Source organism: Maylandia zebra, linkage group LG10 (genome assembly GCF_041146795.1).
Source record: "Maylandia zebra isolate NMK-2024a linkage group LG10, Mzebra_GT3a, whole genome shotgun sequence".
NCBI classification, from domain to species: Eukaryota; Metazoa; Chordata; class Actinopteri; order Cichliformes; family Cichlidae; genus Maylandia; species Maylandia zebra.
This window is the reverse complement of record NC_135176.1, coordinates 17,747,475-18,321,512: the sequence shown is the minus strand read 5'-3', so window position 1 is coordinate 18,321,512 and position 574,038 is coordinate 17,747,475. Positions and strand designations below refer to the sequence as shown.

The 574,038-nt window shown below is 40.9% G+C and overlaps 19 protein-coding genes and 1 non-coding gene across 53 annotated transcripts; 11 read left to right on the top strand and 9 right to left on the bottom strand.

The window, feature by feature from the left end:
- Window positions 1–8,022: 8,022 nt before the first annotated feature.
- On the bottom strand, window positions 8,023–8,994 carry LOC101470705 (olfactory receptor 1500-like). Its single transcript, XM_024804034.2, has one exon. It carries the CDS (start codon window positions 8,992–8,994, stop codon window positions 8,023–8,025), a length of 972 nt encoding a protein of 323 aa, XP_024659802.2.
- A 7,414-nt stretch (window positions 8,995–16,408) lies between these two features.
- LOC105940887 (olfactory receptor 1500-like) lies at window positions 16,409–17,380 on the bottom strand. Its single transcript, XM_012918863.3, has one exon. It carries the CDS (start codon window positions 17,378–17,380, stop codon window positions 16,409–16,411), a length of 972 nt encoding a protein of 323 aa, XP_012774317.3.
- A 17,710-nt stretch (window positions 17,381–35,090) lies between these two features.
- Window positions 35,091–36,062, top strand: LOC111500470 (olfactory receptor 1500-like). Its single transcript, XM_023152425.3, has one exon. The coding sequence runs from the start codon at window positions 35,091–35,093 to the stop codon at window positions 36,060–36,062; it is 972 nt and encodes a 323-aa protein (XP_023008193.3).
- Window positions 36,063–54,518: 18,456 nt separating this feature from the next.
- ubl3a (ubiquitin-like 3a) lies at window positions 54,519–90,075 on the bottom strand. The gene is made up of 5 exons (XM_004550146.3): window positions 89,335–90,075; window positions 63,312–63,420; window positions 60,406–60,492; window positions 58,016–58,093; window positions 54,519–56,350 (listed from the first exon to the last, which is right to left on the bottom strand). The coding sequence occupies exons 1-5, from the start codon at window positions 89,359–89,361 to the stop codon at window positions 56,298–56,300; spliced, it is 354 nt and encodes a 117-aa protein (XP_004550203.1). The 5' UTR covers window positions 89,362–90,075; the 3' UTR covers window positions 54,519–56,297.
- Window positions 90,076–108,823: 18,748 nt separating this feature from the next.
- hmgb1a (high mobility group box 1a) lies at window positions 108,824–112,873 on the bottom strand. Its single transcript, XM_004550145.6, has 5 exons — window positions 112,747–112,873; window positions 110,333–110,493; window positions 109,908–110,056; window positions 109,647–109,821; window positions 108,824–109,547 (listed from the first exon to the last, which is right to left on the bottom strand). The coding sequence occupies exons 2-5, from the start codon at window positions 110,477–110,479 to the stop codon at window positions 109,398–109,400; spliced, it is 621 nt and encodes a 206-aa protein (XP_004550202.1). The 5' UTR covers window positions 110,480–110,493; window positions 112,747–112,873; the 3' UTR covers window positions 108,824–109,397.
- A 3,510-nt stretch (window positions 112,874–116,383) lies between these two features.
- Window positions 116,384–133,830, top strand: uspl1 (ubiquitin specific peptidase like 1). Of its 3 annotated transcripts, none has more exons than XM_012918914.5 (10): window positions 116,384–116,558; window positions 117,540–117,611; window positions 117,989–118,148; window positions 118,767–118,889; window positions 118,974–119,829; window positions 120,219–120,329; window positions 128,476–128,605; window positions 129,065–129,190; window positions 130,511–130,671; window positions 131,762–133,830. In XM_012918914.5, the coding sequence occupies exons 3-10, from the start codon at window positions 118,020–118,022 to the stop codon at window positions 133,522–133,524; spliced, it is 3,399 nt and encodes a 1,132-aa protein (XP_012774368.3). In that variant the 5' UTR covers window positions 116,384–116,558; window positions 117,540–117,611; window positions 117,989–118,019; the 3' UTR covers window positions 133,525–133,830. The 3 variants fall into 3 exon arrangements, with proteins under 3 accessions (XP_012774368.3, XP_012774367.3, XP_004550201.3); XM_012918913.5 differs by having other exon boundaries at window positions 117,537–117,611; XM_004550144.6 differs by lacking the exon at window positions 117,540–117,611.
- A 132-nt stretch (window positions 133,831–133,962) lies between these two features.
- Window positions 133,963–141,064, top strand: alox5ap (arachidonate 5-lipoxygenase-activating protein). Of its 2 annotated transcripts, XM_076889254.1 has the most exons (7): window positions 133,963–134,573; window positions 135,353–135,452; window positions 136,184–136,294; window positions 136,372–136,453; window positions 137,258–137,328; window positions 138,996–139,077; window positions 139,156–141,064. In XM_076889254.1, exons 2-7 carry the CDS (start codon window positions 135,410–135,412, stop codon window positions 139,316–139,318), a joined length of 552 nt encoding a protein of 183 aa, XP_076745369.1. In that variant the 5' UTR covers window positions 133,963–134,573; window positions 135,353–135,409; the 3' UTR covers window positions 139,319–141,064. The 2 variants fall into 2 exon arrangements, with proteins under 2 accessions (XP_076745369.1, XP_004550196.2); XM_004550139.6 differs by lacking the exon at window positions 133,963–134,573 and having other exon boundaries at window positions 135,085–135,452.
- On the bottom strand, window positions 134,433–134,504 carry trnae-uuc (transfer RNA glutamic acid (anticodon UUC)). Its single transcript has one exon. It is a non-coding gene; the product is annotated as a tRNA-Glu (tRNA).
- medag (mesenteric estrogen dependent adipogenesis) lies at window positions 139,451–140,975 on the bottom strand. The gene is made up of 5 exons (XM_004550140.5): window positions 140,776–140,975; window positions 140,533–140,669; window positions 140,174–140,289; window positions 139,924–140,091; window positions 139,451–139,818 (listed from the first exon to the last, which is right to left on the bottom strand). The coding sequence occupies exons 1-5, from the start codon at window positions 140,973–140,975 to the stop codon at window positions 139,804–139,806; spliced, it is 636 nt and encodes a 211-aa protein (XP_004550197.3). The 3' UTR covers window positions 139,451–139,803.
- A 6,419-nt stretch (window positions 141,065–147,483) lies between the features above and the next one.
- On the top strand, window positions 147,484–178,786 carry b3glctb (beta 3-glucosyltransferase b). 5 transcript variants are annotated; one of them, XM_024804066.2, is made up of 16 exons: window positions 147,484–147,641; window positions 148,543–148,580; window positions 148,673–148,700; window positions 148,911–149,020; window positions 156,430–156,506; window positions 156,615–156,726; window positions 156,883–157,019; window positions 158,633–158,696; window positions 159,365–159,481; window positions 160,223–160,292; window positions 166,809–166,922; window positions 171,808–171,907; window positions 174,851–174,970; window positions 175,689–175,833; window positions 176,883–177,033; window positions 177,317–178,786. In XM_024804066.2, exons 1-15 carry the CDS (start codon window positions 147,581–147,583, stop codon window positions 177,015–177,017), a joined length of 1,428 nt encoding a protein of 475 aa, XP_024659834.2. In that variant the 5' UTR covers window positions 147,484–147,580; the 3' UTR covers window positions 177,018–177,033; window positions 177,317–178,786. The 5 variants fall into 5 exon arrangements, with proteins under 5 accessions (XP_024659834.2, XP_076745365.1, XP_076745367.1 ...); XM_076889252.1 differs by having other exon boundaries at window positions 147,569–147,641; window positions 156,402–156,506; XM_076889249.1 differs by lacking the exon at window positions 147,484–147,641 and adding an exon at window positions 148,006–148,450.
- A 26,304-nt stretch (window positions 178,787–205,090) lies between these two features.
- Window positions 205,091–245,749, top strand: rxfp2a (relaxin family peptide receptor 2a). The gene is made up of 20 exons (XM_014409907.3): window positions 205,091–205,598; window positions 216,352–216,495; window positions 221,840–221,923; window positions 222,423–222,528; window positions 223,365–223,436; window positions 223,915–223,986; window positions 224,449–224,520; window positions 225,050–225,121; window positions 229,825–229,899; window positions 230,260–230,331; window positions 232,697–232,768; window positions 233,110–233,184; window positions 235,499–235,570; window positions 235,871–235,942; window positions 236,054–236,283; window positions 240,478–240,623; window positions 241,198–241,293; window positions 242,019–242,187; window positions 242,645–242,863; window positions 243,708–245,749. The coding sequence occupies exons 1-20, from the start codon at window positions 205,544–205,546 to the stop codon at window positions 243,839–243,841; spliced, it is 2,109 nt and encodes a 702-aa protein (XP_014265393.1). The 5' UTR covers window positions 205,091–205,543; the 3' UTR covers window positions 243,842–245,749.
- A 9,929-nt stretch (window positions 245,750–255,678) lies between these two features.
- fryb (furry homolog b (Drosophila)) lies at window positions 255,679–305,928 on the top strand. Of its 4 annotated transcripts, none has more exons than XM_076889246.1 (66): window positions 255,679–256,433; window positions 268,213–268,406; window positions 269,499–269,552; window positions 269,678–269,817; window positions 270,203–270,293; window positions 270,452–270,531; window positions 270,661–270,741; window positions 272,153–272,321; window positions 272,636–272,728; window positions 272,955–273,053; window positions 274,369–274,470; window positions 274,918–275,021; window positions 275,274–275,382; window positions 276,230–276,316; window positions 276,809–276,980; window positions 277,061–277,193; window positions 277,290–277,397; window positions 277,792–277,918; window positions 278,216–278,329; window positions 278,541–278,705; window positions 278,967–279,053; window positions 279,159–279,418; window positions 279,542–279,731; window positions 280,181–280,305; window positions 280,961–281,018; window positions 281,908–281,999; window positions 282,167–282,339; window positions 282,521–282,681; window positions 282,772–282,882; window positions 283,028–283,182; window positions 283,350–283,449; window positions 283,533–283,704; window positions 283,915–284,171; window positions 284,254–284,400; window positions 284,515–284,683; window positions 284,820–284,910; window positions 285,139–285,212; window positions 286,071–286,221; window positions 286,642–286,745; window positions 287,445–287,536; window positions 287,667–287,760; window positions 287,962–288,181; window positions 288,328–288,479; window positions 288,593–288,780; window positions 288,881–288,975; window positions 289,129–289,327; window positions 289,411–289,632; window positions 289,981–290,179; window positions 290,287–290,384; window positions 290,632–290,802; window positions 291,087–291,227; window positions 291,322–291,507; window positions 291,679–291,843; window positions 292,103–292,177; window positions 292,374–292,544; window positions 293,191–293,385; window positions 293,492–293,629; window positions 293,717–293,931; window positions 294,355–294,559; window positions 294,731–294,880; window positions 295,016–295,114; window positions 295,229–295,312; window positions 295,679–295,696; window positions 295,887–295,997; window positions 301,296–301,531; window positions 303,161–305,928. In XM_076889246.1, exons 1-66 carry the CDS (start codon window positions 256,187–256,189, stop codon window positions 303,417–303,419), a joined length of 9,324 nt encoding a protein of 3,107 aa, XP_076745361.1. In that variant the 5' UTR covers window positions 255,679–256,186; the 3' UTR covers window positions 303,420–305,928. The 4 variants fall into 4 exon arrangements, with proteins under 4 accessions (XP_076745361.1, XP_076745362.1, XP_076745363.1 ...); XM_076889247.1 differs by having other exon boundaries at window positions 255,680–256,433; window positions 288,358–288,479; XM_076889248.1 differs by lacking the exons at window positions 255,679–256,433; window positions 295,679–295,696 and adding exons at window positions 263,690–264,048; window positions 292,750–292,758 and having other exon boundaries at window positions 288,358–288,479.
- Window positions 305,929–306,377: 449 nt separating this feature from the next.
- On the bottom strand, window positions 306,378–308,458 carry zar1l (zygote arrest 1-like). Its single transcript, XM_004550136.5, has 4 exons — window positions 307,823–308,458; window positions 307,100–307,192; window positions 306,958–307,032; window positions 306,378–306,739 (listed from the first exon to the last, which is right to left on the bottom strand). Exons 1-4 carry the CDS (start codon window positions 308,402–308,404, stop codon window positions 306,596–306,598), a joined length of 894 nt encoding a protein of 297 aa, XP_004550193.1. The 5' UTR covers window positions 308,405–308,458; the 3' UTR covers window positions 306,378–306,595.
- Window positions 308,459–309,736: 1,278 nt separating this feature from the next.
- pds5b (PDS5 cohesin associated factor B) lies at window positions 309,737–344,862 on the top strand. The gene is made up of 35 exons (XM_004550135.5): window positions 309,737–309,860; window positions 320,820–320,947; window positions 321,199–321,402; window positions 321,704–321,790; window positions 325,308–325,405; window positions 326,199–326,325; window positions 326,701–326,781; window positions 327,301–327,441; window positions 328,262–328,377; window positions 329,504–329,598; window positions 329,772–329,917; window positions 330,210–330,361; window positions 334,436–334,549; window positions 334,642–334,723; window positions 334,812–334,860; window positions 334,992–335,131; window positions 337,207–337,322; window positions 337,436–337,541; window positions 338,018–338,178; window positions 338,371–338,494; window positions 338,951–339,109; window positions 339,403–339,471; window positions 339,649–339,785; window positions 339,991–340,114; window positions 340,281–340,485; window positions 340,565–340,679; window positions 340,818–340,950; window positions 341,059–341,178; window positions 341,456–341,518; window positions 341,620–341,762; window positions 342,116–342,188; window positions 343,050–343,468; window positions 343,574–343,654; window positions 343,765–343,873; window positions 343,983–344,862. The coding sequence occupies exons 2-35, from the start codon at window positions 320,840–320,842 to the stop codon at window positions 344,013–344,015; spliced, it is 4,230 nt and encodes a 1,409-aa protein (XP_004550192.1). The 5' UTR covers window positions 309,737–309,860; window positions 320,820–320,839; the 3' UTR covers window positions 344,016–344,862.
- A 3,571-nt stretch (window positions 344,863–348,433) lies between these two features.
- On the top strand, window positions 348,434–358,962 carry kl (klotho). Its single transcript, XM_004550133.3, has 13 exons — window positions 348,434–349,273; window positions 350,649–351,079; window positions 351,163–351,242; window positions 351,368–351,530; window positions 351,960–352,065; window positions 353,255–353,404; window positions 353,521–353,756; window positions 354,264–354,459; window positions 355,941–356,119; window positions 356,221–356,328; window positions 356,456–356,561; window positions 356,713–356,839; window positions 358,447–358,962. Exons 1-13 carry the CDS (start codon window positions 348,554–348,556, stop codon window positions 358,779–358,781), a joined length of 2,937 nt encoding a protein of 978 aa, XP_004550190.3. The 5' UTR covers window positions 348,434–348,553; the 3' UTR covers window positions 358,782–358,962.
- Window positions 358,963–360,491: 1,529 nt separating this feature from the next.
- Window positions 360,492–364,480, bottom strand: rfc3 (replication factor C (activator 1) 3). Its single transcript, XM_004550132.3, has 9 exons — window positions 364,264–364,480; window positions 362,559–362,696; window positions 362,324–362,391; window positions 362,081–362,178; window positions 361,707–361,888; window positions 361,459–361,595; window positions 361,272–361,370; window positions 361,118–361,187; window positions 360,492–361,021 (listed from the first exon to the last, which is right to left on the bottom strand). The coding sequence occupies exons 1-9, from the start codon at window positions 364,348–364,350 to the stop codon at window positions 360,830–360,832; spliced, it is 1,071 nt and encodes a 356-aa protein (XP_004550189.2). The 5' UTR covers window positions 364,351–364,480; the 3' UTR covers window positions 360,492–360,829.
- Window positions 364,481–367,679: 3,199 nt separating this feature from the next.
- Window positions 367,680–419,768, top strand: stard13a (StAR related lipid transfer domain containing 13a). 5 transcript variants are annotated; one of them, XM_014409908.4, is made up of 18 exons: window positions 367,680–367,783; window positions 369,044–370,032; window positions 374,237–374,371; window positions 378,621–378,797; window positions 381,769–381,799; window positions 407,536–407,607; window positions 408,588–408,669; window positions 409,945–410,008; window positions 410,290–411,605; window positions 412,577–412,747; window positions 413,333–413,492; window positions 413,620–413,818; window positions 414,170–414,383; window positions 415,280–415,394; window positions 415,921–416,172; window positions 416,944–417,161; window positions 417,617–417,793; window positions 417,876–419,768. In XM_014409908.4, the coding sequence occupies exons 2-18, from the start codon at window positions 369,307–369,309 to the stop codon at window positions 417,991–417,993; spliced, it is 4,227 nt and encodes a 1,408-aa protein (XP_014265394.3). In that variant the 5' UTR covers window positions 367,680–367,783; window positions 369,044–369,306; the 3' UTR covers window positions 417,994–419,768. The 5 variants fall into 5 exon arrangements, with proteins under 5 accessions (XP_014265394.3, XP_023009262.2, XP_023009263.2 ...); XM_023153494.3 differs by lacking the exons at window positions 367,680–367,783; window positions 369,044–370,032; window positions 374,237–374,371 and adding an exon at window positions 377,968–378,166; XM_023153495.3 differs by lacking the exons at window positions 367,680–367,783; window positions 369,044–370,032; window positions 374,237–374,371; window positions 378,621–378,797; window positions 381,769–381,799 and adding an exon at window positions 394,892–395,409.
- A 13,553-nt stretch (window positions 419,769–433,321) lies between these two features.
- nbeaa (neurobeachin a) lies at window positions 433,322–539,795 on the top strand. Of its 19 annotated transcripts, none has more exons than XM_076889232.1 (62): window positions 433,322–433,968; window positions 468,915–469,146; window positions 473,401–473,501; window positions 475,998–476,093; window positions 476,257–476,378; window positions 479,198–479,324; window positions 481,110–481,229; window positions 482,093–482,239; window positions 487,377–487,574; window positions 488,517–488,650; window positions 489,295–489,403; window positions 491,304–491,456; window positions 493,332–493,500; window positions 501,607–501,686; window positions 502,069–502,131; window positions 502,513–502,610; window positions 504,851–504,943; window positions 507,534–507,642; window positions 507,751–507,832; window positions 508,089–508,212; window positions 508,342–508,534; window positions 509,406–510,092; window positions 510,221–510,664; window positions 511,362–511,579; window positions 511,757–511,910; window positions 512,377–512,400; window positions 512,793–512,876; window positions 513,581–513,761; window positions 515,151–515,275; window positions 515,386–515,451; window positions 515,590–515,758; window positions 516,067–516,452; window positions 516,863–516,999; window positions 519,105–519,259; window positions 520,067–520,193; window positions 521,904–522,023; window positions 522,930–523,063; window positions 523,704–523,765; window positions 526,714–526,778; window positions 527,242–527,350; window positions 528,969–529,135; window positions 529,674–529,798; window positions 529,884–530,030; window positions 530,152–530,184; window positions 530,507–530,643; window positions 530,776–530,893; window positions 531,074–531,176; window positions 531,258–531,373; window positions 532,173–532,285; window positions 532,543–532,683; window positions 532,791–532,910; window positions 534,118–534,270; window positions 534,404–534,568; window positions 534,646–534,735; window positions 535,331–535,523; window positions 535,965–536,036; window positions 536,405–536,560; window positions 536,905–537,075; window positions 537,267–537,368; window positions 537,545–537,741; window positions 537,854–538,005; window positions 538,105–539,795. In XM_076889232.1, exons 1-62 carry the CDS (start codon window positions 433,651–433,653, stop codon window positions 538,193–538,195), a joined length of 9,177 nt encoding a protein of 3,058 aa, XP_076745347.1. In that variant the 5' UTR covers window positions 433,322–433,650; the 3' UTR covers window positions 538,196–539,795. The 19 variants fall into 19 exon arrangements, with proteins under 19 accessions (XP_076745347.1, XP_076745346.1, XP_076745348.1 ...); XM_076889231.1 differs by having other exon boundaries at window positions 433,323–433,968; window positions 512,796–512,876; window positions 515,383–515,451; XM_076889233.1 differs by having other exon boundaries at window positions 433,323–433,968; window positions 515,383–515,451; window positions 522,930–523,057.
- A 624-nt stretch (window positions 539,796–540,419) lies between these two features.
- Window positions 540,420–551,741, bottom strand: sertm1 (serine rich and transmembrane domain containing 1). 2 transcript variants are annotated; one of them, XM_004550123.6, is made up of 2 exons: window positions 551,566–551,741; window positions 540,420–543,757 (listed from the first exon to the last, which is right to left on the bottom strand). In XM_004550123.6, the coding sequence occupies exon 2, from the start codon at window positions 543,750–543,752 to the stop codon at window positions 543,411–543,413; it is 342 nt and encodes a 113-aa protein (XP_004550180.1). In that variant the 5' UTR covers window positions 543,753–543,757; window positions 551,566–551,741; the 3' UTR covers window positions 540,420–543,410. The 2 variants fall into 2 exon arrangements, with proteins under 2 accessions (XP_004550180.1, XP_076745344.1); XM_076889229.1 differs by lacking the exon at window positions 551,566–551,741 and adding an exon at window positions 545,546–545,657.
- An 8,240-nt stretch (window positions 551,742–559,981) lies between these two features.
- ccna1 (cyclin A1) lies at window positions 559,982–569,399 on the top strand. Its single transcript, XM_004550122.4, has 9 exons — window positions 559,982–560,256; window positions 564,304–564,450; window positions 566,998–567,217; window positions 567,307–567,401; window positions 567,549–567,775; window positions 567,904–568,108; window positions 568,217–568,330; window positions 568,429–568,562; window positions 568,698–569,399. Exons 1-9 carry the CDS (start codon window positions 560,254–560,256, stop codon window positions 568,747–568,749), a joined length of 1,197 nt encoding a protein of 398 aa, XP_004550179.2. The 5' UTR covers window positions 559,982–560,253; the 3' UTR covers window positions 568,750–569,399.
- The last annotated feature ends 4,639 nt before the right edge of the window (window positions 569,400–574,038 follow it).

Sequence of the window (574,038 nt, the reverse complement as noted above, 5' to 3'; positions counted from 1 at the left end):
GCCTTCAGTTTAAACTGTGCTTCATAAGCGTGTCTCTTTGCCATTTTCAGGGTTGTTAAAACAACGATGTTCCGCATAATGCACATACCTGTCCTTCTAGACAGGTATGTGCGATTGTCCCGGTATATACGATCAACGCCCACACTTCACCCTTTAGCGTTCTCATGGTGTTCTCTACTACGTCCTCCTTACAACACACAGGGCGCACTGCACTACAGGGCGCACCGCACTTTTTAAAGAAAATCTAAGGCTTTTATGTGCGCCTTATAGTTGTGGAAATACGGTAATAGGTAAACTACGCGACCAAGCCCTAAATTGGGCCGAGGCATACCTGAGCGTACACCCGTTGCCGTCTTGTAGCTATGATGCCTTTCTTGGCGAGTTCAAGAAGACTTTTGCTCACCCTATCTCGGTGGGCAGTGCGGTTCGGCGGCTGTTAAATCTCCGTCAGGGCTGCCGTAGCATCGCGGATTATTTGATTGACTTCCGCACTGCCGCGGCGGCAGTCGGCTGGCCCGATAAGGCCCTTCAGGGAGTCTATTTGCAGTCGCTGAACGAGCACATGAAGGATCAGCTAGCGTCCCGAGACGAACCTGTCACTTTCGAGGAGTTAGCCTCGCTCACGCTTCGCATTGACAACAGACTGCGGGAGCGAGAGAGGAACTCCAGTACCCGTCAGCCAGTGCGGCGTGTGTCCCCGGTTTTCATTTCCCCATCGCCGCTTCCGGTTCAGCCTTCGGCCACAGTCGCCGTGGAGAGGACTGAATCGGAACCAGAACCCATGCAGATCGGGTGATCCCGGTTGTCCCCGCAAGAGAGGGAGAGGCGTTGTCGCTCTCGCTCGTGTTTTTATTGTGGCTCCGCTGAGCATTTTATTTCCACCTGTCCCAAGAAAGGAAAAGGGGGCGCCCACCGGTAGGTCCGGGGATACGGGTGGGTGGTACCAATATTGATTCTAAGCCCCGTTTTTGTTGCCGGTTACGCTCTTGCTCGGTTCTGCGACCCACACGTCCCAGGCATTAGTCGATTCGGGCGCCGAGCAAAGCCTCATTGATAAAGAATTAGCCAAGCAGCTGAATATTCCCCTTTTTGAGTTGGACTCTAGCATCCCAGTTAAAGCACTAGTAAACCAAGTTTTCTCTCACATCACTCACTGCACCGCACCTATTACTATAGTCACCTCAGGCAACCATAGGGACAGACTCCCCTTCTTGACATTCCACTCCCCCAGCACTCCCGTTATCCTTGGTTTCACCTGGCTAAAACTACATAACCCTCATCTGCACTGGGCAGGGCAGAAAGTTATAATTTGCAGCCCATTTTGCCATGCCAATTGTCTCGTCTCAGCCCCGCCGTCTGCCATTGTCGAGCTTGCACATGACGAAAGCGCCAACATAGACCTTTCTGTTATACCTTTGGTATACCATGACTTAAGGGAGGTTTTTAACAAAGACAAAGCTCAATCACTACCCCCGCACAGACCTTACAACTGTGCCATAGACCTGTTACCGGGTTCCACCCTACCTTCAAGCCGCCTCTACAACCTGACACGCCCCGAGAAGACAGCCATGGAAAAGTACATTCTCTGGCCGTGGGCATCATCAGACCCTCCTCTTCACCCATGGGGGCCGGATTTTTCTTTGTCGGTAAGAAGGACGGCCCTGTATCGATTTTAGGAGGCTTAATGACATAACGATAAAAAACAAATACCCCTTACCGCTGATCAGTTCCGCCTTCGAGACGGTCCATGGTGCCTCCATTTTCACAAAATTAGACCTCAGAAATGCGTACCACCTCGTCAGAATCAGGGAGGGCAATGAGTGGAAAACCACCTTTAACACTCACTTGGGGCACTTTGAATATCTAGTGATGCCTTTCGGTCTCACAAATGCCCCAGCGGTTTTCCAAAATCTGGTGAATGATGTACTGCGAGATTTCCTCGACCGTTTTGTCTTCGTTTATCTCGACGACATCCTGATTTTTTCCAAAAACCTGGAGGAGCACCAAACGCATGTCCGAGCCGTGTGACAACGGTTGCTGGAGAATAAACTGTACGTTAAGGCGGAGAAATGTGAATTCCACTCCCTTTCCGTCTCGTTCCTGGGCTACATCCTTGGGGGGGCAGGTGAAGACAGACCCGGCTAAAATACAGGCAGTCGTGCAATGGCCCATTCCAACGTCCCGGAGTCTTCTGTAGCGTTTCTTGGGCTTCGCAAACTTTTACCGCCGCTTCATCAGAAACTACAGCCAAGTAGCAGCACCGCTGACCCAGCTAACATCTTCAAAGCTCCCTTTCATTTAGGGTCCGGAAGCAGGAGCTGCTTTCTCCAAGTTAAAGGAACTGTTTACCTCAGCACCGATTTTAATTCACCCCGACCCCAAGAAGCCATTTATAGTTGAGGTGGATGCGTCTGACGTCGGGGTAGGAGCGGTATTGTCACAGTGCTCTGGCACGGCGTCAAAACTTCACCCGTGCGCCTTTTTTTCCCTGTCGCTTATCACCGCTGAGCGGAATTACGACGTGGGTGAAAGGGAACTGTTGGCCATGAAACTGGCCTTAGAGGAGTGGCGGCACTATCTCGAGGGAGCGGAACACCCATTCATAGTGTGGACTGATCACAAAAACTTGACTTACCTTCGTACAGCCAAGAGACTGAATTCACGTCAAGCTCGCTGGTCCATGTTTTTCAGTAGGTTTAACTTCTCGATCTCTTACCGCCCAGGGTCCCGCAACGTGAAACCGCAAATCTAACACGCAACGCCCGGCTTGGTTGTTGCAGCCTCTCTCCATTCCACGGCGTCCCTGGTTGCATATTTCTTTGGATTTTGTTACTGTTCTACCGGTTTCTTCTGGCAAGACCGCAATCCTCACTGTGATTGACAGATTTTCCAAGGCAGCTCACTTCATTGCCCTCGACAAACACATCCACTGAAACTGCTAATCTGCTAGTTGACCATGTTTTTAGGCTGCACGGGATACCCACTGAGATCGTCTCTGACAGAGGACCGCAATTCACGTCGCAGGTCTGGAGGGCGTTTTGTACATCCTTAGGAACAAAACCCTGTTTGAGCTCAGGACACCATCCTCAGACTAACGGTCAGACAGAACGCCTCAACCAGGAATTGGAGGCCACCCTCCGCTGAGTCACTGCCTCCAACCCTGCTTCCTGGTCATCGTTATAAACACTGGAAATTAGATTTAAAATATTTTCTACTTGTAAGTGTATTACTCCAGCACAATTGTGTTCACAATAAAATGTTCACACATTATTTTTAGGATTTTTATACATTACATTTTAAATAGTCTCACTTTTCACCACCAATTATAAAATGTTATATTGTTATTATGAGACATGAAACATTGTTGTCCTTTGTTACTGAAAGACTGACTGTGATTCTATTACCAGCAAATTACATATTACAGTATGTGAGCTAACACACTTGGTTAGACCTTGCTCTTGTACAGACTGGTGAGATTTTCTTTTATACCCCTTGAAGAGTACCCAGTGTGTAGAGTCTACACTTTGAGTTTACACTTTGGGTGGTTTGTTACTACTAACGGCAGACAGAAGGGAAGGTCAGCCATCTGCTGCGACTGGCTGGAGGTGAGCAGAGGAACAATAGACAAAACCAGACTGTAGAAGCAAGCCAGAGACTAATAATAACCAATGATTAAATGCAAAGTTGTGTATAAACAGAGGAAAAGAAATAGTGCATCTCAGGAACCCCCCAGCAGCCCAGGCCTTTTAAGGGTGGATGTCAAGGTCACCCACTCCCATTCTATGATATGGTACCATGATGCCTTTAAGATAAGATGGGTTCAGATTTGTCATGGTCTGGGTAGGTACCTGCAGGTCTCCAACAGCGGCTCCTCCTCCTTTAGGCAGAGATTGGTTGCTCCTCCCTGGCTGACCACCTGTGGGCAATTATTCCGGCAGCATATAAGACCTGCGCACTCAACCGTTCATCGTCTGAGTATCTGCTATCCCCATGTTAGTCAAGTGGAGTGTGATTGCTTTGTCCAGAACCCGTGTGACGACTTACCTGTTTTTCTTGTCCTCAGAGGTAGCTCCTGGAGTGGAGGTCTCGCCTCCCTCATCCCCGCCTTCCTGGACCTGGGCCACCTGCTGCTGGTACGACGTTGCCAACTGGCCCGCCACTCACTTGAATGCCTCCCCACGCCTCGACCGCATCCGGGCCTTCCGCCCCACCTGTCCCCTTCACCTGAAACCAAGTAAGGCAACTCAGTTTGACTGTGGAGGATCGCCGATTGTCTGCTGGATCCCGTTGACTGTGCTCTCCTCTCATTACAGTGCCCCGGCCACTTCATAGCCCAGTTTCCACCTCTCCACTGCCTCAGTTGTTCAGCTGCACCCTAGAGTTGTCTAGGTCACCCTTAGTTAACTTAGTTTTTCTGCGCGCCTCTAGTGTGGTGGCGTCGTGTTGTTTTGCTGGTGTTTAACTGTGGGGGGGTGAATAAGCCTTCTGTTCACTTACAGTCTCGCTTCCGGTTTGGTTTCTGCACTTGTGTCCATCTCTGTTATCTCGTGCCGCTGGGCCGTGACAAGATTATTAAAGATCTTATATGTGATCAGAAAGATTTTGAATTTTAGTTCTTGATGTAATGTGAGCCAATGAAGAGAAACCAGTATGGGAGAAATATGATTAAGTATGTGCATTGATAATATTCATCAACAACTAAACGGGATTGTAGAAGACAAAACTAGAGGCTAACTCCAAGGCTACTGCACAAGTCACCATCAAATGTGGAATATGCCAACATGCGCAATATGTCCCTATGCTATTCTGATTAGGCATCAACCCCAAAGCCCGCTCATTGCTAAGGGTGTTTATGGATATACTCAACAAAAATATAAACGCAACACCTTTGTTACTGCTCCCATTCCCCATGGGATGGACGTAGAGACCTAAAATTCATTCCAGATACACAATATAACCATCCCTCCCAAACAGTGGTCACAAAATCAGTCCAAATGTGTGGTAGTGGGCACATCTGCTATATTGAGATAATCCATCCCACCTCACAGGTGTGCCACATCAGGATGCTGATCTGACATCATGAGTAGTGCACAGGTGTACCTCAGACTGCCCACAACAAAAGGCCACCCTGGAATGTGCAGTTTTGTCTCACAGCAAAATGCCACAGATGCCACAAGCAATGAGGGAGCGTGCAATTGGCATGCTGACAGCAGGAATGTCAACCAGATCTGTCGCCCGTGCATTGAATGTTCATTTCTCAACCATAAGCCGTCTCCACAGGCGTTTCAGAGAATATGGCAGCACATCCAACCGGCCTCACAACCGCAGACCTCGTGTAACCACACCAGCCCAGGACCTCCACATCCAGCAGGTTCACCTCCAAGATCGTCTGAGACCAGCCACCCAGACAGCTGCTGGAACAATTGGTTTGCACAACCAAACAATTTCTGCACAAACTGTCAGAAACCGTCTCAGGGACGCTCAACTGCATGCCCGTCGTCCTCATCGGGGTCTTGACCTGACTCCAGCTCGTCGCCGTAACAGACTTGTGTGGGCAAATGCTCACATTCGATGGCGTCTGGCACGTTGGAGAGGTGTGCGCTTCACGGATGAATCATGGTTCACATTGTTCAGGGCAGATGGCAGCTGAGAATGTCCCAGTTCTTGCATGGCCAGCATACTCACCGGACATGTCACCCATTGAGCATGTTCGGGATGTGCTTGACCGGCGTATACGACAGCGTGTACCAGTTCCCACGAATATCCAACAACCTCGCACAGCCATTGAAGTGGAGTGGACCAACATTCCACAGGCCACAATTGACAATCTGATAGACTCCATGCGACGATGTGTTGCACTGCATGAGGCAAATGGTGGTCACACCAGATACTGACCGGTTCTGGGTCCCCAGACCCCCAATAGTGCAAAAAACTGCACATTCCAGGGTGGCCTTTTGTTGTGGGCAGTCTGAGGTACACCTGTGCACTACTCATGATGTCAGATCAGCATCCTGATGTGGCACACCTGTGAGGTGGGATGGATTATCTCAATATAGCAGATGTGCCCACTACCACACATTTGGACTGATTTGTGACCACTGTTTGGGAGGGATGGTTATATTGTGTATCTGGAATGAATTTTAGGTCTCTACGTCCATCCCATGGGGAATGGGAGCAGTAACAAAGGTGTTGCGTTTATATTTTTGTTGAGTGTAGTTTGGGATTGTAATATTACAATATGGCCGTTAATGGGTGTAAGAAGGCCTGGAATGGGAACAAAGAACTGGGGTGCAGGGCAGGAGGACAATCAATCCCCACCCCCAGGCCAGGAAGCAAGAGTTACTGAGGGTGAGGGGCAGACAAAGGGCAAACGGACACTACCTTAAAAGGAGATGGGGGTCAGGGTGTCAGCACCCTTGGCCACTGTACTAGTGTATTTGCATTGTGGGGGTGTTTACTGTAGGGGGGAGGAGACCAGAGGTTATAACTGTAACTGTTGTGTGGAGTTCTTTAGATCAGCCTTTAGCATAGGACTGTGCTGATCTCCAGATGGATCTGTAAGAATAATGGGTAATAAAAGGATTGTGTAAAACATGGAAACATCTCAGCGTGATCTCTACCAGGACCAAAAGAATTGCAGACACCGGCGTTGTCTCAACAGTCGCAAAATTTTTTTAACATATTTTCAGGTGAGAATGTAGCTGTGTAAACTTCAAATATCTGAGGCGACCGACACATCATCTTCAAACCCCCGCGATCTTTCGCTACTCGGGTTAAACATGATATATAAGTCACTTTGATAACTTAAAAATGTTATTGTTTGGCTTTTTCAGTGTTTTATTTGTTCATGAGTAAATTGGTTTGGCTGAGATTAAAGTTATTAGATTAGATTCAATTAAATTTAACTTTATTAATCCCTCGGGAGGTTTCCTCCGGGGCTTTCACACAGCTGAATAAACGTCAAACAGAAAATGATTAAACAGAAGTTTGAGATGGTCGAGAGTTTAAGTCAGCGCCCGGTTATATTTTAGATAGCAAGGAGCAGACGGCAGAGTTTCACTCCACCGAGGGAGCTCGTGCCGTACTACCCGGCTTTCTTTAGACCGCGAAGGCCGGGTCCTCAGGTGGAAGCAGCCTCTTAATTTGGAGACCCCCGCTGTTTATGGGCCGGCCAATAATAACGGTGACATTTAACGTATTTTATCCGATAGATAAACCCTGTAAAATGTATTTACCCCCCGGCCCAACAGCCCTTTTGAATGTCTCCCTAGTATGGCCACAACACCTCACTCTTGGAGCACTTTTTTGCCACATGTATCGCAAACAACGTCTTAGCTGTTTGTGGAGGTAAAATACACCCACACATGACTCCAATTACGCTCAGCCATTGCTGAGTCAAGGGGCTGCGAGACATTTATACAGCCGTATTTCGCACATGACTATGAAAGGTGGAAGAGGAAGTAGTTCCCTTGAATGTAGACAATCCGAATGTTATAGTTTCTTTCCACTGTGTTCCTGTTAATGATAAACTACAAATTTAATCTAAATTACTAAAACATTGATATTTTAATGTGAGAATCGATATATTTTTCGTATTTTTCACATTTTTTTTAATATGTGACACGTGGTATTGTACGACTTTAAAAAAAGAAATGATTATAATGGAAAACAGCTTTTACAATTTCATTTTACTATGGTCATGCAAGAGAAATTACTCTGGTATTACTTCAATTATATTTTTATTGTTGAATATTCTTTTTCAATTATATTAACTTGTAATTTCAATTCTATGGTCATTTAGATTCTATAATAGTACCATAACAGTGGCACACGCAGGTACTGAAACAACAAATTCAAAGAAAAAAGAAGATTGCTGCTACTAAAACTGACTAAAGTTAAAATAATGTCTACATCTTACTCCTGAAAAATACAGAGGAGCACAATCTCTTTGGTCACAGAAAGACTAAATCTTTTACATCAGATGGCAGAGGGCACTGCAGACATTCAAGTCTAAATCCTTTTTTAATATTTTGTGGCAATTTTGGATGTAACTCGAGTTTTCAGCAACTTCTTTAATGACTGTTTGATCTCCTGTGTCTGAAGAACATAGATAATCGGGTTTAACATGGGAGGCAATACAGTGCTCATAGAAAGGCTTATGATTCTAGCATTTGGATGTATTACACTCCCAAAGATATACACAAATGTAAATGGAAGGAAATAAATTGCCACTAATGAAAGGTGACCTGTGTAGGTTTTGAAAGCTTTCACTCTTTCCCTAAATGTAGAAATTTTTGACAAAGAATAGCCAATACAGCAGTAACTTCCCACAATAAATGCCAGTGGAAACCCAAGAATTATAACTAGTGACGAACGAGCAAATGCACGATTGGGGGTAACATCATTGCAGCCAAGACGATACATAGGACCATGATCACAGAAATAGCTCTGAATAACAACAGACTTACAAAAAGAAAGTCTTGTGAGAAGGCCAGCTGCAATGAGTATAAGAGTTATGGCAAGAAGCCAGAAAAAAGCGATCAAAGATAAAATGAGCCTGTGGCTCACTCTCATTTGATAGTGCAGCGGGTACATGATAGCCATGACTCTGTCAAAGGACAATACAACCAGATTAAAACCTTGCATAAAAATGAAAGTAAAGCAGAAAAACATGAAAGTCAAGCAGTCATTGTAGGAAATATAATAATGGTTAAACAGAAAAATGTCAACAACCTTTGGAACCAAAGCAGAGCTACTTAACAGGTCTGTAAATGCAAGGTTAAAAACAGCAATATATTTAGGACTTCTCAACATGCGATCCAATGTTATTACAATCATCACTAATGTGTTTCCCACCACTGCAAGAATGTAAATAAAACACAGAAAGACAAAATAATATCTAATATTAGGTATGCCAATAAAACCACTTATTATAAAATATGCAGGTTGCACAAAGGTGATGTTGTTCTCAGCAGCTGAGTTAATCAATGCCATGTAAAGAGCTTCTGTTAATCTTCTATAATTCTCTGTACTCTTTTGTGTAGGCTGCCTCTAGTTTGTGAAGGCTAGCTACAAATATAAGCAGAGCAACTTTGTGCTCTGATACTTATAGCAGTACTCTGTTCTCTTGTGTACTGCTCTCCTCATGTGTGTGCATGTGTGCATAGGGTACACAATTCAGCAGCCAGCCAAACACCATTCAAAATACGGGAGTCAGATAATAGCGTCCAAGCTCCAGGTGCTTTATTTTAGGTTGCAGCTGTACAGCAGGTCACAGTGGTTGTATTGGACTACCTGGGTTCACAAGTGTTATCCACCCACTTAAAAGAATAATAAAGAAATAGGCTTGTGCCTTGTCTTCTTGGCAGCTAAAGGTCAATCTCATAATTCCCATTCATTGCTAAGACTTATAATATTATTATTGTTAATAATAATAACTTAATTATATCACCCTTTCGAAACATCAAGTTACAGTGCTTTACAGCTCAAATAAAAGCAACACATAGAACAGATAGAAGTTAAATCTACATGTTAAAACATAGAGACCCATAAACAGGCATATAATCAGCCATACTGAGGGATATTCATCCCTACATACACGCATACATGGCTAGAAGGCCATGGTTAGATCCAAAAGGTCGGCTGCATTGATAAGGTGTGCAGGGGCCTGTCCATGTAAAGTTTATATGTTAATAACATAATTTAAAGTGGATTCTGAATTTCACTGGAAGCCAGTGAAGGGAAGCAAGGATAGGTTTAATATGTGACTGCTGGCTAGTTTTCGTTAGCAGCCTTGCTGCTGCGTTCTGAACTAATTGAAGATGAGCTATGAAAGAACTGAGAGATGTATGTGAAAAGTGAATTGTAATAATCAACACAGGAGAAAATTAAAGTGTGTACTAAAAGTTCAAGATGACAAACTCACAGTAAAGGGTTGTTGTTCGCAATATTTCTCAAATGAAGGAAACAAGACTGGGTAACCTTTGAGATATGACTTTCAAAATTCAAGTGTTGATCTTGGTATCAAAAAGGAAACCAAGGTTTTTAACCAGATGATTTGATGGTATTAGTGAGGGCACTGATGTACTGGCTAACTTTGAATGTTTGGGCTGAGCACTAGAACCTCAGTTTTACTTGAATTGAGATGCAGGAAATCAGAATACATCCAATTAGCAACACATGAGCGGTGCAGATGAGAACATACATTGATTAATATGAATTCATATTACTCATTTTACAGACCCAGCTAGTCTTAGAGTGTCCAACAAGATTTTGATGTAATGTAATATAGGCGAATATTGTGTTTTCCTGACAATGGACCTGACCTCTGCCTTTCATTCTGTTGAACATTATATTTTGCTCGACTGGCTGAGACGTTGTACCTGAGTTTGCATAGCTTCCACCTACAGTACATACACATGCACTTAGTGGGGTTAGGTTAATTGGTGATTACAAATTGCCCATTGGTGTGAGTATGAATGTTTGTCTGTATTTTATTTCTTCTTTTTTTAAGTTTTAGCCTGTGGGAGACAGGTGTCCATGGTCCTGAGCCTGCCGACTCAGTGTTTTGTGTTTCCTTATGCTTTTGTTCATTCCGATTTGCCATTTGTTAGGTTTCTGTTCTTTGCCTGCCTGCTCCCATTTCTCTGTGTTCCCTCCGTCTGTCCATGGTGTCACACTGTCTGCTTGTGAATCTGTCTGTTTAGTTCTGTGTCTTGTCTGGTTCTGTGTTGTTGAGTTTCCGGTTTTATTGTGAAGGTCTCCGTCTCATGTGAGTGTGTTCAGTTTACGTTTCCCCTGTCCCGTCAGCTCTGATTTCTCCCAGCTGTTTTGCCCTCCTGTCTCTCATCCCCTGATTACTGGTGTGTGTATTTAAGCCCTGTGTGTTCTCCTGCCTGTTGCTGGTTTGTCTGCGTTGCTCCGTGTCAGTCTGCGTTACTCTGTGTTCCATCCTGTTCCTCGTCTGTGTCTCTCTGCCTCTCATCCCTTTTGGTATCTTCTCAGGTTAGTTATTTAGTTTTCCCAGTTTAGGTTTCTTTAGTTTATTGTCCTCCCTCATTGCCTGTTTTGCCACCACTCCACTTTGTAAATAAACATCACTAGCATTATCATCCACTGCTTGCATTTTGGGTCCTTTCTCCCTCCAACACTACACGGCTCGCCTCGGTAGCCGTGACAACAGGTGTCATAACCACAAAACCTTCTGTAAATTAATAGCATTAACCCCACATGAGCCTCACTCCATATGCAGTTACATGTTGTCATAAATGCTGCCGATGGAACTTGCGTATCACACACAAGTTTCGGCTATCAGCAATTAACACGGGGACTGACTGGACTGACAAAAACTTGACTGACATGACACCAATATGCAAGATTGCACCTCCACCCACAGAGCAAAAAGGGTGGATGTTTCTTTTTTTTACAGGAACAGGAGGATGAAAGCAACATCTTAGTTTTGCATGTCTTGTAGGCCATGCAGATCTTTTGGTTGCCAGTTTTTTCTGTGTCTATTTACAAGCAGTGTGTTAATATGACCTTCTATTGTTTACAATGCAAAGGTCACTGTGAGAAAGTGTGCATACAAGATGCACTGGGCTAACATCTACTTTTTCTACAGCAGAAGGATAATCATATGATTTAATCACATGATTTGCAGCAGGAAACACCACTGGCCAATTTTCTAAACACAGGTTTACAGGCCTGGAGCAGAGCTACTCCATGGGAGAAGCCCTGGAATCTTTAAGAGAGAATGGGCAACTTTATTGTGCATCTCTAATTGTTTTGAATTGACACATGGCAAGGACCATGTGGCAAAAGGGGTTTGTCAGGGTAGTTTTAATTTTTAATTACAGGTGCAGTGACCAAACTGATGGAAGAAGATTATTCATAAGATGCAGACTGAGACCTGGAGAGAAGGCTTCAAGAGCACCAGATGGGCGACCAGTCTTATCCCCAGAGATCAGAACAAGAGCTATTAAAAAGGCACATGGTTTACAGAGAGAGCACAGCTTGCCTGGTGGGTACGTCTGAAAGTGATCAAAAGAAAGTGGGCGAAGCCGAAATGGACAGGACATCGCACGCTGTTTGACTGAAGGGCAAAGGCGAAGCCGGGTAGCACTGGAGCCAGTGTGCAGTAGCTGAGGAGCCAGGAAGGTCGGTGAAGGAACAAGGAGCAACTTGAGCACCAAAGGGGGAATCGAGCCCTGACTCAAATGAGTCAGAGAACACCCAGACCTCAACCACGGGGGCAAAGTAATCCCGTGGTCTGTGGCCAGGTCTCAGGGTAGTCTCCCCCTGAGACTGAAGAAAGAAGAGGAGGAAGAACACAGAGACTCACCCCACGCTAGAAAAAGAAGACTGAGTGAATAGATGTTGAAGGTTGTCTACTCCACACCACCCTATTCAAGCAGTTAAACTGATTTTATCTTAGGAAGTGGGAAAAGCATTCACACAAAGAGATTCTGTCAGGTTTAGGAAACCAGTTTTCCCCCAGGATGAAGGACACGTGTGATGTGATCTCTCATTGGAGAGATAAAAAAGGGGGATTGTTGAGAATATAAATAAATAAACTTAAGTTGTGCGCTATTTGAACAGCTTGCTTGCCTGCAGCACTAAAGGACTCCGTGAGAGACGTCTGTCTTGCCCTAGCAGCACCTGTCCCTCTCCTCCTCTTCAGTTCGCCTCAACATATGCTCGTCATATTTTGTGATATGATTTACTCTGAGGTGTTTGACAAGGTTAGTGGTGTTGCCACAACCATACATGCCAACCCTCCCGATTTTTCCGGGAGAATCCCGAATTTCAGTGCCCCTCCCAAAAATCTCCTGGAGCCACCGTTCTCCCGAATTTCAGTGCCCCTCCCGAAATCTCCCGGAGCCACCGTTCTCCCGAATTTCTCCCAATTTTCCACCCGGACAACAAAATTGAAAAACCATATCGCAGAATTCATAGTGCGGCCCAGCCAATTCCAGCTACTTAGTTTTAATATTACTCTTATTTTTCTTTCTGAGTCGTGTTGAGAATATATTCCGTAATATACATCAGAGTTAAAGAGAATATAGTTTGGTCGAAGATCAGACACCAGCGAGGGAGGATAAGAAGGACAGACGCAACAACATTGTCATCCCCTATGTAGCCGGTGTATCAGAAAAACTCAGGTGAGTTTTCTCCAAGCATGACATCCCGGTGTACTTCAGACCCAGCAACACGCTCAGACAAAAACTGGTTCACCCGAAAGACAAAACTCCAACACACAGACTTAACAATGTGGTGTATGCTGTACAGTGCAGCGAGGAATGCCCAGACCTCTACATTGGAGAGACCAAACAGCCACTTCACAAACACATGGCACAACATAGAAGAGCCACCTGCACAGGACAAGACTCAGCAGTCCATCTGCATCTGAAGGATAAAGGACACTCTTTTGAGGATGCCAATGTTCACATTTTGGACAGAGAAGACAGATGGTTTGAAAGAGGAGTGAAAGAAGCCATCTATGTCCACTGTGAGTGACCATCTTTGAACAGAGACGGTGGTTTACGACACCAACTGTCTGCCATCTATAATCCAGTTTTGAGTTCCCTCCCCAGACGCCTTAACGCCCACTCATATCCTGGGCCATCTGACCTCAGGAATTTGCATGATAAGGTGGGGCCAGGGTTTCACAATAAGCTCACCCGAAACTCTGGCTGATTGGGACCCACACACAGTTTCACACCTTGGCTCAGGCGATTAGAGGATCATCAGGGGGTCCTTTTGTCCCTCTGTGGGGGGATACTCCCACTAGGTTTAAATCTGGGACTCCCCACCATTTGACCTTAGAACTGAAGAAGCTTTTCGGATGAGAGGTGAAACGTCTTCAAGCAACTTAAAGAAGTCCAGACGCTTTTCTTTGCAAGCTCCTTTGACTACGATGACCTGGATGACTGAGAACCTTCACAGACATAGTTTGGGATTGTAATATTACAATATGGCCGTTAATGGGTGTAAGAAGGCCTGGAATGGGAACAAAGAACTGGGGTGCAAGGCAGGAGGACAATCAACCCCCAGGCCAGGAAGCAAGAGTTACTGAGGGTGAGGGGCAGACAAAGGGCAAACGGACACAACCTTAAAAGGAGATGGGGGTCGTGGTGTCAGCACCCTTGGCCACTGTACTAGTGTATTTCCATTGTGGGGGTGTTTACTGTAGGGGGGAGGAGACCAGAGGTTATAACTGTAACTGTTGTGTGGAGTTCTTTAGATCAGCCTTTAGCATAGGACTGCATAGGATGCAGTGTGCTGATCTCCAGATGGATCTGTAAGAATAATGGGTAATAAAAGGATTGTGTAAAACATGGAAACATCTCAGCGTGATTTCTACCAGGACCAAAAGAATTGCAGACACCGGCGTTGTCTCAACAGTCGCAAAAAAACTTATGTAGCGAGCGAAAGCCACCGAGTAACCGCTAAGGGCCTCTATACTACTTGTGCAAACTTTCAGGCCCAAAGCTCTCACAGGAACGAGCCCAGAATAAACAGGACAAGAGGGTCAATATCAGTCAGATATGTTAAAATTTATTATTTTAAAAGAACACAAAGGGTTTGCAAAAGGCCTAAAACATCAAAATGGTAAAAAGGTCACTAACGACCACAAGATAGTGTTATTGGTGCAACCTGCCAGCAATGCAACTATCACCTGAGGGCTTGCTCTCCCTTGGCGGTCCCAGATGCTCGTTGCTTTAAAAGAAACAAATCCACCCCAAATAAATACGAGCCCAACAGAACACTTATCGCATGCACTAAGTGCTAGTTCAGGCAATAATCGGTGGCACTAAAAATCACTCTTAATAAAAACTTATTCACTGCAAATCCACACAGAGCAGCTCTAAAGATCCTAATTCCCCCAAGGTAAGAGTCCCACTCAGGGATTGCACATTGCCCGACTAATATTGCACCAGCCCAGTAGAAATAAAAACAAACCCGGCATAAAAAAAACAGTTTTAAAAGGTGACCCTACCAAAACCAAAAACACAACAACAAGGAGAAGGAGGGGAAAAAAAACAGCGACAAATTCACATGTGCAGCCTGCCCTGCAGGAGGCAATACAATATAAATTAGATTATAGTGCATCAATATACTTTTTTTAATGTCAAATATATTAAGTTAACATACCTCCAGCAGACAACTGTGTTTGCTGCACACCTGGCTTATCTTGGCTTATCTTGTGAAAATCACTACTAAAACATAAAATACAATAAACATCAAATACATTTCAACAAATTTAAAAAAAAAAAAAACACTAAAAGAAAAACAGCCTGTACCTCGAACCTCTGCTGTAGAGGTTTACAACAACTGTTTGTGTAGCAGACTAAAACTTCTCAGGCTCTTCACCTACTCACACAACCATTGTTCACAGCCGCTCGTCAGTGGAAATAAAGAGCACTTGCTGCTACTTCCTCTTTTATACCCTCCATTGGGTCCCCTGGGTCCTAAAGACTTCCCCATTACACTTATACATATTTTCAGGTGAGAATGTTGCTGTGCAAACTTCAAATATCTGAGCCGACCGACACATCATCTTCAAACCCCCGCGATCTTTCGCTACTCGGGTTAAACATGATATATAAGTCACTTTGATAACTTAAAAATGTTATTGTTTGGCTTTTTCAGTGTTTTATTTGTTCATGAGTAAATCGGTTTGGCTGAGATTAAAGTTATTAGATTAGATTCAATGAAATTTAACTTTATTAATCCCTCGGGAGGGTTCCTCCGGGGCTTTCACACAGCTGAATAAACGTCAAACAGAAAATGATTAAACAGAAGTTTGAGATGGTCGAGAGTTTAAGTCAGCGCCCGGTTATATTTTAGATAGCAAGGAGCAGACAGCAGTTTCAATCCACCGAGGGAGCTCGTGCCGTACTACCCAGCTTTCTTTCTACAAATTTAATCTAAATTACTAAAACATTGATATTTTAATGTGAGAATCGATATATTTTTCGTATTTTTCACATTTTTTTAATATGTGACACGTGGTATTGTACGACTTTAAAAAAAGAAATGATTATAATGGAAAGCAGCTTTTACAATTTCATTTTACTATGGTCATGCAAGAGAAATTACTCTGGTATTACTTCAATTATATTTTTATTGTTGAATATTCTTTTTCAATTATATTAACTTGTAATTTCAATTCTATGGTCATTTAGATTCTATAATAGTACTATAACAGTGGCACACGCAGGTACTGAAACAACAAATTCAAAGAAAAAAGAAGATTGCTGCTACTAAAACTGACTAAAGTTAAAATAATGTCTACATCTTAGTCCTGAAAAATACAGAGGAGCACAATCTCTTTGGTCACAGAAAGACTAAATCTTTTACATCAGATGGCAGAGGGCACTGCAGACATTCAAGTCTAAATCCTTTTTTAATATTTTGTGGCAATTTTGGATGTAACTCGAGTTTTCAGCAACTTCTTTAATGACTCTTTGATCTCCTGTGTCTGAAGAACATAGATAATCGGGTTTAACATGGGAGGCAATACAGTGCTCATAGAAAGGCTTATGATTCTAGCATTTGGATGTATTACACTCCCAAAGATATACACAAATGTAAATGGAAGGAAATAAATTGCCACTAATGAAAGGTGACCTGTGCAGGTTTTGAAAGCTTTCACTCGTTCCCTAAATGTAGAAATTTTTGACAAAGAATAGCCAATACAGCAGTAACTTCCCATGATAAATGCCAGTGGAAACCCAAGAATTATAACTGGACTCAAACCAGCAATTGCACGATTGGGGGTATTATCATTGCAGCCAAGACGATACATAGGACCATGATCACAATAGTAGCTCTGAATAACAACAGACTTACAAAAAGAAAGTCTTGTGAGAAGGCCAGCTGCAATGAGTATAAGAGTTATGGCAAGAAGCCAGAAAAAAGCGATCAAAGATAAAATGAGCTTGTGGCTCACTCTCATTTGATAGTGCAGCGGGTACATGATAGCCATGACTCTGTCAAAGGACAATACAACCAGATTAAAAGCTTGCATTGAAATGAAAGTAAAGCAGAAAAACATGAAAGTCAAGCAGGCATTGTAGGAAATATAATAATGGTTAAACAGAAAAATGTCAACAACCTTTGGAACCAAAGCAGAGCTACTTAACAGGTCTGTAAATGCAAGGTTAAAAACAGCAATATATTTTGGACTTCTCAACATGTGATCCAATGTTATTACAATCATCACTAATGTGTTTCCCACCACTGCAAGAATGTAAATAAAACACAGAAAGACAAAATAATATCTAATATTAGGTATGCCAATAAAACCACTTATTATAAAATATGCAGGTCGCACAAAGGTGATGTTGTTCTCAGCAGCTGAGTTAATCAATGCCATGTAAAGAGTTTCTGTTAATCTTCTATAATTCTCTGTACTCGTTTGTGTAGGCTGCCTCTAATTTGTGAAGGCTAGCTACAAATATAAGCAGAGCAACTTTGTGCTCTGATACTTATAGCAGTGCTCTTTTCCCTTGTGTCAGCTGTAAGCAGGCCAGTTTACTCCGCCTCCATTACAGACAATTAGACATGGAAGTAGTAATATTTTAGTTTTGTAAAAAAATTTGTGAAAAATGATTGTCGCTACATTATCGTTCAGTTTGAGGCTTACATAAGAAAATTATATGTTTATTGTTCTCACATGGTATTGGACAGGATTATTTTAACAAACAAAGGACATTTTGCCTGATAATTATTTTTATCCTCTTGTAACTTTACTGTATAAAGAGCTATAACCTCCAAAGTTTCAGAAGTAGTTTATATATAAAAAGATCAGTATTGTTGAACTGCAAAATATCTTGGGTGCAGTTATATTTTTGCACACAAGTATAACAGAATAGCTTTAGTGTTTATTAAAATTTTACTACGAACTTATACAAAATGTAGCAAGACATTAAACAAACAGTTTTATTGATTATGAATTAGACAATATCGGATTCAGAATCAGCCAGAATCAGAATGGGTTTATTGCCAGATGTTGAGGTTTACAACATTAGGAATTTGCTGCGGTGCTTCAGTGCAAACAATAAGAATTAAAGTGCTATGTAGAAAGAAAGATATGTGCATGAGATATACATTAGATATATACATGAGAATAAGAATTAAGAGTGCTACGTAGAAGGATATATACATGAGTGCAGGTGGTGATCAGTGCCAGACATGAAATGATGCAGTGACACAGCGTAGGGTCATGTGTGAGTGGCGGGGACAGTCATGTGGTTATTGTTCATGTGTCCAACAGCAGAGGGGAAGAAACTGTTCTTGTGGCGAGAGGTTCTGGTGCGAATGGACCGGAGCCTCCTGCCTGAGGGGAGCAGGTCAAACAGACTGTGTCCAGGGTGGGAAGGGTCAGCTGAGATCCGGGCTGCACGCCGCAGTGTCCTGGAGGTGTACAGGTCCTGCAGAGATGGGAGTCTGCAGCCAATCACCTTCTCAGCAGAGCGCACAACACGCTGCAGTCTCTGTTTGTCCCTGACAGTGGCTCCAGCGTACCACACGGTGATGGAGGAGGTGAGGATGGACTCGATGATTGCAGTGTAGAACTGCATCATCGTCCGTGTTGGCAGGTTGAATTTCTTCAGCTGCCTCAGGAAGTACATCCTCTGCTGGGCTTTCTTGATGACGGAGGTGATGGTGGGCTCCCACTTCAGGTCCTGGGTGATGGTGGTACCCAGGAAGCGGAATGAGTCCACAGAGGTGATGGGGGTGTCAGTCAGGATGATGGGGGGGAGTGGGGCTGTGTGCTTCCTGAAGTCCACAATAATCTCCACTGTCTTCTGGGCATTCAGCACCAGGTTGTTGTGGATTCATATCGGTATCGGCAGATATCCAAATGTATCTTTCGGACATACAAAAGTGGTATCGTGGCATCTCTAGACCTCACCCCTAGTGTAAGTCGTGCCCTTCCCCTCCAGACCAGGGATGTGATTATTAAAGATTATGAAAGGCCTGACGGGGCAGCATGGTGGCTAGCACTGTTTCCGCACAGCAAGAAGGTCCTGAGTTCAATTCCACCATCAGGCTGTGGTTTTTCTGGAGTTTGCATGTTCTCCCCGTGTTTGCGTGGGTTCTCTCTGGTTTCCTCCCACAGTTCAAAGACATGCAGTCAGTGCCATGTGAATTTAGAACTACTCGTATGCTCAAACATAGTGGTTAGTAATGGGTCAAGCTGTGGTTAGCACAGATGACCAATAACAGAACACAACTCTGGTTCAGATTGACCATGATGTTCCTCCCAAGCACTCATGCAACCCACCCAGCAACTCCAATAAGACTGGGTACTCTGAACTGTTTTTGGTGTACAGACACAAATGTCATTGAGAAGCCATTCTGACCTCAAGGAAGCAACCCTCTCATCAGCTGGAGAAAACCCCAGGATACTGGCATTACAGTGGTCCCTCGCTATAGAGACGTGACTTTCGCGCATTGCATTGTGGGTACAAGTGGCAGCAAAATCAAAACACTGCATCAAGCACTAGCATTTCCAGCACCGGTAATCATTAATTCTGTGGTTTTAATCCCTACTTGCATTTTATTTGCCCCAAAAACAGTTATGCACAAAACGACGGTGAACACGGCAGGTCCGTACAAAGACAGACTTGACGAAAAGGGAAAAAAAAAGTATGAGGAAAAACAATCTGTATAGGATAAAGGTCTAATCATCTCTTAGTTTACTCAGATTGCACAGAGTGTATATTTGTTAATAATTTGAATCATTTTGGATAAGGATAAGTGTAAGATAATGGGGAATTTCAGTTTTTACTTTATAATTTGTTTAGCATAAGATTTACAGTTAAATTGTATTTTCTTGCCTTATTTAATTTTTACGTACTGTTCCTTTAACACACGGTAACTGTGCACGGGGGGAGGGTTCGCGACAGGCAGTGTGGAGCTACGGGGGCTTTAACTAGCTGTGGAGAAAAACTGTTTCTTACCGTGTTCGCAGTGTACTGGAACATTCAAATGGATCACTGTATTTCAAAACTGTGGAAATAAATGTTTGCCTGTTTGTTTTTCGACTACAAGCGGACTTTGTGGATTATGTTCAACTGCACTAAGACACGCGTACGGCCCGACTACCAGCTAGTGCTTCCGCGGTGATATTCGTAAGAAACTGTCTCCTCGCGGTCGCAGTCTTCGGATTGGAAATGTAACTGCAACACATGGACATTAAATACGAGGAGATGATTCACCAGTCAGCCCTTCAACACAGAAAGTAAGTGCAGTTACTTGTGGACACGGAGGAGATTGGGGAGTATATTAGCAACACAGTGTTATGCTAATTAGCAGCGAACGACCCGCTAACGACTAGCTAACTACACGTGAATAGCTATCCTTTGTGTGTTTCCTGAGGCTATTGGGGCGGTTAGCTGTATTGAGCTCCCAGCTAAGTGGAACAAACTAATGGGAGAATCATGGAAGATGATAAAGATTCAGCAACAGTGGAAAAGCGGAAGGTGAAGCCTACAGCTAAGGCGATGGAGGATGCATTACAAAGGAAAATATGCTCAAGAAAGGCTAAGCTGGGTCAGCTAACAGAGAAAAGGAATGAGATGCTGCAGTTAATGGAGGAGGACGGCAATGTGGAAATAGTTAAAACCAAGTTGTCTACAGAATTTAATCACATCTTTGGAGAGTTTTGTGAACTGAATACATCTGTAAAGGGGCTATTTCAGCAAGCTGTGTCAAGAGAGGACATGGATAATGATCAGCAGCATTGGTTTGAGCCCAAAGCAGATGCAATGAGAAGCTTTGTTGATAACGTGGATGCTTGGATAAAGGAAGTCCATCAACGTACGAAGGAAGCAAAAATGGCTGATGAGAGTGTTCAGCCCACTGACAGCATATCCGTAGCAGCATCTAGGAAGTCTAGAATGTCCAAAAGCAGCACTGGCCAATCTTCAGCATCTTCAGCTCGCTTGAAGGCAGAATTGGAGAAGGCTACACTCTTGGCACAGGCAGCAGCTTTAAAGGAACGGCGAGCTTTGGAGGAGCAAGAAGCTAAACTTAAGGCTGAGAAGGAAGAGCTTGAATTACGAACTGCTTTAGCAGCAACTGATGCTAAACTTCAGATTTTGCAGAGGTTTGAGGGATCAGATGTGTCACATAGGGATGACAAATTATCTTTCGTCCAAGTGCAGCCAGCTGGGGTACAGAGTGATCATCACAGAGTGACTATTGAGGATTGTGGTGGTGAGCAAAACAGGATGCCCATCATCCAGCCTCAATCAGCTAACACTGTACAGGTCAATCAGCCAGTTATCAGAAAGAACAGCCATTGTTTTTCAGGCAACAGTTCTGCTCACTCAGCGGGCGTAGAAGCTTCACAGACGTTGTTAGCTGTCATGCAAAGACAGAACGACATTGCAGAAGTCCTTGCAACGCAACAAAGACTTTCTACTCTACCTCCTCAGAACATTTCCATCTTTAGCGGGGATCCATTGGAATATAGACTGTTTATCAGAGCCTTTGAGCATGGAGTGGAGTGTAAACCAGAAAGCAGAAAGGATCGTCTTTGCTTCTTGGAGCAATACACTTCTGGACAGCCCAGGGAGCTAATACGCAGTTGTCTGCACATGGATCCAGAAAAGGGCTACTGTGAAGCAAAAAGGCTCCTGAAAGAGCACTTTGGCAACGAATACAGGATTTCTGTGGCATACATAAACAAGGCTCTAGGCTGGCCTCCAATAAAGGCAGAAGATGGTGAAGCCCTCAGCGCATTGGCACTATTCCTCACCAGCTGTGGGAATGCAATGTCAGACATGGAGTACATGGAGGAGTTGGATAATGTTGCCAACATGCGTGCCATTGTGAATAAGCTACCGTACAACCTCAGGGGAAGGTGGAGGGGTGTCGCCTTTGAAATAGAGGAGACAGAAGCTCGGCGGCCTAAGTTTATGGACCTTGTCAAGTTTATTAACACGCAGGCTAAAGTAGCATTACACCCAGTGTTTGGAGATATAAAAGACAGCAATAAGGCACCAACCAAGTCTCCACCAAATGTCACTTTAGGGAGGAAGAGTGGCAAGACCATTTTCACAACAATAGCCACACCTGTAAACCACTTGGGAAGCATCGATGCAGAGGCAAAGGGAGGCAAAAAGGGACTCACTAATCCTATCTCCGCATTCAAAACACCATGTTTGTTTTGCCACAGTGAACATACCATGGCACAATGCAAGAGACTGAGGAAATCTCTACACAAAGAGAAACTAGACTTTCTTCGAGGGAAGGCACTTTGCTTCAGCTGCTTAAAACAGGGCCATATGAGTAGGTCTTGTGAGGAGAAATTGAGCTGTGAGCTCTGTTCACTGACTCATCCAACCGTGTTGCACATCAGGACCAAGGATAAGCCTGCACCAAAGGAGGAGTCACCAGAACATGATGAGAAGCAGTCTGTGAGCAGTGGGTTTGTAGAGACAGCTAATACACTATGCTCTGGTACTGGGGCCGGAGACGCAGATAGCATCCTTGCTATTGTTCCAGTCCAAGTTAAGGCAAAGAAAGGTGACAAGGCGGCTATCACATATGCTTTCTTAGACCCAGGCAGCACTGCAACGTTTTGTACGGAAAGGCTAATGAATGAGCTTAATCTCAGTGGAAAGAAAATGGACATACTGTTGACAACCATGGGGCAACAGAAAACGGTCAGCAGTCATCTTGTTACAGGCCTAGAGGTTAGCAGCCTAGAAAATTGCAACTTCATTGAGCTGCAGGAGGTGTTTTATCAGAAGGCAATCCCAGCCGACAAAAGGAACATTCCACTGCAGGCAGACGTGGACAAATGGCCTTATCTAAAGCGGGTGCAAATACCCTACATCAATGCAGAAATAGGTCTGCTAATCGGAACTAATGTACCAAGGGCTATGGAGCCAGAGGAAGTCATTCACAGCATAGACGACGGACCCTATGCAGTAAAAACAAGCCTTGGCTGGACAGTGAATGGGCCGCTGCGGGATGGCAATCGCAGAGCTGCACGGAGCAAAGCAGTAACTATCACATCAAATCGAATATCTGTGGCCAAACTGGATGACCTGTGGAAACAGCAGCTCAAATATGACTTTCCTGAATGCAACCAGGAAGAGCAACTGGAAATGTCTAGGGAAGATCTCCAATTCATGGACAGCGTAACACATTCTGCCAGGCTGGTTAACGGACATTACTGCATTGGTCTACCTCTTAAGAACAAAGGGATTCAAATGCCCAACAACCGAGTGCTAGCAGAACAGCGCGCCTTAAATTTGAAGAAGAAGCTTCTGAAAAACCCCATATTTCGTGAGGGCTATATTGCTTTCATGGAGGATCTGATCTCCAAGGGCTATGCCGCGAAGGTCCCTGACAACGACCTCAAGCGCAGCGATGGAAAGGTTTGGTACATCCCACACCATGGAGTGTACCATCCCAAAAAGCACAAAATGCGTGTTGTATTCGACTGTGGAGCTGCCTATCAGGGGTTCACGTTGAATGGGCAACTTCTTCAAGGGCCGAACCTTACCAGTACTCTGATTGGAGTTCTCACAAGATTTCGCCAAGAACCTGTAGCTGTCATGGCCGATGTGGAAGCCATGTTCCACCAGGTAAAGGTTCCACCAGAAGACACAGACCTCTTAAGGTTCTTATGGTGGCCAAATGGAGACATTAACCAACCTCTAGTGGCATACAGGATGGTTGTGCAGCTATTTGGCGCAACGTCATCACCAAGCTGTGCCAGCTATGCTCTGAGACGGTGTGCTGAGGACAACAGGGACCAGTTTGACGGTACAGCTATTGAAACCATACTGCAGAACTTTTACGTGGACGACTGCCTGAAGTCAGTTGGCTCTGAGGATGAAGCTGTGTTGCTTTTCCACAATGTGAAAGCGGCCTGTCAAACAGGAGGATTCAGGTTGATGAAATGGATAAGCAACAGTCGCGTGGTGCTGGCATCCATTCCTGATACTGAAAGGGCAAAGGAAGTTAAAGATCTGGACTTGGATCAGGATGTACTGCCCATAGAGAGAGCACTGGGAGTACAGTGGTGTGTCCAGTCTGATAGCTTCAAATTCCGAATTGCCATTCAGGAGAAAAAGCCCACAAGGAGGAACATTCTTTCTATTGCAAGTTCCATCTACGACCCACTAGGCATCTTGGCGCCAGTGGTTCTGCCGGCTAAAAGGATTTTGCAAGAGTGCTGTAGGCTAAAGATTAGCTGGGATAGCGTCATTCCAGAACATCTTGCTCAGCAGTGGCATGAATGGCTTAATGATTTGGAGTTACTCCGGGGATTTGAAGTTGAGCGATCTTTCAAGCCAGCACATTTTGGAGGCACTTCATTTGCTCAGCTTCATCATTTCTGTGATGCTAGTGAGGAGGCTTATGGTACGGTAACCTATCTGGTGCAGAAAAGCTGGAATGGTCAAGTCCATTGTTCCTTTGTTATGGGGAAGGCAAGACACAAACACACCACCATTCCACGCCTGGAATTAACAGCAGCAACTATGGCAGGACGAATGGACAGGATGTTAAGGAAAGAGCTACAACTACAGCTTGCAGAGTCGGTGTTTTGGACTGATAGTACAGCGGTGCTAAAGTACATAAACAACGAGACAACAAGGTTCCACACCTTTGTCGCCAACCGCGTCTCTCAAATCCTAAAAGTGTCCGTGGCTTCTCAATGGCGACACATCAACTCACATCTCAATCCGGCTGATTGTGTCTCAAGAGGACAGAACGTAGGCCTTTTCCTACAGAACCACGTCTGGATTTCTGGACCAGACTTTCTCACGGCACCACACAGCAGTTGGCCAAAGACTCTTGATCATCTAGAAGCTCTTAACCCAGAATGTGTCCATTAGCACCTTCGCATTAAACAAAGGACCGGATGTACTGCAGCAGTTGATAGAACACTACTCCTCATGGATACGCCTTAAGAAAGCTGTGGCATGGATCCTTAAGGTAAAGAATATCTTGCTGGTTCAAGCCAAAGAACGGCTAGAACAGACTGCTGACACTGCACAAGACATCAGTAAAGCACGGCAAAGTCAAACCCTGACAAACATCAGGTTAAGCCATCGCAAAGAAAACCTCACAGTGGAAGACTTAAAAGAAGCAGAACTTGAGATTATAAGCCACTGCCAAGGACAAAAATTTCAAGAAGAAATCACTGCCCTACTAAAGGGTGAGCCTGTTAAAAGGAGCAGCCACATATACAAGCTCAATCCGCTTCTTCAGGATGGGATCTTGAGAGTTGGGGGGAGGCTCAGTCGCTCAGCCTTGCCGGAAGAATTCAAACACCCCGTCATTCTGGACAAGAGCTCTAGGTTGTCTGAGCTCATTCTACAAGAAATACACAAGGAGGTGGGTCACAGCGGACGCAACCATGTCCTGTCCAAGCTACGGCAAAGGTTCTGGATTCCCGGAGCCAGCAGCGCTATCAGGAAAGTTCTTTCCAAATGCACTGTGTGTCGACGACTGCATGGCATCGTTGGGCAACAACAGATGGCTGACTTGCCAAAAAACAGAGTTACACCTGACGAACCGCCATTCACGAGGACAGGAGTAGACTATTTCGGGCCCTTTGAAGTCAAACGTGGAAGAAGTACTGTGAAGAGATATGGTGTAATCTTCACCTGTTTGGCCATTCGAGCTGTACACTTAGAGGTGTCAGCATCTTTGGATACCGACTCTTTCATCAATGCTCTTCGCAGATTTATCGCAAGAAGAGGACAAGTGGTAGAGCTGCGCTCAGATAACGGGACCAATTTTGTCAGTGCAGAACGAGAACTTAGGAAGGCTATTCAAGAGTGGAACACCGGTAAAATAGAAAGCACGTTGACGCAAAAGGGCATTAAGTGGACCTTTAACACTCCAGCTGCTTCTCACCATAGAGGGGTATGGGAACGTTTGATTAAATCGGTCAGAAAAATCCTTGGTGCCACCCTTAAAACTCAAAGTCTGGATGAGGAGAGCCTTCACACATTTCTTTGTGAAACCGAAGCGATCCTCAACAGTCGGCCTATTACTACACCCTCCAATGACCCTAATGACTTGGAAGCACTCACTCCAAATCATCTCCTGCTCTTAAAAGCAAGGCCATCTCTTCCCCCAGGACTGTTCCAAAAGGAGGACATCTATGCCCGCCGAAGATGGAGGCAAGTTCAATATATGGGAACTTTGTGCCTGGAGACATCGTTTTGCTCGTGGACGAAACAGCACCGAGAAACTCTTGGCTCATTGGTAGAGTCACTCAAGCCATGCCGGATGAACATGGCCTTGTTCGCAGGGTTTGTGTGAAGACCAAGACCAGTGAACTGGATAGACCAATCACTAAGGTCTGTCTGCTCCTAGAAGCAGTATGAGTCAGTGGTAAAGGCTGGACTCCCACGGTATGTCATGTACTGGTGACCTCTGACATCAGAAGAAAGAAGAAATTATGTTCTAAGGACTGAATGCTTATGTTGTTAATATGATCATTGTGCCAAATTGTTAATAATTGTTTATAAGTTTATAGAACAATTAGGGGCCGGGAATGTATAGGATAAAGGTCTAATCATCTCTTAGTTTACTCAGATTGCACAGAGTGTTTTGCACCATCAAAGGCAACCGCGGGTGCCTTTGGATTCATTTTATAATCCATCCATCCATTCGCTTCCACTTATCCCTTTCAGGGTCGCTGGAGCCTATCCCAGCTATCATAGGGCGAGAGGCGGGGTACACCCTGGACAGGTCACCAGCCTGGGCCAACACACAGGGACAACCATTCGCACTCACATTCACCTGCACATTCACACCTAGTGGCAATTTGGATTATCCAATTAACCTATCCCCACAAGCTGCATGTCTTTGGACGGTGGGAGGAAGCCAGAGTACCCGGAGGGAACCCACGCAAACACGTGGAGAACATGCAAACTCCACACAGAAAGACCCTGGCCTGATGGTGGAATTGAACTCAGGACCTTCTTGCTGTGCGGCAACAGTGCTAACCACCGTGCCACCGTGCAGTATTTTATAATACTGGACTTATCTTTCTATGAAGGTTTAAACTTTGAGAGTGTTTAAACAGGAGAGAAAAGTGTGAAAATGTTCATGCCTGTCTGAGAAAAGTGTATACATACATATCACCCAGTGTATACCATTCAATATCACCCAGCTTGAGGGGTCCAGATCCTCACTCAAACCTGGCAGCTCTACATCCACCTTCAAGACTGAGGACGTGGTGAGAGCCCTCAGGAGGACCAGGAAGAGGACCTTGACAACATCAGCAGTCGAGTTCTGAGGCACTGTGCAGGGCAACTAGGAAGTGTGTTCCAGACTAGGGCTGCCACAAATGATTATTTTGATAGTCGACTAGTCAACGATTATTTTTGCGATTAGTCGACTAATCAGATCATGCATCCACTGGACGTACAGCGTACAGCTTATTGCACCAGCATGCATCTGCTCTTATATAACAATCAATATCTTACAGCTTGAAGTGTTTAAGGTATGTTCTAACTAAAAATAAAGACAAGATGATAGTTTATTAAATTTTAATAGAAATTTGCAGATTGTTTTGGTGAAGTTTAATAAACTCAGCCGTCTGCTCCTTGCTATCTAAAATATAACAGGACACCGGAGTATATTCTCGAGCATCTCACACTTCTGATAATCAGTTGTCTGCTTGAGGTTTATTCAGCTATGTAAAAACTATAACTTTAATCTCAGCCAAACCGATTTACTCAGAAACAAATAAAGTACTGAGAAAAGCCAAACAATAACATTTTTAAGTTATCTAAGCGACTTATATATCATGTTTAACCTGAGTAGCGAAAGATGGCGGGGGGTTTGAAAACGATTTCCCGGGAGTCGGATGCTCTCACCGGCTCTAGTGAGCCTTGAACCCCGGCTAGCTATCAAGCTAGTGGGTAACAGACGTCTCCGAAAACGTCGGGGGGCTTTTAGAAATATGTGGTGTCTTGATAAACTGAGCAGATATTTGAGGTTTACACATCTACATTCTCGCCTGAAAATATGTTAAACGTTTATTTTGTGACCCAGAAAGAATGATGAAAGAGTAATATTAAAACTAGCTGCCGCTATTGTTGGAAACTGAGCAGGGCTGCGCTATGAATTCTGGGACACAGCTTTGTCTTCTTCTTCGGGGTTTATCGGCAGCTGGTATCCTTGTACATGCAGTGCTGCCATCTTCTGTTTTAGTCCGTTATTACACACTTAAATCCTACTACTTATTCGTGTGTCTTTTGGGATCTTACAAAGCTTCAAATGACGCGACGACTATTAAATCAGTCGTCGCCGATTTTGATAGTCGACATAATCGTGACTAAGTCCACCAGCTGTGGAAACACTCCACAGTCATTCCCATCCCCAAAAGAAACAACCCAAAGTCTCTGATGGATCTTCATCCTGTGGCCCTCACCTCACAGGTGATGTAGGCCATGGAGAAGATCATAAAACAGCGCATGATAAGAGCAACTGACCCCCTGATGGACCCACTCCAGTTTGCTTACTGTGCACACAGAGGTGTGGATGATGCAAAAATCTTCATCTTGAACTCCATCCACAAACATCTGGAACTCCTTGACTCCTCCGCCAGATTTCTGTTTGCTGATTTCTCATCAGCGTTCAACAGTCTGGAGCCTCATATCCTGGCCACTAAACTTTCCTCCCGATTTCATCTGGATGATCTGCTAACCCTGTGGATATTGGACTTTTTGACAAACAGGACTCAGAAAGTTCGGGTCAACAACTCTCTTTCCCGTTAACAACGTCCACTGGCTCCCCCCAGGGCTGTGTGCTCTCCCCTCTGCTCTACGTCCTCTACACCGTTGACTGCAGATCCACACAGCCCAACTGTCACCCGTTGAAATATGCTGACAACACAGTTCTCCTGTCACTGCTGTCAGGCCCCTCACAACGCCACAGGCCTGCTCTTCAGGAGTTTGAAGCTGTCACACTACTCTACAAACTTGAATTTGCTTCAGTCACCGCCACCAAGGGAAGTCAGTGGAGGTAGTTGAGGAGTACAAATACCTGGGAACCATCTTTGACAACCTCCTTAAATTCTCTGCTAACACAGAGGAGATTCTCAGGAGGTGCCACCAACGGCTATACCTCCTTAGGAGACTCAACTCCTTTGAAGTCAGCACACCCATCATGTTGACTTTTTACTATGCCTTCCTGGAAAGTATTATGACCTTCTCCATCACCTGCTGGTTCCACTCCCTCAGCCTTCAGAACAGGAACAGACTGCAGCATCAGTGTTCTCTAAAATCATTGGCCTGCCTGTCAGAACTCTTGCACAAGACAGGCAGACAAAATCATCAACGACCTCTCTCACATTCTTCACCCCGCATTTCAGTCCTGCATTTCCTGCAGGACTGAGAGGAGGAGAGCCACTTTTGTCCCCAAAGCCACTCTGCTTTTTAACTCCAGCCGATAAGACCATGTCGCACACCAGAAACAATGGGAAAGTACAAGAGGAAAAAAAGAGACCTCTACTCATGCTGGGCTCCTGGGAGGACAGCATGAGAACAGGAAACAAAAAAACTCCTCTGCACAAAAAAGCACATAAATGTCCCCAGCACAACATTATGGAACATGTGACAAGCCACAGGGTCGGGTGGGGGGTGAGGAGTAATCCGAAGCAAACACAGCAGCCATCCTGCCCAGCGCTACCATTCCAGCGCAGGCTTAGACCCACCGTGTTCCCAGGAGAGAACAAGCATCGAAGGCATTTGGAAAGGGAGGGGGGATGAGTGTGTGCATATCAGTGTATATGTATGTGTGTGCGTGTCCAGAGTTCAGCTGAGACAGAGTCCTTTGCCCTGCTAGGCTAAGTAAATAGTCTTCCAGCCAACCCAGGTGGCCTTGCATGGAACAGAAAGGAACTGTCATGGTCCGGGTGTGTGCCAGGGTGTCTCCCTCCGAATCGGCAACTCATTGTGTGTTTCTCTCACAGCCACGCACCAAGTTGCCAGACACAAATCTCCGCCGAAGAGCTCCAATCCGGACGCTGGACCACCTGACAGTCCCACGAGCTGTTCACCCGACTCACCTGCCTGCCTCAACGCCAGGAATTTCGGATCACTCACCCGGACCGCCCACCCCTCCACGCGACTACAGACCACCCGCGGCAAGTACGCAGTGCGAAGGAAAATTCAGAACGAACTGCTTGCCCATATTCCTCCTGAACCATACCTGAACATCTGTACTCTATTTACAGTGACTCTGACCCTAACCCCGGACCCAGTTTGACTCTCCCTCCAGCCCTATCCCTGGAACTGCTGTTTCCACTGACCAACACCAGATTACTTACTTAGCCCAGGCTGCTTAAAACCCCTTTGGTTTAGTTGTGGCATTTTGCACTTGTTAAACGCTCATTCCAGTTTCCTGTTTATGAACACTTACTAAGAAAATAAACGTTGTCTCTAAAACTACTTACGTGCTGTTCGGCGTCCAGCATTTGAGTCATTTCTCTTTTCAGGCAGCCTCGGCCGTGACAGGAACAGCTCATATGAATTTCAAAGCAGTTCTAACAGTCCAACACTGGTCTCTCAATCTCCCGTTGGAGAGCTGTGAGCTTCCCAAATTCAAATTCAAATTTGTTATCAAACTTTCGCTCTGTGATGTTGTTATTATTGTGCTCAAAGAGCCGATTCTGAGAACTCATGACCACAGTGAGCCTCCCCAAGATGTAATCCAATTTGCGCTCAGAGATGTTATTCCGAGCGCGCCCTCCAAGATGTAATCCAGTCTGCACTCAGAGATCTTATTCTGAGTTTCATCGTTTCAATCCCAGCGGGCACCCTTGTGGGGGTTGAACAGCCGGTTCCGCTTTCTTAATTCTTCCATAAGTGAGGGCCAAGCCAGCTCCGATCAGCCAGAACCCTGTTACCATGGTTCAGAATAGGTAGATATCTTCAGCACTCAGGCTCACCCAAGCCCAAACTTCTCGTTGAGAAAGGGGTGTCAATTACATATAGGGACCAGTTGATCAAATCCATAATTCCTCTTTTAGGTTTTAGAGAGCAGACTGTGAGAGAATGTAATACAAAATACATACATATACATATACATATATATATACACATACATATACATATATATATATACACATACATATATATATATACATATATATATACACATACATATATATATATATATATATATATATATATATATATATATATATATATATATAGACGGACAAAATGGTGGTGGCTAACCAACCGGACATAGTGGTGGTAGACAAACAGAAGAAGATGGCCGTAGTGATCGATGTAGCGGTTCCGAATGACAGCAATATCAGGAAGAAGGAACACGAGAAGCTGGAGAAATACCAAGGGCTCAGAGAAGAGCTCGAGAGGATGTGGAGGGTGAAGGTAACGGTGGTCCCCGTGGTAATCGGAGCACTAGGTGCGGTGACTCCCAAGCTAGGCGAGTGGCTCCAGCAGATCCCAGGAACAACATCGGAGATCTCTGTCCAGAAGAGCGCAGTCCTGGGAACAGCTAAGATACTGCGCAGGACCCTCAAGCTCCCAGGCCTCTGGTAGAGGACCCGAGCTTGAAGGATAAACCGCCCGCAGGGGCGTGCTGGGTGTTTTTTTTTTTTTTATATATATGTGTATATGTGTATATATGTATATGTATATATATGTATATGTATATATATATACATATATATATGTATATGTATATATATATATGTATATGTGTATATGTATATGTATATATATATGTATATGTGTATATGTGTATATGTATATGTGTATATGTGTATATGTATATATATGTATATGTGTATATATGTATATGTATATGTGTATATGTGTATATGTATATGTGTATATGTGTATATGTGTATATGTATATGTGTATATATGTGTATATATATGTATGTATATATGTATGTATATATGTATATATGTATATATATATATATATATATATATATATATATATATATATATATATACACACACACACACACACACACACACACACACACACACACACACACCAGTGGTGAGGGTATGCACCCCTGTTGGTACTGATGTTTTCAGAGACACACCTACCCACCTTCACCACCTGAGATCTGCCAGTGAGGCAGTCCAACACACATGCACATAGATGCCTCTTAAGTCCTAGAGTCTGGCTTGTTGTTCTTGGGCACGGAGCAATGGAGGATATTTTCAAGCATGTGGGGACCACGGACTTTACCAGGGAGTCATTGAAGATAGAAGTGAATACACCTACGAGCTGGTCAGCACAGCAATGCAGCAGATGGCCAGTGATGCCGTCTGTTCCCGCCACTGTTGTGGTGTTCACTCTCCTCAATGCCGCTCGGACGTCGTGCTCCACTATGCTGATTACCTGTTCCTCTGTGCTGACATCACCGTCCTCTGTTGTCGGGCTGTAGTTAGCACTAGCCACCTGGCTAACCTTGAAACGGGCGTAGAACTCGTTCAGCTCATTAGTAAATGCAGAATCGACATTAATTGTCGTGGTGTCCCTGACTTTGTAATCTGCGATGGTGCGCAGTCTATGCCGCATGCTCTGTGTGTCACCCTGGTGGAAGTGAGACTCCACGCACTCCCGATACCTGTGTTTGGCATCCCTCACCACTATACAAAGCCACTTTTTAGGCGCTCATATTGCCAGTGGCAAGACCAGCATTGTATGTGGCGGTCCTGGTGTTCACTGCAGTGCGAATCAATCCGTCCACCACGGTTTCTGGTTTGGGAGTATCTTGACTCTTACAGTAAGGATGATCTCCCCTGCTACAATGCTAATGAAGCTAACTGCTACTTCCGTAAACTCGCTAATGTCATTGATAACCGAAACATGTCCCGGTCTACGTGTTTAAATGCTTTCTGTAGCGTAGCTTCTGACTGGGCAGACCAGCATTTCACCTCCCTCGTGACTACTCATCAATATGTATGTTTTGTTTATACTAAGGAATGAGGAAATGGGGTTGTGGTCAGATTTGGATGTGAAACAGTTTTGTTGCCCTACTTGTATGGCGTGTAGCAATGGCCCAAAATTCTTTCTCCCCTCATCGGACACGTAATGTGTTGGTAAAAGTTCGGCATAACTTCTCTGAGGTTTGCTTTATTAAAGTCTCTTGCCACAATGAGGGCTGTACCTGGATCTTGGTTTTGAAACGCACTCAGCATATCATGTACTTTAGACAAAGCCATACTTGTGTCCACCGTGGGGTGGGATAGGCGGTGGTCAAGGTGAACTCACGACACAGGTAAAAGGGGTGATACTTAATTGTCAAGTATTCCAAATGAGGCGAGCAGTCACTGGAGACAGTAGAAATACTTCTGGCATTGCACTAATTTCTGTTTACCATGAGAACCACCCCTCCACCTTTGGTTTTGTTCAACTCTCCCATTCTGTCCGTACTAGTGATGTTCAATTCGTGAACGAATCGTTCAATACTCGAGAATCACTTTACTGACTCGTGAATCATGATTCACAAGCCCAACTGACTCACTGACTCATCCCTGTTGCTGTTAGCAAACTAATTCCATTAGTAGAAATATATCTAGCTTATAATTAAAATTGTGGGGGGGAAAACAACAGCCAGTTTCGTAACAAAAGCATTTCTGCTCTGAACTGGAAGAAAAAACCCTGAGTAGAAGCTCACATCAAGAAAATAGCTCCTCGGTTCAGAGTAGCATCGTGCTGCTAACATGCTAACAACACATTTGAGCTACTCACCCCCTCGCTTCCTGTGCTGAATCGTAAGCATAAGCGAATCACTCAGGACTCGCTCACCCCCTCCCTCCTGTGCTTAATCATAGAGCGAACGAATCACTCACTCACTAACCCCCTCCCTCCTGTGCTGAATCAAAGAGCGAACGAATCACTCAGGACTCACTAACCCCCTCCCTCCTGTGCTGAATCAAAGAGCGAACGAATCACTCAGGACTCACTAACCCCCTCCCTCCTGTGCTGAATCAAAGAGCGAGCGAACGAATCACTCACTCACTCACTCACTCACTCACTCACCCCCTCCCTCCTGTGCTGAATCATAGAGCGAGCGAACGAATCACTCACTCACCCCCTCCCTCCTGGCTCACAGCTTCTTCTTCTTCTTGGTTGGCAACCAATGTTAAGGCGCATTACCGCCCCCTGGCTCACAGCGCAGTGTACATTTAGATGAGAAAATATATATTTGACACACTTAAGGAAAATACTAATAAAATACAAATAAACAAAATAAATGTTTATTAAGCAATTTTGATAGGAAATTGCTTAATTTTAGAAATGTTTTTGCTCTTTTTTTCTCTATAAAATTGTTGGTTTTTTGGGGGGTTTTTTTTTAATCATTCATCTTAGCAGTGGGATTTACATGAAAAGGGAAACAAATTAAGTTTGAGTGAAAATGTAAAATTTTTGCACTCTGGTCAACTGACTCAGTGAATCAAATGACTCAAAAAATCCGATTCACTTTGGTGAGTGACTCATTAACACTCGATTCAGTAAAAAGAATCAAATTTACCATCACTAGTCCGTACAGAACACTGAGAATCAGTCCAAAGGATTTATGGCATGGTCTGGCACAGATGGGGGTCAGCCCTGTCTCAGTGAAGTACAGAATGTTACAATCCCTCAGGAAAGTAACTCTGGCCCTTATCTTGTCCAGCTTTTACCTACATGACTTTGAAAAGAAGATGTCGCTGGACTCTGCAAATGGTTGTTTTTGTAAAATGAGGTCTGCAAAGCCAGATTGAAAATGATCAAGATTCCTTTATTGCTGCTGCTTGGCCACAACCTTTTCTAAAACCTTAGCAAGTAGCAGTAAATATGAATTATGAGACTGGCATGTAGCTATCAAGAAGAGAAGAGACAGACTTATTTAATTTTTTTCAAATGGGCCGATAAAAACATTTGTGAACCCAGGCCTGCTTACAGCTGACACAAGGGAAAAGAGCACTGCTATAAGTATCAGAGCACAATGTTGCTCTGCTTCTATTTGTAGATAGCCTTCACAAAATAGAGGCTCCCTAAACAAACGATAAAACACACAGAATTATAGAAGATTAACAGAAGCTCTTTACATGGCATTGATTAACACAGCTGCTGAGAACAACATCACCTTTGTGCGACCTGCATATTTTATTATAAGTGGTTTTATTGGCATACCTAATATTAGATATTATTTTGTCTTTCTGTGTTTTATTTACATTCTTGCAGTGGTGGGAAACACATTAGTGATGCTTGTAATAACATTGGATCACATGTTGAGAAGTCCAAAATATATTGCTGTTTTTAACCTTGCATTTACAGACCTGTTAAGTAGCTCTGCTTTGATGCCAAAGGTTGTTGACATTTTTCTGTTAAACCATTATTATATTTCCTACAATGACTGCTTGACTTTCATGTTTTTCTGCTCTACTTTTTATGCGATGCAAACTTTTAATCTGGTTGTATTGTCCTTTGACAGAGTCATGGCTATCATGTACCCGCTGCACTATCAAATGAGAGTGAGCCACAAGCTCATTTTAACTTTGATCGCTTTTTTCTGGCTTCTTGCCACAACTCTTATACTCATTGTAGTTGGCCTTCTCACAAGACTTTCTTTTTGTAAGTCTGTTGTTATTCAGAGCTATTTCTGTGATCATGGTCCTATGTATCGTCTTGGCTGCAATGATATTACCCCCAATCGTGCAATTGCTGGTTTGGCATCAGTTATAATTCTTGGGTTTCCACTGGCATTTATCGTAGGAAGTTACTGCTGTATTGGCTATTCTTTGTCAAAAATTTCTACATTTAGGGAAAGAGTGAAAGCTTTCAAAACCTGCACAGGTCACCTTTCATTAGTGGCAATTTATTTCCTTCCATTTACATTTGTGTATATCTTTGGGAGTGTAATACATCCAAATGCTAGAATCATAAGCCTTTCTATTAGCACTGTATTGCCTCCCATGTTAAACCCGATTATCTATGTTCTTCAGACACAGGAGATCAAAGAGTCATTAAAGAAGTTGTTGCAAACTAGAGCGCAGTTTAGAATTGCAGAAAAATACTGATAAGGATTTAGGATTCGAAATGATAAAGTATTCCAATATCCTTCAGTACCACTCTACACATCAAATTTTGAATTTCTGGGTATTACAATATGTGCCATTTAAAGCAGCAGTCCCCAACCCCCGGGCCACGAAAATTTATGGTTTTCGGGTTTTTTATCGTAAACCCAGTTTTTCTTGTTCTTTCCGCGTGTTGTAGTTGTGCGTCTTATTTTGAAAGGAATATTTACACCTTACCATAGCAACCAGATAGCATTAAGGGGCAGAGAGGTGGACGTTTCTCTCAATGTTGTTGGCGCAGTTCAGGAGGATGCTGCTAATAAAGTTACACAATTACACAGTGAATTTCACGTTTATTATTATATTTACAAAGTACCACAAATTTTGTCTTGGTTGTATCATTTTATTTTTTTGTATTTATCTGTGACACCTTAAGCCCTTTGCTCAAGGAATCAGTCTACAGAATGAAAGGGCGATCCAAATAGAACTCTATGAGTGTGGTGCAACTGGGCAGAGGGAGAACACATCTGCAAATCCAGCAACATCTGCTCTCTGGGCTGGTGTGAGATGGTTACATCTCTCGGCTACCTTGGGAAAGACTGTCCCCGCAGATGTGCTGGAAGTGGTGATATCCATGAAAGATGAATGGATGGTTTGCAACAAGATTATAACATGATAAAATGTGGACCAAGTGAGCCGTACAAATACTTTCTGGATGCACTGTAATCTTTTGCACCAACACATCTGCTTCCTATATGGACTTTTCTTTTGCACTTTTTACTAATATATACATGAAGCAAAGATCAAACGATATATGATTCAACGCACAAATGACTGGTCTATGTATACAGACTGTCAGGGCTCTGTGTGCGGGCAGGTGGAAATGTGGAACCAAATGCAGGACTCCGAGACAAAATGTAACTGAAAACCACAGCTTTTATTGCTGGCATGAAACAAAAACAGAAACCAAACCATGAAACCAAACAGGAACACACAGGCAGGATCTGAGGGTATGACGCGACAATGAGCACAGGAAAACACAGGGCTAATATACACAGGGTGGTAAACATTTTTCATGACATTGGATTTACAGCCAGAGGATGTCATATTCCACACAGACAGATGAGGCAAATTCACAGGTTACTTAAACTAAATTAACTTCTGACTTGAAAAGTGTTGATAATGATATTTTATACTCAGAAGGACAAACGGAGGTGGTGAACACACAGTTTCCTCAATACAATTACATGAAAGTGTAGTGTTAGGAGCACTTAACCAATCGGAATTATGGTGATTGGATAGTAAGTTTACTGGCAGGAAAGTGGCTTATTTTACAAAAAAAGTTCATACATTTTCCCCATAGTATATGTTTATGTTAAATGCATACAATGCTGATTAAAAGCTGTGATGCGTGTATGTGTGTGTGTTTACCTGTTTGCACTGCACGGGAGTTTAGTATTAAAAGCATTATTAAAATGCATGAGCTTTTTAAGCCCTTTAGTCAGTAAGATTGAAAAAACCTACTATATTAATAAAGTTTAGCTTACTTCAAGCCAGTAAGGAGAGCTGGCAAAAATGCTGTGTGAGTTGACAGATTTATCACAATTCTCTTATTGAGACATTGGCGAATCTGACAGATTATTATTAGTATTTCATTAAATTGATGTTTAAACAACAGTTTTAGTCTTTTCTACCTACTGCCGCAATAGCATTTAACCTTAATCTGTCTGCTAATTTGCCGTATGGTCAACAGATTAAACTAGAAATCTACATTTAGAGAATTGTTGGCTTTCTCTAAGAGCAACATGACAAAATTAGAGCTGTCAGCGTTAATCTCGTTAAAATGACGTTAACACCTTAACCGCATTAATGCGGCAAATCTCTGTTAGCGAGTTACCACGGATCGCCCTGTGCGTGGGGCTGCACGTCGTCAACACGTTAACGAGCTAACCGCATATTGCGTTGACACTGTGCATCCCCACGCCTTGCTTTACAGGAAACTGATGGGCAATATTTAGCATTTTTCATATTTTAGGATTATATACTGATGTATATAATCTGGAAATTGTGAAGCTGTTTGCAGTCAAGTCAAGAATAAAGTCTAAGAATCTTTATTTATTACCAATGAAAAACAGGGAAAGACAAAGGAACTAATCCTGATCCTTTCTCAGAGATCTGAGGGATATTTCAGGAACTGTGACTCAATTTTCCTAAATGGTTATTAGGCAGTGATTTCATGATTGCTGATCTCTTATCCTGAACATATCATACCACTTCCATGTCCTGAGTGCTAAGGCTAGTTAAAGTAGTTTGGGTGGGTAGTTCAGGGGCTGAGGGTATCTCAGTCAGAGGGACTTTTAGAGGCAAATATAAATAATTTTTTTTAGTTTTTTTTATTTTAAAAGGGTAAAATACTCCCAAACTTATGTTACTTGAGGCTAGTCAGTGTGGATTTCCTGATTCATCTGAGGCACCAGAACTTCCATTTTGTGCCAGAATACAAAACATAAAACTAATGGTTTGCTGGTTTAAGTAATGTCATCTAACACTAAAATTTGATTAGATGAAAACACAGAAAACACAGGTTACAACTTTGTTAACTTTGTTTTTTGTTTATTTTTTCATTCTGACTATTGTGACTGATTAGATCAATTACCAAAGAAAGAAAGAAAAGCACCAGGGTAGAAAAAACATTCACATACAGTACAGTTCTTATACAGCAATCCCAAAAAGAAAAAGAAAATACTCCAGAGACTATTAAATCTCCAGGGGCTCTAAATTCAAACTATTACACTGAATATTATCCAAAGGGACATATTAATAAGCTATTGTTGCCAAACAAAAGAAATTAGTTCCCTGGGTATATTAGAGATGTTCAGATAATCCCTCAGAGAGAAATAACAGACTGCTTTAGGCCTACAGGAAACTGATCTACATTCTGTAGCGTTGTGTTGTAATCAAAATGATTTCCAAGAAAACTGAAACAGCACTGTGGTTGTAACTTACACTTAGTTTCACAATATGTTGGACAGTGTTTGGAGTTTTGCCTCTACGCATCACCATAATAGATATTAAAACAGTCAAGATATGATTCAAATGGAGAGTTTAAGTTTTCATTTAAGAGGTTGTATGAAGTGTTACATTAACTTTTCAGGTATTGGAGGCATTTTTATGTACTCCTGCTTAGATTTAACCTGAATGAATGAGCTCCAGTCACTAGGAGTGCAACGATGTACAAAATTCACGGTTTGGTTTGTTACGATACTTTGGTGTCACGGTTCGATATTTTTTTGATACAAAAAAAATGTTCATGCCTTTTTTAAGTTATTCAAATTATAAATTATTTCTTTTAACTCAAAAGTATAGTTTCTAAATTAAATGTTGCTGAAACAACAAAATAAAAAATAAAAATTATCTGATGGAGAAATCACTCATCTGTGGAAAAGAGTTTATTACAGAGAAACTGCTCTTTCCAAAATAAAAGCTATTTTGTCGACAGCAATAAAAGTAACAATTGCCCTGTCTATCTCTTGCCCTCTTAGAATCATGTGCTAACGGCTGTCTAAATAACTTGGGTAAAGTTTGTAGCATGCGTGTTTATTGTTGTTTTTGTCTGCTTCCACTTGTCTTTGCATTAGCGTGATGTCAGCGTAAATGTGCAGTCATATTCGTTGTGTTCCGACCAATGTAATTGAGCATTGCGTGGCACATTCGACATACTGTTGTACTTTTGTCCACGACATGCTGAAGTAGAGTCTTACTTAACATGAAAACCAAAACGGTTCCAAATGCCAGATCTGAATGACGGTGGATGAGGTTCAATTTTGGGTAGCGTTGAGGCAGTTGCCATGCTAACTTGAGTGAATGCATATGGGCGGCGCTCAGTGGATCTGCGCTCGACAATGCAGCCTAGGCGGAGTAATCAAACGCAGATCCACTGATCCCTCAACACAGACGGCATCATCAGAAGAAAAGTTGATCAAATAAATTAAAAATTTTATATTGTTCAATACATATGCGTACCGAACCCAAAGCACTGTATTGAACGGTTCAATACAGATACATGTATTGTTGCACCCCTACCAGTCACATATTGATTTATTTAATCAACTGTGGTGACGTAGAGACAAAACTGTGTGTATTTGTCTGATGAATTTTGGGCCTAATTATTGATCTGTGATTGACTCTTTCAGTGAGTTTGTTCACCAAATCACTTGGTATAATACAGTCCCTAGGCCTGAGTTGCCTGAATAATAAGTGAAAAGGCCCTAAAAGATTACAGGTTTACAGAATTAGCATGATCTTACTTTCCATCCTTACAAAGAGGTCTGTGAACTACTCTTCAGGCTGATCCCAGAGGAATCCCACCACAGTGCCACTGTATCTTCTCATTTTCCCCCCACAAGAGGCCTGATCTGTTTTTCTACTCCTAATAGGCTGTTCCTTGGAGGACAACACTGTTGTCTGCTAAACTTGTTATGACCAAACTGACTAATTGATCCTGAGAGGCTTCAGAGAAAAACACAAATATTTATCACACAGATGGCTCAACTTATAATTGTTCAAGAACTTTTTGTTTTTTCTAGTCATTTTAAAGGTGCATTCAGATGCTTCCATCACAGGGGTCTTTGTTACACATCTGACTATGACATTTTGGTTTTTGAGCTTATATCTTATTTATTATTTTTGTGGATTTTTGCTCTGGAACAGAAAAAAAGGCAGAATATAGCAGGTAGTGTTCTTTCTTAAAAGAGAATTTTCATTTAAATTCTTTTAAATAATAGAATTAGTGACTTTTAGATGAAAGCCCGTGCTTCTCTGCACAGGGTCTACAAGGCCTGCAGCAAAACACACAGTCTTGGTAATGTTCATTATGTGGCCTCATGTAGTGTCTTAATTTTGAAGCCAATCCTCACATTAAATCAAAACACATGAATTCCCTTCAGTTTATCTCATATAACTCACATAATATTATACTCACTGACTCAATGCTTTGTAAGGGTCACAATGATCAATCCACTTCTTCATTTTGGGTCCAAAGACCATGGGCTGGCGGGGGCCCTGCTGTAACAAAATGGGAATAAAATTCAGACTTTCCAATTACGCCAAAATGTGCAATACATCAGAGTTTTATATGGTTACACAATAAATCAAGATAAAAGGTGTGACACTTGACTCCACTGACCTTTACGTATTGTGATAGGCCTTGGTATAGGCCCCATTTGAAATATAGTCAACTGCCCCAAATAATTGATGGTAAATTACATTTTCAGAATCAGAATCAGAAATACTTTATTAATCCCGAGGGAAATTAGGGTTACAGCAGGCAGCACGCTAATGGCGCATGCGCACTTACAAAGGAACCTTCTGACCAACTTTACACAAACATCACATTGGGCAGACATGTCAGAAGGTAGGCTGATAGGAAAAAACAACGAAAATCACAAGGGGCAAAGAACAGTATGAAAGAAGGGCTTATATGGCTTCTTTTACATGTAGCAGGCTGTCTTGATAAATAAATAACCTTTATAACTGCCACAATTTTGCCTTTAGGCCTAACTTCATTCTTCTTCATTAAACAAGGTGCTGTAAACAATCTTCGCAGATTTTGGACACATCATTTGCAGTTGCTGCAGATTTGTCAGGTGTGCATGTCCTGCGCACTTGCCAGAGATGCTTATTGGACTGTCATCTGGTGAAATCTGGTTTCTTGAACATGACTCTTTGGCATGTTCAAGAAAACAGTTTGAGATGATTTGAGCTTTGTGAGCTTTGGGTGGTACGAAGGGCCCCAAAGTGTGACAAGAAAATATCCCGGCACAATTACAGCACTAGCAGCCTGAACCATTGATACAAGGCAGAATAGATTCATGCTTTTATGTTGTTTAAAAAAAATTCTGACCCTACAATCCACATGTCAGAGCAGAAATTGAGACACTGAGAAATTGAGATGTTTTATAAACACATGTGCATAAGGACATTTAATTCAACTTTCACACTTATCAGGATCATTGCATAATTTGCAATTATGGTGTGATGATGACCTGGTTTGACCTCCAATGGAAAGAAAATGGTTCAGGCTGCTGGTGCTGTAATTGTCCCTTGAACCAAACATGTTGAAAAACAGCTGAAAGAAGCCTACACTCATAACAGACTTGTGTGCTTGATTTTTGTAGAGGGCCTGTCTGTGTGGCATACAAGAAATGGAAGATGTGTTAAAGATGATGAAGTAAAGAAAAAAGGAAAATAAAGGTTGCCCTGAGGGTAGTGGGAGGGATGAGGACAGAGTGTGTTAGAAAACTGAGACAAAAATAATATCACAATGTAAAGTTTTTGTTTTAAATACCATAGAAATCATAAATTCTTAAATAAAAATGAAGAAACTGATGAACATTTAAGGCTGATAGCTGAACTCTTTTAAACCATGAAAGTAATTGTAGACTACAGTATGTTGAAAATTAAATTGAATTGTGCAGACTTATAAGCATATTTATGAAATGTGGTGTAATTGCTCAGTTTATGACCACTAGGGCTGGTCCATATTATAACATTCATGGTAATACCGGTACAATGTTTGGCAACGATAAGAAAATAAAATATTACGATAGAATATGGGTAAAACGCGCATGCGCAGTGCTTTTGTTTTCATACGCACATGGCCAAAAAAGCAAGGCGGCAATGGAGAATGAGAAGGGGGAAAGGGGATTGTTGAGTGAAACGGATGAACCAGAATTGGTTTGTAAAAATGGTGCAACTTCAATGATGTGGAACTGCTTTGGTGTTTGTCTGTCAGATACCCACCAAAGCACATTTTTTTGTGGAAGATGCAAGCGGGCCGTCGTTATTGCCGTATTTGTCGGACTAAGGTGCTCGTAAATCTGGGAGTAATCTGGGTCCAAAACGGTCTGAAAGGTCTGAAAATGGTAACTGGTAAATGGCCTGTATTTGTATACTGCTTTACTTAGTCCCTAAAGACCCCAAAGCACTTTACACATTCAGTCATCCACCGATTCACACACACATTCACACACTGGTGATGGCAAGCTACATTGTAGCCACAGCCGCCCTGGGGCGCACTGACAGAGGCGAGGCTGCCGGACACTGGCGCCACCGGGCCCTCTGACCACCACCAGTAGGCATTCTGCCCAAGGACAGAATGACCAAGACTGTCGGAGCCAGGGCTCAAACCGATTGCAAGACGAACTGCCAACTCCTTAGCCACGATCGCCCCAAAACTGTCTAAATTCTTTCAACTTTAATAAAATGACCTGCTTTACCAGGTGTAACACGTAAGTTTAACATCCACGCATCCGTGAAAACAGAATTCATTACATTTAACGGAGTTAGAAGTTAGTAGGAAGTTAGCTCGCTAGTTTCGCTAGTTACCTAAGCATGATATACCATGTTCTGACGGAGAGATTTCTGAAAAAATTCAAACGTACAGCTCTGCTATCACTTCCAACATAAATGAAGACAGGAAACTAAACAGCAGTGACGTTTGTAGGGTTACTGAAGTTGGGCTAGGTGGTATATAATGATGACCAACTTGAACGCTAGCGAAACAGCTATGTTAGCATGACATAAACAGTGAAGCTGCAGGATGAACGCTAACACTTTTCCACTCGATAAAAGTTAGTGTGAGGGTTCCTGATGGTTAGAGACAAATGCAATTGCATGGCAGGGTGCTGTAAACGGACCAAACTTCAGTCAGAAGAACAACTGAGATAATCCATTCATAGTACGAAGTTAGTCATTAATATACTGCAACAACATGAGAATAGAGCAGCTGTGACAGAATACAGCATTAATGAATCAATGGTACAGACGTGGAGGAAGCAAGAAGAATGAGTTGAATAAAGTTTGATTTAAGCTAAACAAAGCAGTCAGATAATGTGCCTTATAATCCCGTGCACCTTATGGTCCAAAACATACGCATACCTCTTTTTAACTTCAGTGGATATTATACATGGTTATGCTCAGGATATGTCAAACATTTCTACTGGAAATGCCTTTTGGTTAAAATTTCAGCAAGAAATTGCATTTGCACTTTTAATATTTTATATAGCTTTAATGCACATGAAAAACAGCTGCTTGTTTAAGTGAAAATAAATGGATGGGTTTTTTGCGCTAGTAAAGTTGTGGAGTTGTATTTTGTCTGGCATTAGTTATATCGTCAGCTATAATGTTATCGCAAATTTTCAAATATATATTGTGAGAAATATTTTTGGCCATATCACCCTGCTCTAATGACCACTGCAGATTGTTGAGCTTAATTATTTATTTAAAAAATGAACAGGGCCCACATTGACTTCTTGTGTACAGTACAGTGTGCATGCAAAATTCAAAACTGGAACAAAGTCGCGGGCTAACGTTAATATTTATTGAAATATATTTATTCCTCCAGATATAAGAATGAATCTTTTCTTATGGACTCAAACACGTTTTGCTGAAAAACTGAATATGGAACAAGCAAAGCTTAGTACTAAACAATATATATATTAGCTGTATAATATAGGGATGGCACGATTCCACTTTTTTATGTCCGATACCGATACCGATATCATAAATTTGGATATCTGCCGATACCGATATAAATCCGATATATCTATTTTTTAAACTGTTTTTGTATAAGTTCAAAGTCAAATTTAAAAAGACAAAACACTAAAGCTATTCTCTTATACTTGCATGCAAGAAAAAGACTGCACCCAAAATATTGCTCACTTCAACAATGCATATCTCTTTATTTAAACTTTAGCACTGTTTAGCTGTCACCACTATCAAAATATCCATCCTGAAAGTGCGCAACATAATGCAGAACTTTAAATGTCGAAGTATTTAAAGTAACATTCATCAAAATAAAAGTGCAACATTATGCTGAACTTTAAATGTCGAAGTATTTAAAGTAAAATTCAAGTAAATAAAAGTGCAACATAATGCAGAACTTTAAATGTCGAAGTATTTAAAGTAACATTCATCAAAATAAAAGTGCAACATTATGCAGAACTTTAAATCTTGAAGTATTTGAAGTAAAATTCAAGTAAATAAAAGTGCAACATTATGCAGAACTTTAAATCTTGAAGTATTTGAAGTAAAATTCAAGTAAATAAAAGTGCAACTTTATGCAAATTTCAAAACCCCTTTGGTACTGAAAAAAGGTGCAATTTTAGCAGAGCAAACAACATTCTTGTAATAATGCAGTTGTAACTTTTTTTTTCACTTTAACATGAGAGGTAGGTTCTTCTTCAGAAAGATCAACATTTCAACCTTCTCAGCTGTCAGCCTGCTTCTCCTTTCATTAATGATAATGGAGGCTGTACTGAAGAGTCTCTCACTCTCAATACTTGTGGTAGGTGCACAGAGAAATTTAGCTGCTGTAGAAACCAGAGTGGGAAATCTAAGTTTGTTGATTTGCCAGTACAGCAGTGGATTATCTGAGCATTGAATGGTCGGCTCACTAAGGTAAGTTTGCACTTCAATGCGTGCACTTGTCGTGGCTAACTGAGGAACAGGATCTTGAGTGTTTTCCTTCAGGATTTCATCAAAAACACTTTCAAGTCTTCTTTGCTGGCTCCAAGACTGCTGATGTCCCCTCTGCTGGCTCTGAGGAGTTTAATGTAGTTCTCAAAAACTCCATCTTCCTCACCTCTGCCATCAAAGCATCTTTAGCTTGTTTTGAGGTTTCTACACTCGTGAAGTACCTGAAATGAAAAAAGTCCAAACTTGAATATTAAACAATCATTAAATTTATCATTAGTATCATTCAGCAGTGTGATTAAACTATCATTCCTCATTCTTGCTATTTATTCCATGCCCATTATAAAGACCTCAACATACTTTGCTGTACTACTCTGAATCAGACAATACATGTTATAATGCGCAATGGTGGTGTCCTGACTGAATGACAAGTCTATCACAAGTAATCTAGAATGTCCTCACCATGGTGGCCTTTTGTTGTGGGCAGTCTGAGGTACACCTGTGCACTACTCATGATGTCAGATCAGCATCCTGATGTGGCACACCTGTGAGGTGGGATGGATTATCTCAATATGGCAGATGTGCCCACTACCACACATTTGGACTGATTTGTGACCACTGTTTGGGAGGGATGGTTATATTGTGTATCTGGAATGAATTTTAGGTCTCTACGTCCATCCCATGGGGAATGGAAGCAGTAACAAAGGTGTTGCGTTTATATTTTTGTTGAGTGTAAGTAGGCTGCGGGCCAAATTTGGCCCGCGGGCCACAGTTTGACACCTATGCTCTAGATGCATTTTGGAGATTGATTGTCAGGACACTGACAAGACGACAGAGGATGGTGGAGACAGGGAAATAGAAACAACTGGCAACAAACCTCAGAGCCACAATAGTGGATTTATTTGATCTAGAAATGTGATCTAATTATCTCTGGCTGTTAAAATATTGGGGGAAAAAATGCCAGGATATGTTTTAAACATTTGTTTTGTTTTCCAGTTTTTTATTTCGTTGATTTTCTCTTAATACAGATACTTTGATATATGAAAAACATGTTTAACTCGAAGATTTACATCAACACAGTGTCCATCATAATAACATCTATAGTATAATATCAACTGTGTCCATAATCTTAAGGTATTATATGTGTTAGTATGTGTCTTGACAAGCCCAGTGCTAACCCAAACTCTATTTTTATGCAGAAGGATAATTCACGTATTCGGATTAATACCTATGATAACCTAAATCTCAGAAGGTCAGGGCCCACATATGAATTGTCTAACTCCATCTTCTCTAGTTACTTTTCTTATTCCATCTCCATTTTCCTCTAGGCCTCATCACATGTTAAAAGTAACGTGTTACTGTAATCCAATTACTTTTTCTAAGTAACAAGTAAAGTAAGGGATTACTATTGCAAAAAAGCAATTACATTACTGTTACTCTCCTGTAAGAAGGCTGCGTTACTGCGTTACTAAACCGTGATTTCGTTTGTGAAAGTGTCTGATGACAATGATGTGTGAGCAGTAACAGATGTTTGTGGATCAACAATGGGTAATATGGAGTGTGCGAGAGTATGACCGTGCAGCGTTTAAATGCGCACAAGACCGCTAAACAAACAAAACTGAACAAAAAATTCTTCAAACTTCATGTAATCGGCTAAAAAGGCTGGTTATCTTCCAGAGCTATTACTGACTCCAAACACCAAGTTTCACCACGCTCTGATCAAAATTCACTGAATGAGCCGCCCTACTTTGGCAAAACGTCTTACCGTAAATAGTTTATGCACATTTCTGCTGTCACAGAGTAATTCTAGCACAAATTTAAGTAGGTATGACGGTTTGCCATTTAATGTTGCCCATCAGAGTATGCTTGTAGCTAGGACTGGGCAATATGACCCAAAATTCTTATCTCGATATTCTTTAGCTGGGTGGCGATATACGATATATATATCTTGATATTTGTTAAAGCCATAAAGTAAGAACAAAAAGAGAGCTGTGTCCCAAGAGCTAACGAGACACAGAAAGCAATGCAGACTAAACTCAAGACACGTAAACTTAACACAGAGACATCAGACATGGCAACAGGGAGGGAACATAGACACAGAACAGAAGGCGGTCAGAACACAAAACAGAAACCAAACCCTAAGAACAAGACAATCTTAAGAATTAATCTGAAACATAAAATAATAGTATTCAGAATCAAAATCACTAAGTCAACAGACTCAGGACCGTGACAAAAGTCGTCAGATATCCAGTTAGAATCATGCCAGAAGCTACCAAAGTGTCTGGTTGTGTCAGGGCTCTGTGTGCGGGCAGGTGGAGATGTGGATCCAAGTGCAGGACTCTCAGACGGAAATATAACTGAAAACCACAGCTTTATTGCTGGCACCAACAAAACAGAAACCAAAACATGAAACCACTAACTGGAACACACAGGCAGGATCTGAGGGTACGACGCAACACCGAGCATGGGAAAACACAGGGCTTAAATACACAGGGTAGTAATGAGGGAATGGGCAACAGAAGGGAGACACAGCTGGGGGAGATCAGGGCTAACGAGACGGGGGAGCTAAGCTGCACACACTAACATAAGACAAAGACTTCCACAATAAAACAGGAAACAAGAATTACTAAACCAGATGCAGACATGACACTGAGAGACAGACTAGACACTGAACAGAAACTGTAATACACATGAGAACCCAAAACCTAAGAACTGATCCCTCACCAAGAATAACAGAAACAGATCTATAATGATAATAATAAACAAAGCACCAGAACATCAGAAAACAATCCATAATGCAAAAATAAACCAAAACATAATAAACTCAAAATACTGGGTCCAACGGACCCAGAACCGTGACAGGTTGTGTGAGAGGGGGGCAGAGGCCTGTACAAGAACTGGACTCAAGTGCAGGATTGAGGTGCGGAAGCATAACAATTTAACTAAAAAGAAGCTTTTATTTACAATGACATTGGATTGAAAAGGCAAAACAAAACCTAGAACCTTGGCTTGATACCTAATATGATACTAGTAAGGGAATACTAGCATGGTGGCTTGAGGTATGTTACATAATGGGTGACTGGTGGAGTGGTGCTCAGGGGGCACACTGAAGAGTAAGAGAAAGAGTTAGTGGGTGCATGGATTGGGCCAGAGGTACAGTGGATACTGAGATGGAGTGGCTCACTTTAGCAGGTGAAGGCTAAGGCTTGGAGGGGGAGGTCTGAGTGACTGGCAGAGGAGCGTTAGATGTTCTGACCTGAGTTTTTAAGGATCTGCGTGAGTGGTGGTGGCAGGAGGGCAGGCAGGTTAGTGTGATTGGTAATTACTTCCTGGAGTGTGGCTGAAATACTATGAGGGTTGTGATGAGAATCCAAGAGGTGAGTTTTAGTGGTGTTGTCGTGACGTAGCGAGCCAATGGAGCTAGGAGCAAAGGAGATAAGGTAAGCAAATAAGAACTTGGCTCTCGAGCTAAGAGTGTGAGCCTGTTTCCAACCTAGGTGGGTTGATGAACTTGCAGTGAAATAATGGTGAAACTGGCCATAAATACCCTCTGCTGATTGCCACAAATTAAGTCCAGGTGAGCTGCCCAGGTGAGAGAATGGCAGGCTCGACCCGAGACAAGTAGAGGAGGCAGGGATCCACACAGGACACTCCCAGCTGCTCATATTGACCAAGACAGGACGATGCAAAAGTTGTTGAAGGACATCAAATATTAGTGAGGGTGCATGTATAATTTTCAGTCTGTTTGTGTACTTTTAGGCCTGCGTAGATTAGCAGAAATCCAAAATCATTTTTAATCATTCCACCCTGGAAAAATAACTGTTCAAAGAAATAATAAAACACCACAAATCAAATCAAATCAAATCAAATCACTTTTATTGTCACATCACATGTGCAGGTACATTGGTACAGCACATGTGAGTGAAATTCTTGTGTGCGAGCTTCACAAGCAACAGAGTTGTTCAAAATACAAAAATATAAACAAGCAAAATACAAGAATGGCTACATCTGAAACGAATAAATATATGTACAATATATAATAGTATATGCATTTCTGGATGTGTATACTAAATATTTTCCTACGTGTGTGTGTGTGTGTGTGTGTGTGTGTGTGTGTGTGTGTGTGTGTGTGTACACATATTTTACAAATTAAATAGAGTAAACAATAAATAAAATATATAAATATACAAAATATAAAAAATATACAATTACCATGACATTCAGCTCCATGGTGAGTGGATGTAAACTTTTGACCACAATCGTAACCATGACCTTTGGAGAGCTGAGTTTCACCTAACCTAAGGTGGTATTTGATATTTACAGCTTGTATATTAGAATATTACAGGCTCTTTGCATTCACGCCTTTTATATTATTCATGAACTTCTATAAAAGTCTTTTCCCCTCTGGGCAGAAAGAAGATCTTTAGCTGCCACAGAAGTGCCATCTGTCGTCGACAACTTTCCTTTCTGCTTTACATTATTCTTCCAAATTTCTTCTTACCTGATAATAACCCTAAATATTGTATAGCCACCAATCTCTTTTCCAGTGTTTCCAAATGAGTCAGATAAATAGATTAATATTTGAGCTAAAAGAGCAACATGTCTATGAAGTATGTCCAGCAATAACCAAATCAAACATCAAAAGCAACATTATTATTGATTGTTCACTTCCATTGAAACACATTGAAACATTAACATGAAAAATGCATGACATGAATGTTACTGTGGCGACCTCTTGTGAGGGAAGGGAGTAACTGAAAATAGCTTTCTCTTTATTGCATGAATTTTACCTTTGTGATATATGGGTATGGAGGGCTTTGAATGCCAAAATGAATGAATAAAATAAATAATTATGTCATGGTCCTTAGTCTGACGACTCAGTGTTTTGTGTTTCTTTATATCATCCTATGTTCTTGTTTATTCTGTTATGTCTTTTGTTTAGGTTTGCTATGTGTTTGGGTTTTGTTTTATGCCTGCCTGTGTCTGTCCACAGTGTCTGCTTGTAAGTCTGTTAAGTTCAGGGTCTTGTCAGGTCCTCTGTGTCTGTTAGTTTCCTGTTTTATTCTGAAGGTCCTTGTCTCATGTGGGTGTGTTCAGTTTACGTTTCCCCTGTCTCGTCAGCTGTGGTTTGTTCCAGGTGTGTTCCCCTCCTGTCTCCCATCCTCTGATCACTGCTGTGTGCATTTAAGCCCTGTGTGTTCTCCTGCCTGTTGCTGGTTCGTCTGCGTTCATGTCCTCCGTCACCCTGAGTGGTTTCCCTGCGTCTCTCTGTCCCTTGCCGTCCCTCTCCCCGTCCGGTTATCATTTCAGGTTTGCTTTTTAGTTTTCCCAGTTTAGGTTACTCTGTTCTGTTTCTTGCCTCCCTGGCCTTGTGCATTAGTTCCACCTCCTTCAATAAAGCCTCCTCACTTCTGAAGTGCCTGCGTTTTGGGTCCTTAAATAATTCCACACGACTGCTGCCCCAGCCGTGACAAATTATCTATTAATTAAATGTGTCAATAATTAATGCATTCATTATATAAATAATGAATCAAATATGTCATTATTTCTTGCAATTGTAAATAAATAAATAATTTCTTAAATGTTTTAAATGATTTGACATTTAATTAATTATTTCTATATTTAATTCATGAATTAATTCAATTTTACTTAATTCGTGACCCACTTAATTAATTATTTAATTATGTATTAAATTCATTCATTCTGGCACTCGAGGCCCTCCAAAGACGGTATAGATGCAGTTGAGTTTTATTGTTAAACAACATAAGGTGAGTGTATAAATTTAAAGCAAATGGTAGTGAGAAAAAAAAGAAGTTACCAAAGTGTACCGTACAGCATGTTCATCAGAGCTGATCTTAAAACTCATCCACCAACCTATAGTTATTTATATATATAAACACACACACACACACACACACACACACACACACACACACACACACACACACACACAATAAATAAATACTCAAAGCTATCAGACGACATGTGCATTTATAGTGTGGAACGATGAGCTGTCATAGAAGTATTCTGCCAGAAGATGGCATCATCCTCAATCTTTACTGCAAACAGAATTCACCCGCTGAATTCAGGCAACTCCTGCCTTGCAACTCTGTTTGAAAGATCTTTTTCCATAATTTTATTTTTTCCCTTATAATCCATGTAAGCACAATAAAGGAATGCTGAGAGAAGCTTCATGAGAAGATATCACTGCACCAGGGTTTTAACCCTGTTGTTGTGGTCTGAAGTAAGCATGAGAGATATGTTTTATTAATGTTTACAGCCAAGCTCAACACTTAAATGTGGATTTGTATAGATCACAGATATTTAGCTCATACTGCAAATTATAAGGAGTTCTTACGGAGACTCAGATTTCCTTGGGAACACTGATTTGTATAAATACTGTTGGTGTATTGTTTGGAAGCAAAGCAGAAGTGATGCTGGCATGGTTAATGCCTCACACGCACACACAAACACACAGAGAGTGGTGCTTTTCACTACTGTAACCACAGCCCGCTCTGTCTGTACGCAGTCTCTTCGAGAAAGAATAGCTGTATTCATGTTAAATGTGGCCCGCGTTACTGTGACACAGCATGGCTGCAGGGAGGAGAGGAGGGACAAAAACTACACAGGACTCCACTGGTAACACAGAAACAGTCAGCATCTTCAGTTTGAATAGCTCTTTATGCTTCTCTTACACTGCACTGCTTTACACCTAGTGATATTCTCAGACACATATCTTTTATTTCTTTAACCACTGAGCAAATAACACATGTAACATATTTTGTTTGCTCAGTGTGTCGTTAGTAGACGAGTACATGACGTTTAACACGTTTGCAAAACTCTCCCAGGGCAGCAGGCTGGGTTGTTCTCTGTGCTGCTCCTCCTGCTGCACTTTGGTCTACTCGATGTTGAGCAAACTCGACAAGTGACTCAATGCCATCACGTTTTTGTTTTTTTTGTTTTACAAATCAGAGTTTATTCTTTCTCGCTGTGTACGACTGTATCGGTAACTTTGAGTAAACATTCTGACTTACTTGACGTGTTGAACACGAGAAACAACACAAACATTAATCAGGGGTTTTTATCCAGTGAGAAACTGTTGACTGTCACCTCACAGGAAGCATACTCCTGCACACAGACATGCTTAGTTGTTGCATCTGTAGTGTTTTTCTTTCAGTGTACCCATACTCATTTTTGAAGTGTCATAAGATGTACTGTAATACTTAATAATACTTAATATTTTGTACACAAAAAACTGCAGTACCCCTCACATTTTTAAACACCTGAGATTTTTAAACGCAGCAATAATTGCGCATCATTACTGCGTGTATCAACTATAAATATGTTATTATTCATATTTATAGCTGATACTTCATTTAAGCATTTAAGTTCATTTAACTAAAACAAGTAAAGGAGGAAACAACATTTCGATCCTGTGCGTGCGTCCTGAACAAATTGCAGACTTGACAATAATGTTGAATTTGAAAATATTGCTTTATAGAGTGCATCAATAACTTATGCAGCAATCTTACACATCAGTTGAAAAAGTCTTTGGATCATTTACTGAAACAACAACTTTCAGTAAAACAATAAAATTCTAGTGTCAGCGGCACTGCTATTATATTATTAGACTTTTTGCATCATTTTGAATAATCAGCTTTGTTATTACAAGAGTGTTTTTACAAATTTAAGTAAAATCTATTGAGTTTTTTTCTTATTTGTGTAGCACAGCCTTAAACACTTAAAACATCTCTACCACTGCTAAAATTGGTGGATTAACCTCCCACCTGATGTGTTTTTGTATATTTAATGAAGCCGTGCAAATTCTGTGCATCACAGCATACCGCAAGATGTTTCCCACATACTCACTTACTTTTTTTCCCCCAATGTGTACTGTGATAGTGTTGCTTCCTTGTTAGTTTGTACCGCCTGTCTGATTCCACCACCAGATTGTGATGATGTGTAATCTTGGTACACATTCATCTTTTCTACAGAGACATGAAAATAAGGAGCTTTCAGCTTCAGGAGGTCTAAAGTGATATCTTGATATGACTCAGAAAACAGATAAAATCATTCAGGCTCCCGCTACTGGTTTCTACTATTCTACATCATACAGTCATGTGAAAAAGTTTTCATAGCGCTCTATGGAGTCATCTGAAGTACACTCCTACTGCTTCCATAAGGATAAGTAGCAGCCAGCTGCTTCTAATTAAATGGACTTGTTTAATTGATCATCAGCAAGTGTGAGCACACCTATAAAAACAGAGGTTTGGACAGTTTGCAGATCTGGAGCATTCAGCTGTGTCTAAAGGATTCAGTTAGCACGTTAAACACTAAATTTCATGGCAGTACAATTAGAAAAATACTACGGGGCTTGTTTTTTTTGGCCAGTAGAAATGCTTTTCTCTCAAAAAACAAAAAACACAGCAAGATGGTTTAGGTTTGCATAGCTGCATCTGGACAAACCAAAAGACTTTTGGAGCAATGTTCTTCAATGAAAATCAAACAGCATATCAGCACAAACACCTCGTACGAACTTTCAGCATGGTGGTGGAGCAGTCATGATTTGGGCTTGTGTTTATAGCCACAGGACCTGGATACTCTGCAGCTTCTCTGTTAACAGCACCATCATCCCAAATTTTACAGTTTTGTTAAATTATTGTGATATTGATGCTCAAAAGAGACTAAATGTGTTTTACTTGTTCCAAGAAGTTGAAGAATCTAAATTTAAGCCCACCTCTATTTACAACACTAACCTGTGAGTGATAGTTTCAAGGTGAAATTCAACATACCAGAGTCACTGTAACAAGAAAAACTCTTTTTAGAATAATTTGCTGAAGTTGTTAAGATGAAGATTGGAGTCCGGTGTCTTGTTCAGCCCTCTGGTTAAAGTCCCACAGACTGTGAGCTAAGATGCTGTTAGAATGATTAGTCAGTGGCGCTTAAAACATTACAGTTCACGTGCAATAAATCATGACAACGAGGTAGCGCACTTCAATAACTTTTATTTAGTTTACAGATGTATTCCATTTTGAAGTTTGCAGGGGGGGAGGGGAGAGCATTAGTGCTATTTACAATTGGTTTGAAAACGTGTATCTCTGTACAGATTTGAACCCTGATCAATATAAACAATATTTTTTTAAGACCTAGTGCTGTTACAAAGCGATTCTTTAAAGCAAAAACAACAAAACCCCACAAAGAAACAGGATTATATTACTTTATAAACAAATGAAAAAGAAATGAATAATAAAAGAGAAAGAACAAAAGAAAGAAAACAAAAATCCATCAGTCCATAAATGATTAGGGAGGATTTGCTGCTGTTAAGCACAAGACATTGTCAGAGAGTGACTGTGAACTGGCTAGAAGCTAACCGTATACACAATCATAGACTAAACACCAATATAATGTATATCACCAAGATCTAAAGTCGTCATTTTCTATATAAGATTCATATTAAATATATTCTACACATGTTACCTTAGTTTGGAACATTACTTCCACTGGAAAAATATAAAATAAAACAAAGCTTTTTATACATTTGTTTTAATCTAATGAAGGAGCACATGCTTTAGTTGTGCAAACTGGACTTATTAATGCAGATTTAAGAGGCAAATTAAGACAAATAAGGACCCTTTTCCTTCTGAGTTAATGTCCGTGCTTACAAAGTAACTGTCTGAGAGATCCTTCACAATACTGCTATAAAAATAAAGGGAGGGGGGGCACAGTGAGACAGCGACGGCGTGTCACGGAAAGAAAATTGGCATGATGTTTCATTAATCACAACACTAGTCGGTCGATAATATGAGTGGACTGTCAAAACACAGTCACCAAAAAAAAAAAAATCATGAACAAACAAATATCGAAAAACAAGACCTTAAAAAAATGGTTGTTTTCTATTTGTTTGCTTGTTAGGCTTCGTTTGGCTAAAATACAGCGGGCTCAAAGGAGTGGGATGTGTCGCTCTCGACATAAAAAAAGGGAATCGTTTCTCTCTTGCGACCTTTAAGGGCACATGCAGAGGAGGGCAGTAAAGAGGGCACAAACGTGTGTGTTATTATGTGTGTGTGTGCGTGTCATGTTTTGAGTTCTCTGATCAGGCACGTCTGCGCTTTGTCTGCCGCACTAAGGGGTATCACGCAAGCACGCGCGGCTCGATGTGAGGACAGGAAGTTGGAGCGTGCGCATTTGTTGGTATGCTGATGAGCTGTTAGTGGTTAAAATTCTCAGCGGTCTGTATGAGAAAACAAGGCCACACGCACAAATTTGGGCACTGCATTACAATGACAACCGGCCAGAGTAAAGAGCCAGTTAGAAAGGTGACTTGTAAGAGACCGCCTGAGGATGGCTCGACAAGGTGTGTGTGTGTGTTTACTGCAAATGTGTGTGTGCATGCATGTGTATGGCAGAAGGCTTCAAAAGGATTTCATTAAGAAAGAAAGAAAAAAACATGCAAATCCAGTTCCTTCTCATTTTCAGTTATGACAGCAAATCAAGTACAACAAAGGAATCAACTCTATCTTTAATCAATTTACTGCTCTCCAAGTCTGTCCTGGATCAGCCTGAGCCTGCTGTCCTTCTATGCATGTGTATGAGGGAGAAGGGGAAAAACAGAGAAAGTGCGAGTTTGTTTGTTTCGTTAAATGTCTCTATGAGTATTCGCAGTGTAGACAGGCTACAGGACAAGGTACAAGCTCATTAGGTCCAGGACATGGAGGGCGAGAACGGATGCAAAGGATGAAAGGGGGTGGCGGTGGAGGTGTGTATTTACAGAATGACACAGCAGTTACTCTCCCCGGTCTTCTCTCTGTTCCTCTGACCTGGACACACAGCACACAAACGTCATGATTAAGCAAACACCCACACAGCACTGTCACAGAGTTACTCAGCTCAATAGTCAGACATCACCTCAAAAGGACAGATTTAGAAACATACTGGTAGGCCAAGTTCAGATACAGCAACACTGCATGGAAATACTTTTGATATACTACAACCATATAACATATGTAGCTCATAAATGTTCAAAAGAAGGTCTAAATCTCCATCTCCTACAGCTGAGCAGCATTTTGGGATTTCATGAGACTGGATCTGTTGCTCAAACTCTTTGAGTTTGTTACATTTCCTAGTGGTACCTGAAGCAACATTGCCTCATTTTTTTTTTTTTTTAAATGTAGACTCTTGAAATCTACACTTACAGTGTTGTGTAAAAGTCTTAACCCATCTCTCATTTCTTTACATTTTGTTAAAATGGGAAATTGGTGCTGCAATTTACTGAAATGTGGAAATGCAGCATAAAAATCTTGAAAATCGAGATTTGGTATGACCACAGGCTTAACTTTCTTAGGCAGGATGATCCAACACTGCTTTAATAAGGTTGGGGAGGCCAATTCATGAGTGATAGTGCTCCTGACTTTGTGTTTTAATGCTTTTCCTGCTTTGGCAGTGTGTTTGGGATCATTGCCATGCTGAAAATGTATTAAATGTAGTAAGTCAGATGCTTTCCAGTTGGTACTTCATAGTGGATCAAAATCTGATGGCACTTTTCTAAGATCTCCAACACCACTGTCTGAAATATAGCCCCAAACCATGACACAGCCTCCACAGTCATCTAATTCTACAGATGCTTGGAGATAGTCACTGTTGTACCTCTCTCCTGACCTCCAACGTACATATTAATACCAATTTGAACTACAAAATGTCACATTTGTATTCATCACTCCATTGCCATTGGTTTTCAGTCAAGATCTTGTGCAGTTTGGCATATTTCAGCCTTTTCTCCCTGTTTCACTTCCTTAAAAACATCTGCCTAACAGCTCTTTGGGAATCAACTTGTTGGAGCAAACATGCTATTTTATGTCTCTCAGACTGTGTTGTCTTTGAGATTTTTCATAGATTCAACTAAAGAAACGCTGGCTCATTCTTTAAGGCTTGATAAACATAAAAAACATTTCTCTGAAAATGGTCAGGTACAAGGACTGGACTGAAAAAGCAACCAAACTTTAAAAAGCCTAGAGAACTGCTGCTCAAGAGCACTATAAAAAAAACATACAAGACCAGAAATTAAAAAAAGAGGGGCGACTCAGGTCTTTTGTACAATTCACATAAAGAGTACTTCAAATCTAACTTTGTAACTGTTTCTCCACATAACAAAAGTTCATTCAGATTCATTCTTCCTCACATGGGCTCACAGATACCCAGTATGAGAACTTGATGTCCATTTGAACACTATTCGCTTGTCATAGTCATAAAAAAATGAAGCAAATCTTCTGGCATGATTTATATTAGCTATAATATATAATTATACTCTACACAGTGTGTTGTATCTTGGGGATACACTTCAAGGAGCCAATTATTTGCACTAGTGGCTGCTCCTAAAACAGAAGCCATGTGCAGAAATAAATAATGGCTGGGAGCGGAACATTTAACGTTGTTCAGCGTGTGAAAAGCCTCCTGAAAGGAAAAAGGGGAGACGGGGAGCTGGTTACCTTGGGAATTTGGCTCAGGCAAAGTCTCTCTGGCAACTAAATGCATCACTGTGGTCTTCCCCAAGGGCAGTTTGAGAGCTGAGAGAGGGAGAGAAGGAGGGAGAGGATGAAAAGGTTATTCAGTGCGCTACATTATATTTGCCTGCACAGTGTCACTCAGCAGAAGTATAACATGACTTTTTAACAGCTTTCTGAAACTGAGTGTAAATTATAGATTGGATAATGCTGAGCTACACATAGAGAAAATTAAATTGTCAAATTATGCGATTAAAGTGGGATTGCAGAATAATAATCACTTGAAATTGTTGGCAATCTGAATCCATATGTAACTGAATCATTTAAAACACTGTTCACAAGCGGCTCAAGGAGCGGCTAGTTTCTTGCTCTTGAATAAGACGACCCGGTTCCAAGTTTTATTGTTATTTGCAGATAATATTGCAACATAATTACCAGTAATAAAGGTGCAAATTAAACGATACTTAACACTAAAAAGGATTAATTAAAAAAGAAATGCACAAAATATCTGACACACGTGTAGAGTGTAGTATGTACATGCACATGTATACAGTGGATTCAAGTTCAACGGGATTAGTTAGCAGACAAAAGTGAGAAAACACAAATGTGGAGGTTGCAGAGCACCCTCTGGTAGACATGCTATGTAACATGTTTGAAGGGTGTTTTTCCCCATTTCTTCTTTAGTTTTTAAATTTTAATTTACCAATACTGATATATTAGCTACTATAAGCCAATATATCTGCCCTGCCAACATATCAGTTGAGTTTTATTGTTTTTTTTTTTGTTTTTTTTTTTGTTTTGTTTTTTGCCTGTCCCTTTATTGGTAGGCATTCATGTTAGTATGAAAAATAATGGAAAGCAATGGCTATGAGGAAGGCAGGTGAAATATCAATAAAAAAACAACAACTTTGTAATACCGAATAGACCAAAACCAATAGATGAGCTGCTGGATACCCCTTAAAGAGATAATATAATCCAACTTGGCGCCTGCAGCCTGGGTCAAGAAGCCAAAAGGAGTAAAATCAGAGGTCGATCAGTGCGCTTGAAAGTAAATCAGCAACATCAGCAAGGAAAAAGCAGCCAATAAGATTGTAAAATATTATTTTATTATTGTCTCACAGCACTCTAACGAACCTAAAAAACAAAAAAAACACAACCCACCCACACGCCTTGGAACAACCCTGCAGGAAAGTGAGGCACCACCGGATTTTGTATGAATGCAGCATAAATGCACGCTTCATCCTGTCTACTGACGCCACTCGGCCCTGCATGCGTGTGTGTGTAGCACAGCCTCGCCCTTGGCCACACAAACACACAGACCTGCTGCTCTTTTTAAAATCCATGACACAGACACCAGAGGAGAGAGATGGAAAAGGAGCACATTCAGTCTGAAATGGTGCCTCCAGGTTCATCTAAATGTTTCCATGAGACGCTGTGGTATGCCCTCGCCTTTGGTAGGTGTGTCAGAAGTGCTCGTCAGCAGTAGCAAGTTGAAAAGGTAGCGCTCACAACAGACTGCCATAGGTGCATAACATAACAGGTTGTTCAGTGCAACCCTGCTTCTGTTTAAATAAGAGTTTTGCTACCTCGTTGTTGGAGCTGGGCACAGTCTATTTCAATAGGTTTTTACAAAGTCCTCAGACTACACACACAGCTGTAATTGGCATGGAATTAAACAACCACTGCCTAAAGGCTGGAGCCCAGAAATGTCGTGAATACACAAAATAAGAAGGAAAATTTGCAGGATCTCTCACCGCTTCGCATAAGTTCATATATAGTTATAACTTTTAAAACTACACACTGCTGTTAACATGTAATAGTTGGCAACTTGTGTGTGTGCTTTAAAATGTGTGTGTCTGTACTCAACAAGGATTCTGTGTTAATGTGCAAACATGCTAAAAGATAAGGGAATTATCAGATGGATGGCAGATAGAAGACTGCAAAAGGGTTAGGGTGCGCTGTAACACCGTTAACCACAAAGCACCAGTCAAGTCTAAATTGGGTTAGGCAGATAAAAAGCCTAAAAGCCAGAGAGAGTGAACTGGCCTTCCACAACAGAAGACGTCCTTTTCTGCCTTTCACTCTCGCTTCCTTTCTCTCTCTCCTTTGTACCACTTGAGGTCTCCTTTAAACGCCAGTCTTCCCTCTTTCCTGACCAGCCTCTTTCCCCTCTTTTTCCTCTATTTCCTCTCTCCTCCCTCTTTCCCTGTCAAAGCAAGCTTGTCCAGAGCACTGAGGTACCTCTGTTCTGTGACTCAGGAAAAGGATGAGAACAGCAAAGAACTTTCCAGCAGTGCATGGCTGTGATTTTGTGTGCATGTCTATGAGCGAATGAGCCATTTTCTCTGGGTGGTGTAGCTTCAGTGTTTTCTCACCTCCTAGTGTTACGTTGCCGTGTAGAAAACGTCCCTGGTAGATGAGCCTCAGGATGTTAGGACTGCTGACCTGCTCTTCCTCCCAGTCTGTAGGAAAGCAGAGAGAAAGGAGGAGACAGTTAAAGAGAAAGGAGCCCTGCTGGTTCATTTTTACCTCTTATTTTACTCGTTTTCCATGAAGTATTAATTTGACATTTCACAAGTACAATTTAATGTACTTCAAAAGCCACAATATACAAGAATCCTAAAGCTGTGTATAAAAAGCTGTCGTGTCGGCGTGATGAAAATGCTGAACACAGTGTAGTGAAAAGAAATCAGTTGCTGCCTGGTAAAGAAAAAAAAAAGAAGAACCACAGACAACCACACTGAAGATATTTTAAGACATTTAGGGCCTTTATTTTAAATCCTTAAAGGCAGAATGTATAATATTTGGGCTTTGCGGGATGCCCTACAGAACGTGAGAAAGAGCCGAGGCAAAAGAAGAAGACGAGGTGTGGCTCGGGAAGAGCTAAGGACAAAAGTGAACGCATTAAATGAGAGAGAAACGAGAGTGCGGAGTTGCGCAGCAACAGAGTCTGGCCACCAGATGTTTGTCTCTAGCTAAGCGCAGGGTGTTGTTGCTGACTGAGAGCCTGCTCCGGGTCTCTCAGGGTTCAGATGGGTTGTCTGGGAGGAACACAGGGTGCTCCCAACACTGACGGGATTGAACGGAAAACTTCTGTTGTCGAGGAGAATTCGAGTCCAACTGTGTAATTTGTAGTTTTTCATGCATCGTGGAGTTCTCTTAAACTGGAGTACATTAGCGGCACCGTGGGAAAAAGCTAGAGTTTTGAAGGTGACGTAAGGTGGGCAGTATCAAATGAATTCTAACCCTGGTGCACAGCAGCAGCGAGGCAAGTGGGTGTATTACAGAAAGGAAGCGGCTGCACTGTGATCCCACATTCCTGTATGCAATGATAATCAGGCTGAAAGGAGTTCATTCTAATTACCCTACACCAAAGATATGCACATTCCCCACACTGCTATATAGACCTGCATGTAAGCAATTAGCAGTTGGTCTGACAGCAATAAGTCTGATCAAGTAGTTTCTAAGCAAATTAACAAATATTTGTTTACAGTTAAATTGTTTAATTAGAGTTTTTACAGAGATTCGGTAGCTGTGCCTGCATAATGATAATATTTATTAAACACCACATATTAAATGCAAAAATGTTAAAGAATATAGAACTGTAAGTAAAACCAAAGCTGATGCTAAAATCTGACATGTATAAAGCAGATGTGAAAACCCAGATCTTTCTCATGTAAATCAAATAAATAATACAACTGTGTTATAAGCACCTTTGTAATGAGGTAAGAAAGAAAGTCAACTCTAATGCTAATTTTGCTGTTAACCTAAACCTTGAACTGTCCGTTAATCTTGTTTGCACATTACAAGCTAGAGCAGCTCCACAATCATCCACCGTCTTCGCTAGCTCGTTGCTGACTGTTTGGTGTCGAGCAGGTACATTTTCCACGTGTTATTTTTTAGTTTTTAAATGTCAAACATGAAAAAAAAACTTCCAATACTGAAAAAAGTGAACTGAAAAAGTACAACTGCAGGCTGGACAGGTAAACAATGATATTTTTCTTTTGCTACAGATTACTATTATAAGAATATATATTTAACCTGCTTTTTCACTTTTAAAAAAAGTCAATCAGCTTTGAAAATGTGGTTACTGTAAAAATAAGTTTGTAGATGTCTGTAAGAATTAATCAAATATATGAAAAGCTATATCTTAAAGAGGAAAGAGAGAAAAAACAAGTGTGCCCTGACTGCTTCCAGGAGTACCCTTGTACTGCTGTATGGATCATGAGTGCATTGCCACGTCCATAAAAACAAAAGTCTTGGCAGTTTGTTGGTGAGGTGTGTATTAACACAAAGCCACAATCTTCCCAGGAGGAGATGTCCCAGAAGGTTCACCCCAACGTCAGACCATGCAAAAAAAAAAAACTGTACAGAACCCGAGAGCTAAATCTCATACTCTACAGGCCTCAGATAGCATTTTAAATGTCAAAGTTCACAATAGTACAGTTTAAAAAGGCCGAACAAGTATGGTTTTGTTTGAAAGGGTAAACAGGAAAAAGCCTCTTCTCACTAAAAAGAACAGGGCAGCACAGACTAGCTTTGCAAAGCTGCCTCTAAATGAGTGGAGATGTTTGTCTACAATAGAATGCTCCGTGTTTGGTGAAAACCAAAAACACTATATCAGCACAACTACCCCATACCCTCTATCAAGCACAGTGGTGGAGGGCTTAAGAGGTAGGCTTATTCTGTAGCCACAGAACCCAGGTATCAGGTCATTGAGTCACTGAGTCAACCATGCACTCGTCTCTATACAAAAGTATTCTAGAGTCAAATGTTAGATCTGTCTGAAAGCTGCACCTTAGCTGAAATTGGGCCATGCAACAGGACGATGATTCCAAGCACAGCAGCCAATCTGTAACAGAATGGCTGAAAAAGGAAATAATCGAGGTGCTGCAATGGCCTAGTCAAAGTCCAGACCTCAAACTAATTAAAATGTTGACAACCTTAAAGAGAGATGTGCACGAATACCTTTAAAGCTCAACGTACTGAAGCAATGCTGTAAAGAAGAATGGGACTACAGTCAAGCAGAAAAATGATTTGTGTTATTGCTGCTAAACGTGGCTCTACAAGCTACTGAATCTTGGGGTGTGCTTAGTACAGTGAAAACCTTTTCACTGTACTGTAAGCGACTGCCTTAGACCACAATGATTTTATTCATAACGTAGGAACTTGTTATTGCTTTCATATTTATATTGCACATACATTTATAGCAGACTCATACCTCTGCATATCGATGCACATGTATCTGATGTGAATAGCAATACATAATTGAGCTACTCACCCATTGGCCAGTTGTCATAAACGTGTTTGGCGATATCTGCTGCAGAGTCGTTGGGAGAGAAGAGGAATTCTTTCGTCTTTCCACTGACCAAAATCAGCCGCAGGTTTATCTGCAACACAGGTAAAAGCAAAAAACAAAAAACAAAAAAACAGCATTAGTGAATGTGAGAAACAAAAAATGAAGACAGAGAAAAATGCACATTCAAACAAACAGCTGTCCCATATGTCAGATTATAGAGCTGGGTCAGGAAGCACACGGTTTCAAGTTAGTAATTTAATAGGAAACAGAAGAAGGATATGAAGACCCTGAGGAACATCCTTCCGTTGGATGAACTCCCATCAGTCTCTCCAACTTCCTCTTCAGCTTTCTCAATTCCCTCAAACTGTATTTCTTTGTCTTTGGTTCCCAAGTCTGAAATTGAATGGAAGTTTGTCTCTCGCTTACCATTCCCCATTTTTTTGTCCCTGTAGGTGTTTGAGCGAGACATTTTTCAGGCAACTAAAATTAAAGATTTTCTTAAACCTTTACCTGAAATTAGAAATGCTGTATCCATGTTTGTTTTGTACTGTAGTTTATGTAGTTAGTCACCTGTGTTTTTAATTACGTTTCCACAGTCATGTCATGTATGTATTTTTTAGGTTAATTTCCTGGATTTGTGTGTAGAATTTAACCCCTCCAATGTGCAATCACTGAGTAACTTTAGATTGATACTATTTATAAATCAGATTGTGAAGCACCTTAGTAACTTAAACACTACCACAGCACATGTTGACCTAAACATTTTGGTTTTAACAGTCTTAGTTATTGTTGTTGTTGTTTTAGTTGTTTTAATTGACTTATTTTATTTATTTATTTGTTTTTTCTCTATATTTTACTGCATCATTGCGGTGCATTTTATTTATTTTAGTGGCATTTTACATTGTTAAGCACTGCAAGCAGCATGGACTGTTTGGAAATGCACTATCTGAATAAACTTGACCTTGACTACCTAACTTCACTATTACTGAATACAAACTCTCATTATGTGTACTGGATAATTCGGCTGACACATTACAAAAATACATCCACTGAATTCTTCTGTACTGAAAAAAGTACATACTTGCAGTTTAACAGAGAGAGAAAAAAAAAACCCTCAGTGGTGATCTCTGCCCCGCGTAGAGACAAGGTCATTATTCACCAATGTGATTGTGCATCTAAAAAAAACCACATAAATGAGAGGGACACACGTGTTTTGCTTCCAGCCACATGATTTTGTTTCTCTCACCTTAGATCACCAGCTCCCAGCGAGAAAATATACACAAGTGAACTGAACACACGTGGGGGTGTACATTTAGAACCGTTAATTTGCAGAGCAATTAAACTGCCGAGCACTAGGATGCAGATGAGAGGCCTGATATGTATTTAGCAGTGGTACAGTGTGCCTTTAAGAGCAGAACTCAGTGGTGTGTGCTTGCCTTTGCTTACTGTATTTGTGTGGCTGGGCCCCTGTGTGCGCATGGCACGAGCACGTGTGTCATTGTTGTCAGTGTGTTTCCATGTGCCAAGTATCTGTTAGCCTTCTACACCACACCCCGTGTCCTACCAAACCCACTCTGCTGAGTGCCACACACACACACACACACGGAGCCGGGTGGAGTGATGTAACAGAGCTAACACCAAAGGATTGAAACTGAGATCTCTTTAAGTACGTAACCAAATCAGCTTATAGGTTTAAGCATGGACGAGCCATACAGAAGCATGTGTATATATATATGACATACACAAAACATCACGTACAATAAACATAATGAGCACAAACACAGGTAAATGTGCCTCTAAGAGATTAAATCAACTTAATAATGAGATAAGATAATTTCAAGCTTCAGTTGTGTGTGTGTGTTTTTTTTCATCTATTTGCAGGTGCACTGTGTACAAACACATGCATCCAGGCAAACAGACTCACACAAACACACCTTTAACGACTGGGAAACGCTAGAAATAATTCACTGCTGCTTCCGGCTGTGATTCACAAAATATACCTTTAACAACTTTGATGACACAGATCATAAAAGCATGAATTTGCATCAGCTTTTGAGCAGATGCCTGAAGGTAAACATGCACACTGTTCCATCTGTTTGATTGTTATAAACACAAACACCTGAACGTTACAGGCAAATGCAGAAAAGAAGCAGAAATGAGCACAAAGTGAGATTCAAAGGAATCCCCTTTGCATACGAGAGGTTTTGCTCCTTCCTAGTAGAACACCTGGTAGTTACCATGGTGTCACCATGGCGACAGCCAGTGGTGAGCGGCTTAACCTGATAACACCTACAGGATAGCTTCACTTCAACCTCCCACCCCCAACCCCTGCCCATTTTCCATTGCTGTGTCACATCAAACCATCTTCCCATGCTTGCTGCAGTCTCTGCATCACCTCACTCACTCTGTCTCTTTCACTGACTCCATCAATCTCTGGCTCTGTACAGCGTACAGTGGAGAAATGTACAAGGCCGGAATAACAAGAAGAATTGAGCTAGCCTGGGTTAAACAAGGCAAACTAAGCCTTTCTTCTTATATATGTCAGCACAAGGGTGAATTTCTGCCTTTGCCTCTCTTCTCTGTCTCTTTTTCTTTGCTTTCTCTATTCTTACAAGTCTCTTTCTCTCAGTGTACTTCCTGGAAAATGCAAATTATTAGAAAAAATAAATGCATGACAGATGCAGATGTTTCCACTCCAACTGAGAATGTTTGAAATGGTTTGCGTATCAAAATTATGCAAAAATCTCATGCTATGGCCAGTGCAGCCGCCAGATTTCCACAGAACTGAAATTCCTGCAGGACTTGTGAACAATGTGCAAGCCACCTGGAACATCAGAGCATAAAATTAGAAGAAAAAATCTTTACAAAAGACTCGTGTGCACTTCAGGGACATCAATGAAAAGTACCAGTCCTTGTGTTCTGGTGGCTCATGGTGGTGTAAGACCTTACATTGAGCTATGCTGCTACAGATGAATTTCTCCCCTTTTCCCTCTCTGTTCTAATTCTGATTTCACCTGAGTCGAGATCTCAGCTCTCCCTTGCCATTTTTCCCTTCCCTGCCCCCTTTTCCCAGAGGCTCACTTCGCCTTTCTCTCTTCCGTAAAAGGGCAAGGTAATGAGGTTGCACAGCCAGCTCAGGGAAGTATATTCAATTACAGTCTATTCTCTCTAACAAATACAATTGCTCCAGGTAAGGGGAGGAAAACAATTCATGCGTAATCACAGTACAAACACATATCTCCAGGCAGACTGCTAGTTACTCATGCATACAAATACTACATCCTAACCCACTGCCAGATGCACTCTGAAATGCCAGAAATTAGCACTGTGAACATTTCACTAGCTTGCAGAGCTTGCAGAGCTTGTAGAGCTGCGAGAAGAAGAAGAAGTCATTTAGCAAGTGTTTGCAGAGCTTGCAAACACTTTCATGCCCTCCCGTTGGAGACGCGAAAGTGTGCAAGCTCCAGTAACAGAATGCGGAAGCATCCTTGCTCCTATTCCTGGCTGCTTCTGAAAATAACACAATAAAGAAACAGGTTACTTATGTGGAAAATTGGTGACACAGCTTTTTGCCTGTCGAGCCTCTCTGCTCCACTGCAGACCAGACATTCACAAAGTCTAACACTAATGTGACCCGGCTGCCAACAAATGCCATGCCGTAAACATGTGAGCAAGCAAGCCCTCTTAGCTAAACACCGTTTGCACACGGAGGAGAGCAGGAAACTCAATGCCATCTATAATTATTCCTCCCTGAGCGCCGCTCTCAACTCTTTCTCAAGGCACTGTTGTGTGTGCATATGCACGCATGTGTCTGTGTGTATGTTTACAAGTGCATTAAAGAGTATTGCTGCTCTTTAGACCCTCTGCAGCAGTCAACAAATTACAGAGTGGGAAGCCATCCTGTGGGAATATATTAGAGCAGCTTTATATGTAGTCTGCGCAATAAGGTTAGCTGCTGCTGTCAGAGCGGATTCATAACTGCATGAATGAATTTAAGAGAGGACATGGGTGATTAACCCGGCTGTGGTCTGTTTAAAGCGAGGCAGCTGGATCCAGCAGCCAGCTCGCTTTGACTTGCCCGTTAAATCTGGAGAAAATTCGGCTGTAAACCTGAGAAATGTAGCTGCACAGCACTTTAAATACTAATGAATTCTACGTCAGTGATTTCACAGACAATTGCGGAGAGGTCACTTTTCTTTCTGTCACTGCTCTCTGGCTGTAAATATTAAATGCTACAGAATAGGCCATGTTCTGGTAACCTGTAACACATTTGTTGCATTTTTTAAAATGACTTAAAGACGTGTGAAAAAGAAACAGCGTTGCAAGCTCTCAGTAATTTTCCAAAGACACAAAAAAGAACCACAATGTTAGTCTCCATTATCGTATAAATTATGCGCAGGAGCCTTTATTTTCTTTAATTAAAAACACGCTGAAAAGGGATAGCGCTTTTAGAAAATCACTGTGCATATTGGAAGTGCTGGTTAAATGCGTGTATTAAAAGCCGCGAGCTTCATCTGCGCGCATGTGCAAACTGTAAGCGAGCGCATGGGAAAGCAAACTCTTTCGATTTGTCAGAGAGCCTCATTTTGAGTTTGACATAATTCAATATTCTACACAGAGGTATTTTATCGCTTGCACGAGTTCCCTCTGTTACGTTCACACATACACACAAACGCAGTCGTTACGTAACAGTGGCTGACTTATAAATGTGTGATACAAAAAAGCAAAGATTTGTAATCTTTGAGTCTCTGTGGGCATGTGTGCGTCTAGCAGCGTTCGGGGGGGGGGGGGGGGGGTAATGCTCTAATCACATTAAACGTTAGCTTTTGCAAGCTTATCTTTCTTTCCTCCCTAAAATGTGCTACCTCTAATCTTTGTTTTCAGACCTGAAACGTTGCAAACTGAAGTTTAGCAGTTTCAAGCAGGATCCTTGAAATTATGCTGAATTTCAAGGATCCTGCCCTCGGTTGTGGGCAAAAGACCTGCAACTGACAAATAAAGGCTATCTCATCTCTCATCAAAGGGTGTGCCAGGCAACAGATTGGTGAACCAGCTTGTTAGGTGCACCAATAGCCAGGCCAACTTTACTTCTTTATCTTTTAATGAATGGGTGACATGCAATGACTTCTCCCCACTAAGGGAGGTGGATAAATTGCGATAAACAAATGTGGCTTTATTAAAAATAAAAACAATATGTGAAACAACAGGAGATGTGGGCGTCTTTTGTGTTTTGCATTAACCAGTGTCAATGAACTTCTTTGCTAGTGATGCGATAAAAACAATAAAAACTGTGGCGTAATCGTGACTGGATATTTAATAGACTAACTGACTGCATTTTAACAAAATGTTTCCCTGGCAAAGCAATGATGATGTGTTTAAGTGAAAAGGTGAAATAATTAGGCTCAGGGACAGAGAAGAAATATGGATTAACATAATTTTTAAGAAATATTTTTAAGAAACAGTGCAACACTCATGCACATTCATACAGACATGACTGTGCAGATGATAAATTTGGATATCAGCATGTTCACTGTAGGAAAAGAGAGCAGAAGGACCTTTACCCAGTTGAAATGTTTATTATTAACTTTGCTATCTTTATAGACCACATATCTACAATTGCTGGTGTGTCATGCTTTGTTTTGACATGGCTTTCCAACAAACACTAGATAGGTATTGTTTCCATGAAACAGAGAGAGGTCAGACGAAAGACAGTGGTGCTAAGGTTAAAGAAAGATAATTTGACAAGAATATACACTTTGAAAATAAATTAAGCCAAGAAGAAGTCATTATCGTTACATGTTTACATCATGCCAACAAGATGCAAACAAACTGGCAGAAAGGGGCCGAGGGAGAATCTTTCAAGCAGTTGCCAGACTGAGAGGAAACCTAATCTTCCTCCAAACTTTTAATGTTAAGAGAAATTGTCGTCTTTGCTCTTGCAACAAGAAAGCTCCAGCAAAGCAGTCTGGCTGGTCAAAATTTATTCCAACACTGCTGATTGTGCCTACAGCCATGCTATGATGGCTGCTATGTCAACACTTGTGGTAAACAGGGGCCTTGTTAGTCATCTGTGCTATTTTGTTCTGTTTTTCTGGATATATGTGAGCTCCTCTCTGTGATCATGTAATCAGTGTACAAAATAATAAAAACACCATCTGACTGAAGTCCTTGCAGACTCGAAGCTGGAAGTTAAATGTGGCACATGCACTTAGTTTTGTGGTGCTCCTCTTCTGTGTTCGAACGACAAAAATACTGACCAGGATGCACGCGAGCTACAAAACGCAGTCAAGTTTGTACCTATTTAATACATAGGAGAGTTGGTTCTCTATGGTTCTTGAAGCTTGCTCTGTTTCTTTTCTCACGTTGTATTGACAAAAGTATATGGACATTGCTCAGCGACCTTGTAACTTTATGTGGTCTGCCACTTTGAAGCCGAGTTGTTGTGGCTTCCTCTTTGCAATAACACCACTTACAGCTGATCGAATATCTGAATATCTAGGACAGAAGAAATTTCACAAACTAACATGCTGCAGCAGCTGCATCCTGTTACAGTATCACAGTACCAGGGAGCGCTTTAGAACGACCCATTCTTTCACAAATGTTTGCAAAGGCACGCTGCATGGACAGGTGCTACCTACCTGAATTCACAGTTTAAGATCAGTGTCCTAAACCTTTCGCCCTTTTAGTGTACTCGAAGCTCATGCTTTATGGTTCTTGAAGCTTGCTCTGTTTCTTTTCTCACATTTGTTTAGGTAATTTGCATATTTGTGGTCTTGAATACTGAATGCAGTAAGAACAGAGAAAGAAACCTTGACAGTGTTCAGCCTTGCTTGCATTTCCTGTTTTAAATGGAATTTTCAGACCTCGCTTTATTTTTTATTTTTTCCCACTGTAGCACAACCACAGGAAGGAAACAACAGGGCAACAGGTGTTTATTTTTACATAATGACCCTGACGGTGCTGAGTTTTATTTTGCTGTTATTAGTTAGAATAGAATAATTTTGGTTATTTTTTCCTTTTGTGTCCCGATTGCTCCTTTAGCTACATTTTGCAAGAACACATGTTTAGCACTGCTGCTGTGAAATAAATTCATCTTTTGATGAACAGGGGACTTGTGATTTATCCTCTGTTATTTATCCTTTCAGAGACTCTTATCCTCACAGTTTTTCAAACAGCAACTAGCATTTCCCCTCCCCTGTTATACGTCTCCACAGACCAGTCAAGATGCAGTTTACCTCTGTGTTACATTTGACAGTTTAATGTAGCTGTTCCTCATCTCAGTAGAGGAACTATGGGTCGTAGATTTTGTTAGCTGTGCAGCTGTGCTGTAAAGTCCCGTCAGCCACTCTTCTGATTTCTGATATAGATGCAAAATATATTAAAAATATATTTAAAAAATCATTTGACTTGTTCTTGTTTTGCTTTGTGTCTTCTGTGTTTTTGAAAAATTTAATGTGGGAAAATAAAAAAGAACGGTTCCACAACAGCCCTGGTTTCTCATGTGACCCCCAATCCTGATCTGTACTTTCACCATAACTTCAAGGTGTACCCCAAAGATTATTGTGGACCAATCAGTATCCAACCTTGCTTGTTTCAAAAATAAACTCAGTTTCCGAGTTACGTTGTTGAATGTAATAAAAGAGGTGTTTCCACTGAAAATTATGGTGTCTTGGGTATGAAAAGGGAGCTATCTTGTCATAATCCCACCCATTTTGTTTTCCTCAAGACAATGTGGGAAGGGCTGTACCCAGTGACAAGACACCAGCTTATCACAGGACTAGCAGAGGGAGACAGACAACCATTCATACTCACTCGCTTCACTTATGGACAATTTAAAATTACCAGGTAACTTAACCCTGTGCATGTTTTGGACTGTGGGAGTGTGCCCACACAGACACCTGGAGAACATGGAAACTCCCCACAGAAAAAACCCATTTGACTGGATTCAAACCCAGGACCTTCCAGTGCTGCCCTCATCTTTCCATAATTAACATATAGAATCCAAACATATGGACAAGAAATTTCATCATCCTTCACCTCTGAACAACACAATCAAATCTCTTCATCCTTGACTCAAACTGTGTGCCAGATGCACAGAAATACCTGAAATACATTGTGTTAAAAAGAATGAGATTGAAGTGAGGTCTCACAGAGACCTTGACCTTTAACAGTCAAAGTCTAAAGAGTTACTTTATGAATCCAAACACATACATGCACTAAATGTGAAGAATTCCCTTAAGGAAAGCATTTTAGGACATCCGGAGCCATGAACAGCTATGCCATTTTTAAAAAGCATCATATATGTTCTCAAATCTTAACATAAATTAACATGATAACAAGCTGATAATTAAGTGTTTAGAAAATCATACATCTCCCTGCCTCAATATAGGCAGAAGCTTGTTCAGTGACCATAAAACACCGCCCTATTTCCTGTTGGACTCTATTAGGGGACATTAATCATTAAATAGAGTATCTACTGTAAGAGCGATTTTAAAAGCACCACAGACCTTTATCAGATGCCCTTTCTTAGGCTGCTTCCTAACTTCCTGTAGTATAGGCAGCTAATGGCTGCATTACAGTACTAATAGCATTGTAATAGTGTGCTTTCTTTCCTTCGCAGCATCCTCAAACTTTCTACAGCAGTTTGATTGGGCAAAGTAAAGACACCCTCTGCTTAGAGATCATCTGCAAAGGCTAAAAATTCATAAAGGTTATTCCATGATCATTGTATAACACTGAAGGCCTTTCTTCCCTGACTTTAGCGCTGACCTTGTGGTTTGGATTTGCATCTATGGAGCTTCACTACACCTCCAGGTTTTGAATCCAAGGGTAATCCAATCCAAGAGAGATGAAAACTCGCTTTTTCGGCAGCTCCCACTACTACCAGTCACATGTCTGATTACACAGTTGCCCCATCATGCCTCGCATCTCTCTCCAAGCCCTTGTCCCTTTGTAGTGTCATTCAAAAAGACCCATCCTTTGATATGACGACGTCCTCATCATAGCCAGAATCTGCTCTGCTCCTCTTTCTTTTTTTTCTCTGTCCCTCTCCTTCCTGTCACAAGCAAGATCAGCCGTTTCCTGTGCTGTACCTGACAGCCTTTAATCCATCAGCTGCTTCTCTTCTCTCCAGAAACAGGCAGGGCCTTCTTTTCATGCTGTCATCATACTCCTCCCAGCCTTCTCTGAAAACCTGCTTTGCTCGACACACACACACACACACACACACACACACACACACACACACACACACACACACACACACACACACACACACACACACACACACACACACACACACACACACACACACCTACATTCCTCTCTCTCTTATAGGCACCAGGTAGGTGCCTTTGTTCACACATTCCTTCTATGCTTTCTCTGTGTGTTCGGAGCTGTCACACAAAGGTTTACTTCTTGCGGCTTTCTCCTGCGTCCCGTGTGACTGTTAAGGACTTCAGACTTTAAAAATGGCTGTTCGACACATCAGGAACAAATGAATTAGCATGACAAATGTGCACAACGCTATAACCGAAAGGCAGTGAGTTACCTGCAGATAGCCCACACTCTAACAGGCTACTGTATGCTGAATGTGAAGCAGAGAGGTCAAAGAGATCTTTATCCAACAATGATATAAGAGTCAGAAAATGTTATGGTGATGGTGTAAGAGCTGACAGACAGGACCATGCACCCGATTTATCAGCCAGGGTTCAAAATTTCCCTGTTTATAGTTTACTTTTGGTAAAAAGATTCAAAGAAAACTGCTTCATAACCAGCTGTATCAACTGATTATAAAGACAACATGGTTTCTACTGTAGCGAGGCTGAGGGTACAGGATGGCTGTTATATGCAGGTCAAAGGTCACTTCATGCTCTTTCCACAATGAAATACACCATGTTGATTTTTTAAAAAACAATAATAAAAGTGTTTTAATTAAAAGTGCGCAACACACCTCGGGGTTAAAAAATTGCGTGGAAAAATTTTACGCATTTAATAAACAGAAGAACGGAGGAGACTGTGAAGGGCGGTACGCAGAAACATTAATGAGAGAAAAACGATGACTGTTTCACAGAAATATCCGAACAGTATTTTCAGTGTCACTTCCCAGTGTCTGTGAGCATCTGTAACAGTTTAGGGCTCTGTAACAGCCCTATCCTCACCCTTCATCCAGGGGAGGCTCCACTGTCATCATCTCAACAGGGAAAACAAAACTCCACTAAATACTTTTAGAAAGAAATGTAGGAAAAAAAGACAAAAAACACAAACAAGTTGTCAACAGGAAGAAATTTTAAAGCTACAAGAGAGAAAAAGAGGTTTGCAGAGTCCTGTATCCCACAACATTACCAATATGCAGGTCCGATGCAGTGATGACAATGACAAGTCAGAAGCCACAGCATACATAGGAACCCCTGACACTTATAGTACTGAGGAAATGAGACAGTGTCACAGCAAAGACAGAGAGGCCCAAAGCAGGATCAACAAAGGTGAAATAGAGGCAGTAAGAAGAGGAAGCATGATGGTGAACAATGAGATAAAAGGACTTTCATGTATCCACCACTAAAGCATATGCACACACATGAACATACAAACATTTGTGTGCGCATTCAAAATGACTGCTGTGGGAGCTGGCGACGCTCCGGTTTTAAAAATGTGGGCAGAGATGTCAAATTACTCTTGTACGCTTCAATCGATTCTTCTCTGATCCACCGACAGTCTCGGTCGTTGTGTCCTTGGGCAAGACACTTCACCCGTTGCCTACTGGTGGTGGTCAGAGGGCCCGGTGGCGCCAGTGTCCGGCAGCCTCGCCTCTGTCAGTGCGCCCCAGGGTGGCTGTGGCTACATTGTAGCTTGCCATCACCAGTGTGTGAATGTGTGTGTGAATGGGTGGATGACAGGTTGTGTAAAGCGCTTTGGGGTCCTTAGGGACTAGAAAAGCACTATACAAATACAGGCCATTTACCATTTACCATTTACCTGTGAACCTCTCGACTATCCATTTCTCACTTTGTGGGTAAATTTGAGGCAAAGTGTGACAGAAAAAAAAGAGATTACAAGGTACAATGTTTGATAAAGTGATAAAAAAATATATATCACTGGTTGCGCAAAGCTGTGATGAAATTATGCTTTGCGTGGCTGAGAAAGAAGTTGAAAATGATGCGTCCGGAACTGATAAAGAGTTCACCAAGACGTTTGTTTGCCCACGTGTACGACTCGCTCCCGCGTGTTGGGTTAATACACATCACCTATTTCTGAAGTGCTTCCGCATGAAAGCAAAAAGAAACTGAGAGCTATTTATAACTTTCCTCCGGAAAAAGGCTATACGGTAGGTGCAATGCATGCTTCATCACGAAACCTCAGAAACCTCTCTTCATAAATCTTGCTCTTATTGGGTTTTTTTAAATACTGTCTCTGTTACTCTCCTTGTATAAAGGATTGCATTTCTAGGAAATCTATATCTATAAAAACATGCATCTTTTTTCTCTCCTACATGAACTGCATTCAATTTGCACAACTTATTTCTTTCTTGAAATGTGGGCTTTTGGAACAACTAACCACCTCTAACTTCAGTCTTATCTTACCCAAAGAAACCACAACCTTAACCCTCTTAACAGGTATACGCACAGTTTCCTATCCTCTGAATGTCAAGTGAATTCCTCTAAAAGTTACAGTGTACTGCCTTATTGTCTTTTTCTTGGAAACCGTTGCTGAAGAGGCTCAAAAAAAAAAAGCAACAACAACAACAAAAACTATCAACTTGTTCACCAATTAATGCTGACAGAAAAAAAAATTTCAAGGTTAGTGTTTGTAATAAACACCATGAACAGAAGTATAAAGATTTTAAGGTACAGAATTACAAAAAACAAAACAGCAGTAATAATAATAATATAATAAATGGCTTAGTGAGCAAGAAACTAACTTATCTAGCCTCTATTAACTGTAAATTTTATTGGAAATTGAGATTTCTGTCTTTTTTTATTCCACAGCAGGTTGCAGTGTTATAGCATCACACTCAGTTCACATTGAAATGCACAGAATTCAAGACAAGCAACACATTGCTGCAGAAGTGATGACGCAATATCACAACTACACAGTCACATTCAACTACAGCGCAGCCCACCTAGACCCTTATTTGTTTGTTTGTCAGTGCAGCTATGTCACGTCGTAACTGACGGTAACTGACGGTAACTGACGACTAAGCTAACGACTCTTGTTTACATCGCAGTCAAAAAATAAAAGGTTGAAGCTAAAACTTTAAGAGCAGTCTCAGATATGAGCTGTGTGTGGGTTACTATTTGCCTTTTGTGCTCTACTGTAACCTAAACCGGTGTAGGTAATGAGTAAATGGTCACAATGCAAGTACATTAGGAAACACTGACACCATAGCACGAAAAACAGCACGGAAAACACTGGGTGTTGTCTCCTTGTTTTGGCTCCCACTAAGGTTTTTCAGGGTTTTGTTATCAGTCAACAACTCTCAAGGTGTGCTTAAAGAACAAAACCAACATTTGTGTGTGTGTGTTTCCTTTTTTTTTTTGCATTCAGTGTAACTGAAAGCTACAGGTGTTGAAACTGCCTGGAACAACAGACTCTAGGGACATGTATGACTTACATTATCTTTTACATGTATACTATAATGTGTGTGTATACATGGTTGTCTTGTTTTGAATCAGCACTGGATTCTGTTTGGATTTTTTCCTTTCTTTCACTCTAATTTTCTACACATGCAGGCGTGTTGCCGGTAAAGTGACCACACACACACACACACACACACACACACACACACACACACACACACACACACACACACACACACACGCAGACTTGATGATTGCTGGTGATGGCACTAAAGTAGGGACATCCTGTCCTTTACCTCATTCGTCCTACCATTTGCTCAGCCTGCTCACGCCTCCTCCTCTCTTTGTCCTTTGCTTCCATCACACAGTGTCTCACCAATGTGACTTCCTCCCGTGTGCTTTCCCCTGCCTATTGCTATGTAAAAAACCCTGGAGACATGTAAAGCATCCCCATGCTGCTCTTCCCCTCCCTACCTCCCAAGAGAGCTGCATGCTCTGATGTGACCTCTGCCTTCCCCTGTCTCCTCTTCATCCTCCCTACTGTGTCAGCCCCCCTATCTCCCAAGAGGTGTGCAGTCCAGGTAGTCAATTTGTAACTTTCAGGTTTCCCCCGCCCCCAAAGAACAAGCTTTCCCCTGTACTACATCAGTGCCTCTATAATTAATTGATCACATGCATTTTCAGAATCATAGCCAGCAATTAATTAAGAAAAGAGGGCAATCCCTCCCCTGTTAATCGCTTCTAGAGTGTGAAAATTTGGAGGATTAAGTGAACAAAATAAAAGGAAATGGCCATCAACAGATTTATTGGCATTCCTCCTTGCAAAAATCTTTTTGGCGGTATTTGCAGGCAGCAGATTAATGCAAATCAGTCTTGTCTTGAAATTAAAAGTGCATGTTTATGGAGTAAAGGCTTAGCGGGAGTGTTAAAGACCAACTGATATAACATGTGAGGGGGGGACAACAGAGTCGAGAGTAGAAACGGCCCAGAGACAGCAGTTATATCCACGACACTGCATTTTCTTTTCTCCTTCAGAAACAAGCACTGCCCTGTAGTCACGACTCACGTGATGCCGAGTGTGTGTAGAGGAGAAACTGTGTGTCTGTGTCTGTGTGTATGTCTGTGTATGTGTGTGGGTCTGTGTGTTGGAGGGGAAGAGAGGGAGGCACACACAGAGACATAGCTGGCAAGCTAAAATGCCCTCTGTGCAGGAATTCACCAGATGGTACTGGACAGAAACCAGGGCTATGACACACACACACACACACACACACACACACACACACACACAGTACATTATCTGAGCCTATTTGAGAATGAGAATTAAAGAAAGTTATTAAATTCTGACACAAGATTATGCAGTAAGAAACCAAAGAATTATTAAAATGAGCCTAAAGCAAAATTTAACTTGAGGTCATCCGGCTGTTTGCAATTAAAAACAGACTATTAGGCAATCACAATATTAACAATGCAACTAGCACTAAGCCTCATAAAGCGAGACAACAGACAGAGGAGTGCAAGATTAGGCACATTAGAGATTTCACCATACCATACAATCCTGTATAACATAATGCAATCTAATGAAATGGCCTTACAACAAATCAATGGCTCTGCGATGAATGTTATCTCCATGATGCTCATTTGCTGTTTGGGGAAATATCTACATTTATGTCTTGTTTCATTTCTTGAGAAGGGCCGTGGTGTTGTTGTGTTAAATAACACTGCATCGGATGTTACAATAGCTCACCGGGTTGAGAAGGGGGGCCCAGAGGCCATAAGGCTATTGCAGAGGCGTCTCTTCCCCGGCTCTGTCTCCCAGCTTTCCTCGCCACTCTCAAATGCCCTGTCATAATAAAGACTAAAAGTCCCCCCCCTTCCCGCCCATTAACATGATGCATTTACTTGCATCACCCACACAATAGCCTAAACGTTCCAAACTTCCAAAAACCTCAACAGAAATCTCCTACAACTTCAATTAAGTGATAATAAAAAATGTATTAGTTATCTGATCAAAACAAACATAAATTTAGCACGTCTTTGTGTCTGCAGAATATAAGACATGCACCGGCAGTTTTCATCATTGTTTATTTATTTTTTCATTGTTCTGGTTAAGGCTTTTAGCCTCCGATTATGCTCGTTTGTACACAACAGGAAAAAGGAAGCCTCTGTGGGGAGACAGTGGAGGCAAGCAGTTACACAAGCAACAACAGGAAGGCACAGGATAGCGACAGAGGGGGGAGGGGATTCATGAGGTTTCATATTGTTCCAATACGATACAGACGCCCGAGTGAGGTTAAGGGATGTTGTGCTGCTTCTGTAATGTAAGCAGAATTGAGATGATGGCACACACGTGTCACAATAAAGGAATCTGCGTCACACATAACCACCTGAGATGACAGAAGTGGCTGAAGATGCAGAAGTTTGGTTAACCATTTCAGAACGAAGCACAGCACGCTTTCACAAACAAGGGTGCTTTTTATACAATGTTGTGACCTTTAGATTAAAAATTAAACAGGATTACTGTGCCTCTCAGCCTTAATGGTTCGTCTGAGCTTTAAACTCCACTGTACCAACATCAGCTGACTGAGGAGTCTGTGCTAAATGAAAGCCAGCTAAACTTAGCTGAAATGTGCCAGCTTTATATATACAGACACACACAAGCATCTGAGCTTCCAAATGCCACTAGCCTCAAACACTAATTTAGGGCCCACTGACTGGTTCTGTAACTGTATATCTGGCACACGGGAGCCACTTCACAGAGATGTGTAATTAGCCTAAATCATGGTTGATATCTGATGTCTTCTATGTAAGTCAAAGTTCTGCCATTTCCCCCCGACATAAACGGTTGTTCCTTATTACCAGAAACTGAGAAAAACAGTTCAAAAGCCTTCAGTCACGTCAGTTCAAGGTCTAATGCTTCATTGCTGCTAGCTAGTTTAGATAAGAACACACACAGACACACAAGTGTGCACACACAAAAGCCCTGCCAGGATCATTAGAGATCTTCATCGAGCGCTCCATAGCATCTAACATGCAATGACAAATTTGTGCAAGACACCATGAAGGCCAAACATACCCTCTCTCTATTCCCCATATCAACCAGCATGCATGCACACAAACACACACGCACTCTCCCTTTTTAACTCTATGACCTCTGCCTCTTGATTCCTCATTGCCCATTTCCACCACCTGTGTCTATGTGAATATATTAAAACCAGAAAGACAGGAGAAAGACTCTGATTATGTTACTCTTTAATTTGACATCATTACAACCCAAAACGAGCCAAAAACACACCCTGCCAATTTTCTGTTACATCCTGTTCGGCATAAGCTTGACATTACTTCAGTATTAAGAACACATCCCGTACACAAACACACAGGAGTTTCTTAGTAGGCTCGGTGCGAGGACTCACACAGCAAACTGAAGTTGCACGGAGGGGATTTTCAGCGGCTGAGGAAAAAAAAAAAAGCCGGAATGCTGGTGTGACCGTTCTCAAAGTGGCAAAACGGAAATAAAGTTGGATTTGATTCTGGCCAAATATTTTCTTCTAGCTACAGCCGCTCAATTTTTTCTTTCCTGTGTTTATAATCACACAAATATCATGTTCTGAAACTCTTCTGAGCTTAGGATTTTCAAATAACATAACAAAGTGACTGTTTAATAAATGAATCAATTATCAAACAATCACAGCAGCAGAAACGCTTACAGAAACAATTATCAGCTGTTGCCTCTTCTAGCTATGATACAATTAAGACAAGTCAAAGCATGGCATGGTGCTCATCATCTGATGATTGCAGACAATAAACATGATATCATCTCCTTTTCAGAGAAAGCCATTACCTTATCATTAACTGTGCTATATGTAACTATCTAACCCTGTTCTCTACCTACCAGCAGACTGACCATGTCACTGTTGTGCCAGATCTCGGTGTTTTTCAGAAGCTGGTGATGGGATGGGTCTGCTCTACAGGGGATACCCTACAACCTGGAGGACCACTCTAACCAGCACCTCTACGACACCGTGAACTAGGTGACTGCCAAACAGCCACTACAGCTGCAGTAAAAGATGATGATGCTGAAGTCCACATCTAAACTCACAGCTAATCATGAGACCTAAATCTGTTGGGTGAATCGTGACTCATATCTTGGATCTTGGTCATACCACATAAAATCATCTTCATCCTCATAATCATGATGTGGCTAAACTGCCCTCCCCAAGCTGCTTCTGAATGACACTAGGCTGGGTTGATTTAAAAAAAAGAACAAGAAGCTGTGTCAGACTTTTTACATTTTGAAAACACAGAGAGGAAAATCTATGACTGACAACCACAACGGAGTACAAGTCTAGTTTCAAAGACATGTGTTTGATGACCTGAGGCCAGCGGATCCTTTTGGAACATCCAGTCAATGAGGCTTAACCTTTGGATGACTGCTCCATGGCTCACACCTCCCCTGTTTGGGGCCCAAAGAGTTTCAACGCTGACCCTCTAATTCTCTCGGTACATGCTGTCTGTCTGAGTGCTCTGGCACAGGGTGTCTGAATATCAGGACAGATTTAAGCACTGATGTAGAAACGGCAGCCTGTCCAGAAATGTATGAGAAAGAGGGCTATTTGATTCATGCCCGGTTCTATTCAATTCAATTTATTGTCATCACACAAAGCCGAGCCAGTGCAATGAAATTTGCAGCATCAATCAGGGCAGCACAACGACACGACAAGTGCACAGATTGAGACCTTCGCTGGCTCAAATAGAAGGAAGATCAATACAATGTTCTCCATAGAATTACCATACGATAACATGCATGCGAGTATAGGGTAAGATAAACAGCAGATTAACGAGTTTATTAGTAACCTGTTATTACTGATAAAGTGGCAGAGCATGGCAGTCTCTGATCCAGTCATTGTGTTGTTCCATAACATGAACAGCGCAGACACACACATATACATAGAGCCTGTCCTGGCACAGCGAAGCTTTAATATAAATGTCCCCTCAGCTGGAAATTGTTTCCAGCGTAGCTGAAAGACCGCTTTTATTGAGCTAGTTAAACACCCCCACCCCATCCCCCTTTTCTCCTACACACAACCAGCACACACGCTCCTTTTTTATACTCGACATAATACTTCTAAAGAAACACAAGGTATTTTTCTGCATTTGTAAGCCTTTTTTTAGATTTACTTAAATTATACACCGAAAAAACAACAGTGTCACAGTTTTAAGTAAAGTCCTCATCGTGTAATGTCGTTTGAATGACATTAAATATAAAGCATGACATTATAAGAGGACCCAAAAGTCTGCAAATGTAGTTAATGCCTGGTGTAAACCTGAAATAAATGCATTACTCATTTAGAATGAACATGTTTGTGCAGAATTTTCATCAGCGGGGGGGGGATGGAAAAATACAAAAGCGTCCAGTTTGCATTAATGATTCACATTAGTTCACATTGCCGGTTGGGGAAAAAAATGACAATGAGCAGCATATTTAATGACGCTATCATACCCCCTTTGCACAAGTGCCTCGGGTGGTTGAGAAAACGATATAAATGAACAAAAGGTTTTCACTCGGTCTCCTTTTGGAAAACAAGACTTTCTATGTAAAGGACATTATAATGAGCTTTTGTTAGACTGCTCATCTTCCTTTTCACGTCTAACTCTGTGGCCCTTTCTCAACTCGTGTTTCTCTTCCTCTTTTCATCTTCTTAATTCAGCCGGCTGAAGCATGAATTTAATTCCTTTAGTATTAGGTGGCAGCTCAGCTTCTCCTTATCTCTCTTTTACAGTTAAGCTGCTGTTTTCTTAGACGTTAACTTAAAATACATTGTGGTCCTGTCTTTGATTATATTTCTGGGTTTATGGTGATTTAAAACAGATGAAGAACAGTGTTGGGATTGTGCATTTGGGTGTTTTTCTGCCAGAGATATATTTGCGCCATCATGGGATGGGCCTTTAGCTACGTCAAGTTGGGAGATTTACAATTTACAGGAAACATAATTGAATGTATTGGTGACATTTGCGTGATTATAGACTCACAGTGTCTTTTTGTATGGCTAGCCAGTGACATAAGGCGTTAAATGATACAGTGCCAGCAGCACAGGAACAGCATCATTACATGCAAACAGCGGCTTTTTGAAGCCAGTCCAGTTTGTCCTGGGATCTGGAGCAAAGGTGAGCTGGGGTGGGTGTTACTCCACCGGCAACACCAACAGCAAATATGTCACATTTAACAGCAAGAAGAGGTTGTGCGTTCGCTGCTTCCTTCATGCAAATATGCACATGCTCACATTTGTCAAAAAATAAACATGCACATCGACATTAAAAGCAGCTGCAAGCGCACGGGGATTCATTTGTTGAGTGTGCGAGCGCTTGTGTACGACTTACATTCATACCCCCTTATTTAAGTCATGCTTGGACTGAACCATTTGGCACAAAAGCCTAAGAGTGTCCTCGGGTTACTTTTGTCCTGAGGTGTTTTGTGTCCAGCATCTACTACTAAGAACATTTCTGTTTTGGAAGAGCTCAATGCCAAGAAATCACAGTTGTCACATCACTATTATTGCTCCAAGGACACAAACATTTACAACTACAACCTGAATTTTAAACAGTTTTGTATTTTCAACTGAGTGTAGTTATAGCCGTTTAAATTCACTTTAGCTTTTGTCATTTAAAAATGTTCTGTTTTAGTTTCAGTGTTAGTTAGTAACTGCATGCAACAGCTGCCTGTCTACTATTAAGACTATTAAGAGGATCAGAATCAGACGAGTAGACCAGTTTCATCTTGAATTACCAGCCCCCACTCGCCCCCAAAATGATGAAGCAGTTCAACGCATTCCTCAGCCTGTGCAAAGCCATACCTGCCAACACCAACTGCTGAAAAGGGGAGGGTTTTCTAACGTAATACGTGCTTATCCCAACACAAGCACAATCTGTCTTTTTCCTTGTAATTCCTTGGGGTGACTTAAACAACTATTCCCTCTTTTAATAAAATCTGTGCCAATCCTGAATTCAAAAATAGGAAAAAAAACTTTAACTTTATTATAAGGATCCAAACGAGGAAGTAACACTTTATTTATACTCCACAGTATTTGATTGTGGAGTTAATGTTTAAAAGCACCTGTAACAGCACAGAGGCTGAAGGGAAACCTAAATTCTGCAGAAAACAAATTGATCATCATTATTGATGTTTACTGTTTTCGCTTTGGGGAACTTAAATATCAATGAGATTGCTTTTTTATAAGTGGAGTTTTTTTATTCCTCCACAGCTGCTCCATATGTTACTCATTCTTCAACCATAATGTTTTACTTTGGTTTGGAGCAGCCAAGAAAAAAGAAACAAAAAAGCAGGTTAATCATCAACTGTATATAAAAGATGGCCCCCAGCTTCCAGGTCAGAAAAGTCTGCATTCTTTCCAAAGGCCAGTCCTTTTTTATGTTCAGTTTGTCAATTATTTTCCCACAGGGAGAATAACAGTTTATAAAGGATGGCATGGAAAAGGATGGGTGGGCAATGTCCAACAACTGCAGGTCCTCTAGGTGTCACTTGAGGCTGGCTCCAAAAGACACCCAATCCCCAAAATGAATAACTTAACAGCATTAGAAAGCATGGTTATGGCCTGGTCCAAAAACAGTTTGAACCTTTATGGACAGTCTATGGACAAGTCAACTCCCTGGATAAATTCAGGGCATGGCTAAATTGTTTTGACAGGTATCCCAATAATGGCACCGGATTAGTGTCTGCTAGGCTTCATCCACATCCTTCCAGTAACTAAACTGGACCTGTTCACTCTGTGTGTGTGCTGTTGGAGCATTTTTAAAGTATTATCCGTCTAATTTTCTTCCTTGTTTTCTACTACTATATCTGCACTGGACAGTTACAGTTTATCAATGCAGCTTGCTAACCAAAGCTTGTCACCTTTATCACTCCACCCATAAGACAACGTCCGGCGTCAACCCCCCCAAAAAAAAACAAAAAAGAACAAGGCGTCCCCCAAAGCACTAAAGGTTAGATTTCAAAATGCAGAGTTAGAAGTCAGTGATCATGTTATCGATGCTACATCCATCTTTTATACTGCATACTGCATGCAAGTCCATCAGTGCATCATTTACGTACAGTCTATGGTTGAGCTGAATGTAAACACGGTGTTCACTTACAGCACTACACTAACTCTCCAAGCACGATACCATACATGTATAGAAGAAAACTTGCAGCTTCTTAAAAGGTTATGTTCATGAGGTTCTAAAAATTCCTATTTTTTACATTAACAAGGACAACACTGCTTAATAGAACAACACGTCAAAGGAAACAGACAAGCTGGGAGAAAGAGATCAGGGAGAACTAACAAGTACGTAGCACTACATATTTGCAGCACATTCACAGGATGCACATGCCCAGACACAGGCCACAATGAAGAACATGCAGACAAACGTAAGCAAAAAACAGTTACATAACCAATCGATAGATGACAGCTTCTCAGTTGGACTTCCTGTTGGTGTTGTTGACATGCATCAATGCAATTAAATTACCTCTATACAGAGGACTGCTGGGGATATACATTGACAAGAGCTTTTCTAATATCATTAACTGTAAATACAGCTTTGAAGAGCGATACAGTCCATTTTGCAGCGACAAAGCATCCCCTCACAAATTAACTATAAATACAGCCACACAGTCCACAAACAGATCATAAAAAACTTGACAACTCTTTTTCTTTTCCAATCCCATCAATCAAAATATCGGCTAAATGTATTTGGTTCATTTATGTTTGTTAAAATATTTATATATATATTTTAGCTGCTGTATCTATTCGAATCTCCTGACTGGCTTGAAATTAATAGGAATCAGGCACACAGCTCCTGCACCTTCAGAACTACCATTAGAACTTTCCATGGCTCTGCGAGGCCTGCATGTGACGATGCCAGAGTCAATATGTCAACTGCTGCACGGGGGCAAGATGACGTAATCCTGATCTGTGACTCAAGACCAGCAGTACATGGCATTGGTAGCACACACATATCCAACGACATGCTTTCTCCAACTGGCGCTGTCAGGCTTCAGTCATGTTCTCGCTCCCTCTGAAAGTGTCAATCAAAGCCTTGTTAGCATCTCCAGCCTGAAGCTGACAACGCCTGCGGATCTGTCACTGTGGCATACGTGCTGAGCTAAGCTCTAGCTGGAATCAGAACATCAGAACCGGTAGTGTTGTTTTCTGCAGCAAGGATTCCCCACCCATTGTTTCTTTCATTCCTCATCTGCCACCGACACACAGTGGCCTCTGACCCTGACCTTTGACTTCTTTTGTGTGTGTGCGTGCGTGTGTGTGTGTGTGTGTACCCAAACAAGTCACTGCGCTGTTTTCGAAACCACACACAGAGTAGATTTATCCAGTCCTAATACCACTAAACAAATCTGATATACAGCATTTCTTTTGCTTTAAATATAGTCACAGTGGCGCAATCAAAACAACTGGATCGACAATAAGGATTTAGCCATGAATCAATTAATCAAGTCATCATAAGTCAATAGACAGAACAAAGAAAAAAATTAACAATAAGTGGAAAAAAAAGTCTGTTTTAAGTTGAGATTTGCTCAATGACATCCACACACTGCTGTACCAACTTCAATGTCTCCATCAAACCACATCAGCAGCATTTCCAGGCAAAAGACAGAAGACTTCATTGACTTAATAACAGTAATTATTGACTAGGAGCTCACACTGATGTTGTTGTTTTTTTTGTTTGTTTGTTTCAATGATGAAGTTGTAATGAAGCTAGGTCCTCCACGCCAAAACGAGCCAGTTTGGGTGGTTTGGCATTTAATAAGAATGCCTCCCGGGAGGGCGGCTTCCTCAGAATGCTTTCTGGGAACGCCCAGCTGGGAGGAAACCCAGGGGAAGACTCAGGAGGAACCGGAAAATGCTGCTTAGCCTACTGCCACCTCAGTCCAACTCCCGAGAGTTAGAACTGTACTGTACCACATGGTTTGTTTTGAGTCAGAGCTGCGATCACCTCCTCCAACACAAATTAACATGTTCTCGCCAGTCCACAAATGACGGGGTGTCTGAATACTACACTCGTTGTGTGTGAGTGAGTATGTGTGATCACAGTCTTTATTTCTTCATATCATCTCATAGCAGGATCGCATGTGTTCCTGTAGTAGTAACCTCGTCCAACCGGGAAGAAGGACCAAACAGTTAAATTCATTTAAAATTTGCAGGAGCAGTTGATACAAAACTGTGTCGATCAAACAGCTAATTCCTAAATGACTGCTTATTTGATAAAATAGCTGGAAAATGTCCGCAAGTTCTTAAGGACCAAGTGGATGATTTCAAAAAGCTGCATTTTTGCTTTAAAATAGCAGCTAGCTAAATGGCTAATTCGCTGACTTGTGGAAGCACCCTTTACTGACCCAGTCACCAAAACTCCTCTGTATCACTGACAAAAATCTGAGATGTGTCGATATGATTAAGAGGTCTGCAAACAGGTTAAACCAAAACTTGCTGTTGTTAATGGTTTAAAACAAGCATTAGCATACAAATGCTGCTGTTTCATGGTCTGTTACAAGTCTGTGTAAGCTGAAGCTCCCCGTCTTGCCTGTTAAGCTGGGACATATCGAAAGCAGCGATGTCTGAAATTCACTCTGCTCTGTGGGCCTTTCACTCTCATCTGTGGCGTATTCATTCAGCTGGGCTTATCTGAAAAAGGGCACTGCTATCTTCTCCTCTTCCCGCTACTCTCTCCGTCTCTCGTCTCGTCTTGTTGCCACAACACATACCTGCAGTGCACAAAGACCTATCCTTCTACATACTTTCACGCAGACACACACCCAGACTCAGATTCAAGCGTCTCACTGTTGCCATGGGGACTATTTCAACCCTGTCAGCACTTCTAAGATCTGCCCGGAGAGAGGCAATTTGCCCCTCTTCCCATGCTTCGCAGTCTTTCTATCTACCCATCCTCCCCTCCTCCTGCTCCTGCTCCTCCTCCTCTTCTTCTTCTTCTTCTCCCATTCGAAGATGGAAAAAAAATCCCATCCTCCATTCTCGAGAGGCATGACTATTGCTTCTCCTATTCTTTCTGTCAGATTCATTCACCCTCAGTGTTTGGCACCAGCAATCTCCTCTCCTCCTACTCTCACTCCCACTCTATACAGCCTTTATGAGGCTGTGTGTATACACTTGCTTCTTCCTCAGGCTGAGTGAACATTGAGGTGGGGGGCTTGGGGAGAATGTGCATCTGCTGCTGATTTCAGCCACACAGGATCAGCTAAGTGCTGAGAGCTGAGATTTTCCCCCCAAATTTCCGTGGGGAACCCAAGGGGCCAGTTTGATGTATCGACTGAGCCACACCACAAAAGGGAAGATTAGAAAACCTGAAGTGTCTTACTCATGTGGCGAATCTGACCTTTATGTTTCTTCTGCAGGCATTTTAATAGCGTAAGCCTGGAGCAGGCATAAAAAAAAACGATTTAAAAAAGGGGGAAAGGATTACTACTTTGGAGAAGTGAAAAGAATATTATTACTCTACCTCTTAAGAAATGAACTTTATGGCCGGCACTGCCGATAAATGATGTAATAATAATGTGATACTTCCCCAACGGGGGAAATTCTCAGAGAACAAATCAGGCAGAGCCATAAACCAGCTGGCAGGGATTCACTGAGTTGCTTGAAGACAATTTAGCAGGAGGCTTGTGGCTCAAAACCAAAGTTCACTGGCTGAACGATGCTCTTGTGCTACCATAAAAAAATTTAAATAATAATATCCACACCCACAACCAAGGTGACATAATATTTTAGTATTCAGCTTCCAGTACTTCACAGGTCAAAAGATGAAAGATCCGGCTCATAATTATGTCTGTAATCTGTGAGAATATCTCGCCATTAGCTACACTTTGAGATGCTCTAACACACATATACACAGTGGACGTCTCATTTACTTCCTCAGAGCATTATCCAAATATCCCGACAACATTATGGACCTGCAGCTAAGGGGATCAGCTGAACTTGGACAGGCCGGAGCAGGGCCACAGCTGGGATAGCTGATCTCCCGGAGGGGCCATATTACACGGTTTATCCTTTCTATACATAGACCTGTAAGTATTCTTAGTGCCACCACACGCTGGCAGCAAAGATAACAGCCATAAAACTGTCATGCCCACGGGAAGGGAAGCATTACGTCAAAGACCCAAACCCAGCTAAATGCACTTTGTGATGCTTTTAATATTTGACAGTGGGGAGACAGGAAGCTGACGTAAATCCTTATGAGGAGAGCTCATAATACACATGACAGCCAGTAAGCTAGTGTAAAACAAGTTAAGATGTCATAGTGACTGAAAGAGTTGCCTGCTGATGACCACTTTTTACTGCCTTTGTTTTAAGGTCTACATCAGTAGGTGTGACATGTCGCTGTATGACGCTGATTTTATAAACTCCAGGGTGCTTTCAGGCTTTCTGCGATGGCTCCAATCTGATAAAGGCATGAGGAACAGATCTGAGCGGGAAGTATCATCAAACTGGGAAATGCAGAGTAATCGCAATACGATAAATCACAGCAACATAATTAAAAGTATGTGTTCCCACAGGATCGTGCTGCTGGTTATTGCAGTTTCTGCTCATGTTTTACAAATGTTTGTGCATGCACTGCCTTCTTTTTTCATGCGTTTGTGTGTGTTTTAAAATGTACTGATCTTTTTAAACTTCATCTAACGTTTTCCAGGATGCCATTGTCTTCCACGGCTCCCTCTGCAGCGTGAAGATGAATTTCTAAACCCTTGTAACTTTCTTGAGTAATGCATGTGCAATTAACTCAACTTTTCTTTAGCCTCAGGATTTACGAAAGGGTGCCGACCAGAGCTCAAGTGGAGCAAATGATCGGTCCAGCACTTTGCAATCTAAATATGTTCAATTCAGGTCTGAGGTTCTGATTTCTTCCAAAAGCTGGACCCAGGTAATGTTAAGCTTTGTGTGATGATCAAAACTGCCTGTTAACCTCCACAATCAACTTCTTTCTTCACATTTCCTAACTTTTTAAGTTCTCTCTGGATGCAACTGCCTCACCACAGCAAGATAATATGATGCATAAAAATGAAGGTACACTTGATGATGGATTGTAAATGGAGTATAAAGCTTCCAGAGCTTGCTAAAGGAGCTTCACACTTAGTCAATGGCAGCCTAAAACTTTTTACAACATGTACTTTTAAACAGTCAGCAAGAAGAAAAGAAAAAAGTTAAACTTCCACATTTTATTTCCAGAGAACCTCTGGAGACCCAAATTTGATCAGCCATAAAGGGTCACACATACAGCTGAATTAATAAAAGCAGAAGTAGCGGTCGTGGGCAGGACACACTCAGACGCGTCTGCTTTCAAGTCCAAAGCCTGAGGAAATGAATGGGTGTGAATGTTAAAACAGCGGAGGAGCTGACAGGCATTTCTCTTACCATGTCTGCTGGGGTGCTGCCCGTCATCGTGAAGCTTCTCCCGGTACTCGGAGGTGTTCAAACGCACATACACACACTCACAATCTCCCTCGCAGGGCAGATGCCAATATTCCTTCTCTTTTTTTCTTCCTTTTTCTCGCACTTGTAAAAAAGCTCCCCGCAGCTCTGACAAACGCGTCCTTGTGGTGTTTTAAAAGCAGGAATTTATTTTTTTTTTATTCCCGGCGACTCGCTCTTTCTATCTCTGTCTGTCTTTCTTTTTTTCCCACAGTCACAACACTGAGGTAGCCGAGACGTGTGAAAATGCCTCTTCCTCTCTATTGCACAATCATTTCGTTAATGTCTCTCCCTCACAAATCACTGATTTGGGGAAATATACTTAAGATTAGAGGGGCAAACTGTCGACCCGAGGGCCTCCTTTGACCCTCAAACATCAACAATATCCCGATTCAGAAAAAACAGAGGTGCCTGCGACATGCGAAAAAACCAATACTGCTGGCACATCCGGACGCGGACCTTGTTCTCTCGGGGTGGAAAAAGAACAAAAAAACATCCGCAAGGTTAACGTCTGCCGTCCTCTGATAAACTCGGACACGTCCGCCGGTCGGCGTGAAAAGGCGAAACGGTGATATGAGCCGGTCCTGCTCTTTAAAATGCGGGTATGACCGCTGTTAGCGTTTCAGACTGCACTGCTGCACCTTTAGGACCCGTTCAGCTGTCATTCCGCTGCCTCGAGTCAGAGTAAAGCTAGCCAACGATTCAGAACTTCCGGTGTGGGTTTTCAAAATAAAAGAATGTAACCGCTTAAAGGCTTTTTGTGTGAAAGTTTTTCTTTGAAAAAATTGGGGGAAAAAATAATGTACAAATCATGACATTAGTCTAGCATGCTGGGGTTTCTATCTGTCTATCTATCTATTTATCTAGCTATCATTTCAGTTTTTTTTTCATATCATAGAACTTCCCACTTAAATTATGATTCTCAAACATTATGTGGTTGTCTCCTCCCACTAAAGTAAGTAATAATATTAATAAATATAAAACACATTAATTCATGAACAATAATAAAAAATAAATAAAAGTATCTTATCTATCCATCACTACTAATCCTATTTTCTATTATTATAGTATATTATACTATTGTTTTAGTTGTTCACTGGTAATTTGTCTGATTACTCAGGAAAACTACTCATGTAAGCTGCACAGCTATTTTATTGAAGAACATCTATACAACAGCCTATTAAACATTCATCAAATATTTCATTATCCTTAATGAGCTGTGACAGTGCACCGTGACCTGAAAATCCCAAATGAAAAATTATCTTACTTGTAGGGCACAAGTGGCCTCATGTTATCATTCGTAGTTATTCTATTCATCTGATTTCTTTGACCAGTCTATTGCTGGGCCAACGCAAAGACACAGTCACACTCACCTGTGGCCAATTTACCTGACCCATGCATGTCTTTGGACTGTGGGAAAAAACAGTTTTCCACATGCATGTGCAACCTCCTCACGGACTGGTGGATTTGAACCCAGACCTTATTATTATTATTATTACTATTATTACTATTATTATTATTATTATTATTATTATTATTGCTCTATTACCTATCTATAAGTAATAGACAGAGCAATAATAATGGAAGAGTGGGCTGCTACAGGGTTAACATTTTGGTTGAACTAATTGGCAATAAAAAATATATATATTATGAAAACCACAAATTCTTCAGAAATTTTCAACCAATATCTCAGGGTTCATTTTTGTTTTATTTTGAAGTAAGAATTAGCTTATATCCGGATGTCGGCGCCGTTTTTTTTTTTTTATTTAACATGGCGTCAGTAGCTAGATTTGGAGGGTGGATCAGGAAAGGGAGTGTTGAACATATTTAATAAAAGTAGTGGGACCGTGGATTGGAAGACAGCGCAGTGCAGTTTGGTGGAAGAATAACCAATCACACTTCCACAGCAGCAAGAAGGGCAGAGAACACACAGGAGGGACAAAGGTGGAAATCTAATAGGGCATATCCAATCTTGCACAGATTGCTGTAATCTTATTCTTCTTTTGTCTTTATTTACAAAATCTCAGTTAATAAAGCCTTTCTTAATCATTTGTCACTAAATGAAATTAATATATCGTGTTGATTGATACCCTTCTTTGCAAGTGCCCCCTCTGGAAAGGTTAAAGGTAGGGGATTCAAAGTTGTACAGTTGCACTTGCAGACAGGACTGTGTGACATCACTTCCATTAGTGAGCTGTGACTTAGACGATGAGACAAGGCAACAAGGATCCTCCTGTAATCCTCCTTAATCAATAAATCAGACATTCAGTACACAGGGAAGAGTAAAGAGCAGCAATAAAACAGTACTGTATATTTTACATTTAACATCGTTAGTACTGTATACAATAAATGGACTACTTAACAAGTAATCTGATTAAGAAGTGAAAAAACATGACAGCTTTATAATATGAATTCAATATAGCTGTCAGGTTATTTATAGCATACATCTAATACATGTAATATAATATCCTGTCCTTCATGGAGTGCTCTGCCTTGTGTGGGTGCATGTGCATGTGTGTGCGCACTTGTGTGGCCTTGTTTCCGTCAGGGGTCGAGATATGCATCGGCAGCAGGTCTGTCATCTCTCTGGTGGAGTGAATGAAATCCATTGTGGCATCAGGAGAGGCTTTTTCTCAGAGATCTACTGGATTAACTACCTAATCTCCCCACTATAAAGGGAGAGTGAAGAGGGCAAGTGAGTTACGCACACTCAGACACACACACACACACACAACCATCAGCATGCCTGTACAAGCATAGTAAAGTGTGGAAGTGGTTTTGTTGGCTTTGTTTTCCAAATTACGGTCAGTGTGTGATTTTCGCCAAGCAAAGGAGGGCATCGATTGAATAGTACTGCCATTACCAAGTCATCTCTTAATTATTTTCTACCTGCTTGATAATTATCCAATATATAAAATGATAAAATGTTAGAAGAACTGATTGCAAACTCAAGACGACTGCTTCTAATTGCTGTGTCATTTTAATGTTGAATATATGTTAGATACATGGCACACGTACACTCACAGCCACCTTATTAAGTACACGTTAGGTATACCTGACACAAGTATCTAATCAGCCAATCATATGGCAGCAACTCATCATGATATGGTCAGGACAGCCTGCTAAAGGTCAAACTGAGCATGAGAACGGGGAAGAAAGGTGACTGTGAATGTGGCGTGATTGTCAGTGCCACAAATGCTGGTATTTCAGATTTCAGATATTCCCACACAACCATCTCTAGGGTTTCCAGAGACAGGCCAGAAAAGCCAAAATATCCCATGAGCAGCACCTCTGGGTGAAAATGCTTTGTTGATGCCAGAGATCATAGGAGAATGGCCAGACTGCCTTCAGCTGATAGGAAGCCAACAGTAACGCAAAAGAAAACACTTGTTACATCAAAGACATGCAGAAAAGCATTTATGAAAGGACAACATGTTGAACCTTGAAGCGGATGGCCTATACCAGCAGAAGACCACACCGAGTGCCACCTGTGTCAACTCTGAAAAGGAAACTGTCACAATAATTTCACAACAGAAGATTGGAAGAATGTTGCCTGCTCTATATTTTCTTGGCACACTTAGGGCTTCTTAGCACCAGCAGAATATCACTGAAACACCACAGCCTAGTATTGTTCTAAAAGGCCATGTCACAAAGCTCAAATAATCTCAAACTGGTTTCTTGAACATGACAATGAGTTCAGTGTACTCAAATGGCCTCCCAAGACACCAGATCTCAATCCAGTCGAGCACCTTTGGGATGTACGGGAGATGCACATCATGGATGTGCAGCTGACTTTTCTACTGCAGCTCTTAGATGCTATCATGTCACTATGGACAAAGATCTCTGAGGGATGTGTCCAGCACCTTCTTGATTCTATGCCACAAAGAATTAAGAGTGATCTGAAGGGAAAGTTGTCCATCCTGGTACTAGCAAGCTTATTAAGTGAAGCTGAAATGCAGATATTTTCCATTATGATCCATAAAAGAAACATCTGGTTGTAAAAGGTCCACATACTTGGCTTGCGTGCAGCCAAGTTCAAGGTTCAAGGTTCTTTATTTGTCAGATGCATAGTTATACAAGCATAACACACAGTGAAATGTAACCTGACACTCTCCTCGACATGTGCAAAAAAATGGGGGGGGGTAGAGAAAGAACATTATATTTATAGTATATTAGGTGAATGTGCAGTAGGAGCAGCAAGCAGGTGAATTCTGCACAAGTTATCAGTTCACTGATTATGTTATTATATCACTGTATGTAGGACTTTCATGGGGTGACATTTTATTATTGTTGCATTGTGGTTAGAGGTTGAGGTTATTTGCAATATATTAAAGCTGTACATAAGCCTAATGTCACATGGTATTTGATCTATGCCTTCTGTATCCAAGCCTGGATGCAAGACTTTCTTCTGCAGATGTGCTCCAACCAAAATGTCTTATATCTGGCCACGGGCGATCGTGGCTCAAGAGTTGGGAGTTCGTCTTGTGATCGGAAGGTTGCTGATTCGAGCCCCGGCTTGGACAGTCTTGGTTGTTGTGTCCTTGGGCAAGACACTTCACCCGTTGCCTACTGGTGGTGGTCAGAGAGCCTGGTGGCGCCAGTGTCCGGCAGCCTCGCCTCTGTCAGTGCGCCCCAGGGTGGCTGTGGCTACGATGTAGCTTGCCATCACCAGTGTGTGAATGGGTGGATGACTGGACGTGTAAAGCGCTTTGGAGTCCTTAGAGACTAGTAAAGCGCTATACAAATACAGGCCATTTACCATAAATAAATCCAAGCATTGGCGAGCGTTCAGAGTCTCAGTGTGCCTGTGCAGCATGTGTTTCCCTGCTCAGCACTTGTCTTTGCTTGTTTGACAGTGCAGGTCTGTGTAATATAAACTGCCCGGTCACCTCTGCAGTCCTTTACTTCCTCTATTCAAAGTCTGCTGATCAAATAGAAATGTTACATTCAGTTTAAAGACAGTACACCTCTGTAAGCCTCTGCCCGGGCTCTAGACTGTTCTGCTGTCTCACTCAGGCCACACACATACAATGACACATTTATGGAACTACAATGCTTGGCCACGACAAGGAAACAAATCCTTGGTTGCTTCATAGGTCAAAGGGCTTGATTAGAGATTAAGCAGCACAGTGTATCCACTTTCAGAGAAGATCTCTTTCCACTTCCAGTGACGCTACAAAACAGTTGTCGCATTTCAGCTTTGAAGGGCAGCACTCAGCGGTTAACACTGCTCCATATATAAACGCTGACTGTCAGCCTAGCAGCGCTGGGATAGTCCTCTACCAGTGCCCTCTGCCTCTCCATGTTTCCCGCAGAATATTAACATGCGCCGTGTGTCATCAGCTATTCTTAGATCCTGAAGTAGATTTTGAGCTTAGACTGTGGCTCAAAGATTGGGGGGGGGGTTTGTTTTTTTTCCTCTGGAAACTACCAGCACAACACACCCTCACATGTAACACCCTCAGACTGAGAGGACAATCCAGTTTGTCTCTCCCAATGGAGGTATGAGCAATTATTTCCCTACCACGGGCACGGAGTAACATCTCCTTCCTGCTAATATGCTTTCATGCTCATCAGTCCCTCACTGAGAGAGATCAACAACCTAAACAATTGTGTGTTTTTTCCAAAAAAACATGTGTTTATCCAAATAATGAGCAAAACCAACAACCAGCCAGTACAAGGAGCGTTTTATAAGAACAAAAAGCCACTGAATTCAACAAGTTCTTTCATTTTAAATAATCCCCCTGTCATTTTTGTTGTTGTTGTTTTTTGTGTGTGAAAATCTCCAGAGAATCTTTTCCCAGACTGACAACTCTGCTACAAATATCACCAATCCCAAAAGAGCTGCCATTATTATGCAGGATCAGGTCCCCCTCAAAAGCCATAGTCTAAACCTGAGTTGGATTAGGCTCAGACTTACCAGGAGACACCCTAAGCCTGAGCTTATCTACAGCGAACTATTGTTGTGCAGATCAAGCGGAGGTGGGTACACCTCTAATCTGTCCACCTGTCTAACACACTTAGTGTTAAATCAGCACAGGCATCTGGCCTGACATCCCCCTGACAGACCTTTGCTGAAGGCTAAATCTAGTCGTGTCTGTGATTTCAAGTTACTTCATTTATCTGTTTGTTTTGAATCGCTGTCGAGTGCAGTTGGTGGTTTCTCTGGAGTTAAGCGGTACATGCTCGTCACAGTTAAAACCTCCCCCCTCCATGGCTATGAAAACATTTGTCATCACCGCACATTTTTGCCATCTGTCTACCACAGAAGGGGAGTAAAATAAACACTTGGCACTTGTATTTTGTATCGACGTGCACCTGCTGCAGGGAGTGTGGAGCCTTATTTCCACACTCTCTGTTTACCTGTGAATGTGAGTTATTCAGCATTTATTCTCTGTGTTTGTAAGAAACGTCCCATAGAGGCACTGTTCAGTCCATCGGCTGGCTTTGTGCTCTTCCCTTTCTTCACTGCCTGTTCAGCTTGTTCAACACAGTAAGTCTGTAGTGCTGCATGAAAGTAGGCATGTCAGGCACTGCCTGCCGGAATTAGGCGTAACAGGTTTACTCATCAAGCAAAAAAAAAACGTCCTTGATGTTGGATGTGTTTTGCATTACTCACGCTATGAGGACGTAAATCTGCCATCCTTTGGGGGGAAATGGACAGGTATTTCCACATACAGTGTTTTTCATTCAACCTGATCACGCAATGCACTTTACCCTAGAAGCCACATTCACAGTGCTTGATTGGCAACAAACACATTCACACATTTGGTTTCACCTGGACTTTAGTATCTCACCTGAAGACACTTAACATGTGTCCTGGAAGATTTGAATTAGACCTGAGTTCAGCCTTGGTCTGAGTAGGATCGGAGTAAGGTTTTGGCTAGGACAATTAAAACAAGGCAGTGTTAAATAAGAGCCAGTGGCATGTTTGCCTAACAGGTTTGAGCTCAGCCAGAGGCACAGATACCCTAGAGGTTGTAAAAGGAAGAGCACCTGATCTAAAACTGCCACAGCTACCTGCTGTGGTGAAATCTTGTGAATAGGTGAGAAAGAATGTGATGTCCTCTGATGCTGCTGCATGTTGTCATGGTACATGCTCGATAATCCAGGGTAAGGAAGGTTGGTTCTGTTGTGTTTTTAGTGGGGGAAACTTTTCATCATTTATCCAAGTATCTTGTTTACTCTAAACTGACTGCATGTTTCCCAGCCTTATAAACAGTTGCATAAAGACCAAAACTAGCCCCACTGCCTAACAATGAGCCATGAGCTCAGTTTCATCATCGTTGTTACGCAAACTGCCAACATGGTTACCTTGGTTACCCCAGCACGGTATTCCCCAAACCTGCAAAACCCTTAAAACATGCTCCAGGCAGTCCAGGGAAGAAAAACGACAGCAAACAAAAAATACACTGATGGTACCTTAGGTGTCAGGCGTATAGGAACAGCTGAGACATATTTTTTCAAAACATTGCACCTGTGTGGCTCTAAAACCCCAAAACATGCTACGCCAAAGATTGGCCGACCAAAACTGCAGAATATAGTTTTCTGAATATTTGGACAAAAACTGTTAATATATGATGAAAATATAATACACGAGCTCTAATCAGAACAAGTTAAAATGTGTAGAAAAGCAGGACAAATTTGGAAGTCATCCAATCAGAAGAAACCTCGTGTAGTAACATTAGATGCACACACATGATCTTCCAATACAACAATACAACTAGCTGTCATGCTCTTTGTTTCTCATTGACAAAATGTCAAAGCTCAGGACCAAGAGAGAAGAAGACATAAGGACACATTTCACATTCAATATTAAAAAGCTTTATAAACTGTGGCGCAACTGTCACTGGTAAACACCGGTAAAACTTGCTGTTGACATTGACACTGATATAGTGTACACAGTTAAATGCCACAATGGTGCCATTGGGAAAACCAAACAACCTGGCTAAGCGGTTGGCTCAACATAGAAAAGCTGTCTGGTCAGGACAGGATTTCACAGTGTAGTTACACCTGAGGCCATGGGACACTCTTTCTGAGGATGCACACTTGTTTGAGGGGGGAGTCAAGGGAGGCCATTTATGTGGAAATGAAATAGCCAATGCTGACCCGAAGAGAGAGCCTAAAGGTACATCTTTTACCAACTTACAATGCTACCACTCACAAACTGAAGAGTAGCCATTGATCAGCAATCAGTCTGAATGTTAACAATCATGAAACTGAGCTTGTGGTTCAATATTAGGAAATAGTGCACGTTTCTGCCGTTGTGCAACTGTACTGTTTATAAGAGTGGACAAACATACTGTCAGCTGAGACTGAAAACGCTAGGTCAAATGAACAGAATCAGCTTTCTGGGGAGTATATGCAACACCACGTAGATTAAACATTCATGATAGAGGAGATTTATACTGATGAGTTAAATCTACGTCATATGTACATCACCAACCAAAAGTTTTACTTATTGTTATGATGATTTTTATGATCATCTGACGTCTCAATTTTCCCCAAATGTGACACCCAAAATTTCAACTCTGAGGACAAATGTCACAAATTGTTGCACAAAAAACTTTCACAAATTCACGTCATTTGCAAACTGTTTAAGTATGTTACAAAATCTCTCTTCTGACACCACCGTCTGGCCAGTTTATACATTCATCCTATTTACAATGAGTGTTTTTGTCACAATAAACAGTGCGGCCCCACGGGGTTGTCATTGTGACTCATCAATCTGTAACTATCATTACCTGTCTGCTATTTCTGGAGATACATTCATACACACACACACACGCATATATATATATATATATATATATATATATATATATATATATATACATATATATATATAGAGAGAGAGAGAGAGAGGTAGATATGCAGAAACACACACACTTTAATGTCTAACATTGGCATGAGTCCCCGTGGGTCAGTCCCCTCTGGGATCATGAAACACCAGCACAGCAATGTTTCACCAAGGTGTGGCCGCACCGCTTTTAGAGCAAACCACAGGCAGTACCAGCCTCCACCTAAACCTCCACCCTCTCCAGTTTTTCCACGTTTCACTCTGCTCTCTCTCACGGTGACTAAAGTAGAAAGGTGAGGTGCTGTTATCAGTATCACTTGAATAACGTTATGGCCACTGTGCGATAAAATTGCTACGGAACAAAACAGCAGCGATCAGATGAGCTGTGGCCCTCCACAGAGAACAAAAGCAGCTGGAAGACAAGTCCAGGGAGGATTCTTTGGTCACATAACAGAAAAGTAGCTTATGTCACACAAAAAAAGGGATCATGTCATCTGCTTTATTCAGTCTTCATCCAACAAACACATGTAACAACAAGCAAATAATAGGATTATGTGTTATTTTTACTGAGCTCAGTCTGCAAGTAGCCGCTGTTTTTCAGGTGTTCACTTGTTTATTTGCTCTGTGAGTCAGCTGGTGGGAGTGCTGTGCTGATGCAGGGTTTATTTTTTGACAGAGACAGGATAACAGATTAATCAACGCTGAGTGTTTGCAGAGCTTAAAAGAAGAAGAAAAAAACAAACAGACAAAGACAGCCTGACTCGCCAAGAACATAATCTGATGGGTTTGTTTGAGGATACAGGAGGGAGGGGGCTACAGTAGTTCTGCAAACTTCTGGCTCCATTCAGTATTTCACACGCTGAAATAGTACAGACAACATCAAGACAACAAGCCAGCTTTTAACGTGTGCCACATTTATTTTTAACGCTTTCTTTCTGGCCGAGTTTTCTCAATAGTGTGTCTTATAGACCATGAAACAGCAGCTACCGTAAATACAACACTATATCTACAACGATCAGGCAGACCGTTATGACCACTGACAGGTGGAGTGAATAACACTGATTATCTCTTCATCATAGCACCTGTTAGTGGGCGGGATATATTAGGGGGCAAGTGAGCAATAAAAGAAGGTGGCCTGGTCTGATGAATTTTTTTCTTCTGCATAACATGATGGTTGGGTGGGTGTACATTGGTTACCTGGTGAACACCTGGCACCAGGAATCACATGGAGGCAGTGTGATGCTTTGGGTAATGTTCTGCTGGGAATGGTTTGAGGAGCACAGACTTAAATGAGTTTGAATATTGACTTGGCCTCCAAATTCCCCAGATCTAAATCCAATCTAGCATCGGTGGGATGTGCTGGACAAACAAGTCTTTGGAGCCCCCACCTCACAACTTACAGGACTTAAAGGATCTCTTGTTAACAGCTTGGTACCAGAAACAACAGCACAGCTTCAGGGGGCTATTGGAACCAATGCCTCTGGGGGTCAGGGCTGTTTTAGTAGCAAAAAGGGGACCAACACAATATTAGGCAGGTGATGCCTAATAAATCCCATTCAGTAAGACAGTTTCTTCATGGAGAGAGGCAACTTCCTGCTTTGGTTTCCATCAGCTTACTTTTATTGACATAAAGCTATAAAGGCAAACAATAAAACACAAGGCTGATTAGGCAACAATGTCTAAAAGTAACTGAGTTATTTAGCTCGGTATTAAATGGAATAATATTGCATTTCCCCGTGATTAAACAAAGAATAAAGCAGCTTTTAATTAGTTGAAGAAACAACACCACATGCCAAGCAAAGAAAAGCCAGCATATCTTTGATTTAATACTATGTTTGTGATAGACGAATTTCATTATTCAGGCCTGTAGTGAAATTGCATCATTGCTCCGTCCTTAATATGAGTGCACTGTAATCATCTTGGCTTTTCCCTAACATCCAATCAAGTTCTAAAATGTAATCAGTGTGATGATTTAAGCTGATAACCATTCTGTTAATGAATGCGCTAAATCTGCATCCCAATTCTACAGTGAAGACCTTCATTTAAGAGATTTCGACGCTGTAAACCGCTGGCAAACGCTTTGAAAAAGCGCACTTATTGGGTTTCTGATAGCGTCCTACTTCTCAATCTCTGCTCCCAGGTCACTAGGTCTTCAGCAAGAGAGGATAGGCAGATGTTACATTGACACTGAGGCCTTTAAAGTTATCTTACGAATCTTTGCACAAATGCATCATCACAAAAGCCATGATTTGGACACGCACCACAGTGTCTCATTACAAACGTCATCACTTCATGCTTGATAAGCGCTCAGTGTTTTTTTTTTAACGGGTTTTACATGTGGACAAAGTCTAACCAAAAGAATCCATAGAGGTTTACAGTACAGCAGGACAGGGGTGTTTAATGTTTAACGCTCTAAATGTTATTGTGGAAACAATGCCTGCACATAATTAAAGAGGAAATGCAGCACCTTGACTAGTGATACAGGTGATACAGGTTTAACTTCTGCTGGCTGCCTTGCGCGCGTGTCTGTGAATGTGTGTGCGGTTTTCTTCCATCACTGAAGACAGATGGAGGACAGTTGGCAAATCAGGAAGTGCAGAGGATTAATAAGGAGGAAGTGAGGGCAGCTATGTAGAGACTGAAGAGTGGAAAGGCCAGGTGGCATACCTGGTATGGAGATATCTAAGGGAGAGGGCAGTGAAGTTTTGAATCAGACTGTTTAACACAGGGTGATGTGTAGGAGCTGCACTGTCTTTGCAAATGAGAGGGAAACAGGTGTAAGGTGGATGAGTTTAAATACCAACAATTCAAAGAAAGACAGCACAAGAGAGCTAAAGAAGAGAGTGCAGGGGGGATGGAGCAGGTGGAGATGAGTGATGGGTCATTTGTGACAGAAGGGTAGCAGAAACTCATTGTCAGTGTTTACATTTGGACAAGGATATGAACGATTTTGTCTTGGAACATCAAAGGTGTGCACCTTTAACCCCTATTTTGACATCAGACTGTTCTCCATGTCACTGTTTGTTGTTGTTACAACGACGCTTGTGATTGGTCAGCGGGGTTATATCTGCACTTTCTATTTTTAGCATGCTCTTGACATAATTTTATGGCGTTTTCATGTGGACAGAGATATTTTTAAAAACATTGCTTTGCATATGGGACCTTTTTATGAATGTGGAAAATCCCGCTTTTAAGAAATACTCAATTTCTATCGTAGTGAAAAACATCAACTTTCTCTCATTTAACCGTTTATCTGTTACTTAATTTCTCCACTTTAGAATGATTGGCCACAGGGGAGGTTTTCAGGAAAAGCTGTAAAACGTATGACAATACAGTTAGAAGTCAAAAATCTTTGCTCTCCACATTTTACAAAGCAGTCTAGTGGGCCAGATTGAAGTCTTTGGCGGAACGATTCGAGATATTTGACATTCCTGCTCTACACCATAACCTGACAGATGATAAACAATTCAAATGTTGTTAAGACATCTCACTGAAAACCACAAATTTTAATCGGTAACTGGTGCTCATGCCATGAGTTCATAATTTTTCCCATAATGACTGGCGTGTTAGATCAGTTTTCGTAAATCTACATGACGTAACACCGCCATCAGATTTTGGAGTTCCTGGAGGTGTTACGTCTTCAACGGGAAAATTGTGTTTTCATTACAAATCTGTTTATAAATTCTGTTTTCTCTGTATTTCACCTCTTCCATCTTCTCCTGTGCACTGGCTACAGGTAAACATTGCTTGTGCACATTGTTCACATAAACACAAAGAAATGCATTTCTTCACTCGTGTTCTCACGGCCAAAATGCCAATATTGTTCCACACAAAAGACTTGGGCGCACACACACAGGGAGAAAAGACATGTGAGATGATTCACTCGATACAACCACGAGTGCAGGATGACAAATTCTGTTTTACAAGAACTCAACATTTGTGTCACCGCCTACTTGATCGTTGGCAACACTTTCCACGCTTAAAAACAAAAGGACATGCCAACACACATGTAACTGCTGTCACCAAGACAATTTAATACACACATACATGTGTGTTTTAGAGCAGTACCGATAGATTCGTCTCCCACTGTGAAAAGCCTTCACATACTCACATAGTTCTTTTCTTTGGGCTTCAGTGGAATGACGCACATTTTAAGCAGTTTTATCTCAGTCTGAACTATAGAAATAAAGAAAATAAAACATTTAACACAAAATTAATGGCTGATCTTTTATTTTTCTGGAAACCCTTTCTCAAAAAAAGGGGGAAAAATCAGATAAGAATAACGTTTTGGTTTTTTTTCAATAGGGTTCTAAAATTAAAACATTTGCTACCAAACGTTAGTTTCTTTGTTTAGATGTTTGTGTGCTTCTAATGCTTGCTGTAACCGCCACATTTATTCATCGCCCAGTTGTAATTTCCTGCCATTGTGCTTTCAGCATGTATCAGATCATTTCAGGAAAAAAACTATAGAGCAAAGACGTGTCTGGGGAGTGCTTTGATGATAACTTTGGTTTTCTCACTTTGTGGAGGCAGTGCAGGGATGTATCGCAAGTGATTTCGTGGGATAGATGTGAAACTGGCAGCGCTGTAGCCTACAGTGACAAAGGATTCAGAGGGGAAAGAAGACTAAAAAGAAAACCATAGAGTGAGAAATTACACTGAGATCTTTTATTCTTCTGATGTGTTATTCATACAGAAAACAGGAAGGCTGGGACGAAAGGAAATTCAACAATTACACACCTTTGCAATAGCTCCACCAAGTGGAGATAGAGTTTATAACTAGACACTGTTTGAGTGAGAAGATCGTGACAGAATCAAAGTTAGTTCCTTTTAAGCAGTTCACTACAAATATACTGGAATATACCACAATATCCAAATTCTTCAGCCCTCCTTTGCTTATATTTTGCTTTCAAGGAGCCACACTTGAAATGTTTTAACATGCTCTTGAGCAATAGTTCTCCAGGCCTTCTGAAGGTGTTTGGACATTCGCTGCTTTCTCACTCACTTTTCAGTCCAGTCCAGTGTGCCTGACTATTTTCAGAGGAATGGGCTTTTTTGTTTACTTTTATTTTGTTTATTTGTTAAGTCACTTAACACTGACCTATGACTCATTCAAGCATAAAAAGGCACCTAATTCTAAACATTAATCACACATAACAGTAAACTTAGCAAAGAAACAATTTGACAGACATAAAATAGCATTTTGGTGCCAACAAGGTGATTCCAAACAAGCCATTTACTGAAGACTTCCTATAAATCAGCATGGTAAATGGACTGGTTTTTATATAGCACTTTTCTACTCTGAGTACTCAAAGCATTTTATACAACTTGGCTCATTCACTCATTTATACAAGCCTAAGTGTTTTTTTTTTAATCTATCTATCTTGCCCTACCTCCTGAGCTACAGCCACTCCAGCACGCAGATTAACTACATGGTGTCCAGTGTGTCCTTAGAAATCTGACAAAACTGGACAAGTGGAGTACACAAGAAGAAGTGACAGGCCAGAAAATATCTATTAAAAATCTGCTCTTTATGGAATAGTAAAAAAAAGTCAAGAAAACATCTGACACAGGACCTAAGAGATGCATCTGGCTCTTCAGATGATCCATCTACTGTTCACTGGAGCCTCATCAAGAATGTTCAGTTGAAGGGTAGCCGTCAAGAAGCCATTCATAAGGAAAAGAAATCAAAAGAAAAGGCTTAGGTATTCAAAATGGCACAAGAACAGAAGTGAAAATCAGTGGCAACGAGTCTGATTGATTGATGAATCCCAATCTGAAATATGGAGGAGGTCAGGAGAGAGGTGCAAGAGTGAGTTTCTACAAAACAAGGTGGAGGTTCTGTCATATTTTTGGAGACGCATGTTAGCCATCCTTTTAATCCTTTTGCACAACAACTCATCTAAGCATGTAGACATGGTCAAGACAGCCTGCTGAAGTTCAAACCGAGCATCAGAATGGGAAAAAGGTGACAGTGAATTTGGCATGGTTATTAGTGCCAGACAGGGTGGTGAGTATTTCACAAACTGCAGATCTACTGGGATTTCCCCCCAGAGAATGGTCCAGCAGTTATCTGAGTGAACAATGTCTTGTTTTTGTCAGCGATCAGAGGAGAACGGCCAGACTATTTTGAGTTGGATAAGAAGTAACTCAAATAACCACTTGTTACAACCGAGGTATGCAGAAGAACGTCACCTTAAAGCAGTGCTATAGCAGCAGAAGACTACACTCCTGTCAGCAAAGATTAGGAAACTGAATACCACAATGAGCATCATTTACAGTCAACACACAAAAACAAACCATGTCACAAATTTCGAATGATCTCAAGCTGGTTTCATGAACATGACAATGAGTTCACTGTAGACAAACAACCTCTACAGTCACCAGACCAGGGCAGCTTTTGGATATGAAGGAATTAAGGTAGTTCTGAAGGCAAAAGGGTTCAACCTGATACTTGCAAAGCGTACCTAATAAAGCAACCGGTGTGTGCGTGTGTGTGTACATAACACGCAAACTAAACTAATAAGTACAGCTGGTTTCTAAGGAAACATGAATGAATGCATGCGTGCTGAATCCTACCATGGCAATGTCCTTCTATAAAGTTTCCCTCAGTTACATTCTGAACTTTACACATTTATAATATCAATAATTCTAATAACACACAAATTCACTGTTTTAATTTGCTCTTACAACACAGCACCTAATCTAACAACCATGGTATTCTGTGATAAAAAAAAATAAAAAAAAAGTACACAGTGTTATGAGACCGTCCCAGTAATGGAAAAAGAAAAATGATTTTTTAAGAAAGCAAGAAAAAGTAGCCTGATCATAATATTTAGGTGGTCTCTTCTTTTACCCAGAGGTAGAAACAGTTTTTGAAACTGTTGTGCTAATCTTCTGCAGAGCCCCATAAGTAAACTTCAGGTTTCTGGCTGTGCAGAGTGACTGTAGAGAACAGTGTTACTGTCAAGGAAAAACCATTATTAGGACCAGATCTTACATCAGCGGATGACTGCTACTTCCTACTTAAAAGTGATGATTTTGTGCTTTTTGTTGCAACATTCCTCATCGCTGGGAGCCTGATTGATGTCTGATTGAAGTCTGATTCGGATGTAACGGTCTGAAATGAGGCAATCAAAGTCTTCTAAATACACACACGAGGGATCAAAACAGAAGCAATGCAAAATAAGTAATGGTAGTAATAAATACTTTTATTTATAGGATAGGTTCAATAAGTGAAAAGGAAAGGTGGTTCACACATACAGACTGGAAAATAAACAGCTTTGAAATCCAACAGCTTCATCTGCAGCGACGAATGATGGCTATGCTTCAGTTTTTATAATACTGCCACAAAATACAGGATTGAGGATCCAAACGAGCACAAGCTGAGGAAGGAAACACAAAACACACATTTAACAGAATACACATAAGGACATAAATCTGTTACACTGAGAGTAACAAATGTTGTGCCAAAGGAAAGACAGCAATACACACACTGGTGTCACTCTGTAAAAATCCCCAATGCTCTTCTGTGCATCTTCAAATTGGAGTGACCAGGCAGCCAGCTGCAGGCCTTTTCATGTGATAGTATATCTGTACTGTACTGTGGCAAAGTACCAATATATAATATGTGCAAACATACACGCTAATGCAGTACACAAATGAACAACGGGAATTCTAGGAAGCTTGAATGTCATGATTTGGTACGACCACCTTTGTTCTTCACCATAGCTTAAAACTCTCTTAGGCAAGCTTTCTTGTAATGTCTTTAAGTAATCTTTAGGAATAGTTCTCCAGGCTTCTTGAAGGACATTCAAAGCTCTTCTTGTTGGTTGTTGTTGGATGGCGGCTGCCTTTTGTCCCGTTTTCATCTTGATGACCCCACACTGCTTCAATAATGTTGAGGTACGGACTCTGGGGAGGCCAGTCCATGAATGGACTGAAAATCACCACCACTCTTGCTGCTATCCTCCTGTCACTCATCTTGACACTCCTCTTGTCACTCATACACCCTGCCTGCACTCGCTTCATCACCTCTCTTGTGAGCTGTCTGTTGCTTTGGATGATTGAGCCCAAGTGCTTAAACTCATCTACCTCTACTACCTCTGCTCCTTACATCTTCACTGTTGCCTCTAATTACTGTATAATGAAAAGCATTTGCGAGCTGTGCCATAGATGTGGTGCTGGCAGCACGGTGGCATGGTGGTTATCACTCACCGAGAAGGTCGTGAGTTCAATTCCACTACAGTGGCTTGCAAAAGTATTCCCCTAGAATTTTGTCACATTACAGCCACAAACATGAATCGATTTTATTGGAATTCCAAGTGAAAGACCAATACAAAGTGGTGTACACGTGAGAAGTGAAACGAAAATCATACGTGATTCCAAACATTTTTTACAAATAAATAACTGAAAAGTTGGGTGTGCGTTCAGCCCCCTTTGGTGCACCTGTGTGTAATCTAATGTCAGTACAAATACAGCTGCTCTGTGACGGCCTCAGAGGTTGTCTAAGAGAATATTGGGAGCAACAACACCATGAAGTCCAAAGAACACACCAGACATGTCAGGGAGAAAGTTATTGAGAAGTTTAAAGCAGGCTTAGGCTACAAAAAGATTTCCCAAGCCTTGAACATCCCACAGAGCACTTTTCAAGTGATCATTCAGAAATGGAAGAAGTATCGCACAACTGTAAACCTGGCGACCTGTCCAGGGTGTACCCCGTTTTTTCAGGGTACACCTGACCCAGGTCAGGTGTACCCTGACCTGGGTCAGGCTCCAGCCCTACCGCGACTCTGAAAAAGGATAAGCGGAAGCGAATGGATGGATGGATGCCAACCCAGCTTCATAATCTGTCACGATCAAGCTCATTAGAGGACATACGGAAGGCGTGAGCTGTTTTAGATTTCTTCCAGCTAAGGCTTTAAGCTTCTACACAAGTTCATATCCGATAATAAAGTCCACATTAGCATTGAACCAGCGGCTTTCAGCTTTAAATCAATATGTAATCCAAGGACTTTTAATGTTTACCCCAAAGTTAAGTATTTATTGACTGGTTTAAACTATAATCGTGAGATTTCATCACCAGTTTGGATGCAAGCGCACAACGTGACCACTAGGTGTCGCCCGGAGCCCGCTGATGGAGCCCAGAGCGTGCCCAGAGAACACCAGGTGGCTGGGATTAGCGGGCTTTTAAGATCCAGCAGTGGCGCTGTGTGGCTAAAGCCTGCAGTACTGTATGCGCACTTCAGGCCTGGAAAAAACAGAAAAGAAAGAAACGAAAAAGAGGCCCACACAGAAACTGATCAACAGCTGAGTGCAACTGCAACTGTTTCTGCATAGTTTCCTTCTTCCTGCCACTCACCACCACACAATCCGCTCCAGTTGGCCCGTTCAGTGGATGTTGAGTGTAAACATTCACGTTTTAACCGCTTCCCACAGTCTGCTGTACACTGAGAGCAGACCATAGTGGCACAGTGAGCACAGAGACAGTGGGGAAATACCCAACAGCGCGAGGAGTGTGCAGCTGTCAAATATTTGGTAAGTGGGTTTGCCTCGAGTCAGCTTTGTGCAGTTTTGAGGAACAATGGGAGATACAAACAAAACAGGAAAGAATTTTTTTTTTAGCAGCTGGATTCAGAATTAAGGCAGTCATATCTAGGCTTCAGAGTAGAGAGGTGACTGGGCTTTATCAAAGCAGTGCAGAGGTCAGCTGCTGCTCTGTGTCTGCCTGTCTTCTGGCCCACTTCATACCAAAGCTCATACAGTAGGCCAAGGCTGACCTTAGTGCATAGACTGAGGACTGATATAGCCCAGTGGAAGACATATCCTAGTAATTTACACCACAGCCCTGCTCCTGCTCTGTGCAGACTTGTGTATACTCTCAGACTGGGAGTTGGTAAGCCCCTTCTTCCTCAATGAGCACTCTCCCAAGGGGAAAGGGAGTGCTGCTGAGGCCTCGATGCACAGCCCAAGTGTGGCTTTTAGGTTCGACTGCACCAGCCATATTCTTATGTCACTGGGTTTTTCAAAGCACATAATCCTTCTTATATAAATGCCCCTCTTTTTTATACCCTAGATGAGACCAAGAGAGTACAGGAGATGAAGCAGCTGGATCTAAATAAAACAGGAAGAGTCAGTGATGCATGTTGGCATGAAGAGAAGGCAGTAAAGCTACAACTTTCAGTGGACCTCCTAGTGTGGCAAGGAGCCTAGCAGCTTTTTTACACGCAGCCACAGTAGACTTAAAAACAGAGGATACAAACAGTTGTGGTGATGAGTCATACTTCATAGGAACAGCTTATCAAACCTGAGTCGTTAGACGCTTTCCTGCTCTCTTTAATTGCGTCGGGGTCTCATAATGTGGAGTCACTTTAACTTAACCAAGGCAGCAGTGCGAGTTAATATACGTCTCACCTTCCAGAAAGATAACTATTGATCCTCAGGTCTCGAAAGAGAATGATCTGTTATGGTGTTAGTTTTAATTAAATTTGTTTTGATTCTTTCCCCCCCCCCCCCACATAGAGCTGCCATATAATCCAACTCATCTTACTCCTGCTCTACCAGCTTAAATCTCACACGTTTTTTTTTTTGTTGTTTTTTTAAACACATAACCTGTACACAATACAAAACCAATTTATTTAAAAAAAAATGTTTATTGACATCAGAAGCAATTTAATTTTCAACAATAAACAAGGTTTTTTTGTCTTATTTTGCTATTACAGTGGTACATAAAGATCAGTAAAACAACTGTGATACGTCAATTTTGATAACATGTAATTTAAAATAAAAACACACAGGTGAAGGAGGAAAAAAAAAAAGAAGCACTCAGATCTAACTCAGAACATTTTTATGTGCTGTGCACCTCTAGCTAAGGTAAATACTGTAAAGCCCACCCCTTTACACTGTACCAGGCAGGATAGTGGTCTAGTAACTACCACTGGGGGAAAAAAAAAAAAAAAAAAAAGTAAGACTGGCAGAAAGATACAGACACGATACTTGTGTAGTGTTAACTATACAAAAAGGAGAAAAAAAACTGTACAGCATAAAAACAACTGATATACACAGCCTTTTTTGTCGTTTTATTTATTTTTTTTTATTTTTTACCCCTTGGATACTAATGCATTTTCTTTCAGTAAGTGAAGTGTGTACAAGGGGGTTAAATGCTTTATAAACAAGAAAATGACCACTTTATGTCACCTGCCACCTACTAATCATCATCCTCATCGTCATCATCCTCTTCCTCCTCCTCATCTTCATCGTCGTCGTCATCATCATCGTCTTTCTTCTCTGCCTTGGCCGGGGCTTTCGCTGGCGCACCGCTGCCTGGTTTGCCCTTTGCGCGATACGCAGCGATGTCCTGCGAGGGAGGAGCGAAAACGCGGTGAACCAGTGTCGAGACACAAAAATAGACAGCTGTCACCGAAGAGCTCAGTCGGCGTTCACATTTTACTCTTACCTTCTCATACTTCTCCTTCAGTTTGGCCGCCTTCTTCTCGAAGGGCTGCTTGTCCTCGGCTGCGGTGCTGTTCCACATCTCGCCCAGCCTCTTGGCAACATCCCCAATTGACAGGCCGGGGCTCTCGCCTTTCACCTTAGGGCGGAACTCTGAGCAGAAGATGAAGAAGGCAGATCTGGGGGGGGGGGGACAGAAAAACATTTACACAACTCACTCGCCATACATCTCAAAAATCCTTAAATGTGGTTTTGCAGTACTTACGGAGGTCTCTTGGGGGCATTAGGGTCCTTGTACTTCTTCTTCTTCTTTCCCCCCCTCGCCGGAACGTAGTTCATCATCTCCCTTTCATAGCGCGCCTTGTCCTGCCTGGCCATGTCCTCAAATTTGCCCTTCTCCTTGGCCGACATTGTCTGAGAGCAAAAACAGGCATCTCACCAACTGCACCTTCTGAGGCGTCGCCCTCTGTACCCAAGCTTGCTTATTTCTTGTTTTGTGTTATCTCATTACACAACACCTGCACCTTTTCAGCTAAAGTCAAGAGGTGTAACCAACAACATCCTGCTTGTCATATATCCTTGACCCCTCAGCAGGACTACAAATTTCACTTTCAAAAAAAAAAAAAAACAAAAAAAACAAAACAAACCCTAACCCAACCCAAAACAAAACCTCAAGCTAAACTCTACTACCTTCCATCGCTCGGAGCACTTCTTGGAAAACTCGGCAAAGTTAACCGAAGCCTCAGGGTGTTTCTTCTTGTGCTCCTCCCGACAGGTCTGCACAAAATATGCATAGGAGGACATCTTCCCCCTCGGCTTGGTTGGATCCTTCCCCATCCTGGTGACAGTATCTAAAAACAATTAGAAAAAATAAAAATAAAATAAAGAATATCAACAATTTAATGATGCAGTATTCATCTGCAATATAATATTAAAATTTAATAAATAATGCTGTGTCATTTAAATTATTAACTATAATAAGAAAATCATAAATAAAAGTGACCTACAATGTTTGTCCAACCCACACAATCATGTCTCTACTGACCGCACGCACTATATAAGTCACCCGCCCTCCCCGCTGTCAAACTGCACTAAGTTAATATCACTTAAAGCAGTCCTGTGAAATAACACCGCCCAAAACGGACGGAGCTGATGTAAAAATAAATAAATAAATAAAAAACGTTATATTGATACCATTTATTTATTTATTACAGTGGCCTTAACATAAAATCCGCGGTCAGCTCCTCATTATGGTGTTTCACCAAATGACAAAACACCGCTGCGTATTAAAGAAGGAAATCCCATCATCGCAGCCAGCAGCGATCATTAATGTGCGTTTGGTTTGCAGCAATAAATGTCCCGGAATCGCTCTCAAACACCGAACTGCAAAAGTTCAACTGCATGGTATAAACCTGAACCATCCGTGGTGCTATATGAGTGGATTGGGCGTTAAAAAACAAACAAACATTATTTTTCTTGCCCCCCGTCTTTTTTTTTCTCTTTTGCAACATAAATATCCTCAAATGTAACCTGCAGCAGTAATAAATCACCTGAAAACCCATAGTTTTACTCGTGTTCGTGTTTTTAATCGAAAGAAATAACTTTGACACAAAGAGACACAAATTGGAGAAAAAACACGTATTTATTGCAAATAAAACACTCCAAACTGCGCTTCCGTGACATAAACAATCATCTCTCATAACTCTTCTTTGTCTCTTATTCGGGAAATAATGTGAAAAGCTTTCGAAAAATGTTTTAAAAACTGTTATTTTTCTCCCCCTCCCCTTTACATTTTCCTATTAAATGCTACTGTAAGTCCCAAGTAAGCTGCGTCGAGCGAAGTAGTAATGGCGCAAAGGCTCTCGTTGAGGAAAAGGAGGTCAACAACGACAGCAATATTTCTTCTTCCATTTTGTGAGAATGCCTTCTTCATGAAAGAAAGTCCCCCTCAAATGTCTCCTCCCGCCTCCCAGTTCGCTTTGCTACGCGACAAATATGTCTAGAAAGCCGGCGATCTTGACTAAATATTTCCCCGATTGATTCCTATTGCACTAGCCGCCTTGTATAGTAATACATTGGGTCTGTACTGTGTCTATGAGCGGGCTGTGCTACTGACTTGGTTTCTATGAGCTCCTAATGGCCGCTCGTCTTCATCCACTAACATGGAGAATATGGCTCCTTCTCTTTGTGTCAACGCTCAGCCATTGCACTGCACGCAATAGAGGGCAGAGCGACCGCGGCCACCACTTCATTTCAAGCCCCGATTTAAACCTTTTCCGAGCATCGGAAAAATCTCCCCTTGGTCTCGTTCGAATCACGAAAGATTGAATTTTCTTTTGCCGTCGTCACATCTCATAGTTACGAGTTTGTTTCTCGAGAAAACACGGTTAGAAAAAGTTGAACTGAACTGCGCCTCTGTCACTGGCTTCCCATTGCCTCGCTGCCTTGTTTCCTATGCGAATACAGTCAGCCATTACAGTAAAGCGCAGATCGTGAGGTATTTTTTTCGCTGTCTTCTCGGGTGAAGTGTGGCAAACAAACATTTGCCCGGGTGTATTTTTAGATGCTCTCTCTTTTTCTTAGGTTTTTATAAATTTTGATGCTCGTCTCCAGACTCCGCACGCTCCTCCGGTCTTCGCATGACAGCCGTTCAGCTTTGCAATGCACTGCAATGCCAATGGCTAGCTAACGGTGAGTCTTCTACCATTGTCGCTAACCGTGTTGTCCGCTAGACATTCCTGATTTTTTTCGCGATAACTACCATTTGATTCGACTCCATTTTGCGAAAACGACACGATTGTATTATACAAAATTATTCTTATTTAACGAAATCGACGCTTTGCGTCGAATTTCGTCAAGGTTAATTTTCAATTCTTCTTTTTTACTGAGCGTCTGGTCCTCACTCCCAGGCAGAGTAATGTAACGATACCTGCTTAGCGCCGGCAATTTTGTTGTTTTTTTAAGGTTCCCCGCAATAAAATTATTTGCAAACAGTAAAAGGTTTCGCGTGTAACCGTGGCAGACATATAAGTAAGATATTTTTAAATGTTACCGTCATTTTCATCCTTACGGACACTTAAAATGTTCGTGTGTGTGATACTTACCCAGTGACTATCGCTGGATCTCAATGGTCTGCAATGGCTGTGTATGAGGGAGCACAGGCGATACGCAGTGTCTTCAGTCTTCAGCTCTCTAACATTACTCTCGGCGGGGCTCGCACGCCATTGGACAGCGCCCAGTCTGGCGTCCCTGCGATTGGTCGAAGGCTTTTCATTGTCCTAATAGAAGACGAGGTTCCATTGGTTGTCTTTTGTGAAACGTCACCGAAGTTTTGTGAGGCGCGTGGATACAAAAATATTTCTGTCCGAGCATGCTGGAGCTGGTAGTAGTGTAGTGTGTTTGCCATAGTATTGAATTCACTACGTTGAGCTCAGTGTACAGTAGGCAAGCTAAATGAATGAGACATCGAGGAGCGCTTGTAGCCAGCGAACGAGGCGGCCGTAAAATGTTGTCAGATTGTGTTGGATGGGTTGTACGTCTCCTTATCAACAGGCTCCTTTGTGCATTCTGCACAATACACGTGAGCTTATTTGCAAATTATGTCTTTAAAAATGTATAGGGAGGACATCGCAAATTCCCGTGTAAAGGGCATAAAGAGCGATTACCCGTCCCATGCGTGATAGTTACGTCCAGATATGAAATTTTTAAAAAAGGATTTAGCTCTTAGTATGAATGAAAACCATAGGAATTCAATGATTGGCCTCCCTTGTGATCAGTGTATTAACCATTATTATCATTTATGCCCATGATCGACAGAAAGTCCCTGCATTGACACTACTAAACCGTGTTTTCTTATTCTCTCTGACAAGTATCCATAATTATTCGTTTTTTAAGCACTCATTCTGTGCTTTTGACTATGTTTACTTACGACCCAATATTAATAGTAGGATAAAATGGAGCTGGAGATAATAAATTATGGTAAATATATTTAATGGGAAATTAATATTAAGATCTGTCAGTTAATGTTTTTCTACACAGTATGTTTTTTATCCTGATATTTCGAGGTCTCATATACATTGCCTGATTAGGAGATGGTCATGTGCTTATTGTTAATTAAGACTTATGAAGATCAAAGGGCGGCTGCTCAGTTTAAAGCAAAAGCAGTAAATGAGCATTTTGACTGACTTTATTCATTCAATTATTTATTTATTTTTGCCCTAAAAGATAGTGAGCTTTTACTTGGAATTTTAGATATAGTCCAACAGGTCTGCATGATAGCCTCATAGCAGAGGGCTTCTTACTCCCAACACCTGGCACGTTGTTATAATAAACATAATACAATTGTCATAGACTCAAATTCCAATACATCCAAAATGGGGGAAAACAAACAAACCCAGGAGTCTGTTTGTTTTGTCTATTCATAAGTGCTTTTCAATCTAACCCACTCTACACAGCAGGTATAGTACATATAGTGCATATGCATGTACAGTGTATATATATTTTCTATATTAATTTTGCAAGCTGTTTTGTTCAAGATTATCCAATATTGTATTAACAGTACATTCCTAATTAATCATTTATTACTGATTGCCTTACAAAATATAGCATATAACTTATTTTATATGAGGTTTTAAAGGTTTTTGTCACTTTTCCCTGTACAATATGCATCTGTTACACATTTTCTTTGTATTACTCTTATGCAGCTGAATAATGTGTCTGGTTAGTACAGCCAAGAGGTGACACAAATACATTTTCTTGTATGTCTGATTAACAGACTGGGAAATATTAGATTCTGAACGCAGTGAGCATGGGGTAACCCAATGAGCTTTAGTGCCAAGTGGTGTTGCTCTACCACTACCATCAGATAAGGAGTAGATTAATTTATTGAGTGTGCCTGTTTAGCATGGCCTACCTTATAACATATACAGACATGAAAATTGCTATTATCCTTGATAATACAGCATAATATGCAGTTATACTGCATTATATTCAGTATAACAGTGTGTAACGTAGAGTTATAAATAATTACCCATTACACTACCAGCACAGAATAACTGCACAGAAGAATGAGCTGTATAGATTCAGATCATCAGTCTATAAAATGCACATTTTGTCACTTTGGGACCTCAGCTCTAGCGCCACCATTAGACAGAGTTATATGGAAAGTTATATGGAAATAAAGGCAAAAAGAGCCTCCACAGAGTAGAAAAGACATTCCAGGAGTGTGATTTTAGTCTGTGACAGAGGCCCTTCCTAAAACGACTTGTTTTGCACTGAGTGGATTCAAGCCAGTAATGTAATTTGACTTGAAAGGTTTGTCTGTGTGTTTGAATATGGCTGATGAAGGGGGGTAGGGGGGTGGGGTGCTTAAATAAAGAAGGTGCCCACAGTCTCTCATGATTTCAAATATAACCACATCCCTACAGTAAATATTCCTTTAATTGCGCATGTTTAAAAATGAATGAATTGTTTCTTTATATGTTTAAAGAGAATAAATAAACGGCTCTTCTTCTTAGCAGCTAACATAGAAACAAAGAAAAATGGCTGACAGAGTTTATTCTTATCCTTGAATTAAGAACGGGAAGGGTGAAGTGATTCCAAATGCCAATCACAACCCAGACTCAGGCCACATGTCTGCCAGTGATGCTGCCTGTCTGTGTCTCATTTTGCATCAGGAGATGCCACGGCGGAAAGCTATAGCCTGCTCGTGAGGCTAGGAGGCGGCCGGTTTATGCATTCTAATGAACGCTCCCTGGGAAAAATATGCAAATTCATTTTGTCATCAAGAGGAAAATAGAGGACAGGAGAGCAGCAGATACAGGAGGGGCTTAAAGGGGGGGGCACATGCCATGCAAGAGGCGGGATTGGGTGGAGGGAGGTGTGTGTGCATATGTGTGTGTGGGTGGGTTGAGCATGTGTGTGTATGGGGGGTACAGGAGCCTGCAAGGGCTGGTATTATGAACTGAAATGGGGGACATATGTAAAATCCATCCCACCCCCACCCAATCATCAAAATTAAGCATACAGTGGGCTGGCAAAAAAACAAATCACCAGAGAAATAGTCGCCCTTATCGTTCATTTACAAAATATGCTATGTGAAAAAAGATGGGTAAATAAAGACTTTTTTCAAATCAGCAGATTTTTTAACACGTTCGTTAAAATATCTGCCTAAAATATTCAGTTCTGTTGGTTATGGTTAATTCAGACAAGAAAAACTCACTTTGTGTGTGTGTGAAGGGGAATGACAGAATAAAATAATAAAAATAACAAAACTGCTGTTTAAGAGCAACTAAAACAACAGCACACATTCTTCCCTTCCTTGATGATAGCTAGGCAACTTTTTTTGGAGGTGAGCAAACGGGGCTCTCGGTGTGTCTACTGAGGCCTGGTTACTCGCTCAGTAAGTATTTCAGTATTTTGGGGGGTAACAATTGAAAACAAATGTATAAATAATAGTAACATAATAATAGAAAAGAAAGAGAAGATATCACTGTTATCATTGTATTGATTACTGTGATAATAATAATAATTACAATGAACAGTAATAACAGTAAATAAATAAATAAACAAACTGCGCAACAGACATACCCTATCTCATCCTACAAAAATAATATACATAAATAAAATATTATTAGTATCCTTAGTCGCACAGTGTTGGTGATAGTATTGTGTCAATATAACTTCAGCCCACGTTATTGCAGTTCACTTGAACAGCCGAGTGGCGGCCAGCGGAACCATCAGTGATAGAGGGGGGGAAGACAAAGGCCGCTGCACAAACCCGCGGTTGGGAAAACGTTTGTGACACGAATCGATAGAAAGCTGCACATGGACCCATTACACCGGCGGGACTTAAAAACTATAGCTTAATGTGCACCGACTTCAGTGTAACAGGAAATATAATTTAACATTTGTTTGGGTACGTATGATTTATTTATTTATTTTTACTAAGAATAATTTTTAGCCGCGAGTTAAACGGTTGCCCGGCCTTAGGCTAAGCGTTTAGCATGCTACCTTCCAGGCTCAAGCTGTCTGATAGTTCAGTCAGGGCATGCAGACTGGTTAACAGACTGATTTTAACGTATTTTTTTAATTTCCCAAATAAAATCACTATATCCTTACAGCATTAACAGGGTAATGGTAACTAAGCATTTTATTACAAAAGTGTGTTTTAAGTGAGGTTTCTTTTTTTTTTTTGCTTGCTTATGTTAGTGTTAAATAGCTATCAAAGCTAGTTTTGCTGGGAAACTAATTGGTTCCTGGTTTGTGTCGTGTACTATTATTGATCTAAATACCTTTGGAGAAAAATGCGGAGAAAACATGTGGGCAATATGGTTAAAGCCTTGCCAATTAAAGTGTATACTTTATATACTGTACCCTGTGAATGTTCTAGAAAGATGAATGAGACGCTCATAATAAATGAATTTAACTAATTTGGAAACTAATAGATTGACTTTAGGGGTAAACACAAGCATGCTGCAGTCATGCCGGGACCATCCTAGAAAAGTAGAGTCCTTTATTGTAGTTAGAACCTTGTGAGGGTTCTTTTATAAATTTCAGAGAAGATCAATCTCTATACACTGTTGTTTTGGTCAATTAAATGTGACTTATATATTTAAAAATGTATCCAAACCATCTGTAAGAACTTATAGGAAAGAAGGGCAGCTTTCTTATCTGTTTGAAAGATAAGTTCTGAATCAATTTAAATTCCACTCAGTGATCATCACCCGTGCTCAAGAGTCTATTGTTCTGCCTTCAGGCTGGCTGTAGATTGACAAAGATTAAGCATAAACATTACGCCAGTGAAAAGATTAAAGAGGTCACCTTTGAGCATTTGCAAGATTTTTCTTTTTTGGGGGTGTTTTAATGTATTTATTGTGTACATTTATTCCTTTAGTAGGGATGCTGCAGTATCTTGCCTGAACATCGTTATCTGCTAATATCATCCTTGTTGACTGCCGTCTTCCTACTGGTAAATACAGATGGCAATAGTTGATGTTTTTCTTTTGCCAAATCATTTCGTTTCAGCTAAATGTTTAAATATGGTTGAAATAACGTAAAATAGTTGAACTATATTTTTTATGAGTGCGCTATTTCCCTGCATAAGAAAAAATAAATAGCATAGTATTGTACTGATGAGGCGCAAATTCCTGATTAAAAACAGATTAATGTACCTCTAATGTTATGCATTACCATCACTGTTTCAAGCCTATGAGATATAAAGTGATCTTTTTTTTTTCTTTTTTTTTTTGCAACACAACCAAATTTATTAAAAGGAACAAAACTACTTTCAAAGCAACTTGTACCTTGATAACTTCATAACATACCTGTTTTCTTTTTCTTCCTTAGTGTGCTCGGAGGTGAGAGAGTTTGTGGTGACATGGTTATATATTGTGGATGGCACCGGACAGCCATGGACCCGAATAGCCGCAGCAGCTGTTTGCCAATAACTGGTGAAGACACTGGTTTGGAGGCTTTGGCCTCACCACTGGCGGGGTATTTGGGAAAAGTCAGTAGAGCTCTTGTTCTCCTCTCATTGTCACTTGCGCAAAGCTGAATTGTATTTGAAACTGGACTGTGACTGGACAGTACCAAAGCAAATTCAAAAAACAAACAAAAACGGAAATCTTTGGTTGTAAAAGGCGAAAGTTGGTACGTTACTTGTCTTGACAGGCTTGCAATTGTCAAATCTGTCATACTGTAACATGGGAAACTGTGTACTACTTATGATTTTATTACAAATATGCATCTGCTTTCAAGTACTTGACTCCCCCTGTCCTGCCTCACTTGAACTGCTCCTCACTACAAGCATTTAAAACATAAATCTTGATCGGTCTTGTAAGGTAAATCAAGTAAAGTATTTCAAGTTTCGATTCATGTGTACATAATGTGTAAATATATAAAAGTAAGGCTGCTGACAGATAAAAGAAATGGTTGATTTAAAAAAAAAAAAAAGTAATCAGTTGAAAATATATGCAGTCTAAAATCTAAAATGTTAATGAATCTCATCAGTTAGATCTTTTTCTAGATTTGTGTTTTCTTTTAAGCTGTTGTCTTCAGTTCACCTGTGAACTTGGTAAACTTGGTAGACGTCTGGGGCTTTAACATACACCATGTTGTTCCCCAGGTGCAGGGAAGAGCTGCTTCACTGGACTATTGCCCTTGGTGTACATCGAAGGGGCTGAGCTATGCTCTACGCTCGTACCGAATCAGCCTCCAGGATTCGATCACTGTCTGCACAAACCCACAGGTAAGTCCAACCACTCAAGTCACAGTTTGATATATTTGTTTTGCCGTCATCTTCAGTAACCTCTTTGTATCCATTCTCTCACAGTGCCTCTTCCCACTGGTCAGCCGCTCCTTGGAGGATGTTTTGGCTAGCTTGGATGCCGTGGAGCCAGTTGTTGGGAACAAAAGAAAAAATGCCTCCACACAGGAAAAGGAAGAGTTGATTAAACCTTCATTCAAACATCTTCGATCAAATGAACTTGGCGGTCTCGAGCCACAAGGTGTAACTGCCACACCTGTTAGCTCAGCAGAGGATGGTGCTGGAAATGCTGTCAGAAATGACCAATATGCAGAACCCACGACAGATGAGGAAAAGCTGAATGGATACCACAGGGATTATCGAGTTGCAGAAGTGACAAATAGGGAATCTGTGAAAGAAAATGATCCAGACTGTGCTGCTTATGCAGATGGTCTTGCCCCCTCTATACTCTCAGCTGAAAGCTCCCTGCAACTTTCTTTGACTACTGATGAAAATGAGGCTGTGCTCAGTTCACATTGCAGTGCCCATGGTATATCAGGGATTGAGTTAAACCACGAGAGGAGTCTTCCTGGAATCCAAAACGGCTTTGAACAGGACATTCATTTAAATGAAATCGATATTTCACAGAGTCCTCAAAGTGAGCTGACAATGTGTACAGAAATATCACGGACTGAAATCTGTAAGAATACAGAGAATACATTAAAGGAGTCAGAAGATCTTGTACCTATTCCAGATCAGCTTCTCTGGAGGAACAGTGACAACCTGTGTTGGCTGGACTCGCTGCTTGCTGCTCTGTTCAACTGTAAGAGTTTGCAAAGGTGTAAACCTAAAGACGAACCTCAGCAGTCATCTCTGTGGCAGCTCCTAAAAGGATATGAAGACATATGTGCGGCCATTCAAGTCCACCAACAGACTGGCAGTGGTAAGTTGAAGTGAATTTCAATCTATGCACGAGTGTAATGTCTAACTTTTATTCGTTAATGTCTGTTTTAGAATAGAATAGAATAATCCTTTAATTGTCCCACAAGGGGAAATTTGGTTGTAACAGCAGCCAAAAAGACACATATATACAAACAAACAGTACGCAGGACACAGAACAGAAACATACACAGATGTTTTCATCTGTTGATTGTTACAGTGAACAGCAGGCTAATAAGATGCATTAGTAGTTATAGCTGTTGTCTAAGGAAAACAAAGTTCTTAACAGAAAGTGGCTGTGACTTTAGCCCCATAGCCCTCCATGAATAGACTTGTGGAAACCCAGCATTTGTTGTATTTGTTTTGCTCATGTGGAAAATTTTTTCTGACTAGATGGCATTGTGCGGGTTCCAAGTCATGTGCTGCAAAAGGCCACTGCAGACCTTCAGAGTCTAAGAATGTCAGTCTTCAGACTACTGCAACCCAAACTGCACTGCAAACTCGGTAAGCTCAAGAGTTTTACACTTAATGAAGGTTCATGACAGGTTGGTAAGTGTTTTCAGGCAGTCTTAAGTCATGTCTTTAAGAGACAAGTTTTTCAGGGAATGCTATTTAAAAGCGTAAGCAGAGTGGTGTTCTCCTGTTGAAGCATTTATCAGCATGTCTATGTTCAATGAGAACATTGAAAATAAAGGTGTAGCTGTGCTGAGATCCCCATGAGGAATTTCTGTCTCTAAAGAATGTTGTCCTGTTTCTGTGTATTACTGCTACTGGTTTAATCCACACACATCCGGTTGTTCAGTCTGACGTCACTAGCCGTGTCTGGACCTAAACTCCGCTGCAGGTCCATATATCAAACGATCACTATGGCATTACTGAGAGTTGAAAAACTGTCTAAAGTCTTTCATCTTTAATAAAATGATCAGCGTTCTGCTCTACCAGGTGTAACAATTGAGTTTAACATCCAGGCATCCATGAAAACGGAATTTATGACATTTAACGGAGTTAGAAGTTAGCAGGGAGTTAGCTCGCTAGCTTCTATCTAAATACAACATAGCATGTCCTGACTGCGGGGTTTTGGAAACAAATTAAAACATACAGCTCTGTTATCACTTCCAGCATAAATGAAGACAGAAAACTAAACAGCAGTGACGTTTGTAGGGTTACTGAAGTTGGGCTAGCTGGTATATAATGATGTGCTACGTGACTGCTAGCGACACAGCTATGTTAGCATAATATAAACAAGCTAACTTTTTTTCCACTCGATAAAAGTTAGCGTGAGTGTTCTCGGTGGTCAGGAACAAATGTAATCGCATGGCAGGATGCTGTAAAAGGACCAAACTTCAGCCAGGAGAACAACTGAGATAATCCATCCACAATACGAGGTTAGTCATTCATATACTGCTGCATGGGCTGGGCTGTAGTTACATCCTAAGGTTTTAAAAACTGAGCTTAAATAAATGATTAGTGGTAATAAAAGCCGAGGGAGGTCAACAGTGATCACTGACTGTTTTAGGAGCTTTTTGAGATCAAATAGAAGAAAATACATAACATTAAACATGTTAACAACACAAAAGCCATATTAAACGCAGACTACTTTAGGCCCGGAAGTAGGATTCGTTGCGTCATCACTGAACAACCGGATTATCAGCTCAGTCACACTAAAACCACTCAAAGCCTTAATTATAAGGCAACTAGTGCTGGAGGGGTTGCGTTTGCCCAAACAATACAGGAAGTAGGGTGGGGCAACTACCGTAATTGTCGGGCTATAAGCCGCTACTTTTTGCACAAGCTTTGAACCCTGCGGCTTTTAGTCAGGTGCGGCTTTTCTATGGATTGTCCATGATTTTTGTGATATCGTAAGACGATTTGTTTTGTTTGTTCTGCTGTTGTACGGCACTACGTTGCCTGGCGGAAGGATCGGGGTTCAAGAGTGGTATGTTGGTCACATGTCCATCCGCCAGGCAACATAGTGCCGTACAAGTAGCGCGAAAAACAAACTTCAAAGTAGCGCTACGCGTTCAGCGGGAGTCGTGGATGACCAGCGGCGATAAACTTGCGAAAAGCAAGTTATGCTCAACACCACCAGTGGATTCTGACAGCGTGGAAAAGTGTGAAAACATCCACGATCACCAACGGATTTCGAAGGGCTGGACTGCTGCATGATGAAGAGGAGGACACCGCCACGGCCCTTCTGAGGGTGTTCGACTCTGACACTGACAATGAGGATTTCTTTGGTTTTGAAAGTGACAACGAAGGAAAGAAGCTGAGAGTGGATGACGAAGCCATCCTGAGCCTGTTCGTTTCCGACATTGGAGAAGAGGACTTTGGTGTTTTTAGTGCGCAGGAAGATGGTGGTGAATGACTGACTTTTCTTCTTGTTAAAGCCGTGTCACTGCACCTGAGCCTAAAAGGTAGTCCGAATCTATTTTTCTGGTGTGCTGTAGGTTACTGTTAAGTACTACATGTGCAAATATGTACCCATAACTTTTTTTCAAAATATTAATAAAAGGGGTGTGTCTCCAAACAGCCATCTCTTTCCTGACAATTCGCTTTGTGCACATTCTCTTGCATATGATAAGTCAACATTGAAACACCTGCGGCTTTTGGTCAGGTGCGGCTAATGTATGTACAAAACAGGATTTTCCCCTGATTTTAGCTTGTGCGGCTAATATTCAGGTGCGCTTTGTAGTCCGGGAAATACGGTAACCAGATTTTATTTTCATTTATGAGTTTGACATTCAGAGATTATGTAAACAAGATAATAGAGATAAAGCAATTATTGTATTTGTTTCACTTTCACTGCTTCTTTTTGTCTGGTGTTATGAAATCCAACATTCATTAACAATGCCAGATTTTCCTGGTTAGTGCTGTTGCCTTACAACAAGAAGGTCCTGGGACTGAATCTACCAACTGGCCAAGCATTTCTGTGCAGAGTTCTCCCTGTTTCCGTGTGGCTTCTCTCCGGCTTTCTCCCACAGTCCAATGATATGCATTTAGTTGGATTAGGTTAATTGGCGATTCTAAATTACACCATAGGTTAGGGCTGCTCGATTATGGCAAAAATGATAATCACGATTATTTTCACTGAAATTGAGATCTCGATTATTTGACGATATTTATTTAACCCTTTAAGACCTACTATAGAACCAAGTCCGCCAGAGCTTATATTAAATTTTTACATGTTGTAGTGCCATTTGTGGGAGCATTTCAATTTGCTATGCAACTGTTATAGCCCATATTTTAATAATATGTATGCATTAAGTCCATAGTAACTACATTAATTGCAAAAAAGTGCAATAAACTACAAAAAAAATTCAAAATCATTTTTGTTTTTTTTACATATATTTCTACTTGGAGAAATTTAAGAGGCTTATCCTTCAAAACTTTAAATACAAAAAAGTTGCAAAAAATAGTTTACAACAACAGGAAATTTATTTTGAGTGTCTTCATAGTTTTATTTTGGAGATACACCAATTTTTATATACTGCAGGAAAAACGAAAAAACAATCCTATGATGCAAATTTGCAAAGAAAACAGCATGTGCATCAAAATAAACTATTTCCAGCAGTGCAATTTGAGTTCTAAGCATCCCAGCAACTATTCAGAAAAGTCAAACATGACCAGTATAGGTTTTTAAGGCCTACAAGTAAAAAAAACTACAATTTCCGCGAAAATGACGTCACTTCTGGTTTCGGGCAGGAAATGGCGGACATGTGACAGTTCGCGCTGACATCTGTTTAACTGTGGGAAGTGTTACGAACAGCTGATCAGATCGGCAAAGCGTGTTTCTGGAATATTATGTTTTTGTTCCTGCAAGCGCTTTTTATGCAATTTTTGCAAAGCTTTATGTGGAAGGAAACCGTGACCGAGGACAAGCTGATGGCATCAGATGTAAGTACAACTCCTCCGGTTTCATATGCAAAACAAATTATTGCGCTAGCTTACACGGTTCCGGTTCTACAGGGATTTAAAAATAGTTACACAAAACGGAGCGTGCTGCTCTGACCGGCTTTAAAGGGTTAACAATGACTTTAAAAAAAATAATATAAAATAGTGCGCAACACCACTGAAGTTTTTTTTAACCTCTCTTTTCAACCAACGGCAGTCACTCTCCTCTCCAAATAACTTCTGCTTAGCTTTCCGAGCTTCCCTCGGGTCCTCTTAATCAGCGGTCTCCAACCCTTTTTGCGCCACGGACCGGTTTATGCCCGTCAATATTTTCACGGACCGGCCTTTAAGGTGTCGCGGATAAATGAAGGAGGGGCTAATAATCGGCTCAGTCATTTTTAATGATCGTTGAAAGCCCAGATCGTAATCGTGATTAAAATTCGATTAATTGAGCAGCCCTACCATAGGTGTGAAAGTGAGTATGAATGTCTGTTAATCCTTCGACAGACTGGCAACCTGTCCAGTATGTACCCTGTCTCACACCTTATGGCAGCTGGGATGTGCTTCCTGCCCCTGAATTGGATAAGTGGAAGAGATGACAGATTTTTCTCTTTCCTTAATAAGACCACCCTCTGCCACTGTGTGTTATATTTTGTTCAGTTCAACCAAGAAAAAGTTCAGTAAATGGCCAGGTCTCCCTTGAAAAAGAGGTTTTTAATCTCAATGGGATCTTCCTGGTTAAATAAAGGTTAATAAATAAATAAATAAATAAATGTGTCTTGTCTCTGATGTTAGACTTGTGTTCTTAATATTGACCAAAATAGTCATTGTAATAGTTTTTGTCATAATTGAGCAGCCTGGTGAGAAGGTCATTCCATAAAAATCTGCATTGTTTTCAGTGAATGCATGCAAAACTTTGCCTTCATAATATGAAAACTGCTATTTGCAGAATTTTTAAATGCACAGGTGTTGCTTGATATTTAGCATTTATAATTTACATTGTTCCTGGGCTGATAAACGCATTGAAACACAATCTATAATTAAAATAATGTCTCTGTAAAGCACTTTGAATCATCTTGTTGTTGAATTGTGCTATACAAATAAACTTGCCTTGCCTTGCCTAAAACGTAATCTATTTTACGCCCAGTCCAAGCGTCACAATCTACAGCCAAAATATTTTGTTCAGCACAATTTGTGATCAATTTTGAGCACAAATATCAAGGTAAACGTATCATTGCTTCACTGGCCCAATTTAATGTCTGTTATGTAGAGTAAACGAAACAGTCAGTGGTATCCTGAGTGTGTGTGTGTGTGTGTGTGTGTGTGTGTGTGTTTGTTTGTTTTTGAGAACAGATAAGAGTGTATTTTGGGTAAACTTAGAAGGTTCATATCACCATTTGGGAAGAGGGCCTGTAAGAGCCACAGTCTTAAGAAGATTTAGTTTAAATGTTGCACAGACTGCAAAGTTAGTTTCTAATTTTTGCATAAGAAAAGCGTAATGTATAAAGATAAGTGCATGTGCATTTGATTGTTAATGTTGCTGTCTTTATAATAATGAGTGACAGCGTACAGTGGAGTCAGACAGGGAGCTTCCTTAGGTATCGGTGGGTGTAGTTTTTATACCGTGTGACACTATTTTAATAATATAAAGTAAACCTCTTAACAGTGTTGGGAAGGTTACTTTTAAAATGTATTCCATTACAGAATACATGCCCCAAAATGTATTCTGTAACGTATTCCGTTACGTTACTCAATGACAGTAACGTATTCTGAATACTTTGGATTACTTAATATATTATCATGCTTTTTACAACAACGTGAATGTACTATTGCTGTGTGATTTATTACTATTACTGAAGGTCCGCGACTCCGAACTGTAGTAAAGGGACCTCTGACTAGTACGGCGGGGTCCCTGTCGGCTCGTAGCCGAAAAATAGCTTTACTTTGTTGTGTGGGTCAACTTTTATTGCGAGAGACAGAGAGAGGCGTTGAAAGTCTGCTCCAACGGAACTTGTTGTTTTTGGAGGAAAACACGAACACGGTGTACAGTCCAGTCTTAATAGCTTACTTACATCTGGGCTCGTCAGACACTCTTCTTGGCTGCAGTGGTTATTATTATATTTACATGCTTCCAGCTCCCGTTTTTCCTCGATGACAACTCGTACCTTTCCACTCCCCTTTTTCTCCCTCCTCGCGCTCACAGACCCATAACGTGTATGGCAGTCCATTCTCCCTGCAGCACAGACTACACTGCCCATGATGCTACATTCTTTAGAGCTATGCTTGTAGCATTCTGCCTGTTAGCTTAGCACAACAACAACAACGAAAAGGCGCTCTCTCACCCAGGAAACACACAGTCGCAGAGAGAGAGAGAGAGCGTCGCCCTGTAACCATGGCAACCGTAACGCTGCCCCCTGGAACAACAGAACGTAGCTGTCAAACAAAACCCAAACAGTCCTGACCCGCGACAAAATGAAACAGGAAAGTACCGCAGTGTAATCCATTTATTTCAACAAAGTAACTGTATTCTGAATACCACCTTTTTAAATGGTAACTGTAACGGAATACAGTTACTCATATTTTGTATTCTAAATACGTAACGGCGGTACATGTATTCCGTTACTCCCCAACATTGCCTCTTAAATCAGAATTACATGTCCTGTCGCTCGCCTCAGACCTAAGTTACAGCTCATTAGTGTCTTGTTTAGATACTCTGAAGCAATACCCTTACATCGGCCGTTCAAAACAACTTGTAGCATCTGAAAGGTCTTTTTACTAGAGGTGGGAATCACTGGATATCCTACCATATGTTATTATTACAGTACTTCACCCACAATACAGTATTATTGGAATGTGTTTATTTATTGTCAGATTTTGCAATATGCTTTTATTGTTGTTGTAATAGTTATTAGTTTAGAATTATTGCATTAAATGTGAGTTCTCAGCGCCAAATTATTTCCTTAATAATTTGCTTCAAGTTTCCAGCCAAACTTGAAGCACAGCTGGATCTTGGGTCCCTGAAGGTTTTTATCTATATCAGATAAAATGATGTTGTTATTTTGCCTAGCAACGGGCTAAAATTACCCATTTATAGCATATAAACATCAGCTGCCATGGTTGGGGTTTTTTTTTTTTTTTGGGGGGGGGGGGGGGGTTGTTGTTGTTTTTTTTTGTTTTTTTTTTTTCTCCTCCTCTCCACAAGGTTTCATGATCTTGCTAACAGACATGACACTGAACATGAAGTGTGGCAGAAGAAAAGCTGCATGTTTGTTTATAAATACATGTATTTTATGACCTGGGGTGTTTTATTTAAGTGTAGTTTTAAATATATACATTGAGCTCAAAGCATGCATTAGGTAATGGAGAAGGGCTCCAACTACCAACGTGTCCAGGAAATGTTGCCTTTACATTATTATTTAAGAAAATGCTGATCATTAAAGCATTTTTCAGTCTCTTTGCTGCAACAAGTAAAGTCCTCAGTGTGACTCAGCCTTTAGTCTTCAGCCATTCAAGTTATAATAGGTCATATACCAGACAGGTCTTGCTGCCCAGTTCTGCATGTCTGGTTCTTGTTTGTTCAGGATTTAGCTTGTTGCAGCACATTTTAGCTGACAAAGACTAAACGTTTGCATTAGGAGATGATAGAATTGCCCAAATATATATGTTTAAAGAAAAAAAACGGGGAAAAATCTCTAAAGATCTTTGGGGGAAAAAGATCTTTAGAGATTTTTAGAAAAAAGGGAGGGGGAGCAGTTGATAAACACTTTTTCCTTGGCTTTTTGGGTTTCTTTTGCTAGCCATATTTGCCATAGCTTTTCCTGTACATTTGCTGAGTAATTTCTTCCCACATACTCCCCTAATTCAGAAAGTTTAGTTGGACCACAAAAAACAAGATTCCTAGCGTTGACAACTGATATAATCTTAACTTGTTTATTTTAAAGTATTAATAAAAAAGTCTGTTTTCTGGACTGCATTTCTGAATCCACCAGCAGTTATAGTAAACCAGTGTTAGGTCAGAAACGATATGCAAATCTCGCCACGCTACTGTGAGCAAGAAAGAGATGTCTGAGCGAATGCAAACTCGACCGCATAAGGCTCGTGGGGCCCCTCAAACCCTCTGTTCTTGAATATTAATTTTCAACATAGCCTAGTGCTACAGTTTTTTTCCAGCAGATCAGTGACAAAAGAAGTATTTTAAGAAGCAGTTGGTCCTGTTCTGGCAAGTTCTTTCTGTAAAATGTAAACACGTACAGTAGTTTACACACTATGTGAAACGCCCCATCTGAGAACTTCAAAAAATAAAATACTTGCCTTAAAATTGTTTTTATTTTTACTTTGTTATGTGTAAAATCCTTTTATATATTTGGCGTTTCACAAGAAAATACCACATACCACAATGCTGTATTGAGTACCAGTCACTCTTTTGTGTAGACTTAATCTTAAACCCTTCAAAACAGTCATTATCACCTGATGGTATCAGAAAGACACAGGTCCGGGCAGGCAAACCTTGGATTTTGCTCAGCTTGTTGGAGCCAAATTATTACAATGTATAAAATCTGGAAAATGCATGATGTAAGTGCAAAGGGATGGATGGGAATAATGAAGATGAAAGCCAAGCAGGCGATGGCTATCCTGTTGTGATATCTAAAGTTTATCTTAATCCCCATCCAAAGATTATGTTTTTAAAAATCACCTGGAATAGGAGCGTGCATCTGAGCGTGTAACAGTGTTCGAACTCTGACATGTTTTTACTTTTCAGGTCAGAGGGAAACTCCGGTATTTGCTATGCCGCTGCTGCTTGTGATGGATTCTTGGGTAGAGTGTCTCTTCCAGGCAACCTTTTACTGGGAGATGAAGTGCAGCAAATGTAAAACACCTGTGAGAAAAAGGTAGGTTCATTTATTTTTAACCAGCTGAGGTGTACAAAATACTGCATTACACTTTATTCCATAAAACTTGATCTTTGTGTAACTACAGCACAGAATAACTATACTGCTGGGAGCAGATGCATTGTTTATTATACGAATTGGAAGAGGCCCAACTCTGCTTTGGGCGTCTCTCAAGAGGGCAAAGGGAAAATATGAAATATTAAGTAATTGAAGGCAAATTTGTACAAATTCCTCAGCTGCATTTCTGCCAGAAATGTTATCAGATACATAAGAGTTGAAAGCTTAGCTGATGAAAATCAGCATGTCAAATAAATGCGATGCCAGCAATACATTACAAAAAATGTGGTAGTGGCATGTTTTTTTTGTTTTGTTTTTTTAACTAGTTAGTTGCACTTCTCATCATCACTGTAATTGTTTTGTGTCTGAATCCTAAATACATTTTATGCTGTAATTTTTCAGGGATATGAAGACTCTTCCTACTTTAACAAATATTGTACCTGATTGGCACCCACTAAAAGCAGCACACTTAGGCCCCTGCAATGTGTGTTGTAAGAAGAATGAGATGAGGACTATGGTGTGGGAAAGGTAGGAATCAAAAGAATCAAAGTGTTGTGGGTTGGTTTTTTTTTTGTTTTGTTTTGTTTGTTTGTTTTTGGGGGTTTTTTGTTGGGTTTTATTTTTGGACTTTGGGTTTATGAACATAAATTAGCATCTTGTTGAATTGTTTTAGTCCACTGTCTTCAAACCACAGAGGTTGGTGGAAATTACTGTATTCAGTTATGGAAGGGGTTAATAACTACTCAATGAACACATTAATAGAAGTAAAAGATCAATAAATCTAATCATCGCTTTTACCAATAAACTCACTGGACACCTTATTAACTACCTCGCTAGCATAAATTCCCCACACCATTACCCCATCATCAGTCTGAACTGTTGACACACCACAGATTGTAGATCTGTGCTGCCATGTTTTTTACACCAAATTCTGACCCTTCAGTCTGAATTTTACTGAAGATATTAAAACTCATCAGTCTATCCAATCATCTGTTACTCAATTTTGTTAAGCTCGTGTGAATTGTAGGACCCGTTTGTTTTGCTTGGCTGACAGGAGCATGAGCCAGTGAAGTCTTAGGCATCAAGGTTCAAACTGCTCTTCATTCAGAGTTGTTTTTCTTCATACCTTGTTTCTAACAAGTAGTTATTTGAGCTACAGTTGCCCTCCTATAAGCTTAAAGCAGTCTGGCTATTCCTCTGTGACCCCTGCCGTCAAAAAGACATTTTAACCCAGAAAACTGCTGCTCGCTGGATATTTTCTCTCTTTCAGACCATTCTCTCTGAAACATAGAGAGTAAATGAGCAGGTTTTGAAAAACAGACCAACCTGTCTGACGCTGACAGTCATGCCAGTTGAATGTCACTTAAGTCTGCTTTCTTCCTCATTCTGATGCTTACTTTGAACTTCAACAGATGCTCAGTTCGTACCAGCATCTGCACCACCTGATATCATGGTCTTAAATGCAGTGACTTTTTGCCATGTGATTGGCTGATTGGATATTTCCTTTAACGAGCAGTTAATTGTCCAGTGAGTGTATATGTTATGCAGATTTTTTTTTTCTGCTTAAATATAAATGGAAATACAATTTGACAAAAAAAATTGAAGTGGGTCATCTGTAGCAGTGGTGTCCTTATGAATATACTGTGAGAGTAATAAAGAGAGTGCAGCTCAGACTTGAGTTATTGCAGGGTATGTTTTTCTTTGCAAAACTAATGCACGGAGTGGTTAAAATAAATAAGATTCTTTTAAAAACACAAAACAAATGCATTGTTAAAGTCTGTCTGGATTTTCACTTTTTTATACCTATCACCACTTTTTGCTTTTTTTGCCTTGCTTTGTGTTTTATAGTCTGCCTCCAGTGTTTGCACTGCACTTTGTGGAGGGGCTCCCTAACAACGATGTCAGTACGTACACCTTCAACTTCAAGGGCAGAAACTACTCCGTCACCACTGTCATACAGTACAAGAGTCACCTGAAGCACTTTGTCACCTGGACTTGCAGCGCTGATGGTACGTATTTGTGTGTGAAATGTGAACAGACGACAGAATTATTTAATGTTGTGCAAATGAGAGAGAATCGAATGTTGAAACTGAGAAATATTTATTTATTTAAAAATATGCCAATTTCAAATGAATCAGAAGCATTTCAAAAGCGGTAGGACGGGGCATGTTTACCACTTGTTGCATCAGCTCTCCTTTTAACGACAGCACGTTGCTGTAGATCAAAAATAAAGTTGTTTTTCCATTCTCGCTTGATTTTAGATGTTCAGTAGATGCTGTGTACAGACTTGTAGTCTTCTTCTAAGAGTGCTCAACATCATCTCTCTTTGTGTCTGAAACAGTTTCTGTGGGATAAATGGTTTCTTTATTGTTACGCAACTTTTTCAGCCTTTTCTTCCCAGCTCTTTGATGCATACTTTATTTTTTTTATAAAATCATAAATAAGCATTTCAAAACTAAAGCAATTCTCACTTTAAACATTTGTCATATGTCATCTTTGTAATGCATTTTTCCTTATACAAGTTGAATTTGATTAAGTAGATATTTTGAAGTTGTTAGTGCAGTATTTTTACACAAATAAATGAGGTCAAATTAGGTTTTTTGGTTTTTATTAAACTGGAAGTTACATTTAAGTGCTTTTCTTTGTGGTTGAAACACTTAATGGTTGAGTCTGATTTGACTCTGCCGTAGTTTGCCAACAGCACATTCTGCTGGACAGTTCATGCAAGAGAAGAACCCTATTTGCTGTCTATTTCACTGTCATTTAATAATTAGATTTATTGAATAATTAGATTTTATTTTGTATCTAGCTTACCGATTTTGCAAATGTAACGTTATTGTGATGTGTAGCTATTTCTTTCACAAGTTAGATAATTAACTAGTCTGCAGTATGCTTTGAATAGATTAGACATATGGCAGACTGTGTTGCGCAGAGTTGCTCTTGGAAGAGACCGTAATTCTGCATTATTTATTTTGTTTTATGTTATTTCAGTTTTTCTTATTCATTGGTCAAATAAAACAAACCCTTGACATAGACGACCAAGTTGAACCTGCAGCATTTTGCTGTAACCATTTGTTGTGCTTTTTTTTAAATTTGCAGGCTCGTGGCTGGAATATGATGATTTAAAATACCCTGACTGTAAGACCCACCAAAAGCTTCAGGTCCCTGCTAATGAGATGCATATCGTCTTCTGGGAGGTGGAAGACGACAAAGAGCTTCACATCTGTTCTTCCTCCTCCACATCTGCACTCTCTGACAATGAGAGAAACAACAGTTTAAATGAAGGTTCGGTAGCGGATGGGGTGTTGGTTCACAGTCCAGATCAGTCTCTTCTTATTCCTCATAACGACACCGACATCATCTGCGCTCTCACTGAAGACACCAGCAGTAGCATGGACACAACAGTCACGGCAGGCTTTGATACTTCCATAGGTGCCACCACTTTGCTCGACACCTTTGAGGGCCTAACCCACAGTGAAATCATTACGCTCACACTGGTTGAAGTAAAACCCGATGTAGAAATGCAGTCTTTAAACAACAACCACAAAACTCTAGATCTGAACACCGCTGGTAAGAATGAAATTCTTGACAGCTCTTCTGCTGCCGAAGGTAATAAACTGCATCACTGTCCCAGTGTTGACCTTCCCTCCACCTCAAGTGATCCCGACTCAGGGGACGGCTCGTCCAGCGATCCGACATTTGTGCCCGGTGCCAGAAGAGGACGAGGGAAAGGAATCAGCAGGGGGAAAACCGTCAGCAGAGCAAAAGGTAAAAAGGTAGCTTCATCAAAAGTAGCTTTGCATACTTCATCATCGACATCTTCAGAGCCCTGTGGAGTAAACTGTGAACAGCCTGTGGTCCCTGATACTGAGGATAAGAGTCCATCTACTGAAATTACACAACAGGGTTCCCTCATGTCTTCTACTGATAACCCACCCCTCTCTGCCAATGAGAGCGATCCCACATCAGCATCACTACTAGATCAGAATTCTCGCTGGTCCTTCCTGCTTAGCAAACATCCACTAAACCAAGTTCAGAAGTCCACTGCTAAGTTTGCCCCTGCATCAGACACACAATTAAAGCCCCCTCCTCCTCCTCCTTTTCACTCTACCCCCAACCCTGTGAAGAGACCGCATCTTCCAATGGCGCTCTACCCAAAACCACAACTCCGGACAGAGGACAGCGAAGATCTGCCAGTGAAAGCTGCAGACATGTACGGGGCATTTCGTGCTAAGAGCTTAAACAACCAGAGACCCCTCCTATCACCTACTGTGCAGTCACAACCAGTCACTTCTAACCACCTAACCACCCCTACAGTGATGTCTAGTACGTCCCTGATTACACCTGGAGCAAAGGCACTCCTTAAAGCCTCTCTAAAGAGACATGGCAGCCATTCCTCAGAGGTTCCTGTAGGCCTCGGCAGCACAGAAGCCCTCAGATACAAACTGCTTAAGCAACTCAAATCAAGGAAGAAGCAGCTTGCTAGAATCAATAAGATGTTGGATAAACATGAGGGACTACAGCTTCGACCGGACAGCACTGACTTGGACTCTCCCAGCACCGTCACCTCAAGCACCTACGATGGAGCCACCAGTGACGACTTCCTGTCGGACTTGCTTTCGCCGGCAACAACAGCCAGCAACCTTTCGCCAGACAGCACGGGCTTCTTCGAGATGTTCGCCAATGGGCCTGACGGAGCAGAGCGTGTGGTCGAAGCTGCTGGGAGACCATCAGAGATGAATGGCGGAACGAACGGGCAACACGACGAAAACTTCCTTGACGAGTTCCTCTCTCAGGCTGCGAGTCATACCCCGACCGACATGGAAACCGAAGCACTCAGCGCACTTGAACTTTTCATTTAAGCTGTGATGTTTACCATTATCTGGAGTTGTTTAACAGCTATACCTTGTCTTTTTTTTTTTAGTTCAGATTAAAGAAGGGAGAACTCCTCAATGTCTATTTATGTTTCTGTTAATGAAGGTTTGTAGGTGTGTCGTGTTAAATAACAGATGAAATTTGGGGGGGTTGTTGCTTTTTTGCATTTTTGGCACTTTGAACTAAGGAACTGGCCATTTGAAGCCAATTAAATTTTGTTTCTGTTTGTGTTGATGTATTACTTAGTTATAACTGTCTTTTAGTGTAAATAATAAATTCTTTATATGATTCTTGTACTTGTCAAAATGTCAGTTATTATGAAAAGGAAGGGGCAGGACATAACCATAACCTCCAACTAGCTTCCTGTTTGATAAATAAAATATTTATGTTCAGATTTTTCAACTTTAGTTACTTAAAACTTTAGTATTAAATGTCAAATGGGCTGGTTTCAGGTCATTCAAGTACCCAGTTATTGGTTGAGTACCATACTGCACACTTGTTGTTTTTAACAATAAACAATTTAATGATATACCATATTCGCAAGAGAATCTCAGGAAATGCTGGTTGGTAGCGGGTAAATTTACTACCAGCCACAAATAATTTGCATTTGGTGGCTGCAGCTTTGTTTCAGAACTGTTTATTGGGTGCATGTTTTACACAGCCAGGTGATAAGCTTTAAATAAGATACAGCATTAGCATTGGCAACCCTTTGGTTGTGTCATTTATTGGTGAGGAAATTTAAAATTAAGCACTTATTAAAGGAAAGCTGTCTGCGTGTGTGGTCCTGTCGTTTTGTAGGGTGAAGTTTTTATATAAAGCACCCTGCGTCTGCTTACGTGACGATATGTAAAAAAAAAAAAAAAAAAAAAAAGAATAAACTCGAGGAAAAAGGGCGTTCCCATACCGGGAGTCGAACCCGGGCCGCCTGGGTGAAAACCAGGAATCCTAACCGCTAGACCATATGGGATTTGCGGCCAAGAATCATCATCATATGTATATGACAAATGGATAGCAAACGAATCAGGAGATGATAATGGTACTTTTGTTCCTGGCGACATGACGTTCCTAAAATAACTTTAACGTTAGCGATTCGTTCCCCGACAGCTGACACCGAACAGCATGTTTTAAGCTAGCTCCTTAGTCCAGCTCATCTTCACTGGTGTTTGTAAACCAAAGGCATTATAAACATGTTCGGTGTTACACTGTAGGTGTTAGGAAGAGGTGTGCAAAAACATTTTTTAATTAAGAACGACATTAGTCTCTGGATATCTTCGGGTTTGGGGTTTTGTAGGGCGGAGGACGTCTTTATTTGGATTTAGTCGATACGAGAATGCATCAAAGTCATTCAGTATAAAGTTTTGAAAAGAGATTTAAAAAAATCAGCGAGGACGTTGCATTTCCTTTGAAAGGCGCACGCAGGTGCTATTTGACTGTAAGTGGGTCAAATCAGAATAAGAATAAGCCAGCTCTATTTTTACTCTACTTTTACTCTTGTAGGATAAAAAATGATTACATTGTTTCTGGGGGTGGTACCTTCATTTTAAATGGATGTTGTGTTATACAGTATGCTGTAATTGACGTTTTTCTAGGAAACTAGAAAATAGGTCGGCAATTAATTGAAACATCTGCAAACATACTCGGAATTACTATATATAAGGCAAAAAAGAGTTTGTACAATTCCAACAAACTTTATTCTTCAACACATCCTGAACTCTTTTCGACAAACTTTCGTAAAGTAGCCTTCAGGAATAACTCAGAAGTCTTCCCGAAGGACATTCAAAGCTCTTGTGTGTTGTTATTGCCATGTCTTGACAGCCTCCCTTCCACTGAAACCATTTCTGATGAAACTTCATTGAAGACAATGGGTCGTGAATGGATCATGAAGGGCTAAATGCATCTCTCGGTGCTGTGTCAGGTGGATTTTTCTTCTTTTTTTGACAGTTTCACATACTGTTCACCTGTTGTAAATTTGTCCTCTACTTGCACACTGTGCTGTAAAATGCTAAGTTTTCAGCTAACAGCTCCTTGGGAATCACCTTCTTGGTACAAAAATAAAATGTTATGTATGCCAAACTGTGTCATCTTTGACATGTTTCATACATTTAACTAAAGAAACTGGAACAAATGACAAAGTACCAAAATATACTATTTTAAAATAATATAAATAACAACAAATGTATATAGAAAGTCTGTCTCTTTTGAGGCAAAATATAAAGAAACGAGGGTTAAATCAAACCTTTTGCACTGTGTTGTATATGTTGACACATTCTCCATACATGGTCTTGATTATTTATTGCCAGAAATACTTTAAGTGTCTGTTCATAACACTACTCATGTATATAATTACTGGGAGTAATGAGAGGTGACACATAGCGTAATAGTGATGCAAATAATTTTGCAAAACATCAAGCCAGGCCTTTACATGCAATCCGGTCTTACACAAGCACACAGAGGAAGTAGCAGCAAAGTTGTTTGCAGCCCTCTGTATTAAACCAGAGCATCGTTTACATAAAGGGGAAGCCACAAACAAGTGTGTATGTGGGATGGGACAACATGATGTCATGAAGGGAGAGATCAGGTTTATGATTTGCTACTGACTTTAAATACGCCTGTTTGGATGTGAAAGACAATCTTTGTCTCTTTCAGCCCAGCAAACACCTGCTCCTAAAGCTCACAGGATAATCATGGACTCCAACAAAGTGGTGGAAAACATCTACCTCCTGGTCATCGTCACTCTTGTCAGCGTGCTTCAGAATGGTGAGAAACTCTAACCCAGTGACTGGAAATGTATCGCTCACATCACAAATGCTTAATCTTGACTCTCTGTTTTTAAGCTTTTTTCGCACAGAAGGTGGAGAGGGAATGCAAGAACCATAATACCCGCACATCAGCTTTTGAGCGAGTGTCTTGTGCCAAGTGAGTGCTCTTTCTTCAACAATTAGTTCTCTATTGCAACATCAATACCAGCGAACTGAAACAATATCACATTTGTTTCCTAATAGGCTTTCCATTCGGCCTCATAATCCACCAAATGTTAACTCTATCCAGAGGCAGTCCTCATTTGCTTGAACCCTCCCCGGTTGGGGAAAGAGCTGGCTGGCGCTGACCTTATTTGAATACTTGATGGTGAAATAACAATGATGTGTTGAACTCCAGGCCTCGAGGGCCAGTGCCCTGCAGGTTTTAGATGTTTCCTTGATCCAACACAGCTGATTTAAATGGATAAATTACCTCCTCAACATGTCCTGAAGTTCTCCAGAGGCCTGGTAATGAACTGATCACTTGATTCAGGTGTGTTGACCCAGGGTGAGATCTAAAACCTGCAGGACCTCGAGGCCTGGAGTTCGACACCCCTGATTTAAGGCCAACCTCTCATATATCTGTTCCATCTATACAGTTGCAATGACATGTCAAGAAGTTTGTTTGATTGATCTTCAACATGCTAATTCATTCCTTTACAAAGAAGCAGAAAAATAGTAAAGCAAATTGTTGTTTTTAATAAACTATGCTTCAACCTTTGTGAAGTACTTGGTAATTTGGAAACTATCATTTCAAAGTGTCTTCCACAACAATTACAACAAAAACCTCACAAAATGCTAGATTTTGGGACTCAGGCGTTCCAGTTCTTCTGCCTTTAACTAATCTGCCATTGCTTCATAGTTTCTTCACACTTGCCTTGAAATGTGCTAATAACAGCTTTTGTTTAAACTTCTTCCCTAGTCGCAACTGCATGGATGCTTACCCCACTTTCTTGGCAGTAATGTGGTGTGCTGGTCTGTGTCTCAGTCAAGGTAATCATTCATGAATGTAAAGGAGGCTGTAAACAGTGCACACCCACACAGGAAACAAAAGCAAACATTTAGAAAAGTGTTTGTTCTCTCCTTGTACAATACAACACAACACAATCCAATATGCCTGAAACGCTGCTGTTTTTCAAAGGTAGAAAGTCAGATCTGCACATGACTTTACTGACATTAACCTTCTGTGGATCATGCTGCTACAATTTAAGGATAAGCTTTAGGCCAAACCGATAAAATAAAATAAAGCGCAAGCACAAGTGCTGACATAAAATGCAGTTCCTCTAGTGGCTACTTGAGGCTGGATCCAACAGCAAGTTAGTCTCCATAATATGGAGTCCAGTCTGCTGACATGGGAATATATGGAGTCCATATATTCCCATGTCAGCAGACTGGGAGCTTAAAATACCAACCTGTGGTTCAAGCCAGAGTTGTGGTCCAGAGTTTACATCAACTCATCATGGGAATGAATGTCATGCTAATTTGGAGCTTTTAATGATTTCTTTCAACTGTTCTTTTTTCTGTGTGTAGTGATTTGTTTGAATTTATTTTGGATTCTTTGTAATCCACACGTGGTCAAAAGTTTAGATACAAGCTCCAATATATACCCCACTAAAATTTAACTAAATGTTAATGTTAGTAATTTGGACCTCAACCAGATGCTTTTGGTAGCCATCAAGAACCTTCTGGAATAACTCTGGTTGGATATTTGACAAGTCTTGTTGGAAGGATTGGTAGATTGCATTTAAATTGGCTGATTTCCTGGCACCGTCCTGGCTTAGGGTATAGGGTTGAGGTCAGGGCTGTTAGCCTGTTCAATGTTAGCCATTTAGCAAACACACATCGAAATCAGTTTCGATGTGTGTTTGTTATCGTTGTCCTGTTCAAACACCTAACAGTTTTTCAACAACTGTGTTTCAACAAGTTTTAACCGTCTTGCTGCTGATTTAAGATGACGTTCAAGAATTTGGATGTAATCCTTCTTTTTCATTATTCCATCCACTTTGTGAAATATACCAGTACTGCTGGAGGCAAAACACCCTCAGAGCGTGATGCTACCACCACCATGTTTGACCTTTTGCCATTGCGAGCAAATAGCTTATTTTATCTCTCGTCTGACCACTAAACTTTTCTCTTTACTTGTTGGCCTGTTTCTCTGTATTGCCTGACCTTACCTAAAATACCTTATCATTAGTGCTGTCAGCATTAATCTCGTTAAAATGACGTTAACGCCATAACCGCATTAACACGGGAAATCTCCGTTAGCGAGTTACTGCGGATCGCCCTGTGCAAGCGCTGCACAACGTCAACGCGTTAGCACGATCGTTAACGCATTAGCGCCATGCAGCCCCTCGCACGGGGCGATCCGCAACATTCAATAGTATAGGATTGGATAACTGGATTTTTCCTCGAAAACAGTGCGTGCAGTGTGAGTTGGTCAGGGTGTTTTGTACTTATGAGCTCTCTCCAGTAAAATGCAAAATGGGCCTATGCTCTGTTTGGGTGCAGATGTCACAAGAATGAAGCACACTATTAGCTGAAATATTACTGTTTGTGCCACAGAGTCGAGATTGACTAAGTGGAAAAAGACCTAAACCATATAAGACCCACAGCGTATTATGAAACCAGATACAGAATCTTTTTCTGTCCTCTGTTTGAAGCTCCCGCTGCTTTCGCTGGGATCATCTATCTCGTCGTCAGGCAGAAGTACTTTGTTGGATACTTGGGACAAACCTCTCAAAGGTAAATTCCTACAGACCCAGTAGCATGTATTCTATGTGTTTAGAAGCAGTATCGCATTAATTTTTCACATCTGTACAGCACCCCAGGTTACCTGTTTGGAAAACGGGTCATCACCTTCCTTTCCCTGATGTGTGTCATTGGCATTGCCAACTACCTGCTGGTGCGCTTCTACGGCAGCGACTATAAAGAATATGTGGAAACCATCACTAACGCTGCAACTGCTCTTCTGCTTATCCCTTAAATGAGTTTGTGTCATGTAACCTTTCCACATGAATAATTTAGCTCCTGGATCTCTGTTGCATTAAAAAACACTGTTTAATAGATTCATTGCATTTTTTTGGAAAAATAATAAAATAATTCTCACAAACAAATATTGATTTGACATTACAAAATCTGTAAACATTTTATTGTGCAGCAGCACAAATTTGATCACTATAAAACCTCTCAAACAAAACAACAATTAAAAATCATGTAAAAACAAATATTTGCACACACAAAACGACCTTTATGACATTCAGAAAGTCTTTTTCAGTCCTTGTCAGTAGTTTCCACCCACTGAACAGACAGAAATTCTGGACTCAGATCCTAAAATCTCCAGAGGAAAGGCGTCGGTCTGGCAGGATGATATTTCAACCATTCATCTATTTTACTGAAGATGCAAAAACAAGCTCCAGTTAAAGTGAACAGTTAAACTCAAGTTTGCATCGTTCTTCATCCTCAGCTGGCTCATGTCATTCTCAACTGTAATAAGAACAGATGCAAGAAAAGCAAAGTTAGACAAAAACCTAAAGAGACTCAAAAACATGGATTTAGTTTAAGATCTGATAAGAACAATTAGAGACACACCTTAAATGTTCTTTTGCTGAAGCCAAGCCAGTGTGGAAAGTCAAACAGAGCATCAGAATAATATTTGAGGGTGAAGGAGGCGTCTCTCCACACGGGCTTGACCTTCATGAGGTCGTCAGATATGAGGTTTTTTGCTGCCCAGCTCTCCATTTCTTCAGTCAGGTCAATCTGAAATGAAGGGAAAGGTAACATATAGTGATTCTGAATAAAAGAGGCTCGTGCAACAGAAGCACCATGAAGTCCTGCTCACATCCACTCTGTAGCTTTCTCCAGCAACAGAAGAGATGGTCCCATCCATGCCTCTCTCCAGCTGCCACTTGGTGAACGGCTCGTTGCCATCGATGCACACCACATACTGCTTCACCACTGAAAGTTCATGAGGAAAGAGTAAAAAAGTCAGAAAAGGAGAGAGTTTGCGCAGAAACATGGTGTAAGAAGCAAGCTTTCACTGTAATGTGAACTCCACCCAAATCTGGAGGCCTGCATGAGTCAGCTGTGCCAGCGAGCAGCCCACAGCTGTAACATACGGAGTTGTTTTCACCACTGTCAGCTCTTTGTACTGTGTGTAATTACTGTTAGATGACAGCTTGTGTGTAGGGAAACACTTACCGCTGAGTTCTCTGGCTGCCTTTTTGTTGCTCACTGAGGATTGTTCTTCGCAGGCTGAAATCAGCAGATAGATCTCCTTGGACAGCAGACTCTTCCTCGTGCTGCTGTATTCCCACAAGTTGTGCATTTTCACTTTTCTGTGGCCAAAAGCAAAACAGAAAGAGTTTCATATTCATTGCTTGTGCATATGAACGCATAAATAAATGAATATACATTTGGGTGTGCATTTCTGTCTTTTCTCACCTTCCCAGCGAGTTGTGGAAAACGAACTTCTTCCCGCAGGACTGGAAGTCGTCGATGAGCACCAGGCTCTTCTCCTCGTTGCAGCGAACTCGGTAACCCGATCCGAGAGTCTCCACAGAGAAACCTGGCGGTGGATTTCTCACAAACTCCTCCACTTCTGTCACTCTCATCCTGCTGCCCGACTGCTTGTTTACCGGCATGCTGTCACGTTTTCTTCTCTCACCTCCTGCCGACGTTTATATGGTCTAGTTCTTCTTCTTCTTCTGTATAGGGTTGGCAAACAGCAAAATGGTGTAATGTGGTCTAGTTGATGGACTTCTGAGCCTTTAGTAACGCCCACCGACCGCCAAGTTTGAAGAGACAAACTAATATGATTTCCGCTCCCTTTGAGCCAGAATAAAAGCCTTTAGTTACCACGTTTTGGTGGTGATCCATAGCTGCAGTTGTTAGTTGATGAAATGGAGAAATAAGAAATGTTTTTTTTGTTTTTTAAAAAAAACCTCAAACTGTGCTACCTTTTCAAAAGGAAAGAACCGCTTTTTCCTCATTTATATCGATGTAATAATCCATTTGAGCACACACAAGTCAATATATTAAAACCTAAATTAAATTAAAATGTAATGTTATGCAAATGTCATTAATTTATACATTAAATCACATTACATTTATGTAAATAAATACATAAAGAACAAGAAAACAGCAGAAACTTCCCTCTTCCACAAATGCTATTATTTTGAAGGAACGCCTCTTCTCTTTAATTTTGCTTGATATGAGATCATTTTAAAGCCAAACTTTATCAGCTGACCTGCTCACACACATAAAAGAGACTAAGCCTCTGACAATGTGAGTCACAAGCAGAAATTAGATATAAGCTCGTCTTCCCAGAAAAGGTGGCGTTGACCAACTGACGGTGACACAAATCTAACCCTCCTATCTAAGGTACTGTGCAACAGTCTGGAGCCACGCATCATTTGCTTTTAATTTGCTTCCAAGGAGCCAGACGTTCGTTAATTTATTTTATTTTAACTCTTTATTTCTTAATGTCATTTTTTAAAGAGTCCTCTCGAGCAGTCCTCCTCTGGGCTTTATGGTTATAAGGAGATTGTTAAAGCACAAAAAATGGCAACTTTTAATTGGTATCTTTTGACACTTTGTCTCAGGTGTCTATTCCCGATGTATTGAGTTGAATGTATGAAAAATTCTAAACATAACATAGTTTGACAATGTGACTGCTTAAGAGCTATTAGCTGCAAACTTGGCATATCTCAGTTTGGTGTCCTGTCAAAAAGCCATTCTTAAGGAAGTGAAACAGTGAGAAAGGTGTGCCAAATTACACAAGAACTAGACTGCAAACCAGAGGCAAAAGGTCTTATGAAGTGATTAAACTTGACATTTAACATTTTTGGATCAAACCGTCATCAACACGTATTGAAGAGATCTAAACTGAAGAGAGGTAAACTGTAAGACTCTACAATCATCTGTAAAACACAGAGGAGGCTCTATCATGGTTTTGGGCTGACCTGGGCCCTTTGCTCTATGTCATCAGATTTTGATCTACCAGGTAGTACCAGCTGGGAAGCATCTGAATGGCAACAAGGTCATTTTTTCACCATGACAATGATCCCAAACACACTGCCAATGCAGTAAAAGCATACCGGGATAGAGAAACTTTAACAGTGCCAGTCATGGATTGGCCTCCCCAGAGCCTGGACCTCAACATTATTGAAGCAGTGTGGGATCATCTGGACAGATAACACAACAAAAGGCATCCAACATTCGTAGTAGAGTTTTGAATGTACTTTAAGAAACCTGCAGAACTATTCCTGAAGGCTAATTAAAGAAATTACAAGAAAGCTTGGCTAAGACAGTTCAGCCTGTGCTGAAGAATAAAGGTGATTATACAAAATGTTGTGTTTCAAGGCCCGTTTTTTTTTCATATAGTATCTTATTTCCATGTATGCTGGCACATGTTTCGATAAACCACTGCGCTATTTTCCCATTTTCTTTGCAAAATATAAAGCGACAGTGGCCCAAAACCTTTGCACAATACTGTACATAACTAATACAGGTGAGAATGAGGGATGTCACAGAGCTGTTACTTATGTTGACCTCTATAAATGCACGAAGGCATGTAAAACAGCATTTGTTCTGTTTGAAATTAACCTCAGGTGGACTATTGAACTGAGAAAGAAGCTATAAACACTTGAAGCTAGTCACATACAAGCCTTTGCTGCACACTAACACCCAGTGGCGGTCCTAGCCTGTTTGGCGCCCTGGGCGAAGGATTGTACATTAACATAAAACACACACACAGCCACCAGACAGCCATCATAATTTATCATACAACAGGACAAATCAACAATTGACAACGACTAATTAATATTAAAATCTGTAACATAATGTATTGTTTGGAGTTTAGTCTGTTAGTATTTTTACTATTTCTTCTTGGAGCAACTGTAACCTACATTATTTCCTTAGGGATTAATAAAGTATTCCGATTCTGATTGTTTCAGGATGACCTGCCATTATCCAATGACACATCTGCTCGCCTGTATCTTTTGCTCGTTTCTCCTCCTCTTCTTTTCTCTTTTTTCTAAACTGAAGACATGATGGCTTTGAACTTTTCTTGTCCATCTTCCATTGGTTTTAATTTTACACTCCAGTATGAACACCCACCCCCCAACTCAGGGATCACCACAACATAACCTAATAAACCTACAACTTAGTTCACTTTGTCTAGGGTTTATTTCGAGGATTTCACACAATCCAGGATTCAAATCATGAATACATAATGGGCTTGGATTTACAACATTATGAATGAAATGTGGTCTACTTGGAAGCAGCAGGACTCTCCTCCCCTTTCGACGGGTTGTGTGTGAGACTTTAAATCATCAAACTGTAAATTATAAATTTTAAATTGTTATTGATCCCTTTACCCCGAGTCCTAAAGTGTATATTTATTTGCTTACTCTTCTTATATATATTGTTTGTTTACTTGCACTGCTGTAACTGGAGCCTCGTCGTCTCGTCTCTCTATATACTGGACTGTATGTAGCGGAGATGACAATAAAGTTTACTTTGACTTCAGCAGCGAGCAGGCGCACCGAGGGCTCTCGCGCTCACTTTTCACATATAGAATTACTGTGCAGCATTTTTGTTCCTCTTACAGGAATTTCTGATCACGTTGCCATGTTTTCTCATCAACAGGCCTAATGTGTGCTGTGGTGTACTTTGTGAACAAAAGGGCTTAGTATTACTTTACCTAACTTCAAACACATTCATGCGTTATTGCTGTCTGTGAGTAACAATGTGACACATTATATAGCCTATCCCTGTGAATAAACAATACTTAGGCCTGCAGTTCCTGGATTCTTTAAAGCTTTCTCCAATTTTGGATTTCTTTCTTTTTCTTTCTTTCTTTTTTTTTTTTACAGTTCACTCCATCTGCAAAACAATGTGAGCACTCTGAAGTGCTGTTTCACAACAGAACCAGCCTACTTTAATGTTTGTGGCTCAGCAGTTCACTTTTAGCCTCTGTGGTCAGGAGCCTGTTGACTCATTTGTTCTGGATGTCTCCACCAGTCTGCGTGTGCTTCCACAGAAAAAGTACGTTCAGCCTGTTTTCTCCACACGTACTCAGACAGACTTTAAACAAGCCTATCATACTCTGGAAAATAAAAGTGGTTTGACCTAGATTCCAGTTGTATTTCTCACTGAACCTTCCTTTTGTTTTAGATTGTATCTATTTATTATCTAGGTGCAGCTAAACTTTGTCTTCCCTGTGTAGGACAGGTAGAGGCATTGCCCATTCCAAGTGTGAGAAGCTTCAGTCTTATTTATTCATACTTCATTCTTATAATGGCAGATATCTAATCAGCCAATCACGTGAGCTTATAAGAAGGCAACAGTAACTCAAATGACCACTCATTACAACCAAGGTATGCAGATAAGCATCTGTGAATGCACAACATGTGGAACCTTGAAAAAGATGTGAGCTACACCAGAAGACCACACCGGTGTCACTCCTGTCAGCTAAGAATAGGAAACAAAGGCAAAGTCACACAGGATCACCCAAAACAAGTGATTAGTCTCAATTTCTGCCTCGAGAAATCAAATCATGGATCCATCCTACCTTGCATTAACAGTTCAGGCCAGTGGTGGTGCTGTATTTAACAAAATGGTCAGTGAGTGAATATAAAACGTGAATTTTTACTATATTTTATAACATGTGGTGGTTCTCACATTAGCTGAGAAATATCAGTACGGTATATCAATGTGCAGCAGGTACAACTCTGATCTCTGAAAACAGAAGGTATGACTTCCTCTATGAGCATTTTTTTTTTTAATTATTGATTTTGAGTGCATAATTTTGTGGCATACAGCAAGTAATAGAAAGATTGTGGTGTAATCTTTTATATAATTTAATCATGCAGCTCATATGTGTTTTTATCTGTTGTACAGTGTCCTTGGGTGCTTTGAAAGGCGCTATTTAAATAAAATGTATTATTATTATTATTATTATTATATGTCTCGCTCGTCTACTGTTGATGAGACATAGAAACTCAATTCAAGCAAAACTACACTGGCGTTATAAAATGTGGCAGGATTTACAGTCCCAGTGCAGAAACTGTTCATAATTGCCCATCATAAATGCCTTGAAGCGTATCACTTTTTAGCATCAATGCTGGCATGTTTTTTTGACAGTTGGTGGTTGCAAAATAATGTCAACAAACTCAGTGCAGAGGCATTTGTTGTGCACCTTATCCTATTTTATGTTCCTCTGACTCCGAGTAATAAAAAAAAAACTTTGCTAATGCTAAAAAAAACCCCAAACAGGATCGATCTACTTATTTACAAACACGAGAAGCCATAATGGCAATGGTATTAATTAAGATTAAAACTAAACTCATTCGATACACTTTTTCAGTCATTCGGTTTTAGATTTGCTGCTGTGTTTGGGATCATTGTCCTGCCATAAGAAGCAGTTTTAGCCAACCTTGCACTCTCAGGCAGACAGGCTCACATTTAGCTCAAGGATTCTTTGGTATACAAAGGAGTGCATGGTCGACCGCAGCTGCAAAACAAGCCAAAATCATCACCCCTCCACCACTGTGCTCACAGCTGGTATGAGATTTGTGCTATATGCTGTGTTTGTTTTTTTCCAAACAACGTGCTGTCTATTTTGGCCACACATCTCCACTTTGGCTTGTGTAACATTATTCCAGAGATCCTGTGAATTGTTCAGATGCATCTTTGCAAATCTAAGCTGTGCTGCCATGTTCTTTTTTTTAGAGAGACATAAGAGACTTTTTCCTGGTAGCACTTCCATACCTGTTCAGTCTTTTCTTAACTGTACTGTCATGACCTTTATTATTTAACATGCTAACTGAGGCCTGTGAAGTCAGAGGTGTATATCGTGGTTTCCTTGCAGTTCCCTTTCCTTTCATTCACCTTGGGGGAAACTGGCTGGGTTGTCCACTCCTGAGAAGACTGCCAAATTTCTTGAATATTTTCCACGTGAATAATAATAATATTAACCTCCTAGGACCTGAACTCTTCCACAGCATGCATTTTTAATTTCTATTTGATGTTTGGGCATATTGGGGCCCGATGAATGTAAAAACAAAGAATTACCAGATTTTTTTTTTTTACCTGATTTTTGTTTTTAAAAAAAAATAAGAGCCACAAATGAGGATATTCATTTAAAATTTTGATAGAACAGTAGCAGTATAATGTCCTCGTAAGTGGATATCAGGCCCTTGTAGAGCAAAATTTAGTATTTTGGTCTAAATACCCCAAAATGTGATGTCCTAGGATGATAATGATAATGATAATGGTAATAATAAAAATAATAATACAGTGTGTTAAGGTTCAAAATATTGGGGATGGAGACAAGAGAAAAAACCACAATAACAACACTGGTCCGGCCGGGTTGAGTCAAACGATGATTTAATGATCACACACGTGGGAGATGGACACTGATGCAGACAGCCTCAAAATCTCAAAATGGTGGAGCATTGCTCAAACTTTTATAACCTCTGGTGCCTCCACCTTATCATAAAAAGCCTAAACATTCACATGCTCTCTCTCACACAGCGCCTAAGCTACGACCTTGGCTCCCTGTTTATCTGCTCCTGCTGAAATGGGGCAGAAAACTCCAGCACATTCTGTTCTCTTCTACTCAGACAAATTAGACAATAACCTTCTGCGAACAGTATTTCTTATAACTCAGCAATATAATGCATCATAAAACAATATCATTCATTCACAACAAGTCAGCAATTTAATGTAATGCAAATCAGTTTAACTAATGCAATAGTTATCAGCTTCTTCTAATTCAGGAGAATAATGCAAACTAAAACTACATAATAATTCACAATCTTTAATTAGGGGTATAACATGGCATAAAATAATATCATAATTTTACAAGTGTAATATACCATCTGTTGTTGTTAATCTGAATGTGTATTTACCTAATTTTAAAACCTGCTGATTTTTTTTAAGTTAATCTTAGATTTTAGGAGGGCATACCTTTATTGGCATGAATAGTACAAAAATTTAGGTTGAATTCCTATTTACTGTGACCAGAGACAATTATTTATATTATATCCCGTTTCTGTAACAATCCGATCCAATACCAGACATCGAAAACCAAACTACTCATTTGTTGTCCGCTAGAGGTCGCTACAGCTCCGCACTAACTGCCACTACATGAAAGCTCACGCCTCCGGTACAGAGATGTAGCAAACCGATTTCTTCAGTTCGCCATGGAAACACGGTGATTGAACCAGTAGCACTAGGAGTCATGTCACACCGTGATATGTTTTACGGATGCAGACTGGTCGCTGTGCTTCTCATTTGTCTCGGTAAGTGAAGTGAAACGTCTGCAGATCCGAGGCAGGGGTGCAGTTAGCTTACCCGCCACACAAAGCTGGACACACTGTGTCAGCAGCCGGAAGTGGCTTTGAGTTGTTCTTTGAAAGTAGTGAAATATAACGTTGTTTAACTCTGCATTAAAAATTATGAACCAAGGTCATTTTTAACCTTGTCAAATTTTAACGTAAAGTCATAATGACATTTGTTCTGTTTTTCTGTCTTTCTAAAGAAAGTGAGAGATATAGCGCATGGTTTTATTTTTAAAATCAAAAGAGGAAATGGTATTAATGCGCAGGTATCGTTATCATCCGCTGTGGTTGCTGACAGGTCTGCCGAAGCGTGGGGGGCTGCAAATGAAGCTGAAGGTGTCTTAAAAAACATGCTGATAATTTCTACACTTTATAATTGTTCTCTTTTATTACCAGAAAAAGTCGTTTTAGTTTAGTTGTATACAACTACCATCCAAATGTCATAGTAAAAATCAAGACCCGTCAAACTAGGCAACAGTTTTCTAATCTTCTCTTGTCTGAGCCCGTGTTTAATTGGAGCCTCAGTTTCTTGTTCTTAGCTGACAACAGTGTTACTCGGTGCGGTCTCTGCTGCTGCCGCCCATCTGCTTCAAGGTTGTGTGTTCAGAAAAGCTCTTGTGCATACCTCGATAGTAACAGGTTACGTAAGTTACCGTTACCTTTCTATCAGCTCAAAGCAGTCTGGCCATTCTCCTCTGACCTCTGACATGACTTGCTGACTGGATAAACAGTTAAACAGGTGCACCTAATGAAGTGGCCATTGAGTGTAGGTACTGGTTTGATTTAAACTGAAAAATCAAAAAAAGATATTTTTTGTCTCCTCACAAATAATTGTTCAGTTGTCTTTTCTTTCCATACCAAGACGTCTTTGCTGGAGACAAACACACAGGGCCTGATCATGTAAGTGCTGCTTTTTAGTTTCTTGTTGTAAATTAATGCTTTGCCACGTGCCTCAGCAATGTGTTTTTGTCAATCTCTCTGACTGTCCACAGGCAGCAGAGCGCAGGAAACACTCTGTCGGTGAGTGAGAGGGCGATCTAACATTTTGTACAACTATTTGGGAAATAAACAAGTTCTATAGCGCATCTTATAATAATGTGTCTAAGAGCGTACTTTGAAATATTGTAGATGAGTTTAAATTCGAACATGAAAGGATGAAAGGATTAGCGCTTCCTCTTTGTTTTCTTAACCAGTCATCAGGATACATATTCCATGCATGTCTTTTCACAGAGCTGGAGGACGTAATGATAGTGATCCAGAGCCAGAGGAACTCCTACCATGCCCGTCGCAGTGGTCAAAGGAAAGTGGAGATTCTGCAGCAGGCAGCCCGACTTGGGCAGGTAACATCTGCCATGCTTTGTTATAATCTTCCTATTTTCCTGTACACGCTCATACATGTATTGTACAGAAGGCACGCTGAGTATAGTCTCCATAAGAAAATATCAACATTCTTCTTATGTTATAAAAATCTGCTATAATCGTTTATGTGAATTCATTTACAGTGATAATGAATAAAGGAAGTTAACCATTTGAAGTCATTTGCAATCATAAGGTGAAGTAATGAGGCGCTACAAGCAGGCTCTACTCATGACAGTGTCATGGTCAGTGATGGTCAGAGTGCTCGCTTTGATTGGAACCTCTTAGAAGATTAAAAAGAAGACGACTGGACTTCTTTAAGCTTGTGAAGATGTCACTGCTCATCCAAGAGGTTTCTGCAGGTGTTAGAACTACAGAAGAAGCCTCTTGGATGAGTGTCTGAGAGAGGCAGTGAAGACAAAGGCTATCTCCCGTTACAAAAGCTCTCATCAACCATCAGCCATCTTGAGCAGATGTTGTGGCTTTCTTCAGTTTTTTGGGCTCTTGGCTCGTATTCTAAAGGAACTAACTTCCTGATGTTACTGAAAATCAGCAGCAGCAGCCGACTTCAGAGGGAAATGAATCTCCGTGCCATCATCCTGTATCAACCATCTTCCCAGTGCAGAATGAGATTGACAGCCAAGATGGGGTTTTTTCTTATGCTTACATTTCTCTACAAGTGATTTATTGAAACATGTGCGAGCATACATGGAGATACAGTAGATAAGTCAAAAACAGAGATTGCATGATTCTAATGAGCTTGAAAGTCAATATTTGATACGACCATTTTTATTCTTTAACACAGCCCGATTGGTTCGGGGTCACATCTGTTCACAGGGGGGTTGATAGTGATGGTTGTGTGTCCTTGTGTGTGTGTGTGTGTGAGTGGTCTGTGTGTGTCTGTATATGTGTAGGTGTGTTTATGTATGGCTCAGCCTGGGTGACCCTTGGCACCTGTGGGACATGGTTGAGGAGGGTGGCCTTGCCCCTCCCCCGGGATGTAAGTACTTTTGGTTCCAGGGTGCATGGCTTGATGTTTTGCCGTACTTGTTGGCCCACTCCTTTGGAGGTTGTGGTCCAGGGTGGCCTCTTCAGTGCAGTTGGGGGCTCTGCTGAGAGTTGGGCGGTTCTCAGGCATCTGAGGCCCTGTTTTTGTCTTTGGTGGCATGGGCTGCCTGCCGTCTCTGGGTCTCTGGGGGCCTTGCTCTTTGGCTCTAAGGGCTCCATCTGGGGCCCACTTCCATCCTCTGCTGCTATGTGCACACAGTTGTCATCGAGATGTGGTCTCGGCTCTTCAGTACTCTGTGCGAGCAGCAGATGCCTGGGTCTCCTGGGTCTTTCTCTGTCTGATGGGGCCGTTATTACCAAAATTGTTAGTTTGTGTATCCATCCATCCAGGTGCTACTTTTTTGCATGTTTATTCTTACAGGTGCAGCACTTGGAGGCCCATCATGCTTTTTCACTTGTGCTCTGTCCTCTTGTCCTTTTCATTTCATCTATTTCCCCTCCCTTTTTTTCTTGCTCTTTTTCTTGTGCTTGTCAACTCTGGCAATGCTGTATTAGACATGCACTCATGTGAGTAATAGTAGAAATGAATAAAGAAAGAAAGAAAACACAAACACAAACAAAAGGGGGCCTAAAGACTCCAGAGCTCGTCTTGGAAAAGCAAATATGTTTGGCACAACAGTTCATTTAGATCCTGATTCTGATTGCAAAAGCTGCCAGACATGAAGACAGGCTAAAAAAAACTCCAGCCTGAACTCTCTTAGCCAAGCTTTCTTGTAATTTCTTTAAGTAGTCTACAGGAATAGTTCTCCAGGCTTCTTAAAGGACATAGAAAGCTGTTCTTTGGATGTTTGGTGACTCATTAAATCATTAACCTAATTAATTAATTAATTAATTAATTAAGTGATTTTAAAATTTGGATTCATCACGCCATCAGATCTGTCGCCACTGATTTTCAGGTCAGGTTTGCATAATTTGGCACATCTCAGCCTTTTCTCCCTGTTTCCTTTCTTTGAAAATGGCTTCTTGGCAGCCACCCTTCCACTCAGACCATTTCTGTAGAGGCTTCAGTGAACAGTGGATGGATCAAATGTCAAAATTTGTTTGTTATGTATAGACACAAAACTGTTACATCCCTTCACTTGGGTGCTTATATGCTTGTGTGCAGTATTGAATGACTCAACAAGAAGAAACAAACATTCCTGTGAAAATGGTCAGGTACAAGGTCTGCATTGAAAATGTGTGAAAAAGCAGCCAATGTCCAAAGAAAGAAAAGCTGGAGAACTATTACTCAAGTCAGTTTAAAAGATTACAAGAGTTTTCTCCTAATTAGATGCTTGTTTTGACATTTGGGGGCAGGTTCTTACATAAACTTGTCTTGAAAATCTCCAGGTCAACCTCTAATTAAAAATTGCAATAGTGTATTTTATTTTATTTTATTTTTTCATTTTTTGTGTCCCGTTTGGATCTTTAGCCATCAGAATTGTTGTCTTAAGGCCAAGAAAGATGCCAAGCGGATTTATTTTACCAAGTGGATCATCATGGCCTTGCCATATTGGTCCATTTGATTGACCTTTATTATAATTATGAATTTATTTTATTTTCGGTTGCTACAAACGGGACAGATATAGTGTATTTTAACTAAAAAGGCAAACAAGGTGGAAAAAACACATTACTGCGTATGGCATAAAGAGACGCCAGCATCCCAGCATGAAAACACCGTCACGTTGATGCAGTACAGCAGAGAGAGCATCATCATTTAGGGCTGCTTTGCTGTTTCTGGGCCTTGGTGATTCAGGTGGACGATTACTCCAAACAAAGTAAACCTAAACACACACACAGACCGCATTCAACTGCAGATGCTGATGTATTGACTCCATTATGGGTGAGCTTAAGCAGTTGTGTAAAACGCAACAGTCCTCCTGAGCATCGTGCAGGTCTAATCCGCAGATAATTGAAACACAATTTGGAGGTTATTGCTGCCATAGGCGTTCATTAAATCCAATGGTTCATTTACACTTTACACCATAATTTTAAAGCTTTAATGGGTGAATTTTGTCTAATTAGAATACAATTTATTTCTCAGGGTTTTTTTGTATCGATAAGCATCACTGGTGTTAATGGACAAAACATAAAGCCACCTCCACGCTTGCTTAGTTTAAAGCTCATAAGTGAGCTACTTTAGTTTCTATGGTGGATTTTTATGGCTGATTTTTATGCCTGTTTTATGATTGCACTTTACTGTGCCAGCAGGACAGGACAGCAATCCTTTAAGTACTTTAGCTTTTATTAGGTGTCAAAAAATGTTAAAACTGATTTATGCTTTCTTGCGGTATTAACATGGCACCAATAGATGTCCTCCTTTCCACAGAGCCTCTGAAGGAAGCCAGGCTCACTGTTTTCATGCAGTAAGCGTTTAATGGTACCTGCCTGCAGGGTATCTCTCAAAAGTATTTTGTTACCAGTGAAATGAGATGACAGGTTTATGGATGTGATGGGGTGCAGTAGATGTTTATTTTCCTTTGAGATGAATTGGTACTGTGAAATATGAGTCTGATGTTTTCTCTTTACCTGCAGTTTAAATTGAGGAAAAACTGCCTGATTGCAAGAAATGGCAAAAAATTCAAGCAGCAGGGGCTCTGTGAAAAGATTTCCAAAGCTAAATCGTAAAATCTTCACTTTCACCCTTTTTTTTTTTTTTTTTTTTAAAGAGCAGGTGGTGATCGAAAACTGTAGTGAAGGCGTAAAATAGAAAAGGGCGATGAATGTTGGTGAGTTACTAATGAAATCAATGTTTAAAAAAACCCCCAGAAAAATATGCTTTACTTTTAGTTTTTGGCAAAAACTAAAAGAGTTCCAGCATTGTGATTGGCTGGAGCCATTCTATGTAACATTTAAACATGTTATCCTTTCCCTCGCTCCTGGTACTCTGGCTTCCTCCCAGGTTGATTGGTGATTCTAAATTGGCTGTAAGACATTTGGCCTTTGTGCTGCTTTAACAAGTGAATTTCCTCAGTGCGGCATTAGTAAAGTCTCTATCTCTGGCCTCCTTCACTGCATCAATGAATCTTCTTTGTGGCCTTCCTCTTTTCTTACTGCTTGGCACCTCTATCTTTAATGTCTTTGTCCAGTATATATGCGCTATCCCTCAGCTGCACAGGTCCAAAATAGCTCTACCTATTCTTTGTCTCCATGTGCTGTCTACAAAAACCATCTGCCTTTTGTAGACAGTTTCGTTTCGTAGGTGGGAGAACACACAGGTCCTTAGAAAGGCTTTTCAAGCTTTGTGCATCTCTATAATGTTTCGTCTAAGGTTCAGTGAAAGTAGTTGGAAATGAGACTGTTTGACGGATATGGGTGCAGCACCATGCTTGTAGGAATCTTGTTAATCTGATGACTTTTCATGGATATAATGTCATTTCTTCACAAAAGCTGGAAGGGTGTGATTGGAACTGAAAGCTTTTGATTTGATGCTTATTGCAGCATAAAGACCTTAAAGCGGTTGCGTAATCCTTGTTTAAGGTGACTTTTCTGCTGATGTTGATTTTCACTGACGGCACGGTTTAAATGCTGAATGGTAAATGGTAAATGGCCTGTATTTATATAGCGCTTTTCTAGTCCCTAAGGACCCCAAAGCGCTTTACACAACCTGTCATCCACCCATTCACACACACATTCACACACAGGTGATGGCAAGCTACAATGTAGCCACAGCCACCCTGGGGCGCACTGACAGAGGCGAGGCTGCCGGACACTGGCGCCACCGGGCCCTCTGACCACCACCAGTAGGCAACGGGTGAAGTGTCTTGCCCAAGGACACAACGACCAAGACTGTCCAAGCCGGGGCTCGAACCGGCAACCTTCCGATTACAAGGCGAACTCCCAACTCTTGAGCCACGATCGCCGACTCTGATGTCCTGCCAGCTTGTTGTTTAACTCTCTTGCAGGCTTTTTTCCTTCAGCAATTAATGGTGGTGGTCAAAATGTGACTAAAATATCATCAATAGCATCTCAGGTTTTAATTCACCAGAAAACAGCGCTTCAACTTACAAGTGAGAAAGTTCTTTACTAAAACACACAGCCCACTTGTACGTAGAGCAACATGTCTGAGTGACCTTTATAACAGTTTTGGAAAAGTGTTGTGTCCTTTTTTAAATGAGGAGGTGGTTAGCGCTGTCATATGCTCTTTCAGTCTGAAGCCAGCATTGTATGATTGTACAAAATGAAGGAGAGGGGGAATCATCAAACCAAGCTTTGTAAATGGAACATCAGATAATTGCTTTATTCAATATACTGGCAAAGAACATCCGTGTGGTCGGACATAAATTTACAACAGAGTGGAGCATTTTATTTTGGTCATAGGTCATGTTTTGTAGCAGCCGTTCATCTTGCATAAATCAATTTGCACACTTGACATAACTTAATAGCTTGCACACCTCTCTTGCTGCCAGACAGTTAAAGGCCTTTTAGTCTCCTGGTTCTGTAACAACATATGTAACGAGGGGCTTAATCTCTGCACCAGCTTTCACTTCAGTTGACCCATACATCAGTTATTCCTCCCAATTGCTTCTTTACAACCAATTTAAATAGCTACATGGAAAAGACTTATGACTGTACGAATCCTCTATTTTCTAGTCTCATTCTGAGCTTGTAATCGCCGAGACTATAGGCTCTATATGAAGTAGCACAAATCCCACTATACTGAAACCTGCTGCAGAGGGTGTCTGCAAGATTGTTTCCTGAATTCTTCTTCACTGAGAACTAAGTTACTGAAGTAATGATTTTAGGGAGAAAAAAAAGCATTTTTTTGTCTAAAAATTTTTTAATTATCAGAAATAAAGTGTTGATTATATGTTTGATTTTAATTGAAACCATACTAACTTTTTTTAATTTGAAAAATGGACGCAGATTAAATACTTAAGGATTTACTACATAATGTAGTCTTGATGGCACTCTACCAAAGCTGCAACAGATGTTAGGAGTTCAGTAAAATCAAAACCAGAACCAGTTTATGAATTTGAATGAGAAGCAGCTTCTTCTGGTTATTGAAATTGACTGACATCACATGGTAGCTCCCCCAAATTCTCTACTATGACTCTTTTGAAGCATGGAATAAAACTGGCAAATCCCATAAAGTGACTGGGATGTCCCAAACACTTTTGGAAAGCCATTTTATTGCACTCAAAATCCTGTCAAAACCTATAAATGGAACTTGCTGTTACCTCTCTTCAGGTCAAGTTGTGCCTCTTGTCATATTTCAGATGTCTGTGTTCCCAGATGGTGGAATTTGAGTTACATTTTAATGTCATGAAACATTTTGGCAGGCAGGACTCGGGAATGAGGGATAAAATAAAAGGCAGCTTTATTACTGAGCTTATGAAAACTGTGCGCAAAATGCAAAAAACTCAAAATTAGCAAGATACACACAGGATAACGAGAGGCGAGGGAACAGGCAAGAGCCCAGCTGGGACTCATTTCAGATGACAAGACAGAGGAAGTAGAATTAGGCACAAGATACAAGAAGAAGAATAGACACCAGAATAAAAGAAGAAGAAACAGAACGTGGGAACAGAAACACCAGCTTGACACAAATACAGACGCAGGATGCAGAGACCAGACCGACACAAGGACACAGCTCTGGAAACAGAAACAGAAAGGGAAAACAAAAGATAAAAATAAGACTCAACCAGAGAAGAAGAACGTAGAATACAAACAGACTGCTGGAGGATATGATGATGACAAAGGAAAAATAGGAATCTTACAAACATTACAAAAGAGCCAAAGTAAGAAACAATTGAGACACAAAACAAAACCAAATCTTGAACTCAGAAAAAAACTCAAAAAATAACATTTAAAGTAAATATATCAGAGAAACATCCAAAAACGACTCCAACAGAGCTGCAGGGTAGGTCACTAGAACTTTTCCAGTAAATAAATAAAAAGTTTAAATATCCATCCTGTAACATAAGTTTGAAGTTGACATACAGTACTGATGAATCACTATGTTTTAAAGAAAAATGCTAGCTAATATAACAAAGCAATGGGCTTCAACGTATTGTTTTTGATTGATTTAAATCTGCATTCATTAAAGTTTAGGTGTTTGAAATAGAAATTTAGTCCACATTTGCATTTATTTACACCTTTGTAGTTCTGGTGTTTTGTGCGTTTGTCTGTTGTAAGACTACGGTCATCATATGTATGCGAAATATGTTATTTGATGTATTGGTACTACCCGTACTAGTAAACTATGGGACATAGTGGGGACATAAGATGCTTATGCAGAGAAACTGAAATCATCATAAATGAATCATTAAAATGCTTCTGTAGGGGTTCAGCTCAGTGTTTTTCATGTGACTGCAGGATGATTCAGCTCTTATGTGCCATGCAGGGAGTTCCAGTGATTGTTCTTCTCCATGAGCTGTCACAGTATGAAGGGGACTGGAGTATCCTCCCTGCACTTCCTCGGTGAGTGTTGAGCACTCAAATGAAGATGAGTAACTTATTAAAATTACGTTGCATGACAGCTTATTTAACCTTGATGGTTTGGCGTTGTTAAGTTGTCAATCTTCTCAGGCTCTTTGTCAAATATGGACATTCAGCTTCCTGGTTGTTCTTCATAGAGGAGGAAACCAAAGTCACACTGTCTGCTCTGCTGGAGGTCCTCAACAGATATCCAGCTCAAGAGGTGGGATACACACACACACACACACACACACACACACACACACACACACACACACACACACACACACACACACACACACACCTCAATAACAGTAGTGACTGTGCACTCAATTGCTATGCATAAAATGATGATCATGGTGATCTTTTTGCAATACAGGAGTGGTTTTTGGGTAAGCGTCTCCATGACAACGAGGCCTCCATCATTCACCACTATGCCTTCTCTGAGGACCCCAGTTCCTTCAGTTACCCTGACACCACAGCAGGCTGGGCTCTCAGTGCGCCGCTGCTCAAGAGGTGAGCGTAAAGATTAAAGTGAGTCCCTGTGTTGCTCTCCTCTCTTCTTTTACACATTTAGCAGACCTTTATAAGCTTTCTAATAAGACATCTGTTAATTGTAAAGACTAAGCTAAATTCAGCCAATAAAAATAAGGACCTACAAGAGTGAGGGAGACAGTTTACAGTAACAAAAACAAAAAAGAAAAGATGAGAAAGAAAAGGCACAGCTAAAAATAAATCTTTTAAAAAAGAAATGTTCCCAGAATGACTTTTAATGCAGCACTTATTTTTTGTCCCACTAAGAAAAAAGTTATCAGCTGCAATCTTAACTAGGGATGGGTATCGTTTAGGTTTTATCCGATACCGGTGCCAAATCGGTACTTTTGAAACGGTGCCGGTGCTCAAACCGGTGCTTAAAGAATGGAGAACACAAAATTGGTCCAAAAACCTCTCATGTTCAGCTGGTTTTTTGTAAAAAGATAACAATGTTAGCCTTTTCTGCAGCTATGGGGCATATATGGCATCACTCTTGGCTGGAAGCAGTGCTTAAACAATGGAAAAAACACAAACTTTGTCCTAAACCTCTCATGTTTAGCTGTTTTCCACTTTTTCTTTGGTCATTTTAGCCTTTTTGGCCAGGGTGAAGGGAGCATCTGCCATCAAACAAGAAGACAGCCGCATGTAGCTATGATGATGTTTGCTAGTTCACTTTACATGCATTAATGTAATAACGTGGTTAGCCTACTCAACGTAAATTACACACGAACATTAAGCTACTCACGCAGAGAAGAACGGCTGCTGCTGCATCATCATCCGTCATCATTTCTGCTACACTGGCAGGGCTAGGGGCCAGGACTCTCCTCTTCGGGGTTTTTGGGGGATATTGCTAACTCCGGGTCAGATAACAGGCAACCCACGCACAGTAGATGCGCTCGGTGTGAGGTCTCGCAGCAAGCTATCATACGGCGCATTTCTGGGCTTTTAAAAAAAACGCTATGCGTCGCCAGGTGTTTCATCGGATTCGAGGTGTTACCTCCTTTGACAGTATCACAGTATCAGCTTAAAGCACTTGTTGCAGGCTGCTGAGTTTGCATATTTTGCTGTGAAGTACAGCCAGACTTTTGACCGCTTCGCCTTGGACATTTTAATCTGTAGCTCTGCTCTAAAAGAACGTACGTACCTGGACCCGCCTACTATCCTCGGAAACGTAAAATTATTGGCTAGAAGTGTATCACAGCTCAGGAAAAAAAAAAGCACCGAAATAAAGCACCGAAATGTGCGCTGCTTTTCGGTCTGGTTACTACCGTTTATGTCAGAACCGGTGCCATCATGGCACCGGACACCGGTACCCATCCCTAATCTTAACCATTACCTGTTGCTTCACTCACAGTGTAAAATACATCTTATATATTTTATATTAGGATTTGTTGCAGGCCCTTACTTTGTCCACCGTCTCTTTCTACCTTTAAAATCGCCTACCCTTCAAGCTTGACTTCTGATTGGCTGCTTTCCTGCAAAATAATAACTGAGTAACTTTCAGTCATTGTTGTTAATTTCATTATATAATATGGGAACCTGCTCATTTCATCTGTGCTTTGTTACCTTCTTTCTTCAACCTTCATGTGTTTCAGACTCACAGAGCGGATACGGTCTGAGAATCTCAAGTCAGATTTTACAATCGACCTGAAGCATGAGGTACTTTGTCACTTTCTTGGAGCGTTTAAATCAATTATAACCAAACAAAAACTGGTTCAGTTCAACTTTGTGCTTCTTCTTCTGTGAAAATTGAAATCAGTGTCTTTCAGTCTACGAGCTGAGCTAAAGTACATTATAACAGCATTTCCTCCCCGTAGCTTTTGATCTGCAGCTTTGGTAGATCGTTTATTATTTTTCAACACATCACTGGAGCAGTTAGCATTTACAGTCCTGTGAAAAACTTAAGTACACCCCTACTGCTTCCATAAGAATTAAGAGGGTAAGTAGCAACCAGGTGCAGCTGAAATGCACTTTAATTTATAATCATCAGCAAGTTTGAGCACCTTTAAAAAAGCAGAAGTTTTGGTGGTTTGCTGCTCTGAGCATTCAGGTGTGTGTTAACACAATGTCACAGTCTTCCAGGTCAGACCAAATGCTGACAGAGAAAGTAGTGGAAGTAAAAACACGTTTAAAGTTTAAAGGACCTGGATTAGCTGTTGTTAATATCTGAGACCAGACTGGAATTTATCTTTACTGTTTCCTTATTTGACTTTTTTTTTTTTTTGTGCCTTTTTACTTTTTTGTCAAGTTTACCATCACTAATTTGAATATAGTGACAAAACACTTTAACCTTTGAATTTGTCTTCATGCATGTTCTGTTTTTCTAGATTGCTTTGTTTATTTGGGAGGAAGGACATGGCCCAAAGCTGACAGCAGTTCCAGAGTTTTGCACACAGCCGAGAGACGGCTGTGCTACCGCGTTTACAACCTACCTGCCCGACTGCGTATGTAACAGCTTCACTCTGTCTGGTTATTCTAGATATAACTTTCATTTCAGTTCTTCTCATTTTGTGTGAACTTTGGTGTAAAACCAAATCTGTTATGACAGCTACCTGTAGATTTTTTTTTCTAAGTCAACAATAGTTATTTTTGACTCACGTATGCGGCAAGACTGTTTTATTATCGCTAACATCTTGGCAATAATACGTAACGTTCATTGTTTACTCAACAAACTCAATGAAATCTTAAGATATTCCTCTTATTTAGTTTAAATTGTCAAATATGAGCACAGGAAAAACTGGCTAAACGCGTTGGACCTTTTTCCAGTGTGCAGTAATCCATCACTTTAAGTCACAACAAATTACAGCTGAGCTGTCCATATTAGTTAGACTGAAGTCAGCCCTTTATGCCACTGCCAAAGTCTGCTGTATGGGAATGCAAACAGAAATTTCTGTGAGCAAGTGAGCTGATTTAATCTGAAGGGTTAATGGAAATCAAGTGCACAGCTACCTGCACTGAATGCTTTAAAAACTATTTGAACAGATCGAGTATAAATCTCTGCTACATGATTTTTATGCATCTGAAACATAAGACGAGTTGAGCATATGCGATATTATGTAGACATTACATGTATTGCTGATATGAAACACATATTCTGAAGCACATTTTTTTTACCCATTGATGGCTACAGTGCTTTTTTTCCCCCAATGAAGGCAGACACTTTTTCTCTTTCTCTCTTATTTTAGGGGCATCCAGTGTCGAAGAATGATGTATTTGTTGCTGTGAAAACTTGCCAAAAGTTCCACTCAGATCGAGGTGTGTGTACAACTTCGGACAAATTAACAATACTTTGTTCTGCAGAGGTGTAAGTAGGTAACAAGATCCATCATGTCAGTAAGCACACATATACTAATTCAAAATTTGTTAATCTAAATTAATTATTTAACATTCAATACATTTGGTTATCTAAAATATATCTTCTAGCTACAGCTCTAGCTATCTCAAATAATAGAAAGAACCTTAAAGTACAAGTATACTTTAGATTAGATTAGATTAGATTAGATAGAACTTTATTAATCCCTCGGGTGGGTTCCTCTGGGAAATTCGATTTCCAAAAAAGCACAGCACCGACAGAAGTTACAGAGTTACAGAATATTATATATATATATATATATATATATATATATATATATATATATATATATATATATATATATTAGGGGTGCAACGATACACAAAATTCACGGTTCGGTTCGATACTTTGGTGTCACGGTTCGATATTTTTTCGATACAAAAAAATGTTCATGCATTTTTAATTTGTCATTTATTAAAATTATAAATATATATTTTAACTCAAAAGTACAGTTTTTAAATTTAACCCTAACCCTTGTGCGTGTTTTTTATTTTGACAGCGAATGCGCACCTGCGGACCACTTATGTGCAGCCCTGGTTATTTAGCTCGTCATATCGCAGCCACAGAAATTCTTTTGTCCATGAAACCATAAAGCTGCACTTTCTTTTTGCCTTATAGTCTGATTTGTCATAACTTCTCCGTTTTGTGGTAATCTTTTCTTTGGCTGTCACTTCTTCACCCTGACCTGTCTTATTTGGCTCAGCAGAACTGAAATGCTTTTACACACTCACTCACATAAGCTCAGCGATTCTCTGCGCGATCAACCTCTCACATGTTTAAGCTTGCTGCGGGAGATTTCACTTGTCATGTTTGCATAGTAAGCTAACGATTAATAAGACGATGTCAGAGGAATTGGTGCACAAATTATCATCACTCACAGATCAGTGCTGTCGCTCTCTATACACAGTTCGCACGATTGCAAAGTGAAAGCAAAAAAACGAGCGCAAATTCAAACGCGACTTCAATATGTCACATATTGACAGTGGCTCACCGATGCCAATGACATAATTACCCAGCTACATTTCTGAAAGAATGCAAAAGCATTGACATATATTTTTCCTACAATAGCCCGACGGGCAGGGCAGAGATAGATTTTGGTAGCCCGACTGAAAAAATCGCTAGCTCCGGGACGTCGGGCTAGCGATATTGCGAGCCCTGTATCTGATTGAGGAATCACTCATCTTTGGAAAAGAGAGTTTATTACAGAGAAATGGCTCTTTCCAAATTAAAAGCTATACTATCCGCTTCTTCTGGGCTATATTCTCAGCAGCATAAGGAGAATCATGTGCTAACAGCTATCTAAATGACTCGGCTAAAGTTAGTAGCATGCTTGCTTTTTTTTGTCTGCTTCCACTTGTCTTTGCACTAGGATGATGTCGGCGTAAATGTGCAGTCATATTCGTTGTGTTCCCACTAGTGCTTTCAGGTTAATCTCGTTGAAATGACCTTAACGCCACAACACGGCAAATCTCCGTTAACGAGCTACCGCCGATCGCTCCGTGCATGGCGCTAGACGGCCAACACGTTAACGAGCTAACTGCGCTAGCACACTAGTTCACACCAATGTAATTGAGCATTGCATGGCACATCCAACATACTGTTTTACTTTAGTCCATGACTCGCTTACCTTCAGGGTCATACGTCACATGAAAACCAAAATAATTCCAAACGCCAGATCTGAATGAGGGTGGGGGAGGTGCCCTGCGCTCTTCCTTCTGACTATGCTGTCTGTGTTGAGCGCTCAGTGGATCTGCGCTGGACAGTGCAGCCTAGGCGGAGTAGTCGAACACAGATTCACTGAGCGCTCAACACAGACAGCATCGTCAGAAGGAAAATTGATAAAATAAATTACAAATGTTGTATTGTTCGATACATATGCGTACCGAACCGAAAGCACTGTATCGAACGGTTCAATATCGATACGAATATCGTTGCACCCCTAACATATAAATATATATATATATATATGTATATATGTATATATACACACACACACACACACACACACATATATATATATATATATATATATATATATATATATATATATATATATATATATATATGTATATATATATATAAATAAATACAGAGACAATATAAATAAAATATACGAAGGGGATAAATAGGAATAAAATAGGAATAAAAAATAGGAATAAAATAGGAATAAAAATAAAAATACAAGTGAATTGCACATTTCAAGTATTGAGTCTGTTGCACCGTTGACTATTTACAAAAGTATTGCACAAAAGGTATTGTACAGTGAGGTGAAGAGGCACTACAGCTTAGTTGTTCCCCCCTCCTTTGTCCTCCTGTTTCCCCTCCCTCTCCCCTCCAGAGAGGAGTTAAACAGTCTGATGGCGTGTGGGACAAAGGAGTTTTTAAGTCTGTTAGTTCTTGTCTTTGGGAGAAGCAACCTGTCACTGAACAGACTCTTCTGGTTGTTAATGGCCGTGTGCAGAGGATGTCTGGCATTGTCCATAATGTCCATCAGTTTCTTTAATGTCCTTTTCTCTGCCACTGTCACCAGAGTGTCCAGCTTCATGCCGACCACAGAGCTAGCCCTCCTGATCGGTTTCTCCAGCCTGCATGAGTCCTTCTTTGCTGTGCTGCTCCCCCAGCACACCACAGCATAGAAAAGTACTCCAGCAACCACCGACTGGTAAAACATCCTCAGGAGCTTCCTGCAGATGTTAAAAGACCTCAGCCTCCTGAGGAAGTACAGTCGGCTTTGGGCTTTTTTATACAGGTGCTCTGTGTTGCATGACCAGTCCAGTTTATTGTCCACCCACAGCCCGAGGTACTTGTACTTGTTGACCACCTCCACCTCCTCCCCCTCTATCTGAACCGGCAGTGGACCTGCTCTAGACCTCCCGAAGTCCACAACCAGTTCCTTAGTCTTTGAGGTGTTGAGTTGCAGGTGGTTTGTGTGACTCCATGCGACAAAGTTCCTCACCAGACTTCTGTACTCCTCTTCCTGATCATCCCAGATACACCCCATGATGGCTGTGTCGTCTGCAAACTTCTGAATATGGCATAATTCAGAGTTGTAGCAGAAGTCAGAGGTGTACAGGGTGAAGAGAAGAGGGGACAGCACAGTTCCCTGTGGTGCTCCTGTGCTGCTGACCACAGTGTCAGACGTGATGTCCTTCAGCCTGACGTACCGTGGTCTGTCGGTGAGGTAGTCGGAGATCCAAGCCACCAGGCAGGGGTCCACCTCCATCCTGTTCAGTTTTTCTTGAAGCATACAGGGCCGGATGGTATTAAAGGCACTGGAAAAGTCAAGAAACAGGATCCTGACCGTGCCTTTTCCCCCATCCAGGTGTGAGTGGGCTCTGTGTAGGAGGTACAGGATGGCATCCTCCACTCCGACACCCGCCTTGTATGCAAACTGTAGTGGGTCCTGGGCATGTTGTACCTGTGGTCGGAGGAGGTTGAGGAAGAGCCGCTCTAGAGTCTTCATAAGATGTGACGTCAGTGCCACCGGTCGGAAGTCATTCAGCTCATTGGGCCGGTTCTTTTTGGGGACCGGGACGATGCAGGATGTCTTCCATAGGGCGGGCACTCTCCCCAGTCGCAGACTGAGGTTGAAGACTCGTTGTAGCGGCTCCCCAAGTTCAGCAGCACACGCCTTTAGCATCCTAGGACACACCTTGTCTGGGCCTGCTGCCTTTCTGGGGCGAAGCTTCCTCAGTTGTCTCCTGACCTGATCCACTGTGACACTGGGAGATGTTTGGGAGGAGGGGAGGGGGGAGATGTCTTGCTGCTGAGAGAGGGATTGGAGGAGGGGGGTGTCATGGTGTCAGGAAGGGGGGGAAGCGAGGGAGGTAGGAGAGTGGGGATTGGACTCTGTAGAGAAGGTGAGGGTGGGGGGGTTGTGGGCTGGTCAAACCTGTTGAAGAAGTTGTTAAGTTTGTTTGCCTTCTCCACAGTCCCCCCCACTGTGCTTTTCTTGGTGTTGTGGCCTGTGATGGTTTTCACACCATACTTAAATATACCTCTGGCGTAAATGTGCCTGTCAAGCACATTGTGTTTCAATTTTAAGGATTTACATATCAGTGAAACTAAAGAAAACATCTGGTCTTTTATAGGTTCTGCATGTTGCTATCTGTGTCTTTATGTATTTATCATTTATTTATTTAATATTTCCATCAAATTAAAAGGTTAAAGTGTTGATAATCAAATGCGCTTGATTAACTGAAGTATGAGCGACTCTATAACATGGCTTCAGTTAAACATGTTCAGTCTTTTTATAATTGTACTGCTGTTAACTTTAACATTTAACAAGTACGGCTTGTGCAGAATTGTTCTTTTCTCTAAAAAGAACATGGTGCTATGACTTAGGTTTGCAAAGTGGCATCTGAACAAAGCACAAGACTTATAGAACAGTAGGCCTCATTCATTAATGTGCATGGAATCATTCTTATTCTTACCTTGTTCACAAGAAATGTGTTTGCATGAAGATTCACTAACAGATTCATTACATGTGCGCAATGGCCAATTTTGTTCTTACCACACTACACGTGTTGCAGGCTGCAACTGCAGGCTTCTATTTGTCGCCCCCAATCTGTATACCGTATGCTTAACATCATGTAATAGAGATTGAGTCCCAAAAGGTTGATTCTGTTCATCTGGACGTAGCATTTTCAGTGGGAGAAACGTTTTGTCACTCAGCCACTGAATGAACAATGGGCTGGGAGTTCCTCGATCATTAATATGGAAATTGTCATGAACATTGGTCAATAGCCACTGATCAATGGCCATGAGTACCATTCACAAAGAGTTGGGGCATGGCTGCAATGACAGATTTAGCCTTAGGCCTCCTCCTCGATTCAGGGATGGTCTTTCACTTTTCATGTAACAGCCCATCGTTCATTCAGTTATTGTGCAAATGTGCTGTTTATAAAGTTGGGGAAACCTGCAGTCAGCTGAGACTGAAGAAGGATGAGTGACGAAACGTTTCTCCCACTGAAAACGCTACGTCATCAACTACGAATCAGCCTTTTGGGATTTACTCACCTGGATAATTGAGCATGCATCGAGACAATAGAGACTGAGGTGTAAGGGCAGGGATAGCTCAGTAGGTAGAGTGGTGGCCCCATGATCGGAAGGTCGGGGGTTCGACTCCACTGAACGGCTACCCTGAGGTACCCCTGAGCAAGGTACCGTCCCTACACACTGCTCCCCGGGCGCTGCATTGGTGGCTGCCCACTGCTTCACTGGGTGAATGGGTTAAATGCAGAGGAACTATTTCCCTATGGGGACTAACACGCACACTTTACTTTACTTTAAGTAAAGAGACTGGCTTAGCTAAGGTAAAAAAGAAACATGAGAAAGTTTCCTGAAGAAACTTATATAAAACTGTCGGAGAAGGAAGCGCAGGAATCCACAGGAGTTATGAGAGGTTGAAACAAACAAGTAAATGAAGGAGGAAAAAAACCTGAGCGATGCTCTGGCTGAATATCGATACACTCGCTAACCAATAAATTGATGAATCACTGATCTTTTTGTGTGAAATGTTTACACACATTTACGCACAGGTTTGTGTGTATGCACTGGTTATAAATTAGGCCCACTGAGCTGACAGTGAACTTCTCTGTATACCCAAACACTCTAGAGTCAGATGTTGTGTCCAACAAATAAAGTTTTACTGCCTGAAAATTAAATAAGTAGAGCAAAAATCACCCACAACAATCTCAGAATCTTTTAAAGTCATGCAGCAAAATTTAAATTATAGTTACTAAAAGTGGTTCTGCGAGTCATAGAATCACGATTTGTACATAGTTTCTCTTTTAGTTTAGTTTTTGTGTTTATGTCTTATTCATCTGAGGTTCTCTTTTATTAATTTTGAGACCAGGCAAATATCGAATTATTCATTTATTTATTTTTTCATCGTGTTCTGAGATTTAAAACATTAAAAGAGGGAATCCCTTTTTTTAATGACTGTACTTCATTGCCTTTAATAATTATACTTTTACAACATTTTGTCCACTGTGATCATTTTAAAAACAAGTGATTGAGACACACAGGAATAATAACAATGCAACTCAGATATAATAATATATTTCAGTATATTAAAGTTTTTGTATTTGTAATAATTTGTGCAATTATTCAAAGCACTGATGCTCTGTACAAGTGAATAATTAGTGGATGTGTTTCAGAATAAATTAAGGTAAGATGAGTCCCCCTTACCATGGATCACTTTTAAGTTATTACTTTGTAGGTTTTTTGTGTCATGTCTAAAGACTAAAGACTATAAATTATAGTCTATTAATTAAATAGAAGCTTTGCCTGCCATCAATCAGTGCTTCACTAGTCATAGCTACTGTATATATATCTGTTTGTATGTGTCTACAGCTCAGTGGTGAAGGCTTAATGTTGTTGCAGGTTCGGTTATCTTTCCCCATTCATTTCCACAGTACCAGTGGTGAAGGCGACCTGGGAGAAAGAGTCTGGGTTTTTAGAGTATTATAGCGATGTTACTGATGCCTCCATACCAACAGTCAGTTTGGGAGTGTCCAATACTGAGAGGGGTAAGTTCATTAGCAGCAACAATTTTTACTGATAACTGCTGGATACAGATCAGAATATTCAATTACATTTTATTCATACAGCATCAATTCACAACAGTCACCTCAAGGAGGTTTATATTGTAAAGTAAAGAGTCTACAATATTAGAATGAAACCCCAACAATCATGTGATGCACCGTATTGTGTGTGTATAACCTCTTTTTAGGTTTTGTGGATATTATACATGGTTATGCTGAGAATATGTCAGCCAGTTTCCACTGGAAATGCCTTTTGGTTAAACTGTCAGCAAGGAATTTGCATTTGCACTGTTAAATTTTTATGTAACCTTAATGCACATAAAAAACTATGGAAGCCCGTTTCCGCCACAAAAAAAAAAAAAAAAAGGATCCATAACTCAAAATTTCGAGTTATTTTCTCGAAATTTTGAGTTATTTTCTCGAAATTTCGACATATTAACTCAAAAATTTGAGAAAAGCAACTCGAAATTTCGAGTTAGCGCTGCCAATCAGTAATCTACGTGAATGACGTCATTTCCATGTTACCCGGAAGCTGAAGCCCTCAGCTACAAATGCTACAGCTAAGCTACCGGTATTACATCCAGTCGTGAATGCACAGATTGCTGAGTGTTTTCAGCCTGGCTTCACAAATGATGAAATCCCTGTGTTATTAGCTGAATCACATGGTGTTACTATCAGCAAACATACTTTAATTTGTTGGGATCCGTTTTTGAGTGCGCGGTCCTGCGCCATATGCTTCCGGGTAACAAGAAAGCGACCTCATTCACGTATATTTTTGATTGGCAGAGCTAACTCGAAATTTTGAGAAAAGTAACTCGAAATTTCGAGTTATATTTCTCGAAATTTCGAGTTATGGATACTAGCTTTTTTTTTTTTTTTTAGTGGCGGAAACGGGCTTCCATAAAAAACAGCTGCTTGTTTAAGTGAAAATACATTAATGGGTTTTTTGCACTAGTAAAGTTGTGGAGTTGTAAAGTATTTTGTCTAATGTCAATTATATCGTCAGTTATATCATTATCGCAAATTTTCAAATGTTTATCGTGATAAATATTTTTGGTCGTATCGCCCTGCTCTACTCTGATCTTCCTGGAGCTGATCATTGACTGAGTCTTTGCCCTCCTGGCTATTGTTCATTCCTTTCAGATGGTAGTCTTCAGTTTTCTTCCACGTCTCTCTGGTTTGGCTTTGCATTTTAAAGCATTGGAGATCGTTTTAGCTGAGCAGCCTATCATTTTCTGCACTTCTTTACATGTTTTTCCCTCTACAATCAATGTTTTGATTAAAGCATGGTGTTCTGAACAATGTCGGGCACGACCCATCTTTCTCAGGTTTTCAGAGAGAATTGCATGTAAAACACGTGCTGGCTTCATGCTTAAATAAGTTCCATGTGAATGACACCTGTTTCTTCACATAATGAATGACCTTACTGATTGGACTCCATACTGCTATTATTTTGAACATGCCCCTTTCACTTAATTATTTAATTACACAGACTCAGGTGCATCCATATCATGAATGTTGGGTCTGTTGGTCTCTCTGACTCTACTACACCTACTGGTAAATTATTTGCCATGTAATAATACGATTTCTACCAAAAAGATCGTGGCTCGGCTCGAACTGACAGTCTTGGTCGTTGTGTCCTTGGGCAAAACGCTTCACCAGTTGCCTACTGGTGGTGGTCAAAGGGCCCGGTGGCGCCAGTGTCCGGCAGCCTCGCCTCTGTCAGTGTGCCCCAGGGTGGCTGTGGCTACAATGTAGCTTGCCATCACCAGTGTGTGAATGTGTGTGTGAATGGGTGGATGAATGAATGTGTAAAGCGCTTTGGAGTCCTTAGGGACTTGTAAAGCGCTATACAGGGAGTGCAGAATTATTAGGCAAGTTGTATTTTTGAGGAATAACTTTATTATTGAACAACAACCATGTTCTCAATGAACCCAAAAAACTCATTAAAATCAAAGCTGAATGTTTTTGGAAGTAGTTCTTAGTTTGTTTTTAGTTTTAGCTATTTTAGGGGGATATCTGTGTGTGCAGGTGACTATTACTGTGCATAATTATTAGGCAACTTAACAAAAAACAAATATATACCCATTTCAATTATTTATTTTTACCAGTGAAACCAATATAACATCTCCACATTCACAAATATACATTTCTGACATTCAAAAACAAAACAAAAACAAATCAGCGACCAATATAGCCACCTTTCTTTGCAAGGACACTCAAAAGCCTGCCATCCATGGATTCTGTCAGTGTTTTGATCTGTTCACCATCAACATTGCGTGCAGCAGCAACCACAGCCTCCCAGACACTGTTCAGAGAGGTGTACTGTTTTCCCTCCTTGTAAATCTCACATTTGATGATGGACCACAGGTTCTCAATGGGGTTCAGATCAGGTGAACAAGGTGGCCATGTCATTAGTTTTTCTTCTTTTATACCCTTTCTTGCCAGCCACGCTGTGGAGTACTTGGACGCGTGTGATGGAGCATTGTCCTGCATGAAAATCATGTTTTTCTTGAAGGATGCAGACTTCTTTCTGTACCACTGCTTGAAGAAGGTGTCTTCCAGAAACTGGCAGTAGGACTGGGAGTTGAGCTTGACTCCATCCTCAACCCAAAAAGGCCCCACAAGCTCATCTTTGATGATACCAGCCCAAACCAGTACTCCACCTCCACCTTGCTGGCGTCTGAGTCGGACTGGAGCTCTCTGCCCTTTATCAATCCAGCCACGGGCCCATCCATCTGGCCCATCAAGACTCACTCTCATTTCATCAGTCCATAAAACCTTAGAAAAACCAGTCTTGAGATATTTCTTGGCCCAGTCTTGACGTTTCAGCTTGTGTGTCTTGTTCAGTGGCGGTCGTCTTTCAGCCTTTCTTACCTTGGCCATGTCTCTGAGTATTGCACACCTTGTGCTTTTGGGCACTCCAGTGATGTTGCAGCTCTGAAATATGGCCAAACTGGTGGCAAGTGGCATCTTGGCAGCTGCACGCTTGACTTTTCTCAGTTCATGGCCAGTTATTTTGCGCCTTGGTTTTTCCACACGCTTCTTGCGACCCTGTTGACTATTTTGAATGAAACGCTTGATTGTTCGATGATCACGCTTCAGAAGCAATTTTGAGACTGCTGCATCCCTCTGCAAGATATCTCACTATTTTTGACTTTTTTGAGCCTGTCAAGTCCTTCTTTTGACCCATTTTGCCAAAGGAAAGGACGTTGCCTAATAATTATGCACACCTGATATAGGGTGTTGATGTCATTAGACCACACCCCTTCTCATTACAGAGATGCACATCACCTAATATGCTTAATTGGTAGTAGGCTTTCGAGCCTATACAGCTTGGAGTAAGACAACATGCATGAAGAGGATGATGTGGACAAAATACTCATTTGCCTAATAATTCTGCACTCCCTGTACAAATACAGGCCATTTACCACAACTCTGGTTAGTCACATTGGACTGCTATTATTTTGAACACAACTGTACATCACTTAAAGTCCAATAACCAAACTTTTAAACTTTGTGAAAAGCCTTCCCAGAAGTGTTAAAGCTATTATATCTCCAAAGGGTGGGCCGGCATCATAGTAAACCCTATGGATTAAGAATGGGTTGTCAAGTTCATATGCATGTGACAGCAGACAAATATATAATAGCAATATAGTGTACGGATCCGGCTTTTAGGAAAACTCCCCGTTTACATGAACAAATTGGAATCTATCAGATAGCTATGAATCTATGTTGTGTTCTAATCTCTGTGGTCACATATTGGGGTCATTGGTATTGAATGCTGCGCTGAGGTCTAACGGAACAAGCACAGAGATGTGTCCCCTGTCAGAGGTCAGATGAAGATCATTTGTAGCTTAAAATTGTTGGGAAGACTAGTCAGATTGTGTAGACACTCCAGAATATGCATTAATAAAGTCATCACGAAACTACCTACATGACAATAAGAAAGGCAGAGTTGGTCATAAGCCAAAAATGCACTTTATGTTTCGTACTATTTAGGAGATGCTGGTATGCTGAGAAATATGGCAAACATTGTGCCTGATTTGTATCAGCATTTATGCAAGTGTCGTCTGATCATGCTCAGTGAAACATGGAACACATTTGGGGATACTGGAGCACAATGTTGCCCTGAGCTGCAGGCATAAAAGCTGCAAGTGTTAAAGTTAATGAAGGAAAATTTAAAGCTCCTGGTCCCTGGCTCACCTCTGCACAGCTGGCTAATCACAGGATGTAATAGCTCCTTTCCTGAGGACTGAAGTATCGAGCTCCATATTTCCTGTCCTTACACATTTGAAGTGCACCACAGTCAGTCTATGAGCAGACAAATCAAAAGACAGTCTGATTTAATCAGTTAACTGGCTGTTAGCGGTGAAAAGAAGTGTGTATGTCACCTAATCTTTGTCATAATAGGCGCTCGAGCAAAAAATACTAAACAGAGCTTCTGTGAAAAAGACACGGACACCAGTTTTATCTCTCTAATGATATCACTCTTGTCTGAGATGCACCTTTGTGCTTTACTTGAAGTCCATTCACATGGAAGGGAGTTGCACATCCATCTATTCCTCATATCTATGCTTTCTCCTCTTGCACTTTGTCCACAACCTTTTCTTGGCTCTACTTTGTCATTTCACACACATGCAGGTGCTTTTGCTCATTCTTCCAATTCTCCCCATTTTTTATCATTTTGTAAACATTTTCTTCCATTTTATTGAAACACAACATTAACAAGTGCACTAAGAGAGGACAGCTCATCCAAAGGTCATGACCTTGACATGATTATCAACCAAAATAAATCAGCTCGAGCTGTTATTGAATGTGATGTTGAATCTTTTTCACATTTTCTTCTGTATATTTTATTCCCCTAAAGGACACTGTGGGAAGACGTTTGCAATCTTGAGGCGGTTTTTAGGCAAAGCTGTGCCGAAAGCCGATTGGCTGCTCATCGTTGATGATGATACTCTCATCAGGTAAGCTGGAAAATATTTTTTCTCTTTATTTAACACACACAGAAATTAATACATTGATATATCTATGGGCTCAAAATGTGACAGTCTTCATTACAAAGCTTTCTTCGTTATGAATTAGCATACATGTTTTTATTGAACATTTGAAGAACCAGCAAAAAAAACAAACTCTTGTAGAGGACATAAAGTCAGAGATAGAAAAGACAAGGAGCAGGTGCATCTAGTACAGGTAGAGCTGCTGCAAAAACCCACAGAGCCCAGCAGCCAGCGTAACAAATTCTGGATCCTTTGCTTTTAGTTAGCATTAGCAGCACATCCTGCGTCCGATGTGAAAGGACTTTTATGCTGCGCACTGTGACTCACAGCAATGGTCCTGGGTCAGCCCTGACTTTGTGTTAAACTAATCCTAAAGTAATAATGGTATTTCTAGCCACTGATATACCACAACTTTTTCCTTTCAACAGCTACTGAAAGTTAGGGGACCTAGCTGCTATCGGATATTTATATAGCGATCCTCCAGCTTCAAACTGTATCACCCTTCAAGGACCTGCAGTTCAAAAAAGCGCCCCCCCGACAGCCAAACCCATCTGTTCTCTGATTGGATTGTTACATTTGTGATTGACATGACATTGACCAATCAGATGAAAGGAAGAAAAATAGGGTCAAAATCCGTACTTGTAACTTGCAGGGGTCTTGCAAGTCCACACACAAATCTTTTTTACGCACGCACAAATCTTTTTTACACATACAAATCTTTTTTACGCACACACAAATCTTTTTTACGCACACACAAATCTTTTTTACGCACACACAAATCTTTTTTACACATACAAATCTTTTTTACGCACACACAAATTCTTTTTACACATACAAATCTTTTTTACGCACACACAAATCTTTTTTACAAGTACAAAATATTTATGACCACATTTTGAGCCCATATATATCACAATACAATGTTATGAATAAAATAAAAAGCTACAGCCAGTCAGCCAGTAACTATAATCATGAAAGTTGTTTATAAAAAGGTTTATAATGTACTTTTTCATTCTAATCTGCATATTTAATATGAAATGCAAAAAAAAAGAAGTATTGTAGTGAAGTTTGCAAAAAAGTCCCCAATGTTAATCTTGTGTATCCTCCTATCCTGAATATATGGCCACAATGTCTAATGTCTAATGTTTCAATTCAACTGTTTTTAGTATCATTTACACTGTTGTATAAAATCAAACATGTAGCCCTGCACACTGGATTTGAGCGTCACGCCTTAAAATAGGATGCCACAGTTGAAAAAAGTCAGTGTGGGGCATTTCTTGCCTCTTAGGTAATCCACAATCAACTGTAAATACTATTATTGCAAAATGCAAGTAATCAGGAACCACAGCAGCTCAGCCGTAGCAGAAACCACGTAAAGTTACAGTGCAGACTCATCGAACGCTGTGGTCTCCGACACTCAATAACTGCAGGGCTCCAAACATCCTCTGGCATGAGCAAAAAACTGGCCCAGTACTTTTTTCTATTTATAGTGTATATGTATACTAGGAGTGGGGGAAAAAATCGATTCTGTGTAGTATCGTGATATTTTGTTTGCTAATAATGTATCGATAAAAGGACAGCAGAAATCGATATTTTGTTACAAAAAAGGTTTTTGTGCTCTGACTTCAGAGACTTTTTCTGAGCAAAAATCCTGACATTCCTTCACTGTCCAAATGTGTTTAACTTTTTTTATGGCAGCAATAAACATAAGAGTTTACTTATTTTAATTTAAGACATGTTTTATTTTAATTAAGTTTAAAACTTTTTTATTTAATGTAAAATTATATTTTGTTTTAATTTACTTTCAAATTCTTCAATTGCTGAATGGGCTGCAGTTTTCATAAATTGCATAGTTCAGAATAGCTATAATTGTACCAGATGGTTACATTCAGTTAAGTTGGACTAGACTGTAATACAAACCGTTCAGTTTGTCAACAATAAAACTGACTGAAATGAGAGAAAGACTGAGTGTGAGACTTTGATATTAGATAAAATGAATATTGATAAAGTTTACCTTTATGTACAGAATCTGAATATCGCAAAATATTTTAAAAAATTGCAATAATATCGTATCGTGCGTTAAGTATTGTGAGAATATCGTATCGTGGGATGTATAGTGATTCCCACCTCTAATGTATACTGTAGCATAGAAAACATGTCTGTTTGGGTTGCTGCCTTTCAATTGATCCTTATATCATAATGTTGTTACTTGTTGTTACTAAGATTAACTTCCACAATGTCACAATCTGGCTGAAGCACACTGCGTGGCCTTTGAATAGTGGACCCAAACGCACACACAATGGAACATGGAACGTAATTTGATTTAACAAAAGGCGAGCTGTTTTATAAGGCTGATGAAAAGGTACAGACAAAGGGCAAGGCAAACCGATGCAAAACTAAGCATTAACCTAAACTGGGTAAACTAAAATAGAACATGAAAAACTTTGACATGAACAAACCAGGACATGGATACATGAAACCCAGAAACATGGCTTGAAACAACAGACGACCTGACAATGAATGCATGACAGCAGACTACATAAATACATACGAGGCAGACGAGGAGAAAGGAAACACACGTGGAACACAGCTAATTGGAATGAACATAATGACGCGACAGGGAGAGGGAAACTAAACTCAATGAACATGGGACAGACCTCTTCAAAATAAAACAGGAAACATAACGAGACGCAGACATGGCAATGCGAGCCTGACGACATAGACGTGAAACACACGACAGACGTAGATGTGGACTTAACGTGACGGACGGACGAGGAACACGGACACTGTAAAAACATACAGAGGGAAAAGGGGACTGGAGATGAGACATGGACATAACTAATATTTTATTGTAGGCATGTAGGTACTACGTATGCTATGCAAACTTTCTCTCTCTTGGTCCACCAACAGTTTACCCCGGTTGAGACAGTTGCTGCGTTGCTATGACCCAAAGGAAGCAGTGAGCCTGGGGGAAAGATATGGCTATGGCTTGACCCAGAAGGGATACAGCTACACCACCGGAGGAGGAGGGTGAGGCTGGGTCAGATGATATTTTTGGGTTGTCGGTGTTAATGATTGTTGAGCCAAAACATGCAAAACCTTGTGTGAAAATTTGAACATTACTGATTTTTCTTTATTTAACATTAGAGGCAATAGTTGTACCTTAGCTATTACATAGCTACAATCAGATACAAGCAAGGCATGGCATCAAGGCCCATATTAGCTGGAACCAGTAATTTTTTTTCTGTTACATTGTACTTCTCCGTTGGCTTTGGTCTCAATTTGCATTAAAAGAGCCAGACCATAGTAAAAGGGAGTTAAAGCTGTTAGGCTGTGTGAGGATTTACCAGTGTTGCAATAAAGCAAAAATAAATGTTGCAATACAAACTCTATGCTTCTTACACGGGGTTTGTCCCAAAACCTTTGGCTTTCCTTGCAGTTTTCATGTCAGCTTTGAATTAAATACTGATAATAATATAACCACATTCTTCTGTGCATTATGTAATCCAGTCAAATGTTTTTTGCACATTTGTTCTTGTTGAAAATCTTTAACTGATGACTAAAATAAAAATAGTTTTTGGAGGGGTTAATGTATACATACCTAATATGCCTACATAGTAAGAACATAACACACACACACTGAACACCGTGTGTGTGTGTGTGTGTGTGTGTGTGTGACTGTGTGTGTGTGTGTGTGTGTGTGTGTGTGTGTGTGTGTGTGTGTGTGTGTGTGTGTGTGTGTGTGAAGGATGGTGCTCAGCAGGACGGCGGTGTCCAGGCTGCTTTCCAGTAGTTGTGGTTGCTACAGCGATGATGCTCCTGATGACATGGTGCTGGGCAGGTGCTTCACTACGCTCGGTGTTCCCATTACACACAGTCCACTATTCCACCAGGTAGAGAGCAACACACACACGCACGTGTTCTTGTCACGGTGAACAGCTCTCTTGATGACGTTGTTTTTATTTTTATGAGAGTTGTAAAATAGAATAGAATAGAATTCAACTTTATTGTCATTGCACATGCACAGGTACAGGGCAACGAAATGCAGTTTGCATCCATCCAGAAGTGCTTTAGTGATATAGATATATTACAATATATATTAGCAATAATATAGATATGTAAGTATATTACAGAAATGGGTCTAAAACTTCCTGGGAAAGCAATGCGTAAATTAATTTGGTCTGTTTAAGCAGGTCAGCTGAACACAGAAAATGTGTGACAGATGTAAAGCATGAAGTTTTAATTAAACAGTAAATATCTGCTTGACTTAAATAGGAATCGTTTTTTTAAGAGCAGCTGCTTATGAACTTAAAATCTATTGTAATGTTTTCATTTACTGGAGCACCAATTTAATATGAGGCTGTTTAGTAAAAATAAATCCAAAGTGCTAAAGTTTAAGACGTGTGGGTAGGAGAATAGAAGAAGAGCCTTTCAAACCATTTCTGTCTTTGTTTTCTTGCTTTTGCGAAGTGACTCACACCTTGATTAAATGCACAGAGACGCCACTTAAATGAGCCCAAATTGCCCCAAGTGTTAATGAAGACATTAACCTTTACTTAGGACCAGATGATGCAGAGTGTGATACTCTCTTCCTGTTTGCCTTGTTTAAATGAAGGTCAATTAGAGAGACCCAGAGAATGCCATGTGGTTCTGCTTTCCTAACAGAGTGCTGAACCTCGCAACCCGAGAGAAACAATCTGTTTGCCACGTAGAAAAATAATTGAGACATTAATCATTTTGTCCCAGAAGCTTGCAGCTTTGTAATTAAACTGGTGGGGCTTTTTGAATTTTATTCTTGTGTTTTCTGCCTGTTAATTATAGTTTAACTTATGATTATGCGCTTACTGCTGGCTCTTTGAGATAATACAGATATCCTTGTTCTGTGGATAGGCGTGCGGGGCACACGCACAGACAGACAAACCGCTTGTCCTTGATATTTCAGGCCCGACCAGATGACTACTCCGAGGAAATGATCTCCACGCAGCACGCCATCTCCTTCCACAAGCACTGGAATGTAGATCCCGTGGCTGTCTACAGATACTGGCTGCAGGACACGCGACCACGAGATGAACTGTAGAAACTGTGTTTATGCAGTAAGTATGTCGTAGACAAGAATCAGTAACCACTGTTAAGGCTGCTGTAACATCCAGATAATGTGGGGAATTTGCCACATTTGTTTTGACATTGGTGTGTAGACTTTTGAGATCCCAATAAACAGATCTGACGAATCCCACCGCTGCATTTGGCAACAAATGCTCCGTAGCTCAGTACACACACTGGTCCAAGGAGTAAAATAATACTATTTTACCTCAGACACAAAGCTAGTCGCTGCTGTGGGTCATTCAGCTCATTGATATTATTTCTCTACCTCCACAGTTTCAACTCTGCCAACAAGAGCTCGAAATGTACGAAAGTGGTGGTGATACAGCTTCAACTCCTGGATCAAAGCATGAAATTCTCCCTGCTGCTGCCTTCTTGTAAGACGTGGATTGAACCAAATTCTTAGTCTCTTCCTTTTCTTCTTTAGAAAAGGGTCGGCTCATCATTGCTTGATGTTGACTTCTGTTTTTCACTGTACGTTTTTTTTTGTAGGACAAATTTTCAGCAAAAACGCAACGCATTCGACATGCTATATACATTACGCGACACGTTTGAATCTGGACATTTAACCATTGTTTATTTGCAACGCACTCTGTGAGTAATGGACTTCAGACTAAAAGTTTGATGAATGCACTTTGTGATGATGGTAAAGTGAGGAGGAATTTGCCCAACATGTGATATTTTGCAGAATTAGGATCCAGAGTCGGACAAAGTAAACAAACAAAATATTAATAGGTCACAAGCAGTGTTGGTCAAGTTACTTAAAAATAGTAATTAGTTGAAAAAAAAACTTCTCCAAGAATGTAATCCTGTTACTTTACTGATTACTTATTTTCAAAAGTAATGAGTTACTTTATTATTTAGTTACTTTAAAAAAAACAAAAACATAATAAAGCACTAGACCTTTCTGCCCAATTCTATTTATTTCTGCATAATCCATCATATAAAATGTAATCAAATGAAAAAGTCTGTTTTTAAAACTTTTTATTAGTTTTAATCTTTTGACTTTATGCACATTGCATCAGACAAAAATTAAATTATATGCAACAGTCTTTGACTTGAAGAAATTTGTTTAACATTTAAACCTATTTTCTGCATATTCCAGCATATAAAATAAAAATAATGTTTTGTGTTTACACTCGCTTTTTCAGATAGATGCAAGTAAAACAGCAAAAAATGAATAAAATCAAAGATTCCGCAGCACTAAGTCCCGTCACTCTCAACTCTATTGTCACCTCTTTACTCGTTACTTTACTTTACTTACTTTACTCGTTAATATGTTACTGCCCATCTCTGGTCACAAGCAAAAGTCCAAAACACACTCGGCATCTGAAAACTCCAGGTAACAAACAGAAGGGTATCAACAGAGGAAGTTCAACAAAGCCAAAGAATGCCTGACGACTGCAGTCATCAGCTTTTTCTGCTTAAGGACCAAGAAGTCAAACTAATATACTTGGAATAATAAAGCAAAGAAAAACTGGAATCAAACACAGAACAGCTGAAAACCTGTCCAAAAGGGCAAAATTAAAGCCACAAATCCCACAGACTATTACACAAAATCGGACAGCGATTTGTGTGAATTTGTCCAGTTTTGACGTATTTTCTGGTCAGCATAGACAAAAGTTGGAGGACATGATAATTTTTTCCTATTTCTTGGTTAAAGACTAGCTGTTGCCTGGATTGTGAAAACTTGTTAACTTTGTGTTGTAAAATTAGATTATTTATTTATTTTGGGGGGGGGGGGGGGGGTTCGGTCTGAAACCTGAAAAAAGACGATTTGAGATCAGTCTCATAAAGTACACTAATTACCATTTCATATGTCATCACTATACAGAAAGATTCTGAAATGCACACTGTGAAGACTATTTATCTGTACAGTAAATTCCACGTGTGCATATTTTTGTCTATTTTCTTTGAATAAATCTGAAAATCTGAGGTTCAGTTGAAGTAAGCAGAACTTTATTTTTGATGTGTGAACGGCAGCACTGTGCGAATGTGGGTCAGTTAAAGAGTTGCCATCAGAGGTGACGAGATGAATTAAAATGTAATGTTTCATCCATTGTGTGGAAATGTTGGCGTGTTAACTGAAAATCTGCCATGTCTTTAAATTAACTTTTGAGGTTTTTTCGTAATGTTGAAATAAATATTCAGGAACATTTAACAAAGCCTTTTTATTTTTTGTTGAGTTACTGACATTAAGAATTGTTGTATTATGTGTGGCGGCGGATCCAGATGTAGACTCGTGAAATAAACAGATCTTTATTTTTGAAATCTAGTAAAAAAATCCAAACATGAAGACACACGAGAGGAGACGAACCGAGTACCAACAATGCAACACGACAAAGAGCACAACAGAGGGAGGATTTAAAAACACAAGACTAATCGGAGATGCGAAAAAAAAGGAAAACACAAGTGAAACTCACAAAAGGAGAGACTATCAAAATAAAAAGGTAACTAACATCTAACAGAGAAACACAGACACTGGAAACACAAGAGGGCAGGAAATCTGAAACTCAGGGAATTAACATCAGCTGCGATGACAAATTATCAATAAAACAACCAAACCAGAGAGGAAAATCATGGAAAACAAAATATAAAACAAAACATATAAAACAACAATAAACAAAATATAAACCAGAATATGAAACTAACCAGCAAGAAGGAAAAACAACACATAACAATAAACAGAAATAAAATGTTGAACTCAAACCAGAGTCCAAACCTGGCATTATGATAAGTGCAGAATTGAACAGTTCTTTTTTCTGCTGGTAAGATTTGCTGGAAAACTAGATTTGGTTTTAAGATTCGAAGAAATTATTCCTCACAAGGTCATATAATGAAACTAAAGGGGTAAATAATACATGAATGAATGAATAAATAATGCAGTCGCCCAAACAAAGCTATTATTCATAGTGTGGACGTGGATTCAGTAGCCTGAGGGGGAAATTCCTTCAAAGCTTGTTGGTAAGGCACTAATAAAATATCCGACTGACACGCTGGCTTTTTGTGACTTTTGTTTTGTGTCGAATTCGCATCTCGTCTGAAATTCTTCTTTCTTTTGTCTGTCTCGCCATATATAAGTATTTGAGTATCACGCTGGGGGCACCGCTCCTGGATGATATTACAGCAAACTCATCATTTTCTCTGCCTGGGGCTGTGTGCCGTTTATTTTTTCCTGGCTCATCACATCCTTGAGGCCAAAATCCCCCGAGAGGCAGCTTGGCGCCATGTCACTGTGACAGTAATTTTTTGGAACAGGGGCCACAGTGGGGGCTGTGTATCATGGTAGACCCTTATATTCAGCATGAATTCTTGCAGAAGTAATGAATTCATCACATTGACGTTATTCATCCGAGGAAAATTGGTTGATTTAGACACGGTTTCGGAGTCCTTTGCTCTCCTTGACTCCCAGAAGTTCCATTTCCAGCGTTAATATCCGGATTCGGCTGCGACAATGTCACACATCTCATTTCCTATCATTATGTTTGTCTTTGACTTCTAGGTGTCACGTGGCAAACTTCACAAATGGATCATTGTGTTCCCGTTGCACTTTCACACATGCAGACACTGATGTAGATTTCATAAACCTTTGGGTACGTTCAGTGGTGCAGATGAGACACGGCCTGCTCGGCAGGTCCAGTGCTTCACTATTTTTTTTTTTGGAATTTCCATCAATAAACAGTAAATTACTTTCATTAAGCAAGCACTGATTATCATTGTTTTAAGTGGTAATAAATCAGGTTTGTCCACAATTACTGAGTATGTTCTACCACACTGCAAGCACAAACAGATTATTTACCAAGTAACTGAAGCACTGAGGCAGTTACTCCCATGTCAATTTTATGACCCCAGGAAACAGTGTTAGCGTTGACCTTGACCTTTGCCCAAGTTGACCCTTGGACAAAGGTCAAGAAACCATATTGAGTAATATAGCATATGAAGGGTTCTACAGGGGGGCAACTGCCCCCTTGCTGTAGAGGCTTGTCCTCTAGCTGCCCCCAACTTTTATGTCCTTAAAACACATCCAAAATCCTTTTATAGCCTTCAAATTAAATATTAACTTACCATATAAAATTAATAATAATCTTAGGGTCCCCCTATATCAAACGTCATCTACCAACAACAGACACATTTAGGTGTAAATTATACCTAAAAATTGGCTTTGTTTTCTTAGAAGATATAATAGTACAATAAATAGTTTTAAAGTGTTTTTTCTGGATATTTTGTTGACTCCAATTACATGAAGGGGATTGTCACCTATTTCACTGAAGAGGTGTATGCTCCCCTCCCCTATTAAAATGTTCTAGATCCATCACTGGCATGGAGAGAGCTAGAGCCGTACAACGCACTTTTATTTTTTTAACGCAATGCCCTACGACGTCACAATGACACCATAAAGACACAAATCACACGCTGCATGAATATATCTTAAAATCTCAAGTTTTGTCAGCCAATTCTAGTCCAATCATATGGTTAAAGATAATAAAACAGACAGTGTTAATGCGCGATGTTTCAGTGTCATAAGTCAAAGGTCAGATGTCAGCATGTTGTATTAAAAACATCATATAAAAAGCTTTCCCTCTCCCTCTTGTATTTATGGCATTTTACATCCCCATGTCAATATAGTTAGGATGCTGTGAAAAATGTAAAAACAGAAGGCTTCCTAACATCTTCGAACTCAGACAATTTATTATTTTAAGACAAATCTGCAATTTGTAGACATAATTTTTCCAGGTTGGTGAAACTGTTTCATATACCTTGCTGAGTTGTTGCCAGGTAACCTAATTAGTTGCAAAATGTCCCAGCAGCTGTTTTTTTTTTAGCACCACTTACTTTTGCAGCCTTTTGTTGCCCCTGTCTCAGCTTCTCTGAGATGATTTGCTTTAATCAAATTCAAAATGAGCTCATATTTTCATGAAATAGTAAAATCATTCTGTATAAACATTTGATATGTTTTCTGTTCTAATAAATGGTAAATGGCCTGTATTTATATAGCGCTTTACTAGTCCCTAAGGACCCCAAAGCGCTTTACATATCCAGTCATCCACCCATTCACACACACATTCGCACACTGGTGGTGGCAAGCTACATTGTAGCCACAGCCACCCTGGGGCGCACTGACAGAGGCGAGGCTGCCGGACACTGGCGCCACCGGGCCCTCTGACCACCACCAGTAGGCAACAGGTGAAGTGTCTTGCCCAAGGACACAACGACCGAGACTGTCGGAGCCGGGGCTCGAACCGGCAACCTTCCGATTACAAGGCGAACTCCTAACTCTTGAGCCACGATCGCCCCATAATATGACTAAAAATATGTGGATTTTCTTTCCATTTTGCACACTATTCTAACTTTTTCAGAATTGGCAGCGTGTTTCTTCTTTCCATATAATTTAAGGTTAAATGCAGTGTTTCAGTCTTTCCTGATGTAAAGTTGTATAATGTGGGACAAAACCGATAGGACTGGCTACAGTGTGTTGAACCAAACTGAATAATAATAAAGTTTTGCTTTATCCATAAAGTTTGAATTCACTTACTTACAGATATCACCAGAAGCTTCCCTGAAGCCATGCCTGCAGCCCAGCCATCTATGACTTTTCACTGTTTTTGAACAATTTTTTGCACTTAGTGTTTTTTGCACTTAGTGTGCCAAGTAAAACAGTTGCTAATATGAGCTGAGGATCCCAACAGACCCAAACAAAAAGAGTAGGTATCAGTCTTACCTGGCATCATAGAGAGAAAAGTAGCAGAGATGGAAAAAAAGAAAGCCCTATGAACACTGCTCACGTTTGTGCCAATAGCTTCTACTTCATTTATTCTCATTAGACCCTCCTGAGGAAAATAAAGCGGTCAGTTAATAAGCAACTTCTTTTTTTCAAAAGAAAAAAAGAAAGGAAAAGAAGTAAATACATGTATCAAAAAGTTACCCAAAGTCCAAATGTAGATGAAATTAAAGTGCAAACCTTTGCAAGTTTACCCTTCATAATAACATCTTTCGAGTTAAACAACGTCTCCATCTTATATGCATTTGGACTCGACCTGAAATATACAGACAGATATTTCTGTCTTTGCAATTTAAGACCAGATAAATAACAATACTCATCTACAAACTACAGAGTATGCATAAAAGAAAATCTCTAAAGAGAGAAAAAAGAAAAGAAAAGAAAATCTGCCTGTCCCACATCTAAACTTTGCCGAATAACACCAAATAGAATCATCAAAACTATGCAGGTAAATGTCCTGATGGTGGGACAGAGGTGGGTGTTTGCACTGAGAGAACGTCACCACTCATGAATGTGACGCATTAAGGGGGACATCTGAACTTCAAAGCACGTCATTTTCTGCATCCTGCTTTTTATTAACCAGTTTAGGCCTTTAATGTAGTGTAGCATAACACAATGCACACATGCTCCCCTTCTTTTCTGTCATGAGGAAGTCATCATAAATAAAGTGGGGACATCGAGCTGTATGACCATGAAATCTTATATCACTAGATATGATTCTCTATGCTATGATTTTCTTCAACTACACATCTGGAATCCTTCTGCCTACAATTTCTACACTTAAACAAATTGCACCCCAGAACATTTAAAATCTTATAAGGCATTTTCCCCCCAAATAGCCGATTCCCAGGAATATCATGTGGAATGGCTCGGTCCAGAAAACAAACAGATGGTATTGAGTGAATTTAAGAAAGATCCATGTAAACACAGTTGCTGTTCTGCTGTTTGGTCTACAGGGATCATTTAAGTTGATTAGGTTGGAGCTAGTGCACAAGTTTGTCATCATAGTTTTTACAAAACAGTTTCTGCACATCGTCCTATTCAAGGTTGCAAAATGTTTCCATGCAGCTTCTGATTTATTTAGAAGCTGTAACACTGTTATTATGCTCATGTCGTGCTTCTTCTGCCAACAACTGCTTTCAGAAGGCTTAAAAGACTCATTTTTTCCTCTGCGCTTGCCTGCCAGACAGTCATCTGTCATCCCTTTCAAAGGCTAATCAAGTCTTGATGACAAACTTTGCTTTTAATGCTGGTGGATTTTGCCATTTTGTGTTTGCTTTAAGATCTGCAGACACTGCGAGCTATTTTACGTTGTTGTGTTACACGTGTTCTTTTGGGGTGGTGTCCTCTCTGAGGAATATTTGCCTTGCTAATGGCAGTTAGCTTTGTCTGTCGTTTGGCTTGTGTATTTTGAGTGTTTTGTGCCAGTGAATTACAAACTAATTCAATATAAACCCCAAATTCATGAAGCTGGAGTGCTGTGTAAAATGTAGATGATAGAAAACATCAAATGTTTAAACTGAGAAAAAGAAACATTTTAAGTTATTTTAAATTTGATAACTGCAATTTGTCTCAAAAAAGTTGGGATGCTGGGAAAAAAACCGAAAAGTAAGTGGCACAAAAAAGAGACAGCTGCAGAAATGTTTTGTTTGTAATTACATTTATTTGCAAAGGGTTGCCAATCTGCAGAAAACATGTGTCTGCAAATTGTGGAATAATGTTCCTCCGCTTAACATTGCAAAGATTTTGAATATCTCATTATCTGCAAAAGATAATATCGTCAAAAGTTTCAGAGAATCTGCAGAAATCTCTGCCTGCAAGGAACAAGGCCAAAACTCAGTGTTGGATGCCTGTGATGTTCAGGCCCTCAGTTAGTACTGCATTAAAAACATGATTCTGTGATGGAAATCAGTGTGTGGGCTCAGGAAGGCTCCCAGAAATCACCCTCTCTATCATGCCACATGTGAACATGCTCCACAAACGTCCCCTCTTCTCTGGGTCAGAGTTCATTTCAAATGGGCTTAGGCAAAATGGAAAAAGCTGTTCTCTGGTTCGACCATTTGAAATTGGAATTAGAAAAGATGGACAAAAGAGAGGAGAGGGACCATCCAGCTTGTTGTCAGCACGCAGTTCTAAAACATCTCTGATGGCATGGGGGACTACAGACTGTAGTTAAAAGAGGAGAGGATGCTGCAGAGGCGTAAACTTTTTGGAGATGCTTTTCTTCCATCTTTTTCTCACAGTGGCACATCTTCTCAGTTTAAACATTTTAATGAGATTTATGAGTTTATCGAGTTTTGAAAATCATTGCATTCTGTTTTTACTTTCATTCTACAAAGCGTATCAACTTTTTGGTTATTTTCTTGCAATTTGTTGTCACTGTTTTGTAATGTGCTTCAGAACAGGGCATCCCTGCACATTGCCTCTTTTCACATGTTTACACTAATGCTACAGTCACACAAGAGTGGCTGGGAAACACAGCATGACCAAAACGATTTACAGTGAAATATTTACAATCATCTCGCTGTCTTGTTGACTTTGAAAGGGTCGCTTTGAAGACGGGGAACGGGTGTGCAACAACTTGCAGTTAATTGCTGTCTTCAGCGCAACTTTGGTGCTCCAAGACGCCGTGGTAATGCAATAAAACTGAGCCAGTCTCCTGTCAGTCTGCTACTGGTTTATGATTGAATCGGGTCAAGCTGGCAATCGCGTGAAATCTTTTTCCAATAATACAGTGATTAAATGTGATAAATCATCAAAATATCTACCTACATATCTACTTTCACAGTAATCTAGCCACAACCTCACAGATCTGAACAAGTAATTCTAAAATTCTAGTGCCAATAGTGACATTTACAAAATAGTAAAGACACTAGTGTGGATTATAATCAGAATACAACCAGCTGATTTGACTCTTCTATTCCACGTTGAGCTGGGCTCACTGTGACAGACTGACTCAGATTGATTGCATTTTTAAATTAGGCAGCAGTTATTTGTAATAAATACTAAAGACTTTATTAGAAACACTCTTTTTGTCACTTAAGGTCATGCTGACATTTTTTTCGACCCTCGATGTTAAATCTTCACAGAAAGACTTCGAGCGTATAGCATTGCTGCAACTTTATCAGGCTTTTTTGTTGGAGCGGATTTAATTTTTTCATTTTCTGTCATAATAAACTTTTTCTACAAGATTTTCTACAAGGTTTCGAAACCTGTCTATTAGGATTTGCTCCCATTAAGTCAAAAGAGATTACTGAGGTCAGACAGTGAAGTGAAGTGATGTTCCAGATGTCTCCAGCTGTGGGTTGAGATTGGGCTTTAAGTGGGCCAGTCAAGCTCTTCAACGCTAGGCTATTTTTTCATTGACCTGCATTTGTGCGAAATCCGAAACTCATCATGTGCTTTTGTTGCTTGATGCTTACTGTCAGAATAAATCAGCACGTTTCTTGTTGACATCAGCTTGGCGCTTTACCCTCTCTCAACATCTGTGTCCACACCCTGCTGCTGTGAAGTCGGGATGAGTGGACTGGACATAGTAGTGTTAGTCTTATGTTACCAATGCAAAACAGGAAGGGATTAGACGGACAAGGAAGGCAGGCCAAACATATTTGATATGTACAATTATTCTGACAACTGTAATTTTTGATAGATAGTTTGAATAAGCGGTTTACTGCTATAAATCAACAGTAGGTGCATGTCTTCTTTGCCTTTTTGCAGTTCCTTTATACCATATTCCTAAAACATTGTGTACAATGTGTGATTTCAGTGTCTCCATGTCTGTATTTGGCGTGGGGGGGGTGGATTGGGGGGTTGTCAGGAGTGTTTTCACAGCACAAAAACGTATGTTGCTGTGTAGAGACAGACTGTCATCTGCAACACAAGGTTAAAGAACAAATGTAGTCCATGCCAGGCAACTCATCTGCTGCCTGTTATCATTGGACTCCTAATTTAGTCAGAGACAGCACAGAGACCCCGGGTGGACCCAGAACCTGCTGGAGAGATTATATTTTTCGTCTGGGCTAAGAACGCCTCGGGGGCCCCCAGAAGTGAATGGAGCTATGACTTTAACAGTTTTTCAGAATTTTTTTTTCTCAGATAAAACTGCATCAACTGTCGTTCAATCAATTATAAGAAAATTATTTTTAAAAACTTTTCCTGTTTTCATCTGTAATTTCACAATAAAAGTCTTGTAAAAATCTGGTATATTTGTACATTCACAAGTATAATTCTTAAACAAAACAGTTTAATTTCAGTAACATTTACCCAATTCCATATCTTCAAATATGTAATAATTAACAGAAAAAACATGCATAATTGACCATATTTATTTTGACTATATTTACTCTGCCAATTTGTCTCCTAGCAGTTTGTTTTATATAAGCTAGCAAATAATTTACTAAGTAAGGTTTGGGGCCGGGTGCCTTTACTCCATGAAAGCAGTAAGAGAAGAAAAGATGAGAACAAACGAAGGATATTACATAAATTCAAGGTGTAGAAAGAACAGAAAAAAGTGTGAGACTGAGGGGGAGAAGAGCATAAAGGCGTAAAAGGACAGAGGTGAGAAAACATGTTTGTGTTTATGAAGGATTTAAACTTTTACCAAAAAAAACCACACAAAAAAAACCACATCCACTGCAGTGAATTTGATTGATATTTTAAATTTAAATACTGAGCTCTGGATCATTCACGGCAGTGTCAAATCTCTACACAGGGAAGTTGTTCATTTCCTCCTCTCCATCATTTTTATTCATGAGTCAGTCTAAAAGAATAAGATGAGGAAGTGGTAGTGTTTCAACCAAAAGGTCCAAAGTTAACTTCACAGTGACATGATAAGTCACAACAAACAAAAATATATATTTTTGTAATTTTCCAGATACTAATTGGATGACACTAATCTTTTATGGAAGACATGGATATGAACTGTGACTTATCAGTAGAGATATGAAACTCCAAGTCGTTCATTCTGGCTTGAACTGATCTAGCAGATCTCTCTGAGTATGCAGTCGCACCTCCTTCATCCGTGTGAAACACAAACTGTGCAACGCATGCTGTACAAACAACACGAGTTGGCTGAAAAGGGGGCGGATAGTCTTTTATTAACATTCAGAGGCTGAAAATGTAGGCTGACACGCTCCAGTGAGTTTCACACCGCGCATATTGAAAGCGCAGCATTGAGATGTCATTTAGCTGCTGCCAAGTGAAACATCGATACAGAGGAATAAAGCTCAGATTGTTTCCACACATACATCAGTCGCTGTAGTCAATATGACTTTACACAGATATGAAAACTGAAGGGAAAATTAGCATAAGAAGTAAACATTCTTCACAGAGTAAATTATAGGTCTGTTAAGGATTAAGATTTTCAGAAGGGGGAGAGAAGATTGCATGGCATTTTAAGATAAGGAGGTACATAGTATGGTGTGTTTTAGCTTCTGTCGTACCGACTGTTCCCAGTGCAGTGTTGCATGAATTGCCATCATGGGACAGGGTGTTATTCTTCATCAAGAAGCTGGCTTGGATCTGCTCTTATGGAGGCTACCACAGAGACTCATTATCACAGCATCAGAGCAGCATGTCCCACATTCCTTATTTGTGATCCTCACCCTCCCACTCTTCTCGTTGTAGACACCAGGATTCTCAGTGAATATTTTGGGGTTTGGGTTTTATTATTTTAGTAGTGTGTCACTTTTATTTCTGGTGATTTTAGCACTGAGTATTTGATTCCTGTTTCTGCTTTATTGATATTCTAGTGCTGAGTTTCACTTTTGTAATCATGTCTTGTGGTTTGTGTCAAGTTTTATTAAAAGCAGCAGCTTTAGTTGTTTTAGCATTGCTCTGTTTCTCCCTCTGTCTTGTATTTTTGTAGCTGCAGAGTTATGAGTGGGTTTTTCCCCCTGTTTTTTAAGATATGTGTCTGCAAATACAGCTGGTCACTGTGTGTTGAGTGCTGGGGATATCGGAGGTGATATCTGCTCTTCCCATCTGAGTTTTTTTTATTTGTCTTTTTCACCTCTTCATCTTTGTTATTCTCTGTTTTGTGTCTTTGAGTCTTTATGTTGTCCTTCCATGTTGGTATGGTTCAGCAGGTGTGGAATCTCTATCTACTGACTATTCAATTCACCGGAAAATAGAGTCACCATTCCTGGAAGATCTTTGGGCATGGATAGTAGGAGGGCTACAGTTTCACCAATACTCTCAAGACATTCCGAAGCATCACTGGGAAATACCAGAAAAATCTATAAAATCTAAACACACCCATCATTGTTAAAATATTGTATATGTAATTAATGTCTTTAGTACATGTTGCTAAGTAGAGTAGATAATTATGAAATGAAATGGAAGAGCATAGAGCACGTACCAGGGAGAAACTACTAAACTAAACTAATAACAGACCTTTATTAAAGCACAAGCATTAATAATTTTCAATACCTATCTGTCAATGAGATCCTTGATAAATCACTATGTCAATAAAATAACAGAAATATTAGATGGTTAATATTAAATATTAATATTAACCATCCAAAATTCGAACATATAAAGCATCAAATCCTTTTGCATTTGGGATTATTACCTAATAGTTAATAAAATTAATATCGAAGCATTAAAAATCTGCTTTTTGTCAGTATTTAATTAACAGATTAATCACTGCAGTTTCACAGTGCCAGTCCAATTTATGTATTGTTTTGTTTTAAAATGTTGGCTCATGTGCATGTTTGTAGGAAGTTTGGTATACAGTATGTTTTTAGTTTATCTGGTTTAACGTAAGATAATTTTTTAAAGATAAATAAATCAGATCCAATTGATTAAAAAAAAAAATTAACGTATGAAAGAAGTTTTAAATCAAAGCTTTTCTTCAATGGTGAGCAGATTCGAGGTGAAGAGTCCCTTATCCTGCTGCAGTACTGAACAAGTGTGCACCAGGGAACTGAATAAAACCAGAATAACTCCGATCATGAAACAAATATCGTGTCAAGATGTTGCATTCACAAAGGCATTAAAGCTGGAAATTAATGAGAGGTTTCAAAGTGAAAATGTCTGTGCCAATGTATCCGACAGATTCTCCCGAGCTTTTGACCCGTGACATTTTAAATAGGATACATTAGCAGAATTAATCATCCATGATGCAGTGAGCTGAAGAGAGACCCAAGAGATCCTGATAAAATGCCAGTCTGCTGCATGGAAGTATCTGTTTTTCTGTTTGAGCCTAAAAGCAAAGCTGTAAATTTGCCAGTTGATTTACTTCCCTACCCTCACCTATGGTCACAAGCTGTGGGTAGTGACCAGAAAGACAAAATTGCTAATACAAGCGGTGGACATGAGCATTCACCAAAGGGTGGCTGGCCTCTCCCTCAGAGACAGGGTGAGGAGTTATAACTCTTGGTATAAAGCTTGGTATACAGTATGTTTGTAGTTTTACTCAGTGTGTTTCTGCTTTAATGTTAAGAGTGCCGCGGGGCTGCCCGTGTTCGTGTGCAGTGGCGGTCCTAGCCTGTTTGGCGCCCTGGGCGAACACTCCCTCTGGCTATCTATCTATCATGAACACCAGGCCCAAATGAATTACACGCTGAGCAGGAGGGATGATGGTGGTTTGTACTGTCAGTCAAGAAGAACAAAATTCAAGTATAACAGATGTTCATCTATAATACTGGTTACACACTCTGCATGTGGTAATCATCTATATATTGTCGTGTCACCTGTCTATTTTTCTATCTGTCGCCTCCATCATCACCACATTACAATTTAGCATTCAACTTTTATCCAAAGTATACTTTTGATTCAGTTATCACTTAGCGTGCAGTCATTTCAAGTAAACATTATTTGTGTTATAGTTACATGATGAAAACAATTGGGATCATTTTAACCCCAGTATAAAAGAGCTGAAATTAACACACAACCAGCCACCCAGCGTGCCCTGGGTCTGCCCTGGGGCCTCTCTTACATGCTCAGCTCTCTCTTCACCACAACAAACTGGTACAGTGTCCACATCACTGCACCAATCCATCTGTAAGTCTCCTGCTGCACTCTCCCGTCCCTTGTGAACAAATCCAGAGATATATATCTATACACCTCTTTTTGGGGCAGCAATCCTTCACACCCCAGAGTGGGCATTGCACTCCTTTCTGGTTGAGAACAATAGCTGCAGACTTGGAGTGTCAATCACTTCACATTCAGCTGCAAACTTCTACAGTGCAATTGGGACATCACCGACTGATGCTGCTATCCTGTATATATCTTACTTACTATTGTTTGAATACTTGCGATTGTTTTATTGTACTTTTTATATTTTACATTTATATTTATTATTGAAACTTGCACCAAGGGAGTGGCACTCCAATTTCGTTGTACTCTGTACAATGACAATAAAGGCTATTCTATTCTATTCTATTCTATTCTATTCTATTCTATTCTAAAAGAATCACATCATGTTACAGGAAGAATGTTTCTATGTTTCTTTACCTTCTTTTAAATGTACAAAGATGCCTTTTGTCTTTTGTGCCGCCTGTTTTGCGGCTCTGTCAGCAAAATTGTTGCCTGTAGTAGTAAAGGAGCCATCAGTTTTGTGTGCTGCACATTTACACAATGCGAGTTGTTGTGGTAAATTTATTACAGTCAGCAGGCGTTGTAAGAGGCTGGCATGCTGGACTGGTTTACCGGTTGATGTAATCATTCCTCTGTTTTGCCAGAGCTTTGCAAAATGATGCACAGCAGAGAAAACATACTGGCTGTCTGTATGTATGTTTATTAGTTTGTCTTTTTGTATTTAGCTTTCGCGTATCACAGCTATCAGCTCAGCGCTCTGTGCAGAACATGAAGAAGAAAATGGTTTTGCTTCTATTATTTTACTATCTGTGGTTACTGCGTAACCTACACAATTTCGGCCTGTGCTGTAAGGTCAAATGCTGTTCTCCTAGCTTCCACACTTGCTGATCATAAGGTGGATCTGGGCCTGGAGTTTGTTTAAATCTCAGAATGTTGTGATACTCGGTCGGTTTCTGGAAAGTAGGATGTGGGGGGTGTATATTTGCGGGCCACATTGTGTAGCTTTGTGAGCTCGGGCAACTCAAGAGTCCAGTAATAATGTGGGACACCGTAGCCTTGAGAGAGACACACGTTGCTGCTGTATGCCGTGTTAATGCTATCTGGCTCTGGTGTGTTGTCATTTAGCATGCATTCAGCAATCATCTGTTGTTTCTGCGTGGCTGTCTGCAGCCTTGGTGTTTGTGACTTTGCTCGCCTCTCTGTTCCTGAGAGCCACCTGCGGATTAGTGTTTTAGTCTATTGGTTGACTGGTGATAGGCAGTGGAAACGGCCTGCCATGAATGATTTCAAATGGAGTTAGTTTATGGGAGCCTTGTGTTAAGCGCATCCACATTTTCACTAAACCCAAACATTCAGGCCACGGCCTTCCTGTTTCTGCCATGCATTTCCTGAGAGAACAAATGTGACCGCAGATTGGATGAATTCTAAATTATCTGTTTGCTGAATAAGATGATCCTAACTAACAAATTGGCTCAGGAGTAGTATAGTGGTACACACTGATAAAATATTATGCTATTGCTGTTATATAAGACAAAGAGGATAATATTAACAATGACATAATATTAATATGAAGAGGCACCTTAATCGGTTATGATGTGAGGTGGATAATTGTTAAGCAGTAGTCTGCATCAAGCTTAAGGTTTGCTGAAACTCAGTGTAATGACATGTGAGATGAAGACAATACAGAGAATAACTAAACTAATGAAGTGCATAGAGGCACTTGACCAGCTTGAAACCTATCATCCTAGAATGACACATTGCTGAGATATAGAGCACACCTATAATAACAACCAATAAGCAAAACCCTGTAGACAACAGCTAAAACTACAGGATTGAGAAGCTGAATTAAATATGTAGACACTGCTAAGCTGATGAGCATGTTACACATTTTCTTTTCTTTTTATTTATTTGTTTCTTTTAGAGCAGAAGCTGCTGTAACACACCCAAAGAAAGACTCTAGGTCTGACCAACCGTCTCAGTCATGGGCAAAAAGATGACAGTCAATAAAATTCTAAAAGATAATTTATTGACGAAAAATATATCAAGAGATAAAAGATAAAACAGTCCAGTGTCCCACTTATGAATTGTATAAAAACACACAGTCCCAAGGCCAGAGCCAGCTATGCCACACGGCCAAGTTGCACTCCACATGTTGCCTTTAACAGGGTTAGAAGTTGTCCTTGGAGACCCACCACCCTGCAAGCATATAGTCAGTGGTCACTCAAGCCTCTGGAACTCTGCTGCCTTTAGGCTGTGGCATATAATAGGCCCTGGACTGCACAGAGTTTGACTTTACAACACCTGTATGTCACAAAGTCGGGAAATGCAGTGTGCTCAGTAATCCAATCAGCAGCCGTGAAGGCTTTGAACCGCATGCCTAAGCCACACGTGTCTGTAGCGCATAACTATCATTCAGACTGGAAGGATTTAGGAAATGTGTTAGCCAGGGTTGAAGCAGACACTTATGAAAAAACGGAAGACACTCATGAAGGCTGGCTGCAAGGCCGCCGGACGGGGTGTTTCCGATACACACTGGGTTGGTTGGTCACAGTCAGGCCTGCTGTACACCTAACCGATGTCGCTGAAACACACGCACAACTGACTGAATGACACCAGGCAGCACTAGCTCAGCTGCCTGAAACTCTCTGGTCTACAGGCCCTGCTGATGTAGGCCTTATAAAAAATGCAGATGAAGTAAGAGTAAAACCTCTCTCAAAACACAGACCACTGATATCTCAATACCCACTCACTACTGAGGCTAGACATGGCATTCGCCCAGTGATAGCAGACATGGAGAAGGCAGGAATTTTAATAAAACAAAGAAAGCCACCTGTAACACATCATCTTCAAACAGCAGAGATGAGATCACCAAACCCAACACCCTCTTCCCTCCAGCCTTTGGCTGTGCTGCCAAATTCTGTCAAAAAGTATTGTGAACAAAATCAGTGACAAAGAGCAGCGCTGGTGGAGCTCAGTATCCACCAGGAATGTGTGCAACTTATTCCTGGCAATGGGAAACAGGCTCTTACTATGGCTGCACATGGACTGGAAACAACACACACACACACGCACACACCATGCGGTTATAGCACGCAGTTTCCCTCATGCTTTGCTAGGGACAAGCTGCCGTTTCCTTCCTGTCTGCCTTCCAGGACCTTTTTCAAATTCATTTTCTTGCCGAGCCTTGAACAGCCACATCAGCAGGTGAAATTTTCCGTCACTCATTGTTGTTCAGATTAGCGCTGTGTAGCACCATCAGTTTTCCTTTTCATGTGTTGCATGACCACAGCATGTATCAGTCTCAGGTAGATATAACAATGTCTTGCATACCCTTACCCCCTATTGAAATTGTATGAGACTTTCAATTAGGCTGATTGGCAAATATTAAGTGAACAAAAAGTTCACATGTTTGAAAATGTAAAGGCGAATTTGCAGATTTTGACTGCGACCCTAAAACATTTGTATTTTTAAAAAGCACTAATGTAGTGACATCGTTAGGTCATAAAAAATTGTAATGATAAAAGAAAATGCTGTGCGATGTAACAAAAAACACACCTCTGGGATCTACATGGACCACAGTCAGTGGCACGAGGAATAAGCATGTGAAACACAGACCCACACCCTTCACATCCTAGCAGCCAAAATCTTGGGTGGGCGAAACCATGATAGTGTTAATATTTGGTTCACGCTCATTTCTGCCTCATCATGATCTAATTGGTGCTGCTCAGGTGGGTCTCTGCACTTGCATCTCTGCCATTATTACAGGAATCAATGCACATGAAATGAGAACCCCAAAGACCAATGCACATTTGTCTTGACAGGATCTCATTTCGTTCCAAAGAAACAGGTTAATTTAACTCAGCTAAGTTGTCTTTCAGCACAGGGACAAAGGGGGGAAGTCAGCAGGGAACCACCAGAAAGGAGAAGACAAGTAAGTACTGCTGCAGCTGAGTATTTTAGCAGAGTTGTTATCAAACTTGAACTGAATCCTTACTCGTGTTTCCTTTATAATCTATAGGCGATTCATAGTGTTTTTCGTTCCATAAAGCATTGTCTGTTGGTGAGTGGGTGGGCAGGAGAGTGTGAATCAGAGAAACTTAGGTTTGTAATAAATCCTTCCTTTGCAGGCGCCTCAAGTCCAGCCAAGGCACGCACCAGAGGAAAACACCACAAAGAAAAACGGCTTTAGCCACAGGGCCTAATGAACTAATGAGAGGTTGGCATGCTAGCTGGACTGAAGCTGGGAACACCCCATTCCCAGAGAACAAGCCAGGAACCAAAGGATGCCCCCTGCTTCACCTGAGAGCAAAGAGATCAGGAGAAAAAGTAAGAGAAGGGAGAGAGGAGGCAGAGCGATCAGGCCTGCAGGACCATGACGGTTTCATCTGTTTGTTTGTTTTTAGTGATTTTTATTTATTAATTTATGTTTTAATTGTTTCAACTACGATGAGCTGGCCCTGCTTCTGTTTTTGTTGAATTGAGTTGTCCACACCCTGGAACAAAAGCTAATTTAGTGCAGAGGACCACATGAAATGAATGGTTTCTAAAAATGCCTGAAGGCTTTTCGGTTTTGAAACCTACTATTTATTCACCACTCCAAACCCCTGCGTACTTTATGACTATTCGGACAAACATTAAAAGTCTGGATTAACAATCACCTGGTTATTCTCTTACCTGTAATTAACAAATAACTGCATGAATTCAATATTTATAAGATCTGCCTTACTTTCTTAACTCTCCAAAACCTTCCTCCAGCTATATACATATTGAAACTTTTAAATTTGTGTCTCTCATCCTGCACTGTCAAACGAGGAAAATGACACACAGACCTCCGTGCTCCAGAAAATAATCTCCAGTTTTGAAGGTTTCAACTATAACACATTAAAAAGAAACAGAAGCTGTAAATTAAAACCAAAGATGTACAACTGAAGTTTACAAAAAAACAATTAGGTTTAATTTTTCTTGCCTTTAATCATCATTTGTGTCCCATTTGCTGTTAACAGATGCTGCCTTGTTGTATAACTATAATATTAAGTACTCTGGCATTTTTGTTTGCCAGATATAGTTTAGAGGAAATGTACATTGTCTCTGGATTGCATCTTCATCAATTCTGACATTACTAAAATGCCAAAACCCTAAAAGAAAAAAGCCACTGCTGCTACCTTTGATTGAAAACAGAGACCACGTGCTTCAGCATAACCACGGAAACCATTAAATATTTTCACTAGGGAAGAGTGATGTTAAGCAATGCGAGAGTGAATCAGTGTTGCCAACTTAGCGACTTTGTCGCTATATTTAGCGAGTTTTCAGACCCCTTAACGACTTTTTTTTTCTAAAAAAAAAAAAAAAAGTCGCTAAAAAAAAAGACGTGAAAGCGCCTATCGCTTTTACTCTCAACAAGCAGCGGGTGCTGTAACGCAGTCAATTCTTCTTTTACTCTTTTACTCTTATGCTGTTTTGTGGATCACAAGGTTTAAAACTACTTATAAACACACACACAAAGTAACTCCACCAGAGTGCCTATTTCGGGTCACTTTTGCCGGTCCAAGCCCGGGTAAAGGAGCAGGGTTGGAATTGTGACATTAAAAAAAACAATAATTGCTAAAATAAATTTAATTTGTAGTTCTAAATAAACTCTAAATGCATTTAGGACGTTTTTTACTCACTTTATGTCTCTTCCACGATGTTATTTCTCTCTCCAACAACATAGGTTACAATTATATTAGCATGACAAATTATGCAAATTAGGCGATGACGTCATTTAGCGGCTTTAGCGACTTTTAGGACAACCGAGCGATTTTCCTTACTGAGGAGTTGGCAACACTGGAGTGAATGACAGGAAGTGCAAATGTTAGAATGAACATCACTGCGACATGTTTTTTACGTTTGTCTCGAGGTTTATTTGCTTTTGCTGGCAGGAGGAGGAGGAAAGACATCTTGCTTCTGGGGTTCCAGAGGGAGTTTAAAGATTAAACATGCAGCTGTATGTAATGAGAAATGGACTTCATTGAGTAAGCAGGTTGTAGTTCTGGTCATCGATCATTTAGATCAGCGGTCCCCATGAGTCATTTTGTACCGGGCCGCGAGAGTTGAGACTCGGGTGCGAAATGTATGGTTTTCAGTTTTTTTCATCGGCTTTTAGCGGGGGGGGGTTCGTTAACTTGGTTTTCCTGGGTCTTTTCACGTGTGTTATGAATAAATCTTTTTTCGGTATTGGTACTAGTTTTATTTTGTTGTATTCATCCGCGACGCCTTAAAGGCCGGTCCGTAAAAATATTGTCAGGAACAAACCGGTCCGTGGCGCAAAAAAGGACCGCTGATTTAGACCATTTTTAATCTTTGCTGTCAAAATATTTGTAAAACTTAAACTTTTTTTTTTTAAAAGCTGTTTTTAATACATCTATGAAAAAGGGTTTCTTGGTGCTTATGCAGTGCCTTAACAAATTAAAATAATATTCATTGATGGTTGTGTTTGCGATGTATGGCTTCGTCTGTTGCTCCTCATGCCTGTTTGCAGTAATTCTCACTGTAATTTCAACCTCCCTTGCAACTGAAGAAAACACCACCAATAAGAAAAACTCTGCAAAAGTACACAAAACACAACGGAAATAAGAAAAAAAGAAAACAGAAATAGGAAAAAATTGATTTCCAAAAGAACAAGGGAAGTGTTCCTGGGGAGACAATATCCCGACGGACCAGTTGCAGAAAAAACAACTGTTTTTGGGGTGGTGTTCCTGTTTTATCAGGGTTTTTAGGCTAATAGTTTTTAGGCGTGTTAACCTAATTAGGTTAACACGCTCACCTCATCTTTTCTTTTCTCACAAAACCGATAGATCCTCCACTTCTTTTAAGTGTCTCCCAGCGCAATTCTTAGCATATTTTGGTTCCTGCAACTGGTCCGTCGGGTTATTGGCTGTGTCTCAATTAAGAGACTGCACGCTTGAAGTACGCGCACTACGCGTACCACGTACGGTGCGTACTATAAGTACGAGAAGTGCGGAAGTGAGAGGCTTGTGAAATGGGACTGTATACGCTTCGTCGCGCTGCTCAGGTTGCCTAGCAACCATGATACTAACCACTGGAAACGTGTCATACAGCTTTGTTTGACAGAAATGAAGGAGAAAATCTTTTGTTTTTATTATCATACACACACACACACACACACACACACACACACACACATATATATATATATATATATATATATATATATATATATATATATATATATATCACTGACTTTCAGCTTGTTGTGTTTGTGGATATATGACTGACTTTAATTATTACACATTGGCACATAAATAAGTGACGTCATATTCAGTACTTTTGACAGTTCACTCTTCGGCCGCTCCATCTTATTAGGGAAATTCCACATACATAAATGTAAATTTCAAAACTCAACCCCATCATTTAATTTGTTTTTGATTGAATATTACTTAAACTCTCTTAAATTAACTTCCAATAAAAAAGGTTTATCATTGATTGAAATTCAGTCAGAAATGTTTAACGAATGAGCTGTCACAACTTTCAAATACAAAGTTGTTATGAAGTCTGTCACATTCCCCCCTTTTTTCTTTTTTTATCCTTTATTTATTTATCCTTCTTATTTCATTGTACTGTATATTGTTACTCTTATTTGCCTTGTATGTCTACTGTACAAACTGAACTGGAATGACTGACTGTTCGCTTTATGATTTCAATAAAGTTTGGAAAAATAACCAAAAAACAACCTCTTCAGCCGCTCCCTTCTGCCGTATTTTGCGGCAAAATTATCCACACCCACCGCCGCGCTATGAATTGTGGGATATATGGGACCACGAAGCGTGCACCGGAGCACGCTTGATATTTGGGGAAATCGACGGAGCATTTGGAGTATGCATTTGAAGCACACTTCGAATTGGGACAGCCGTCGTCGCGTGGCAGTGACGTAACCGCACTTTAAATGCGTACTTCAAGCGTGCAGTCTCTTAATTGGGACACAGCCATTGTCTCTCCAAAAACACTTCCCTTGTGCTTTTGAAAATCTGTTTTTTTTCCTGTTTCTGCTGTCGTTTTTCCTATTTCCGTTGTGTTTTGTGTGCTTTTGCAGCATTTTTCTTATTGCTGTTTTTTTGTTGTTGTTTTTTTAAGTTGCAGCCCATTATCCTCTCAGGGCCACCGTAGAAAACCCGTTTGGTAATTTAAATGGTTTTTAAATTAATCACAGAACAGCGCATAGTTAGTGTTCTTGTCATGAGACAAGAGAATGATAAACCCGCGTGCAGAACGCTGTGAAAAGTGCAGGAAGTTTTATTTACAGATTGTTAGAAACAGAGAAAGTTGCTCTGTGGAAGGTGGTGTAGATCATTCTGGCGATCAGTGAGCACACACACAGGGAATTGTTGCTGGATTTGCACAGAAACACAGGTTAAAATTCAAAATAGCAACTGATGCACAGTCTTTGATGAAAGCTTACTGTTTTTTTAACTCCAGGGTGACAGGTGAATTTAACTTTGTTTACCCAATGCAGTACCTGAGATCTGACAGATGCCGGAGTCTGGCTCTGGCTGAGGCCCAGCAATAAAACGCTGGGAGGATTGATTCATCTCCTGTGGGGGAATCTGAGACTGCAAACTGGTAAGAGAGAGAACTGAATCGTGCAAAGAGTAATGACCACTTTTCTTGGTGGGAGTTCAGTGTCCACATCACGTATGTTCTGGAGATCTAACTTTGACAGGATGGTGACTAAAGTTATAGACACAAGTTGGTCAAAGGTGACTGGCAAGTCTTTTGCAACCAACTCACATTTCGTCAGCTTTATCAGGTCATGAAGGAAAGCACCATGAGGTGCTTTTTCCTCCCACTTGGTCTTTTAGCCAGTATCACAGTAAACACACTTTTAAAATTGTTAACAAATTCAGCATATGATGCCACATCATTTGGATTAATGACCATCTGTGCCAATTTAGTCAAATCAGTGGCTTTTTACAACTCATGGGCGAACTGGTTCAGGTGAGTGCAGTGCTCTCTTAGAAGGCTCCAGTAGAGCGGATGGAGGAGATGGAGCAGAGGTGTGAGGGGCAGATGCAGATGTAAGGGTTGGGTTTGTGCACACGTGAATTGCATCATTCCACCAAATTCTCCTATGTTTAGGAGCAGGATGTCTCGATTCAAAGTAACGTGATAAAAGACATCTTCTTGTTCATTCAGCTCTTCTCCTAGGGATGTGATTGTGTCCTGAGGTGATGGCTCCATGGTGGTCAGATCGGTCTGTCATAAGACCAACAGAATGATAGACCCACACAGAACACTGTGAAAAAGATTATTCACAAATTATTAGAGACAGAGGAAGTTGCTGTGAATTATAGAGAAGATGGTAGAGATAATGCTGGGGGTATGTGGGCGCACAAACACACACCATCACCAAGAAAGCATGAGGACTTCTGCACAGAAACACAGACTGAAATCTAAAACAGAAACTAATGCAGATAAGTAAAACGCTGCCAGGAGTGTAAGACGTTACCAGTGAATTAATCAGCAGATCTTGTCACAAGTTGAATGGTGGCAATGCCAGGAGCCTCCTCTCTAAACAAACAAAAACACACAGAGAATTAGTTATTATCCAAGCCCACGTTTAAGTTTGTGTGACTCATGTGATGTATTTCTCTGATGTATAGACAGTAGAACAGCACAGAGAGATGCCAGCATAGAGAGAGAGAAAAACACAAAAAAACCTTTTGCGTCATGCGAGAACATCAAGCTCTTGGTTATAATCTTATTAAATGATCTCAGATGAAAGATGGCACCAAATTAGTGGTTAAGAAGGGAGGTGATATTTCTAAAGTGAAAATATGCATATCATCATTTTCATTTGCATATGAAAAAAATGCAAAATGTGAAGTATATGTAGTTCAGTTACAATATGTGATGTGTCTACAACTGACTGATTGTGTAACTGTGGCACAAATACATTTCTCTCTAGTAAAATTACAGAACACCATCTCCTATAACACACAAATACTGTATTCATTGCTTGTATTCATCAGAAATATTAATGTCATAAAAACTAACTTAATTTTTCCATTAAACGTGTAATTTTCAGTGCAGACAGACACGAACAGACTACCGGGCGACAAGACGAACATTATAAAATGATCCAAAAATGAGCAAGAAGTAATTAAATCAAATGAATTACATTTCTGAGCGAAGAAAAATATTAAAAAATACGTTTTTAAATAGTTTTTAAATGCAGGTAGAAATGAATGAACTGGGTTCATGTGTTTGCTTTACTGATTTACTTGTGCTGTAATATTATTATTATTAGTAGTAGTAGTAGTAGTAGTATTGTTATTATAACATAACTTCAGAGAAACGTGTTTTCACATGAATAGAGCAAAAAAATGTTTCCCATCAATGTGCATCATATGTAGTGGCTTAATTACTAGCAAAACCTCATGATTGATGTTACTCCAGTAAAAAAAATTTTTTTGTTTCATATTCTTAAACAAGCAAGTTACTGTGATTATGTTGTTAATAGCTTTTCAAATAATTTAACAGAGGTCTGCAACAATTTGTAGTGTGTGCAGTTCACTCAGTCAAAATTAATTAAATACAAAATGGGAGAAGTTTTTATTTTGCCTTTTTTCGGGCTTTTTAATTTTTTTTGTCTATTAAAATCTTAAATAACTTAAATTTCAAAATTGATTTCCTGAAACAAACTTAAATACTGAATACTCTTTGTGACTGAATGAACAAGTGGGTTGTAGCGATGAAGGACGAGGAAGAGCGCTCCCTTTTCTGATCTCTCGCGTTCATAGATGTTGATTAACGCAGCGCTTCTCGCAACAGAAAGCAGAAAACCGTCTCCCGTTCCAGCTGTTTACAATCTCCTGCTGAATACATATAAGGCGACAACATAAGCCCTTTCCCCTTTTTTTGCGATGAAGCGCTTCAGCGGGTGTGTATTTGTCATTCCAAGCAAAATCCACTGCAGATGGTGGTGAGGACTGAGTTCTGCTGAAAGTTAGTTTGGTAGATTTTTTTTTCTCTGTTTGTTGATTCCATATCGATGGCAGGGGTCTTTTATTATGCCTCCATCCTCCTTAGTGCCTCTCAGCGTTTGACTGTGTGAGGAAAAAAAGTGTTTTATTGGGAGGTTGTTTAAGAATTTCTCCCAGTTTTGTGCCAAATGCTGAAAGTGATTTCATGACTTGATATGTTGAACTAATGGGGAAAACTGAAAATGTATAAATAACAGCAAAAACAATGGAATTACCAGTAATTTGTGGTGAGCGTTAACAGCCAGCAGCATAACATAACCTGCACTACTTCTTACTTTCTAAATGATCTACAGTGCTTTCACTGAGTATTGTGCCATGAGCTGCACGTGACTGTTGTTCCAGCTCACGTTACTTCTGCAAAGGTGAAATAACAGGTCCGTCTTGGGAATTTGATGATAAATGAACACGTACCGTCTGAACTATATCAAATTGTGTTTTCTGAGAAATCAGCGAGAAAACAAAGATGTTACCGAGTGCACCCCCAGGCTCTTCAGTGAGACCGAGAGAAAAGCATGAGAATAAGAACAGCTGCTGTTCAACCCTGTCATCTCATGAGGAACATCCAGAGAAAAGTTGCGCTGTGCCAACTCATTTCAGCTTTATTGAGTATTCCCGTCCCTCAGCGTCATACAGAGAACACTCAGCACAGCACATAAAATATCTTCACTTCCAAAATTTTTCCTCGAAGTCTGAAACTCCAATGGCTCCTCATGAGTATAGATGCACAGCACACAGACATACACAAAACAGATTTCACCACCTCTGAAATTCACTTCCAGGAATATTTAGTGGCTATTATTCAGCAAGAAACCATCTTTGTGTCACAGACTGTTGTCTCGTAATCGTAATAAGCTCTTTGATCTTGACATCATTGAACTATCAATCAACATTTAAACATCTTGATGGGACCACAGCAGCTGTGATGCCAGTGATGCCCTCCAAACACCAGAGTTGAGGCCAGAAAAGTACAACCTATGCCACTGGATGATGAGACCAACTGCCTGCTTTCTGTACCAAGACACAGTCTCATCACACAAAAGGAAAAACAAAGCACAGCCACCGAAAAGACAAAACTAAAGGCAAAAACTGGTTATTTGGACCTGAAAAGAGATAAATAAGCACAATGTCTCTCTAGTTTGAGCCAGAATTTAAAAAAAAAACTTAATCAAGGAGAGACTCACTGTGAACAAAGTGAAAAGGGCAGACATGAAAAGATCGATCTCACCCTGTCACCCTCGCTGCTGTCCCGCAGCCTCAGTGACTCCAGACCCATCACTCTTACACCTGTGGGAACAAAATGCTTTAAAGGCTGGTGCTTCAACAGATCAAAGACTAACCCCCATCAGTCTGGCGATAAAGCAAGCAGATCCACCAGTGATGCCATCTCCACTGCCCTCCATATTGCTCTTAGTCACCTGGAATGCCTTAGATTTGCTGTAAGACTGCTCTTTGGCAACTATACCTCGACTTTTAATACCATCATCCCTGACATTGTAGTGAATAAGCTGGGTCGCTTCTCCCTTTTTCCATATACGGACGTGACTGTACTCCCACCCACCCCACCAATGCAATAATAAAATGTGCATACGGTATGTCCCCATCCCCACCTTTAAATTCCTGGGAACTCATATCTCTGAGGAGCTTTCATGGTCAGCTAACAGAACATCTGTGATGGAGGAAGCTCTTAAGGGTTCGACAGATTAGTTAACTGGAGGAGAGGCTACTGGTGAGCTTCTGCCACTCTATGGTTGGGAGTGTGTAGTCATTTGAGATCACTGTGTGGTACGTCGGCTGTAGTGTAGCCGACAAGCAAACACTGCAAATGGTGTTAAGGTCAGCTTAAAAAAGGACTATAGGATGTCCTTTAACCTCTCTGTATGGGAGTGCTAGCTCTCACCAGAGCAAAAAGAATCTGAGACCGCCTCATCCTGGCCACCACTCGTTCAGCCATACCGCCCTCAAGAAGGAAGTGCAGAAGCATCAAAAGTAGCCCATATGGAAAAGATATATCTTATAAAGTTTGTATCTGTCTTGTGTGAAACTTGTATGAAAAGCATATAAGAGTGAAAACAGATATAAGATCCCTTGAAAAATTATATAATGAAACTTGTATGTTTTGGATACTTACTAAAAAAATGTATGAAAGTAATGAGAAAGTGGCCACTTTCATGAGTAATCACATATAAGTTTTTACTATTTCTTTTCCATATGGGAGAACAAGTTGATTAAGAAATAGCTTCTCCACATGGGCGGTAAGGACACTAAATACACACTCCTAACACTGATAACACACAGTGTTACTTTATGCTGGAGTCAGCCCAAGGATCTTTTGCACATCTTCAGCTCATTCAAAATGCTGCTGCCCGCCTCTTGACTGATACCCGCAGGCACAAACATATAACACCTATCCTGTCCTCTCTTCAATGGTTTCCTGTTCATGACAGAATCTATTTCAAAGTCCTAACGCTGGTTTATAAATGCCTAAATGGTCTTGGTCCTGCATACCTTTCCAAGCCTTATATTCCTTCGCAGGCCCTTAGATCAGCCGACCAGCTGCTTTTGGTTGTCCCGAAATCAAGGCTAAAACATAGAGGAGAACGAGCGTTTTCAATTATGGCTCCCAAACTTTGGAATACGCTGCCTTTCAATATTAGATAGGCATCTTTGTTTCCTGTTTTTAAGTCACTTTTGAAAACACACCTTTTTTCTATAGACTGGTGTGAGTTGATATGTTTATTATGTGTTTATGTGAGTGTCATTGTTTTTGTCTTACCCCTTTGTTTCTGTACAGCACTTTGGGCAAACTTTCTGTTTTTAAATGTGCTATATAAATGAATTGGATTTGGATTTGGACAGTATAACTCTCAGATCCAATAATTTGGTTGTGTGTGATTTAAGCAACATGCCTGTTTACTTGTGTTTGTTACTTTTTGATGTCTGCTTTCATGACTTTTCTGTTACATGTCTGTATTTCATTGTGTTTTTTTCAGTATTAATGCACCTTCAGATGTAGCATCTTATCTTATTTTATTTTGTCTTATAACCTGGTCAGCAGGTGAGGCTAAAGCAGTAATGCACCTCCTCTGTGAATTTAGCTGTGGGGAGCATTTATCAGATTCAGTTCTGTAATACATTTTATATACGTTTTTATATATTTTATAAATTTTATATATTTAACACGAGAGGCATTTGAACAGGTATCGAGGTATCGAGTTAAAACTAAGTGGGGGAAAGCTGCATGATGGGGTGGGGTTAATTTGCAGCCGTAAACAAGGCAAAGGTGGCAAGAGGTGGATGAATATGTTATTTTCTGGGGAGGCTCTTAACCTACATTCCAATAAAGCCAACCCACTGAGAGAGAGAGAGAGATCCACTGAGCTCCTGGAAGTCCACAGTGTTATCGGGATGTATTTAAGCACCATCTCAGTTTAACTTTGCACGGTACATGCTTAACTCGATAGTAATCCTACATTTTGAGGGTTTTTTTTTTCTGAATTCCACATGTCGGACATGCTCTGAGACACTGGTCGGACTCGGACTTCACTCCTGTAGGCCTATTTTATTTGGCGACCTGCAGGTTATTTTATTTGGTCTGAGCATCGCCGCCGGAGCGCAGCGGGAGCAGGACAGCCTCACAGCCTCAGGATGAATGTACCTGCCGTCATGTTGCTCATCCACTTGACCCACATTCATTTGAAAGGTAAAGACACTTTAATGCATTCAATAGGTTATTTCAATTATTCTTCGTACTTTAAACAGATTCAATTTTTTTTTTATTTTTTGTTCATGTGCCAGCATGTTTGATGGACACGAATATCGAGAAACACGAAGGGGCAAAAAATCTGCGCAGCATTATTTACACTGTTAACTGCAGGATTGAAACCATGCGCTCCCCTTTCAAAGAGTCTCGTCTGTCCTGCAGTGATCTGAGACGGACTGAGGTGTTATTCCTGCCGCAGAGGGTGGAAAAGTCTCAAACACACTGCGAGTGCTCATTTCAGCGTGAGCAGAATGATCTGAGAGAAACAAAACGAACACAGACCCTAAAATTCAGGATGCGATACGGACGCTCTGATAGGCTTGAATTTGCATTGCCGAGAATTTGTGTAAGCGCTAAATTGCTCAACGGGACGAAACTGTATCAACCATTGTGACGAATTATATTATTTTACGTTTTTCTGATTTTTTTTCATCTACTGCAACATGAATGAACATTTCTTCCACAACTTGCCACCCTGAGACTCATCTCATCTCCCACAGCATTAGAAAAGTTTGACTGTGTGATGTTGTCTATAAGCGCCTAATTAACTCTTAAGAAAATCACCACTTCCTAATATGAAGATCAATAAATTATATATGTTTAATACTGTAGGCTTTGTTTTTTTTTTTAAACAAAAGGGGGACATTAATAATGAGCAGTGCTAACATCATGACGGAGGCATGTGTGAGTCAGGCGGCAAACAAGAGACCACACAACATTCACACTTCAGGAAATTATCAGCTGCATCACTTACAAGAGTTTATTTAATACATGTTTACAGAACGGACCCCATTTTTTACATTTTAATTCAGTGTCCAGGACGCTCTTGAGTTTACTGATTTAATCTATGAGTCATGGATCAACAAGCAGCTGACAGCACAGGTTGCGCCAGTCCTTCCCTCTTTCTGGTCAGGCATATTTTCTGTGTTCAGCTCACCTGCACTACAGATGTTTCCAGTTGTGCAGCCAGGGAGGTTCAACTGCAGAAAATACAGTGAAGCAAGAGCAATAATTCAGCCAGTAGTGAAACCCATTACTGTTTTTACAATTCAGTGTTTTGGGCTAATTTAGGTTTTGAAGTTACAGTGATGTGAATCAGAGGCTCCTCAGCTTATCTCAAAATCATGCTTATTTTTAAAATTTGGAGAAAAAAATCTGCAAATTGAAGAAGTTTTGATTTTATTAATATATTTAATATATTTACAGATATGCATAAAATCATCATTTGAGTATGTATTGGCGTTGATCACCTGATATTTGACCCGTTGGTGACTGAATAGAAACACTCGAGGTGAACAGGCAGCACAGAGGCAGACATGATGTCACTTTGTGTTCTTTCTCCACTGCTCTCTTTATGTGTGAATGTTCCCTCTGCCTCAGACAAAGGTGTGAAATTAAGTCTATCTTTATGGTTATTGGAAGACTCTCGAGACACCGGTATACTGTTTTCTTCCATGACTGCCTGAGTTCTCTCAAATGTGGTCATATTTCAAGTAAAGCAGGCTGTATCTCTCTTTCTATGTTCATCATACACAAAAACAGAACAGAGTGTTGATCCTTTGATGGAAGTGGCCTGTAATTCATCCAACAAACAACTCAGTCACCAACAATTTGAACATGAATTAAAACATGATGCATGCAGTGTGGGATTATACTAAACTCCACAAATTTTGCACGAGTAAGTTCTGGCTTTAAAATCAAAGAGTGAGATCACAAACTTAAAAGAATCATGCTGTGAAAATAACATTTCCATCATCCTGATTTCATCTTTTTTTATATTTCTTGCACTTAGGTTTTTCAGATTATCAAACAAATTTTAATATTGGACAAAAACATGCAGTGCAAATACGAAATGCAGTGTTCAAATGCTGATTTTATTTATTAAGGTGAAAAAGTCGACCTGACCGTGTGTGAAAAAGTCATTACAAGGCATTACGTAAAAAGAATATGATACCAACAATCAAACATGGTGGTGGTATACCACTATAGTGTGACGGTCTGGGGTTGCTTTGCTGCTGGAAGACTTGTTGTAATTGATGGAACCACGAATTCGTCTCTCCAGCAGAAAACCCTGAACAAGAGTGTCCAGAAGCTCGAGAGCACTTGGGTTTTACAGCTGTTTCACGGAGTTGTTCTGACCCTTGACCCATATTTTGTGCCCATGAGAGGGTTTTCTTTCACAGTCACTATTGCTATATTTTTGCAATTTCTGCCGCCCACTTGGCCAGACCCTTTAACTGGATAAATAAAGGATATATGAAAAGTGCCAAAAACTACATGCTGACAGGAATGTTTGTAGCTCAAGATGAATTATATGAATTATACTGTTCACGAGGGACCATAATTTCACATGTCATGGACCAACGAGTGATTTATAGCTTTTATAGCGATTTTTGGCGGACAATCAATTTTTGGCAAAACACTGGATTCAAATGCAAGCGTGTTGGGAAAAAGTGAAGCAAACTGAGCAGTGTCTGGCTGCATTTCAATGCAAAGCTGAGTGCAGAATTTATAGAATTAGGGGCTGGCTACAGTGATACCTTTTTTTATTTTCAGCTATTTTCTATTGTGGAGGACAAAAGGTTTCAAACTTCTCCAATCCTGTTTTATGACTACTGTTAAAAAAATAAACAAAAATAAAAATAGAAAACTGGACAGTCTGAGCAATGAGCTGCCAGAACTTATTCTGTAATTTTGCAGAGTCACGCTGACAGATTTCCGTTTTTGTAACAGCAGCTTTTTCTTTAACATGTAGAAAAACAGTTAAAAAAATTGACTTCTTTACACAGGAAGCAGAGTTTCACCAGTTTGCCCACTTATGTTTAAAGCAGGCTGTATGTGGCCCGTGATATAAAACGACTGACACCTCTGGTTTCGAAGTACTGAAACAGGCATTCACAAAAAGAAGATGTCACAGCCACATTTCACTTTCTCTTTTATTAGTTGCTGCTTTTAGCTTCAGTCTCACAGTCCTGGCAGCCTGCAGGACCTTCGGTCACTAGGGAAAAGTGAGTATTCCTCGATTGGCGTCAAAGAGGGTTCCACGCTACAAACTTCCCTAAGACTGCTTTGGTTGGTGTCAGATTGCTAGGGCTGCCTGTAGTTTGCACTGAAGATGGCAATTTGCCTCCAAACACCCACTGACTAAACATCAGCAAGCAGTAGTAAATCTTAAAAAGCCTGAAACTTTCCGTAAGCCCTCACTATGCGCCTGTCACACCTTTATTTTAACTATATCGTTTATTTATTGTATATTAGACAATTTTTTTCTTTTTTCTATTATTTTTTTTATTATTGTCAACTGAATAGAGAATTATCTATTTTCCTTAGCAACCAGTGGTTACTAGGGCGTTACTGACGGGTCTCTATGACCAGGGCTTTAGAAATTGATTTCACAGCAACTGCCAGGAACCTGAAAAACCACATAAAAGTGGTCAGGGAATTTTTGTTGTTTCTACATGAGTGGTGTCAATCATAAGGTTCAGGGGCCTGAATTGATCCTCAAAGACTCAAATCTGGCCCATTTGGAAAATTGGATCAATGTGAGCTGTATGTGGCCCTCAATTTAAGATGAGTTCAGCATCGCTGTTCTACATATTACATAAAGCATGGAAAAAACTTTAAGTGCATTGTTTTTCTTAATATTTATGTTGAAAGTAAATCGTTGCATTGTTTAAATTGCATGTTTTCTATCGCAAATTTTTACAGTACTGTTAATCACTATTATTAAAACTGTGGATCAGGGCCCACATTTTCTGACATGACACAAAGAAAACGGGGATTCGGTTTAACATACCAACACTATGAGCCTTAAAATTCCCTATTTGGAGAGCTCACTCATTAAGTCAGGTAACTTTACTTACACTGTAAGTGTACATAGCAACAAGATCACATAAACAAAGATTTAAAAAAAACATGACAGTAACCATTTAAATGAGATAACAAAATTGTATTGTATAAACGCCCTGGGTTAAATTTATAAAAGGGCTTAAATAAAAAAATCAATTAGAAAATTAAATGCACAAATAAAATCCAATGTAATGGAAACATGGTTTGACAAAACCACGAAGCATCTCAGGCTTGACTTGTGTTTGCGTTTGATTTAAAATTGCGAATCACTGGACCGGTTCTTATGTGGGAAGACAGATTATTCCAGAGCCCAGAAGCAACAGCAGAGAAAGCTCGCCTCGGCACGTTTTTTAGGAGAGAGGAGACCACTGAGAGAAGTTTTCGGGAGAATGACCTCAATGAACTGAAGGGAAATTGGGGAATTAAAATATCCATAACATATTGTGGATCTGATCGGCAGAGGGCTTTAAAAACTGTGACGTCTTTTCTTTATTCCCTGGTCAGTCACATTCACTTGCATTCCATTGAATGTGTTTTCGTTTTTTATGCTTAATGTGCAAAAAAACAACAATAAAAGCTGGTGGATCTAGCTAATCATTACACATTAATAATAAATGATTAATAAACCACGTGTGCACTGGCCCTGTTCTCTGGCACAGTGGGTTTGAAGTAAAACCTTGACTCGTTGTTTACATCTGTATTCTGATGAGAGCGAGGACATTCAAAGTGAATGTCAGCATTTTTTCCTCACTGTGTCATGTTGTGAAGTGACGAGTTTGGACCCAAAATGCAGACTCACAAGTAAATACAAAAATTCAACAAAATATAAAAGGTAGGGATGGACCAACCTGATATTACGTATCAGTCAATGTAATCCGATCCATTAAATATCACAAAAATATTTCACAAAACTTGCGACATGGCGTAGCCCAACTCGTGACCTCACGTCGGAGCGGTATGCGTCACGTGATAGAGCAGCTGTGGCGTGCGAGACATGTCAGCGGTCTGGTTGAGCATTTGTATTTTATAATCAATGCAACTGTTTTTTTTTAAATATCTTGCTGCATTTTGTATAAGTTCGTACTCAAGTTTTAAAAAACAAAACACTAAAGCTATTCTGTTATACCTGTATGCAAAAAAATACACTGCACCCAAAGTTCAGCAATACTGATCAATCTAATAAACCTACACCATCCTCCCTATTCTGATATTTTAAAGAGTACTTGGGGGAAATATTAAACAACAATCAACTTCCAGCAAAAAAACATCAGGAACTACCCACCACCCTCTGCCTCATCGTAATCAACTTTAATTTAATGCATGTGTAAAACAAATGCACGGAAATCAATAATTGTTCTACAGTAATTAAATAGATTCAACACCTTTCTTCAACAGAATTGCAGACTGCACAGATGGTACCTTCCCAAAGGAAAAAAGAGTACATATCCTACTAACTATTAGACTTAACAGTTACTATATACAGTAATGGACTTATTTACATTTTACATCACATGAAAACTTTGGTTGTAAGATTCAGATAATTATTTATTAAAAGCTCAACATTTTAAATGAGAATAAGAAAGAAAAGTATGTCTTTGTGCCCCCTTTCCCCTGTTGATGCCCTACCTGCCCCCCCGGCAAAACTTTGCTAGACCCGCCCCTGTACAGTTACCAGCCGTCAGCTACACGTAGAAAGTAATATTAAATAAATTCTAACAACAGATTATCAAGCTTAAACGTGCTTCTGTTATTCAGCCGCTGGTTTCCTCTTTCTGGTGCGAAGTGGGCGATGAACAAACAAGAGAGACGGACTCGCAACAGAAAAGCCGATCAACTGATCATTGATCAGTTTCATGATTTCAAGTAGCAACAGGAGAGGGAGAGAAGAAGAGGCAGTCGCTCTATATATCGGTTGTTAAACTTAACGTGGGAATGCTTACAAACACATATTTCTGCTAAGTACTCTTTAAAATACCAGAATAGGGAGGATGGAGTAGGTTTATTAGATTGATCAGTATTGCTGAACTATGAAATATTTTGGGTGCAGTGTATTTTTTGCATACAGGTATAACAGAATAGCTTTAATGTTTTATTTTTTAAAACTTGAGTATGAACGTATACAAAATGTAGCAAGATATTAAAAAAAAACAGTTGTATTGATTATAAAATACACTAAGATAAGATAAGATAGAACTTTATTAATCCCTCGGGTGGGTTCCTCTGGGAAATTTGATTTCCAAAAAAGCACAGCACCGACAGAAGTTACAGAGTTACAGAATATTATATATATATATACACACACACACACACACACACACACACACACATATATAATACAGAGACAATATAAATAAAATATACGAAGGGGATAAATAGAATAAATAGGCATAAAAAATAAAAATAAAAATACAAGTGAATTGCACATTTCAAGTATTGAGGTCTATTGCACTGTTGACTATTTACAAAAGTATTGCACAAAAGGTATTGCACAGTGAGGTGAAGAGGCACTACAGCTTAGTTGTTCCCCCCTCCTTTGTCCTCCTGTTTCCCCTCCCTCTCCCCTCCAGAGAGGAGTTAAACAGTTTGATGGCGTGTGGGACAAAGGAGTTTTTAAGTCTGTTAGTTCTTGTCTTGTCACTATATCGGATTCATATCTGTATCAGCAGATATCCAAATTTATGATATCGGTATCGGACGTAAAAAAGTGGTATTGTGCCATCTCTAATAAAAGGCAACAAACTCTGGAAAACTAGAAACACTAGGAGGGGATGGTGACTAATGCGCTGTCAAGGGACAAAGAGAGACTCAGAAAGTAAATGTAGAGGCAGGTGATTAGAGGAAGAGGAGACACATGGGCACACAGCTAAACTGAATACACTTAATGTCACAAAACAGAACACGATGAACACAGGACAACAGACAGAAACTGAAACTGAGGCACACAAACTTCACAAAAGGGAAAATAAACATGGATTCACCACTGACTAAACATGGTACGTGGAACACAGGGGAGGCATGATAACGGATACACAAAGACTACAAAAAAAATAAGAAGACCCGAGAACAAATATTAAACAGAGGAATTACAACTATAGTAAGAAGCAAAGCCTCAGAATATTAAATAACCCAAAATCAAGAGCCCAAACACATAAACGCTGGCTCCAGAGCCATGACACACTGTGAGTGCTAATCTGTAGCTGGTTAACAGATTTACTATACATACAAAACACCCACAGTTTGAGACTGTGAGCAGAGACAAACCCAACCTCAGAGGTCATGACTTAGAGAACTACTAGTGCTGGGCTCAAGCCTAGAAAAATGGGAGAGTTGCTTCAGGAGGGGCATACGGTGTAAACTCAGTGCCAATTCAAACATGCAGATACATGTGCTGTGGAGACCCCTGGAGAAATAAGGGATCAGCAAAAAAAAATATCTTGTCAGTTTTCAAGAATAATTTCATAACTCGTAAGCAGTGTTGGTCAAGTTACTTGAAAAAAGTAATCAGTAACTAATTACTGATTACTTCCCCCAAAAAGTAATCCTGTTACTTTACTGATTACTTATTTTCAAAAGTAATTAATTACTTAGTTACTTTTTAAAAACACGATTTACAACCTGAATAATAATAATAATGGATACTTTATTGATCCCCATGGGGAAATTACTTGTTTTTCTCTGCATTTGACCCATTCACTCAGTGAAGCAGTGGGCAGCCCACTAAGCAGGCGCCCGGGGAGCAGTGTGTACGGACGGTACCTTGCTCAGGGGTACCTCAGGGTAGCCGTTAAGTGGATTCGAACCGCCGACCTTCCGATCATGGGGCGACCACTTTACCTACTGAGCTATCCCTGCCCCTATAGGTGATAAAGCGATAGATCTTTCAGCCCAATTCTACTTTTTCTACATAATCCATCATACAAAATGTAATCAAATGGAAAAGTCTCTTTTTTTAAACTTGTTTTATCAGTTTTAATCTTTTAACTTTATGCATCAAGTAAAAATTTAATTATATGCAACATTCTCTGACTTGAATAAATTAGTTTAACATTTAAACCTATTTTCTACACATTCCAGCACATAAAATAAAATATTTTTTGTGTTTGCACTCAGTCTTTCAAATAGATGCAAGTAAAACACAGCAGAAAATAAATAAAGTCAAAGACTCAGAGGTCCTGTTGCTCTATTTTCACCTGTAAAGCAGGACTGTGGTAGGTGGAGGTTTACCCTGGTGCAGGTGTGCCGCGGTCAATGGAAGAATCCGTGAGTTTCTCTGCGAGTTTCCCATTACGTCATAGCGCACTAGGTGCTTGCTCGGAGTTCTGCTAAACAGCTATCACTGATATTCCTTTAGCATTTAGTATAACGTGTGTACATACCGGAGCATTGAACAGCTTAAGGACCCAAATGTGTTTCTCAGGACTGTGTTTTACATCCAAAAAAGGCAATAAAATCATGTATTTTAAGGTTGAAATGCTGCACATGTTTTATGAGGTAATAATGTTACGTTAGGAAATTACATTAGGAGACAAGAACACTCTGTGTTTTTCGGACTTTAACGGTTTATCTCTGCACTCTGATTCTTGTTTATCATCAGCATGAACAAGATGAGACTTTGGCCTGTTTGAATAATCCCGGTAATTGTTTCAAGCCCACAGAACATCAGGTTCATTGTTCATTAGATAAAAACTATTTTACATGTTTCTGCAGATTGATTCATTTCTGCCCTGCTGTTAATATTGGTTAAGCATTTTAACAGTGTGAGTTTCCGACCTTAATATTTTTCTTCAGTATCATGATCAAGCAAACAGAATGAGGCTCTAGTGAGCAGCTGCCATGATTAAACAATGGTAATAACAGATGATAAGTAATGATAAATGGTAAATTAAGCCCCAGCAGTGCTGTTTTGCTTTATTTTCCCCATCCCTGTTCCTCTTAATCAAAGCAGGTAACACTTGATCTATTTTGTGTAGAAGAAGAGACAAAGTGACAAATGCAGAAAAAGCTGATATCTGTCACTGGGATAGCCCAGAGAGATTTCTGTGTTTGTTGAACCAGCTAACGCTAAGAAAGCCTGTGGGTTTGTCACTCTTGGTTTCCAGTATACCTCTTTGGTATGAAAAAAAAATTAATACAAACTGCTGAAGCTCAAACTGAGCAGCAGAATGTGGGAATAAAGGTGATTTGAGGGACTTTGAATGTGGCACAGTTGTTCGTGTTGGTCTCAGAATTTTCCCACACAACCATCTTTAGGGTTTACGGAGGATGTTCCAAAAAAGAGGAATAAAAAAATCCTGTGAGCGGCAGTGCTCTAGGGTCTTGTAAATGTCAGAGGTCAGAGGAGAATGGCTAGACTGCTGTGAGCTGATAGGAAAGCAAATGTAATACAGAGTGGTTTTTGAAAAAAGAAAACAGGGACCACACAGCTAAGAACAGAAAATTAGGCTCTAATTTGCACAGGCTCACGAGACTCAAAAATCCCAACCCCCTGGTCGCCCCGTGGCTCAGGGGGTTGGGATTTTTGAGTCTCGCATCTGTAACCGGAAGGTCGCCGGTTCGATCCCCGGGCTCTCTGTCCTGGTCGTTGTGTCCTTGGGCAAGACACTTTACCCTACCGCTTACTGGTGTTGGCCAGAGGGGCCGATCGCTTCTGTCAGTCTGCCCCAGGGCAGCTGTGGCTACAGCTGTAGCTTGCCTCCATCAGTGTGTGAATGTGAGAGTGAATGAATAGCGGCATTGTAAAGCGCTTTGGGTGCCTTGAAAAGCGGTATATAAATCCAATCCATTATTATTATTATTATAGGCTGATAGGTCTCAGTTTCTGCTGAAACATTTGAATGTACGGTCAGAATTCATGCTCCAGGCTGCTGCTAATGGTATAATAGTTTGATGGTTATTTTCTTGGCACGCTTTGGCCCCATCAGTGCCAACTGAACGTTGTTTAAACTCAACAGCTCCTGAGTGTTGTTGCTGTCCCTTCATGTGTATCCATCAGCTGATGGCAGCAGGATAACGCACCATGTCAAATCATCTCAAACGGGTTTCTTGAACATGGCGATGAGTTCACTGTACCCAAATGACCTCCACAGCCCCCCCAGATCTCAGCTCAACAGAGCATCAAGAATGTGCAGCCAAAAATCTGCAGCTAATAACCCCGTCTGAAAGAAATACTTCAAGACAGAAGATGGAAAAAAGCACTAAAAAGCCAATGTATATTTAGGTTTGATTACTGGTAAATCTAGTGGACGGGGAAAAAAACATGTAAAAGACGGAACATTTTGTGATTTTTTTTTTTTATGTCAGGAAAAGGTCTGCATTCAGTAATTCATGTTTCTTTACAACAGGCAAAAAATAAATAAAAATAATGAGGAATTTCTTTCTGGTTTGTTTTAAAGTACGTCATGCTAACTAAAGAGTCATGTGTCTGACTCACTGTGAAAGACCTTAAAATAAATGAATTCTCTGATCAGACACGATGGTTTACAAGTCGTTATGTGTGGGACACAGATGCAAAAGAAAAAAAGCAGTCTAGTCAAAGATTTAATGATACCTTTGATGGATTTATTAGGGGTGTTTTTGAAATAGTTTTTAAAAATACACAGAAAACCCTCAGATTGATGAATTCTTTATGAATTTCATGATTAAATTTGGTCTGCACCTGACGTTTTTGTTGCCTAGAGCTGCACGAGTTGATCTCTCCTAACTCACAGGTATCAGTGCAATATTATCAGCCCATTTTCATTTCTTTTAAATATGTTTTTGCATTATTTTCATTTTTGTTGTGTATTTTAATTCTTATCTGGATAAATTTGCACCTTCTTCTTATATTTTCCTCTCCCTTTCTCAGCTCTGGAGACCAGCTGGGTGGAAGAAGGGGTTAGATGCCCTCTTGGCCAATTCCCATGTGGAAACACGAGTGAGTGCCTCCCTCAAGTTTTGCAGTGTAATGGACACAAAGACTGTCCCAATGGAGCTGATGAGAGACAGTGTGGTAAGTGTGAGCCAGTGTAACAGTGGTTATAAATGACCAAAGGCAGTATTTACTTTTAAGGGAATAGTATGTTGTTTATATTGACTTTATTATATTTTCTTATTTTTTAATATAAGTTAGAATTTTTAAATAAACTTTAGATGTTTGTAGCTCGCATTTTATGAAACGCTGAACTAATGAAATGAAGATTTGGCCTTATTTAACCTTACATGAGTCGAAAATTCACATTTTAACCTGTGATTTCACTTCATAACTGTCTTTCTTTCAAGGTGACACTAAAAGTTTTAGCAAGACAAAGAGAACGACAAGCCCAGTCAGAAATATCCTGTAGTATAATATTATACAATAAGTTTAAGGTATTCATGTTTAGTTATTTATAAATCAGTGCCTGTTGTCCATTACCTACTCCTACTTTTTTTTTTTGTACATTTCAAAACAAAGGAATAAATAATATAAACAGCATTCAATAGTAGCATTAACGACTAGCAGGTTGTTTAGTGATCATGTACAATCCCTGCTTCCTGGTCGAAACTACACTGCATTCATTAAGGATCTTGTCTTCTCTTTTGTGTTTTATTGTGTTGGATCTTGTTCTATTTAATATAAACAACTGTCTAAAAATAGTCAGTGATCACCATGGGCTTCTCTGGGTTTTTATTACCCCTGTTCATCTGCAGCACATTTTAAAGCTCAGTTTTTAAAACCTAACGATGTAACTACAGCTGTTCGCGGTTTGCCTGACACCAAATATTTGAATGGGTCAGAAAAGAATCACTTTGAGGCTAACAAAGATTTGAGTGAGTACATGAATGTGAGGATCAGGACTTTTTCATAGCGAGTAATCTAAAACGTGCAGCAGTATATTAATGGCTAACCCTGTGCTGTCGATGTATCTCAGATGTTGACCTGACTGAAGTTTGGAAGCTTCTTCCTGACGTGCGATTGCACTTGTTTCCACCTATCGGGAACTCTCACGTTAACTTTTATTGGAAATAAAATCTATGGGAAAAAGTTAGCAGTTATACTCCAGTGTCGCTGTGCTAATGTGTTTATATTATCCTAACCATAGCTGTGTAGAGAGATTCTGGGTTCAAATCCCGGACGAGCCCCCAATTCTAAATATCAACACTTCACCAAGTTCTTTTGATTCCTCAGAGGCATCTAATGGAAGACAAAACACTGCTCAGTAGAATGTTTAACACTTTATTACTTCTAGAAGGGAGATGCGTCCTGCATGACACTCTGCCACGGATCTCAAAATGGTGGTGTGCCACTAACAGTTTTATTACAGAAGCTCTCTCATTCTAGTCTAAACAACAGTGTCTCAGTAACTTTCCTCTAGAGATGGTCCCCTCTTATCTACATTTTCCCAGGGAAGCGTGAGCGAGAGGCTACAGCTTTCTACTCCCCAAGGACACGTGGTCTCATGCCTTTATTTTTCAGGGTTGTGTCCACTTAATACTACACTATATAACTTTATAACAGTTATTATTAATAAGAAGCATAGCATTATTGAGGCACTACAAATTATTTAATCCCAACACTAGCAACCATGTAGCACACCACCATATGCTAGCTAGCCCACCATCGGTAACCCTAAAAATGTCACTGCTGTTTAGTTTTCCTTCTTCATTTATATCCGAAGTGAATGCAGAGCTATATGTTTTAATTTTTCTCAGTCAGAACATGGTATATCATCTTAAATAAAAACTAGCAAGCTAACTCCCCACTAACTTCTAACTCTGTTAAACTTCATAATCCTGTTTTTCATGGATGCCTGGATGTTAAATTTGATAGTTACACCTGGTTAGGCAGACATGCTGATCATTTTATTAAAGATGAAAGAATTTTGACGGCTTTTAACGCTCAGTCATGCTGTAGCGTTTGTTTGAGAACTGAAGGGCTTTTGGACCTGGAAATAGCTAATGATGTCATATTTAACAGGCAGATTCCCTTTAAGGTAAATACTGCTTCTTCTTAAAGTGTTAAGAAGCACTAAAAGAGTGCAAAACCTTATATAGTTGGAGTTTGCACTCTTGTAGTGCTTCTTCTTAACACTTTGACCTTCAGATCAATCTATTGCCCCTAAAAAGAGAGTCAGTGATCAAATATGAAATATTTTAAAACTTCATACAATATTATTGTTGAGAATTCACACCACACTTGTAAGAATCGTAGTTTCTAGGTTATAAGCTTTTGGTCAATTTTCAATCAATAAAGCTGATCTTGAATACCTTAGTTTTCATTCAAAATTTTGAGGTACAGACAGCATGGTAGTCTTGCAGCAAGACTACTTGAAACAGGAGAAAAGCTGTTACACAAGAAGTACTGTAGAAAGGCGTCGATCAAGCATCAGGTCTGGTGTGTACTCCTTTGTGGGAGGAGGACCAGGACTACCAATGCCAGAGTCACACAAAATGACCTCAGATGGGATACTCATGTGCATATTTCTGACTAAACTGTCAGAAACAGAGTCCATGAGGATGGCAACGGGTCCTGACTTCCTTTATTCTGGCCTGTTGCCGCAGCCCAGCATTATGCATTTCAGTTCTCATTCACTAGAGATATACCTCTCCAGACCTTCACTTACCCCCTGCCATTGAGTGTCATAAATAAAGCAGTGAAGGAACTTCTGTTTGTTATACATCGATAATTAGGAGTGACATGCGCCTTAAACAAAAGAACCCTTCTTTTCTTTGGTGGGACTCCAGACCAAATCGAGCCTCGCTTTCCTACAACCTCTCTTGGGCCTCGGAGTATTAGCCACTGGATCAAACTCTCATGACAGTCTTCCTGCAACTGCAAATCAACCAGCTGAGCATGGGCACGAAGACTGTAATCCTGACAATCTCCAAAGCCTCAGAAAAAGACTGAAGCCAAGAGCCAAGAGTAATTTTCCAAAAGAAACATCCCGTTTTTGCCAGTTTTAGAGAACTAATCTGTTTTAAATTACCATTCAAGACCAGGGTCATCATCTGTTGGATATTACCTCTGTGTAAAAGAATACTATAAATGTTACCATGACATCCGAGAATAATCTATTTCTTTTAATTAACAGTCGAGAGTCGCTACGCCATTCAAATATTCATCAGTCATTGTCAATTAAAATGCCAATGTGTTTGTAACTATTTCGTAAACACTCCCTAGGATGCTTGTTTTAGCATTAGTCCCACGGTAAACATGAGTTAGTATTTTTTTGTTTTTTTTTGTTTTAATCATTTAAGCCCTATTTATGAAACGTTTTCATTTCTGCAGAGCATAGTTTTCTCATCACCCAGGTCAAGAAGGAGCGCAAATTAGTTTCAGTCTGTCTGCGAGGGCATGCTAGTTATCAGAAATCCACTCTGTGTTATATTACTTCTCCATTCTTGTCATCTGCCTCACCACCACACTATGCAACACTGCCATAACGATGACAAGCACAGCAGTAAAGAAGTTCACTTTGTGCACTTTATCAATCTTCTTTTTTTTTTAATTTTCTTAGGAAAATTGGAACAGCAAAAGTACAGTATATAAGCCAAAAATGGAGTCTGTACAATGTTAACAAGCTTGAAAGTGAATATTTGGTATGAACACCTTTGTTCTTCAATACAGCCTGAACTCTCTTAGACAAGCTCTATTGTAATTTCTTCAGGAATCGTGCTCCATGGTGCGTTTTTACCATTATCATGCTCAAAAGTGAAGCTACTGCCAATCAGACACTTGACACAGACCAGTTGGTATTCAGGCTGGATCAGAATCTGATGGTACTGATGATACGTGAATTCCATCAATTTTGACAGGAGTTGTACCTCTCTCCTGACCTCCTCCATACACAGACCAGACCAGACCAATTAAAGATATCAAATTCATATTCATCACTCCATAAGACCTGTTCCCACTAATTTTCAGTCCAGTTCTTGTGTAATTTGCACAAAAGTATAGGTATTCTTTATTTAAGTAGAAGTTAAAAAGTACTGAAGTGCTTTTACTTCTTTACTTTATACAAGTTCAATCTGCTCTGAAATGTACTCAAAGAAGGAAAGTAAGTACTTTGTTGAAGGACATCATAAATCTAACCAGTTTATCCTGCACACTGTTTGTTTTGCAGATAGTTTCAGAAAACTTTCAAAAATTACCTGCCAGTTAAAAAATGTTTATCCCTTTTTTTGTTCGCTCTGCTTCTGTAAGTACTGAAGAAGTACTGCAACTAGAAGACAGAAGGACATCTGCACCAGTTCCAGATCGTTCTGCCCCCATGACAAAAGTACTATGAAGCTCTTTTTCATTTCCTTTTTATGCGATAATCCCTGGTAATGATTGCACCCATAAGATTTCTGTGTTTTTGTTCCCCGTTATTTACACTAGGCTCAAATCACTTTCATGCACATTGTGACCAGCTTCTAGTAAGAAATTACCTGAAGATCTAATTCAGGTTTTTTGTGCTAAGTTGTATGTTACCTGTAGACACAGAAGTGGTTCATCCCTTGAGTCAGGTGCTTTTTATATGATTGAATGATTTATGGGTGGCTTAACAAACAAATATTTCTCTGAAAATGGTCATATACAAGGACTGGACTGAAAACGATTGAAAAAGCAGACAATGTCCAAAGAGAAACTTTGAAAGACCGTTAAAAAAAACAAAAAAAAAACAAGATATCTGTCTCCTTGGAACATTTTTACACAGCACTGTGATAATGATTGGCATATTTTGTATGTTTCTTAAAGAGAAGCTTGATAACAGATTAGGGTTTTTTGTTAGTAGCTTTAGAAAGATGTAGCTATGGTAGATGAGGCTTTAGAGTTCATTTTGTGAAAAAACTGGGATAAAATCGTTCCAAAAAGTAGCTCAGTCCCATAAAACAGAAAATATTGCTCCATCATTGCTGTTCCTCATCGGTACTGATTTGTCAAAGCTGTTTCTGATTTGTGGGCACTTATAGCTCCCAGTATAGCATTAGGGATGCGTTTAAAATGCTTATAATGTTCCAAGGATATGTCAGGTCATTTGACACAGTATAATGCTTATACTCTGGTGGTGACTTCGTGGTGAGGTGGGTCAACACATACGCCTAACATGCAACAGATTCCTGATTTGCGACTGGGAGTAGACAAACCCAGCGTCAGGCGGTCACGAGCTAATGTACTCCTAGCGCCGTTCCCAAGCCAGGAAAAATGGGAGAGTTGCATCGGGAATGGCATCCGGTTTGGATCCATGTACTGTGGTGATTCGTTTGAAAAGAAGGGAGCAGCTGAAAGTACCCATAATGCTCATGTGCTGGTGATGCCAGTGTAGGAAAACCTTGATAAACTATCATTACTATCCAGTCAAGTGAATTTAACTCTTTGTTCTTTGCTTTGGCAGGGGACAACATCGGATGGGCAGATTTATTTGCCCGCACACTACAGAAGACTAACCCTTTGGACCAGTACTTCCTCAATGAGTGTTGTAAGTGTGTGTGTGCACATTAATACACCCCGGGGTAGAAATATGGGACTCTCCACCATTTGACCCTAGAACTGAAAAAGCTTCTCGGATGAGAGGTGAAACCAACCTAAAGAAGTCCAGACGCTTTTCTTTGCAAGCTCCTTAGACTACGATGACCTGGATGACTGAGAACCTTCACAGATACATTAATACATGTAGACCACAGAGAGACATGATACAAATGATCAAAGAAGGAAAATATGATCAGTTTTTGACATCAGCTAGCAAATAATACAAATGATGTGACCTAGAAAAGAAAAAGTTGCCCCACCAAAGATTAATGGACAGCAATTAGCAAATTCTGACAGCTGGATACGACAGCACACGACTCACAGAATTGACTGTTATGTTGACACTGAGGGAGAACTGTGTTGGGCTCTGGAGAAAAACAAATGCCATGTTTTCATTCGACAAATAATTTTCAATGAGCCTCTAAATAAAAAACAATGTGTGTGTGTAGTATTGCAGGAGTTTCCAGAGAGCTGTGACTGCATACAGACAGATGTTGAGTGTGTGGAGGTCAGCCTGCAGGATGTTCCGTCGCTCTCGCCAAATGTTACCTGGCTGTAAGTGTCCTTTGACTCCAATCACTCTGTCCTCTTCAAGTGATTTGTTATTTTGTAGGTTAGGTTATTACAAGCTGTAACGGCTTGGCAGGTAACAACAGCCCATGTCATTGTGGGTGTGTCACCGTGGCAAAATATGGCCTTGAAGACAGCTATACGCCAAGAACAACAAAAGAGGTAGTTTTGAGTACTCAAAGGTGTTTCTCTGTCTGTCACAGTCCCACAACCATACATGGTACAGCCACAAAGGTTTACAGGTTTGGAGAGCCCATGGATACTGACTAAATGGAGAAAAACCTCTCTGCATGTCTCTAAAGAAAAGAAAAAAAAAAAAAAATATATATATATATATATATATATATATATCTCATTAATCTTGCTTTTCTCATTCCATCAGCTCAATTGCTTGTTACTGTAATAATTTATTGATCCATTGATTTGAATACTGAAGATAAAAGTTTAAAAAATTGAGATTGAAAAGTTGAAAAGATTTTTATTTATATTTTAGATCTATATTAAAATATTGAAGCACAGTTTAATATCCTGGGGGAAAAAATAGGGTATGATTGTCAGCAGACTAATTACAAAAGGTATACTGAGCCATGTGTGAATTGCAGCTACAGTTCTTTCAAAAATCGCATTCACTTATTTTTATTAGTCAGTGCCAAATTAAATTTATATATATTATACATATTTCTGCATGCCTGTAGTTTGTGTGATGGTTTATTGCACATAACGTGTCAGACATTTCATCGCTTTCTCTCCGTTTTTTCCTCTTTGTGCAAAACGTATGTTTGTGTTTTTCTTACAGCCACATTTGATGGGTTGTGTTACAGGTCCCTGAGGAGCAATGAGATCCGAGTGTTGTCCGATTTTGTTTTCTCAGAATACTCTGCCCTGGAGAGACTGTGAGTATTTTTATGCTGCCATCCTTGTGTTTTTGTTTTTTCGCTGTCTGTTTCTGGGCAATTTAGTTTTTAGTAATGGCAAATGTCAAATCACTTTTATTTGATTTTATCCTTCCTTTAGAATCTGTAGTAATAGTAGCTCAGAAATGACAACGGCTCAAGGAGTGTATTGATTTCTACACTTTTCATACACGTTTTCATTTAGTAGTTTGGTACAGCGGCCTTATAGTGTGACATACTGGACCTGAGCATCCAGTTTTTCCAGTAGATGACTGTTCCATCTACTTGTCTGTTGACAAGAAGATACATTTTCTGTGTTATTTCTTAATAATCATGTAATAAAGGGTAACAATAATATTTCTCTTACAGGTGAAAATAGGATTTTAAGAGCATATGAAAGTTTTCTGTTTTTCCTATTGTCTCAAACATAGTTTGAAATAAAAGAGCATTTGTTATTTTTATTCTGTTCTGTTTTCAGGTTTCTGCAGAACAACAGCCTCCACTTCATATCTAAGCATGCATTCAGCAGTCTGCACAATCTAAAGAGGTTGTAAGTATCCTGCCTCGTTTCCCCTGAAGCAAGTGTATTAATTTTGTTTTCCTTCAGTTCTCTTTTGTGTTACAGGTCAACTTCAATTAATTTTTTTTAACCTGAGTGGTACTCATTTCTTACATGGAGAAAAGCAGTTGTAATTTGTGTTTTGACACCAGGCTTTTCTGTGGAGTCTGTGGGAATGAGCAAAGCTGTGCATTTAAAAAAAAAAAAAAAAAAAAGAGAGAGAGAGAGATTTAGTTTATGAAATGTCAACAAATAAAACTGTGGAAAAAATGCCATCATTTATTTAAACTGTCTAAAGATGACTTCAATTTTTGTCTGACCAAGAATCATACCCAAAACTACGGGTATGTCCTATGATTATACCTTTGCTGTATTTTGTTACTTTCAAATGTAGTCATTATAGTTGCCTTTTTTTATGACCAAACTTCTTGTGCTTTTCATGCTTTCTCTCAGGTTTCTCAGTGAGAACTTAATCTCCTTCCTCAGTCCCGGTGTGTTCGGGGATCTAAATCAATTGGAGTGGCTGTAAGTAACTCAAAAGCATACAGATGTGCACTTTCAATAGTCACAAATACGAATACATGGTAGCAAGGAGACTGTGTTAAAAAAAAGTTATCCAAAGACTGCAACATTTTGTTAATTTTGCTTTTAATTTTAAAGGTTGAGATGCAAAAGTTGTCCATTTGATCCACAGGTTGGAAACAAATCCACTAGCTGGATATAAAATTATTTATTTAAGCAGCAGAGTGGAGAAGTGGAAATGGTGCAAAAATAACAAGTTTAAACGGTGCACAGATGTGTGGATTGAGCTTTTTTTCTACCCGTGAAATCTTACTTGACTCAAGTAGTTTTTTCCCTTCTTTCTAAATTCTTCTGTAAAACACAAGAGCTAATGTTGTACTGTATGCTGCTATTTTGAAATACTGAAAATCACATTTGTTTAAAAATCATATTGGGTCACATTTGTAACACTTATCTAAAGAAATTGTAATCACCAATGACTTATTTAATGCAATTAAGCAGTCAAACTGGGTAATCTTGTTTTGTGTGTCAGGATGTTGGACCATAACCCGCTAAGCAGCTTGTCCCAGGACACCTTCACTGGGCTCCAGTCTCTCATGTATTTGTGAGTTGCATTTTTCTTTTAATATTATGTAATAATTTTGACTTGGATTTGTTTCTAGTCTAGGTCTACTCTGAGGTCTTCACTTACAAAATCAAAAGTCTTAAACTCTTGCAAACCTGAAAGCACTCAGTAGGAAAATAAACCTTACTTTGCAGCACATGTTCTTTGCTTTGGCAGCTCACTAAAATATTTTTGAATGTTTGCCTCTGCCACTGGTTTCTCTCAAGACTTGTACCAACGATGATGTTTCATCTTTTATTTTGGGTTTTTATGAATGTCTTACAACAGGCATTGATTTTGTCACATAATGCTGGTTCAAGGACCTAAATGCAGACTCGGGAGATAAAATCATCAAACAAAAGGCAAACTTCTTATTGAAGGTGGTGGCAGGGCACATTGGGACAAAAATGAAATCCAAATTCTTCAAACGAGCAGTGACACAGCGATGATTCAACAGACACAGTGAGAAAGACTTCAAGGAAAGACGAGTCTATTTATACACATACGCATACTCTAAGGTCATCAGGGTAAGTGAAAGCAGAAGGTAAACAAGACACAGTTTGAAGACAATGAAGTCAGCGAGACAAGAGGAAGGAAGTAAAACTAAACTCAAGACACGGGACAAATAACTGCCCAAACAAAATGGAAAGTTAGAAACAATAACTAAACAGAGAAATGCAGACAAATAAATACACTTGACATGAAACACTAAAGGATTAAAAAACAACCTCTAATACAAACCAAAATAAGAGTTAAGAGCAAAACAAAATAAACGCTATAACCAAACTAAGAACTGATGATCGAAGATTTTAGTAAACAAGGCCAAATATTCCAAAGAGTCCAATATCCTGGGCCATGACACACTTCTGATTAACTAAGCTGAATTTAGGGCAGCTGATAGTAGGCTAACTAATCCATTGAGGCCTGGCTTAATTTGAGCTTAGTCTGTGAAACCAGCCATTTAAGGGAGGGAAGAAAGACTGTGACAGGAAGTTTTGTCATATTCCTTTGAACAACCGTTTTACCTACTTTCACTTAACCCCTTGAACTCAACACAGAGATATAGTGGTAGAAATGTGAATACTGGAGTAAAGTGATGACAAGTAACACGCTTAACTTCGTTTTTCATGACTCACAGACTACTTTAATCATATTTTAATATACTTTCTGAAACCTGAGCTGTCGTTTGGGAAGTATTTTTAATTTCTCCCAGCTGTTTGGGTTTAGTTGGATCAGATAATGTAAAAAATAAAAAAAAATCATAATCTTTTAACAGATATTAAGTCATCTTATGGGGACAATGGCTTAATATCAACAAAGTATTAAACACTTTACTGAGCAGGATGACGTATAAGGTGCAGAAAAGCCAAAACGTTATGTACCCATATGACGCAGGGTCTCAGGAGGTCAGGTCCTAAAGCCCTGGATTAATTTACACTAGGTAATGCTCAATCTCTCTTTACCTATTTTCCGCCCATCGTTCCCTTTAGATTAATTCCTTCTACTCTGTCCACTCTGACTCATAGACCTGGCCTAGCTCAACCCTAGCTGCTGCTCTTTCCACGACATGAGAACGTGATTTTAGTTCTCACAATACAATTTCTTGGAAATCAACTTCAGACCCGTCACCCTGAGCTGCATCTGCTTGGCTCATTCTCTGCATGTTTTCTTAAATCCAACCACAACAGGTATCCGTCTCACGAAATAACCCTTTTAATGTTTATGTTTCAGACATAAAATGTGTTCTCACTCCACCTGCCTCCTCAAAGAGTGTTTGCACTTCCACGGAGGGACTGTTAGACGGGGATGACCATATGTCTCTCATTTGATTCCCCATTCATCTTTGGAATCAGAGTCCCTTGTCCTTACTGCCCGCTGAAGTGTTGCCACCCAAAATATTAAACATTGTTTTGATATGGAAACTGTTTCAGAGTTGAGGTCTGCCTGTGCCATAATTCTTAAGCAAATAGGGATTTTTTTACTCCACATAGTTAAAACCCCATCAGCTACCATTTATATAGCTGGCTCAATGTCTGATTTTTTTTTCTTTTGTTCATCTCAGCATCAGCAGAGATTTGAAGAAAGAAAATTACAGTGAACAGTTTGGTACATCCATTCTGTTATTGTTTGGCAGTGCAGTTGTGAGCATATGTCATTCCTGCCTTGGAAGAACTTATGTATCTAGCATATTTCTTGAGGAATGAAGCACGCTTCTCATTGGTTAGAGGGAAGTCAGTTTGACACAACTGTCCAAGTCCAGAACTGGCAAAACATCCCTACACTTGAATATTCCTACCACCTCATTTCAGTGTGGGCTTGATGCGCTGCCATATCATTCTCTGTCTTGTACATCTCAGACTTCTATTACTGGCAGAAACCAAAAACTTGGTTTCATCAGAAAACTGAGTTTTCCAGTCATCCGCGGTGAAATGCGGATATGTCTAAGCCCACCCAAAGCATCTGGACATGTGTTCCTTTCCCGAGAAGTGATTTAGAAGAGACCTTTTTCTATCACTGATGAGAAGCTTGATGTGTATCTTCTTTGAGGTCATAGCATTTTGGTCTCTCCGGCCATGCTTTGGATAAAAATGCTCCAGTTTCAACCCCTTGTTTTATAGCAGGTGAACAATGGCTGCAAGATCATTTAGTTAATTAGCCTCTAATAAATGTAATACATCCACCTGTGTGATATGAACAAAAGATACAACTCAAGGAACTGTAAGCTTTTAGATAAAACAGGTCCGTGCAAAACAATCAAGCTTCAACTTCATGGAGAGAAAAAAAATACTCAGAATTTCTGATTTTCTCAGCACAGATGTACCTGTAACTTTATTTTGAAAGGTTCGTGGGTGGACATTCTTTTGTACATGCAAATATACTTACTAGAGATGGACTGATCCGATATTACATATCGGTATCGGTCCGATACTGACGTAAATTACTGGATCGGATATCGGAGAGAAATAAAAAATGTAATCCGATCCATTAAATATCAAAAAAGCACCACACAAAACTTTCGACACGGCGTAACTCTCCTCATAACCGTACCACGTTGGAGCAGTGTGCTCACGTGATAGAGCGGCTTTGTGTATTTGTAGCTTCGCTACCAAACCAGCATTTCATCTCCGAGGAAGTGATCCCATAGAGAAGTAAAGCAAGTGTGTAAGTTCATCTCTGAATGTTTGTAAAGCATTCCCGCGTTAAGCTTAACAACCCATATATGGAGCGACTGCCTCTTCTCTCCCCCTCCCTCTCCTGCTGCTACTTCAATCATGAAACTGCTTAATGATCAGCTGATCGGCTTTTCTGTCGCGAGTCCGTCTCTCTTGTTTGTTTATCTCCCACTTTGCACCAGAAAGAGGAAACCAGCGGCTGAATAACAGAAGCACGTTTAAGCTTGATAATCTGTTGTTAAAATTTATTTAATATTACTTTCTAGACCAGGATCCTTTTCTATGCAGCTGATGGCTGGTAACTGTGCAGGGGCGGATCTAGCAAAGTTTAGCCAGGGGGGCCGATAGGACATGAACAGGGAGAAGGGGGCACAAAGACATACTTTTCTTTCTTATTCTCATTTAAAATGTCTAGCTTTTATTAAATAATTATCTGAATCTTACACCCAAAGTTTTAATTTGATGTAAAATGTAAATAAGTCCATTACTGTATATAGTAACTATTAAGTCTAATATACCCTAGTAAGCTATATTACTTTTTCCTTTGGGGAGGTACCATCTGTGCAGTCTGCAGTTCTGTTAAAGAAAGATGTTGAATCTATTTAATAATTCTTGAAAAATAATTTATTTCTGTGCATTTTCTTTCACACTGCATCAAATTAAGGTTGATTACGTCGATTAAGCATCATGAGGTGGAGGGTGGTTCCTTATTTTTTTTTTTGTTTTTTTTGTTTTGTTTTTTTGCTGGGAGTTTTAGAGCCCTATTAGTTAGGTTGCTTACTCTTTAAAATACCAGAATAGTGAGGATGGAGTAGGTTTAAGTTTATTAGATTGATCAGTATTGCTGAACTATGAAATATTTTGGGTGCAGTGCATTTTTTGCATACAGATATAACAGAATAGCTTTAGTGTTTGTTTGTTTTTTTGTTTTTTTTAACTTAAGTATGAACTTATACAAAAAGCAGCAAGATATTAAAAAAACGTTTTATTGATTAAAAAACACATTATGTCGGATTCATATTGGTATCGGCCGATATCCAAATTTATGATATCGGTATCGGACATAAAGTGCTATCGTGCCATCTCTAATACTTACCTTTCAAAATGTATATAAAAGTTCCTGGGACATAATTTAATAACATCCCAAAGTCATATAAACTGTGTGATAATGTCGTGTATACACTAACTTTTCTTTTTAGAATTTACAGCCTGCCTTGCTGGTGAAATAACAGCCTGTACATAAACAAAGATAATAAAGTTATGAGTCAAGTATATGACATGTGAACATTTTTCCATGCAAACATGTTGCTGCTTCATGCTGTCTGTCTGACTTTTGACTCACTTTTGCTTGACTGACCCCCGATCCTACACTCTGAGGATCAGCACATTTATATATGGATGACAAGAAGTCCAGGAGTAAATTGGCCCTTAAAAGTCACAGTCTAAGCCTTACATCTGTTTAGTAGTCACTCTACAACTCTGTTCAGTCCTATTTAGTTTTGCGATTAAATGTCTTCCTCCCCCCTTCAGGTCCATGGTGAACACTTCACTGCAGCAGCTTCCTCATCCAAGCTTCTGTCAACACATGCCTGCCTTGGACTGGCTGTGAGTGAGAGTGTACTTGTGTGCATGCAGGTGTGTAGTGCATGTGATGTTAGTGCACTAAAAAGTGTAGCAGTTATGCTGATGTGTGTTTGTCCTTGTTTGCATATATAAATAACAAATTAAACTGGTATTATAGAGGTGATACTGAGTTGCATGACGGTTTGAGTCAGCCGATATCTCTGGGGCTGCTCAGATTTGCTTTATTTTTTTCTGAGCAGATTAAGTGCAAGAAAAAATATTCCATTTATTTTTTCTTTCATAACTTTTACCAAAGATCTATGAAAATTACACCCTTATATTTGTATGTTTAGTAAATGTACATTTTTATTTTCCCTCTCCTCCTGTTTTCACTACTCTCAGGGATCTTGAGGGAAACCAGATTCAAACTCTTAACTACTCTATCTTAAAGACATGCAGCAAGCTTGAAGTTTTGTGAGTATCCTGCTTTATTAAAAGTTCAATAAGAATGCTGAAAGCTCAGGGTTTAAATCTGCGCACCACACAGAAAGTTTCCCAAAAGATAAGGTAACGAGAGGTGTTGTTTGATCTTCAGATGCTGCATATATACTCAGCAGCTACTTTGTTAGGTACACTTGTTGAACTACTCAATAACACAAATATCTAATCGGCCAAACAAATAGCCGCAACTCTGTGCATGTAGGCATGAAAACATGGCCAAGACGACCTGCTGAAGTTCAAATGAATGTCACGAGGCTGAAGAAGTCACTTGAATGAGTGACAAAACGTTTCTCCCACTGAAAACACTATGCCCAGATGAACATAATCAAGTTTTTAGGATGTCTAAAGAAGACTGTAAAAATGTTGTCTGGTCTCATGAGTCATGATTTCTGTTGCAACATCTGGATGTTAGCATTTGGCATTAACAACAAGAAAGCATGGATCCATCCTGCCTTGTGTCAAAGCTCGGGTTAGTGGTGGAATAGTGTTGGGGATATTTTCTTGGCACACGTTGTGTCCCTTCAGACCAGTGGAGCATTGTTTAAACACAACAGCCTACCTGAGTATTGTTGCTGACCATGACCACAGTGCACCCATCTTCTCATGGCTCAGATCACTTCGAACTGGTTTCTTGGACATGGCCTCTCAACATCTCAACCCAGTAGAGCAGGTGTTTCAAACACAATGGCCCAACAAAGACAAAACTATGCATAAGACAAGACCCCCCCCCCCCCCCCCCCCCCCCCCCCACAGCCATTCAAATTAGTAGATAAACAATTAAATAAAAAGTTTGTGTCTTTCATTTTTTTGCATTTTACAAAGTGTCCACAGTAAAAAGAATCACTTGTTGAAATGTTGCTCGTGTCAGAACTATAACAGAATGTGATATAGATACAATATTACAGCTGTTGCATTGTTAGTCTACAGCAAGTGTTAGTTAAGTGTAATGAGGATGTGTTTGTGCATGTTTAATATATCTCTGAGGTCTCAGTTGTGCCTAAACGCAGTTAATGTTGTGTTTACAGGAAATACATTAGAAATGATGGACTTTTCATATATCAATGCAGTTAGTTAATCATCCTTAAGGGACTTAAGTGGCTTAAGTTTTTAGAAAATCTCCCACTTTAATCCTTTAATTATGTTTTATTCATTTTATTTTATCTGTTCATCTAAGTTTATCTCCTGTTCTCTCCCCTTGGCGCGCCCACCCTCAGACACACTTGTTTTCTTTTTATTTATTTCATTAATTAACAAAACAAATTCTGCTGTGCAATCAGATCTTTAAGAAATTGGTCAAACAAGCATAGAAATAGAAATTGGCGCAACTAAATGTGACTATCAGGCCTGGCCTAAACTTGCTTGGAAACTTGGCTCAGGCCAAAAATTACACTGTGGTAGGCAGGCCTGCTGATCTTGGCTTAATTAGGCTTCTCACCAGCTCTTTTCCTGCAGTCATACTTGGAGTTGGCCTCGGCATGCAATCATGTCACTAGACCCAATAGCTCTGGAGAATATGCTTAAGTAAAGCTTTTCCTGGGCACATTGTGCTCTTCATTTATTTTTATCCCAGATGTGGAGGGTCACTGGGTTAAATAGGACATAAACAGAAATTAATGCTCTGGGTTTTAGTCTGCCAGGTTATTATTCCAGGTCCGTCACTACCATGTGATAGTGAGCTTGTGGGATGGCACCTATTCATTCACTTGTCACCACATCTGCCAGAACACCATGTCTGTTGATTCAACTATAGGGTCAGTGGATTGTGTATATGGATCTTTTGCTTCCCACTGTCAACACGATCACCTCATACACCAACAGAAGCCAGACAAATGCCATACACTTAAATTTAAGCTCTTCCACTTCGGTGAGCCAAGTCGCAATCTCCTTGGTGGATGCTGCATCCCTGACCTCACCAAGGCTGCCGACTTGCTGTTTCACAAATGGCCCTGCAAAGCCCAACAGTAAAGCCTGTTGTTTTTAGGACCTATCAGAGCAGCTCATGTGCCTCAGAGGAGGTTAAACTGAGATCTAGACAGAAGTGCAATCAAGGTTTGTTTCAAATGAATGCATGTGCGGCATTTTTAAACTCCACAAATAAAAACACAACATAGGGCTGAGAGGAGATGAGCCATGAGGTTTGGCAGTGAAATGAGCTGAATTAGAGGAAAGGATTCACACGAAGTTCAGTGAGTACGGAGGCCTAAGCAGGGTCATGCAAACTTTGAGGACATGGTTAAGACTGACTAAAGTAAATGAGATTGTATCCATTTATATCAGTTTTCCAACAGCACTTTGCAGCTCTCTGCATGGTTTCTGACAGCAGCTCTGCCTTCTTCAGGTTACTGATAGACAACAGGATTAGGACAATTCCCGAAAACACCTTCCAGTCTCTGTGGAAGCTGGCCGAACTGTGAGTAAGAGCATATTCACAGAAAGCCAGTAAAACCATGTCAAAATAAATAAATAAATATACACCACTGTCTTCAAGTTCACTCAAAGAGATTCTGGTGAGGCTGGTGTTAGAGAGGTTTTGTTCTGATGAGATATGAAGTGTCAGGGATGAGTAAGAAAAGAAACCTGTGTAGAATTTCATGCAAACATTATGTATCTGCACATTTATTTAAAGCCTTTGCTGTTTTCTATGCATGTTTACGCTGTCCATGTTTGGAATTGAATGAGAAAAATGTAAATGTGCTATAAAATGAGTCAGGAGGTTTAATTTTTCCCTTGTTTCTCTTTCATCCTCTTTAGGGATCTGTCTAGGAACAGGATTAGGGAGCTGCCAAAAAACACCTTCAAGAGTCTCTCCAATTCCCTCCTTAAACTGTGAGTAAATGATAGTGTGGAAAATCATTCGTCATTATGTGGGTTTTGTAACAGGACTGAATTAGGACAAGGTCTAAAGTAGGATTAAGAAAAAATAACTTTGTGAAGGTTTCTGAGAATGTGACTTATTCTTAGTGGGATACATGGTGGCTGTAATCAGATGCAGAATAAAACTATTTTTGTTGGAAGCTCTGAAAGAAAGAATTTATAATGTAAAAGAAAAATCAATCACGAAACTGTTGCATTGAGTTAAAATAATAAGTGCAAGCATCATATTTTTAGATAAACTGAGTTTATTTATGTGCCAATTCTATATAATCCTCCATTAATCCTCTTACTTCATTTTCATTTAGTGGTATTTTGAGCTTCTTTTCCACTGTGTGAGAGGAAAATGATATATAGTAATGTAACATAAGAAATATTTACAAACTGAAGACAGGCAGTAAAATCCTGCATCAAACTGCAGTATGTAGTAGGGTTTTTTTGTACTTGATATTTAAGTATTACTTCACTGTTTGTGAACCACAATGTATGATGACATTGACTTCTCTGATGTAGGCGGTTTCAAAGGCTCATCAAATCAAATATGATACACTCAGCGTTACAAGGTTAACTCTGATCGTCCGTGTAACTCACAGTTTTAGAGCTGCTCCTCGTATGCATTGTGTCGTGCATTAAGGCATATGGACTGTTTTGATTTTGTAGTGTTAATTGTATGTATAAAATGTCTCAGCCTTTTCTATGCATACTCAAATCTTCCACTTATTACGTAAAAACAACATTTCTGTACTTTTGCCTCTTAGTGCTGAAGGGGAAAAAATTATCAAAATGAATGAACTTTGAGACAAACCTGTTTATGAGCAGCAGCTGAAGACCTTTTTTTGGGAAAGGAGGGGCCAGGACTGGAGATGCTGTCAGTCAGAGTAACAGCGCATGAATAATTGCTTTCATAAAACTATTGCGCTCCAGTTGGTCCGCTGGCTCCGTGTGTGTGTGTGTGTGTGTGTGTGTGTGTGTGTGTGTGACTCCCTAACGATCACTAGCTAAGACTTAACTAGAACAATGAGATTAGGCTATTTTCCACAGCACGAGCTATCCATGGAAACGTTTTTGAGTCTTGTTGATCTCACACCTCACAGGAAAGAGACAGGCGGAAAAGGCGGATTAGGGGTCTGCTATTTGAATCACTCGCATCACAGAAGAATTGCTGTTTATTGAGACTTTTGGGACAATCTGCTGTCCTCATTCGATGTCACATAATGCACATACAGTAACACATCCAATGGAGTGCATCCCCCTTTCAGTGACAAAACGGGCCTGGCCCATCAAGGGTTGGACTCGACTAGACCCCGGAAGGTGTGCTGTGGTATCTGGCACCAAGATGTTAGCAACAGATCCTTCCATCGTGTAAACTGTGAGGTGGCGCTTCCATGGATCAGACTTATTTCTCCAGCACATCCTACAGGTGCTTGATTGGATTGAGATCTTAGGAATTTGGAGGCCATGTGAACACCTCAAACTCATCGTTGTGCTACTTTTTGCTTTTTGGTGCCCTGCAGTGGACACACTGGGTCCAAAAAGCAGCATGGTCAACATGGGTACCATGAATGATCTGTGAAAATGCAGCACAATACACAACAAACTGTGATGCACAGTATATTCTGACATGTTTTCATCAGTTTGCAGTACAACAGCTCATATGTTGGATCGGACCACACAAGCCAGCCTTCGATTCCCACGTGCATCAATGACCCTGCTGCTGGTTCACCACTGTTCTTTCGTTGAACCACTTGGGATAGATAGTGACCACTACAGACTGGGCACACCTCAAAAAAGCTGCTCTGACCCAGTCGTCAACCCATTACAGTTTGGCCCTCGTCAAACTCGCTGAAATCCCTACGCTTGCCCTTTTTTTTTTCTTGGAAGTGCAGGCTGATCTCACAGATCACTGCTGTCACTTCAAAAGCTGTCCATCGTGAAGTGACTTACAAAGCAGGAAAAAATTTATTATGTCAAAGTATCAAAATATGCTATTGCACAGATCTATCCTGCCATTGCTCATTGCAACATTTCTGGCTTGTAGTTATTCAGGCCCTCTAAAGAAGACTTTAAATCTACTCTAAACTATGTAATCTGAGCAGGGGGAAAAGTGCAGAAAGCATTCTGTATCTAATGTCAGGTGTAATTGGACACAGACCTGTTTTTTTACTTGTTTTAAACAATCAAGGATGTCAGGAATGTACTGTCATTTGGCCATTTGTTATATTTCATGTTGACAGGCTTTGTTGTGTTTATCATCTGTTTCTTGTTTCAGAAATATCTCCCATAATCCTCTCCTCCGTATTCATCCAAGCCATTTCCACCACCTGACACATCTTCAGTCTCTGTAAGTACTCTGACATATACACGTTTGCCTGTTTTTATACATGTGAGGACCTTTATTGCCCTGAGCCTCAAACATCACAACTACATGCTTAATTTTAATAACTTTCCTCTAAATGTTATTCTAACCTCAATCATGAATACTAGTTTAAATCTTCAAACACTTCTTTGAAGTCATCTGGGACTCTCCAGAATATCTTTCTAATGCATTAATGGCTTCTTCACTTTGATGTCTTAATGCTGAAATTGGTCTTCAGAGTTTGCTGTAGTCTAGTGCGGTGGTGAAATCTGTTATTTCCTACAGAGCGCTGGAGGGAATTGAGATCGCAGATATTCAGACTAAGGTGTTCCTTCCCATGAAGAACCTCTCCCACATGTATGTGTAACACACAGCCGTCACTTCAGAAGAACCAGCATGTTTTGTCATCTCTTCTTTGTCGGTTGTGTTTTTGTTTGTTTTTTACAATTTTTCTCTTTTCTCTACAAGCTATTTCAAGAAGTTTCAGTACTGTTCCTATGCACCTCATGTGAGGTCCTGTAAACCCAACACAGATGGCATCTCTTCTTTTGAGGACCTCCTGGCTAACATGGTGCTGCGGGTGTCTGTCTGGGTCATGGCCCTCATCACCTGCTTTGGTAATCTGTTTGTCATCGGCATGAGGTCGCTGATTCGTGCTGAGAACAACCTGCATGCTGCCTGCATCAAAGTTCTCTGCTGTGAGTAACAACGTAGCACCGGGTCAGACAGTCTCGCAAAATAAAAGTACTTGTAAAAGCAGCAATAAATCTAAATGTCAAGCTGTTCTTTTGGAAAGTGAATAAGTCAGCTTAGCCTTGCTTCTATCCAATGAAACAGGATGAAGAAGTTTGTTATACTGGGATGGGATCAAACTGCTTGGAGACTTCCCAATCTACACACTTCTCCTTCATTCTCCTCTTTCACATTCCCTGTGCCTTTCTATGCCACTGTTGCAAAGCCTACTCCAAAAATGCAAAAACTGGGATGTTTTGTAAAGTGGAAATAAAAACAGAATGCAGAAATGAAATAAGGAAAAAGTTCCAGATAAACTATCAGCTCATTTTGAAATCGATGATAGCAAAATTTACCAGTGTATAGCATCCTGCCTTCATTTAACATCAGTCCATAAAAGTCTGGGACCTGAGGAAACCAGCAGCTGGACCTTTAGAAGTGTAGCCTTTTCCCATTCTTGTCTGACAGAGGACTCTAGCTACTCGGCAATCCTGGGTCTAATGCACCCTCATACCATTAGAGAGCCAGGCATCCATGTTTTCCAAAATGAATTTTAAATTTCAATTTGTCTGACCACAGAATAGTTTTCCGCTGTGCCTCAATCCACTTTAAATGACCTTTGACCCAGAGAAGATGGTAGCATTTCTGGATCATGTTCACATATGGCTTGTTCTTTGCATCATCACTCTGCCTCTCAGAGATGCTCTTTTTATACCCACTCATGTTTCTGATTTGCTGCCAGTGATCCCAATGAGTTGCAAAAAGTCTCTGCAGCTGTTTCTTTTTAGTATCACTTACTTTTGTTTTCTGTGTTCTGTTGTGAATAGCACGTCACTATGGGTTTATGAGATTGGTATTTGTGTTTACACAGGATCCCAACTTTTTCTGGATTTGGATTTGTAGTTTGCGTCTCCCCTCATGGTAAAAAGCTTCCCTCCCTGAGTCTGTTTCTACTTGAGGTTGCTTCCTCTTTAGAGGGAGTTCTTTCACCACTCTGTTGTCTATGGCTCGTTCATATGGGATTGTCCAATCAAACCATGGGATTGTGGCTATATTAGACTGTCTGGAGGCAAAATTGTTTCCACTTGGTTTGTTTCCAGAAGTAAAAACATGTTTAATTTTTTTTAAAATTTAATGTCAGAAATCTAACAGCATTGTGTTAGAGAAAACAAAAACAAGAGACTAACTCACTAAGACTCTGAGATGGAGGGAAAAGGAAATGAAGATGTTTGCTGCAAACCATGCAGGTTTTTTGTTTTTTGTTCTGCTGTACTTCTTAAATTGTTTACTTTGTCTTATTTGTACATTATTTATGGAGCACCTTTTCTTTGGAGATTGCAGATAGTTGCTTCTTTAATGTGAGAAGCAGATTGTTCTTTTGTTTTTGTTTTTTTGTTTATTTACTCTGTCATTAATGAATAAGTAAAGAAACATAATCATCTAACTCAAGGACGGGCTTTCTAGGAACGTTAAAAATTTGATATAATAGATTAGACGTGAGAAGCAAGTGGGCTTGAGTTCAGATCCTTAATTAATAAATGGAGGTCAATTTTGAATCTGTGAGAAATGCCTCTTAAAATGCAGTTGAGGTCCTGTCAGATCATTAAAGAAATTCACAGTCACTCAGAGATTGTTTGAGCAGACCCCCACCCCCCAAACCTCGGGTTGAGAGGTTTAACAATAAATATATCAAAATTTGTAGCTAGTTGTGAAACTTTAGCAGCTATAATGCATTTAACATCTCACTAAAATTGCATTTTTAATCCAGGGGTGTCTTTGGTTACAGGGAATCATGTTTTTACAGCGGTAATAACTTAGTGAAGAAGAGATTATTGTGCAGCTATTAGTAAGTATAAATTTAGATTGCCATAGTCTTCTTAAAATTAAGATGCTAGCCACAACGACTGAAAATATGCTTTACGTTTAATTTCTAATATTCTAATAAGTAATTACACAGGACACAGAGGGTTCATGTGGTACTCATAAATATACTTTGATTAGTGTGTGATTACATCTTCCAACAAATTGATCTGTTCTCAAAAATTCTGATTTTATCCATTAAAAATACAAAGGAGCATGCATCGGTTTGTGGAAGCCACCACCAACAACAGCTGGTTATAAGCTAACATCATGTATCCAAAAAATCACAGTTTCCTTCTCATAAACAGTTTGTTTATATTCTTGAACCATAGGGTAGCGTTTTTTCATGAGGTGTCCGTTAGAGCCACTATAAAGGAAGTTTCACTAATGTTAATGTTAATGACTAACAGCAGCTAACAACAGCATTTCCCAACAGAAAAGTTTAGCATATCTCAAACAACAATCACTTCAGTATCACTGTCATCAGACGTGAGCTTCACTGTCTCATCGACTCATATCGGACTCCTTTCACAAAGTTTTACAGCCTCCTAATAGACACCAAACAAACTGACAGCAGACTGACAGCCTACACTCCCTACAGATGAACAGACACCAGAGCTGTTTGTCCTAGAGTGGCCACCATACCTAAGATTATGCACTTGAATTGGGAGGGGTAAGAAAACAGTTGACTGCAATCTAGTGCATCTAGATCTAGTGGTGAGATTTTACACACAGTTTTAGTCAACGCTTACCTAATTTCTTTCCAGCCCACCTACACTGAACAAAAATATAAACGCAACACCTTTGTTACTGCTCCCATTCCCCATGGGATGGACGTAGAGACCTAAAATTCATTCCAGATACACAATATAACCATCCCTCCCAAACAGTGGTCACAAATCAGTCCAAATGTGTGGTAGTGGGCACATCTGCTATATTGAGATAATCCATCCCACCTCACAGGTGTGCTACATCAGGATGCTGATCTGACATCATGAGTAGTGCACAGGTGTACCTCAGACTGCCCACAACAAAAGGCCACCCTGGAATGTGCAGTTTTTTGCACTATTGGGGGTCTGGGGACCCAGAACCGGTCAGTATCTGGTGTGACCACCATTTGCCTCATGCAGTGCAACACATCGTCGCATGGAGTCTATCAGATTGTCAATTGTGGCCTGTGGAATGTTGGTCCACTCCACTTCAATGGCTGTGTGAGGTTGTTGGATATTCGTGGGAACTGGTACACGCTGTCGTATACGCCGGTCAAGCACATCCCGAACATGCTCAATGGGTGACATGTCCGGTGAGTATGCTGGCCATGCAAGAACTGGGACATTCTCAGCTGCCATCTGCCCTGAACAATGTGAACCATGATTCATCCGTGAAGCGCACACCTCTCCAACGTGCCAGACGCCATCGAATGTGAGCATTTGCCCACACAAGTTTGTTACGGCGACGAGCTGGAGTCAGGTCAAGACCCCGATGAGGACGACGGGCATGCAGTTGAGCGTCCCTGAGACGGTTTCTGACAGTTTGTGCAGAAATTGTTTGGTTGTGCAAACCAATTGTTCCAGCAGCTGTCTGGGTGGCTGGTCTCAGACGATCTTGGAGGTGAACCTGCTGGATGTGGAGGTCCTGGGCTGGTGTGGTTACACGAGGTCTGCGGTTGTGAGGCCGGTTGGATGTGCTGCCATATTCTCTGAAACGCCTGTGGAGACGGCTTATGGTTGAGAAATGAACATTCAATGCACGGGCGACAGATCTGGTTGACATTCCTGCTGTCAGCATGCCAATTGCACGCTCCCTCATTGCTTGTGGCATCTGTGGCATTTTGCTGTGAGACAAAACTGCACATTCCAGGGTGGCCTTTTGTTGTGGGCAGTCTGAGGTACACCTGTGCACTACTCATGATGTCAGATCAGCATCCTGATGTGGCACACCTGTGAGGTGGGATGGATTATCTCAATATAGCAGATGTGCCCACTACCACACATTTGGACTGATTTGTGACCACTGTTTGGGAGGGATGGTTATATTGTGTATCTGGAATGAATTTTAGGTCTCTACGTCCATCCCATGGGGGGCAGTAACAAAGGTGTTGCGTTTATATTTTTGTTGAGTGTATCTGCATATAGCAAGATCCATCCATGCTTGTGGTTCCATTAATCTTGCCTGTTGTGGTGACTTAAATAATATAATAAAACTGTTTTTGGGAAGGATGTAGCTGACAGATGGGCTTATAATCACACAGGGCACATCTGCCTGTAAATAGACTCATAGATGTCATCCTTATCATCCAGGTGCTGACTGCCTCATGGGCGTGTACCTGTTTTTTGTTGGCGTATCTGATGTAAAATTCCGCGGTCAGTACAACCGTAACGCCCTGATGTGGATGGAAAGTGCGGAGTGTCGGACCATTGGATTCCTGGCCATGCTCTCCTCAGAGGTACTGCCCATGTATATATCACACTTCAACACACGCAAATATGCATGCAGATTGAGACAAACTGATCTGTACTGTAAAACTGACACATCACAAGGATTTGCACTTACACATCCTTCGCTTTTTGCTTGTACTTTTGCCCTGCTGTTTTCAGCTAAAGTAGCTTCAAGATTAAAATCATCTTTTGTTCCGCTCACTGGCTGTATCAGCTTGTTTCGGCTCTGCATTATATAAATATCATGTTTGCAGACTAAGGTACTCATATTATGCTCTCTTTTACTTTAAAAACGTGTTTATAATTCACTCTCACTCATTGCTTTTAGCTGTTGCAGATGGAGACATAACAAGCCTCAGCTGGAGTTTAACAACCTGTCTCAGAACTTTATGCACTTTCCAGGATAAATCATCATTAGACTGACTTTATAAATGATGTGAACCCAAGTTCCATCCTCTGCATGTTGATTCCTCTGTCATAATAGAGGTTCTACTAATAACAGTGCAGCCAATATTCAAAGCAGTGTTCAGTTTATTAGTTAAAAACATGTTGTTTTCATTTGCGGTGCATGTTTCTCCTCAGGTGTCTGTTCTCCTCCTGACCTACCTGACTCTGGAGAAGTTCCTTGTCATTGTTTTCCCTTTTAGAAATTTGCGCCCAGGCAAATTTCAGACAGGGGTAAGTTGCACTTTTCAAAATGGGGAACAATGTGCCTGATGAATGTCATCCAACTGTTGTCTTTGTCTACAAAGTAATCGTCACTCTTATTTTGAAGAAAAACTGCTGAAGAACACACTGCACAAAAGTCCTCAACGCTCACTGACTCAGTAACTGCAGAGCTCCAAACCTCCTCTGGCATTAACATCAGCACAAAAACTGTTTGCTGGGAGCTTCATGCCTTCAGTAGGTGTAAAGTGCAGGTAGCTCATTTTAGTCCACTAGTAATCTTAGCTGTAAGGGAAAACAGTTTGTGTGAAGAACAAAAGAGAGATATCCTTTGTTCTACTGGTTTGGTATGAAGTATAAAGTAACCCCTGAACATCACCATCCCCAAAATATTGACCATTTCCAGATTTACTACAGTCTACTATTCATTTTACTGCTTTGAACCAAGTCTAAGAGTCAGCCATTTATTGTAAATATGCCTCCACCCACCTCACATCCACCAGTAAAGAATTAAAAGACCTACTGCTTGTTCTCCCAGATTGTCCACACAGAGGCAGAACATGAAGTGACTCGTCAGTCAGCAGGAGGCAACTTGATTGAAGCAAATGCTTGAAATCTGATTAAATAAATGTCAACTAGAGTTTGGAAACCCAGGCAGTCATAACTTTTCTTATTTGGGGAATTTGAAGAGTACTTTGTGTGAAATCCTGACAGCATGTATGTTGTCCTGCTTTAAGGTGGTCCTGGCCTCGATCTGGCTGCTGGGGTTTATTATTGCAGCCGTGCCCCTAATGAATGAGGACGTCTTTGGGAACTACTACGGACGTAATGGGGTCTGCTTTCCCCTGCACTCTGACAGGCAAGAAAAACCTACTGCCAAAGGATATTCCACAGGGATTTTTCTGGGTGAATAGAAGATTTTGTTTTTCATGAATTTTCATTCCATATTTTATACTTACATAAGTAAGAGACAGCACTCAGAAGTGGGAATAATTCTTTGTATTATTGTAGGGTCTTTACCTTACAACATAAAACACCTTGAGGCAACTGTTGCTGTGATTTGGTGATGTATAAATGAAATTGAATTGAATTGGAGTTCAGTAAAATCTTTTTTTTAAATTGTCTTTTTCAGAAAAGAAAGACAATCTTCCATTTAAACTTTAAACACCCAAAGAAATGCGAAATTGTTCATTATCACAGAATATACAAAGTGTAAAGTAAAAAAAACTACGCAGTACAAATCTGTGAAGCAGAACTGTCCTGTGTTCAAAACCACTTAAATACTGTATTTAATACTGTATGAACTGCATAACAGTGTTTGATATAGTCCCAGCCAGCATGAAAAGCATTTGTATCTCTTTAGGTCTAAACCTGGTGGCTTTCCTGGTGATTGTATTCTCCTACTCCAGTATGTTCTGCTCCATCTATAAAACCGGCATCAATGCCACCGACCTGAGGAGCGGACTGCACAGAGATGTGGCTGTGGCCAACAGGTTTTTCTTCATCGTGTTCTCTGATGCCCTCTGCTGGATTCCTATATTTTTGGTGAAAGTCCTCTCGCTGCTGGAGGTGGAGATCCCTGGTAAGAAGTGAAACATATATATGTGTGTGTATATGTGTATGTATAGATATATGTGTGTATATGTGTATGTATAGATATATGTGTGTGTGTGTGTGTGTGTGTGTGTGTGTGTGTGTGTGTGTGTGTATATATATATATATATATATCTAGCAGTCCCTTCTTACGAATGCGTAGTGGTTAGACTACACGCCTTTGGAACACAGGATTGCGAGTTCGATTCCTGCCTGGGGCGTCTGTATCCAGTAAGGGTCCTAAGGCTAGACCCCCTATATTAAGCAAGCCTACCGCAGACATGAGCGAGACGGATAAATATGAAGGCATGCCGGCTCGGACGTCGCCCGGATCAACGAGGTCCGCGTCAGGTGTTGAGGAACCAGGGTACCCTGACGAAAAGTGGGCTACTGGAACAGGAAGGCATCGGTGGGCAAGAGACAAAAAAAAGGGCGTTGTTGGAATGCTACTACGCAAGTAACCCCGGCGGAAGGGGCTACATGAATAGGATGAGGGACCTATGGATGGAGATATATATATATATATATATATATATATATATATATATATATATATATATATATATATATATATATATATATATATCTCATATACATATATATATATATATATGTATATATGTATATATATATATATATACATGTGTGTGTATATGTATATATATATGTGTGTGTGTGTGTATACATGTGTGTGTGTATACATGTGTGTGTGTATACATGTGTGTGTGTATGTATAGGTCACTGTGTTACTTTATTGAATAGTTTGCTAACAAGCATCAACACAATTATATTTCTCTAGATTTCAATCACTTGTGAAATGTTTCCTTCCTTAGGCACTATCTCCAGCTGGGTTGTCATCTTCATCCTTCCCATCAACAGTGCCTTGAACCCCATCCTGTACACCTTGACCACCAGCTTCTTCAGAGAGCAGGTGGAAGTTTTACTCTGTCACTGGCAATACTCCTAATACTCTTCTGCCAGGAGGAGTATTATGTCTGAAGAAAGACCGCAAAAGCCTTACCTCGTCCACAATCTTTATGGAGACGTCACGGGGTCTGTGCTACCAGCCACCCGTTTACCTCCAGCAGGTGTCACTTATAAGCGCAGATCCTCTCTATGCCTGATGATGTATTTGTAAAGATACAGCATTTTGTAAGCTACTAGTCCTTTTTTATTGTTTTACGTTCACATTCACACCCACATCCAGGATAGAATCACCAAATATCCTAACATGAACATATTTGGACCCAAATACAAATAGTACCCAAAGAGAGCCCATGCAGGCCAGACCTTTTTGCTTTGAGGCAAAAGACCTAACCACTGTTGCACTTCACCACTTGAATTAATAAAATATAATGAACATAATATAAAAATTCAAGATCTTACAACTGGTCCAGTCATAATTTATAAAATATACTGTTAATGTCAAGCCATCCTGAGGATGGCGCAGACCATAAAATGGGTGTCAAACATAGGGCCCAGGGGCTAGAATTGGCCAGGCAAAAACTCTAGTCCCATTGGGCTGCTTTGGGGAAATTGAAGGAGCTCATAAATCTTGGACTTTTTACCGTACTCTCATAAGTTTTACAGCTTTTTTTCTACTGATAAAAACCACGCTCCCCACTTCCTCCCAGTGAAAACAGAACTTTTTTAATGATAGGACACTCTGGGCAATGAGCTACCAAAACTTTTTATGTAATTTTACACATTTATTTCTTACTGTCAAAGCCCAAAAGTCATTCTGACAGATTTCTTTTTATTTACTTACAGCAGCATTTCTTTATCACGTAAAAGGAGATGCCCAATTTAAATTGCACTTTTCATTAATCTGTTAAGATATAGGAGGGATTAACTGTGCAGTTAACTTCTTTAAAACGATAGAAAAGCGCATTTCAGTTAAGATGAAAATGAGCTTTATGTGGCTCATGTAAAATGAGTTTGACATCCCTGCCTTAAAATTCCTTAAGTCTATCAAGAAAAGTGTTTAGATGACTCTTGTAAAATACACACATAGATCCTAAACAGTCCCTATGGTGAACTTTTTATGAAGTTTAGAAGCTGTGGGACAAACACAGAGAGACTGACAAATACCAGTGGCATAATATTAATGAAGAACATATTTTATATACAGAGCTATCCAGTTAATCTCTGCTTACCTACTGGTTTCTTTTTTCTCCTCCCCTTTAATTCCTCCATGCCCATCACTTTTTGGGTTTTTATCAGCTTGTTTAACTATCCTCATAATTCTTGGTTTCATGTCATATTCTTCCATTTACATGTACTGTATCTGCTTTGACTGAACTAATGTTGAAACTGAACCAATATGGTGCTGGCCCTTTGTGCCATAGTCATGCTGTTTAAGAGAACTGCTCTGAACTCTTCATTTGACTGACAACTTGGATGAAAGCATTTTGTACACGTATGTCATATTACATGTAATTAACAAACTGACAAATGAGGAGACTGAATTGCGACACTCTCAACATCTGCACATGAGACTTTGGAGCTGGACTTTTCCAGATTTCTTTCATGTTTTGATGACTGATTTTTTTATTTTTTTTTATCAGTGCACCAATGGACCTTTAAAAGCTCCTTTAACTTAGTGACAATCATTAAACGTGGAGGAGTTTAGACACTGATGACATGAAAAGGAAAGCTGGACAGATAAATAAAAATGGCTGTTTAATACTTGCATACATTTCTCATTAATATGCCAAGCAATGGAATCCTAACAAGGCCCTTATTTCCTGTTATGCTGTATTGATCTGCATATGTTTGTTTAGTGTATAAAATTCGGTGTGCTTTTTGATGGTGTTTGTTGGTGTCAGGCTCTATATTGGTTTTTCTTAAATTAAATAACAATAAAAAGACATGAACTAACATGAAGCACATTCATATATTTTTGGCTTTTTTGTATGAGCAGTAGTAGGTCATTCTTTAAGGCTTTCTGTAACCTGAAAGGAAGACAGCGCAAACAAAAATAAGCAGTGGTGTACTTTATGTATGTTTATTTACATACACACGGAGATGAATATTTCCCTATTATAAAATGAACATGACTGAAAACCTTGATTACCAAAAAACAGTGCTGGCATTGTTTTCCTCTATAAAACCATTCTAGCTAAACTTCCAGTTTAGCTCTGTATCCCTCTCTGTCCACATACCAATAGCTACCAGCTACACTTCTCTAAATGGTTACTTTGTCACTTTGGACATGGGATAATTTACAAAACAGACCTACATTTAAACATCCTTCTATCTTCAGTTTATTTTCTCAAGATTCCTATTAGCTGAAGCAGTGCAGCACCTTTATTCCTGGGGTCACAAATCCTTACATTTTAATAGTTTGCTGTTAAACATACACACACACACACACACACACACACACACACACACACACACACACACACACACACACACACAAACAAACAACAAAAAACAGCTTCTCACAGCACAAATTATACCTGATATAACTTTTACAGATCCAGGCTCATGTTAACAGTTTCTAACTGTAGTCAAAAGTGTTTCTCTCTATCTGCAGTGGCACCAAATTCTATTCCTTAATAGCACCATCTAAAATACTTCTTATAACTGAATTGGTACTTGCTATCGGTAATACAAATTGTCCTCCTTGCTGATTTTTTTGTATTAATAAATATTAATAAAGAATTATAAATTTTTAATACAAAAAATAACATTTCTAATCAATTTAAATGAAAAATGAAGTAATATTTATATATTCAATTTAAAAGCATAATAAGTAATGTAGTGAAGGACACTTGTGGGTGTTTCTTTTGAGAAGTCATTTAATGCTTTAATCTTCTATGTTATGACTATTTTTAGCCATAACAATAGCACTCATATTTTATATTCATATTATTATGTGTAGGATTGTGCACATTTTGTTGTATTTCTAGCTTTTTCTTTTTTTTTTTTTTAGATGTGTTAGGTTGTATGGTCTCTAGTTTAGCCAGGTTTCTTTTGTAAACGAGATGCTGTTCTCAGTGGGAGTTCTTGGTAAAAAAAAAAAAAAAAAAGGTAATGATAATCACAATACAAAAATGAAGCTGTTTCACCTCCATATTAGTTTGTGCAGCTACGTATCATACACGTGCCTGTTATCCTGCTACAACGTGTCTTTGGACTTGTTTTCCACGGCTTTTACTTCTCTTGATTTGGTCTCACCTGCGGTTCTCAGCATCCTTTCATAGCAGGTGTCCTGCCCTTGGTCCAAGGTGCGCCCCTAGCGACACGTTTATGGACACAGCTGCTAACCAATAGGAAGCTTGTCTTGCCTCAGTTACCGGCTTCTTGGCGTTCGATTGGTTGCTAAGGGCGGGGCACTCACATCCCGAGCAGTAGCGCTGTCAGCTGAGGCGGCACGACTCCTGGAGGAGAGAGACGAGGAGGATTGATGAAAACAAGCCACCGAATCACATAAACAAAGAACTGGTGCTAGGAAATGATCCTGTAGTGGCCGAGGTCGACGCAGAAAAGGTACAGTTAATCTAAATGATTCGCCAGTGCTATGCCCGGTGCTGTTTAACGGCTCTGTGTCAACCACAAAGGGAACCGAGCAATTTCTTAATACAACATCGATAGCTCTAACTACCACGGGGGGCTTCTACTAGCTCTTTAGCAGCTGAGTTAGCCATAGGCTTAGCCGGTTACAGTGGTCGGCCATTAAAAGAAAGAAAAGGAGAATGTGACTTAACCTAAACTCGCTTCTTTAGTTGCCTCGGTGCCACCAACACAGCGAACAATGCCGAGCGGCTTTGTGAGGCAAGTTAGCTAAAGCAACAGTGTTTATCTAAAACAGCGACTATCATAGTAAATCACACTTTATGATGGCTACGCTACACTTTAGCTATCAGCGAGGGAGCTAATGTAAATACCAGCAGTGCTACTTGCCAGTGATTACAATCTGGGAGCATTAAAAAAAAAGTGTGTCACGTCTGGAAGAGAAAACACGCACGTCTCTCAGTTCCGGTGCCCGTCTGATACCCTGTCTGGGCCTTTTGGACCCCTCACCGATGAGGTGTTTTTCGTCATTGAGAAGACGTATAGAGTTGTGGGCTGTGGATCAATGTGTAGTTCAGGTCGGGTGGTCTCCCGTTGTTATTATCCCATTGCTGAGATGTCCAGAAGCAGTCAGCTTGGATGTTTTGTGAGAGGAAGCCAGTGTTTGAGGATGTATCATTGCAGGCAGCAGTACCCTGCTGACTGTTTTAAATGTTTTGAAATCTGATTGATATTTAATAGGGGTTTTGTGCTCTTCTGTTGTGTTGTGTTGTACTGTGCTGTGCTGTGGTGAAGTGTGCTGCTCACACTGTTCACACATCTCAGGCTTACTCCCTTTCTTTCTCATGAATCATAGTCCTCTTCATCACTCCAGCTTTTTTGGCACAGCCAGTCAGCAGCAGCAGTAGGAGTGACCCAGTTAACTCTATTGTTCTGGGTATGGATTTACGCTACAAGTAACACACACACACACACACACACACACACACACACACACACACACACACACACACACACACACAGTTTGACATGTGTGTCAGAGTATTGTGCTTCTCTGAGGTTCCTTCGATCCCTTTAAGTTTGTTCCCAATCTGGATTTCAAGATGTACAATTCCTGAAATCCAGACTGGTGTTTTTGGAATAAGTTTCCTCTACACCAGTCTGGTTTGATTTCATTTTTAAATAAGCATAATGCATTTGCACAGATAGTGATTATTCTTACAGATTCAAAGCTTATTTAAGGAAGTCCTTCTTTAATTGTTTGAATCTGAAACTTTTTTTAAGATTTAAATTTTCTTGTACTTGCTGTTTAATACGTGGAGGTGCTTTATAATGCGCTGCCCCACTCGGGCTTCAATTGCCTTTGTAGCATGACTGATTTATACATCAGCACCACTGTAGTGGAGCAAAAAGCCCTGCATTTATTACCTTTTAGCATCATCAAACCACATTAAAAATTCATTTTGAGAGAAACTTTATTATTTAAAATTAGAATTGGCATTTGTTTCTGTGCATTTAGTTGTAGAGAATATTGGCTATTCAAACAAAGAGTTTGCTATCAGCCACTATCCATGTGAGAGTATCATTTTAAAATTTTTGGCCCTCTATTATCGGGTTTCTCAAGTTTTGTAGAGAAGCCTTCTTTCACCCCTTTTATGATACTTGAGACTCTGTTTTAGTATTTATTTATTTATTGTCATTGTCAAGAACAATGAAATTGCGTTTGGGGCTTCCATACAACCCAAAAAAAAGAAGAAAATAATAAATACCCCTTAAAACCCAAGTGTACATATTTAACCCAGTGTGACTCCAATGCAATAAGACAATCCTTAGCAATAATGTTCGTAGAAATTCAGACAAAGACCTGAGAAACATGACAAAATACAACAATGCAACCCATTCAATATTATTGTACTGTGAGATATGATATCAGATATGATAGTTATCTATTTAAGAAAGAGGGGGGGGGGGGGGGGGGGGGGGGGGGCAGGAGGGGGAAGAGAATAAAGATATGATGCACCAATGCAGACCAGTTCATTGCTATTAAGAAGTTGGATATGGTTATTGTCCGTGAGAGGGGGGCAGAGAGTTCAGGAGCCTCACAGCCTGTGGATACAGGCTGTTGGCCAGTCTGGATGTTCTGGCCTGTATAGACCTGTACCTTCTCCCTGAGGGCAGCAGATGGAAAAGGTGGCGCGCAGGGTGATGTTGGTCCCGCAGGATACTGTGCACCCTCCTCAGACAGCGAGTGGGGAAGATATTACTGATCTCTGGTTTTTTGGCACGTTAGTGTAAATGGCTGAGTTCTTTTAAGCTTTACCGTCTATTTGTCGACAGGCCCTTCAATCCCGCTCACAGGTCACAGAGATCAGATCTAAGGAGCTCATGACAACTTTTTTTTAATTTTTTCCAGACAACTTTTAACATGAGTGGCAGAGACTAATCTGGTATAATGCTGCTGTAAGTTTCCAAAATATATTTTTGGAAGCTTAATTAAGGTTGTACGGTGTGGATGAGCATGGCCACCCTTTATTTGTTTAAGTAAATCTGCCAGAAAGTAACTGCTCAGCCATCTCCACACACACACGCGCGTATGTGTGAACAACAGAAAGTGCGACCTCACACTCTGGACTGGTGAACCTCAGTCAGCTGAGCTCTCTGTCTTTCCTCACCCTCTTTGTTCCCATAGATACCACTAGACACCTCACTCCCACTGCCTTACATAACGTGGTTCTTCTGCCAGAGACACACCAGTTGACTCACACACAGAAGACATCATCACACAGTCCTTACCATCACGCTCCCTGTTTGTTTTGCCCCAGGTGCTCATTTTATGGGTGTGCTGTTCTCCGAATATTATTCAGAGAGCAGCTAAATAGTTTTTGTCTTACATGGCCTGTTAAGCCTGTTTGAGCGGCGTGTCGATGTATTGATTTAACAAAGAATTAATTGAATTTGCTTGTGTGTGTTTTGTGTGTGTGTGTGTTTGTTTTAAGATTTTAGGAAATTGTTGAGGGAGCGTTGTTTCACGCCTGTAGATTTAATGGAGCTCTGAGGCTGTTTGATTATGCATTAGCCCGCACATTGGAGACTCCAGAGATACTGTTATATAACACAGCTCTATATGGAAAGACATATTGCTGTGTGTGTGTCTGTTTACACGTACACTTCAATGGCTAGTGTGATGTAATGCCGTGATGCATTTTTTTGTAATTGATGTTTTGATGTCTCATTTTGTTTTTAAAATCAAGCCATCAGTCCTTGCTTTTATCTTTTCTGCGCTGCAGGCAAAGCTAATTGTGTTTAAAACAATCTTGTCAACGTACAAACTAACAAACCTGACCTCCTCAGAAAGAAACGCTATTGGTAAGCAGAGCTTTTGTTTCTGTAATGGGCTCAAGAGGGCACCATTGTAGAGCCGGTGTTTGGGCATGATAATGGCAGGAGAAAAAAAAGATGGAAGATAATCAGTTGTTAAACTACCAATGTGGACAATACAGCTACAATACTGAGAAAAAGTGCTGAGTCACTCCTCATTTCTTTATATTTTATCGGGAAAATGAAAAATAGGTGCAGTGATTTGTTGAAGCATGCAAAAATAATGCAAATACATTATATAATGCAAAAACAGAGTTTTTACACTTCTAACAAACTTGAAAGTCAATATTTGGTGTGACCACCTTTATTATTCAACACAGCCTGAAATCTCTTTGACAAGCTGTCTTGTTATATCTCTAAGTAGTCTTCAGGAATAGTTCTTGGGGCTTCTTGAAGCACATTCAAAGCTCTTCTTTGGATGTTGCTGCCTTTTATTCTGCTCTCTGCCAAGATCCCACACTGCTTCAGTAATGTTGAGGTCTGGACTCTGTAGAGAGACGAATCCATGGCTGATAGTGTTGCTTTGTGTGTTTTTCTCTCCAGGTATGCCTTTACTGCATTAGAAGTGTGTTTGAAATCATTGTCATGGTAAAAAAAGAAGACTCCACTATGTTTTACTGATACCTGTAGACTGTTGTACCGCTCTCCTGATCTCTTGGTTCAAACCAAGTAGTTAAGATCTGTTTTTGATTTTTAGTTAGTCAAGTTCTTGTGCAGTTTGACATACCTTGGCTATTTCTCCCTGTTTCCCTTCCACTGAGATCATTTCTGATGAGACCACAGCAAACAGTAGATGGGTCAACTGAAAGGCCAGATGCATCTCTCAGGTCCTGTCTGGATCTGGCTTGTTTTCTATTCCTTAAAGACATGACTTTCAGATACTGTTCATCTGCTATTAATACATTTTTATATACCGCCACTTCTTTTTGTAAGATATGAGACATTTTGAGATAATAGCTCCTTCACATCTGCCTTCATGTCGGTAATTTTCATTGATTCAACTAAAGAAATGGGGTCATATTATGTTTTGTTTTATTTTTTTGTTTTTTGTGACAGGCTGTCTTATGTTATGGTTGAATGGTTCTTAGATTAGTGTTAAGTTGCTTAACAATTGAAAGACAATCCTCTGAAAATGGTCAGAGACAAGGACCGGACTGAAAGTGATTGAAAAAGGTATTTTAAAAGACCTGCAGAGAGCCTGAGGCAAAATATCACAATAGGGTGGCAGACAGTACAGTAATTGTAGTGGTGCATTGCAAACTTTTAAACGTGATCAATTTTAAACTCGTGACACATCTTTTCACTTGTATAGGCTGTTTTAATCAATTGAATCTGTTTGATGTTTGAGTTTAAGTCAACAAAAATGAATTATTAGTCTGATAATCAAGCCTTCCATTCTTCCCCAGCACTGGCTAAAAATAATTACACACCTTTATGGAATGCAATTCTTTTGCGTACAACCTTGTACGCAGTGTACAATGTGGTGTTCATACTTTACACTATAAAACAAAAATCAAAGTAGTTTTGAAAGCATGCGGAAAATGCAGCCGCTAAAAGTGAAAGTTTCATTTTCACTCCGAGAAGTCACTCTCAGCTTAAACCCTGCCCAAACATGCAGTAAATATAAACATGTCAGTTACTTTGCCTGTTTAAACCAGTTTTATGAAGGCATGCATGTATAAAGTAGGTGTTGTACTTAATCAGCTTTGTTCATCACACACCAACCAGCCAATTCTAACATTTAGTGACATCATGAAGGATTCCCTTACTTTTAATTAAATGTTAATTCCTTTGTACTGTTCACAAGGAAAATTTGAATGTAGGATTCTTACATGTAACTTTTACTTAAACAATAACAATTTACTAACCTTCATTTTCTTTATTGTCACACGCATCAATGATGATAATGATTTAGTAAGGCTGAAAGGTATTTGGTGCTTGATTTAACCACAAAGTAAAATCACTCTCCTTTATTATAAGTGTTAACTCAAAATATGCACTCAGTCATACGCTCTTGCGGGAGCAAATGTCCCCTGTGATCTGGACTGATGCTTGTGGTGAGGCGCGGGTGTCATTAACTGTGAACTGAATTAGTCTTGATTTGTTGCTTAAGACCAGAAGTAAACTTGTTTATCTTCTCTTGTTCGACCGGCTTGCTGAGTGTACGGGGGAGTCTGGAAACTGTTAACAAGACAACGTATTTGACTGACAAGAGAGATAAAAGTCCCCTGTCACAGAGGTCCCAGATGGTGCAATTTAAATAGTAGGTGGAGGGATGATCAGAGAAGAAATACAAGGGGTTGCTTTGGGCTGCTGAGGTTAAACTAAGAGGTACAAAGCAGAAAAAGGTGGAAAAAAATTGGGTTTAAAATGACCATCATTCTCAGATTAATAATTAATTCTATGAATCTTGTTAATCTGGGATGTGAACACATGGAAAAAGCAGCAAAATTGCAATTTTTGATTTTTAAAATAAAAGATCCCACAAAAAATGGTTGTGGCACAGTCTCCTTTGACCTAGACTGTGTGGGAGGAAGTAGTTTCTACATTTCAGACTGAATGTTGAATGTGAGACTGGATGGCTCCGCTTTGTCTTCTCAGCTCAACTTTCACCTCTGACTTGCAGGGACACATTTCTTTCTTTGTTGGCAGTGTTGTGGCTGATAACTAAAGTTGAAAAGCTGCACAGTCTACATAAAACTGAACAAAAACAGAGGGACGCTCAGGGGAGGAATCACAGTTAAGGAATGGCAGCTGTTTATTTTAGCCTATGACCCTGTGGTTTGTGTGTGTGTCTCTTTGGGTCTATTTGGTTGTCCCATAACACCAAACCATGTCTGTACTGCGGGCAGAAGCTGGTGCTTATCTCATAATTCATATTCAGGCTGATTTGTGTGCAGGCTGTTAAGTAACTCAGAAATTATGACTAAAAAACTAATATTATACTAATAGTCAGGTCAGGTTGTTTCTAATACATATCTTAATGCAGATAAAATGAAAATGCAGAAAAGACAGATACTTTTATCTGTGGGGTTTCTTTGATTGGTTGGTCAGAATTAAAGATTAAATACAGAATAAAAGTCTCCTGTTTGTGTGTGTTCATGTGAGGAAGAGTGAATGAGTCTGTTTTTAATAGTTGGCTGTTGTACTGCCTTAGGGGACGGCACGCCTCTCTAACTGACTTTGGCACCGAGCCTCACTGTGCCTGTTTGCCAGCCGTTAGCTATTTCCTTGCTCTTTGTTTTGTCTCCAGACACTAGCTTGTGTGATGTATTTATTTGACCTTTGACCTTGATGGCATTTGAAGTCTCCTTTGTTTGTGGTGATTGTGGAGATTCAAGAAAGACAGATTACAAAATTCAAGGAAGGAAAATTCTCATTTCCTGTTAGCAGCCAGTGGCCGGTGTAGCTTCAAGCAGATGGCCTGAAGCAGGGATGAGAAGAGGGCTACAGAGTTGTGGTAACGTCAATTCCACATGCCTTACGTATATATTTTTTCATTTTCAACAAAGACATCACTTCCTGTGTATAAAAAGCATCACCCTCTGCACAACACCATCTCGCTTTATCCAGCATTTTTCACAATGTGGTTTCCCACTCCACTGAACCTGCAAACAGTGTTTAATGTGTAAAGTGGGTTTAGTGTTTTCCCATACGAGAGAGTTTTAATCATCCTAATTAAACCTGTGTTGCAGTCTTTACATGGAGGGCGTGAAAGTTTTGTTTTCACACCTACATGCGCAAAATCCCGGGATGATTCACCAAGTGAAGCTGATGTCATGACGATGGCATACACAGCAGGAAGTCACCGGAGGATATGGAGCTCCCAAGAGATGTTTACCACCTTACCTGCAGAGAGAAGATTGAGTGAGGAGTAAAGAAAGATTACACTTTTTTAATAAAGAACATTTACTTGAATAATTCATGTAGTGTAAGTGTTTGAAAAAAGACCCTGCACATTATTTGCGAGGCTTTGACTTTAAAAATTTCCATTTACATATTGAGGAAGACTTTTAGTAATGTGAGTTAGGATTAAAGGATTAGCATTAAAGAAACACATAATTAGGGTTAAACTAAAACAGTGCAGTGTATTCCCCGTGAGATTTGTTTTTGGATAAGGGGCTGGGATGTCATTTGCGTTTTGACATTTGGCGTAATTCCTGGTCCCTTTCCAGAATTAGATCAAGGAAGTTTTACCTTCAACAGTAACAGTAGCCTACTTATATCATAATGTTGTAACACTTCCGTGTATAGCTGTCATTGTTTTCTTTTTTTTCATGAGTGTACATAAATATGCATTTGCCAGGCTTTATTTGACAGATTTAAAACCACATGACAATCACACCCCACAGTTGTCTCTGAAATGTGTGTACTAATCAGCAGCTGATTGTTACAAACATAATTTTAGGCTACTGTGCTTCCTGTTTGTGTTTTCACCCACCCAAACACCCTACCCCCCACCCCTCCAAGCTTTGTTAATGGGTGTGTCTGTCCTCAGGAATCCTACACCATTAACAATTGAGGTTACTGTAACTGGCTAAACAGCTTCGACCAGTGAGCGCAGGGTATCTGACACACCAACACGCAGTGTTCCGGCTATCCAAAGCAGTAAACAGATGCCATTCTTTAATGCTCTACTGCTACGCGAGAGGGGAAAAAGGATGAAACAAGAGTCAGGAAGCAGGTGTGTGAGAGAGGACGCAAGAAAGAAATCATTTTTCTCATTGCCAAAAATGCCTCTGTGAGGGAAGGTGAGTAGGAGAGAGGAAAAAGAGAGGAAGAAAATGCGAGGGAGTGGAGGGGTAAAAGAACCACCCAGATTTAACAAACCACCCAATCAAGCTGCGTTCTTGGAATTGGCTCCCTCCCCTTTTTTCACCACCTGAGAGTGAAGAAACACAGCTGTGCCTCAGAGGGCTGAAAAAGACAGAAGGAGAAACGCTCTGAGAGCAGGTGAGAGTTGAAGTGGGGCACGCAAAGAGAAGAAAGGTTTTACAGAAAATCTGCTTTCAAATAAAATAAGATTTTTTTTACAAAAAAAATGTTTTCAAAATCTTAAACAACTGTGAGAAAGCCTCGAGAGGAAGACCTGAACTCTCAGGAGAACTGTGTAACAACAAAGCGATGAGCTCACTGTCTCGGGATTGAATGAACACAACATAAAGCGAATAAACCCTGAAAGGAAACTGGATACCAAAATGTGGGGAAAAAGGTGAAGAGTGAAAATGGACTGAATGGCCTTTTTAAGTATTTTTCCTTCCTCTGGGACAAGGATTTTTTTTTTTTTTTTGAGTCTTCTGTGGAACAATGTAAAGTTGTCTTTCTTCCTCTGAGGAGGGCCACATTTTGAAAATATTCTACGAGGTGTCGGTGAGCTCCTGTGGAGACTGGCTAATGAGCAAATAGGGGAGACATGTCTCTAGAAGATGTCAAAAGCACCACCAGCCTTGGGGCTGAAAGCAGTGCTTCAGATCATTGCAATGGCCACTGTCTGAACCAACATCAGGATCACGGGGTGAACCAAAGTGAAGGCCAGGATGAGATCGTTCTGGACCGTATTGCCTCTCTGTCAGTGGATAAGTTTGATCCCAGTGACTTCACAGGGAGGTTTTCAAAGATCCAGTTGAGGTCCAGAAAGAGGAGAGGGATCATTAATAGAGGTATGTGGAGACTGGCTCTACAAATGTTGTGTGTTTTGGGTTTTTTTTTGTTTTCTTCTTCTGAAGAGCACAAATGTGAATGAACACAAGATGAGTCAACACAGAGAGGAGGCAATGAGATACATGTTTTGTAATATTCCCAGGAAGTTTGAATGTGATTGCTTATTTGTCATGACCTGAGGAGTTAAGTTTAAGGGTGGAAATGGCAGAAAGACAGGTCGAACATCCAGCTGAAAAAATGATCCTCCGCTCGCCAGCTGGAATGTGGGTGTGTGCGGTTTTTAGCGGCTTTGAGATTTTAAATAACTCAGATCTTCTGCTACCTGTTTAGACCCCGTCTGCCTCTTTATGTACACCACTGCAAAGCTCGTCTTTGTTGTCACTTGGAAACTAGACTCGACAGGTGTATTTGTTGTGGGTTTTGAAGACCCTGTGAAAACTGATACCCTCTGTGTCTTTAGAAAATGCCACAAGGTTACTCCACTGATCATGAATCCAGAAAGAGGCATGCCATTTCTGGCCTCAGGATTGTTGTTTTCCTCAAACCACTTGTTCTCTCTCAGCTTACCTTAAACTCTGTGAATTGTATGTCTATACACTTCCAACATTTTAGGGAGTCTTTACAGGTACACTTCGGATCAGAGTATTGTTTAAATTTTGTAATAATGTATCAGTTTTTAGATTTATTAAGTCAAGTAATACTGAATGGCATTTGAAGGAAGATCCAATTGAAGGCACTTTAGGATAAGAAAAGCAGAATGCTTATTTTGTGTCTCTGATTGGACTTGAAAAAAGATGGAAACATAGGTGCATGTTGAAGAGTGAAAAGGGGGAATTCTGGTGTGAAGTAGTGTCTGTGCAACAAAGCAGCACCTGCACAAACATGCCTTTATTGAGACTTCTCAATAAATGAGCTTGTAGAGTGCAAATGTCAAAGAAATGCGGTGAAATGTAAGATTATAGAAGCCTCTGCTGCTGAGATAATGTACATGTGTTAGTCTTTGATGGTACACAAATGTGTTCTCACTAGAGTTATCTGACCCAGCTGTGTCAAGGACACACTACTGTGTGAGCCCCGAGCCTCAAACAGCCTCTCTGTGGTCGTTTGAAGCAATTTATTTGCAATCTATGTTTATGCGTGAGAGTGTGCTCATGTGCTGTGTTATGCTGGTTCGGTTAGCATGACAAAAACACATCACATTAACAGATGTCTGACACATGTTGACTTGTTTACTATGGTTTTTGTGATTGTGTCAATTTGATTTATGAAGCTGAAATGAGTAATACAATCACAGATGAATAGACATTTATGCTAGGAGTTCATTCCTTGATTGAAATGTAATATTAAACATCCACAGCTCCAACATCTCCATCATTAGGTCGTGAATGATAATGCTCCAGTGAAACGATGTCTGTCTGTGCTAGACACAATGTATCAAACAGTCTCTGTTTGACTGATGAAATTGTGTAATCTCACTGGGATTACATTTCAAGTGTGTGTCTTTGATTCAAAGATGTTGTTTAAAGGACATACCATTCGCTCCCTCTATTGTTATTGTAAATTGTTAAAGTCACAACTGTTAATTTTAATTTAAGAGAAACAATAAATTCTTGATTTATCTCAAAAGTTGGCAAATTAGTGTGATACTAAAAAAGTTTTTTAAAAAGTGATTCAGTTTTGAGGTACGGTGACGATCACATGGTTAACTATGACTGTGACTCTGTGCCTGTTATAAACTTTCTCCTCATGCTGAAAGTGAGAAATCGCCTCTTTCTGCATCACTCTCTGTGTTTGTGCTGATGTGGAGGGCAGCTATTTACACCTCTGTACCCATTCTGTGCCACTCAGCAAGTGGGAAGTGTTATATTCATGTAGTGTAAGACTGCCTCCACCCTCCCTGTGACAGCCACTCAACTTTTCTGGTTGAAACATTTTCACTGTCATATTAGATAGTTGACACATGGCAAATATTGGCATGAACAGCTCTGATCTTTCCAGTCTAGAAGAGATGACGTCAGCTCATCATCATCATCATCATCATCATCATCATCATCATCATCATCATTTATTCCTTTACTTTAAAAGCAAAACAATAAAAAAATAAAAAATAAAAGCCCCAGCAGTGAAAGCTGTTCTGGAGTTTACTCTTGTTTGCTTCCCTTCTCTTATCACTTCTGAGCTTGGCTTCTGTCTCTCATTAGCCACTGTTTGCTGTCTGACTAGAATATATGTAACTCCACACATGATTTTCTTCTTCTCTTCTACTCAGGGCAGGGTTGGGGATACATTGACATGCTCCACCATCTCATGATACAGAATGGTTTTCCACAAAAGGCCCCTTTGTACTTTCAAAAGCTGAAAGGGTGGTGTTGTTTCTTCACATTCTGTTGATAGCATTAGTTCAATTTGAAGCCTGTAAACGGTTTTGATTTAGAATGAGTACCATTAATGGAGATGACTCAGCTACTTATCTTGCAGATAGTCTGTTTAGCGTTGCTGGTTTACACACTGCACATGATTTAAGCTCCACCTTTGATTGTTTAGATGGAGTGGCCCCCTAGTTAGTAACCATCATTAGCAGTGGAGTCTTTTGGGCTAAGCTTTGTAGAAGTGTGCAGTGGCTCGATGTTTCCGAGGCTCAAAGGTAGCATACCTTGATGTGGATAACGTCCTCACACCTCCTCGCTAATGTATTGTTTTATAACCATCTTATAACTGCCACATTTTCCGAACAACAGGTTTGCATTATCTGATGCTGAGCAGCCTCATGCTTATTGATTGTATCACTCATTCATTGCACCACAAAAGGTCAGGTTATTATGTTAGACTTATAAACAGACGTATAAATACAATAAAAATGAATTGGTGACCCATTATACTTGTAGACCAAGTATAAATGAAATCTTAATTTACGCTTCACATGTATAAGTACCCTGTATATATGTGTGTGTTCATGTGTGTTTGCCTGTGTGAGTAAAGGAGTCACATTCCAACAGCTGGCATGCCCGGGCCCCTGCTCAGAATGTGAGGAATCTCAGCCGCTCCATAGGGGTGTGTTCATCTCTATGTCCATGATTTTTTTCTCTCTCTCTTTCTTATAGGCTCCATATGTGTGTCATTGTAACCCAATGGGAAATATGCCCCCTTTCCCCGTTGTAAGTCCTGAAATTTTATTGATTGTCCTATTGTGCATCTGCGCTGTGCTCCGGCGAACACTCTGCAGGCTTCATTTACATCAGTCAGAGCAGAAAGAGTCAAACGGCAGTACATAACAATTCAAATTTCCCATATATAGCCCCACCACCACCACCAGCCGGCACATGTAACTGTTTAACCTAATGTGGGTCAACAAGCAAACATGCAAACATTTTCATGCAGTCTCACGAGCAAGACTGGATGAGAAAGATAAGAGTGCAGACTTTTAAATATTTAGCTGTCATCTCATCAGTACAGCACTTGGTGCACCAGAAGTCAAGTGGTTGTTATACACAGGATGTTTTGAAAGTTTCAGGAGAACATTTTGAAAATTGCTTCATATCTAATGATTGTCAGTTGGGCTTGATTGTCTTGTATGCAGGTTAACAACACAAAATTGTGATTTGCTTATTCTGTCAGGCCCAGCACTGTGATGGGACAACAGACGTTGCAGACAGGAATAGGCTTTCAGTGCTTCTTTGATATATTTCTCCTCCTGTGGGATTAAACTGTAATTGTCTGTTAATATGAACCAGGCCATCCATGCTTGGCAGCTCTCCTGTGAGCTGCCAAGCTTTGCATAATACTGTATCCTATACACTCTTTACTCTTCCTCTCACTCTCATTTTTTTGCTCTCCCTCCCTCGGCCGCTCACATGTCCTGTGGCACTTCCGCTGTTCATCCAGGGAATTGCACAATGACCCTAATTATCCACTTGTACTTCCAAGCTTTTTCAGCCAACCGTAACATCACTGCCACAACTTTATGCTTAGGCAGACATTTTCAAAGGCTTTTTAAGGTAGAAAGAATTTAGTTTGTACTTAGGTACACCAAAGACTCAGTTAGAAGTTGAACTAAAGCTATGAGATGTGGCAGGTTATTATGAGATGCTAGCAGAGTCCTGACATACAGTGTGTTGGTATTGGCCTGTGTATCTACTTAAAGGAAGACAAAATTAAATATCAGCTGCACTGCTGAGGTAAGGGATGCTTCATCAAGCAAAGCAGATTCAAATCTCTTAAGCTGTGATAAGCAAAGGGAGCCAACTCTTTGCTTCGATTTGACTTTTCACACCATGACTCTGTATCTTCTCACTACACACTCAAGACAGCAGAGATACCTCATTTGCAAAAAAAAACAAAGAATCAAGCTCACATTCGCCACATTAAATATTTATCGTCTGGAAATGATATCCAGCAGCACCAAGGCACCTGAAATGATCACAAAAACATTCACTCAAATGTCGCGCTGTTAATTACGTGATCAAATTTGTAAAGCATGAACATTGCATCTAAATTATTGACAGGTTAATTTCCCATGTGCCACATGAATCATTTCAATTCTGCCAGAGGTGTGAAGCAGTTGTACCAGCTGATAAGTCAGGAATAAGTCAGACTTCATTATCAGTGTCAATGTCTAGGCTGGCTGACAACAACAACACATTTAATTTAAAAAAAAATCTCTATTCATCTGAAGGGTGTAACAAAAAGGTTAAAAAATAACTCTTTTGCTTGATTTAATGAATAAAAAATCACTGCAAGCAAACTAGTGACAAAGATGATGATGAATCATGGAGGGAACATGAATGTCTGCACCCGATGTAACTTGCACATGTATTGAATGGTGTTAAAAATATCCATTTAAAGAAAGAGAAATATATTTTAGTTTTATTTTTGTTTATTTTTTGTCTTCTTCTTCCTTCTGGGATTTGGATACAACAAGAAAAGTATGCATACTATACACAAAAACACACTATTGCCCATTTCTTGTTTTTATACTTAAGATGAATTATTCTTAAATGAAGACATTGATCTGACACATGTAAAATGTAGCCAATTGTGTTTATTGTTATCATTTTATTATCATCTCTCTACCCTGTGTTCATTTGAGAACACAGGGTCGGGAGGGCCAGGATGAGGGCCGTCAACTCATCAATTGTTTCTGCATTTTGCTTCTCCAGTTTCTGGCATCTTTGCTTCACTCCTTCTAATGTTGCTTGTGTTTCTCCAAGCTTTTCTTTCAGTTCTTTAGCTGATGCCTCCTGTGTTAGATTTGCCTTAAGCATGTCTCTATTTCTCTCTTGTGCGTTGTTGTGCAGGTGTTCGAAGTGCTCATTTCTTCTCTGGATTTCTTTAAGCGTACGCTGCAGGTCGTCATGTATTTTCTCTTGTTGTTGCTTTTCCGCCTGCATTTCACTGTTCTGGCGCCTCAAGTTGTTGAAGTTCAACAAGATCCTATTAATGAGCTCTGATTATTTCTTGCAATTCCACTGATACTACGCTGCATCTCCGAGCATAGCTTTTCCACTTTTTCATTTTCTCCTTCCAGTTCAGTTGATTTTTCCTTCATTTCATTACAAAATTCTTGCAGTTGTACATTTTTCCTCTCAACGTCCTGGAGAATAAGTTTTTCTTGTTTCTGTTGTTCTTTCTGTTCCTCTTCTACCTGAAGAAGCATTTTATTTTTGAATTCTGTTTCATCAAGCTTTACCTTGAGCATTTGGTATTGTTCCTCCATGCCTTTGAGTTTGCACTGCATTTCTCTCTGCTTTTTGTCTTCTTCCTCCTTTTCTTGGAGGATTTCTTTAAATTTTTCCAGTGCTTCATCAAGTTTTGCTTGGCGCTCCTGATTTTTTTGGCTCATGTCTCGGAGATCCCACTGCATCACCTCAATAGTAGCGTTCCTGTCTTGAAGCTGGGCAGATATCTCTTTTACTTCGGCGCTCTTTTTCTTGTTCTCTTTAATCAGGAACGCAATCTGCTCTCGTGCTTGACCAAACATTATTCCCCAGCCCTCATTAATAATGTTTATGTCAGGCTGGCGTTGTTGTCTTTCTTCAAGGTGTCTATTTTGTGCTTCTATTTGTGTTCACTTCTCCTGGAGTTGAAGCTTCTCTTCTTCAAGGTGTTTAATTTTGTTTGGTAGGTTGTAGTTCTCCTTTCCTTTCCTTCTTTCCTCTAATGCCCTTTGAATGAATAAGGCGCCATCTGGGGAAATTGGCTGGCCACACCAGGAAGGAGAGGCGGCGTAATCCTTTTTTCTTTGTTGGTATTTTCTTGGATACATGTTGGAATCTGTGCACAGTTACTCTGAAAAGGTTTCCAAATATTTCCGAATGTATCTGGTCGAACGTTTGAAGACTGTGAACAAACTGACTAAAAATTGCTGCTTTTCACTTGTATTTATGGAAAATCAATAATCAAAGGACTTAAGATTCCTTGCCAATGAGATTGTGACATGGCATTTTAGAATGGGAATATTGTTTTAAAACCCTTTTCAAAATTAACTTAATATTTGAGTGAAAAGATTGAGGGGAAAAAAAGTGGGGGTTTTTTTCTACATAATAGAGCTATAATAAATGTTCTGGGGGGTTTAAGTACAGAAATCAGCTGCTAAACTATTTTTATTGACTTTTGGTGTTGGGAATGATTTACAGTCTGTTCTGTAGGAACGCTGAATTAATATATTGGCTGTCTGGCCCCTTCTGGATACATAATAGTTGCTGAAGGAGATTTTTTTTCATCCCCAGCTGATCTCCATCCATATTTATATAAAATCTAGCATGCTCCACACCACACAAAGTCAGAAGCCAGTTAAAATCTGTGTGTGATACCTGAGGTGGTGCTGCACTGACCAGTTGTTTCTGGCAATTTGCTGGTTCAGCCTGCCTATCACTGCTACTCTTGGCTCTTATTGGTCAGTGCAGGCTGACGGCATGCTCACTCAGCACAATATGAAACAGAGCAGGAAAACAATAGAAACATTAGTGCTGTTAGTCTGCTCCATTATAGCTACAGCGGTATGAAAACTGCCTTTTCATTGTCACTCACTCACTAGTTTTCACCATCCCAGTTTATCGCCCTCTATTTTCAACATACCCTCTATGTAGCACTAGCTGGTGTGTGTGTGTGTGTGTGTTTGCCCCCCCCCCCCCCCGCCGCACTCTTTCTCTGTCTTCCCTCTAAGAGGATTGGCTGCTTGCGTCTACCAACATCTGTGTATCACTGTCCTGAGAGAGCAAAACAGAGAGGGGATGGGGGGTGTTAGCCAGCAAGATAGCAACACAGAGCTCAGGCAAGCCTGAGAGACACTATTTCTCTTTCTCTCTGGCATACACACACTCTTCCTCGTGCACACATGCAAACAAACACACACACTCAGCAGTAGACAGCCGCAACATCCGCATCGCTCGCTGCCCACCCGCATCCTTCTCCCCCTTTCTCCGAGCCTTATTCCTGTCGGAGCGCTCTCCTCTTTCTCTTACTTGCTCCGTCTGCAACGCCTCATCCTGCCGTCCTGTCCCCGCTCTGCTGTCTGTCACCGTGGCGACATAGCCTCCGCAGCCATGGCGACCAGCCAGCAGGATTCGGGCTTCTTTGACATCAGCCTCAAGTCTCTGCTGAAGTCCTTTGGAGGCAGTGAGTACAGCTAACAGATCACTGTTGTTGTTGCTTGCTGCTGTGCCCAACAAATGTGTGATACAGTCTGCCCTCAACTCATCATTAATGGATCCTGCAGTGTGCAGACTATGCTTATTTGTGTTTACGTTTGGAGTTCAGGGACAAACGGACGGCACACAATGTGATCGACACTGTCAACATTTGGCAATATTACGTAACGTAATAATGGAAGACAAGTAGTTGAGCAAGAGCTCCAGAGAATGAGGGTAAATCTGGCTTCTCAGCAGTTTTCTATACATAACATTACTTAACAGAAAAAAAGTGTCACTATTTGACTTTGAGCCTTTTACAGAAATTCTAAAGTCAATCAGAATTTGTCAATAAATAAAAACAAAACAAAGCTGTCTGTTTACATGTGATATTATTATGTGCGGTCCAGAAGACTCAAAATATCTGTTTACAAAACAGAAGGTAAAGCCACCGTAGGTCGCTGTGAGGCAGTCCGTCACCGGCAGCATCTCTCTCGACTGTTTTAACTGGGACATACTGTACTTTACAAATCTGAGACATTACAGTAGTCAGAACACATCGCTGTATTATCGCCCCATTTGGACTCATCTGCGTGCAGCCTGTAGTTTACCTTGTAGAGAATGCAAAAATAAGGCTTTGTTGTTGTTGTGCTGCAGTGATTTTCCTGTACTGGCTGATCACTTCTTGTGGCAGTCTTCAGTTTGTTTATGTGTGCCTCTTTGAGAAGTCTCTAGATTCCACACAGCTCATGTGTCAGGTGTGCTTTGAAGGTTACTGACAGCAGGGGTTACGTCGGTGCAGTGGTTAAGGAGGAATTTCATGGGCCGTGTCGATGGTTCCCCTTGAGCTATTGGTGATGTAATAAAAAATGAAATCACTGCAGAAACAGACGTGTTTCCTCACTTGTCACAGCTGTAGACCAGACGCAGACATGTTGGTTTTGTTTGGCTCAAGGTCATGATATCGATAGCAATCAGAAGACTTAAAAGCCAAGAATCAGGCTTTTAGCTCCAACTTAGGTTGGTGTTTTAACTTTTAAGTTGCTGTGGAGTGAAATCACTAGACAAATAGCTGACCTCATCATCTCCTGCCATCGCTTTGAAATATTCATGCGCGTAATGTCAACTACTTCGGCTTTAGTTTTAATCCTTTTTTAAAATTACATCCTTAAAAACATTTCTAAATTCTTTCACCTGTAATGTTCACAACAACACGGCAGTATTTTGGATTACAGTGGCTAAGATTTGCACTGCTGTTGATATTCATTCAAATTTAAACCTCTCATAACTACACAACTATGGGTTAGTTCAAAAATGACCAAGAATAACACAATAAAAACTCCAGAATACCTTTATCTATCAGGTACCTTCTCTACCAGCATACAGGTTTAGCTCTTCTTGGTCTTGGTGAGTTGAGTCAGTGTGTGTTTGTGTTGTTGTCTGTGCTTTTACAAGTGATTCATCACAGTCCATATTAAACTGCCCTCAGACTGTGCAAGCATGTGCACAACTGATGTCTTTTCACAAGCCCAGAAAAACGTAAAGGTATTAAATGCTAACCTTAATTTAAACGTCCATATTAGGATTTCTGTGTGACAGCTGCATTGTTGATGCATCAAGATGTGTATGCAGTCACCCTGTCTCATAATGCGTGTTATTCATGACTCATCCCACCAGGGTGCTTGTCTGCTAGTATGACATGATGGTTGGAGGTAAACACCAGATGTAAATTCTCTCCACTTGGTCTATTTTTATCAGATAATCTGCTGATTATTTTTAAGACTTGATGCCCACAGTCCAAGTCAGGGTTTTAAAATGTGTTGCTGTCTCCATCCAGCATCAAAACGGCAGTGGAATTTCCTTCAGTGGAATTGTGGCTCAAGGAAAAACAGTGTTGTTATTGTCAATTCTGCTTTTTATTCCTCTTCCTCTTCGTCTCTTTGCCATTTCAGTCCCTTTCGTCCTTTGTCTCGTTCTCGCTCGCACATTTTTAAATACATTTTTCTCAATTAAAATTTGAAATTTATTGTAAATGTAATTAAACCAAGGCAGGCTTGTATTGACTGGACATGGTAGAATTCTGCTGAATTACTCCCTTCATTGCTGAGTCATACAAATGGTCTACAGATGATCACAGGAAGTGCTCCACCGCAGCTTTCCTGGGCCGCCACGACTTTCGACTCTCAAACACAAGCTTGTACACCACTGTGTTTCACTGAGCAGTTGTAATAGATTATCTCAGTTTGAGACCACCTTCTATTGTGTGTGAGTGTGTGTGTTTCTGTATATTATGTCTTTGTGCTCATGTGTCTGCAATTGTGTATGAGTAGGGGTCAGTGGGAGTGGTGGGTATGTAAGAGAGTGACCGCCAGCAGTCTATATATAGCACCTCCCTCCGCCCCTCGGCTCACTCTCGGAGCAGTGTTGAAATTCCAGCCTAACTCTTCTGGTCAGATCTCCACAAAGGGCAGACTTTACTTAACTGCTATTGGCTACTTAAGGACAGCCCTTAACCATTTTCAAAGAAGCACTTAATTTCAATACTTCTTTCCAAAGGGCTTCAAAGAATTCAAGGTCACAGGAATTGTTGTGCAGAGCAGTGTTGGCAGGTTGGAGGCGGAGCAGAAGCAAAAGTAGAAACTGATAGCTGACCTGTAGGCTCATATAGCTCTCGAGCACGAGGCCCTACGCAGCCTCTAATCTACTCAAACCTCTCCTGGAGCAGGACACTGGAAAGGTTTTTTGATCCCTGTTCGTAGATTGCCCTTATGACAGAATAAATGGTTGTTGGTTGTCTACTTTTATTTTAAGAAGACACTTCTGCACCTCCTCTTCAACTTTCAACTGGAGCTCTCTTGGCTCTGAAGCATCGAGGCATCTTCACTTGGGCGGATTTGCTCTGGCTATGGCTCCTCCAGTGTGTGGCTGCAGCTCATCACCCTGTTTGATTTGGACTGAATGTGGGATAGAGCTGTAGTGCTGCTGTCATGACAGTTTTCTTTTTGACCTCAGGCTCGTGTGTTTCGCTTTTTCTGTCGTTCATTTTCGTAAGGATGGAGATTTACACTTTTAGCTTTGGTTAAACCGACCTGGTGCCAAAGCTTTACATCAAAGGGACTTCTGTAGCATTTTTGACAATGGTGGAGTAGACAAACGTCCTCTGTGACTTTAACCTCTTGCAAGGAATTGCTTTTGTTTTTAATCATGGCTGCTGTATTTCACAGCCTGTAAAATCCCACCGTTTTTTTTTTTTCCCCATTTCACCCACTGTGTCCTTGTAAGGCTGTCTGCACCATGGAGGTGCCAACGAAATGGAGCAGGGCTAGTGTGATCAGCTTCATCAAGGGCCTTGGTAAGCGTAAAGGCTTGCGCATTCATATGAACACCTGTTTGCAAAGCCTGAGTGCTCAGGTTTAACTCAAGGGGCCTGTCATGTCCATGAGTTAGTATTTACATCTCACCTTTCCTGTGAGGTCAGGTCACATGGTCATGAAAGGTCAGGATCTGGCATCGTTCTTAATGCAAGCACACTAGACACATCTGGGAAATGTTGTGGTAATTATTGCTTTGTTTTGTTTGGGGGGTTGGGGAAGTACTTTACACGTTTTTTTTCCTCCGGCATATTCTGGGAATCAAACCTGCAAATGTTTCATTCTGTTTATTTATCCAAGTATGAGATTTATTACCACAGGAGATAGCACTCAGCTGCGTGAATGCAAAGCAGGGAGGATCGTGTAAGGATTGCCAGAATCGGTGTCCATCGCCGAGCCATAACTCAGTCGAAATTTGAACACACAGATGTGGTTTTTATTAGTTTGAATACAATTTATGCTCAAGAAGATGATTTTTACACTACCCCATTCCTCGTGACTCTACAAGTGAGAGTCATCAACCATGAGAGCATTGCAAATATGAACTTCTAATGCATATTCAGCGCTGTTTGTCATGGTTCAGAAAGCAAAAGCAGGCTGAAGGCCCAAAAATGATGAGATCTGTAGTTCAAAAACCTTTAGCATTAAATATGCTCCAGTTAGCAGTAACGCTGATAAAAAATGTGTGCACGCTGGGGGCACAGAAGTATTTACTGTAACTCAGGGGTGACCCACAGAGTCAGAGTACTTCAGACTAACTGGCCTGTCTTATATGTCATCAGCTTCTCCAGTGGGGCTGAAGCCATCCATCCCACCAGCCAGCGGTCCCTTGGGTGAGAGGAAGGGCCCCGTCGTCATGGCGCCTGTCAACGTGGACCCAGAGAGCAAGCCGGGCGAGTTTGTCCTAAAAAGCTTATTTGCCAACTTCACCTTGCTCTCTGAACGCAAGATCCGTATCATCATGGCTGAACCACTGGTGAGTGACCGAGCTTCGATTCGTTCTTTTTTTTTTTCTCTCCATGACGCTTAGTCCACTTCTGTCTGTGTTACAGCATCATAAACACGCATTTTGGCCCTCTTATTTCATTATGTTAGTCATCGGAACTTTGGATGACAGTGTATATTGGCTCGACATTTTTATGCAATCCACAGTTTCCAACCTTTTTTAACTATCCAGAAAATCCTTTTGAATTGAAATGAATTTGAAATCCTTTTCTGTTCCTTCATCTTTATTTCTCCCTTTCCTATCCCCCAGCCATGTCTGTCCTGTCTGTAACAACTGAAAATAAAATAAAATAAATAATAACAACAAAGGTCGATCAAATGGAACAAAACGACAAAGCCGTGACGATCCATTTGGCAAAGTAAATCCGTTGGGTATCTCTGTTGGCGTTCAGACATCAATTCTGATGGCTAAAAAAACAAATGGGAAAGGCAAAAAAAAAAAAAAAAAATTCAGCCAAGCAATAAATGGACAAAGCAGTAAATCAGGGAATGCCTTCTCTTTATCGCTGTGTTTAGTGGATTGTATTTTACCTTGGAAACCCACGCACACTCCAGAGTCAGTGATCAAATACACATTTAACCCAAGGTTTTTTTCCTCTGTACTGTTATCATTTGAAAAAGCAGGCAGTCCTAAATAGTACAGGCTTACATGTACCTGTTAGTGTACTTGAACTGTGCATGTTTACACTTTTGCTTGTCTCTATATGATAATTTTCAGTTTATGGTTCACAATGAGACGCACTGTGTTTCCAGTTTTTTGAACAACAAAGTAACCCTAATATGTCTGAGCCAGAATATTGAACCTCTCATCTCACCTTTTTGTCTGTTTGACAAAGTAAACTTCTTCACTTTTTGTTACATTTAATAAATGCGACTATTAGCTTTGACCTTCTGACCTAGTGATTTATGAGTCTCACTCACTCTCTTTTTGGACACAATGACCATTTTGTTCTGTCAGGAAACTGAACTGAATTTCTTTTCCTTGAAATTCAAAGCAAAATATTTACTAATGCTAGTAGACTAACATGAGTGTTTTCCACCTCTGTCTGTTCTTATCTGGCAGGAGAAGCCACTAAACAAATCTCTGCAGAGAGGAGAAGACCCACAGTTTGACCAGGTGTGTGTGTGTCTCATGTGGACACATACTATATACACTGTCACATATTTTGAACAGGACTAACCTTTTTGCCATCCTTTCTCTTTGTCTCTTGGCTCCGTCTCTTCTTCCTGTCATCTGTCCAGCTGATTAACTCTATGAGTTCTCTTGCTGAGTACTGCCTGCCATCCATCCTGAAGACTCTGTTCGACTGGTACAAGAGGCAAAATGGCCTGGAGGACGAATCCCATGAATATCGACCCCGGGCCAACACCAAGTCAAAAAAGTGAGAGAAGATTAAAATATTGGAGCTGTTTGTGCACATGAACACATGAACTGGATCGTGAAATACCTTCCTTTTAAAATGATTTATTTCAAGCAATGTAGGCTCAAATATTCCCAAACCAGCCTGAAATTTAGATGAGGATGATTAGAGTGATGGTCAGTCATTGTCCAAACATAGGTGTGAATGTCGCGCTTACTCATTAATATAACATAGACATAGAATTTGAGGTAGAAACCAAAATATGACAACTTTGAAGACCCGGCAACATTAATGCATTACATAGCGCAGTCAAAAGTGACCTTCACAGCTCTGTGCACCTGGGCCTAACAGAACAGACACCGTTATTGTAAGTGTACTAATATCGTCTTATGTCTGTCTTTCTCAGTGATGAGCAACAGAAGGACTACTTATTGGAGCGGAGGGATCTGGCGATAGATTTCATCTTTTCACTGGTGCTTATTGAAGTTTTAAAGCAGGTGGGGCACATTTTGCAGTCTGATCTGTTTGGCATAACGTCTTTTAAATGTTTAAAGGAGAAGCACTGATAATAATGCATATTATTATTGTCCTTCCAGAATAGCTCGTATGTGTTTAAGTGACAAAGTAAATGTAATAAAATTACATTTTACTGCAGATCCCCCTCCATCCTCTTTTGGATGGACTCATCCAAGAAGTCGTTAACCTGGCCTTCAAGCACTTCAAATACAAGGAAGGGTAAGACAGACGACCTATAAAAATTATATTGATACAATAGAATGCATTAAATGCATTTTAGTTTTCAAATTCATAAAAACTAACTAGTGCACTTGATTGATAATATTCATGTTAATGTTTAATTTTTAGGTATCTGGGGCCTAACACAGGGAACATGCACATAGTAGCTGACCTCTATGCTGAAGTAGTGGGAGTCGTTGCTCAGTCGAGGTATTGTTGAATTAATTACTGCTTACACTGTATGCATATTTGTGTAGCTGCACGCAATAAATGTTTGTGTCTCTCATGTAATTGTACCTGTTGCCAGTACTTTTTTATTCAGAAATAAATCTCCCTGAAGACCCAACATGTACAGAGCCAAAGCTCAATGAAAACTGAAAGCGAGTGCTTGATATTGAGGCCAGTGTTTTCAAAATGTAACAGCTGAAGTGGGTACGAGAAATCTTAATATTTCACAGTGTTATTGTTTTCCCAGATGTCTACAGTGAGTGGGGTTGTGGAACTCACAATAAAAAGAAAGTCCAGCTTGTCTCGTCAGTCTTTAAAAACTGCTGACTAAGGATGTGTGGTCATAGAGTAGAAATACAACAGAGAGAAAAAAAAGTATTTTTTGTCTTTAATTTGAAGTAGAATCCAGGTCGTGTTACAGCTGTGGGCCTGTTTGTCTGGGTTAAAAATTTAATATGTGGCAACAGTTGCTATCTGCCCTCTTTTTGACCCAATTTTCAGTGAAATCTGAGATTACAAATGCCGTCTCTCCGACTTCAGCACAAGTAAAGAACATAGTGTAGTAATAGCTGTGTTCCTCAAGTCTGAATGTGTGTTTGTGTGCATAAGGGTAATGATAAGGGTCCTCCAACTGTGTCACGTAATGTCATGTGCGATGAAGGATAAAAAAAGAAATAAAAAATCTAATTTTACTGAGTTATTACTATGTAATACAGTTACACATGGCAGCTCACAAACTGTCACACACAAACACACACACACACAAAGATAATAACCCCAAAAATCCACAAACTTAATGGAACAAAGTTATCGACCAAGTATGAGATCTAATTGAGCAAAGGGAGAAAAACTGTCTTGTGTTCTTACACTAATCAAGTAGCATTCTGAATCACCTTTCTGTTATTTATTTGCACTGCATTCTGCACACACAGGACTATGACAAATTTGAGTACATACTCTTTTCAGTTTAGTTAATGATAACAGTGTTTATATGTGCTTTATTTAAACTCTCTGCACGTAGAACAAGGCTAATAACTATTTCACTTACTAAACTGCTGCAGTAACACACGTACATATTCCCTGCACATTGCCCCTCCAGCGCCTTTCTAAATATAGGCTTGTAGAGCACTGTTGTACTGTTGGTAGAATCTATCTGGCTGGTTGGTACATATGCAAAAAAGCATATACCCATGTGCATGTGTTTTTAAAAGAGCGGGGGGGGGCAGACTAAATGTGCTCAATCTATGCAAATGAACAGAGATTAGAAGACTCTTGATGCTTTGTTTTAGTTATTCTTCAAATGTAACCCCCCCCCCCCACTTAGACATAGATATAATGGTATTTACTAAAACTCACGAGACTTGCTCATATCTGGTCACCATTTCCTCGGCAGGTTCCCAGCAGTGAGGAAGAAGTTCATCTCCGAGCTCAAGGAGCTGAGGCAGAAAGAGCAGAGCCCGTACGTCATCCAGTCCACCATCAGCCTCATCATGGGACTCAAGTTTTTCCGCATCAAAATGTACCCAGTGGAAGACTTTGAAGCTTCCTTCCAGTTCATGCAGGTAGACTGAGCTACTACTGTAATAGCTTCCTTGCCAAAGTGGGCTGTATTTAGAAAGCTTAAAGGAATGATGTAGATTTTTTGTTTTTTTTGGTTGGAATATTTGTACCTGGAAGCTCTTAAGTGTCATCATATGGCTTTCTAACCAAGTTCTACAAAGTAATCTGGGTTAATTGCCTTGTTTTTCACGCCTCTGATGTGAGTCGTAGTTGCAAGAATTCCCATGATCCATTGCAAAACAAAGCAATGGACACATACAGAGATTTTTTTTATCACTTTCTCTCTCTTTCTTTCTTTCCTTCTCTCTGTCTGCAGGAGTGTGCACAGTATTTCCTGGAAGTGAAAGATAAAGACATTAAGCACTCATTAGCTGGACTCTTTGTGGAAATACTCGTACCTGTAGCTGCTGTAAGTGCATTTAATCTTACTCCTCAGAACAAAAAAGAGTAGACATTAGGACAGGCCCAGATTGAAATTACTGCTCTCCATTTATATGATAAGTCTGATGTCTTAGGATCATCAGTATATAATGCTCCGTTTGTCTCGATCAGGTTAACAGAAATTGTTCTGGTGGGGGGAAAAATGAAATCCAATGTATATCGACATAACTTCTGCATTATCTCTCCTCCTCCAGACCGTGAAGAATGAGGTGAACGTGCCGTGTCTACGAAATTTTGTCGAAAGTTTGTACGACACCACACTGGACCTGTCCTCTAGGAAGAAACACTCTCTGGTAACTTTTTCCCCGTATTCGGTTTCACCACTGGTAATCTCTCTTCATTTCCTCTCCATTACTAGCAGTTGGTGAAAGCACTTACTGTAACTCTCCCAACATGTGGGCTTTTATCTCTTCGTGGGAACGAGATAAGAGTGTAGTGTACAGCGCACTGGCTATTTTTTGAAGCTGCGCCAGATGGACAGTGTTTGCCTACAGCATGGAGGTAGGCAGGGAAATCAGCAGTTCATCTGACTCATTAAAACAGTGCACTAAGGCTAGGCTTTGATTACAAGGTTACTGAACTGTATGTGATTTTCCGTGCTATAACTTCCTTAAAATATAGACACAACTTCTCAGAAATTTCTTAGATGCATGACAACGCTCGCTGAGGTGGTGCATTCTCTAAGATGTAGCCCCACCTTTGGGATGTGTCCTGCGGTTATTTGACGGGCACATTTGATAACAAGACATGCCATCAGGCCGCTGTGCTGCATTATTTTTGCAGATTCTCTGCATACTCCAAGCCACCCATATGCAGCCAAGACCTGACACACCTCTCTCCAAACAAAAGTTCTTGTTTGGGGGGGGGGTTCACTTTTTCCAAGTGAATTACACAGAGGCATGCACACTAACAAGCAGTCATCTGCCATGTCAGGGAGATCATAATTGACAAACATGACAGGAATGATAGCAATGTGGTGCTTTTCCATAATTGTTATTCATTTGCATTCTGGGTGTCTGAGTGAAAGAAAGAAATGGGCGAGAATCAGATAAAGAGTGCTCACTTTGATAAGGAGTGACAGGTGCGCTTCTCAAGGTTAGAGGTTCCAAAACCAGTCGCGACGCCTCTCTCGACCCGCGCTGATCATTAGCAAAGAATTTGTTTTAAATAATGATCTGCATTCTGACTTACATAACCTTTAAGAATGACTGTGTAGAGGAGATGTCAGGTCTGAGCCTGCTGGACATGAAATTTCTGTTAAAAATCTGTAAATATGAGTCACTTCTGAAAACTCACACTGTTGATGGTTTGATATACATTTTTGTTTTTAAAGGACAAAGATGGATTTCAATACCTGGGTTAAAGTTTGCAGCTAGTCAGACTGTCTCTGTCTCTTGTGTAGTTGGGGAGAAAGAATGAGTAATGAAATTTGCATTGATGTGCCATCATCGCACTACCTTTGAGCTTTCATCCAGAGTAAAATTGTAACAAATCAGAGAAGTGCTGTTTATCAACATCAATGTTTGGCTGACAGGTCGGTTCATCCCTCCCAAATTTGTCATGCGCCTCATTTAATTTTCTCCCATCTGTCTTCCCTCCCTGCACCAGGCCCTGTATCCTCTGGTGACCTGCCTGCTGTGTGTCAGTCAGAAGCAGTTCTTCCTCAGCCGCTGGCACATTTTTCTCAACAACTGCCTCTCGAACCTCAAGGTCAGCTGCTTCGTCTGTACGATGCAAATCCACAAATTACTGTAGAAAGGGCTGTTTGTTTCCCAAAACAGTATACTCATAAAAATAAATTATGTGTGAAAAGTGAACTGTACATGCACAAAACACTACAAAATATTTGCTCTACCCGCTAGCCCTTCAGCTTTAAAATCACCCGTCAGTGTTTATTGCTTCAAGTGAAGCACTGCAGCTTAGAGACTGACTGACCGGGGCTCATAAAGCCTCGTAAAGTTTATGATTACACTTTAAATCTTTAGAATCCAGTGTATGTTGGGCACACAGCAACAATTTATACTGTGCCTGTACAATAACAGAAAGAAATGCCCCTTAGGGTTTGTTTTGAGAGAAAACATTTCTGTTACCAATGTGTAACAAACTCTACCTGTTTTAAGTCTAATTGTTTTTTTGTCTGCATGCGTGTGAATGAAGAATAAAGACCCCAAGATGGCACGAGTGGCTCTGGAATCACTCTACCGCCTGCTGTGGGTGTACATGATCCGGATAAAGTGTGAAAGCAACACTGCTACACAAAGGTAATGCTACATCTGTTACTTTTCTATAAAATAGCATGTAAGATGTAATCGGAAGCTCGGTGTCATCATGTTAAGCAATCATTAGTTATCTTTCCAGAAATAATCTTCTTCTTCTTTTTTTTAAAATTGTGCCATAACTTGTATGATTAAGTTATTTAGTGGAATTTCCCTTAAACATGGTACACTTGTAAATATAGTCAAATGCATCAGGAATTACAATGCTAAGATTATTTACATCTCTTTGTCCCTCAGTCGCCTGACGTCCATCACCACCACTCTCTTCCCCAAAGGGAGTCGTAGCGTCGTGCCCAGAGACATGCCTCTGAATATTTTTGTCAAGATTATCCAGTTTATTGCCCAGGTATTATTATTATTATTATTATTATTATTATTTAACCATGAAAAAAATAAACTCTTAAGATTAAAAATCTCTTTTTCAAGAGTGTCCGGGGACAAGAAGAAAAGTGGTACGCTCATAAGTTGCATAAATTAATAGCACACACACATAAAAATCCATAAACCAGTTAAATATAGTCAAAGAGGAAAAAAATAAAACACAGAAACAACCAAGATTATAACCTTCATTATCTGTAAAAAATGAATACCTTGATAAATGGCATAAGTGACCAAACCACATAAAGTGTTGTTCTTGCTCAGAGAAATAAAGTCACATTTGTGTGCACAGCATAGTGTTTTTTTCTGTACTGTTACTGAAAAACAGACCAATGCAATGATTAATCCAAAATTCTGAGCTGACACGGTTCCAGTAACTACTCAAAAGCTAAACAGTAATGAAAAGTAGAGGCTGACCAACAATGTAGGACATGAGATGTTTTTTTACATTTCACTAGAATCCATTATCAAAATTGATTACATTCTATCTGATGTCTGAATTAGCGGCAGAGGGTTTTGAAACCTGCTCTAATGCTGTTTAAGTGCAGCGCACTCTTTGCTCTTGCATTTGCTGCTGTCATGTAGCAACCGTGTAAAACCCCAGTTGCTACATGACATGAGTTTCTGTGACTCCGACAAAATAAGAAGTATAAATAAGACCTTCAGTGTCCTGTTTTGTTTGTTTTTTTTCTTTGATTTTTTTTTATAAATAGTTTTTATTAAAATGTCCCACTGCTGACAGCAGATACACCTGCTGCCTCACACCATGTTGCCTCTAAAATCCTGTAACTCCAGCATGTTTGTCCTTTCTTCAGGAGAGACTCGATTTTGCTATGAAGGAGATCATATTTGACCTGCTGAGTGTTGGGAAGCCTGCCAAAGCCTTCAGTCTCAACCCAGAGGTAAAAAGGAGCGGACACAGGCATTCAGTTGCACAAAGATCAACAGTGGATCTCCCCGGGACATTTTATAGATCTAAGCATTCCAACTTTGATTTCTATCAAAGGAATGTAAAGAACAGTATGTGGTCTGCTGGAAGCTTCAACGTAATTAGCCTGAAACGGAGGATATTCACTTTACCTAATAATAGTTAGGAGAGATGGACTTGGCAGTGAGCGTATCCTGTGTTGGACATTATGTGCTAAACTATCGATTGGTGTAATCTGACAGTGCAGTATGCTTTGCACAGTTTAAGGATGTTTACAGTCACAGTGAGGCTTTTTGACAGTATATCAACAGTTATATAAATAGATCCCGCTCAGCTACATTCACTGCAGGATCTGTGTCTTACTGGGAAACAATGTAATAATGTTGATCTACATTGAATTCTGCTTTATATCTTCCATTGCTCTTGAAAAACTGGCATAAAAACTGGCGCTGTATCTGTCTTCCAGCGTATGAACATTGGTCTGCGGGCGTTCCTGGTGATAGCAGATGCTCTCCAACAGAAGGATGGAGAGCCTCCTATGCCCAACACAGGAGCCACTCTGCCCTCTGGAAACTCTCTGAAGAAGAAGAAAACATATCTCAGCAAGACACTCACTGAAGAGGAAGCCAAGCTAATAGGTCTGTGTGGGTGTCTGGAGGCTGCTGTAATTTGAATGTCTCCCCCTTCATCGTCTCTGTTTCTGTCTGGTTCCCCACAGGCATGTCCTTGTACTACTCCCAGGTGCGAAAAGCTCTGGACAACATCCTGAGGCACTTGGATAAGGAGGTGGGTCGTTGCATGATGCTCACAAGCGTCCAGATGCTCAACAAAGAGCCAGAGGATATGATCACGTATGTAACTGCAAAGTGGAGTTTCATTCCGTTTGAAATTTTGCAAACGTGATCGAAAATAAGTGTCCAATGTACTCCTCCGTTTTCCATCTTTAGTGGTGAAAGGAAGCCTAAAATCGACCTGTTCAGGACATGTGTGGCTGCCATTCCTCGTATCCTTCCTGATGGCATGTCCAAGCCTGAGCTCATAGACTTGCTATCAAGGTAAGTTTCAGGTCTAGCTCAAGTTCCTCACAAATACAATAAAAAACTGAATCATTAAAAGAATAGAATACATTAAATTATAAGTCAAACTATATCAGTACAAGTTCTTGGTTTCAGTTTAGTTTTTTTAGTTTCTGTGTTACTTTAAGGCTTTTTTGTCTTAATGTGGTTGCATATTTTCAGGGGAAACATGTAGGAATTTCACAACAGGCATTCAGTGCAAACAATACACAAAAACTAACCAGATTTCCTGCTTCCTTATATTTTTATTATTGTTTTATCCTTTTTTTTGATTCAAATTTCTTTTCACTCAGTTGCAATTTTAGTTTAATTTTGGTGAAATACAAGCTTTGTAACACAAATCTTGCTTATTTTTTGTCTGTCTGTCCCTCAGACTCACAGTGCACATGGACGATGAGCTTCGTCTTATTTCCCAGAATTCCCTGCAGAGCCTGTTACTTGATTTCTCAGACTGGAGGGAAGACGTCCTTTTTGGTTACACACATTTCCTTTTACGTGAGGTATAGCACAACCTTCGGATGTTTTCATGCTGCTCTTCTAAAGTGTTAAAATCATACTACCTACATAGTGACATATTAGAAACATTTCCCCAGAACTAATTTAGATTCTCACAGAGTGATGTGGTCCTTAAACTGAAAGGTGAACATTTATAACCATCATAGTAGCTTCTTACAATAGGACCTCTTTATTATATGCTTATTCATAATTTCAAAGTGTTAGCCATAAAACATTGTTACCAGTTATGACCGAAGGGGGTTCACTTCACAACAGGAGTGTCGTATGCTAAATACTTCCAGGTCCAAGACACCCATCAGTGTCTGCAGGATGCATCCGTCAAGCTTCTTCTCCAGCTGCTCACACAGTGGAGGTTAGCTCTGCAGCTCCAGGGGAAGATGCGAGGGGGAGTTGAGGTTTGTATAGAGTACTTTATCATTATGACAGTCACACTTAAGCCAACTATTTCCTTTCCTTTAGGAGACATGATGTTCAGTGTATTTAAAATTATATTAAAAACATTTAGAGAAGCCACTGAGCTTGAAAGGTTGTTGAGGTCTTCTGGGTTTGTCGGTCTGAAAATGCATGCTTAATTACTTTTTACTAACCCTCCTAACTTTCCATCAGGCCAGCCCTAGACTGCCAGAGCGAAGCCCTCATTGTTCAGTACTCCATGCGGTGGAGGGCCTTGCTCTGCTGCTCCTCTGTTCGTGTCAGATCAGCACAAGGAAGCTGGCAGTCGGCGTGTTAAGAGAAATACGCTGTCTCTTCACGGCACTGGGACATGCTGAGGTAAAGCACAGAAAACTCACATCTTCTCCTACCAGCTCACCAGCTTGTCTCACTTTATAGACGGTAACAAAGCAGTGAAGAAAAATACAAAAACAGTTCGGTAACAAATGCAACAGCAATCTTGTGACAAACTGTGATTAAAGAGGGAGAAAGGGTATGGAAATAGGATTGAAGGAGAGCCATCTGACTTGCTGTGATTAGACATGCATTGTGTGACGCTGTTATAAAAATAGCTGATTCTATAAATGTCTTTCCCTAAAGGACGATGACAAACCCATGATAGAGGTCATGGACCAGCTGAGCCCTGCTGTAATGGACAGCTTTGTTCACGTGGCTGTTTCTGACTCAGTATGTATATTTGTGCTTAGAATGTGAGAGTGATCAGTAACAAAAGTGTATCGATGTGATAAGTGATTTTACAAATGACTTATTTGCTCCTGTTGCCTCTCTCAGTCCACCTTGCCTCTCAGCCACCACGTTGACCTCCAGTGGCTAGTGGAGTGGACGGCTCGACTGGTGAGCAGTTCGTACGACGTGAAGAGCCCCAGCCATGTCTGGATTTTTGCCCAGTGTGTGAAGGACCCATGGGTGCTCTGTTTGCACATCTTTTTGCGGCAAGAGCATCTGCCTAAGCACTGCCCCGTTGCTCTAGGATACGCCTGGCCCTACGTTTTCACACGGCTACAGCTGCTGCTGCCTCTGGTTGATCCCAAGTACATGAATTCACATTTATTACATTACACTTTAAGGATTTCACTCTAAATAAAATGACATGCAATGATAGCAACTTGTGTATGAAAGATTAAACTAATGCATTTTCACCTGTCTTCATGCAGCAGCCCAGTGAACGCTAAGAAGACGAGCACGGCAGGCGCCAGCGACAGCTACATCTCACTGTGGCGCAATTACCTAATCCTCTGTCTCGGAGTGGCTAAGCCAAGCATCATGTCACCTGGCCATCTCAGAGCGTCTACACCTGAGATCACTGCCACCACACCTGATGGCAGCGTCACCTACGACAACAAGGTGCGCATTTGTCCTTCAGTTGATAGCAGAGACGTAGAGTTTAGAAATGTGCACAATTTTTTTTTTATTCCTATTTATTCTATTTATCCCCTTCATATATTTTATTTATATTTGTCTCTGTATTTATATATGTGTGTGTGTGTGTGTGTGTGTGTGTGTGTGTGTGTGTGTGTGTGTATGTATATAATATTCTGTAACTTCTGTCGGTGCTGTGCTTTTTGGAAATCGAATTTCCCAGAGGAACCCACCCGAGGGATTAATAAAGTTCTATCTTATCTTATCTTATCTTATCTTATCTTATCTTATTATTTATTGATTTCCAACTAATGAAAAGCTTAAATGATTGGATCTGGAAACAAAGAGCAAAATGGACTTAAAGTGTGATATTTTAAAATGTAAAGATTGATCTCTGTGTGCGTGTGTTTTACTTATTTATTTACGTTTCATAGGTTATAGGCACGCCCTCTGTGGCCTGGCTTTTAAAGCAGCTCGTCCCACTGATGAGAGCTGAGAGTCTGGAAATCACAGAGTCCCTAGTGCTGGGATTCGGATGCACAAATGCTCTGGTCTTCAGGTACTGGAATAATAACCTACACAACAGTAATAAAACACAAATCCTGCTTTGATGATGTTAGCCTTGGTTTCAGTGCTAATGTTATTCTTGCCTTTGGCAGAGAATGAACTGAAAAAGACTGAATAGACAGAACAAATACAGTTCTAAGTAGATGATATGCCAGATTTGATCTGAATCTCTTCCATGAGAAAGACACAATTCTTCAGTGGGTTTTATCTTACCTACTCTCACCTGTCTGTTTATGAGCTGCATACCTGACACTGAGAGAAGAAAATGAGTCAGTGATGTAGAAGAGAAATTCTTGGAGGGGCAGAGACATATCACATTTTTTCAAAGCACAGAGGTTCCATTGTGACAGGATGGCATTTTCATTCTAAAGGAGATCAGCTATTTTTAACCTAGAGTATTTTCTGAAAAGGCTCTCATTGTTATTAAAAAGATTAAGGTCTGCCCAGACAAATTTGTTCCGTCATTACGGCGTCTGAGGATTAGTGGTTTTAGGGAACATGACATTTGGGTTGCACTGCATAGATTTATGTCACACATCTTCATTGTTCCCATGAATAATAACTATTTATATACAGGGGAGGATATCTCATTTAGCATTTTGGCAATCAGGTCATTGATTGATTGATTTTTTTTCTCCCTCAAACAGGGAGCTTGTCGAAGAACTCCATCCGTTGATGAAAGAAGCACTGGAACGTAGGCCTGAGGTAAAACACACACCGAGGTTGTGAGAGAAAACTGACTGTGCAAAATTGAGAATATTTTCTAGATTAAGTATAAAACTAGATTACTATAAAATCAGGGTTGTAGCTGATGTTTTCCATAGATTAATAATGTTTTGTTTATGAAAATGGAATATAGGTTTTGTCCACAGTCCACTATAATCAGAAGTACTGCATGTTGTACTGATGCTTTGGGCTGATTGGGACATGATGAATGTAAAAACAAAGAATTACCAGATTTTGTTTTACCTAATTTTTGTTTCTAAGACAAATGAGAGCCACATATAAGGATATTCATTTAAAATTTCAATAGAACAGTAACAGTATAATGTCCTTGTAAGTGGATATCAGGCCCTTGTAAAGCAAAACTGAGTATTTTGGTCTAAATAACCCAAAATGTGATGTCCACATATGTGGACCCCGGGTCCTAGGAGGTTAATCTCGATTTTGGACTTTCACTGTAATTTTTTTTCCTTAACATTTTAAAGCTTTTCCTACTGACAAATGACCATGGCCATATATACTACACCAAAGTAAAGGAGTAATAGATGAACATTTAAATGACAGAAAAGTTCAATTTTGTCCAAAATCTACAATAGAAAGAAAGAGTTAATTGCTAATTTCTTCCATTTACTACAGCAGTATTCCATTATCCTGTAGAAAAACAGAAATACTGCACTTCTTTTTTCTTAGCTGAAGATATCTGAGGGATTCAGTGTGTAGTTCAAGTTTTTTACACTGACAAAAAGGGGAGATTCACTGGTCTGACCTACTTAAGGTCAGAGTTGGTGGATTGTGGCCCAGGAAGTAAAATGACTTTGACATCCTGGATCTGCTTTGTGGCAGGAAACTAACAACCTGTCTGTGCTTCCAGAACAAGAAGCGTAGAGAGAGGAGGGATCTTCTCAGGCTGCAGCTGCTGAGGATATTTGAACTACTGGCTAACGCAGGAGTCATCAGTGACAGGTAGCACATACATGTATCATGCACTGAGTCATCTCGTTTTGTTTACTGGGCTTTGATCCTTATGCACACAAAAAGTTAGACTATATTCATCTCTCATCTCCTCCTGTCTGTAACTCTAGTCTCGTTTAGTTTACCAAGGTCATATTTTCCTCCTTGTTTTCCTGTAGCACTAATGGAGCTCTGGAGCGTGATTCCCTGGCCTTGGGTGCTTTATTCCTCGAGTACGTGGACTTAACCCGGATGCTTCTAGAGGCTGAGAATGAGAAAGAACTGGACGTGCTCAAAGACATACGAGCTCATTTCAGTGGGATGGTAGCCAATCTCATCCAGTGTGTGCCTGGTAAGATTATTATTTTACTTCTTACCCTTTTAATTTTATAGCTTAATTTTATAGTAATTTTCTAGTTTGACTACTACACGTCCATTTTTCAGTATCAGGCAACATACTGGCCTTTTCGGAGTCATTTTGTCTCTTGTTCTCACCCTCAGTGTCTCTCTTTCTTTCTCTCACGTCTGTGCAGTCCACCACAGGCGCTTCCTCTTCCCTCAGCAGTCTCTGAGGCACCATCTCTTCATTCTCTTCAGCCAGTGGGCCGGGCCCTTCAGTGTTATGTTTACGCCTCTTGACCGGTACAGTGACCGCAACCACCAGATCACTCGCTACCAGTATAGTGCTCTCAAGGTAAGCAGGTCCCAAATCACCAAACTTCTTTTTGCAGTAATTCAGGATATTTTACAGAAATATAAGCATTGCTTTGCTTTTGTCTCCCAGGCCATGTCAGCAGTTCTGTGCTGTGGTCCAGTTTTTGACAACGTGGGTCTCTCTACTGATGGTTATCTCTACAAATGGCTTGACAACATCTTGGCCTGTCATGACTTACGGGTAGGTGGACTCAAGGATTTCTTGGTTTAACTTGTTGTACAGTTAGCTCTCTATGACATGTATTTTGGCATTTTAGTTTAATCTAAGAAGTTACAAATCAGTTTTTAATACATGCACCACAACACAATAACATGTCGTCCTTTAGGTGCATCGTCTGGGGTGTGAGGTGGTCATTCTGCTTTTAGAACTGAATCCAGATCAGATCAACCTGTTCAACTGGGCCGTGGACCGCTGCTTCACCGGGTCTTACCAGCTTGCATCTGGCTGCTTCAAGGCCATCGCCACAGTGTGCGGTAACAGGTCGGGAATCACACCCTGGTTCTAATCTGAACTCCTGATGTTTTTACCATCAGGGAACAGATGTAGATATAAAGCTTACTTTATTTACCACGATGCCCGCTTGCTTGTTAATACTCATTGGTTGAGTTCTTACAGTAACCAATAGCTCTTTCTATTTATTATGCCAGGAATTATCCATGTGACCTTGTGACTTTGCTCAACCTCGTGCTGTTCAAAGCCTCAGACACCAGCAGGGAAATATATGAAATCTCCATGCAGCTGATGCAGGTATGCTCACTTTCATGGCACATATTAAACAAAGTCATAAAGCCAAAACCTGGCAAAGATTTAAAAATAAATGTTTCCTGCAGGTGCTGGAATCTAAGCTGTGTGCATACTCCAAGCGGATGGTGGAGCAGAAGCCTGGTAATATTTTGTATGGGACGCACGGCCCCCTCCCTCCTCTGTACAGTGTCAGCCTTGCGCAGCTCTCCATCCAGCTTGCCAGCATGTACCCAGAGCTCACGCTGCCTCTTTTCTCAGGTAAATTCTTCTCATCTGTTCTTCTGTGGAATTCTTCCAAATGGTACAAATGCAACAAAAAAGAACAGTTAAATATAAACTAACTAATATATCTATATGCATTTTTAGAAAAAGGTATCTCCTTACACTTTAATGTGGAAGAGAAGTTAATAAGGAAGCAGCATAAGTTAAAAAAAAAAATGAATAAGTGAATTCTCCTGGTATTTGCAGAGGTGAGCCAACGTTTCCCAACCACCCATCCTAATGGCAGACAGATCATGCTATCCTACCTGCTACCCTGGCTTAGTAACATTGAGCTAGTGGACACAGGTCTCTTACCTCCTGCTTCAAGTCCCTGCACACCAGAGGAAGAACCTCGAGGTCAGGCTCGGGGCCTGAGTGCATCCCCCAGCCTGAGAGGCAGCGGCTGGGGCTCCTTGCAGGCAACATCATTGGTGCTCAACAACCTCATGTTCATGACTGCTAAGGTGGGAAGCCGAGTTAATTCTTACTTGTGAAAACTCCCAAACGCACCTCTAGCTTTCTAATTAGATTTTTTTCTCTTTACAGTATGGAGATGAGGTTCCCGGACCAGAGATTGAGAATGCCTGGAACGCTCTAGTGTCGAACGAGAGGTGGAGCAACAACTTGCGAGTCACCCTGCAGTTCCTCATCAGCCTGTGTGGTGTTAGCAGTGACACCACATTACTGCCTTATGTAAGAGCATTTTTTAGTTAAATGCAGTAATCCTCACAAAGATATCATAACAAATATGCAGAAGTAATGCAAATAACCCAGAATTTCTAACTAATGCTTGCTCATCTGTTGTAGATTAAGAAGGTGGTGATTTACATGTGTCGCAATAACACCATCCAGACTATGGAGGAGCTCCTGTTTGAGCTGCAGCAGACCGACCCTGTCAACCCTGTGGTTTTGCACTGTGATAATCCTCCATTTTATCGCTTTGCTGCCAGCAACAAAGCCTCCACATCCCAGACAGGTGAGGGGATGTGTTCCTGTCACAGTCTGTGGAGTCAAATTAGATTTTCATCTCAACACTTACCCCTGGTTTGAACTTGACAGCTTTTTTCATGTGACAGATGGATGACTCTGCTGTGTTTCTGTTAAATGTGTAGGCACCACCTCCAGTAGTAACACCGTAGTGGCTGGTCAGGAAAACCTGCCAGAGACAGATGAGACCAAGATGGTCAGAGAGAGTGAAGAACGGTAAGTCATTTTTTATACCTTATATACTTATAGCTGCAGCATGGGTTGTCATGGTGATACAGTGTTTTATTTGGGTGAGACAGTCTCTCAAGAGGCTGTCATAAAGATAGCTAAAAAATGTCAGCATCGTATCAGTTACTGTATGTAGCGATGATAATACCATGAGGATATTGTCAATCAAATCTGGAAATGCTGAGTTTGACTTTAAATGTGGTGGATTTTTCACAGCCGGGCGAGGGCTCACAACAGACTGGAGTCTCGTTACAGCAACAGCTCCGGAGGCTCCTATGAGGATGAAAAAAGTAAGCCCTGACTTGGTTCTCATGAGGAATAAAGTACAATCTTTGACACACACAGAGCCCAGGGGTTTTCACAGCTTACAGCTGTTATTTGGAGAGACTCTGAGGATGTAGACTTTTCAGTGATAAATCTTCACCATTTTAACTTTAGACTTTAATGGTAATTGTTACTGACAGTTCTTGTGCTATAACTTCTCATCCCACATATTTTTTTTTCTGGCCAGATACAGAGACTAAAAGCAAATGTTTTAAATGTGTTGTCATGCACCTTGTAATAGCAGCCATTGACATTCTTGTCAAAGTAGGTTAGATGATTCCTATAATTTAAACAGCTAGCTAAGGCCCCAGTCACACAGGCCAATTCATCAACCATCTACTACACAGCTACAGACCGAACACTGACTCCAAACGCCATCTTTCAAGCTTACTCTTTGTTTCATTCATGCAAAAAACAAAGTGTAAAAATGACAACCTCGTATGCGCTACAGTTGGTAGTATTTTTCAAACACAATAAAATGAAGTCGCAACAAAATTGAATCACAACTACAGTATTAAGGAAAGGTAAAGGTCCCTACAATAAAACAAATACCACTTTTTATTGAGTTTTCCAGTTATGGTGGACAAGGCAAAAAGTTAAGCTTTCAATTGATTTAAAACTCCAGGTCTGTGGTAACTAATAAGCTGGAGTGGAAGATTGCTGCCACTCCCCCTCCTCGGCCTGTGCTTTGAGGATTCTCAAAGGATCAGTCCTTATGCTTTTTAAGTGAAATGGTTAATTGTGCACTACTTTTAATTCAGAATTATTGCTTTGGTGGGATATATGTTTCAGATTTTACTAACCAAATCTTTCTGTGCTCATAGATGACCCACTTCCACCTTACGCTGGATGGCTGCTGAGTATTCTCGAGACCAACCGTCCTCAGCCGTTACCCATGCCTGTTAATGGAGGCTGCTGGGCACCTCTGGTTGACTACCTTCCAGAAACTATCACACCTAGAGGACCACTGCACAGGTGCACACGAACAAACACAGATGACCTTTAGTAAACTTCTGAAAAAACAGGATCTTAGCTAGAAGAGTGATGTTACAATCAGCAGGGCCAGACAGCGTTTCAGAGACATGTTACGCCTACTTTCAGATTTTTGGATAAACTCAAGCACAGAATGAAGCCAAGCCAGCTTGCTCAGGGTCTACTAGGAAAATAGTTCATATTAAAAGAGCTTTCCCACTTAATCTTCTCTGCCTGTCCTGACACTTCAGAGATCAATACTCTAAATAAATAAAATGAAGACTGTTGTAGAGAGCTTTGAAATCTATGATCCATGTACAGTTCATGCACTAGCACAGATTACAGGAAACATCAAACATCAAATGTTTCCATCAAACATGCCAAGATTTTATCGTACTCACATAAAATTTGTGTGTTCCTCAGGTGTAACATTGCAGTGATCTTTATGACCGAGATGGTAGTAGACCACAGTGTGAGAGAAGACTGGGCTTTACACCTGCCCCTACTACTACATGCCCTCTTCTTAGGTAAGCATAACTGAACTCATGTCACGCTTGAATCGGTTAAACCCTGTATGGATTAATTTTGGGGAAGATGGGGTAAGAAGAAAAATAAGCCAAAATCGCCTGCATAGAATGTACTACATGCATTTTGGAGAATGTGGAAGTGCTTGATGGGTTATATAAAAAATTCCTCAGTCTCACGCTGATAAAGCAAATGAAACACGTGGTAGATCGAAAAGAACTTGAACCAAAACAAGATAAAATCAAAAAGCGCGGGTGTCAGGGTGTTTGCCACCGAAACAAACACACAAAAATAGCCTTGAGATGTTGAAGGTATTTTCTGTGACGTCCACTGAGCTCATAGCGTGACGATGTGTTTTATCGCCATCACACAGAGACGTGGAAGTGGACAGGCCGTTCTCAAGTATCACAATGAAACACTTTCAATCTAGCATGTAGACACATACCTACCCCCACCCAGATGCCAGCTGTATTATTATGCGCTCAGCATATTCTACATACTAACTTTCAAGTTCATGAGATTCAGCATCATCTGGTCTTTTTGCATGAAGTTATCCAGGAATCCATGTTTGATTTGATTTGATTTGATTTTTATTTTTTTTAGCTTTTTTCATTCACTGTTGCACAAATTGAGGCACAACAAGCCTTTGTAATACTACAAAAGCTGTTGTTGTCTTACTCGGTGTGTACTTCGTTTTCTAGGTCTGGACCACTACAGGTCAGAGGTCTATGAACACAGCAAACGTCTCCTTCTTCACCTCCTCATTGCGCTCTCCTGCAACAACAACTTTCAGGTCAGATTTCCATTTTAATGTTTGTTATTATTCGGCCAGTTTATTACATGAAGTAGGACTGAAACTTACTTTACTGAGTTCTGCAAAGCTTTACATATTCACTGAGCAACACTTCTTTTTGGGGGTCCAGGTAATAGCCTCAGTACTGATGCTGACGAGAGAGATCAGCGACAACAAGACCCTCACAATCAAGTCCAGCTACCACACAGAGTACCAGCAGTCACGTAAGTAGAAAATATTGAGTGTGTATACAAGCATTTAACAGTCCTCTGACATTTACTAGAAAGATATGACCTGATGGACCACTTTTCATTGGAAAACTAAGAAACTAAACAGTGTAGTACACAAAAATCAGATTAAAGACTCCAGAAATTATATTACTGTAGCAGTACACTTCTCTATAGCATGTCATAATATTCCTATAGACGCACCAGACTTTTTGCGGGAGTGGCAGGCATCTCCCGTGGTGGACTCTGGTCTCAGCTCCACCTCCAACTCATCCTCTGCTAGCCTGGGTGGTGGCAGCACAGCCGGCAGTGTTGGAAATCTGCCCCTTGTAACACCCGATGACCTGGAGGATCTTGAAGATGCGCCCAATGAGACGGATGAGAAGACGAACAAACTCATTGAGTTTCTCTCCACCAGGTAAACACAACTCTGGTCATCTTTTGTGCTGTTCTCGAGGTGGACACTGCGTGTGGGTGTGACGTGCGCTTAAATTTCACTGTAGTCCACACTGTGTGAGCTGCTCGTGTAACGTTTATGTGGTGCTACTGGTGGTGGGTATACAGTGCTTGGAGTACTGTGTTGTTATTGCACAGATCATTTGGGCCACTGTGGGTGCATGAGGACATCACACCAAAGAACCCCAACTCCAAAAGCACAGAGCAGCTCAGCAACTTCCTGCGCCACGTTGTCTCTGTCTTCAAGGAGTCCAAGTCAGGTGAGAAACCACTGAATAACAGCTACAGCAGACCTCACCCAATCTTCACAAATGGAGCAATAATCGACTCATTTTAGACCTGCACAAGGGGTGAAATATGTCCATCTTCACAGACTTCCACCTGGAGCAGCAGCTTAGTGACGTGGCCTTACAGACGGCTCTGTGCAGCTCCTCGCGTCACTATGCCGGCAGATCTTTCCAGATCTTTAGAGCTCTCAAACAGCCGATCAACAACCATGCTGTCTCTGATCTGGTCTCACGCCTCGTTGAGGTGGTGGGAGAACATGGAGACGAGGTGCAGGTGAGAGAAGAGACATATAATAGAGATGTAGTGCTTTCAACCTGATGCATTTGGTGAAGATTCACATTATTGCTGATGTTCATACCTGTACCTGTTTCAGGGCTATGTGATGGAGGTGCTGTTAACTCTGGAGTCAGTAGTGGTGAATCTAGCAGAGTGTCTGAAAAACAGTGACCTTATGGCAGCTCTTACCAGGTTAGTCTGCTTTGAATGTTAAATCTTTGGAAGTAATAATAATTTGAAGATTACAACATATGTACAGATTTAAACAGCCTCCTTCTGGTGTTTCAGAGCTACTTGATACTCCAACAGATTCAACATTTTGCTTTCATTGTGTTTGATTTGTAGGACATCCTCTCCAGACTTTGTGACAAGTGACAAACTGATGAACAGAAAGAGCACAGGTCAGCTGAACTTCCCTGGCCCAGGATTTGTCGGCCTGTCATCACAGCGCCACCAGCGCTCCTATTCTGTCCCCAAGAAGTTCGGCGAGTGTTGCAACCAGTCGAGTGATCCCCCTCGCAGTGCAACTCTGGATCGCATACAGGCAAGAAAGGAAAATTGCTGTGTAATCTGACACCTTAATGCTAAATCCTTAATGCTAATTTTGTACTCGCTTTCGGTCTACAGGCTTGCAACAGTCACGGCCTTGCACGAACAGGAAGAAGTTCAGGCTCCTGCACATCATCGACAAATCGCATTGATCCCAGCGTTCTGTCGGATCCCGCGCACGTGTCTCATCCTTCGTCGATACTGGCCACAGTCTTCTGGGTGGCGGTGTCGCTCATGGAGTCAGACTTCGAGTTTGAATACCAGATGTCACTTCGCCTCGTTCACAAGCTGCTGTCAAAGGTAGATGAGATAAAAAAAATTGCTGATTACAGAGGACAATGTATGTATCTGTAAAAACAACAGTTAACTTAAAGCCAAGATTAAGCAGAAGAAAGCAAACATTCCCTGTAACCTGTGTTTTCCCTTAATGCCATGAAGACTACGTCATCCTAAGACGCTCACACTGCTTCTATTTTAAAATGAAAGAAAGCTTTGGAACCTATTAATTCAAGGCCACCACAGACCTAGCAACTGGCTATTGATTCATTCATTGTTTTAGCATCTCAGATATTCAGTTTGCAGGTGGAAGACAATAAGTACCACAAGCAACTTTCAGCTTCACTTAAGCCAAAATCTCTCATTTCCCAGGTGCCCTTAGACAGAGCAGAGAACCGTGAGCGCCTGGAGAAGCTGCAGGCTCAGCTGAGGTGGAGCGGGTTCTCTGGGATTCAACAGCTTTTGTTGAAGGGATTTACCTCCCAGGCTACATCTGACCTGACCTTACAGCTATTCTGCCAGCTCACGCCAGTCTCCCGCGTGCCTGTTGTCGACAGCTCACAGTCTATAGGTAGGTACTGAGGATTTTATATTGTATCGTTTAGTAGTCGTACGGCAACGTGTTTATTTTTATTTATACTGGCTGTATCTGAAGTTCAAACTCTTCTCCCTGTGTAGGCTTTCCTCTGAATGTGCTGTGTCTGCTTCCTCACCTGGTCCAGCACTTTAGCCACCCAAATCAGTTCTGTAAGGAAAGTGCTGAGAGGATTGCACAGGTACTGCAATACTATGGATTCTTCAAGTGGGCTGAGTCTAGGCTTTAGTTTGCTTTTGCTTTACTTCCTTTGACTTTTTTTTAGGTTTGTTAGACAAACAGTAAAGATGTATATTTGGAGAAAGATAAAAAGCCAGAGTGGATTGGAAAAACCTGACATTTCAAAACACAGAAGAACAACTAAAAGATCAAAAAAGGCAATATTTCTCACATAACGTGTCTGTCTGCTTTTTTGTTTACTTTCTCAGGTATGTTTGGTGGAAAAGAACACAAAGCTGTCCCATCTGGCACATGTGATGACGCTCTATAAGACACGTTCCTACACGAGGGACCCTTTCTCCTGGGTCAGCGTGGTTTGCCGCTACCTTCACGAGGCTTTCTCTGACATAACGCTCAACATGGTCACCTATATGGCTGAGGTAAGTGCTTCTATATATGAAAATATGTCTTATCTTTCTCTATTTTTAGGATTTTACATTTATTGGATGTTTCTATGGATGCTGGTGCAAGAATGTTGAGTGAGTGGTTTGTGCTGATTATTTGTTGGAAGCCTGTCCTGTTCACTGTTCAGCCAGTTGTTAAAGGACAATCCAATAATTTACAGTCAAGTTATACAAGTTGGTTATACACATATTGACTTTGCCCTTAAGCAAGATTGGGTTTATGTCTGCGTGCTTACTGAATGTGACTTTCTCTCTCCAAGCTGCTGGATAAGGGACTTCCCAGTATGCAACAGTCTCTCCTCCAAATCATCTACTGTCTGCTTAGCCACATGGACCTGACTGCTGTGCAGGTCAAACAGTTCAACGCTGATGTCCTGAAGACCATTGAGAAGTTTGTCCAGGTGAGTGTCGGACAGTACTCGGTCTTCATTTTAGAGAAATGCACTGCATGCACTGCTGTTTCTCTTACTCTGTCTTTGACATGTGACTTTATAGACAGTACACTGGAAGGATGCCTTAAACATCTTGAAGCTGGTGGTATCACGCTCTGCCAGCCTTGTTCATCCAGTGTACGGCCACACACAGGGTGATCTTTCCAACCTAGAGGTCAGCAGAGTGTGGGACGGCTCTGCTAAAGCTCTCCCTGGGAAAACTCTGGATTTCACATTTGACATCTCTGAGGTAAGAAAGCTGCTGCTACTGAGCTTCTTTTTGTAAATGCCCATCATTGACTTGCAGTTACAGTACACCCCCATGTTTTGCTAGGTCATAAATAGAAAAGGATTTCCTCAACGCATGCAATATGCAAATCATCAAAAAATTTGCATGTCTTTCTGTTTGTTATCTTCCCAGACACCGGTGATCGGGCGCCGTTTTGATGAGCTCCAAGGATCAGGGGGTAGAGAGGGGAAAGCCAGAGCCATGGCTGTGACCCGCAGTACTTCCTCCACTTCTTCTGGATCCAATTCCAACACCATTCTGGTGCCTGTCAGCTGGAGGCGACCACAGTTATCTCAGGTAGCATCAATGCCCAAAACTAAGGTTTCACATCAGTGCTGCTTGGTTTTGTAAGACTTGTAAAAGAATATTATATTAAAATGTGTTGATCAAGTCATTCTTCTTTAGCATACTGACCTCAAATAGCCCAAGAAAAACAGATTTAAAACTTTCTGTTTATAACATGCTTAGAAATTATCCCTTGATCATCAAAGCATGAGGCATGTGAAGCGAGAAGAAAATCCATCACTTTACTGATGAGTTTTTCTTCTACATGCAGAAAAGAACCAGAGAGAAGCTGGTGAGCGTTTTGTCTCTATGTGGACAAGAAGTTGGACTTACCAAGAACCCATCTGTAAGCTAACTTCCTTGTTGTACTTGTTCTTTATGTACACAGTCAACAAAATTCAAGCTTGTATTTCTGTTTTTTTTGTTTCTATTTTGTAGAGGGAGTAAAACCTCTAAAGTTTTCTGGGGATGTTTCTGTTATTAAGATGGCTTCGCTAATTGCCTCTGACAAGTCTAAAAACCTGTTTCTGTCTTCTTGTCAGGTGATCTTCTCATCCTGTGGTGACTTGGACATGATGGAGGTGCGGGAGAGCGGCGTGTCATCTGAGGACGGTGGTACCAGAGAGGACACATTAGATGACACCGCCAGTGAGCAGCAGTTTAGGGTTTTCAGAGACTTTGACTTCCTGGATGTGGAGCTGGAGGATGGAGAGGTGAGAGTCACAATAATACTGTATTTCACCTGTGTTCATTTGATTTATGCTGACACAGTGGTCCTTTCTTTCATTTTACCTTTACTGTGTCTTTCAACTTATCCACCTGTCTTTCTTCAACATATTTGAAAAGTATTTCTCTGTCCTCCCACCTCATCTCTTTCTCTCTAACTCTGTCTCTCTCTTTCTTCCCCTCGCTGCCTAGGAGCTCCAGGTAAGTCCCTCACATTGAGTACTTAACATTAGCCTTCATCAGCTCTTTGGTGTTCCTGCCTCTTTTGTTTTGATCTGGAACGTAAAAACAAAATCCTCTTTGTGCTTCATTTTGCTCTCACGGCTTGATTGCAGAACGACATTTATGACAGCACTGCTATTTTTTAAATAGAGATAAATATGTTATAGTTATTATAAAAGATAATTTTACAGGCTGAAAACAACCTTTCCAACATATAATCATATATTCATGCCATGAATAACAGTCCATCTTGCATCTTGTTCTTGTAACTAAAGCAATTATTTTGTGTTTTGAGAGATTAAAGTAAAAATGTTCCCTTCATCGCAGGGATTTTACTTCTACCGTTCATTGTGTCCATGTCTTCCAACATGTATGTGTGTGTTTGTTGTTGTTGTGTTTTTTTAAATCTAGGGTGAGACTGTCGATAACTTTAACTGGGGTGTGCGCCGGCGATCTCTGGACAGCACAGAGCTGCGCGACCTGCTGGAGGAGAGCCAGCACTCAGGCAGTACCCCCAGTCTGGGTCACGAAGACCCTCACGATTCAGACGAGTCATCAGAGGAAGAGGAGTCTTCAACTAGCCAGAGCCTCTCCCATTCTCAGCTTGTGTGTAGCCTTAGCTGCTGAATCAACACATTAAAAATCCTCTGAAGCCTTAAAAGGCTTATTATTTTTCCTGAGTCAACATTCATGATTTGCCTCCCTGTTCCAGACCAACCCGTCTCCATCAGAGGAAACCAATCACACCGATTCTCTGTCTACTTCATACGACACATCTGCTGACCCCCAGTCCCTCAACGCCACCACCCCGAGCCAGGGAGCTCTCCATGACGATCACATTGGTCTACATGTGAGAAATAATAGACTTGGACGTGGATGTGTTGTTTGCCTAGATACATTTTGAAACATCAAAAATGTAATGCTTTTGTTTTCTCAGGTGAGGGTGTGTGGTGAGGACGAGGACACTCAGGCCCAGGATGATGAACTGTCGCTGAGTGTCAACGAGCTCCCCCCCGGCTCCGACTGTGGAGAGAGCTTCACTCTGGATTTGCCGGGGCAACCTCAAAATCAGCTGCCAAATCTGGACCGTGGTCTTAACCCAGACTATTGCCAGCCTCCACTGGATTTTCTAGACCCAAACTGTCTGCCCAGGTAAGTTTGAAAGACAGGATTTAAATATTAATCCCTGCATGCTGAATACACTGCTGGATTGTTGCCAGAGTCTCTGTCAGGGTTTTTCCTACCGTAAAAACTTTTGGTGGCACACGGAAAGAAGTTTTCGCTCAAGCCAAAGGAAAATCACCAGTTTTGTTGCGTTTGATCAACAATAGAAACTCTGATAATGACCAAAAATGGCAGAAAATGTAGATTTTGTTTAATAGTGCAACAGAAAATGACTCCCAAAGCGTAACTACTAAGCCAGAAAAAACCTAATGGGACATTATTCATGGATGTTTTGCCTATTTTTAACATTTTTGAGATATTATTAAACCCTGTTAGATACATTTTTCAAATACTTATCGTACTGGGTGCAAACAGCACAGACTCACTTCTTTCTCATCTCTGTTGTTAAAGCTTGCGTGATGATGTTGATGATTTGGAGGACCTTGGGTTTCCTCCTCCCCCCTCTCCATTTTTTTCCGCCATCTTGGCAGCGTTCCAACCCACGGTGTGTGACGATGCCGAGGAGGCATGGCGCTGCCACATCAACCAGCTTGTAACAGACTCAGATGGGTCATGTGCTGTCTACACATTTCAGGTCTTCTCATCACTCTTTAAGGTACATCACATGAAGGATTACCTTTAGGGGGGTTTTTTTTGTTTTGTTTTTTATGTTTGTATTTCTTGTTTTTTGTACACCCATTTTTTTCAAGCTATCACTCATATTATGTATAATAATATATTATATCTCTTCCATTAGCATGAATTACAGTACAGTGTCTTTTTCCAGAACATCCAGGGAAAATTCTGCACCTTAACAAAAGATGTTGCCACTTATCTTGGCGAGGGATTAAGAGGCATTGGATCAAAGTTTCTCAGGTCCTCACAGATGCTCACCACATGCTCAGATTGTCCTACCATTTACATTGATGCTGACACGGTGAGTACAGTTGGCAGGCTTCTTGCTGATCACAGTATTGTAGCTGCTTCAGTCTATGGGAGTCTAAAAACCCCAAAGACAAATCTAATACTGAGCTCATTTTTACTGCTCCTTTCTTCTTGTTGGTCTGTATAGATCATGTCCTACGGCCTCCTCGAAAAGATGAAGTTCAGTGCACTGGAGCTGCAAGAGTACCTGGATACTTACAACACCAAAGAGGAGGCTGCTGTATTGGTAAGTGCACGTTTACTTATTTCCTCCTTCAAATGTGTGCCAGATAAAATATTTACCACCTTTTCTTCTGTCCACTCCTCTTTCCAATGAAGTTTTCCGTTTATTGTCTTTCAGTGGCTCAGGAACTGTAAGGACACATTTCCCAGATGTCCTGGTGACAGTGTGGTTACCTGCCAACCTGGAGATTCAGAGGAGAAGGTACAAACAACTTTATTTATTATTTACTGTACCAATGAAAGCACAGATTTTTACTGGCAAATTGATTCAGTCTATGTAGCTTAATCTTTGTGTTGTATTAATGGCTTTCTTTCTCTGTGGATTGAAATGTTTGCCCTCTTTGCACGCTGGCTCTGTCTCTATATCGTTATATCCTCCTGAAATTTCTTTTCCGTGCCGGAGTCGTTAAGTTTAAAGTTGCTGTTTTTTCTCTACAGTGTTGATTAATTCTTGGCAGCCTGGCTGTAAACAGTCAGGATTTTTAACTTGCTGTGCATGTGTTTGATTGATACTTTGTCTTCCTCTCACTTCACTCTTGATGCCCTAACATGCTCTCTCGCTGTCTAGCAAATGGAGTCTCTTGCAGTAAGTTCTCTTCACTTCACTCTAGATTCCTCTTAAACTGCTTAATTAACTTTGCACAACTGAATCAGTCAGTTTTGTTGTCACGTGTTTGTATTCCTTTGCATGTGCTTACAACAATTTGTGATTGTGATTGTTTGTGATCTCTGCTTCTGATAAATCTTAGCTTTTTTTTGTCACTTGTGTCTTCCAGCAACTGGAGCTTTGTCAGAGGCTTTACAAGCTTCACTTTCAGCTCCTCCTTCTGTTCCAGTCCTACTGCTCGCTCATTGGTCAAGTTCATGCAATAAGCTCTGTGCCTGAGGTGAGTCAAATCATTCTTCATTAAGTGTGACTTGCAGGCTAACAGAGGAACATGCTGGTTCCCTTATGTCTATGTGAGAGGATTCAGAGTCCAAGTAATTCACAATCAAACACATTAAATACCAAGATCTGCATGACTGTTGTTGTTCTAAATGTATTAGTTAAACATTAAATGTCCATCAAATTTGAGGTTTTCTAGGTCAGTGTGATTGATATCAACTAGGGCAATTTCCCCTTGTGACTTGGTCTTTCCTTGTATCATCCAGCTGTATGATAAGGAACATTCTAAGAAAAATGTCTATGATATATAGAGCCACATTATTTTTATTTAAATAGTAGGGGTGCAACGATACACAAAATTCACGGTTCGGTTCAGTTCGATACTTTGGTGTCACGGTTCGATATTTTTTCGATACAAAAAAAATGTTCATGCCTTTTTAATTTGTCATTTATTAAAATTATAAATATATATTTTAACTCAAAAGTACAGTTTTTAAATTTAATGTTGCTGAAACAAAAGTAATTAAAAAAATAAATATATCTCAGGGTTCTCAAAATTTCAAAATCCCTGGTAGCCCTTCGGGCAGGGACTCTTCAGTTTTTGGTAACCCAAAATAAATGTAAGTAGCCCGAATAAAAAAGAGAGCAATTTTTTGATTGATGTTTTGTTTCCTGTTTTGTTTCCTTTACAATATTATACTTTAATGTATAATATTGTAAAGGAAACAAAACATTAATCAAAAAATTGTTGAAAAACAAATTACAACATTGTATAAAAATTACAATCATCAACTCAAATACTTGGTTCTAATTGAACAGAAATTTCTATGAACTTGTAAGAACTGTGTAGGACATGAATCAGTCTGTGTCAGATCCTGAATTTGAAATTTCCACTGAAGTCACGGGTAAGAGACAAGTGGAACCAAGATCTAGGCCATTTGCTTTTTGAAGCAAATGGCCAGCTACATTTCCAGCTACAGCCCAGCTACATTTCCGAAAGAATGCAAAAGCATTGACATATATTTTTCCTTCCTACAATAGCCCGACGGGCAGGGCAGAGATAGATTTTGGTAGCCCGACTGGAAAAGATCGCTAGCCCCGGGACGTCGGGCTAGCGATTTTGCAAGCCCTGTATCTGATTGAGGAATCACTCATCTTTGGAAAAGAGAGTTTATTACAGAGAAATGGCTCTTTCCAAAATAAAAGCTATACTATACGCTTCTTCTGGGTTATATTCTCAGCAGCATATTGTAGCGGGTCAGGGCTGTTCGGGGTTCTGTTTGTACAGTTATGTTTTGTTTATGTTGCCATAGTGACGGGTGACGCCCTCTCGCTGCAACGGTGTGTCCTTCCGGGGTCAGAGGGCGCCCTGTGTGTTGTTGTTGTTGTTGCTGTGCCGCGCTGAGCCGTTAGCTGAGCCGTTAGCTAGCGGCAGTGTTCTTCTGCAGATGTCAATAAACGGCGGCAGTGTTCTTCTGCAGATGTCAATAAACGGCTGTGCTCCCTTGCTAGCTCACGGGAAACAAGACCCAACGACACCTCCGTCTCCTCCCTGTCTGAGCTCGCCACATTGCTGTCAGAAGTGGGATGATGGTGGCACCCCATGTTCTGACCCGAGTGACTTTTCCCCCACCGGTCGTGACCGGCCGGTGCGCCAAAAGAAGGCACCTGGACATTTGCAGGACTTTGTGTGGGGTAATGGGGTCGTCGGGGACGACTGACCCCTTAGGTGGGGGCTATGTAGCGGGTCAGGGCTGTTCGGGGATCTGTTTATACAGTTATGTTTTGTTTATGTTGCCATAGTGACGGGTGACGCCTTCTCGCTGCGACGGTGTGTCCTTCCGGGGTCAGAGGGCGCTCTGTGTGTTGTTGCTGTGCGGTTGCCGCGCTGAGCAGTTAGCTAGCGGCAGTGTTCTTCTGCAGATGTTAATAAACGGCTGTGCTCCCTGGCTAGCTCACGGGAAGTAAGACCAAACGACACCTCCGTCTCCCCCTTGTCTGAGCTCGCCACATTGTTGTCAGAAGTGGGATGATGGTGGCACCCCATGTTCTGACCCGAGTGACTTTTCCCCCGCCGGTCGTGACCGGCCGGTGCGCCAAAAGAAGGCACCTGGACATTTGCAAAGTGAAAGCAAAACACAAGCGCAAATTCAAACGCGATTTCAATGTCACATATTGACAGTGGCTCACCGATGCCAATGACATAATTACCCAGCTACATTTCCGAAAGAATGCAAAAGCATTGACATATATTTTTCCTTCCTACAATAGCCCGAGGGGCAGGGCAGAGATAGATTTTGGTAGCCCGACTGGAAAAGATCGCTAGCCCCGGGACGTCGGGCTAGCGATTTTGCAAGCCCTGTATCTGATTGAGGAATCACTCATCTTTGGAAAAGAGAGTTTATTACAGAGAAATGGCTCTTTCCAAAATAAAAGCTATACTATACGCTTCTTCTGGGTTATATTCTCAGCAGCATATTGTAGCGGGTCAGGGCTGTTCGGGGTTCTGTTTGTACAGTTATGTTTTGTTTATGTTGCCATAGTGACGGGTGACGCCCTCTCGCTGCGACGGTGTGTCCTTCCGGGGTCAGAGGGCGCCCTGTGTGTTGTTGTTGTTGTTGCTGTGCGGTTGCCGCGCTGAGCCGTTAGCTAGCGGCAGTGTTCTTCTGCAGATGTCAATAAACGGCTGTGCTCCCTGGCTAGCTCACGGGAAACAAGACCCAACGACACCTCCGTCTCCTCCTTGTCTGAGCTCGCCACATTGCTGTCAGAAGTGGGATGATGGTGGCACCCCATGTTCTGACCCGAGTGATTTTTTCCCCCACCGGTCGTGACCGGCCGGTGCGCCAAAAGAAGGCACCTGGACATTTGCATGACTTTGTGTGGGGTAATGGGGTCGTCGGGGACGACTGACCCCTTAGGTGGGGGCTATGTAGCGGGTCAGGGCTGTTCGGGGGTCTGTTTATACAGTTATGTTTTGTTTATGTTGCCATAGTGACGGGTGACGCCTTCTCGCTGCGACGGTGTGTCCTTCCGGGGTCAGAGGGCGCTCTGTGTGTTGTTGCTGTGCGGTTGCCGCGCTGAGCAGTTAGCTAGCGGCAGTGTTCTTCTGCAGATGTCAATAAACGGCTGTGCTCCCTGGCTAGCTCACGGGAAGTAAGACCAAACGACACCTCCGTCTCCCCCTTGTCTGAGCTCGCCACATTGTTGTCAGAAGTGGGATGATGGTGGCACCCCATGTTCTGACCCGAGTGACTTTTCCCCCGCCGGTCGTGACCGGCCGGTGCGCCAAAAGAAGGCACCTGGACATTTGCAAAGTGAAAGCAAAACACAAGCGCAAATTCAAACGCGATTTCAATGTCACATATTGACAGTGGCTCACCGATGCCAATGACATAATTACCCAGCTACATTTCCGAAAGAATGCAAAAGCATTGACATATATTTTTCCTTCCTACAATAGCCCGAGGGGCAGGGCAGAGATAGATTTTGGTAGCCCGACTGGAAAAGATCGCTAGCCCCGGGACGTCGGGCTAGCGATTTTGCAAGCCCTGTATCTGATTGAGGAATCACTCATCTTTGGAAAAGAGAGTTTATTACAGAGAAATGGCTCTTTCCAAAATAAAAGCTATACTATACGCTTCTTCTGGGTTATATTCTCAGCAGCATATTGTAGCGGGTCAGGGCTGTTCGGGGTTCTGTTTGTACAGTTATGTTTTGTTTATGTTGCCATAGTGACGGGTGACGCCCTCTCGCTGCAACGGTGTGTCCTTCCGGGGTCAGAGGGCGCCCTGTGTGTTGTTGTTGTTGTTGCTGTGCGGTTGCCGCGCTGAGCCGTTAGCTAGCGGCAGTGTTCTTCTGCAGATGTCAATAAACGGCTGTGCTCCCTGGCTAGCTCACGGGAAACAAGACCCAACGACACCTCCGTCTCCTCCTTGTCTGAGCTCGCCACATTGCTGTCAGAAGTGGGATGATGGTGGCACCCCATGTTCTGACCCGAGTGAATTTTCCCCCACCGGTCGTGACCGGCCGGTGCGCCAAAAGAAGGCACCTGGACATTTGCAGGACTTTGTGTGGGGTAATGGGGTCGTCGGGGACGACTGACCCCTTAGGTGGGGGCTATGTAGCGGGTCGGGGCTATGTAGCGGGTCAGGGCTGTTCGGGGGTCTGTTTATACAGTTATGTTTTGTTTATGTTGCCATAGTGACGGGTGACGCCTTCTCGCTGCGACGGTGTGTCCTTCCGTGGTCAGAGGGCGCTCTGTGTGTTGTTGCTGTGCGGTTGCCGCGCTGAGCAGTTAGCTAGCGGCAGTGTTCTTCTGCAGATGTCGATAAACGGCTGTGCTCCCTGGCTAGCTCACGGGAAGTAAGACCAAACGACACCTCCGTCTCCACCTTGTCTGAGCTCGCCACAATATTAAACATATCAGGTCCCCATAAGGAGAATCATGTGCTAACGGCTGTCTAAATGACTCGGGTAAAGTTTGTAGCATGCATGCTTGTTGTTTTTGTCTTTGCACTAGGATGACGTTGGCGTAAATGTGCAGTCATATTCGTTGTGTTCCCACTAGTGCTGTCAGCGTTAACGCCACAACACGGCAAATCTCCGTTAACGAGCTACCCCTGATCGCCGCATGCATGGGGCTAGACGGCCAACACGTTAACGAGCTAACTGCGCTAACACACTAGTTCCCACCCATGTAATTGAGCATTGCGTGGCACATCCAACATACTGTTTTACTTTAGTCCATGACGCACTTACCTTCAGGGTCATACGTCACATGAAAACCAAAATAATTCCAAACGCCAGATCTGAATGAGGGTGGGGGAGGTTCAATTTGCCATGTTGCAAGGAGAGCTTCTGTCTCGCTAGCTTGCCCTGCGCTCTTCCTTCTGAGATGCTGTCTGTGTTGAACTCTCAGTGGATCTGCGCTCGACAGTGCAGCCTAGGCGAAGTAGTCGAACGCAGATTCACTGAGCGCTCAACCCAGACAGCATCGTCAGAAGGAAAGTTGATAAAATAAATTACAAATTTTGTACTGTTCATACATATGCGTACCGAACCGAAAGCACTGTATCGAACGGTTCAATATCGATACGAGTATCATTGCACCCCTATTAAATAGACATATGCTTTTATAAGTATATGTATGGTTTACTAGTTAAATTAAAATGATGTTGACCCTTAGAAAAACCCTGCTACACTGCAGACTTGATCTTGAGCATTTAATCTTTTAATATAGACATAAATTTCACATACACACTCACCCACCACCATCTGTTGTCCCTCCACCTCTTAGCTGCTGAACATGTCTCGAGAGCTTACTGATCTGAAGAGCAGCCTGCAGGCAGCAGAGGCAGCCGTAGCCAGCGACTTGGAACACAAACACTTGGCCCACACTCACTCACACGCCACCCAGGTGGCAGCCATGGTTGTGCCCAGCTTCCCCACCTCAGAGGCAGCGGTGCAGGCCATACTGGAGTGCCTTAGGAACCATGAGTTCACCAAAGCCGTGCGCTACATCCAGGAATGCAGGTGAGCAGCACGAGGCCATCAGCATACATGAGTGTATCCTGGGATTTAATGATTTTATTATTTTGTCTCAACGTAAAAGAACAAATGATCCAAAAAATGACCATGTGAACACACTGTGTCCCCATCACTTTCTCCAATCTTTACAAATGATTTTGAAGTATATAATAAGTAGACATTATAAAGGGCTGTCATTCCTGGCTGAGAAACTTAAGCTTGGGAGATGTTGAGGTCTATCTATCTCTCTTGTGCTTCTGTACGCAGATGATATTGTAGTATTGACAGAATCAGAGCTTCAGATGGCTTTAGATGGAGTAGAAAGATGTTGTGTAGACAGGAAAGTGTAAATCCTAATGAAAGTAAAATTGTAATGTTTGCATGAGGTAAAGTAGGACAGTTCTGTGGCTTTAAATTTGGAAATCCTGTAATACAAGTAGAGGAGGATCCAAGGCATAGGTGTCAAACTCTGGCCCGCGGGCCAAATTTGGCCCACAGCCTAATTACATTTGGCCTGCGAAGCCATACCAAATTATTATTAGAGCTGGCCTACTGGTATTATACAGCTAATATATATATTGTTTAGTATTAAGCTTTGCTTGTTCCATATTCAGTTTTCCAGCAAAACTTGTTTGAGTCCATAAGAAGAGATTCATTCTTAAATCTGGAGGAAGATTTTTTTTTCAGTAAATATTAATGTTAGCCCGCTACTTTGTTCCAGTTTTGAATTTTGGCCCACTGTGTATTTGAGTTTGACACCCCTGTTCTAAGGAGCTTGGAATGAAAAGCAACTGAACTTCTTTAAATGTCTTGAAGATGTTTCACCTCTCATCCAAGAAGCTTCTTCAGTTCTAAGACCAAATGATGAAGACTTCCAGATTTTAAGCCCTAGAGGGGATTGCCCCGTAAGAGGGTCGTTGACCCACTATTGCTCATGTGGCTCATCACATGATCCAAGGTGTGAAAAAAAGGGTGTGGTCCATTATCAGCGTAAGCTTCGGGTGAAACCATTTTTAGACCTTGCCTCACCCTATCATTTGACTTATTGAGATCAAGAAGTGGGGAGATTTAAGTTGATAAAGATAAAGTTAAATGTAGGATGATTGGTTTTAGGTTTAGATTATCGAATGGAAATAGGAATAAATTGTACTTTTAATGTCTATTTTTCCAAAGAATCAATATGATAAAGGTGTTTTGAAGTTACGGTTAGGGAAGTTAAAACAAATATTTGATTATACGGGATTTTCTTATTTATGGGGATATACCGGAGTGGTGAATGACCGCTATATAAAAGCAGCTGTTAAGATGAGAATATCCAAACCTGAGGCAAAATTGATAGACCTGATATGTTTAACAATAGCATCTGTATAAATTACAGAATATTTAGGCAAGAGTTCGAACTGAAAAATTACTTGCGTAGTTTATTCTATATGGTGTTATTTGGCAAGGTATAGATGTGGGTCTAGTGGCATTCCTGTACTTATGGACACATTTTATCAAGTTGAATATATTAATTGTGTATTTATACTTTGTAGCTTGATCCAATGAATCAAGCTACATTGAATATTGAATATAGAAAGTATGTCTCTTTATATCTACCTGTAATAATTATAATACTTTTTGTGTCCATTTCAGGAGGCAGTGGCCCAACGGAGTGTTTGGCGGAAGCTCAGAGAGTGAGGTTCAGACGCTGCTCAACGTCTACTTCCGTCACCAAACGTTGGGCCAGACGGGCACAATCGCCCTGGTCGGTTCCCGGCAGGACCTCAGTCTGATCTGCTCCAAGCTGCTGGAGCTCAACGGGGAAATCTGCGACATGATCCGCCACGCCCAGGGTTACCGGGTCGTCACAACTTACCTCCCCGATTCAAGTGCCTCCGCGACCAGTCTCTGACAGGACTTCAGGAGCCCCCCACCCCCTCCTTCTCCACCTTTACTCCCTCCATCACTGCAGCCATTGACCCTTCCAAGACAACCTCTGCAATCCTCTCAGCCTGCTCTTACAGAGGGGGCCCAGCACCCACATACCTGGCCCCTGCCGCCTCCTATGTGTCTGCTGCCCCAGATTCACAGCTCCAGGCAGATACCCACTTACCACCCTGCCCAGCACTAGAACCTGAATTAAACCTTTCATTCCACTCTTCATCCTCATCCACTGCAAACTCTGAGACCTCTTTACTTAATTTTCCCAAACCCCCCGACCTGTTCTCTGCTCATAGCTCCAACACGCCAGGCCAATCACATTTTACACTGCCGCTCACACAAGAGCCAAAGAGACGTTATCTAGATGAGAACGCAAGCCTTTATTATCCTATCAGAGTACATCCATCATGCAGTTTACCGCAATCACATTTCCACTGCAGCAAACACCCGATATCATCTCTCACATCCAGCTCTCTCCCAACTGTGGCCTCAGCGCCCACCTTGCTCACACACTCTTACACGAACCCATCGCCCATTTCTTCCCGGGGCTCTCATCTTCCCCATTTCCCATGCTCTCCGTACAAACACTCAAGCCCGTCCTCGATTCTGCACCCGGGCCGTGACACGGTCTTAACTCACAGCCCTTCATCGAGTTCATCTCTTCCCCCTCCCCCACCACCCCCTCCCTGTCCCACCGGCCCAGGAGAGGCTGCAGCTTGGGGTTGTTGTTGCTCCTTCGGCGGTGCTGCTACGCCTTTGACTCGCTACCTGGGGAAGGTGGGACAAGCTGCCCTGCCCTTACTGACAGTAGGGGGGCTCCTGAATACTGAACCGTCAGATGTCCAAACCTGAGACTTTAAAGTTACCACGCCAGAGGACCTAACGATCCAACATCAGGTCTTTGCATCTGAAAAGTAGACAATGACATACCAGAAATAACTGGACACTTTAAATGTTTAAGGACAGGGAATCATATCCCATGTATAATGGGATTTATCTCTGGATACTACAGATTGCTGCCTGCTGATAAGAATGACCTGATGTGATTATATACAAGCGCAGGCTTTGCTTCTAAAGCTAGATGTCGTGAAAAATAATGTACCTCCTTGTTTAAGTCCCGCTTGACGGTCATAATTCAGCATCTAATCTGTGCTGCACTCCGAGGACCTGTGAAGGCTTTTAGCTTGGACTTAAACTGGCTTCCCAGAGGAACTTTTAGACATGCTTGACACTTGCTGCCTCCTTCAGGAAGGATGAAAGAGACAGTGAGGAAATGAGCCGTGACACTACGTAGCATCACTGGAAGAAGTTTCCTCTGTGGAGTTTTGTTATACGTTTTTTCTAAATGTTGTAGAAAGGAGATCATGTATGTTTTGTTACTGTGAGAGAAAAAGGCTGTCACTTTTATTAAGAAGGAAAAGCCAAATGCTGGAGTGATTTTGTCTCTACTGTTCTGAGGCCTCCTCTGGAGGAAACTGTGCAATGCATGACCCAGCTGAATGCTTTCTACTGTACGCTCCCGTCCTGTCCTTTTCGCTTGGCCCAGACGTCTGACCTCAGCCTGATTGAAAGACTTGCTGACAGAGCAGATGCAGAATATTCAAGCGCATTTCTTTACGCTGCTCTTTGGCCTGTTTCTATTATTGATATTCTGTATCAGTGAATCAACTTGTCCCCTGACTACTGTTGTAAACATTGGTAGAGTAATCATGCCATTATCCGTGCGTGGCGTGCACCCCTCCGTGGCTAGCTGTAGCATCTTTAGTGAGCGTAAACACTATATTTCTGTCGACTTGGTGTTCACATGCAGAGAAGATGGCGCATGTACACAGTCAAGTATTTGCCCGTCTGTATACTTCTAATCGTTACTGTCACACAACCATAGTAGGATATGTTTGTGTGGTTTGTAGTTACCTTACACGTAAGGGAAATGCTGACATTCTGCACTCATTGTAGATGTGCGAAATGAAACCCACGCTACACACTACTGAATCTGAACTCGTCGTTGTCAGCCTTTTTGTGTGTGTGTGAGAGACTCTCCCTTGGTTCGGATCAAGCAATCATTTTGCTGTTGCTGTACAAATGTCTTCTTTTCCTATTTATATCTGATCAGATATGAAACGACACTTATTTGACTTAAGTTTTATAATGATGTTTGTTCTCTCAACTCAAACTGCCATGCATGCATTTTCTGTTTACTGTATGGAGTGTTTGAAATATTTATTAACAAGATAATTTTATCTGAAAGATACGTTTGTATGAGGTACAAAAGGGAGCCACAAGCTCACGCGGGTATGTTTTTCTTTTTCCTGTGTGTGGGAGAATGTGTTTGCATGCCAAACAAGAAGTTGCACATTTTTAAAGCTTTTTAGATGAAGACAGTAGTTGTTTTTTCACCTTGTAAATATTTTCACAGCCTTTGTGAAGTTGTTTTGAGTTGAAGCTCTGTAAAAGTTGTTAAAGTAAAGACCTATAACTTATGTTGTCTTTTGGTGCTTTATAAATGACTGAAAAACTAATTGTATTCAAGGGGCTCTGCCCTCTTCCTACATCTATCAATGTTCTCTGCAGTCTTCCTCCTTCCTGGCAGCTCCATCTTTAACATCCCTCCTCTACAAATGTCCAAACCCTCTCAGCTTTGCTTCACTGTGTCTCCAAAATGCTCAACCTGAATGGTCCTTCAGGTATATTCATTTCTAATCCTCTTTCTCCTGATCTTAACAGCTTGAAATCTGAACATTTTTAGCTAGACACGCTAGTATTGTTAAAAAAAGAAGCTTGGAGTAATTTAGAAATTGTGCCATCAGTTTGTATGGGAGAACATTGTATCATTGCAGTAGAGTAACATAGTCTACTGTGTATAATAGGCAAGCACCCCATCATTTCCATTTTGACTTCATAGTGTATGTATACATTCAGGAATCTCAACTTTTAAGGTGCAGTGTTTATTTCTTCATACAAAAATAGTTTTCATGTTAGGTACCAGGATCAGTGAGGGGGAATGAATTTTTAAAGTTGGCTCAAACCAGGGCAGCGATTGGAGTGACTCTTCAAGTTTGCTACTGGGGGCGGTGGCAGCTTCTCTTTGTGGCATGACTTTACACATCAGCCTTATTGGTGTAACCTCAGGCTTTCACGGCGGGCAACTTAGACGATGTATTTGAAGCTGTAGGTGGCGTCACAGGACAGCTTCATTCCCTTGCAGCGACAGCACAGGTCCTGACGGTGAGGCTTCTTCATGTTAATGTGCCTCTGCTTCTTCTCACAGATGCAGCAAGTCTGAGAGCAACCCTGACAGGGGGTGTAAAAGAACATCACCAGCATAAGAAACAGCACAGGCTTTTCTCATCCCTACAGAAGGAATGCCTTACTGAGACGGATAGTGCCTTAGAAATGTGATCCAGTTTATTTAAATGCCCCACACAGAATCTGACTGACCCTGCGACTCCACTTTAAGTCCAAGTGAACAAATCATCTTGCGAAAGTTCCTCAAAAACAAGTTCACGTACCTTGCACAGGATAGATTCCACTCTGTAGGGGTTAAACCCCACTTGGCACTTCCGGCAGAGCTGCTTGTAGTACACCTGCCAAAGCAGTCGCTCTATTTTAGCTCAGCAGGCATTTGTTTGTGCAATGCTCGTTACCACTAACCTTACTCGTTCCAGAGATGCACCATACATAAGCACTCTCCCACCGGATGTTGCACTTTTTGCAGTGGAAAAACCCGTACCTCTGCTCCAGGAACTGGAAAAAACAAAGATAAATAAAATTTGTACAAAATCTTTTTTTTACCACAGCTGGGTTTTTCCCTGTGGGCTGCACTGACTGTAAACATTCTGATGATACTTTTATGGAGAATGTGAGTGAGTGCATAGATTTTGAACTTAACTATCGTGATATGTTTTGAGTTTCCCATTAATAATGGCTCTACCCCGTTACCATTCATACTACAAAGTAGTTAATAAACAAGATAGTTTTTCAATTTAAAAACATTTTTTTATCTTTTCTAAATACAGAACAGTCTGGGCAATTAGTATCTTATACTGCCCTTTATTTCTTTGTATTTTTGAACACGTTATGATCTTTTACACTTCTTAAATCTTAAATAAATCGAGTTTCGTTAGATGTTTTTTAGTGTAAAAAAAAGTACCGAGTTAAAATCAGAACAAATTTAAATGAGCCTACGATGACATTTGCCAATTAACTAAAAGAATCTATATTTTCGGATGGATAATAGGTTTTAAATGACAGTCATACTAATTAGGCTATAGTTTGAGGGCTTGAACCATAGATGACTGAGGGACTTTTCTGAGTTACATCGTGGATTGGAAAGCTAAAGACAGTGCTCATTGCCATTTCCCCACACGCATCCACCTGAAAGTTGGATCCCTTTGGAGACCGGTGGAAAGCTGTCTTGGAGTCTTCTGGGGCTTCCTCGCCACTTTGATCCCCATCGGCCTCGGACGTGGCCTGCTCGGCGGCGGCTTCACCTTCTCCTTCACCAGCGCAGTCTTCGAGTTTCTTTAGGAAGAGCCTGCGGTCAAACACCGGCGAATAGATGGACACGGGCCTCAGGAAGCGCAGGTTGCTCATTGGCGGCGTGTGGCACTGCGCCTTCTCCTCCGGTGTGGACGCATCGGGGCTCATGGGGAGCTTGCAGGGAGTGGGAAATTCATCGAAAAACAGCGTTTTGGGGCCCAGAGAGCACTGGACAATTTTATCCACCCTGGCGTTCACTTGCACGCCGCACTCTTTGGTGTTCGCCTTCTTGAGCTGAGGGGGTAAACTGGGGTTGACCTGGGACAGGAGGGTCTTGTAGAGCTCCAGGTAGTTGAGGCTCTGGGGGTTCATGAAGCGACCATCTCTCTTGCCCCAGTTGCCGACCTGAGCCGGGGAAGCGCAGACAGGGTTACCATATACATTGTATGGTGGAAACGTGGACAGGAACCCCTCCATCCTGGAGCCATGAAACCAGTCCAACTTCGTGCTCGTGAGATTTATAGCCTACGCGTACCTTCTCTAGGCACTGATTGGTTAATTGAGAACAGCGGCGTGCAGGCTCGAATATAGGTAGAGATACGGTGCCCTCTATTATTTATTAATAATAAGGCTCTGTTGACTACAGCAAGAATGGCTGGCTATGCATTTGAAAGTGTAGTGGTACATTTTTGGGGCCATCTTTAAAATTTAAGTTAAATTAAAATTGTTTTTATCAAAAAACTACAGAAAATCTCTGCTGAAACAAGACTCTGTGCCCAATCCACTTCTGCAGCAAGCGCGATGCTTTATTTGAACGATCCAAATCCGAAATGTTATATTGGAGCTCCCTCTATGGGCTGGCTCATGTTGGCCAGAGACCCATCGGAGAAAGACAAAGCAAGCAGGAGATTAATGAGGCATGCAGTTACATCTTTATTTATTTATTTATTTTTAGTTGGACGTTATGTGAACTAGCTTGGCAAGAAGGTTGTATAACTTCAGTAATATTGCTTTTTTAGTAAAGCCACTGAAGTCAGAAAATCTATCATTTGAAAGCCAAAAATGTGTTAGACGTATTAAAAATGTGAATGAGTAGGTTAGCAAACAAAGGAAATTGAGAAATAAATACCCATGGGCATTGTCCCATAAATGCGATTTTTATTTTTAAAATGTCTGTGTGAATAAATGACTTTATATGGTATATATTCTAACAGTAGGGGTGCACTTAAAACGCCAGAAGGGCCATTCAGCAGCAACTATTTATATTTGTAATTCCAGTTTACACAGGATTAACGTAAATGCACCATTACTGTCATATTCATGCGATCATTTTCACGCACAAACCCCTTTAGTTGAATCATGGGTTGGTGGTGAGTTCAGGCTCTGTCGGAATCCTGGGTTTTCCGTTTGATATGCAAAACAGACAACAATGCCTTAAAGAATAGTGTCAAAACATTATCGTTTGGATGTTTAAAACTCTATTTTTAAAACTGTGGGATTAAATGTAATCTCTGTTTAAGAAGACTAATGTTTTATTTGGCAGGGTTCGTGTATTTTATAGGCCTGTGCTAAATAAAATCCACTCTAAATTAATTTAGTGTGGGTTTTTTTTTATTGCAAATTACCTGCTTTTATCTTTAAAGTGCGCTTCACGAGGACTGTTAGATATATTACAGGAACTTTATTTTATATGTGTTTGAATACTCGAAATCTTTTTGGAAATTTTTACGAACAAAAACTGAAAAAGACGCTCTGCGCGTCACGTGAAGGGCTCAGCAGAAGTACCCGAACTCGCCCTATAGGTGGCGCTACCCACCCATCGATGGTTTTTACCCACGGGCACTGAATCTATACATATTGGCGCCATTTTGGAGCTAGGAGGGGGAAGAGAGCTGCAGAGGAGGACACGATTTATCACAATTCACCGTAACAGGTAAGAAAATGCACAACGAAGCGAATCGTTTTGATTGAAAAGCAGCGATATTTTCGGACGTCGTTGCCACAGAGTCGATGTGATCCAGGATGTATCCGCGGAGCTCCCGGGTTTCCAGCGCTAAAAAAGGCGGAGCAGAGCCCGCCTCGCTTGCCTGTGTTCTCGGCAGCCTTGTCCGATTCACAGCGCTGGTTGACCTGGTCCTGCGGCGGAACAAAAAAATGGTTAGCTAGTAAAATAGTAGTCTGCTGACTGGGCTCCCCGCAGCACGAACAGACAGTGGGGGTCGGGTTGGTTGTGTGAGCGGGCTCGGGATATTGATATGGATATAACGGTAGTTAGCCGGTGTGTTTTGTTCGGTGCAGCGTTACTCTCAGTCCGCCCTCTGTCACTGAGATTGCTCTGCTGCTAACGCTAGCTCGGCACGCTAGTTTTTAGCGTGGATACTAGCGAGCTAACAGCAGCTAGATGGATTAGCCACAGTCAACATAACAGCAATAAGGCAGCCTGGCCTGAACACGCTGCTGTACCAATAACAATACCCTCTATTCACGAACAGCTTCCCGACTGTGTAATAAACTCACCCACGTGAAATCGGCCTTGAGAATAAATTATTAGCCTAACTCTGGTAGTGATCTCGTAGTATTTTCGTTGTGACGCTCATTATTGCGGGCTTTTAGTGAAAGGCGCATTACTTTTTTTTTTGTTTCTTTAAATTGCAGAGACCTGATCCTCTAGCGGTAATTGTGTATTTAAGGCTTCTCGAGATTTTAAAGACTTTTACTTAACGAGTTTGCGCAACAATGAAAATATGAACACAAATAGAAGCTTTGGGGGTGAAAAAGTAGCGTGTGATCAAATAGGACATATTTATTTTTGCAGCTAAGTCGCTTCCAGAGAGCTGTAGGGCATCTGATGTCACCGCTATCAGTCTATATATGTATATGAAAAATCTAATCTCTGTATATGTTTTTAATTTTATTATTGCTATTGTTTTTAAATCGCTTCATCATCAGCATTGCGTTTTGATGAGCGGATTAAAGATTGTAAGCAGTCTAAAATATCTGATTACATGGCCATGAAACGCTGGGTTAGATATTTGTTTCATATGGATTTCTCTACACACACACACACACACAAACACAAACACAAACAAAATAAATAAATTTAAAAAAATCCTCTTAAAAATAACACAATTTAAAATCCCAAATAGGATTTTAATGTATTCATTCTTTGTGCGAATTGCAAATAAAATAATGCTACAGGCAGAACTCATTTATCAGGAGCTGCTTTGCACTTCTTCAAGAGATAATTTGGCCCTATTTAAAAAATCAAATGCAGGCTGTGCTCCTTTAAGCATTAACTGAATTGTAAACTGAGCTCAGTTATGTTTAGTCAAGCTCTTCCTCTTCAAAACCAAGATTTTCAGTTTGTTTCTCTTTGATGGTTGCCTTGTGGTGAATGGATACAGAGGAGTAATGATGTGTGTGCTGCCTAATACCCGTAGAGATGTGATTCAGCCTTCACTTGTCCATTTCATTTAATCTGAGGAAAAGCTCAACTCTTTGAAAGCGTTTCCCTTCTTCAGCCAGTTTCCATCGCTTTGTTTTTGTGAGAGTGCCCGTGCGGAGGTTGACGAGTTCGCCCTTAAAGCTGGCCGGTGTCCGGTTCCCTCTCTGTTTGCTGACATTCACCCTCATCCCTGTGATCACCCAAATGGGAGGGGGGTTAAAATCAAGGATGTCTCTGTCAGAGTTCGAATTAGGTTCGAAGAATGGAAAGTTCTCACATTTCTGCTGGCAGCTGCCTTTAAAAGACAAAAGTGGGAAGAGCATAAGCAACTAATGGGGGGCAGGAAAGGCTTTCGGTGGGGGGGATAAATGTGTTTTTACTGTGATAAACCAGTAATAAGCTGAAAGTAGCTCATGTTCAGGAGGTTGTGTATGGGACAGCTTGCTCCTTTGTGATTATTTAGTGCTGGTTCCCTGGTGGATGGTACCCACGCAGCCTCCCTAGGTTGAGAAATAATCTGCTGTGATTGGCTGCCAGAGCTCAACTGTGTATCAGTGTGGCAGAATGAGAGAGGGATGGACTCAAATTTGGCAGCAGCTGTGGGTGGAAAAGAAGGTCAGAATCAAGCAATCTGGCAGCTTGCCAATGTCCTGTGTGTGTGTCTGTGTGTTTTTGTAAAAGCTCAACTACAGCTACAGAAAACTGTTTGGTTGTGATTCATAACTAGGTTTTGGAGTCTGGTCTCTAAATCAAGCGCTTTTGTCAGACGGCAGACCCACTGACCGAGGCCGCTTCATAAATCAGTTTTTCTTTCGGGGTTAAAAGTAGCTGAAATTGAAGGAACAAACAGTTCAGTTGTGAGAGAAGAAAATAATCTGTTCATTTTTCAGGGCTTCTAATAGCTGCATATGTGCAGTGTTTTGTTTTTTTAATTGTATTTTGTTATGTAGTTGTATTGAATAAAACAACTACATTTTTTTTCTTAAGGAGCAGAAGGAGATAATATTAGAGCCAAGTAAAACAAAAAACATTTGGCTAAATTTCATGCTGCCTGGTCTGAACTGTGGATCGGGCAGCCTAACAAATGCCTGTCAGGGAAGCTGAAGTGAGCAGTTGGATGAGGAGGATCTCGGTTTGGCATTTTGTGCACTTTCCCAAAGGAATCGTACAGATTTCCCCACTAAAAGGTACTTATCTGTTATGGTAAATGGACTGGTTCTTCTATGGTGCTTTTCTTTTCTACTTGAGCACTCAAAGTACTTTGTACAACTTTCCTCATTCACCCATTCACACTCATTTATATGAGCGTTTTTTTGTTGTTGTTGTTGTTGTTTTTTACTAAGCTTAAATGCTTTCTGTCTAACACTTTGACACATTCACACTCCAATGAACGCATGAGAGAGCAACTTGTGGTTCAGTAGCTTGCTCAAGGATACTTTGGCATGCAGGCTGGAGCAGCCAGGGATCGAATCACCAACCTTCGAATTATATTGAAAGGTTATATTTTGAAAGCTCCAAGTAGGATACTGGGGTTTGTGAAATAAGTTTTTACTTTTGAGCAGACGTGATGCCTTTTTACAGAGAGATATTGCAGAGGTATTAATAGATATTATTGTAGGATCTTTACTTTACAATATAAAGTACCTGTTGTTGTAATTTGTTGCTATATAAATAACATTGAATTGAATAGAGATCTATATGCACGCATAACCACAGGATTGCAGAAACTAAGACTGGGATATGATCCCTTTTTTCAGAATACCCAACCGTAGTCTGGGTTTCTGCAGTCATATAGCAGTTTGTAACACCATGTCATGCACATTGCTTGACAGCTGTCTGTCATATTGGTGCTTGGTGAGTAATTCCTGGATGTTGCTGGTGGTTATTGGGTGAAATTGGTTACAAAGAAGAGATTTTTGCTGCACCAAAAATCTCTGCAAACGTGCTAGCCGAGCAGTAGTAAACTTGGAAAAAGTGTGAAGAAAACTGCATTTGCCTTCAGAGTAAAACTTGTTTCAGCACGACAGTCAGCAAGTTTTGCAAAGGCCTGGTTTGTACTTTGAAGGCAAACTGTCTCAGTTTTGGCAGTTTTCACATTATCACTGCTACTGGAGGAGTAGCTGGCGAGTGTTTGCAGACAAGCTGGCGTGTTCTGTGCATACTACGAGTGACAGCAGAATCAGCTAGGAACCAAAGCAGCATGGTGGTTTTCACCAGTTGTGGATACTAGAGCAGGGCGATATGGCCAAAAATATTTATCACGATATATATTTGAAAATTTGCGATAACGATATAACCGACGATATAATTGATGCGAGACAAAATACAACTCCACAACATTACTAGCGCAAAAAGACAACCTTCCATTTATTTTCACTTAAACAAGAAGCTGGTTTTTATGTACATTAAAGCTTTATAAAAATGTAACAGTGCAAATGCAAATTCCTTGCTGAAAGTTTAACCAAAAGGCATTTCCAGTAGAAATGGGCTGACATATCCTGAGCATAACCATGTATAATATCCACTGAAGTTAAAAAGAGGTGCTTTGCAACATTAAACTGCAGTGTGCAGTATGTATTTTTCGGACCATAAGGTGCACGGGATTATAAGGCACATTAAGCGAAACAAAGCAGTCAGATAAATCAAACTTTATTAAACTCATTCTTCTTGCTTCCTCCACTTCTGTACCATTGATTCATTAATGTTGAATTCTCTGGCAGCTTCTCTATTCCCATGTTGTTGCAGTATATTAATGACTAACCTCATATTGTGGATGGATTATCTCAGTTGTTCACCTGACTGAAGTTTGGTCCGTTTACAGCATCCTGCCATGCGATTGCATTTGTCTCTAACCATGAAGAACCTTCACGTTAACTTTTATAAGTGGAAAAGTGTTAGTGTTCGTCCTCCAGCTTCACTGTTTATGTTATGCTAACATAGCTGTGTCGCTAGCGATCACGTAGCACATCATTATATACCAGCTAGCTCAACTTCAGTAACCCTACAAACGTCACTGCTGTTTAGTTTCCTGTCTTCATTTATGTTGGAAGTGATAGCAGAACTGTACGTTTGATTTTTTTCAGAAATCTCTCAGTCAGAACATGCTATATCATGCTTAGGTAACTAGCGAAACTAGCGAGCTAACTTCCGCTAGCTTCCTGCTAACGTCTAACTCCGTTAAATGTAATAACTTTAGTTTTCATGGATGCCTGGAAGTTAAACTTCATAGTTACACCTGGTAAAGCAGCAATGCTGATCGTTTTATTAAAGATGAAAGAATTTAGACAGTTTTTAACTCTAAGTGATGCTGCAGTGTTGTTTGACCTGAAGCATACGGAGTTTAGGACCCAGATTACTCCCAGATTTAAGAGCATCTTAGTCCGACAAATATGACAATAACAACGGCCGCTTGCATGTTCTGCAAAAAAATGTGCTTTGTCGTGTATCTGACGGACAAACACCAAACCAGTTCCACATCACGGAAGTTGCACCATTTTTACAAACCAATTCTGGTTCATCTGTTTCACTCAACAATCGGCCATGTGCGTATGAAAACAAAGGCACTGCGCATGCGCGTTTTACTCCCATTCTATCGCGATATTTCATTTTCCTATCGTTGCCTAACATTATACCGGTATTACCGTGAACGGTATAATATGGCCCAGCCCTAGTGGATACTCCATTTTTCTTTCCTTCATGACCAGTGGTTGCCAGGTGATTGCAGACTGGTCTCTAGGCTTGTGTGACCTGACATTACACGTCCAAATTGCCAGTCAAGTTATCAGCATGTGCCTGCATATCCTGAATTGAAAGCACAGTAATTTGCTGCCCTAAGGTGAACTCACAATGGGTTTGAAGTGTGCCTCATGTGCCTTTAGCTGGTGTCCATATCTCTCTTTATGGACAGATTTTGTCAATAGGATAGCATCATAGTGTGGATGTGACAGTGAGCAAAATGAAGGCCAAGATCATTGGTGTGTCATTAAATCAGGTAACATTTTCACGACTACTAAGTGCACATGGGTTTTTTGCTATGTTAACATATCCTGAATACACCAGAGGCCTTTGCTATGAAGAAAGATTTGGATTGATCCAAGCACCGTCAAGCTTTTACCCAGTTTTCAGTGTGATCAGGTGATTAAGAGTCTAATTCTTAGTGGGGTGCATTGCAATGGTAAGTTATTCTGGAGATCTAACATGCTTACCTGACTTATTGAGATAATGGCCACCTTTGTATGACCGCTTAAGGGCTCATTATGGTTGCTGCAGTGGTCATTGTGCACACAAGTAGTGACGTCATCATTTATATCACCAGTGAGGGCGCACTGGGCTGGCTCCAGTATTCTCCTAAGCGGCAGAGGTGTCACCACTCATACAAAACCTCCACATCAGTGTTATTACTGGAGTACAAAAGTCTTTTGGGATTTTTTTTGTCTTTCCAACGTCTCCCTTGGTATAATCTGGAAATCTTTTGCTCTGATGAATCGTTAGATCATTATCATACACTCATTCCTTCAGTGTGTGGTGATGCCACAGATGCAAGGTTGCAAAAACTGAAAGCCCCATGATATGCATGAGGGCTGCTTGCTCCATGGCATGTGACGTTTCGGTGATGCTCTGTTTTTTTTGTTTGTTTTTTTTTTCTGGGGGGGGGGGGCTGCTTAAAGAGGTTGTACATCGGCATAGTAGTGCGGTGTGATGCCCTAACTGCTCTAAAGTATGGAACTCTAAAGCTTCCTCAGGGACAGCTACCTTGCCATGTTGACAAATCTATAAGCCACGTGATTGGACGGTCTGTCATCACATTCAAAAGGGCCCCATTAAACCTGAAAATGCAGAGAATCACGAATGTCACTGTCTAGGACTGAAAGCGACAGTGACTTTGTGTGAGGAGTTTAGGTGTGAGACAAACTGAAGCATACCCAGATCATTAAGCACAGTGTGAGTGCATGCCAGCGGGCGAGTCGGAAAGGGGCGGATACTTGGGCACGACACAAAGTAATCACATCCCCAAGTAGGGAGCTAAATTTCATTATGAGATGTGGGAGAGTCTGAGAAAATTAACAAACAAACTCCTCCACAGCGACGCACAACAGCGAGCAGCTAACACCTCTGCTGATTATCATAGCCGCCACTAAAGTTGCAGAGAAATATCAAGCTAGAACATCTAACCTGTGTGTGTTAACACTGACGCTTTTGCGGTGTGGTTTTTGTATATGACTCACAAAGGTAATCATTATCACTCGCTCTGAAACTTGATTGCATTATTTAAACCGCCATCTGATCTGATTTCATTACTGATGTATGACTGACTATGTGCAAGTTTGATTTTGATTCATTTTTATTTTAAATAACTAAAATTATAAGGAAATAATGAGATGTATGTAAATTATAATTGTATATAAAAGATGGCCCACCCGAGTTACATAGAGTCAAAGGAAGCGTCTTCAGATTGCTTGGTTTGTTGTTGAGAAACCCATTATATGACTCTTTGAATACTGGCTCCTTTAGTCAATGTTTCTTTGGACAGCATAGCAAATTATAAATTGCTTCCTATTACATGTGATGCAACAATTTACCATCTTGCTATCCTGAGGGGACTTTATGTTCTGATGGTTCTCTGGAAATTGAATTGAATTGAAATGGGAAAAGTAAACGACTGCAAAATGAGTCTGTGCACTCACGATCTTCGGCTAAGTACCTACATTCACATTAATCTGCTTCATCTATTAAATATTTTTACATGTCTGCGTTGTTAGCTGTTTTTGTGAGTTTATGTTAACGGCTAGAAAACTGACATGAAAATAGACCAAGACGTGAGTCTGGAGAAAATTACTGTTTTGGTTAATAGCAGCATTTCTGAGCTGTAACCGAGGAAAGCTGCCATGTCTTGGATTCTAGTTTCTAATATCAGGGTTTTGATATATTTAAACCAAGCAGCTCACTGGGCCTAACCATTGTGCAAAAGCTACAAGAGCTGCAGACATTTTGTTAGTTAATGTCAGCCTGCTGTTCTCTTTAAGCCACAACATGTTTTTAAAAAACAGCCTGCAAAGATTATAAAGAACAAGACAGATGTTATGACTTAGTACCCTTATTACCACTAATTAGGGTTGGCTAAATCATGCCAATGTACTCTCACATGTACACTTTTTTCTCTATAGCTATTAGTGTTGTCGTGGAGGGTAGAACAACAAGAACTGAGTGTCATGAAGTGCCCACAGGGGAGCACTGCAAAGCTAAATTAATGAGTCAGCGAGGTATGTCGAGCTTAAAGTTTGCGTTCTCAACATTACAGATGACTGGCTTTTTGCCTAGCTAGAAAAACCTGGCCCAAAGCAGGTTACATTAAGAGTTGAAATAGTCTGGAGTACCATTTTTAAGTAATTGTGTCACAGGCTTCTGACTTTATTAGATAGGGGGCAGAAAAGGGGCAGCGAGGGCCATCAGCATTTTATATATGCAAACTGTTGGGTCATGTCGTACTAATGCTGCAGAGGTTAAGTCACAAGTGATCAAAATGCAGCTCTTATTCACAGCGGTGCCCATGCATTCAGTTGGTTGCTCGTAGAGCTGGGCGATAGAACGATAACGATATGTATCGCGATAGAACTTTTTCTCGATAGAAAAATTAAAAAAAAAAAGAACAGCCAATCCAAATTACGTAGTGCAGAGCCGAACCAATCACAGCCGCAGCGTCACGTCACATGACTTGTTACGTACAGCACAAGTGCCAAGCCGCACATGTGTATTTGTTTGGGAAGCAGCCAGCCACCGTACCGCCGTGAAGGTATTTCGGCTATTTCAAGTCTGACAAAAAACAGAGTAGCGTGCACTGTAAATTGTGCCGAAAGCAAGTCTGGAAATACAATAAACTTTTCTCTAGATTTTTCTATGCGTTTGCACCTTTCGTCCACACGTAAACGGCGTTTTTGGTCACTGAAAACAAAGATTTTTAAAAACTCCGTTTTTGCATTTACTGTGGACTAGAAAAACGGAGAAAACGCAGCGTCAAAGGTGTGCGCATTTTTTGATGTCACACTGCGCCACGTTATTGTTTCGGTGAAATGAATTTCTACAATACTGTTAATTCTACTCTCTGCAGTGTTTAAATGCTTACAAATACACACAGTTACTGTCCGTCCACACATACGACTCGGTTCTGCTTCTATGCCCCAGCTTTGTTTACTTTTTCCCACCGTGGCTTCTAGACTTCTGATTGGCCAACATTTCTGCACGGGTAGGAATCTAGCTCCACCTGCTGCTTTGGCATGTTCATAAGGCAAGGCAAGGCAAATTTATTTGTATAGCACAATTCAACAACAAGGTGATTCAAAGTGCTTTACAGAGACATTAGAAACAAAAACAAATAAAAAGCATGATTTAAAATTGATTAAAACAAGCAAACAAACTAACTAACTAAACACACACATTTCACACCTGTTCGCGCGATCTGAACCCTTATCGTAAGGGGAGCTACCAGTCCTTCTGTGGATAGCAGCGTTTTCCTTCATTTCTGCCTTTATGTGTGGACGGGATTATTTTTTAAAACGAAAACGGAAAATCTCCGTTTTCAAAAATACCCGTGTACGTGTGGACGTAGCCTCGGTCTCTGACTGGAAGCGCTAATTCGTCATTCGGCTTTTGTCAGACTAAAGTAACTGTTAAAACTGTTTGAAAAGCTCAGCTATACAACAAGGAGAGATTGAGAATTTCCTTTTAGTTCTCAGTTTATTTGATATTGACAAAAGTTAGTCAGTTTTGTCTGTTCTTCTGTAAAACAAACTAAGATTTATTTTTAGAATTAATATTTTGTTTCTAAGTGGAATTGACAATTTAGTCTGTTTCGTTTGTTCTATTTTGAAACTTAAACGCTTTAGCGGCTGCCTTTTGTGTAGTTTGCAATATTTGCCTTTATTTATCTGAAAAAGTCTCATGTTCCTTAAGTACATCTACCCTGTTGAACTTATTATGGGAAATAAATATTTAAATAAAAACAAGCTGCTGATTATTTCACATTTTACTTGTGAGCAACGGCACATTTAAATCTTACAAATATAGTTATTTGGCTTATATCGTGATAGATATCGTTATCGCCTGAAATGAAAAAAACATATCGTGATATGAAAAAATCTTATATCGCCCAGCTCTAGTTGGCTTGTGATCCTAAAGAGCTGTCAAGTCTGTTTTTAAACTGCTGTAATGCCCACAAATGAGAAAATGAATCGGTTCATTTGAATCACCAAAACTTTTTAAATCTGTAAAATTAATTTTACTTTGATCTGACTAAAAACTAATTTGATTTCAACCTTCTCTGTTATTAGACTGTGGTACCGTGTCAGAACTGAATGCACTGATGTTTAAATGCTTTAATTATAAAGCCTGAGAGCACTCAGAGTGCACCGGGTGGGGGGGGGGGAATACAGATATCTGCTTAAAAGATTAACCGTTTTCTGCAGCTTTGCTCTTTTTCCATATTTGCCACTGTTAACTTCTGCAGTAACATTTTTTTTGTAGATCTCTATCACATGTTCCTCTGATAATGTCTCTGACTGAAGTAGGCTGCACTCAGTTAATCCATTTTGTGCAGAAGAAGAGTTAAATTATGCCTCTTTTTGTCTGAGAGCACACGGAGCCTGAAGCAGAAATCCCGGGTTAACAAAGAAAGCCGATAACCGCTTCTGTGATACCTGTTATCTCTGACTGGGATTTTGTTAAGCCAGCTAACACAAAGAAAGCCTAGCTATGTCAAAATGATTTCATAGTGCACCCCTCAGCTCATTCAAGCTCTTGGTATAGTCATAAACCTTAGCCGGGCTTTAGTTTGTCTGACAATTCAGGCTTTAGGTGAAGAGTAAATTCTTCTTACTGGGTGCACACATTTCTGTTGCTTTTAATGTCATTAATGGGGGGGAAAGCCACAGTGGGAATGGTTCATTTAGGTGTTTGAAAGGTGCCGCATGTATTATCTGGTTAAGAGCAGCTAAATTGGACGTCAAAGCACATTTTGTATCATGTGAATGCCCTAAAACGCAAACTGGGTGTAAATCCGTGAAATGCTTGTGGCTGCGGTAATGAAATGTGGAGCACAATGGTAGCAGAAGCTCACAAGGAAGGGAAAAAAAAAATCAGCCTTGCTCTCTGAATGCAGCAATTTCATCCTGGACACAGCTTGTAGGAAGCTATTGCTGCGCTGTGAATATCTCGCTGAATATTTCAGAGGTTGCTCTCTTTCAGGCTGCTTTAGAAGCTTTAAAGTAAAAGATTTCCTGTGGGTCTCAAGAAGTTAACATTGTGCCTTTTCATGGCCCCCCCCCCCCAAAAAAAAAAAAATCAAGATTCAGCAAGTTTTCAAGGTTCTGGGGTTTGACTCTCTTCCTTTGCTCTCTGTCAAAATAGTATTGCTGCTCTTGTGTTTGTAATTAATGCTCTTGTGTCTCTCTGCAGGCAGTGAAGAGCTAAAGAGGATGGCTCACTCTAAAGCTCGAGCCACAGACGGGAAGGTGACCTACCCCCCGGGGGTCAAGGAGATCTCTGACAAAATCTCCAAGGAGGAAATGGTTCGAAGGCTCAAGGTCAGTGTCAGATTGGTCATTACTGCTTCAGTAGTAGTTTTAGGAGTCGTCTTCTATTGAGGAATATTGCTGATATATCAGTGAAAGAATAATCATCTTTTTAAAACAAAATGTTTCACTTTGCTTGGTGTACCTGAATAAAGCCATTTTAAACCTCATTGTCTTGGAGTGATGATTGTTTTACCCCTTGCTCGGCCATTAACCTCGGGGACTTGCCTTCCCCCATTTAAAATGCCCCATCTCTTTTCTAGATGGTCGTCAAGACCTTCATGGACATGGACCAGGACTCTGAGGAAGAGAAGGAGCTCTACCTGAACCTGGCCCTCCACCTGGCCTCAGACTTCTTTCTCAAACACCCAGATAAAGATGTGCGTCTGTTGGTGGCCTGCTGTCTGGCAGACATATTCAGGATTTATGCCCCAGAGGCCCCTTACACTTCCCCAGACAAACTAAAGGTAGGGTGATTCATATTTTCTCGAAATGTCTTCACTCTGTCTTGTTAGAGTTACTGTTGTAATTAGACAACTCTGCTTTTGCTTCTCTAGAGGAATAATTTAATGCTAATTGGACAAATTGATATATTCAGTCAACAGGTGTACTTGAAATTCATTCAATGTGTGTCCTTTTATTAACAGTTTGAACATTTTCAATGTATTTCTATTTACTTTAGTGTAATTTTTTGATCATGCCTGAATTTTGCTTAGTAGAGCTGCTCACATGAAGGATTCACTGTATGCGTGTTTTTGTTTTGTCTAGGACATTTTCATGTTCATCACCAGACAACTGAAAGGCCTGGAGGACACTAAAAGCGCACAGTTCAACAGATACTTCTACCTGCTGGAGGTGCGTGACTGAGCTTTTGTGGCTAACGTGTAGCATTGGGGCTTTGGTCACAGTAAATTGAATTTGGTCCCAAGTAGTTTGATCAAAATACAGCGAGGAGTTTAATTTGAGCTTTTACAAAATTTGTGGTGTTGTGTTGTGCTGTCCTGGCTCTTTAATTGCAACAGTGGAGTGTGTGGAGTTGTTTGTTGTGACATTAAATACCAAGAGGTGTACACCTGGTTGCTACAATGGAGGCTTGTGCATCACAGAACTGTCAGGAACAGCCACTTGGATATTGGTTACTTCTTTTGCTGAAGGCTTTGCTCTGTGTGTGGATGCTATCTCTAAATGGCAGCAGAGATGCTTTTTTACAATAAAGTAGTATTTCTGATGTCTCTGAAAGGCATGTTAAAGTGCCACCGCATTCAGCATGCGTTGCATTGTGCAGGTAAAAGGTCAGCCGTGCACTGAGAAAGGATGGCTTCCTCTTTGCAATAGATTTCATTCAGCAACTGCTAGCAACCACTCTCTGTTTGGTCGGAGAGTACACCTTTTCCTTCCAACTTTGTGCGACTGAGGCCTAATGCATGTGTGCACTCCTGGTTGCATAATAAATGACTGTAGCTAACCGTATCTGAACTCCGTTTAAAGGATTAAAAAATGTACTGCGCCTTCAGAAAATTATTTATTTAAACTAAATTAGCCTTTAGCATTTTTGGAAGCTCTTTGAAGAATCTCGTTCTGATTTGATTTTTCCCTCGTTAATGGTTTGTTTTGTTTTTCGGTCTTCCTGCTTGTGTGGTTCATTGCGGTGTGTGTGTGTGCGTTTTTCATTAAATTATGAGTTTGTGCCAAGAAGCAATTTCCCCACAAATTGAAAGAGACAAACTGCTTTTAATTGCAAGTCATTGTCTTTTGTATGCAACGTAATGATTATTAGGATTGTAATTAAAGCTGCAGTTCTAACTGTGGCATAAATGGGCCATTTGAAGACGAGGGAAATCTTGCCATTTTTATTCTTCTTTTTTTTATGATTATTGTTAATACAGCAACAGTGAAGTCCAAATGATCTGTTGTAGGAGTGTGTAATACAGAGTTTTAATAGCTGGAACTACACCTATTGAATTTTGGGGGAGGGGCAAGGGTTGTACATGCTTAAACTAAGCACAAGTGTTCATGATGGTCGTGAGAGATATCGTTTACCTGGGTAATGTTTTTGCTTGAAATTTAGCCTTGAAGCACTTCAACAACCTGCACAAATACTGCCATGTGATGAAATCGGAAAATATTGTCTTCCTGAGATGTTGTGACTTGGCTCAGTCTTTTTAACCAAATGCTTAAAGCCCTGCTTTGCCACCATGTAGCTGCATCAGTAATTTTCATCCACTGTTTGCTCTTACTGTCATATGGAGCGCAGCTAGTGAGTGCTCCAGTGAAGCTCAGTGGAGTTGTCTGTTTACCTTTGGGTCACATGTCACCAGCTGTTAGTATCTCCTCCTCTGTAGACTGCTGGTACTCGGCGGTGTGTTTTAGCCTCAAGCAGTGAAACAACTTCAATGTTCCACCTTCAGAGGGAACAGTATTCTTGCATATTTTACAAAGTATTGTGCATTGTTGAGCTTTCTTTTTAGGTACTGGATCAGAGGCTGACACACAACTCTCGCTTTCAGACGTGCCTGGGCTTATTGTGTTGTAAAATGCACTAGGAAACATAAACACATGGCAATGATTTGACATTTTTATATCACTACAAATATCTCTACCTTACTATAACAGATGGTTTGATATGGCACAGGCCTAATTTATGAACTGATTCAAATTTGATGGTCAAGATCACTGTGAGCTCATCTCAGCCTTATATTAAGCAGTTCTGATGAAGAAGTAATCTTCCTGCAGTAGAGTCAGCTCACACTAACTTCAAAGCAGGCCAAGTTCATACTAACTAGCTTTAAAGAATATATGTTATCCTTACAAAGCATGCGGTGGATATGTAAAACATATCAGTGGAGAGTGGGAGTAGTGGAAAAGGTCACTTTTAAGCATGTTAAGTGGGTGGCTTAATGAAGAACTTGAATTGCTTTTTCAACTGCAAAGGTTTTAATTGTGCTAACAGCACACAGAGTAGTTGTTGGCTTTGGAAGAACAATTTCTCACTCTTTCTCAACATTTGCTTTCTCCACTGTCGTGCTATCTCAGTGCTTTCTGCTGTGTGTATCAGAGCAAGCCAGATCCAGAGCCATGCAGCCCTAATACACTGAAGCCCTTGCACTGGCCAGTATTGATATGCTTTATCATTAAACTTGGTCACTGCCCTGAAATACTGTTTCCTCTGGTGTCATTTGTCCTTACCTGTTGGGACTGAGTGCGAGTTTTATTTTAGTGTCCAATTTCAGTCCTCTTAAGAGGCGGCTGGTGCCTGGTCACGGTGTCACAGCTGAATACCCTCAGGCTTATTTTAAAAAACAAGACTGAATGTTACCTGGAAATGATTGCATTTATAGCTGTTGGTTTTTTGTTTGTTGGTTTTTTTCCCTCTTGTTTAGCAAGTTCCATTAGCATAAGATTGCATGCATTACTGTACCCGGTACAGTAGGCACTTCTAAAGCAGTCAGACTTGCTGCAACTTATTGTTTCAAGATTGCTTTATTTGTAAGTCTCTCATACTTGTTGGTGTTTGCCTGCTTATGTTAAACTACAATTTTGCATGTATTGCATCAAGATGCATTTCCATTAAATGTTGTAAAGCAATATGAGTTTTGACAACAACTGCAAATGTGTTGGATTGACAGTAGCAGTAGCCTTCCATAGAGGAGGATTCTACCAGCTACATGATAAGGACAGGTAGATTGGACCCTACAGTCTGTTAATCTATGCAGCTCCTGTAGATGTTATATACAGGTGGCCCAGTACTTTTGTCCATACAGTGTATATTTATGGATTAATGATAAGTGGCACAATATTTTTTGTTTGTACAGCCTATTAGGTTTTGGAACCTGCATAATATTTTAGTACCCAACCCTAGCACCCACTTAGCACCAACCTCCAGCTCAACCCAGTCAGAAAATGGGAAGTGAACTTAATGGGAGACACTTATTGGAGCGTTGAACTGTTAAAGGGCTTCAGAGGTTGGTGGAGACCAGAAATGAAGGTAAACCAGTTACAGCAGATTGCTGCTCCTCCTTGAGCCTGGTTCTCTCAGGATTTTTTTTCCCTTCCCACTGCCAAGTGCTTGCTCAAAGGGTGCTCTTTGATTGTTGGGCTTTATCTCTGTGATACAATTTAAAGCATTTTGAGAAGACCGCTGCTGTGATTTGGTGCTAGATAAATACAATTGAATTAAAGGGGGAAGGAGCATTCAGCAGGTAGACGCATGCACACTTCACTGAGCTGCTGCTCGTTCATAAGAGCTGAATTTTGTCACCATATCAACTTTGAAGCCTATAAGTGTTTTAACCACTTGACAAGAAAACACAGCTGTGCTGCATGAATATTTTCATATATATCTTGTCGCCTCTTTTTCTTTTTTTCCCCCCAGAACATCGCATGGGTGAAATCCTACAACATTTGCTTTGAGCTTGAAGACAGCAACGAGATTTTCACCCAGCTCTACAGAACTCTCTTCCAGGTCATCAAGTGAGTCCCTATTTATAAGTCACAACCAACCACCTCGGTTTTCATGGTGTATTGCATGTGAGTCTGTGCCCAGATTTTTATTTTTTTCTAATTCCTTCCTTAATTTTTTTTTTTTTTGCCTTCCTGCAGTCCTGACAGCACTAAGCTGCTGTGATTCAAACATCTGAAAATTGTCTTTGCTGCTGCATCGTAAAAATGCACAGTAGCGGTACAGTTGTTTCTAAGTGATTGCCCTCTCGCCTCTCTTCTTTTTTCTTCTAAACCCCCACCTCTCAATTTTACTGTGCTGAACACAACCTCCAGGGCTAAATTCTGCAGTACAGAATCTGGCTCTTTGCCACTGGAAAGATTGTGGTTGTCTGTGTCAAGGTTGTGCCAACACGGTGCTTAATTCTTTTTATTTTCTTTTTACTGCATTGAAAGAATCTAAAGAAGCCTGCTTTCCATTTAAAATATTCTCAGTGATCCAGCAGGTGTTGGTGAGATGGTGTTAGTATGTGTGGAAGTGGTGTTTCCAGAGAGTGCCACATAATGAGACTGGTAATGCTTGGTACTGTTAAGGAAGACAGTCAATCAGATTTAACTTTAGCTAATAAGCTTTGCTGCCCTGCTGTAGTGCAGATCATTATGAGCAGGTTTACCCACCCTTTGTGTGAGCGGTGCATTTTCAAAGACGCATAGTGTTTTGTTTGAGAGGAAGGTTACTTTTTGAAATGAGAGGTCCTGTCAGAAAAACAAGTCACATCAGTTATACAAAGAGTCCGTCCTTAATCTTTGTGCATTGTTTCCCTAGCAATGGGCACAACCAGAAAGTGCACATGCATATGGTGGATCTGATGAGCTCCATCATCTGTGAGGGAGACACCGTATCGCAGGAGCTGCTGGACACCGTGTTGGTCAATCTAGTGCCAGCGCACAAGGTATGTCGGGTGAAGTGCAGATGCGCATCCGTTTAACTGTCTCAGTAACGCGCTCGTAGTACCGCCACAAGAGATGATCCAAGTAGAACCGGCTCAGTAAAGGAAAACCTTAAAAAATAAATTGAAATGTTCACTAGACAGAGGCCAGTATGATTTTCCATCCTCTCTAATTCAGTGAGACCCCTGCAGGTGGGAAGAGGTAAAGCAGCTTAAGCACTGGTCCACAAGAATAAGTGGACATCTGCTCCCGAACTATCCAAATGGCATTCAGACAAGAGATGATGGACTACACCCTCGTCTTTCACAGCCACATCTCTGAACATTGCTGTGATTTGCTGTTTTATTCACCAATTTGTTTTTGTTGTTGTTATCCAGAATTTGAATAAACAAGCATATGACCTGGCCAAAGCTCTGCTGAAGAGGACTGCCCAGGCTATTGAACCCTACATCACCAATGTAAGATGAAATCTTTGACACTCTTATTTATAGTGCTGTTTTAATCCTTTACTTCATTTTACACAGGAGACATAGTCATATTTAAAGCTGTTAACAGTCATAACACTCAAAAGTGATACATTCAGAGGTGTAACTGTGGCTCTGAAGTCGGTGGCGTGTAGTGTGATATGAAGAATGTGATATTAACTCTACTTAAAGCACAGCCTGCCATGCTTGAAATGTTTCTGTGCTGTAGGAGTTTCATATCTGTGCTAATGAAGCTAAGAGATATGGTGAACATTACGGCAAACTTCTAATGCCTCCTAATCCACGTGGTTTACACGTCCTTGGTTAAAATACCGAATCCCTCCCACCTTCAATAGCTGTTCTGTGATGGATCTCAGATACGTAAGATGATTTATGGTCTTGCACACACGTACTTACTCCTCTCTCCGCTAACGCAGTCCGAGTTTGAGTCGTGCGATCATGTAGGAGTTTCATCAGTAATCGTTACTCCTCCTGCTCTGTCGTCTGCATCAGTTTTTCAACCAGGTGCTGATGCTGGGAAAGACCTCAGTCAGCGATCTGTCCGAGCACGTTTTTGACCTCATCTTGGAGCTTTACAACATAGACAGCCACCTGCTGCTCTCAGTGCTGCCACAGCTGGAGTTCAAGCTCAAGGTATAGGGGAAAAAATCCACATTTATCTATTTATTTTATCTTTGTCTGTGTAGTTGTTTTGCATAATATTATGATGTTTACAAGAATTTAATATTTTTAAAGCAGTTGCATTGTGATGTTAGCAGTAGTTTTAGATTAAGCAGCAATACTTCAATAAGTATTGATATTATAACTACAGTCAAACTGCAAAAGCCTTAAGTCTTGTAGCCATTACACACAGAACTGCACATTTTCACTTTCTCTGCAGGTTTGTTGATTCATATTAGAAAGATAAAGCAGTCAGCCAGTCAGCATAATGTTGCCTCTGCAGTGTCTCATAAAGGCATCCCGCTGATGGATAACGCTCATTAACTGTTCATGGGGAGTGAGGATCACTGCTGTCTCCTCAAAATAATAGCTGTGATAAAATCTCTCTGCTTTAGACCAGAACCCCTCTCGCTCTCTTTCTCTCTCTCTCTTGCTCTCTCTCTCGCTCTCTCTCTCTTTCTGATGCTTGCTCCCCCTTTGCCGTTCTCTCACTCACGCTCGTTTCATCTTTTTATCTCTCACTCTTTCTTTCCTCTTTCCTCCCCCTATTGCACTTTTGTCTTTCTTTCATGCTCACCCCTTTCCTCTTCCTTCCTCGTCTCCCTTTGTCTTGCTTCTGATTTGCAAACAAGATTGATACCAAAGAAAGTACTGCCATTGTCTGTTATGAAAACGGTAATGTTTCCCGTGTAGTTAATGTAAATGACTTGGCACCTCGTTCCAATCGACGCAGCCGATTTTGGTGCATCATTTCTCTCCCCATCTCTTTGTCTTTCCCCGCTCGTCTCTGCAGAGTAATGATAATGATGAGAGGCTGCAGGTGGTGAAGCTGCTGGCTAAGATGTTTGGAGCCAAGGACTCTGAGTTGGCTGCGCAGAACAAACCACTCTGGCAGTGTTACCTGGGCAGGTGGGATTCAGTGTTGTGGATCTGACAAATGTCTCTATAATCGCGATTTGATTGATAACTTTGCTTTCAAAGAGACAAAAGAATCATCTTTTCTTTTTTAGCTTGCATTTAGTATCAATTGGTTGGTTCACTTTTGGATTAATACTATATTTTAAACCATATTAAAACTAAATATATTTTCTTTTTGTTGTGGTTACACTGGATTCTTCACTTTATTATTACTACATAAATGCCACACAAATCCTGTGTGATAAAACACAGCGAACTGTTTGCCATAGGCCGGAGAGATGATCAAAACAAAGACAGATGGAGAATCGGGTGTGAGCACGAGGCCGTAGATAATTAAAATAAATGAGAAAAATAGAACTGTGCTTGTCTTTAATGTACGCGTGTCATGGTGTTGCATTGAACAGTCGTACAATTGTATTATAAAATCAAGTCTTGCAAAGAACAAAGGGAAGAGTTGAGAATACTTCCTGCAGCTGATCAAGCAGTTTTCAGGTGTGGAATTGTGGGTGAACTGTCCCTTTAATGGCTCATAGATAATACTATGTATTAAAGTAGAGTAGATTAGAGCACAGGATGGAAACAAACGTTAGCAGTAGACTGCTTACATGCAGCGTATCTACAGTTTCCTGCTCTTACCATGAGAAATAAAATAGAATCTACTGGGTTCTCTTATATCAGGGTGTGTGTGAGCACGTCACACACCAGAAGTGTGAGTTTTTTCACCTTAATATATCTCTTAAACCCATTGGGAGAGTCTGGTGAAGCCTGTCTGTAGACGGTTAAACAGATTACATGTTGTTGTTAATCCACAAAGAGAGTCTGGGCTGTAATTTGTATCTCATTAGTTTTACAGGGTTCGACCCTGTCAAGTGCAGCTTAGCTAGTTTATCTGGCTTAGAGTTAGACTTATTCGGCCCCAATATACCTGAATTTTACTGCGTGTCCAAAATATGTGGGAGGGTTTGGCGGGAGTCATGTGACAGAGTGTAATATAAAGTGAGCTTGTTGATGTATGTTGTGTACCCACATGAGACGCCGTCTTCTTAGAGCTATGTTCATGTACGAGCCACCTTTTAAAGTCGCCGACATTAACGTCCGTTTCTTTTATCAAAAAAAGGTTTAATGACATCCACGTGCCTATCAGATTGGAGTGTGTCAAATTCGCCAGTCACTGTCTCATGAACCACCCAGACCTGGCCAAAGACCTTACAGGTAAAAACACACGGACACTTTCGTGCTTTTGTGTGCTGAGAACTGCATGTGCGTGAAGGCCGCTCGAGTGTGTGCTCGACGTCAAATGAGAAGCAGCTGCCTGGTGCTTTCTTTGCGTTCGAGGTAGCCAGTCCTCTCACGTCCCACTCATTTGTTCCTGTTTCCTTCCCCAGAATACTTGAGGGTCAGATCACATGACCCAGAGGAGGCTATTCGCCATGATGTCATTGTCTCTATAGTAACTGCTGCCAAGAAGGATTTGTCTCTAGTCAATGATGCACTGCTCAATTATGTAAAGGAGAGGACTTTGGACAAGAGAGTAAGTCATGTTTTTTAAATCCTGGTCAATAATGATGATGATGTTGTTATTATTAGTATTATTTTATTATTGATGTATCAGATTGTTTCAGATATAGTTACACTGTTGTTGTTTGTTTTGGGTTTATTGATCTAATAGTGAGATTTATAATTTGATTATTAATATTTTTGTTGGTACACGTTTGGCTTAAATGGCAGTAAACAGTCACATCAGCCGCTGCACCTGCCCGTTGAATATTTTATTTTCTAACTAGTAGTTTCATTGATACGTTTTCTTTTTAATTTGCCGTCAGTGGCGCGTGCGTAAGGAGGCCATGATGGGCCTTGCATCGATCTACAGGAAGTACTCGCTGCAGGGAGAAGGCGGGAGGGAGGCCTCAAAACAGATTTCCTGGATCAAAGACAAGCTGCTGCACATCTACTACCAGAACAGCATTGATGACAGGTTTGTGTGCATGTTTTTCTGTTGGCTACAGTTCAAAATGTATTCATTTAGTACCTGGGAGTTTAACTTTTTAACTTTTTGTGTGATTGCAGAGGAAAAAGCTGGTAGTGGTGCATTTCAGAGTCTTAATTTACTGTGATGAACAATTCCTGCTCTGTGCATAACTAACTGAATGTAGAAAATGAGCTCTAATAAGTTTTTTCCCAGCAGAAACATTAAAATCTGCCTTTAATATCCACCTTTCTCTGCACTGCATTTATCAGTGCGGTGTCATAGCTGTATGGAGGAAGAGAGACTGGTTCTGTCACCCTGCCGAGGCTCATAATGTAGAGCAGTCCCAAATATTTTTGTAAGCGAGTTGTGTGCGTGGGACTTTTTATTATTCTTTGAGCAGCATTCCTTTGATGGTGTGTGATTGTTTCTCCATCTCTCCACCTACACTTACTCAACATGGAAACCATCATTCTGCAAAATGTCACCAGCTGAATTAGAAGTAGATTAGATGATACGAGGCAAACTGAGATGGGTTTTTAAAGCCTAAATTGAGTAAAAGAAAAGGGAGAGGAAGAGAACGAGGCGTCGGACTCGAATCTCAGTGGACTTTCTGTGGGTGTAGGTGATCTCTGCTGCTGTGGAGTCACTCAGCTGCTGGCAGGAAAGTGCCCGATGTGGTCGGAGTGTATGCATGTGTGTTGTGTGAACAGCAGGGTAGCTTTACTTGTGTTGGTTCAGCAGTTTCCCCTTGAAAAGCTCTAAAACTTCAGCACATAAAGGCTGAAAAGGGTTTTTTGTTGTTGTCGTTGTTGTTGTGACGAGTGTTGACATTTGAGCTTATGTTTGAATTAATTAATTTACATATCAGTGAGGTGTGTGATGGTGGTGCAGCACCATGAGGGCTGAGAGACAGTGACAGAAGGCTGATCTTAAGTGGGAGTAGGTGGAAGACACCCTGGAGAGGTGGAGGTATGATGTGGAGTAAAGAGGAATGAAAGTCAATAGAAGGAAGTCAGAATACTCGTGTGTGAATGAGAGGGAGGCAGGAAGTGTGTTTAAGCGAGTGAGTTTAAATATGTGCGGTCAGTAGAGCTGGGCGATATGAGATTTTTTCATATCACGATATGTTTTTTTCATTTCAGGCGATAACAATATCTATCACGATATAAGCCAAATAACTATATTTGTAAGATTTAAATGTGCCGTTGCTCACAAGTAAAATGTGAAATAATCAGCAGCTTGTTTTTATTTAAATATTTATTTCCCATAATAAGTTCAACAGGGTAGATGTACTTAAGGAACATGAGACTTTTTCAGATAAATAAAGGCAAATATTGCAAACTACACAAAAGGCAGCCGCTAAAGCGTTTAAGTTTCAAAATAGAACAAACGAAACAGACTAAATTGTCAATTCCACTTAGAAACAAAATATTAATTCTAAAAATAAATCTTAGTTTGTTTTACAGAAGAACAGACAAAACTGACTAACTTTTGTCAATATCAAATAAACTGAGAACTAAAAGGAAATTCTCAATCTCTCCTTGTTGTATAGCTGAGCTTTTCAAACAGTTGTAACAGTTACTTTAGTCTGACAAAAGCCGAATGACGAATTAGCGCTTCCAGTCAGAGACTGAGGCTACGTCCACACGTACACGGGTATTTTTGAAAACTGAGATTTTCCGTTTTCGTTTAAAAAAAATAATCCCGTCCACACATAAAGGCAGAAATGAAGGAAAACGCTGCTATGAACATGCCAAAGCAGCAGGTGGAGCTAGATTCCTAACTGTGCAGAAATGTTGGCCAATCAGAAGTCTAGAAGCCTCGGTGGGAAAAAGTAAACAAAGCTGGGGCATAGAAGCAGAACCGAGTCGTATGTGTGGACGGACAGTAACTGTGTGTATATGTAAGCATTTAAACACTGCAGAGAGTAGAATTAACAGTAACAGTATTGTAGAAATTCATTTCACCGAAACAATAACGTGGCGCACAGTGTGACGCATGCACCAGTTTATTGTATTTCCAGACTTGCTTTCGGCACAATTTACAGTGCACGCTACTCTGTTTTTTGTCAGACTTGAAATACCTTCACACTACGGAACTTCTTTGGCTCTTCCGTTCGACAATCTCTCCGGCATTGGAACCATCATCTGTTTTCTCTTCGGTCACGCTCGGTTGATTTTTCTAGTCGGCACACTCATTTCCTCCATTACCCGCTGGCTGCTTCCCAAACAAACACACGTGCGGCTTGGCACTTGTGCTGTACGTAACAAGTCACGCGGACGTGACGCTGCGGCTGTGATTGGTTCGGCTCTGCGCTACTTAATTTGGATTGGCTGACTTTTTTTTTTTTTTTTTTTTAAGAGGACAAGAGCGGCGAAGTCTATCGCGATAGCTTAATTTCTCTATCGAGTAAAAGTTATATCGCGATACATATCGTTATCGTTCTATCGCCCAGCTCTAGCGGTCAGCCATCCAAAGCAGCAGGTGGTGCACGAGAGAGGTGAAGAAGACGGTCCAGGCTAGGCATGGGTATTGATAAGATTTTCACGATTCCGATTCCATTTTCGATTCTGTTTAACGATTAAATTCTTTATCAATTCTTTTTAAAAAGGAGAACACTGAGGTTGATTAGCTTAGAACTTTGTTTTATATCGTCTCTTTGAACAAGATAGAGATTTAGGAGTAACATGGCCTTACAAACCCAGCAGTGAGATCTTAAGAGATCCACAGCCTACGGCTCTTCAATGGGGTGTCACAGGGTCCCCAGGAAATGTAAAATAATAAAATAAATATTCTTCTGTAGCAATAACAAAGTATAACATAAATTATTCTGTAGCAATTACACAAGAATATCCAGTAATGTCCCTGCCTACAATTAAACACATTCACATACCGAATGTCGGGGCATCTGCTGTGGCAAATGGGTGCAAGCCTTTGACCACAAACTTGGTCACTGCTCGGTGACATTCGTCTATCCTGGCCTGAAAGGAGACGCTACCGGTAGACTGCAGCGACAACTGCCAGCATCTGAGCCAGACTCTGTCTGTCTCTCTCATCATGGTCACCTAAACGCACAGTAATGGCAGGTTTTGTAATGAGGCAGATCGCGCTAACATAATATGCACTGTTAGTTGATTATTTACCTGCCGTATTAAGGGGAGAGGACGTGCAAACGTTAACGCTGCTGCTGGGTTGAGATTCACAAGTCCGGAGTGGAATTAAAAACACGACATTCATTTAAGGTTATCACGTGTTTTGTGAGCAAATGCTTTTGCATATTCGTAGTGTTTCCTCCCTTAAATGAAATATCTACTTTGCAAGTATTGCAAGTTGCCCCGTTGTCATCCGTTCTCGTAAAGTATAACCAAACTTTTGAGCGTTTGAGCCGCGTAGGCGCCGTGTTTCCTGCCAGGTAAATGACGCTCCGCAACGTGGTGACGTCATTCGGGGCGACTGGAATCAATAAGTGAATCGTTTGCAAAAATGCCAAAAAATTCCAAGGAGTTGAAACAGTGGGAACCGGTTCTCAACAAGAACTGGTTTTCGATACCCATCCCTAGTCCAGGCAGGGTGGAGTGGGTGGAGATTCAGAGGTGATTTGTTACAGAAGGATAGAAGCAAGAGTGAAAGAGAGTATTTAGAGGATCAGTCGATGTGCTGATGGCAGTTTGGGTCTGAGCTCTGAATGCAGGCCCTTCGAGAGCCGAGGTGCCCTGACGTTAAAGGCGCAGTCCCGTCTAGACTTGAATTTAGACCCAGGAGCTGCCAGCAGGGTTTTGTTGAGGGTTTCTGGCTGCCCACAGGCTAATGGGCTAATTTAAATAAGTAATGAAGTAATGTCTGCAGTAAAGTAAAGCTCCCAGGAGCCATTAGTAAGAGTACTAAATCAAATCAGTAACCTGTGTAGAGATGCTCAGTGATGTCATATCGCTCTTCTGGTTTTAGTTAAAGGTTCAGCTGCTGCTTTCTGTACCGGCTAGGATCTATTAACTATTACTAACCACTCGCACCCAAACATTTTTATTATTTTATTATTATTAATTTAATTTTCTCCATAAAATGTGCCCTCTGTACGTACAGGTTGCTGGTGGAGCGGGTTTTTGCCCAGTACATGGTTCCTCACAACCTGGAAACCACTGAAAGAATGAAGTGTCTGTACTACCTGTATGCCACCCTGGACACAAATGCTGTTAAGTAAGTCAGTTTTTAATTGTTATGCAACAACATGTGTATTAAAGGAGGCCTGGCAAACACATCATTGTGTCCCTTGCTTCTTTCACCTGCAGAGCTTTGAATGAGATGTGGAAGTGCCAGAATCTGTTGAGACACCATGTCAAAGACCTGCTGGACCTGATCAAAAAACCCAAGGTAACTAACGCACACCACAGACTGTAATAACTGCACTATACTTGTCTCTAAAAGGTTTTTCTGTAACTGTGTGTTTGTTTGTTTTCAGTCTGAAGCATCCAACAAGGCTGTGTTTGCCAAAGTCATGGTGATCACAAGTAAGGCATCTCTCTGAATTCAGCACGTCCTTTCAAACAGGAAAAATGAACAAAAGTGATCGCAGGGTGACCTTCTCACCCTGATTTCACATCGATTTCACTGTGACATGCTGAAATTTCTCTGTGAACAGGGAACCTGCCAGACCCTGGCAAGGCTCAGGACTTTGTGAAGAAGCTGGCTCAGGTCTTGGATGATGATGAGCGAATCAGAGATCAGTTAGAAACCTTGGTCAGCCCCGCGTGCTCTTGCAAGCAAGCTGAAGTCTGTGTGGTGAGTGTTGAGTTCCTTTGAGATAACGATGTGGTTTCCTTTAAGCGAAATACTTTCATCCCTCCACTAGCTTTGTGTTATTTGACCCGATTCTTCATATAGGTACTGTAGTCGTAAATGTACTTATTTGTTCATAGAGTTCACATCTTCCAATTTTTGTGCATAAGACAACACTTTTATACACATGTCAGTATTTTGAGTCCAAAGTGTCCTTGTCTTTATTATATCTAATCTGTAATAACCTTTAAATGAGCAGTAACTCGACTTGAGTACATTCCAAAGGTGGTTTTAAAATGTTTAAGCTTGGTTTCATGACAGTTTTAGTGACCGATCGTTGTCACGGTGGGGAAATGTATTGAAACAATCCACCCCTGCTCCGCTGTAAGGAGGATGTTATTAGGGCTGCCCGCCATAATTTCTGTCTCTCTGTCTGATGTCTCGCCGAACACAGAAGACAGACTGAGACGTGTGACTGTAGCGGTCTTGAGCAGTAATTCTCCCGGCTTTCTGAAGATCCTTCAAAGTTTTTCTTTGGACGTCGGCTGCTCTTTCACTCATTTTTAATCCATTTATGGTACCTAATCATATACAGAGGATTTCTTTTTGTTTGTAAAACATTGACCTGTGAATCACTCAAGCACAAAAAGGCACCTGTGCGCCAGCGTTGTGTCTGCGCAAACAACTTAGCAAAGACACAATTTTACGTTGCGTCCTCAGACACTTTGTTAGTAGCAGCCTGATGCATAAACAAACGTTTTCCTGTTTCGTTAGTTGAATCTGCGAACGTTGCCAAAGGTAACAGTCTTGGCAACGTGGTATTTTTGCAACATGACGGTCATTCGAAAAGAGCTACTGGCCAAAAACTCGTATCTCAGCATGATGTGCAGCGTGTCCTTTAAAATTTGAGGAAACTAGACAAGTCGAGTCCAAAAAAAAAGTGGCAGACCTAAAGATCCATCTTAAGAATTAGGGGAGGAAAATATATCAAAGCCCTGACAGAGGACCTCAGAAATGCCTAGAGACCTTCAGTTGATCCATCTGCTACTCACTGAAGCCTCATCAGAAATGGTCTCAGTGGAAGAGCCATTCTTAAAGGAAACAGAAAAGGCTCAGGTATGCCAAGTTATACAGGACCTGGACTGAGAATCAATAGGACAAATGCAGAAAAGTACCACCAGATTTTGATCCAGCATGCAGTACCTTCTGGAGAGCATCTGATTGGCAGCAGCTTCAGGATGACAATGATCACAAACACACTGCCAGTGCACTAAAAGCATAGCTGGATAGAAAAGCACACAATGAAACACTATCTGTCAAGGATTGACCTTCCAAGAGCCCTGACCTCAATAGCATTGAAGCAGTGTGCTTTCATGTTGACCGAGAACAGAACGAAAGGCAGCCATGTCCTTCAAGACGTCTGGAGAAGTATTCCTGAAGATTAACTAAAGAAATTACAGGAAAAATCAGCTAAGAGAGTTGGTGGTCATACCAAATATTGACTTTCAAGCCTGTTAGAACTGCACAGACTCTGTTTTTGCTTTATACACTGTATTTACGTTTGTTTGCACATAAATCACTGTGCTTCTTTCCCATTTTTCTTGGAAAATGGAAAGAAATGAGGGGAAGCATGAGACACTTGCACAATAGAGTATTTCACTAGAAAGTATTTTTGGTATTTTTTCTTGTTGCTTAATCCTGCGGCAGATTTGCTAAGTTGGCAACAATTAAGTGAACTAAATGATGATGCTCACTGCTGTGAGTATATGAGATGTTGGGCGTTCATGCTGCTGTGTTTGTATTTCCACATTTTAAAAAAGAAAAAAGAAAAAAAGCAGCATTAGATTTTAGTCCAGCTGTGAAATATCACTCCAGGTGGCTTTGGTTTGGAAATACTGAAAAGGCACAGAGAATATTACGGCCATAAAACCCTGAGCTGGTGCTGTAAGCGTTGCCACAAAGTGCCTGCTCATAGGGGGTCATCTGATTGGTGGAGTTTTCTCTCTGTTAGGGTCTTCGTATTGTTGTGGTTTGGTGCTACATAAATAAATTGAAGTTCTTAATTGTCGTCCTTTCAGAGAGACATCACTAAAAAACTTGGCAGCCCCAAACAACCCAGCAATCCATTCCTGGAAATGGTGAAGTTCCTGTTGGAGAGGATTGCTCCTGTGCACATCGACACAGAGTCCATCAGGTACTGTGCGTCAGGATGCAAATTTTAGCTCATCCAATAAATAAAAAGAATGCAAACAACAGCCATATCCGAGTCTAGCGTGCAGAAATTTAACCTCTACCATCATCTCTCAGTGCTCTGATAAAACAGGTAAACAAATCTATAGATGGAACAGCTGATGACGAAGAGGAAGGTGTTCCCACTGAAGAGGCCATCAGAGCAGGGCTGGAACTGCTGAAGGTAAAGATCGGTAATAAACACGAACGCCTATGGTGTTTATCTGCAGATTGACACGATGGATACTCTGTTGTAAGCCTTTTCATTATCGTGCGTGAGTGCACCATTTAACAAAAATAGAATACCTGCAAGAATTAATCTAAATTATAGGCTCTGCAGTCGCTCAGTAACTTCTGCTGCTGTCGTGTCAATTGCTACCTGCAGTCTAGCAATCAGTGATATATAAATTGTTGTTGGTTGAAATTGTGGAGTGACGGGGAAAAAAGAAGCACTCGGTGATGGATGATGTCTCCTGCAGTCCTGCCTTTTTATAGTGACACAAACACAACAGATAATTAATGAGTAAAACACACACACATCTTTTCGACCCTTTACGGTTTGCTTAAAATATCAATCACGCTTGTTTCTTTTCTTTCTAAGGTGAAAAGGTGTTGATTGTACTCTGCGCAGCTGTTTGACTCACCTTTCATCACTCGCAGGTGCTGTCATTCACACATCCAGTGTCATTCCACTCTGCAGAGACGTTTGAGTCTCTGCTGGGCTGTTTGAAAATGGATGACGAGAAGGTGGCAGAGGCAGCGCTGCAGATCTTCAAGAATACAGGCAGCAAGATGGAGGAGAGTTTTCCTCACATCAAATCGTGAGTTTGATGAGCTAAATTTGGCTGATTTGTTTGCCTTGCAGCGCTGTGTAATGTGCAGTGACACTCCTGGAATGCAGGGATGCATTATTTATACGCTTACTTAGGACACGCTGCTCTGTGCATGACTTGTGACCCAACTTTCTGCTGTGTTTTTGTTGTTCGTGGTGTTCTCCCGTCTGCTCCCCCAAGTGTTCTACTGCCGGTACTACAGGCCAAAGCCAAGAGAGGCCCTCCCCGCCAGGCTAAATATGCCATCCACTGCATCAACGCCATGTTCAGCAACAGAGACACACACTTTGCCCAAATCTTTGAGGTCAGTCACTTTGGTGCCAGGTTTTTATCTATGTGGTCAATGAGAGAGGATATCCCTATCCCTGGCTTAAATCCTGTTTGTGACGGGCAGCCAATCAAAATGAAATTCGATTTAAAAGGAAGGCGAAAAGACCTAAAACATGTTGTTTTAGACGGTGAGTGAACTCTGGGCCAGTATTGGGTGACTGCTGATTATCTGGAACTTTCAAAGCAACTGAATCTAAGAGGGGAAACCAATGTGGTTTGGAGTGCTTTACCCTTTAATTGTGTTATTTCAGCCGATTTTCCTGTTTTTTGTGTTACAAAGAGAATCCGTCTGCATTCATGGATGTGCTCAGAATATTTACCCCAATGTGACGTCTGCATTAACTTTACATCAAATCCATCCTGAGATTTTTTAATTTATTTTTTTTATGTGCTCCTAAAACTGTGTCAGTGACATGTTGTGTTTCTTCAGCCTCTTCATAAAAGTCTGGACACTGCTAACCTGGAGCAGCTCATCACTCCTTTGACCACCCTGGGTCACCTGGCCCAGCTGGCCCCAGAACAGTTTGCCGCACCTCTCAAATCTCTAGTCGCCAACTTCATTGTGAAGGATCTGCTCATGAACGACAGGGTATACACACGCATCCACGTATACCTCTTACTGTTCTGCAGTGTTTAAGCACGCCTCTTCTCTTTAGCCTTTTGAGCCTAAGATTAGTGCTTCTCCTTTACTATTATTATTTGTAACTTTTTTATTACTTTTCATTTTGATGTAATTAGTCTTGTTTTACTCATTTAATTATTATAAGTGGGGGGTTTTCTTCTGATTGCACTTTGGCTTAAATGTGCTGTATAAATATTCCCAGCTGTGTTGACCTAAAGTCTCAGTTTATGTGAATTATTCAAATTGTTTGTTATTTGTAGATCCCAGGAAAGAAAACAACCAAACTTTGGGTTCCCGATGATGAAGTGTCCCCAGAGACCATGGCCAAGGTCAGCAGTGAACGTTTGTGTGTCTCTTCAAAAGCTCCGTCTGGCTGCTGTTTTTGTTTTTTAAGTAGTTTAATCTGAAGATTACTCTGAGCCAGAATTCTCCTAATTACTTTGTCACACTCTTGATGTATTAATGCAAAACACTTAATCTTTCACTCTTTCATCTTCCTCATTCAGATCCAGGGCATCAAGCTGATGGTGAGGTGGTTACTAGGCGTGAAGAACAACCAGAGCAAATCGGGCAACTCCACCCTGAGGATGCTGACTGCTATCTTACACAGCGATGGAGACCTAACAGAACAGGGCAAGATGGGGTAATTAAAATAAATAAACTCTGCTTCTCAGACAAACCTAGTCAGGCCCTTGAGCAGCTCAAAGAAAGCTTTGTCCTCAGATTAAGGTCGTGCAATTTTCAGTGAAGCGCTCACTTTTAATGGGTGCTCTGGACCTTTGAGGGTTTTGATGGTAAGAACGTTTGTAGATAAATGAATAAATCTGCTTCCTCTTGTTTCTCTCTAGCAAACCGGACATGTCGAGGCTGCGGCTGGCGGCGGCGTGCGCCCTGCTGAAGCTGGCACAGGAGCCCTGCTACCACGAAATCATCACGTTGGAGCAATATCAGTTGTGCGCGCTCGTCATTAATGTAAGAACTGCCATATTTAATTTGCCGGCTCTGCGTTTTCAGTTAAAGTCCTTTTCTGTGCAGCTCATCTTTATTCCACCTCTGCCTCTTCTCCCTGATATTGTCCCATTTCATCCTCCTCATCATCGCGTTTCCTGTTCTCCGTGTCCTTGTCTTTGCGCTATAGGATGAGTGCTACCAGGTGCGACAGTGTTTTGCCCAGAAGCTTCACCGGGGCCTGTGCCGTCTGCGGCTACCGCTGGAATACATGGCAGTGTTCGCTCTGTGCGCCAAGGACCCCGTTAAGGAGAGGCGGGCTCACGCTCGCCAGTGCCTGGTGAAAAACGTCAACATACGCCGCGAGTACCTCAAACAGCACGCTGCCCTCAGCGGTAAAGAAACCAAACGATATCTGATGATTTCGGATGACATTTGAGGGTGGTGTCATATTCACTGTGTGTGTACCCACAGACAAGCTGTTTTCTCTGCTGCCGGAGTATGTGGTGCCCTACACCATCCACCTTCTGGCACACGACCCGGACTATGTCAAAGTACAAGACATCGAGCAGCTAAAGGAAATTAAAGAGTAAGCGGTGTATGATCTCTTAAATGGGTTTTTAATATTCCAACCTGGCGTTTGTGGTTTCACTCACGTTTTAGTCTGTTTTTATGATGGTTAATCATGACTTGTACCTTTTAATGTCAAACTTGCTGTCCTGGATAGGGCTCTGTGGTTTGTCCTCGAGATTATAATGGCCAAGAATGAGAACAACAGCCACGCCTTCATAAGAAAAATGGTGGAAAACATCAAGCAGACGAAAGACGCCCAGGCCGCCACCGATCCCAAAACGAATGAGGTGCTCATTTAACGTGCAGCTAATATGGACAGTAGATATCCAGCCAGTGTTTCAGCCGCCGTCATCAGTGCTGCCCTGACGTGCGTTTGTTGTTTCTTCCTTGTGCAGAAACTCTACACAGTGTGTGACGTTGCCATGCACATTATCATGTCGAAGAGCACCACCTACAGCCTGGAGTCTCCAAAGGACCCCGTGCTGCCATCACGCTTCTTTACCAAACCAGACAAGGTCGGTCTCTGCGCTCTGAAGAGTTTAAAGCATCCAAAACATTTTTCACTTTGTTAAAATGAGTAAACGACAGCATTGCTAGTGTTAGCAGATCCTTCCGAAGAGTTATGAGAAAGTAGCTGCCTTAAGTTTTGTATAAACGTGTCCTTGTTTGAAGAGAAATTATCAAAAAAGGGGGAAAAAACAAAAAAGCAGGCATGTTTTGTCTAATGAGATCGTCTGCTTGTGTTTCTGCTTTGTTTTAATTGCTGCTGTTCTCTCTGCTTCTCTCTTTCAGAACTTCAGCAACACAAAAAATTATCTCCCAGCAGAGATGAAGGCATTCTTCACACCAGGAAAGGTAAGCTCGAGCTTTTTAAATGATAATGTGGGCTCACTAGTTTTGTTGATCACACATCCGGCTCACTGCTCCACTCTGACCGCCTCTCCTTCCTATTTAAGCCCAAGTCTGCTAACGTTTTGGGGGCGGTAAACAAGCCCTTGTCATCAGCGGGCAAACAACTCCAGAGTAAAGCTTCTCGTATGGAGACCACCAGTAACGACTCCTCGTCCAACCCGGGCTCTCCGCAGCGCAGCAAAAGCAGGTAGGAGATATAACGGCAAGACTCCCACACTCAGAAAACGTAACGTATCAGCAATATTTTGGTCTGATAAAAGACTCGGATTAGCTCCAGGCACTCCGTGTTTGCACGTAGGATGTTTCCATACGTAGCTGCTCTGCCGTAGGCTTTTTCCTGTTAAAGGAGAGTTTTTCCTTCCCACTGTTGCCAAGCACTTGCTCATAGGGGTTTGTCTAACTGTTGGGGTTTCATTCTAATATTGTAGGGTCTATGGATCATTTTCAAATGTTGAAAATTCAGGAGACTGTGTCACTTGTTGCACCCTGTTTTGTTTGTAACTAAAATAGTAACAAGTAATGATTGATGTTATTTTTCAGGCATGACAGCACAGAGATGGATCACAGTGAAAACGAGGACATCAGCCTAAAGAGAGCAGACAGTGTCGACAAGGTAAATCTCCTTTAGGCGCTGCGAGACTGATTGGAAGATAAACGTCGATGTGGCGATCACGTCTTTATTTCTGATGAGATCTTAACAGGATGTATTGTTTAATAATATGTGTTGAAAAAGTGTATTGGAGTAGTTATTGTTACAACCTTGATTGAAATTGATATGACTGTAATCTAAAAGCAAAGAGGCTGTGCAGACTTACTCTATTGTAAGTTATTCTTTCTAGTGTGGGGTGGTTTTTGTTTGTTTCTTTCGTTTGTTTGTTTTTAAAGTAAAACAAAAGCAAATAAGCAAAACCGTGATAAAAGATTATACTGAAGCTGATGGAAAGTAGTGAAGGGAGCGTTGCCGTGATTCGGCAGAGTGCTGCCTGTCGTAAATCCCCGTGTCTCTGCTTTATGATACGACTGTGCAAACACCAGCTGGATTGAAGTCGAGACTAGATTAACGTGTACAAATTGTGTAAACCATCATTATTGCTTTGCATGCATGATTTCATCTGACTCAGAAATCCTTCCTTTCAAAACAAACAACAGAAAAAAGTAATGGTATCTTTTTATGCAAAAATATGAATTTCACATGAGTTTCTCACTGAGTTTGTGGGTTTTAGAAGGGTTAACCTCAGGAATCGAGACGACTTATGTAATTTTTCAGCCTTCGGTAAGGTCACAGAAGGGCTCTGTGTGTTATTGCTTACAGATCAATTCACCAGTCACGTGTGAGAAACCACTCCAAAGATCTCAAATCTCTATCTCTCATCACCATTTTTCTTCTTCCTTTTCTTTGTGCTGCTGTAAAAACTGAATTTCAGTCTTTTTTACTGTGAAACAAAGAAATGGTGAACAATGAGTTTGTGTGCAGGATATCGAAAAGCCCCGGGGTCGCAAACGGGGCGTAACCTCCGGCGATGACCAGGAGAGCAAGCCGAAGCGTGGACGTAAGAAGGCAACTGCCAACACCACCGCAGCGGCTGACTCTGAGGACCCGTGGGACGAAGACAACCGGCCGGAGGACGAACAGAACAGTCCGCCCAAGAAAGGCCGCAGGGGCCGGCCTCCGAAGTCTGCTACGCCCAGTCAGGACACGCCTGCCAAAGGGAGGAGGGGGCGGAAGAAGGCAGCTCCTCCACCCGAGGAGGATGAGGAGGAAGAGGAGGAGGACGAGGAGAGGGGTGAGGAGGAAGTAGAGGATGAAGACGAGGACGACGACAGGAGCAGTGAAAACATGGAGGTGAAGACCAGGGGAGGAAGGCAAGCCAGGGCGCCACGACGATCACAGGGGTACGAAAACAGCCGGCGCACGCAGAAACACGAGATGTGCTTCAAAGTTCTGTCAGCGAGCTTCGTTTTTGATGGAAGTCGTTTTGTTTTGTCTTCCTTTAACAGATCTGACTCTGCAGAGTCCACGCCGCAGAAAAGGAGAGGACGTCCGCCTAAATCGGCTCAGCCGGCGGCCAAGAAGCCAACGTAAGATTCACTTTTGCAAAAATGCACATCAGCGACTGCGACTGCTCCTCCAAGGGCACAAAATGTAATATGTGCACGCTAAGCTGTTCCTGTTCTGTCCGCGGATACAGGCGCGGGGGCCGATGGAAGGCAGCTGCCACTAAGGATGAGTCTGAGGAAGAAGATGAAGAGGAGGAGGAGGAAGAAGTGGAGGAAGAGGAGGATGAGCCAACACCGAAGGTGTCAAGTGTTGTCACATCCATTTTAGTGTCTTTTAAAACAACTCAAGTATTTTAAAGGAGTTTATATGCTTGGTTATTTGTTCAGTTTTCATCCTTTTTCATTTCAGGGTCGCAAGAAGGCAGCTGGGCGAAGAAGATGAGCTAAAAAAACTTTAAAACAAAAACAGAGGACAAAAGAAGACGGCACGTCTCCTCGAGAGTCACGGAGGAATGACGCAAGAACGAAACAAAATAAATGGACATTGAACTTTTTAAAACTTTTCATAAGCCGACGCTCCTACTGTTACACCGACTTTACACACTTGCATATTCCACGTGCACACTACATCAATACATCCGCATCGTCAGCTGTGGGTTGTTGCTTTGTGCTGCATTGTGATGACGTTAAGCCACATTAAGTAGAAATGATTTTAACGAGGAAAAACAAAGGAAAAAAAAATAGATCGCTCTTGTAAATAGTCTCTTATGTCTGTTTCATGTTCTGTTGTTGTGTTTGACGCTGACTGGGCGGATGCTGTAAAGCCTTTGCCCACTCATGTTATTAAAAGTGCTCCCAAAAAGCGGCGTTGCTTATCAAACCTCCCTCCGTGTCAACGTTTAAAAACTGAAAGAGATTAACCATTACCTTTTTTTTTATTTTATTTTTTTTATGTAATGTTAATTGTGTGAATTTACTTTTAAACAAAGAAATAAAACGTGCTCTTTTGTTTACAGCTCTGTATATTAAAAACTTTTTTTAAAACCATATATTGAAAAAGAAAGTGTCAGAACTGTCCGACTGTAGAGTTGCTTCTGGAAACGATTGTAGTGTGCGTCTCATTTTTAGGTTTGTACTTGCTGATAGAAGGAAGTCATGAGCAGCTGTGTTGCTAGTTTCTTGGTTTTGTTTTGGTTTTTTTGTCACTGCTGATTAACTTGGCTTCACATCCACCCAGTCAGACCCTCCATTGTATCAATATAATTCTCTATAAAAACCTGACATGTTCATTTTCTCTTTCTTTTACTTTGATGTGGTTTGTGCTTTATCGGTATGATTAGCTCTGATGCCAGAGGCTGTCGTGAATAGAGATATTTTAGCTATTAAGAATGTTTGAAAAGGGTGAGCCGTTTTTTTAAAGGGCTTGTATAATATCCAGTTGTAATCAAAACAGTTATGTGAACACATTTAATGTCAGTAGACTTCAAAACAACTGCACTGTTTAACCAGAACTTTAAAACCGTTGGTGAAGAATGACTGCATGACACCACAAGACAGCCCCAAAGGTACTGGGTTGGAGCTTTTATGGGGGGGGCGCTCCTCGGTGTTAGCCAGGTGGTTGTAAATGAAATTGACAGCAGGTGAAAACCCTCAAAAGAAAATGGTTTTTACAGGTGGTTCAACAGATCACTGCTTTCTCTGGATCCTCCTTGACTGATTTTTCTCCAGTCTTGCTTTTTTGTTAGTGTCCTTGTTATGAGTACCTGCTGCACATTCAGGGTGCACAGGTAGTCCAGATCCTTCAGGATCACACATCCATATGTTATGCCTCCCAGCACAGTGTGGAGGAGATACTAGAAGATGAGCGCTTACACAAGGAGAACTGGACAGAGCCAGAGAAAGTCTCATAAACTCTATATCATGAGCTCCAGCAGGTTAGTCGTGCATATATCTGAGCACGCTGTCACAAACACACTCAGTCAGAGGGCCTCGCATGTTTTAGTCGGACCTCTCCTCAAAGCTCAGCTGGCATTCGCTCGAAGACACCAGAACTGGACCCGTCCCCTTCAGAGGAGAGCAGGCTCACACTGAGCACATGAAACGTTTCACCCCCTGAAACATTATCCAGGATGTCTGCACTGGGGAGGATGAGGGATTTCCTGGGAGGGTCACACAGACTGCTGTGACTGTTCATAGGCGCTGGGATGATGTCCTCAGACCCAGCGTCAGACCTTCTGCTGGTGAAAGACACTGTCCAGCCCATGTTGCCAGAGTTTACTCAATTCCTGGATGATGTAGACAGTGAAGCCACTGACTGACACACGTTTCCCAGACTTGAATCCAATTAAGAACCTCTGGGATGTTATGAATCAGTGACTGACGTCACCAAATAAGGCTCACTGGTGCTGGCATCCAGGTCTGGAGGGGAGGGGGGGGTCCCCCGGGACACCATCTGCTGTCTCATCAGAATCAGGGTTTGCAATGCAGCCACATACACAACTGAGCCACAGTATAATGCAAGCTGGATGAGCAATTTCAGCTAGTAATTCTGATTTTTGTAGATTATGAATCCAGCCCTCAAAGGGTTGATGATTTTGTTTATTGAGATTTGATGTTTGTATAAAATCTTCTCTTCATTTCTTTGAGCACAGTAATCTAATGCATCTTACAGTAAACACCTTGTGAGGTGATGCTTTAAAACAAAACTGTGTAGTTTATGTATTAACGCCTTGCACACTCAGACATGTGCAGGTAGGGTCTGCTAAGGATTTGTAACACGGCTGGTTTCAGGATCCATGGACTGACATCAGCAGATTTCAAGTTTTTAAGGAGATGCAAACAGATAAGTCAGTGTCCTTCTTAACTAAATTTTAACCCAACATGAAGATTGCACTTTAAACTGCTGTCAGAGTGGACATCAAGCAGCATCAGATGTGGATTGTCTGTGTATTTAAATTATTTATTTGCAGAGAGTCAAAGCACACTCACGCTGTCCAGTCCAGTGTTTGTGCACTCTGAGGCTGCTAAGCGTCCAATGTTGCTCCTTTTCCTGTGTTGTTTATGAGGCAAGCTGTGCTCCTCGTTGCTTATGCACATGTACTTGAGTTTTGAACTTTTGCAGCGTAGCCCAGCTCAGTGGAAAAACACCCACACACCACAATCTGCCTTCGGGTTATGGTCCGTGCCAGGCCTTAATCACATACTGTTCGACTGCCGGCTGAGTCTGTTTCCCTGCATTAGATAAACCACCTGCCTTTCAAGGCAAATTCAATAAATGACAAGAGCATGCACTTCTGTTCCCCGCTGAGCTGAGCTGCACCGACGAGCAGCGACTACACGCTCATCTCCAACGTCCCTGTTCAAATGCACAGAGCTGAATGAGGAAAACAGTTTGTTAAAGGTGTGCACGCATTTCTTACCTCCCATTAGACTAACCAGTAATGAGGATAATGGTTGCTTTATTCTGTAAAGACCTCATTGGCCCAGTCTCAGTTCGAGTATGCACCAGCCTCCACATGACCTTAGCTGGATGAACAATTGAGGGTTGGAAGGAAGCAAAGAAGGAAAAAGCTGAAACTGAAAATCATTCTCACAGTATGGATCCGGCTTCATTTGATGTCACTAATCTGGATTTCAGCAGGTGAACTCTGAGCTTTTCCAAACGGTATCACAAACTAAATCTGTCACTTGTTAAAATTTTGATTAAGTGGTCCAGACGGTCATTTGAACACTCGCGTGTCAGGACAGTCAACATGAGACAAACTGTCCCCATACAAACTCTTCTCATACCATCTTTATAGAGCCTTTCTTTGATCAAGTTATACATTTCCTTACGAGATATGGTTTATGACTTCTTTTCATATTTGTTTACATTTGTAAAGATGAGGACAGAATTATTAAGACTACAGACCAAGGTCCAAAGATACCCTCAATTTTATCTTATTTTACAAGCTGTGAGGATTGCATAAGATAAAACACATCATTGCACAGTGGTGGTTTGTGCCATGGCTCAATAAAACGAAATAAAGCTCTTATTGTGTGCAAACAGGAATAATAAATAATACATTCTTTCTAAAGAAAACAAGTATGATTAGAAATGCTTTTGGACATATTTGTTTGCTGCCTTTATATTATTTAAACGATCTGCATTGAAATGTGATTGTGGCATTAGAACTGTATACAGAGTCTGGTGTAGGTTAAGGAGGTCAGGTTAGATTTGGAGTGTCAGGCTGGAAGCTGCCAGCAGCACCAACAGACTCATGTCTCTTCACATATTTATGCAGCAGCTATATGGACCAAAATAGCCGACAGCAAGAGAGGCCTGAGTTTCCAAGCAACCCAGCTGAGAGCAGGAAGATAAGGAAGTGATGTGTTGCAGGGTACACTCAGTCTGCTGTTTGCATACATCTCCTCTTCACCCCCTTCTCTTTCTGTGTGGGGTCCTGAGTGAACCGGATCCGGTGAGAAATGTCGATGAGCTTTTATTGCGCTTGATGTGTGACACGGAATACAGTTATGAAATTATGTGCCAGCTGAGGATGCATAATAATAGGACCGTTACTGGGATTATATTAGGGGTGTTACACCTGGGCCACTCTCCTTTCCTGTGCTGTGAATACTTTATCACATCTAGACTAAAAAAGAAAAAAAAAAAAAGCCAAACTGCGGCCTTGCTTGAACAGACAAAACAAGCATATTTAATGTATCCATGTCCCATCAGTTGTTGTTAAAACTAATGTGGTTAAGCAAAGGATTGGCCATTTGGGGCTCTTAACATCAGGTTGTGCCTGGAGAGCTCGTTGCGTCAGGTGCTTTGGCTAATAATTGATAGATTTGGAGAGGCGGCGTGTGGTGGGTTCACAGCTGGCTGACTGCGCTCCACAGTCCCGTGTTTAGTGACTGAAAAGCTCCAAGCATGATTAAATAAGAGCCCCTTTAAGGGACAAAACTGGACATCCAAAGCCAGTATTGACGGCCACCATGAAGGCTTTGCTCACCTTCGTGACATTTCTTGGCTTCTTCACCCCCGTGACCGCAAAGCCTAACGCTGGCTTGAAAACCTGGGGTCGCTTCAATAAGCTGCCCTATCCGGCAGACAAGGCTTTCCTCTATGACACCTTCCCCAAGGACTTCATATGGGCGGTGGGTACGGCCGCGTACCAGGTGGAGGGCGCATTCGAAAAGGACGGGAAGGGGCTCTCCATTTGGGACACTTTTACGCGCGGCGGCACCCGAATGATCACCGGAGACGTGGGCAGCGACAGCTACCACAACATCAACGCTGACATCCGAGCCATTAAACAGCTAGGGGTCAGCCACTACAGATTTTCCCTGTCCTGGTCCAGGATTTTTCCCAACGGTACCCGTGGCAGTTACAACGAAATCGGCACCAACTACTACCGGACACTCATTAAGAAGCTGAAGGAGATCCGCGTGGAGCCGGTGGTCACGCTCTACCACTGGGACCTGCCAGACCACCTGCAGCAGACCCTCGGCGGATGGAGCAACCCGGAGCTCGTGGGGATTTTCAAAGACTACGCCGATTTCTGTTTCCAGGCTTTCGGGGATGACGTAAAGTACTGGATCACCATCGATAACCCCTTTGTGGTGGCGAGACACGGATATGGCACCGGAGTGGTGGCTCCCGGGATAAAGACCGACCCTGATCTTCCATTCCGGGTTGGACACAACCTGCTCAAGGTGATTCTATGTTGTTCCTGTGTGTATGTGTGTTTTTTAAAATATCTAAAATATGTGCTTACATTATTAAAACAACTTTAGTGAAGAGGATTTGAAGGGGTTATTTCTAAAATAAAGAAATTACCTGTTTTGTAAGTATTCATTTGACTCTGTAGCCAATCCAATACTTAAAGCATCTTTACGTTACATTTTCTGCTCTCTGGGCCAGCTCTCCCATAAAAAGGACATTTTTAATGTCAATGAGACATTTTAGGATGATATAAAGTGATATAACAGTCACTTTACCAAAAACTGACTGGCGCTTATGCCTTGTGAAGGGAATGTTCTTTCTCAAATTCACTTGATATCATTCAGGGGAGATATTTTTGACAGAGTACAGGCCAACAAATCTAAAAAAATTATAACACTTAAACTAAGATTGCCTGTAGTATTTATTGTAAATGACTTGTTTCCATCCAACCTGTCAGTTTGGGGCATAAAGAACACTTCTGTTAATGGGAAATGCATTTTAAAGCAAAAAAAAAAAAAAAAGAAGCTAGATGTAGCAAATTTGATACAAATTAAAACTCATGTATGCCATTATTTCCCAGTTTAGTCTTTAAAGGGTTACAAAAGTCTTTTTAAAGCAAGATCTAGCCAAGAAATTGCAACAAAAATATGACATCACAGTATTATAAAGAAATTTAAATGGTCAAAAAGGACTTGATTTATTATATTGCAGGTACAATCACACAGAGTCGTAAAGATACTTGCAAAACATGTCATTATTTTATATATAACGTCTTTGTAAATCCTGCTGACTACACGTTAGTTCACAAATAAGCAAAGCTATTGCAGACAATAACCTCACAGAAACAAACATCTTACTATGTTGATTGTTTTCTTAATTTTTCTCAGCACCATGAGTAACTCCTTATCATTTTCTGCCTGAGGATCTTTACCGACCTGCTGACAGCGAAGCTCATGGCTTTGGCTCGCCATGCTTATTTGGATTTGGACTCTCTTAAAAATTATGTATATCTTTTTTTATGGTCTTGTTTACTGGAGTGTAGAACGTTTCAAGATGCTTGAAATGTATGACTTACATGAAGACGAAGCGGGTGGAGCAATGACAAGTTTTTTTCTTTAAAACTGTTAATCTATAAACTCCATCATCGTGGATAACCTGATTGTGTAGGAACGAATATTTGATCGAGCTGCTCTCATGAGTAATAATGTATTTGTTTCTGGGCTGCTGTGAAAATAATAAATCTCAAGGCCTTATAATATTTAATATTATTAATGTTATATTTGTTTTGTGTCATCCTTCCCAGCATTTATGCCTACATCCCATCCACCCATCTCCCCTCTTTTTCTGTGCTTCTCCCTCCTCCAGGCTCACGCAGCTGCTTGGCATCTCTACGACCGCCACTACCGTCCACGACACCATGGCAAACTGTCCATGGCGCTGGCCTCTCACTGGATCAAGCCCAGCCGCACTCGCCTGGAAAGCCTGAGAGAATGTCAGTGCTCCCTGGACCACGTCCTGGGTTGGTTCGCCCGGCCACTGTTCATAGATGGGGACTACCCTCCCTGCATGAAGTCAAGGCTGGGCTCACGTCTGCCCTCCTTCACGCCGGAAGAAAGTGAACAGGTGAAAGGAACAGCTGACTTTTTTGCCCTCTCTCACGGAGCGGCGCTGAGCTTCCATCTGATCAACGACAGCCTCAAGTTTGGGCAGCAGGAGGATCTGGACCTGAGGATGCTGCTATACTGGGTCAACACGGAGTATGACAACCCCCCCATCTTTGTGGTGCAGAGTGGTTGGTAGGTGTAGACGCTCTGCTGATTGCACAGCACCTCTTTGATGCCACCTCATGTCTCTGTTGAACGTCTTGGTTTCCATGCAGGTACGTCCTCGGCAACACCAAGACAAAAGACCCAAAACACATGTACTACCTCAAGAGGTTCATCGCCGAGGCGCTAAAGTGTAAGTCCAGTGTCGTGCATTGACATTCTCATATCAGCATAAGTGGTCATAAAAACAATGGCAACCCGATATCTTCACACTGAAACTAAATATGGGTCATCTGCGCTGTTGTGTTTGTAATCCAGCAATCGTCATAGATGGAGTGAACGTGATTGGATACACCGCCTGGTCTCTGATAGACGGCTTTGAGTGGCACAGGGAATACGGGATACGACGGGGGCTTTACCATGTGGACTTCAACACTCCTGACATGAAGAGGGAGCCAAAGACATCTGCCACCTTTTACAGGCATGTGTTCAGTTCTTATCATTTTGTGCAGGTATCTGTTGAATTCCTCCAACAGCAGAATAAGTTACTATGATAATAAAATGCTGTACAGCAGCACAGCAGAGCGATAAAGCTGATGAGCCACACCAACAACTCATTTCCACTACCTTCATGTAGTGGGAAAGAGTTGTTGAAGCTGGATTAAGAAGAGATTTAATGATCAGTAAGCACCAGTACCAAGAAATGGGATGTTTACTTTGAGATCATTGATGGAGAAGATGTAGAGAAGGTTAGACAGCACAACATATCTGCAGTAACCGTTTCATCTTGGTTCAGTTAAGGACTCTTCTCTTTTTATATATATAAAAAAAATCACAATTATGTCTTACAAACACAGTAAAGAGACACAATAAAGGAAGAAAGTTTGTGCCGCTGTCATCATTCCTACAGAAACGTCATCCAGAGCAACGGTTTCCCAGAACTTCCTGAGAACAGACCAGTACAAGGATCCTTCCCCTGTGATTTCGCCTGGGGTGTGTCAGCCAACTCAATCCAGGTGCTTGTGGGTGTTTGTGCATGTAAACTGAGCCCGGGAGGAGATGGTGTGTAGGCACTGCAGGGGGTTTTGCAGATGGATGCGGAAGTCATGGCGGGCCAGAGGTCGGATAATGAATGAAAGGTGATTAGAATGCTTGTAACACACCCAAAAAAGATTCCAGGTCTGACCAACCGTCTCAGCCGTGGGCAAAAAGATGATAGTCAATAAAATTCTAAAAGATAATTTATTGACACGATAATCAAAAGATAAAACAGTCCAGTGTCCCATTTGCGAATCAAGTAAATACACACAGTCCCAAGGCCAGAGCCAGCTATGCCACAATGCCTGTTGCACTCCACGTGTTGACTTCAACAGGGGTTAGCACCACCCTGCAAGTAGATAGCCAGTGGTCACTACAGCCTCTGCAACTCTGCTGCCTTTAGGCTGTGGCATATAATAGGCCCTGGCCTGCACAGAGAGACAAAATGAAACACTCACTATATAACTCACAGTGCAAAACCCATCCATCCCAAACATATCAGATTTCATTACATTACACAGTAAAGCGCTATATAAATACAGGCCATTTACCATTTTACACACCTGCAGAGAAAGACAAAATGACACAGCAGTGTTTGTAGTGTGGGCTATAAGTAGACCAGTGTATCAGTGCAATCAGGTACACCTGCCTCTAATTAGTCCAGCCCCATTACAGCCATTGGCTCACCAAAAATGTGACACAACCACTCCCAACCCAGTGCAACTTCAAAAAACAATATGGAGCTGAATTAATACAGGTACATTCGTCTACCATGTTACATGCTTCCTTGGAGATGTCAACTCAAGAAAATATTAACTTAACTGTCTCAGCTTTGATTCAGGGACTCACAATAGAGCTGACAATGGACCTGTTTACCTGTTTCTACCATCTGTGGGGCTGATATCTATAACATATTTAACATGACGGCTCTGTTGGACATTTTGAAGATTTATGCAGTGATTATAATATCTTATTTGAAAGTATTTCTCTTGCCCTGATCGAACTTGCATCGTGTGGATTACATTACTTCCAGCCTGCGTTTTCTATGGTGAAAGTCCAACTTAGAAACAGGGACAGTAATTAACCCTCTCTTAATCATAAACCACATGAACCCTCAGAGACATCCTGCAAAACTGCTTTGATCGTTTTGCATCGTTATTCGCACAGGTGGAGACCACGCCCACCCAGTTTGCAGACCCAAACGTTTACCTCTGGAACATCTCCAACAACGGAGAGCTGCTGAAGCTGGAGGGCTTCAGCGCGCCGCCTCTACATCGAACCCCACACTGTGCCGATTACGCCACCATCCGCCAGCAGGTTGGCCATTTTACCCACCTGCCACCTGTTTTGGCTCTTTTTTGGGTTACAGCATGTAAAGGTTTGAGGGAGGTTTCTTAGTTTCAGTGTGTATCCCTCCTCCTTCTCCTCCCTAGGTGGAAGAAATCAGGCAGATTGGAGTAAACCACTTCCACTTCTCCCTCAACTGGTCAGCTCTGGTGCCTACAGGGGATGTGGCTCATCCTAACACCACCCTGCTGGGGTACTATCGCTGTTTCTCACGTCAGCTGCTCCAGGCTAATGTCACACCTGTGGTCACTCTTTGGCACCACACCCGCCAGCGCAGCAGCCTGCCGGCCCCGCTGGATACTGCCAACAAGTGGCTGAACAGGTCAGATAGAGCGCTTATATAAACACCGTTTGAGCTTGAAAATTTGCTCCGAATACAGAACAAATACACCTTAATTTCTATGAGTCATGGTTTATCACAGCTTACAGTAATGGGCAGAGTGGTGTGATATAAAAGCAAACATGCGGCGATGTTTCCAGTAACAGTGTGTCCATGTTTTCACCTGCGTGATCGCTGACTGCTCCGTGTTTTCTCTTCCTGTAATAAAGAGATACTAAAACCAGCAATCCCAATATTTGAAAGTCTGATGTGCTGGCATTTTTAACTCCATTAGTGACATCTGACGTTGTTTTTAAAGTAGAATGATAGCCACCATTATTATTTTTTGAAATCACATGTAAGTGCCTGAATGTTGTCACTGTGCAAAAGTCTTGAGCCACAGTACATACTTATACTGTGTATATACTTATTTTTTATTAGATATATCAGAGCAGCAAGATTACTTCCATTTCAGTTTCTTAATGTAGATATTGTTTTCCCTTGTAACAGTAAGACTCCAGAGGCCTTTGCAGACTATGCCAGGCTTTGCTACAGAGAGCTAGGGGCCTATGTGAAGATATGGATCACCCTGAACGAACCAAACGATGAGATGGTGAGCTACCCGGAGGGCCATGAGATGCTGCGGGCTCACGCGCTGGCCTGGCATGCTTACGACCGCGAGTTCAGATATGCACAGGGAGGAAAGGTCAGTGAAGTGCTGGTTCTGTGTGGACCAGGGGCGGATCTAGAGAAGCTTTCTTAGGGTGGCATGAGGGTGGCAAAGAAATCAAATGGGGTGGCAAAATCAAAGCCTTCCCCCCCCCCCCCAAACACATATGCAGGTGGTTACATATGGTTAGAATGATTCAGTAAGCATACACGTTTTTCATATAAATATAGTCTATAACTTAATTATTGTCTGTAGCCCACATAATTACACACTTTAGTTACATAAAACATGTGAGTTTTGATGTTATGTACTGTATAGCGTGTATAATAAATAAATATGTAGCCCAATAAGTATAAAATCCAGAAAGCTACACAACATGGGGCGGTTCGTTTACAAAAACAAGTCTAACTTAAGTTTCACACTGTTTTTTGTTAGAAAACAATCACATAGTTACAGCTTAAATTACACAAAATTTCAGAAATCTGCACTGTGATGAACAAAAATTTAAACCTAATTTTTCACGATTTGTTGGATTAACCCACTGAGGTCTGAAATACAAACGGCCATTTTTGACTCCTTTTGAGTTTACGTTTCACCCTCAGATTGTTTCATTTTATTTTTTCCCCCTTGCCTTGTTTGGTATCTTTTCAGCTCAACTGAATTTAGTTATTTTTTTCACTGACACACTGCATTAGTACTACTATTACTATTAATAGTACTATTACTGATCTGAAATCACACAAAGAACTTAAAATCCTAGTAGTATTTTTTTTACTGTAAAAAAACCCCACAGACATGTTGAGTACATTTTTATAACTTGAATTGCAAATATAAATTCTGTATATGTTTACAAAATGTACAGCTATTTATCTAAAAATGCAGCCAATACACCTGCCAGGTTTTTTTTTTTTCATTTTCAACAACCATTTAAAAATATTACTAAAACTAAAATGAGAGAACAATCAGGTTTTGCAGTAAGATGCCCCACAAATGACGTGTGCCAGTAAAAAAAAGTTTAAAATAGTCATGTGATTTGGAGGTGCAGCGTGTCCGTGGACCACAGAGGGTTAATAACACTCACCTTCCTTCCATTTCCAGAGTGCAACATCCAACCACCTGTGTAAAAGCCAAAATTCCCATGGTGTTGTTCAAAATGTGCTCTGGCACAATCATAAGCATCGCTTGCTACTAAAAACAAGAAAAAAGCAGGTCCTGCTATGGGCTGAACCATTTATTAATGGTGGTGGGGGGGACGGGACACTATCCAATATATTCAGTTTTAGCATTTATATTCACTGTTGACTGTAACTACACTCAAACTGTTAATGCTATCTTATTTTCATAAACAACACTGTCATATGTAAAACTGGGGTGGCACTTGGGGTGGCAAGGGATCATTTTAGGGTGGCACTTGCCACCCCGTGCCACCCTTCTAGATCCGCCCCTGGTGTGGACACCAGGAGAAAGAAATATTCTCAGATGCTCACCTGAACTTGGCATGCTTTGTGTAATATCAGGTGTCTCTGGCTTTGCATATGGACTGGGTGGAGCCGGCATTTTCATTCAGCCGAAAAGACGTGGAGCCGGCTAAAAGGGTTTTAGACTTCTGCGTCGGCTGGTTCGCAGAGCCAATCTTTGGCAGTGGGGACTATCCTGTGGGGATGAGGAGCTGGCTGCGGCAGCTGAACTCACTCGAGTACAAATCCTTCATTCACAGTGTGGTACAGTTTTAAAGCCTTGTGTGTAATATTAAGTGTACGCAGTTAAATTTTAGTTATATTTTATGTGCTTCCACAGACTGCCAGTTTTCAAGAAGGACGACAGACAGCTGGTTAAAGGGACGTATGACTTCTTTGCCATCAGCCACTTCAGTACCAAGCTTGTGACTCACGCCAAGGAAGACTCGTACGACCTCACTCCTCTGGACACTCCACTCTGTTTTAATATGACTTCAACACTATCCAGGCTCATCAGAAATTATTTATTAACTAATAGGAAGTTCTTTAGTCACTCTTATTTTCTACATCTACAGATACACCTACACAGCAATGCTTGAAGTCCAACACATGATTGATACCACGTGGATCATGTCCCCAAGACCTGTCGTGCCCTGGGGACTGAGGAAAGCCCTCAACTGGGTAAGACTGTTGTGATGGTTGTGGTGTGCAACCATCTGTTTCCCGTTGCAGTTATGTGTTTTCATACTGAGTGGATGAAAACTTTCAGGTCAGATGTTGTTTCAGTGTAATAGCAGCATAAGAGGCTCTGTTTTTTTTTTTGCTCTGTAAGGTGAAAGAGCACTACAGCGACGTGCCCGTCTACGTGATGGCTAACGGGGTCCAGGAAGATCCGGCCCGCTTCAAGGACAGCCTGAGAGTTTACTACCTGTACAACTATATCAACGAGGCACTTAAAGGTGAGACTTTTTTGTGGATTAATGTCATGCAACTTGTGTACAATCCTGTAGAGATAAAGTCTTCTCCCCTCTGTGGCCTCAATGCAGTTTAATTATTAGACAGCTATTTAGGTCACTGATCCCAGCTCAGTCAGCTGACTTGGACCCACGTAACTGCAAACACAAATATCAACAGAGATGCACGCACAGTCCACGCTGAAGTTTTGAGTCAGGTCCCTGCCCTTGTAAAGCTTACTGTGTTACACCAAAGGATGATATCTTGTAGTGTTGCTGGAGCCACATTAAGTTTATTATTAGTCATTTTTTTAAGAAAAGCGATGGGAGAGACATTTTCACATGCACTTTGACTTTTGCCAAAGTACAGGAAATAACAAGAGCACTCAGACAGCGCAGCTCCACCCGAAGAGAAAGAGCTATACTTAAACTTTGTTTTATGCTGATGTCAGCATTGGTAATATGAATGTTGTACTGAAAAATAATGTCTTAAAGAGCTCAAACACACAAAGTGCTTATGTCCTCCAATCACTAATATGTTGCTTTAAAGTTTGGAGATAACCATGGAAACTAAGGGTTTTTCCTCATTTTTGTGACCCTGATTTGACCTATGACCTCGAAGAATTCTATAATAAAATGGTGTATTTAATTATCTTTACCCTTATGACTGGAGCAGAACTGGCTAAAATCTTTGGCTTCTATAAGATGTAAAAACTTTTAAAAGATATATTAAGATATATTCATGCAGGGTGTGGTTTTGCAAAACCTTATGGAGTGACATAAGGTGACATACAAAAGTGCGCTCTACTGCTCTCACTTTGCCGTTTGATATGAAATATTGCTCAAGAGGGTTTGTCGAAATTATTTTTCAAGATCATTTGGCCTTGGGCATCAACAGTGAAGGTTGATGTCAATTGCTTAGCCAACCTAGGCTGGAGGTTATAGCTAGAAATGTTTTTTTACTTCACTTGGTTGGACAGCTGTTATCTCAGGCTGTAAGGAGAGCATTTGTAGGTAACTTATTCTTAATACGGCGACAGCATCTATGCTTATTTGGTCTTTTTCAAAGTAGTTTATATACACAGGTTAGAGCAATTTTTATTAAGCTCCTGAAGCGCAAATGTAGAGCAATATCTAGCTGCATATGTTTGAGTTAATGAATTATAGAATAACTGTAGTATTTATGTGTTGTTGGCTGTATAGGGCATTAATGTTTTATTTACTTTTATTCATACTGAATATCTGAGGTTGCAGAAGACTGGGTGGTAGAGAAAGATGACTGGGAAAGTACAGCTAAGGTGCTGAGGTTCCTCTCTTGGATAGGGTGCCAAGAGAGGAACTGTGGTACTCCACAAGAAAGTCAGGAGCAGCAGAGAAGTGTGTGAGGTAGGTGAAGGACATGTATGAGGACAGCGAGACAGACAGGTTTAAGGTGGGGGTGGGATTAGGTCAGAGATTGACTAAGTTTATTCTTTTCTCCTGTCACAAGATTTATGGAGGCTTGTAAGAGTTTGAGATAGAGTCAGATGATCTGTTGTGGTGACCCCTAAAGGAAGCAACCAAAAGAAGACTCAATATCCAACATGCTGCCTTTCCTCCTCTGTCCTCCACAGCATACACTCTGGATGGTGTAAACCTGAAGGGTTACTTTGCCTATGCCCTGAACGATCAGAGAGACCCGGGGTTCGGCTTGTATGGCCAAGTCCACGAGGAAGTCATTGTCAAAGCCTCTCTTTCCAACTATCGCAACATCATCGAGCATAACGGCTTCCCGATTCAAGGAGCAGAGCCACAGCTGTGTCCCAGTGTGGCACCGCCCTGCCGTAGCTGCCACGTCCTGGGCAAGAGTCCTGTGATGGGCTTCTTGATTCTGGTAGGTTCAGGGGTGCTGATCACCCTGGGCCTCATTATTTACTATACAGCCAAGAGACACAAGGAATGTTACTGATGGCAGGAGCTGCTTCGACCAAAAGTGTGCTTGCAGCAGTGCAGTCTGTTCAGACTGTAATAGTTTGGATTTGATGCTAAAGGAGGTTTGATTTAAGACATGCTGCAATCAGCCTCACATTTTAGGCTTTATATGTCACTAAGTAATGCTGGTGTTAATAAAACATCTCTATTTTAGATAACCTTACGTCTCCAATACGTCTATTTGTTTTCATTGTATGGAGAGAGTGCAGAGGATTAACAAGTTCACAAATAATGGTCTGTCCAGGGTGACACATTCTTTCTCCAAGACGAGTACTAAATAAACAAAATTAAGCAAATGCTACAAGAACTAAGAAGTGGCTGAAAGAGAATCACAAATGAAGCTGCGCAGACATGTTAGAGTTGGGATCAAAGGTCTGACAGTCACAAAATTAATTTTGATTCGCAGGACACAAACCGCATTCATTCCACCTCTAAGTTACTTTGAGTTTAACAAGAAAGATTACAGGACAGTGAGCTTTTAAAAGACATGTAATTATTTATTTGGACACTTAACAAAAAGTGTAAATTAAGCTCTATAATTCAGCTTTTTTGTATTATTTGCATTAGTTTGGCCATTTTTGTTAGTGCAAGTGAATCTCTGTTTGTGTGTCCTGAAGTAATGTGGTTAGAGCCCACAGTTATATAATTACATACCTGCAGCACACATGCTTTGGCTCACCCTGGAAACATGTTGCATTACGCCCTTGTTCCAGCTGCCTTTACATACAGTACGTACAGCTGTGAAAAAGAAAGTTTTCACAGGAGTCTATGCAGGCCTGTGAAAAACCAAGTACACACTACACTCTAAGTGCACTTCCACAGGAATAAAGTAGGTTGCAAGAGTAACTCCTCTATAAAAGCAGAAATTTTGAGTTTGCTGCTCTGGAGCACTAAGCTGTGCGTTTACACGTGTACAGTTTTCCCAGGAGTGGCCTACAGCTCAGACTCATAGTCCTCAGTTAGCAGGTTAAATGTTAGAATTCATGACAATACAATTAAAAAAAGGCTGAACACATGCAGCGTCTTTGGAAGGACTGCCAGGAGAAAGCCTCTCTAAAAGGAACATGGCAGCACAGCTCAGATGCATCTGAACAAACCACAAGACTTCTGGAACAATTTTCTTTCGACAGGAAAAACAAAAATGCAGATGTTGGTCATGCTGCACAGCATTACTTTTAACAAAAGCCAATTAGCATATCAGCTCAAACACCTCATACCAACTAGTGGAGGGCTGATGATCTGGGCTCGTTTTGCAGCCACAGGACCGTGAAGTGGCCACAAACTCCTCTGTATGCCAAAGTATTCTGGTGAAATTAGGACAAGCAATAGGACAACGATCCCAAACACAGCAACAAATTTACAACAGAGAGGCTGAAAAAAGAAAATAAAGTGCTCCAATGACCCAAAGTCCACACTGAGGCCTGATGGAAATGGTGTGGAGGGACCTTCAGCGAGCTGTGCATACATGAATTAATGTATCACCCATCTGTAATTGTATTCACCCTAGTTTGGGCAATCTTGTTATCCATTTACTACAGGCTGACTCATCCTGAAATATGATGCGTTACATCCCCCTTTGCTCATACGTACCATGCATCAATATCTCGATTTCAGGTTAAAAAAAAGGCTCAGTGTTTATGATAATCATTATAGATTTGGTCACATCCATACAGCATACAGATCAGAATATCTGTAATCAAAGCAATTTATTGTTTTGTTCAGTACAATGTGAATTCCCCCCCCCCCCCGGGGTGGTCATCACACCACCCCTATTAGTAGTTTACACGACTACACAGAGAGATCAAAGTTTACTAACAGCGTTTAGCGCTGAGGGTTTTGGGCAACTACGCATAAAGCCAGAAACTGTAAGACTTATTGTGGAGTAAACTGTGTCAGCATCACCACAATGCCTAAAAAGAACAGAAGCCTGTCTCAAGTCCAGTGAAAGTTGTGGAGGCAACAAAGAAACGCAGCTGTTAAACTCCTGACCAGAAAAATATCGGTCTATTTAAAGTCCACTTAAAGTCAAAACATCATCGCATCCAGACCATCTTCCATGAACTTCTTGTAGATGGCCATGAACTTGGCAGTGAACGCCTCCAGGTGGTAGATGGCTTTGCTCCCCAGCTGTAGTCTGTGCTCATAGTAGGCTGCAATGTGAGCCACCTCCGTCTTCAGCTGCCCATCACAGTTATTAAGCAACTCTTTCACGAGACACTGTTAGAGGAATGAACAAGGACACTTTTACAGCCTCTTCATTAAAGACAACCACAAACTGCACTTTCACAGGAGATAACGTGAAGTAAACGATACCTTCATGATAATCTCAGGAGGGATGCAGTGGGTCAGGAGCTCATACAGTCTGGCTCGGACCTCCAACAACCTGGAACAAACACGGGTGGGAATTTTCATCAAAGTATCTCCACAAGTTTGATCTCTAACAGAACCAAATCTCTGTCACATGTACCTTTGAGGACTCTGCTGGCTGACGATGGCATTAGCCGTTTCTCTAAGATAAACCTCCCAGTCTGTCTCCGGGACGTCTTGGTCCACTGAGAATGGATACCTGTGAATAATAAGATATGCTAAATAAGTATGTGTTTAGGTTTAATTCCAACATAAGAAAGAAAATAGTAAGTTTTGCCACAACTTACTGCTGCACTCGGCAGGCTTCGCACATCAAAAGCGCTTTACGGAGGTTGCGACCAGATTTCTCGCCGATTTGCTTGGCCAGCTCAGGCGGGAGGACGAGACCCTCCTTTTTACAGACGGACGTAAGAACATTACAAACCTTAAAAAACAAGAATACAGCAGAGAAAAAGTTACTTTAATGAACAAAAACACAAGTTCCAAATAATGTAGATTAGTAAGAGCACGCCAAAAGACACCAAATTCGTCTCACCTCTTCTGTGCTCGGCAGAGGAACTCTAATCGCCAGACAACGGCTCCTAATTGGCCCGATGACTTTGGATGTAGAGGTGGAGCAGAGGATGAGTCTGCAGGTGGCCATGTACTTTTCCATCGTCCGACGCAAAGCGTGCTGGGCATCCTTCGTCAGTCTGTCCACCTCTGTTAGCAACACCACTGAGAAAAAGAAAAAGATAAGGGTGCCAATTGCTAAATAAGTGACAAGTAGATGCTGTGACTTCACAGAGCTAAATGGTAAATAGGTGAAATGAGTTCACAGATAAAACATAATCCCGCAAGTCTACATTTTTACTCTTAACGGTTAAGTCTTCATACATTTGACTACAGGCTAAATTAGCACACTTCTACCTTTGAAGTCTCTCTGTGTGCTCGACTGGATTTGCTGAGACTGTGCCACAGTTTTGATCAGCTCTTGAATCACCACGCGGTCCTGGTTCCCCGCATCACTGTACAGCACAGAACAGAAATACAATAAACAAACATTAAAGCTGAAGCAAAAAGGCCTTTTATAGCAACTATAGTTGTCACATGTACTGGAGGGAAAAAGTAAAGATACAGGAGTGCAACTATCAAGTAAGAATATCTCCTCACCTTGGATTTACTTCCAAGTGATAGTTGCTGGCTATGGTGTTAATCTCAATTTTCTTCTTTGAGGGAGCCTGCAGACAAAAACCACAAACTGGGAAATCAACTAAATCTTTAAGTTGTAAGTCTAAAAAGTTGAAGATTGATCAGAGATGTGACTCTAAATACAGCATGTAAAAGGTGTATTTTACAGAAGTTATTCGCTTGGGGAGAGTGATTGTTTAATTATTTTCCCTCTTACCACAATGGTCTGGTGCTCAATGCGAAGCTTTTCCACCCCAGGACCGTAGAGCTCCCTCAGCAGACACATGATGCGAGTCTTCTTGCCTGCACCTGATGGACCGTACACCAACAAGTGTGGGAAGTCACCACCCTGAACCTGAAACATTAACACAAAATTTGTAGTTTTTCTTTCTTTTTTCCTTGTGTTTGAAGTTTTTTTTTCTAAAGAATCAGACATTATATCTTTGCTTTTAAATATTACCAACATTGCGTTATGTTGCCAATGAGAGCAACACTGCTCTGCATGCAAAGAAAATGTGACAACTGTTATTAAACTTTACTTTTCATTATCTACAGTATATTATATACCTTTTTATATTACTTTTTCTTAGCTGTTCTTGTTCAGGAGTTTACGTCAACTCATGAATTATCAAGGTCATGTCATGGTTATTTTGGGATTTTGTTTCTCCAGCGTAAAAACGTTGTGCAGTATACATCTTAAATGACCAAAACACAAGACAACAACCCAAAAAAACAAGAATTGGGTGAACAAGTTTAAATTTATTTTATTGATGGTGCTGAAGGTTAACTTCAGACCTATTAACTTCTCATTAGTTATCACAGTCGACTACAACTGGTAGTTTCTCTTTGCCAGCATAGAAAGGATTTGTTTGACAGCACTCATTGGACTGACCAATACTCAGAACAATGTAAAATGCCAAAGTCAGTAATTGAAGATGTGCCAGTGGTAGCGGTACACTGCACAGAGTGGATGGAATAATGGAGAAGGGGGACTACATCCAAAATCTAGATGGTTGAAACTTGGACAAAATTGGGTGCTGTAACAGGACAATCATCCTAAAAATAAACCAAAGCTGGTTTGGAAAAGCAGGCTAAACTACTAAAAGCTCCTGGCTAAACTGAACCCTTTTGTGGACTATGCTTAAAAGCCGGGTCCATGCTAGAAATCAACCAATTTAAATGAACTCTTCAGAGATGAGAGAAAATCTAAAATAAATTCAAACTTTTACAACCAATTATTTTTAAAGTCATAAAAGATATGCACCATGCAATCATTCCAACTTGGAAGAACAATAGTTTGGATGGATGGATAGATGGATGGAATGATTAAAAGCTCAATATTACCATTACACTCATGACCAAGACGTCAGTGGATTAAATTTTCTCACCAAAACTGTATGTTTTTGAAAACACCATTTTCAAGCATTCACATGAATGGAATAAGAAACACAAAAAGTATGAATAGTACCTCCTAAACGATGAACATATGTGAACAAGCACTTCAAAAACACAAGTTGTGTGTGCACAATACTCTGTCTAGGAAAGGATGGTGTGTGTGATGTGTATACAGAAAGTGTGAGAGGATGAGATCATCTTTAAGCGGATGTGAAGCCTTATTAAAATGGCATTTGCTCCATCAGATATAGGGATCTATTTTCCCTCTTGGTCAATACTGTGAGGTTCTGGCTCCATTATAGTGTCAAAGTGGAACAAGTTGCACATAGCTAGTAACGTCCACGATAGTATGAACGGGGTTGTTTTACAAGCTGTACACAAAAACCTCTTAACCAGCTCAGTAAATCCCCCCACAATTGTCTTGCAAAGCTAAACTTGTCGATCATGCCTGCTCACATGCAGCATTATTTACGACGCTACCGCCAATCTGAATAAACAGCCATCATGGAGGAGCTTATTTCTCTTACCAGGTTTTTGAGCTGCGCCGCCTGCTCTTTATGAAAGTCCAGTTTCCCGAGGGACGACGGACGATATTTGTCCACCCACAAACTCATTCTGCTATGGATTCAGTAAAACGTTACAGTCGTCCGTGTTGACAGCAGACACACTCTCCGCTTGCTAATCTCCCGCGAAATGTTATTCACACAGCAACCCGCGCGACTGGTTCCTGCTCGGCTACGGAGAGACGGAGAGGACAAATCTGCTACAGGCGCGTAGGTAAACCGGAATTTTCATTGCGCAAAAAAACAAAAACAAAACAGATATTTTTTTTTATATAGGACTCAGTAAAATAACGTAACTCAGTAATTCAATAATCTGTGAATGCGCTAAAATGTGATTTTTTTATTCCCTCCACATTCTAAAATACACTTTATATGTGATTTATTTAGCTTTTTAGCTACTACTATTGAGAGTTCTGTGGAGTCACACATTCGCAGTCAGCACATTTGTCTTTAAAACTGTGTGTAATTCCTCTAAACAGGCGATACCAAATGACCTTTGCTTGTGCCACTCATGCGTGACATCTCTCGTGTCCAGGTGCAAACGGACATTCATGTCATCGTCTTTACAGCAGATGACATGCCTTACTGGGTGGAAGCGATATAAAGGATTTGTTCATGGAAAACAGACTAATATCACAGAGGAATGTGAGACAGTTAATCCCATGCTGCAAAAACAAAGCTGTCATTTGACAATGAAAAGGTATGAGTGCGTAGTTTTTAGTTTTGGGGATTTTTTTCTAGAGGAGCTGACCTTACTGTACAATTATTTGCGTTTTCTATCTCTGTGATCATTATTTGGTCAGAGCACCTTTTTCTTTAACCCACGACTCTGGTTTTGCATCATTCATAAAAGTGAAAAAGTAAAAAAAGAAAAGAAAGAAAAGCAGAAGAAAATATACACTATATATACTTTAGTAGGCAAGCATTGTACTGGGTTTGGATCCCTTTTGCTTTCAGAACTGTCTTTGTTCTTTGTGATATGGGTCCATATGTTAACATTGGTAACATATCAGAGATGCCTCTGGAGGTCATTTGAGTACAGACAGTTTTTTTTAATGCTCAAGAAACCAGTTTGAGATGATTTGAGCTTTGTGACATGGTGTGTTATCCAGCTGGAAGCAGCCATCAGAAGATACATATGCTATGATCATAAAGGGATGGACATGATCAGTAGTCTGTAGCATTTAAACCATGCTCAGCTGGTACTAAGGGACCTAAAGTGTGCCAAGAAAATACCCTTGACACCATTACACCACCAGCAGCAGCAGCCTGAGCTGCTTATACAAGGCAGGGTGGATCCATGGTTTCATGTTATTTACACCAAAATCTGACCCTACTAGCAAAAATCAAAACTTATGAGACACCAGGTGACAGTTTTCCAAACTTTTGTCCAATTTTGATGAACCTGTGTTAAAATTAACCTCAGTTTCATGTTCTTAGCTGCTGCTGTAGCTTCAGGATTTGTCTTGTTATGTATTCAGAAATGCTACTCCACACAGCTTGATTCTAATGATTTTATTGAGTACTGTTACCCTCCTATCAGTTCAATGCAGTCTAGCCTTTTCACCCTGAGAACTGCTGCTCACCAGATGTTTTCTCTTTTTCAGGGCATTTGTTTTTATGAATGCTAGAGATGGTTGTTTGGGAAAATCCCCGTAGATCAGCATTTTCTTAAATACTCAGAGCAGCCTGTCTGTCAAAATCACCTCTCTTCCCCATTCTGATGCTCAGTTTGACCTCCAGCAGGTCGTCTGGACCATGTCTACTCAGTGAGCTGCTACCATGTGACTGGCCGATATAAATGAACAATAAATGCATGCTTTGAGTGTACGCTCAGGCTCACATCCACAGAACAGAAGCGTGTTTCTCTATGAGTCATTATATTTCCCTCCTTTATCAGAAGAACAGGTTCAGAATTTTAATACCTTGTTTTCTGCAACAACAGAGTTCAAAAGGTCGTTTTTCTTCTCTGATCTGACTGAATGTTTGCTGTCAAAATGAGGATTTATTCTCTTTTGCATTTCAAACAGTATATACATTCAACACTGTCAAGATAAAGCAGTTATTTCTTTCTGCAGCTACTCCTCATAAATGTTTGGTGTGACCCCTCCGTGGAATTGATTTGTACACTTAAAATACCAGAAACATGTTTTTTTTCCCTCTAAACATTCAAACTTTACCCATCAAACATGACCTTGATGTCTGTTTTTCTCCATTTTGTTTTTATTCTTTTCTTTTTACTCTGCTCAACCTGATCCAGGCGACTATACCTTTTTTTTCACAGGAATGCTACACGAAGCGTGTCTCAGCAGGTTAGCGTAGCTTGTATTGAAATACGTGCATGTTTTATTAATAGACTGGAGATAAATCATCACAGCACAGTGGAGCTGTGAAACATCTGGGGAAGGTTTATCAAGATTCTTCAAACAGGATCGCTCTCATGAATGTGAAGTTCTTCAAAACAGTAAAACATTAATCGCGATCGTCACAATTTAAAGTAAATGTTAATCTCAACATTTAAATAAGTCACGATGTTCCTGATGAACCAAAGATTTGGATGTGAAACTTTGAAGTTATTCTGATTAGGATTTTATTACATTGCTGATGCCTAATGTAACGGCTTAAGTAATTAAGTAATACCCTGAGAAGTTGATGTCACAGTAAGCAAAGAGACTTCTACGGTCTTCCCCCTTGTCCGGACCTCTTCTCCCAAAAAACGGGCCTCAACAGGCGGGATCATTTTCAAGGTTAACATACAAATAGCAGAGCTTCACCCCAGACCACAGAGGTTCCCTCCAAAATGGGAAAATCTGTGTTTTCAAACAATCCTGAAAACTTTTCAGTCCATCCACTTCTCTGTAAATATCACAGGTCTTTCAGTTGTTGATGAAAGCGCACAGGCTGTTAGAAATAGTCTGGAAGGCGAGATATTTACAGAAGATAAGAAGAGTTTGAAGCATTACCTCATGTGCTGTTGAGGAATCTGCTTCTGAGGTGAAAAATCTTTTGCTCTGGGCCATATTGTATAGCAATGAGTGAACAGGGGAGGGAGGGAGTCTGGTTTGTCTTCGTGCAGATATTTAATCTGCTCGATCGACCAACAAAAAGATTTGATTTCCTTTGTCTGGAGTGAATCATTTACCCTTTTTTTCTTTTTTTTGCCTTGCACAAACTTTCATTCACATGAAAAATAATAAATAACAGCCGCACTTCAGACAGGCACGCTTACACAAATAATCTAAACACCTGCCCGTGGAGCTCTCTATGTGTTCTCGGTGAGGTAATGTAGGAGGGAAAAGCATTCCTCAGCCCTTCTTTCACTCTCCTCCCCTCTCAGCATTTCACGTCTTTCCCCACATAAACTTAGTCGGTTTCACGCTGTATAAACGCACAGGTCACTTTGTTAGATCTGCTACCCCCTGATCTTCAGCCTGCTCTGAGGGAAGACTTCCTGGGTGACACAACCTTTGTGCTAAAATGTCTGGTATGTTGTAAATATGAGTCTGTGTTTGTTTACAATGCAGCGTGCTTTCATTTATGTGTGTGCGTTTTTTAAGAAGTAGGTCAGAATCCCAAATTCTCTCATATTCTGTCAGTTAGAGAGGATTGAAATGATGTTGATGATGTTTCACATCTCAGCTAACATGTGGGAAATAGTGACATTTGCGACATTGCTGCATTAATCCTCTATGTTGGAAAGGATTTTTGCATGTAAATACTCTCTGTGCTCTACAGTGAATAAGTATTTCTATGTAATTTGAGGGTTAAAAATGAGTGTGTCTGTGTGTGTGTGTCTGAAAGGCAACGAAAACATTGAGAACCAGGGTAGGAAAGGGTGTGTTGGCTCCAGACAAAAATAGCTATGTTGCAGGAAAAAACAATGCGTTTGAGAAAAATGCGAGAAAAGAAAAATAATGAAAATGTCAGAGTTACAGAGGAATCAGCCAACAATCACATTCATGATGTGACTGATATGAGTCACATAATTTCACTAAAAATGGAAAAATATTTTTCTACATATTAAAGTAATCTTGTAAAAGCACACTGCCGCTGAGCTATTTTAATTCATTTTAAGTGTCCTGTATGCAGTGTTGAATCGACAGCAGATTTTAATGGAGCACTAACCTTTGCTCGTTACCCCGAGAGTTATTCATTAAAACAAAACTAATGAATTCACAGAATGGGCCTCTGAAAACTGTCCAAGCAGCAGTTTCATGAGCGCTTCACGTAAGTTCCTCTACATCCATTTACAAAACAAATAGCTCTCTGTTACACATTCATATATATTTTTCGTCCCGCGTACATGTGAACATCGATCAGTTTACCCAAATATGCACACTCTGTTTCACCTGAGGAACACTGGAGGAGCTTTATCATTGTAGGAGAATGATTTATACTCAAATCATGTGTTTTTTTAATCTATCTGTTTTATTTTAAAACTGCATGTGGCGATGCGGTGGTTGGTACTGTTGCCTTAAAGCAAGAGGGCTCCTGGTTTGACCCTGCTGGCTCATGAAATAATTGGCAGAAAATTCAAATGTTTTGACAACTGAGTGCTTATTGAACCGTCTGACAGTCAAAAAATATTGATTAATTTGCATATATGAGTATGAATTTGTATATTATGTGCTACATCCTTCATGTTTTGGAATTTATGTATAAAGGGGTTATTGAATGGATGGATTTTTAAATGTATTCTTGATTAACCGATTTCTGTTTTTCTTTCCTCTTCTCTGTAACTCAGGCATCAAAGAACTTTGGGCCATTTAAATTTGGTCCAAACTGTAAATATCATCCATGCGTACTTTCAGTTTATCAGCTGCAGCTGGTCCAGTTCAGCTCCTTACAGATGGTTCAGTAGAGATGTATGAAGGTCCATCAGCTGCATTGCCTGTGCTGGAATAGTCAAACAGGCATACTTACCATCAGGTTGTCGATCTTCTGTTGGGTGACCTTCAAGGTCGAGCTACTTTCCTGCCTCAAGCCTCCATCGGCCATCTAAGAAGCATGTCTGAGTCTGTTCCTTTGCTGCTTTGTGCTCTGGATCCTGTAACCAGTCATACCACAAAATGGAACGAGCTGAAAATGGACAAGAGCTCCCTGCATGATGCTCCTGTGTCTGATTTCAGACAGAATGGACATTGTGAATGCAGACAGAGTTCAGACATGTCTCCTGGAGCAGGTCAGGACATGGAGGTGTCATCCCTGGATCGCAGAGCAGCTGTTCATAGTGATTCTCAGATGGAGGCAGAGAATGTAAAAGACTGTGGAGCTAAAATACCTCAGCAGAAAGACGAGAGCCCTGCAGAGACCCCAACAGTCCTGGACAAATGTTGTCATAAACGTCTGCCTGCATCTATGAATACACCAGAGGACGTGCTAAGAGTAGTAAAACACCACCCAAGCGCCATTGTGTTCTGTGATTACGACTGTGGGACTGGCAATCAGGTCATCAACGAGAGCTCTGATGGCGGAGAGTCATCGTCATCCACTTCTAAAGAGGCGGAGGGCGAAGACGGTGATGATGATGACTTTCCTGCAACGTTACAATATAAGGAATTCCTGGTCAGCCGTCGTCGTAGAAACTTGAGCAGGAACAGGAAGTGCTTAAGGAGGAGACAGGATGCCCAGCCTAACAGCACACCATTTGACTGGCAAAAACTCAACAAGGGCAAACCTGGGTTCACAGGTAGCCAGGAGGAGGAGGACACATGGGAGAAGAATGGAAAACAGGTAAGGAAAATAAGAGGGGGGCTTGGGCAATAATAAAAAACAAAGAAGTCTTGTTCACTTAGTAGAACAGCCAGAGAAAGCACTTGAAAAGCCTTTATCCTGTGTTAAATTGCACTGCGGAAAGCCTGATCCTTTTTCCACAGCAGAGAGGGATCCGGTCATAGCAGGAAAAGCACAAGTTTTACTCGTGAAATTAACAACTGCTCCATTCAAGTATTCAAGTGAGCCAAGGCAGCCTGGACTGTAACGCCAATTTTAGCCACAATTAATCTTATTATGTCGCCCCTCTAGTTTCCTAAAGAGACCTGCCAGAATGCCTGCAGCTAAAATCTTTTTTTGCAACTGTGATCCCTACAGGCGCCACCAGAGGGCAGCAACGTCAAAACATTTCGAACTTGATTTCATTTGAGGGCCAGGAGTGAATTTCCTAAATAGGAATACTTTCATATCATCTTTGAGGAAAATATTCATTGCATTCGTGTGCTGCGTGCACAGCAAGTTGTCATGTGCTGATCCAGTGCTGTATTTAGGCTATAGATGCAGGGCAGCAGGGGGTCTGCACAATGTATTTGAATTTTTTAAAGTAGCCTGTTTTGTTCTTTCTTTTTATTAAATGCATAAAACTTAAAAAAAAAAAAAGCTTCCATTTTTGTGTGCTACTAAATCTTTGCATTATTTCTTCAATTCAATTAAAAAAAAAGAGAGTCTAAGTAAATAGGAATCTTTCAGCAGGTTCCCCCCTGTTAGAAATTCCTCCCATATTTCCCTTGGCCTGGCCTGGCCTGGTCTGGCCCAGCATCTCCAATCCTCCCAGCATGCAACACACCAGCAGGCTTCCCGTAGTGTGACAGTGCCCCTGACTGTGTTCTCACACCTGTCAGAGCAGCCCTCAGCTGCTGGCACGTTTCCACAACAGTCCTCTGGTTTGCTGTACGCAGCTTTCCCGCCTTGGCCTGCATAAAAGGATTATGCCCAAGTAGCTTTTCAAGTTACTTATTGACAGACTGAGGCCGGGGCTCATTTGAATACCTGTTTAATTGAAGGGAACCCCACTGCTGTTTCACACATTCCTGGAATATTTTGGCCTGAGCAGTTTGGACACATCCCCCGAATGTGGACGACATTTTTGCCAAATTAAATGTTTAAAAGCAAGTAATTAAACTTTGCTTGGAATAAAATGTGTCTTGCAGGCTTGGTGATAATTATTCTGCCTTATTAATAGCTCAGATGTGAAGGTGTATTAATCGTTGCCACAGATTTGTCGTTAGTCTCTGGCAGCCTGCTGTCATGCCCCGAAACTTGAGAAAAATAAATCTGTGTTTTTACAGATAATGATATGACTTCACTTTCTTGAATTTGTGTCTGTGTGAGTATTATTTCGCCTGAGATAACCCTTAATATCTGTAGTTTTCTGAATTTGGATGAATATTGTAGAATTACTTTGCACCTCTACTACCAGTGCTTACAAATGTCAAAGTACACCTAATACTTAAGAAAGCAAAAGCATTATTGGAGACTTCCCATCTCTAATTCAAGTTACAATCTGGTTAATTGTGTTTGGGATAATGAAAGAAGATGAAGTACTATAAGGGAATTACAGTTAGGCCAGCTAGTACTTTACCCTTTGTCTGGGCTGACATTTAGACCAAGTCTAGATACCCTTTAAAGAGTATTGGACAAGACTTAAGCCATGTTTTTATTAGGTCCACTTACAAGATAATATTCAGCTGCGTGAAGTAAAAAGAGAAAATAGTATTTGCTATTTGATTTCATTTATTAAGGGGAAAAAGCTACCCAAAGCTATCTGGCCATTTTGTAAAAAGTAGTTACTGTTTGTGTCATTTTTGGCATCAAGAGCTGAAATGTTAAAACTGTTTGTCATAAGTGGAAATGAGTCTTTCACATTACTGTGGGGGAATTTTAACCCACTCTTCTTTGCAGAATTGTTTTATTTCATCCACATTAGAGGGTTTTCCAGCATGAATGACCAGTTTAAGCTCATAGCAAAGCACCTCAACTAACATGACTCCAGACCTGTATGAGGCCACCCCATAAACATTCATTTTAGATTTTTTTTGAGCCATTCAGATGTGGACTTGCTGGTGTGTTTTGGATTATTGTCCTGCTTCAGAACTGGAGTGTGCTTCAGCTTGAAGACACAAACTAATGCTCTCTACTAATGTTAGAGAGGAGAATTCATGGATCCAACAATTGCAGGAAGTCTTCCATGTCCAGCAAAGCAGCCCCAGACCATCACACTACATTACCATGTTGGACTGCTGGTGTGATGCTGTGTTAGTTTATGCAGATGTCACAGGACACAAACCCTCCAAAAGTTTGAGGTTTGTCTCATCAGTCGACAGAATATTTTCTCAAAAGTCTTGGGGATCATTGAGATGTTTTTTGGCAAATGTGAAATGAGTCTTCTAACCAGTCCCAGTCTTTTGACTTGTGTCTATGTTGACATTCAACATTATTGTTGAATTGTGACCTCTGACTTTAACTGAGGCAAGTGAGGCCTGCAGTTCTTTAAATCTTCTTCTGGGTTCTCTCACGACTTCCTGGATGAGTCGTCAGTGTCCTGTTGGAGTAATTTTGGCAGGTCAGCCACTCCTGGGAAGGTGTTCCAAGTTTCCTCTATTTGTGGTTAATGGCTCACTGTGGTTGAGTGGATACCCAAAGCCTTTGAAGTGTCTCTGTAACCCTTATCAAACTGACAGATGTCGACTTTGTTTCTCAGCTGTTTCTTTAGATTGTGGCATGATGTGTTGATTTTTCTTTATCTGTTAGTCTACCTCACATTGTCAGACGGGGTCTATTTAAGTGATTCCTTGATTCAGCAGGTCTGGAAGTAATCGGGCTTGGGTGCGTCTACTGAAATCGAACTCAGCTTGCCAAAAAAAATGTGGTTAATCAGAGTTAAATTATGATTTAACAAGAGGGCGCAAGGGTGTGATAACCCTTAATAAATTAAATCATCATTTTGTATTTCCTTGGGTTACTTTGTCTGATATAAAAATTTGTTTGATGATCTAAAACATGTAAGTACAACAGGCAAACAGACTGTATATGAAAGTATTTATCAATGATAAAGCTGCAGGAAAAAAACTATATCAAAATAACAGGCATCTTAGCCTCTCCATATAATGAAAAGGTCTTTTAGCAAATATGTCAGGATGCATTAAAAGCTCTATCTTCTCTGATCCCTCAGAGAGAAGTATATTAACATTTCATGAGCTTTGAGAGCACTCTGTCTGTGCTTGTGTATGCTGTGGTGTGCATTTGTGTTCGTGTTGGCACATTTACATTCACATGCTTGTGTCTGCAGTCACTCGTGCCATTGAAAAGCCTCCACTAGATGTGTTCTCCCGTCACTCTGTCACCCACAGTGAGGGTAAAAATAGCACCCCGGTGATAGAAACCCTTCTGTGTTCCCGTGTGTGGAATCTGGAGATGTGGGGGCCGTAACGTGCAGGAAATGACTTTGCTGCCAAAGCCCTTATTGCTGATATTTTTCAAACTGGTCAACATGATGGCTTTGGGAAAGGGAGTGGACAGAAGGGTGTGTTTGTGTCCGTAAGTGGGTGGGTGAGCGCATGCTTGTGTATAGCTATGCATGTGTGTGTGTGAGTGAGGGGGCTGTTTTTGGATTTCAAGCTCCTCAAAGGGGCCCTATGTGCTACTATCAGCCCCTGGGACTCTGGGGTTGGCAGCAGAGCCCCGAAACAAAGCAGTTTGTTCATTTCCTGGAAGGCGAGTGAACAAGTGTCTCAGTCAGAGCCCGTGACCAATGGGTGTAGAAGGAAAGCGAGGGAAATTGAGGGTGTAGTGCATGACTATTGGTCTGGAGAGATACTACACATTTACATAACATGCAGTGCTGCTGTGATATGAAGCAAAGCTTACTCCTTACAGGCGACAGTCTTTGACATTGACTTGACAAAAATGTATCTGCTCTACAAAAATCACACTGAGACATGATTAGACTGCAAAGTCTACCCTTAGTTAGGCTGAAAAAGCCCAATGTTCATCTCTAAGGAGCCCTATAGGGAGTGAAAGGTGGAGTAGAAGAATGAGGAAGAGGAGTATATGGTTTTAGGTTCAGCATACACGAAAGGCGTAGTGTAAGATTATCCCCAGAGCTTGTCCTTGAGAAATATTTTCCTGCATTTGTTTTTTTTGTTTTTTTTACCTATACATTCAGGCTTCTGCGTATGACTCCATGACCCTGCTGATGAAAAAGTTGGACCACCTCAATGAGGGCATCCAAGAAGTCCAAGGTGCAATTTCCTCCTACTCAAATGAGGCCAGTGTTGATGAGGAGCAGCAGAGCACCACAGTGAGTCAAGTACAAGTAATGTTATGTTTATTCACATCAGGCTCTCAGAATGCTTTGAATGAATGAAGATTATACGTGGTGATTAAAAAGAAACTCACAGACTTAAAGCTGAAGGAACATAAAGGTGAAGTGAAACATTTCTTAATACACATTCACATGTAGCAAGTACGCTGTGCATCACTTAGAGAAACTTAGACAGTGAGGCTTGTAAAATGTAGAAGTTCACTGATTTACGCAGGTTTTTTATGCACGCATTCAAGTTGAGATTGCAACTGAATGCATTCTGCTGATGAAGAGAAGACATTAAACCTGGAGAGATTCTCTGTTCGGGAGGTATTAAATGAGGGAATTTATCAATATTAAAACTACAGCATATGCAAAAGTCATGAGTCACCCCTCATTTCTATATGTTTTGCTTTGAAAATGGGAAACAGGTGATTTATTAAAAAGTGTGCATAGAAAAACAGAAATACAGTACATAAGGATAACTGTACAATTCTAACAAGTTTGAGAGTCAGTGTTTGTATGAACCATTATTCCTCAGTATAGGAAGACGTCTCTCAGGCAGCTTTCCTGTAATTTATTGCTTGTGTCTTCACGGATAGTTCTCCAGGATTCCTGAAGGGCATTCAAAGCTCTTTTCTGGATATTGGCTGCCTTTTTTTCTGTGGTATTTATTTATGGTGAATTAAAGTCTGAATGTTCCCGTGAGCCTAATTCCATCAATTTTTATCTCCAACACTACTGACTGAATTGCAGCCTGAGCCTCAGATGTCTGTAGACACTCACTGTTGTACATCTCTCCTGATCTTCATATGCATTATACATACAGTACATACTGGACATAACACATATTAAACATGCATGAAGTCAACAATTTGAGTCAAAATTCCACATTTGGGTTTATCACTACATATGACCGTAACATAATAGTGTGTTTTTGCAACAGGCTGCTAGTAATAGAGCGCCAGAAGATAAAATTTAAACTGAGTTTGGCGCTTTTTTTTTTTTACACTCGAATCAGTCACAGGTCATTGTTAAGTGGCTTAACAAACATTCAAGTATAAGAACTGAACTGAAAATGAGCAAAAAAAAAGGAAACGCAAGACCTTCAGAAAACCTGGAGCACTATTGCTCAAGACAAATGATATGATGATAAAGACGTCCTGCAGGGAAAAATATAAAGAAATGACATGTGGTTAAAGACTTTTTTGCACAATACTGTGGTATTCAGTGCAGTCACCAAGTCAAGAGGAAAGAGACGTTTTAACACCACAGTTGTTAGTTTTTGTAGCACAGTTTGTGCAGCGTGGTGACGGAGGCATCTTGTCTTGTTTTGGTTTCCTCCTCACAGACTGAACACATGTATGTGTTTACCAGTGATTTTTAATTATAAATGGATGAGTGTGAAGGCCATGAACGGTTATATCTCTCTCTCAGCCCTTTGTTGGACTGCCAATATCATCCAGGTTGGAAACTGCCTCTCACTCAAAGTCAGCGGGTAAATCAATGATAAAACTCAGTAATGACCACTCAAGACAAATTTGTTGTATCAGATAAGCTGATTTTTTTTTCACTGGTTGATTTGCTGCACAAAGTTTGAATTCTAAGTGAAATATTAAATTGAGTATTGTGTGGGCCACTGCTTTGGTTATAGCAAAAATGATTGCTTTTTAAACAAAGCTTTAGCAACATTTTACTGACTGCGTATATTCATCATCAACACAGAATGTACCATTCACACATGTTAGACAGGCCTCAGTTTTCTATCTCCTCCCCCCTGTTAAGCTACCCACCTTTCATTTAACAAGGCAGCATAGCTAAGAATATTAGTTTGGATGTTCTCCAAGCCTGTTGTTTTTCCATCATTAAGGCATTTCACAAATCAAACAGATCTTGACTCATTTGGCATCCACCTGGATAAAGCGCCGTGTCTCCAGAAAGCAGATTACAGGAGCTGAGCTCGTCATTTTGGCTCGCTGTTATTTTACAGGTGTATTTAACATAGTTTTTGGAAGAGGAACACGGTCTGCGGATGGCTGTGCTGCTCTGCTCTCACACAGCATTCCAGCTGCCTCATTACGCTTACCAAGTGTAAATCTGGTAACCTCAAAAGCTCTTTAACCAGCAGCACAGAACTTCAGGAATGTAATAAAATGGTGGTATTTAATCGCGCTAATCTCATCCAAACTGTCTGGAAACAGCAATAAAGCGCGTTTACAGTATCTCTCTGTTTTTAGCTTTATGTGCCACATTCTCTGTGGAGCACGTAAACACACTTTTATTTTCAGTGACAGCAGCATTTTGAATACAAGTGGTGAATTTAGCCGTCTTATGGTGGAAGAAGCACAGAATCTCTTTTATAGATTCACTAAACCCAATGACTTGCAATCTATTTCTTTCTTCTTCTTTTTTTATAGCAAAAAGGTCATCCTTGTTTTGGAGCACAACAGAGGTATTTATATGAGTTAAAAATATGCAATATCCAGCTAAATATCAAAGGTTCCTGGTATATACTGCCACGTTATTCCTCTAAACAACACTCTTCATCAGTCTTGCCTTTGATTTGGCCCAAAGTTTAAGGTCATGTGCTCAATATAGAAAAACTAGTGAGTTCAGTGCTCCATATAATATTCTCTTTCATTCTTTCCTCAGACACTATCCTGCAATCATGAAGTACCCTACATGCTCATTATACTTTCCAGAATTGCGTTAGCTATGTCGGTGTAAAAAGTTGTTATTTGTGTCCTTGCTTTTGTCATGATAGTCATAGAAACACAGCTCACATGGGTGATGGTCCCAGTCAAGCATTTGGATCCCGACTGCAATATCTCAACTATTAAATTGATCACTGTGACATTTTGATAGGGCGGTTAGGGATGTTGTTGGGTTCTCACATAGTCAACATGACTGAGTGACTTTCATCTAATGCAGCCATGAGGTTCATATTTATGCCTTTTAGTGAAATGAACGAATTACAGTGAATCTCAGGGCACATTTAAGTGCACCTCAGGAGGAATTGTGACAGAAACCTTCCAGTGAACTAATGTTCATGCTTCATGCTGCACTGTTCAGAGCTGCTAGAGCTGCTTTTGTGTAATGAAGAGGTGTGCACTGTGATAATATCCTCAGTGCCCGGCTAGTTCATAGAAAGAACCGAAATATCAAAGTCAAACAAACCTTTTTACGTAAGAGTAACACAATTAAAATTAAAGATTAGTTTTGGGGACACGGTGTCCCTGATGTTTTTATGTAACTTTGACCACACAGTTATATAAAACTAGCAACAGCATCATGCCATCTCTATGATGGCAATGCTCTGCAAGGTCAGAGGGGGAATTTTCTGCACAGACAAGCCTTGTGTGCTGTAATAAAGAGAAAATGTGGCTCTCTATCCATGCACTTGTAGATGGAAATCTTGGTGGGGAAATCAGCATGCCGTTTACAGACACGAATGCCATCCCTGCTTCAGTTACACACGCTCACATTTGCACACACATCCCTGTTATCAACTCAGCGATGGACAGGAGGGAAGAGCGGGAAGCATGACGGCGGGTCTTCCCACTGCTGGGTACAGTAGTTGAGCAATCAGGTCAAGCTGGACTTTCCAGTGTTGTCACTGAGCGGAGATACTTATGGCATAAAGGGGGATTTTTCAGAATAAGAGAAGGGCAGATATATCATTACCAGTGTCTTATGTCTTTCATCACGCACCACCAACACCAGCTCCACGAAATACTCCACAGAAACCAGAGAGCTGCTGAAGAGACAGGTGACATGAGGACAGGGACTGGGGTAAGAAATTGAAGGGGACACAACTACATGGAAACTTTCTATAAAGAAAATTAGAGTTATGTTATTTAAACTGGCATTTGTCATGAGGAATTAAGATTTTGTTGTTCACCATGCCATAAAAAAATTTCAGAAATCAGGGATTACCATTGGTTATGAAACATGTTTTGACTTCATTTCTTCTGTTCTTCCTTATAGTTTTAATTCTTGATGGTCAACATGTATTTATTTTTTTTAATCGCTTATTGTCAAAATAAAATCTAAATATAATGCTAAATAAAATCATGTATGTCCTTTAAAAGCTTTGAAATCATTTTGTGTTCTGATGACGAGTGAGCTGAATTTGTTGTTGGATTTTTCTTCAGCTGCTGCTTTTAAAAGTGACACTGAACCTTCAGCTGGCTTGAAGTCTCATGCTGCTCCATCTCACTGTTTTTCTTCCCTTTGGTCCTCCCAGGGTTCTGTGGCTGTAGACAGGATGGTAAGCCGAGTAAATCAGGATCAGGGAACCTCCAGATTTCCAGACAAATCTGAGCCACTGTCCAGGCGCTGCTCAAGACCTTTGACCCGCAGCAGACCACTGACGCGCTCATCCCTCTCATCCCCTATACACCTGCAGGCCCGCCGGGCTAGGGTGAGTTAGGCTGAGTTTCTATGTGTGTGAGTTTGTGAGGTGAGAGTGACACATCTGCTTGTCTAACTGAATGAGTCTTTGCTGTGAAGTCAGTGGATTAAAATGAGTGCAGTGCTCCTGATAATCATTAATACTGTAGACGAGGTAACAGGAAGGTGTTTGGAAGGCTATGAGCTGCAGTCAAAAAGCTGCAGTCTTCAACATGAAAAAGCCCTTTTTGCTCAGTTTGATTACAGATTAATACATTACATCCTCAGACACAAGGTGATAAGATGTCTCACTTTGATTAAATTAATGCAAACCTAGAATCTTTCCAGCAGTTACAAATGAGTTACTTTTTTGATAAACACACAAAAGATGATCCTGTAGACCGGCTCTGCAGATATATAGTCTGTCTGATTCAGCTGAGGTCAGTTATTTCGGGAAATGTTTTCAATTTGTAACACCAACTGAGTAAAACCTTTAGGCTGCGATGTGTAATTGTGAACAATCTTTGCACTTCCTCTTGTATTTTATGTCTAATATTGGGAATTTCTAGGCAGAGCTTTTAAGGAATGCGTCTGCTTGTTTATTGTTTTGACTACTAGTCAGGATTTATCCCCTGCCTTTTTCTGGGCCTCTGTCTAGTCTGCATTACCCCTGCTGTTGTGTAAATAAGGCGAAAGTCAAATTAGGAGACAGCTCCGCTCCATCCGGCAGTATGCAAGGTCACTGTTTTCTCTGTCAGCACTGCAGCAGCAACACAAACTATCACAAATACACCACTGCTCATCCACCAATGAGTGGAGGCCAGAAATAAGGAAAGGGGGAGTTATAGTCCACAACCTCCCCATACATTTTTGTTATTGAAATATAGTTTTTTTAACGAATGATGTGTGCAGTCCTTTTAAAAAGTCTTGAGGCTCTCCATGTTTCTTTATATTTTACTTCCAAGGAGACACACTTTCTTGTAGTTTTTTAAAGAGGACTTGATAAATTGTTTTCCAGTCTTACTGAAGGGCTTTCAAAGGTTTTCTTTGGATGTTTTTCACTGATTTTCAGTCCAGTCTATCTGCCTGAGCATGTTCAGAGGAATGATACGAACCGTTCATATAAATAAGGCTTCTAACTCAAGAGAAGAGCCAGTGTTGTGTCTCTTTACAACTCAGCAAACAAGCTATTTGAAATTATATGTTTAGGTGCTTTGTTACTAGCAGACTGTTTCAAAAACGTAACGTAAAATAGTATTTTGTTATCAACAAGGTGAATCCTAAACAGACATTAGCTGAAAACCTACTGTATCCTAGCATGGAGTTCAATGTGAGTTTTAAAATAACTGTGAAACTGGACAGAAAAAAATCTAGGAAATACCTGATGCAGGACTTAAGAGATGCATCCAGCCCTGATACAACTCTTTGGTCTGTATGCAGGTCAATTTTTAGTTGTGTATATGTTTGTCTGCACATATGTTTGTGGGGACCAAAAATTGGAATGTTAATATACTTGTGGGGACCAACAGTCCCTTATGGGGACAAAATGCCCATCCCCACGAGTTTGAAGCCATTTTTGAGGCTCAAAATGTGGTTTTAGTGTTTAGTGTTTTAATGGATTACAGTTAGATTATGGTTACGTTTAGGCATTTTTGATGGTTAGGGTTAAAGTTTGTGTGTGTGTTTGGATGGAGGTAGAGGGAGCTCTAGGGACCATGGGATCAAACTGATGCAGAGGCGTGGATTTATTTTCTTCTAACCATGACTGATAAAGCACAGCTGCCTAAACTTTCTCTCTTTCTTTCTCACACAGACACGAACACACACACACACACACAAGCACGAGAGAGATCAAGATCAGATCAAAGGCACATTTGCATCAAAGCTATTTGTAAAAGCTTTTCTGAAAATAAGCTGATCCACCCTTCCTTTGTTCACTTTTCAGCTGTGAACTTTAAAACAGCAACATTCAGATAAAAAGCTTGTAGGAGCTGATTGAGGGGCTGCTATACACTACTGTTTCAGCACCGAGCATGAAACATTAAACAAAAATCTACTGCTACTCTCACCTTCTGACTTTGTGGATCAATTAGAATGTTTTTACATTATTACATATATAGCAGACATTGCTGACAATCATCTATCATATGATTGTCAGCAAACAAGACTGTTTTGTTAAAATGAGCATTGAAGTGCTTTTATTTTGAAAGCATAACTGACCATTTAGACAATATAAATAACTGCTTTCATGTGAAACTTCACTTTTACTATGCATCTGTCCTTTTTAATTGTGAACTGACAGTAGAGATAACGATTTGAGTAATACACAGTTTGACCTCAGGAAAACCCAGGATGATCACACTGAAGTTCAGTGAATCTCAGCTTTTTTGCATGGATGTGGGGTTTTCCATTCGTTGCACACTGTCTGTGTCAGGATGAAGTTTCCCACACAGAGGAAATTGGACTCTTGGGATCCCAAATCTTTCAGTTTATCAATTTTTGTGAACAAGGATGCTAACTGCATGTGTAATGCTCATCTCCTCATCCGAGTCTAACCTTTTGTTCTGACTTGTGCTGTCAGAAAATCACACAGGGACTAAAATCTATCCACTGTACTCAAGTTTAATGGAATGATTTACGATGATTTAAGTAGCTTTTTCTCGGACAGCCCTCTGCCTCAATCACCAAAAGCATGTCAGCGAGTGTACCACATATCCTTCACATGTGACACTTTTTCCTTTTAATTCCCAATAAATCTTTGGTAATACTAGTAAATAAGCTGTCTGGGCTTTGTGGGTTTTCATGAGATCGTATGGCATAAACAGTCATGAAATATGTTTCTCTTATTTGAGACAGATTTGGAATTTGAGTCATATTCCCAGTGTAGCTACTGCTGCTGTACGAAAAGCGTGTATGAGGGAAACAATGAGATTACTCTGCACTGTTTTACACGGCATTTGTACTTAACTCCTATTTTTTCCTCTTCTCTTTTTCCACGCCAGGCTACTGGAAAGATGACCAGCGACTCGGCAGGTACGATACCTTTTACAACAAGAGTGTGTGTGCTTGTGTGTGTGAGTTGGCGGCTGTGTACTTTCACTGTCCTTTCTGTTGGATTGTTTGCATTCCCACTTTGGGATAAAGCTGGCTTCTGGGAATATCTCCCTCAGGATTTCCAGCCAGTAGGTCAGCCACTCAGACGTAATGATATACTGTTTCTGCTGAAAATGCACACACACACACGCACGCACACGCATACACATGTATATTTAGTTGCAAAGCCATAGATAGTAAAACACACAAGCCATCTCTGCTTTGAAGCTGTGGTTTGGTGGAATTTTTTATGTGATAACAAACAGAGGTTTAACATCTCAGTCAACAAAACACACAAAAAAAGGTCTTTAATCAAAAATATATTTTCTTTTGTTTCTCTCTGGTCATCGCATTCCCACACACTGTGATACAAAGGTCTGGGTAGATGATTAATGAGCACAGCTCTGCCCCCGTCCGTATCTCTTATCCTCACAGTGTGTGTCCTTTGATTGACATGCACAGGCGTCACAGCTACTATAGTTAAGTGCAACCCAGGGAGATGTCTTGGTGACAGGGTCACATTCGCTGCACTGTGGAATTGTTTGCTTTTGTGTGTTTTGTCTGCATGTGTGTGTACCTGTATGTACGTTTGTGTAACGCTCGGAGTGTCTCAGATGTATTGCATCCAGTCAGACGTCTGGTGTGCGCAATGAATCCTTGGAGGCCGCGGGGAGGTCAGAGGTAACGCAGTCAGAGGCGATGCTGTGAGTGGCGTGTGACGGGGATGTTTGTGTATTTATAAGTAAGAAAATTTTTATACAGACGTGGCGTGCCGAGGGAGGAGTCCAGATTAGATTTGCCTGCGGCAGCATACGTGTGTTACAGTCATATCTCTGCTCCCATTGCTGACATTCACCCTGTGCTCTCTGACAGATAAACAGGGATTTTTTTGCATTTGCTTTAAACACAACTAATGGCAGCCATACTGCGTTCTGTGAGGGATCTCTCCTTGTTTGTTTGCAGATTATTGTAATTTTCCTCAGTGTGTATTTATTCATTGTGACAGGTTTATTGAATATCTGTGGCCGCGTATCACAGGGGATGGTATGCATTTGCAACTCATGCGTTTTTCAAGCCTGTGGAGAAAAACACCTTAATCCCTGCAAAGGTTATGCTTTCAACATGAATATGCAGTAACAGGCATTTACGCACTTTTGATCTTAAATTAATTTGCATGTGAAGGTTCCCTTCGTAGTGCCTGTGGCGTCTTACATCAGCATCGCTGAATGTTGCACTTTTCTGCACTTAACCCACTTAGAAACTTAAAATGAGGACAACTGTGATCATTTTGTTTAACCGAAGTGTCATTTCCCAGAGTAATCTGTCAATCTACCGCGTTATCCTGATTAAAATGTTCTAATTAGGTTAGGTTAGATTAACTGGTGATTCTAAATTGTAGGTGTGAATGGTTTCTCTCCGTGTTAGTCCTGCGACAGAGTAGTGACCTCTCCAGGGTATACCCTGCCTCTCGCACTATGACAGCTGGGATAGGCTCCCCCACGACTGTAAATTGGATAAATGGAAGAGAATGGATGATGGATTCCAAACAAAGTAATGTTGCAGCAGCTAATCTCCTTAAAGCAGATAGAAAGGTGCAGACCTGGGACTTTATTAAGCAAAGCAGTGACCTCATTCTTCCTAGTATCAATAACAGGAACTCTTATGTGTTGAAAGTCCACTTCATGAAATTACCCTTTTTGGGTTTTGCATTTTTTCAGACAGGCCACACACTGTCACTTCTCTGGCAAAGGTATTTAAGTAGAGCGCTGCTATTTTATAGCAGCCGATAAGCTACAGATGACCTTGGTTTAAAAAATGCACACTGACACACATTCTCCCCATTTTCACTGCAGCCCAGGATTATACATAACATATAATCCATCAGTATTTTTTCATGATTGAAAGGTGCTTAGGGAGGATGTGAGTAGCCTATGGCCCGCTGCCCTTTAAGTGTGTCTTTTGTCGGTCTGTGATATGTTTTAAAAATGTCTGGCTAACCTGCAGCTCCTGCTGGCTTCTGGTTCACATTTTCTGCTGATATTTAGCCCAAATGTTTAAAAAACATAATTGTAGTTATTGTTAAAGTGACAAAAATCATCCTATTTAACATAAAACATGTTTCAGTTTGACTGTAAAATTCTGCTGCTGTGTGTTTTGGATGAGTAGAAGTTTGCTCAGCAATTATGTTGCAATAAACCTTTATAACTTAATGTGATGTGCAGACCCACCCGACAGCAAACATTAAAGGTTTGTAGTCTGATGTAGGAGGTCCCTTATAAAGCTTTTGCTTGGCATGTGTGCTACAGTGTGTGTTTGTGTGTGTGTAAATATTGCTGCAATATGCAGCAGTGCTTTAACAAGTCTGGAAGTGGATTTGGCTGTAGTCCAGCTCTCTCCTGCTCTTCCCTCCTTCACCTCCCTTTTCATTTTTCTGCTGTCCTTCTGCCCTCTGCTGTCTCTGTTGAATTTCTAAACTCCCACAGTGAATTTCTTTTTTTTGTTTTAATGTTTCAATATAAAATAAAAGACTTTCCCTCACCCTAAAAGCTCAGACTTGGAGACTTGGGCAGGATGTAGTTCAATTAACCACACAGCAAGCCATATTATTTACCAGGTAATTGCATTAAAACACTCCCAAAGGCACGGCTACCACGCCCGTCATTGAGAGGTCCAGTTCAGGGACTTGAATTAGCTGATGTGAAGCGTAGCAGACAGCTTCCAGTTAATGACACTTGTGTTTGAACCGTATAATGCACGACTTTCAGTCTTTATATAAAAATATACTCCCTGTTGTCTTGAAGGCGATTGAATCCACCCTTCGGAGCCACGCTCAAGTGGCCACTTTAGTTTTTGGCATTTCCATGTTGCCACTTTGTCCACAGCCGCTACTTGGCAGCAATGCTATGTTCACCTGGTAGCTGGTTGCTGATGGCTCTTTGCTGCACAGCAGTTAGTGTACAGTTAGAGTAGCAAAGTTCAGAAAGATGCCTACTAATGATCAAAGGCCTGAACCCTGTACTATGAAGTGAGTTCCACATACTCAGGGTATCTTTCCATTATCTGGATTCAGTTGCATTCCTGAATTCCTAACATTGTGTTGGGTGATCAGGATAAGCAGTCACACAAAGCTCGTTATCAACTTGTTAAGTTAACCCAGGGTTTACCCTGCACGTTCACATGAAAGGGTGGTCTTGGCAGCATCTGATCAATCTAAAAAAGGTATTACACGTGTCATATGACTCTTCATGTACAGAAAATGATCCCTATGAGTGCTTCCTACTGTTGCCAAAAGAACCAGAGAGGAATGCTGAAGAAAATCGTTAACCTGGTAATTAAGCACAGAGATTGGTAAAAGAAAGATTTTAATTCCAATTAATTATTTTATCACTAATTGCGCTCTCAGTTCTTCTGTTTATTTCTAAGGTCACAGCCGAAATTTTAAAGTGTCCATGTAGTGTATCCAAGTGTATCCACATTAAAGTTTGGACATTGCTTCAGTTTGTTACAGATTAACAAAAGAAATTAATTTGATTCAGTGAACAGGTATTCTTGCTGTTTAAGCATCAGAATACTTTATTAATCCCAGAAGAAATCGCAGTTGGCCCAATACAGTAAGAACAGCAGCAATCAAGTTAAAGCACTAATATTAAATAAAACAATATATTCCCAAATATTGCATAATAGCTCTAATATATAAATATTCCCATATTACACAAAATTAAAATATAAAATAAAGTTAAAATTGACGTGCTCTTCTAATACTATCATACTCTTATTTTCTCTCTTTATAATACAGACCTCTGCACTACAAAGCAAGATTTTGTCTTATCCAGGTAAGTTCACAGTTAGCCCTGGGTTTTCAGTGCTACAAAGATGGTTACTTATGCTACAAAAATAATGACATAAATTCTTTTGTTTCCACAATTAACGTCAGTACGGACTTTAGAGTCTTGCAGTTAGTTTTACTTATTTAATTAAAATGTGTCCAGAAATGACAACAGAAAATGTAACAAACAGTGAGAACCATCCAAATGTTAAATACAGATGAAAGAAAATATAGACAGAAGGGTGACTGGGGCAGAGTGGAGACGTCTGGGAGACACAGTAGACACTAATGAGGGAAAACAAGAGAGGAGAAACAAAACTAAATAGAAAAGAAGAAGAAGAAACTATCAAAATAAAACTGGAAATAAGTCCTAAAAACACCCACCACACATACTTGACATTAGGATTCGGGAAACACAGGGAATGTAAAATAAACTGAAAACTCTAAACCTGAGCAGACTCCAGATAGCTATGATCAAGCTAAGGCCTGCGAATTAAAAGACAGAAACCAAGACCCCAAACAGGAATAATTACTGAAAGTGCAAAACTGAAACTCAGGCACAAGAACCAGCAGCATAATATACCCCAGTGTATAGATATAAAACCAGAATTCCCCAGGAATTCTCTCAGATTCTCAGATTATTCTGTCTTACTAACAGAGCTGTGATATGTGTGATATGTGATCAGTTTTTGGCATTAGGCATTTTTACCAACTTTCTTTCCTGGCTTCAAATAGGCTAAACGTTATTAATATATCGTCTCTATCCCAATGTGACTGACCAAAGAAGATAAAGCGCACGCTTTTACATTACAACGATTCTCCTCTCAAATACTCTGTGTTTTTCTTTCTGTGTGATTAACCTCTTCACATTGGCCCATCATATCGTTTCATCCTCCTTTGGAAAGTCAGCCACTCGGTTGCCAGTACACTTACTCTTAAACATTACACTTAAGTAATTGTGATTGGTCAGATGCTGCCAACGAGTCTCTGCTCATGTGAACACACAGAGGGAAAGCCTGGGTTTACTTAGGGTACGTGAATCGAGATAACGGAATGACATCCTCTGTATGTTGAACTTGCTTCATAGCACAGGCCTCGGAGCTGTGCCACAGGTCATAATCAATCACCAAAAAACAACGAGCAGGTCAAGGCGTAAAATGCTCCACAAGTGCTCAGAGCGGAGCAGAACTGAGATGGATGATAACTCTGTGAGCTTGTCACATCCTTTAACACACAAAACACCATTTGATTTATTAATAATGTGAAAATATTAATAACAGCTGCTGTTATGTAAACATTCAGCCAGTCTTAGACAAACAGACTGACTAAATATAGCGAACGTGAAGAAGACACGGCGACTCGAGTTTCAGTCTGATTAGTCTAAATGTTTCACCGTAATCATACACTTGTAGTTAATTGTAACAAACGCTTCAAACATTCAACTGTACTACTTGTGTATTTCTATCTATATTTTGGTGTGAGTATTGGTGGTATGTTTTTATGTTTATCTTATGCAAACTTATGTGTTTACTGTGTGTGGTCTTGAAACCCTATCCCAACACTGAGGGCTCCAGGAAGGAAGTTAGTCCTTGAGGATTTTCCAGGTAAAAAATGTTTATTTTAACAGCTAGTGTCTTTAAAACGAGACAGAGGGCAATAAGGAGGTCTTATCAGCATATGATCTGCACTTCAATGACCTGTGGAGTTTCCCTATAGACCCCCCTCCCGGTCATGCCCCAGGTCCTTCTTCTTCCATGCCACAGTCTGCACCCCATGGTCTTCTCCATTTAGCTTGCAAACCCCCTCGTCTCTCTCCTCCTCTGTCTCCTTCGAGCCTGCTTTCCTCTTTTTCCCATCTGCATCGTCTCTCCCCTTTGGTCCACATGCCAAGACCATCACTTTGTGTCTCACGCCTCGGGTGGGCCACAGTAATAGCCATATCCTGTAGGTGATCCAGTCCCCAGAATAGGAGGTGGACAGTATCAACAGACTTATCTTCACAGGCTGGACAAGGGAAGTTGTTGTTGTTGTTACTGGAGAGTGTGCGGATAGAAACTCTGAATGAGCTCCTGACCCACTTTCCCCTCCTCCGGCTCTTTTTTCTGAGGGAGGTGACCGGAGTACAGCATTCCTCAATGACTGATGCAGAAACATCAAAGAATCTTTTTTTTTTTTTTTGCCTGTCCCGTTTGGCTCTTTTGCCATCAGAATTGTTGTCTAAAGGCAAACAAAGATGCCCAACGGATTTACTTTACCAAATTGACCATCCCAGCCTTGCCATAATGGTCCATTTGATTCACCTTTTATTGTTTATTTTATTTTCACTTAATGAATACGGGACAGACTTGACTGGGGGAAAGAAGGGGAGAAAGAAAGAGGGAAAGAGAAACAGTTGAGAAGAGGGACGGGGGAGAAGGGCAAAAAACAAAAACCAACAGAACGGGCAGAGAAAAAAAAATGCATATATCAATCACCTGGGTCACCTGCTGAGAAAGAAAAAAGAAAACAAGCAGAAGAGAACAAGAGTAATAGAATAAACAACATCACAATGATATATGGGAATATGACAGTAAATACTAAATATTAAACATTATTGTGCAGCACATCAGATCAACAGAACACAGTGTGCTTTGAGGTAGGAGCCAAAAAGGGTGTAGTTTGTGGGTGTGATCACCCGTGTGTACACCTGTGAGCATGGACGCGCTTGTTTTTTGTTTTTTAAAAGGTTCCTTCATGTAATGATCTGCTAGAGGGTGTGGGGGGGCCACAGCCCCGTCCTCCAGGGCATGAAGCAGGTGTGGAGGAGATCAAAACTCCAGACATCCAGAGGCCCCCAGAACACAAGAGACCAAGGAAGACCAACAGAGGGGCAGCCGCGCCACTGTTCCAGAAAGAGCTGAGGAGAGTCCCAGATGAGGGCTCACTCAGCAGCCGCGGAGCAGAAGCCAGGGGGAGTTGCAGTGACGCGCCCGTGAGCTCCGCCGGCAGCCAGCCGCGCCTGAGTGACCGAGCCCCAGGCCGAGAGGCCGGGGGCACCCCACCTCCGAAGTGGCCCAAGCGAGCCCCAGGCTCCAGGCCCCGATAAGTGGCCGCCAAGGAGTGAGCCGGTGTGTACCTGGACGCCCATCCCCGGACACAAAGAACCACCAACGCACCGATGTCTGAGGGCGTCTGCCACTGGCAGGGGAAGTGGTGGTGGGGGGAGATAGGCCTCCATATCTTAGAGGTCCTGAGTTGTCCCCAGAAAGGTGGCGTCAGATACCCAACCTGACACATAGACACAGGCATACAGGCACACACAGATACAAACTTCCATTCCCACCCTCATGCTCTCATATGCACTCACTCCACACTCAACCAACGTGGAGACAGACATAAAGAGACGCTGTACACACGATCACACTCCCCAAGCGTACTCTACGAACCGGGTCTAGGAAAAGAATCATTTTCACTCAGGCTTTTTTTTTCTCTTGAAAATTTAATATCTTCAAGATTTTTGGTAAACAGATTTTACATCTCATTTGACTTTTTTGTCTTATTTGGGTTTAACTCTGTTCTCGTCTGAGTGCCACCATTGTCTGTCTGTCCCCACTACTTATTTCCGCTCATGCTGAGGGTTCACTGTCTGCTGTTGCTGGAAGCACCTGCCAATCACAGCATCGCTCTGATGTTTCAAAGGTCAAAACAGCAATATCAGTTCTGAATACTAAACACTGCAGCTTTTGTCAGTCATAAAAGCTAGCACTAAGAGAAAGGCCTACTTTTCTTTGAGGATGTTTCATGTTTTTTTTATATTTACCTCTGTGGAAACTTGTATCCTTAAATAGAAGCAACAGTGACGTGTACATGGTAGTGTTGTCTTATTCTTTTGGCTGTTCCCCGTAGGAGTCTCCACAGCATCAGCTCTATCCCTAGTTTCTTCTTCTGTCACACCAACCCTGTGCATGTCCGCCTTCACTACATCCAAAAATGCTTGCTGTGCTCTTCCTCTTTTCCTCCTGCCTGGCAGATCTATCTTCAACATCCTTTGCCTACTATTTCAACTATGTCTTCCCTGTACATGTCTAAACCATCTAAAAAACCAACTCATTTCTAATCTCATCCTTAAACTCTGCCACCTTTTCATCAGTGCCACCGTCTCCAAACCATACATCATATCAGGGCTCACTACCATCTAAACCTATCATTGTGTAAGCCTGCACTCTTTTCTTCACCTCTCTCTTGCAATGTCTGTTGTGGGTGGTTAACTCCAGGTATTTAAACCCATCCACCTTTACTAACTACACCTCTTGCTCATTCACACACATGTGTTCTGTCTTGCTTATACTGACTTTCATTCCTCTTGTTTCCTGCATGCACAGGTATATCCAGCTTCATTCTCTCCATCACATCAGCCAGCCCTCTACCTACATTTAGTCCCTGAATTTAATGTCTCTACTCTCACCCTGACACTCTTCCCTTTCCGTCTCTCCTTTCTTTGTCTTCCTCCAGCAGTCGCATAGTTTCCATTGGGAATGAATCTCATTCTTGATCAAAGATTTTACGCCTTACGCCCTTCCTGATGCAACCCTTCTTATTTTTTCAGCATTGTGACCAGTACTACGAGTGCCCTGGCTTGTGACCCGCCCTTTTCTGTGGCTGGGTTACTTGTAAAGGGCAGTATTTTTATTTCATGTTAGGCTGCTAAAGGTAAAGTACACAACCAAGATTGAGCACATTAACAGATGTGATCTGAATCCTAAAGAGTTAGCCTTCATAATACTTTCTGAGGATGTGAGCATATGGAATAACTGTGATTCAGTGTAAGATGATTACGTGTGTGTGTCTGTGGGTGGGCGTGTAAGTGTGTGTGTGTGTGTGTGTGTGTGCTCTCATGGATAACTAAAACACATAGTGTGAGGTAGGAATTTAGGTCGAGGTCACACAGTGCCATCTGTTCAATGGTTTCATTTAATCTGAAGGTTTTCCACTCAAGTGGGCTGCTGGTACTCACTGCAGGTGACACGATGACAATTAAATTTACTGACTGAAATGAGTATTTTTGCCACACACAGATGAGGTAAGCCTTTGTAAGTGACACAGGGGGGGGGGGAAAGGAGGTTATATGCATGCTCTTCAAGCTCAAACTGTTGGGTCCAGCGAGCTTTGCTGCTTGGCCTGAATGACTGAGTGTTGCTGAAAATAGAAGACAGGGAGCAGGGAGGGAGTAGCAGGGATGAGGAAAAGAAAAATGAGCTAGTGCAAGAGGAGGAGAAATGGATAGAGGGTACATGTTAGCTGAGAGGACATGGAGCATTTAAAGAAACGTTGAGAGAGTAGTTTGGTGAGATGGTTTTGTCACGGTCTTTGGTCACGTGATCTGTTAAATCATTGATTAGACTGAACTCGCTAACCCAGTCTCTGTGTGCAGCTATTGACTTTTTACAGTAATTTTATTGCGGTGAATGAGCGAAGCCTTCGACAGGGTTACATTTTTCTGGGAAAGAATGTGCAGGCCTTAGAAGATGACTATGTACATAAGCATATGGATGGAAAAAAAGACAGTGCGTGTAATGGTCTTTGTGATCAGTACATGCACGGGCACTGGCTGCACGATCTTTGCAACCTTAAATGACCTGATAGGAAAAAAGCAGGAGAAACTTGATTTCTCTTCCTGTTCTTCCTCCTCCTCCTCTGCCCCTGGAAGACAGCAGCCTTTCCCAAACCATCCCTGTACATTCTTTTTTTTGTAGCCACTGCAAGATCTGATTGCTCCCCTGGTGGAGACGCCCATGCTCTGCTGTGTATTTGTTCAGAAATTCAGATACAGGGTCTGCCCAGAAAATATCAGTTGTGCTGCTTTGATTGGCTGTTTGAGAGCTGGAATGTGTTGGGTTTGGTGTTTTGATTGCCTGCTGCTGTGAGAGACGGTGATCCTGTGGCGCTCGTTCTCTCTGCCCAAAGCAGAGGTTGACCTCACGGACCAGCTTAGCATCCACATATCACAGCCTTCGACATCACAGGGATGAAACCCAAAACTGACGGACTGTGGATCCAACTCCCGGGATGCAGTTTTCAGAGAAGTGCAGTCAGAGACCAGTTTTTCACTCTCATTGTACTGATATATACAAACAACACAGAAGAACCTCATAAGTGCGTTATTATGTGGGTTTTTTGTAAACACAGTATGTAATTATTTCATGTTTCTTGGTTAATTATTATTATTAGTATTCTTCTTTATTAATTGTTTTGTAAAAATAATAATTCATTAGTTACCCAGTTTCAGCTATGCATTAATAGATGTACATAAGTGTTCAAACACAGTGGGCCACTCTAAAACTAGAAGGTAAAGGTTTTAAATTTAATTTATTAGTTCCCCAAGCCATGACAGAGCCTCCACCGTGTTTTACACATGCGTGTAGATACTCACTGTTGTACATTCCTCCAGATCGTGATAGTATTATACATATATAATCTCAGTTATTTTAGATAAAAGGTTCAAATTTGGATTCATCACTTCATGAAGACCTGTTGCCACTGATTTTTAGTCCAGTTCTTCTGTAACTTTGCATACGTCACCTTTTACTCCCTGTTTCCCTTCCTTAAGAATGACCTCAGTGAACATCCAGATACATCTCTCAGGTCCCGTGGCAGCTCTTTGGTGGATTATTTACTGTTTCTTATGGACATTTTCAGACACTGTTCGTCTGCTGGAGATTATTTTAGCCCACCACATCTTTTGTATTCTCTTGTCCAGTTTATTCATAATTTTTAAGGACACGCTGCACACTGTGAATGCCTTCAATAGCAACAAAGTGTAAGACTCATTAAATTTTTCTTTTCCAAAATATATTCCCTCGTTTAGTGTCATCTATTTACATATTCAACCAGTGAGCTCTAATGACAGCAAAGGTTTGGTTTTACCTGCAGCACTCTGTAAAGTGACCCACGGCACACGCTTTCTGCTTTTCCACGTAACCCAGCTTCTCTTTAGTTTGTCAGCTGTGCTTTGCTGCAACATGTACACTAGATTTTTTTTTTAAATGTGAATGGAAAGAGTTAATGTTTATGTTTTTGTGAACCAAAGAGTGCTGCGGAATCTGGCTTTGCTTTACTCCAGATGCCTGCAGCTGGAAATAAGAACCTTGTTTGTGCTTTTCATGGCTCCCCTTAAGACATGTGTTACTTGTTTTAAAAGCACATACATGCTTAACTTCTGCACAGCCTTATTCTTTTTGCATGCTGTCATCATTATCATCATATATTTTATTTAATTCACAATTCCTTGGATGACACACAGGTGCACTGCCTCCGCATAGCCTCCCAGCATTCCCAGCATCATTAGTACACACCTACATTTCTATGGGGGCTGCCTGGCATCCTCCCCCTTCTCCTCTTTCATTTTTCTGTTTCTGTTTTGAGTATGTGTAAATGTAAAAGACAGATCGGCATTTGTCTTATCCTCTTTTTGCAAAAATATTACTTGCTTGTTTGATTAAAGTAATGAAAACAGGAATTATAAAGCAAATGATTTAATGTTATCTTTGCATTCTCTCATCTTTAAGTAGTTCTGCCTCTCTTCTTTTTTTCCTCCCATGCACACGTTCCCCTCTTTTATCCTTCCAGCTGTTCGACTACAGGTTCATACTCCAGTCTCAGAAGTGAAAGAATATGAATCAATGGGACACTCTGCAGCTAAACTGTCAACTTACTCTGTGTCATGCAGGGCAAAGCAGGGAAAGTTAGACCAGCCTCCAGCCTCCATCACCTTCACCGTCTTTGATGTGGAGCAATTTCAGCTGCACAAGTCACATTCTGGGTGGAATTATGTCGCCAAATATTTGCTCAGTGCTTCGACTAAGATGGTGAGCCGTGCCAGTAAAGCAGCATTTGGCAGCCAGATAACCTCAGGATTCTGCTGACCGCTCAGGGTGTCTAGCGTGTTTCGACAAGATGAACTATTGAATCAGGGCTCTGCTCACTGGATCCCTGCTGACCTGCAATTTAACACCACAAACAGGACATCCGATGGTATCAGGCAGACGGCAACCGAGGAGCGTCCTGGTCGGTCTGATCGCTCGGTCTGGCATTCCTGGAATGACATGGGAATCTCTGAAATTCCCACCTCTTAACCTGTCAGAGGGGTGAATGTGGCTCTGAAAGAGAGGCAGCTCACATGCTCGAGCACTTTCACTTTAGGCTGCTGGCAGCAGCAGTACGCGACTTTATCTCAGTTAGTCAAGAAAAAGTCAGTTACTCAATCACCAGTTAGTGCTGTTACAGGTAAAGTTAGAAACTCCCTGAAGCACAAAACACATCTGTGAGAGCTTTATTGCAATTTTTCTTTGTCCTGTACAAAACTGGCAGCTTGTATGGTGTTAAGATCACAGACAGACATTTTTAAAGCAGCCACATCATGATTCAGCATTTTAAATTTGAGAATTTGCTGATGCTTTCTATTGGTAATTGCAAACGTGTTGGAAACATCACCTCGAGTTTTAAAGATTGTCTTAGCTAGTTGTCATAATTTCTGACAGAATTTAAAAGAAACAGAAACGGAGGACAAAAAATTAAGTTCCTGAGTACCAAAGCCCTCTCAGCTGCTCTCTGAGGTCAGACCTGTGACCAAAGCGCAGATTCAGTCCCAAAATATCAAGGGGCACGCTGTAGCCAGCAACAGAAAGACATATTTTATTTTTCAATTTTTACAATACCACAATTCTAAACACAAACAGACTTTAATTATGCATATTCTCTACCTCGTTAACCTCCACTCACAAGTTAATGGTTAACACGAAGGAAAATCTGCTCTTTACCTGGAGATAATCTGTGGTTGCTGCTTGCTGATATTTGCAGATGTCTTTCCACTGAGTTTGAGATTCTTGCTGAATTGATCAAGCAATTTCAATAATTATTCATGCAATTTAAGATTCCCAAAACATAGACAGGATTGGTCGACACACAGCTCCAAATCACATCCTGCGCGTTCAGTTAAATCATTTTAAACTCTTAGATTCAGCACAGCATGCCGGTGTGTTTTTATTTTAGGCTCGTCTGTCCTGGCTGTGTTACCAGTAGCCTACTGGGATTGAAAGAGATCCTTGTTTGGGTGAGTGGGTGGGTTTGTGGCGTGGAGAACGCGTAGACTAGGTTTGGTTCTTGTGTGTGTGTGTTTGCGTGTGTTTGAGAGAGAGCGAGTCCAACCCTTGTGGCGGGGGGCCGCCTCTCACATCTGGCTCGCCTTGTCAGAGTTCACGCCTCACATGCAGAAGTTATGTTTTAACATTTCTGCATCTCCGCCCTACAGACGTGGACGAGTAGGGCAGAAATGCAGAATTTGTTAAATCAGTACATCATTTTTTAGAGGGGGTCAGGATCCTGCCGGTAGGACCTCATCCGCCTCCACTGGTACAGGAAGGTGACGCAGCGCTAGAGGAGCTGTATACCAGGTGTAGCAGTGACGACTATTGCGGCAGCCAGACGCAGAAGCCGGGGCGCACTGCCTCATCCCGGGCTGTTCGCATAGCGGAATAAAGGAGCTGAGGAATGAGCGTGTGGTTGACAAGAGCAGTGGTTTCGTTTTTTTAATAGTCGGGGGAATATGAGTCCGGCTGCACAGCAATGACAACCCAGCGAAAGTCTGCCAAGCTACAGCTGCGGCGGTCGATCAGCGAGCAGCTGCGGGACTCAACGTCCAAGGCTTGGGATCTGCTGTGGAGAAATGTCCGGGAGAGACGGTTAGCAGGTCAGAGCCAAATACAAATATGCGGGATGCAGCTTGTCCTCACAGATGAAACAGCCTAACTGTAACCACAGTAAGAATAATGACGTGCTAGGCTACATTAAACCACCACTTACTTTTTTTCATAAAATCCTGGTCTGAAAATTCAGATTTTTTTCTGTTTTCTTTCTAAGTGGTTGAACATTTGCCTTATTTTTCCCTCACTCTTTGGTTGTATGATTTTACGCACCATCGTATTTATTCCTTTAGACCTTATAATATTATTAGAAGACAGAAGTTTATCTTCAGCCTATGTGCTGCATATAGAGCTGTTTGCCTGTAGCGTCACAGCAGCGCGCACCCTGGTATTTTGGGAAGGTCATTGTCAAATTTAGTCCTCAAAACAGCACCCAGGCATGTGCTGTGGACAGGAGTCCAAAGAAGGGGGGTCCAGATGCCAATCATTCACTATCTGTTGTTCTAATCCGGACTCTGGTTTACTTTCACTTATTTTATTCTCGCTGTTTATTATTTCGGATTATGTCGTCCGGAGAAGGAGTGAAATATTCTCACAATGCAGCAGGTTCCCCCCCCTTTTTTTTTTTTTTGGAAGGGTCGCTGGGTTTGCTCTGTATTTGGCCTGGATGCGCAGAGTTTACCATCTCTCTCTCCCCCTCTCTAAACTGTGCGTCAGAGAGCTACAGCTGTCCCCTCAGTTTAATGTAATTACCGAGATGTGCGCCTCTTAAGCAAATTAAACGATGAACATTCCCACATTCACGACAACACAAACCACCACAGACCAGGATGTCGGTCAAAGTCAGTGTGCCTATTCATGGTGTATTACAGTGCTTAGCAGTGATAGATTGCATGCACGGCCAGCAAAATGATGCTGGAGCCCTGCTAAAGATTGTTTTCAGCATTGCATGAAGGACAGCTACTACAGTGTTTGTTGCTTTAGTGAATCTTTGTGCACAATTAGAAAGAGAGTATCTGCCTAAGGAAGCATCAGAGAACACCTGCTGGCTGTGTAATCCTCTTTTTCCTTATTTCTAGCCCTTCCATCCTCCTTTCAGAGCCCCAAACCCACAGCCCCTCATCCAGCACCCCTCCTTCATCCTACTGCTGAACGCATCAGCTCAAAGGCACACAGTTCACATCTGTCTGGATCTGATATGGGGATGGGGAATCCTTAAAAATGTGCACATCTGGCCTTACAGTTATGCTGGCATTCAGAAGTGCATTTTCCACCCTATGAATTAGTCAGGACAGTGGAATAGCTGGAGAATCCATGCTAGTCAAATGTTATGAATTTAAACCTGTTTTGTATTTTTGTTTGGTGGGGGGGGGGAGAAATACTGTAAGTAATTTTCCAGACGAGGCTGATTTTATTTTGATGGTGATAAACAGCACAGGATTAAATTCACTGACATGTAGTCATGGCAAATAATGTGAGCATCTTTTTAAAAAAAAGAAACCCTGCACTGATTACCAGATGTAATTCAAAGATTGTGCATATTAAGCAAAAGTCAAGAGGCAGATGCAAAAAAGCAGAGAGTGTGTGTATCTTTGTGTGTGAGAGAGAGAATTGAGAGTACAGCATAGCACCTGGATTTAGTTGTAATTCCACAGATTTTTGAGTTAGTAGTAAGTGTGGGTCTCCCTTTGAATGTGGCTTTTGCGAGCCTGAGTTTCTTTGGTGTGGGAGTTTATGTGTTCGTGTGCGTGTCGGTTTGTTAGAAAACACCGATGCAGAAGAAAGAATTTATACAAACACACAGGAACGTGCAAAAGTCTTGAACCACCATGCATTTTGTCATATTTTGTTTTCAGGAGCCAAACGTTGTTGTCATTTTAAAGTGGTCGAGTGATAGTTCTCCAGATTTTCTGAAGGTCTTTCATAGGTTTTCTTTGGACATTGGTTGCTTTTTCACTAATTTTCAGTCCAATCCTTGTACCTGACTATTAAACAGAAAAAAGGCACATTACTTGTGTTTGTGTCCATAGATAACAATTTAGCAAAGAACTGATTCACTGTCATACTCGCTGCCTGTTGGAAAAATACATAATTTGTTCCCATTTCTTTAGTTAATTTATGAAAAATACCAAACATAACATAGTTTGATAGTAGTTAAAGTTTCAACCAGTGTGATTCTAAATGATCCCAAACATCTTTGGGAAGATCTTTTTGGTTCATTTGCTGTAATCCTAAAGATTACAGGAGATGACCAGTATCTGAAAAAAAATCCTGACACATGACCTCAGAGATGAGTCTGACCTGTCAGTTGAGCCATCTACTGTTCAAGCCTCATCAGATATGATCTCATTGGAGGGGTGGTTGTCAAGAAGCCATTTTAAAGGAGGGAAACAGAATAAAGGGTGAGGTATGCCAAATTACACAAGAACTGGACTGAAAATCGGTGGCAACAGGTCATATGGAATCTAGATTTCCATAAGTTTGAACTGTTTCTGGATGTCAGGAGGAGTATCTACAGTGATATGTAAAGTACAGTTGAGGCTCTGTTGTGATTTGGTGTTTTGGAGATATGGTCAAAACTGATGGAATTACAAATACAGAAAACCACCATCAGAGTTCGATTCATCATGCAATACCATTTAAAATGTATCTGATCAGCAACAGCTTCACTTTCATCATGAAAATGATCCCAACTGAAGCAGTGTGGGATCTTTTAAAAAAAGAATCTACTTAAAGATATTACAAGAAAGCTTATCTAACAGAGTTCAGGCTATGTTGAAGAACAAAGGCGGTCGTGCCAAATCGCTCATCAGAGCTGTACAGACTCTGTTTTTGCCTTATATACTGTATTTGCATTTATGATTGAGCATAAATCACTGTTCCTATTTTTTATTTTCCCAGGAAAATAGAAAGAAATACGCAGTGGCATGAGACACTTGCACAATACTGTATTTCTCTAGAAAGTATTTTTTGAGAATACTGTTGCTTAATCATGCAGCAAATTTGGCAACTTGGCAACAATTAAGTGAACTAAATGATGACGCTCACTGCTGTGAGTATATGAGATGGTAGGCGTTCACGCTGCTGTGTTTGTATTTCCAAATTTCATTAAAAAAACGTATATACGGTATGTCCATTTGCACACGTTTGCACCCATTTGCCATTTTCCTTGGAAAATACAATAAAATCAGGAGTAGCTCAAAACTTCTGCACGGCCCTGTGTGAAATGATCTTGAATCATCTCTTTCCTACTAGGATTTATTTTCACTGCTCTGTAAATTGGACGTGGCGCTCACTTTGCCTCATACTGAGGATGACCTTTGACTTCTGCGCTGAAAATACTCAGCCAGCTTTAAGTAAAACCCAGCTGCATTTTATCTGCCGCTGGATGGCTCAGGGCTTCCTGCTGTTTAAAGTCCATTTCTCTGTAATGGTCCTGACTGCTTTTTAGATCATCTCAAAGAGCTAATAGAGCCTTGAATATTTGGGCATGAAGCTCCTTAGTTTTTGGTCTTTAGGTTAAAGGTGACCTCGCTTTGATGTTCAGAATTGTGAAGTCTGCCTGGCTGTGAAGGTCAGAGTGTTTACTTTAGTACTGTCCTTAAAAATGACTTTAAAACCTTATCAAAGGTCAAAAATAAGAACTCCAGCTTTTTTTCCTAATATTAACTCTTTTTCTTTCTTAATGCTCACACACATAAATGATTTATGAGCATCTGGTGATCTCATTTATTTTGTCACAAAGATATTTTGCACTTAAAGGCTTCATAATGTTAACTGCAATAAGTGCTGCTACTACTTTTTGATCAATATCTCATTTGCTTTAAGACCTAAATACATCCTCCAGGATTTGCCCATTCGTGACTGTAAATGGGATAATGACACATCAGATGACTTAACAAAGAAATGGAAGTAATGCCATAAACACAGCTTGCTCAAAATCAATGAAACTACAGACCAAAACAACATTTTCAGAGGTTAGACATAGTAGGATGTCTTATATCAATAATGCTTTATATTGTAAATGAGAAGAACAGGTTTTAAATAATGCATAAATCAGCTGTCATGCTGACATAATTTCAACAATAATTTCAGGTCTCACAACAAGCAGGTTCTTCACATTTCCTCGTACTGTCCTTTTAGGTCTTCTTGTGTCCTCCAGCTGCGTATTTAATTAAACTTTAGCTGTAGCTGAGTTTTCAGGCTCATCTCTAGTCGATGTAGCTTCGGTCTTGTCGTGGCCTGCTGTAACTGAAAGCGATGAATATTATATTACTCACTGCTTACTACAGCCCTGCCCTTTGCCGCTTTGGTTGCACACATCTCCATTACTTAGCTCTCCATTACATTATTATGCCAACCGTCTGTGCCAAAGATCACATGGGACGTTTACTCAGTGCCCTGCTTAGTGTTTCAAATTTATTTTTCTTTGTCGGTTTATCTCGAGTGAAAATAGAGATAGTCCAAACTTCCACTTTTGCAGAGAAATTGTGCAGATCATGATTTTGATTTCCTCAAGAGGGCGGTGTAATCAAACCCAACCACAGATTTTATGTTTCACAGTTTCACTTGTTTGACTGGGAGTAATTTGGCATTTCTGGGATTTCGGACTCGTAGCTTCCAGCTTTCTCACAGTATATGGCCTGCAGGCTAAAAAAAAAACTGTCCTGTAACTGCTGACCTGTAAGTGACTTTGCTATGGCGCTTTTTTCACACCCTCTCTTACCTCACCTGCCGATTATTACCTCCCTAAAATAAATTCAGGTGACAGCTTGGGTCCTCGGGTCTTGGTAAACCATTATTCTGCAAATCTGGGTCAAACTATGGCTTCTCTACTTCCACTCACTTCTTTCCACACATTTATCCCCTAGTTTCGTTACTCTGTGGCAACTTTCAGTCACATATTAAAGACTTCAGCTTACTATATCTGCTACATGGTAGATTTATTTAGATGTATTGGTATGTGAAAGGAGTGTTAGCAGGGAAAGTGGGTGATGTATATCTGTCATGTGGTCTAAATGTGATGGTGTGGGTTTATTCTTCAATGGCATTGCAGTCCTACTCAGCATAAGCAGCAAACATCTTACTCCTACTTACATTCCTCTGCACCGTCTCACAAATCCACATGCTCTATTGTTCTGTTTGTTCCTTCCCGTTTCGCACTGGGATATGGCTGCTGGCATTGTATATTTTTCCAGGCCTATCCCCTTCCCTGTCCTGATTACGTGTCCCCTCACAGATATGCCCACTAATGCCTGGGGCGCGTACCAAAATTGATTCTTTGGCAGATCCTCAGGAAGCGGTGCAGCGTTCCCTGAGCGCTCAGGGCATTGGTTGCTGGTCATGTGACCAAAGGAAGGACCTTGTGAAAGTCGGTCTTCCTCCCATCTCAAACTCAGCTGAGCAGTCAGCCTGTGTTTACCATCTGAGTCAGGTGGTGTGATGAAACCTGCGTGTTTGTTAGACTGTGGTGATTCGGAAGGAGGAGCCAGGAGGGAGAAGAGCTGATTTGGCTTCCAGTAAGGACATGTTAAAGGCAGGAATTTACAAGGAGTGCTCACTCTACAATCCACCACCCTGAGACTTGGAGTGTAGATTAAACGTTATGTTATGGAGACTGGAGACATCACTATGGCCCTTATGGATGACATGGAAGCTGCAGTGAGTACAGTCCACGGGGCTGGCTTAGTGCACTGTGAACATGCAGACAGAGCAGATTCTGCAAGGAATGAAGAGACAGCAAACGTAACAGAAACTGCTAAACATGCGAATGAGGACACGAGGAGTTTAACCGCTGCTGACAGTGTGGACAATACGAGGGATGAGAGCGCTGACAGCATGTGCACAGAGGACAGTGCAGACTGTGCTGATGTCACAAACAGTAGGAACATGGAAATCGGTGACAGTACAGACTGCGGGGATCACAGTTCCAAGGGCGCCAGTAATGACAGTGAGAGTGACTGTGAGAGCAGCGGTGAGAGTACCTGCCTGGAGGCCATGACACCCGATGGGCAGGACTACTACCTGAGGCTGGGCGACACCCCTCAACGGCGCTCTGCCCTGCGCCTCTCGCGCATCATTGCTCGCAAGCAGCTTCTGCGGAGGCTGGCACAAGGTAGCTATGGAGAAGATGTTTTAATGCCTTTGATTTAAATTCAATCTCATGCCTCAGTAAAACATAAGAAAGTATGTCAATGCAGTTTTCAACTTTTTTTGTTTTTTGTTTTTCTCACATGTGTGTCTTTCTTAAAAAAAGGGGGTGACAATAGGTTGATAAGTAAACTGAAAAACCTCTCATTAGATCTTTGAAGCCTACCAAGTGTAAATGTCACTCATCACTTGTTCTGTCCATTGAAAGAGAGAGGAAAGTGCTGGGTGCACATTTACACAAAGTGCTTTGATAAGTGTTCCAGCTGTTAAACAGGGGAAGGAAGATTCTGATTGCAGGGCTTTAATGTTAGATTGCGTCTCCCCTGTTTGGAATTGGGCCTATTCCACAGTGGTTCCCACCTGATGCCTTAATTATGCTTCAGTGGGAAATCTATGAAAGGGTAACCACCTGAAGTGGTTCTTCCACTTCTAAATTCCAAGAAACATCATCTAGTCAGACATGTGGAGCCACTTCCACTCCAAAGATGTCTTTCATAAATCTGAAAGAAGCCATAACAAATGCTTGAGGGCTGTAGTGTTCTTGTTTTTGTCTCTTCCCCCTACCCGACTGGTTACTTCCTGCACTTCCTGTCACGTGACTCAAGCTTCCCAAGGAGTAAATTTAACAGAACAACACTGTCACCGCAAAGGCCGCCTGTGTTCATTGAAAACGACAGCATGCTCTTTCTCTGTAAGGCTGCATTGTTGGTGCTCTTGAAACACATCAGGCAGTTAGTGGTCAATTTTTTTTCTCCCTCAAAATGCCATGCCACATAATTAGGAGCAGAAGCGTGTTAAGTCTTGTGCTACGTGTTATCCCTGCTTCATGATGAATGGGTCTCAAAGAATCCAGATGATATTTGAAGTAACTAAAAGAAACAGTGATATGCTGGAGGAGAGAGATGAACAGGAATGTAGACGGGGAAGCAAGTTTATGCCTGTGCTGGGTGATGGTATGACTTTTTAACTTTCACTCACTCCTATTTTTGCACTCTTACATGCACTTCGCTCTTCTCAGCCCTCACACAAACACACTGTCTCCTTCACCCACTTCTGTTGCATTCCACTCCTCAGCAGCTGGTCGAGTGTGAGGCAGCCTTTAAAACAACACAACTCAGTGACCTAAACAGTCGGTCACCGAAATCAGAGGCTTTTTAACAGCAGTAGTGCTTAATTCATGTCTCCAGGTACAATAAAGCTACTTTGAGCTTCTTCCTTGCTCACAAGTTGTTACCACAGCAGGTAACCCCCTATATTTGATTACTTACTTTTATATTGGATGCCCTTCCTGACACAACCTCAAAGGGGTTTGTGTCTCCTCCTGTTCTCAAACCATTGGCTTTTCATGCATAAAACAAATGTGCAAACTGCTGCCCTGATTTATAAATGTGTATGGGTGACATAAGATGTGTTAAAGGCTTTCATAGTGGATCTAATCACTGTCTTGCAGCAGATTGCCCCCCTCTGAGCCTGGTTCTGCTGGTGGTTTCTTCCTGTTAAAAGTAGGCTTTTCCTTCCCACTTTTGCTAAGTGCTTGTTCAAAAGTGGTCCTTTGATCACTGGGTTTTCTCTGTATTATACTTTACAATAAAAAGCTCCTGGTGTTGTGATTTGGCACTATATAATTAAAACTGAATTTCATTGAATTGATTCAAACGCTACACAGCGTTCACATGACATTATTACCTAAATCTGTGAATCTGAATCTGATTTCATCGACAGCCACTTAACTATTTGACTGATTGCTCCCGACTGTTGATTGAGTCCATCTCTTTAGTTTAAGGCTTGAAATATGGTAATTGTGAGGCGCATGTATGTAATGCTAACATGATTTTTTATTCATAAAATCAGTGCAACTCCTGCATTTCTGCTCTGATGTTATCCTTCCTGTTTAAATTAACAGCCTAATCACTAAATGACAAAGGGGCTAATATGTGACGCAAGAGCCAACACCATAATGGTTTTCTTTTGATTTCTCTAACAAAATGCTTTAGCACCCTCTGTTGGAGAAAAAATGACATAACCAAACATACAGCTTGACCTTCACTTTTCTTCACTCATCCTATTAATCTAATCTGGTAACACTCAGTATTGCCCTGTGCCTTTATTAATTATGGTCAACTGCTTAATTACAGCAGTCCTCGCATTTGTGCCATGCCGCATATATGTAGGACTGAGTAAACTCTGCAGTCCTTCATGTGTGCATGCTTCCACCGATTCTGTGTCACAGTATATTTCCAAAGCTCGGTATTTGTCACAGATGCACTTCATGAGATAGAACAGGCATATTCCTCTTTAATGTCCTTTGCTTCTTTCTTCATTTTCTTCACTGCCTTAAAAAAAACCTTTAAGAGTAAAGGACTAAGTGCTTTAGCGTATGTAGGAATATGGCAGCTTTCCATCCTGTGTGTGTGTGTGTGTGTGTGTGTGTGTGTGTGTGTGTGTGTGTGTAGTCTGTGACTGCTCAGTGTTATTTAGACTAAAGGGACAGATCTTATAAAAAAAATCTATTCAATTAAACTAAAAAAAAAAAAAAAAAAAGCTCTCTTGTGGGCTTCACTTTAGCCCAGGAACTTCCTGCTGCTGTTCTTAGCTCACATGTCACTTTGAACACATGGGAAATTTAGAACAGGAAATGATGTAATCCAGGGGACTTTGGGGTCCTTGGGACCCAGTACGAGGCAGACATAACACAGATAAAAGGCTGCCAGAAAAGTCAGGGTTACTGGTGTGGGATGAAAAGCAGGAAATGAAAGGTAGAGAAAAGAAAGTTTCATTAAAAAAAGCTGTGAGGAGATTCGGGTGTTTGAATTATATGCGTTACGTCAGATTGCTGGCACCCTTGTTATGTAAGAAATTAAATTACAGCCTCTTTGTCCCACACATGAACACCATAACTCACAGACCAACCCACAGTCGAGCGCACTCGTACACATACCATCTGTCTGGCTGTTGTTGGCTTTCTGCCTGTTGTCGTATATTCTCCTCAGCACCAGTGCAGTGAGATATGCTGAAAGACAGCATGGCGGGCAGCTCGGATTAGCTCCGTCTGACTGCGTGCACTGGGGTGTTTTGTGGCCTGCTAATAATATGTTTGTGTACTAATTAATCTCTTGATTAAATTCTGCACAGATGAATGGCAGTGCTTTGTTCCTGTGCTGAGAGCAGCTTTGCCGTTGCCAATTACACATGCACAAACATAGCAATGAAGTATGCCATTGTGTGTGTGTTTGTATTCTAGGCTTTTCAACTTTTTTCTTTTGACATTGGCTGCTTTTTCACTCATTTTCAGTCCAGTGTTTGTACTTGACCATTTTCAGAGGTACATTTTTTTTTATTAACTTGTGAATCATTCAAGCATAAAAAGACACCTAACTCAAGGAACGAGCCAGCGTTGTGTCTACACATAACAGAAAACTTAGCAAAGAACCCATTTTAAATGTTATGCTTAAGCACCTTGTTACTAGCATCCTGTCAGAAAAACACAGAAGTTGTTCTCACTTCTTTAGTTAAAGCAAAGACCTGATACAGGACCTGTGAGATGCATCTGACCCTTCATTTGATCCATCTACTGTTACTGAAACCTCATCAGAAATGATCTCAGTGGAAGGGTGGCTGTCAAGAAACCATACTTAAAGAAGATCGTCAAGCTAGATCACCATCCTCACATTCAAAACCTGGTGGTGCATATTTTTTAACCTGTGCATGCACGCATTTTAGTGTTTAAAATCTCAACATACACTAAGCAGACAGCTGGTGTGGTATGGCTTCCTCCTTGTAGTGTTCCCACAGGGTCCATCTCAGCTGCCACTCCCCACCCCAGCTGTCTGTCTCACCCTTGTTGCATTCTCTGACTCACTGGAGGCAACATCTGGACTCTTCTAAATGTCTAGTGTGTCTAATGCATGTGTGTTCGTACACATTTGTTGCTCGGATGTGTAGGCTTGTGCTATAAACCCAGAGACGGAAGGTTCGAGCGTCCTTGCTAACCAGCCAGTACGTCCAGCTGACATGTGAAGTTGGCATCCACCACTTGTCAGGCTGCGACCTCGGGGTCTGGCTGATGCAAACGTCAACTGAAATTATTTCTTCATGGAATTCATGGGGCAACATCACTTCTGGTAATGACAATCATGGTGTGACGCGAAGATGTGCAATTGACAGGAACAAGGATGAGTAAATTTAATGGAAGAAGCAAACGGGGCGGCTACATCCTTTGTTGAGAGAAGGATTCAGAGGAGGATGTGGTAGGAAAGGTTGATAAGAAGAAGGATGTAGAAAGAGCGCAGTGAGGGCAAAAGTAAGTAAATAAGTTTAAATGAGCACATAAAAATCTGAGGAATTAGTAAGAAATTAAAGCATGACAAGAAGAGCCTAAAGCAGAAAGTCTGTAAAAGTAGAGAGATGTTGTATGTAGATCCTAACTAATATGAAAGTGCGAGAGAGGAGGTTGAGGAGAAAATTAGAGGGAAGAGAAAACCTGCATGGGGCAGGCTGGAAGAGGGAGGCAGAGTTGTAAACACACGGGTTGGAAAGGCAGCGGGGAAGAAAGCGCAAAATCAATGCCACTTGACGGAAAGCTGCATAGCAGCGACTGGACGTGCCACGGGATGGAGAGGAAACGTCAGTCTGAGCAAAGGACAAAGGCATAGAAGCATGTCATCACCTACACCATGAGAGCTCCCAGTAAGTTTTCACGTTTCTCCTGAAAGCCTCTCGCCCATGAAATGCTTCTCTCTGGGATCTCTCGGTCTCTGCAGTCTATTTTCAGAGAACTGGAAATATTTTTACCCCGAGCGCTGCTTCATATGTGACTTAGAGAGAGGAGTTATGCTGAGAATGTTGGAAGAGGGTTGTAATTGCTGGATTGTGGTAATGGGATCATTTCCTCTGGCCATTCTCATCTCTGAGGGTGAAGTCTGACATTTGTTTTATTTCCCTGCTGAACTTTGTCCTCTGTGTTTCTGCGGTGACTTTCTCAGGCAGTGCCAGCACCTCTGTGAGAGTGAATGAGACACGTGAGAGTGAATGAGTGTGGCTTTGACAGAGAGATCAGATAAGAGCCATGAAAGTAAAATGATGAAGTTACAGTCGCTCTTATTTGACCTTTAATACTTATCATTTAACATTTCATTTTTTTCACATGTAAATTCCTTCCCATTCTTTTCACTTCCTTATTATTTATGATTTTTGTATTTTTCTAGCATGTCTCAGTGCGCATTTTAAGTCATATTGCACCTAAAACACATGATTGCTGTCACCAGATTATTAAGATGTCTTTGTCAGCACAAAGAGGCGCTGCAGAGCGGTTTAATAAGTGTCTGCTCATAAAGTGAGCGTACTGTACACACACATACCCACACACTTGTGCATTTCAGGGCTGCCAGTTTAGAGGTGTGTGCAGTACATAGGCTTGTGGAAAAAAGTAGTAAAACAAATGCCTGTAAAATGTCTCAAGGTGTTGGCGGCACCGTGCTGACCTGTTTTATTCTTTATACATTTATACTTTCAATTCTGAAGGCTGGTGTATCTATATCTGTAGTACAGATGTAATGTTAGACAATGTACGCTGCTTCCTTTGTCCACTCAAGATAATGTGCATCCTTCTCTGGCAAATTTCCAGCTTTTCCAGTCTCATCATTCCTCTTAATTCCCAGAGGGAAGTCTCGTTTTCTGAGATGTTCCTCCTCTGTTTCCGTAACACGCTCAGAGATGGATCATGGAAAATGAGTCACTGCGAGTCTGTCTTTAATTTGATTTATCATGTTTTTCAATTTATTAATTAAGACTTTCAAAATGTTGACCTTGTTCGGCTGCGATTCTCAGAAAGGAAATCATTTGGGGACTTTCCTCCATAAAATTTGGTTGTGGTGATATATAATGCAAACTAGAAGCTGTAAATTTGTAAAAAATACATCGTACTAAAAATATAGTTGAACAGTAGAGATCCTACATGATAAAATAAACATGCATATGTTGATGTTTGCTCTCAACATGCCTCTACTGCTTTCTTTGCTTTTCAGAGATTGAGGCTAAGGAGGCTTGCGACTGGCTTCGAGCAGCGGGATTTCCACAGTACGCCCAGCTGTATGAAGGTATCACGCACACAGAGGAGCCAAAGTTCAGCTTTTACCCAGCTGACTTGTTTCACACAAGGACCTCCTCTTTCAGATCTCTCCTTTTGTTTATTCTCTGCGTTCTGTGTTCTTTCTCTGTTTTATTTTTCCACCATCTGTGCTTCTCTCTCTCTTTCTGCCATCTCTCCATCCTTGTATCCTCGTCTTCTGGGCCACTGCGTTCTATTTCCAGGCTTCAGTTCCTGTCTGGAGGGAGGGGTCATGGGAAAGGCCTTGTTATCACTGCTGGGACTCTCATAGCTTCTACTTCTGTCTTCTTTCTCCCACCTTTCTCCTTGTGCCCTTCCTCACCCACCACTTTTCTTATAGTCATCTATCCATCTTTCTTTCTTTCTTTCTTTCTTTCTTTCTTTCTTTCTTTCTTTCTTTCTTTCTTTCTTTCTTTCTTTCTTTCTTTCTTTCTCAATAGCAATTATTCATGTGATGATCATTGGATTTTTTATACGTTTCAAACATAAACAGGAAATGGCCTAATCTAAGAAGTTGCTCTTAAAGCACAACAGTCCATCTTTAGCAGCACACACACACACACACACACACACACACACACACATGCACACATATGCACACACACAGCTTCTCTGAGAAAACTTGAGAGCTTCAGTAATGTTGGGTTGTGGATGCCGGGCTCTGGGACTCTGTGGCTGCTCCCCAGGCAAACATGAAGCCTGCAGTCTGCAACCACACGCTGAGAATCACCAAAATAAAAAAAAGCTTGAGTCATTTTAGCATTGGCGCTCTGTGGGATTTGAGCTATTTTGGGATTTGAAAGCGTGTGCGTATGTGTGTGCATTCAGAAAACTTGAGATGCAGATGAGGAGTGTTAACAGTGGTGGCAGCAGACTTCTTTAACAGTTAACTCAAAGAGGAATATGCAGACTCATGTTATCTGTTAGTCATTAACTAAAAAACTCATTTTCTCTGTCTCTTTCATCCAGATTCCCAGTTTCCGCTTGACATTTCGTCTGTTAAAAGGGACCACGACTTTTTGGACCGGGATCTGGTGGAGCCTCTTTGTCGGTAAGGACGCCGGCACGTCGACGCGTTTCAGTGTTTACACTTATGCCTCCACCCGTACACACTTAAGACCAGAAAAATTCTAGCTTCCTTTTCCTGCTCAGTTCTCTGGCTTGTCCTGCGGCCTCATGCTAACTGCTACTCATTAGATGTCTGACCCCCCTCTCCCTAATGAACTCCCCTTCCACGTCTCCCACCCATATACTTTGAAGCTTTGATCTGGTCACCTCCCCTCCCCTCTGTCGAACTCTGATCTCCCATTCAAAGAGGAGAGACCCTCGGGGGGAAAAGCAGGGGGCGAGGAATGGGTGAGAGTAGTGGGGAAGGAGTGAAGGGATGCCAGTACTTCCCAACACTTCCCAACTTTGTGGTGTTTCTTTCCACATGTATTTGATTTTTCCTCTTCAGATCTCCTGTTTTCATTTTATTAAAGCTTTACATGGTTGCAACAGCTTATCCTGCTCCTTATCTGCTTCTTTTCTCTCTCCTGCTTACCCCCCATCTCCCCAGTGTCTATGGCAGAGGAGGGTGTGGTAATTAAAACGTTAGTGGCTCCTGACAGCTATACCGTGAGAGAACACACATCAGATCCCCTGAAAGTGTCTCAAGAGCTATAAAACATGCTCATAATGTGTTGTTTAAATGTTAAATTATATAGTCATTTTCGCTATGACACAAGTTGTGCAGAGCAATTCTTGTCTGGCCATTTGTATGAGAGGACAGAGAGGTTTACAGTGAACGAAGGAGGATTTCCTACTGTGTTGTTAGAGGGCTGAAATCCTTTCAAATGACAGAGGTCATGAGCCCTGAAACGTGTTTTTAACAATCCCGTCTTAAAGGCACGGACACAGACACCACCCCGCTAAAGAGCCACTCATCACATCCTAAATGAAGGTGGAGACAGTGGAAGCTTTCCTCAGGGTGAAGGGAGAAAAGTGAAGGGGAGGAGCTGGCCGTGTTCGGGACTGAGAATCAATTTCAGGGGTGTGATGCCAGCAGAGAAAAGTAGAAGAAGAGAAGAAGAAAATCAGCGTGGAACATGTGTGTAGACAGACTACAATGAAGATAGTGTCTGAGAAGAAGTTTAAAGCAGGCAGTGAAGAAGCATATCTGAAAGTGGACCCAGCAGGGATGTGAGAAGGTGGTAGTGAAAAGCAAGAAAAGAGACTGAAAGGGAGCGGCGTCAGAGTGCAGATGGATAGAGACACACAACAGACAAATCGCATCCAGAAGAGCAGCTTTAGATGCAGCATTTGACTGTGCGCTTGTCTGTTGCAGGCGTCTGAATACCCTGAACAAGTGCGCCTCCATGAAACTGGACGTCAGTCAACCCAAGAAGAAAGTAAGTCAAAAATTTTGCCAATGAATTACAAGAACAGAGGTTTTTGCAGCTTGATTGTTGTTCCTCAATTACTATACACAGCTACAGTACTTGCTTGCCTGAAAATTATGGTGTGGTGTACTGTCAGTCACTGTGATGAAATGCATTTTGATTCATACTGTAAAATTGTTAGCTTGTTCAACAATGGATCCCAAATCTTTCAATAAATTTAAGCTATTTTTATTTTCTAGTATCCTAAACTTAAGACAGTAGAAGCTCATACTTCCTTTTTCCTTCCACAGGGTGATGACTCCGATGAAGATGATCCATTGGCTATCAGTAAAAGGTGGACGTTCGAGTGGAGCAGCCGACGCTGGTCTCGCCTACAAGACTTCCTGTCTGACAGCACCAATGAAAGCAGCCCGACAGGTCAGGGGGAGGGTCTGCACAGCACAGTGAGCAGTGAGAGCGTGCTGACAGACCTGAGTGAGCAGGAGATCACGGAAATCTCCTCGCTACACAGTGAGGACTCTGCCTCTGCCATGCCCGACTCCATATCGATGGCCTCCCTCTCTGCTTCCTATCAACCGCCACGGGAGCTCCCACACTATAACTCCCTGCCGATCAAAAGCAGCCGCCACGGGCAAGGGAGGCGGAATAAAGCCAAAGAGTTTTTGCGGCGAATGGAAATAATGCGTACTTGGGGGCCATCGACGAGGCGCAAGGGCTCAAACCGCAGGCCACCGCTGGTCATCAGCGGGCCGGTGTTACAGGGGGAGGAACCTCAGGCGCTGCAGATGCTCCAGTGTACGCCTATCAGCCAATTAGAGCAGAGCCCTAAACACAACCACCAAACTGATGGTGACATTTCCCCTGACTCTCTTAGCAAGGATTGTAAAGACCAGGTCACAGTGAGTGTGAGCCCCAGCAATGAGACTGTGGAGCTCCCTGTGAAGGAGCCTGTGTGCATAAAGCCCCGCACTGCCAGCAAGAGAAGCAGCATGTATCTGGAGGATATGGTGTTGCCTTCTCAGGGTAAAAGGACCGAAGGTCAGAGCCAGTTTGGCAGACACCAGTTTCACTCATATGAAAACCTCCTCATTCACATCCCCAAAGACCATAAACCAGGCACCTTTCCAAAAGCCCTCTCCATAGAAAGCCTGGCGCCTTCCCCTGGTGACAGAAACAACGACTCTCACGTGCATGCCCGAACTTCTCCCCGTGACAATGGCCTGGGTGAACCCTGGTCTGGTAAACCTTTGTCTAAACCCTGTCCTGGAGCTCCACGGGGCAGCAGAGTGAGTGTTTATGACAACGTGCCAGGCTCCCATTTGTATGCCAGCACAGGAGACCTGCTGGACTTGGAGAAAGAGGACAATCTGTTCCCTCACCTGGATGACATTATCCAGCATGTCAGTGGTCTGCAGCAAATTGTGAACCACTGGAGCCGTAGCGTGCTGCCCGAAGGGGAGACGGGGGAGGGGGAGGAGGAAGGGGAGGGCCGGACCACTCCCAGCGAAGGTGAGAGAGACGGGGTCTCCTTAAATGACACAGATTCAACGGGGACCAGCCGGGAGAGGAGAGACTCTGGAGTTGGGGCCTCCCTCACAAGACCACGGTGAGCAGCCCTTCAGCTTTTTAAAGGATAATTATGGTTTTATTACTACTTGAGTTGTGTTTTTATAGTTTTGGCCCTAAATTGTATTGATTATATTAACAGTGTAATCACTACAATCATGGCTGAGATCTTGAAGCACACCAAAGTACTCATGATGTATATAAGCAACAGTTTATTTGGGGAAAAAACAAAAGAGCACAACCAAAGTGTTAATGAAGCAGTGCACAGTAAAAAGGGTGGTGATCCTGGGTTAAATTGTGTTTATATTTACAGCTCGTTGTTCACTTTCATTGGTGGTATAGATGATAAACCATAAAAAAAGGGTCAGTTACTGCTTGTATGTTTCATTTTCTCTTGCCTGCGTAAGAGTAAATAGCTAATAGATAGACATCAGGCTTAACTGCTGCCTAGCAACACCTCTGTCAAGTATCCAGTACTGGAAAATTGGTGCGATGCCCTTTGTTGTCCATATATGCCTCTCTGGACATGTACTATAAATGTTGGGAGTCCAAATAATATTTCATGGTTCCTCTGAAGTTAAAATCGGCTCCAGCAGCCTGTGCTTGATGAATCAAGTGGGTGCCTTTCAAAGCTGAAGTCTTCTCACTCCACATCAGCACTTTGTCCTCCACCTTTGAACAGTTCTTACTAAGTTCATTAAGAAAAGTAATATATGCTTCTCCTACTCTCTGCTGGAGAATCATAAGAGCCCCTGATGGTTGAATGGTTGATTTTTAATCAAGGACCTCCTCTTTAACATTGAACAGGTTGGGTAATGTTTCTACTGGCTGCCTTCAGCAAATCAAATCTGTCTAACCTGAAGTTTTGTTTTAAACCAGTACAATTATATTCTTCCCTAAACGCTAGTTCCACAAAACTATAATAACAAGACTCAAAATAAACTAGACTCATATTTACAGTGACTGAATCACAGTGTCTGATTGTTTGCTGGTATTTTCTTCCCATCCCAGTCTACGATGGCCCAGTTTCAGAACTTCAGATCATCTCAACCAGCCGGCATCTTCTCTGCAGATCAGCAGCCAATCAGCGGGCCAGCTCAGCCTGCTGCAAAAGTTTTCCCTGCTCCGCCTCACCGCCATCATGGAGAAATACTCGATGTCCAACAAACACGGCTGGACGTGGTGGGCGTGCATTACAATCACTGCACAATTTCAAGTCTACGTTTGTCTTTCAGTCATTCATTTATTATAAAACTAGACATTCACAACCTGTCAAACATACACGCAAAGTATCTCAAACTGTTTTATACATTTCTTTATCAAACCTCTTTCTTCATCTCCCCGTCTTTTTTTCCTCAAATATAAAAAATATAAACCATCTTTTTGGTTTTTCCTTATGTGGTCCAGGTTAGCAAGGTACAGTATGTTCTATACGCGTGACACTTTTTGCAGTGGTTATTTTTACTGCTTCCATTAACTCTGCAGAAGAGCTGAAACAGCAGGACCATATGGCCAACCATCAGCTTCATTTGGTTTCAAAACATGCATGCAGTTGGGCTCGTGCATGCCGCAGTGTTTGAACAAACTGGCTTTAGGTTGTCACCCCCACACACTTTCATCAGTTGATTATGCTCTCCAAACGCAAGCTTTGACTTGTTTACGGTGACCTTTGTTTACTCCTGTCAACCGGCATTTAAATAAAGAGAAGATAATCAAAGTATGTGCCACTTTTTCTGCCACACACTTAATTCTCTCTATTGCTTTCAGGTCTGTGCCAAAGTTTATGAAGCGCATGAAGGTGCCAGACTACAAAGAGAAGAGTGTGTTCGGGGTTCCCCTCATTGTCCATGTCCAGCGCTGTGGTTTTCCACTCCCCTTGTGTTTACAGCAAGCCCTCAGCCACCTCAGAACACATTGTCTGGACCAGGTTAGAATCAATAAAACTTTGTCCTTCTTAAAGCGCTACTGAAGGCGTGAATAAGCCGATAAACAGTTAATGCCCTGCCTGTCTCTTTCCCGTGACTGTCCCTTCCCTTCTGGTCTTCTTCTCTTAGGTTGGATTGTTCAGGAAGTCCGGCGTGAAGTCTCGTATTCAGGCGTTGAGGCAGCAGTGCGAGTTGTCTCCTGACTGTGTGAACTATGAAGACCAATCAGCTTACGATGTTGCCGACATGGTCAAACAGTTCTTCAGAGACCTGCCTGAACCTCTCCTCACAAGCAAGCTAGGAGAAACCTTCCTGCATATTTATCAGTGTAAGCCACCTCAGAGGCACACCTGCAGTCATTTGCATGTGACTGTAAATAGCTTTAATGGTTTAGTTGGCCTTAGTAAACAGGCAAACACAGTATATGTGATCTGTTTGTTCTTCTAATCAAAAATTAAAATCACATTTTAATTTCTGAACCAGTAAAAAACTGCTTCAATCTTTAATCAACGATATGCTATAAAACAACGTTGTTAATTGTATCCAAAATCATAAATCATATTCAGTCAAATATTGAAAACAGTATTTGCTATATAATGAAGAATTTCTATTGTTTAAAACCTTAACCACATTGTTTATTTGACCCATCACTCCTCCTCACGTCCATATTTTTCTTCAGATGTCCCAAAGGAGCAGAGACTGCAGGCCGTCCGAGCGGCCATCTTGTTAATGCCAGACGAAAACAGGGAGGTTCTGCAGACGCTGCTCTACTTCCTGCGTGACGTTACATCAATGGTGGAGGAGAACCAGATGACACCCATGAACCTGGCTGTTTGTCTGGGGCCGTCGCTCTTCCACCTCAGCATACTGAAGAGCGAAGCCTTATCACCAAGGTGCGCATATGGGATGATGAACACGCTGATTCTCTCATAAAAAACATAGAAGCTGATGAAAGTGAAATTAATAACTCGTATTTGCCTTAAACATTTGATTACATTTAATTACACTGTTTTAATTGTTTTTAGTTCTCCATAAATTCCACAAATTTACTCCTTTTGCTAAAATCTGATGCCACACAACACTAGTCTTTACAAATATTTCCTTGCATATAAAAATATCTCTCAAATTTCTCTTTTTAACTTTTGGATATTGGTAACTGATTTTATGCTTTGTTAATTGAGCAAATCTAAATACTACTAAACATTTGACTATTACAGTCATCAGTTAACAAAAGAAGGATTCAGTTGGTTCTCAGTTTTGTTCACAGTTATGGATTATTCTGAGCAGTGTAAAAATGTCAGTGTAAACGAAGATTGTAATTATGTGTCAGTACATTTAGAAAATCAACAATCATGGTAAAAAAGAAGATACGTCCCATTTCAGTTATAAGGTTTCATGTTTGAGGATAAAATTCAATAGTACTTGGTCCTTACCAGGTGTTAAAATTAGATGTTTAAAACCTCAGGTGTGTCATTATTTATTTATTAAAATTGAAGAAAAAGTGCAGACACACTGTGAAAAGAGAAGTACACATTTATTTCTTCCTCCATAGAAAATAATGGGGTAAGTAGCAGCAAGGTTCTGCTAATCAAACGGTGTAACCACCCTTATAAAGATTGTTTGTCGTGCTACCACTCTGATTCTCCTTCCTTGTTGTAATGTTTGCTATAATTTGCATGAAGATCATTTGTATGTTAGGGATCTGGACTTAATTCTGTCCATTAATGACTCCGTGTATATCACCTGTTGTACAGTTCTGTATATTCAATAATAATTTGTGTTCCTCAAGGTCAATTCAGAGGAAGTACACTACAGGCCAACCCGATCAGAAAGACCTCAGCGAGAACCTGGCTGCCACTCAGGGCCTGGCACACATGATCACCGAGTGCCAACGTCTGTTTCAGGTCAGGATCAAATACGCCACTATTTATTTCTGTTCACAAAGAAATAATACATGACTCTATCTTTATGTAAGACACTGACAAACAAACATGAAGCTGACTGATGTTTGCCCTGCTGCGTGGTTAGTAGCCAAGGCCACGTTATAATTGCATTTAATGAGCTCATTTCTAAAACTGTAGCTCATCATTACTTTGAGGCTGTCAGCGTGTACAGTATGCTGCTGCTTTCAGGGAGAAAGACAAACAGATTTGATTACTATGCATGCGGTTTGAAGGGTTTTCATACAGGACTGAATGATTAGCTCTTCTTAACCCACAGAGGACTGCAGAATTCCTCCAACACAGGGAAATGACCAGTGAGGTTATGTTTAGAAGATAATGGATATTAAAACGTTTTACCAAACTGACAGGAGCTGCTGTAATACACTATTAAACTTATAACTACAGTTCATTTTCCTCTGTAAAAGTTTTTGTATTTAGCTGAAGTGGTGCTGTGTGATCTGATTCACTTTCTCTGGCTGTTCCACAGATCCCAGAGGAAATGGTGACCCAGTCCCACAACTCCTACATGGAAGCTGAGCTGATGGTGCCCCCGCTGGATGAGCTTTGCAAAGCTCACGAGGAGGAAGTGGATGTGGACGAGGAAGAAGAAGATGAGGAAGGATCCTATCATGCACACCTAGAAAGGCTGATCCAGAACCTGCTGAAAGAGGCCAAAGATAAGAGCAAAGGCTGGGTGTCTCGCTCAACTACTGACCATACAGAACTGTCATTTAAAAAGGTATGTGTGGCTACTGAATCTCTAGAATAATGGATGGATATTGGGAGGGTTTGGAAGAAACTGGATGCAGAGCAAGGACCACAGTCATACAGGCATAGAAGCTGTCAGTAACGCCCAGTAACACTCAATTGCTGGGGAAAAGTGTATGTTGCACAACCAGTTGGCTAGTGGTTGTGACTGAGAGGATCCTGGCAATTGCAGCAGTGAAATTTCTGCAAACACTTGCAAACTACTTGCTCGATGATGATGCAAACTACAAATGTTGGAAAGCTGAATCTTTTGGAATGAGGCCATTTCCAGTTTAAGATGCACTTTTTCAAGTTTTACTACAACGTGAAGAGATGGTAAACTGTTTGCAGAGTCAGCATCTTCCATACAAATACTGATCACTGTAGTTTGCTAGTAACAAAAGTTTTTTTGGGGGGGGGGGTTTGACCATCTCTATATTTGCATGTGATTTAAACCTAGCTACAGCCAGCAGCCACTTGCCAACTAATTAGAAAATGCATATTTTTCTTTAGCAACAGAACGTTGCTCAGGTTTTTTCTGACTAGTCTCTTGACCTCTGTGACTTGGGCTTGAAGTGGAAATCAGAAAAATATTGTTCTTATTCATGTCTGTGCAAGCAGATTATCAGAAACATATACTGATTACATCTACATCTAACCACTTAGTCTGGTCTAGGAAAATCAAATCTATAAAGTTTCTAGTATTGCCCTTGAGATACACCTTTACATAATATTTCGCTCTTCCAATGTGTTTCTCTCTAAGGTAGGAGACGGTAACCCTCTGAGGAGGTGGAGAGTGTGTGTCGAGGTGTCGGCAGCTCCCGCTGAGGTGCTGCATCGGCTGCTGAGAGAACGCCCGCTGTGGGAGACTGAATTACAGCAGGAGAAGATTCTGGAGACGCTGGACAAACAGACGGATGTGTACCTGTACTCCTGCTGCAACATGCCACCTCAACCCACCTGTGAATATGTGGTACTAAGGTCAGGGAAACTAAATTTCGTTTGCATTTTCTTTTTGCAATCGGTGTTCTCCCTCACATAAAGACTGACGTGTTGAATGAAAAGATTAAGCAGAAAGAGCAACAGTATGTCTGTTTAAACAGGGCTTTACATACAGGAGAATTTTTAAAATACCACACTGGGTAAAAAGAAGAGCTGTGACAAGCGGCTGATTAGTTGTTGGAAAGAAAATTGATATGTTCTCCAACTCCTACAAATGTAATGGGGGCAGGTTCTTCATATGTGACAGTTTGCAGCTTTTATTCTTGGCAAGACGAGACATTTATTATTTAATAATATGAACATTTTGATTGCCTGTTTCAAAAATGTAATCGCCCGAGAATTTACATGAAATTGTTCCTGAAAATAAACCATTGATAGTTGAAGCCCTAATAAGAAAGAATACCTCAAATTGACTCCTTGCTTGTGTCCTTTAGATCATGGCGTACAGACCTCTGTAAAGGCTCCTCTGCGCTTGTTAGTGTGTCTGTCGATCATGAAGACAGCCCACCGATAGGATCAGTGAGGGGGGTTGTGCTGGAGTCACAGTACCTCTTAGAGCCCTGTGGGACGGGGAGGACCAGACTCACCCATATCTGCAGAGTGGACCTCAGGTGTGGATGCACCTCCAGGGTTTTTAAAGTCTTATGTTTCAACCTCGTCTGCAGTCGCTAATGAGTGTGTTTCTTGTTACAGGGGAAGATCTCCAGAATGGTACAACAAGGCATTTGGTCACCTATGTGTTAACGAAGCCCAGAGGATCCGCTCTTCTTTTCTCCCCGTTGACCAGACAAGCCCCGAGGCCAAGCTCTGAACCCCAGAAATTAAGCTTTGTCTTGGGTCACACTGCCAAAGCAGCTGAGCCTGAGAACCAGTGACCCAGGAGGATAATCACCCAGGCAGTGGACTTCAGCCTTTTCACGGTGCTGAGGCATAGGAAGCTTTACTGTACCACACACAGACACACACACTGAAGGAAAGAGTATTTGTGTCATTTTATCAGGTGTCTTTAAACAACATATCACTACTTATTTTTATCATAAATCATTATTTTCCAAGCCTTTAAAAAACACAGATTCAGTGTTTGTTTCCAGTAAAGTAATTTAGTGATTTGACACCAGGTCTCATGTATCCATGTAGATTATTGGAACTACATTATTATATTATTATATTTCTCTGATTTAATCTTCCAAATCTTCCAGTGACGAGGTAAGGAAGCCAGCACCAGCAGGTATGATCATGACGATGCTGCTGCAGTGGTTGGGTTAGTGTTTAACCTTCACCTGATCACTTTCATGGTTACTGTAACAGAGTACCTAACAGAAATGTACACCGAAGTTAAATATAAGTTATATTAGAACATATAATATAAATTATATGAATATAAATACAACAGATATTAATTATCTTAACTAATTTTACATGACCTGCCTGACAAATATACATGACAAATTTGATCAAAGCATTTCACAATGTTTTCTATTAATAGAAAATAGATAATGTTACTTCTATTCTGATTCCATTGTAGAGTATTTATATAAAAAAAACAATCACACAGCATTGATAGTATGTGATGATCTTCAAATCTAAACTAATAATACACTCGTGCAAACCTCCATGACATGCAGGTTTGCTCCTTTATTAATTAATACACATGTAGTTATTAAATGAAAAACTACACATACTGTAAAAATGCAAAGAAAACATCTGTGCTCTAAAAATACCAAGACCAGCACATAGTTACGTGTCAGCACTGTGTTGTGAAAGCTGCACTAGTTTCAGGTGAAATGACTTTCACAAGGATCTGAATCACATAAAGGGAAAACACTCATCGGGTCCGTGAACGTGCTCAGCATACATTTTGTGGAGATTACTGTTTATTTTGTTCTCTATTGTCACTATTTACAGTGTTATCTAAATGAAATGCCATTTTAAAGTTATTGTTGTCATTACCTTTCTGTATATTGTGTCACTGTTGCTTGTTTTGTTTGTTTTTTTTGCTCTCATATTATACAATGTCTAAGACATGTGACCATTGCTCTGCTTCTGGGAAGCATGTTTGAAATGTTTGCGAGTGTGCACGGTGATGCCTGTGTATCTGCATTCTGAATATATGTACAGGCTGTACTGTAAATATCTGCAATGCTTTCTGTGCCAGCAGATCAAACACCATAGTTTTTCAGGGTCTTCCTATCATATTGATATATGCTGAAATGTGAACCTTCCATATATTATCCTACTAAAGCAATAGCAGACTAAAGCTTTGTGGCTCTTATTGTTTCAGCTGTAGGCGGCGCTGCTACGGTGTTACTATGATAGGCTATAATATTTTTACAGTGCTGGCATAATCCCGCGCGGATGCCTTTCGCTGGGGAACAGTGTGACGCGTGTGTGTCTAGATGTGTGTATGTGAGCGATAATAAGACAGACAATGAGTGAGAGTCTTTGACGTGAACCCTCAGCCGTGTGTGATGAGGCTTCAAACCTAGCTGGGTAGGCCTGGTTGATTTATGCTTGACTATTTCTGATAAAGTGACAGAAAACAGAACCGTGGTTACTGAACATGAGAATAAAAATATCAAATGTCAACAAAAATGAAATGTCGTCTTCAGTTTTTCTGTCTCTGATTTGTGTAAATTATTCAGTAAATTCAAGAATATCAGGTGTTATATATCCTCATGTCCACTGTGGGGTGCTGTTGCCCCTGAGGAGTCTGAATGAATCTGGAAAGTATGCCATGGAAAGTATTTTTAGATAACTGAGTTAATGAAGAGTCATCACAGCATCAGGGGGGGCATCCCTGAGGACTTTTTCACTCTTCTCTCCTTGAGTCCTTTCAACTAATGGATGGGAACTAAAACTCCGATGCTCAGATCAATACTCCATCACATTTACCTACTTAGCCATGTTAGATGGGGACTCTCGCAGAGGGCAGCAAAGGTGTTTGAACACAGACTGCTGCTCCTCTCAGCTCCCCTGTCTGTTATTCTTGTGACAACACAGAAACACTACTTTAACTTCTACCTCATTTAACATGTCAGTGGTTTTATCAGGAAAGTAGGGCATGCAGTAACATCCCCTGCATGTCAATGATCCTCTGCGCTGTGGGTGTGCTTCAGCTACACTACTCCATGGGCGCTGACAAATGAGAAACACCATGTTGCAAATTACACTATGAAAAAAAAAAATGTTACTGAATCAATAGTTTTCCCATGAATCCTTTTTCTTTTGTTTTTTTCTTGGAGCCGCAGAGGTCTAAGCAATAAATGAAGCCATGGTCTGTGTAACAGAAAACTGATGTGACATGATGGCCTTCAATATGTGCAGAAAAATACAGAGGGATTTAAAACAGCATCAATATTTTTCTCACACAGGATGACCCTGCAAAATGATTAGAGAGGGGGGGGGACCTCTTCTGGAGGGAACAGGAAGTCCAGCTGCTGCACCATCACTCTAAATAATCTGGTATGTAGGGCACCGTTTTGTCATGTTTAAATTTACTTTGTGTTCATTTGCAGAGGTTTTAAACATGAGGAGATCGCGAGGCCGAAGAAGACGAGCAGGAGTACAAGCAGTGTGAGCTGGAGGCTTATTTTATCATGTCAAATTACTTTTTAATGCAATTGCCCATGTCATCTTTCCACATTCTGCATTTCTACTTTGTTAGTCATGTGTGTCTGTATGAGACAGTAACAATCAGTCTAAATCAATAAAGGCTCGTGCTTAAAAAGTCTTTGTTAAAATTCAGTTCATTATTTATTGACTTGATATAGTTTAGTTATCTAACATGTTCCAGTATGCACAGTATTCAGTTTAACAGCATTTGTTTTGTGATGTCTAAATACATTCAAGTCCTTATGTGCTTTATTGTACTTTCTTCTCAGAATCCTTCTGAGGACTTTTTGAAAACTTGACAATATATAATAGAGTTCCAGAGTTGTTGACAGACGTATTTGTGATAGATACACTTCAAAGCCAACTGGGGCTTTTCTTCTTTGCTTTTACTCACTTTGTGTTCTGGCCTCTGTCACAAATACAAGAGTTACTGCAGTTGGCCAGTTGTAATGCATTCTTTCTTATATAACTGTCATATTATATATGAAGTTACATATTAAGTCAGGTGACAAAAATGAATCAGTTATAGATGAGACTGAGGTAATGAGAAGACTGGAGAAGGCCTGGATGTACCATAATTTTCAAAAGATGAGATAAAATCGAGGTCACTATATTTGGGCCTAAAAATCTTAGAAACCAGATATGTTCTCTGGATGGCAATTACTTGGTCTCCAGCAGCACTGTGAGGAATCTTGGAGCCATTTTTGACCAGGATATGATACAATATAAGCATATTTAATACATATGCAGGACTGCTTTCTTACAATATCTATAAAGAAGCATCCTGTCTCAGACGGATGCTGAAAAACTAATTGTTTATGCATTTGTTATTTCTAGGTTGGGTTATTTTAACTCATTATTATCATGTTCTTCTAAAAGTTCCCAGAAAAGCTGTCAGTTGATACAAAATGCTGCAGAGAGAGTACTGACAGGAGATTATTCCATATTAGGGGCTCCCTGTTATATCCATAATCAAATTTAACCTCCTAAGACCTGAACTCTTCCACGGCATGCATTTTTAATTTCAAACAAAGGATTACAAGATTTTTTTTTTACCTAATTTTTGTTTCTAAGAATGATGAGAGCCACATATGAGGATATTCATTTAAAATTTTGATAAAACAGTAGCAGTATAATGTCCTCGTAAGTGGATATCAGGCCCTTGTAGAGCAAAATTGAGTATTTTGGTCTAAATAACCCAAAATGTGATGTCCACATATGTGGACCCCAGGTCCCAGGAGGTTAAACCTCTTCCCCTGACATACAAGGTCTTGAATAATCAGGCCCCATTTTATTTTAAAGACCTCATAGTACCACATCACCTCAGTTTACTTCCCACCTTCCTGACCCTGGTTCTGCTGGAGGTTTCATCCTGTTGTAAGGGTGCTGGCTCATATGGAGCCATCTGATTGTTGGGATGTTCTCCAGAATCCGGGAGGATCTATACCTTCCATTATAAGGGGCCTTGAGCCTTGAGGCAACTGTTATTGTGATTTGGTGCTATATAAATAAACCTGAATTGAACTGAATCAAATCTCTGAAATGGTGTCATAAAATATTTTTCACACTGAAGAACTCAGTTTGCAGGGATGAACTTTTAGAACTTTGTTGCTGCTTATCTGCACCATGTTCACATTATGAAAAATGCAAGACAGACAGACAATGAAAACATATGCATGTCCTCTGAGACCGGCTAATCTAATGTCTCTTTCCAGACATCCACGATAAGGTCATTAATGAATAAATTATCCAACAAATGAATCATTGATGAGACCATGTTGGCAGTTCTGTGTAGTATCCTCAATTACATGTTCAAATTGTTCCATACAACTAAAGCTTCATTTAATGAAATGAAGTGTGCTGTAAGTAATACATACAAGGGAGGCATTGTGCCATAAGAGAAAGTGTTTTTTCTGCATTTCCAAATTAACTGTTCGTGTTGCTTACCTATACATCTAATGTACAAATGAAGTATCAGTGTTTTTGTGACTTACACAGAAAAGCAAAGCAGAGTAGATAACATATACATTTTAGCCAATGCTATGCAGCACACTTTTATCCAAGTTGCCTGAGTGAAATCTGAGTGAATGACCAAGCCGGCCACATTCAGAATGATCTGGCTGAATTGTAATGGCACCTGATCGAGCTCCATTTCATTGGAGTAATGGCTGACATTTCGAGTGGTTATAGGAGTGAAAGTGCAACTAATAGCTCAAATGATGGCTTCACTCCATTTACGCATTCAGAGAACCGTACGAGTCATCCAAGCAAGCGCAATTTCAGGAATCAGGTACAGGAACAGCTAATAGAAATCCAGTCATTAATAACATCTGTTTCTGGCAACTTAGTATGTTATTAAAATAAGTCTAATGGGTGTTACACTGTAAAAGTCAAACCCTCTCCGAGATTTAGTCCCACTGTGCATCTGTCTCAGGGGCAGCCATTACTTGTGAATAAAGTAAAGGTCGTTTGAGGGATTATGGTTTATGTGAAAGTGTCCAGAATCCTCAGTGAATATTCTCATACACGCAAAAGCAAAAAAGGCTAGGCAAAACAAGTTTGACTTTCTTCTGCATCTGCACATAAATTTATGCACAGCCAAAAGCAAAGTTTTGGCATGACTGCTCTGTTATATGACCCTCCACAGATGATTAACTCTGTTTACATTCAAAAGCAGCATCTATACATACACTATTATAAATGATAAACACTTACAGTTAAACTTAAAAACACTGACATTTACAACGAACATCTTTGAATTTAGAAAATGAGTCACATCTTCTGCAGAATGTAGTTAAATGTGTGTTACTACATGGCAGGAGTCTGTGGGAAATGTTATCAGAGCAGTGCCAAGTGCACAGCACAGTCAGGTTTTGCTACACTTGCAGCTGCAATCCAGGCCTAGTTTTTGCTATATGCAGAGGCGTGCCTGCATGTCTTTAAAATGTTTTTATATTGCATTGGTAATTGTAGGCTGGACCTTCACTAAGCTGCCAGTAAAAGGTTGTTGGTGCAGCACAACCTGTGAACACAACTAACTCTCACACTTAACACTGATCAATAAGAATTTTGTCTCCGTTTGCACAAAATAATCGAAACTCTGATTTTCGTCTCGATGCATTCTCAATCATCCAGGTAAGTAAATCTCCAAAAGTTGATTCTGTTCATCTTGACGTAGCGTTTCTCCCACTGAAAACCCTACGTCCATATGAACAGAATCAACTTTTGGAAACTCTGATTTTCACTTCTGGAGTACATCCGGCTTTCTTAAATATTTCCATCTGCCTAATTTCCAGTACAGTCACTAAGAAAAGTGAACCCACTGTTCAACAAGTTAAGCTCTTAAGTACAATTCCCAATATCCCACTGCCTCTAAAGCTCACACCAGCGTGGAGTAAAAACTCAATATTCTTTTAGGTTAAGAGTTAATTATCCCACAGTAAATCCTGGTGTTCTGCTTCACCATTAATTCAGCCTGATTTTTATGGAAATCTTGAGATCTGGAGGGTTTTTTTTAAAGTTCTGAGGATGTGAGCCATGCAGAGCCTTCATTTTCATGTCCCTCTTCTGTGGAGCCAGCTCCCTGCTTGGATTTACTTTTAAGATTAGACTCAAAACTTTCCTTTCTGACAAAGCTTATAGTTAAGGCTGGATATGATGACTCCGAACCCTTGGTTACAATGCTGTAGGATCAAACTGCTGGGAAGGCTTCCAATGATGCACTGACTCTTTCTTCTTCACTCATCTTATTCCACTCCTCGCGTGTTTCCACCAATGACTGTATTTACTAATTTGCAACTATAAAACTATGGCTCTCTCTCTCCCATAGTTTGCCTTTCGTCCCATCTCACTTTGCTCTCTTCATTTCCCATCATTTCCTGTTTCTTCCTGTCAGAAGGGAGGTTTTCCTTCCCACTGTCACCAAGTGTTTGCTCATAGAAGGTTGCTTGATTGTTGTATTTTTCTGATATTGTAGGATCTTTATCTTATAATATAAAGGGTCTTGAAACAACTATTGGCTGTAAATTGGCAGGAGATTAAAAAAAAGAAATTTTATTGAATTTAATCCTTTGACAAATTCTTGTTAAGACTATGATGAAGAGTTATGCAATATTGAATACATTTTTTATGTTTTTGATGATCTGTGTACCTAAGCTTTTCTATAAAAATTGAAGAGTTTTTTGTCTCAAGCAATAGCTGAGGAGCTCCATGTCCCAGTAACCCAGAGACTTTTCCAAAGAGCTACTTCCCGTTTGCAAACAAGAAAGTGAGTGGTTTCATAAATTATGGCCTGTCATCATACAGATCATGAAAATGACAAATAATGCCATAGCTGACAGTTAAAAATATATGATATTGGAATATTTTGTTACTCTCCATTAGGTATTCTTTGTATTTAAAATTTTCTTGAACTAAAACATTATCACACTGCACACGTATGAGTTCATCCAGGCAGCGCATGGAAGGGAATCATAAGAGCAAAGATGGTCTTATCTTCTTAAGCCACAGAGGAGCATGTAATCCTTAAAACAATACAATGACCAATAGTCTAGTTATTAGATTTTAACAGGCTGGCTTTTTCCTCTATGTGTGCTTTTTCCTTCAGCCCAATATAAAATGGATTTTTTTTAAAAAAATGCTTAACCTATGATAAGCTACCCTGTGGTGTCTTTTGTGAATCACCTTCTCAATTCTGAAAGTATTTATCCTCAAGATTGCAGAGTATCCAAGTAAAGGAGCTGATCAGAAAATCTCATTTAATATCAGAATGTGTTTTAGCCTACAGACTTTATTTTATTGCACATAATTTGTTATAGCAGGAAAAGCACAGGTATTATTGATAACATCAAAAATAACTGCACACTAAGTGCTTTGTTAGTTTCAAGGTCCTCGCATTGAGGAGAAATGTCCTTCACCTAGATTTAATCTATTGATCTATTCCTTCATGTGCACAATAAGTTTTAGAAAAATAGGCATGACAAATGGACAGTAATTGCACTATGAGGGGACCAGTGTAAAGATGACTGTACTTTTGTAAGGAAATCTTTCACGATTATCATTGTAGTACTGCTTATTCAAGCATTTCTAAAAAAAATAAAATAAAACAACTTTTTTTAAAATCAGAAGAGGAAAGTTTGTAATGCTTGTGAACATTTTTCCTTCACGTGGGAGAAAAAGATAGTTGGCCGATTCACAGAAATCGAATTGAAAATCTCAGAGTTGCAGTGTTGTGCCACCTCTGCAATCAGTGTTTTTTTCCCCATTTCCCACCTCTGTCATGGTCTCCTTTACACACACGCACAGGCACACACATTTATGGACATGTACTAAAACGAAAATGTGCAAGGCTATCTTGATAGTGACTCATATCTGTCTATGTCTATGGAAACAGGAAGTTATTACCTGTAACTATGTCACTGTCTGAGGTCATTCCTGTGCACATCAGCAAGTCTGCTTTTCAATTCTCCTAATAGCAGAGACAGAGACAGAGAAGCAGAACAGACAAAAGTAACATCTAAGTAATTCAATCTTGAACACTGACTCAATCTTTAATATAGACTCAAAGATCTGAATAGAACAGGAAGATTGCATAATATAAAACATGAAAAGAGAACCAAATAAAAACACAAAAATCATTTATCTACAGAAAGATCGCTGAACTGTCTGCACAGCCTGGATCGATAATGCATGTCACTAAATCTTATACTCACATGAACTTAATTTACAGAAGCACTGATCCTGTCTGATTAATCAATACATGAAATTTTTTAATGCGGCCTTATATGTACTGAATTCAGCAGCTACTGAACCATCTCAGCATCATTATAAGCTGCCTGAAGTTTCCATGTACTCAATTTCTTATAGTTTGTCCAGAAGTATGCAGCAGAGGTCTCAGCTTTATCTGTAAATACACTAAACTTGCAAAAGGGGGCGTTTGCCTGTGCATCTCTTTAGTATTGCATATAAATATCTTCATCATCTAACATTTGATATGTAATAAAATGTAATTAATATGACCCCTCGAAAAGTGATATAGTGACTCCATGGTGTAGTGGTAACCACGACTGCTTGGCAAGTGGAAGGTTTCTGGTTCGTATTCACCTGGAGACACAAATCCCTTTTAAGGTTGTGTCAGGAAGAACATCTGGTGTAAAACTCTGCTAAAGCAAACGTGGAGTTCCCTGTCTTATGCGACTCCTTCTGATACCCTACCATTGAAAGCAGTTTTATCAGAAAATACATTTTAAAAACATAACTACTGAAAAAAGAAAGAAGGACTGTTGTCGTCTCAAGTAAGCTAAAAGACAAAGTGGTGAAGGACGTTGGGAAACCTTATTAATTAATGGTATTTATATAGCGCTTTACTAGTCCCTAAGGACCCCATATCCAGTCATTCACCCATTCACACACACGTGATGGCAAGCTACATAGTAGCCACAGCCACCCTGGGGCGCACTGACAGAGGCGAGGCTGCCGGACACTGGCGCCACCGGGCCCTCTGACCACCACCAGCAGGCAAATGGGTGAAGTGTCTTGCCTAAGGACACAACGACCAATGTCCAACCGGCAACCTTCCGATTACAAGGCGAACTCCCAACTCTTGAGCCACAGTCGCCCCATAATGAGACTTGGTCTATCTGAATGTTACCTGACATGGATCGTATCTTGTGACTGGTGGTGCTGTGGCTTGAGTGGCTTCTCCTGACAAACAGGAAGTGGCATTTGGACGTTTGTGCCATCAGATTCTTGAACAGCTGACCTATTTTTGACAGTAATAATAATTGTTTTGCACATCAGGTCATCCTACATATTAAGCCAGCATATTAAGCTATAGCTCTTTTGCACACAACTCTGTTTCGAATCTCCATATTTTGTCTCTCTTTCTGTCTTCATTTATTTACTTGTACTATTTGTATTTATATGTTCTATTTCTATTGTATATATGGGGGTGGACAGCAAACAAAGAATTTCATTGCACAGAGAAATGCCTTTTCCCCTTGTGACACATGACAATAAACACTTTCATTTCATTTTCTAACTTATTTTTCATTTATATTTAATTAATTTTTCAATTTTTTTGTTTTGAAAATTTATAAAAAAAAATTATATTTTTTTGCAAAGTTTTTTATTTACTCTATTTTATTTTTCTCTTTCATTTTTTGCCCAAGTGGACTTTAGAGTCCTTTACATATAGAACAGATAACAAGCAGTGGCTCATACAGCCAGTAAAAACTGAAAATGTGGCATTACTTTCATGCAACTTTGTATAAATAATCACTTAGTTTTTGTCATCAACAATTTTTATTTATTTCATTTTAAACTTCAATAACAGAACTTAAGGATAACTACATAAATAAATAGTTTAAAAAAACAAACAACAACAACAACAACAACAACAAAAACACAACAAAAAAACAAAAAAAAAAACCCCAAAAAAACAAAAAACAAAGGAAAGTTATCCTATTCTTTCTTCGCACACCAATCCCCACACCACCACTCTGTCATTACTCTTCTATTCTTCAAGTTACAGAAAGCCAGCTTGTAAAGGGGGACCAAATACAATCATATTGATGCAATTTATAATAATCACTTATTTTAAAGACAAACAGCTGATAGTAGTTTCCTGTCAAACCAAATCTAGCTGCAACTATTATCAATCTAAGAATCATCCCTAACATTCAAACTGTATTGTCTCCTGTATGTGCTGATCAAACCTTCCCTGACAGACATCACCTCTTCTGCACTCTCTCTGCCTGATCTTCACTGAGTCCCAGTCCCCTCTGAAGCTCGAGCTCTCTGATCATCAGCCCACACAGGACGCTGGCACTACCTCCACACATCTCTACAAAGGTACACCGGAACAGAGAGGATAATAACTGCCCGCCTGCAAGTACTGCAGCTCTGCTGGAGGTGAGGGAAGGAAAGGCATGAGGTGGAGGACAGATGAGGGGGAGAGAGACTGAGAGAAAGAACGAAAGAGGGGAACAATGTTAATGCTTTTACCCAATCGCCAGCCAGATCCCGGTTAAGACCTCTCTTTCTCCCAAAGAAGTCTTTTGTGGAATCATGACAAAGCTGAAAAAGCAAGCCTTTGTCTGAAAACAAAGAGAAGTGTGTGCGCGTGTGTGTGAGAGAGAAAGAAAGAGAGCTTGCTATTGTAGTTGTATATCTGTGTGTGTGTGTGTGTGTGTGTGTGTGTGTGTGTGTGTGTGTGTGTGTGTGTGAACCCAAGTGTGTTCACATCCAAGAGCAAAATCGCATGTATTGGCTTGAGAAATTGCTTCTCTTGAGTGTGGGGAAGTGAGTAACAGATACAACTGTTGTACGCAGTGTGCGTTTGTTGGAGTGTGTGTGTGTGCGCTTGTCTCCTTTTTGCTGAAGATTGGGTCGGGGGAGGGGTGTGTATGATGGCCTCTGTTCATCTGTAACATTCTTTAATGATTTCACACAGTGTGAAATACACTTGCGTGCACACACACACACCATTACAAAATGCCCCTCCCACATCACCCCCAGCTCCCACTCCTGTCAACGGTCAGCATCTCAAGATATGAAGCAAGACATCCAAGAGACATCGCGTCCTCTGTGAAAACACACTCAGACATGCTCCAGAAGAGTAATGAATCAGCCTCTATAGCTGCCTTGTTAATGGAAATCCAACCCGGCAGATGTGGCCTTCTGGAAGAACACGTGGAGTGTAAAACAGGCTTATGTGTGCACACACAGGTGCCAGTAGCCACGGTCTGTTCAGCCACCAGAGGATAGTGTAGGTGTGTGAGTTATGTGTTTGTGAGACGCTGTGGCTGGACCTGTGAGTCACTGCTCAAAGAGACTCAAATGAGTGCATGACCTAAAAAACCTAAAAGGAATAAAATCCAGACGCGGTTAAGCAGCCGAGACATCGACTGAATTGATGGAAATGGTAACAATTTGCAAGAAGGGTACATAAACTGACACTTGAATTCATGCATTAAAAGCCATCCAGTCATGTAAAACATCATGAATTGTCATGAATTTACTTGAGCTAATAGCATCTCCAGCTTGCCCTGACATCAAGCCTCATTAGATTTTCTAAAAAACTGATGAGTAAAAGCAGTGGATGGATATATATATTAAACAAGAAAATGTGAAATAACTCAAAACATGTTTTATATTTTAGATTCTTCAAAACAGCCACCCTTTGCTTTGATTACTGCTTTCCACACTCTTGGCATTCCCTCTGTGAGCTTCATGAGGTAGTTACCTGACACGGCTTTCCAACCGTGTCGAAGGAGTTCCCAGAAATTCTGAGCACTTGTCTCCCCTTTTGCCTTCACTCTGCGGTCCATCTCATCCCGAAACCACCTCGACTGGGTTTAGGTCAGGAGTGTGGAGGCCAGGCAATCTGGTGCAGCACTCCATCACTCTCCTTAGTCAAATGGCCCTTACATAGCCTGGAGGTGTGTTTGTGGTCATTGTGCTGTTGAAATATAAATGATGGTTCAACTAAACGCAAACCAGATGAGATGGCATGTTGCTGCAGGATGCTGTGGTAGTCATGCTGCTTCAGTGTACTTTCAATTTTGAATCAATCCCCAACAGTGTCACCAGCAAACCACCCCCCACACCATCACACCTCCTCCTTCATGCATGTCGAGACCATCCGGTCACCTTTCCTGCGTTGCACAAAGATACGGTGGGTGGAACCAGAAATCTCAAATTTGGACTCATTGGACCAAAGCACAGATTTCCACTGGTCTAATGTCCATTCCTTGTGTTTCTTGGCCTAAACAAATCTCTTTTGCTTGTTGCTTTTCCTTAGTAGTGGTTTCTTAGCAGCTATTTGATCATAAAAACCTGATGCTATTTCTAAATGTCACCTGGTGTTGTTGTAGCCCTCTGCTTCAAGCTTCTTCATGTTGTACATGCCTTGGTATAACAAACATTTTCTTTTTGAGTTACTGTTACTGCTTTCCTATCAGCTCAAAGCAGTCTGACCATTCTCCTCAGACTTCTGGCATAAACCCAGAGAGTTGCTGCTCACTGGATAATTTCTCTTTTTCCGACCATTCTCAGTAAATGTTTTGAGGAAAATTCCAGTAGATGAGCGCTTTCTGAAATGCTCAAACCAGTCCTTTTGACACCACCAACCATGCCACATTCAAAGTGACTGAAATCACCTTTCTATCATTTGAACTGCAGCAGGTTATCCTGACCATGTCTACATGCCCAAATGCATTGATTTGCTGCCATGTGACTGGCTGATTAGACCGAGCAGCTGAACAGCTGTACTTAATGAAGCGGCTGGTGAGTGTATGTGTTTAGTATTGCCAACCCATCCTATTAATCCTAAGTGCATTTTGGTTTCTGTACCATTAATCATTTGTTAATCATAAACACTAGCAAAGAATTGCCCTGCGGGAGGTTTTTCCAGGCCTGCGGCTGCTGTGTAGAACACAGACATGTATGTTAATTTATCATGTTCTTCTTTTTATCTTCATTATACGACTGTTTACGGTCAGGTAGCAAAAAAAAAAAGAGTTCATGGACACCAAAGAAATTAATAATAAATAGGCTAAATATATTTCTTCGTCTTTGGAAGCTGTGGTGCAGGCGCTATTCGCATCACTGCTTGTTTGATATGCGCAACATCATATTCCTGTGACACGTGTCACTGCATTTTGGCAAAATTTATTCGTAAACAGCAACTTACAACTAACATACACGTTCGTTTTGAGATCGGCTGCGATTTATAAGGATTTGGTGGTTTTAAAAATGTTTTCCAAAAGAACTATAGATGTTGATATCAGTATCAGATCGACACTAGAATGATAGGATCGATATTTTGTTCCTATCCTCTAAATACAATATGTAGCCCACCGAACTGTGTTAAAAACAATTTTTTCCAGAAATGTAAAAGTATGCATCTATAACCTTTTTTGTGTTGACTGTCATGTCTATTTTAGTTATAGGTCATTTAAACAACAACCCAAAGAGCTTCAGGGACAGGCACATTTACCTTTCAGCTTTTCATGTATTTTTATGTACGCTGAAAGGAGTGCTTTGTTGTGTTGACCAATTTTTATGGAATGTAAAAATCACAGTAACTTACTGGTCATTAAAATGTGTTCATAATTTGCATAAGTCACACCACACTGCTCTTCCCTACATAAGCTGGCTTTATAAATTAAAAGTGTTGGCATTCGCAATACCGGCTCTGTATTTACTCATTATACGACAGATATAAAAGAATGCAGTATTACACAGCACTACCTGGTACTCTAGGCAGCTTAAGTATTACGTTTCATCCAGACATGTTTAGGAGGAGTTACAGAAATACAGATATACACTATGATCATATAGGGTAAGATTCATAAAGGATCAAGTCATAACTATAGCTTATGAAGGAGCCATAAACACAATGAAGCCATGGAAGACATATAGCCTATAAAACATTTTGAATTTGACACAAAACACATTCACTTCTATTACTGCTCAGGTTTTTAGTTCCTCTCTCATAAACACACCTGAACCTGAGTAGATCACCAACACATGGGCCATGTGACAGCTGAGATATTGTATTATTGTATGCAATACCCGTCATATATGTTAATTTAATGCATAATTAAATGCCCCCCCCCATACACACACACTCACATACACACATTATGTTATATTATTTTAAGATAATCCACGTACAATTACGAAAAACAGTTTCCATGGCAACTGCTTGTAAACACATCTCCAGGCAAATATTTGCACATTCTGTTAGTTTCAGCCAGAAGGGATACAAAAACAGAGAAGTGAAAATAGAAGGTTTTTTACTTTATTTCCTGTCATACAAAGATATCAGAACAATTAGCCGTATTATTATTATTATTATTATTATTATTTAAGTTAGGCAGTATAGTAAGGACCACGCTTTGCAAACCAGAAGGCAAAATAAGGATGGAGAGGTGATGAGGTAAGGAAAGTGTGAAAGTGAAAAGACAAAATTAATTTCTTGAAGGGGAAGACAGTTGATGACGACATAAAAAAAAACGGGGAAAATGAGAAAATCACACAAGAACAGATTAGTGTCAGGAGAACAATAGTGGGATGCTTAATGGATAAACAAAGGCACCAGAGCTGAACTGGGGGACAGAGGTAAGTGGGACAAATGGATGGCTTCTGAATATATAAACAGCCTCTGTCTGGAAACCAAGCGCCCTAAACTCCATCTGGATTTACCCCTGCACTACACCCAAAATACATCTGTGGAGGTTGACCCAGCCTATTTCTGCTACTTAAAGAAATGTAATGAAAGTTCCATCATTAATCCATGTTCGCACCCTCGCACTATTAAATATTTACAAGTAAAACAATATTTATATATTATATATATTTTTAAAACTCACAATAACACACAGTTGTTTCGACTGTGCTGTGTTCTGTGTGAACCCATGCATGGATGGCTCCATGTTATTCCGCTTCAGCACCCTCCCAGAAATCCCCACACTGCGCATGCGCGGCTTAAGCGCGCTACCGCAGACAGGGGGCGTTAACATGGCGCTGTCTCCTCCACGACCGCACTGACTGCAACCTGCCAATGAGAGAGAGAGCGAGAGAGGAGAGACAGAAAGAGGAGAGAAAGCGAGAGAAGCGTAGGTTTCCATTCCTGTCAAGCTTCCATCATTTTTTTCTCCTACACCTATGAGTCCCTACACATTTTCAGGTGGATAGGGTGAATTTCCAGAGTTTTTCAAACGCCGCTCCCCCTTGTTTCACCTGCGCAGTGGATGGTTTTTGTTCGGCGGCAGCAGCAGACGCCCGAGCTTGTAGAGCAGGTGTGAGGGACAGCGGCGACCGCTCCTCTCCTCCCTGTTTCCGAGGGGAAATGTCGAGCGAGAAGCCGGTTTCAGTACCACCGGGCTCTGCTTCTTCGCTCACGGACACGGACCGAGAGTCCCATCCTCCGGCGGGCTCCTCCACGCAGCAGCCGCCGCCACCGCAGCAGCAGGTCGCCGCGGGCTCTGGCTCCGGCACCACCGGGGAAAGGATGGTGTCTGCAGCCGGCTCTATGGTCCTCCCGGCTGGGGTGATCAACCCCGCTGTTCCGATAAGGAATATCCAGATGAAATTTGCCGTGCTGGTGGGCCTGATCCAGGTCGGGGAGGTTAGCAACAGGGACATCGTGGAGACGGTGCTGAACCTGGTGAGTGGGAGCAGGACCGAGCAGTCCTGGAAAACGCTGAAAGGAAGCCATAGAGCACAGCACAGTCGCTGCGCCCCAACCCGCTATGTTTTATTTACGATGCTTCGCTCTCTCCTGGTTGTGTGGCTTTTAGGGGATGATGTCATTTGTTTGTTCGAGAGGTGGTTGATATTTCTCTTTTATTTCCTTTAGATGAAACAAGGCCGCTGTAAGAAATAATAGTGTGTTATATTTAAGACCAGAGAAGTTGAATGAAGCATGTGACCCCACCGAGGCTCTGAGGGTAGTCTAATCACCGGCCATTGTTGACTAAATGACCCGTTTGCGGTAGCTACAACAACCGGAGACATTCGCAGTCAAACTGTGGGGGATACTGAAAAAGTCTATGCAGGCTATTCTCCTGACCCCGATATGTACCCTGAAGTGATGCATAGGCAGATTGTAACAAGCCGCGAGTGGTTTTAATGTTGCGCACAACATCAGGACCCCTACAACGTACTCCATTCGTGTCCCTAAACGGGCAAAATCATGCATGTGTGCACGTCCTGGCAGCACAAAAACAAACAGATCCAACGCGGACAAAGGCCGACTAGCATTATGCTACCATCGACATATGTGTGTGTGTATGAGAATGGGTCAAAATTATGCACAGGCCTATTGTTGGAGGCAGGGCCCTGCATCCCGAGCCCAAAGGAGTCACATATACGTTTGTGTATAGGTGGCTTTGGAGCTGTTAATGGTTTATATTACTCTGCTTCAAGCAGCCATTATTTCTGGAGCACATATACGTTTCCACCCCTCTTCCATCTTTACCCCTCCATCGGAGGCTTGTGTCGGCGATGCAGGGCCTAGATCAGAGGATTTAATCCAGCTGGGTTTTTTTTCTTCTTTTTTTTCCCATGACTGGTGTGTACTGTTACGAAACAGATGAGCAAAATGTACAGCCGATGTAGGTCTGGAAGACTAATGCTTTTGGGGGGAGGTATAGGACGTGTGCGCGTTGGCTGTGTCCCCCTCCTTCATCTATCAGGCGATGGCGTGTGCTGCATGATATTACATGCATCTAGCATGGAGAAGAGGAGGAGGGGGTCTGATCATTATTGATTTTCTTTTGAAGGTAGAATAATAATGACTTGATAATGAATTTTTTACCCGATTACAGTGCAGCGAGTCTGACGGCCTGTTAACTCACTGGATGCTTGGAGCAGGACAGCCTACAGTTGAGCCAAACCAGTTTGATCTCAGTCAGACTGTGGTGAGCCATTCTGATTCAGGTCGCCTCTCATCTCCCCAATCGATTATTGGTACTACGGGGAAGTGCAGAGGGGCTTTCGCTGGCTCACTCCAATCTTGTCTCCTTCTTTTACAACCCCCCGGGTTGCACAAGCTGATAACCATCCATCCTGTTCCACAGCCTCCTCCTTCACTCTGGAGGGACTGAGAGGAGTGATGCTGCCTGCATAGACTAGGTTGGCAGGGCAGCGCCATGCATTTAAAAGCAGGTGGAGAGGGGTTGAGGGAGGGTGGGGGAGGAGAAGAGAGAGTGGAGGAGGAGGAGGTGGTAGGATGCTGCAGTGGCTATGTGCTCAGAAAATCACCAGCTGATGCAGCGGAAGAGGACAGGACTGGTCCACATCAGATCAGTGAAAGCCCATCAGAGCATTCAGCTGAAATGCACTCTGCATCATTTTCTGTAAATAACCCGCTTTTAAGGCCTTAATGTTTATTTGCAAGTGTTGCATTAGGCCCGACACGCTGACAAATTAAAGCAGCGTGTGTTGGTCATACAAAGCTTTACTTGCTAAATCCTGAATTGAACAATCAGTTCTGGTTGCAAGGCTGCCAATAGCTAAGCCTGTTAGGGAATTCGGCTGCCCAGCTCCTTAATTAAAAGAGTTGAAACAAAGAGGTGTGGAGGCAGGAAACCTCAGTGGTCATGCTGCTGGTACAATGAGTCCACTGTGACCCAAAAGCTGATCCATTATTCCAATCAGTGTGGGAGACCACAGCAGCCACATTCTCCTCCACCGGGGCTTTATTGATCAGATCCCACTGCGGCTGGAGTGAACAGATGGGCCTGTCTGCTGTATCAGATATGCTCCTTGGTCTGTACGGCGACATGAAACTGTGTAGAAAGAAAGAGAAGAACAGTTGAGAAATCAACTTTGAGCCCGAACACTTCAGTGCTGCCCTTGTTTATTCTTAATCTTTTAATAAGTCCACACACATAGACTAATAGACCTTCACTAGGTGTGGGGGGGTGCTGACAGCAAGGTGCTCAGCAATTATCATCAACAAGGCATCACAGTTGTCAAGGCAACACCGGTCTTTGATTGCCTGCATCCAGACGCTCCACCACCTGGTGTTGCTCTGCACATCCGGACTTCTCACACAGCACTCTTCCACAGCGTTTCTTTGCTCTCCCTCTCTCTCTAGCTGCCTTTGTCAGTCTCCTGTTTATGTGCTTAATATATCTTAAAGTACAGAACAGGCGATGAGTTACTTTTTTACTTATTGTATCTCCCATTGGGGTTAAGATTGACTTGAAATCTGGCAATTGTTAAGTCCATAGCATGTGATTTTCATACCTCGCTGAGCCCTATGTGGAGGCATCTATGATGGATGTGTTTGTGTTCTAATTTATTCAGTCTTTCTCTTAAATTTGTCACCTGTCTGTAGGTAAGTAGATGTACATCAAACCGCCTAATGTAGATTTTACAGATCAATGGTTCTCAGTCTAGGAGTTGAGGCCCTTTCCGAGGGATCATAAGATGATTAATAGGGGAGGGGAGCAGTAAGCAGATTTATTTTTTCAGACGTTCATTTAATCTTTTGCTTTTTTTTTTTCTATCCTTAAGAATTACTGAGTAGTTTTACATTTTTAGGTCCCAAGTAAAACTGGGAACCCAGATCTCTTCAGCTGACCTGGAAATATTCAGCTGGTGTTGCAGTAATTTAAAGTTTAGGCACCACTCTTATGGGCAGCCCTCTCCACGATGGGATACTTCAGTCTGTTTGATTGGGCCCATTTCACAGTTGAGTTTTCCCCTTCCAAGAACTTCCTGTCGTTTGCCTCACTGCACTGTTTGTTCTGTAGATTTTAACCCTAAAATCTTTCCAGTTAATGTTCAGCCACTTCTTCCACCCAGTCGCTGGTTATTTGTGTGACACGTTGTGATGCTGGTGGAAGAAAGCCAGGTGAGAAGCAATTTTTGTTGACAGAGAGAAGAGTGTTGATGTGTGACTTATCTGTCTGAACCGTACTGTCATATCTATTCTTTGTTTGAAGAACTGAGACATATATTTCAAATGCATCTACAGGCAATACTGTCAGTCCCTCTGCCTCAGTACAGCACCAGCTGGGCTTATTTATAGGCGGCTTTATCTAGTTGTAATGCTTTTTTTGGGATCAAAACGACGTGTTTATCTGGGATAGAAAATGATTGGTGACACACTCTGGCTCACTCTTAGTTTTTATGCCACCTTCTTTGCTTTTCCTTTCCTCTTTTGCCATCCTCCTCGGTCAGATGCAATATCTTCTGGCAGTGTCAATCCCCACCTGAGCCTCCTCAGTGGTCCCACTGACTCTCTGTTAGCAAACGTCTCATTATTCTTGTCCACACGTTCCACAATCACCAAGGTCACCTGATCCTGAGTCCTCAGCCGGCAGAGCGAGACTCGGCACAGCACACCAAGTCAGACACATCCTGATTATAAAAATACACCGAGGTGAATGCAGGCACACTTCAATCCATTCATCGAGGTTATAAATGGAGGAACAAATGCATCACAGAGACTCGCTCTGTGTCTTTGAATCTCTGTCTGGTGCGCTGCGACTCTGGCATGCTGATTTATGCTTCATGGATTTGTAAAGGAATAGGTCACCCATTTTCAAGATGCATTTTGTGCCATTGTACTTTGCCCTGAGGTGGTTTGAGACATCAGCACAAAACTCAGTTTAAATGAACCGTTTTTCAAGGGTGCCCCGTGGTTGCATACCTAGGGCATAGGTTAACTATTTCCCTGCAGCACTGTGATCTTCTTGCATGGCCTCGCGGTGGAATAACAATGCGTCATCTGGTGCTCGCACAACCGTGGAGATGAGCGTATTAACAAGCATCAGCTAACAGACTTGAACAGTCATTTAAATCATGTGCTCTCTTGCTAGCGTGGTTTAAATGGACTTTTGAGTATAGTGAGTAGTTTTAAAGACACAAAGACAAAGATCTGATTGAAAGTTGTTGTTTTTTTTAACCGTTCAGTACTGCTGGCCCATATTGGACTGTCATATAATATAAGTATTGGTATGTATATTGTCTGATATGCACACATATGTTTTAAATCTGCCAGCTCCACTTTGTTTTTTCAAAAACTGTTTTCCCATCTTCTGCAAGATGATATTGAGGTGGTTATTTTTGGGAAAGATTAGCTGCTGTAAAGCTGCAGAGAAGCTTACGGTTGCCAGTTTGTGCCTAGGGTCCACAGGCAGTAAGCAGCGTTAGCTAACGATGTAAACAGTGCTGGACAAAAACACTGCATGAACGCTCTCTTATTTTGTTTCCCTAAATGAGTATACAAAATATATATATATATATATATATATATATATATATATTTTGTATACACACACACACACACACACACACACACACACACACACACACACACACACACACACACACACACACACACCTACCTATGTAAGGAAGAGCTAGAGGACAGAAGGTGTGGCTTCTGCTGCAAGGTCATGGATGACTTTGCTATCTATCACACAGCTGGGTTGTCCTGACCTCTGCATGAGCCAAAGGAGAGACAGGGAGCATGAAAGCCAGGAAGAAAACGATGATGTGGAAGGATGCTCATCTTGTACTTTAAAAAAGAAAAGAACAAAATGCGGTTGAAGGAGAAAGATGGTGAACTAAAGGGTGAGAAATGATGAAAAGGATTCAGAGCGGTTCAGTTTGTGATTGTCCTTCAGGTGCTCTTTTATTCTTGAGTGTAACATAGGTCCAGCTGTATGATGTTCTGTGGGGGTCTGATGAGTTCCAGCCCCCCTGCGGAGCCTCATCATGCTGTGGGTATCACTGTTCTCCTCTTTCCTCTGCTCTTTTGGGTACAGCAGAGAAATGTAGTTGGGAGTCCCATAAACCAGGGAAAATGTGAGACTTCGCTCACATTTAAACTTTTAATTGGCCATTTTTCTTCATCGATCACTTGTCACAGCGTGGAATTAACTTGTACTACTTTGTTAGCATGGCTAGCGTTCTTCCAGAGCCGAGATCTGCACCTCTCAGATTCTCCCGCAGTCCGGACAAATCTACAAACTCTTTTCATAGTGTTGCAAATTTCTGGGGAAGGAAAATACCCAATTAGAAGTATAAATGCCAGGTTGTCCATTAAACTACAAACCTTGTTGCTCCCAAATCCTCTTATTACCAAGCTCCTCCAGAATGATCTGCTTCTGAACCAAAGAATCTCTTTTAAGGCATAATGCTGAGGCCCGCTTTCATTATCATTTCTTTTTCAGCCTTTTTAGCTTGAATTAAAACACGATTTGCGCTAAACTCAAACCAGACTGATTTGTATGCGTGTGTATTAGGCATCCGGGCTAAAAACGTTCACCTTTCTGTCTTAAGGCTCCTAAATTCTGCTTCGCTTCTCTAAATTCCTTCTCATCCTTTGTTAGCAGCTATTTCCAGATGTGGGGTTTTTCCAAGGATAAGCCGTGTAAGATTTGGGTGAGCGTGTCTTCTGAGAATGGGAAGAAAACAAGGGGCAGAGGTTTGGTGGGGAGGAGGGAGGAAGTGGCTTCTCTGTCACTTCCTCCATCCCTCTAGATTGTTCATCTCCTCTAAGCACATCCACTTCCCCTTACCCACTGGTGTAATCTTGTCTCGCTCTTTGGCTCCCTGGCTGGGTGAAGCGGCCGTTGGATGAATGTAGATGATCCCTTTTATGATTAGGTAATGGAGCTGTCTGCAGCGCCACCCCTCACTGGTTCTTATTCTCGGAATACTTTCTCCGTCTTCTCGTCTTTGAGCATTAGAAGGTCTGGAGGGAGACTTTGTGTTGTCCTGTCATCACCTCTTACCTACTGTTGCTAGGTTTTTGTAAATGCAACTGCAGATGGAAGAGAAGTGCAATAAGGAGATGACATAAGGCGCTCAGGCCTGGCTTTTACCTGCAATGCTATAAATTGTCATAGAGGGGATTTTATGTCTAGAGTTTGATTTCTTTAAAACACCATCGGCATAGGGGTCTTAATTAAGCAAGAGCAGGTTTTATGAATTATGAATGAATTGCATAAGGGAAGCACATGCTTGTTGGCAATTATCGAGCTGAAAATGTAATCGCTTTTGAACCGAACAGTCACCTTCTGTGTTTGCTGTATGCTTTAAGGCTCCATTATCAATCTTGATAATTTTTTGATTGAATTTGTTATAATTACCACTCATAAATAATTCAACTTTTATTGATTTTTTTTTAATGCCTCAATATGCTAATATGAGATTTGTTAGGTTAAGGACTGAACACTGAGTACACTTCAGCAAATCTAAAATGTGATTCAACACATGATTCGCATCATTAGCAAAGTCATTAGCACAGAGGTTCAGTTACTTTTTCCAGTCTGCGCTGTGATTGACGACCCAAGGTTTTCAATAAAGACATTAAAAGGGCAGCTGTTTGTGTGTTATTAGTTTAGGCGTAAATGTGACCTGAAACCTGAAACACTCAGCCCTGTTAGTAATTCGCTGCATCAAAAGTATCCGTGAATAGAAGTAAGGTCCGCATATTAATACTGTGTAAAGTACTTAACCAAAGATAACCAACTCGTCCCTTTGCATTTGTAAAAGTGTAACCAGCTGGACTTTGAGATTTCTCTTAAATTCCTTAAGATATAAAATATTAATTGATTAATTTAATATCAGCTTTTTTTCTCTGGCCTAATGCATAATTCATTTTCACAGCTTCACATTAAGAGCTCCAGGAAGCATATGTTCTCGATTGTTCTGGTTGTCCTCTGCTGTGCTCCTTGCTTCAACACCATTGTGTCTGTGTGTCTGGCTGCTTCATGCTTTTGTGTCTGCCTCTATTGTGTTGTTTTTTTTTTTTTTTGTGTGTGTGTGTGTGTGTGTTTTTTTTTTCTCCCCCAAAAGTGTGCATTGTCTGCGTGTGATTGTAGTGAGATGGGAGGGGCCATAACAATATAATTCCTATGTCATCTTAATACAAAACATTTGGATCAAAAACACTGTTGAGAATCTTGTTTGTTTTGCATCGGTGTATGCGTGTGTGTGCGTGCATTTACATCTGGCACAATGACAATGCAGTAATCTCCAAAATTATAACAAGCTGCTTTGTTTGATTTACCTGGTTTTTGTGTGCCGGCGAGGGTGCGCCCCCAACATCCCAGAAAGAGGAGAAATGAGTGTTCCTACAGAACCCCTGCTTTAGTTTCCTACACCTTCATCTGCACATTTTCTCTGGCAACACACACACACACACACACACTCTCTGCTCTCTTCCTTTTTGTAGCCCACATCATTCCCTGGCAGGGGTGATTTTATATTCATGCTGGCCTACTTCGCCTCACTCCCTTGGCTCTAAACACACACACACTTGCCTTACTGGAAGTATAGCTAACTGTGTACCTATTCATCATGCTGCATATTGCAGTGGCCGACGGTTGATTATAGCCAAGTTTGTAGTGTGTGTGTGTGTAATTTTAGTATTCTATATTAGATATCTAGGATCTCTGAGGTATGTTCGTGCATCCCCTACAGCCTGAAAACGGTGTCAGAAGTTGTCATTTAACACCACATTACACTGGTTAGTAGTTCTGCTCTGCATCACAGCAAATCATTGTCTGCTTTTTGCTTTCCACCCTGTTACACAGTGAGTGAAGAACATATCAGGACGACATGGCCACCACATGACATAGACTTGAAATAGTGTATATATATTAGACTTAAAACTTGTTGTTTTTTTCCTAAGTAAGAATAAGAACACTAGTTACCCAGGCCACAGTGACACTGTATGCTTTTTTTTGTGTGTGTCTTCCTTTTTTGTGGAGGTGATACCGTTAGCGTAGCAGCGCTGGTTTTGGCTCACAAAATGAAGTTAGGAGTGTGAGCCGTGGTTCATATCATCAAGGGAAATAAGAACAGTATCATAATCTACTGTAGAGTCCTTATTTGGCAATAACATTGTGTAGGTGGGCTGGATATCAGTCAGTAGTGTCGACAACTGATAAGAAAGCATTTCGGGCCATGACAAATCTTACATGTGGGGTCTTTCCAGTGCAGGTGCTTGGAGTAGGTGCTACGTGGAGCGTATATTTACACGATCGACCCTCTTAATCAGCTGTTCTGTGTCCATTGAGGTGTAGGATCAACTGGACTTACGAGGAGAATCATTTTGCGGCAGCTTTGGCTGTGGTGTCAGTTGTAAATGTGCCAACACGACGACAAACACAAAGACGGTTGCTGCAGTGTTGTTTCCTGTGCAAGCCTATATGCCGGGTTTGAAGTCGTTTATAGTGAGAGGGCTGCTACATCACCTGTAGCAGAGTTCAACTAGTCTGTATTAAGCCAGGGCCATTGAAGCCTGTTCTTCTGGGTGGGAATGTGTAAGAACTTACTTTGTTTTACATCTAGTAACCATCTGGTACAAAAGTTTATTGACTGATGTTTGGATCTAGCACCTTTCTAGTCATCTATGTTAGCGTGGGCAGCTAGAAATACTGTATTAGGTGGAAACGTGGAAAAGCCAATACCGGAAATTATAGTAGCCGACTAGTAACCTGTCGACCTGTTTTTTGTTTTTGTTTTTTCCTTGTTTTGTATTTAGTTTTTTCGTTTGTAGCTCTAACAAAATAATTGCAATGACCCAAAAACCAGCTATACATATATTAGATTTCATTTTGACTGGTTGTTTTTAAATCAGTTTGGTTTCTGAATTTTTGCTTTTAATCCAGAGTTGATTTTCCTGTTGATTTCCTTATTTTAGATGAGGTTTTATTAGTCATCAGTGTCAGAGTCAAAATTTAGGTATTGCAATAAAAACACAGAATGTCTTGAAATCAGTGCCTCATCAGACAGGTTGTAACATTTTTACCAAACTAATAAAAACTAAAACTAAGGATTTTTTTTGTGTTTTTCCAAATTCAAAAAATCATTTCAGTTAGTTTTAGTTAACTATAATAACCTCAGCCTCAAAAACAGCAGTTACTGCAAAAATCAGCCTCACTCCATTTATTCTCTGGAACAGAGAAACTGTAAGCACATGCAAAACAAACCCTCTGAAGCATATCAGGGTGTATATGTGTGTTAGATCACAAATGCTGCTATAATCAATGCTCTTGCAGTATTTGCATTAAAAGCAGGATAAAATATAGTCAGTGGGTAAAGTTAAAAAAAAAAAATGTCATCGCTTCACTGAAAGTCTACTCCTCCAGTTTACATGTAAGTATAAATAATGGCTTTTCTTAGACTGCTCATTAGATAAAGAGCTTATTTTTGTTGTTATGCTGCTCATTTGAGGCAGTTATTTCATACAAGTACACAAGAATATTACAGATAATATATATAGCACACATCTAATTAAAAAGTTAAAACACAAAGACAGTGGCAGGCTCACTCTCGGTGCCCAGCAGCCAGTCAGAAAAGATGCAAAACCTAGTACATCTTTGAATTTAACAGACTTAATTGAACACCTTTGGAAACGCTTCATGACAGTGTGGCCTGTTTTGCCTGACCTCTGTATTTGCCCACCAACCAAAAGTTGAAAAGGTGCTGATGTTTCGGTATTTCTCCATAGGATGGAAGAAAAGAACTAATGATTGATGGAGAACAAGATGTTTGTAAAGCCCATCCTGCCCTTAGCTAGAAGCATCTGTGTGACATTCCTAAACCTATTTCATAGTAATTGAGGAAAAATAAACCATGTCACAAAAGGCTCAAAATCCACTGAAACTCTTAACAGCATGTGGAGTAGTGTTTGTGATGGTAAAGTGCTAAATTATCACATTTAAAAAAAACTGTTTTGTGACTTAAATCAAATATGTGTAGAAAATGCATTAAAAAAATCACTCATTTGTTTTAACCTGAGAAAATAAAAGCCAGTTTTCAACTAAGCTGGGTGTGCCATTTTATTTATTTATTTTTCAGCAGAAATTTGGTTTCAGACAAACACTCACAGCCACACAACATGTAACTAGAAAAATTTGCATTTCCTGCAAAAATGCAGTGTGGATGCCTTAACGGCTGAAGATATCTGCTGAAAAAAGCTGAAAAAGTTGAAACAAAAAAAAAAAAAAAAAAAAGATGCCCTGAGCAGGATTCAAACCTGGCCCTCCTGATCAAAGGGCAGCTATTTAGCTCACTGAGCCAAACACTTTCTCACAAAGAAAAGGTGGAGAGATTGACAATTGTGCTAGCAGAATTTGGGCAAAAAAAAAGGGGTGAAAATTCTGCTGAAAAGAGTTCCATCAGCAGAATTTCTGCTGAAAAGAGGTGAATGAGCAGAATTCTGCTGAAAAGAGTTTTTTTCTGAAAACAGCAGAAAAAACGGAAAATTTTGCTGAAAAGAGTTGAATGAGCAGAATTCTGCTGAAAAGAGGTTTTTGCTGAAAAAGAGCTGATAAAGTTTGGATTTGTGCTGAAAAGGGGTTAAAAAAACTGAAAATTTTGCTGAAAAGGGGTGAATAAAATGAAATTTGTGTTGAAAAGAGTTTAAAAAAAGTTTAACTGTTAAGTGAAAGAAATGTTGCCATAAGCTGGATTTGAACCCAGGCCTCCCAGTCTGAGAACGGATGCTTATCTCACTGAGGTAAAGCACAGCTCAGCCCATCATGCAAAATCAGTGACCACATTGATAATGTGTTCCATTCATTTCAATGGTCAAAAGTCATAACACACATCAGCAGAAATAGCAGAATTTTTTAAAGTTTAAACATAGCATTTCTGCTAAAACTTAGTATTTATACTAAATAATATTTTTTCCCTGCCAAATCATAGCATTTGTGCTGGAACACAGAAAGTTCCACCAAATCATACAATTTGTACTAAAACATTATTTATGATTTAGCAGAAACATTGGGACTTGGTAGAAATACTATGATTTACATGAAATACTTTGACTTAGCAGAAGTACTACAATCTAGGAAAAAAGTACTAAAGCATAGCAGAAATTCTATCATTGAGCAGAATTACTAGGATTTAGAAGAAATACTAAGATTTGGCACAAACACTGATGTGGCTCAAGAACCTTTATTGTGCAGTTATACTATGATTTGGAAGAAATACTATACTTTGGCACAAATACTATGATTTGGAAGAAATACTATGTTTTAGCACAAATACTATGATTTGGCTCAAATACTATAACTATCCTCGGTCAGAAGGAGAGGCTGACATCCAGGGATTAGATTACCACAGGTGGAGTTTATTGCGGTCAGATGGATGGTACAGGGAGGTATGGCATACAGTAGGAGGATGTGGAGAGGTGATATGGTGTGGTTTCTATGATTAAGAACAGGGTATGCATTACAACATGCATACAGATTAAAGATTAAGAAAACTGGTAACAAATTCCTCCACTACAAATCAGTCTGATGCCACTTTTTACAGGGTTCCCGTTTACTAAGGCACTACCCAAAAGGCGCCACAAGAGGGCACTCCAACACAAGAGATGACCTATTTACACTGATGCACTTAGTAAACAGCCCCTACTTAGCCACTACATAATACAGTGATATTACAGTATACAAATTCACACGAATACTATGATTTGGCAGAAATACTATGACTGAGTAGTAATACTATAACATAACAGATTTCCTAAAAAAAACTATTAAATTGCAGTAATTCTATGACTTGGCAGAGATACTACGTTTTAGCACAAATACTATAACAACGCAGAAATACTATGACTTAGTAGTAATACTATAACATAACAGTTCAATGTTCTTGCACAAATACCACAATATGGCAGAAATACTATGTTTTAGCACAAATACTGTGATTTGGTATAAATACTATGATTTGGCACACATACTATATTCCGCAGATACACTATAACATAACAGATATGCTACAACTTAGTAGTAATACTATAACATAACAGAATTATTATTTGGGCACAAATACCACGATTTGGCAAAAATACTATGATTGGGTACAAATACTATGATTTGGCAATAATACTGCATTTTAACACAACTACTGAGATTTAATTGAAATACTATGATTTAGAAGAAATACTATTACTCCATACAAATACGATACTTTGGGACAAATACTATGTTTTGGTTCCAATACTATGATGTGCAACAAATACTATGATTTGGCACAAGTACTATGATTTAGTACAAATACTATGATTTGGCAGAAATACTATGACTTAGTAGTAATACTATAACATAACAGATTTCCTAAAAAAAAACTATGAAATTGCATTAATTCTATGACTTGGCAGAGATACTACGTTTTAGCACAAATACTATAACAACGCAGAAATACTATGACTTAGTAGTAATATTATAACATAACAGTTCAATGTTCTTGCACAAATACCACAATATGGCAGAAATACTATGTTTTAGCAAAAATACTGTGATTTGGTGTAAATACTACGATTTGGCACACATACTATATTCCGCAGATACACTATAACATAACAGATATTCTACGACTTAGTAGTAATACTATAACATAACAGAATTATTAATTGGGCACAAATACCACGATTTGGCAAAAATACTATGATTGGGTACAAATACTATGATTTGGCAATAATACTGCATTTTAACACAACTACTGAGATTTGATTGAAATACTATGATTTAGAAGAAATACTATTACTCCATACAAATACGATGCTTTGGGACAAATACTATGTTTTGGTTCCAATACTATGATGTTCAACAAATACTATGATTTGGCACAAGTACTATGATTTAGTACAAATACTATGATTTGGCAGAAATACTATGCCTTAGTAGTAATACTATGACATAAAAGATATACTATGGTTTTGCAGACATACTATGATTTTGCACAAATACCATGATTTGGCACAAATGCTATGATTTAGCAGAAATACTATGATTGGGTACAAATACTATGATTTGGCAATAATACTGCGTTTTAACAACAACTACTGAGATTTGATTGAAATACTATGATTTAGAAGAAATACTATGACTCCATACAAATACGATGCTTTGGCACAAATACTGTGATTTGGCAGAAATACTATGACTTAGTAGTAATACTATAACATAACAGATTTCCTAAAAAAAACTATGAAATTGCAGTAATTCTATGACTTGGCAGAGATACTACGTTTTAGTACAAATACTATAACAATGCAGAAATACTATGACTTAGTAGTAATACTATAACATAACAGTTCAATGTTCTTGCACAAATACCACAATATGGCAGAAATACTATGTTTTACCACAAATACTGTGATTTGGTATAAATACTGCGATTTGGCACACATACTATGATTTGGCAGAAATACTATGCCTTAGTAGTAATACTATAACATAAGAGATATACTATGGTTTTGCAGACATACTATGTTTTTGCACAAATACCATGATTTGGCACAAATGCTATGATTTAGCAGAAATACTATGATTGGGTATAAATACTATGATTGGGCAGAAGTACCATGTTTCAGTACAAATACTATGATTTGGCAGGAATACTCTGGTTTAGCAGAAATACTCTGATTTAGCAGAAGTACTATCTTTTGGTAGAAATTCCTGCTAAAAGGTACTATTTCTGCGTTTTAGCAGAAATACTGTAATTTGGCATAAATACTATAATTTGGGATAAATACTATGATTTGGCACATATAATATATTCAGCACATATATTATAAAATAACAGAAATATTTGGCCCCAAAACCATGATTTTGCACAAATACCATGATTTTGCACAAATACCATGATTTTGCACAAATACCATGATTTTGCACAAATACCATGATTTTGCAAAAATACTATGAATTGGCAGAAATACTATGATTTAGCAGAAATACTATGATTTGGCAAAAGTACTTAGATGTAGTAGAAGTACTTTGCTTTAGCAGAAATACTATGATTGAGGAGTAATACCTAAACATAGGAGAAATATTGATACACAGACACACATACACAGACAGTAAAGGGAACAGGAGCTGTGGAGAGTCTGGGCTTGGTATATGTAGGTCAGTTAAATTAGCTGCACCTGCTGTAGTCAGCCCTTACACACACAGACACAGAGAGAGGTGTGAGTTTTCTTCAGTGTATTTCTGACATTCAGGATTCCCCTCGAACAAATGGCCATAATTTCCTAACCGTAGAGGCTAGAACGGTCATTCAGGCATCGTTTTATTCAGAAGAGATGGGGGAATCTTCAGGTCTTCATAATTCAGAGATAAAACATAAATTCTTAAAGATATATGACTTGTAATACACTGTAACTGAGTAGAGGCGAAGCAAAAACTGCCTTGACTTGCGCTCAAACAACCTTTGGTAACTCTAAATCTATATGGAGCATCAAAATCATTCTTTCACCGTAAGAAACAGCAGGCTTTGGTGAACAGTCATGGAAATGTTCAGGGCTCTGTGGAAATCCATCAAAAAGATATGACGAGAGAAAAAAGTGGTTCATTTCCAGAGATTGAAATCTGATGAAATCTGAGTGAGGGACAAATTTCCTACCCTCAAACAAGTCCAACTCATTTCAGAACGGTAATAGGTGAGAAAGAAATTCTTGAATTGTGAGCATCAGGAGTGTCTGAACATATACGGGGACAAGCCTCATGTCTTAACTTCGCTTCGTTAAGGAGATATGACAATTTGAAAATGCCTCTCATTAGAGAAATCCAGCGGTGATTTTGAACAAACTCTCCATTGAGTTTATATGGAGAGTTTTCTGACTTTGTGTTACTCTGAGGAGATTTGCAAAATATCTATGAGTCCCACAACAATGATAGTGACATTTTCTGAAAGCCAGCAAAAATACCTACGTTTTGGTGTATAATTTGTGGGGCTTGAGTGGAAATTGAGCGAGTAGCAAGAAGTTGTTTGGACATGAAGAGAAAATTCAAACAGTTTCACTGTCCCCTCTGAGTTAATTGCATAGCAACCATAGCAACGCATGTATTTTCTGAAAAATCACAATTTTGCAACTGAAAACTCAAAGAGGGATAAGATTAAAACGGTAGAAGATCTGAAAAAGCTGAATCATACAGGAATAGCCAAATCATTTGAGAACATTTTAAAGTTTGAATGAAGTTTCTAGGTGAAAGTATGAGGCAGTAGTTAAGTTTCAAAGACAAGAAAGTTTTAGCAGAATTGTGGAAGTTTCCCATTCATTTCAATGGGACAAATTAAAGGAAAAAAGTGTAATATTTTAAAAAGTATAATAGTAATAAACACCAAAAGTCATAGCCGGCATTAGCAGAAAGAGCAGAACAGTTTAGAGTTTGAACGGTGAAAATAGCACAAAAATTGTGGAAGTAGATCCACGGCAAAAAGTGTACGGAAACACCCGGAATAATAATAAAGAAGAAAGAGAAACAGGATCTCAATAGTGTGGATGCCTATTAAGGCATCCACACAATTAGCATTGAAGCGCCTCGTAAAGTTTGCCAAAGTAAACCATGGGAGGACCACCGTCATGAAAATACTCCTAACAATAAACCCAGTCACTCAAATCACCTTCACACAACTATATATGAACACTTTAAAGAAGCTAGCAAAGGGAAAATGGTCAAAGCTAAAGCTAGAAGGAACACAGAACTAGCTAGCAGCCTCAGTATGAGCAAAGCATCAATGCAATTACAAGGAGAAAAGCACCAATGTCCCGTAAACATGCTGGGAAATGATTTAAAAACCTGACATTGTTATATAAATCTGTTGCAATTGCTTTTGTTTGGGAAGGTAAAATATGTCACATAAAGGTGGCTGTAGAGCGGCTCATTTCCAGTGAATTATTTATAACTAACTGTTTACAATTAATTATTTATAGTTAAAGAGCACTTTATTTTCAATTGTTTCAGGGAGAGAAGATGATCCTGCAGCTTAATGCAATTTGGAGGAATTGTAAAGTTTACACATTTCTTTTATAATGAAATTAAGTTCAGGCACTGAAGAAACGTCATCATGTTGCCTAGCAACCATTTCCCAATAGGCTAAAGAGACCTGTTTGTAGCGTTTATGCACCTGTAACATCTTGTGTTGTATCATTTTAATTCCATAACAGTGTCATCTCATTAATTATCCCCAAAACTTAAATAATCCATGATATATTATGACATCAAGATGTTGCCTAGTAACCAGCCAACAACTAACATCATGAAGTAAACAATACTGAAGCACTGGCATGTACTGGTTGAATTAAATTAACTCTGACTAGTTGTACAAATAAATATTGGAGAGAAAAAAAACATTTATGTTATAATTGACATTTATAAGTTTTTGGTATTTATGAGTAAAATGACACAAACCAGTTATTCAAATAAGACGTAACCACATGTAGAAATGTTCGTTTCTGATACCAGCAGGACAACCATGATCCTGTAGCACTATGTCATGGTTTATCCTCACCCCTCCTTCAGGCACTTTCACACTCGGAAACCCTCGAGGAGAGAGGTACAAGAAATCATTTTGAAGCCAATATCTGACAGTGTTGGTGACTCACTGTACTAACCTCCAAAAGCCCCTGTGCCTCACCAACCCACCCCTCTATATCCACTGACCCCTTACCCTGCACTCGCCACATTCAAGCTCTGAATGCGGTCAGCTCAGGGTAAGGGTTGGATTATTTTATCTGAGTGCAGAGATGGAGGCTCTTATAATCAAGTTAATGTATGGATTCAATAGATGGCTGAGTCTCACCCTGTGCATTGTACCGTGGGGGTCACGCATGGAAATTGTTTCATTCCCAGTTGCACAGTGACCTAAATGAAAAATCTGGCATTGCTGACAAGAATCATACAGACATCGATGTGTGTGTGTGTGTGTGTGTGTGTGTGTGTGTGTGTGTGTGTGTGTGTGTGTGTGTGTGTGTGTGTGTGTGTGTGTGTGTGTGTGTGTGCGCATAGATAGTCAGATAGATGGATGGATGGGTACCTAAAATGTGATTTTGTTGCTTGCCTAAGGAACTGGAATTGCACTGAAATGTTTATCTCCAAAGCTACTACAAATGATTCATGAGATGTCTGTATTTGAATGTCACTGCTGACTCCTGCCAGGAGTTATTCCTCCCATGACATAATTTTAGTCACTGCAGTCTTTCTTTTTTTCTTTTCTAAAAATCCTAATCTTTCCGTGTGTTTACTCTCTTATTTCAAGTGTGAGGCCTTCTTGGCAAAGAGAGCGTGCATGCTGGCATGGCTCTGTGATATTTGAGAATGGATTTTGTGTTGATATGACCTTTTGATTGGAAATAGTTTGTGTGTGTGAGTGAATTTGACATTCATGAGATCATTATCTGGGTTTTTATATTTTTGTAACTTTATCATAACCGACACTTAAACATTTCGTGTACGTGCAGTTATAATTTTGAAAGCTTAATATTATTTCATTGTAGTTAGACTGGAATCGGGAGTTGGATATTGGCCACTAATACCTAACCTAATGGCAGCTACAGTGAGACATTTATTAATTACTTTCCTCGATTTGTTTACTAATAAACAAATCCATATGTGTAGTGGTGGATGACTTGTTATGTAAATATTACTAAATAGAGTAAAAAAATGACTTAAATAGTGGTTTTGTAATTGGTTTCCAAGGTAAAAATTGTTAAATTTTGAGTACATTTTGTGTGTAAGGAAGGCATTTCTGGTTAACTTAATACCACAAGTTTTTTTCATAAACGTTGTTGCGTATGTAGTTTTTAGATGTTTTTAAATGTAACTCCAGCTTATATTTTTGGGTTCTAGTTGCCCTTCTTTACGTCTCAAAGTTAAGTCTTTTGATTAGGTCTTTCTAGCTTGCTCACACATCCATTAGTTATCTAATAGCATCCAAGAAAATCTCCTCCAGGATGATGGCATGCACCAAAACAGAAGTCATCAGATAAATTGAAGCTATGAGAGATAAAGTATTAATGTATTAAATCCCCTAAAGGCATGCAAATAATGCAAAGGACAGAAGGAGATGACTTGAAAACATGGTTTATGTAAAAAAAAAAGAACTGGCCAAAACTGACTTGATTTGAATCTAAAATGATCAACACCAGCACAAACTTCAATTGGTTGTCTTTCAAGGTTTTATTTCCAAAGCACGAGCTTCTGACAACTGCTTCTCTCTTACCGCTGTTTTTGTTTTACTTCAAACGCCTCATGTTCACCACTGTCCAGCGTGGAGGACGAGTCTGAAGTAAAGCTGATGGACAGGCCTGTACTGGTACAGCACCACAACAGATGTGTAGTTGAGGCCTGAGCTCATTCTTTTGGCCGTCTTTTATTAAAAAGCACATTTTGGAATTGTTAGAGAATAATTATATAATGAAATACATCAGAGCCGAGTTTGGCTTCAGCAAATTTGGCTTCTTTGTGTTCAGTTTTGTAATTGTCTGGCTTGACTTTTGATTGTCTTGGGTGTGTGGGTGTGTGTGCACACTGTGTGTGATCTTTTTTTTTTTGTACAATAACGCAAAGTACATCATGGTCCGCTAACCCCTCAGCCGTATTTTGTGTGCGCGCGCATTTGAGTGTGTCATTCCTGACTGTGTCTTATGATGATGGATTACTGAGACCCACTGGAGCTGCTTGCTCCCGCTCTTATCCTCCATCAACTGCGGTTCAATGGAACAGTACTCTCCATTGTTTCAGCTGATGGCGAACATGCACGGAGGCATGCGTTTGTGTGTGAGTACTCACACACACACACTGTGCATGCACACATCCTATCTGATGTAGTGCATGCACGACAAACCAAACCAAGCAAACAGATTAGCGATCCTGAATTGCCACCAGCTTGATGCGAGGCAGGTCTGCTGGGTCTTATCTAGTGATCTTTGAACTTAACATCAGCTAGTCTACAGCGGCCTCATCTCACAGACACACAAAGACGCACACACTCAAACGCATTCCGTAAAAAGGCAATCATCACATAACTGAATATGGAGCCAAGAAGAAACACACTTGCACATATAAAACGCCAGACTACTTGCATACTGCAAACAAGTTGCTCTGATCAATCATTCCTTGCGGAGGCTGAGAAAGAACAAGGAGCACATAGTGACTTACACCCAGTGAGGTGTAAGCAACACGCTGGATGCCCTGTAGGACTTCACTTCCTCTCAGCTTTGAAATTATCACATTTTGAGTGAAATCAGGAGACAAGTTGCGAAAGGCCTTGTTAAAGTACAGAACGCAAGCCTCGAGTGCTTCCTTCTGAGGCTCCCATGACATAACGCACAAGAATGCCCTTGTTACTTCCTGTCTTGAGGAAAAACTGAAAAGAGAAATTAAGTTACATCAGTTCCTAGACAGAATCTGCTGTTTCCAAGTGGAAGAGGAGAAAAATGCTGAAAGAAGGGTCCTTAAAGTTCCACTTCAGCACCTCACGGTTTAACTAATGCCTTCACCCGGCTTCAGCAGCATCTCTCATTTGTTTGATGCAGTCCTTCCCACGGTGAGAACATGTCCTTGATTTCACTTCTCTCCTTGGCCCTTTCTATTTTTTCTCTCTTTGAGCCTTTCTACTTTAGATACTTTTTCGCTCTCCCACTCGTGACTTCCAGGCATTTTATTTTATTTTTTATTTTTTTGGCCTTAACACATAAATCATAAAAGTTGTGTTCTGGTAAAAGGCCCAGGCAGTGCTTCCTTACTGCAGCTCTTAGGTTGTCTCCAGAGTGTATGAAGAAGTTACACCCGTGTTCATTCATTCCTTTGGTTTCAGGTGTTAAATGAGCAAAGCTAAGTGCAGCACGTGGTGACTCTGGCATATTTATTTAACGATTTATCGATCTGTACTTTCCAGAAATGATGAAGCTAACGCTGTTGCCATTCTGTGAAAAAACATTTCTTTTACAAAAACAAGCAGCTCAAAAGGCAGCCGATTGCCTTAATTGCCATCATTAACTTGATTAGCTTAAAAGTCAGTTTACATTCTGGTGCTGCCTCTTGATTACAGTTCACTTAAAATACTTGATCTGATATTTTCTATGAACATGACAAGCTTTTCACCTCTCTCGTGGCATTAAGTGGAGAGCAGTCCTTATGGTGTCACAGTTTTGCAGCTTTATCACAAAAGTAAATAAAAACACAACCAGCGTAGAAGAAATCGGAACGACTACGAACCTCGAATTTCTCAGATGACGCCACTCTGGAGGCTACGCTTGAAAGACACACACTAAGTTATTAAAATTGTATAGTCAGTTCCTTCAGTACAGAATAAAGTGTCATTGGCTGCTCCATTGTCACATGGGGTTGCCACAGCAGGTGGTGATGCGTGTTTGATTTGGCAGAGCTTTTACTCCAGATGCCCTTTCTGACACAATCCCAAAAGGATTTGCGTCTATGGCTGGAATCGAACGAGCAACCTGCCACTTGCCAAGCAAATGGTTAGAGACGACTACACTATAGATTTAAAGTGCAGCTGTTTGACTTCATACACGTCTTTGTAGAAAGGATATGTTGCTGAGGGTGGCTGCCGCACCCAACAATAGCACGATATGACTATACCACTTTTTTATTTTTTCTTTGCGTCCTACTTATTTATTCCTGGGTCCAGGACCCAGTTAACACTAGATGAAAGGGATCAACCAAACAACAAGAGCAAACTGAACTGAAAAGGCCATCGACTGAATTGTGTTGTATAAAGAAAGATGTAAATTTATTCATGAGAAAGTGCATCGGCTTATTATTTTAGCTGAGAGGCACGGTTCTAGCAGTTCAGCGCTGTCAGTCTCAAGCACATGCTTTCAGATTTCTATGATAAATGGTTTTATGTAGGGGATGCACATGCATTTTAATTTTATATATCCAACTCCTTTTTTTAATTCCCTGGCTAAAATAAATAAATTAAAAAAGTAGCACCATGCAGCAGGCTTTTATTGGAAGAAAATCCAAAAATCTCAAACTTTCATTGGCGCTCAGGCTTTCCTAATCTTCAAATTTATTACATAAACTTAAAAAAGCATTTTTTAAAGATCCCACTGATAAACAGCCAAACGAGCTGTGCCTAACTTTAATCAAAAGTCTGAGCTACTGTTACTGCTATACTTACTACTCAGTACTGCATCATTTCAGTGTGATGTTTTTATAGCTTTTTGAATCGGAAACGTGGTTTTTAATAATGTGTTTGTGAAAGAGTATCAGGGCGTGATCTATAACACGAAAGAGCAAAAAAAAGTTTTTTTTTGTTTTGTTTTTGTTTGTTACCCAATAGCATGTGACAAGGCTTATTGCAAGATCCGTTACTAAGCCTCTTTAGCCAATCAGGTGGCAGACATTTTAAACTGCAGTTGGATGAAGTCAGCTTTGCGATCACTTGGCTGCAATCCTCCAATCCCTGCAGTGTGTGTGTGTGCGTACGTGCACATCTTTCTGACCTGGATTTTTTTCCCCCTGAATATAATATCAGCCGTGCTGAGTATGGCTCTGCTCTGCTGCGGGGGCTCCTGCAAAGAGCGGGGCTTTCGCATCTTTGGTCGTATTTTGCCGCCACGCACTCTTAGACCTTGAAAAGATCCTGGTGGTATTAATACAGCAATTAGTGCAGTTGCAGCTTCAGCTGTTTGTCAATGACTTTTTCCGCCCAAATGAAGGATTTCCAATGCAGCTTCTCTTAGTCAGTGTATCTGTCAGCAGAGAGAGCAGGAGCTGTCCGCTGTGCTGAAAAGAGTCCGCTGTATCTGTCCGTCTTCTCTCTTTATCTGTCATTTCCCCCAAGCAAACATTCACACTGTTACTCTTTCTGCAGTTTTTCCTTTCTGCCCTGTTGGTGACATCTGACCTCACTTTATTTCCATCTCCCTTTCCACTCTTGATCTCTTCTTCTGTTAAAAGCTCTTTTTCCCTTCACTTCTGCTCCAGTAAACAGACTTCTGAAAAATCTTTTTTTTTTTCTTTTACAAGCTACTCAAATGCTAATGAAATGGTGGCTCATTATTATTGGATTATTTTGGGAAGACTCTCCGCATCCCTGCAGTTCTCTTCCAGTTATCTCCTCCCTTCTCTCTCTCTTTTCTCTTTTCTTTGTGTTTACTCATGCTGTCATTCATGTGAATTGCTGCTACTGCTGTGTGTTGGTGACGAATCAAGCGAGAGTGCGAATGACTAAGACCTACAAGACATTTTGCAATGAATTGTTTAAAGGCCTTTAGCCCTGTGAATGCTGAGTATGTGTGCTGGCTTTGGCCGACTTTAACAGCGGCGTCCGAGTGTTTGCGCTCACTTGTCTGCGTGTGTGCACAGTATGTTTTAAGCTAGCACTTGATAAGGTTTGAGTCAGGAAGCGGGAAAAGGCACACTGAACTGGTCTGCAGCGAACTGGAGACTTTGTAGTGGCTGTCATAAGAAACACATCTCAGCAGGTATTACTGTCTTATCTTGCCTTTTCTCACTCCTCTTTTATGCAGCTCTCCCTCTTTGGTTGCTGGCGGTGCTAATAGAAACAGACAAGCCGGTACATGGGAGTGCTCAATAGCTTTGCTTCTCTTTGATGCATGTACAGACGCACATTCATGCTTATTTTTGTGGAAAACGTGCCCAGGGTACAGCTCCTGGCACTGAGAACCAAAATGCAGTTGTTTTGTTTTTTTTAAATGCATTTCTTTTTTATGTAATGCAAATGTAGAGCTTTCACTTATTTGCTTAATTGGAGGCAGCACATGCTTGATTGGAATTCGTCACCTTACCCACACAGCACCCTTGACAGGATTACACTAACTGATGGGAAACAAGCCTTCTTTGCCCATGGGCCTAAATATTTATGCATACAGGGCTTTACCCAAATTAAGTCCTGAAATGGTACAAGGACTGAATACCTAATTTTTAATTTGGTGCATTATGGCTCAAAGTTATTGCATACATTAATGCAACACACACAAAAAAACACGCCTATAAATACATTCGTATTTGCCTTATTCAAACCAAATGTGGCCCGTGTTTACTACTACAAGTGGGAAACATGATAAGTGAGAAACGAGCAAATCGTTTGGGGAAACATGAAATCTTACAAGCCCTGGCCCAAGATAAGCGCGTCGGATAAGCACTCTCAATCAGACGTTAAGCCCAGTTTATTTTCTCCGGTTTTCTGTGTGTCAGACCTGTGATTGGATGGCTTATGTGTGAGAGGAAAAAAAGTGAGAGGGATGAGAACAGTGTTGATGTTGCTGCATGGAGCTGCTGTATGTGGCTGACGTATCAGCTTGTAATAAACGGCCATCTGCACTCTTCTTCGGGGAAAACGCAAAGTGCGTATTAAGAAAGTGCATTTTGTGTGGCAAGTTCTATGAGATGTTTAAAGCTCCCCGATGCTTTTTGTTGTTTTCTTATAGATGTATACTCACATGTATTGGTGGAAGATGAAAGATGGTGCTCTGTTGCCACATTAGCTTCAATGCAGTTTTTGAGTGGCTGGTTGAAAACATGTCATTTTGTGTCAGCTCCTAAAGAGATGCTGTAGTTTTTTTGTTTATTTATTTATTTATAAAATGAGAGTGTTGAGTCTATGTGAGGATATACTATACCATACCTAGTAGCAGTACGTCCATAGTGATGTCTACCACACATTTTTATTTCTCTGTCCATCACCATTTTCAGGTTAGCATATTAACACGCACTGTTTACCTGCATGGATTACAGGACTACAAACAGAATGCAAAAGGAACCAGAAAGCTTCCCATACCTAAAATTTTGGTTATGCTTTATTTTCATTAGAACTTGACCAATAGATATATATTGGCCCAGCTGACATATCGGTCCATATTGGCTATTTGCCAATAAATGCTGATAAATAAAAATCTTAAAGTAAAAAGAGTTTGGGGTCTTAGAAATCCTGCATCCGTCATTCTCATTCATATGCAGACTAAATTTCCGTAAACTGTTCAAGAAAATAAAAAAAATCTGACTCTTAAAATCAGTTATAGACGATCAAAGTTATTTCCTCCTTAGAAAAATGGGAACGTTTATGAGTCAAGCTGTCTAGAAGCTTTTAAAGCATTACAGTCCAAAACCGAAAGTGCACCTGTCAGCCTGGACGGAGGGAGAGGAAGGGAATCATGTCAGTAGGATTCATTGTTTCAGGCCCATTAATGGCTGTGGCTTGGCAGTCCTTTAAGTAGTTATTTCAGTCACAACTGATGTGGTGAACTTTAAGTATATAAGTATAAATACTGCACATCCGCTTAGTGTACAGTACCAGTTTGTGTAGTTATGGCAGATTTTCATGCCGTCAACTTATCGTCTGGTTTTGGCGAATGCTGTCATCTTCATTTCTTTGCACAAGCTTTACTGCCACTCTTTTGTTTTTGTCCTGCATCTCCGACTCATCCCACATGCCTGCGTCTTTGATTTTTTTTTTTCTTTTTATATTTGTGACCTTAAAAATAGCTACGCTGATCACAGGGTGACCTCACCAGTTTTTACTGGTCCAAACCACCCATATATCCACCCCCCTAGTGTGGATTTATGTAATTCTTGCAGTATCTGGTGTGTGCGTGTGTCTGACATTTCTGCAGTTATCTTCACTTCTCTCTCTTCATCGCACTCCAAAGCTTGAAGTGAAAGCCCTACACTTTATGCATGACAGCCTTTAGATATTCCACACACTCATGGCTGATCATGTTTATTTTGCTGACTCACTGGGTGTGTGTGCGTGTACGTGTGTGTGTGCTGACTGTGTGATTGTGTGATTGTTGTTTTGAATGAGGCTTCATGAGTTTCTCATCCCATCTGCCATCTGTGCAGACGCTGTTACAAAGGCCCATGGGAAATGCAGTCTTGGAGGCTATCCCCTCCTCCCTATGTGTCTAGAGGCTCCAGTCAGTCAACATGTCATTGTTAATCACAATCACAGAGGAAGAGGGAGAGACACATGCATTGCCCTTTTTATTTCAACATCTCATCCTCTTTTCTTTCTTCTTCTTCTACTTTTTATCATGCTGTTTTCTCTGGGGGGTGGGGGTGGGGGGGTGGAGGAGGCTGGATCCTGTTGCAGCTGAAACTGGATTAAAATGCCAACTATCATTTTTTTTGCCATTTATTTTGATTGTTTACACATTAATTATATTTTTGTTTATTCTATTTGACTGTATTGGTCCTGGTTAGCTATATATTTTTCAAAAAATAACCCCCTTTTTAAAAAAAATATTACATTTTATATCACACTGTTGGTTCACAGAGCTTCAAAATAATACATCGTATTCATCCTGCTGGGTTGTCTGATTACATATCCAAAACACTACCATTAGTAGTTAATCACTTATAGAATTAATCAAATCTCATTCTCTCTCATAGTGCAATCCATTAATCAACTTTTTTTTTAGAATATGTTGTTGGAAATATGCCTGTCTCCTCCAACCACCGTTGGGCCCCTCATATATTTTCAACCTAAAGGTATAAAAAAGCAAGATTAAGAAGAAGTTTATCCTGTGAATCTGCGCTAGTGATAAAATTAACTGAGGCTCTTATCAATGCAGTTTTCCAGAAAATGAGGTCATGCAGGATACAGAATGTGGATTATTGAGTGTTTAGTGGCCAGTTTAGCCCTAGTGTAATCCATATCTTTGCAGAGATTTGCTATGGTCATCACTGGAGCACTAAACCCTCAACTGCTCATTGTAAAGCTGCGGGCAATAAAATCGCTCTGCCGGCCTGATAAGAAAAGCACAATAGCATTCGGCCGCTGTCTCGCCCTCATTTTCTTTTTCGCTCCATCTCGCCCGTTCGCTCTCACAAACGCACTCTTTCTCATCACTGTTTCCCTTCAGTGCAAGCCGCTTCCTCTTGCCCCTTTGCAGTTCACACCATTCACTCTGTTGTTTGTTTTTCTCTCATCATCTCCCTCTCTGATTCCCCCTTTTTTTCCCTTTTTTTCCTCGCTCTCCTTCAATTTTGCTCTCCTGCGCTCTGTTGAGCCCTCTTGGCGAAGCGTTAAGTGTATAATCTGTGATCTCATGTCTAGATGGGCCTCTCGTCTCCTCTCACTCTGCACACAAAGGGCTTGAATGGCCACGACTCACTCAGGGGACACAAATGAGTAATGACTCACACATGCGCGCACTCTCACACACGCCAAATAAACACACACGTACACATGGCCGCACCTCTCCAGCACACTCCCGGGGGCTTTGAAGTTGCATATTGATGATGCCATTTCCAAAGGCTCAATTGAATGTGCAGAAGCAGAAGAGGTGGCTATTGACCGTCCACTCACCTCCCTGACCTGTCATCTCTCTGACAGCCATAATGAGCAACAGGTGCCTCTTTTGCCAGGTTTGGCCTTGATAGTTATCCAATATTCAACAGTCAGTCGTAGTAATCAGCCAGCATAATCGCTTGTTTGATGTGCCATCACAGCACTACATAATGGGCTGCGGTGGGTCTGTGAGAGATTGTTTTCGATTAAATAATAATTACTGAGATGAATTTTCACATTCAGTTAATGCTCAGAATAGCTGTGTTTAAAGGCTTAAATTAAGGTGATAAAATAAGAATTTTAATTAAAAGGATTTGTAAACGAACTAGAAAGTAACAAAAAAATTAACGGTAAATAGGTGCTTATAAATGATGAAGCACAATCATTAACAAAAAAAATGGCGTGTGGTAAGATAGCTATTGTCTTCATGTCACGTCAAGACCTTTTCATGTCAAGCTAAGAATAAGCAGAGGCAGAAGAAGTCAGATCACTAATGCCTGAATGGTGCTTTCGTTTAAGAGTGGCGAGAAATGTGTTTCCTGTGTCGTTGTTATGTCTTATCCTTAATTTATGCCGCGATTCGTGTGCAAGTTCTTGCCTACAGCGAGCCCACGGAAAGCGGTTTTCAACCAACACAAACGTGCTCCCATGCAGTCATCCAAAATCCCAACTGCACTTTGCTTGACGTGGATGACACTGTGGGTCAGTCGAATGTTGATTGGTTGACAGGTGGGCTTGAAAATGGATGTGACAGCAGGTTTCACAGAGAATGGCAGAGACACGAAGAAAAAACCATCAAGGATAAAAAAAAAAAAAATGCAGTAAGAAAAGTGCAGACAGTGGCTACAGCAGATATTTATCATTGTTTTTAACACTTGGTCTCACTTCAGCTCTTTGTTATGATTGTTATTCATTATTCATTCTTCTTCATGGCTGGCTGACAGACTGATAAGACTAGCCCGGAAAGAGGTTGTACCACATATTTTCTATACTGCCCCCATCTGGCAGTAAATGCTCTCTGTGTGGAGATGAGCAGTCAAAAGCTGCCGATGAATAATTTCCCCATTACAAGGACACTTGAATAGAACAGGGCATTTTATGAATTGCTTTCATTGCATTAGATTACTCATAAGTTTCATTTTCATTTACACAAAACCTTAAAAACTTTCATTTTTAGTTTTGGCCTTCATCATATTGGACACTGCAGAGAGAGTTAACAGGCAAGGAGAGTAGGAAATTCAGGAAAATGGTCTGGGGCGGACTCAGACCCATGTGATTCACCGCTGATTTCACATGTCTCCGCCAAAATCTGGCACTACCAAGATGCCTCGAAATTCCTGGAAGCAATGACATCAGTGACTGCAGGAGTGGCATCTACAAGGAATACAGTTGATTCACAGACACAGCCACAAATTCTCTCTGTAATGATTTTCTCTCCATAAAAATGACCAAACTTATACAGCGTAACGTTTCATTTTTTACTATTATAAATAGGAAAGTGTGATTTGTTCTCAAAAGGCACCAAAGTTACACATTGGTCAAATGAGCTGCACCTCAGAATGACATTGAGCGACTGCTAGCAGGTAATATCGCTGATTAAGAGACTCGTTCCCGGTGGGTGATGGGCTCCGCCAGGGCTGCCCTTTGTCTCCGGTTCTGTTCATAATTTTTATGGACAGGATTTCTAGGCGCAGCCAAGTGGCGGAGGGCTTTCGCTTTGGTGGCCTCAGAATCTCATCTCTGATTTTTGCAGATGATGTGGTTCTGTTGGCTTCATCGGGTGAGGGCCTCCAGCTCGCACTGGAACGGTTCGCAGCCGAGTGTGAAGCAGCGGGAATGAGGATCAGCACCTCCAAATCTGAGGCCATGGTTCTCAGCCGGAAAAGGGTGGAGTGCCCACTCCGGGTCGGGGATGAGTTCCTGCCCCAAGTGGAGGAGTTCAAGTATCTCGGGGTCTTGTTCGCGAGTGATTGGAGAAGGGAGCCGGAGATCGACAGACGGATTGGGGCTGCAGCTGCAGTAATGCGGACGCTGCACCGGTCCGTCGTGGTGAAGAGGGAGCTGAGTGTAAAAGCGAAGCTCTCAATTTACCGGTCGATCTACGTCCCTACCCTCACCTATGGCCACGAGCTGTGGGTAGTGGGGCGATCGTGGCTCAAGAGTTAGGAGTTCACCTTGTAATCGGAAGGTTGCCGGTTCGAGCCCCAGCTTGGACAGTCTCGGTCGTTGTGTCCTTGGGCAAGACACTTCACCCGTTGCCTACTGGTGGTGGTCAGAGGGCCCGGTGGCGCCAGTGTCCGGCAGCCTCGCCTCTGTCAGTGCGCCCCAGGGTGGCTGTGGCTACAATGTAGCTTGCCATCACCAGTGTGTGAATGTGTGTGTGAATGGGTGGATGACTGGATATGTAAAGCGCTTTGGGGTCCTTAGGGACTAGTAAAGCGCTATATAAATACAGGCCATTTACCATTTACCATAGTGACCGAAAGAACGAGATCGCGGATACAAGCGGCAGAAATGAGCTTCCTCCGAAGGGTGGCTGGCCTCTCCCTTAGAGATAGGGTGAGAAGTTCGGCCATCCGGGAGGGGCTCAGAGTAGAGCAGCTGCTGCTCCACATCGAAAGGAGCCAGCTGAGGTGGTTCGGGCATCTGACAAGGATGCCCCCTGGGCGCCTCCTGGGTGAGGTGTTCCAGGCATGTCCCACCGGGAGGAGGCCCCGGGGCAGACCCAGGACACGCTGGAGAGATTATATCTCTCGGCTGGCCTGGGAACGCCTTGGTATTCCCCCGGATAAGCTGGAGGAGGTGGCTGGGGAGAGGGAGGTCTGGGCCTCTTTGCTTAGGCTGCTGCCCCCGCGACCCGGCCCCGGACAAAGCGGATGAAAATGGATGGATGGATGGATGGAAGAGACTCAAAAGCTTGTGTAGTCCAAGAAATGAGTAGATCGTAGCCAAAAACATCCAGATAATTGCCGTTAAGATAACAAAATGTTTATTTTTCACAATTTAAGTTGGTTACTCAATGATAACGACATTATTAATGGCTTCATACTGTTAAGTGTCCCTTTAAGGCCTGATTATGTTAAACTCATTTAATATGAACAATACTGGGCCCCCAGGGTGTCATTTATTTTATTACTTAAAGCTTTTGAAATTCTGACCTGTCTTAGCTTGAAAATGCCGATGACCCTTGGAGCTGCTCTGGATTATCTGTGAGCAGTGTTGCTGGCGAGAACCGCTCGGAGGGACAGAGGGACTGTTTGTTTTACCGAGCTCTTATGAGAGCTGGTTTTGGCTGGCCAAGGAGCCTGCCCGTATAAGCCCTTTGTGGTGTGACGGTCCTGGCACCCTCCACCCCCACCCCAGCCTTCTTGAAACTCCCACTTCCCTGACACAGTACGGATGATGCCAAGCTCCCAGTGCCAGCTCCCGTTGGGGTCTGAATGAGCAGTGCTGCAAGGCCAAACAGTACAGCAATAGAAATGGGAGAACGGGCGTGGTTTCGGGCGGTGGGGGGGGGGTGAAACGGCAACACATAAGTGAACAATTATAGAGCTGGTACATTGCAGGAATAACTGACTTTTATAATCACCTCAGTCACAGAGTGAAAAAGTGAGAACGAGTGGTGTCTGGCAGACAAACACTTCTCAAGCCCATAAATACACCACAATATAAGGAGATTACTCATCAGTCATGAGCCCTGTGGGAGATATTCTTACATTTCAGACTGCTGCTGAGTATGTTTCAAGGTTAAACAGCACATGCTCAGTGATCAGAAGAGTGTACTCTACAGTGTAGGCATATAACAAGTAGGCTTCTGTTCATATGCATTCCAGTGTTTACCTGTCAAATGTGAACTCTAGCTGGTTGCCTTGCTCTCTTTTTCTGTGTATGTGCGTGCGTGCGTGCATGTGAATGGAACATCCAGCCCTGGACGGCGTGCTCTGGGAGCAATCGTTGCCGTAATGGAGCCAACGCAAACGTCTTCTAGCAGTTGCCAGGAAGACGGTGAGGTCAGCGAGTGGGTGGCACTGCCATGCCTGTTTATCGTGATGCATGAGGAGCAATGTGGCTCCCTCCCTGGTTTGTGTCTTTTACCCACCAGGGTGGGTAGTAAAGGCCTCTTGTGCGTGCTCATTGATTTGTGAGGGCATTGTCGTTATGGGTGGGAACCGACACTGTAGACACGTGGACCGGGGGTGAAAAGAAAGATTGAAGGTTACGAGTCTTTATGCAAAAGAATCATGTTCCCTCATAAAACTAATTAGGAATCTTTTGTGGCTGTGCACGATGGAGGCGGTGATGGTGCTTGAGTGCGCTCGAGTGTGCTCAGGCTGTTTGTGATGAGCCTTATTGCTATTTAGGTGGCATGTTTATTTATACATCAATTAAAAACCCCATTCCAGCAAATAATGGACTCAGGCATCTATCACTTTTATTGAAGTCTCATGAAATGGAGAACATTAATTTTGACTGGAACATTTTTATACTGAAGAAGTCTTTTTCAGTCTGACTTTCCTTCCTTTTTACGTTTTGAGGTTCAGGCGGTTTTTGGCGGTGTCATCCAGGTTGTTGTTTTTCTTTTCTTTCCCCCCAGATGTTGTTTCTGGTAGAGCAGACATAATAATAATTATTCAGACACTTCTATTTCTCCCACTGCGCTTTCTGCACTCGCGCTTTCCCCCCTCCTTATTGTTTGTCACGAGACTCAATTCGTTGCAGTCGTTTGCATCACCCCTCTCATCTTGGTGTGATCTTCCTCACACGGGTGGGAAGCAGTATGCACAGCGAGATTCTTGTGCTGTACACGTGTAGGTTTGGCCCGGGGATGTATGCGTTTCTCTGTTCAAGTTGCTCCGTATCCGTGAGCAGGTTTCTGCAGAAAAAAATAATTACGCCGCCTCCCCCCCTTAAGCCTCTATTACATGTAATACTGAGCGTCTTCAGACGGACAGGCTGTATAGATGTAATACAACACAGTGGTCCCCAGTGAGCTCTGTAATTGGGAACCTCAGAGGAGAAGGGGAAATTCAATGTGGGATGAGTTAATTCTTCCTCTTTTTATTCCATACCTCATTCAGGGGTCCACTCTAATCTGTGCATTCACGGAGTGCAGCGGATCAATTCTTATCACTGAAAGGGGGGAGGAGAGACATAGGGAAGAATAAGAAAGAGGCAGGAATGAGAGGGAGGTAAGAGCAAGTAACATGCTGATTGTACACTTGGAAGTGTTGAAGAATTGAAAAAGGTGCAGGTCTGTAAAAGGAAGGGAAAAGAAGCATGATGGATATTATGGATAAGGACCAACCTTTAATCTTATAGTTCTGTGAGCCTGAGACTCACAGAAAGTCATTGGATGGGGCAGCACATGACAAATGTTGGTGTTGCTAATGATTGCCGCACCTTTTTTATGTCAATATTATATATGGCAGCGTCATTTTTCTTTAAAGTGAGATCAAAGCCAGGTTTGCAGGAGCTTCGGTGACAAATGGGTTACATCAGTGTTCATTGTTTGATGTTTGTTTGTTTGAAATGTATTCATAAGTCAGGTTTTCTAAATTTTGACTTTCAACTATTATTATTTTTTCTAATAACAGTCTTTTGCAGTGCTGTAACTACTGGCTGTTAAACTGAAGCGTACTTGCTCAGATTTTGTCAGTTTAGGTAGCAAAACATCTGTGCACTAATAAATGGTGACAGCAGCGTGTCCCTTGTTCCATTCCCCAGCAGCTGGTCTTTTACTACATGTCACTCCTCTGCTCTCTTCCCACACATTTCTCCTGTCTGTGTTAAAGTTTGCTGTAGTGGAGTGTTTATTGGTATTCCAGCATAGGGTGAGCTTACATTGCTGGGTATGACATTTATACAGGTAGGAAAGTAGGATGACATAATCAAAGACTATGCTTGTTTGCAAAGTTGCTTGTAATTATAAAAGCTCTGAAGTTTTCTTGGTGTGCCTAAATGAGATCCACTGATACTGATTTATTTTTCCCAATTCTTATTTGCTTTGTAACTACAACTGACAGCATAAGCAGACAAAAATAAACTTTTCTTCATGGTAAAATGTTATTTTCATTATAAAATCAATCATTAAGTGTAGGATCTTCTCTTGCTTACCCTACCGAAAAAAGGCAGTGGTAATAGATTTATATAACAAAATAAATGTCAGATACTTGCATTATTTTTCCAGTATTTTTATAAAGTCAGCAGATAATAGGATATCGACCCTTTGCACTTTTTCCCCTTGTCTCTATAATTTTCCTCTTGCTCAGCTTTTGCTCATACCGAGGCTCTGGATAGCTTTAGCGTTAGCCACTTTTCCTTTGTTGTTTTTTTTCTTTAAAATATCCAAGTTCGGTTTGGTCTGTTAAGAGTCTGATTGGGTTTTGGAAAGGTTTGTGTTTTTACTCACACTGAGATGCTTCCACCATGCTAACGACATGTTAGCATTAGGCTGTGTGTGTGTGTTTGTGTGTGTGTGTGTTTGGTTGTGCTGCTATGCACGCATGAAATAGACTGGCTTGTAATCGGGCACATGTGAGATTGGCCAGTCACAGATGAGGCCCGAGAATTATAGAAATTGGTTGATTCTGGTCCCTAGCTGATCGATTCATGCGTCTGTACGTGTAATATTCAAACCGACCAAACATTTTGATGATGAAAATGAAAGTTGAACCAACATTGTGGTGACTACAACAACTTCAGTTCCCCTTCTGTGTCCTTGGATTATTTGTTAGCCCTTCTACCAACAGAATTGTTTTCTTGTCTTTGATAATCAATTAATTATTTTTTTAAAACTCTAGTAGGTTAATTAACTTATTGCTCAACCCTCATCATCCCTGCGGTTATGATGCTCATACCAGGGACAGAGATGTGCTATCTGTAACAGGCTGAAACATAAAATTTCATATGCAGCAAATGAGGCAAAGATGAGCTGTTCATAAACAGCTTTAAGGTAAATGGACTGGTTCTTCCATAGTGCTTTTCTACTCTACATGAGCACTCAGAACGCTCTATACAACTTGTATGAGTCACCCATTCACACGCACATTTCTATCTAAGTGCTTTCGAGCTAAGATTCACACACATACACACTACGATGAACACATCGGCAGTAACTCCGGGAATGCTCCGGAATAACCAGACGCATTTAATTCCTTCATTTCAATAATCTGCTCTATCCTCTATAAGTTCTCTTGCTGAGAACATTTGGTTCATCTGCAACAGGAGGTGTATTATTTGTCAGTGAACACAAACGATTGCCTTTTGTTTTAGACAATTGCCAGGAAGACTCTTGGTGGAAAACAGTGCTGGACACAATGAAGTGAATCTAAATGTCTCACAAGGTGTATTGATTCATCCGGGATGTGTTTAGCTGCTGTCGAATACAGATTTGTTGATTTGTCAGATGAATATTATTGTGTATTTGTTCTTTAAAAGTTTCATTTTGAAGCTAAGTGTGTGAAACTTATTTTTTTTTTAACAGTGATCCAAAAACAACACAGTTTGTAAATTGCTATGTGATCATCTCTTAAAGATAGCAAGAGTGCGCAGAGTATAACTTTACATTCCCCGCTGAGCTTGTAATAGTTTTTGCTTAAGGGTCGTTTAACCACATGCAGAATGAATTATTGAAAATAAACCCTTTATTGAACAGCACCAGCATTATCTGCGTCTTCCCGCTCCTGACTGCAGACAGCACACCACAGCCCTGCTGCCCCTCCAGTTTAATCACATTGTGAAACAGACCGACTCTCCTTGATTTATCGATTAGTTTTATTCTCTCATGCCGTGTAAACACCACAATAGTCATAATGTTTATCCTGTTTGCTGTCTTGCTAGCTTCTGATATCTATTGCATGTTTCTTTTCCATCTGATTTAATAACCCCTGTGGTGTTCTCATAGCTTGCTGGTTGCTATGGCTACCGTTTCCTGGATAGCGTAGCGTGCTGAGGGTGAACTGTGTGGGTATGGCTGTGTTCATGTGGCGTGTTAGTTAATGTGCTAGCGTGTTGTTGCTGTACTTATCCAAGTAATTATAGTTGCCAGCCATTAAGAGACGGAAAATCATTTGCATTTAGTTTTTAAAGTGCGGTCTCCTCACACTAATGCCATCAGAGAGGAGAGGGACTGACATGTGCGTTAACTTTGTATGTGTTCAATTGGTGTTGTGCATCTGAGGTGGTAGAGAGGGGCATATTTATGCCTGCTGTATTCTGAGAGTAATTGGAGGAAGAGAGGAAGGAGAGGAAGGAGGATGTGTGTGTGTGTGTGTGTGTGTGTGTGTGTGTGTGTGTGTGTGTGTGTGTGTGTGTGTGTGTGCTCACATGAAGGACGTTTATTTGTTGCAGCATATGAGGCCCCGGGCAGAAGAGATGCTTTCCCAACCACAATCAGCATCCATCAGATGCCAGGCTTACCTCTCCTTCAGACATAAGGTTAAATGCTACACTAAATCATTCACTCTTCTTGTTCTCTCTCTCCACCCTCCCCCCCAATTCCTGCTCTACGTCTGTTCCCTTCCCAAACCCTCCCCCTTCTCCCCCTTCCCACTTCTTCTCCTAAAGCTGGTGGGCGGCGAGTTTGACCTGGAGATGAACTTCATCATCCAGGAGGCAGAGAGCATCGGCTGCATGGTGGAGCTGCTTTCCCACTGCGAGGTGACGTGCCAGGCGGAGATCTGGAGCATGTTCACAGCCATACTCCGCAAGAGTGTGCGCAACCTGCAGACCAGCACCGAGGTTGGCCTCATCCAGCAGGTGTTGCTGAAGATGAGCACTGTGGACGACATGATTGCAGGTGAGCAGTGGGTACACATGGATACATGCGCACATACTTTGTATTTTGATCAGTTTTTTTCAAGATTGGACAACCTATAAAATGAGAATATAGTGGGATATAATGATAACTTTACAGCTTAATTCCCCTGAATTAACTCCACCCTGTAATAGCAAAAACCACGCCTGACTGTTTTTAGATAATTCCCCGAATTACCACAATTTTAATATGACCTCAAATTTGTGGCTTTGAACCAGGTCCAAACAGCTTACAGAGGAAGCGTCTTCAGTGTCCGTGTCCAAACATATTAATGTCTTTTTTACTGGGCTTGGCACTGTGAATTCATCCCAGAGTCAAACTGTCAACGCAAAAATTTTGCCTTCTGTGGGGTCTGAGGACACAAACAACTGGATCGTGCCATTGTGCACCTGCTCTCAGCACACTGAAAATTCTGGTGTTTTTTTTTAAATATGAAACATGAACACAGTTGTCAGTAACTACAAAGGATACTCTCTAAATTACTCTTCTTCCAACCTCATGCTGTTTCGGGACAGTGTAGGGGATCCAGCACACATTGCAGATACACAAGTGCAATTAGTCTGGAACGGGACTTCCAGAGCTTTCAAAAAACACTGGCAGTGGCACAGAGGTGGACTATGACATCACTTTGAAGAGAAGATCAGCCATATTTAAATAAAGTGTCGAATTTCCCAGAGGAACCCACCCGAGGGATTAATAAAGTTCTATCTTATCTTATCTTAAAGGCTTTTGCTCTTTATGGCTGAAGAACTTACTGGTCACACTTAGTTTATGATGATGGTAGTGCTTGAGGAGAGAAACATGCGGATGTATCGCTTATTGATTCTAACTTATTGGTATTTGAAACAAATGCTAACAAAATATTATGATATTATTATTATTATTTAAATGGTTAATAGGCCTTAAATCAAAGTTTGGGATTGAACACAGCTGCCTTGGTTACCATTAGCTTTTACTTTTAATAGCATGTGTTTTTTATTCAGTTGCAGTGACACACACACACACCCACCTTATAGCTATTAGGCCACCAGCGTTATCTGTATGCATGCCTTCACAATGACTGTTTGCATGTGAGGCGTTCAGGGGACATCTTCAAACTGTGACTACAGAAAGTCGAATGTGTCAAAACTTTGTTAAGTTCTGGAAGAAGACCCAAAACGTCACCCATGGAATTTTCAGGAACCACTTATTTTGAATTGCACGCTTGGTGTAAAACTTCTCTGATACTGAAAAATAGGTAAGACTCAGACTAGAAGAGCAGAGTCTGTGCTAAGGTCAGTGTCTAAATCTGCATTTATATGTAATGAGTTCCTTCTGTAAACTCCAGCTCTCCACTGTGCGTCCAAGTTTCATGCACTTTGTTCTGCACTTTTTGCATAACCTTGCTGACAGAGAGGAAAGAAGTCCTCTAGCAAGGCCAGTGGCCTATCTCTCTACTTTAACGAAAGTGATGGGGATCCATACCAAAACCTAATGGGCTGTTCTTTAACAGATGCCCAACCTCTCAACCTTGTAATCGTGTTGACGAAGCAACAACCAGCTGAATCTGTAAACGTGCCTCCACCTTGATGGAAAAAACTCAGATGTTTTTCCCTTATATCAAAACCTATTCCACGTGTCCATGAGTGTTTGCCCTGCAGTGAAACATCCATAAAACCCTTCGGTGCAGCAAAAGCAAAATACTAACCTCGATGTGTTTCTGTGTGCTCACTGCCATTTGTTCACGGGGCTTGATTGCAAAACAACACATCCACATTCACCTCTTTACATGAACGTATTGACCTTGGCTTCCCTTTAATGATGCCTCGGAGTGCACATCTTTTGCTCCACCCCCCCAGTGTCCTCTCTGCCCTAGCTAGCGCCGCAGGATGATGTGTTTTATAACTTCTTTGACTTATTACTGCTCACTACAGCAGAGTATACGCCACTTAAATCAATTTAATGCCGATTCTTCCAGAGAGCTGTGATTATAACATTTTTCCAAACCTATGCAAAATGACCCACATGAATTGAACACAACAAAAACAGAGCTTAGGGGTTTTGAATCTAGGACATTGTGTATTGCATTTTCCTCTCATACCGTGCACCTCAGTGAGATATCCCTCTCCTTTATTCCCTGTCGCTAGGCTTTGGCTAATGAAATATTATGGGAAGACTCTATTCATATCTAGCAGGCCTAATGGGAAAGAAGAGCCTTTCTAAGCAGATTGGCTCCCTCTGAGAGAGCTGTGCTGTCTCTCTGCCATATCCACACTGATCTGTTGTGGTTGTGTAAAGTGAAAGTCAATGAAGCAGGAAGGTCATTTGGGCTAAACAAAAGCCTCAATGTGGTATTTAATTATATGCTTGAATATTGAGAGGGAATTGTATTTAAAGTCTTGTTTTTATCATTTCATGACATGTAGCCATTAAACAAAAGCTCTTTCGCAGCCTTAGAGAGGGAGGTTTGCCACTATTGTCTGTTAAAATGTGAACAAATTAAAGGAATAGATTACGATTTTGGTGAATATGAATATTTGTTTTTTGTTTCTTTGGGGTTTATTTGCTAAAAGGAGATTAATACTACTCTGCATGCTGTTTTTTGTACTATTAGCAGTTAAATGACATGTGTGGTCAGAAGTTTACAGACACTCATCATTGTACAGCATCTTTAATTACTTTAAAAAAAGGGAAGTGGGTGCACACGTTTGAATTTGGTTTGGATTTTATCTAATCGACACAGGATCAACATTTAAAAATGTAGGGCCTCTAATATTTTCCTATACTCAAATCTTTTAAGTTATGCTGTAGCTTCTTCGGTGCCTTTTAACCCTGTAAAGCCTGATACAAGTTAAAGATCATATCTGCAAATTAATATTGAATTCATTAATTATTTTTTTTTATTCTCACAATTATTTCACAGTTCAGGCTTAAAGGGTTAACCTGACAAGTCCAAGGTCTGTTAACTTCTTGTGAGTGATTATAATTGATTTTGCCAGGTTAAAAATTGGTATTGGACCAATGCTCAGAACAATAGGAAGGAACTCTGTGAAGATTTAAGAAGGAGGATTGTGTAGATTTACATAAATAAACAATTGTATGTAAATACAGGATATTCAGATGCGTCACCCTCAGATGAGAGGATATTTGGTTAGGTTAGGATGTTCAGACAACCCAACAAGCCTGCCATGAACTGGAAACTGTTGGAACACTGGCTTCACTGGCCATAGTGGAGTGAGCTTTTGCCATGGACTGAGGAGATCCAGAACAAACAAGAAGCTCCTGTTCCAAATTCGACACCTTCGAGCTAGACTGGAATTTGCAGCTGTCCACATGAATCAGCCAAATGGCTTTTGGAGAAACGTTTTGTGGTCAGAGGAGACAAAGATTGAGCTAACTGGCCACAATGACATGAGGTTTGTTTGCAGGAGTAAAGGCGAAGCTTTCAAACATAGGAACGTTGGGTCTGTACCAAGAAGCCAACCAGTTTAGATGAATCCCACCAGTCCATCCAAAATTATATCAGAAGCTTTTTGATGGCTGTCAAAACTGTCTGATTGAGGTGCACCCTGCTAAGTGATGTTTACCCAAGTGGGAGTAGAGGTGATGTATGTGTATAGTTGAGCCCGTATGTACAATTGTGACCCTGTGTGGATTAGAGAAAATCAAAACTCACTTCGTGTTCTTAAAGTGATTAAAGATGTAAGCTGTACAGTCATTGCACTCTGGAAAAAGAACAGTTCAAAGAAATCATTAAAAGCCCCAAATCACCACAACATGTAAACGTTTGACCACAGCTATATTTGTGAATCATAATTAACGCTGTCACAGCTGACAATGTATTTAGCCCTTTCTCAGTTGTTTGGCCTTCTATTCCCTGATGTATTAAGATCATTATGTATTAATGGAGCTTTATCCGTTGTCATGTGTACTCTGACCGTATTTAGCAGTGCTGTGAAAAGCAACACTTGTTGAGGTTTGAGGTTGTGTGTGTTTTGTTTACATGGCAGTAGCTCTGAGTACTTGGATGAAGCGCCGCTGATTTTTACTTCTCTGAATAATAAATTGCTCAACTGACAGTAGAACAACCTGTCAGTGTCTTATGCCCTCACCATATTCTATCAGAAATGTCAGTAGAGAGACTTCCAAACGCTGACTCACACACAAACTCATAGGAGCATGCACATTCAGGATATCTCTGCTGTCTTACACTTACTTTCTGCCTTTTGTTTGTGTGTGTGTTTTCTTTGTTGTCAGACCTTCTGGTGGACATGCTGGGAGTCATGGCCAGCTACAGCATCACAGTCAAGGAGTTGAAGCTGCTCTTTAGTATGCTGAGGGGCGAAAACGGCATCTGGGTAAGTTTTGGTGGTGATTTAAGAAGCGATTAGAATTTTAGATTGTGGGTACGTCTCCGCAGGATCTGTCATTTCCACGACTTCCATTCATTGTCTGTGTAAGCAGGTGAGCAGTGTTGTGGTCTAGGCTCCTTCATGCAAATCAAGGGCATCCAGCGCAACTCAAAGCCTCTATAAACTGAAAACTAGCTGTTGTCAGTCGACAACGACAGCAACAGCAACTGCAGGTCTTAAATTCTTGCAGAAACACATTTTGTTACACTACAGCTACTTTGGGCTGCTCTCTTATTCCCCAAGGGGGCCGCGTGTTTGATTTGGCACAGATTTCATGCTGGATACCCTTCCTAACACAAGCCTCCCATTTACCCTGGCTTGGGACCAGCATTAGGAGTAACTGGCTTGTGACCCCCACCCCCATGAGACTGAAATTGTGTCTCTACCTGGTCATGAAGCAGGGCTATTTCATGTGTTTACCTCTGCGCCAGTCTTAGAGAGCTTATTTGGAAACGAGCTGCCACTTTGGTCTCGGTTTAAAAAGATCTGGAACCAGACAGCCCACACGAGTTCATCCAGTAGGGTGCAGATTATGGTTTGCATGGTTGTAGCTGTAGAGAATAAAGTACGTCATCCAATCTAGCGAGTTCTCCTGCAGGCCAATGCCGGGAAGTGGCGTGACACGCACCATTAGCTACGGGCTAAGACTCATGCACTTAATGGTTCTTTACAGTTTAACAAATATCAACACTGCAAAAAAATTTTTGATGTATGTCATGTGTTTCATATTGGGAGCATTTCTGATGTGGTGTACCTCAGGGGACAATTCAACGACAGAAGGAGCTTCAGTCAGAAACCCTTTGTTTGCTCAGATGGCAGCAGACCAACAAATATATCAGAACATTATTGAAGATTCATGTCTGGTTTGAGAGGAGCTGGTATTCACGAAGCAATATTAATTTTCTCTGCCAACACTGATGATTATTGGGATGTTGTAACCTTGGATATGTTTGATCTTTTTAGGTTTTTTGTTTTTACAGATGTCACATTTGCTGCTGAATTAGACATTTCACTGTTTTTGATTTACTGGTATTCACTTGCTGTGGAAGCTTAAAAAATGCAAACTATATTAGCCATACAGCATGAGTTTGTCTGCGTGTCATTAGTCTGGATGTCACTTAGTGAGATGTTTGTGCTAATGCACTAGAATAATGCAGGATGGGTGTGTATACCTTTGACTCTATATTAGGATTCATTTTTGTATGTTTGTTAAGACACTTTAGCTTGTGTTCTTGTTTTTGTTTTTGCTTGTAATTGATTTTATTAGTGTAATTGAAGAGAAGCATGGTGAAAAAAAAAAGTGACAGTGAAAGCTTAATCAGGTGTGAAGGTGAAGGAGCCAGTAGAGTCCAGTAGAGTCACATTCAGGACACATATAATCATCTGAACCGCTCTATGAAGCTGAATGCTTTGTTCGGGGATTTCCATTTCTTCTTCTTTACTTCTCCTTACCTCAAACTTTCTTTACTCTTGCACAGTGAGCCAAATAAACGTCTGTTATCACAACCTGCCAATTTGGCATTGTATTCTCAGTGAATTGCTTTGCAGGCAATTGGAAGAGAGTTTGATTAATACATTTCCTCCTTTATTGAAACGGCAACACGAACCACTCTTGCACTTTGGTTGCTTCAGGCTTTTATACTGAAACCCGTATGCTGTTTATTGTCGAATTTCTGCTTAAATTGGCTTCTGCTATTGCTGATTCATGCTTACTTTTAGAGCTACAAACGCCAGTACCTGAAAATGGGATTAATTCAGGAGCTTAGATTTGGGAGTGCTTAGTGCAATCTCAGCTTACATTGCTTCTTGTTGTAAGCTTAACAGCTCCCTGTAGTTTGCTCATTGGCCCACCTTCTAGTCGGACGGTTTAGCTGACTCAGAGCGGATGTTTTAAAACTGTACTGTGAAGATTAACGAGGGTTTTATGAGTCTAAACCGTCTCCTATGACATCCTTACTGACTGTAGTTTTAGCAAGGTTTGCAGAGTGTGCGATGATTCGGTGTTTGTTAACTCATCCTGTGAATCCTTGCCACTTCTTCGGCAATCCCCCCTTCTAGGCAGGCTCCAGGGCAACCTCCATCAGCAACCTCTGGTCACTGATCAGCAGTCCACTGCTCTCTGCTGTCCAATATCTATCACTAACCCATCCACCTACCGCTGTTTTCCCATCTTTTCCGATTCCTCCTCCCCTCAGCAGCCCTCTCCAGAGACAGATCGATTAAGGGTTGCCATGGTATTGATGAGGTGTTGTCGGGGGTAGGACGGAGGTGATTGAAGAGTTATTGATCCAGCTGGGTTGTGGTAGAGATGTGATGTCACACCATGTTGTTTTTTTTTTTTGTTTGTTTTTTTTAACAGTCTTACTCTCTCCTGTGCCCCTGATAGGGAGCATCTGTCACTTAATAATGGCAGTCACTTTGGTCTTCCCTCCTCTCCTCCAGCCAAGACACGCTATCAAGCTGTTGTCAGTGTTGAACCAGATGCCACAGAGACACGGCCCGGACACCTTTTTCAACTTTCCAGGCCGGAGTGCAGCGGTGAGACCGACCAGAACGCACTAACCACTTATACACCACTTATCTATCAGAATAATTCTTTTTTATCCAGATTAATCTATGCTTGTTTGCAGTCAGTCAGCTCATATTAAAGGGCATTTTCTCGTGCGTATGAGTGTAGTGATAGCTGATTGTTCTGCTCCAGGCTATAGCTTTACCACCAATTGCCAAATGGCCATACCAGAACGGATTCACTATCAACACTTGGTTCAGGCAGGATCCACTCAACAACATCAATGTGGATAAAGACAAGCCGTACCTCTACTGGTAAGTTCATTCATCTGGACTGTTGAAAAAGTTAAACATCTTCAAACGTGTACGTTTTCTTGAATTTCAATGAAAAATCAGCTCGAGTACTGTTAAAGAGTTTCTGTTAGCTGTGAATCTTGCACTTATTTCCCTGACTTGTTGACCTAATGATGTCACCCTGATATTATTGTGTTAGAGAGGCGTTAAATCGAGGAAAAGGAATCCAAACGTCGCCAAGTTGGGTTTTTTTATCAGCCCTCCGGGATCACAAAAGCACAGGATTTCTTTGTAGACTCTTGGTATGCTTTAAAAAAAACAAAACTCTAGATAGGTTTGAGAAAAAGAAAATGACAAAAGAGGCTCAGACATGAGCAAATTTCTATAGTGGCAGCACTCGCTAGTGTTCTCAGTTTAAAGAAATTTTACTTGTGTACGAAGTGGTTTTAGTTCGTACAGACGTCCTTGTGCTTTCACTATTGATCCAAGCAGAGGAGCCGACATAGCTGCACAAAGCAAGTTCAGGCCTGTTCCTTCTGGATGTCAAAAAGCATTATAGTTACAGTTGGAAGAAAACTAACCTGAGGTGAACACGGATGACACAGTTTGAAAGTGTGCTGCACTTAATCACAGTATGCGAAAGCACTTAATATACTGCAGACTGCAATCTGTCGCAATCTGTATGAACGCCATACAGGATAGGTTCACAAATGTGCATGTAAGAAAGGTTTCAATCTGTGCTTTTGGAAAGGTTGAGTGGACAGATTTCCGTCAGGGTGCACGCACGTGATGGGTTTTAACGTCACGTCAGAAACTGAATGAATCAAAAGAATTCTGGGTTAAAGGAAGGGGAGGTCAAACTGCTTGTGTGAGACAGAGGATGAACTGAAGTTGTTGTTGTCTTTAGGCAACAAAAGCTACTTTTGGCTTGTTCAGAAGGGTTCACAACAGCAAGCACAGTTTCCCTTGTGGGATCAACAAAGTGTCTGTCTATCTATTCCTAAGAACTCTCACCGTGGGAACTTGTCGCGGAGTCATGGGGTCAAAGTGCAGCTGTTACAAGATAAAAAAAAAAAATAAAAAAATCTGAAAATCAGACAAGCATTTTTTTTCATGTTTTCAATCATCACAACAAGTTGCATTTGTAGGTTTTTAATAATTTTTTTTAATACAAGTAAATACTCAGACGGCTTTAGACAAGTAACAAACTGTTAGCACTCGCTGTTGACTATCGCAAACAAATTGTGATAGTTTGTTTTGATTTGCAACAGGCGTTAAGACATTGTTTTAATCATGTTTCTGTTTAGACGCGTAATCCATATTATATTTGTGAAAAGGGAAATAAAAATGAGGATTTTTGGTCTAAAATCAGATGTAGAAAAATGCTGAAGTTGTTTGAGTCCATTCTTATGGTGTTTTTCAGCAATTTCAGTACTGCGAGACTCGTAGGAAACAGATCAGCTCTTCTAACACCTCACTTCCATCTTTTTGTCATCTTAGGAGTGTTAAAGTGTTGTGTTGTCAGCTGGCCACAGACACAGCGATGATCACATAGCTCCCGAATCCTAAACAATCAGATCTATTCAAATCTTTTTCCAGCGTTACATTTGTTCAGCTTTTGAGTGTCTTCAGTGAAACATTTAATATAATGAGTTAACTAGTCAGACTGAATGACATGGTTAGGAAGTTAATAGATAAACAGATAATAAATTAGAACATAACTTTAAATGTCAACACACTCCATTATAAGTGACCTGTTGGGTGGATGCCTCCTCCTCGCTGTGCAGCTCTGGCCCTCGCTGGCCTCACCGTTAGTGTTGCAAGTGCAAGCCGTTAGCTGCTATGAAGCTTCATTAGCTTTGACCTTTTATTTAATTGAACTCCCTCACGCCACTGCTTGGCTTCTTCTCTCTACCTCTTCGCTCTTTGACACTAACTAGCGCCGTCCTGCCTTCACCTCTCCTCCCTCTGATTCATTACGGAGGGAAACGGTTGTGAAGTCGTCTACGGAAGCGCGATGTGCATCCATATATCCTCCAGATACTATCTCGGAGATGAGTGCTAATCAGGAAAAGTGCTCGGATGTAATCTTGTTTCCTTAGTAACAGTTTGGTTTGTCAGGTTGTCATGGTAAGCAGGGTGCGAGAGAGGGAGGGCAGCCTCCTCTTCTCTGGCCCCGGTCTTATCATCCTCCCCCAGATGCAGCTGCTACTCCAGCTGCCTGTCTGATATTGGCCTCAGCAGCTGCATGAAGGCCGTGATAACGCAGTACGTGTCCTACTAATGTGTACCAGGGATTCACTTGAGAGGGATTTATATCTCCTTCCTGCTGTATGCGTGATCCTTCTGGGTCTATTTTAAAAAGAAAATATGTCTGCTTGTTTCAGGAAGAAGCTTAGCTGTGAGACTAGGTTTTATGTGGAGGTTACAAGCGCGGGAAGAGAAAAATTATGCGGGTAAAATGGAGGGATTACTGGTGTTTCTCACAAACCTACAATCTGGGACCCTTGGCATCGCTGAAAAGAAAGCACCTTAAAATCCTGCTTTTTGTGACCCTAAAAGATGCGATATGTGGCTGTGAAAGGTGCCTTGTGCATGTATTTCAGTAGTAAGGGTATCTTGAGGTGCAGTTGTATTTGTGAAATAAAATCCAGCTCTTTTAGTCTAAGCAGCTTCATGGTTCACATGCCATTAAGAGGGACAGCTCATTCATAAAGTTAGCCTAAGCTAATTTGTTTTCATTTACAGCTAGCTGAAAACTTATCACAGCCATTTTCAGACTCGTATCTCGACTCTACACCAAAGTGAAATGAGTGTTTCTCTTTCTCATTCTTCTTCAGTTTTCGCACCAGTAAAGGAATCGGTTACTCCGCGCACTTTGTGGGAAACTGCCTCATTGTGACATCGTTGAAGTCGAAAGGAAAAGGCTTTCAGCACTGCGTGAAATATGATTTCCAGCCCCGCAAGGTAAGAAAAAGAAACACCCGTTTTCTGGAGCTCCTGTGCCACTTGTTAAATGACACAGCATCAGGAGAGTGCTGCTGCTCTCCCCCATCTCTCTGCACACACGCCGAATGTTGATGAGTCCAGATAAGGTCTGTCAATTAAGACCTGCACGCTGCCCCTGTACCGCGCTGTCAGCATTTTGCCACTGTCCCACACACGCGCTCGCACACATCCTCGCACGCGCACATAAACAAACACACATTACTTGATGAGATGGCCTTCCAGAGGATTTGCTGACCCAGTAGAATCCCTGCACCGCCTAACGAAGTTCCCAGTGGTTCCATTTGATAAATTTCAAAGCCACCGTGTCTCACAGCGTTTTGCCTTGTCGTGCACATGCGTTAATGCGTGTGTGCATGCATGTACGAGAGACTGAACGCTGGCAACGCACACTTTGTGCTCCCTACTCCCCATGTATACATGCACCTGCAAAATTATAGCTTCCCCACCCTCCCCTTTGCACTCCTGTTCCCCATTGCAGTCTCTCTCCAGGGAACCTGTGTGTATTATCACCAGGGAAGATGTTTTCTAATGAAGGCACACAAGCATATTGCTGTAGCCATGCACTATAAAGGTGGGCAAAGTGAAAAAAGAGAGAGAACAACAAGCGTTCTGTTGAGTAAATGAGTTCAACACTGTTGTAATTCATGTTAGCTGACCTTCTTATAGTGAGCTAAAGTAGAGGGCAGTGAGAGTGAGTATTCTCTGTATTACAAAGATATGAATTTTCACTAAGCTAGGAAATAAAATAAAGTCTTGATGAAAACATACAGTAGTGGATACAGCAGGAGGCTTTTGTCAATATCTTTCAGTAGTTTGTGTTTATTAAATAACAAGTGCAAAGGTGCAAGTAACACATTTTGTTCACCACAGGCTTCAACTGGTTTGCTTTTACAGTAGCTTAGTAGTCTGTATGATGCATTCAGCCACCAACAGAGCCATTGTCCAAATCAACAACATCAGTGTACCAGATATTTTGGAGCAATCAAGGCTGACAGTGTTTTTCCTTCTATTACTTGCAACCCCAAGAGATCCCTTCACTCTCTCTGAGAAGCAAAAGGGAAAAAAAAAAAAAGAATAAAAAAAGCAAATTATTTGCCTAACTTGTGAGCCCTTTTTTGTGTTTTTTTTTTTTTTTTTTTTTGTCGTTGTGTGTTTCACTCTTGGTTTTCCTCTCTGCTGTCACAGCACAACACCCCAACAAACACATGACAACAGGCTATAACTCGCTCTGCATTTCAAAAGCAGATGAGGTATAAAAATAGGAAATCCCAAAAAGTGCAATTGCAGCACGGGACTCAGGTGTCATCGCTGTGGACCGCCCGACCCCCGTAGCAGTAAACATTATACGCCAAGGCCGTTGCCGTATTTCTCAGTTCTCAGTATGAATGCGTCACCTTTTCACTAAGTTTCAATTTAGTTTCAATTCAGCCCTGAGGGTTTGGATGTAATGCGTCTGATGGACAAACAACTGTCAGTAATAGCCAAGGTGAGAGCAGAGGCAGAGGAATAAAATAGATTAAAATACCGTTCTGGTTGTATATAAAAACGAAAAAAACCAAAACAAGAAAGGTCTCAGTCGTCACGAAACAGTTCTGAAGAACTCCCACAAATATAAAAGCCTCGGGTAAATCAAAGAACATTTAGTTCTTGTTTTGGTAATTTGGTGCAGTGATGCTTTTCTTGTTTTGATTAATCATCTTGTGTGTGTGTGTTTTATTTTAATGTGTTTTTTCAATTTTTCAGTGGTATATGATCAGCATCGTCCACATCTACAACCGCTGGAGGAACTCCGAGATCCGTTGCTATGTGAACGGTCAGCTGGTCTCCTATGGTGATATGGCCTGGCACGTCAACACCAACGATGTAAGGGCGCTGATGTTGTTTGCTGTGGATTTTACGTGGTAGCGTGCACAGTTGATTATGAACGCGGAGTTCATTATTCAGCTGCTTCTATTTGACGATTGCTTAAAAAAATAGATTTAGCTTCAAAATAAGGATTTCCGCAGCACTGTCAGAAATCCAGTACTGGCCTGGCTCTACTTCACACCTCTCTCCTGTTGTGATATTGGCAGACATCTGAGGTTTGCCCTCTGCATTTGTCAGCAGGAACAAAGTTGTCCTTGGGCCTCTTTCCAACATAGCTCACCCAAACTCCAACTTCCAACTTTTCCATTTAGCAGGTGACAGGTAGCTGCACAGCCTTTGTTCCCCTTCCATCCTGGCCAGCTTTTGACATTTCTGCTGGTATTGAAGGTTGACGTTGTTGTAAGAAACTGAGGGAGAGGGTTTTGCTGTTCATGCAGCTCATTCAGAGACTTGAAATCAAGGGTCTCGGAAAACGTCGACGGTATCGGGGTTTGTTTGGTCCTGAGGGCCGAAGATAAAACGTTTGTCCTCATTTTGAAAAAAGGCAGAGGAGTAAAGATTTCATTGTGATAAGGGCTATGAGAGCGAACGGGACAAATGTAATAGCAGGTGAGAGTAGAGTTGGGACCGAGCGATTAGGAACCAGCAGCTATCAAAGGTTTATCTGTTTTCCACCATCCACTGTTTATAGCTTCAGAGATCTTATGGTTCAAAATGAACCATATCTGTCTTTCAGATCACTGTAAAGATCAGCAAACTTCAAAACATATTATTTTTCTCCAAACTGTCGATTACTCTGATTACATTTCTGTTTGATTGTCTGAAAGGTAACATTATCTTGTGCGCTGTCTTTCCTTCAGAGTTACGACAAGTGTTTCCTGGGTTCATCAGAGACAGCAGATGCTAACAGGGTGTTCTGCGGTCAGCTGGGGGCCATTTACGTTTTCAGTGAAGCTCTCAACCCAGCTCAGATTTTTGCTATTCACCAGCTCGGCCCAGGATACAAGGTGAGATAGCGCCCGCATCCATGCTTATCACCACTATAGCACATGTTCTCCAAATGCTTTGCAGTGCTTCAGTGTCACAGTTAGAACATCCCGGCCTCCTGACTATTATTTAATGTTTCTATATGCTGTCGGTTTCCATTCATGTTGTTGTTTATAACCTGAGGATTTTACCTGTATCTTCAAAGTCTGCACTGTGCACTGGTACCTGCTGTGTGCTGATTTAAACACAAACAATAACGGTGTTTGATTAAATGTAATATCATAAATCAAGGCGATCTTGAAATATTGGGGCCTCACCACAGACCACAAATCTTAATTATTGCACTATTTTAAAGTTAAAGGCAGGGTTGAACTTTAAAAAAACTAAGAAGGCTACAAAACCAACACTGGATAGAAGCTTGGAAAAACATCTGGTTTTTATGAGTCTCCTTGACTATTGTGATTGTATGGTAGGGTCCGAATGTGTAAACAACATGAAAGCATGGGTCCATCCTGCCTTGTGCCATGAGTTCAGGCTGGTGGAGGGGTAATGGTGTGGAGCATATTATCTTGGCACACTTGGTACCAAGCGAGCATGGTTTAAACAACACAGCCCCACAGAGTATTGTGGCTGACCACGTCCATCGCTGTATGACCACAGCGTACCCATCTACTGATGGCTGCTTCCAGCAGGATAATGTACCAAATCATTTCAAACTGGTTTCTTGAACATGACAGTGCACTCAAATGGCCTCCACAGTCACCAGATCTCAACCCAGTCGGGCACCTTTGGGATGTGGTGGAACGAGCTGTGTGGTGCTATCATGTCAATATGGACCAGAATCTCTGAGCAGTGTTTTCAGGACCCTGTTGAAGACATTATGAAGTACTTCATCCCAGTACTAGAATATGAAGTGTGTTTAACGAGCTGATTAGAAGTAGTATTTTAAATAAGAACATTTTTTTAGGCACTTCAAACATTTATCTGTTTATAAGACTTTTCTCTGCTGCTACTGTTGACGTGTCCGTTGTCTTGGTTTAAGTTGAAGCTACTTCTTGCTTTTTAGCTCTAATGTGTGAAGCCGTAACTTGAAAGCAGGTAAAAAACATCTGTACACATTTTTAACAATAATACCAAGTTTATTCCAGTATAGAAAACGCACGTCTTAGAAAACTAAATGTAAAAATATTCATCAAACGTTATTGTTCAAAGCCAGGCTTTCTCATAGAGGTCATCAGTAATGTAATCTAAAAGGTGCAGGAGTTTTTCCATTTGATTCATCGTGCTTCTGTCAGTTTCAGTGTCATCAACATCAGTTTGTGAAGACAGCAGCAGATGATGTTGTACAGCTTGAGTTCATCTACCTTCCTTCTCAGTGAGCTTTTTGAATGCCTAGATTTATTCATACACCTAGTTTTTTTTTTTTTTGGTTGCACTCATTTCCTTGAGGTTAAAAAGGCACAAAAGGCAAATACAGAACTATCCATACATGCCACATTTTAACTCAAGTGTTTTTTGGGGTTTTTTTAGGACTTTGTGTTCCTGTGGTTATTAAAGTTATTTAAATGAGGCTTCACAATGTTGGGTGTTGAGCTCTGATTGCTTTAGAAATCACAGTTTCTGCCTTTTGGTCTGGCTATCAGTGGCAGCTGAAATGCCTTGCCAGCTGTCTGCTTCTTGTTTTGGCACACTCGCACGCCTCAGGCCACTTACGACTTGTTTATGAAGGTGTCCAAAGATGTCAGAATTTTAAAAACCGCGAGTCGTCATGGGGATAAGGCAGCTGATGTGATTTCAGCTGCTTATTAGAAAGAAAATATCCTTAATCAGATTTTGTTCTTTTAAATAATGTTTTTCTTTGGCATGTTTGCATGTATTAGATGGCAGCTGTGTGTATACATGAGCGATCTGGGGGAAGGAGAACAGGTGAATGGGATGCAGTAAAGATCTGGCCGGCCTGAAAGTGAAACTACAGGCGCACCGGTGAAGGGATTTGAAATTGTCACTGTGACGCTGACGGGGAAAGATGCAGTATATAGAATGCAGGAGTTAGAGCTGTCTCTCATATACGAGCGCTGAATCATACATGTGGCCTTTACACCTTTCCTTTTTTCTTTTAATCATCGAGGCATTTGATGAACTAGACTTCTCTTGTGCTCCTCGAAATGATCGCATGCATGGGGTTTGCTGTTTCTCTGCCATGAATACTGATTCCTCTCTCTGTCACAGCCCACAGTTTCCTGAGGCTGATCAGTCAGATGATTGCCTCTCTGCATGGCTTAGAATGGGCTTCTCAGATGCCCAGAAGAGACCATTAAATGGCTCAGTTGTTTTAAAGCCACAGGCCTCGGCGCTGGCATTGTAATGACAAGTGCGTGGGCTTTTCGCTCAGCCAAAGGAGGGACGCCAGTGGGTCTGTTTGTGTCACGCAGCTTCCTGTCTTAACTCGAATGTAGGTCGGTCCTCGTTCCCGTGGCTTCACGCATATGTGGACGTATGTGTGTGTGTGTTATACGTTTCTTCTTGGGTTTTGCCTAGTCTGTGTTTAATCGAACTGTATCCACATATATACACACAGTATGTGTGCGCGCAGCCGTATGCGGCTTCTTAGTCCCGGCCACTGTCAGTGTTACTGTTCAGTAATGAGGAACAGGAAGCAGACAGACACTCTGCTTTAGCACAGTGAGGGTGCGCGTGGTGTTCCGGTTCGACGAGGCTTATGATGGCTGACACGCTGTTTGTGCTAAATGTCTGCGTGCGCAGTTCAGCACTTCCATGTTCTCCTAATGACAGAAGAAGACGGGACATAACGTCTTGTTTTTCTGTGCGGGCCACGGTTGAAAGGAAGCTCTGGTGTTATTTTTATCTTCCTCTGCGTGTGTATGTGTGTGTTCTGTATATGTCCTGCCACTCATGTGTTGAATATGTCATTGGTTACACTGTTTATAGGAGGTCCAGATGTCCTCGTTGCAGAGCTCTGCCAGCAATCTGGCCACAACTTAATTAATGAACCATGCGAGTATGTATCTGGACACCTGCATTGTGCGCTTGTGTGTGTTGTTGTGTGTATGTCTCATATGTTTCATTATAGTGACATTCACAATCTTTTTTTGTGGTGCGAGTTGTTAATGTTGAACCTTTAGATTTCTGTGCAGATTAACATGTGTGACTAACGCTGGCTACAAATGTCTTGGTAGATTTCTGATATTTTTGCTCTAATTCAGTTTTAGAAAGTGTTTAGAGTTGACATTTAGTTTTGAATATTTACAGATAGCCAGTCCTAGATTTAGATATTTTTTTTTTTTTATAAATAGCTTATAATAAGTCAGGAAACATTTCTGTCAGATGCTGGAATTCTCATCCTGAAGAGTTGGCCGTCATTCAGTAAACTGTCTGGAGTTGCAGGCAGGCGAAGGATGAGCTGAATGGTTTAAGCGTGCGTGCACGGGCTCGTGCGCCGTTATCACTGCAGGCCATGTCGCATCTGCATCTGTCAGGTGCGAAAAAGGCAAGAGTTGTCGCTTTCATTCCTTTCGGTGTGAGGGGACACATGTTTTTAAGTGCAGCCGCATAAGGCTTTACATATGTAAAAACCCACGCTTTAATGCATGTTCCTCCTTCCACCTGACGGATATCCCCTTATGTCTTCGTACTTTGAAGAGTCAGCAAAGATCTTTCACGCTTTCAGCAGCCCGCCTTCCCCCTTTTTACTATGGCAACCTGAATGCAAGCTCACATTTAAAAGAGCTGCGTCTATACACACACACACACACACACCTTGTAAGTACAGCACAATAAACAGGCTGACGCTGCAATAAATCTGCATCCTAATAAGTGCATTAATTTCACATTCAGGCTATACAATACTTTTGTAGGGCCCGCTCCAAAATAAACTGAAGAGGCTTTTTATTAGTGATTGTGAAGAATTATTGCAGAATTTCAGACAATTTTTAACAGATAAGCTTATTGACACACGCTGCTTCACAGAGGAGCTGTTTAACACGGGGTCATCAGCTCCCGTATCTGACTAAAGTAATATCTTCTTAATTCAGAAAATAGAAGCATGCTGTAATTACCATTAATTACTCTTGCAAACAATGCTGTGCTGTGAAGACTGCGTGAAAAGTGGCTTTAGATGCAGATTAGTGGCCTCTCCCGGCTCCTCTTTGCGTGTCCATGCAAGGAAGCGTTTTGTGTTTCTCGTAACTGAATCAGAGAAGGTTTAGTGTAAATTTGTATTCAGCCCTTGGATGGAAATAAGGATGTTACATTTAGTGGTGCATGGTTAAAACTGCTCAGGGCATTTTTAATCTTTTTTTACGCTAGACCTCAGATGAAAGGTTTAGAAGAAGACGGGCCTGCAGGTCTGTCATCGGCCCGCGGCTTTCCTGTGCAGTCAGGCTGAGTGAGGTACCTGGGGACCCAGACGCTTGTAGGTGGAGAGCGGCCCCCGCCTAGAGCTGCTGCAGAGGGTGGCAGATCAGTCCGCTGGCCTTTCATCTGCTGGGCTTTATACTTTGTGTGTAGCAGCACTGCTGCAGGACACATGAACCCAGAGACCTGTGCAGATAGACGGATATAGATACAGATGAAGTGCAACCTACAGTTCCTACAATTTGTGCGTGGACTAAAGAAATGCGTCTATCTTTAGACCCCGTGTCCTGGTTTCAACATACTGCTGTGTTACATTCGTCCATAATGTCAGTGGAGGAACAGAAAAGTGAGAAAATGATCCAAAGTAAAGCTATTTTAGATTCCAGGCTGTGTGGGTTTTTTGTTGTTTTTTTTGTGGGATAAATGTAAATAATGTTTCCCTTCTCTTTTGTGTGTTTGGTGTTGGTGGACTACAAAGAGAGAGATAAATTTGGATCTCCGAGTGCTCCTCTCCCACACATCCGCTCCCCCATCCATCTCTTATTCTGGGCTAATTGAATTAGTGCCCGGGTTAGCGCTGTGTTCATTAAGCTAATGCTGTGTTGTTTACACACGGCTCATGCTGCAATTAAGCAGACTCCATTTTGGGTGTTGAACTTGTGCACACAGAGACGCGCTTCTGTCGTCTCGGGGAAAGTCATTTGTCTGTCTGATTCAATGGTTTCCTCACACAACCCTTGACATCTTCTTCTTCCTCCTCCTCCTCCTCCACCGCCACTGCAGAGCACTTTCAAGTTCAAGTCCGAGAGCGACATCCACTTGGCTGAGCACCACAAGCAGGTGTTGTATGACGGAAAGCTGGCCAGCTCCATCTCTTTCACCTACAACGCCAAGGCAACGGATGCCCAGCTCTGCCTGGAGTCGTCGCCCAGGGAAAACCCTTCCATCTTTGTCCACTCACCGCACGCACTCATGCTACAGGTTAGTTTGGCTTGTTTCTTCTGAGAGAGCTCGCTCTAAATCACAGCCCACAGCTCTTGATGTGTTTAGTAATGCATATGTGAATGACTGAAGTGGAATGAAGTGATTGCTCAGTGTGATTATCAAGCTAGTTTTTCATAGGCTGACTCACGCTCGCCTCAATTGCATTTGTGAAAAATAAGTGGTATTTACCTTGCTTGGAGTACTGTAGATATAAGGGATTTCCTCAGTATAAGATATTATAGCTGATATGATATTTAAGAAAATATAGAAAACAGATTTGATTTTGACAGGACTCTTAGATCTTAGTTTAACCTTCTTTGAAGGATACTGCTTGTAGTTATGTTTAAGCATATATCTTTCAAGGTTGATGGAGGTCTGCTCAACCAGTGGTGCTTTTCTTTTCTTAAAAAAAAATCTCCTGATTTCTGAGAATTCCCTCAGTTGCACAGTGTGTGAAAAATGCACCAACCATTCAGGCAGCAAATTCTCTATTTTATAATTATGAGGGCACAAAGGGAGTCCTGTTTTCTTATCCAGTTAATTTAGTTAAGGAAGGTCTTGCAGTCGCCTTTTTCATGATTTTAGTTCAGTGGGTTAAAACAGCTTAAAGTGGTACACAGGTACCATTTATAGCCCTAAGGAAATGCTCCGTTTTGAGATAATTAAAATTATTTTGAAGTAAATTGTTTCAATTTGTCTCTGTGGGATCTAAAACTAGTCTTTAAAAAAACAAAACAATAGATGCACTAAATGTGTGTGTGAAAAGAAGCGAGTCTTAAATTACCATATGTGGAATAAAAAAATGTCTGCAACATTTTCTATTGTTAAGTCTGCATATGAGAGCTGTTTGCTCTTTAATAGTGGAAGTGAGCATGTGATTTCTACTGTGTGAACATGTCAAATAAAGTCAGCGCTAACAGTCTTTTTTCCAACCCCCAGGATGTGAAGGCTATTGTTACCCACTCCATCCACAGTGCCATTCACTCTATAGGAGGCATACAGGTCCTGTTCCCTCTCTTTGCACAGCTGGACTACAAGCAGCTCAATGACAGCAGCGTGGACACCACTGTCTGGTGAGTCATCTGCATAAATACAGAGAACCTGATGGCTGTCTGAAGAGCACTTATATCAACTGCACCATTTTTTCTTTTCCAGCAGAGGAAATCAGGCTGAAGCTTCAAAATATTACATGTTTTGTTTGCTATGCAGTGCTGCAGCTGATCCTGGTAGGGACCCCGAAACAAACTAGGGAAAATGAGAAGAAGTAAATATAGACAATGGTTGACATTAGAGAAAGGTAAATGTCGTATGTGGGAGAGTTGTCTTTCTTTTAAAAGAATAACCTCGGTTGTGCTGCAGGCTACAAAATAACTGATTACAGAGAGTAAAAGGAGGAAGAGCAAGGTGTTTTAGAAAGTCAACGTGTTCTCCTTGCTCCGAGATTCCCCTAAACCGCCCCATCTCATCAGTATTAATCCAGTTACATCCAGTATCGAGCAGCTTTGCAGTCCGATTATTTAAAAAATATATCATCAAGGAAATGACAATAAGAAACAGCAAAGCACCTTGCTTATTAAAAATATATGCTGGGGTATGTGAATGTGGGTCTGAAGAGTGATGAAGCAAACACGACATGGATCGTCTTGCCTGCAGTAGTAAACATGTTTGTCCAGTAGTGATTTCAATGCAGCATTGCTGGTGTGTGCTTATGTTGCAGTGCTACTCTGCTGGCATTCCTGGTGGAGCTGCTGAAAAGCTCAGTGGCCATGCAGGAGCAAATGCTGGGCGGTAAAGGCTTTCTGGTGATCGGATACCTGCTCGAGAAGGTCAGTACAAGAGCCTCCAGGAAAGAGTTTGCATTCTATTTGAGCTCCATTAAGTTCATCAGGGTTTTTTATCAAGCTTTACTTACATTTCCGCTGTATTCTCTGCTAGGTAGCTTATATGTATATAGCTATTTAAACCTGATGCGGCGTGATGCAACAATATTTTTGTCATTTGTTGTTTTGTTAAAATGTTTTGGGCTATACTGACAGGTGTTTCTTTTATTTTATTCAGTGCAATATTAAAGGTCAAATTTATTGCAGTGTTGATTGCATTTCATCAGTATTACAGAACTGTGCAAAAGTCTTGAGCCACCTGTCTTTCCTTTATGTTTCGCTTCTAATGAGCCAGAAATTCCTGATATACATGTTTGCATGTATGTTTTCAAGCTTTCCGAAGGTCTTTCAAAGTTTTATTTGGACATTGGTTGCTTTTCCACTCATTTTCAGTCCAGTCCTTGTATTTGACCATCTTCAGAGAAATGCTTTTGTTTGTTAGTGTACCTATGAATCACGAGATAAACCAGTGTTGTGTCTACACATGAACCGCAATTTAGCAAATTTAGCATTTAGTTACTAGCAGCCTGTCACAAAACACATAATTTGTTTCCCATTTCTGCTGTTGAATCTGTAAATTTCCAAGACAAATCTGACATAAAATAGTATTATTAGTTAGTTAGTTCGTTAGTTAGTTATTTCCAGAGAGCTATTAGCCAATAATGTGGCATATTTCCACATTATACTGCGTGTACAACTTGGTGAGAGGAAAATGGACTAGTGGAGGACAAAAGCAGAAGTGGCAGGCTGAAAAATCATACAGCAGATGAACAGTATGTGAGTCAGGTCCTTAAGAAATAGGACAAAATCCAGCAAAGACCTGCCACAGGACCTGAGAGATGTATCTGGATCTTAAGTTGATCCATTTACTGTTCACTGAAGCCTCATCAGAAATGGTCTGAGTGGAAGAGTGGCTGTCAAGAAGCCATACTTAAGGAAGAGAAATGGGTGGGGAAGGCTGAGATATGCTAAATTACATTAGAATAATTGGACTAAAAATCAGTGACAACAAGTCTTATGGAGCGATGAATCCAAATTTAAATATGTGAAGTTAGGAGAGAGGTACAGCAGTGTCTACAGCCATCTGTAAAACACGCTGGAGACTTTTACCATGCAGTACCATCTGCAACATCTTTATCAGTGAAAACATTTCAGCATGATAATGATCCCAAACGCCAATCTAGTAAAAGCATACCTGGATAGAAAAACACACTGAAACACTGTCGGTCATGGATCGGCCTCCCCAGAGCTCACGCCACAATATTACTAAAGCAGCGTGGGATCATATTGACAAAGAACAGAACAAAAGGCAGCATAAAAGAGCTTTGAATGTCCTTTAAGAAGGCTGGAGAGCTATTCTGCTTAAAGACATTACAGGAAAGCTTACCTAAGAGAGTCCAGGCTGTGCTAATAAGGTGGTCATATCAAATATTGACTTACAAGCTTTTTAGAATATGATTTAGTTGTGTATATGTTTCCCATTCTTCTAGAAAAACGTAAAGAAAGGAGCGTTGTCTCAAGGCCTCGGTGCAGTGTAGGTATTAGAAGTTGTTGTGCGAAGATAGAAATGTGCAGAGGAAAGAGACAGCGATATCATATGCACACTTCTTAACAAAACAGATGGTGTAAATTAATTACCTGAGACCTGTGTTGAACTCTAGCTTAGGTACCTAAAATTATGTATTGAAAAGCGTCATTCAGCAGGTGATTGGCTGTATCCGTGGTTACACTGGCTGTACTGTAGGATGACAGCAAATAAAACGTTAATAATAATAATTTAAAAGAGTGTTTATCAGCTTTTTTCTTTTATCAGCTTCAAACCTATAATTGCGTGCTCTTTTCCTAGTCTTCACGGGTCCACATCACCAGGGCAGTGCTTGAGCAGTTCCTGTCCTTTGCCAAGTATCTGGATGGTTTACCTCATGGAGCGCCACTCCTCAAACAGCTCTGTGACCATGTCCTCTTCAACGCTGCCATCTGGATACACACCCCCGCCAAGGTCTGTTTATTTTCAGGCATCTCCTAAAAATGTGTGCGAGTGTGTTTTACATGACCTTGCTGCAAAGAAAATAAAGGTCTGGAGGCCTGTAAAAAAATAACCAGCAGAGGGAAGAACATAAAACATAAAAAGAAAGCAAGAGATACTGTTTTTTTCTGATTATTGTGTGCTCTAGGTTTGGTCTGAATTCAGGAAAAAAGAGAGACATGTAAACATCATAAAAGAAAGATGAAGGAGGGGCTGATATCTCTCACTGGCTTTTGCCCTTTACAATAATATAATAAACAAGGATGGAAGAAGACATTGGGGGGAGGGGCTGGGGCATTACACAGGAGAAGGACAGAACACGCGAACGAGGGGAAACAATAAGAAAAAGTGACATTTGAAAAGACCTCGGGACAGAGAGCGATGTGTTGTTCCTCTTTTCCTCCTCACTCTGAACTCGATGTGGCATCGCTGAAGGGCCCCTCAGCTCTTGCCTCCATTTATTCTCAAATCTTCCTGGCTCCCTGTCTCCTTCCCTCTGACCCCGAGAGCTGATTGGCCTCTGGGTATAGCGGTGCAGCCGACGGCGTCCTGGAGTAAAAACAGAAGCTATGCAAGCTTCTCAGGAGATGGAGGAGTGTGCGAATGTCAGAATGCAACACTGTACAAATACAGCGTATTGATCTTGGCTTTTATCTCAGAGATTCAAAGTGACTGAAGTATGTGATTACATATTGTTTTTTTGTTTTTTTTTTTTACCTGCAATTGAGTGCCACTGCAGGAAAGACGATAAGTTCTTATTACATGATAATAATTAAGGTCACAATAAGAACAGCATAATAAACATACTAAGCAGCCCCACACACACAAGAAATCTTAAAATCCTTTAATCTTACTTCCTTTGTACCGTTCTGCCTCCCGCTGAGTGTTATTATTTTCTGCCTCTCAGTGTATTATCATTACCTTTGTTATTGGTGAAAATAGTCTCGGTCATGTTCAGGACTTAATGAAACACTTGAAGAAATCACATGTGAATCACATCTCCCGTCTCTCATAATGTGTCCCCTGCTCAGTTTTAAAAGAGCCCGTTTCTCCTGGTAAACACAGTCCTTTCAGAGAGGGAGGAATATATATTCTTCTTGTTTTTGTTTTAATAAGCCATTGTTGGAGCAGCGGAGCCCGAAGTGTTGCAATACGATCAAGAATTTTCGTAAGTTCTGCTGAGATGGTTTTAAATTGCACCAGATAAACAGCTTAATGTGAGGAATGTAATATAATGAAGGCCATTTAAGTCATCTGAGTGCACTCTCCTTTTTAGATGAGCTGTGATGTGGTATGGTCAGGCAGTGGCACCCTGCTAATTTCATCCGTCTAAACAGAGCTAACTCGTTAAGGCTGGTCCTTAGCGTCACGGTCACTGTAATGAGCTCAGAGATTTCTGAGCGTACAGCACGCTCCAATCTATGAAAGTGCGATTGAGAGGATTGGTTAGTGGAATATCAATAGAAGGGGGGGACTTTTTACTTTTTACTTCTTTTTTTTTTTTCTTTTTTTTTAAACGGAACATAAAAGGAGGAAAGGAGCAAATTAGCGATTGGAGAACGCACGCCTCAAATGCCAGAGTCAGTAACTGCCTCCTCATATGAGGCTCGAAGAGCTTCAGGCACAGAAACATCAAAATAACACAAAGCAGGAAAACACTGGTGCTTTTACTGGAGGGAAGTTTCCGCTGTGGCCGTCCTTTCACTGTTAAACAGCTTTTTTCATGAATATCATAAACAAAGTGATGATTTATTTCTCTCCCCAAACTACTTGTCCGTCAACATGCGCATATAAAGACAACGCACGTACCGTGCATGTGTTGTTTGAATGTATTTTGTGTATTTCCAGGTCCAGCTGTCCCTGTACACATACCTGTCATCGGAGTTCATCGGCACTGCCACCATCTACACCACCATTCGCCGCATCGGCACCGTCCTGCAGCTGATGCACACTCTGAAGTACTACTACTGGGCAATCAACCCCCTGGAGTGCAGTGGAATCACCCCCAAAGGTCTTGGTATGTTAACAGTGCACACAGTTTGCATGAACACAAAGGCATGCTCGCTGTAAGAAGAAAGACAAGAGTGAATAAGGAGCAATGACAGTCCCTTAGGCTCACAGCTCACATGCTCACAGTGTTTCCATCACTTCACCACTAGGGACTCAAAGACAGTGCATACGGTGCACTCTGCCACACACACACACACACACACACACACACACACTAGTGATAAATTGTGCGCAGTTTTACGGTTCAGTATCAGGTCCAAGGACAGTTTGTTATGTGGACTGAGCCACAGCTGCTCTGGCTTTGCTTCTTTTATTTTTTTTGCTAATTTGTCAGATCCCATCCTCTGTGATTCAAATATTTAAAGAGGCTGCTGTCACACACATCACAGAACTGATACAGTTACAGCCAAACTAATGCGCAGTTTAGCTGGTCTATTACCTTAGTTTAACAGACTTAACTTTCTAGCATTAATACATGACCACATAAAGGCTTCCAGTCGTCTATCCAGGAAGTTTCTTTTACTGTGTTTTGCTCTAAATCTCCATTATTTCTAAATTAATACGATAATTGTTACCTTTACACGCCTGTTAATGACTTCCTTCTTTCCTTGGTTGTGTTAAAACGCTTCATCTCCTGCCTCGTGGCGTTGTTGTTTTTGTTGTCTCGGTTAACAAATGAATTTCACACTTGTCATGAAAATAGAGAGTAAATAATTCAGAGCTCGGACAGAAGATATTTGCTAGAATATACAGTAAAATATTCTCTTCTTAAAAGCCTGACAGTCGCCCGTTTGAACCACATCAGTTTAACATTTAAACGACTCTTAAAATCATGATTATGTGAGATTTAAGGAATGTTTTCTTTCACAGTTATGAGCAGTAATTTTGAGCTTCTTGTTAATCATTTTCATTTGATTTTTTATTGTGCTGTAATAGTGGTGCACTTGCTTTTTTTTCTTAAAAGATGGAAATGGGCCTTGCAAAAAAATAGTTTTAGAAATGCAGCTCAAGAGGTTTTTAAATTGTGAAAGGGAGTTTTTTGCTGACAGTTGACAACTAAAGGTCACCTCAATACCCGAATAAGTGATTAATAACTTCAAATTGCCGTACAAATTTGCAGTGACATCGTACTCAGTCATTTCAAATAGTTAAAGCTATGAACGTATATACAGTAAAGAAAATGATCATTTCTGCTATATATTACACAGTTGTCTTGATGTATGCTCAATCATCCAGGTAAGTAAATCCCCAAAAGTTGATTCTGTTCATCTGGACGTAGTTTTTCAGTGGGAGAAACGTTTCGTCACTCATCCAAGTGACCCTAAAAATAAACTGAACTTGACCCAACCTAAATCTTTGGACTAAAATATAAATTTTATTAAGATATCTACATTGTGGGCACTTTCTTTTGATCACCAATACTTTCTTTTGCAGTTCTCCACAGGGTGAAACAGATTTATGCCTCCACAATATGAGTAATACATGTATACACACACAGACACACACACATTCAGAGTTTTTCCCAACAACCACTGGTGTTTATGGGAATGGCTGAGCGGCTTCTTTTGTGTATTTAAGAGTGAATAAGACCATTTCAGAAGCAGACACTGCATGTTCTCTTTTCCAACTGCTGCATTTTATTTCTTAAGAACAGAACAGGTGATAGCTGTGACACCTGTGTAAATAAATCTTTTATATTTCCTTAAATGTACCCACACCTTGTGCTTCTTGTGAATGCAGTTTTTTTGGAAAAAGGTCTCAAAGATTTGTCCATGGTTTTTTTTTTTATAAAGCCACTATAAAACATACAGTGGGGCAAAAAAGTATTTAGTCAGCCACCGATTGTGCAAATTCCCCCACTTAAAATGATGACAGAGGTCAGTAATTTGCACCAGAGGTACACTGCAACTGTGAGAGACAGAATGTGAAAAAAAAATCCATGAATTCTCATGGTAGGATTTGTAAAGAATTTATTCGTAAATTAGGGTGGAAAATAAGTATTTGGTCACCTCAAACAAGGAAAATCTCTGGCTCTCACAGACCTGTAACGTCCTCTGTAAGAAGCTTTTCTGTCCCCCACTCGTTACCTGTATGAATGGCACCTGTTTGAACTCATCATCTGTATAAAAGACACCTGTCCACAGCCTCAAACAGTCAGACTCCAAACTCCGCCATGGCCAAGACCAAAGAGCTTTCGAAGGACACCAGGAAAAGTATTGTAGACCTGCACCAGACTGGGAAGAGTGAATCTACAATAGGCAAGCAGCTTGGTGTGAAAAAATCAACTGTGGGAGCAATCATCAGAAAATGGAAGACATACAAGACCACTGATAATCTCCCTCGATCTGGGGCTCCACGCAAGATCTCATCCCGTGGGGTCAAAATGATCATGAGAACGGTGAGCAAAGATCCCAGAACCACACGGGGGGACCTGGTGAATGACCTGCAGAGAGCTGGGACCAAAGTAACAAAGGTCACCATCAGTAACACACTACGACGGCAGGAAATCAAATCCCGCAGTGCCAGACGTGTTCCGCTGCTGAAGCCAGTGCATGTCCAGGCCCGTCTGAAGTTTGCCAGAGAGCACATGGGTGATACAGCAGAGGATTGGGAGAATGTCATGTGGTCAGATGAAACCAAAGTAGAACTTTTTGGTATAAACTCAACTCGTCGTGTTTGGAGGACGAAGAATACTGAGTTGCATCCCAAGAACACCATACCTACTGTGAAGCATGGGGGTGGAAACATCATGCTATGGGGCTGTTTTTCTGCCAAGGGGACAGGACGACTGATCCGTGTTAAGGACAGAATGAATGGGGCCATGTATCGTGAGATTTTGAGCCAAAACCTCCTTCCATCAGTGAGAACTTTGAAGATGAAACGAGGCTGGGTCTTCCAACATGACAATGATCCAAAACACACCGCCCGGGCAACAAAGGAGTGGCTCCGTAAGAAGCATTTGAAAGTCCTGGAGTGGCCTAGCCAGTCTCCAGACCTCAACCCCATAGAAAATCTGTGGCGGGAGTTGAAAGTCCGTGTTGCTCGGCGACAGCCCCAAAACATCACTGCTCTCGAGAAGATCTGCATGGAGGAATGGGCCAAAATACCAGCTACTGTGTGTGCAAACCTGGTAAAGACCTATAGTAAACGTTTGACCTCTGTTATTGCCAACAAAGGTTATGTTACAAAGTATTGAGTTGTATTTTTGTTATTGACCAAATACTTATTTGCCACCCTGATTTACGAATAAATTCTTTACAAATCCTACCATGTGGATTCATGGATTTTTTTTTCCACATTCTGTCTCTCACAGTTGAAGTGTACCTCTGGTGCAAATTACTGACCTCTGTCATCATTTTAGGTGGGGGAACTTGCACAATCGGTGGCTGACTAAATACTTTTTTGCCCCACTGTATCTATTTTAAAATAACACAGGGCTGACTCAGATATTCAATTTTCTTTGTCTTTGTAATAGAGCAGGGAACAGCTAGCAGTGCTAGCACCGCCGCTGTTGTCATGCTCTGTAGCAGCAAAAGGTCGGAGGAAGCCTCACACTTTAATCAACCTCTCCTTTTGCCCGGGACCCTCCGCTGACTATGAGTACGCATCCCATGTCTCCATGGTAACAGACATGTGATTGGCAGATCCAAGGGAGCTTTTGGAATTTCTAATCAAGTGGCTGTCTGGCTTCTTTTCTGTTTGGCGATATTACTGTTTGCCTGCTGGGATTTAGCCCCATAAAAAAAAAAGGCGCAGATAACAGTATAGCAGCAATTAGCCTCAGACACATTCGTACTGTAGTTCAAAGCTAAAAGCAGCTAGTTGTGGTTTGAAAGCCTGCAAATGTATGCACTTGACTATACTGTATGAATGTGATATGCACTCATTTGCATAGTAATGGACAGTTATGTTGCTCATACCACGAGCTTTGTGGATAAAAATGCATTCAACTAGCTGAAGAATGGGCTTGAATCCGAGTTGGAAGGACAATTTTGTATTTTTAGTATTTTCTTTTTTATCTTGCACCAGACTTGGACTGAGCTTAAAATACCAAATTCCTTTAACTGTGTATTTTACAAATGGCTAAATTAGGTGGTGGTTGGAAGTTCCAAGGAAAGAGTGTGTAGTCTTCACAATAAAACCTCTTGGGTCTTTTGCTCTTAAATTGCATTAACTATAATCAGATGTCTAGACTGAATTTAAAAAAAAAGAAAGGAAGGGGCTCTAAATGAATTACACTCAGCGGACACTTAACGTACGACTTGTTAGTACCAGGCTGGAGCTCATTTTCCCTCCAGAGCTGCCTTAATTCTTCATGTCAGAGATTCAATGAGGTCCTGGAAGTCCTCTGACATTTTCTTTCTGCATTGACGTGATAGCCTCAAAGAGTTGCTGCAGATTTGTTGTGATGAGTCTTCTGTTCCATCACATCCCAAATTTGCTCGCCTGGATCTGGTGAATGGTGAGACCATTTGATGACGGTGAACTCCTTGTCATGTTTCATAAAGCATTTTGATATGATTTGAGCTTTGAGACATGGTGTGGTATCCGTCAGAAGGTGGTACACTGTGGTCTTAAATTGAAGGACATGGTGTGCAACAATAGTCAGTCAAGTCATGGTGTTTAAACCATGCTCAGTTGGTACCAAGGGACCTGAAGTGTGCCACCATCAGTCTGAACCGAATATACAAGGCAGGATGGAGCCGTGCTTTCAGGTTCATGTTTCACACTAAATTTTGATTTTGTCATTAAAACGGAATTGATCAGGTGATTATCAATTTTGGCAAGTTTTTGTTTAATCTCAATTGTCCCTATTAACCCAGTGTGGTCTTCTGTTGCTTGTAGTCGATCTGCAGTCAGAGATGCTCTTCTGCAATAATACCTTGGTTGTGACGAGTGATTATTTGAGTTACTGTTGTCTTCCTGTCAGCTCAAAGTAAACTGGCCATTCTTCAGATTGTTATGAGCTGACAGGTATACCTAATAAAGTGGCCAGTGAGTGTCTTAGTCATGACAAATCTTTTTTTTTTCTGTCTATACACTTTTTTCTTTATGTATTAAGCCTCGTTCAGCCAACTTCCGTGACTTTTTCTATGTACTTTGTGTTAATTGTTGTAAAATGGGCAAATCTTGAGGAAATTCATTTTCTTTTTAGATCAAATCTGAAGCGTGTGTTTGTGTGTGTGTAATTGTGGCAAAGGGCCCAAAGTCAGAACAAAATCGCACCACTTTAAACCTCTTTATCTCTCGAAAGCTTGCCATTATCCAGTTAAAATAAAAACTACTCGTTTGTTATCGTAAATTAGACTAGATAAAACTGTGCAGCCAGACTAGGAGCACACAAAGACGAAAATTAATTTCAAAGAGTAAGTGATGGTAATTAAACCTGCCCAAGGAAAGCTGTTTAGAAGAATATAAGCTTTATTCAAGGCGTCTTATGACAAAAGAGCTTTAAATAAGGAGGTTCCACTCACACCGCTTTCACCTGGTCATTTAATGCAGAGTGGCTGGGTAAACATGATGGATGGTCAGTGTCACCGTTCAGGCTACACGCACCAGCTTGACAGATAAGGATGATGGATCGCAGTGGATTGCTTGGGTGTCATGTTTTGGCTCCGTGAAGAGCAGGAGAACAGACTGAAACACGTACACACTCGCGTGATTGAAGGGCAGCAGAGCGTGACAAAGAAATGGAGGGACAGGCTTCACATCGTCTTCCTTTCACACCCTCGGCCTTTTATGTTTCTCGTGAGCCTACTTCTGCTGGCTAAGCAACAGTGGGTCAAGTCTTGTTTCTGAGAGGACGTGGTGCATTTTATTCCGTTTACAATAAACACTGTTTGCGATTGTATTTCTCTTCCTTTGAGGAATACATAATAAGGGATAGTTTCAAACACCCTGACACAGCAACGTGTGAAATGACAAATACACACAAACTGGACATCATAAATGTTTACTGGTTCTAATAAACAGAACAATTCTGTCGGGAGTGATGAGGACACGTAGCATTTGAGGTTTATTGGGTTGCATTGTGGGTGCTTGGTTGCTAAAGGCATCGATACAAAAAATAGAGTAGTTGAGGAAAATGGAGAATAAGTAAAAAAAAAAAAAAGTAGGAAAGGAAGAAGGGAACTTTATCTGACTGCAGTGGGATTCAGAGGATAAATGTCCTTGTTTTTGAAGGGTGGGTCTTATATCATTCTTGTTTTGATCTAAATCAATGCATTTTTAGGCTTCCTGGCACCGCTTTCCATTAGCTAGTTATTTGGCAGCTGTTTTGAGCCGATTCATCACAGCTATAAATTCAACTGTATCTGACGTGCACATTAAACACTTAAAAAAAAAAGAATGAAATACAGTTACATCAATTAAAATTTAATGCCATCATCTGAGTTGTCAGTTTTTTTGTCTTAATCATTTTAAAAGTGATAGAGTTGTGAAGCTTTGACGCAGAAGAAACAAACACTATTGCTCTTTTTGCATGTGTGTGTGTAAGTTGCCCAGTTCTAGATGTATCTGCTATAGAAAGCATGCACCTTTTCCTGAACCTTAACAGAACTTTAGTAATTCAATTTTAGTTATATTCCGCCAAGTCACCACAACAGTCTCCTCAGCCTGCTTTATATTTCAAGGTAAAGACAGCACAATAATACAGAGAAACCCAACAATCAGATGACCTCCCTATGAGCAAGAACTCGGTAACAGGGGGAAGGAAAAACTCCAGCAGAACCAGTGTCAGGGACAGGCGGCCAGCTGTCGTGACTGGTTGGGGATGAGTGGAGGGATGCGGGACAAGAGACACACTGTGCCGCTCTCAAAAATACATTTTAAATCATTTTTGCATCATTTGGTTTAAAAAACAAAAAAAATGGCACAGCATTAAATCAACAGGGCGCTGCTTTCATCTTTACATAGTTCTACATTAAGTTAATCTTCATAAATTAAACTATGCAGATAAATAATAGAAACTCTTTCACTTCATTCATCGTACCAGCGTGATGGATGTGACTAAAACTCGTAGCAGAGTAGTCGACAGCTCTTTTCCCTCCTGCATACAGTGCAGATTTTGCCACATTGGAAAAATAATTGCTCAAGGGGAGAACATGTCTTTTGACAAGTATGTTGACCATTTTCCTGAAGCCTTCATTACTCACTGTGTTTAATGGGTGCACATTTTTGGCCTAATGGAAGGGGAATGTGTTGGTTATTTAAGGGCTTCTTTGTGTGCTCGGTGGATTTGCAGATGCACTGTACAGGCTCGTTTTTACGGACGTTTGAGTTCGCGATGGACAGTTCACGTTACAAAGCACTGCACTGTTTTTCTTGGTCTTCATGCATTTATCACACTGCAGTTTGTGGTGTGTTTTCAGGTGGTGGAATTGTTAGTCCAATAATCACACAACTGGTATGTTAACTCCAACTTTAATGGTTGCCTTCTTTCGTTCCTCCACACAAGAAGAAACCGACCCTCCAAAAACTTCTACTTCCCCTTCCAGCCTCCGCGTAGCCATGCCCCCCTTCACTGGACACTTGCGCAGTGGGACAGATACATCTTAAAAGAATAATTCAATGTTTTGCTTTGCACATGACTTCTTCTTGGTTAACATCACTTGAGTTAAAACCAGAGTATTTCAAAGCATCGGATGAAGACCTTTTATAAGGGCATGCTCTTTGCCTTCTGTGAAAGTAAACTTACACGGAAAATACTGTTGTGTTTTTTTAGCTCGATTATCTGTGTGTAAACCACCACAGCAAACAACTCATCCAGTACCAAAGCTGTAAAGTATATACAGTGGATTACAGCGGTTGTTTGGTTTGGATCACATTTTTGTGAATTACTGCGTCTTTGCTGTAATACGTTAGATTAGTACAATCATAAAATATCCAAATTGCCACTAGAGTTAATGACAGTTATTTACAGTCATATAGCAGAGTGAGTGTGTGCGAGCGTGTTTGTGTTAACGTGTTTTTCTCTGCTCTCCAGGAAGCCTAATAAAATCCAATATCAGTAAACACCAAGGCTCAGTGGTGGGCTTATTTAGCCGATCATTATCGAGTGTAAAAATGTATTTTTAACAGGAAATTAATTTTGTGTTTGCGCGTCTTTGTCTAGATGGACCACGACCGTCCCAAAAGGAGATCATCTCACTCAGAGCCTTCATGCTCCTCTTCCTCAAACAACTCATACTCAAGGTAAAATGAGAGAAACCGATTTACCGTGATCTTCATCGCATAAGATCCAAGAAATCGCTTCTTGTTTAGCTTTCTTTTCCTATTATGTCCTCTGTTGTTTTTTTCTCCTGGGGACTGTTGGCTTAATCTAAAATGTGTGTGTGGAGAATGGCATTATAGATTTGCAGCGTGACTAAAACACTGTAGCTTTTGTGTTTGTGCGCTCTGATATTGATTTGTTCCTGCATTTGCGCGCGCGCGCGCGTGTGTGTGTAAGGAGGTTGTTACTGCTTCATGGTAAAAATGCAGCCAGAAACAGAATTAATGAAGCGGTGTGTAGTTAATAAGAGGTAAAAAACAACAGGAGATCACGAATGTTTAACTGAATGTCTGGTTTTCACAGGATCGGGGCGTGAAGGAGGACGAGCTGCAGAGCATTCTCAACTATCTACTGACCATGCATGAGGTAAATGCTAAATTCTGTATTAAAATAGACACTGAGAGAGGGCAAAAGAGGGAAACGGAGAGACTGTGAGAGCGGTTGAGTGGAGCTGGTGGCAAAATGTGCATTATAATTTGTGGGCTGAAGTTATGGTCCACTTAAACGAGTGAGTGTGAGTCAGCTTCAGTGCTGTGACCGCATGAAAAATGGAGCAACAATGAACTGAACAGAATGTTCTCTTCTGTAACAATTATATCTATTCTTGCTCTGAAATACCACCTGCCATTCTGTAATCCACCCCCTCCGCGTCCACCCTTACAACTCTCTTTGTCCTCTTAACCCTGTGTCCGTCTGTCCCACAGGGCTTTCTCCATCTCACCTGCTTCATCTTTCCTTTCTTTGCAGGATGAGAATATTCACGACGTGCTCCAGCTGTTAGTGGCCCTTATGTCTGAACACCCGGCGTCCATGATCCCCGCATTTGACCAGAGAAACGGCATAAGGTGAATGCTGCTCACACATCTGCATACATATTAAAAAGGTTTTACACAACACCAGAACCTGAAAAAATAAGTTTATGGTTAGAGCTATGCTGTTTGTGTCAACATAGGCATCCATATGCATCTATGTCGATATCTATATTAGTATTATATATTATTTTGTTATAAGAAAACCCATGATTTATTATGAATAATTTAATTGAAGTAGATAGTGTTCATTCAGAAAAGTGTAATATCTTTCATAAATCCCCAAACTGCTGCGTCATAGGTGTTGTGTTTCTTATTATTATTACTATTTGCCTCCTTGGCAAACTTTTAAAAGAATAGGAATGGTAGATGTGGTTTATACATTAAAAATCATTTTAGTTTCTTTCTTGGCAATTTATTGTTTGAAATTAAAACGACAGGATGCTTTCATAAGGTTTTATAGGTGCATAAAGGTTGAAAATATGGCAGTTTAACAAATTGCTACTTGGTTGCCAGGCAGCATGATAGCGTCATAATTTCAACATGCATAATTTAACTTTTGTAGACGAGTTAAAGGTTAGTGTCATAAAATAAAAATTGTACAATGCTTTTAAAGGGTGATGTAGGTGTATAAACGCTAAAAGCTGACCATTTTAACCTGTTGGCAGGTGGCTAGAAGGCAACATGATGATGTTATATTATCTGATGTAGATAAGAACCTTCGGGGGTCTAAGATTTACCTATGTGCCAAGTTTGGTTGCTCAGCTCCTGGTGGTATAGGAGGAGTTTGGGGACAAAGAAACAAATAGAGATTTAGTATATTGTAGTAGGATATTTAACAAGTGTCTCCATAGTGTAGTGAATTACACATTTGCTTGGCAAACCAAAGATTGCTGGAGAAACAAGTCGTTTTTGGAGTTGTGTCAGGAAGGGCACCTGGTTTAAAAGTCAAACACGCTGGCCCACCCACTGTGGCGACCCCTTGTGACAAGGGAGCAGCCAGAAATAAATGTTTAAGAGCAGGTCGGTCAAATCAAGGCATACACCAACAAAAGTTCGAATGTGACCTGCTGAAGTGTGAAGATTGCAGGAAATTAGGCCATCGATGTTTGACTTTTCACTTCTGTACCAGTAAGAATTGCGTTGCAAATTGTTCAGAAAGAAAAGGACCTGTTGTCCGAAAGGTTAAATTCATCGAGCCAGAGGTCAGAATCATCATTGGGGCCTTCTTACTAACAAAGGCATTGCATTAAGGTGGTAGGTGGGCGGATGTGTTTCTTTGATTCATAAGAAGAGATCCTTTGTAACAGCAGACTAATTGAATGTGGGAAAACTGAGATGGGATGAGCCCGACTGATATAGGATTTTTAAGATCAATATTTGGTCATTTATATATCTGACATATTGGCCAGTTTTTTTTCCTAAAATTTGATATGTGTAGATATTCAAAAGCCAAATATTACTTATGCTCTGCCTGACTGCCTAGCTGGTTTTATTTGTGGTGTTGCAAACGCCTGTGCCCTCTGGTGGACAAACTGTGCAATGTCAGTATTCGTGGTTGAAGGGTGTTTCTCCCATCTCTTTACTTTTTAAAGTTTCATTTATTGGATGTTATAAATCCTGATACTGATATATCAGCACCACTCTAGTAATTACCCTTGTGTCAGTCTGTTCTGTTCATCATCCATAAAATGTGAATGTTTTCACAGTGGGCTGCTTTACAGTAATAGAAAGGGGGTGTGGAGAATGTGTTGGTTTTTGGTATGAAGCCCCTTTCTAAAACCAGTGAAAGATTTAGACATAGATTTAAAATTTACTCAATAGTATTAGTTTAATTGTTTAATTCAGATAAAATTCCTGTAGTTTCACATTATGTTTCTCGAGTAGCTCGAACTACGCAGCCTTTTTCAAAGACGTACCCTTGCTGTGCTTGTAATTCCCCCAAAGCACGACGACACATGGATGTCTTTTTGGTTGCTATGGTAATTCTTCTGTTGCTAGAGAGCTAGTTGCAAACTGTGGCTTGTTCCTCTTTTTTTTTTTTTTTTGATGTACTGTGTGCACGCTTCTTTGAAGAAAATGTTTCAGTCAGCGCTCGTGTTGCAAACTGTGACTCTTAAGAATGTTTGCTGAGTTTCAGGCAGCAGGTGTTTACTACACAGTGAAGAACCCCTAATTTTGCTCTTGTTTTTTTGTTTGCTTGATGTTTGCTATTGTAGTAAAGAAAGATGTTATAACTGTCTCTCTGACCTGTGACTCTGTCTCACATGTTACAGGGTAATCTGCAAGCTCCTGGCCTCTAAGAGTGAGAGTATCCGGGTCCAGGCACTCAAAGTTCTGGGCTACTTCCTCAAGCACCTTGGTCACAAGTCAGTACTGCTTGCTGAGCTTTCCTGGTATATTTCCTTTGTGTGGTTTTCTGCAGCACTGAAGTGAGGGAGTACTTGATATTTTCCTATAATCCTTTTATCTTTTACTACTAAACCCCCCCCCAAAATGCTGCATCAGTGGAGGGAGATGGAGATGTGCCACGCATAGTGTAGGTTTGAGTGTGTGGAAAGACACTGCAGTAAAGCTGCAACAGTGCAGTCTCCACTGAACCTTAGAAAGACTGTTTGTTTGTGTGTACACCAAGATAATGCCCTCGTCATCATGTCCAGGCGGAATAATCCTTTTGACAGTGTGCACTGGCAGGGAGGTGGAACCTTGATGAGCAGCAGTGAATGCTGGGGGATTTATTCATCCCATGTGACAGCCGCGCCTCTCGCTGCCTGACATGAGAGCAGGCTGCCATAATGCACCTGAGCCCTGCACCGTCAGCCCCCCACCTACTTAACATCTGCTTTAGCCAAACATCCCGTAGGGCTGCCCCTTTCAGTCTACATGTCATTTCACTGCATATGGAAATTTAATATCGATCCTAATCAGTACATCAGTCTTAAATTAAATAGTAAAGCCAATCATGCATACGTTACAGTAAAGTAAAAAGTGCTTTTCCTAATAATCTTCAAATATTCTTAAATATACTGAACATTGTCAGGTGGTATTAGATTTACTGATAATCTGATTTCTCATATTAAAAAAGAAAGCACAATAAAAAAATCAGGGTTCTGCTATGATAACGTCTTAAAAGCCAGTGACATTTTGAATGAAAGATTATCTTACCCTGAACTTATCTAGACATTTCCCAGCAGAACTGCATGTTAGAATATAAATGTCTGATGTAGCCAGAGCAAAATCTTTAAAGTTCATGCGATGTCCACTGTAAGAGCGATCTAGGTAGCTGTCGACTTTATATTTAAATAAATACACGTCTGCTGCTGTGTTTCTTGGGAAGGTTTTTTCCAGCTGTCAGTCAACTCAAAGTGCAGCTACTCCTAAAAGGCAGATGGCCTACTTTAATCATGCGGCATAATGCAGAACTGTGCGCAGGTCTTGAGCCATCCCTCAAGTCCTTAAAGTGGTCTTGAGTTCTCCAGGCTTTTCAAGTTTACCAAGTTCTTTTGGAAATTGGCTGCTTTTTCAGCCATTTTCAGTCCAGTCCTTGTACCTGACCATGTTCAGCTGAGCTATCTGCAGCAGTATCTGAAAGTCATGTCAAGGAATAGGAGAAAATCCAGCAATAAACTGACACAAGACTTGGTAGATCTAGCTCTAGCTAGTTGATCCATCTACTGTTCCCTGAAACCTCATCAGAAATGGTCTCTGTGGAAGGGTGGCTGTCAAGAAGCCATACTTGAGGAAACGGGAAAAAAAAGAGTGAATTGTGCCAAATTACATAAGAAATGGACTAAAAATCAGTGGCACAAATGCAGAAACGCGCCAGATTTTGATCCACCATGCAATGCCGCCTGGAAAGCAGCCTTAATTGCCAGAATGACAGTGGTCCCATACACTGTCAGTGCAGTGAAAGCATGTATGGATGGGAGACTGTTAGTCATGGATTGGTCTCCCCAGAGCGCGGACCTCAACATTACTGAAGTGTGGGATCATCGTGGGAGAGAACAGAATAAAAGGCAGCAAACATCCACAGAAGAGTTTCAAATGTGCTTCAAGAATTATTCTATTCCTGAAGACTACTTAAAGAAATTACAACAAATTTTGGCTCAGAATTGTACAAACAGTGTACTTCCATGTGTGTTTGCACGTTTCAGTAAATCGCTGGATCTTTTTTCCATTTTCCCTGCAAAATATAAAGAAATGAGGAGTAGCTCAAGACTTTTCAACAGCACGGTAGTTTAATACCTGTCGTAGTCGTCTTCACTGCCATCCTCTACAATAGCCTGCCAGACTCGGTAACAGCTTCTTGAGTACGGTTACACTGAATCTATAGACTTGCCTTATTATGACAGCCAGGTATATAGACGATGCTTTTATTTATAAGCCATTTTGCCTCGAGTTTATTCCATTTTTTTAAACAAAGTTGGAAGTTTGAGCTGATGTCAAAACCAATTTCTCTAAATGAGAGTATGTTTTTGGAAAATATCATTTAAAACGGCACAATAGTAGCTAAAGTGACTCATTATTTTGACTGTATATGCGCGTGTGATTAAATCCTCCAAAGGCTTTGGTCAGGAATATGAAGGCGCTTCAAGCATTATTCATTTAATTCAATTGTAAAATACTCAGAAGTTATTCATCCCTGATTCCTGAGCCTCTCAAGTTTAAACCCTCTTATAAGCACAATTTTTACCCACCGGCAAGGTAACTAATAAAAGTTAATCATTCACAGCCATATGAGCATTGCCCCGCTGCCTCCTATGGTGTCGTCGTATTGTTAATGCCTCTTGTTAATTTCTCTTGTTGGTATTCAATTCGTATCCTCTCTGGTCCCATCATCGCTGACAGGGCCACATGGTGCCACCTGCCAATATCAGACCGTCACCCGGTCAGTGACAATCAGTGTCAGTTTCAACTGTCATAAAGCCTTTACAAATGTGTGTGTTTGTTTCCCTGCAGGAGAAAGGTTGAGATCATGCACACACACAGCCTATTCACGCTGCTGGGAGAGAGGCTGATGATGCACACCAACACCGTCTCTATCACCACCTACAATACTCTGTACGAGGTAGGTGAATGTCAGTAAATATTACAATGGATCAAGCCATCGGATCTGAGTTGTTGGGATCTGTGTGTTTATAATTTAATGACTACTGTCAATCTTCTAACCGTGCAGATTCTGACTGAGCAGGTCTGCACTCAGGTTGTTCACAAACCACACCCAGACCCCGACTCCACTGTCAAGATCCAGAATCCCAGTAAGTGCATAAGCACTTCACCTCGCATCTGTGTCTCTCTGCGGTCTTTGGTCTGCCAGTAATGGAGTGTTTTGTTTGTTTTGCCTTTTCTTAATGCGAGTAAACAAACAACAAAGCGTAAATTGAGAAGCTGACACTGCTGCCATCTTCCACTTCTTGATCTCCTTCCAAATGCTTTAAAAGTATTTGCTTCTCCTTCTCTCTCATCTTGTTCTTCTCTTCCCTTTACTTGGTTTTCTTTTTACCTCACACCCAGTGATTCTGAAAGTGGTGGCCACCTTGCTGAAGAACTCCAGTCCCAGTGTGGAGCTGATGGAAGTCAGGAGACTTTTTCTTTCTGACATGATAAAACTCTTCAGTAACAGCCGCGAGAATCGCCGGTAAAAAGCACACAAATCACTGTACCTGCACTTATCCAGCCGTGTTCATTAGCTCCTCACTGTGGCTTTTATTTTGAAATCAAACTCATGCTACAGCTCATCTCACATGCTGCCTGTTTTGTGCACCAGCTGCTTGCTGCAGTGCTCCGTGTGGCAGGACTGGATGTTCTCCCTCGGATACATCAACCCCAAGAACCCAGAAGAGCAGAAAATAACCGAGATGGTGTACAACATATTTAGGATCCTTCTCTACCATGCCATCAAATACGAATGGGGAGGATGGAGGGTCTGGGTGGACACCCTTTCAATAGCACACTCCAAGGTAAGAGTGGGACATGCACAATTCAATAACAGTTCCCAGTAGTCTTATTTCGTTTAGTACAAGTATAGCTTGTTATTTCGATTATGTTATTTCTGCTGTATTTTAGATTTGGTGGTATGTCTCTGTCCTGGGACTTCCAAAGCCTTCCATGTACATACATGAATGCCAAAGATGGCGAGATTGGCAATAAGACCGAGCAAGAGCAGTGAAGGTGTCAATAAAAGCAAACGTGACATTAGTAAAAATCAGAAATGGCAAATAAAAAGGAGGAGCTGTAGTAGAGGGGAGTGCAAAGTGGCTTGCAGATCGGTAACAACTGCAAGCGAGCTAATGGGAGATTGTCCAATAGGAGCCTTAGATAGGGCTTAAGCTCATGTGGGCTGCCACTGATGACAGATGTTGTGCAGCACTGCCGGTTGAGCTTGACTTTCTTGTCTGCTGTTTGGCTACAAATGAGCAGATATTAATGGGGATTTTCCAGGTGCTGATATTCTGATTCAAGCTGCTTATAAGCTGTACAGAAACCTGGTGATTTGTGCAATTTGACCACTGTTATGTGTTGTTTCAACATCTTCCAGGGCCAGAATGACCCAGCATTGAGACACTTTCAGAAACTGATCACCTCTCTTTTCACTGTTCAGTGACAGAACTTTAACTCGCCCTTTTTTCTCATCTCGGGGTAAAAGTGAAGGGGCATTATGGGTAATGGTCTAATGGCCCCGGAAGGCTAGTGTCCCAGTTTTCTGCACTTTGGTGTAAATGATCTATGAGTCTCCTTTGGACTACCGTGTGGCTATTGATGTGAAGATTCACTTTTGTTAGTGCTTGTGTGCCGATAACATTACCAGTTATAATCTACCATCTGTCACAGGTGACCTATGAAGCCCATAAGGAGTATTTGGCGAAGATGTATGAGGAGTACCAGCGACAGGAGGAGGAAAACATGAAGAAGGGAAAGAAAGGCTCAGTTTCCACCATCTCCGGCCTCTCTGCCACACCTGCGCCTGTCGTCAATGGCAACTTGGAGATCGATGACAACTCCCAGACGCAGACACCTGAGAGTGAGGCGGAGTACAGCGAGGGGGCCGGCGCAGACTCACGCAACCTCCTCGCAGAAGGCGCGGTGAAGAGACCTAACGGAGAAGCACTTACACCTGGGGAGCAAAGTGCAGGTCCAGGCGTGAGAGTGGAGGTCCATGACCTTCTGGTAGACATTAAAGCAGAGAAAGTAGAAGCCACGGAAGTAAAGCTGGATGACCTGGACCTCTCTCCTGAAGGTCTTGGTGGAAGTGTAGGTGGAGGAGGTGGGGGAGGAATGGAAAATGGACCTCTGGTTGAGGTAGATTCTCTCTTGGACAGTGCTTATTGCAGTGTGGTTCAGAACCTAAATGGGAATCTGGCACCTAAAGATGACACATCTGGTTCGGGGGTTGGAATGGGGACAAACCTCGGGCTTTCAGGAGTCAGCCTGGATGATGATGGGAACATGGGTCCCCTCATCACATTGGCGGATGAGAAAGACAGTGTCCCGAGCAACAACGGATTTCTCTTCAGTAAGGTAGGATTAGTATTACTGTGCTGCCTAATCCTTCTTAGTCCTTTTTACTCTCCCAAATAATGTTTCTAAGTTTTCCTCAAACCTGAAGCTGTACTGTTTTCCCATTTTTCCCCATTCATTCCTTCCAGGTTGATGAGAAGTTGCTTCCAGCTTTGGCAGCCACAGACCCCCTTGTACTGCCCAGTCCAGATCAGCCCACTCCATCCGGCCCAGCCCCAGCTCACTCCACCACCAGCGCTAGTGATGACCTCAGCCTGCTGGCCCACATGACCAGCTGCGGCTCTGATTTAACACAAACCCAAAGCCACACTACCGGGGAACTTCCAGAGGATGGGCCCTTCAAAATCCAAAGCCCTCTTGCTGACATCAGCTCAATTGCTGAGGCTGAGAGCCAGACCCAGGGAACCTCTAGACCAGATTTCCCAGAGGGAGAGGGCACAGACGGTGCAGACGGAGAGACTGCAGGGCTTAAGACTGGAGGAGATACAGCCAGCACCACCTCTGACACAGAGAGGTCAGATGATGGGAAAGACAAGGACACAAAGAAGATCCAAACTACTGCAACCACTCAGGTGTGTTTAAGTGTGTTCAGCTGGTTAAGAGGGAGCTCCTCACATGTTGTGTACACACTGGTCAGCAAATAAACTAAGTAACTCTGCCATGAGGTGTTATCCTGCACATATGAGTGATTTTTTTTATTTCCTTCGCTGCATTTATCAAAATGTTAAAAAAAATTATAATGTGAATGCATTAAAATAAAAATAGAAAAAAGTGTGTAATCATCCTTATAAATCACATTAATACCTATTGTCTTTCATCTAATACCTCATGACTTTCAAGTGGCTGCAGTGCCTCATTATGCTACCCTTGCTTGTTGGAATTTTGGGTAATAAAATCACAGAAAGCTGGGGAAAGTGCTTTTTCACCTCCCCCACTGAGATTTATCCTCTCAGTTTAAGGACTGAACAAGTGAGCCACTGGTCACAAGCCTGCCTCTCTACCCTGTCCAATGTGATTTGTGTTGTGATTAAAATAAACAGTTCAGCAGCAGTCCTGTTTTCCCGGCCAAAAAGCTGAGAAGCTGCCCACACACGAGCTAAGTTTCAGCAACCGATCAGTGAATGCACAATGAGAGTCTTCTGTGTTTTTTGGGGGGCTTTTTTCCTGTGGTTTTGACACCTTAAATGAAATGAATTTCATCGATGCGTGTATGCCAAGTCTTATATTAGACCAAATGAGCTTCACTTGCTTATTCAACAACTGTTACAGGCCCTCCACGGTCGCACTGCAGCCCAGTTGGAGAGGGACCTACGCGTTGATTTGGGTTTCAGGGGTATGCCCATGACGGAGGAGCAGCGGCGTCAGTTCAGCCCAGGCCCGCGTACGACCATGTTCCGAATCCCAGAATTCAAATGGTCTCCAATGCACCAGAGGTTGCTCACTGACCTGCTGTTTGCCCTGGAGACAGATGTGCATGTGTGGAGGAGGTGAGTTCGATGCTGTGTTCGCCAGGTGTGTGTTAGTTGACCATTTTTAGTCATTTTACGCCTCGTTTTAAATAAACTGATTATGCTAAAGATCTGATTCATGTGACAGCTATATTGTGTTTTCCTGTTAGAAACTATGTCTTACTTTCAAACGGTTTGCATTTTATTCTCTTCCAGCCACTCCACGAAGTCGGTGATGGACTTTGTGAACAGCAATGAAAACATCATCTTCGTCCACAACACGATCCACCTCATTTCTCAGATGGTGGACAACATCATCATTGCCTGTGGAGGCATTCTGCCTCTCCTGTCTGCTGCCACCTCCCCTTCCGTAAGTGGCTCTTCTGCACCCCTCTGTGGTAGGAGGGAAAACTGCAGGTCGACAGCTCTTTCACAGGCCTGTTACTGGAGCGTTAAAGCCCACACAGACTTTTTTTTTTTTTTTTTTTGTATGTGTGTGTGGTTTTTTTAGTTCCCCTTGCAGCACAGATCTTGTGTGCCTTGATAGGGCTATTTCCCTGAATTAATCTAGAAAATCACAGTAGACAAAATAAAATAAAAAAAAGACTTGTAAACGAATTTAACTCCCAATTAAACCAGTATGTGCAACTGTCAACCTAACCCTTCTTAACAATATTTAGTTCTAATCCCTTCAATTAACCGTTTTCGTTAGCTTGATAGCCTATTGTTTTAAGCGTTTTTGCATTTTAACCTTTCTTTTCCTCTCTGTGTTACATGTGTTTTGTGTATTTTCTTGTCTTTTTTTCTCTCTGTTTTTGTCTGTTTTGCATGTGCAGAATTCTAAGAGTAGTGCCAACACTGTAAGTTTGCAGTTTCTTCCTCTTTTTCTATTCTACTAATACTTAGCTCTGGTTTATTAACCATTGTGACTGACACTAACCCTTGCTTGTCTGACATCCATAGTGTTTCTGCGTGTTGTGCTCCTCTGCTGCTTACCTTATATTGTCTAAATCTATTGATTTCTTAGTCTCTGTTCATAAAGATTAAGTATGTCAACCCAGTTAGAATACTATGTGAATATATAGGGGGTGAAAAAGCCTAAAAAGCCACAGCATGGATCAATAAGAAACAAAAGGGAGAAGATTATTTGGGGGGTATATAGTCTGCTTATATATTTTACGAGAGAGAGTATTTCCAAACGTCCTTGGGGGTTTCATCTGCTAAGCCTGTCCCATTTGTATCAACGCTAAAGAAGGCAGGAGGAGCCGGACCCCAGAGGGGGTCAAAGGGAGAGGAGGTGACCCCTGTTCCTGGGGGAGGAGGCGCAGGGGGAGAGGTGCGTAAAGAGCTTGAGACTCTCATCATCACCAGAAGAGCTAAGAGCACCAACCCAAGCCCTTCTGTCTTCACCTTGTGTGTCTGTTATCCCCCAAAATGTCTGTGCTCACTTGCTCTGATGAGCCACCAGATGCTTGCGCTGTCAGCTCTCCACAGCCCTGCACGTCCTGCTTACTGAAGCAGAGACACAGAAAACTACACCGCTTGGTTTTGACCCCTGCAATGCTGCCTTCAGATTTTCAATGTAGTCGCACCACAGTTTGATAAATCAAGGGGCCCATAAGATATTCAAGGCTAGCCCAAGTGTGTCCACACTACTGCTGTTAATGCTAAAAACCCACACTGTCTTTGCCACAACCCCACTGTCACCATGATATGTGTGTCACCAGGCTGTACTTTGTGTTTTGTAGAACACCTCATGTTGCCAAACGTCATCATTATAAGTATGTTTTTCACTAAACCAGCATGACACTCAAGGTTGCCTTCCGTGTTTGTTGTGCAACAGCCAGCCGTGACCGTTTTGGTCCTGCTCATTGCAAGGCGCGACTGCATAGGTTTTTTCTGTTGTTTGTTAAAATAATAAGATAACTCAGGATTTCTTCATCCCTCCTAACTTCTGAGAGCATCCAGTGCGTTGTGTTTAAGTGCCAGTTTTTCACTGAATAACTGGCGAGCACGTGTTGTGTTTTCCCTCTTTCGCAGACGGAGTTGGAGAACATCGAGGCGACGCAGGGGATGTCTTCAGAGACGGCCGTCACTTTCCTCTCTCGTCTCATGGCCATGGTGGACGTGCTGGTGTTTGCCAGCTCCCTCAACTTCAGTGAGATTGAAGCGGAGAAGAACATGTCGTCAGGAGGACTGATGAGGCAGTGCCTCCGCCTCGGTGCGTCCGAGTTGAATCTCTTCAGTGTTTATAAAATGTTTAGATGAGCTGATTCTTAGTCGAGACCAGCAGTTCTCAACTACGAGGGCCGCAGGAGGAGCATGGGTGACCAGGTCAAGCTAAATTATAAGGCAGCTGTTGTGTTTTGGCAACTATCAGCTTCTGAAGGCTCGTGCAAAAAAACAAACTGCTTCATGGCCTTGTTGCATATGACTGGAACTGAAAGTTACTTATGTCAGCATTAAGATTACTGAACAGTTTTCAAATTAAATGTGTAGTTTTAAAGTTAAACATATGAAAATATGCCAGTTTTTATTTCCCTGAGGTTTAAAATGCTTTTTTGTTTATCGCTATTGGAATAAGTATTTTTAAATTATACAGATATACTGTAGATAAGTCCATCCATTTTTATCTGCTTAGCCAATTCAGGTTTTGGGGAATTGGAGGCACCTTGGGTAGAGAGCTTAGAGAAAGAGAGGGACAACCACTGGAGATTTGAAAATAAAAAAACAAATTCATTTTTTGCTAATTGGCAAAATAACCGCAACAAGCTTTCATTCCAAAATAATTGTTGATTCCCTTTACACCATGTTGGAGGCAGTCCTGGCTAACTCTTGCTAATAATTGGCTGTCTCTGTTGTGGACCACCTTTTTATCATTTAGCAGCTTGTGACAAATCCCAGGTCTCAATCCCAGATGACCCCCATTTTTTACAAGCTGGCTCAAGCTGACTAAAAAGGAATCCATGCAAGAGGTTTATGTAAATAAAACATTCATTAGAGAGAAAACAAACATGAACTTGAGTGGAAAACCCAGGTGAGCTGCTTTAGCCGGTGAAAGCAGGCCACGACCGCCTCAGTAGGAGGTTCATCACAGGGTGCTTCCAGTGGATCCAGATTACTTATATTTAATCTCTGAGTCTTTCTGTCGCTGTACCTTTCTAAGGAGGAAAGATGGAAGGCAGTTCCTCAGTTTGAGAGCTCCAGTGATTGGTTAATTAGCTGATTATTGACTTGTTCAGTGTTTTATAATCAAGTGGTTTTTCTCACAGAAATATTTGATTGCTGGCAGAGCACATCAGTTTACTTAATTTCTTAGATTATTGTAAGTGGAGTATTTCTAGGATGACCTTACATTTCTGCTACACCATATTGTAATGTCATTTCTGATGTAGGGCAGAGAAATGATCACATCACAAAATAAAAATCGTTCTTTGTTTGTAATGTATGGGTGCATGTATGTGTGCTTTAAATAAATGCTTATACACGCTGCAGTCATGACATGCATGACTTCAGGACATCCCCTGTTTGTTTTTTCTTGAAATGTAAAAGCCGACTCCATTACACTATACTTACCTGTTTTTTTCCTCTACCTCTCTGTCTCGTTCAGTATGTTGTGTGGCGGTTAGGAACTGCCTGGAGTGCAGGCAGAGACAGAGAGATCGGAGTTGCAAGTCCTCCTTAACCAGCAGCAAGTCACAGGACAGCCTCCACAGTGCCTCCACCGCCAGCAAGGTAGCACACGCATGAATCGAGGACGCATTCAGCAACACCTAAAACTGTTACAGAAACATGCATATGTATGACACGCCACCTTTTGATATCCTGTCTTCCATATTTAGCAGGATCCAGACAGACTTCTCCAGGATGTAGACATTAATCGTCTCCGAGCTGTGGTTTTCAGAGATGTGGTAAGCGTGCGGGTGTATTTTTGGTATATACAGTATTCGTCTGGTTATAGATACAGGGAGCAAAAAAAAAAAAAAAAAGAAGATGCCTGAGTGTTTCTCTGCTGAATAACTTTGTGTGCGTGTGTTGTTTTGCTGCAGGATGACAGTAAGCAGGCTCAGTTTCTGGCGCTGGCAGTTGTTTACTTTATCTCAGTTCTCATGGTTTCGAAGTACCGGGACATTTTGGAACCCCAGCGAGAGATTGGCAGATCTACCAGCTTATCCGGGAGAAGCATCCGCCACGAGATTAACTCTCCAACCAGTACAGGTGACCTTTGTTTTTCTTTTGCTCCATCATCCTCCACATGCAAGCATGATTTTGGATGTTTGCATTGTTTGACCAAACAATGATACTGATAAGAAGAATCAATATGACACCAATAAAATAAAAAAAAGAGAAAATAAGGGTGTTACTTGAAAAAATGCTTTAAAGCATTAGTCTTTTTTTTCAGTTGAACATCAAAGGTCAGTATGTTGTGGAATTTCTTGATAATCCAATCTGCACTGAGAAAATATACTTCTTTAATTGTATCAGTGTTTATCCATAAAAAAAAAATTTCTTCCAAATTTCTCCAGAACATCCATCCACAGCCTTCCCCGACCGCGACAAACAGACCCCCACCCCTGTGGATGACTCCCCTCGTGCCGGCCTTCCACACACAGACTCGGGCATTGGAGAAGAGGGCCATGTGAGCGGATCGCTAAACGGTTCGGAGATGGGTCTTGGACTCGGGCTGGGCCTGGTGGGGAGAGAGACGGATAAAGATAGAGACAGAGACATCGGAGGAGGAAGTGGGGGAGGAGGCACAGATCTGTTATGCAGTCTGTCATCTGATGTTAGAAGGTCACAGGAGAGCCTTTTGGATTCTCCCCATAACCCCGGCTCCACCCCCAACGCTAGTCAAGCCCCGCCTTCGTCCATCTCCAGCATCAGTCAAACAAACAAAGGCATCAATGTCAAGGTGGGCGTGTGATTCCAGCATCCACATGAGCCTAATTCTGAGAAAACAATAGTCAGCACATATCTTTAGATCTCTCAGTTGTAGTTTCTTTAAATATTTGAAAATCACTGTGTTTTATTTTAACTAATAGAAATCTGGTTTAATGCAGTCCAAATGTATGTATCCATTTATGTTTACCCTATACTGTAGAGGTCACGTGAATTTTCTATTACTTTTATCGCCTGTATTTGTAGCTGGTTGATTACCTGAGCTTAGATGCTCCTTTCAGTGAGCTTATGTGTGATTAGAACATACTCACTTTTCCATGTTAGATAAAAGAACAAAATAAAACCACCATTCAAAGCAAAATTTAGTGATACGCCTCATAAGTATCGTGTTCTGTCTCTCGTTCGCTGCTCTCGGGAATGCAGGAAATCCTGAAGAGCCTGGTGGCAGCTCCCGTTGATGGAGGGGACTTGGGACAGGAGTCTGGGCCAACTCCCTATCACCCAGACCCTGCCTTGAAGACGCACCCCATGCTGCCCATGCAGTTCCACTCCTTCGACAGGTCAGTCCCAGTTTTTGGACCTACGTGGGGCGTAAAACAAGCAGAGGTATTAGCTTCGGTGCAGCCTGACACATCAATCAGTTAAACGATTTTGGGTACAGAGACTACATTGTTTAGTGTAGTGCTGTTTGTCAAGTTGCTTTGTACCAGTTTTAGAAAAACAGTGGGTGCAGAAACCGATCGTTGCCTCATATGTGGATAATTCTCACTTTGAACAAAGTTCTTTTGATGGTAACATTTACAAATACACACATTGTGCTCCCCTGCCAGCAGTCTGTGATATGTTTTGTTTGATGGTGACTACAATGGCACAAAGACAAGAAAGGCAAATGCAGCTGAGTGGTTTGAGTAAAATGGATGCATTAGTTTGAAAATTCAGTTTTAAAAAAAAACTCCAGTAATGTTAATTTTTGTTTATCAGCAGTGATAGCAGGATAGTTTGGATTTTAGATTTAGATACTTGGACACGATGGGGGATGATAAGTTTAAAAAAAGGTTTCAGTTTTTTTGCTGACGACATGCTGATATCTCCTGTACAGAAACAGGAAACAATCACATCTGTATTATTAGTAGTTTTGAAATGCGTGCTCGCCCTTTCAGTTTTGACTGCTATGTTGACATTTTTGGAAGATTAATCAGATCTCCCTCTGTATCTCTGCACAAAAGAAAGACCTGCACTTGTTTTAAAAAAAGAAAAAGCATGTTCGCAATAGTTTTACCTACTTTGACATTTAAAATAGTCTCTAATATTGCTGCTAAGCTCCCAGTAGTCTCTACATCTGAAAAATAAATGTCCTTGTTGCTCCCTGATTTTTGTCAGCTGTTATGAATAAAAAGCAGAAATTACTCTTTGAGAGGATGTCTCGATATCTTTGGGGACATTACTGGGCCCTGAAATTCACTGGTACTAAAAGGAATGTGAAAAAAATGTAACGATGATGATTCATAGGTAGAAAAATTGAGTTTGCTAAAAGAAAGTTTTCTGTTTCTTAGGTCAATTAATACATTAATTAAATTAAGAAACCGTAGTTTCTACATTGAAAGACCCCTCCCTGAGCCTGCTTATGCTGGAGGTTTCTTCCTGTTAAAAGGGAGTTTTTCCTTCCCACTGTCCCCAAAGTGCTTGCTAATAGGGATCATATGATTGTTGGGTTTTTTTCTCTGTATGTATTATTATAGGGCATGGATGAGCAACTCCAGGTCTCGAGGGCCGGTGTCCTGCAGGTTTTAGATCCTTGATCCAACACAGCACTCGAGGCCTGGAGTTGTCTACCCACGTTGTAGGGTCTGCCTTACGATATGAAAGCACCTTGAAGCGACTGTTGCTGTGATTTGGCGCTATATAAATACAACTGAATTGAATTGATGTTTGCACATCTGTCTGAAGAAGAACTTAAGCTTAATAGGAAGAAGTTAGTGAGGGTGGTCTACCCTTGGAAAAACTCAGAAACTATTCTAACTTTATTGATATATACTGAGGTGTCAAAACTCATCATTAGTGTTACAAAGGACGTTTTCAAATGTCATCTTCGTGGGGAAAAGAGTTTATTCTATTCTATTTTATTTATTTGGTGCTGTAGCATACAGTAAAACCCAGTGATTTGACAGTCTGACCATGCACTAGGCGACAGTGGGGAGGAAGAACTCCCGTTCAACAGCAAGAGACCTCCAACAGAACCGGGCTTAGTGAAGGACAGCCATCTGACATGACTGGTTGGGGTTTAGGACGGAGACAAAACAGAAAAGAGGATCATAGAGAAATGGCAAACAGCAAATGGGATGCACCACATCGCATGCAGTGGTCGTATATGCATATATGGAGAATTCAGAGGGTAGTGGACGTGAAACACTCAGAGCGTCATGGGATGTCCCTCAACAGTCTGAGCTTATACTGTAGAAGCTTAACTTAGGGATGATTCAGGGTCACCTGACCTACAGGGTTTATTAGAAAGCATAGTTTTAAGATAAGTCTTGAAAATGGAGAAGGTGTATGTCTCCTGAACTATCTCTCACTGTACTTTTACAATAAGCCTATTTCAAGGTCTAGACGTAACAAATACATGGATACATGTTTGCCTGATGCCTTTATGTCTCGTCTTTCACAGGAGTGTCGTGGTTCCAGTCAAAAAGCCTCCACCCGGCAGCCTGTCAGTCAACACTGTGGGCACGCCCACCACTAGCGGAGGAGCCTCAGCTGGCAGCACACCCAACATTTTTGCTGCTGCAACAGCAACACCCAAGAGCATGATCAACACTACAGGTGGGAGAGAACACACAGCTGTAGCGCACACTTAACCCACCCATGTCTTTTTGAACCTACTCGTGTAATTTCGACGTGCATATATTCGATATTTTACTCATAAAGACTTTTGCCCAGTTGGTAGTGTGTGTGCTAAAGGAGATAGAGCACATAGAGAACTGCAGCATGACAAAGGTGTTTGTGTAAAAGGCCTCAAGCAGCTCAGAAACCGCTCAGTCAAGCAGGGTTGAATTTCTTCTTTTGTTACAAAAAGTCTTTGAAGCTTCATGCTTTTGTCCTTTAACAGGCAGAGCAAACTGAACCAGCAGATCCTTTCAGGGTTAGTTTTAGCTTGTATATGAGGGCAGATGAAGGAAGTTGCAGACTGCGCAGCAACTATAAGATACTTATCTTATGGTGGACGTTGCACATATGGCTCATACTTAATACTGAATGCAGAAAAAACAGAGAGATATTGTCTATTAGATGATCCTTGACCCAAATTTAGGATAACGACAACATCAGCAGACTTGCAGATCATCCTTTCTGAGTAGAATCATGCTCAGCAGATCCACTGCAGCAGAGTGGATTTCTATTTGAGGCTTTGTCAGCCTGTTAGACATATTGTACTTTATCATACATGCATAATGGATAAGGAAGGGATTTGTTCTCTGGAATGGATTCTGTATATTGATTGAAAAGCTTTTTTCTCAAACCGGGGCCATTACCAAAAGGACAAGCAGCAGCATGTCCAGTTCCTTTATTACTACCATTACTGTTAACTTCATACTAATCTTGGTTCTTGTTACTATTTTCCCTCCTGTCCAGGTGCCGCAGATTCGGCCTCCTCATCCTCATCTTCCTCTTCATCTTTTGTCAATGGTGCAACTAGTAAGAATCTGCCAGCGGTGCAGACAGTGGCACCAATGCCAGAAGACACCATGGAGAATATGAGGTCAGAACTCTCGCCATCATACAGCCTTTGGCCATTTCATTTCATAGGTTCAGTTCCATCCTACTTTATTTTGTCCCCCTGTCTCCTGCTTTTGTTTTTTATGTTAAATTGTCTTTTTTCCTGCCTCATTCCTGTCCCTTCATCCTCCCTAAAGATTTCTCACTTCACTTACACGTTCATTACAGGATTATAGGGTAAGATGAAGTTTTTTCTGGACTGATGTGGCTGTGGACATTTTTATTAGGCTCATGTAAGACACACCACATTTGACATGCTAAACTAATCAACCGCAAAAGACGGGTTCAGGTATCGTTCCATCAGCTAATATCAGCTAATATTAATCATCTTCTAGCCACACATATTATATGTTGTCATGCACACGCACCCCTGACACTTCTCACTTACCGTACAGTATGATGCTCATCACCTCTGATATGAAAACTTTGTATGAAAACGTCACCACTTACTAATTAAGACCGTTAATGTCTTAGGCTCAACAGTCTTTTTTTTGTATTTGTAAACATGTAAATGAACTTGTCATTAACAAAAATCTGTTTTGTCTTCAGACTTTATAGGTGTCACTAAAAAAATTATGATCATCTGCAACATGAGGTCTTTACTAATTACCAGTTAGCGTGATTAGCAGTGTTCCTTTACCATTGTAGGAGTTTGCACTGTAACATTTTTGTTGTACTCTACTTAGACATGTTAGCAGATACAGTCATGTGTAAAAGCAAGTTTTCGCAGGAATCTGTGCAGTCCTGTGAAAAAAACTAAGTACACCTTCACGGAATTAAGAAGGTAAGTCGCAGCCAGGTGCTGCTAATCGAATGCACCTGATTAATTGATCATCGCCACGTGTGAGCATCTCTATGAAAGCAGATGCTTTGGCAGTTTGCTGCTCTGGAGCATTCAGGTGTGTTTAAGCACAATGCCGCAATCTTCCCCAAGTTTACTCCAACGTCAGAATGTGCAATGCTTAGGGAAACTGCAGAAAACTCAAGAACTACATCTCAGACTCCACATAGTAACACTGCTTAGGTTTGCAAAGCTGCACAGCTGAACAAACCACAACGAGATCAAGTGGAGATGTTTAGCTGTAATGCACAGCACCATGCTTGTCAGCACGGTGGTGGAGGGGTGTAATGTTGCTTGTTTTTCAGCCAAAGAACCTGCTTTTTGGCTCCTTTTGTTATACCAAAGTATTTTAGAGTAAAACATGAGGCCATCTGTCTGTCAGATAAAGCGTGGCCCAAATTGGGTCATGCAGCAGGGCAATGATACCGAGCACAGCAGCAAATCTACAACAGAATGGCTGAAAAAGAAAATGATCAAAGCTCAGACCTCAACCTGATTAAATGTGGTGGGCCCTCAAGAGAGCTGTGCATAAATGAATGCCTGAAATCTTCAGTGAAGTCAAGCAGTGCTGTAAAGAAGAGTGGGCCAAAATCGCCACACAGCGATGCAAGAGACTGATAAGGAAATCAGGAAATCATTACTTTGCTCTGTAAGGTGAATCGTGGGGTTTACTTTCACAGGTTTTTCACAGGACTCCATATAGTTGTGTAAAAAGTTTTTTTCACATGGCTGCACATGTTCTTCTAAAAGTGCACACACACAGGAGTGGGTGGGATGCGTGTGCATGTCTCCCTTAATCAGTGCGCATGTCTGCACGTGTGTTTTTATGTGTGTGTGTGGTTTGTATTGCAGTGCCTATTGTGAGGTGGCGCAGTGTGCGCTGCGCAGCGGTCAGACGCCCCCTGAGCTCAAGTCTTTTAGCTCTCTGGCTGGCTTCCAGGCAGCCCCCCGAGATGCAGGACAGTGTTTTAGGCAAGGAGATACTCGTCCTGTCCCCATGCCCCTCCCTCTGCCCCTCCTCCACCACACACCCTCTGCCACGCCCAACCACTACTAAATGTTCCCAGAATGCCATGCAAGAAAGGGCCGACTTCCTCAACAGCTTCAACAATTTTTCAGTAGCAGAGTCAACTCTGTCATTTCTGGCATGGTCATCTCCTCACACTAACCCCAAACTCCAGGCCAGACCTGAGTCGAGATGCTTGTTTTAACCTTCACCGCAGCTTTCGCAAATCATCTGGTTCTCCGAGCAGGTTAAAACAAAACCACAATTGGTAGATTAGCGACCCAGGTCTGTTTCAGAGATCGCATTACCTACAAAGCCAGGAATATAAACTTCACTGCCATCGCGGCTCCATAATTGAGTCTGCTGCTTTGTACTCTTCATGTCTCAATTTCTAAAGAATGGAAAAGCATTTAAAATGCAGCTGTACACACATAAAGACGCAGTATACCATTCAAGAGACAAGTCTGGCAGTTTTTCAGGTTCAGTTTTTATTACACTTTAACCTTCACTCATCCCACAGTGCTAAGCTGACCGGCTAACAATTATCCTTTCTAACTCATCTTTTTCCTAGTAATACTAATACAGACATACTGCTTCCATACCACACCATCGTTTTTTTCTACATTCTGTGTCCGACTTGCACTTTTTTCTGTTTCCTTCACCTGCTTTTTCTCTTCTCCTGTGTCCTGTGCCTCCCTTCCTTGTTCTCACGTGTCTCCACATATTTCTTTCATTCACATTTGTCCCTTCTCGCCTACTGTATATCCCCTGAGATTTTTCCTCAAACGCTCTTGTACCCTCATCTGTATGTTGCTCATGTTATCGGCCCGCCTATCGTTTTCATCCTTGTCTCTCGATTATCTCCGCCACAGTATCACCACAAAGCTGGAGCGCGCTTTGGAGAAGGTGGCCCCTTTGCTCAGGGAGATATTTGTGGACTTTGCTCCGTTCCTGTCCAGGACGCTGCTGGGTAGCCATGGGCAGGAGCTGCTCATAGAAGGTACAGGTGCTGTACACGGCTCCTTTTTCTCTAACTGGCGTCTCTCTGTGGAGTCTCCTCATTCACTGTCCCTCACAGTAATGTATGTGTGCGCGAGACAGAGTGAGATCGAAAAAGAGTGAGTGGAGGGTTGAGAACGAGGTGATGAGTGTGTGTGTGTGTGTGTGTGTGTGTGTGTGTGTGTGTGTGTGTGTGTGTGTGTGTGTGTGTGTGTGTGTGTGTGTGTGTGAGAGAACTGGCTGCTTCACCCATTCGTCAAGCAGGTAGGATTTTGCACTGTTTCTATTCAGCTAGCTAGATGTGTCAATATTTTTAGATAAGATTATGCCAGTTTTAGCGTTACGGGTGTAAGAGATTGTACTAAATGCGTTGCAGTCCTGCCTCTGCTCACCTGCTTCCTGGTGTCCCTCATCTTTTTCTCCACCGTTTGTTCTTGTCTTTTCTGTGGCATGCTTTTTTTAAACGATGATTGTGCACAGCAGCAGAAACCGCTGACACTACAGTGTCTTCTTGATGATATTTTTGTATCTTGCAGTGGTGTGTGTGTGTGTGTGTGTGTGTGTGTGTGTGTGTGTGTGCGTGCGTGTGTGTGTCACAGAGAATAAAAGAGAGGCTCCTGACTGTGTTGTATGTGTCTGTGCCACAGGTCTGGTCTGTATGAAGTCTAGCACGTCTGTGGTGGAGCTCGTAATGCTGCTCTGTTCTCAGGTTGGTAACTTCTCACCTCTCCTCTCTGTGTCTTGATGAAATGTCCTCACGCTTTCAATCAGTTTTGTCAAAACCTGACGTGCCTAAGTGTTTTTGAAAGGCTTTTTTTTTCGGGTGGGGGGGTTAGAGCACACCGGAAGCTTCAGAGTTATTGATCTGCCCTGTGAGGCAGGGACGACTGTGTAATAAGCGCATTGCAGATGTAATCTAATATCACAGCATAGTTTTCCCTCAATAATAATAAAATCAGGGCTAGAATTGTGACATATGCAAGGTTTAAGTTTTACATAAAAACACATTATGTCACAGACGTTACATCTTAATTCGTTTTGTCTGGCTCATTTATCCGTCTGCTATCACAGTAAGCCAGTAAGCTCAGTTTACTTCAATAAAACTCCATAAAACTCAAAGCGAGAGTGACACTTACCTTCGCAGAGCCTTTCACAAGTGGAACCTGTCACCAGCTTTTCTTTTCTTTTAAGTTGTAAAGTTTCTCAAAGCGCTCTTGTTCTTTTAGGCGTTCATTTCCATCCTCTCGCTCTCCATTTTCTTCATCTTTACCTCTATGTCATCTTCTCTCTCGCCTTTTGTCCTCTTACATCTTCAGCCGTGGTCATTTTTAAATCGGTGTTTCAGGAGCAACTGCTTTCATCTCGTACCACTCTCCACACTGCCCTTCTCTTTACCACTCCCTTTTCTTTTCCTCTGTTCCACTTCTGGGTGGCTGCTCGTCAGCATGTATAGTATTACCATTGGCTCCGGCCTTGTCTGCCATTAGAGACCCGGGAGAGCAAACCCTAGCCCAGAAATCGATCCTCCGGATGGGGGGATGTAACAGGAGATAGTCCCACGTGTCCTTCACAGCCTTAAGAGCCAGTGGAGCTAATGGAGGTCTGATAGTTTGAGGCTTTCAGCAGCACTCTTACCCTTCTCCACTCTCCATTCTCTCACAGACAGGAGCATTTTTACTTGTTTCTTTCATCTTTCCTTTGATCAGTGTTGCACTACTGTGCACTTTTCACACAGTCAATGGTAAATGATGAAACCGTTTATGTCCTCTGAAATAAAGCTTTTTTTAAATTTCTTTTTTAAGCCTTTTACGTGTTGATCAGCTCGTCCAGTCAGGGTCTGATGATGTAACAGCATTTACTGTGGAAGAATGAACAAATGTTTGACCAATTAAAGGAAATCCCCGATATAACAAATGCAGATGCCTTCACACAGGTTCACTGCAGTACTGTGTATTAATAATCAAGGGTTTCTGGCATGTACTAAAAAGCCAAGAAGGCATAGTTGTTGTTGTTTTAATTAGCATCATTGAAGATAAGTGGCTTTGAAGGAGGAATCATAGTTTAAAAGGATGGCCTGGATGATTTTAGATTAGTGGAAAAAATACTTCAGTATTATTGGTTGAAAATATCAATTACCAACACATATTTTATCACTGTGATGCTGGTCATTAGGTTGATGTTTAATGAAAACAAGAAGGCCAAGAAAGCAGGACACTTGTGTTGTCATGGTTTGAGGAAATGCTGGCTGCAGATCAGTTTTGTCCTGTATTGAAACTTCTCTATCCTGATGAGAGAGATCCTTTCCAGTATATGACAGTGCCCCCATTGCATGTCACGAGAGCTCAGTGAAAGTTTGAGTATGAAGGTCACTAGATCACAACGATATTGAACGCCTATAGCAGATGAATTCTGGGAGACCAGTTTTCTCCACTTTCACTATCAAGACACCAAATGAGGGAATATCGTTTGGAATAATCATCCCTCCTGTAGAGTTCCACGCGATCAATATCGGATCAGTGAAGCTGCTCTGGCATCTGCTGTCACTGCGTTTCTGAGGTGCTTTCAGCAGGTTTCCCAGGCAGGAACTTCAACCTACTGCAGGCTAAAAGAAAAATTAAATTCAACACTCCATTAAAACATGTTTATGGGAACTGAACCGTCATGTGTTTTCTTTGTTTTTCATCAAATACAAAGATATTCAGATGTAACTCTGAATATGGTACAAATATATTATAAATTGTTAATCCTGTATATACTGATATGTAGTGTAAGCTGTAGTAGATACTACATGTGTATATACTTTGCATTGCATTGCATTTGCATGCCCGTGCTATAATATTGTTTGGCCTGTCGGTGCTGGTTCCAAACTGATTTACTTGATAAACTTGAGAAATGTTTAAAAATGGGGCGGTAGATGTGGTTGCTAGGCAATATAACAGCATCATAATATAGCATCCTTTCTGATCTAGCACAGGTGACTCAGAAGGGAGTACGCTAATTTAGATTCTGGCAATATAAAGAAAATGTGTTTGTGACAAAATTATATGATACATTTTATAAGATTTCACAGGTGCATAAATGGATTATTTTAGCTTGTTGCTAGGCAACATGATGACGCCATAGTGTCTGATATGGATAAGAACCATCGGGGCACCAAGATGTACCTGCATGCCAAGTTTGGCTGCTCAACTCCTGATGAGCTAAGAGGAGTTTGCAAACAAACAGACACCCAAACATAGATTTTGTGTATCGTAGTAAGATTACCTGTGAGTGTTCAAGGATTACAATTTAATTCTTTAAAACAAAGAAATGGAGAGCAGAAGTAGAAGGCAGCATAGCACAGAAACACTCAAGTAAAGTACTTGTAAATCATATGTTTTATTTCATATTTTATTGAAGTATTTGGGTAATTGTATATTGCGCCACTAGTCATTCTGATGCTCTGATCCACTTTCATGAGCCATTGTAAAACCAACAGTAAATGAATTAACATTCTTTAGTCTCCAAAATAAACTGACTACATGTTTAGAACATGAATAAAACCAGTATAAAATGACCCGTAGAGGTGTGTGCATGGCATGACCTGTTCATCATTTACCCTTTTTTACTCCCAGCTGTGGTTCATCGTACTCTTTTTGGTGTCTCTTCTACACTTAGGAGTGGCAGAACTCAATTCAGAAGAATGCTGGACTCGCTTTCATTGAGCTTATCAATGAGGGAAGGTAATCCATCACACTTAATGATTATCGCAGCACATCACTCTGTAATTCACACATTAACACTAATTCTGTATCAGTGCTTAACAACTAATGGGTGTGATAGAGCCCTAATGAGAACCTTGCCAGGATAAGTGCACAGTGCCATGTGTGACCAGCAGGAAGTCGAATCATTATTGTGCAATTACATTTACAGCTGATTTGAGCCGGTCTAATTTCAGTGCTTGCAGTTTTGCTTTTCCTTTTTACTCCAAACTACCCGAGTATCAGTGCAAACCCAACAAAGAAAGCACAAAGTGGAAAACGACAGCATTGCATTGAAAATGAAGCAGATGTTAGCTGAAATCATTAGCCATTCTTATTGCTGCACATCCCATCTTGTTGAGAATTTATGTTTTCTCTAAATAGAGATGGTTCCTTCCATTTTATTTTATTCTTTTGCTCTTTTTCCACTTACTCCCACTGCCAGACTCCTGTGCCATGCCATGAAGGATCATATTGTGCGCGTTGCGAATGAAGCGGAGTTCATCCTGAACAGACAGAGGGCTGAGGATGTACACAAACATGCTGAATTTGAGGTATAAGCACAAAATACAACTTCTGTTTGTCACTTGCTGTATGTATGCGAGCAAGAAGCCACAGAAACTGGACGATATGTATTGTTTTCAACGTTTTTAAAAAAATCAGCAGTGCAGATAAGTGAAGTCCTTTTGTTTTGTGAGGGCTTCAGGTAAATATTGTTCAGGTTTATCTGGTCCATTTTCCAGAAAGCAGGTTCAACAAACTAACTTTGAACTCTGGGTTGGACAAATTTAAGTTTTCAGCTCCAGAAATAAGGTCAGTAAACTCTGCGTTAAGAGCATGCATAAGTAATGGAGCAAAAAGCCATCATTAATGGAGCTCTGATACCAAGAGTCACCATGGCAACAAGTAAATAATAAGCAGAGCTTATTTTTATCCATTGGAATATGAGTGTGAGTCGGTGTGGGCCATGACTTTTATCTTATGAGAAAAGAGTCAATTCAACCATCGTCTGGGTTTGGGTCAGCAGTCTCTGTGGATAAGCCACTACCCACAGCTTATGACCGCAGCTGAGTGTCGGACCGTACACTGATTTCTAAATCAAATTTTTACACCCAGTATCACCGATTTAGATGATTTTTAGTGGAAATGACCCCAAAGTTTTCAAACTGTGAATTTTCAGACACTGAAACCTTTACAAATTATGCATCTAGTAACTGCATATCAATGTATAATCGATGCATATCGAGGCATATATTTGCAGCCTGTTTAACTTTACAAAGTTTCGTTCTGTTTTATTGTCATGCTCCCACTTTTTCTGTCACTGTGAGCGATTACAGCATCACAAATTATTGTGTTTAAATTTAATATTTAAACTTTAGTTTTAAAACATTTGCAAATATTTCTGTCACTGAAGTGAAGTGACTTGAAAAAACACTTTTTTTCTTTAGAAAAAACAGCTGCATTATTGTTCAAAGAATCACGGAGTTAGAAAGATGTAGCCTGTTATTTTAAACTGTTCATAAATCCATGATGTCCACTGATTGCTGTCTATGCGCTGACATCATTGACTGATTGATCATAAAAGCACTTGTGTGAAATATAACATGAAGCTAATACCGTATATAATTGGGATTTCATGTCTGCAAAGACGTAAAATTGTGCGATGAATTCACTCTGCTATTCATTTTTCTATCAGCCTTACAAATGAGGAACTAAAACCAGACAGCAGACAGGTTCACAGAGTCTGTTACCGCAATAAATGCCTCAAAGTTTTATTCAACTCTTTTTGGAACAGAAAACTCAGTTTTTTCTCATCTCAGGGTTGACAAACAGCCTTGATCCTCCAAGAAAATGATAATCAACTAATTGTTGATATTTAAGAGTAAATGGACTATCAGTATATTTTTTTATATAAACATTTTTTACAGTTTTTTTTTTACATTAGATTGCAATTGACAGTTTCGGAATAACTTCAGATAAATCTTGTTAGCATATGTGCAATATAAGATAAGCAGTTATCCACACGTGTATCGGCCTGATGTGTAAATACTAAGGATCCTCATCTGATCACCTACTGACTCCTTGTTAGCACCATGTCCTCGTCACAGTAATGGTCCACGGTCTTACTGTTTCTGGTCCTTGTTTAACTTTCCACGTCCCCTTCTCCTCCAGTCTAACTGTGCGCAGTACGCTGCAGACCGAAGGGAGGAGGAGAAAATGTGTGATCACCTCATCAGCGCCGCTAAGCACAGAGATCATGTGACTGCTAACCAGCTGAAACAGAAGATCCTCAACATCCTGACCAATAAGCACGGAGCATGGGGAACAATGTCACAGAGGTAGACCATCACTGTGTAATCTCACGAGCGATCCCTGCAGGAGTATGAGTAAGGAGTCAGATTTTGATATAAATTAATGAAATGGGTAATAAAAATGTGCAGTATCTGACTCCTAATATATTTACTGCCTGGAAGCATCAAGAGACTGATGTCCTTATTTTGTTTTAATGCACTTCAGCATTTGCTCATCCAGACCTTCCTACAGGCTGGCGGCCACATGTGATGTAACATGTAACATCTAACCTTATCCATCCTTCATCCGTTATGCCACTATTAAAGAAACTGTTGGTTGTTTACAGTTCATAACTCAACAATATTTGTTCTTCCTCTTTATCTAAAAGCCCGTTATTGGTGTTTGTAGAGTTGGAAAAGCCCTCATGGTCAAATGATGCCCTTTATCCTAATAACGAGGAACCTTTTAGACTGTAGGAAATTAGTTTGGGTGGTTTTTAGCATAAATGTCACATATAACGTCATCTCTGTCTTTAGACAAGTGCCTCAACTGAAATTGCTCATCTTTTTTCCTCCCGACTTTCAGCCAATTACACGACTTCTGGCGTCTAGACTACTGGGAGGACGACCTCAGGAGGAGACGGAGATTCGTGCGAAATGCCTTTGGATCTACTCACGCCGACATGCCGCTCAAAGCTCTCGATGAGTACAGTCAGTAATGTTTACTAACATACAAATATTGCTTTGTTTTGTTTTTTTCCTGCATATTCTAACATGCTCACTTAAACATAAACAGGTACAGAAGACGAGGAGAAGGGACTCAAAAAAAAGAATTTCCGGAGTCAGTCGGTGGTCACCCAAAACCCGGAGGCAGAGCTCATGCTGGAGGGAGACGATGACGCTGTTAGTCTGCTGCAGGAAAAAGAGATCGATAACCTCGCTGGTAAGAAACAAACAAACACACACACACACACACACACACACACACACACACACACACACACACACACACAGACTTTGTTACAGTCCAGCTGAACAATAAACTCTCTGACTCTTGTTTTTAGTACGTTTTCGTCCGAGACTTTTTATCTCCAAAGGCAAGTTTGACATTTGAAAGCTTTGCAGCTAATCTAACCGTCTGGCTGATTTATCTCACAGAAGATTAAATCACAATTCACTAAAAACTGATGCAAATCAGATCAAACACCTTGTTTAATCCAGTGATTCCTCCCTGGCTTTCATAACCGATCGGTTGTTTCCAACAGAGGGGAAAGAAGCCAATGATTGGTCAATCTTAACTAACATGAAATGACCCTAATGTGCTGTTTTATATTCTCCTGTGATCATGCTTATTGGCATGACCCGGATACTTGTATAACTACCGATAGTAATGCCTGACCCTTGAATTTGTCCCCACAGGTCCGGTGGTTCTGAGTACTCCAGCTCAGTTGGTAGCACCAGTGGTGGTGGCTCGAGGCACTCTGTCCATCACTACTACTGAGATCTACTTTGAGGTAGATGAAGAAGATACTGCGTTTAAGAAGATGGACCCTAAAGTAAGAACAAATCATTTTTCTTTATAAGTGATCAGTGCACAGAAAGAGAGAGGAGGAAAACCGGTAAATTACAGGGTTAACTTATAAGTCTTTCTTTGTGCTTTTTTTCCCAATAATGTGCATCTTCATTAGGTGCTTGCCTACTCGGAGGGTTTGCATGGCAAATGGATGTTCAGTGAGATCCGAGCTGTGTTCTCCAGACGATACCTGCTACAGAACACTGGACTAGAAGTCTTCATGGCCAACAGAAGTAAGTCTCCAGAGTTCTTACTGAAACGATCATACTCACAGGTGACACTGCAATTAACCCGCTTTAGTATAGAATGACTACACTACCTGATCTGTTTAAATGTACTCTTGGATATTAGCTCAGTGTTAAGTGAGTGGTTCATTTTAAATCAGCATTAACTGTATCTTGTTCTCCCTCTAGCATCTGTGATGTTTAACTTCCCCGACCAGGCCACCGTTAAACGGGTTGTCTACAGTCTCCCGCGGGTCGGTGTAGGAACGAGTTATGGTCTGCCACAGGCCAGGTATGCACAGCTCTGTCTTCGAAGGGCAATGCCAAGATTTGATAAATGGAGAATTACATTTCGTGTGTGTGTACATTTCAGGCGGATTTCCTTGGCCACTCCTCGCCAGCTGTTCAAGTCATCCAACATGACGCAGCGCTGGCAGCGGAGAGAGATCTCTAACTTTGAGTACCTCATGTTCCTCAACACTATTGCAGGTGAAGTCCACTTTAAATGAGCGCTGACTCTTCTACCTCTGGACCTGTCAATGATATACGTGTGAACAGAAGATCGGTCAAGCACACAAATCTGGCTGATATGTCCAAACATTTCTGCTGAGTCATACGGACATTTCTTATTCACTGTGAAGTTTTTTAGCAGTTTAAACTTATTTGGTTGCTTCGATTGCCAAGGATAGAAAACGCACACTTCCATTGTGTATTTCCTTCATTGGTGATTCTATAAACACTTTAATGAAGAGGGCAGACAAAGAAGGTGACAGATTTGTAATAAGATGAATGCTTTGTCTGCAGTTTGCCAAATTGTTCTTTATATACTAGAAAACAGATTTAGAAAAATGAATAAAACCACTTGTTTTAATACATATTGAGATACTGAGTAAGTGTCAGAAGCACACAAAGAAACTGAGTGAATATTTGTTTAACTCCTGACATCATTTATCAACAGTTTGTACTTTTATCTCTCTGCTTGACTTTCTTTTTTTTAACTAAAAACATGCGTCTTTAGTTAATGTGTGTATAACATTTCATCTGGGCTCAGCGGTTCGTTAATATTTCAGCACGAGTCCGGCATAATGGATGTGTAAGATTTTAAAATATTTATAGCAACGTTTCTTTTCCCAGAGTAACATTTACACAGACATTTTATAGTTTGTTATAATCTAAGAGTAGTGTGTGTGTGTGTGTGTGTGTGTGTGTGTGTGTGTGTGTGTCCTTGCAGTTTATAACAAGACTAACGCCACACTGTTGTCGCTGATGGCTGTTGTGTCTTCTGCAGGGAGGACCTATAATGATTTGAACCAGTACCCTGTCTTTCCTTGGGTCTTGACCAACTATGATTCAGAGGAGCTCGATCTCACACTACCGGGCAACTTCAGAGACCTTTCCAAGGTTAGAGCTCCCACCCATAAAACTCTTTATGCACCTTTTCCAATTTCCTGCGTGTGTGCTACTTGGAGATGCTATCAACTCAAATGAATCAAAGTCACAAAATAGCATTTACGGTACATAATGTACCAAGGAATAGCACAAATCTCTCCTTATCACATCCCCACCAAGAGCGTATACACCCCGCTATGCAGAAGAACGCTAATGTGTGGTTTCTCTTCAAAGTATTCATCCAGTTATTTCTCTCTGATTTCTTCTAGCCAATCGGTGCCCTGAATCCCAAACGAGCAGCATTTTATGCTGAGCGCTACGAGACATGGGATGACGACAGCGCACCTCCTCACCACTACACAACCTTATACTCCACAGCTCATTCAACACTGATGTGGATGCTCAGAATAGTGAGTGCCTACTTAACACACTTATAAACTGGAAACAGCTAACTAAACACACGCCAGACACTCAGGGCTGCTTTTCACATGAACGTGTCTGTTTTCTGTTCCTGTAGGAGCCCTTTACCACATTTTTCCTCAGCGCTAATGATGGTAAGTTCGACCATCCAGAGAGAGCCTTTTCTGGCATCGGTCGCTCGTGGAGGAACTGCCAGAGGGACACGGCTGATGTGAAGGTAACGTGGAACAACCTACTGAAGTGACTGGTTTGAGGTTGTTGGACTAGATGTATTCAGCATAAAATCCATCCGCACTGAGACCTAACACCAGGAGCATGAAATTATGATTTTCTTCTTTCATTTCCAATTTGAAAGTATTTAGAAGTGGCCTTATGGCCTCAAGTGGTTAACATATTTGTTTTGCATATGAGGAAAGGTCCTCAGCTTAATTCCAGGAGGAGGCACAACCCCAGTTTTAAGGGTTTGCAAGTCAGCGGTGGTCGCACTCCAGGATAAATGGGAGTTTTGCAGGGAAGGAAAAGGCATCTGGTGACAAATCTGTGCCAGATCAGACATGTGGAGCCGTTTGCTGTGGTGACCCCTTGGGAAATAAGGGAGCAGCTGAAAGTACCATATGTGAAATATTTGATAATAATTTGCTAAAGGAGCGTCAATAATTGATGTGGATTTTTCTTAGATCCAGTTAACTAAAGCAGCAGCATAGCCTGTTATTATACTGAGAGTGCAGAGGGTGGATTGTTAGATGTTCACCAGGCTAGGTATTTTGTGTGATTTTGGTTTGTTGGCTGTTTGTTTCTGATCTTGGGGTGTTCGTTTTATAATATAACAATTTCAATGTTTTTTTTATATGAAAATGCATTGAAATTAAATTTAGCTTCCACTAAAACAACAAATAACGAGTTGGTTTTTTACATGTAACAAAGAAATAATTATACTGTAAGTAATTTTAAGTGCTGCATAATTATTTTCATGTACTGCATAATTTTCTGGTAATTTGGCAGAAAACAAAATAATATTTTGCCATCTTACAGAGCAAGTAGGCTGTACCTGTGTGTGGGCTGTATTATAGAGTGGCTTAACTGAAATTGTTTCTGTTTTATTGGAAAGGAGATACAAATTATACTGTAAGTAATTTTAAGTACTGCTTAAGTAATTTTCGGTATTGTTTAATTACCTGGTAATTTTGCAGAAGAACAATATTTCCCCATCGTAAGTAGGCTGTACTCTTCAGGTCTTTATTTTTTCTATTTATTTAATTGTGCTTTTTTGTTTATGATGTACTCAAAATCAGTTACAATATCATTTGTGTCTCCTTTCCAGTAAGATATGCAGACATTAAGCAAGGTTAAGCCACCACATGGCACAGCATGCTCCTCAAAAAGAGGCAGTGACTGAACAATGTGTTTTTGCTCGTGTCCATAAGGAGCTGATCCCAGAGTTCTACTACTTGCCCGAGATGTTCGTCAACAGTAATGAATATGAGCTCGGGATGCGCGAAGATGCAGTTCCTGTAAGTGATGTGGAGCTTCCCGTCTGGGCCAAGAAACCCGAGGATTTTGTTCGCATTAACCGCATGGTGAGAAAAACAGAGACTTGTTTTTTTTAATACTAAACCTGGAAGTTTTGTTTCTTTTTTTTCTTTGCCTCACCTTCAAATCTGGAGATAAACTGCGAATATTCTCTCTCTCTGATTCTTTCCCTCTCTCCAGGCATTGGAGAGCGAGTTCGTGTCGTGCCAGCTTCACCAGTGGATTGATCTAATATTTGGCTACAAGCAGCGAGGGCCAGAAGCGGTGCGAGCTCTCAATGTGTTCAACTTCTTATCCTACGAGGGAGCAGTCAACCTAGACAATCTAGATGCTGTACAGCGTGAGGTTTGTTGACGATTATCATTAAAGTGCAGAAATCGAACTTGTGCGTGGTAAGCCCATCTTATCCTCTCTGATTCCAGCTGATTGAGGCCCAGATTCAGCTTAGTGGTCAGGTGCCCTCCCAACTGCTGATCGAGCCACACCCACCTCGGTCCTCCGCCATGCACCTGGTGAGATACCTCAACAGCCTTAGCACATCTTGGCACGCACTTACAGACAAACACCTGATGAAAACACCAAGTCAACTGTAGGAGCGCTGCAGAGCTACTGAGCTAGCAGTGCTTTGAATCTTCATTGTTTTCATTTATTTATCATATTTTTAAAACATTTCTACCCAGTGCATCAATTATTTTTAGTCCGCATTCTCCGAGAGGAATAGCTTCCATTAGCAAGATGTAAGCTATTTGAAGTTTTATTACATACAGTAGTATGTAATGGTGTTTGTAGCCTCTCTGTAGTCCCTGCTACTCTCAGCAGCATGAGGCCTCTGCTTCTCTACATCAGAGCCATCAATGTCAACCCAAACCCGTCAGACCCCGAGCCCTCAGCAACCGGTGCATCCGCCTCCTTTCCTAGACCTAGAGCCACCCTCAGTGTGTGTACCTGCTCTGACCCTGTGCTCCCACTAATATACCGTTTCCCCTGCCGTCCCTCTGTCCCATCTGTTCTGTCTGTCCCTCTCCCTTCGTCTCCATCCCCCTTCCTCCAACCTACCCTCTTGCCCTTTCTCTCTCTCCCTTTCTCTTTCTCTGTCTGTCTCACCAGTGTTTCCTTCCCCAGAGCCCTCTGATGTTTAAGGATCAGATGCAGCAGGATGTCATCATGGTGCTCAAGTTTCCCTCCAACTCTCCCGTGACACACGTCGCGGCCAACACGCTCCCCCACCTCAGCATACCAGCAGCCGTGACGGTCACATGTAGCCGGCTGTTCGCCGTAAACCGCTGGCACAACACTGTCGGTGAGTGTACGTTGATGGAAGTCCGTGTAAAATTTAAATTATTAAAGAATTTTTGCGACTGATTTCCCAAAGCCGGTAATGCTTGTATACTTACAGCTGAGCCTGAAGCATTTGCTCTTGTTGTTTCATAATGCCCTTTAGTCCTGTTTTGTTCACACCCTCGATGTTGACATAGAAATATTTGTTAATTAAAGCTTCAATTAACCTTATTAATGACCTCATTAGCGCAACAGACTACGTGTAATTAATCATGGTAATGTGATTATACAGGATCACGGGCAGCTTAAGTGGCTTTTAGTACCGACTGCCACACGAGGCACTTAATTTTTAATGTACGCTTGCATCAGAGCTCCCATCAGAGAGCACTGGATCAGGCCTTCTTCACCACTTGAAGATGTGCGTATGTATGACTGTGTAATATTTGTGCCTCAAACCCTTCAGGCCTCCGTGGAGCTCCAGGATACTCCCTAGAACAAGCTCATCATCTGCCCATTGAGATGGACCCTCTCATTGGTCAGTTCTCACACATATTCACAGCATTTTATCCATTCAAAAAGTTATAGATGCAATTTATGTCGTATTTTATTGACCAGAGGTGGGATGTGGCCCAGATGCAGATCTGAATCAAGGAGTTTTTAATATTATAGGTTATTGCAGAATTTATCACAGATGCTTATATGCAGCTCTTGTTTTTATATAAGCAGTTGCAGACCATAGTTTTGATACACATGTTCTGTAAGTAGATAAAGGGAATTTCCAGATTACTGGGGGAGCTGTGGCCAAAAGCATCACGTGATGCATCGGGAATTTAGATATACTGTTAACCATTTTCCATTTTTCTGCCCTCATTAGCCTGATTACATCTTTTTCTTCCCATGTAGCAAACAACTCAGGCGTGAACAAGCGTCAGATCACTGACCTGGTGGACCAGAGCATCCAAATTAACACACACTGTTTTGTGGTTACTGCTGATAACCGTTACATCCTCGTCTGCGGCTTCTGGGACAAGAGCTTCCGTGTTTACTCCACAGAAACTGGTTGGTTTTTGTATTATTTATAAGTCATGTCAAGCACTAAGTACAGCAAGCATTTCCTCGAGGCTGTCAGCTTCCTTTTTGAAGCTTAAATTTATGATTCTGTCAGAGTCATTGCTTTGCATGTTTATTAATTTATTACATAGAAGAGATGCAGGCTTTTTTGGAAATACATGCAGGCACATGGAGGTAGATGCTGTTTTTACTGATCCTCGGGTTTAAAAGGAGACACGGCTTGATTAAGTTATCATCACGAAGCATTTTTATCCCACCGTCGCCTTCCAGGAGTTTGATAAGGAGAGGCACACACACGTTGGCAAACTTGTCTACCTCCCTGCTCTCCACAGGAAAGCTGACCCAGATAGTTTTTGGCCACTGGGATGTGGTGACGTGTCTGGCTAGGTCAGAGTCTTACATTGGAGGAGACTGCTACATCGTGTCAGGATCCAGAGATGCCACTCTTCTTCTGTGGTACTGGAGTGGGCGGCACCATATTATAGGGGACAACCCTAACAACAGTGAGTGGTGAAATGGTGGATACAGAATGTGTGCAAGTTAACTAGTCGTTGTTTGGGACATGAGTGCATGAATGCGCTTCAAGGTCAAACATTAAGTTGAATAATTAGAGCATGTTTATTGTATATTTACAGCAATGGAAACATTTTTACTGCAAATGTAGTGGTTTGACTCTTAACTGTGTTTTCCTCAGGTGACTATCCTGCTCCCAGAGCAGTACTGACAGGACATGACCACGAGGTGGTGTGTGTGTCCGTCTGCGCGGAGCTGGGATTGGTTATTAGTGGAGCCAAAGGTTTGTACATCTTTATATGTCTTTGCCCAGAAGAGGTTTATTTGCAAATAAATATTTAATTTAATTATAAAAGATGCACATCAGAGAACAGTGGCGTGGACGCAGTGAACGTTAATCACAGTGAATGTTGCTTTTGCCAAAGCTTTACACTATCTTGCTTTGATCTTTTCCCTCAGAGGGCCCGTGCCTCGTCCACACTATCACAGGGGACCTGCTCAGAGCCCTGGAGGGTCCAGAGCTGTGCCAGCAGCCACGCCTCATCTCGGTGTCTAGCGAGGGACACTGCATCATCTACTATGAGAGAGGCCGCTTCTGCAACTTCAGCATAAATGGAAAACTGCTGGCACAAATGGAGGTCAACGATTCGACACGGGTAAAGCTGTCAGGGTTACTCGAATGCAAACATTTTCATACACTGGTGTTCGCATTATTCAGCCATAAACCAAGAGCTTCTTTTAACTTGGACTCTTTTTTTTCTTTTCCAGGCAATCCTGCTAAGTAGTGACGGGCAGAATTTGGTGACAGGAGGCGATAATGGAGTTGTTGAGGTGTGGCAGGCGTGTGACTTCAAACAGCTTTACATCTATCCGGGCTGTGATGCCGGAATCCGTGCCATGGACCTATCACACGACCAGAGGTAAAACAGGAAGAGGACAAAGACTGCGTCACCTTTGTGATGTGATTGCAAAAGTTTCGATGGTTCGCAGATGTGATTTACTGTGTTCTCTGCCCTCAGGACTTTGATCACTGGCATGGCGTCTGGCAGCATTGTGGCATTCAACATAGACTTCAACCGCTGGCACTACGAACACCAGAACAGGTACTGAGGACAGTGCGAGGAAGAGGACGATGGAGGGAGGCGAGGAGGTGATGCATTCTGCTGTGTATCTGCAGCACAGGGGAAACTACAGGTTCAGAGACGATGGAAAAACAAGTACCGGACCTTAGGCTGTATTCCCTTGTGAAGTTCACTTGATTTTAGGATGCGACGGCGCTGGTGGAAACTGCTTCCTCTGTGCATACGTGTATGTACGCGCACACACACGTGTGTAACCACAGACACTTAATACCCAGAAGATACACACCAAAACCTGCTAATAGAATAAGAAGACTGCAGAGTGGGGAGGGGGAGGCAAGGTGAGCAGATATTGTAGAGGTCTTTCATACCTGTACCACTCACAGGACTGGTACATTTGCTGTTCCTCAAAGAAATCCTAGGTTTTCTTTTCTTTTCTTTTGGCTATGTTTAACATTTTGTTCTTTACTTTTCATTTGAGGAGATGCCAGCACATCGCTTATTGGGTGGATAATTAATGAAATATGTATCTAAACTGATAAGAAATGGTCAGAAATGAACTAGCTCTACCCATTGTTCAAAAACAGGTGCTATTGGCTTGATCTTAAATTCACCCTTGAAAAATTGCTGGAAGGTCTAATTTTTTAAAATTGTTTAATCTTGTTTAATTTCACCTGTTTTATTCTTTTCTTTTCTTTTTTTGAATATTCATTTAGGTTTTTTTTGTTCTTTACCCTCAGCAGGCTTAAATCAGATTTTTATGTAAATAAGGCTCTGCTTCCTTCAGAGTCTACACTTCTACTTTCACTACACGAACTGCGCTTATCACCTTTAATTTATTAATGACTTGCTGTATGTAAAATACTGTGTAATAATTATTATAATGTTGACAAGGCTGATGGTAATAACGGTGGTAAATGTTTTGCCAGGGAAGGTAATGATAAAGAGGTCTTACCAGTGCCACCAAGGATGACGAACACAAGACTGACATGATTTCCTTTGTATATTTGGTGATCGTTCTGTCAAATATGTACATATAGTCTCGGTTCAGGCTTGGCGGGAGACTTGATCAGCTGAATAAGACTGGAAGCGCAAACTTTCACTTACCCACATTTGTTGATTATTTAAAAAAAGAAAAGAAAAAAGAGAGAGAATCAAATCAATGTAAAAGTTTTGTTTTGTATTTGCACTTTGCACCAATCACATATCATTATTTATTAGCTTGGTTCTTTCTGGTCGGCTGCCATTTCGTTTAGGTCCATTTTCCTACGGGATAATTTGTGCATTGATGTTTGTATTTAAAACGTTGAGCTCATGTGTGATTATAAGTTTTACAACCTCACAGTTGTAAGCAATATCATGATTCTGTAGCTGATAGAGGCGGGGCGGAGGGCGGAGAGAGAGGATGAAATGTGAGATGTACCGTATGTGTGAAGCCATCTTGATCAAATGCGCACATGCACATACTCTATCGACAGGTTCAACTTACGTATCCAAAAAAAGGTTAAATATTTTTGGATCTATGAAACCCTAAAAAAAAACTATTGTATTCATGTTTTATTGCAAAGATGTAAAATATGACGTGTGAGTTGGAAAAAAAATCATGATAAGAAAATAAAATATGCAAAGAATTTGATGACTTGGCTTTTCATTGATCACAACCGTGTATCACGCGTACATTTATTGCCATTTTGAGTGAAATCTTACTTCCATAAATGCGATTTCTAGTTAAAACGCTGCATTTTGCACACACTTGTCATTCGTTGAACTACCTGCTGTTTTTTTTTCTTTCCTGTTTGTGAAAATAGCAACATCCTGCATCACAGACATCAATACCCTGTTAGTAGTACAAAATTACCACTTTCAGTTTTCAGCATTTCCTGCATTGTTCTTTTCTAAAGAACCCATTTAAACCTACTCCTGTGGAGCTTCTTCAAATAACACAGGAACAGAACAGCCGTCCTCACTGAAAGTTGTCACAGTGATTATACAACCTGAAATTTCACAGACGACATTAGAGGTTCAGTTTTATCTATTTTCTTTTATTTCACCAGTTTAAAATAGTCATTTGTTCTCATAGCTGAACATCTTTATGTGCAAAATTAAACTAAAAGCTAAAATTATACACTAGTTGTTGAATTTGTGAACTTTCGCTGTGAAACTATAAACAGATTATTATTTTACTGCTTTGCTGCAACTCTTAAAAAACACAATCTTGCTTGCTTGGCTGCTTATAAAAAATGGCCACACATTGCTCTCATCAAACATCATTTAATAATTTGATTCAATTCAGTTTTATTTATTCATTAAGCAGCCTGAACTGTTAATACAAGGCAGGATGGATCCATGCATCGTTTTTCCAATCTTCTGTTGTGAGCCCTTACCAACTGTAGCTTCAGTTTCAATTAAATTCCATTTTATTTACATAGTGCCAAAACACAACTTGCCTCAAAGCGCTTTATAATGTAAAGACTACAATAATAAAGAGAAAACCCCAACAATCAGATGACCCCCTGGGAGCAAGCACATGGCAGCAGTGGGAAGGAAAAACGCCCTTTTAACAGGAAAAAAGAAATTGTTTGTTTTCTAATAAAGTTTCTAAAACGCGCCTTTCATATTCACCCAGTGCATCAAATGTAAGTCACTGACCGGCCATTGGGAGTAACTTGGGGGTTCAATGTCTTGCCCATGGACACTTCAGTAAGCCACTTACTTACATAAGCCACTTACTCTGTGATACTAGGTCTGCAGATTTTAAACATGCCTCAGCTCTTTGTTCATAAATATATAGAATATATATCTCTTTATGTTTTAAGTGCTTCTAAATAAGAGAAACATTGGTTTTGATAAAATTTACATGCCAAACAGTTAAAATGACCAGGCAGTAGAAAATAACACTAGTTTAAGTATCAATTTATGCCACTAAAAGTGAATTTTATAGTCTAAAATTATAAATGAAATATTAAAATGATATGACTTAATTTTATACTGAAACATTTTGATTTCTATTTTTTTTTTTTTATTAGATTTAAAACTAATTACTTTAAAATGACCAGAACTTTACAATCTGATTGACTGACTGACCTGGGTGTTTATTAATCCGATTACAATAAGAAATATAGTAAAATAACAAGGCTATGGTCACTATTTTAATATTAAAATTAATACCACCTCATGTTTTAAAAGAATCTGTATTTGAATGTGCTATTTAATGCTATCAATGTTACCTGGAAATATTTGCGGTAGTTATTACTTTGTAATAACCTTAAATCAGGCCAATATGTTTACATATTATCACATTGTAAAACATTAACTGTACAATTACAAACTACACTTACTTTTATTTGCACATTATCAGCCCTAGTTATTAATCTCTTTATTTATACTTTATACTATACTACATCTACCATTGCTCACCTAAAAACTACGTTCAATACCGCACTCTATTTATGGTTATTATTGCTTTATTACTATATTGTGTACCCACTTTTGTTTCCACTGAGCTGTATAGCCACCGAAAATTCAATTATTAAGGTCTTGTATACCTAATTATGGCATCTTATTGATGTGTCTAGCACAGTTTTTATAAAGATATTACCAGAATTGGCCAAATATTAATAATAAAAGATGAATGGATACATATTTTTGTATATATTTTTGGGTTGTATGTGGCATTTTTTTCAATCATTTAAAAAAAAATTAAAATCCAGGGATTCGTGGATTGGGAAGAATGAGCTGAAGTGAAACTACAGCAAAGCTAATAATTACATCCAATTTGTTTACAGTATATTTGATGCTTTATCTTATGCTTAGTACTACAGCCATTTTCCTAATTTTGCAAGACAAACAAATCCATTAACACCTCAATTATAACTGGAATGATAAACGAAAGCATTGCCACTAATCTCTTTTTTAATTAGTGTGATGTTTCAGCATGTATAGAAGTTAAAGGGATTTTGTGATTAAAGTTTATACATGGGGGAGTGCTGAGTCTGTCAGACCGTACCACTTGAAATACACAGATTAATTGGAGAACAGTGAGGATTTGTCAAGGAGTCTGACAGCTCTGGCTGTTTTTATTGCTTGCGGCTGTCATCTGTGAGCCTTTGTGGTCTTTACAGTTTATTGACTTTTCTGACAAAGTGTGGCAAAGATGAATGAACCGTTTTCAAATAATTCTCTCTGTACGTGCCATACATTTTTGTCACAGTGTCAAAAAGACTTCAACTCACAATATTAAAAAAATAACAAACAAGTAAATGATGTATTTTCAGAGTAAACAACCATTTCTCTAACCGAAGCCTGGAATAAAAGCTGATGGGAGCACAGAGCTGCTGTAGTCTCTATGGAGACCGGGATCGGACGCCTTATAAATTGACAGGCAAGAGTGGTAATCTGTCGCGCTGGTAGACCTGTCTTTCAGGCTCGGAATTTCCTCTTGTAGTTGATGGCACTTTTGACCTGGCCTGTCTGGAGCTGGAGTCCGTGGGTGCCTGTCTGTCAAGTCTCCAAGCGTCATTTCTTTCTTACCTTCACATCCACATCACCGTTATCGGTCCTCTTCTTGTGCAACCTCCTTTCTTCATACTTTGAATGATTACAAGCCTGACGTGATCACAGTTTGGATGTATCTTGCCTTTTCATTTCCAAAACCTTACTGAACAGCTGAGACACATCTATGTACTTCATGTACAAAGTTAAAGAGCTTTAATAGGATTTTTATACCGAGTTTGCAATGTAGTCTACAGACATTATGAAGCATGCTGTACAAAGCTTCACTTCAAACAATAGTATTTCTTCTAAGTTGAACACGAGTGCAATACGAGAAATGACAAAAAGAAAAAAGAGGAGAAAAGATAATGAGTCCCTCATTATGCTGTTCCCCGCAAAGGGAAAGCAGAATCTCAGATTCATTTGTCTTAATTGTGAAAGTAAGACTCAGAAGGGTGCATTCACACTCACCCTTCAAGACCTCTTCATCACATTATGAGCAGATATTTCCCCTGTGCCTATGCAGATTGCATGGCCCCACCAGAATTAGAATATGCATGCACGGACTGTAATGCCATTATGTCAGCTTCTTTGGGGCTGACAAAAGGTTTTTGTGTTTGTATGTCACAGTGAGGAGGTGCTGGACCTCTGTGTGCTTTATATGTGTGCGCATGCTTGCCTTTGTTTGCATGGGCATGCACCAATGAGAGCACATGTGCATATGTCTGTACTGTATGTGCTCCCTCCCACATCCCTCAGGTGGAGAGTGCAGAGATGGTGGACCTCTGAGATGAGATGCTACATATCTCCATGTTGGTGAAGGAGCTTCCTCCCTCGCTGCTGCAGTCGGGGACAGAGGAAGAAGAGGAGATGATGTTCTTGAGCCTGTGTAGGGAAATGACGAGCAGCGTCAGAAGGAACACCAGCAGGCCGAGAAAGAGCCATACATAAACATAAACATTCCCTGGACGCCCCGGAGATGAGGCGGCCGCAGATGTGGAGGCAGAGGTCGGGGAGAAACGGAGGAAAGTCCCATTGTCTACTGACGAGATTCCGGTCTCATTTTGGTCCATCAACGGAACGTCAATCCCAGACATCCTGACTGTTGTTTTGTCATGGAATAACAAGAGAGACAAAAGGAAGAGGAGGGAAATTTATTGAGGAGCAAAAAGACGTTTAGTTTAAAAATCCAGTATTTACAAAAAGCCTTTAAAAAGTGATTTCTCTTTGTCTGCTGAAGAATGGGAGATGCTTCCTGATGCCCACACCCTCACATAATCCCAAACAGCCTTGGTTGGAAATGATCAATTAAAAAAAGGATTTTTGTTCAGATTAAAAGTCAGGAAGCTTTTTGTTTTACTTTATTTATGCCGATGACACTGCCATGAACAGCAGGGGGAGTGCTTGTCTTATTGAATGCCTGTCAGGCTCGGTGCCCAAAGCTGTGCGTGCTCATAAATGAAGCCATCCTTATCTGATGAAATTAAACCCCTTATAATCAGCTTTCACAAAGACAGATGAAAACCAATCCTCCTCCACTGTATATTAATATTGTTAATAATATTCCATCACAAATTACTGCATGGCACGAAACTGGCGAGGAAATGCGAGCGACCGCTGGAGGAGCAGTCAGAGTCTTTGTGCTGGTGAGACACAGAGGGGAAGGGGGCTGTGCTGAATTTGGGTTAGACCAGCCTTGTGTCTTGACTTGATCTATGACAGCAGAGGAAAGACACTTCAAAGCGAGGAATAAATGACCATGACCGGTATGAAAGCTAGAGGTCAGCAGCACACTTTTCATCTCCCAGTGATATGAGCTCAACTTCTTTCTTATCTTCTGTTCCTGGCCTCCTTTTCTCCCCATTTTTTATAGCCTACATTTCAGCATGCCCCATATGTGAGCCCGGCCACTCGTGCGATATTAAGGCTGGAGAAAATTATACTCCTGCCTTTTGATCTGCAGTAATAACCTCTGTTAATCAGATCAGTGCTGCTGAAAACTGCGGAAGTAGCTACAATGTAAAAACATGTTAGAAACTGGAAGGTTTCACTTTAAATGCTTTGCCATTTCATTTCATTATGATGTTTCATTCCGGAAATTGGGAATGTTGCTCTGACAATATTAATAAAAACATTATAAACTTGTCTCAGTGTCACAAAGTGTTCTCTCAATTTTGTAGTTTGCTGCTCAGACACCAAATCAGTTTGATGTGGACTAATAATCATTTATTTAACCTGACCAATGAACACTGTGTTTTAAATTTAATAATACTACAAAGGGACAGTTAGCTAGTAGATTTAACCTTTATAAGCTAATTAGTTAACTAAGCTTGAACTAGCTGCTTGTTATTCTGAATTGGCAGAGATTAAATGATGCAAGTTGAATAGCTAGTGAATGCAAGTTATAAGCATTTTCAATCTATTAAACGCTCATAATGCTACATTGTTACAGTCATTAGTATTTTTTATATATTATTATACACTGATGAATCCCAAGCAGCAAACCCCTGGGTCTGAAAAATGATAATACAGACGTACAAAACTGAAATTCTTCAAATGGACATTTGAGCAACTGAAGTCCATGCTAACCTTATGGAAGCTTCTTTTTGACACTATTTTGATTAATTAATTGCATTTTTCATCAGTAGGCCAAAAGTTTTGGTTAGTATCTCAAGACATTCACACTAAATTTTAAATAAGTCATCTCTAAATTTGGATTTACCCAGAAGTGACTACAAACTGCAAGCTACTCAGTGAAAACTTGAAATATTGAGAAATTTCTACTTCTGTTCGATCCTGTTTGTTATCTAACAAATAATTCCCTGTCATGCAGTTGATTAAGTAGCACACAGTAAACCGAAAGTTCAAATCTTATTAGCAAGTTGCTTACATCTAATTAGCCATTTGTGGATAGTCTTAGCAAACGAAGTTTGCTAAAACATTAGCTAACAACTGATGCTTATTAGCTTAGCACTCCATGCTTTCTTTCATCCATCCGCTTCGCGGGGGGGCGCTGGAGCCTATCCCAGCCTATGACCATTAAAAGATTTGATTTGGATAATAAATAAATAAAAGAAAGTGAAAAGACTGTGCAACTTAAATACATTTGGCAGTGAATGAACTAATCATGCCAAAATGCACACCAAATACCAGCTTCCAAAGGGACTAACTTCAACGAATGGAGTTGTTTTCATCTAAAATATTGTATACTACTACTACGTCTAATAATAATAATAGTTTTGTGTGTGTATATATATATGTGTGTGTGTGTGTGTGTTGTGTGTGTAGTTAAATATTGATATGGTGCTCCTAACTGCATCCACCGCTCTCACTTTCTAAGATTTTGCGCTCTCTGAAGTTTAAACATTTCCATGATAACAGTAACCTCCACCAATCAAAGAGATCTCTGTTTCAGCTGAGGATTGTGGGTAGAGTTCTTTTCCACAGCACTGCAAATTAAACACTTTTTTATTAATAACACAAAGTTGATAGGTTTCCACAGCAACACATAGCACCATGCCACAATGTTCCACTTAGTAACAGTGGATAGCTGAATGGTTACAATATAGTGACTCCAAATCAAAATCCCAGTGGGGAAAATGAGGGGGATTTTCACTTCTGGAAACTCACTTTTCTACTTTCTTCTTTACTTGACTATATTCTACATATTGCTGAATAGTTTATGTTTTGTCCTTGTCCTCCACTATGCTCTCCTGTCGTGGCCTTGAGGCTGGTTCTACTAGAGGTTTCTTTTTGTTAAAAAGGAGTTCTTCCTCCCCACTGTCACCAAGTGCTTATTAATATGGGATCATCGGATTGTTTGGGTTTTCTGTCTAATATCTGAGTTATGTACCTTACAATGTAAAGCGCTTTCAGGCAGTTGTTAATCTGAGATTGCTCTGTATAAACAAAACTGAACTGAATGTGCAAACCAGTGGGTGACAAACAGTGGCTATATCCATCTTTTATATACAATCTGTTTTGTTGCACAAAGTTTCAGATAATTTCATTTGGTACAAAACTTTCTGTGATGATTTTTGCTTATGAAGTTTGGCAATTTGGCACTCCATTCCCAGAATCTTTTCTTCCCTACGTATTCACTCCATTTTATTCTCTTACTGTCTCTCTCTGGATGGTACATTTGGCAATAACTCTAGCTCTCTTTAATTTAAAGCCCAAACTACCTTCAGGGAGATGCACAGCATAATGAGGAGGAATGAGTTGGGCTGCAGCCTTTCTGTGATTGCGTGCTCTCTTGCCCTAACTCTGTATTCTTTATCAAACGCTCCCAATGGTTGTCCTGGCCCAGTGAAAAACGGTCTTGCCGCTTTTGTTAGCTTATAGTGCCTCTCTTTTTCCCCCAGACTCTTTTGGAAACTTGTATTGATATTCCCTGCACACGCTGCTCACATTGCCTTTCATTGCTTCTGCTGTCTTTTTGCAATGCATCGTTCTCTGTACTGTTTTCTCTCCCAACCTGACATCTTTCATTTAGTGCATAAAATGTTTTGGTCACATTAGATTTCCAATATATTGAGGTAAAAAAAATGTCAGTAATTAGTTGTGTATACATCTGAAACATCCCCAAAAACTTGCCAGTGAACTCCTGCCTACTTATCTATCTTCAAATCTCTCTTCTTCTCCTTCTTCTCAGCCACATTTCCTCATCTTACCTGTTGGCCTCATCTTTCCATACCACTCTTTCCTCCTCTGTATAGGTTGTTGATTTTAATGATATGTTGTTTTGAAATTTGCACTGAAGCTTGTTCATTGTGAGCTGAAGTGGCTGATAATTGTGCTTAATGATGCTTTTTGTATCCAGGCAACGATGCACGCTCAGTTCTTTTTTTCAAGCTAATCTACTTTAAGAGGGCAGGCCATGCAGTCCTTCTGACTCTGGAGAGGTGAGCCATACACATGCACACACACACACATGCACACACCCGCCTACATATAATAAATACCAGTAGCTATTTTCCTTAGGAATTGCTGCAAATGTAGTACAGAGAACACAGAGGACTAATTGGGAAAATGAGCTATCTTTATACAGGAAAATTATATGAATTTTAAAAGTGGCTTGGCTTTCACGTGTTGGAACATGAGTTGTTTATTCCTGCCTCCAGTGAGTCAGCAATCTCACATCACATGCTTCTGTTAACAAATTTATGGTTTTTCTTCCTTCTGAAGGTTACACTAAATTCACATTTTAGTGTCAGGTAGAAACCCAAGTCATTGACTTTATGTATCAAGTCTGTTGCAAAAGTTTTCTTTGTTGATCCTTAACTGCATCCAGAGTGATGTAGTGCACAAGTGTACGAGATCCCAGAAGGCTGTCAGCAAAAATATTTACACTGTGTTAAGTTAAAATTTTAAGTGGCCTTCGTCTTATCTCTTGTTTTTCTCTGGTTGTGCTGGATCTGGGTTTTGTATAATGTATAATGTTTTGCTGCAATCAGGCCTTGCTCACTATTCATTCTGCTGACTTTGGACAGATCGTTGGTTATTTGCCCTTGAGCCTACACCTCCTTTCTCTGACAGAGGGTTAAAGATAAAACGCTGGCTGCTGAAGATGGACTTAATTTCTTTTGCCTGTTTTAATGTGTGCGCTTTATTCCCATCTTTTTATGTGTCTCCCACAGAGTTGTCGTCTCAAAAAATGATGTATCTGCTCAGTAATTCATGATTTTTATTAAGATTGCTCATAAACATGGATATCAGATATTCAAGCCCATTTTGGGGGCAAGAGGCATGCTTAATACCTCATGAAAATCCTTACATCATTACAAATAAACAGGATTTATTTTCTAGGTGTAAGGTCAGCAACATAATTAAAAGCTTTGTGATCTTAAATTGTTGCTCAGAGAGACACTTTTTTTAATAGACACAATATAACATTTTTTTCTATCCATGCTGTCAATGTCTTCCTATTCTTGCCACATCTCAGATTCACTGAAGTGTGATCTGGACTGCTCTCACACCTCCCTCTGAGCAGAAGCTGCTTTTTTAAAGCCAGAATGGCCCCTCTGTTGGACAGCCTCTCCAACAGAGAATGAACACCACTGCTGGTAGCTGCTCCTCTGAGAGGAAATAGGATGAGTGAGGGCCGTACCTTGAGGCTGGACATCAGCAAACTTTACTTGACATGACTTACATCTCTGTCCTTTAATACTTTTCTCCCAGTTTTATTCCCAGTCAGGGTTGCACAGGGTTGCACAGAGTTCAGCACTGTGAGACTGTTCTGCCTTTTAGTCCTCTTATTCTCATGTTTCCTCTTGAGTCTAGCAGCCTGGAGCTCATCAGTGGGTTCTTGCTGAAGTGCTCTCTTTTTTTTGCTCTCTGATATGACTTGTGTCTGATTAAGTATTTCAGCTTTTTATTCCTATAGCAGCATTGGTTTCTGGGCTTTGTCATGAACTTGAAATATGTTCTGTATAGACACGGCTGTCTGCTGCACACTTCAGCAAATTTCTCTGCGTATCTTCACTGTTGCTTTCTTAGACTTTATATTTTTGCCACTGGTCTATCTCTATAGACAGTGAGCCTCGATTCCCAAGGCTCTCTCTTTTTCCTGATCAAACTCCTTCTCTTTGATCTGCACAATTTCTCGAGGTCTCTCCTCAAACAACCTCATCCTCTGCTACTGGAGTATGTTCAGCCAAACTCCTTCTGAGACACGGTGCCGCGTAGCTTCCCGTGCTCCACTTTCTCAATCTGTTCTTCACCCAACACCCTCCTAATTTTCTCATCATCTCTGTGTAATCTTCTTCACGGTCACCATTCAGCTTATGCCTCTGCCCATTCGTCCCCATCAGCCCTCTTGTCCTATTTTGCATGTTTTCATTTCTTAGTGCGTATCGTCTTTTTTTTTCTTCTATGCTTGTTGATATTGCTGGACAGTGCACGTCTTTGCAGTTTTATACCCGATGTGTCGATAAAATCATAGAACAAAGCAAATCTTACTGTGCTTTCTTGTAAGCCTTGTATGAGTCTAATATTAATTACTTGATTAATAAATGTTCAGTCTTTACGCAAGTCTTTTTTTTTTTCACATTCAGCACCATTCATGCTCATTCAGGGCCAAACAGAGACAGCCTTGGAGCCTCTCTGCAACTTTTTATTAAACCTTGTGGTGTCCGAGAAAGAAAATAGGCCCGGCCATTGCTGGAATTTTAACAATCCATGCATGCGGCTTATGCAAATATTTACTAAAACTGAAAGTTCCCACTGAGATGGATTCTCGTGTTTGTTTAGTTCTGGTACTAGCCCTTCACTTCATGAATAATGGACAACATCCATGTGTTTCAAAATGTCATGGCATTTGGACCATATTCTTTTGTGGAAGTGTGTGCATGTGTGTCGATGCGCACATACTTTTTCATGCACGAAAAAGCACACAAGAGGAGCCAAAAAAAACCAGAAATCCTGGGGATATACATTGTATTGGATGCATGCAACACTTGCACATGCGTATGTATACTTCTATAGTCCAAATAGCAGATTACCAGGAGATAAAAGTAACCTGGATTTCAGCCATGCTACGTATCTTACATTCAAAGCCAGATCAGCTGAAAGCAGACCTAAGCCTCACCACATGAATTCCAATTTGCTTCTGCAGTTGCAAATACCACAGATAACGCACAAAGGGTCAGAGATATGCAGGAATGATGAAAGTATGAAGAAACAGATGTTACAATATTCACCAGAAGCTGTAAACCGTTTCTCCGCTCTTCTTGTTTAGCATGACAACAAACATCATCTCCAGTTTTTTGTGCACTTAAGCAAAGCATTAAAAAAATGTGCACAAATATAAACATAACTAAAGAGGCTCCAGATTTAGAAAAAGGAGGAGTTGAACTGACTGCAAAACTACTAAAGAGCAAACTGCAGTTTCTATTCTGAGCTTTTTACATTTCAATAGCAAAATCTCGAAGCGCACCTGACTGCACTCAAAGCTTTACTGGGGGTCGTGCCCCGGTGTTCAAGCTGCTATCTGATTCTCTCAGATATTCAGGGCATGAAAGTGCTGCTTTCAAAAGGCCAAATTGGAGTGAGATCTCAAAGGTGCTGCGAAGGGTTTAATCTAACTGACAATAAGGTAGCATGAGTTAACCCACGAGCAGACAGGAACAGTGATCATCATGAATAGGAAGCACTGGACGATTTTTTTGGTCAGTGGCCAGTGTGGATAATGAGCTCCTTGCTTTGATGTTTCACTGTGTGTATGTGTGTGTGTCTGTTAGTTCATCCCTGTGGTGAAGTGTATTTTTACACCTCATTCTCATATCTGTTAATTACTCCTGATATTTCTGAGCGCCGTGGCATAAAACCCGATGCTGAGTTACTCTGCCTGTGCAGCTCATTTACTCTCTGATTATTATGATGAGCTGAGTGAGTCATACATCAGTTCAAATGCAAACAAACCCCGCTCTTGTCAGGATTGCTCTGAAAGGACGCTTTCCTCACCCTCTTGGGGGGGGGGAACAATTGCCCCACTCATCGCTTGTCACGCTTTTCCTCCTTTTCCCAACTGTCACACCGGAATCCCGCTCACCTTCCAAGTTGGTGACTAAAATGAATTCTTCCCGCCATGCATGCGTACATCTCGCACACTTTTCCTTTTAAATCTCTCTGACTTTGACAGACAGGCTGCCGGTGACAGCAGCTTCACCGCAGCTCTGCGGGTGTTGATAAACCATAAATAAAGTTGTCTGTGAATGAAGAGATGAGTTCAAGCTGAATAATCTCTCTGTGTTTAGCAGGATCCTTCCTTATAGATCTCATCAACAGATTCCCTGCTCTGTCTGGTTCATTATAATAATTTGGAAAAATGTTGTAAAATAAAACAAAGTAGCCTGAAGCATCAGCAGCATGCATGCAGTTGCTGAGAAAAAAAGAGGAATAGATACAGACCTTTATTTTTCTTATGTGAAGCAGCTGCTCCTCTCTCACGTTGTGCAAAAATCCATCTCTTGTTTGGTCTTTCAGCCGAGCAAACCAGATCTGTTGCCCCTCAGAGCTTCCCTGTGAGCCTCCCCTCTCCCTCTCTCTCTCTTGCTCTCTCTCTCTCTCTCTTGCTCTCTCTCTCTCTCTCTCTTGCTCTCTCTCTCTCTCTCTCTCTCTGTCATTCAGTGTGAAACACGGCCGCACAGGCTCGTCAGCCAGAGACGAAGCAGTCACATATGGGTCCCTTCTAGAAATGGAGTGACACATATAAAAGGCCTACAACAAAAACTGTGGCTGCTTAAATGTACTGACACTTCCTTTCCTTGAGAAGCAGCAAAGATGGGCAGAAGAGAGGAAATTTTAATTCCATCCTCACCTCTCTCCCCTTTCCACTTCTCCGTCTCCACCCTCCCACTTTTCTCTTTGCTTGCTCATCAGCTTCAATAACGATCACACCAACGATCAGACACATTCACAGAGCAGTTAATAAGCTGTTCGCGAAGCCTGTTAACGCCACACCACAAGTTGTCCGACAGACACGCAAGTAAATGAAATGACAGTTTTAGCCATTTTAATACATTTCTGTCATTGTGTGCTCAAACACACAATTGAGCCGCCTTTGCTTTGGCTCTTCCGTTTGTGTGAGGGACACACGGCCCAGCTCTGTGCTCTCAGCTAAACTGTCAGTAGACAGCATCCAGTGGTGAGTAATAACCGGCTGCTGTTGTGGAGAGGCAGACCGAGCTGTTTAAATGAGACCCCAGACCTGTGGATGAATGAACAACAACAACAAAAAAAAAAAAATGTGGGGGGGGGGAGCCCAAGTGGAAAGTCGTAGCATTCAACATCTCTTTCTCACCTCCCTTCATCTTAAAGCTCTTATCTCGTGTTTTCACTCCCGTCTCTCTTCTCTCTTTTTTCTCCTTCACCTCCTCAAACCAGTTAGCAGCGGCTAAGCGCATCTGTTCTGTTGAAAAGTCTTTTTATGTGAACTGAGTATGGACACATGCCGCAAATTACACATGAAACGAGGCGCCTTTTTAAAAAAGGCTTCCCATAACTTATCACTTGCTGTATTTCATCGAGTGATGAAACAGAGAGGATCGTATTCTCGACAAACTATGTCGATTTATAAGCAGGAGAAACACTCTGCCAGTGGTGTCAACCACTCTGGATTTATTGGGACAGGCTTTGAAATATGTGTCTGCAGCTTGACAGCAGAGATTTAAAGCAGACTGGTGGCTGTTACAATTTCCGTCTCTGTCCCTGCTCTAGGCCACTCTCGCTCTCTTAATAGGTCCCTGCATTCCATTAGAACTTTGTAGATTTGCCCTGCCAGCCACGATCACACGACTGCACACCTACCAACATCCCAACTATCTTTCTGCTACTAACAACAGACCAGCTTCTTTTACGCCTGGCTGCCTGTCATTTTTTAAACCTGCTTGTTCCTCACAGTAGCCTCTGCCTATCTGCTTGCCCGGAAGCCTCAGCCGTTTTTCATCGCCTGCTCTCCATCTGTGGCCTCCAACCTGTGCTGCACATGGTTTTTGAGACTAAGGCACAGCTGTGATTTGACTAGATTGATATGCTAATTTCAGCATGCTAAAACCTTTTAAGAAAATGATGCCAGTGTGTTAATTTTAACTAGATAAAATTCTTATTGTGTGCACCATGCCTGTTTAGCATGTTAGCATGCTATTGATCATTTACTTCATTAAAATTGAGCTTGATCGTGTCATTAAATGAAGGGTCCAGTAACCTCAGGTGCTGCTGGAACTGAAATATTTCACTAAAAAGGGAAAGGCTCAAAGCCTCTAGAGGAAAAGCTACTGAATTCATTCTTTACATGTCTCTATCAAAGATTTCAACCCATTAATTATAATTATTTAATGTGTTTATAATTATTTAAAATTCTTACCACACTTTGAAATGCCCCGCCCCCTACTTTACCTGACTTTTCAAAAATGATTTATTTTATCTGGATGAACTGACGTTTAAATTGCTTTGTTTGGCACTAGATATGTCTTCTTTTGGTGTAAAGCACTCCAAATAAAATCCAGTCTCATCTGACTTAGCATAAATTATGCTTGTTAGCACCTTAATGGTATTCATGAGGTGTTAATTGTGTGGCAGATGTCACCTGTCTCTGCTCCGTGAAGGGAAAAAGGCACCTCCTCCTCCACAGATGCCTCTATCTCCTGCCATCTGCCCGCTGACATGCGCACCAGAGAGGAATAGCAGCAAAGAAGAACGCAGGGCAGAGATGAGATGACTTTATTTAACATCCAAATCCAGCATCGGCAAACATCACCGCTGGTATTCAGGTGTACGTACTCTGACAGCTATGCTAGAAAAAGGGCTTTGATTTATTGGATCTGCACAAATATATATATGACTATATTTTGATTGGCAACCCAATAAGAAGCTGGTTTTGCATTTCATTTAACTACTCTAATAATTATTTGGCCTGATCTCACACCATAGAAGACTATTTCTAAACCTATCAAAGGGAATCACTGCGGACAACTTTTTTTCTAAATAGGGAATATGCTAGGCAAAGCTAATTAAGGCAATGGGAGTACATGCACCCTCACTCTGTGCAAACTCAAATGTTCTTGTGTGCGTTTTTGTTTCATGTGTGTGTGTGTGTAAGAGCAAGAAAGAGGACTGAAGGATAGAGATAAGCGCTTCGGCCTCAGCTGGCTTTTGTCACTAATCCCAGAAGGCGAAGAAGTAGCTGCCGATTCCATGTCATTCCCTGATTTCCCAGCCTGTTCTCAGTCCATGCCATCCTAGAGCTGCCCTTGTAAGGACACCAGTCTCTGCACTGCATGTTAATGAGAAGAAACATGCAGCAGTCAGGGTACAGCTGCAAAGGAAATCTCTGTTTGCTAAAACCCGTGTGAACACAACTATGAACTCTGAGATAAACGGCAGGAAAGTGTCACAATATTAGTTACGGATTATGTTCCAAGATGCGTACATTTTAGATGTGCCGCAAGATATGATTTACATCCCTCTGGTAATTTGAACCAATTTGCCGAGCATCCCGCTGAGAGGGAGGCTCATAAAAAACAAAATTTCCCTCTGTGATGAGCACAGGAAAACTGCTTCATATCCTCTCCTGACTGCAGGAGAAAGTATTGCTGCGTCTTTAATCACGGGGAGGCAGCGTGCCTTTGTCTCCAAGATGTACGAAATTATTAGTGACATTTGAAAGATTCTGAAACCAATAAATATGCAGCACACTGCCGCTTTTCGTCTCATGGCGGTGGCGTGCCAATCAGAGTGATCTTCAGAGATCTGAGAGCGTGGAGCAGAACGAACATACTGAGGCGTATCGGTGACACACCCACATGTCCACGCACACACACACAGAGGACAGAAGCCTGATAGGCGAGCACTTGTCCAGAATAACAATGAGAGATAGCAATGTGATACTGGGGCTGTCTCAAACCACCCCCTAGCAGTGCGGGCAGCTCGACCACAAGAGCACAAGCGTAAGCTCAAAAGTCCGACAGCCGACCGAGGCACCATCCTACTCCAAACTTCACCATTAATAGCACTTTGCAATTTTTTGGCGCTCTCCTTCTGCAGGGTACACTCTAAATTCATGAAACAGGAGAAGAAAGAAAAACATCCTCAAAGTCAGATTCATTTGAATATATGAATAATTTACTGCACCAAAAGATTTGAGGCCCTTAAATTGCAAAAAAAAAAAAAAAAAATAGAAGCCCTTAGTCTCTTACTCAGACATTCATAATTCATATGTCCCACAGCTCTGACTGGGAGACATTTGATGTACGAGCAGTCCGCAGAAGGTACTGGGGATACAAGGACAAAACGCGGCACTTTGTCTTTCAGCGTGATTACTGAAATGTTTTGTCTTTGCTGTGAATATCAAGTGGTTGACTTTGTTTTCTGTTCTGCTCTCTCCTCCTTTATGTTTTCCTCTCATTTTTTTAATTAATGAAAAGGAAAAAAAAAAGAAGAAAAAAGCAGTAAACAAAGTTTTTGTCAAAGGTTTGTTATTGTGGCACGCCGTGATATAAAGTGTAGCCCTGGGGTTATAAACTGAACAGCCTGTGTGTGTGTGTGTGTTATACGGCATCCTGATTTAAGCAACATAATTATCCTGCCATTATAAGAAACAGACAATAGCACACCCCTGCTCTCTGTGCTAATTTTCCTTTCATGCCTCTGGTTTACTGCAGTGATGGACCTCTTAATGAATCAGACTGGCACCAAGCTTCCGCATCATATCCCTGATTAAAAAGTCCTTAAATCTACATGACAGCTTATAAGTAAACAATAAATAGAGTGGGTGGACGGTGGGAAACAATATGACCTTTAGTTAAGAGACAAGGGAGGAAGATTGTAGTCATCATATTTAATGTAGGTTGTTGGCATCTCCTGCGAGCACTTAGACTCCGTCCTGCAGTTTTCTTCAGTTTGGCACAGATGATTTGTCCTCTTTGGAGTTCTCTGATTTGAAAATGTGCTTATTAAAGCACTGATTGCCTTCTTTAAGAGCCAGTCACTGCTGCTGATCAGTTTTCAACCCCACACGAGGCCTGTGTTGGCAGCAACTAACAAAGCAATGCTAGAGTTAAAGACCTCTTCTGTGTGGTGTTTGCGTGTGCAGATAGGCTGCAGAGACAACGCCATACAATGGGCTTGTGGGAATAGGGATTGGGATAAGCTTAATCAGGCTGAGCTGCCAGTGTAGGTTAGCTACATAATATTTCCTCTTCTTTGAGCAGCTGTAGCATGAAAATGACAAAAGGTAAAAGGCAACTGTAAGAAGATATATCTGACTACATTCCAGTTTGCCATCCTCTAAATGTGCCATCACTGGGATGATTCACTGGACTCTGATGATACATTCATGACCAATTAAATCTTTTTTCTTCTTGCAAAAACCAGTGAATTTGAAAATATCTGTCCAGCAAGAATAATCCTCAGCAGATTGGGGATGCCTTTTCATCTCCTTATCCTTCAAGTTAGTGGCAACTTTCATCATCCTTGCTTCTATTTTTGAACTTTTCTGTGCTCAGGATGGGAGACAGTCTCAGCTCTGGTCCCTCTCAGCACTGTAACACCTCTGGACCAAAGGCCTCCTAGAGATATGAAACTCGTCCTCAGCTTGGTGTCTCCTGGACTGTCCTGCTCAAACCCCCAGCACATCTGATGCATCCAAGCCTTTCACTGGCAATGCATCCCACTAATGAAATGGTACCAGCCCTATGCTATCTGTCACGGGCAATCTGCATCTGCTTAGGGAATGAACGGAAATGAGAATGAGAGATTAAGAAAACAGAGGAAGACGGACAGACTTTGTGTCCCATGAGCTGGTGCCTGTGCAGATATTGATTTTATTTTAACAGAAGAAAATAACCACATCAGGAAACCTTATCCCCCATGCCTACTGTATAAAATAGGCAAGGATATATTATCAGGTCTTTGGTAGAACAAAGTTCCAAAAGCATTTTTCCTGTTAGAAAGAAAATTACTGCTCTCCCTCGACGTAACATCCTCCTGTTTGTGTTTGTTTCTCCCACACACTGATTCAACAGATGACGGATGATTCAAATTTTAACGTATCAATTTACATTACATTACTTTGGAGGAAAAGAATACACAGCTGAGTTTAAAAATGACCAATAACAGTGGAAGAAAGATGCTCCTTCCTCTGCTGTGGCATGAAAACACTGTTTAAATCCAAATCATCAAACATGAATTTTAAATACATGAATATATTGTTATATGTGTGAGGAAAACATGTCTAAAAAGGGTCGTTTTGAGACACTGTGGACTCTGTTTAAAGGTGGAAGGTTTGGTAATGTGCCCGTAAAAAGGCACAGTCGGCTACAAGCGAAGGACCCTTACATCAAATACTAGTGTCAGAACATATTAAGAGCAATGATTGACTCGAGGCTAAAGAAGCATCCTTGTGACCGAAAGGCTAAAAGTGGGAATTTCTAAACTCAGCAGCAGCATGACTGCTTCCTAAATACCTCTATACCTGTAGTTCCTGCTGTGACTAAATAACACTAATAAAAACAACAACTCAAGATTATTCCACAAGGTCTGTTGCCAAAGAAAGACATAGACTTTGAGACACTTTGGAATTTTAATTAGCTGAACATTTCCTCGATTTGCATCACCTCCTTTCCCGAGTGGGCAAAAGTTCAGGGCTTTTTTGCTAAATTAAATTTAACAGGGTCACAGTGTCATATGCTTAGAATTTTATTCAAATCTTATTATTATTATTTCCTTGCACCATGACTGAAGAGAAAGCCTGCCACCTGATGGACTACACAAAATGTGCACTCATTTATCTCAGGCCAAACACACACAGGCTTCAATAAAGATCATTCATTCTCTGTGAATCCACTGACTACACATTTTTGTGTTTATACTTATGTACATGGAAACTCCCTGTTCAGGGGCACATTACATAAAGGTATTTTTTAGCTTCTAGCAATTTATAGCTTCTTGGAATACATTTTAATGTTTGGATATGAATGTTTCCGCTTTGTTTTCTGCTTGTTTGTTTTTGTTTTTTTGGTGTAGTTATCTAATAATGGATCAGTTGTGACTCCGACAATGTGTCATCTTAAAAATGTAAAAGATATTATTTGCATTGCTGCTTGTCTTTGATCAGTGGCTGTTGATCAATGGTCATGACAATTTGCATATTAATGTTCAAAGAACTGACCTCACAGCCCATTGTTCACCAGAGGTGCTAGTTTCAGTCATTGTGCAGAGGTACTGTTTATAGGTTTGGGGAAGCCTTCAGGAAACCTGAGTAAGGAAACATTTCTCCCACTGAAAACGCTACATCAAGATGAACAAAATCAACTTTCTGTGACTTCCTTACCTGCATGATTGAGCCTGCATCAAGACGTGGTGCTGAAGGTTCTACAAAAGTCTTTTAACATGATAACTTGTCTTCTACTTATGGATCTTTATTGACTACAGCTTAAAAGATGGCTCAGTGCCAGAAAATCAACCCATTTAAATGAACTCAGTCAATTCTGCCATGAAAGTTCAAATTTCACATTTCAAATTTTATTTGTCACATTCACAATCATACACAGTACGACATGCAGTGAAATGCTTGTTGCTCTGCAATGCCCGACCATAAAACTACAGGAAACATTTACAGGAAAACGGATATAAGAGTTGCATAATAGATAAAACAAAACAAAACATTGAAGTAAGCTTGTAAAGAATAATATGTAAAGAATAAATTAAGAATTTAACCTAAGAAGTAAAGTTTGAACTAAGAATGAAAGTTACATTTTAAAATAAAATGTGCAATAAACAAATTGAAGAAATTATAAAAAACTGTGCAAATAAACAGTGTGCAAAGTAACAGTTTACAGTGGAGTAAACAGGTTACTGAGGTATAGTAATGAGGTACATCATGTTATTATTATTAGAGTGCATGTGCATTGATGTGATGTATGAGAGAATCCAGTCCTACAGTCCTACATCTCCTTATGATGGCTTCTAAAAGCATCTGATTGAGAAATTGAAAGAAATCATCAAAATCCCACAAATTGCTATGACATCCATGTCCATGATGACTGAAAGTAAACTTCTGACCACACATGGTTGTGTAATCAGGCCTGTACAGCTTCAGGTGTTTCACCAAATGCTGCTTGATGGAGTCAGCAGATTTAAACAGTGACCCAGATAAATGTCATCTTTACTTTCTGCTGTCACATTGTTCCTCCATCCATTACCAGGTTTCCCATGTTTTAGCACGTGAGTGAGAGAAGACACAACGTTAATATTATTTATAATATAATATAATATTTATATTTATAGTTGTGAAAATAAAAGTAGGTAAATAGATTTTGTACTCAAAACTTTACAAAAGTTAGGGTTAATCAGTGTGTATATTTTTGTAACACCCACAACTTTATAGATGACGAATATGGTAAGAAAGTGAATTTAAAAATAATATTTAACATTATTCATAAAGCAGAAGAGGGAAAAAGGCCAAGTGAGATTCTCTGTCAAGCAGTTTTTTCAGCATGTTATAAAATGATAAAGTCCTCTACGATTCACAGAAATAATCTTTTCTTTTTCTTCTTTTCCCTTTTTTGGCAAAGACTATTTATATGTGGAGTATGGCGAAGAGTATTAATAACTTATACATGCAGGCAGCCTTCCTGTTCAATAATTCTCCTACAGCCCCTGCAGCACCTGTAGATTTAATAAAACACACTGACCGAACACAACTCATTTTTCTCGCCTCAGGGCATCAGTTAAGATTGATCTATAATATGTAGAGTCGAAGTTGTGAAGAGTTCAAATAAAACTAATCAATCACGGGAAAATATTGAGCGGATAAATCCAGTAACCCATGTGACGTTGACCGTCGGCGGTTGCGTTCTGCCACGTGATTGGACAGAGACTCAGGAGGAAATAGCTGATTTTCGAGGCAAACATCGCCGAAAGAAAGTAAAAAAAAACCCTGCTACACCTAGAAACCTGCTTCAAGTCACGCGAAGAGATCCAGAGGGCGCTGTTGGTACAGATTATTAACAACCAAGTCAGGGGCAGCTGTCGATTGTCCGACTTGGTCGGTGGTGGTGACGCTGAAACGCTAAACTGCTAACTGCACTGATCCTGATCATGGTGAGTTTACAGTTAGGAACAAATACACTAAAAAGTACATGTAACCATGAGCTGGCAGTGGTCTGTGATACATCGGGGTGATGCACTGTGTTTTCACAGTGCAACATCCTGTTTTCCTTGATTTTTTTCTGACTGATTCCTTCTGCTAATTTTTAGTAACCATGGCAATGTGAGACCATAATTGCACCGGGAATATTCATAGTGCCGTGCAGGTCCTGAGTCACCCCTGATTCCTGGATATTTTTCCTCCAATGATCCAGACTGTCTTGTATTTTTTAAGTGGTCTTGAGCAGTAGCTCTCCAGGCTTTCTAAAGAGCTTTCACAGTGTTTTTTTTCCACCCATTTTCTGTCCGGTCCGAGTAATATTTTTGTTTTCTTCGGGTTTCTTTTATTTATTTGTTTGTTTGATAAGGCACTTAACACTGACACGAATGATTAAAGCTTAAAAATAATATATCAATGTTGCATCTACAACAACTTAGCAAATAAACAATTTTTAATATCATACTTAAAAAGGCCGACACAAAAACATCATAATTTATTCTAACTGCTTTTTTTGGCGAAGAATTTTCAGTCGAAAATTTTGAAATGTATCCTGCATTTGCATGTATGTTTGCACATTTCAATAAATCTGTCCTCCAAAAAACCTTCTTTTTTTAAATTTTTCTAAAATATAAAGAAAGGAAGGGTGGCTCAGGACTTTTCACACCACTGTAAATGATTCTTTATTTCATTTTTAGAAAATATGAAAACAATGCATACTAATCTTTCCTTACTGAAAGATTAAAAACATGCCTTTTTAAAAAATAGAATTACTGAAAAGACACTGTGTTCACACGCTTAGTGAATGGGAACTTTTATACTTTTTAACATCCTAATAGTGGATTATGCTTCTGAAGTCACAGAAAGTTGATTCTGTTCATCTGGGCGTCGCATTTTCAGTGGGAGAAACTTTTCACCACTCATCCCAATGACTTCTTCAGTCTTAGCTGACTCCAGGTTTTCCCACCCTTCTAAACAGCGCATGCACTGACTAACGATGGGCTGTGAGTTCAGTTTTATGACTGTATACAGTTGTCATGACCACTAATCAATGACCATGAGTTAATGTAATTAGCGAACTGTGTCCTGATATATTTATATGGCTCAGTGGTATTTCAGAACAGGATAATAGACCCCTTCTTTCACTTCCTCCATATGCAAAGTAGACATTCTGGGTGAAACTGGGGAACTTATGGCACGCCCATGTTTATGCCATATTTGTCTACATAGTGTGTTGATGTTTGTGACACACAACTTCTGATTATTAGATCAAAAGTAGATCAAATTTCCTTTACTGCCTGATCTCATACTTTAAATTCAGATACATTTTGAAGAGTTTACTTATCTCAAAGTCTTTATTGGATCTGCTTTTCCTCTGATTTTTAGTACATTAATGGTAAAAACAAAACAAAACTGTCTCACCTGTTTGTTTAGCAGGTGACTCTATGATTTTTGAAGCTTGGAGACCCTTAACAGAGGATTTCATTTATAGATTTAGACTCGTAATTTTTCTGCAATCCGCGACTGAATCTCGGTTCCTGTGATCCGCCATCTTACTCACGCACTAGCTTTAGGCAGTCCTTGCCAAAGTGAGTAAAAATGACATCAAGATGTCATTTGTAAGAGTTACAAACCCCTTCTCTCTCACTGTAGTATTGAAAAAGGACATGCTCAGGAATACACGGTGTAACACTTTTGCAAACAGTTTTTTTGTTGCTATGACCTCAGTTGGTGTAGATTTAAGATGACCTATGACTTTTCTCTCTTTTACCATTTTTTTTGTGTATTTTTACTTGCAGAGCTGAAAGATTCACTTTTCAACTTTTAGTTGTTTAACTCATTTAATACCAGCAGTTTTTAGTAATAGTAAACTGATCAATCCATGCATTTTTTTTTTTTCACGTAGCTTCACCGGTCCCTGCCTCTTGTATTTGATAGCTACAGTTGTGGTTAGAAGTTTACATTTACTTATCAATGACATGAATGCCCTGCTAATTTTGGGTTTTGCCATCTTCAACCAAACAGTTTCAGTAAAAGCAGTTTTAATTATAGTATATGCAGCACAACACTGAGCATCATCCCTGCCATACATGCTCCATCTCCTGTTTTTAGAAAAACAGGAGGTGGAGAGTGATTGGAGTCAAAATGAGCTGGAAATCTGTGACAAACTAGAATCAGTAGAGCTTTAAAAAAGGGAACAGTACAAATTTTATATAGAAATTCCACCCATGATGCCAGCAGGGACACAAACAGTAACTATATTCTACATTGGAGAAACTAAAAGGACATTCAGCTGTGGTCAGAAGTTTGAATTGACTTTTCTCTAATCCACACAGGGTCACAATTATACATACGGGCTCAAATACATGCATTCACTTAAATCTTTTTATAAGTGGTCAAAAAGTTGTACAAAGTCTTGAAAAGGCCAAGGAGTGTTAACTCATTATTAGTGATTATGGTCGACTACAACTGTTATTTTCATTTGCCAGGACAAAAAAGATTTGTTTGACAGCACTCATTGGATTGACCAATGCTCAGAACAATAGGGACGTCTAAGAAACTCAGTGAAGATCTAAGAAGGAGAATCGTAGAGTTACAGAAGTTGGGAACGTCGCTAAACAATTTCTAGAAACCTGCAGATTCCAAGATCATCAATTCAAACTAGACTATATAAGTACAAGTTATTCAGATGTGCCTGAAGTCTGGAAGAAGACACAAACTTTCACCTTCGTGCTCATCTGAAATTTGAAAGTGCATACATGGATGACCCAAATTCCTGTTGGAGAAATGTTTTATGGCCAGAGGGGTTTAGGAACAACCCTTACATTGGGAGGGGGTCTGATAAATTTGTTAAGCAATATAGGAATAAAAGCTTTAATCATTACACTCCAGAGGCACGTCATCTCATCAGAAAAAGACTTGGCTATGTTGATCATGACTCAAAGAGGGAAGGACACTCTTGGCAGGGTTTACATTCTGGGCCAGAGAAGACAGACGGTTTGAGAAAGCAGTAAAGGAAACCAAAGCCCCCATCTGTGAACGACCATCGTTCAAAACGGGTGTTGGCTAACGACTCGAGCTTATCCACGTAATCATAGACAAAGATTAAGCTATTTGGCCTCAATGACAAGTAAATGTAGTAAGGAATAATGATATGTAATTCATCAACTTCACATCAAAACAACAGTTAGATGGCTGAAGCTTGGACACAGTCGGGTGTGAACTGTGATCCCAAACACAAAACTGGTTTTGTAATGGATAAAGCAGGCTAAAATTAAGCTTCTGGAATGGCCTTCCCAAAGCCCTGACCTCAACACGACTGATAATCTGTGACACATGTCCACCCTAGTTTAAATATGAACCCTGCCAATTCTGTCAAGAAGAGATCTACCCAGAATTATGCCAGAAACTCGTTGATGGCTACCAAAAGCATGTGGTTGAGCCACAACATGCTAAGAGACATTTAACCAAAGAGAAACTTATACCATAGGGTTAGTGGGGTGTGTATGTATATTTTAAAGCCTGTGTGTGTACTTTTGAGCCTGTGAGAATTATAGAAAGCTATTAAAGATGCTGTACAAATATTGCACCCTGTTAAAAGAGCAGTTGAAAGTGATAATTAAAAGCCCAAAGTGACCATGACTTTGATGCACATGATGAATGCGTATAAACTTCTGACTAAAACTGTAGTTGATCTCCCTTATATGATATTTTCTATGTGATAGTTTTATTATAAAAAACAAACAACTTCATCCACTTTAGCGCTGCGAAACCTGTAATGTGTTTTCCAACATTTCTCTAACTTAAAATCAGTCACTTGCAATCCTGTTTGGCTGCTATACTGCTTTAAAGCATTTTTACTCTGAAAGTAAAGTCTTCATACTTGCTTGCTGTGTTTGCCAATGTATACAGGAAATTGACAGAGACCTGATAATCATTATAATCTTTCTGGATAAAAAAAATCATATTTTTTACTTGTTCTTTTCCAATGTCTTTGTTTAAAGATGAACTTTAGCAAAAGTCAACGCAGTCGAGCCAGCAAAGAAAATATGGCACCCTCAGCCAGAGTAGATACACTGCAGAGGTCCAAACAGCGGACGGTGCTCGGAGTCTTGTCAGAAAATGAACTGCGAGGTCGATCCCTCAGCCAGGTAGGTGACAGAGAAAAAACACTCCCCACCACTGTTAACGTGACAATCATGTTAGCTTGTCTATGTTGGTTCTCAGTCATCTAGGACAAAGTAAATGTTTCAGCTTTCATTTAAGAGGCTTCTTCATTTGATATTCAACCTCTAATGGAGATTGTGCCATTGGATGTCATCCCGAAGGTCACTGAGCTACTATTGTCACATGAGCCAGGTACAGCAAATTTATTACACCATAAAAACAAGAAAAATTAAATATTTTAGAAATACCTCAAAACCTTTTTAAAACTAGCAATTACTGTATTTACCAACATACTGGTCTTGTCTGAGAAGCCAGAAATTAATCAAGCATAAGATTTAACATCTAAAATGGATTTTTCTGTTCAGGAATGCAAGTAAATAATTTTAGTTTGGCTTCGTAATCACATCATTTTCCTGCTTTTTTGTAAAACAGTAAAATTGAAAATGAACTGTTCACCAAAATAACAGTAATAATTATATTTTATACTTAAAATTGTCATTCTGATTAAAGAGCTTATGCGTATTGGTAGATTAATATTACAGAAACCAAGGTTGTTAAATCTAAACTGAAAATTAAAACTAGACACAAAAAACTAAAAAGCAGACCTTTGAAAAAAAGTTAAATTACTTTGTGAACTTGGAAAACTAAATAAAATAAATAATAATAAATAGTGTTTTGTTTTTTTTTATCAGAAATTGCCTCATGAGGCTTTGATAGTTGTGTTTATTGAGACTGTGGATGACTGTGTCAACTGCTTTCAAAAGGTAATGGGTCGTTATTGTAATGTATTTACTGATGTCCTTAAATCTTGTCTCTGGTATGTGCCCACCATAATAAAGTGAATTACTAACAACTAACAACTAAAACTAAGACTGAAACATTTGACTTGAAGCAAAAGGTTAAAATGAAATAAAAATAAAAATTAAGACTAGAAATGAATTAGAAAAGTGTTTTTGGTTATTATCAATACTGCTGATTTAGGGTGGATGAGTAATAAACCTTACACTAGGAGTTGGTCGGATAAATTTGTTAAGCACTGCATGAATAAAAGCTTTGATCAGTGCCAGTGCAACACAAGACTCCACTAGATTGATCAAAGGAGAAAGGAAACTCTCGCTAATGTTCACAATGTCTGGACTGAGAAAACAGACGGTTTGAGAAAGGTGTAAAGGAGGCCTTAGTCTTTGGCGCCAAAGAAAAACGATTACAGGTCACCAGAGAACTTCAATCTATACATCTAAAAACCACAAACCAGGCGAGAAATTTGGGTGTAGTGATGGATGCAGACCTAAACTTAGAAAAACACATTAAGACAATAACAAAGTCAGCTTACTATCACCTCAAGAATATATCAAGGATAAAAGATCTGATGTCTCAACAGGACCTGGAAAAACTAGTCCATGCATTCATTTTTAGTAGGCTTGATTACTGTAACAGCATCTTTACAGGTCTACCTAAAAAATCAGTCAGACAACTACAGCTCATTCAGAACTCTGCTGCTCGAGTCCTCACTAAGACCAAAAAAGTGGACCACATCAGTCCAGCTCTGAGGTCCTTACACTGGCTGCCTGTCCGTCAGAGGATAGACTTTAAAGTTCTGATGCTGGCCTATAAAGCTCTGAATGGTTTAGGACCAAAATACATCAATGACCTCCTGACCCAGTATGAACCTTCCAGATCCCTCAGGTCATCTGGATCCGGTCTTTTATCAGTTCCCAGAGTCAGAACCAGACACGGAGAAGCTGCATTCAGCTTTTATGCTCCTTATATCTGGAACAAACTCCCAGAAAGCCTCAGATCAGCTGAAACACTCAGTTTATTTAAATCCAGGTTGAAGACTCACCTGTTCTCAGCTGCATTTGAATAAAGCACCAAATCCACACTTTAAGCTTAAATTTCAAAACTTACATTTAACTACTGATTTTATCTACTGTTCTGATTTTATCTGTTTTGATTTTATATACTGTTTTGTTTGTTTGTTAATTAGTTAGTTAGTTTATTTGCTTGTTTTAATCAATTTTAAATCATGCTTTTTATTTGTTCTTGTTTCTAATGTCTCTGTAAAGCACTTTGAATCACCTTGTTGTTGAATTGTGCTATACAAATAAACTTGCCTTGCCTTGCCTTGCCTTTGTCCACTGTGAACGACCATCGTTGAAAACGGGTGGTGGTTGACGACTTGGGAAGCTTTCTCAGGAGTTTCAGCTGCCAATCAAGTTGCCTCAGATAATTTTAACAAATCAAACGATGATGAATGGGACAATGGTAGATAGAGGCTTCACCCTTTGTCCCCATTCTCAGTAATGATCAACGCCCCTTTTTCATACCTTCACTCATGTGTCGACCCAATAGTAGGTCAGCGACTCTCAGGACCAAGTCCCACTGGGGGTTTATATATCTGGAAGTTCTCTCCTCTGTTATTTCAAAACTGAACAAGACTCGTGGAGGAGAAGGGAAACATCACGCAAGAAATCCAGCTCTCTTCTTTTTAAGGAACCAAGGCCATCATGTTGGGTTATTATCATTTTCAGGGTGGCCAGTTTTCCAGACACAGCTCAACCTCAGAAAGCTCTCAACTCAACTGTCTGGGCTGCCCTTCCAGCTCCAGCTTTGATGTGTACGTGGAAGAGGCTTGCGAAGTTGTCCTTGCGGCTTCTGGCGAAGAAGTTGTCGGACACCGTAATTACCAAGATGAGGAAACCAATGCCCTGCACAATGAAGATATGGTAATCATGCTGGAGCTGAGTTCAAGTGAGTATGACAGATTAAAAAAGAATCTACCAAGAAAACTTGTTGTTTTTTCCTCTTTCCTTAATGCTCATTACTTTTTACTTTTATAGGTCCATGCCAGGATGCTTCTACGCCTTCTGAATCTGAGGAGGTTTTTTGTGTGGAGTATGCCAGAGATATTCACCAGCACTTGAGGAATAATGAGGTTTGAATTTTTTTTGTTTGTATGTTTGGTTATTTTTATTTATTTATTTGCCCAGTGACCTCCATAATTTCTTTCAACCTTATTGCAATGTAATTGTGACTTGTTGTTCTTTAGTTCACTATATACTGTTTTGGCTTCTGATTGCAGATTGCATTCAGGCCAAGGCCAAAGTATTTAGAAAGACACCCAGAGATCACGGATGATATGCGCGTCGTTCTGGTGGACTGGATGGCTGAGGTGGCGCAGGAATTCCAACTTCAAGCTGAAACTCTTCATCTTGCTATCAATTACTTGGACCGATTTCTCTCCCTCATCGGAAATGTGAAACGAGGCAAGCTGCAGCTGGTTGGCACGGCTGCCTTGGTGATTGCTGCGTAAGTCACTGTTTGTTTCTAATGATCAATGCTTTTTTTTTCCCTTTTCTTTTTTGCTAATAGTCTGTGCTAATAGTCAACCTTACATATAACATGCCATCTGATCTGCTACTTTTTTTTTTTTTTAGAAAATATGAGGAGAAGTCACCTCCTAAACTCGACCAATTTGTGACCATCACAGACAACACCTACACTAAGAAACAGCTGCTTCGGATGGAGCAAGCATTTCTAAGTGTGCTGGGCTTCAACTTGGCGGCACCCACCATAAACTCGTTCCTTCACCTTTTCATGGCCATCCAGTCTGTCTGTGCCAACACCAAAAACCTGGCCCTGGTGAGTAAATTGAACCATTTAACAATAGTCAGGCCAAATGCCTTTAAGGAATATGGATATGATTTTCTATTTTTATTTATTGTATTTTTTTTAATTTCTGCTTTCTAGTATGTGGCGGAGTTAAGCCTGCTGGAAATGGATCCATTTCTACAGTACAGCCCATCTATGGTTGCTGCTGCAGCCTACTGCCTAGCTTCCTACACCATAAATACGTCTTTATGGGTAAGTTTAATATTTTATTTGGTTAATCTAATTTTATTGAAATTTCTTAAGAAATTAGGAAAAAAATGTGACTTTTAACCTGTGTTTTTCTGCTTTAGCCCGATTCTTTAGTGGCTTTTAGCGGATACACGATGGCTGACATTTCTCCCTGCCTGACTCACCTGTACAAGCTATACGCCAGCGCAGAGAGTCGCCCACTACAGGGCATCAGAGAAAAGTACAAAAATTCAAAGTAAGGAATGGTTTATGTATTTTAAAATTCAAACCACTTTAAAAACAACTATGATAAGATGAAAGCCTGTCATGTGCAGTTTTGCATGTCTTATTTTCTGTCTTTCCTTATGATGTTTTCTGTCTCCGTTTACAGGTACTGTGGCGTTTCATGGATCACTCCCCCTGCTTTTTTGTTTTTCCCGTGACTCACTGCTACACCCATCTGACACAATGAAATGAAGAACAAAACAAGCAAGCAAAGTGGCATTTGCTGCCAAGACTATTCATATAAGCCGATCTGGACTTTTTTTTTTTAAATTTATGCAGATGAAAATAACCTGTCCAGATGATCCAGATATCTGCAATAATAAGCCATGTCTGATATTTTTCGAGTTGTTTTGCATGAAAATGTCTGTTTTCTGGTAAGATGCCGTAGAAGTGGTTACCTCAGAAGGTTTCCTGCATCACACACTATTGTCTTTTCATGCAGAATATTTGCTTTTTACATTTGTATATATTTGCAGTGTGTGCTTTTTAAACTTTTATTAACTTTTTTTTTTCTACAGCACTTGTACATGTGCAATACATACTTGCAAACACAAACCGCAAGATTTATGTTAACACAGAAAATGATTTGCATTAAAACAAACCGCCTTTTAAGCCTGAACTAAGGCACCATTCTGCGCAGTTAATGTAAAAGTGAACTAAAAGCCACTTTTTATATGTACATGGTGGCAATGGAAAAAGTTTTGGAAGGTAGTATTTAGTGGTAGTTTACTAGAATTATGTATTATGACTGATTGAAAAATGTTTTTAGATAGTATGAACTTTTCAATAAAAGTTCATAGTTTCACAAGAGTTTTTGTCACTGTGTTTTATTTCTTCTTCTGAATGAAATTCTTAATGCATTTAAATTGCAATGTTTAAATATTGTTGTAGCATCCAGTCGAACTGAGAAGGCCAGAACTGATGGTTGTTGAATGACCTTTATTATTCCTTGCCGTGTATCAGACAACGAACCAACGTAAGAGCTAGACAAACAAATAAAACAATTAACATATTATTCATGTAACAGCATCTTAACCGCTCATTACGCTGGTCTAACCGTTTTCTATTAAACTATATAATACATATTATGCATTTCAGATTGCTCAAATTAAATCATATACATTACAAACCTTGTTCCCCTGTCGACTGTAGCTAGAACCATTCGTTTTTGTACAATTTAACTATATTCTTCTCTCCCTTTTCTCCGTTAGCATTAGTTTTCCGTTTTCTTCCGTCTCTTTTGCACATCAAGTTGTTTACCGTTACATCATTCACTTCCGGTCACATAGAAAGTTACCAAAATAAAAGCACAAATGTCATATTACGTGAATATGAGATAGCTTTACATATTCGCCGTTACGATTGTGCATTAAATTGTAAATTAAATATCACACCGGGATTTTCGGCGTTTTTAATTTGTCATCTTTAAAATGACATCTTTAATTTTTAAAGGTATAATTAAAGGATGTATAAAAGTCCGTGATTTGGGGGTCTAAACGGCTTTATCGTCATCATCATTCAGACGGGACTGACATATGTTTCGTAGATTTTAGACTGGCAAGGCATCTACAACAGTTAAAAGACGGACAATCGGTTTGGAGTTTACTTTGAAAGGACTGGCCGGAAGGGGTTTTTTTTTTCTCGCGCCTATCCCGGTGTTGTGCCAAAAAGTGATTGTCTGCCAGAAACTGATTGCCGTCCGCGGGAGCGCGCGCAGCTGCTTAAAGCTGCAGCGCCCGGATTACTTGCGTTGCCAGCTACTTCCGTGCAACTGATATAACGTGGGGGGGAAAACCCAAACACATTTATGCCTTTGTTATTAGGCAAAGGTATGCATTTATGGAGCTTTAACGTTTCTTGTAACCGAATTATGACGCTATCAGAAGGTTGCTTTCAGTGTGTAGCGCAGTCACGAATGACTACACGCATCACGATGGAATAATTAATGCCCACAGGTTTAGTATGTCTACTCTCGTTGTTCATATTTGTTATAAGACTGTCGAATAGTAGTTAAAACAATAAAGACCTATTGTGCCAGTATCACCATGACTCTTTCTTGTTTGTGCAGAATAACGACTGAGAACATGGCATTTTAGCGCTACCAAAAAGTGATTGTGGCCTATAACTTGTCACTGAAACAATATTTCTGCTTCAAACTTGTTGGATATATTCCAGAAGGGTTACATGTGATATATTGTATCCCAAAACCTCTCCAAGAACTGCTGAATAACTTGTACAGGAACAATAACACTGATAATATGCCATTTTCAGCCTGCCAAAAAGTGATTGTGGCCTATATCTTGTTAATGAAATACTATTTCTGCTTCAAACTTGCTGCATGTCATTCTGAAGGGTCCTATGTGACACATTATATCCCAAACAGTCCCTTAGAACTGCTGAATAACCATTAAGGGAACGATAAAACTGATAATATGCAATTTCCAACCTGCCAAAAAGTGATTGCCGCCTATATCTTGTCACTGAAACAATATTTCTGCTTCAAAATTGTTGGATATCCTCCAGAAGGGTTACATGTGATATATTATATCCCAAACAGTCTCCAAGAACTGCTGAATAACTTTTCAAATAACATTAATACGATAATATGTCATTTTTGACCTGCCAAAAAGTGATTGTGGACTATAACTTGTCACTGAAACAATATTTCTGCTTCAAACTTGGCGGATGTCATTTAGAAGGGTCATATGTCAAATATTACATCTCAAACAGTCCCTCAGAACTTCTAAATTACCATTAAGGGAACAATAAAACTGACAATATGCCATTTCAGCCTGCCAAAAAGTGATTGTGGCCTATATCTTGTCACTGAAACAATGTTTCTGCTTCAAACTTGGTGGATGTCATTCAGAAGGGTCCTATGTGACATATTATATATCAAACCCTCTCCAAGAACTGCTGAAAAACTTTTAAAATAACATTAATACCGATAATATGTCATTTTCAACCTGCCAAAAAGTGATTGTGGCCTATATCTTGTCACTGAAATACTATTTCTGCTTCAAACTTGCTGCATGTCATTCTGAAGGGTCCTATGTGACACATTATATCCCAAACAGTCCCTTAGAACTGCTGAATAACCATTAAGGGAACGATAAAACTGATAATATGCAATTTCCAACCTGCCAAAAAGTGATTGCCGCCTATATCTTGTCACTGAAACAATATTTCTGCTTCAAAATTGTTGGATATCCTCCAGAAGGGTTACATGTGATATATTATATCCCAAACACTCTCCAAGAGCTGCTGAATAACTTTTAAAAGAACATTAATACTGATAATATGTCATTTTCAACCTGTGCATAAAACGTCAAATTTCAAAAATATTGTAATTCAAAAATAATACAAAAAAAGGATAATGGCCAAATGGAAACAGGTGGGAGGAGATCTGCTTAAACACATTAGGAACACCAAGTAATAGGAAAGACAAAACAAAATGTCAGGTAATAAAAATGTCATTCCAATACAGCACTTATTAATTGAAATGAAAACCAAAAACAAATAACAATTACATCCAATTAAAGAAGAAACCACCAGTTAAAATAAACTAACAAATAGACCAGAAACAGGGGGTATAGCGGAAGCTCAACACCAGTAAACCATGGAACAACATATATATTAATTCTTTGCATACAGTAACTATGCTAACATGTTAGGAAACACAAAATAATTGAATCATCCTACAAAAAAATTGCAATCAAAGCTGAACTTGTGAACAACACAGAAACACACACAGCAACACGAACATAAATTAATGAATTAATAAACAAATAAACAACCAATAAATATTATAGGAGACTGCATTTCGTTGCCCTGTACCTGTGCATGTGCAATGACAATAAAGTTGAATTCTATTCTATTCTATTCTAACGATACAAAACAAGAAACATTTCCAAAACATTGAAAAATTGACAGCGACCCTCTGACCAGCATGCTTCACAAACAAATGGGGTTTTTTTGGTCTTGCAGGGCTGAGATATAATATATCACATGTAACCCTTCTGGAATATATCCAACAAGTTTGAAGCAGAAATATTGTTTCAGTGACAAGTTATAGTCCACAATCACTTTTTGGCAGCTTGAATATTGCATATTATCAGTGTTATTGTTCTTGTACAAGTTATTCAGCAGTTCTAAGGGACTCTTTGAGATATAATATTTGACATATGACCCATCTGAATGACATGCAGCAAGTTTGAAGCAGAAATAGTATTTCAGTGACAAGATATAGGCGGCAATCACTTTTTGGCAGGCTGAAAATGGCATATTATCAATGTTAATGTTCCTTTAAAAGTTATTCAGCAGTTCTTGGAGAGTGTTTGGGATATAATATGTCACATGTAACCCTTCTGGATAATATCCAAAAATTTTGAAGCAGAAACATTGTTTCAGTGACAAGATATAGGTGGCAATCACTTTTTGGCAGGCTGAAAATGGCATATTAGCAATGTTAATGTTCCTTTAAAAGTTATTCAGCATTTCTTAGAGACTGTTTGGGATATGATGTGCCACATATCATCCTTTTGGATGATACCCAACAGGTTTGAAGCAGAAATATTGTTTCAGTGACAAGATATAGGCCACAATCACTTTTTGGCAGGTTGAAAATTGCATATTGTCAGTTTTATTGTTCCCTTAATGGTAATTTAGCAGTTCTGAGGGACTGTTTGAGATGTAATATTTGACATATGACCCTTCTGAATGACATCCACCAAGTTTGAAGCAGAAATAGTATCTCAGTGACAAGTTATAGTCCACAATCACTTTTTGGCAGGTCAAAAATGACATATTATCGTATTAATGTTATTTGAAAAGTTATTCAGCAGTTCTTGGAGACTGTTTGGGATATAATATATCACATGTAACCCTTCTGGAGGATATCCAACAATTTTGAAGCAGAAATATTGTTTCAGTGACAAGATATAGGCGGCAATCACTTTTTGGCAGGTTGGAAATTGCATATTATCAGTTTTATCGTTCCCTTAATGGTTATTCAGCAGTTCTAAGGGACTGTTTGGGATATAATGTGTCACATAGGACCCTTCAGAATGACATGCAGCAAGTTTGAAGCAGAAATAGTATTTCATTAACAAGATATAGGCCACAATCACTTTTTGGCAGGCTGAAAATGGCATATTATCAAAGTTAATGTTCCTTTACAGGTTATCCAGCAGTTCTAAGGGACTGTTTGAGATATAATGTGTCACATAGGACCCTTCAGAATGACATGCAGCAAGTTTGAAGCAGAAATATTGTTTCAGTGACAAGATATAGGCCACAATCACTTTTTGGCAGCTTGAAAATGGCATATTATCAGTGTTATTGTTCCTGTACAAGTTATTCAGCAGTTCTTGGAGAGGTTTTGGGATATAATATATCACATGTAACCCTTCTGGAATATATCCAACAAGTTTGAAGCAGAAATATTG

Bases quoted from the DNA above. Each gene is read 5' to 3' on its own strand.
- LOC101470705 (XM_024804034.2), bottom strand. From the start codon at position 8,994: ATGGCATTGATTAACTCAGCTGCTGAGAACAACATCACCTTTGTGCAA.
- LOC105940887 (XM_012918863.3), bottom strand. From the start codon at position 17,380: ATGGCATTGATTAACTCAGCTGCTGAGAACAACATCACCTTTGTGCGA.
- LOC111500470 (XM_023152425.3), top strand. From the start codon at position 35,091: ATGGCATTGATTAACACAGCTGCTGAGAACAACATCACCTTTGTGCGA.
- ubl3a (XM_004550146.3), bottom strand. From the start codon at position 89,361: ATGACGGGCAGCACCCCAGCAGACATG. The intron at 58,094-60,405 runs GTGAGAAAACAC...TCCCTCTCTCAG, and splicing joins CGGCAACGTAACACTAGGAG to CTCTCAAACTGCCCTTGGGG. The intron at 56,351-58,015 runs GTAACCAGCTCC...CTGTGTGTCCAG, and splicing joins GCCTGAGCCAAATTCCCAAG to GTCAGAGGAACAGAGAGAAG.
- hmgb1a (XM_004550145.6), bottom strand. From the start codon at position 110,479: ATGGGGAAGGATCCAACCAAGCCGAGGGGGAAGATGTCCTCCTATGCA. The intron at 110,057-110,332 runs GTAGTAGAGTTT...TTTTGCTCTCAG, and splicing joins AGTGCTCCGAGCGATGGAAG to ACAATGTCGGCCAAGGAGAA. The intron at 109,822-109,907 runs GTAAGTACTGCA...CCCCCCCCCCAG, and splicing joins AATGCCCCCAAGAGACCTCC to ATCTGCCTTCTTCATCTTCT.
- uspl1 (XM_004550144.6), top strand. From the start codon at position 118,020: ATGGTTATATATTGTGGATGGCACCGGACAGCCATGGACCCGAATAGC. The intron at 118,890-118,973 runs GTAAGTCCAACC...ATTCTCTCACAG, and splicing joins CTGTCTGCACAAACCCACAG to TGCCTCTTCCCACTGGTCAG. The intron at 120,330-128,475 runs GTAAGCTCAAGA...TTTACTTTTCAG, and splicing joins CAAACTGCACTGCAAACTCG to GTCAGAGGGAAACTCCGGTA.
- alox5ap (XM_076889254.1), top strand. From the start codon at position 135,410: ATGGATCATGAAGGGCTAAATGCATCTCTCGGTGCTGTGTCAG. The intron at 135,453-136,183 runs GTGGATTTTTCT...TGTCTCTTTCAG, and splicing joins ATCTCTCGGTGCTGTGTCAG to CCCAGCAAACACCTGCTCCT. The intron at 137,329-138,995 runs GTAATCATTCAT...CTCTGTTTGAAG, and splicing joins TGGTCTGTGTCTCAGTCAAG to CTCCCGCTGCTTTCGCTGGG.
- medag (XM_004550140.5), bottom strand. From the start codon at position 140,975: ATGCCGGTAAACAAGCAGTCGGGCAGCAGGATGAGAGTGACAGAAGTG. The intron at 140,670-140,775 runs GTGAGAAAAGAC...TTTTGGCCACAG, and splicing joins TTCCACAACTCGCTGGGAAG to AAAAGTGAAAATGCACAACT. The intron at 140,092-140,173 runs GTGAGCAGGACT...CCTTCATTTCAG, and splicing joins GAGAAAGCTACAGAGTGGAT to ATTGACCTGACTGAAGAAAT.
- b3glctb (XM_024804066.2), top strand. From the start codon at position 147,581: ATGTCACACCGTGATATGTTTTACGGATGCAGACTGGTCGCTGTGCTT. The intron at 158,697-159,364 runs GTACTTTGTCAC...CTGTTTTTCTAG, and splicing joins CAATCGACCTGAAGCATGAG to ATTGCTTTGTTTATTTGGGA. The intron at 171,908-174,850 runs GTAAGCTGGAAA...GTCCACCAACAG, and splicing joins GATGATGATACTCTCATCAG to TTTACCCCGGTTGAGACAGT.
- rxfp2a (XM_014409907.3), top strand. From the start codon at position 205,544: ATGAATGTACCTGCCGTCATGTTGCTCATCCACTTGACCCACATTCAT. The intron at 222,529-223,364 runs GTAAGTGTCCTT...GTTGTGTTACAG, and splicing joins TCGCCAAATGTTACCTGGCT to GTCCCTGAGGAGCAATGAGA. The intron at 232,769-233,109 runs GTGAGTAAGAGC...CATCCTCTTTAG, and splicing joins CTGTGGAAGCTGGCCGAACT to GGATCTGTCTAGGAACAGGA.
- fryb (XM_076889246.1), top strand. From the start codon at position 256,187: ATGTCTCTAGAAGATGTCAAAAGCACCACCAGCCTTGGGGCTGAAAGC. The intron at 269,818-270,202 runs GTGAGAGAAGAT...TGTCTTTCTCAG, and splicing joins GCCAACACCAAGTCAAAAAA to TGATGAGCAACAGAAGGACT. The intron at 270,742-272,152 runs GTATTGTTGAAT...TTTCCTCGGCAG, and splicing joins GGAGTCGTTGCTCAGTCGAG to GTTCCCAGCAGTGAGGAAGA.
- zar1l (XM_004550136.5), bottom strand. From the start codon at position 308,404: ATGGAGGGGTTCCTGTCCACGTTTCCACCATACAATGTATATGGTAAC. The intron at 307,193-307,822 runs GTGGATGCGTGT...TGTTTTTTCCAG, and splicing joins CAAAGGGATCCAACTTTCAG to TTCCTGGAGCAGAGGTACGG. The intron at 307,033-307,099 runs GTTAGTGGTAAC...CTGCTTTGGCAG, and splicing joins GCATCTCTGGAACGAGTAAG to GTGTACTACAAGCAGCTCTG.
- pds5b (XM_004550135.5), top strand. From the start codon at position 320,840: ATGGCTCACTCTAAAGCTCGAGCCACAGACGGGAAGGTGACCTACCCC. The intron at 334,550-334,641 runs GTAAGTCAGTTT...TTTCACCTGCAG, and splicing joins CTGGACACAAATGCTGTTAA to AGCTTTGAATGAGATGTGGA. The intron at 335,132-337,206 runs GTGAGTGTTGAG...TCGTCCTTTCAG, and splicing joins AGCAAGCTGAAGTCTGTGTG to AGAGACATCACTAAAAAACT.
- kl (XM_004550133.3), top strand. From the start codon at position 348,554: ATGAAGGCTTTGCTCACCTTCGTGACATTTCTTGGCTTCTTCACCCCC. The intron at 351,080-351,162 runs GTAGGTGTAGAC...GTTTCCATGCAG, and splicing joins TTTGTGGTGCAGAGTGGTTG to GTACGTCCTCGGCAACACCA. The intron at 356,120-356,220 runs GTACAAATCCTT...GTGCTTCCACAG, and splicing joins CGGCAGCTGAACTCACTCGA to ACTGCCAGTTTTCAAGAAGG.
- rfc3 (XM_004550132.3), bottom strand. From the start codon at position 364,350: ATGAGTTTGTGGGTGGACAAATATCGTCCGTCGTCCCTCGGGAAACTG. The intron at 361,596-361,706 runs GTGAGACGAATT...TTGTTTTTTAAG, and splicing joins CTCTGCCGAGCACAGAAGAG to GTTTGTAATGTTCTTACGTC. The intron at 361,022-361,117 runs GTATCGTTTACT...TTCCTCTAACAG, and splicing joins CTCCTGAGATTATCATGAAG to TGTCTCGTGAAAGAGTTGCT.
- stard13a (XM_014409908.4), top strand. From the start codon at position 369,307: ATGTCTGAGTCTGTTCCTTTGCTGCTTTGTGCTCTGGATCCTGTAACC. The intron at 410,009-410,289 runs GTAAGTCAAAAA...TTCCTTCCACAG, and splicing joins TCAGTCAACCCAAGAAGAAA to GGTGATGACTCCGATGAAGA. The intron at 413,493-413,619 runs GTTAGAATCAAT...TTCTTCTCTTAG, and splicing joins GAACACATTGTCTGGACCAG to GTTGGATTGTTCAGGAAGTC.
- nbeaa (XM_076889230.1), top strand. From the start codon at position 433,651: ATGTCGAGCGAGAAGCCGGTTTCAGTACCACCGGGCTCTGCTTCTTCG. The intron at 502,132-502,512 runs GTAAATGCTAAA...CTTTCTTTGCAG, and splicing joins ATCTACTGACCATGCATGAG to GATGAGAATATTCACGACGT. The intron at 512,877-513,580 runs GTGCGTAAAGAG...CCTCTTTCGCAG, and splicing joins GAGGAGGCGCAGGGGGAGAG to ACGGAGTTGGAGAACATCGA.
- sertm1 (XM_004550123.6), bottom strand. From the start codon at position 543,752: ATGTCTGGGATTGACGTTCCGTTGATGGACCAAAATGAGACCGGAATC.
- ccna1 (XM_004550122.4), top strand. The intron at 567,402-567,548 runs GTTTGAATTTTT...TTCTGATTGCAG, and splicing joins AGCACTTGAGGAATAATGAG to ATTGCATTCAGGCCAAGGCC. The intron at 568,109-568,216 runs GTGAGTAAATTG...TCTGCTTTCTAG, and splicing joins ACACCAAAAACCTGGCCCTG to TATGTGGCGGAGTTAAGCCT.